The sequence below is a fragment of the Zalophus californianus genome, chromosome 10 (assembly GCF_009762305.2).
Source record: "Zalophus californianus isolate mZalCal1 chromosome 10, mZalCal1.pri.v2, whole genome shotgun sequence".
NCBI lineage: Eukaryota > Metazoa > Chordata > Mammalia > Carnivora > Otariidae > Zalophus > Zalophus californianus.
In genome coordinates, this window is record NC_045604.1 from 58,366,389 (window position 1) to 58,943,104 (window position 576,716).

General features: G+C 42.9%; 8 protein-coding genes and 2 non-coding genes across 38 annotated transcripts; 4 read left to right on the top strand and 6 right to left on the bottom strand.

The window, feature by feature from the left end:
- Window positions 1-22,949: 22,949 nt before the first annotated feature.
- On the bottom strand, window positions 22,950-38,144 carry SFT2D2 (SFT2 domain containing 2). Its single transcript, XM_027611155.2, has 8 exons — window positions 37,954-38,144; window positions 33,456-33,542; window positions 33,140-33,225; window positions 29,164-29,245; window positions 27,728-27,763; window positions 27,581-27,639; window positions 25,668-25,697; window positions 22,950-23,324 (listed from the first exon to the last, which is right to left on the bottom strand). Exons 1-8 carry the CDS (start codon window positions 38,014-38,016, stop codon window positions 23,285-23,287), a joined length of 483 nt encoding a protein of 160 aa, XP_027466956.1. The 5' UTR covers window positions 38,017-38,144; the 3' UTR covers window positions 22,950-23,284.
- A 15,591-nt stretch (window positions 38,145-53,735) lies between these two features.
- Window positions 53,736-83,720, bottom strand: TIPRL (TOR signaling pathway regulator). The gene is made up of 7 exons (XM_027613287.2): window positions 83,433-83,720; window positions 77,661-77,840; window positions 76,882-76,981; window positions 67,966-68,097; window positions 59,110-59,205; window positions 56,524-56,586; window positions 53,736-55,284 (listed from the first exon to the last, which is right to left on the bottom strand). The coding sequence occupies exons 1-7, from the start codon at window positions 83,534-83,536 to the stop codon at window positions 55,141-55,143; spliced, it is 819 nt and encodes a 272-aa protein (XP_027469088.1). The 5' UTR covers window positions 83,537-83,720; the 3' UTR covers window positions 53,736-55,140.
- Window positions 83,721-114,284: 30,564 nt separating this feature from the next.
- Window positions 114,285-175,520, top strand: GPR161 (G protein-coupled receptor 161). 10 transcript variants are annotated; one of them, XR_003523400.2, is made up of 8 exons: window positions 115,804-115,932; window positions 117,994-118,118; window positions 144,546-144,963; window positions 153,145-153,869; window positions 159,456-159,560; window positions 161,183-161,302; window positions 163,184-167,183; window positions 171,475-175,520. XR_003523400.2 is itself a non-coding variant. In XM_027613852.2 (7 exons), the coding sequence occupies exons 2-7, from the start codon at window positions 118,103-118,105 to the stop codon at window positions 163,447-163,449; spliced, it is 1,650 nt and encodes a 549-aa protein (XP_027469653.2). In that variant the 5' UTR covers window positions 114,285-115,707; window positions 117,994-118,102; the 3' UTR covers window positions 163,450-166,357. The 10 variants fall into 10 exon arrangements, 7 of the variants coding, with proteins under 7 accessions (XP_027469653.2, XP_027469654.2, XP_027469650.2 ...); XR_003523401.2 differs by having other exon boundaries at window positions 163,184-165,414; XR_004819390.1 differs by lacking the exon at window positions 171,475-175,520 and having other exon boundaries at window positions 163,184-165,414; window positions 167,013-168,410.
- DCAF6 (DDB1 and CUL4 associated factor 6) lies at window positions 170,574-304,406 on the bottom strand. Of its 13 annotated transcripts, none has more exons than XM_027613841.2 (22): window positions 304,153-304,406; window positions 285,102-285,163; window positions 271,455-271,547; window positions 262,291-262,476; window positions 252,704-252,817; window positions 251,938-252,073; window positions 248,930-249,144; window positions 242,568-242,661; window positions 241,187-241,306; window positions 239,338-239,394; window positions 228,522-228,692; window positions 222,504-222,563; window positions 208,658-208,775; window positions 204,003-204,115; window positions 202,731-202,817; window positions 202,204-202,531; window positions 197,081-197,122; window positions 180,618-180,756; window positions 178,545-178,701; window positions 177,819-177,907; window positions 175,887-175,992; window positions 170,574-171,035 (listed from the first exon to the last, which is right to left on the bottom strand). In XM_027613841.2, the coding sequence occupies exons 1-22, from the start codon at window positions 304,295-304,297 to the stop codon at window positions 170,971-170,973; spliced, it is 2,697 nt and encodes an 898-aa protein (XP_027469642.2). In that variant the 5' UTR covers window positions 304,298-304,406; the 3' UTR covers window positions 170,574-170,970. The 13 variants fall into 13 exon arrangements, with proteins under 13 accessions (XP_027469642.2, XP_027469637.2, XP_027469639.1 ...); XM_027613836.2 differs by having other exon boundaries at window positions 239,338-239,598; window positions 304,153-304,404; XM_027613838.2 differs by lacking the exon at window positions 304,153-304,406 and adding an exon at window positions 303,658-304,068 and having other exon boundaries at window positions 239,338-239,598.
- A 191-nt stretch (window positions 304,407-304,597) lies between these two features.
- MPC2 (mitochondrial pyruvate carrier 2) lies at window positions 304,598-329,795 on the top strand. The gene is made up of 5 exons (XM_027611585.2): window positions 304,598-304,944; window positions 316,634-316,674; window positions 324,617-324,701; window positions 325,207-325,318; window positions 329,547-329,795. The coding sequence occupies exons 1-5, from the start codon at window positions 304,836-304,838 to the stop codon at window positions 329,581-329,583; spliced, it is 384 nt and encodes a 127-aa protein (XP_027467386.2). The 5' UTR covers window positions 304,598-304,835; the 3' UTR covers window positions 329,584-329,795.
- A 369-nt stretch (window positions 329,796-330,164) lies between these two features.
- ADCY10 (adenylate cyclase 10) lies at window positions 330,165-421,574 on the top strand. 6 transcript variants are annotated; one of them, XM_027611580.2, is made up of 33 exons: window positions 330,165-332,903; window positions 339,233-339,451; window positions 340,122-340,226; window positions 341,006-341,044; window positions 341,237-341,380; window positions 342,299-342,504; window positions 344,185-344,281; window positions 348,409-348,497; window positions 350,924-351,115; window positions 353,164-353,282; window positions 354,315-354,391; window positions 356,364-356,553; window positions 359,193-359,248; window positions 362,851-363,004; window positions 365,113-365,305; window positions 365,840-365,926; window positions 370,029-370,303; window positions 371,713-371,849; window positions 384,363-384,491; window positions 385,673-385,951; window positions 386,071-386,361; window positions 394,669-394,738; window positions 394,999-395,230; window positions 397,188-397,295; window positions 397,799-397,974; window positions 408,516-408,672; window positions 412,470-412,674; window positions 412,754-412,850; window positions 413,729-413,844; window positions 414,711-414,828; window positions 416,547-416,742; window positions 420,302-420,490; window positions 421,053-421,574. In XM_027611580.2, exons 2-33 carry the CDS (start codon window positions 339,304-339,306, stop codon window positions 421,212-421,214), a joined length of 4,833 nt encoding a protein of 1,610 aa, XP_027467381.1. In that variant the 5' UTR covers window positions 330,165-332,903; window positions 339,233-339,303; the 3' UTR covers window positions 421,215-421,574. The 6 variants fall into 6 exon arrangements, with proteins under 6 accessions (XP_027467381.1, XP_027467380.1, XP_027467382.1 ...); XM_027611579.2 differs by having other exon boundaries at window positions 339,246-339,451; XM_027611581.2 differs by having other exon boundaries at window positions 339,249-339,451.
- A 9,849-nt stretch (window positions 421,575-431,423) lies between these two features.
- On the bottom strand, window positions 431,424-490,783 carry MPZL1 (myelin protein zero like 1). The gene is made up of 6 exons (XM_027610044.2): window positions 490,558-490,783; window positions 450,506-450,672; window positions 446,342-446,555; window positions 445,489-445,621; window positions 442,853-442,955; window positions 431,424-433,911 (listed from the first exon to the last, which is right to left on the bottom strand). The coding sequence occupies exons 1-6, from the start codon at window positions 490,646-490,648 to the stop codon at window positions 433,810-433,812; spliced, it is 810 nt and encodes a 269-aa protein (XP_027465845.1). The 5' UTR covers window positions 490,649-490,783; the 3' UTR covers window positions 431,424-433,809.
- Window positions 490,784-497,296: 6,513 nt separating this feature from the next.
- On the top strand, window positions 497,297-497,368 carry TRNAP-AGG. Its single transcript has one exon. It is a non-coding gene; the product is annotated as a tRNA-Pro (tRNA).
- Window positions 497,369-498,007: 639 nt separating this feature from the next.
- TRNAP-CGG lies at window positions 498,008-498,079 on the bottom strand. Its single transcript has one exon. It is a non-coding gene; the product is annotated as a tRNA-Pro (tRNA).
- Window positions 498,080-502,444: 4,365 nt separating this feature from the next.
- Window positions 502,445-568,629, bottom strand: RCSD1 (RCSD domain containing 1). Of its 3 annotated transcripts, none has more exons than XM_027613125.2 (7): window positions 568,499-568,629; window positions 523,120-523,221; window positions 521,896-521,985; window positions 517,595-517,666; window positions 514,854-515,051; window positions 512,143-512,764; window positions 502,445-505,557 (listed from the first exon to the last, which is right to left on the bottom strand). In XM_027613125.2, exons 1-7 carry the CDS (start codon window positions 568,502-568,504, stop codon window positions 505,553-505,555), a joined length of 1,095 nt encoding a protein of 364 aa, XP_027468926.1. In that variant the 5' UTR covers window positions 568,505-568,629; the 3' UTR covers window positions 502,445-505,552. The 3 variants fall into 3 exon arrangements, with proteins under 3 accessions (XP_027468926.1, XP_027468925.1, XP_027468924.1); XM_027613123.2 differs by having other exon boundaries at window positions 502,450-505,557; window positions 512,081-512,764; XM_027613124.2 differs by lacking the exon at window positions 521,896-521,985 and having other exon boundaries at window positions 502,449-505,557; window positions 512,081-512,764.
- Between the last annotated feature and the right edge of the window lie 8,087 nt (window positions 568,630-576,716).

Consider the following 576,716-nt stretch of genomic DNA (forward strand, 5'->3'; position numbering starts at 1 on the left):
ATGACCTGAACCGAAGGCAGACACTTAACGACTGAGCCACCCAGGTGCCCCGGCATTATAATATTTATTGAGACATTTTTAAGAGACTACTAATATTTCATAAGCATTTTTTAAAGAATATTTTTGTTTTTAAAACATATTGCTAAAACATAAAATAAAACATATTGCTATCTTTGAGATAACCTAAAGGTATTTTGATGAAAAACATTGAAAGATAATATTCCATTAAGAAAGCTAAAAATAGTTTTAAAGGAAAATAATGAATAATAAAACTAGTAGGTTTTAAGTCAAATATTACATGGTTCTTCCTAGACTGGGGAATGCTGCACTTTCAACAAAGTGTAAAACACACACACACACAACCAAAAAAACTCAACACAACTAAAAATGTATATACTATTCCTAATCTGTGAAGAAGCTATGCCCTGGTGATTTAATATCAGAATGGAGATGAGGGGGCGCCTGGGTGGCTCAGTCGGTTAAGCACCTTGCCTTCAACTCAGGTCATGATCCCAGGGTCCTGGGATCGAGTCCCACGTCTGCCCCCCCAACCCATGCTCTCTCTATAAAATAAAATAACATGAAATGAAATGAAATGAAATGAAATGAAATAGAATGGAGATGAGGAACTGAGATATCACACAAAACACTAAGCACCTAAAATCCTGGCCCCTTGCGAGCTGCAGAGACAAGCAACACTCTGGGGTGCTCAGCCACACACCATGTCTCATCCACAATCCACCAGTGTAATTGCTGCTCCAGCTTCTCACCAACACTTCCCAACAGGCACGAGTGGTGTACAGGGCCTGCCCCACATTCCTCATGAAGAAACAGATACACAACTACACAACCCATGTGCCAAAATCCTCTTTACAGAGCATTTGAAGCATAACGAGGAAACTTGCTGTGTAAGTAATTCTATTGTGAATTCTATAAGAAAGCAAAGACCTTCTTCTGTAAAAATCCACCCACCTAAGAATTTCGTGTGGATCTGGATTTTCACTTATGGGCCTACTTCGAAGAGGGCTTGGTGCTTACTCTGTGCTAGGCACCACGTGTGACCGCAAGGAGCTTGGGATTGGAGGAGACTGACGAGTTACCTGCAATGCAAGTTTGGCAGGGAGTTCCCCCAAGGAGGAAGAACAGGAAAGGGAGAACCAGGGACTCCTTCACAGAGCAGGGGACACTTAAGCTGAGTTTTGAAAGAATAGTGGTTTGCCTTGGGCACAGAAGGAACTATATTCCAGGAAGAGAGAATATGCGATAAAAAGGTCAGAGGACTAAAAACACTGAGCATTTAAATAATATCAAGGAGGTCAGCCCATGGAATACTGGACCACATGACAGTGGGCTTTGGATGTTCGGTGTTGGCACAAGTAAACGATTTTAGGTAGCACGTGGACTCACGTTGGTTATTATCATAGAGAAATGTAACCAGCATGTGAAACCCATGCCTCTAAGGATAATATTTCTTAGGCCAAGTAAAAAGTAAAACTAGAAAAGAGATGTACTTTAAATTAAAATGTTAATAAGGCAATAGTGAAGGTAAAACTCGAAACTCGAACCTCACAAAGGCAGTGAGATGACCAGTGCTTAGCAAAAGCTGCCGTGCGTGATGAGGAGTTGCAGGGTGATTTGAGGTGAGTAGACACACTGAGGAGAATAGTATTTTAGGGTGAGTGCTTCAGGTGGTGTAGGAGCTCAGTGGGGAAGCAGGCAGGCAGGGGAGCCCTGGCGGGGGTGAAGGAGAGCAAGGAGGGCCAACGGGGAAGGAGGACTCTGCAGGGGTGAGTGCTCCTGAGAAGGCACGGTCCACAGAAGCTGTTGCCCCTGGTATGGCGGTCAAAAGAGAAGGCACGTGCAGTCACACTCAAGTGTCTGGCTGGACAGCCAGGTTGGGGACAGGACAGTTCCCCGGGACAGAACACGGAGAAGAGCTGGGAGGAACAGTTTCCATGTTCCCCACAGGCAGGGCCATTCACTTCCAGGAAGAGTCAGCACAGCCTGGCTGTGAACACACCCTTGGACACCACCTCAATGTTCGGAACTGGGAGCTGGGCCAAGTAGATGCCCGGTTCTGTGACCTCTGGCCTTGAATGCTGCTGAAGGGATTAAGAGGGTATAAATGTTCCTCTCCTGCCTGATGATTCAATAAAGTTCTACCTCTCGGGCCCAGCAGCTGCGCTGCTGCTGGGGGAGGGGGGGGGTGTATTAATTAGGGTGTGCAGTCTAGCTGACACCTGATAGCACTGCTGTGTCCTCTGGCACACAGCGGCCCGTGTCTTGGACTTAAAGGGCAGGAATTGAAAGCCAGGCAACCTGAGCTCATGGGCTGGAGCGCCCCTGAACACTGCCCGGATCGCCGAGCACAGCCACAGAATCCACGTCTGCACATTGGGGGCCCACAGCCTGCGGAAACCTAACACCTCTCTCCACCCGCCTCCAGTGACACCAGGAAATTAACACTCGCCCAGGTACTGGTCAGAATTAAACTGAACCAAAAGACAGCTGCTCCTACCTTTCTTTTTTAATCACCAACATGCAGCCCTGGGGATTACTAGCTTTGGGGGGACTTAGGGAGGATTACTCTTTCATTAGTGTTTGGGGTCAGTTCCAATACAATGTCATCAGAGCCTTTTAAGATACCCTCCAAGGCCAACAGCCCATCCCTTTCCATGTCTAAAAGGTTAGATTTTAGAAAGTCACTGGCAACCTACTATTTGTCAGACCCCCGAATAGCCACAATTTTTCATCAGAAAGATCACTCAAAAATGAATTCTGCTCGGAGTTTCTAGGTATCTATGCGAATGTCATTCTAAATCCCCAATTCAGTCCCTGACAGTGATAGGAAGGCACAGCACAGGGACAGGAATACGACAGTCCTCCATGTGGACAAAGTTGAAAGATGGGTGCCTTCCCTATATTACTACCCACCATACATCCACCACCCCCTGCAGCTAAACTGGGGACACGGACACACGGACAATGCACGCGAAGGGTGAGCACATCAGAGAGCGGGGAAGTAGAAAGACACATACGTGTAGCCAACGGTGTCCAAAGACATCTTAAATACTGTGTGGCAGATAAACAAAATGTGTCCACAGACTCAGTCTACCTGCCTGCTTGTAACCTCATTTCCCTATTTATACTTTCATTTATTCAGAATATATTTCTCAAGTGCCTATTCTCCGTCAGGCACTGTGCGAAGGGCCAGGGGTAGAGCAGTTGGCAAGAACAGACACAGCCCACGCCCTCATGGAACAGAGTCTGCTAAGGGCAGGGGCACAAGTCAGGGAGGTGAGGGTAGGTCTCCCAGAGGAAGCGAGGCTTATGCTGAAATCTGAAGGGCAAGTAGGAGAAACACAGGCAAAATGGAGAAATACGGGAAGATGAAACCGCATACACCAGGGCCCACATGGCCAGAGAGCATGACGGGGAAGAGACTAACGAAGGAAAGTGGGCAGGGAGGTAGGGGCCAGACCAGGCGAGGCCGTTCAGTCTTGTGCGTCAGGGTGTGAGACATTGCCTCATCCTAAAAGCAATGCATTTCGAAACCATTCTGGTTACAATGAAGGGAATGTACTGGAGGAGTGGACAAATTAGGGGCATTTTCTATCTCCAACAAGTGACAGTGGTGACTTGGACCACCCCCCACACCCCCGCACTATCTCTCAGAATCACAAGGTCCCATCGCTCCCCCCGCTGTACAGCAGTAACTTGAATCTAAAATGGCCTCCGTTAGTTCTCAAGGAACAGCTCCAGTTCTTGGATCAAGAATCTGGGGCACCAGCCTGTGTTTGCTTTCTTGTAGGACACCCATCCTCTCCATACCCAATGTCCTCTTATAGACTGTCAGCCAGCTGCGGTTTTCTGTCATGAAGACCGCAAACCTTTCTCTTCTGACCCTTTCTCTTCACAAAACCTTTCTCTTCACAAACCCTGGGAATTTGTGAACAAGCTCCAGCTCAATCACAGATTTCTCGAGGTGGGCCATCATAATTATTCCCAGGGTTTGGTTCAAAAATGCCGCAGAAGGATTTTCTGCTCTGTTGACAATACCTTCCCACCATATCCATATGAATGTCCGAAGACCTTCATGGCAAGTTGGAGCCCCCCGCTCCACACACACACACACAGTTTGAGCTGTTTTTCACTGTGCGCTTAGTCAATCACCACTTTTCTGCCCAGTCCTAAGAATTGCTTGGATATTCCTGCATTTTTATATCAGCTGCAGAATTTTTATTTTCAGTTGAACTTTGTACTGTCTATAAATTTCTCAATTTCACCTTGTACTTCCTCTTGAGGAATGTTTATGAAAACATTAAAATAGAAGCAATTTCAATTTTGATCCTCAGTGGACCTCACTACCTGACATATTCCCTTCTTATTTTAATCCCCTCAACCCCATGATAATTTAATAATCACTACAGTCTTGTCTGTTCCGGCCCCTACCTCCCTGCCCACCTTCCTTCTTTAGTCTCTTCCCTCCTCATTCTCTGGCCGTGTGGGCCTTGCATATACAGTTTCATCTTCCTGTATTTCTCCTTTTTGCCAAGTCCCTCCCTACTTGCTCTTCAGATTTCAGCATAAGCCTTGCTTCCTCTGGGAGACCTACCCTCACCTCCCTGACTTGTGCCCCTGGTCCAAAATCATTTCTATATACAAACTTGTGATTTTTTTTTTTTAGACATTGTCCATTGGTTGATTATCTTATCTACCTCAAATCAAGTTCTTTGACTTTCTAAATAGAAGCTAACATTTCCTCCTTCGTGAGTTAGCTTAAGGATAAACATGACTCCAGAAAACAGAATCATGAGTTTTATCCAACAGTTCAGAAGAAAATAAGTTGAAAGTAATTTTTGGGAGTCGGGGGGATGGGCAAAATAGGTGAAGGAGATTAAGAGGTACAAACTTCTACTTATAAGGATATAAGGATACAGCATAAGGAATATGGTCAAGATGTTATAAGAACTTTGTATGGTGACAAATGGTAACTATTTACCATGTAAGCATTTCCTAATGTATATAATTGTCAAAGCACTCTATTGTACACCTGAAACTAATATTGTGTCAGCTATACTTCAACTGAAATGAATGAATGAATGAATGAATGAATGAATGAATTTAAATAAAAAAGTTTTAAAAAAGAGACTTTGGGGGGTGCGCATGGGTGGTTAAGCCTCTGACACTTGATCTTGGCTAAGGTCATGATCTCAGGGTCGTGAGATCAAGCCCCTCATCAGGTTCCGCTCAGCGGGGAATCTGCTTCTCTCTCTCTCTCTCTCTCTCCCCCCCCTCCTATGCCCCTCCTCTTGCTTGTGTTCTCTAATAAATGAATCTTTATTTCTTTACTAAATAAAGGGGGGAGGGGCAAGGAGAGAGGGAGAGAGAAATTCTAAGCAGACTTCATGCTGAATATGGATCCCAACACAGGGCTTGGTCTCACAACCCTGAGATCAGGACATGAGCCAAAACCAAGAGTCTGATGGATGGTTAACGGACTGCACCACCCAGGTGCCCCCAAAAAGAGGCTTTTAATTACCCACTATGTATATATATCTATCTAAATCTAATGAGAAATGTCTTTTATAATAAAAAACATATATACATATATATGAGGAACCAAATGAACAGGTTTTTTTAATGTACAACTGAAACATTTTACCTAAATTAAATGTAATCTTCTAAAACTAAATGCTGAAGCACAAAAATTCTAAGGCAGCCCAACAAACTACTCTGGTTATGAGGAAAGTAGGAAGAATGAAATCAGATTTCACCCTGCCTACACAGACATAGTCACAATACTTAACTATTCTTTTGTTTTGTTTTGCATCTGCTTTGATAGAACTTGAAAGAAGATGGCAAATAAAGGAAAATGTGAGAGCTGAGCAAAAAAAAAAAAAAATACAAAAAAAAAAAGCCAGGAAGGGAACTAAAATGGTCATTACCCTTATTGGTCAATTAGTCAAAAGCTCAAGAATTATAAAAAAGCATAAAAAGGCCATTTGAGGCTATGACAGAATCTCAAAAGTTAATAGGAGGGTATTTTTGTTTCCACTAATGGCAAACTAAATAATCCAGAACAAGTCCTCATGCTGAGGACAAAGAGGTAATCTGAACAAAACAGAATCATCTCCTTGAAGTCATCAGAGAACCAACGAGATGGAAAATTACAAGGTCAGGACACAGAGGAAGGTAGAGGCCAGGGAAGTGATCTGGGTCTTCGCAGTGCTTTTCCTGGGAAGATTTTTGCTGATTTCAAAAGAGGCGGCTAACAATCTGACGAGCACTTTTAAGGCCTGCTGAGTCTGGGGGTCAGGGAGACTAGGGTGCAAAGAGGTCGAATAACTGATACATCCTCCCTATCTTTGGATTTGGCCTTGAAGAGCTGTGCCCCAGGTGAATAAACCAAGCATAATTTAGCTACTAATCCCCTTGAATTTACCCTGAGGGCTGGTACCACCCCCCTCCCCAGTCAGTTGCCAGAGCAAGTATAAATTGTCTCTGAAGATCCCAGGCTCCAAATGATTTCAACTAAGCATTCTGCAAATGCAACACCAATGCCCATAAGAAAAAGAGGCAAACAAGGAAAAAAGACAATATGAAGGAACACCAGAAAAACCAAAGGACACTAGAAACAGAACTATAAGGGCTTCAGATAATGAATTTGACAGATACATGCTGACCATTATCAGGGAGGTAAAAGTGTAGGGATTTTTCCACAGGAAACTGAAAACTATTCTTAAAAGAACTAAATGGAAATTCTAGAACTAAATGGAAATTCTAGAATTAAAAATACAACTGAAAATAAGAATTCAGTGTGGATAGGTTCAACAATCTATTAGACACAGCTGAAGACCACCTAAACTAGAAGGCCAGGATTTCTAGAATGAAGTCTGAAGAAAACAAGAGAACTAAAGCACACAGAGGAGAGGGAGAGAGAGATCATATTAGAGTCCCAGAAGGAGAAAAACAATGAAGCAGTAGTTGAAGAGATAAAGGCTAAGACCTTCCCAAAACGAATGAAAGACATGGAGCTAAATGTTCATGAAGCCCATCTTAAGAAGATGCTGAAAAGAAACTGGCACCCAAGTACATCACAGTAAAATACTGAAAACTAAGTACAAAGATGGCAAACGGCAGACTTTCTTCAAAGACACACCTATTATCATAAAGCAGACTTCCTAACAGAAACAATGGAAGTAAAAGGACAACAGACTGCTGAGGAGGATTCTGGAAAGATGGCACACTAGAAGAACCTGAAATCTGTCTTCCCACCTAGGTAACAACTGCACTGGCGGAATCCGAGAGAGCTATGTTGGAACTCTGGAATCTGTTGAAGGCTTGCAACTTCCAAGGGAAGGCTTGGACAGTAAACTGCAGGGTATTTCAGTGAATTTCAACTCTTAGAACAGGAGGAGCCACCCGTCCCCAACCCCTGGGCACCTGACAGGCAGCTGTGCACTGGTTCCTGGGGCAGCTACACACAGCTTGCAAAAGCGAGGGTAAAAGGGACCCTGACCTCTAAATGTCGGAGATCTGTGCTCTGGTGGCTGACTGCTGCTCCTCATCACAGAGATGCACACAAAGAGGCAAGGAGCCATTGTTGTTGCACCCCGACCCTTAATGCAAGCTCCACCCCCTCCAGCTGAAATCACTTCCAGGAGATTTAAAGGGCCAGCACCCTCTCCCCACCCACCTTCATTCTTTTCTTTTCCCCTTTGAGAGCCATACTTTAAAGACTAAGATATTCAAAAACAAGACATATACTGGGAAGAATAGGAAGTGCATGTCCAAGAAAAGGCTCAGAAATGACGACACCTCAGGCTTATCCTTAGCACAGAGACAGCCTACAACAATCAAAAAAACAAAAACAAGGGGTGCCTGAGTGGTTCAGTGTCAGTTGAGCATCCAGCTCTTGATCTTGGCGGCAGGTCTTGAATCTCAGGGGTCATGGATTTGAGCCCCTTTGGGCTCTATGCTGGGCATGGAGCCTGCATAAAAACAAACAAACAAACAACAACAACACAACAGCAAACCCTGGAGAAGAGAGAAAACCTGATTCCCAGAGTTACCACGTTACTATATTCAAATGTCCACTATTTGACAAAAAAAAAAAAAAAAAAAGTCACAAGGCATACAAGGACAGGAAAGTATGGCCCATTCAAAGGAAAGAAATAATTCAACAGCATCTGTCCCTGAAAAAGATTTAATGACAGATAGATTAGCAAAGACTTTAAAACAACAGTCCTAAAGAGGCTTAAAGAACCAAAAGAAGATGTGGGGAAAGTCAAGAAAATGATGTGTGATCAAAATGGAAATAGCAATAAGGAGATAGAAAGCCTAAAAAAAAGAAGAAATTCTGGCACTGAAAAGTATAATAACTGAAATGAAAAATTCACTAGAGAGATTCAAAGGCAGATTTGAGCAGGCATGAGGAAGAATTTACTAAACTTGAAGGTAGAACAATGGAAATTATCAAGACTGAGAAACAGAAAAGACCAAAAGAAAGTGAAGAGAGCCTAAGGGACCACTGGGATACTGTCAACTGGACCAACATATGCACTGCGGGTGTCCCTGAAGGAGAAAGGGACAGAGAGAATATCTGAAGAAATGACTGAAAACGTCCCAAATTTGATGAGAAGATGTGAATATAAACATCCAAGAAGCTCAACAAACTCCAAGTAAAATGAACTCTGAGACCCACACCAAGACACATTACAGTCAAACTTTCGAAAGACAAAGACAAAGAAGTGAATCTTGACAGCAGCAAGAGAAAAGTGAATCATCACATACAAGGGAACCTCAGTAAAATTATCTGCAGATTTCTCATCAGAAACTTTGGAGGCTGGAAGACAGGAAGCCAATATATTCAAAGCGCTAAAAGAAAAAAGAAACTGTCAACAAAGAATTCTATATCCAACAAAACTGCCCTTCAAAAGTGAGAAAGAACTCCAGACAATCGCAGAGTAACAAAAACTGAAGGATTTCATGACTACTAGACCTGCCCAGCAAGAATGCCCAGGAGCTCTGCAAGGTGAAATGAAAGCACACTAGCCAATACCTTGAAACCATATGGAGAAGTAAGATCTCAATAAATGAAAACACATAAGCAATAATGAAAGCTAATTTTGTTCTAAGAATGGTTTGTAATGGTATTCTTGTTTTCCACATGATTTTAGAGACAATATACTTTAATACATTTAAAGCAAAAAAAGGATTACTGTAAAAGCTAGTATTATTGTAACCTTGGTTTGTAACTCCAAATCCTGTTTTCCACATAATTCAGGAGCCTAATGCATTTAAAGATAATTATTAGTTTGTGTTTGGGGGCACACAACGTATACAGAGGTGTAATTCTGTGACATCAACAACCAGAAGTGGTAGGTACACAGCTGTAAAGGAGCAGTTTTAGTGTGTTATTGAAATTAGGCTGCTATACATTCAAATTATAATGTGACAACTTTAGGATGTTAAATGTAATCCCCAGGGGCGCCTGGGTGGCTCAGTTGTTAAACATCGGCCTTCGGCTCAGGTCATGATCCCAGGGTCCTGGGATCGAGCCCCACATCAGGCTCCCTGCTCCATGGGAAGCCTGCTTCTCCCTCTCCCATTCCTCCTGCTTGTGTTCCCTCTCTCACTGTGTCTCTCTGTCAAATAAGTAAATTTTTTTTAAAGTTTAAAAAAAATAATAAAAATAAATGTAATCCCCATGGTAACCACAAAGAAATCACTACAGAATATACACAAAAGGAAATTAAAAAGGAATTTAAACATTTCACTACATAAAAAACCAACCAAATATAAAAAAAGACAGGAGTGTAAGAAATCAGGGGCAAAAAAAGCCATGGAGCCTACAAAAGAACAAATAACACAGTAACAGAAGTAAGTCCCCTCTGATCAGTAATTACTTTTAATATAAGTGCATTAAACTCTCTGATCAAAAGACAGATTGGCAGAATGAATAAAAAACACACGATCCAATTATATGTTGTCTCTAAGACACTCATCTGAGATCACACATAAACAGGTTGAAAATGAAAGGATGGAAAAAGATACTCCATGCAAATAGTAACCAAAAACGAGTAGGAGTATCTATTCTCATAACAGAAAAATAGACTGTAAATCAAAAAAGTTTACAAGAGATGAAAAGAACACTATATATTATAGATTTTTTTTTAAAGATTTTTTTTTTATTTATTTGAGAGAGAATGAGAGATAGAGAGCACGAGAGGGAAGAGGGTCAGAGGGAGAAGCAGACTCCCTGCTGAGCAGGGAGCCCGATGCGGGACTCGATCCCGGGACTCCAGGATCATGACCTGAGCCGAAGGCAGTCGCTTAACCAACTGAGCCACCCAGGCGCCCAAGAACACTATATATTAATAAAAGGTTCAATACGGCAAGAATATTTAACAATTATAAACATTTACACACCCAAAGACAGGCCATCGAAATATAAGAAACAAAAACTGACAGAATTGATGAGAGAAATAGTTCTACAAGAATCGTTGGAGATATCAATACCCCACTTGGAATAATGGATGGAGCAACCAAACAGCAGTTAGGAAAGCAAAGACAAAACATAATAACTCAACTTAATCTAATAGACAAATCTAGAACACTCTACCCAAAAACAACAGCATAAACATTCTTCTCAAGTACACATGGGAAATTTTTCAGGACAGAAGATATGTTAGGCCATGAATTAAGTCTCAAAAGATTTTAAAACACAGATGGCACACAAGATATCTTCTCTCACCACAGCGAATGAAATTAGAAATCAATAACATAAAGAAAACTGGAAAATTCCAAAATTGTGAAAATTAAACAACACACTTTATTTTTTTTTAAGATTTTATTTATTTGAGAGAGAGCAAGCCCAAGCAGGGGGAGCAGCAGAGGCAGAGGGAGAAGCAGGCTGCCCGCTGAGCAGGGAGCCTGATGCAGAACTCGATCCCAGGACCCTGGGATCATGACCTGAGCCGAAGGCAGACACTTAACCAACTGAGCCACCCAGCCGTTTGGATCAAAGAATAAATCACAAAGGAAATTAGAAAATACTCAGAGATGAATGAAAACAAAAACACAATATGCCAAAATTCATGGGATGCAGCAAAAGCAGTGCTAAGGGGGAAATCTATAACTATAAATGTTTACATTAAAAAACAAGATCTCAAATCAACAACCTAACTTTACAACTTAAGGAACTAGAAAAAGATCAACCTAAACCCGAGACTAGGAAAAGGAAGGAAATAAAGATTAGAACAGAGATAAATGAAATAAAGAGAAAAAATAAATGAAACAAAAAGTTGGTTCTTTGAAAAGATCAACAAAATTGACAAACCTTTCACCAGATGAAATAAAAAAAAAGACATAAGATTTAAATTACTAAGAGCAGAAATCAAAATGGGGACATTACTACCAATCCCACAGAAATAAAAAGGATTATGAGTATACTATGCACAAGTATACGCCAAAAAATAGGAAAACCTAAAAAAAAAAAAAAAAACAGGAAAACCTAGTTGAAGTAGACAAATTTCTAAGAACACAAAACCTACCAACACTAAATCATGAAGAAATAAAAAATCTGAATAGACTTATAACTAATAAAATAGAATCAATCGGTACTCAAAAATCTCCTACTGTGGGTGCCTGGGTGGCTCAGTCGGTTGAGCGTCCGACTCTTGACTTCCGCTCCAGTCATGATCTTGGGGTCAGGGATCAAGCCCTGCGTCAGGCACCCCAACTCAGCCTTCCCTCCCTCACCCTCTCCTTCTGCCCCTTCTCTCGCTCTCTTTCTCTATCTAAAATAAATAAATCTTAAAAAAAAAAAAAAGAATCTCCTGCCAAAGTAAAGTCCTGGACCTAATGACTTCACTGGTGAGTTCTATGAAACATTTAAAGTACTAATTGTTAGAAATTTTTCCAAAAACTTGAAGAGAAGGGAAGACTTCCTAATTCATTCTGTAAGGCCAAAGACACTATGAGAGGAAACTACAGACCAATATCCCTTACGAACATCAATGCAAAAAAAAGCTCCACAAAATACTAACAAACTGAATTTAGCAGCATACTAAAAGGAGTGTAAACCATAACCAAGTGGGATTATTCCTTGGTTCAGAATGGTTCAACATAGGAATATCAATCAATACAATACACCCCATTAACAGAATGGAGGGAAAAAAAACACATGATCATCACAATTGATGCAGACAAGGCATTTGACAAAATTCAACATCCTTTCATGATAAAAACACTCAACAAACTAGAAATAGAAGGAAACCATCTCAGCATAATAAAAGTTGCATATGAAAAATCCACAGCTAACATCATACTCAATGGTACAAAACTGAAAGCATTTCCTCTAAGATCATGAACAAGGGAAGGATGCCCACTTCTGCCACTCCTATTCAACACAGTACTATAAGTTCTGTCCAGAGCAATTAGACAAGGAAGAGAAATAAAAGGCATCCAAACTGGAAAGGAGGAAGTAAAACTGTCTTTGTTTGCAGGTATGATCTTACACGTAGAAAACCCTAAAGATTTCACACACACAAAACCTATTACAGCTAATAAATGAATTCAAGAAATTAACAGGATACAAAGTCAACACACAAAAATCAGTCACATTTCTATACAAGAAAAATGAACATTCTGAAAAGGAAATTACAAAAGCAATTCCATTTATAATAGTATCCAAAAGAATAAAATATTTTAAAAATTAACTTAACTAAGGAGGTGAGAGACTTGTACAATGAAAACCACAAAACATTGCTGAAAGAAATTAAAGATATAAATGAATGTAAATATATCCCATGTACACTGATTATAAGACTTAATAAGATGTTCATACTTCTCAAAAGCAATTTACAAGATTCAGTTCAATCCCTATCAAAATCCCAGTGATATTTTTTGCAGAGATTAAAAAAAAAAAAATCCTAAAATTCATATGTAATCTCAAAGGAACTGAGTACCAAAACAATCTTGAAGAAGAACAAAACTGGAGGATTCATTTCCTGATTTAAAAGCTTACTACAAACTATAGTCATCAAGAGAGTAAAGACAAAGACAGATACATAAACCAATGGAATGGCATAAAGATCCCAGAGATAAAACCTCACATATGTGGTCAAATGATCTTTGACAAGGCTGCCAAGACCATTCAATAGTGAAAGGACAGTCTCTTCAACAAATGGTGCTAAGAAAGCCAGATAACCAAATGCAAAAGAATGAAGTTGAATCTTCATTTAACACAATATATTATTAAACTAAAAATGGATCAAAGACCTAATTACAAGACCCCAAAACTGGGGTGCCTGGGTGGCTCAGTCAGTTAAGCATCTGCCTTCAGCTCAGGTCATGATCCCAGGGTCCTGGGATCAAGCCCCACATCATGCTCCCTGCTCAGTGGGAAGTCTGCTTCTCCCTCTCCCTCTGCCTCTCCCCCGAGCTTGTGCTCTCTCTCGCTCACTCTCTCGCTCTCAAATAAAGAAATAAAATCTTAAAAAAAAAAAAAAAAAAGACCTGAAACTATAAAATTCCTGGAAGAAAACACAGGGAAAATTTCACAATATTAGGTGAGGTAATGATATAAACATATTTAAAACCACTGAACTATAGAGTAAAAAATGGTTAAGATGGTAAATCTTTAAATGATGCTGAGAAAATTGGATATTTACATGAAAAAGAATGAAACTAGGCCCCTATCTTAACCATACACTACTCACAAAAATTAACTTGAAATGGATTAAAGAGTTAAATATAAGATCTGAACACAGGAAAAAAGCTCCCTGACATAGTCTTGGCAATGACTTTTCAGGCATGACACCTAAACCACAAGCTAACAAAATCAAAAATAAACAGGGAGGACTACATCAAACTAAACCACAGGGGAAAAAAATCAACAAAATGAAAAGGCAACCTATGGAATGGGAGAAAATATTTGCAAATCGTATGATAAAGGGTTAAAAGCCAAAATCTATAAAGAACTCAACTCAATAGCAAAACCACAAGTAATCCAAATAAAAATCCAATTAAAAAGTAACCTAATTAAAAATCCAATTAAAAATTTAAAAAATCCAATCAAAAGATTCAAATGGCCAACAGGTGCATAAAAAGATGTTCAACATCATTAATCGTTAGGGAAATGCAAATCAAAACCACAATGAGATATCACTGCACATCTATTAAAATGGCTATGATCAAAAAGAAAAGAAATACCAAGTGCTGGCATGGATGTGGAAAATGGGGAAACTTGTGCACTGTAGATGGGAATGTGAACTCGTGCAGCCACAGCGGAAAACAGTATGGCGTTTCCTCAAAAAACTAAACACGGAATTACCACATGATCCAGTAATTCCACTTCTGAGAATTAAAACCCCAGGAAACAAAAGCCCTGTCAGAGAAGTATCTGCACACCCATGTCCATTACAGCATTATTCACAACAGCCAAGACATGGAAACAACCGAAGTGTCTATCGATGGGTGAACAGAGAAAGAAAACATGGTATGTAGACGCAAGAGAATACTACTCAGCCATAAGAAAGAAAATCATGCCATTTGCAACATGAATGGACCTTGAGGACACCATGCTAAGCAAAACAAGTCAAAGACAAATGCTGTATGTCACACATATATGTGGAATCTAAAAATAAACAAATTCATAGAGATCAGATTTGTGGTTGCCAGAGGTGGGTGCAGGAGGTGAGAGAAGGAAGGCTGTCAGAAGCGACCACCTTTCTTTTCTTTTTTTTTTTATTAAAAGATTTTATTTATTTATTCATGAGAGACAGAGAGGGAGAGAGAAGCAGAGCGAGAAGCAGGCTCCCAAGGAGCAGGGAGCCCGACGCAGGACTCGATCCCAGGACCCTGGGATCATGACCTGAGCTGAAGGCAGACGCTTAACAATCTGAGCCACCCAGGCACCCAGAATCGACCACCTTTCAATTATAAGTACGGAGGACGTAATGCACAGCATGACTGCAGTTCACACTGCTGGGTGGTATATGTGAAAGGTGCTAAGAGAGTAGATCCTGAAAGTTCTCATCACAAGGATAAAAAAAAATTTTTACTGGTTTTTTTTTTTTTTTGGTATCTACATGAGATGATGGATGTTAACTAAACTTATTGTGGTAATCATTTTGCTATATATATATATGTAAGTCAAATCATGATGCTGTACACCTTAACCTTACACAGTTCTGTATGTCAATTAAAGCTCGATTAAAACTGAAAAGAAAAACAACTCTGAAGAAAAGCAAGGCAGTGGCGTGATAAAGCCAGGATAGTGGTCACTTTGTGAAGGAGGGACCCAGGGGGTAATAACCATACAGGAGCATTCGGGAACCCTGAGATGCTGGTGACGTTCTGGCTCTTGACCTGGGCGGTGGTGATACCATCACCTTGAAATAATTCACTGAGCCGTACATTTTTGTGTTTTGTATTTTATTTTTTTGTTTAAAATCAACAAAAATTTTAAAAATTGAATGGAAAAGTCAGTTAAATCCACATTATAATTCACATGTCTCTCCTCAATAATTGATAGAAGTATACAAACTCAGTATGGTTAGAACCTGAACAACACCGTCAACCAATTTGGTATTTCTAGAACATTCCACTCAACTGCTGAATACACGTCTTTTCAAATACACATGGGACATCTACCAAGATAGACTATATATGCAGGGCCTAAAACAAGTCCTAATAAATGTTAAAGGATTGAAATCATTTAGAGTATGTTCTCTGGAGGCGTCTGGGTGGCTCAGTTGGTTTACGTGTCTGCCTTTGGTTCAGGGTCCTGGGATGGAACCCAGAGTTAGGGCTCCCTGTTCAGTGAGGAGTCCGCTTCTCCCTCTCCCTCTGCCCCATCCCCCCAGCTCATGCTCTCGCCCTCCCTCCCTAATAAATTCTTAAAAAAGAAAAGAATATGTTCTCAGACTACAAAAGAATTAAATTACAAACCAGTAATAGGTATCTGGAAAATCCCCAAATGTTTGAAAATTAAACACACATCTAAGTAATCAATGGGTGGAAGAAGAATCACAAGGAAATCAAGTATTTTGAACTGGGCCATTGGGAGGGTAGGGGGGTGGAGATGGGGTGGGAGGTGGAAGTGGAGGGTGGGGAAAGGCAGGGGAGGAGAGGCAGGGGAGGTGAGGATGCGGTGAAGCCAGAGGCAGGGGGAGAAAGAGGGGAGGGAAGGCAGGGTGGTGAGCTGGGACTGAGGAGGTAGTCCAGAGGTAGATGGTAGTAAATAGTAAAAAGGAAAAAAAGAAAATATTTTGTCCTTTATTAAAATGAAAACAATGTATCAAAATTTGTGAGATGCAACTAAAGTCATGCTCAGAAGGAAATTTATAGTATTAAATTATATTAGAAAAAAAGATCTAGGGGCATCTGGGTGGCTTAGTTGGTTAAGCATCTGCCTTCAGCTCAGGTCATGATCCCAGGGTCCTGGGATTGAGTCCGACGTCAGGCTCCTTCCTCAGGGGGGAGCCTGCTTCTCCCTCTCCCTCTGGCCTGCCACTCCACCTGCTTGTGCTCTCCCTCTATCAAATAGATAAATAAAATCTTAAAAAAAAGAAAAAAATATCTAAAATCAATTCTTTAAGCTCCTACCTTAAAAAGCTACAAGAGTTAAGCTAAACCCAAAGTAAGTATAAGGAAAGAAAGAATAAAGGTAAGAAAAGAAACCAATTAAATTAAAAAAAAAAAAAGACAACTAACAGTGAAAAGGAATGAAACCAAAGCAGGTTTATTATAAAATATAACACATCATAAAAGTACACATACACAAAAAAACATAGTGTAATGATTGACCAGAGTGAACACCTTGTAAGTACCACTTGATGAAGAAATGGGACGGGGCGCCTGGGTGGTTCAGTCAGTGAAGCATCCGACTCTTGATTTCGCCTCAGGTCATAATCTCAGGGTCATGGGATCGAGCCCTGTGTCAGGCTCTGCACTGAGCATGGAGCCTGCTTGAGAGTCTCACTCTGTCTCCCTCTGCCCCTCACCATCTGCTCAAGCTCTCTCTCTCTTAAAAAAAAAAAAAAAAAAAATAGGACAACCACCACCCAGAGAGCCCCTCCACAGTGTCCCTTCTCAATCACTAAACCTCTCCATACCTCAAAAAGCCATCACTATCCTAACTTTATGCAAATAATGTCCTACTTTTCAATATAATTATACCACCTAAGAATGCAAACTCTGGTCTAGAGTTGGGTTTTACCTGTTTTTTTAACTTACAGGATAACACAGTATATATTACACGTGTATGTTAGCCATTCATATACTTCTTTTGTAAAATGTCCGTTCAAATCTTTTCAATTAGTTTGCCTCTGAAATGATCAATAAAATCATAAACCCCAAACCAGACTGACCAAGATAAAGCAAGGAGATACAAATTACCAGTATCAGCAGAGAAAGAATGGCCTGACTCTAATAAATCTTCGAACATTAAAAGAATACAGAAATCTTATGAACAACTTTATACTAATTTGACAACCCACTTTACGCAGTGATTAAACCAGGTAGGTGTGCAGGAATATTCCAAAATAAAAACATTTGACATTTCTTACCTTCAAAAATCTTCAAAACTTAGACCCTGTTATCCCCACGTCATTGGAAAGAGAGGAGTACATACCAATTAGCTCAAAAACAACTTTAAGTGCTTACAATGCATGCTACATACTATGATTGCAAAATAAGGACATGGTCTTTTCTTGTAGTCATACAACCTTCATTTGGTTTAGTGACTCCTGGGAAAACAAATATGAATAAAAGACAATACCAGATTTATTAAAGATCATAATGCTATCATTTATTGAGAAGGAAACAAAAAGCAAAACAAGAAAAATTAAGAGCAGTTTTATGACGTCTTGGGGGAAAAAACAGCTTAATTACCAGCAAAATTCTTTCTCTTTGAAATGCATCAGTAAAAAGAAAACATTCGTTGTATGAAATAGAATCTCAAGGTAGGAAAAGTAGCACACAAGAACATATTTTTGGATATACAAAATTCAGTTATACAATCACCAGCATTCAAAATTAGTTGAGTATCTCTGTACAATTACAAAAACTGATTCATGTTTTAACAAAGTATTTTTTAAAAGCTCATCATATTAGAACAGGCACAATGTTCTGAAGGCATGTAAATTCTCCATGGGCTTTTGAACATCTTTATCCCCAACTTCACCATCAGAATTTACAAAAGCAGCAAAATAAGAGTTGAGAGGATTTTAAATTTTTCCCTTCCTTGTTCAAAGTGGCTACATCAAGCAAACAGACTGAAAAAAGCAAAATAAACATTCTCATAGCAGAAAGACCGCAAAATTGAATGTAAACCATGCTTCTCCTTTAGAGTATGTTACAAATACAAGTTGCTTGTACTTAGAATTCTAAGGCTCATTACCGGCAGTACGGAAGTTCGACAGAAAACATTCTGCCTAGATACCAATCTTCATTTGGTCATAAAGGATACCTCACAAGGCCCAGGCAGCCCACTTATATCAGGGAATGTTTGTCTGTGATGCATGGGGTTCTTTCGTACTATTTATCACATGTAGTAAACACGTGTTTACAACACATGTCGTAAACACGCACCTCAGCATTAGCTGTTTACTACAATGCTGTGGATGGATTTTTCATTTCAAATAGCCAAGTCTGGTCCACGAGAGGACGATATAGCACCTGCCTAGCGAACTCAATCTTCTCTGCTCTCAGCTCATCCCATCCAGAGAAAAATTTTGTGCATTTCTAAGCCCATTGTTAGTGTATGGGCTCCTGCTCGGAAGAATGGAATTTTATGTGGTCAATGTACATTAGCAAAGGGTTGCCTCACTGAGCTATGCTCACAAACTCTAGTGCGAGATCTCTGCCCAAGCTTCGCGAGGCCTTTCTGCGCAACAGAAACCTGAGCACCCCACAACAAAGCTTAAGTGTACCAGGGACCTGGGAGTGTCACCTATGCCTTTGGGGTAGAACTGGAAATAGCCCAAAGTGGAACTAAGTAGCCCATCTTTGAGGGAACTGGGATCAAATGAAGTGCACAACAGTTTTCTCTTTACTTGACTGAAAACGCTCAAGATCACAGAATTTCATAAAATTCATAAACTATGAATTAGAAGGTACTTTAAAGTCACATGATTTAACCTCCCAACTAACTTTTTAAATAAGAATTTCCAAAAAAATAAAATTCTAAATCTAAATTTTTTTATATCTTATCAAGAGTTTCAGATATAAATCTATATTTAACTTCAGTTGTGGGTCTGTTAGCTTTTTAAAAACTGCTATCTGCAAAAAACTACCCCTTAAAACATCCTAAAAAATCTTAAATTTTAAAATTAAAAAAAACTCAAAAATTGAGTTTTTTTCAGTTATTTGCTGAAAATGAGGGTCAACAGTGGGTTGTGAATTTTTAACTAGTTTGTAATCCTGCAGCTGACTCCAGTCAGACATCTGAAGGAAGAGAAGGTAAGGCGGGCCTGGTACGGGCTGCCCCACAGAAAAGGGAACACACGGCCACGGGCTGAGCTCAGTTTCCTAATTCACTGCCCCGAACGTCACACTGCCACACTTGTCACTCTCCTGGAGCTGTCAAAAGCAGAAGCAGCTAAACCAGTACTTCCCACACCCTTTCTTCAAGGTATACCCCACTTCTTAATCATCTTTTCCAATGCAAGTGTCTAAAAGGAATTTATTTAGATGCACTTCATGATTTTATTTCCTGCTCCCTGAGCATACCATTAGGGTAGGAGGGAGGTGGCAGTCGGGGGATGTCCCACGCCCGGAAGTCCCCATACAGAATGATGGAGCACTGAGATCATCAACCCGGTGGAAATGCCCCACGGGGGATGATGTCCCACTTTCCCACGGAACCTCCAGCTGGGCCTGGGCAGCAGCGGCCAGGGGCATGGCCCCACACAGGATGTGGCAGCCAGAGTTGCCCGTGAGCACGGTCAGCAGAAGGGGAACCTCCTAGGTAGGGACATGGGCGGCAGGGAGTCACACAACAGGCTCCAAGGCCCGGGAGACAGCTGTCTGGGCCTGGGGAGAGGCGCAGCGCCCAACGCAGTACCCACAGAGGGAAGCGTGGTGCTTGGGGCACTGCTCACATGCAGCTGGAGGCACCACCTCACCTCCGGGGAGCACACTGCAGTGCAAGAGTCGCCTGAATGATTCCTTCCATTGCAAAAATGCAACGACCTCTCCTTCCCCCAGCAGTGAAGTGGAGGGGGGGGTGTTGCAGGAAACCAAGAAGGGACTGCCAGCCTGCCAGCCACAGGGTCTGAACCCTAATTCCCCACTCTCTCGCCCACCACGGTGCTTGCAAACTAGCACTGTTGCCTGGTAACAGCTTTCAGCAGCTTTAACATGGATTTCTTCCTCCCACCGTGCAGGAGGCAAAAACAAGTAGGGAAAACCAAAGGGTGAGATGGCAGAAGGGAAATGCAGGGGTCTGGAAGATCCCGAACGGCAGGATCATCCAAAAGCTGCCCAGTGTCCTGACTGGAGCGGTCTGTGCAAACTGGCCACAGGCCGGGCGTTAGGGCAAAGCAGGCACTTTAACGCAAGAACCACCGCCCTCTACTGGTGAGATCTGGAGGGACGCCTACCCTCCCTGAGGCTGTTCGTCTCTTCAGTAAGGGAAACAGGACCACCAGCCTGCAAAGTCACTGTGAATATTAAATGAGACCAGGCATGGCAACGCTACTGTGCTGGACACATAATGCTAGATACATATTTTGTAGATAAGTTAATAGTCAGAGACATTCACCTGTCACCTTCAAAGGTCATCGGTTACTTCTGGGACGTAATAATAATACCTTCCTTTTCCTGAGATATCGTCTGCATTCCCTGGGCTCCAGGCAAAGCACCTGACACACAGCTCACTGATGGACAGTGATCCAGCAGGAGCTGTTACCTCTGTTGTCTTTAAAGGGAGGAGCCAGAGCTTAAGTAACTTGCTCAAACTGACACCAGTATGTGACCGAACCACAACTCACACCCAAACCTGTGTGCCGTCAAAGCCCACACCCACTACTACTATCCTACACAGCCCCGGTGACACCTCAAAAGGCACCTCGACCTCATGTCCCACAATGTCAAGCCCAGACATTGCAAAGGGCCAGAGGGTTCAGCCGTCTAGTTACTCCAGGCTGGCTGGAGCTCATAGAGACAGGCTAGCCCCACACCCGCTCTTAAGAGAGGGCATGATAGACACTCCGGACCTCCTTTGGGCCCCTTTCTAGAGCGCCTCCAAGATCTGAGCTATCTCCTAGGGGCGCCTCAGATGTAAAAGAACTCCACAAAAGCCAGAGGGTAGCACATAATTTCCCTTCCTGGCTGAAGGCAGGTTAGGAACCTCAGGATAAGCCAGGGTGCCCTCCATAGCCTAGAGAGGACCCGGTGAGACTGCCTCCTCACTCTGGCCCTCTCAGACCTGCTCACAGCTCCGCAGCTCAGAGGAAAAGGCTGGCCGGTCAGCTGCAACAGGAGAAAGAACTTAGCAATTGGCCACAAGCAAGGAGATGACACGTGGACCACAGCCTTTGGTGTGGAGGTTCCAGAGCAAGAACCCGAGTGGGCCAGCTAGACCTGGGTAAGGAACAGAAAGGCAACCCCAAAGAGATTTCACTTATGGGGCTGCTTTAGAGGGCCCGCAATGCCAAGAACTCTGGCAATCAAGATAGGGCATTTATGCTGGTCAGGCAGCAAGGAGGAGCTACAAGGGCACACAAATGAACAACGGAGAGCCTACAGAACCAGGAGGAAGCATCCCAAAAGGGAAACTGGGCAGGAGACAGTGCAGCGACGTAAAGAGATTGGGAGCAGAAAAGGCACAGGCTTGGCTGATGAGAACAGGCAGCACAGTTAGAGGAGGCGCCTCCGGAGCCACGCCAGGAAACACGGGGGCACGGAGGGGACTGAAGCTGGGGCGCCCAGACTCCGGGCCCCGTTCTGCCACCAACCGTGGCTTTGAGGGAATCTGCTGACCTCTCTGAGCCTGATCTCTTTGACTGCCCAGTGAGAGAACCATCGCCACTTCGTCACCAGGCTCTCGTGCGCCCAGACAGAATCCCGGGCACAAAGCACCGTATACTGTGAGGCAGGGGCTGCGATGCGCGCCCCCTGCCGCCCACAGCGTCCCACCCCCGGTGCTGTGGCGTGGGCTCCGCTGGAAACCCTGGCACTGCTGGAAGGTCACCAGGCAGGCGTGCCTCCTTCCCGCGGGCCCCACAACGGGCTCTGCCTTCCCACTCGCTCTACCCTGGCCCTGTTCCAGGGGAGAATGGAAAACAGAATCAGTTTAAAAGCAACATTAATAAATAATGGGGAAAAAAAAAAGAGTGGAAAGCAGCAAGACTTTTCCCTCCCATCAGCTCTTGTGCAAAAGCAAAGTGTCTGTTCTGACACCAGTATGTGACCGAACCACAACTCACGCCCAAACCTGTGTGCCATCAAAGCCCACACCCACTACCACTATGCTACACAGCCCCGGTGACATCTCAAAAGGCACCTTGACCTCATGTCCCACAACGTGGGACATGCTTCGTCCCCAGTCCAGTTCCAGGAGGCCATGAGAAAAACTACGTGGAAGGGGAGAAAGAAAGAAAACCCCGAGAGAAAAAGAGTGCATGGAATGTCAGAAGATACATTCCATCGTCAAGTGTGGAATCAGAAGAACAATAAAGCCAACGTGCACATATCCCCAAAAAGTGCTCCTTTCCCAGGTCACTCTACGAGCAGGCTCTCCACGGGCTTGTGTGCAGCTGCCGGGGGGGTGGGGGGGGCAGACCCCAGAGCAGAAGCACGTCCACACTGGGTGAGGCGGGGGAAGGTTCTCCATGCTGAGGGCAAGTCCACAAAGTCTCCGCAGACCCCAAAACCCTGTCCCTTACAGCCATACCCCTGCCAGCTCTGATGGGGCCGCCTGTCACCCCCAGAAGAGCCCTGACTCCCAAGCTGACCTGTGGCTGCTGAACAAGGTTTTTATTTAGAAGATTTCAGTGCAACACTTCATCTAAAGAGGGAACAGGTGCATGAGGAATAATCTACCCCATGAGATACAGAACCCACCTCTCATACCGTGCTATAGACATTTGGGTTTGGGACCACAACATTGCCTCCAAAAGCAACCCTCAAATGTTCAGATCACAAGCAACACACTGCTGCAAGAGAAAAGGCACGTGTCTGTAAGACAGAGGTTTAGAAGGTATTTACAGAACTGTCCACCAGCTTCCGTCCACAGCGCCTTCCAAAGCCTTGCACAACTGACCATGTGCTATGCAAGACAGGCAGCAAAACACTTCTTCACAGCATCCCTAGGAAGAAAACACACAAACATCAATGAGAGATCATCACCCCCCAAAGCCACCTGTAAGTGGTAAAGACCCTCCTGCAGATATCCTGGGCACCCAGAGTAGCATCCTGCGGGGCAGAGAGCACCTAGACTGTGGGGTCGAGCTCCCTGGCATCAAACATCAGCTTCAACATCAGCGGTATTACTTTGGGCAAGTGATTTGTCTTACTGAGTTCCAAACTCCACATCTGTAAAAGGGGATGTCCCACTTACCCTAAAGACAAACTGCAGAAATTAATACAGTGAATAGAGTAGGTATCAAATGACAGCTATTCATGATAACCAAAGGAAAAGACCAGAAGAAAGTAGAGGTTATCAGAAACCAAGAACAGAGGACTGTGCACTTTAATGTCAACCAGAATCACCAGATGCACTGAAAACATCAGATCCAGTAGTCACTGGGGCATTTCTTCCAAACAGCAGGAAGTTGCTAAGGGACAGCTTGCAGGAGTTCCCAAGCACAGGGGACTCTCTGTAGTGACCGAGTACTTATTAACCTGCTGTTAGGTCTGTCTCAGAAGTCACTGCACAGCATGCAAGGAAAGAGTGGGTGCTCGATCAATTACTGTCCTATTCAAGCAAGCACGGCCATCTGAGGCACCACGTGTGGCTAGTACGAGGGCTCCCCACCCCGACTCTGTTCCTCTGCTCCCAGCTGCACTCGCGCCAAGGATCCTGGCAGTCACGGAGGGAGGGAGAGGTAAATGAATGCATTTGCATGGGTGGGCATGGTGCTTTAATAGTAAGATAATTCTAGAGCAGCATTTCTTAAGATATGCTCTACACTGTAGTCCCAGGAGATGCTTTGCAGAAGAGAGAGTTTTACAACCAAATAAGATTCCTCATGGCAGCTAACAACACACATATCAAAGGACCTAGAAAGCTGCATAACAAGGAACCCATCTAATTTTGCTTAAGCCCTTCCCAAACTTATTTGACCCTGGAACCCTTTTCTACCATGTAACCACTATTCCTGTGGAACACTGTGGGAAAGGCCCAGCTCTATAAATGCCAGTCCAGGTCAAGTCTGCAGCCCTGAAGAATGGCACCAAGCAGGCCCGGCTTCATGAGTCAGAGACGTGTGCAGTTTCATGGGGCCCCATATTTCAAGGGTTCCGCCTCCGGTTTAATGCTCTGAGGCTGCCATCTTGAAATTCTCCATCATTTTTTAACAAGGAGCCCACGTTTACGTTTTGCACTGGGCCCTGAAAATTATGGAACTGGTACCGGCATGAGGATACATTCAAATTGTCGGCAAATTGATAAATAGGTCACTGGATGCTCAGGGATGATAGGTTCTGGCTTATTTCACATAAAAACCTAGCTGCCCAAGACAGCTCTACCCACACTCTTCTCAGACAAGCCACCATCCCCCCAAACTGGCTGGGTCAGCAGAGTACTTCCTGTTAGAACCTATTCCCAAGCCACGCAGCTTGTGATGAGCTTGCAAACTTCTCATCTGACAACCCCAGCATCTTCAAATCACTGACAGCACTGAGGCTGAGCACATAAGATGCAAGCCTGCTCTTCTTCCTCCCCAGCTCCCATGCAATTTTTCATCCTCTCAATATAGCTTAAGAAAAGCTGCTTTTTAGCTACAGGTAATGACAGGGATGTATGGAAATTAAACCACTGCCTGAGAGCAGAGTCAGGCAAAGATCACATGGCCAGTTTTGAGAGGCCCATCCCTGAAAGTGCCAATTAAAGGAGGTGTGGAGGCTGGAAGGGCCTCTGGGGATGACCTGACCCAGCCCACTCTGCTTATCCCTGAGTCCTCTCAGGCCACAGGGGTCCAGTGAGCTGCCCAAGGTCATACTGCTAATTAGGAAACCCTGGTCCTCCGAGTCCTGGCCCTGCTGACTTTCCCTTCATAAACTCTTCTGGAACATTCTCATCGATGAGACACTGCAAAAAAACAAGCATGAGCTTGGATTCCTCCACCCCCTCCTCAGGGATACGAGAGTGATATTCACCTTTAAGAAGATCTCCGCAAAGCTACAAGTTCAAAGAGTGATTACATGCACATACGCACTACGTATCACAGGAGAATGTTCATGCCACTGGAATAGGTGGTCCTGGGCCAATGCTTACCACCCCATAATGCAGGGAGGGGAGGGGTAGAGAGGACCCTCAGCTTACTAATCTATAAAATAGGTATAGGACACTTAACCTCTTTGTCTAAAAGAACTTTAGTGAAGATAGAATAATATGTGTTCTCTGAAAGCACTCAAAACAGAGGCCCTTTGCAAACACACCATCATCCCCAAGTGACAGAAGTCACAGTCGTAAACACAGTTAGTCTTACCTTGCATAGGGTATGAAGGAAAGGCTATACCTGCAATGAAAACAAACAAGAGACGAAATCAAATGGAGGGAATCACTGGAAGGAATGGGCCCCAAGCTGTGAGGCACCTGCCATGATGGCCCAGACCCTCTCCTTCCTCAGCACAGGGGGTACACGCACACCCATGCACACTCGCATATGCACGTGAACACACACACCATGCCACACGTACAGGTTGGGGGGGGGTGTCATTGGTGGCCAGAGAAGGGCAAAAGGCCCATATGGAGGTGACCCTGTCACCTCAGCCTCACAGGGTCAGCAGATCCCACATATCAGGATGGCACAGAGCCTTATTCTAAAAACAACACCAAATAAAACCCAGATCAGCTATCCTCTAATATTTTACAAATCCTCAACAAAATGAACTTCTATCCGAATGGGATAATTTTCTGCTCTGCTCCTATTAATTGTAAAAGAAAAGAGAACAGAAAGAAAAAAAAACCCACTACCAACTATACTATGGATAAAAATATAAGCAAGCTATGATTCTTGGAGAAGCCAAGCCCAAAGATAACTTGGTGATCCCAGTTGGCTCAGGCCCCTCACCCACCGGAGGCCCATGCAGGGAGGAGGCCACAACACTAAAGAACCAGCCCTGAGAAAAACACAACATAGGCAGGGCTGGAGGGAACACTGCCATTTGCTTGAGCCCATATGAATGATAAACCTCTGAAAACTGGCTTCAAATTCAGTCTGTAAGCCAAAAAAAAAAAAAAAAAGGCATGTACATTTGAGTACCAATTTCATCCCCTGGGGGGGAAAAAAATATATATATATATATAAATATAAGCCATCAAACCAGGTCTTTTGGTACCTACTCCCAAAACATGTGTATCATTAAAATCAGCCCATGATTCTTCTTAGGTTCCCCATGTACAAAATTCACTTACTTGTGAACATAGTAAATTCCAAAAAGCATTTGAGAAGTATATTTATTCAAAAGTCCCAAACGACTAAAAGGAGGGATGGGTGCTCAGCTTGCAGCCTCAAGCCCCATTTCTACCACACAGGAGTACAGTTGATCCTTGGAGGCTTTAGAACTTTCAGTCCTGTCTCCTTTGCACTAGAGAAAACATTTTTTTTCCGAAGCAGATCAGCACATCTCTATGGAAACTGTTCAGGCAGACCTCATCCCTTCATGAACTCTGGAAGGACTATAGCAACATCTCAGAAGCCATCAATTTCATGCCTGCCAGTACCACTCTCACTCTGAGGTTGGACCAGAACCTACAGCCCCATCCGCGGCCCCCTGTAACGACGTCTCCAGCGCCCCTTTCACTATGCGTGGCTCTTGAGCTACAACCCCCTAGTCTTGCCAACAGCCTGCAGGGCACCTGTCGATCGTGCTGCCCACGGCCACGTGGTTTTCCGTTTCATCACTCACTGTCCCTCATCTCCTGCTGACAATTCCCTCTTTGTGCTTTGGCTAAATCATCCATCCCATCACAAATGCAGCTCATCACTTCTCACCACTCGCTTTCCTTCAACATCTATCTGACTCACAAGCCTCTTTCTACCAGCCTCCATAATACTTCACTGTCCTTGCTCCTACCGGACAGAAGTGATTGAATAACATTTATGACATCTCAAAATCAACCAGGAGCCCCGCAAAAAAAAAAAAAGAAAAAACACTGCAGCAGGCAAACAGCCTCCACCGACCACCCAAGACCACTGATGCCATCTATTGGACACGGGGCTGAGTCCACAGACTTTGGCTCTGGAGTCTGATTTCACTTGCATCATTGAGAATTCTTAATTTGAAAAGTTTCTATGTTTTTCTACCCTCCCCCCACGACACACACACCGTGGGATTTTATCTCCTTCAGCTGCATTAGTCAGAGAGCGACGTGGGAGGAGACTAAAACATCACTTACCATGTCAGGGCCAAGGATTGCAAAATGCAGAAGATGAGCGCGAGCCCCTTGTTATGCCACTGAAAGAAAAACGGACAGTTAACACCCAGTGTGTGCGACAAGAGGCACAAGCCAAAAAGGTTCAAGAGAATGAAAATACACACTTACCCAAAAGGCAGAACACAGAGTAAGTGCAAAACACAACTAGAGAGAGAGGAAAAACATTAATTAATACAGTGACAACACGGAGAAAAATACTGTTAAGACTTTGCCATTCTTGGCAAACTTACAATACTTATCCCCACATAGTAACCAGATTCTGTGATGATCACAGCGACCAAAGCTGTCCTCCCTCTCAAAGTGCTGGACCCACGGTGAGCACCCATGTTTGGCAGAAGAGTTAAAATCCCGATGAAATGAAACCAGCCAATAAGATCAGAGGTAGATTAAAAAGAAATGGATCCTCTTTGACTTCCAAATTTTCCCAAATTCTCTGCCCAGAAAGTAAAACCTGGTCCACCCTTCACCCATCCAACTTTTCATTCAAACACACTAACATTGGTCAAACACACAGCTCTGTATTTGAACCCCTGCCAAAAACACTTGTGTCTGGAGCAGAGGCAGGGACGAAGAGTAACACAAGACATCAGGCAGTCGGTTATGTGTTTACGTGTCACCTAACACGTTCCCTGAGTCCTTTCTTACAAAGTTCTTTCTACAAGAGACCTGTCCAGACCATCTACATCCCAGGGCTGGCCAAGAACAATGGCGCTCGAGCTGCAGGTCATGCCCGTCCTCTCTGTCCTTCCATAGCGTAACGACTCAATAAACACGCCCGAAGTACTCCCTCTGTGGCCAGCACTGGGCCAGCGCATATGCAGTCAACAGCAAACGTGGACACGGCCTTAGAGAACGCACCTATCTGAACAAACAACATGGACAGAATTAAAACTAAAACTAAAAGCACACTGATCAAGTCCCAAATGTTGCAATAAAGGTGATTTTAACTGAAAGCCAGCGCATGTGGTCTGGAATGATTCTCACGGTCACACAGAAGGCAGCAGTCCAGAGGAGGAAGGGGTATTCGAACCAACGGGAGAGGAGAATGGGACAAGCTGAAGGCACTGCTGTCCAAGCAGGGAACAGAGAGGAGGGGCCACGAGGAGAGCAGACCCGCATCAGAAAGACGGATGGAAACAAAACGGCAGTCAGACAATGTGGAGGGAAGAGTGAGCTGCTCCAGGAGACCAGACGCCCACTCCAGGGGGCGAAGCCTGTGTTTCTGAGTCACTCCCTCTAAGCTCTGCCTGTGTGTGGCTTCCCCAGTGTCCAGGAGGACCTCATCCACATCAATGTGGCTACTCTGAGCAGCCCGCTGTGGGGGGGGGGGTGGCGCTGGCAGAACCCAAACACCAACTGAAACACCAAGGGCATAATGATCAGATGCAGAATTCTCCCGCTGCCTCCTCGGTGGTTACAGGCTTCGGGAGTAAATCGAGACGAAAGGAAAAAGAAAAGAGGTTTTTAGGTTGAAGAGGAAAAAACTCCATGCAGCAGAAATAAAAAGTCCCATTTCACAAGTGCAGCTAAAAGGGAGGCCTTACCAGCACCATGATGGTTGCAATCAAACGGGTCGGCTCAAACATTCGCTTCAGCTGCTTCATCGGCCCCATGAGGAAGACGGTGCTGAGAGGCAAACACACACAAGCCATTCAGGCCAGACCAGACCCACCCCAGGCACAGCCCGCCGCCTCCCCATCGCCTCCCCAGGTTCACCCTTGGGGGTCACAGCAGTAACGGCAGCTCACAGCTGAGAAGTTCTTGCTACCTGCCAACCACTGTGCTTACGGGCCTTCTCACCTAATCCTTCATCAACCCATGGGGCTGATGACAGGAATCATCATACTTCCTCTGCAGAGGAAGAAACCGAAGCCCGAAGGATCCGTTACCTGTCCAGGGCTCCCCAGCTCCTCAGGCTGTAAGTGCATGGAGGTCTGACTCTAGAACCACATCCAGAGCCACCAGGTTGGAGGACCCCTCTCTCTAAGACGTGCTACCTTGCCTCCTTAACAATATACCCATGCAAACAAACAAACCAAAGACTCAGATCATTTTAAAAAGAGAAACCACACCTGACAGGTTTAGGTTGCTGATATGAAAAAGTAAAGCGCTTCACTTTCTTTCATAGTCTCCAGAGAATAATTCTACTGATCGTATCATCTATGATTTGTTCAGTGTTTGCTAAATGCCAGATAGGACATACTCAACCTCATTCCATCCCTCAGCAACTCTGTAAGTTAGGTGTTATTACACTTATTTATTTCAGAGACGAGAAAATGAAGCTCAGAAAGGTTCATTTACTTATCCACAATCACACAGCTAGGAACTTAAAGAGCCAGCATTCAAACCCACATCTACTGGATCCAAAGCTCCGAAAGGCATCCCTTGTGCACTTTCAGTGTGAATGGAACTTGAGAGGGGGCTGTGAGGGACAGTAACCCAAGCAGATCCTCACGCTGAACCCGAGGGTTAGGTCTGTCATGTCTCTAGATTCCTGACAGAAATGCCCCATGTGCCTGGCATCACCCCACAGTAGCCCTGTAACATCCAGAGTTTTAGCATTAGCTACCGGGTGTTTGGTGCAAACAGAAATTTAAAAAATGTGTCTACCTCTCTTTAAAGTACCATTAAGTTTCAACCTGAATTCATAGCTGCACTCTTAGCCAACACTGAACAAGAAGCAAGAGCCAAGACTGGCCTTAAAAATTAAATGCAGCATATATACAAAAACATAACAGATTATAGGGGCGCTCGGGTGGCTCAGTGGGTTAAGCTTCTGCCTTAGGCTCAGGTCATGATCTCAGGGTCCTGGGATGGAGCCCCACGCCATCGGGCTCCCTGCTTCTCCCTCTCCCTTTGCCTGCCACTCCCCCTGCTTGTGCTCTCTCCCTCTGTCAAAGAAGTAAATAAAATCTTTAAAAAAAAGTAACAGATTATAGGTAAAGCCATAAACTCCTAGACACATCCTGGAAATAATCATTTGCTCCCTTTATTACTTCTGTAGGCAGTGCCATAAAGAGTTGACCCTATTAGGGTTTGCTAAATAGTTCTTCTAGACTAACCAACACACGCCAGTATTTATGCTCTATTTATAGACTCGACATTAAACCTACACTGTCTGCCCAAAGCAAAATGCTCCAAAAGTTAGTATTTGAGAGGGCTTTAGAGGCGAGATGAGACATCTCTGAGAGCCAGCATTTTACTATCATAAGCATTCATAAATTTTTAGAAGGGTAGCCAGAGTCGTGTACTCAATCATTTGGTTAACATTTCCAGCCAAAAACAGAGCTAAGTTTGGGGACAATTAGGGACAGGTAAGGCAGACGTATAGATAGCCCTTGTCAAGTGGCTCAGAGACTTGTAACAAATCAATGTAATAAAATGCTATCTGTGCTGTCACAAAAATATATTTGGGACATACAGAGTCCTATATGAAAGAAGAGGTCATTGTTCTGGGTGGGGGTGGGGAGAGGTAACGAGGAGAAGATTTACAGGAGTGGTGATTTTTGAGCCAAGTCCCCACAAATGAGCAAGAATTCACCAAAATGAGGGGGGTAGGGCACAAAGGGAGAGATACAGATGGGGCAGCATTCTAGGCAGAGAAATTAGCCCCAGAAGAGGCACAAAGACGTTTGGGGAAATGCAAGAAGGTCGGCCTGGCTGGGGAATGGAACTGGGCCTCTCCTGCATGCATGCACCTGTGGCGGAAATGAGGTACTGCTAGAGAGTGAGCCAGGGCTGTAACCGAATGCTGAAAATGGCCAGGAGGGACACGAAAGGAGACAGAGAAGCCAGCAGAGGAATCCTGTGGTAGTTCAGTTGGGAAGTGATACGAGCCAGAGCTAAGAGCAGCTCAGGTATCACCATCTCTAGAAAGCCCTCCCTGGCTCCCTGGGTCAAATCTCGGCAGCTGCCCCTCCCTGAGCACCTCTTTCTCCATGCCCTATTATATTATCAGTTCACATGTCTGTCTGTCTGGCCGACCAGTGAGCTCCACCGCGGCCCCAATGTCTGTGCGTGCTCAGAGCCCAGCCCAGGGTGTGAGCAAGGCTTAGTCACTGAGGACGTGAGTCCCATGGTCAGGGACAATAGCCACAGAGACAAAGAGGAAGGGGCCAGGAAGGGGTGGGCACCAAGCCATGGTGAGTAATATACAGGGGCCGGGGCTTGGACACCCAGCACTCTGAGGCCATTGACTGAGATACAAGGGAAGGCGGCGGGAGAGGAAAGGTCACGGAGTTCAGGTTCCAGGGGGCCATGTAGGCCGAAGTCAGGCCAGCACTCCCAGCTGGGAGCAGGACTGTTGCTGTCTGCACACAGTGTGGCTGAAGCATGAACTGCACTTGATCTGGGCTATCCGTGTACCTGCAGCATGCAAAACGGGCTGCCACGGTTCCCTTATATGTAAAACCTCAACAGTAACTTTATCCCAGGAGATTTCAAAAATAAACTAAAATAAGGGCGCCTGGGTGGCTCAGCTGGTTAAACATCTGCCTTCAGCTCAGGTCATGATCTCAGGGTCCTGGGATGGAGCCCACACGCCTGGGCTCCCTGCTCAGTGGGGAGTCTGCTTCTCCCTCTCCCTCTGCCCCTCCCCCCATGCTCTGACTCTGTCTCTCGCTCTCTCAATAAAATCTTTAAAAAAAATAAAAATTAAAAAAATAAACTAAGATACAAAAATACTGGGAGGAGTGGGTGACTCAGTCAGTTAAATGTCCAACTCTTGATTTTGGTCATGATCTCAAGATTGTGGGATCGAGCCCTATGTCGGGCTCTGCACTCACCTCAGAGTCTGCTTGTCCCTCTTCTTCTGCTCCTCCCCACCCACTCCTCACTTGCCCTCTCTCTCTCTCAAATAAATAAGTTATTTATTATTTACTTAGAGAGAGAGTACACAAGCAGGGGGAGGGGCAGAGGGAGAGAGAGAAGCAGACTCCCCTGCTGAATGGGGAGCCTGACATGGGGCTCAATCCCAGGACCCCAAGATCATGACCTGAGCCAAAGTCAGACACTTAACTCACTAAGCCACCCAGGCACCCCAATAAATAAAATCTTAAAAAAAAATACTAAAACTTTTTTTTTAAAGACTATTATTTATTTGACAGAGAGAGACACAGCGGGAGAGGGAACACAAGCAGGGGGAGTGGGAGAGGGAGAAGCAGGCCTCCCGCTGAGCAGCGAGCCCGATGCGGGGCTCAATCCCAGGACCCTGGGACCAGACCTGAGCCAAAGGCAGACGCTTAACGACTGAGCCACCCAGGCGCCCCCCTTTTCAGTAATTTTTAAAGAGGAAATTTTTTGAAAGGAAATTTAGCATAGGGTTCTTAGCATTTACCATTCATTAACTTTATATGATAAAGTTGGATATGATATATTTTAACTACATTTGGTGAGAAACCAATCCTTAAAACTATTAAAGCATCCTCCTTCACCTCCCTCAAGCACAATCCACACCCATTTTCCCATCTAGTGATTGGCTATGGTTAAATTAAAAAAAAAAAAAAAAAAAACACCTGTTACCTCCCAATTGATGCGATGTTACCAAAGGTATAAAACACTGCAAAGAGGTATAGTCCCTTCCTGGGCACCCAGAGCAGAAGAGTTCCCTGGAAGATAAAGCACAGGGCGTTTGCACAGAGGACCCCTCCTACAACAGTCTACAGCCAAGAGTGCACAGAGACACCCAGTCCCCTCCCCACCCTCCTCAGCACCTCCCTCTCTCTCTCATCCATGCATCCCATGAAGAGCAAGAGAAAAGGAGGTGGACAAAAGGGGAAAGACAGAGGGAAGGAGGGACAGGGTGGGGAAAAGACAGGGGAGGAGAGGGACATCTTACCAGCAGTGAGCAGACAATTCCTGTAGCAAAACATGCAATGAAGCCTTTTATTCTGGTACCCCAGCTTAATGAAGATGCCTCAACAACCTGAAATTTTTAAAAAAGGGATTACATACACGTATATGCATGTTTAAGCACCAGAAACAAGGGAAGCACATAATTAGATTGAGCGTGTGAGTTTGACCTGTGGAAGGCAGGAACAAGAATCCGACTCACTCATAGCTACAAGAGCCCTCCTGAGTCATGGAATCCGGCTCCTTATCCATCCACAAATCCCCTCTCTGGCAGCAGATAAGAGGTTACCGAGCCTCTAGGTGAACATCCCCAGAGGTATAAACTCTCCACCTGAAGCACAAACCATTTCACACACAGCACAGCAAGGCAGTAGACCCTAGAGTAGCCCAAGCCCTTACACAGCCCTGGCCGGACAAGGACAACCAGGAAGCCATGAGCTCCGCCAGGCAGGGACCCAGGAAACGGGGGCCGGTCGGGGGCCGGCACTCAGGGGGCTGGATCCACCGGGCATGGTCTCCTACATCAACCAGCCCAACTTGGGCAATAGCTACTCCTATCGGCATCTCTGAGATGCCGAAGGACTAAGGCTCTCATCTGTGTCAGGGCCCTGAGCTGAATCTATTCATGCCGTGCTTCGAGGTGCTGGCATCAGCCAAGTCACGCAAGCATGAGACAAATCCTAGGTAATTCACTACAGCCCTACTCATCTGACTCCCCGCTACCATAAGTAACCCCTCCCAAAAGTAAAGCTCCGAGGATGCCAACTTTTCCCAAGACAACTCTGCTAGAACAGGAGAGCCTGCAAGTAGCTCCCAAGGGTTTTTCCCCCGTGTCAAAGAGGACAGCCCAGAACTTACGCCAAAGACCTTCCTAGTCTGTCCACATCATGAAAGTAGCCACAGCTGCTCCAGGCTGGGGACAGACAGCTGCCACTGAGACCAAAGGTCCTGCCTCCTGCCCAGGCAACCCAGTGTATTCACACCAGGCTCACCTCGTGTGGCCAGCACAGTCTCCCTCCCGCAGTGGGGGAAAGCTGCCAGTAACATTTCCACCCCCTGATGAACGAAGGTGGTGGCAGAAGCTGCAAGGGACACCGGACTGACAACTCCTTCGGCCTTGACTGCTCCCAGCTCAGGGACCTGTCTTCAGCCCTGTCTCCAAACTTCCAGTCAAACCAGACCGCCTGGAAAGAAGGAACAGCGGCTCTCCCAGGTATGGTCAGCATTGCTACAGAGGGCTTGATTTCCATTCAGGAGAAAGGCAGTCTTAAGGGCAGGTTATCAAAAGGGGTTTTCCTCCTCCCGCATTTATTCACACTTTTTATTTTTTCTAGAGAGGGAGAGGGAGAGAATCCCAAGCAGGCTCCACACCCAGCACAGAGCCCAACGCCGGGCTTGATCTCACGACCCTGAGACCATGACCTGAGCCGAAATCGAGTCGGACACTTAACCGACTGAGACGCCCAGGCATCCCTGTTCACACATATCTAAAGTGGGCTCGTAACACTGCAATCCCCCACCACAAACAAAGTTCTTGCGGAAACACAGGGCACCGTAGGACACTGCACAGAAAGGCGCCATCGGGGATGGTAACCACGCCGTGGGCACAGGGTGTCAGGACCTGACAGATGGACCACCTGGTTCCGTGCTGAGGCACAGCGCACCTCCCAAATGAGCCACGTGGTGCTCTGTTAGCAGGCTGCACTGGCAGCCCCCACAATCAGGTCAGCCTTCTGACTAACATGTTCAACCTCCCACCAAGAAGAAAATAAAATCAGAAGCCACCACTCCTCCTACTCACGCAAGAAACAAAGAACTTACTTTGCCAGGTAGAAAAAAAGAAGTGAGCTACACGCGGGGAGAAAAGTGTCGGAGCAGAACCGGACCGGATTCATGGCTTGAGCACTACTTGGCATCAACAGGGGTATTTTAAGAGATTCGACCTTTTTTATTTTTTTTATTTTTGTGTGTGTGGAGAGGATAACCCATAAGGTTAAGTGTCAAGTGTGAGCTGGCCTTGGCATTTACAGAACTAAATATGGTGTCCACGTCCCAGTCCTCGTAAAAATCAAACTCATGGATGAGAGGACATAGTTCTGGTTTCTTTCTTCGGAAAGGAGAGTGACGTGTTGGCTCTACAAGTCTCTCAAGCTGAATTTCCACCCAAATGTCACCCTAGTTGGCAAAATGGGGGGAGGGGGTGCAGATAACCTTTCATCACTGTGTCTTCCCACTCTGTGTCATCACACTTCTTTTACCAGCTGGACTCAGTGAAGGCTAAGCCCTTCTTTTTGCCAATTTATAAAAACGAACTCAGTTGATATAAAAGGCCTCTCTAAATTCATGGCTGCTGGGGCACCTTCTGGAAATCAGAGTAGCTAAAATAGTCCCTGGCTAGAATTTACAGGCGATCTGCACCCAAGCTGTCTGACTGGCAGTTAGGAACAAAGGTCCCTTTGACTTGGGGATGTGGAGAGAAGAAAGGTGCTTGCCAAAATGAAGTAAAGCTAAGAACTGTTGGAGGAAACAGGGCTGGTAACCAGAAGAAGGTGAGAAATGAATACTGCTTCATACCTGTGCTTTCAAACCAGGTACCACTCATCCCTTCCTCATCCCGGGAATCCTCTATGAAAAAAATAAAACCTATACTTTAAGAAATACGCCCACTAAAACTAAGGGTTGAAGGCGGATTTATGAAGGTGAGGTATCAATTAAAAACCTCGTCAGGAGGGTATTGGTGATTAGGCATTGCCAAGTAGTTTTTATACCCAGTTTCATATGTAGGAGAAACAGAACTAGCCATGCTTTTATTGTTTACATTAAAAGGATATAAACTTGAAAAGCACTCACTTATGGTGACCTCTGACAACTTAATTTGAAAAGCCCATAAGGCCACGTAGTCCAACTTACCACACAAAACAGAAATTTCAGCACACAATTCTCTTTGCCAGCTTCAAAGCCATGGGAAATGTGAAACCACTCAATACCAACATTTTAAAGCCCTTCACTGCGTCCAACGCAGGCAGGCACCACTGTAGGTAAAAACAAACTCAGCGTTTACATCTTCAATCCACACTAATCATTCACTCTTACGCGTCTGCTTCATGGATTTTTTTCTAAATATATAATATCTGCATCATCTCGCTGTCAACACTCCCCCCCCCAAGAGGCCTCAGGATGATAAAGTGTCTCCCTCTTGAACCCTAGCTGCTTGTAAAAGCCTGATGACAGTCCACAGGGCATAATGCTTTTAGATCCACATGACTTGTCAACTACCTGGGTATTCTTAGGCCTGGCCTGGGGTTTGACTTCAGAAGCCAGAAATCAAAAACAAAGAAATGCATGAAATTACTCCTGAGCTTTGACCAACTAATAAAGGCAACCAATTAAAAGGAACCCACAGAGCTGTTTTGAAATGTCAAAAAAATAAAACCCTATGATACTCAATTCCAATTCCTATAATGTTGCTTCTTCAAAGTGAGGATTAAGAGAGTAAGCTTTACAAGTTCTGAAATCTCACAGAGGGGGTACCAGTATCACACAAAATGCAGAAAAAAAATCGGCAACCACAAAAGTGGGTGAAAGAAGATGCTGAGAACAAACCACGAGAGACACTGATTAAAGTTAGAAGGAAAACGTGGGTTTAGAGTTCAAAGAAGCTGTATTCTCTTGTTCAACACCCTCACTTTATAGCTGGGGAAACTGAGGCCCGTGCAATACACACCAAAAAGTAAAATGTTATTCTGTCATCCAGAAAGGAAAACAAAAACAAGAGCGAAAAAAGCACTCGAAACAGGAAATGATCATTCTGTATGGCTCTAGAAGACAGGGCCCGAGCGCCCAGATTCCCGCTCGACCCAGCCTCTCTAGCGAAACAGTCACACAAACACGCGCGGGCAGTCCCACGAGGTCCTGGGTGTCTACAGCGTCTACGGACGGCCTGGGGGCACAGAGAAACAAGAGTGAGCCCTGCCCTCCGGGAGTTCACGGTTCCGCGGTGGAGACGCGTCACAACCCCGACAGGTGCCCAAGGTCGGGTGGGAGTGTCACACCGACAACCAAGCCCCGCCGTACGGGGGCAGCGAGCAGGGGAAGCTGCGGGCCCCTCGCCAGGCCCAGGCGACCTACCCGGACGCGGGTTCCCTCCGCCAGGCTCTCGGGGCCCGCCCGCCCTGCCCGTCTCAGCCCCGGAGCTCGGGAAGGCCGGCGGGGCTGGAGGGACCGTCCGGGACGACGCGTGCCCCCGCGGGCGTTCCCCGGGTTCTGCTCCGGCTCCGCCCTCTCGAGTGGGCCGCTGGGGCGGGGAGGGCTGAGGGGGCGCCGGGCGACAGAGCACTCACAGGCCGACCGCCTGGAGCCGAGGGCCCGGCGCGGCACCGGCAGGGGCGCGGGGAGCGCGGGGCCCGCCGCGGGGAGGACGCACGGGCGCGGCGCCGCTTTCCAGGAAAGCCTGGAAGTCCCGCCCGGTTCCCGGGCACGCTCACCTCGGCCAGGCCGCCCCGGTCCTCGGTGTCCTGGCCGCTCAGCACCTTCTTCAGCTTGTCCATCCCGGGACGGGTCCACACGACGCAGCCCCGCTCGGCCGCCTGTTGAGCTCGCTGAGTCGGCGGGTCTTCCGGGTGCCGGGCCCGCGGCCGCCGCCAGCCAACCGCGGCGCGCTCCGCCCAGGTACCTGCCCACCTGGCGGCCGCCCGCGCAAGCGCCCCGCCGCTTTCACCAGCTGGCCGCGGGGGCGGGAGGCGGGAGGCGGGACGCCCTGGGGGCGCGGGGGTTAAGGTCCGCCCAGCCTCGCTCGGCGGCCCTGCCTCCTTCCCGCGCCGGGGTGGAAGCCGGACCCGCCCCCCTCCCGGCCCTCCTGAGTTCAGTCAACAAACGCTGCGTGCCTACCGGGCACAGGAGTGTTTTTCTTGTTAATGTTGCCACAGAGCTTGTTCTAGATGGAACTTATTCCGGATGGTCTCAAGTGGAACGATTTTTTTTAAAATTCACTTGTAACTTCAGTCTAGACCAAGCTACTATGATCCCAGCTAAAAATGCTTCTAGAGGTATGATTTGGGCAAAAACTCGAGGAAAGGGTAGAACTTGGATGAGGAGTGGAGAAAGGCATAGTAGCTTGTTGGGCCGCCCTCAAAGCGGATTCCAGCGCTAATGATTTCCGGTTGGAGAATCCGTGCAGCCCGTTTAAACCCCAGGACGGGGCCGGAGACACATAGGCTCACATCTCGGACTGCTGCCTGGGGAATGTTTGAAAAGCTATCTTCAAGATTAGATCGGCTCAGAAAAACAAATCCACAGCGAGGTTGTGCGGAGCACACACTGGAGAATCTCCCCGCTGTCTCCCTCACCGCTCCCTTCTCCAAGAACACTTGTGAAAGAGTAGGACTGTGTGTCTGGGCGGAGAGAATGTAGATGTTACCTAGAACTTGGGCCTCTTGGGAATTATAAATCAACCAGGCAAAAGGGATTTGCACAGGACCCTATTCAAGTCAGTCAGATGGCTGTAATTATGTGACCTCATCTTTATAGATACTCAAACATGCTCAGCCATAATTTTAGTTTATGTCTCAGATCTCCAATAACAAATGCTGTTGTTTTTCCCCTGTTGCTCTTACGCCCTTGTTCCACTCAGGTAAATTCCTACACATCCGTCAAGACTCCTAATACCAAGACACGGTGGAAAGCTCATCCATTGTGAAGTTAGGAAGGTCTGGGAGGTGCAACTCTAGAACCATCACTTACCAGCTATGTGGCACTGAACAAGTTACCTAACCTTTCTGGTCCTCAATTTTCTCATCTGTAAAATGGACATAGAGTACCTCTGAAAGATTTTGTGGGAAGTACACGTGACAGTATGTGAGGAGAGCCTGGAACATGGCAGGCATTCTGTGGCATCTATGGAAGCTAGTATTTACTCCACCATCTCCTCTGAAACTTCCTCTAGCCCAGTCCACACTGATGTGGCAGTTGCTCCTTCCTCCCACAGCATTTTAAACCCCACGCTATTGCCATTATTCATGTTCAAGTCTGTCCCCTATACCTCGTGAGTCCTCACAGTTCCATTCATTTTTTACTCTGCCAACCCAGAAAGGCACCTAGAAGATAGTGCTCAGTTAATACCATTAAGTGAATGAATGAATGAGTAAATGAGAGACTTTGGGTCTGCCTTTTTTTTTTTTTGAAGACTTTATTTATTTATTCATAAGAGACAGAGAGAGAGAGGCAGAGGGAGAAGCAGGCTCCCTACTGAGCAGGGATCCTGATGCAGGACTCGATCCCAGGACCCTGGGATCATGACCTGAGCCGAAGGCAGATGCTTAACCATCTGAGCCACCCAGGCGCCCTTGTGTCTGCTTTTGCGATAGTGTGAATTGTAACAGACAGATGGGCAGATGGGCAACACTTAAAATGGCCATGCTGGCAAGTTAGCAGATATAGATAGGCTTGTTTTTGTCAGCCAAGTAAGACAATTGGTCTGCCCTCCTCCTTCACCTCCACTCCCTGCATTCATCAGAGTAAAAGAGGTCGTTTGTTTATTTGTTTTAAGATTTTATTTTTAAGTAATCTCTATACCCAGTGTGGGACTCGAACTCACAACCCGGAAATCAAAAGTCTCACACTCCACAGACTGAACCAGCCAGGCACCACCCCTTGTCACAGTAAAAGAGGTTTTGTTCAGAAAGGCCTTATCTGTAATCTCAGCTCAAGCGTAAGAGCAGTATTTCTTTCAGAACTGGGCAGGATGGCCTCTCCTCTCGGCCCATGCTTGTAGGGGAGCCTGCAAATCACACACACACACACACACACACACACACACAAATGTGTGAAAGAACACATGGCTCTTCTTTTACTTGAGGTGTGGCACCAGCACCAGGATGCCCCCTCTCACAAGTAACACCGTTTAGACCCCAGGGCACTCCTTCTCCATGTCTCCTGCCCTCTGCCCTTGAAACAAAAGGCATGTGAATGTGTGGGGGTTGTGGGTTGTGCCACTACCAGTGCCGACACACTACTTCAGAGGGCCAGTGGGATAGGAACTGTGGAGGTGATTCGGTACAAGACAAATCCAGGGGCGCCTGGGTGGCTCAGTCGTTAATCATCTGCCTTCAGCTCAGGTCCTGGCTCCTTGCTCCATGTTGGAAGCCATCTTCTCCCTCTCCCACTCCCCCTGCTTGTGTTCCCCTTCTCCTGTCTCTCTGTCAAATAAATAAATAAAATCTTAAAAAAAATAAAATAAAAATAAAAGACAAATCCACCTGTCACATCCCTCCACTGAGACACCTTGATTGCAATAGATCCTTAGGTAACGACATGCCATTTCTGCCAGTGCCAAGTCTCCATTTTCCTGTTTCTCTAACACAAAATTCCAGAGGGACTCCCAAAAATTAGTGCAGTAAATGCAACAGTTCACGTGGAGGCTAAGGCATATTTTTCATCATGAAACAATTCATATTACTCTCTCATGTGTATAGATGTATGTCTAGGCATAACATACATGAAACATGATACTAAGTCAAAGACATGGAACACTAGAATCACAAATAACTTCTTCATAATCATGTTTAATAAGATTTCATTACATTCTCAAAAAGTCAAGTAAAAATTTTAACTGTAAATACTTGAAATTTAATTTTTCACAGGTTAATTATCAATTATATGTCTTTCCTTTAACTTTTGTAGATAATTTTGAATATTTTAGAAAAATAGTTCTTGAAAGCATAAAAAATATTTTGAATTGAATTTATTCAATTTATTTTGAAATTGAAGTTATTCAATTCATTTTGAAAATGAATTTATTATTACCATAATATATTCCAATTTTGTAATAATAATTGAATTTAGTCATCTTTGATATTTTGCCAACTTTTAGTCATATAAAAGCCATAACTGTACACCTATTTGTCAATGTAGGAGGATCAAACATAATTTATTTAACAACTGTTTGGCTTGATTTACAGCTTTTAATATTTAGGCATCTGACTTAGAGGCTCCCATTTTCTGTTTTCCAGGCCCTGCAAATTTTGGGGTACACCTGCCTGTAACTACCCTGGTCAAAGGACTTGGGTTGCCTAAGTGGAAATGCTAGATTGATTCAAGATGTAAAAATACAGGGATTTTCTGCAATAAAAAGGAATGGAATAATGACATGGATGAACCTTGAAAACATTATGCTAAGTGAAAGAAGCCACACATAAAAGGCCACATATCGTATGATTTCATCTGTATGAGATGTCCATAATGGGCAAATCCAAAAAATAGATGGGTGGTTTCCATGCGTTGGGGGCAGAGGAGCATGGGAAGTGATGGCTAATGGGTACAGGGTTTCTTTTGGGGTGATGAAATGTTCTAAAATCAATTGTGGTGATGACTGCACAACTCTGTGAAAATACTAAAAAACGTTGAATTGTATGCTTTAAATGAGTGAATTCTATGATATATAAACTATATTGCAATAAAGCTGCTTAAAAATGCTTAGCACAGTGTCTATGCATATTTCCCAATCCATGAATGTTATTTATTATATAATGTAACAGGAGTCCACTCTTATCTTGCCTAAATGTGTCTAAGTTTGAACCCAGAATATCGGACTCCTAATTTATCTACAGATACATTGGCCAATGTATGGGTGACTCATTGTGACATTGTTTATAATACCCAAAGATCGGAAACAACCTAAAAGTCCATTGGTGGGAAGAATGGTTACATAAATTATGATACATCCATTCATAAGAATGTAAAGCAATCGTTAGAAAGAGAAGAAGAAGGAAGCTCTTTACATATTGATATGAAACCATCTCCAAGATATGTTAGGAGAAAAAAAATCAGATCCAAACAGGTAGATGACAGATACATGACAGACAGAACATGTGTGTAGACATATCTATATTTACCTATATATGCATAAAACATATCTGGGAGGACAGAAAAACAAAAATAAACAAAAACTACTGAGGTTACACTTTACCTCAGCGAGGGAAACTAGGTGACTCTGCAGCAGAGTACTTTTCACTGTGTATCTACTGACTTTTCAGTTATGAACCTTGTGAATGTACCTGCTCTTCAAAATAAATAGACACACAAAAGGTTACATATCATGTGATTCCATTTATATGAAATATCTAGAACAAATAAATCCATGGAAACAGAAAGCAGACTGATGGTTGCTAGGGGGAGGGAGGACTGGGGAGAAACTGGTCAAGGAGATGAAAATAGTTTGGAACAAGGTAGAGGTGGTGGTTGCACAATACTGTGAATATATTTTTCACTTTGAAATGGTTAATTTTGTGTTATGTAATTTTCAGCTCAATAAATTATTTTTTGAAAGAAAATGAGGGTGAGGAAAAGGAAAAGAGGAAGAAGGAGACAGGAAAGGAAGGAGAGGGAGGGAGGGAGGGGCGGGAGGGTGCAGAAGTTCCATCCCAGAGCTGCAGCTGGCCTGGAGGGTTTTAAACAAACAGCTTTGTATGCAAAGGCCTGTGCTAAGTAAGGAATTGAGAGAGGAGACAGTTGTCACAGTGATCAAGAAGTGGGAGTGAGAAGACCAGGCGCTGGCTTGGGCACCAGAGCAGATGGGTGCACGCTTCCTTCTGTCTCCTGGGCGCTCCCCTCCGATGTCCAGAGCCTTTGTTTGAACTACGGGCTCATCAGTCGGAAAGTATGAAAGTACTTCGGCCTCCCTCCACCTGCCACCGCCATCCCCATGCCAGGGCCATCGAAGGACCCTTCCCACCTCCGCCCCTCCTCGGAGCCACCCTTCGTGGGCTGAACCCTCACCCACCCCCAACCCCTCCGGCACTTGCGGCCACTGCCTGGGGCTGCCTACAGCCCCGTCCTGCCCAGGCAGCCACTTTTAACAGTTAATGCACAATAACGCTGATTATTCCCCCAGGACCGTAGGGGTGGAGCCCGATCTTCTCCAGGGACCCCCAGAACTTCCAGTCCCCACAAACATTCCGCGACTCACTCCTCCCAAGGCCAGCAAGGCAGCTGACACCCCCACCACCAGGGCAAGAAAAACCTGCAGTGACCCTGCCTGCATCTCTCCCAAGTTGTGTTGTTACAACTCTGCCATCTGCCCTGTGAGCCTACCCTGTCCCACACTAGCTCTCTGAAGGCAGATTCCCTGCAAGTTCTCTGCCCTCCATTCCACCCGCTTCCATCCCCACCACCTCACAGACGGAAAGCTGCACTGGCTTCCTAAGATGGCCTCCCTGCCTCCGCCATGCTTCTCCCTCAAACCCAACGGTCCACTGCCACAGCTGGGATCGCCTTCATGCGCCCTGCTCATCGGGTCACACCCCTTACTCCCACGCTCCCACCGGCTTCTCACTGCCTTCACCCTCGAGTCTGAAGGCCTCACCCGTCGCTGGAGACCCCTTTAAATGGGGCCAAACGGACTTTCCGGTCTGGTGTCCTGACACAATCACTCAAGCCCCGCCATCTGCACATAGCTGCTTAACTAATCTGTACTGATTGACTGGAAACACCACGCTTTTAAAATGAAAAATGCAGGGGCGCCTGGGTGGCTCATTAAGCGTCTGCCTTTGGCTCAGGTCAGGATCCCAGAGTCCTGGGATCCAGCCCCATGAGGAGTCAGTCTCCCTGCTCAGCGGGGAGGCTGCTTCTCCCTCTCCCTCTGCCTGCTGATCCCCCTGCTCAGATGTGCACTCTCTCTCTCTTTCTGTCAAATAAATAAAATCTTTTAAAAAATTATTTAAAAAAATAAAAATAAAATGAAAAATGTATTATTCCTGCTAAATATGTATGAAGTTTAGAGTCTAACATCACTGTCAGGCTCTGAAAGTCCAGGAGAACATTACTGGTAGGTGATTTCTGCATTGGAACGCAGCTAAAACATCCCACCAAGAACCTGGAATTCTGTCAGGGCCACACCCCATGCCTGTCTTTGAGCTGACTGGTTCGCCAAGCCGGGTCAGAGGCCAGTGGTTGAAATGTGCCCCATCTCACCGTTTTCGAGTCATCTGTGCTCAGGAGCCTGATTCCAGAACGCGAGTCAGAATCTGCATGCTTTGTGGAGGACTGCTCATGCACCAGTCACCTGGCATGTGTCATATTTTGCACACTCCTTCCGGCAGGCCCAAAAGGTAGGCACAGCTGTGATAATCCAGCTTTCACAGATGAGGAAACTGAGGCTTGGCATCACGCAGTCAGACTCCTGAGTCCCTCCCTGAGCCCACCCCCCAGGCTGCCCCCCTGGTTAGGCACGATCGCTTTGAGCCACCGGTCCACCGAGCTGTGTCCACCGAGCTGTGTCTCGCCGGCTTCAGTAATTGTTCCTTTAGATGCGCCCCACCACCCCCTGAAGGATCTTTGTGAACTACAGTCTACTGAGTTGTTGCCTTGCTTAAAGTCTCCCGCAATGTGGAAAACTGAAAAATGACCCCACAAAACATTCGTGTCTAATCTCCGGAATCCAAGAATGTTATCCTATATGGCAGGGGAAGAAAAAGGCGTTTGCCGATGCGATTAAGAATCTTCCGACGGAGAGATTATCCTGGTGTATCCAGGCTTCTTCTGCTTCTTTCAGCAGAAGAAGCTGAGAAAGAATTCTCCCCTGGAGCCCCCGCAGGAGCGCAGCCCTGCCAACACCTTGATTTTGGGCTTTGTGGCCTCCAGAACTGTGAGATTGCATTTCTGGTGTTTCAAGCCACCAAGTTTGTCGTAATTTGTTACAACAGCCCCAGGAAGCTAAAGCTTGTGGGTCCACACAACGTACAGATGAATTGTGACTGACTTCTCGACGACACGTACCTTCTTTTTTGGACTCACCTCTCTGCTTTTGCTCGCACACCCCAGCCTCCAAGCATAAGAAAATGTAGTTCTTGAACTCATTCCCCACCTTGTCCTCATAGAAAACACCTGTTCTCTTCTCACCCTTGTCCCTTCCCTTCCCCCGACACACAATCACCGTACTCTTACCTCTATCCTAACAGGACAGTACGCTCTGGTTGTTCATCCGCTGTTTCTCCCATTCATACAAAGGTCCCTGCAGGGCACGGACCCTGTCTTATTTCTCTTTGCATCTCCCAGCACCAAGCACAGTGCCTGGGACGCATAGCAGGTGCTAAATAACCTACTCTAGTCGCTGCCTGGAATGCTTGCTATTAGTCATTCTCCTCGCTCCCCACTGTGCCATGAAGAAGCAAACAGGTCCTCCAGGCTGAGCCACGCACCCCTGCACAGCTTTTCTGCACATCTCTCTTGCCAAGGTGGACAAGCAGGCGGCTTTTGATGAAATTTTATGCGTGCCTTGTTAAATCACAACCTCCCCTCAGCAAGAACTTAAAATGGTTTTCGGAATCTCTAAGGAGTCTTTAATCAGAGAGCAGGAAACAGGGTGGTCCTGTGAGCATTAATGCATGAAATTAACATAGAAATAACTCAAGCAGAGATACGCATTCTTGGTGATTTTATTTTATTTTTTTTAAAGATTTATTTATTTATTTTGAGAGAGTGAGAATGAGAGAGAGAGAGAGTACATGAGAGGGGGGAGGGTTAGAGGGAGAAGCAGCCTCCTCGCTGAGCAGGGAGCCCGATGCAGGACTCGATCCCGGGACTCCAGGATCATGACCTGAGCCGAAGGCAGTCGCCTAACCGACTGAGCCACCCAGGTGCCCGAATTCTTGGTGATTTTAAAGAAAAAGGCCTTAAGATATCAAGATTGAATGTCTTAAGAGGGAGGGAGGGCAGGAGAGGGAAGTCCTCAGACTGGTTAATCCTAGAGGCTAGAAAAAGGAGAGTCTAAGGCACTGTTGGCAAACCCCAGTTACTCACAGAGCAGGTAAGATGGGATTCGGGTGCCCAGGTTCCACCTGAGGCAGGTACATCCCCATCACAATTGTGAGAGCCTAGGGCTGTCGACTGTACAAATCCTGAACTTTATTCCGATGTTCTGATCTCTTGCTTCCCAAGCAGCCTCCTGCACTATAACCTGTTTCCAGGAGGATACCAGTCCTCTGCATTGTCTCAAGTTAGACCTTGGACGTGTGGCGGGACTATGGAGGACTCCTCAGGGTTGTGCCACCCGGTGGGGATTTGTCTGGGCAGCCAGACTTTCCTCTCTCTTTCCAATGAGTATTCTTGCCTTGTCTCGAATCTCCCACATGAAGTTAATAAATACAGTAGGAAAGGGGCCCTTGTTTAACCAACCAGGATAGTGATTCTTACTCTATTTTGGTGTCACAGACCTTTTTGAGAATATGATTGCCATAGAGCCTCTCTCCATGTGCCCTCATGCAGAAAAGTTACCTAAAATTTGAGGGGGTTATGAAGACCAGAAGTTCAGCCATTGACTGTGGATCCCCGATTGAGAACCCCAGGCTTAAGGAAAAACAGATACCTACCACCTGTCTTTTTCTCTAAGCGCTAGATTGCTTTGTGTGTTCACTTGATTTTAAGGGGTGGTGTGAGAGTTTAGATAATTTTTCCAAAAGCTTTCTGGGGAGAGGCATGATCCCTGAAAGGTAGGAAAGGCTCCTGAAGAATAATGGCTTGATGTCTAATTATCAGTCTTCGGGTCTTTTCCCTACCCTGTAGGCCCTTCAGCAATTACAATCCAGCTTGCTGATAAAGGGAGTTATGTGGACAGAAACCGAAGAAACCATTAGCGTTCATGAGGACACTGAATTGAGTCTTCTGGTCATCATTGCAGGGGGATACCTTTTGCAATACATAAATTTGGAGGTTGTAACATGGGCTGTGTCATGATGCCCCACCTCATATTCCCTTACCTACCTGAGTCCACCTGCATCTGTGGTAGATGGTAGACATCCTCAAGCACCTTCTTGTGTGTGTGCATGTGTGTGTGAGTATTGGGTGGGGTATCATAAGGGAGCTACCATCCTGGCCCCCGGATGGGGAAATAAATGGGATGGGAGTATACGTGGCCCAGCCTCCTCTTCTCCGGCGGGACAATCAGAGGCACGGTCCACACAGTATCTCAGAAGTCTCCAGCAATATTAAGCCTGGGTGATCACAGCAGGACCCCTGCATGCAGTACCCCACCTTTTTGCCTTTTCTCCTTTATCTCTTCCCCACTTTTCTGACACGTTCCTCCTGAGATTACCTTCCGAACTACTTGCCTCCTGGAGCTTGTCTCAGGACAAGCTATGCTTTGGAGGGCATCCAAATCCAGCCAGGCGGGGCACTTGCTATAATGGGCTTGTATTTCTACCCGTGCCGGATTCAGGTCTCACACCCGTACGGAGGCCTGTCACTGCAACACGAGGTCCAGTCTTCAAGTCCAACTAGGTGTTTCCTCTGCCAGTGGCCTAAATACGTCATTACTAGGAAAACCCACACACCTGAAGATGTTGACTGGCGACAATACCAGGACAGGCAGGTTTTCCACGAGCACCTCCTGACCCTGCAGTTAGAATGCAACTCAGTAAAGCCCGAAAACAAGAACAAGCCTGGCGTTTACATGAGGATGAATGCCAGCAACGGCGAAGTGTGCCCTCACGGGAAAGATTGGAGAAAGCATTTGGTGTCTGTGAATCCCTCAGCGAAGCTAGGTGGACAGGCATGTAAGGAAAGAAAGGAGATTATTTCTGGTTTGTGGAACCTTGTTTGGGTAGACTTAGAAACAATTCTTCACGGGGCGCCTGGGTGGCTCAGTTGGTTAAGCGACTGCCTTCAGCTCAGGTCATGATCCTGGAGTCCCGGGATCGAGTCCCACATCGGGCTCCCAGCTCAGCGGGGAGTCTGCTTCTCCCTCTGACCCTCTTCCCTCTCGTGCTCTCTATCTCTCATTCTCTCTCTCTCTCAAATAAATAAAATCTTAAAAAAAAAAAAAGAAAAGAAACAATTCTTCACAAAGTTACTGTGAGAAATGGTTGACAATCATGAAACATGAGGCTTTTAATTCCCTTAGTTACAGTAGCACTGCTCACTTCACTGGTTATCCCCTGTCTTGAAGCAGCCCTCTGATCCCTGGATGGTCCTCACAACACCCCAGCCGCCAGCCCGGTCCTATTGAAACTCCTATCTCCATGTTTGGTTTACAGGGCCCCATCTGGCCTCTCCTGTCATGGCACATGCTGCCCAGAGAAACTCTGTCATCTTACCTTAAAGCATTCAACACAGGTGATGACTCCTTTTTATATATTTTTTAAAGATGTATTTATTTGAGAGAGAGAGGGGTAGGGAGGGAGAGGGAGAGAAAGTCTCAAGCAGACTCCCCCCTGAGCATGGAGCCCGACACAGGGCTCGAACCCATGACCTGAGGTCATGACTGGAGCTGAAATCAAGAGTTGGGCGCCCCACCGACTGTGCCACCGAGGCGCCCCACAACTCCTTTTGTAATCTTCCCTTGGCTTCCATGACACCACATTCTTCTGGTTTCCACCTACCCACTGGCAGGTCTTTCTTTCCTCTCTGCTCAGGGCTGCTGCCAACCAACGCCTTCTTCATTTCCTTAAAAAAATTCTCAAGGTGCTCCCATTCACTGCTGTGACTTTCAGTGGGACTTGTGACCAGTTTTTTTCTTCAGGTCGGACGTCTCCTGAACCGCACACTCCATTACCCAGTAAAGTCACATGAGACACATCCACATTTCCATGTGGATGGCTCATAGCCATTCCAGGCCCATTGTGTTCACACAGAACTTACATTCCCCCCAACCCGTCTCTCCTGTCTGTCTCCACCCACACCTCCCAACTTGGGGAGGCAAAAACCTAAACATCCTCCTTTATCCCTCCCTTTCCTTCATTCCTCACACTGAATGTATCAGGAAATCCAATAAATTCAGCCTTCAAAATATATTTTGAGTCTAGTTTTCTTCGTAGGCAGTGCTGCAACCCTGGTTCAAAAGGCATCACCTGGCTGTCCTCCCGCCTCCTCCCTTGATGCCCTGCTTCTCCTCCTAACACCTTCCATCCATCCTCATGTTGCAGCTAAAGTGAATTTAAAATATAAGTCAAATCAATTGCCCCCATGCTTACCTTCTCCTTGTTCTTCATTGCATCAAACTCTGTCTTCCTTAAAAGAGGGCCAGAAACCCCTCAGTGGGTCTCAACTGGCCTCAGCTGGTTCCTTTGGTCTCATCTTATGCTCCATCCACTTCCGTGAAAATGGCCATCTGTCCTGCCTTGAGGGCTTTGCTCATACTGCTCCTCTCTTTGAAAGCCATTCCCACCCTGAACTAATCCCATGGTTCGATTATTTTCATCCTTCAGGTTGCAACTTCACTGACATGTTCTGACAAATATATATGGTTGTATAACCACCACCAGATAAAAATATAGCATATTCCATCACCTTTCCCAAATTTCCCTCCTATCCCTTAGTGCTCAGTAACCTCCCCTCCTCTTGCCACCACTGATCCTGATCTGAATTCTGCACAATAGTGTTGCCTTCTCCAGAAGGCTATTGTGATGGTTAATTTTTTGTCAGCTCGACTGGGATGCAGGTCGCCCAGGCACGTGGTCAGACATTATCCTGGGTGTGTCTGTGGGGCTGTTTCTGAAAGAGATTAATATTTTGAACCTGTCCGCCCAGTAAAGCAGATTGCCCTCCCTCCCGTGGGTGGGTCTCACCCAGCCAATTGAAGACCTACATAGAACAAAAAGTCTGAGTGGAAGTCAACTCTTCTTGCTTGTTGAGCTGCAACAAGGGTCTTTTCCTACCTTTGTCCTTAAACTGAAACACTGGCTCTTCTTGGATCTCGAGCCTGCCGGCTTTCCGACTGGAAGTCCCATCATTGACTCTTCTGAGTCTCCAGCTTGCTGACTGCAGATTGGGACTTCTCAGGATATATGTGTATATATAACATATATACACACATACATATACATATACATATGCATATATACATACGTCTAGGGAGGAGATACATACATTGGTTCTGTTTCTCTGAAGAAGCCTAATACAACTATATAAATGAAATCATACAGTATGAATTCTTTCATGTCTCACCTTTCACTTAGCGTGATGGTTTTCCGATTCATCCACTATTAGCAGTTAGTTCCATTTTATGGCTGAGGGATAAAAATGTACCACAGTTTATTCCTCTGGACATTTACATTGTTTCCAGTTTTCAGCAATTACGAATCACTATAGCTGTTATAAACATTTGTATACAGGCCTCTGTGTGGACATATGTTTCACCTAGGGGTAGGATTGCTGAGTTGAAAGGTAAGTGAAAGTTTACCTTTATAAGAAACTGCCAAACTGGGGCACCTGAGTGGCTCAGTCAGCTAAGTGTCTGCCTTCGCCTCAGGTCAAGATCCAGGAACCCTGGGATCGAGTCCCGCAACGGGCTCCCTGCTCAGCAGGGAGTCTGGTTCTCCCTCTCTTTCTACCCCTCCCCCTGCTCGTGCTCCCTTGCGTGTGTGCACTCTCTCAAATAAATAAAAATCTTTAAAAAATAAATAAACTGCCAAATTGTTTCCCAAAGTGGTTGAATGATTTTACATTCTCACTAGCAATGTATGAGATTCCAGTCGTTTTACACCCTGACATTGATCTTGTCCAGTTTTAAATTTTAGCCATTATAATGGGTGTAGGGGTATCTCATTGCAGTTTTTATCCACATTTGCCTCATAGCTGATGATTTTGAGCACCTTTTCATAGGTTTATTTATCATCCACAACTTTTACCCATTTTTAAATTGGGTTATGTTTTAGTATTGTGTATAAGAGTTCTTTATGTATTCTAGATACAAGTCCTATGTCACATACGTGTCTTGGAAATACTTTCTCCCAGTCTGTGGCTTATCTGTTGATATTCTTTAAGAGTGTCTTTCAAAAAGTAGGAGGTTTTTTATTTATTTTTTTAATTTTATTTTTTTAATGATTTTTTTTAAAGATTTTTTTTTTTTTATGTATTTATTTGAGAGAGAGAGAATGAGAGCACAAGAGGGAAGAGGATCAGAGGGAGAAGCAGACTCCCTGCCGAGCAGGGAGCCTGATGCGGGACTCGATCCCGGGACTCCAGGATCATGACCTGAGCCGAAGGCAGTCGCTTAACCAACTGAGCCACCCAGGCGCCCAGGAGTTTTTTTATTTTAATGAAGGCCATTTTATCAATTTTTTCTTCTGCTTAGGGCTTTTTGTGTTTTATTGGAGAAATCTTTGCCTTCCCCAAATGCCTAGGATTTTCTGGTTTACTTCCACAACCTTTTTAAGTTTTACATTGAGGTCTCTGATTCATTTTGAGGTAATTTTTGTACATGATATGAGGTAAGGTTCAAGATTCACTTTTTGCATGTAATGTCTAAATGTTTCAGGACTATTTGTTGAAAAGACTGTTTCTCCATTGAATTATCTGTGTCTTGTTCAAAATCAAACATATATGTGTAAATCAATTTTCTAAGTTTATTCTTAATAATCTCTATATCCAACATGGGACTCGAATTCACAACCCCAAGATCAAGAGCTGCATGCTCTTCAGACTGAGCCAGCCAGGCGTCCCAGTGTAGGCCAGTTTGATTCACTATTCTGTTCAAGTGATCCTTATGTCAATCCTAACACAGTTGCCACACAGTCTTGATTACTGTAGCTCTAAACTAAGTCTTGAAATCAGGTAATTTGAATCCTCTAACTTTTCTCTTTTACAAAATTGTTTTGGCTACCTAGATTCTTTGGATTTCCATATACATTTTAGAATCATCTTACACGTTTCTAATGAAAAGCCTGCTAGGATTTTGAATGGGATTACATTGACTATAGATCAATCCAGGGAGAATTGGCATATTAACATCTTGAGTCTTTCATTCTACAAACATGGTATTTGTCTCCGTTTACTCGTTTACTTCCTTAATTTCTCTCATGGTAAGTTATTTGGGATTTCCCAGATGTCTTTCTGTTACTGGGTTTTACTAGTTTGTTAGGGTCAGAGGACAAACTTCATATGACTTCAAGTGTTGTCTGGCCTAGAATATTCTCTCCCTTGGTGAATGTTCTATATACACTTGAAGACAGTGTGCATTATACTGTTGGGCGAATTTCATGCCCACCCCACCATAGGAGCAGATCTTTTTGTTATCCATGTAGGATCCTGGGCCCACGTTTTTCTGTCCCTCCTCCAAGGTTGGAGGCTATTTGTACTTCTTCTCCAGCAGTAATGGTTCTTTGCCTGTGTCCAAAGGCAGAACATTTCCTACTCCCCGGAGGCAAATGGATTTTGTCTTTATTCCTCCCCTAGAAATAATAGATTTTTGCCTGTGCCCTGGTAGGGGTGATATGATTTGGTGCACCTCCCTCAGCAGCCTAAAGTTTTTACATCCTTCAAGAAAAGGGTCTGGGGAAGGGGCAGGGTTTCCTATCTACCTATACATCAACAGTAGCCAATTACCTCCTGCATGACTGAACCACTGACAGGAACTTTCTGGTCCCCTGCTCTGCACCCAGGGTTTCTTATGAGCTCTTGGTGTAGGCCATTGGGAAAGAAGTGTGTGTGTGTGTGTGTGTGTGTGTGTGTGTAGTCCCCTTTTTTGAAACTCTCAGCTATTCCAAATTCTTAAATTCCTTTAGGAATCCCACATTCTAGATTATGTTTAGTTGCTTGTATAGTGGCCACTTGTGTCTTTAGTGTTCTTTCTAAAATGAAACGTGTATGTCCCACCTCCTGTTGGGAGGACTTATCACGCTTTGGGATTCAGTTTGCTTTGTCCCCCAACCTCAGTTCTCTGACATGGTCAACAAAAGCTGTAACTTTATAGATTCTCCAGTTTTCCTTGTGAAGTTAGGAGTGACAGTCTCTTGCAGCTTTCTACACCCTGTTCAGAAGCAGAACTCTGACTACCTCTACTAACGGTGATTTTGTTATTTTCTGAAATCGGTATTATTGCCATCATTATACTTATTAAAATTTGTAATTATTTTTACTTTGTCTCCTCCATTAATCTTTAACTCTGTGAAGACATATACTATGGCTCTTCGTTACTGTAATGCCTTCTGCCTAGTGCCATATTGGACACATAGCACTTAAAACTAAATGGAATGATATTAATGGCAGGTATCTCTATTTTCAAAAACACTAACTCATCATACAGCAAACACTGGCTGATTAAAACATCCACAGAAGTAGTGGGAGGGGAGGGCTGAGAAAGAGGAACAAGAGCCCAAAAGCCAAACTGGGGGATTATGTTCTGGACTATCTTTAGATTTTCATGATAATCTGCCAGCAGAATCTGGCTATAATGCTGACCAAGTTCAAAACAGAGCACAAATGAAAGAAGTATACCAAACCATTTTTTTAATTAAGCTTCAGGAAAAACGGAAATAAATGAAATAGCAAAACATAGATCAGGAATTCCTTATTGTTTATTCTTTTCTTACAAAAAGACACTTGAAACAAATAAATATAAAATGGCATATGTCTTATTTAGCAAAGGGCAAATACAGGTTTTCTGGGTATTCTCCACAGGAATAAACTAAAGGAGCTTCCAGAAGTACACTCATCCTATCAACTTCCCACCCTCTATAAAAAAGGTCAATTCTTTTAATTTCCCACAATTTTTAGCAATAGATTCTGAAAATAAGTCATCTAAACCGACTCAGAGACTAAGACAACTGATTCAAGTTAAGAATATATATAATGATGTTGCCCAGAAACTTCAACTAATGAATATTCTTACAAGTTTTTCATTTCTTATATCTAGTATGAATAGTCTATTCTGTTCAAATCCGCAAGGCAAATAAAATACAACAGAAGGCTGAGCACAATATATACACTTTTCTGTCCTAAGAGAAAACATTAAATACAGGTATATTTAATATACAGCAAACATGCCATGTATTTTCTTAAAGCCAACAAAATCCTGATTTCCTATACCTTGCAGGTGATGTAGCAGAAGGCAAACAAATACCAAAATCACTTGTGACAAAATTTAGCTAATAAAATTAGCTAGACAACAATACAAATTCAATATCCAAGGATTTATTCATTCCAAGGTTGCATGGAAAATGAAGTAAAAAACATCAGTACAAGTAGAACCACACATAAGAAAAAGCACCTAAAGATGGAGGAAGGACAGCTCTGACATCCTACCTGTGGCTGGCAAACCATGTTCAGGTGTGTCCACGGAGAGAACACCTTCAGTTTCCCAAAACCCTAGGTTATTTAGTTCTGTGTCTGAAATTTTCTCAAAGGCTTCAAAAGCCAATTTAAATTTAGAGGGGAAATATTTTTTTCTTTAATTTGTGGGTAAAGATCATTAAAGTACAACACCAATTTCCTAAAAGGCAACTCAGGACTCTCCATAAGTACGAATAAACATCAAAAAGCCCAAAAGTAAAGAGCTGGTACATTAACATGCACGATCAGGAATCCCGCGAAAGTCACAAGGTGCTGTGATTCTGTGATTTACATTAACCTCCTCATGGTAGAAGACAGTGTTTCATGATGGATGCAGATTATGCCCACTGCTCATGAGACATACACACATCACTACTAGTGAGATCCCACTTTGTAATAATTTAGAAATCCAAATTTAACTCCAGAAAATATAAATCTGGAATATGAATTTGAAGATAGACAGTACAAACAGCAGCTGAGTGGAACCTGCCTGCAACAATCCTTTATTTTTTTCCTTTAAGGCTACAGAAAATCTGCACATAAACAAGGCGATTAATTCTCATAATAAAAATACCCCCTCCAAATAGCTAAGGTCTCCAGTCAGATTCCATGGCGAGTATATGTTGTATCACATTCTATCCCACTAGTGTACTTTCTTGTGAATCTGCAGGGTCAGGATCAATTCTTTCTGGAAATAGTAGCTTCTCGCAAACTGCCTCCTTTATCGGTAAATACTGTGATATTTCATTAGGTTCCGTGAAGAGGGAAGGTGAAACATGCTGGGAAACACATAAATCATATTAGCACATATTCACTTATCTCATTGGTACCTTTTCAAAATGCTTTGGTTCAAGTATTCATACAGCAAACCAATTTTATTCTATTTTTTAAAGAATTATCTATTTATTTCGGAGGGGAGGGGCAGAGAGGGAGGATCTCAAGCAGACTCCATGCTGAGCACAGAGCCCGACGTGGGGCTTGACCTCAGGATCTGAGAGCATGACCTGAGCCAAATCCAAGAGTCAGATGCTTAACCAACTGTGCCATCCAGGCGTCCCAACACACCAATTTTAAAATGAGCTGTAATATATGTATGTGAGGAACATCATAAGGTGTTTCTAATGGTAACAGGTATCTCTTGTTACCGAATTATGCAGCCCTCTTACTGAATGATTTCCTCAAAACTCACAGGGATATGTTATTTATAATGCTATCACAGATGTATTAAGAATTTAATACATCTTGAGGTGCCTGGGTGGTTCAGTCGGTTAAGCATCCAACTCTTGATCTCAGCTCAGGTCTTGATCTCAAGGTCATGGGTTCAAACCCCATGTTGGGTTCCATACTTAAAGAAAAAAATTTACTCCATCTTAATCTAATCCCCTCGATGTTTTTGTACCTTGAAAGCACTAGCTTCAGATAGAGCCAGGCTGTGTTCTACAATGGATTCTAAGTAATGTTTCTAACCCACGTATACTCTACACCCACATAGAAATAAGCACTAGGGGTGCCAATCTCTCTAAATCACAGTGATATTTGCAAAAAGGTATCACTTTTGAAGCAACCTATTATAGAATCCTACAGATTTGCAGAAGCCCTTTACAAGTCCCAGGGGAGCAAAAAAGAAAGAAAATTAGGCCAAAACAAGGTCTGGTACAAAATTACCACATTTTAAGAAGGAAAAAGTAGACTGGGTAGAAAGAAATTACAGGGTGACAAGGTGCTAAGTGAAAAGAACAGTTGCAGACCCACCACCAAATAGCTCTGTTACACACACCTCTGGGTCTGTTTTTCCAGAATAAAAAGTGGAAATTAGATTAGATGATGGCTCTGGTACCTACAACAACTTTAACTGGTTTTGTATTTGAGGTGAGCTCAGAAAAGTTACGCTCCAGTAGGATTTATCTTTTAGAGGCTTATTAGGTGAATCGATAGATTTAGGGATGCAGATTTGGGTAGAAACATACCAAATGAACATTAAAAGTCAACTTCTAAAAACTGATATTAAAATACTGTACCATTAAATTAGCAATTTTGCTCTCTCGTGATGTATATTCTCGTAACATGTAGGTCTTGTCGGCCTATGTTGAAAAATAAAAAAAGGTTGCAATAAATCTATTTCTATTGTTACAAAAGCAGCATGAAGTCTGACAAGAATATCTCATTCTGCAATGAGATAACAAATTCTCACCAAGAATTCTTAATTATTAAGGCGAATCTCTATAAATCACAATGATATCATATGTAAACAGATTTAATAATTACTGTGTAAGAGAAATACAAGCAAAAGTTTTACTTTGTGTGAAAAAAATATGCATATCTGCAAATGATATGTGCAAGAGATTTTAATATTACTTCATGTTTGGAACTACATCTTCTCCTTAAGCTATGTTATCATCTACCTACATAACCATGGCTACTCTCATGTTTAAAAAAAAAAAAAGCTTAAATTTTATTCTCTCCAGGGCGCCTGGGTGGCTCAGTTGGTTAAGCGACTGCCTTCAGCTCAGGTCATGATCCTGGAGTCCTGGGATCGAGTCCCACATCGGGCTTCCTGCTCAGCAGGGAGTCTGCTTCTCCCTCTGACCCTCTTCCCTCTCGTGCTCTCTATCTCTCATTCTCTCTCTCTCAAATAAATAAATAAAATCTTTAAAAAAAAAAATAAAATAAAATAAATTTTATTCTCTCCCATTTCCATAAAATTTTTTTTTAAGATTTTATTTATTTATTTGACAGAGAGAGACACAGTGAGAGAGGGAACACAAGCAGGGGGAGTGGGAAAGGGAGAAGCAGGCTCCTCCTGAGCAGGGAGCCTGATGTGGGGCTTGATCCCAGGACCCCGGGATCATGACCTGAGCCAAAGGCAGATTCTTTATGACTGAGCCATCCAGGCGCCCTCCATAAAATTCTTGTCAAATTGCTTATCTAATAAATCATACTTTTAGTGCTTTAACTTCTCCCATTTCAAACTTTTTAAAGTTAGGTTTTAGAAAACAATTTATTACAATTTTTTTTTGGTGAAACATTATTCAATAAAAGAAAAATCACACAAGAATAAACTCCCTTAAGAAGTTTAATCTTTTCTATTAATAAATACAAATTTTAATCTTAAATCAATAAAAACAGATTAATGCTCACTGAAAAAAAAATCAGATAATATAGAAGTATAGAGTGACCACTGCTTCTATAGATATCACTATCCTTAACATTTAGAAATCTCTATACGGGGGCACTCTCCCACTCCCCCTGCTTGTGTTCCCTCTCTCGTTGTGTCTCTGTCAAACGAATAAATAAAATCTTTAAAAAAAAAAAAAGAAATCTCTATACAAAATCTTACATAGGTTCATACTCGCTTTTTAAAATTCAACACTGAGATGCATACCTTTACACATCAGTTCAATGTAACTCTCTGCCACTCATTTTAATTTTAATGGATGTGTACTTTTCTACTATATGGATGTAAATTAAATAATTCAAATCAGTGCCCCTGCAGTGGGCATTAAGCTCCTTCCTTCTCTTTCTGCGATTATAAACAACAGCATTACCACAGACGTCCATCTATATACATAAATATATATATGTAAATAACTCTGTACAACTGCCTGATTAATATTTGTGGATCACTGTACATGAGAATATTTTTAGGCTAAATTCCTAAGAAATACTGTTGATTTAAAGCATAAGCATTTTTAAAACTTAGATTTCAACTTTTCTGAGGCAGAAAAATGCAGTCTATCTTTAGTACTTTGCTACCACTTTCAAAAAGAAAAAAATCATAGTTTTTCCAGGAAAAAAACCCACCCATCCTTAAGTGCAGGATTTGGGAACCAACTCCATCTTACTGGATTCAAATCCCACTTGCACCACTATTAACTGTAGAACTTGGGCAAGTGACCTAATCTCTTTGCTGTAATAGCCTCAGGTATAAACAGAGATAATATAGCACTTATTTCACCGGGTGGTTGTGAGAGTTCAGTTATTACCATTGCCCTACTGATTACTGGCGGTCTCTTCTCTAATTCACCATTCTACACAATCACAAATCAGAGGTTACAAATCCATTCCAAAAGGACAGGCCGCTATAAGCTACTAGAGGAATTTCCATGATTCAAGTTAAGCCTCCCCCTTTTCCAAACACTTTTTTGAAAACCTTGTATGTCAACAGTTCCTTCAGATGGAGTACAGAGCTTTCAAACTTTAGAACAACTGTCAAAATGATTATGTAATACAAACTTTCAGGAGGCCATGTGATTGGTATGTTTAATATTAAGACATTATATAAACAATACATATGATAAAGCTAAGAGTTAAGGGACAGTTTTCTTAAATACAGATTAAGTACACATGAGGGTTTTTTTAGAAGCATCAGACATCCCCCACTGGGGAGTATCTTTTAGAAAACATTTTTAGCTACCAGAACTTTCAGAAAAGATGTCCTGTTTCGTTAACTGTGCAGTCAACAGTGAATGCAGAACACCCAATCTTAAAGGCTAGAAGGACTGCCATAAAATATAAAGCATTATTTCATTTCAAATTCTCAGACAATGAAGCAACATGAACAAGCCCAACATCAACTAGTATATTCATTAAATAAGAACAGATACCTCGTGGTAAAGTCTTGTGTCATTCATTCTGATAAGCACCCCATCGATTCTCAAGAAAAATCGCAACAGCAGGAAAAAGCTAGAAGGCATTACTCTCTGAAAAAAATAGTAAGGTAATATTTTAATGAAAATTAAATATGTTATTACTTTGCTAAAATAAAGTGATTTTTTTTGAAAATAAATTTTTTTAAACGCATCAGGGGAAGGCTGAATTAGCAGTATACTGAAATCTCTAAACTAGAGGTTCTCTGTCATAGCTTCAACTAAGGCACAATATATTATATTATAATATAAACATCCTGGCTTTGGGTTTCCTACAATAGAAAAATATTTTTTAGGTCAAAAGATATTGAGGTTAAAAAGACTTAAAAAATACCTAAGTAATGTGAAAATTACAATGTTCACTTTAAAAATTGACAGTATTTACAGTAGATGTCAACATCAGTAATACCAAAATGAAAGAATAACCTATTTCTTTGTTGTTACTTGTCTCTTATTCACTTTACCTTAAATAAAGAGACGAGACCTTAAATGGAATGGTTTAATTCAGTGCAACGAATTAAGTACTATCTCATACTGCCAGAGACTGGTTTATCAGATCATTATAACATGTTCTTAACATCTTTCATCTGCATCACCTACACATTCTCCCTCAGCAGGGAGCCTGCTTCCCCCTCTCCAACTCCCCCTGCTTGTGTTCCCTCTCTCATTATCTCTGTCAAATAGATGAATAAAATCTTAAAAAAGAAAAAAGACACAATCCCAATGGTCAGGAAGTTCATCAAAGACGGAAACAGAGAAACAGGATGTGGTAGCTATAGTAATGGGGGGATGCACAAAGCACTCAGAGAAAGAAGTATCTCATCTGCTGAAGAGAGTCAGAGAAGGCGGTGGAAAGCTGACCATGGGAAGAAGAGCTGGGGGTGGGGAAGGAGAATTCCAAGAAGAGGAAAGAGCATGTATAAAAAGTTCTGAGACATGAAATAGCAAGATATATTCAGGGAACTGCCTGCAATTCCATACAAGCACAGAGCAACATTAATGAAGAGTGAAGAAATAACAAGATAACCCATTAATAACAGTGGCTTTACTGCCTAGATTGTCAACAGCCAGGGGCCAAGCTCTCCTTCCTTAGCACCATTTTTTTTTTAAGATTTACTTATTTATTTGAGGGGGGGAGGGAGAATCTGAAGCAGACTCCTCACTGAGTACAGAGCTCGATTTGGGGCTCGATCCCAGGACCCTGAGATCGTGACCTGAGCCAAAATCAAGAGTCAGACGTTTAACTGGCTGAGCCACCCATGTGCCCCCTGCCTTAGGACCTTTACACACCCTGTGGCCAGACCTAATGCTTACTTGTCTTCGGATCTCAGTGTAAATGTTACTTCTACAGATAAGCCTTTCCTACCATTCCATAATCACAGATTTCTCCTGTTATCTTCTCTCCACTCCCTTTATAAGCTAACAGATTTATAATTACATCCATTTATGTGTTTACTTGCTTAAAGCCCATGTCCCTCCACCTGACTGTAGGCTCCATAAGAGTGAGAATGAACAGTGAACAGTGTTTTGTTCATCACTGTGTGTCCCTACTGCCTTGACAGGTAGCTGGCATACAGTGGGTGCTCACTGAAAGAGAGCCTAGCACTATCTTTGCTGGAGAAAAGGCTCACAGTCACATTGCAAACTGATGGGATTATCAGCAACAGACTTAAAAGCAAGACTTAGAATAAAGAAAAGCTTGGAGGAAGAACCTGACCTATGACAACATGCTGTGTCACAGCAAACTGACTGGGAAGCACATCATTACTTGACAGAGTGCTACTTGTAATTACTGAAAAGACTGATTGGCAACATTTTTTCAAATTTCCAAATTAATTATTAACACTCACACTGGGCCCAACACAGGAAGCAATCATTTCAGCATGGCAGAGGGGAGACTAGGAATTAGAAGACCCAAGTTCTAGTCCCAATTGCATAATTCAACTGTGTGGGGATGTTTGGAAATTTCTGAGGGTGTTTTTCTCACAATGATGAGCAACTGCAATATTTAGCAGTTGGAGACCAGAGATGTTAGATGTTCTATAATGCACAAGACAATACTACACAACAAAGTCCAATCCTGCATCCCAGAAAACTTCCAAATATCTTACTTGGCATTCACATGGCTTAAAACAAAACAACAATTTATATCGATCTGACCTTAGAACCGAATTCCGTTTTACATATAAATGCAAAATTCACTCAATTCCCAGGAACACAATTACTTTGCAAATGAAGGAAACATTATACTTTGCTTCACTTGGAACTTAAAGGCTGTCCACCATTTTTGAAAAATTCCATCACCGATGGCAGTCCTGATCGTGTCACCGGAGTCCTTCACTGACACCCGGCACCTCTGCCAGCCCACGTCTAGCTCTAGCTGCGGCTTCACAGTGAGTCAGTATGCAAATATATGTACCTGACTACTTCGTTACGTCTTTTAGTGCAGTCATATCATGCACTTACATACTGAAATACCTATTTTATTCTAAATCAATGTCCTTTTTTATTTTATAATTAGGACATTATGTTGGTTTATTGGAAAGAAGATGGGTTACATGATCTATGAATTACATTTCAGGGTAGTAAAAGGGAGGGGATGCTTAAAGTATTTGGTAAAAAAAACAAACAAACAAAAAAACCAATGGCGCAATGTGTATAATTAGGTTGAGAACCACTAATTTAGAGCAAGTTACTAAACCACCCAAGGTCTCCTTCTTCATCTATAAAAATAGGGGATGTGAAGAAACAATTTCTTAGGCTCTGTCTCTGTAAAATATGGCATTTCAATACGACTACATTTCAACGAAAGCTACCTCTGCACAGGCATTGTGGGACATTTTGTCCCCAGAGATGAAAGATATGTTCCTACCTGGTATACTTGGACTCTTAAGTAAAACATGGAAGTAGAAGGTAGACAACATTCACTCCTGACTACTCAGAATGGAACTAACCATTAGCTGTAAAAACCATTACAGAAGATAACAGCATTGTCAGTATTTGGGAGATAGGGAATTTATTTCCTTTGAAAGCTAAAAACTTACATATTAGCATGAAAATAGCTTTCCTTTAGATCTTTGTCAGAGGAGTCCTATCAGCTGTAAACCCTACCAAGGGCAGTATATTAGAACACAAAATCCTAACCTAAAAACAAACATTGCTGAAAGAATCTAATTTAGAAAACAAATCAGGGACCCCTGGGTGGCTCAGTCAGTTAAGTGGTTGGCTCAGGTCATGATCCCAGGGTCCTGGGATGGAGTCCCGCAAGGGGCTCCTTGCTCAGCAGGGAGCCTGCTTCTCCCTCTCCCTCTGCAGCTCCCCCTGCTTGTGTTCTCTCTCTCTCTCTCTCTCTGACAAATAAATAAAATCTTAAAAAACAAAACAAAACACAAATTAATTTCTGAAATATCCTGTAATTAGATATAGGTAATGCTACTCACACAAAATTATCAAAACTCCGAAACAAATCCAAAAACCACCCAGACCTCATGGTGCACAGAGCTCTAAATCTACTCTTTCTTCCTGGGGATCTGTGCCATAGGAAACTTTCTTTTTTTAATTAAAACTGTCTAGGTTTAGAATTAAAAATTAAGATGGTAAAAACACTTCAAAACCTGAAACAAATAAATTAAAAGCAACCTAAAAGGCTCTATCTAACAGTATCAGGAATCTAAAGTAAATTACTTTGTTTATATAAGCAGCTTCCACATTGCAGTATCATTTCTTTTGAGTGTTTTATAATTATTATGGAAACCAAAAAACCAAACATTCATAAACAACTAGATTTACAATTCTACAGACCTTTTTAGCAGTTTTCTGGCCAAGATTAAGATACCAAGTAAAGGCAATGAATATTATTACCATTATCCCAGATAATTCCAAGAACGTTTTGAAAGTGAAAGAAATCTATACAGTTGTCCCTTGAACAACACGGGTTTGAACTGTGGGAGTCCACATATGCTGATTTTTTCCGATAAATTTTCTCTTCTCTATTTTCTCTGCCCTATGATGTTCTTAATAACATTTTCTCTTCTCTAGCTTACTTTATTCTAAGAATGCATTATATAAAATTTATAAAATGCAAACTATGTATAATCAACAGTTTATGTTATCAGTAAGACTTCTGCTCAACAGTAGGCTATTAGTAGTTAAGTTCTGGGGGAGTCAAAAGTTATACAAGGATTTTCAATTTTTTTTTTTAAGATTTTATTTATTTGAGAGAGAGAGTGCGTGTGCACACAAGTAGGGAGAGTGGCAGAGGGAAATGGAGAAGCAGGTTCTCCGCCAAGCAGGGATCCCAACGTGGGGCTCGATCCCAGGACCCTGGGATCATGACCTGAGCTGAAGGCAGGTGCTTAACTGAGCCCCGCCCCCAAGGCACCCCAAAGATTTTCAACTTCTGAGGGAGGGTTATTGGTACTCTTAATTCCCACACTGTTCAAGAGTCAGCTGTTTATTCCATACCCCCAATCAAAGTCCTAGCCATGGGGAAAGATATAAGGTAGTCCTTAAAATTTTATACTTATTTTTAGAAGTTCCTCAGAGGGCTCTGTTAAACTAAAAATAATCTGAGACGGTTCACATTTTATCTGAAAGCAATTGGGAAAAATGTAAAGTCAGAAAATGCTCTAAATTAAATGGCCTCAAGTGAGCTTAAGTGGAAAGGGCCCAGCAGGGGCTCCGGGATGGTGGTGGTCCTTCACACTCAGGCGCAGGCTGGTGACTAGACAGCCTGTACTACTGGCACAGATGTCACAAAGAGCCCGCCCAGAAAATACCTCCCTGTCACTGTGTTCTACCACCAGCCCTCTCTCTGGCCTGGCTGGACAAACTTACACACGTAGAACTCAGATCAGGACCACCTCCTCTAAAAAGCCTTTCCTGCCCTATTCTCTCCATTCCCATGTGTCTAACCCAAGTGTACTATGGATAGTCAAACAAGGAATATTCTTTGTCCCATTGTGTTAAGAGATAACTAAATCTCTAATCTGCCTACGTAATTCTGCTAAAACTCCAGGTTTGGGCATCACTGGACTAGCGGTAGGCTTACCTACATCCTGTGCCCCTTTCCTCCTATCACCACGGAAGAAGCATCTCTCCTATCTAAGGCTAATCCTTCCTACCATGAGCTAGATCCTAGAAGATTATGAGCAAAGGCAGAGTCAGACTGATCCACTGTGTGACTGATCTCGGACAAGTTAGTTAATATCTCTGACCCTCCATTTCCTCTCACTGTGTAGAATTTCCCCAAGGATAAGAAGATAATATAGACAAGTATCTAACATGGTGTCTGTGAAATAATAGAAAATATATATATTGGTCTCTGTTTCTGGTTCCTGACAGAGGGCTTCTGAAACACTTGTAAATTCCGAAGTGATAAGAGCACTTAGGAACATCTTTTGTTCTAGTGAAGCAAATCTGGGTGGGCACCTGGGTGGGGATGGTCCCCAGAAAGACGAGGCCATGACTAGAAGCTTGGATTTTCAGTTCCAACCCTCATTTTCCAGAGAGAAGAGAGGAGCTGGAAATGGAGTTAATAACTGACCACGCCCATGTGAGGAAGCCTCCATAAATCCATAAAATCCTAAGAGTATGGGGTTCAGAGAGTTTCCAGGTTGGTGAACACCTCTATATACCCCAGGAAACGGGGGCCGGTCGGGGGCCGGCACTCAGGGGGCTGGATCCACCGGGCATGGTCTCCTACATCAACCAGCCCAACTTGGGCAGTAGCTACTCCTACCAGCATCTCTGAGATGCCGAAGGATTAAGGCTCTCATCTGTGTCAGGGCCCTGAGCTGAATCTATTCATGCCATGCTTCGAGGTGCTGGCATCAGCCAAGTCACGCAAGCATGAGACAAATCCTAGGTAATTCACTACAGCCCTACTCATCTGACTCTCCACTACCATAAGTAACCCCTCCCAAAAGTAAAGCTCCGAGGATGCAGAATTCTTGGTGCGGGGGATAAAATCTACACATCTGATGTCAGAAGCATTCTGAGTGTGAGAGTAAAGGAGAAACCTAGGAGGAGAAGACTGGAGTTCTTCCGACCCAGTGTCTCACAGACAGTAAAGGCTCAAAGCCCTCCCTTCCTCCCTGCCTCCTCATCCTCTGAAACCTCACTCCATTCATTTTTTTCCCCTCTCTGTAAAATTGACTCCTTCCCGTGAGCACCTGAACCTGCTAGTCTTCCCCATATATTTTTTAAATATTTTATTTATTCATTAGAGAGAGAGTGAGGGGAAGGGCAGAGGGAATAGCAGACTCCCTGCCAAGCAGGGAGCCCCATCCCCAGGACCCCGACATCACGGCCCGAGCCGAAATCAAGAGTTGGATGCTTAACCGACTGAGCCACCCAGGTGCCCCTAGTTTTCCCCACATTTAAAACACACACACTTCTGTTCACCTCACGTCCTCTCGTAGGCACATCTCTGTTTCTTCTTATCCAGGAAGCTTTTTGGAAGTTTGGTCTACTCCTTGTCTCCAACTCCACATCTTTCACTTACCCCCTCACCGTGTAACTGAAACTGAGCTTGTCAAGATGAATAACAGTATCTTACTTGCTAAAACCAAAAACAAGGTTTTTAGTCGAGTGGACACCATCCCATTCTAAGATTCCATTCTAAGATCTCCTTACAGCATGATACTTTCATGTCCTTCTTGAAAAGTTCTGCTTCCTTAGCTTCTCAGGCACCACATTCCTGGTTTCTTACCTACATTTATATCTACCAGGCTAATCTTTGCTTCTATAGAAGGAACTTCATTTGGGGGCACCTGGGTGGCTTACTGGTTGGGCATCAGACTCTTGATTTCCGCTAAGGGCGTGATCTCTGGGTCGTCTGATGGAGCCCCGCATGGAGCCCTACCTCTGGCTCCTCGCTCAGCATGGAGCCCGCTTCTCCCTCTCCCTCTGCCCCCCCCCAACTTGTGTGCATGCTCTCTCTCTCTAATAAATAAATAAATAAAATCTTTAAAATAAAAAGTTAAACAAGGTAATGGGTGCCTGGGTGGTGAAGTCAGTTCAGTGTGTGACTCTTGGTTTTGGCTCAGGTAGTGATCTCAGGGTGGTGAGCTCAACCCCCGCATGGGGCTGTGAGAGCTCAGAGTGGAGTCTTCTTGAGATTCGCTCTCCCTCTGCCCCTCCCCCACCTGTGCATGTGCTCTCTCTCAAATAAATCTTTTAAAAAAAATAAAAATAGGAACGCCTGGGTGGCTCAGGCGGTTAAATGTGTCTTCAGCTCAGGTCATGATTCCAGGGTCCTGGGATCGAGCCCCCCATCGGGCTCCCTGCTCAGCGGGGAGCCTGCCTCTCCCTCTGCCTGCCGTTCCCCCTGCTTGTGCTCTGTCTCTCACTCTCTCTCTCTCTCTGACAAATAAATACATAAAATCTTTAAAAAAATAAGTAAAAAATAAACAAAAATACAAAATAAAAAGTTACACAAGGTAAAATGAAAGAACATGTTAGGACGATGTTGTTCCTCACTGAGACTTAGCTACTATCTACAGTGGTACACACATAATACATTTATGCCCATCCTCTCCAACTCCTTCACTCACAAAAACACATGGGCTCCCCATATAGCCACCTATTTGGATACAAATGCATACTCAGATATGCAAACCCACAAGGAACATTTCACACAGTCAGTTAGTCATAGTAGGTGGGTGGGCAAGTAGAAAGGTGCATGACTGGATGAGTTGGAAAGTGAACAAATTTAAATGACAAAAGCTTAATTGGGGGAGGGTTATAGGTGAACAAGGGAGTAAGGTGCTAATAAAACAATTATCTAATGGCAGAATAATGATAGATATTAGATGGTACAAAGAAAACTGTCATTAATTAGTTTCATGACCTTAGATAAACCAAACTTTTGGGCCTTGTCTATAAAACACAGAAGCTAGACTAAGGGATTCTCTACACATTCGTTATTATTCCGAAATTCTGTGATTGTATAGAAAAACCTAACTTTAAAACATATTGTTGTTTTGATCTATTGTTTTCATTTCTTATCATTTCAATCACAACACCCACAGCCATTATGCTCCAACCACAATTTCTGATGCTGGGGCCCTGCCTTTGACAGACCTAATGAAAAGTGCTATAATCAAGGGGTTCAAAAAAAAGTACTGATAGGGCTCTGGCAGAGGAATATTTAACTCTGCCTAGGGGAGCTGTGTGTGCCTTACAGAGGAGATGACATTTTAGCTGGGTCTTAAGGGATAAGGCATGTAATACAAAGTTTCAGTTGAAATTTTTCCATAAAGTGTTAGAAACCCAATTATGACCTAACAGTAAACACATATGAATAACTGCTAATGAGCTATGTATTATTCTTTTTAAAGATGTCCCACCAATAACATTGTAAATGGAAGTAGTCCTCCAGACAGAAAAGAATACAAAAGGAGAAGGGAATTCACACGTGTCATTTCTGTTTTCCATTTCTGTGCTCAAGATGCAAGTGCAGTTTCTGAGACACCGAAATTCTAACATCCATGCTGCTATCTGCAGATCCTTTCAACAGAATCTTTAATTCAAAAGTGAAAATTAAGCCATAATTTTCATTCAAATTAAATAGTAAGCAGACAAACTACAAAGTAGCCAGGCAGCTCTTAAAAGAAAATGTTTGGCTAAAGTTTAGGAATATACTAAGGTTTTGTGAACTTTATAATGGATATGAAGATGTACTCTAGACCCAAATGATACTTCACATGATAGCATGTTAAGACAGTGTGATTCTAAGTGAGTCTTATATTTCTGACCAATGGTAAGAATGGAAGAAGGAAGTTAATTTTAAACAAAAATCATAGTACTCACAATTTTCACACTCAGGCTTGAAACTCCATGATCATGAAGTTCATCCTCAAACAGGAGAACTTCTTCAAAAAATTTAATCTGTTCTCTGGCTTTCAATTTCTCTGTATCTATATGATCTGTTGTAGGTACAACCTGAAAGAAAAAAATTCAAGAAGGAACACATATGAATTTAAAGAGCTAGGGTCACAGGAAAATAGTTTTCCTACCAGCCTTGTCTTCATAGCCAGAGCACACAGTTCTACTTTTGGGTGTCGTCAGTAGACATGAAAGATGAGATATGCAAAAAAAAAAAAAAAAGGGGGGGCGGGGGGCGCCTGGGCGGCTCAGCCGTTAAGCGTCTGCCTTCGGCTCAGGTCATGGTCCCAGGGTCCTGGGATCGAGCCCCGCATCAGGCTCCCTGCTTAGCGGGAAGCCTGCTTCTCCCTCTCCCACTCCCCCTGCTTTTGTTCCTTCTCTCTCTCTCTCTGTCAAATAAATAAATAAAAATCTTTAAAAAAAAAAAAAAAAAGACGAGATATGCTCCTTGTGCCTGAAAAACTTAAGGAACTACAGCTGGCTGGTGCTGGAGCTTCACAAAACACAGAGTAAAAATTCATCATCTTTTATAACAGTCAAATTCAAATCAAGTGTTCTGTTGTGATTATGAGAAAATTAATCATCTGAAAATTAGTGTGATGAACTACTATCATAGATGTCCCAAGCAGTTTTGTGCTGTGAAAGTCCACCTTTAAGACACTGGTTTGGAACTCAAAAACTTCCCATTAGAATCTTGTTCTATATTTTAGATTCCCAGCCTCGCTTCCCCAAACCTACCAACAAAATAGTGTTTTAAGTAAGGAGGTAAATAAGAACTTTCAGAGAAATTCTGAGGGAAAAACTCTAGCATTCCAAAGGGCTTTAGAAGATGCTGGCCATTTCTCCACTGTATTATTTTGTAGCTCAGAGACACATATTCACAACCCAACAAGAGCATCATCAACAATGTTAACAAGGCAAATCCTATCAGTAGCTTACTAAGTCCAAGCATCTCCTAACAGCTTAAGAGTAGGATCTGAGATATCATTCTTTACTCCACCCAATTTCACTAAAAGATGTTCAGCTTTTCTATTCTTTGACATAGTTGTATCATAAATACACACAACAATGCTTGTCAAACCACAGGTGTTCAGTAAATGGCAGCTATTATTTTACTTTCCTCAGTAGCCATGATGAGGTAATTTGACTCATGGACAGAATTACAAAATGGAGAGTAGTTTGAGAAAACTGGACAAGAATTAGAGGAATATGATAAAGGATGTTCAAGAGACTGCATGGATTGGGGTGGGGGAATAGTTTAAAGGAGTATTATGTGATGTAGGGGGAATAGATTATGATGACAAGTAGCAGTGTGCACAGGAGTCCCAAGAGGTGAAAAAAAATGTCCAGAGTTCTTCCATGTTCGCTCACAGATAACACTTTAGCCCTCTGCAATTTTTTCCAAAATGTGTCTGGATGGGCGCCTGGGTGGCTCAGTTGGTTAAGCGACTGCCTTCGGCTCAGGTCATGATCCTGGAGTCCCGGGATCGAGTCCCGCATCGGGCTCCCCGCTCAGTAGGGAGTCTGCTTCTCCCTCTGACCCTCTTCCCTCTCGTGCTCTCTATCTCTCATTCTCTCTCTCTCTCAAATAAATAAATAAAATCTTTAAAAAAAAATGTGTCTGGAGCAGACCTGAGACCACATACAAAGGTGAAAATTGGGAGTGGGAAGGGAGGTGAGGGGAGGCGATAGGGCAGCACAACCAGCGCCTTGTGTCACTTGCATGTTTGTATTCTATTTAAGACAAAAGCTGGTGCTTCTAGGACTGCCAAGAGCATAAAACTTCAGTCAATATAAACACAACTTCTAAGCTCCCTACTTTTTATTTAGCTTTAGTTCAAAGGAACACATTGTAAGATCCTCCTTATAGAAATATCTGACTTCCAAAAAGTTAACCAATCGTTATATCCATTTTCTCGTTAGTAAATGGCTACTTCACTAATGTTTCATATAAACCTTCACAAGGGACTGAAAAAAATGAATCTGTTTGCCATTTACTTGTTTTACAAAATACTTGAAAGACAGAAAATAATTAGATAAAACACGGGTTAGGGATGTTCATCATATTTAATTTATACCTCCTTCTTCATTTGCAAGGACAAATATGTTTAAAACATATTTTCTCTTCCTCAACTCTATTTATGTCCTCCCTAAACTCAGGCATCTGAAAAGAAAGGGGGAAAAAAACCAAAACCAACAGCTCAGTTGAAAACAGATCAAACACTTCTGGCTTCTAGTACTATCAGAATAAGTAACCCAGACAAATCCTCTTGCAGAAGACAACTTAAAAGCTGAATGAAAAAACAAAAACTTTTTTTTTTTAATTTTTAAATTTTTTTAAGATTTTATTTTCTTTGCGAGAGAGAGAATGGGAGACAGAGAGCATGAGAGGGAGGAGGGTCAGAGGGAGAAGCAGACTCCCCGCTGAGGAGGGAGCCCGACGTGGGACTTGATCCCGGGACTCCAGGATCATGACCTGAGCCGAAGGCAGTTGCCTAAACAACTGAGCCACCCAGGCGCCCCAAAACAAAAACTTCTTAAAAACTTTTTTTAAGAAAATGGTCATCAAATGGTCAAGATGCAGAAGCATTACTGGACTGAGACCTGAAAAAGGACTGGAGCCCAGAAAAAGGGCAAGGTGAGCCTGTAGTTGGCTGGCTGGGGCCTGGAGGTATCTGGAACAGCTGATCCAGGGGAAAGGCTGGGCTCTGCTCTTTTTTGGCTCCATCACTGTTCAGTGCTCACAAAGGACAGGGACCTTGGAGAATTCCCTGCGCCCCTCCCAATTTTGGGATGATACCCTATAATGCTACACTGGTTTCACAACTTCTTATATTACAGGCCTAGAAACCTCAAACTCTGGTCCCAAACCAGAGGTTAGCAAACTAAGACCTGTAGGCCAGATGTGGCCAAATGTGGCCCATCACCTATTTTCGCATGAATTGTGAGCTAAGAATCATTTTTACATTTTTTAAATGATTGGAAAAAACAGTTAAAAAAAGAATATTTCATGACACATGAAATTCAGATTCATTATACAAACATATATATGAATTCATATATATTTCACCATATGAAACTCAAATTTCCATGTCCCTAAGTAAAATTTTACTGAAACAAAGCCATGACCATTCATTTACTTGTCATCTATGGCTGTTTTCAACTATAATACCACAGCTCAGCAGCTGCAACGTAGACTCTATAACCCTCAAAACCTAAATAAAACATTAGCTATCTTGGCGCACCTGGGAGGCTCAGTCGTTAAGCGTCTGCCTTTGGCTCAGGTCATGATCCCAGGGTCCTGGGATCGAGCCCCGCATCGGGCTCCCTGCTCCATGGGAAGCCTGCTTCTCCCTCTCCCACACTCCCCCTGCTTGTATTCCCTCTCTCTCTGTGTCTCTGTCAAATAAATAAATAAAATCTTAAAAAAAAATTATTGAAAGTAGTGCATGTGTGTGTATATACACGCATAAGATATATATTTATCTTCATATATATCTGTATATATATCATATATATATAATATACATAAGAAAAATGTTTTTTTTTGTTTCTATAGTACATACCGTTAGTGAAATTACTGTTACGTAGTGATTTTTTTTAAATGAAGACATAACTTCCATACTATACAATTCACCCTTTGAAAGCGTACAATTCAGTGGTTTTTAGTATTTTCACAGGATTGTGCAGTCCTCACCACTAACTCTAGAACACTGCATCACCCCAAAGAGAAACCCCCATACCTATTAGCAGTAACTCTCCATTCCCCCCTTCCCCTAGCCCCTGGAAACCACTACTCTAATTTCTGTTTCTATAGATTTGTCTCTTTTGCAAATTATTCTGGAATCACACACGTGTGTCTTGTGTCTGACTTCTTTCACTTAGCATGTTTCCAAGGCTCGTCCATGTTGCAGCATGTTATCAGCACTTCAGTCCTTTTTCAAGGCTAAATAATATTCCACTGTCTGGATACACCAGTTCTGCTTATCTACTGATGATTATTTGGGTGTTTTCCACATTTTAGCTATTATGAATAATGCTGCCCTGAACAGCTGGGTACAGGTTTTTGCATGGGTACAGGTTTTTCAATTCTCTTGAGTGCATGCCGGGGGGAGGAGGGGAGGTTGAATTGCTGGCTTAGATGGTAACTCTATGTTTAACTTTTTCTTTTTTTTTTTTTAAAGATTTTATTTATTTATTTGACAGAGAGAGACAGTGAGAGTAGGAACACAAGCAGGGGGAGTGGCAGAGGGAGAAGCAGGCTTCCCGCTGAGCAGGGAGCCCGATGCAGGACTCGATCCCAGGACCCTGGGATCATGACCTGAGCCGAAGGCAGACGCTTAACCACTGAGCCACCCAGGCACCCTTAACTTTTTCTTTTCATTGCAGCCAAAAATATGTAACATGAAATCTACCATCTTAACCATTTTTAAGCATACAATTCAGTAGTGTTAACTATATTCACATTATTGTCAAACAGATCTCTAGAATTTCTTCATCTTGCAAAACCGAAATACTATTAGAATTGTTAACTCATACCCCTGTGAAAAACAACTTTATCAACTAGGGTACAATACCTATGTGCAGTTCCTTTTGCCTTTAGACTTAACAAAGCCCATTCACTTCCAATGTTTAAGTTTGCACATTTCTCCCTAAAAATGTACTTTGAAAAGCTCAAGATACTGAAGATGATATAAAAATGGCCAATAAGCATATGAAAAGATGCTCAACATCACTAATCATTAGAGAAATGCAAATTAAAACCCCTCATACATTGCTGATGGGAATGTAAAATGGGCAACTACTGTAGAAAACAGTACAGAGGTTCTCCAAAAGATTAAAAATAGAATTGCTGTGTGATCTAGCAATTCCACTTCTGGGTATATATCCAAAAAACTATAAGCAGAATCTCAAAGAGGTATTTGCACACCTCTGTTCATAGCAGCACTATTCACAATAGCCAAGGACAAGCAACCCAAATGCTCACCGACAAATGAGTGGGTACAAAATATGGCATATACATATACAGAAATATTATTCAGCCTTAAAAAGAATGGAAAGTCTGACACGCGCTATGTTGATGAACCTTGAGGACACTACGCTAAGTGAAATAAACCAGTCACAAAAAGACAAATATTGTATGATTCCACTTATCTGAAGTATCTACAGTGGTCAAATTCATAGAAACAGAAAATAGAATGGTGGGTTGCCAGGGACTGGGGAAGGAGGAACTGGGGAGTTATTGTTTAACAGGTACAGAGTTTCAGTTTTCCAAGATGAAAAAGTTCTGGAAATCGGTTGCATAACAATATGAATATACTTAACACTAACTTAATATACACAGAAATTGTTAAGATGGTAAATTTTGTGGGGCACCTGGGTGGCTCAGTCGGTTAAGCGGCTGCCTTTGGCTCAGGTCATGATCCCAGGGTCCTGGGATCAAGCCCCACATCGGGCTCCCAGCTCAGAGGACAGCCTGCTTTTCCTTCTCCCTCTGCCTGCAGCTCTGCCTACTTGTGCTCCCTCTCTCTCTCTCTCTGTCAAATAAATAAATGAAATCTTTAAAAAAAAAAAAAGATGGTAAATTTTGTTATATGTTTTTTTACCACAGTAAAAAAAGAGAGAAAAGCTCAAAATATTAAATCACACTGAATAAGCTGGCAAATGTTCCAACATACTTTAAAAAAGCATGCTTTTTTTAGGGGCGCCTGGGTGGCTCAGTCGATTAAGCATCTGACTCTTGGTTTCAGCTCAGGTCATGATCTCAGGGTCCTGTGCCAGGCTCCAGACTCAGCGAGGAGTCTGCTTAAGGATTCTCTCTCCCCCCTCCCTCTACCCCTCCTCCAGCTCTCACACTCTCTTTCTCTCACTCTCTGTCAAATAAATAAACACAACTTTTAAAAAAATGCTTTTTTAAATGTATGGACATTATACACATTTTATTCCTAAAAGGCAATACAACTAGAAGAGGCAGTCTTCCACTTCTATTCTCCTGCAAAGTCAATTTATTTATTTAACAAGAATGAAGAAAATAACCACATGTTGCCAGGTACATATTAGGCATCTGACCTCATAACATTCTTTTTTTTTTTTTTAAGATTTTATTTATTTATTTGATAGAGAGAGACATAGCGAAAGAGGGAACACAAGCAGGGGGAGTGGGAGAGGGAGAAGCAGGCTTCCCGTTGAGCAGGGAGCCCGATGCGGGGCTCGATCCCAGGATCCCGGGATCATGACCTGAGCCGAAGGCAGACGCTTAACAACTGAGCCACCCAGGCACCCCTGACCTCATAACATTCTACACCATAATCTCGGAGATGTTCTGAGGGTGGCCCAGCTAATAAATAGCAAAGCTGGATTTGAATCCAGCCAGTACAACTCTATGACTGGCTCTCTTCTCTTGCACTATGCTACAACTCAGAGTAATAGGTAAAACAACACAAAAAGAGTAAGAAAACACTAGACACACACCAGCAGCAGCCCCCGACAATTAAAAGGCAAGAATTTAAGGGCAAAAAAAAAAAAAGGCTTCATTCTAATGCCTCATTCTCTGACATTCTTACCATTTACATAAAACATATTCTCCTCCACAGGCATATACTTCCTATACACACCAGGGCTTTTGTTTTCAGAAACGGGGGAAGAAATGAATAACTTAAAGCCCCAAGTAATATTATAGGGCAAAAAAATCCTTAGGTATCAAGAAAGCCAAATGCAAAAAATGTTCCAATGGAGTGATCTTCCACATACAACAAACATGCTTAACAATAAGCTACAGCATTGGTATTATGTTATTAAGAGAAACATACTTTAAGATCTTGAACCCATTTCTTCATCCACAAAATGAGGATAAGAATGCCTATGACACAAGGTTATTTTGAGGATTTTGCCTAGAAAATGGCTACTCAATTTTTTAAGGCAATAAAGGAACATACTCATCAAGTCCATTTAGACCATAAGGCAAAAATAAATATTTAGACAATATATCTAGTCTTGGTATTTCAATAATACTTAATATATACTTTTCTATAATATCTTGGTATATATCTAGTCTAACATTTTAGTCTTGTTATTTCAATAATATTAACTTAGTTTTCCTGACATTTGAATATAATATTATCATAATAATAATAGCAGCTACCATTTATGGAGATCTTGCTGTGGAACAGACACTGTGCTAAACACTTCACATATATATTCTTAATACCTTACAACTGCTATTATCCAGTTTACCAAAGTGAGAAACAACGTTTAGCAAGATTAAATTGCTTTTCCAAGTTAAGTGATGGTGTTGGGATTTGAACCCAGGCCTGCCAAAGCCTGAGCTCATTACCACCAGTGAGGGGTGATCACACTGACATTTTCAACAACACCTCAGAACAAATTACATTACAGGTTAAAGTGTCAGTAAGAGTACTGAGCACACGCTCTTCACCTCCTACAACTCTCAAACTCCCCATTTCTACTGCTGTGTTTCTTGCTTATTGGTCACAGCTAATGCTACTTCATAACCCATAGGAGGCTTTTTGTAAGTCATCATTCCTACAAAGGGTTAAAACGAGTTCCCATTACCTCACTCCCAGCAATGAAATATCAAATGAACTATGTTCTCTACAAAGCTTTTCACTCAGAAGAAGAAAGGAGAATATTAATCTATGAAGTATTAAGGGATTGAAAAACCTTGCTCCCCATTAGACTGTAACAAACGGATTTTTGTCTGTTCTCTGCTGTATCCACAGCTCCTAGAATTAGTGCCTAGCTCAGAGGAAGAGTTCAAGAATGAATGAGTGTGTGAGTGAGTGAGTAGAGTGAATGAATGAACGAATGAATGCATACGTGTTCTCTCAAAAAATGTATATTTGTCTTGGAAGCAGCAGAGAAAAATAGTTAAAGCTTGGATTATAGGACTGACAGAAAATTAAGAGAATGGAGTTCCTGCTATGAACTTCTGTCTTCCCAAGACTCTAAAAACCTCTGCAGAGACAAGGAGCCCATACACACCTCTATCTCCTTAACATTTCTGCCTAGGCACCAACATATGATAGAGGGTCTCCAATAATTACTTTATTTACACTAAAATAATTTTGTTCTCTGTAATTGAATGTGATAGAGACATGCAACCTAAGGCAAATTTTCTTCATTTCAGTCAAACTGTAGGATGTCAAAATGCAGCTAAGTTCCCAATATGAGACCTACCAATTCCACTTTCCCAGCATCATTCACCACAAAGTGAATCTCTTCTTAAGCATGGTTTACACAGATGCATTATTAACATGGAGCTTTAGAATTTATCGAGAGCTTTCCCACAGATTAGCTCCTATCAAACCTCTGATGTTGAGGTCACTATTTCTGTTTTCCCAATTTACTAATAAAATTGAGACTCAGAGTAAGTAACTTGCCTAGAGTCATACCAGGTTCGCAGACAGAGCAGGCGGGACAAAAACCTAAGCTGTCTGACCAAAAGTCCTATCTGCCCACCTGCCTGTTCATCCGTAAAACTGTAAGCTACTAACTAGCAGGTTCTATCTAAATCACCTAATTCATTACATCAAGGGCAGATACACATTTTAATGCTTCTTGAGAGTGATAATGATAACATTAAGGCAGTTTGCTATTGCTACTAAACATACTTTTGAGAATAAAAATTGTTCCCCTATGGCCTTATTTTCTGTTTATAATCAATAAGCAAAATCCCTTCACATCAGGTTCTGAAGCTTCCCTCAATAGAAAGTAAGTGAGATGAAAGTAGTAGCAAAAATAAGCCATTATTAGAAAGTTCTAATGCTGAGACTGTCCAAGACCATTAATGACTTTATCATAAAAGCAAAAAATAAGATTTACCTTTAACTTAAGTGATTCTCCAAGTAATGTTCCCTTATAATCTGTTGTATAGGTCCAATCGTATGGTTTAATAACTTCTTTGGAGTGTTCACCCTCCGTCCTCAAATATCAAAATGAGAAGGATCAGATTTAATGATGCAGAATATAGATCATCTGTATTCATATATTACACCAAATTACATTCTACAAATAATACAAATATCCTAATAAATACATATACTTGTCATAATTCACTAATATAAGATCTTTCTTGGTTTTTCCGCATATTTATTGTTATTAAACTTGTCATATGCTGATAGAGTCTCTCCAATTAGTCTGTATACTGCCTAAGGACATGGTTTAAAGGCTTGTACTTCTTTCTTTCCTCCAAGGCACCTAGTACATAATAGGCACGAAGTAAATAATTGATTTGATTATCAAAGAAAATACATTTTTCTCTATTTCAATGCTCCTAACACACAATGCAAATCACAAGTAACCATTTTTCTTCAAAAACAGGAATAATAAAGTATACAGTATACTGCCTCTTCACTAAAGAACACTGAAAGCTCAAAAATGTAAACCTTACATAGCTCAGCTCAACTGTAATTCAACTGATTTCAATTCAAGAGGTGGGGAAACTAAGCTCCATTTTATGGATGAGAAAGATGAATCCAAGAATGATCCAACTATCAAGTTTAATAATACTTGCCTTTCATTCTAATAAAATACACATATCATGACTGAAGATTTCTTTCAACTCTTCTTTTTAATTAACCCATAACTGCCCAGATTCTCACCTGCTTTCCTGCCACTCTTCAGCACAGGCTACTTTAAGCATTCCTTGATAGTTGTTAACACATCTTAATGCATCTGTAGCATTGAACTCAATCCCAAAGCCAGAGCCATGCTGGATTCTTAAAACGTTGTCTCCAAACATCATTTCAGGGAGAGATGGCATATGTAATTCATCGGCTAACCTATGCATAACCAAAAGTCAGGTAATAGTTCCAATAAGGTTATAATTATAAAGTGGGCAATAGAGGCAAAAGTTTAAATATGCTCTGAGTGAAGTTCTAAGGGAACACAAGGAAAGCACAGGACTTTAGTGCAAGTGTTCTACGATAGCTACTTTAGCAGATCAGAAGGCTTTCTTTTCAATTTTCTTTCTTAAGGCTTCTGGATTTTTTGAACAGCTACACAGCTATTATTGTTAGGTAAGGGAAAATAATACTATATTAAAAAATATATTGTTACATAAAGCCAACATAGGATCTATGCATATCCTAAGACCACAATTACCTTCTTTCCTATTGCTTTAGATCTATTTCTAATCAGACATAGCAATCAAATCTTGCATATATATTAAAAGCAAATAAGCAAAAAAACCCTCATGAACAAACTAAACAATGGAAAAAATACTGATTCTTATTAGAAACATCTATTTCATTCCTGGATCACAAAAGGCTCACCACCATCAAGAATAAATATGGGTTCTAATCCTAGGAGAAGACCTAATGTACCATAGTCTCATGTTTCCATAAGCTTCATGTTTCTGGTAGACTTTTTGTTCTTACACAATTATATTAATTATAGTTATGAAGAAAAGACAGCTTAAACAGATTTAAAGAGTCTGTTTCTTGTAGGAAAACAACCTTTCCAATATATTTCTCAACTTGTTACAAGTTTTAAAAGGTGGTAATGAAGAAAGCAAAAGCATCAACACTGATGAGGGAAACCAGCACTTGCTTACATGGATTTCTGGAAGGACTGTGTCAATTTACATCCTATCCCCTGGGGCACCAATTAAGCAAAAAGTACAAGGAATTTAATCAAATTTATATCCTGACTCAAAATATCAGTTTTGGGAAATCTATAATAAAGAAACAATCTCCAATGCAGAAAAGAGCTATACACATTAATACTCATAACCATCTTATTCATAATAGTAAAAAAGAAATACTCAGAATGTCCAATCATAAAGAAATAAATGGTCATGTATACTACAGTATATCCATACAATGAAGTATTACAGAATCATCAAAAATGCTTAAAGAGAAAATATAATACAAGAAAAATGATTATGATTACAATAGTAAGAAAAAAATGGGCACATATACTTATTACATCCGTGTGTATATATGTATGCACATTATCACTGATCTAACATTTAAAGTTGCACATCTTTATTTTTTTTTTTGAGATTTTATTTATTTATTTGACAGAGAGAGAGAGAAAGACAGCGAGAGAGGGAACACAAGCAGGGGGAGCAGCAGGAGAGGGAGAAGCAGGCTTCCCGCCAAGCAGGGAGCCCGATGCAGGGCTCGATCCCAGGACCTTGGGATCATGACCTGAGCCGAAGGCAGACGCTTAATGACTGAGCCACCCAGGCGCCCCAAGTTGCACATCTTTAGTATAATATCTAATAATGTTATTTTTTCATCACAATTTTAAGTAAAATTTATTCTTAGTTCTTAGGAGACAGAAAATATTAAGTACTAGAGAAATTAATACTCCTATGTTCATTGCAACTCTACTCACAATAGCCAAGATGTGGAAACAATCTAAGTGTCCATCCACAGATGCATGGATAAAGAAAATAGGGTTTACAGATACAATGGAATATAATGCAACCTAAAAAAAAGGAAAGAAAGTCTGCAATATGGAACAACATGGATGAACCTTGCGGGCATTATGCTAAGTAAAATAAGCCAGTCACAGAAAGACAAATACTACATGATTCTACTTATATGAGGCATCTAAAGTAGTCAAATTTGGGGGTATCTGGGTGGCTAAGTCGGTTGAATGTTGGACTCTTGATTTTCGCTCAGGTCATGACCTCAGGGTTGTGACATCAAGCCCCAAGTTGGGCTCTGCACTCAGCACAAAGTCTCCTTGAGATTCTCTCTCTCCCTCTGCCTCTGCCCCTTCCCTGCTCTTACACACACACTCTCTCTCTGTAAAATAAATAAGCAAATAAAATCTTTAAAAAAATAGTAATAAAATAAAATAGTCAAATTTATAGAATCAAATAGTGGAATGGTGGTTACCAGAGGCTGGGGAGAGGGGAAAATAAATTACTAATCAACAGACATAAGTTTTCAGTCCAGCAAGATGAATAAGCTCTAGAGATCTGCTGTACATCATTCTACCTATAGTTAATAATAATGTATCGTACACTTAAAAATTTGTTAAGAAGGGAACTACAAAAGATCCTGAATAGCCAAAGCAATCTTGAGAAAGAAGACCAAAGCTAGAAGTATCATGCTCCCGGATTTCAATCTATACTACAAAGCTATAGTAACCAAAACAGTAGGGTGCTGACACAAAAACATACACATTAATCAATGAAACAGAATAGAAAGTCCAGAAATAAACCCACACTTATGGAGCACCTGGGTGGCTCAGTTGGTTAAGTTTCCGACTCTTGATTTTGGATCAGGTCATGATCTCAGGGTCTTGAGACTGAGCCTCACATGAGGCTCTGCAATCAGCGGGGAGTCTGCTTGAGATTCTTTCTCTCCATCTCCCTCTTCCCCCATCCCCTGCTCGAGTGTGCCCTCGCATGATCTTCCTCTCTCTCTCTCTCACAAATAAATCTTCCTCTCTCTCTCTCTCACAAACCCACACTTATATGGTCATTAATCTTCAACAAAGGAGGCAATATACAATGAGGAAAAAAGTCTCTTCAATAAATGGTGCTGGGGGAAAATGGAAAATCACATGCAAAAAAAGGAAACTGAAACACTTTCTCATACTGTACACAAAAATAAATTCAAAATAGATTAAAGATCTAAATGTAAGACCAGAAACTATAAAACTCCTAGAAGAAAACATTAGGCAATAAGCTCCCTAACATCAGTCTTGGCAACATATTGTGGATCTGTCGCCTCAAGCAAAGGCAACAAAAACAAAAAGAAATAAATGGGACTATATAAAACTAAAAAGCTTTTGCAGAGTGAAGGAAACCATCAATAAAGTGAAAAGGCAATCTACTGAACAGGAGAAGATATTTGCAAATGATATAACCGATAATGGATTAATATCCAAAATACATAAAGAACTCACATAACTGAATATAAAAAAACCAATCTAATTAGAAATGGGCACAGCAGCTGAATAGACATGTCTCCAAAGAAGACATAGAGACACATGAAAAGATGATCAACATTACTAATCATCAGGGAAATGCAAATCAAAACCACAATGAGATATCACTTCACACCTGTGAGAATGGCTATTGTTAAAAAGACAAAAAAATAACAAGCGTTGGCGAGGATGTAGAGAAAAGGGTACCCTCCTACACTGTTGGTAGGAATGCAAAATGGTGCAGCCACTCTGGAAAAGAATAAGGAGTTTCCCCCAAAAATTAGAAAAAAACTACCATACAATCCAGCAATTCTACTTCTGGGTATTTATTTGAACCAAACAAAAATACTAATTTGAAAAAACATGCATACCCCTGTTCACTACAGCATTATTTACAATAGCTGAGATATGAAAGCAATCTAGGTATCCACTGAAAGATGAATGGATAAAGATAAATATATACACACACACATACTTCCAAGAAAAAAAGTACAAACTTCCAATAAAAAAAAAATTGTTAAGAACATAGATCTCATGTTAAGTGTTCCTACTATAACAAAACAAAATTTTAAAAAATAAAATATTAAATACTTAAAAAATTTAATAAGATAAAGATTAAATGTATTAGAATAAATATTTCATAAAAAAACATCCAATTAGGGGCGCTTGGGTGGCTCAGTCATTAAGCATCTGCCTTCGGCTCAGGTCATGATCCCAGGGTCCTGGGATCGAGCCCCGCATTGGGCTCCCTGCTCCGCGGGAAGCCTGCTTCTCCCTCTCCCACTCCCCCTGCTTGTGTTCCCTCTCTCGCTGTGTGTGTCTCTCTCTGTCAAATTAATAAATAAAATCTTTAAAAAACAAATAAATAAAAAACCATCCAATTAAATAAATTTTAACTACTTTACTGAATAATGCATATGAAATAATATAAGATGTGACTCTCTGAACTTGCCCCAATATATCTGGGGAAATCTGGTGGTCCTACAAAATATTCCAATTATATATGTAAAATAGTCACTAATCTACACTGCTAATCATCCCTTCATGACTCTCTTCCTTGGTCACTTCCCTCGGCCTAAATCTTAAAATACCAGTGCGCCTAGGGTACTATCCCATAACCTTTTCCCTTTCTTCTGGATGACTTCTATAAGATCTTAGTTCACTCCCAAGGCTCCAGGTATCAACCAGAAGCTGATGATTCCCAAACCTGAACCCGTGGACAGTCGTGTTCTTTGAGTTCCAAGATAAATGCTTATTACATCTCCACTTATGACCCACACACAACTCACATTTCAACCATCTAAGCTGTTCCTCTATCCAACAACTGCCCCCAATCTGTTCCTCCTCCTGTTTCTACCTTGTTCAGTGACAAAGCTTCCCATGCAATAGCCCAAGCCAGAAATCTTGTCATCAGTATAGATTGCTCCTTCTTCCTCCCTCCTCCTGTCAACTGGCCATCAAATCCAGGTACTCCCCTTCTAACTAGTCTCCTCACCCAGTCCTGCAGCCCCCCCAATCCATCCTCCACATCACCTTCAGAGAAATCTTTCAGAGTGTACATCTGACAATGTCACTCCTTTGTACAAAATTACACCGGTGGTAGTCACGTGAAATACAAATTCCTTAGCCTGTCATACAAATTCTCTCAGTATCTCCACTCCCCTGGGGCCTACCTCCCATTTCCCGCTACTCCCCTCTGGTACATCATGCTGCAATCACACAGGAACGGTTCTTCAAACAAATCCAGGCTCGCACTCTCCCTGGCCTCCCGGCTTTACAAGTGTCCCCTGACACCCCCAAACTCTGTTCAGATTCAGCTCAGGCATCACAAACGCCTCACATCTCGTACCATGCCTGGCCTCCTGGCTTTACACGTGCGCCCATTCCCACTCCATCCGACCGACTTTATCAAGATTTACCCAGGCATCCGAATTTCCCGGACGCCCTGTCCCTCTCAAAGATCTCAAATAACCCCGCGTATACATCTCTATCAGATATGCACATGGCCTGTCTCTGTCATAAGACTGCATTCCTGGAAGCAGAGGCTCTTTCATCTTCCATATCTCAAGCGCCTGGCACAGCACCTGACATGCTAAAAACCAAGCCCGTGTATCATCCCCACTACGAACCCCCAAGAGAAGAGGTCACAGACACCCAGAAAAAAAAAAAAAAAACAAAACGGTCTAAAGGTGTCTCATGCTGGGGCAGGTAGAGACCTAGGGCGAGGGCAAAGTCCACCAGCACAGTCATGCTCTGCTCAAACCCGGGCGGAGTGACAGTTGCACGGACGCAGGGCCGGGCGAACCCCCGCCAAAGGACAGGAGGTGGCGACAGGATTCTCTCCCGATGTCATTCAAGGGTCCCGTCCTCACGCACGGAGCCTCCGCCCTGGCGAGGGCTGGGGCTGCGCGCAGCTCGCCCTGCCTCCCGCCCAGGCCCAGCTCCCCCGCCCGCGCCCCGAGTCCCGAGTCCCGGAGCCTCACTTCTCCACATCCGCGGACTTCATGATGTGGGTCTTGGACGCCGTCAGCTTCCAGGGCCCGAAGGAGAAGTCCTGGTGGCTGCTCTGGAAGCCGTGGATCATCATGGCCGAGGCGGCGCCGGCGCGGGCCTCACGGAACACGCTGGAGCAGCGGCGGACACCGGTTCCTCCGCCTCCGTCCGGCCCAGCCCCCTCGGCTTCCGAGCCGTTACCATGCCCGGCTCCTCCCCGCCCCGCCCCCTGCCGGCCGACCCGGACGCGGGCCCTCCTTTCCTCTTTTTCCGCCCCTTCGACTTTTGCTTCCGGGACCAGTTGCTAATGTTGCGTGACCTACGTCTTACGTCACGATGCACCGGAAAACAGAAAAGGGGAGCGACAACTGAGGGGCGGGGCTTCTGCCGCAGGGGGTGTGGCCAGGGACGTACCGCCCCTCTCGCTGGACTCTTTGGATGACGTCATCTGGGAGTATTTTACAGAATGCCAGTGATGGAGAAGGCGAATTCGGCAGGATCTTTACAGACCTCGCAAATCAGTGTCATTACGTCGCATGTTGGCGAATCAGTGTGCAGAGGAAATGTCCTATATTTTTCTGTCGAGGCCAAAAAACAGAAACCCCTTAGAATTTAGGAGGTCCAGCATTGAGTGTTACATGATTCAGAAGTGGACATCTAACTACTGCTGATTAAGACAGACTCCAATCAAAAATTTCAGACTTCGGACAGTTCAAGACTTTCCTAATCTAGGCCCCTGGAATAGTGGAAGCAACACTGGAGAAACCGGTATTAAATCCACTTTTGCAGTGCTGTTTTGGGCATCCTTCGGCAAACCTCTTCACTAATGATTTTGGCTTCAGTTGCCTCAAAATGAGATGACTTGATGTTAGGACATCTCCCAAATCTGTCTTTCTGGCCTCATTTCCAGAAGCTCCCTCTCAGCCCTATCCACGTGCACTCAGCCCTACTTCTAAGCCCTTATCCTTGCTGTTCTATCTCTTAAACCTATTAAGTATATTCAGACGTACCCTTTTTCAGACCCAACCTGGCATCTTTGGAAAATATAGATTCTCCAGCCCCCCTGCCTTGCCCTAGCCAAGGAATGATATGCCTTGAATGGATACATCTTCAAAAGACTTTTCCTAAACCCTGGATTTACTTAACTTCTTCCTCTGAGCCAACACGTTGATTTAAGTCAACTTCAGTGTCCACTCATTCATCCAAATGAGTATCAAAATGTGAGCACCTGCTGTTTGCCAAGCATTTGTTTTATAACAAAATAGTATTCTCACCCTATCTTGTAATGGAGACTGACAATGGAGTTCTGAGACATGATTTCAGTGATACAAGGCAGGACCCCTTTCCCCTCAAAATGTATGTTATCTACCTATCCAGTTTCATCTAAAATTTCAATTGCTTCAAGTAGGGCAATGGGCCACTGATTTGCTTAATCAGTCATTTACAAATTAGTCTAAATGATTTTATTATATCATTTTCTATGAGCTGGCCTTGATAGAGAAGTACCAGGCCACACTATCCAGACCTGAGTCAGTGCTTTCCCACCTACCCTTTCAAAACATTAGTCTCCTTCCCAAATTTTCCTAGGCAGGCTACAATGAAGACTTCCTATTAGAAGGATATTTTTGTTTAAATTTACAATCTAACAATTAAGCACTTTATCTCTGTGGTCTCCAATTCAGCACCTTATTAGAAACTTTAAAACTAAAATTCTTTAAGGGTACAAAGAAATAAATCTTTAAAGGTACAATTTAAAGCACTCACACATTAGAAAGAGAGATATTTAGGCATTAACTGGGTATTGTCTGTGCCCATTCAAGTACTATCATGCAACAACTATCTGCTTTATAAAGCTGGTTCTTGAGAAGAAGTAATACCTGGGAACTTGATTTTTCGACAGATTGGACAAAGGATGTTTGAGCCACCAAATCAAACCATCTACTGTACAAGTTTGTCAAGATTCAGTTTTGAGGGATGCGTGGGTGGCCCGGTCAGTTAAGCGTCTGCCTTGGACTCAGGTCATGATCCCAGGGTCCTGGAATTGAGTCTTGCATGCTGCTCCTTGCTCAGTGGGGAGCCTGCTTCTCCCTCTGCCTGCCACTCCCCCTGCTTGTGTGTGCACCCTCTCTCTCTCTCTCTCTCTCTGACAAATAAATAAATAAATAAATAAATTTTTAAAAAAATTTTTAAAAAAGATTCAATTCTGAGAACAACCAAGTGGTTATTAGAGAAGTTTGCTCAGGGCGCCTGGGTGGCTCAGTCATTAAGCGTCTGCCTTTGGCTCATGTCTGATCCCAGGGTCCTGGGATTGAGCCCCGCATATGGCTCCCGGCTCAGCGGGAAGCCTGTTTCTCTCTCTCCTGCTCCCCCTGCTTGTGTTCCCTCTCTCGCTGTTTCTCTCTGTCAAATAAATAAATAAAATCTTTTAAAAAATTAAATTCGCACATTTTCTCATGACACCAGCTTTGGGGGGCACCCACTGTGGTGCCAGAATTTGCTTTAGATATAAGGACACAACAGGGAATAAAACAGGCAAGATAAGATCCCTGTCATCTCAGAGCTCACGCTATAATGAAGACAGGTAAAAAACAAATAAATTTATGACTTCAGACAGGGATAAGTTCTGTGCAGAACACTGAGCAACTTAGGTGGAAAGGGTGACATGTGTGCTTGAGTGAGTGAGTGAGTGTGTGTTTGGGGATAGAGAGCAGACCGGTATAGATGGAGTGATCAGAAGGGCCCATTACTGGGAATGTCTGGGAGATGAGTCGAGAAATGTAGGCTTGGGACAAATCAAGAAGATGATGTCATGCTGAAGAACTTGGTACTTTTTTCAAAGAATAATTAGTGGCCATTGCCTCGGTGAGAGAACATGATGGCCTAAACTTGTGTCTTCGAAGTGAGATACACATCCGTATCATCATACTGCAAAATGCACAGGAGGGAAGGAAGAAAATATTAATACTTCTATTTATATTTATTTCATCTTTTTTAGTTCTATTTTTGTGCATGTTTCCTAATGTACATAGTGTATCTCATATTCATATGCATTTGATTTGCAAACAAATATTGGGATGCATGCTTGATTTTTTACAGATATTAATGGCAAGTGATCAAATGACTTTGTGGACCATTGGCCTAGTTGAAGGCAGGAGCGGAGAGTGAGAGAGAAAAGGACAGATATGGGAGAGGACTAGGTGACTGATTGAATGTAAGGGGAGAGACATCCAATCTGTGGCCTGGAGATCACAACACCATAACCAAGATGCCTGTCAACTGACCTGTTGAAAGACAGGGACCACCAAGAGAAAAGACATGGTCATATAAAAAGAGAAAAGAAGAATTTTCTGAGGAAGAGCCTGTGGCAACAAGTCTGACTCCCTTTGTTCCTCCACATGTGAAATCCCATATGATGCACATAGGCACGGAATGCTAGAATCTATGCAATGTGGGGGCATTTCTGAAAGAATGATCGTGGTCATTAAATAAAATCAATATTGTTCAAATCTGTATACTGCATCAGTTGTAATTTGGTTTAACTGTCTCTTCTGTCTCAGAATGATTCCTTTCTGCACTGCAGAATAGCATACAGAACTGCAAAGAGGGGTGCCTGGGTGGCTTAGTTGGTTAAGCGTCCGACTCTCCATCTCAGCTCAGGTCTTGATCTTGGGTCATGAGTTCAAACCCTTCGTTGGACTCCACGTTGGGTGTGGAGCCTACTTAAAAAAAAAAACTGCAAAGAATTTGGCCAAATTGCCCATCCACAAGGCTACCCAGCTTTCCCTTCATTCAAGGGGTTCAGAATCTGTGCACTGACTCAGATCTGGGAATTAAGGAGGGGCTATGGCTTTCATGGTGATACAATCCAAGTTTTGTTTTTGTTTTTGTTTTTTTGTTATACTCAGGGTTGTGTTGGTAGCACAGATCAAGTAGAACCTTAATGTATTGTTCGTCTATTTCTAGCCTAGGGACTCAACATCAGTTACCCCTACCCAAGATCTCTGTGGGTCAACCCATTCTGATGCTCACTCTGTCCTTGTTGCCTATTATAGTTATCATACTCACATTGCCTCTGGTCAATTAAGTACTCCTATCAGGCTTTTGTGTCTTGGACATCACTATAACCCCATGGAGATCACTGAGTCGATTCTAATGGAACGTCTCCCATCTCCATCCCTGCATTGCAGAAATCAGCCAATGAAGCACCTTTCAAGGGTGGTGGTGTCCCTTTCATCAGTGTATTTCTTGGTAAAGGGCAGATACTCTAGTCCTCTCAGGGGACATAATTAGGAGGTAGATGAGCAGGTTACATGAGAGAAATCCATTCTAACATTCTTATCTCCCTATGTCTTTGCATTACTTCTACATTAAGCCAAAGAAAATCTATATCTCTACTTCTGGCATCAAGGGTCATGGTTGAGATCAAGTTTCCATAAGCCTACTAAACAAACAAGTCCCAGCTGTTCACACCAGCACATCGAATCCAAATATCAAAGCATTGAGCTCTCTCCAAAATTACATTCCTCTTTTGCTGGGCCAGCATCCTCAGTGGGGAAATAAAAATTCCCACACTTGGGGCGCCTGGGTGGCTCAGTCAGTTAACCGTCTGCCCTTGGCTCAGGTCATGATCCCAGGGTCCTGGGATCGAGCCCCATGTATCCAGCAGGGAGTCTGCTTCTTCTTCCCCCTCTACCCCTCCTTTCTCCCCACCCCACCCCCCCCGGCTCATGCTCTCTCTCTCTCTCTCAAATAAATAAAGTCTTTAAAAAAATTTCCCACACTTGCTTTCTGGAATTTTGCAAATATAAATGAGCAAAATACTGTGATTTGTTTGCTGTTTTCAAGTTCTGGATTTGATTTTGCATCTTGTCCTCTGGATGCACTGACAGTGAATGTAGTTAAGGATCCAGAAGCAATGAAAAGTTGTAGGTGGTTCACAGGGAGAACTGGCATCCTCTTGCAAAGGGTCTGCCTCAGATGAGGTCATCCTAGAAACCTGAAGCAAATCAGGACCATCTTAGAGAGAGGAAGGGGGCTGGAGATTGCGGGATCATGGTACCTAAGTTTTCCCAAATCTCACTGCCTCAACTCTAAATGCCTCACTCTTGGTCTAAATGTTCTAAAGTCACATAAGAGGCCTGCAAGCCTGCAAATTAAACCTATGTTGAAAGTCAGCCACCTGCAGGGCCATTACTGTGGCTCATTTTGTGCTCTTTTGGCTCAGTGGCTATGAGAGGCCAGAGACACTTATAATAGGCGATTGTAGCTTTCTCGCTTACAATGAGCTAAGCCAAGGAGTTAAGTTATATATTCTGTTCCTGTTCAATGGTTTCCCTGACATTTTCAACATGCATGCTGAACAAAGCCTATTCATTTCTATTACTACCCTCCTCTCAAACACAATAAGGGCTTGGAATGCTTTCATTTCGACCACCATCTCATTTCGTATGTTATTTTCCTCTTGAGCTTTTTAAAAAAATCCATTCTCTGGCTCCCCATATTCACTAGCTATCTAAACCAATTTTTTTTTCAAAAACCCTCAAAAGGAATTGTGCTTATATCAAAACAAAACAGAGGAGGTGGCAGTTGGGACCCTTTGCTCCATCCTGAAGTAGGCAAGGAGAAGAAAAGTTCTTATGGAAGGTGGAGAGAAGCTGCAGATGTGTGAGATGGCTGGTGGAGCCCCAGCAGCGAGAGAGCAGCTCACAGGGGGTTAGCCTGAGGCCTAGAAGTGTCTCCTTAAAGGCTACAGGAAGCCTCAGTACCCCGCAGCTTATTGATGAAGAGAACACTGAACACAAAAACACATTCCCTAAGGAGCATCTTAGTCAAGTTACTCTTGGTTGAAAGGAACAGAAACCCTCTTCAAACTAGCTTTAGGAAAGTACTCTATGTTATGTGTTTAAGAATCTGGGGTTACCTCATGGAATGTGCCACGAACGTGAACAGCCGGGCCTCGGGAAGAGAGGAATGAGGAGTTGGAAAGCCTGGGGTTCTGGTTGGCCCTACTCAGTCTCTCTCCATGGCTCCTAGTCTCTCTCTTTCCCTTTGCTCTCCTGTCTGTGCATCTGCTTCCTTCTCCTCTCTTTGCAGACCAGCTCACTCTACTTCTCTTTGTATGTGGCCCCCTGAGCTTCCTGGTAGACCTCTTGATAGCTGTCTCTGGGTTCACATTTTAAATTTCCAGAAGAGGGAATCTGACTGGCTAAGCTTGAGTCAGGTGTCCGGCATGGCCCAGTCAGCGTGATAAATGGGGCCATGTTGGTACAAGCCTTCGACTTTGGAGACCATGGATCTCGGAGATAGAGATATACTGCATGCCCCGCCCCCAAAGTCTGTAACAGTGGGCTTTGGGCTGATTAGGGGAGGAACAGAAGGGTTTGTAACTGTGTGGTACTGTTAGCTTAGGCAAGACCCAGTGGGGACAGAAAATATTAGCAGAATGGGATATGAAAAAAGAACCTGAAAGAGAAGTTGCAGAATTTAACTTCTACCCACTTTACAGTTTTCTGTGACTAAACACAGATGTCTAAACAATACCTGGGCAAGGTTTGGGGACCCACAAAAGGATGGATTAAGGGTGAGTGCTAGGTTATTTCAAAAGTCAAAATTAAAACTATGCAGGCTCACCAAATATGTGAAACAAGGGCGTATCTACTTATAGATCAGTCTGCAAGGTCTTTCATAGCTCGTGATAACCCAAAATACACCCATTTGGTTTATGAGAAATCCAACTTATGAGAATTAACACTCCTACGTAGGCTTCTGAGGCATTTCTTTGAATTTATGGGGAGGACTGATGTGAATTTTCACCTGCTGGGAGAACTGCTGAGCCCCAGGAAGCAAGAGCCACTGTGTGGCCTGCCAAATAGTGGTCCCTACCTTTGTTGAGACTCTCTCTCAGAGCACTCTAATGGCTGATAGTGGAGGTGATGTGGGGAATCGGTAGCATTGTTTGTACTACTTTTTTTTGTCTTTGATGTTAGTTTCTGGCATTAAAAATTTTCATTACACAAATATTGTAGTGCTTTTTGTATAATATATACGATATCTTTTGTGAGTGTAGATTTAAGTGTATGGCATGGAACAATGGCAAAAAAAGCTGATGGAGTAACAGTAAGTCACATTATTTTAGGATCATTTATAAAGGGAATCAGTGGTACTATATCTTTGCAACAATTATTCATGTTAACTGTTGGAGTAACTGGTCCATTTCATAGAGAATTGGTGTTGCTTTAGTATAAATGAGCATTCATTTGGGGACTCGGGAAAATGTAAACACAAAAGACCTTGATTCAAATGTTATCTTAAAAGATTGTGAGAAAAATTACTGGATAATTCCTCAATAAGACATATTACACTCTCAAAAGTGTTTTTATAGAATAGAGTCTAGTAAAGGTAGATTTTTGTATGTGTGTTCTTTAATTCAGGCCACAGAAAGGCTAAGCTATAAAACTCCAAAGGATGCACAGATTTACTCAGGGGACTACCGTATGCTAATTTCTGGAGACAGAAATGAGCAAGTGAACTGTGGATCTTAAGACAGCTACCCAAGAAACACGGATTAAACAAAACAAATGGAATCAGTACAGGAATTCATGCTCTCTTTGTTCAGGGATACTGTATGGCCAGAATATTTTTCGTTCTTTTTCCTGCTTCTTTTGGGGTCAAAACAAGGATAAAACACACTGAGGCAAGTTACACGCAGAGAACTTGAATGGACAAACAGACTTTCTTTCTGAAGGTATGAGGAGGGGATGAACTGGTAGAGGTGGGATGAGGGAAGACAGGGCTGAGATCGGAGGGGATTCTCAGTCGGATCAGGCATCTCCCTTGGTGGGCACAAACAGGAGGCAGCACGTCTAGTTGTGGCCGGGGACCTAGAAGCAGAGCCCCATCACTACAGTGTGAGTTCCAAGGCTGATGTTAAAACAAAAAGAAAAAAAAAAATCCCAAGGGATTACTGCCGTCATTGGGTGTGATCAATCAGGCTACCCTGAGAAGAGAACAAAAAAGGATTAAGCTTTGGCAAGTGGACTCTTCAACATTTACCTTGTAATGGGAAAAGTCCAGACAGGCTTTTGAGGGGGAACATAAATGGATAAGCACGAGGGATCTGGAGTCAGGCTGCCTGAGCTCCAAACTTGTCTCCTTGCTTGCTAGTTGTGTGGCCTCTGCCAACCCTCACTTTGCTCATTATTTTTTCTCATTGTTATTCCTAATAATGGCATACATCATGGGATGGTCAGGAAAATTAAACGAGAGAATATATGCAAGTATCCAGCACAGCGCAAAGCATTTAAAAGTAGTTCATTTTTGGTTTTTTTTAAAGTTTGGACCAATGCCTGGACTTATTCATGGATTCGTAAGCATTTATTGAGAGTCAACCATGATGCAGGCACTTGCTATCTCCTAAGGAATCAAAGACAAGTAAGACAGGGTACATATCCTTAGAGAACTTAATTCTATACCTAGGAGACAGACACATAAGCAGTGTCCCTAATGCCAATAGACACATGTGTGAAACACTATGAAAATGCAAAGAAGGGGGCCACAGACCAGACTGGAATGATTGCAGGATTCTCATGTGAAAGCAGACCAAAAAAAGAAGCTATGAATCCCTCATGGAGAAGGGAAGAAGGAACAGTGTGACGTCTTAGGTAAACTACAGGGAGTTTGGGAGGAGGCTAGACCATATCAACATATCTTATTCTTATTTAAAAGCCATCAGGGTTTTTGTTTTGTTTTGTTGGTCATGCTACACGTTAGCAGTTAATAAAAGTTTAATCTCATTAGGATAAATAATTTTATAACATATTTCAAAAGAGAGATTTCTGACAGTTATTCTAAGATCTCAATACTGAAACCACATTTCTAATAAAACAAAATAATTTGGAAGTCCTTTACATTTGGTTTCACTTTCCCTGAGCAAACTCTGACGGGCGAAATGCGCCCCAAGAATCTCCTAAGTGTGAGGAAGAGCCAGCTTAGATCTCAACTCACCTTTCAGAATCCCCACGGCGAAGAGTACCCGCGACACACGTATGGGAGGACTGGGGTTAACGGTCTACGTAAACACAGATAAAACAGGGCGCCTGGGTGGCTCAGATGGTTAAGCGTCTGCCTTCGGCTCAGGTCATGATCCCAGGGTCCTGGGATCGAGTCCTGCATCGGGCTCCCTGCTCCTTGGGAGCCTTCCTCTCCCTCTGCCTCTCTCTCTCTCCTTCATGAATAAATAAATAAAATCTTTAAAAAAAAAAAAAAACACAGATAAAACGACCCAGCGCTGAAAATATTCCATTTTGTTCAATTTCCTGTGAGTCTCAATAGGAAGAATGAGTAATAAAATAATTGCTTTGTATCTTAGCAGTGTGATTCTACCTTCCCAGTGAGCCACACGGAACCAAACTAGAGCTCTCCTGGGCTGTCTTTACATAACCTATGTCACCCTCAGGTCACAAACGCTCCTTCCTACTTCCTCAGGTCCATTCTTGTCCTCACGCTCCCCATTCAAAATAAGTTCCAACCGCTCACCGATCTACCCATTGAGTTGAAGCTATTATCACAACTCCTCCATTTTGGGCTTTCCAAGGGCAGAGGCCTTTGTCTTACTCATGTCTCTGTCCTCAGAGCCTGTTGGCGACTGTGAATGGCACAAGAGTCATTTAAAACACCATTCAACGGAACGGACAGATGATCCAGGGCTTGGGCATTGATAGGAAGGACAAGGCTGGAGACTGGCTGGACTCCCAGGGTCAAAACAGGGATTGGGATGGATTCCAGAGGTAGTTGGTGGGAAGAAGCCCATGGAGACAGGGACCCCCTCAGGAGAAATCTAACAGTAGACAAGGAGAGAAACTCCTGCTCATCTGGGAAGCACACATGGGTAGGGCGATCCAGGCTGAAGATCCAGTCACGGATCTGAGGGACTAAGAGCAGGACTCAGGTTCCACAGCAGTAAGAGAGGAAGGCAGGACCCCATCCACAGAAAGGTGATGTGACAAAAAAAAAAAAAGAATGGTGTCAAAGCATGAGACACATAGGGAGAAAAGAGGGATCCTCACATCATGAGGCTCAGTCATGGAGAAACAAGGGAAGAACGTAGCCCCTGAGCTGAGAGCACCCTTTCCTTGTCACGTGTATCATTAGATCAAGTCCCTCAGAACTTGAAAACACTTGAGAAAGTCTCCGTTCCTCACAACCAAAGAGCTCAGTGGAAACAAGAACCTACTTTCAACACCTCCTTGAGTCCCCCTATCCACAGCCCTTCATGCCCAAGTTTTCACATAAAATGTAAAAGGGAGGCCAGGTTCTGTGCAGGGGCGGGAGTGGAATGAGAGAATTCTGACTTTGAGGAGCTCAAAGAGGAGGGGAGGAGCATGCTAAGGATGAGAATATAAATATTAAAGCAAGGTAGGTGGTTAGGGAGTGGTCAGGGAGAGGGGATGTGGAAAGCCCAGAGGATTTGAGGAGCCGAGAGAAGAGCAGAGTTGATTACATCCAAATTTATTTTTATTTTATTTATTTATTTATTTTTAAAGATCTTATTTACTTATTTGACAGAGAGAGACACAGTGAGAGAGGGAACACAAGCAGGGGGAGTAGGGGAGGGAGAAGCAGGCTTCCTGTGGAGCAGGGAGCCTGATGCGGGGCTCGATCCCAGGACCCCTGGGATCATGACCTGAGCCGAAGGCAGATGCTTAACTGACTGAGCTACCCAGGTGCCCCCAAATTTATTTTTAAAAAAGAAACGTTGCCTACTCTCACTTGTACCATGACTTGGAAATAATTCTAACTCATTAATAAAGGAGAAATAAAAGCCAGCCATTGCAAATGCTCAGAGGCTGTCAGGGAAATATATTAGCTGACATAACTTGCACAGCAAATGAAGAGGCCCAGATCATATTGGGCCTCATTATTACCTCAACAAGAAAACAATTATCTTTTCTTAACAGAGCTAGAGCTAATTGATTTCTTCATAACCATAATTCAGTTTAACAAATATTTCCTAATAAAGACACAATTAACGAATCAACTCGATTGCAATTTCACATTGTTTCTCAGTCTCTTTCCTATTACCGACATCCCCACCCCCCCGGAAATGTCTTTCTTTTTTTTTCTCCTGTGAAGCACATCTCATGTGAAACCTGGGAGTTAGAGTGGTTGCTCCCTAAATAAATGACAAGGTGTTTGAAACCAAGGGTCGTTACTTCAGCTTGGCTATAAACCAGGTTTGCTAAGAAGTGACGGAAAGTAAAAACCTCTTTCCTCCTTAAACAATGAAAAAAATCTTTGAGAGCCAGATGAGGTGGACTTCTGGGAAAGTGCTGCAGGTCTCTGTGTGATGTGGAGAAACACAGGACTTAGAGCAGTTGACCTGCTAGTTTCCTAAATTTGCTACCGCCTTGCTGTTCCATGATGGCTCTAGATAATGTTTTCAATCTGGATTTTTGTAACATAACAGTAATAATAATCGTGATAGAATGACCTTCCCTTAGCTTCCCCCCAAATGTGGTGGCCCTCCATAAACCATTAATTGCTAGGCAAATATCAATTACTATAATGATTAAAATGTTCAAGCACACACTTCTGATTGTGAAACAAACGTGGAAAGATGCAGGGCACTAGTACTTGACCCTAACACAGAATTCTAGAAATCGTAATGATTTTAGCTCTTTGTTCTGCTAGAAATCTAAGAGTAATTGTGAAGCCACTCAGGTGACAGAGCAGATAAAGAGTGGGGCCTGGGGAGGAGCTTCTTCCCAGAATCCTCCATGTCTCCTTTGTGAGGTCCATGCTACAGACCATAACCCAATCCTCAGTCAGTCATCTTTCAAAGATTGTATTATTCTGTGCATTCCAGCATGTATGAGCTTGGTTTGTGCTGGATCAGGAAAAGTGGCCAGTGATCTGGATCACAATGCCCAGAAAGAGGCACTTCAGACATAATGACAGAGGGGGGAGTCTAGGTGTGTAAGAAAGGGGAAGAGGAAATCGCTTGACTGAGGGCACAATCGGTCAGGAGAGCGTCCATTTTGTATCTTCTGTATTCTAGGCACTGTTCCAGATAATACTGAGGTAAAGGACATCACTTCTGACCTTAGGAAGCAGTGTATTTGGGAAAGTGGCACATCTCCATAAAAAGAGACATGCGCTCCCTTCCTCACACATGCCAGCCACGTCCTACCCAGCATCGTGGCCACCCTTCCGGGCCAGATGGTGATGCTCAACAATGGTTCTGGGGCAACAGGAAAACAAAGCACATGCTGCCCAGAGGCTTCTGGAGGTTCCTCGTCCACAACGTCAAGGAGTTGGAAGCCCTCTTATCCTGCAAGAGATCTTACTGTTCTGAGATTGCTCACAGTGTTTCCTCCAAGAATCACAAAGCCATTGTGGAAAAAGCCACCCAGCTGGCCCTCAATCCAGGCTACAGGGTGAGGGAAGTGAACAGATAGCTCATGTGCACACTTTCTTTGTGGTAAATAAAACCTTGACCACTCTGGGGGAGGAAAGAAAAGACACGCACACAATCTGCCTACGTGAGCTCTGCGTGGGCCAAGACTTTGTCTTCTTCAGCTCCGGGTGCCCACCACTCAGAGAGTGCTTAAAAAGTGTCAGATGAGTGAAAGGAGAATTGAGCGAGATAAATAAATGCCTCAGGATTCCAGAGAAAGGAATGTTGCCTAGTGGTCAGGGAAGGCATAACTGGACGGTGCTTACATCGGGACTTAATGACGAAGTAGGATTCAAACAGCAGAAGAGGAAAAATGACTCCAAGTGCTAAAGCATCACATCCAGAGGCCAAGAGCTCAGAATGCCTGAGAGAAGGATCAAAGGGGCAGAAGCAGTGGTCAGTTATAGACGGTTATAGACAATGTCGTAGACACACTCCCGCTGGATCCCCACATGCCACAACTCTGTGAGCTATGTATTATTACTGCCCATTCTACAGATGAGGAAGCTGAGCATGAGTTCAATAACCGACCTCCCCACTATCACATAGTAATAAAGCAAATAAGAAAAAGAATAAAAATATGGAAGATATTTGCAAGCACACAAGATATAGCCTATGTATTTTCTTTAAATTCAACTCAGTTCTTCAGCCCAGTAGAATAGGGACTCCTCACCCCACTGGAATCCACCCCTATCTTTAAGATAATGCAAAGATCTTAGAGTTCTACATCTCATGCAGGGAAAAATGCTTGAGGAGGCCTGTCTGGTCTTGGCCCACATGCTCACCCCCGAGATGCCCACAGCCCCAGCCTGCAGGCTTCCTCAAGCGCAGAGGCTCCGCGGTCAGTGCTCAGCCTCCTGAGGGTTGCATTGCTTGGAGATCCTGCCCTCTCCCAGGCCTCAGGATGTATGGAGGAGGGTGAGGAGGGAGGTCTCTGCCACTCATGGTTCCCCTGATTCTATCTTTCTCACTTTGGGGAAATCTCAGTGTCTCTGTTTTTGCCTTTGTCCCACGTCCCCTCCCCTCCCCTCTTCCCAAGCCACCAAACCAAGGAAATCTGCCTTGAAACAAGAAACCCTTTTGGAACGGGGGAGTGAAATACTGAGAGCACAGCGTAGATAGCTTTTCCTCTTGGACAATTCCACAGCAGTAAAAAGAAAAACAAAATTCCAATTAATATCGCAATAAATTAATCTACCACAAAGGATCTTTTTTTTTTCCTAAGTTTGCTGTGTGGCAGGGATGATACCAAGCCTTTTACCCATGAGGTAGGTACAATTATTATCCCCACTTTATAAAGAAACCAGAGCTTAAAGAAATCAAGTGTTTTACTTAAGATCACAAGACTCCTAAGTGATAGAATCAAAAGTCAAGTTCAAGGGGCGCCTGGGTGGCTCAGATGGTTAAGCGTCTGCTTTCGGCTCAGGTCATGATCCTGGGGTCTTGGGATCGAGCCCCACTTCGGGCTCCCTGATCAGCGGGAAGCCTGCTTCTCCCTCTCCCGCTCCCCCTGCTTGTGTTCCCTCTCTCACTGTGTCTCTCTCTGTCAAATAAATAAAATCTTAAAAAAAAAAAGTCAAGTTCAAGAATGTCTGGCTAGAAAGGCTAAGTTCTCTTTGCTATGCCATATAAGGGAAGCAATCCTCCCCTCTTTCTCTTAAAAAAAAAACAACCCAAAAAGCTACATAATTACAGATTTTGTATTAAGTAACAAATTTAAAAAGAAACTTACCCTTGGTCTCATAAAAACTCATTATCAATTTTCATTTGTTTTTGTCACCTTCTAGAACTTTTCATTTGCGTACTTAACTTTTATGGATTTACCATAATAACATAGAATTTTATAGTATATATTCTCAATTGCCACTCTACTGCTACAGTTTTATTGTTTTAATATATTTTATATATTCTATATATCATGTAAATTATATATTTTTATATCTTACACATACACATACATATATTTCTATAATCCTATTATTTTTTTCTGTTATACCACTCTTGCCTTCTCCCTGTACCCACCCTGCCCCCCCAACAGAAACAACTGCAGCCTGGTGTGTATTTCCCATCCATTTCTCCCTGGTGGTGTTGAGAAATTTGCCATTGTTTGTTTCATACACTCTTACAATTATGGTTTCATACACTTTTATGTTCATATATACATGTATACAGTTATTGCTATATTTGCTTAACAATAGTAAAAATTCTTCCAGATCAATGTCACTTTATTAGTTGATAATATAATCCATAGTATGGTTATTCTAGTTTATTCAACCTTTCCTCTATGAATGGGTATTTACTTTGCTTATATATATATTTTTTTGCCACAAAAGATAATGTTGCAATAAACTTTCTTGCATATGTATATTCTTCTGTACTGGTGCTTTTATTTCTGTGGGATAGCTTCCCAGGAATAGGATTTCTGGGCCAAAGGGCGTATATTTATTATAATTTAATAGGTATTGCCAGATTGATTTTCAAAGGCTATGTTAAATACCCTTCACCAGCAGTGTAGGAGAGTGCAGGGCCATAGTTCCGAATGCTGGCTGAGATCACCTCATGAAATGTCCATTTAGTAGGCGTTGGAGGGGCCCAGGAATCTGAATTTTTTCAAAGCTCTCCATGTAATTTTAATAGGTACGAAGATTTAGGAGTCACAGGTTTGCCTCTGCAGGATTTACTATGAGGGAGGAATAAGGAGCAGAGATCAGGGAAGCCATCTGATGGGGACTTCCTTTTACAAAGGGACTTCAATGAAAACTTATATTATCACCAAATAAAATTATAAGTAACAGAGACACCCTGACAGGGGACTGAAAAAAGAAAATATTGACAATTCAACCTTAAATTTATGTCTCATTATCTGTCCACCCCACTGGTAATATTTACTTTTTAATAAATTTTTGTTTTTAGGACAATTATATGGTAGAACATTGCCATCTGTGATGGAACCCTTTAAATTCAATTAAGTCTGTAGCTTATGTATAACATAGGACTATCCTTCCAACAGTAATTGAACAATTCTTTCAGCAATATTATTTTGCATAAAAATCCTAACCTTTACATCAAAAATATTTTAATGTGTTAATTTTTCTGTACAGAAACAAATGACATTGTATTGAATAAAATTATGATGAGTATTTGCTAAAAGTAACTATTGAAAATACCATATGTTTTATAATCCTGTATTGGCATTTCTTCATTCTTTTCTTTTCTTCTCTTTTCTATTCTTTCCTCCTATCCTTCCTCTCAGTCTCTCCCTCCCTATCTGCCCCCTCCAACCTCTCCTTCACACCAGGTCCACAAGACCAGGTCCGCCGGGGCTGCTGCAGCTCCAACATTGGCCACTAGGGGCCCTCTGCTGCCCTGGCCTGCAGGGAGAGAAAAATGTCTTTTCTCTTTTCCAACTTCCTTTTTTTTTTTAGTTTTTATTTATTTCTTTGAGAGAGACACAGCGAGAGAGGGAACACAAGCAGGGGGAGTGGGAGAGGGAGAAGCAGGCTCCCCGCTGAACAGGGAGCCCGATGCGGGGCTCAATCCCAGGACCCCGGGATCATGACCCGAGCGGTAGGCAGACGCTTAACAACTGAGCCACCCAGGCGCCCCCGGAATTGTTCTTTTTGATGCTCAAATTGTCCCTTTACTTTGGCTCTTGTGTCTTTTTGAAATGACTTCATTCATCTTTGAAATCTCTCTTCTTTGCTGATCCAAGAAGATGTTCTAGACCCATTTTATACATTTTCGAGTCCAGCACCATAGGCCATATCTGCAAAGAGAGAAGTGGTATTTTGAGACCATATCTGGTTGCTAGGAGTGCTCATTGCTTCTGGGTTGTCGTTTTTCATTTTTTTCTGGCTTTTGGGGTGGCTAGAGTTAGGAAACACAGACTTTGTAAGAGGAACAAAATCGTGGATCATACTGACATTTCCAATGCAAATTACTTTTTGCAAGCGTTTTGCTTAACCTCCTCAATTTTATTCTTGATCTCCGTTTTTCATCACGAAAAATCTCAAGTCCCACAACATAAACACAATTCTTTATTTGCTTTCTCCTACATAGTATCTATAATTGTTTCAAACAACAATACCAAACTACCATGGACTTAGAGCGACTGGATGAGATTTTTCAGAGGTTCTTTTTGTCTTTAAAAATATCTCACTGGAGAACTACGGTTAAAATACTATCTTCCAAACTCACTTGAGAATTTTTTCTCTGTGTTGTTGTGGCAGAATTCGAAGATGGCTTCACAAGGATGTCTGGTCCTAATCCCCGAACCTGTGAATATGATGAGATGTCACTCCTGTGATCATGTTATAGGACACAGCTGATTTTATTTTTTTAAGATTTTTTTTATTTATTCATTCAAGACACAGAGACAGAGAGAGAGAGAGAGAGAGAGAGAGAGAGAGAGAGAGAGAGAGAGAATGAGCAGGGGGAGAAGCACAGGGAGGGGGAGAAGCAGACTCGCCGCTGAGCAGGGAGCCCAATGCGGGGCTCGATCCCAGGACTCTGGGATCATGACCTGAGCTGAAGGCAGACGCTTAGCCATCTGAGCCACCCAGGCGCCCCAGGACACAGCTGAGTTTAGAACAGGGCTGTTATCTGGGTAGGCGCGACCAAATCACAGGAGTGCTGAAGAGCTCTGTCTGGCTGAAACCGGAAGCCAGGGAGATGGAGCCTGTGAGAAAGACTTGACACGCCTTGCTGACTCTGAGGTGTTGGAGGCCACCACAGGAGGATGCAGGCGGTCGCTAGGAGCAGAGAGTGGCCCCCAGCTGCCACCCAGCAAGAAAATGGGGACCTCAGTCCTACAGACAGAAAGAACTGCGTTCTGTCAATGGCCAGACTGGCATGGAAGCAGATTCTCCCTCAGAGCCAGGTAAGGACCTAGCCTGGTCAACACCTTGACTTTGGCCTTATAAGCCCATGAACAGAGAACCCAGCTGAGCCCACCTGGACTTCTCCCTAAACTGTGAGATAATAAACGGGTGTTGTTTTAAGTTGCTGAATTCGTGGTAGCCTGTTATGCAGCATTAGAAAATGAATGAAGTTCTTAACACCGCCAACCCCATATATTTTTTATTTTTTTAAACATTTTATTTATTTATTTTATTTGAGAGAGAGAGAGATTGCATGTGCATGTCGCGGTGGGGGGAGGGGCAGAGGGGGAGGGAGAGGGAGAGAGAGAATCCCAAGCAGATTCCATGCTGAGCGCAGAGCCCAATGCAGAGCTCAATCTCATGACCCTGAGATCATGACCTGAGCAGAAATTAAGAGTCAGCTGCTTTTGGGGAGGGTTCTTTTTTTTTATTTTTTATTTATTTATTTTTTTTTAAAGATTTTATTTATTTATTTATTCATGAAAGACAGAGAGAGAGAGAGGCAGAGGGAGAAGCAGTCTCCCAAGGAGCAGGGAGCCTGACGCGGGACTCGATCCCAGGACCCCGGGATCATGACCTGAGCCGAAGGCAGACGCTTAACCATCTGAGCCACCCAGGCACCCGGGTTCTTTTTTTTTTAATTTAAGTTCAATTAATTAACATATAGTGTATTATTAGTTTCAGAGGTAGAGTTCAGTGACTCATCAGTCTTATATAGTGCCCAGTGCTCATTACATCACATGCCCTCCTTAATGTCTATCACCCAGTTACCCCATCCCCCCACCCCCCGCCCCTCCAGCAACCCTCAGTTTGTTTCCTATGATTAAGAGTCTCTTAATGGTTTGCCTCCCTCTCTGATTTTCATTTTGTTTCACTTTTCCCGGGTGTGTTTTTTTTGCTAACCAGAATCATGCTGTATGTATTGTTCTTCGATGTGCTTTTTGGAGATGTTCTCAGCCTTGCACACTCTTTTTATCCATTATATTATTCCACAGAATTAGTGTCACTGTTTGGGTTGTTTCATTCTGCTGTTCTAATTATGTCCACTTTTGAGCACAAACTTGAGCACAGGGGCTGGAATTTGAGGGGAAGAGTGTCAGTTTGAGCCCTTGGCAATCTGAGGTGAAGGTGTGTTGACTTGGCATTGAGCAGGTGGTAGGCCATGCATGCTGACTCGGGCGGGAGGGTGGCTGGACTGTGAATTTGGGACCCACAGGCTGATGGCATCGTGTGTGACGGGGACATGCTGTTTTTCCTCCTGGTCACGAATTCCTTTAACTTTTGTTTTTCTGGGAAGCTCTATCTCTCCTTCTATTCTGAATGAAAGCGTTGCTGGATAGAGTATTCTTGACTGTAGATGTTTTTCCTTTTAGCACTTTGAATATATCATGCCACTCTCTTCTGGCCTGCAAAGTTTCTGCTGAAAAATCCACTGATAGCCTTGTGGAGTTTCCCTTGTTTGTAACTGTTTTCCTTTCTCTTGCTGCTTTTAAAATTCTTTCTATCACTACTTTTGGTCACCTTATTTACTTTGTGTCTTGGTGCAGACCTCTTCAGTTTGGTTTTGTTGGGGGCTCTCTGTGCCTCCTAGATCTGGATTTCTCTTTCCTTCCCCAGATTCAGGAAGTTTTCAGCTATTATTTCTTCAAATAAATCTTCTGCCCCCTTTTCTCGCTCGTCTCCTTCTGGGATCCCTATCATGTGACTGTTATCCTTGACAGTGCTGCTGAGTTCCCTGGTCTATTCTCATTTTGTGTATTTTTTCCCCTCTCATCTGCTTGGTTACTTTCCATTACTCTGTCCTCCAGGTTGCTGATCTGTTCTACTACCTCTTGTTTGCTATTTATTCCAGGTGGTCTATTTTTATTTTCATTTAGTGAGTTCATTATCTCTAATTGGTTCTTTTTTAGGTCTCCTATCTCTTGATGGAGGGTCTCGTGGAGGTCCTGCACTCTTTTCTCAATTCTAGCGAGTATCTTTATGAGCATTACTTTAAATTTGCTATCAGACATATTACTTATCTCCATTTCACTTAGATTTCTTGCTATGATTTTGTTCTACTCTTTCAATATGTCGTATTTGGGACATATTCCTCTGTCTCCTCATTTTGTCTGTTGCTGTGTCTGTTTCTATGTGTTAGGAAAGTCAGCTATGTCTCCTGCACTTAAAAGTAGTGGTTTTATGAAGAAGAGGTCCTGCAGTGCCCCATAGTACAATGTCTCCTTTTCACCAGAAAATGGTGTTTCAGGGGGTGTCTCCTATGTGTGTCGCTACAGGAGTGTACTTCCATTGTGGTGGAGCTGTGTTTGCCTTCAGTCCAGCCTGTGATGGCTCTCTGCCTGTTGTAGGCAGAGTCTGGTGCCTGTGGTGTTAGTGGACCGCTCCGAGGCCACCTTGGCCTTGAGTTGAGTCAAACCAGGTGTTTGCCAGAGATGAAATAACATCAAACTGCAGGCACTCTCCCCGTGTTGTCCCCTGAGAAGCTTTTGTTGGTGGGTGGGGCCTGCATTCAGACCAGCTGCCTGCCCCCAGCCCACTGCTGGGGTCATAGTCAGACTGGTGTGTGGTTATCTTCCCCTCTCCCTGGAGCGGAACTCACTTTGGAGTGGTGTTGGCCCTTGACTGGGCTGTGCACACACTGTCAGGCTTGTGGCACTGCTTTGATGGGATCTTGCCAAGAGTGATCGGAGGGGGTGGATCTGCTTCACTGTGGTCTCTTGTATATATCAGGCTGCAGAGAGTCTGTTCTGCCAATCTTCAGGTCACTTTCTGGGTTATTTTTGCTGATGTGGGTGTTCTCTAGGTAGCCACATGGCAAGAGGTGAGCCCAGGGTCCTCCTAGTCTGCCATCTTCCCAGCAGCCAAGAGTCAGTTGCTTAACTGAATGAGTCACCTAGTCACCCCACTGCCAATCCCATTTATTTATTTATTTATTTATTTATTTATAAAAAATATTTTATTCATTTATTTGTCAGAGAGAGACAGCACAAGCAGGGGGAGTGGGAGAGGGAGAAGCAAGCTTCCCATTGAGCAGGGAGTCCAATGCAGGGCTCTATCCCAGGACCCCAAGATCATGACCTGAACCGAAGGCAGACCCTTAACGGACTGAGCCACCCAGGCTGACTGCCAACCCCCTTTATATTGAGAGTTTATATTTGTTTTTCTTCAGTTTTTACAGGTTGATTTTTTTCTTTTGAGTTAATTCTCTTCAGTCTTAGTTTCAAAGTCAAAATTATACAATAAGAACATTTCCAGAAATCTTGCTTCCTTCTCTGTTTTCTCCCCTGTTTCTCCCTCTCTCTTATTGGAAATCACCTTTTTATTAGCTTTTGGGTTGCTCTTCCATTTTTTAAAACTTATTTTACTGACATATAGTTGACATACAATGTTATATTAATTTCAGTTTTACAACATAGTGACTGGGCAGTTCTATACATTCCTCCATGCTCCTCATGCTGATTGTGGTCACTGTCTGTCACTGTACAATGTTATTATAGTATTATTGACCATATACTCTATGCTGTACTTTTAATCTCTGTGACGTGTTTACTTTATAACTGGAAGTTTTATTCTTTAAAAATATAAGCAAATACTGCTTGATTGTCTAAAAATATTAAAGTGCAGAACAAAATTTTAAAAAAATATAAGCAAATACCTATATATTCATATTCTTTCCCTTTCTCACACAAAAGATAACAATATAGTAAATAAATACTCCTGCACCTTGCTTTTTTCATTTAACAATGTATCTTGGTGGCCAATCCATAATGGTTTACAGAGATTTTCTTCATTCCTGTGTACTACTGAATCATAAGTTATTCAATCCATACCCTATTGACAGACATTTTAGTATTTTCAATCTTCTGCAATTATAAATAATTCTGCCTTTTAAAGGCAACATTTTTTATTTGGGATAGATTCCTGGAAGTGTTACTGTTATAGATCAAATGGTACAAGTGTATGTAATTGGGGGTCTTTCTCCCCCAACACCATGGTATGGTGCTGGTATCTTTTCCAACAGCAACAATTATCTGATTCTCCAGCACCAGGTAGGTGTCTGACAATTCAATTCAACTCTGCCACTAACTTCTGGAGTCAGCTCAGATCCCACATGTTAAGTGTTCGGTCCCATAAGACCACCCCCACTTCAGAGACCAGTCACAAATGGGATGCCCAGTCTACCCACAGTTCTATCAGGTGACCACAAATTCAGGGGTTCCCAGGATGCCTCCCTCCATTCAACAATTTGCTAAAATGACTCACAGAACTCAGGAAAGAGTATTCTTACTATTACCAGTTTATTCTAGAGGATAAAACTCAGAAACAGCCAGATGGCAGAGATGCATAGGGCAAGGTGTAAGGGCGAGGACGGCAGAGCTTCCGTGCCCTCTCCAGCAGTGTGTAGGAGTATTTCCTACAGCCTTCCCACAAAGCATGGTGTCAGTCTGGTTTTTTTGGTCAATCTGGTTGGTGAAAAATAGTATGTTAGTGCCATTTCTAAAAACTATTTATTGGAATACAAGATACATACAGGAAGCACATATACCACAAATATACAACTCACTACATTTCCGCAGTGAACATATTTGTACAACCAACACCCAGATCAAAAAACAGGAAGTTACCAGCAATACCCCCCCCACCCCACCACATTCCCTCCAGTCACTACCACCTCCCTGCACCCACCAACCTAACTCCTAATAGCAGGGATTAGTTTGACCTCTTTTGTACTTTCTCTAAATGGAATCATATAATATAGATCCATGGGATCTTTTTTTTTTTAAACTTCTCACCATGCTTGTGAGATTGACCAGTACTATATTGTCATATGAGATTGTAAGTCATTCATTCTCATCACTGCATACATGATACTGCATTGTGCAAGTATTTTAAGATGTATTTATACATTCTATTACTGAGGGGCCTTTAGATAGTTTCCAGTTTGGGGCTGTTGTAAACAGTGTTGTTACAAACATTACAATATGCACCTCTTGTGAACATATGCACACATTTCTGCTAGAAGCGGAATTGCAAGTCATAATACCTATGTATGTTTAGGTTTAGGAGATAATGGTTCACAGTTCTGCAAAGTGGTCGCACCAAGTTTCACTCCCAACAGCAGTGCAGGAGAGAACCAGTTGCTCCACATCCTTGCCAACAGTCAGTCCTAGTCTGGTTTGAATTTGCATTTCACTTATTAAGAGTGAAACAGTATTTTTTTGTATGTTTATATGGCATTTTACACTTCTTTTTTGTGAACTGTATTCAACATTTGCCCATTTTTACTTAAGTATTTGGTATTTTGCTTCTAAATTTTTTTTTAGACTTTATTTTTTTAGAGAGGGAGTGGGGGAGGGGTAGAAAGAGAAGGAGGCAGAGAATGCCGAGCAGGCTCCGTGCCCAGCAGGGGAGCAAAACCCGGGTTCAGGGCTCGATCTCACAACTGTGAGATCATGACCTGAGATGAAATCAAGAGTCGGGCACTCAACCGACTTAGCCACCCAGGCATCCCTTGCTTCCAAATTGTTAACAGCTTTTTACAAATTAGAGCTACTAGCCTGTGCTGGTTATTACCTGTTTGCCACCTTTCGAACATCTAACTGTCCTGCTTTGTGCCTGGAAGGCTGACCCTTGCATATTCTGTCACCCTGACTCCGTTGTGAGTTGGCTTCTGGTTGAGTTTGGCCAGTGAGAGGCCCTGGCAGAACGGAGGGTCAGTCGAGCTGTTTCCCCCTCTCCCTTCCTGCTTCAGCGGTGACTACACCTCCCTCCATAAAGCTCTCACAAGCACTTCCTTCTCAAAAGTTCGGCTCCCGGTGGGCTCTGATAACATTATTTCTTCCCCTTGTCTCTTCAGCTCTAAGGGAGCTGAGGACATCCTGATGGCTTGTATCTCAAGAGCACATGACATGTGCTCAATAAGTATTTGCTGTAGATGAAAACACACATATCAATATATATATTTGGATATATTTATCAGGTGCTGAAGTACATTTTTATTTTAAAACTATGTTTTTAAATAATACAATAATACATACTTATTGTAAAGAATTCAGTACAGAATGTGTATAAAGTAAGAAGTGAAAGTACCTATTTCCACTAACCTACGTCTAACTGTAACCACTATTTCTGATTTGGTGTCTACTCTTCCAGATTTCTTTTAACGCACACAGAGACATGCACACGGACACATATATGTTTATAGAGTTGGGATCATACTACTTATATATTTTCTGAAATCTTTTCATTTACTGTATCATGGACAACTTTCCATGGAAGCACAGACAGATCTACTTATTTTTTCACTGTTCCATGTGTTCTGCTACCTCGATAGCTGAGATATTTTTTCATGAATAAGTCATTGGTTTGTGGGTATTGCTATTACCTAGAATTTTATGCTAGGAAAACTTCATCAATTTAAAAAGTTTATTTTATTTAAATTCAATTAATCAATTTTTAATTTGAAATGTAAGATATTTAGGAAGGAGATTGGCCCAGTTTACCTCTATCTATAAAGAAAAGAATTGCAAAACAAGTTATTTGAAAATATTACTAATGAACAATGTAAGAAAATCAATACTTTTATATTATCACTTAATAAAGATAATACTGGAGAAAGCCCATTTATTTTAAAACTATTTGGGGCACCTGGGTGGCTCAGATGGTTAAGCGTCTGCCTTCGGCTCAGGTCATGAGGGTCTTGGGACCGAGCCCCACGTCGGGCTCCTGGCTCAGCGGGGAGCCTGCTTCTCCCTCTCCCTCTGCCTCTCCCCCTGCTCATGCTCTCTCTCTCTCTCTCTCTCTGTATCTCTGTGTCTCAAATGAATAAATAAAATCTTAAAAAAAAAAAGACTCTTAATCATAGAAAACAAACTGAGGGTTGCTGGAGGGGAGGGGGGTGGGGGAGGGGGTAACTGGGTGATGGACATTAAGGAGGGCATGTGATGTAATGAGCACTGGGTGTTATATAAGACTGATGAATCACTGACCGCTCCCTCTGAAACCAATAATACATTATATGTTAATTGAATTTAAATAAAAAATAAATTTTAAAAAAGCTATCTACTTTCTGTGTGTATATATATGTGTGTGTGTGTATATATATATATATATATATATATATATATGTTAACCAGGGGCCATTCTTTACCATATACTAAACTAGTTTGGGATTGGGAGGGCAGAGCTCTTTGGATGACTCCAGTCCTTCCTCCCCTGTCCCTACTGCACCTGGAGACAGACATAGCAGAAGCGGGTCCAGCTGAAGGCTGGCTAAGTTGCAGACGCTGGTGTGGTGGAAAACAGTTCCTATCATACTCATTGACCAGCTGCCAAAAGTAGCCTCTATTAGGAGCATTCTGAATACTTTTTGATAGCCTACTTTCAGTTTCTGTACAATGCTTGGAAATATTCAAATCTATTTCTTGCCAAGTATTTCTAACTTTCACTGATTCAGTAGCTTCCATTTCCCCTGCCTCTCTACATTTTCATTTTTAGTGAACACTTACATAGACCTTACCGGGTTCCAGGCCCCATTCTAATTGCTTTATGATTATTAACTCATTTAATCCTCCTAGGTACTGTTACAATCTCCATTCCATATGTACATATTTGCATGTTGGAGAGTGTCTTTTTTGTTACGATTTTATTTATTTATTTATTTGAGAGAGAGCACGCAGATGCACAAGTGGGGGGAGGGGCAGAGGGAGAAGCAGGCTCCCCGCTGAGCAGGGAGCCCCGATGCTGGGACCTGAGATCATGACCTGACCCAAAGGCAGACGCTCAACCGACTGAGCCACCCAGGTGCCCAGGAGAGTGTGTCTTAATCAGTTCAGACTGTTATATATACCATAGACTGGCTTAAGCAACACATATTTATTCTCCCAGTTCTGGAGGCTGGAAGTCCAAGATCAAGGTGCCAGGAGGTCTCATATCTGTTGAGGATCTGCTTTCTGGTTTGCAGATGGCTAATTTTTTTGTATCTTCACACGGTGGAGTTCAGACAGAGAGAGAAGTAAGCTCTGTTGTGTCTTTTCTTAAAGGGTACTAATCCCCTCCCAAATCACCTCCCACAGGTCCTACCTCCAAATACCGTTATAGAGGGGATTAGGCTTCAACATAGGAATTTTGGGAGACACAAACATTAAGTCCATAGCAGTATGTGTGCATGCATGTATCCACACATTTGCATCTGTTGAACATCTACTATGTGTAGCATTTCCGTTCATTGTGTCATTTAATCCTTGCAAAGATCTAGTACAACTATGATCCCCAGTTTGCAGACATGGATGTTGAGAGAGAGAGAGAGAGAGAGAAGTTACATAAGATATTTTGGTAGGGGTGGGAGAAAGAAAGAACCGAAGTTCTTAGTTTTGAATTTAATGAATGGAGATGTCAGTCAACTAGCAATAAGTCATCAAGATGACTAAGTGAAATAATGCAAATGAAATACCAAATAGGGAAACTGGTACATAGTAGGAGCCCAATACATATTTGTCAAATCTGAATGTCTGTTTAGAAGACCATCTTTGAAAAAGTTGCCTGGGTTTAGCCAACAATTGACACAGATAAGCCACTATCCTGAAAGCAAAAGATTTTCTATAGAAATTTTAAAATGCCTATATCTCCTATAATCTTGGACAGATTCTTTTTCCTTCTCTTTTGCCATCCAGTATACACACCCCCCCCCACACACACACACAAATACGAGGCAGAGCGTGCAAGGAGCCAAGACAGCTTCCAGTGAGTGTGCAGCCACGGATTCATGGATGGCTTCACCCACAGGCAGGCACAACCCAGAGCACACCCATCCCAGTGAAACCAGCTTGTGGGGACATTGCTCCCTCTTCTTCATACATGGTTTTCAGTGTGCTAAGGCTATTTTATCAGCCATATTGTGTCCATGTCTTCTTTTGTAAGACTCCTCCAACATTTTTGGGAAACAGGCACAGGATGAAGGCAGAAGAGAAAACTGCCTACATGCGTGATATCACAAAAGAAGGAAGAACTAAGGGGAGGGCTTGGAGTCTTGTCTCCACATTATGCCTCTCAGCCTGTGCATCAGGATCGACTGGGGGGTGTGCTCGGCAAGATGCCGACTTCTGGCATGCCACCCCACACCTTACAAGCTCATCAGAGAGGTGACTCTCAAGTCTAACACATCCTTTTAAAATAGCAGATATTTTGTAACAAACTTTTAGTATCTTGAAATGGAATTCATAATAACACAATCTACCTACATACAGAATTTTGAAACTCTTAATATCAATAATAATGGTAGGGCGCCTGGGTGGCTCAGTTGGTTAAGCGACTGCCTTCGGCTCGGGTCATGATCCTGGAGTCCCGGGATCGAGTCCCGTATCGGGCTCCCTGCTCGGCGGGGAGTCTGCTTCTCCCTCTGACCCTCTTGGATCTCGTGCTCTCTCTATCTCATTCTCTCTCTCAAATAAATAAACAAAATCTTTAAAAAAAAAATCAGTAATAATGGGAAGTGATATTACTCTTCAGTCCATAATTTTCATCACATCCAGAAAAAAGCCAAAGCATCTGTAAGACCCTACACAATCTGGTCTCCTGTTTCCTCTCTGAACTCATAACCTATTTCTCTACCTCTTAAGCATGCTTTTCAAGCAACACTGGTCTCCTCACTATCTCTTAAACAACCTACATATCTTGCCTCCTCAGGGCCTTTGCACTGCCTTTTTTCCATGCCTGAAACACTCTTCCTCTGATGCCTACCGGGCTGACTCCTTAACTTCAAGCATTTTCCCAAAAGATACCTTCTCAGTGAAGCTTTCCCTGACTACCCTATTCAAAATTTCAAGCCCCACCACTACTCCTGAATTTCATTTCTCCCTCCTGGCTTTATTACTTTTTTTTAAGCTATCACTGTCTAAAATAGAATATAGTTTACTTTTTTTCTTGCATCTCCCTCACTCAAATATAAGCTCCATGATGGCAGGGATTTATGTCTTTCTTCTTCTTTTTTTTTTTATTTTTTATTGTTATGTTAATCACCATACATTACATCATTAGCTTTTGATGTAGTGTTCCATGATTCATTGTTTGTGCATAACACCCAGTGCTCCACGCAGAATGTGCCCTCCTTAATACCCATCACCAGGCTAACCCATCCCCCCACCCGATTTATGTCTTTCTTATTTACGGTTGTAATTTTCGGGCCAGGAGCTGGCAAACTGTTGAATGAATGAATGAATAACAATGGAATGCTCATTTCAATATGTTAACCCTACTAGATGACACTGTGAAGTGGTCAGACACTAGAAGTTATAGATAGGATCACTGTGAATGTGACATATGTAAATGCAGAGCAGGTCACTGAATTTGAATTGGTAAATCTGATTCCACGAGTAGCATTGTTAACAGGGATGTGATTTTCCAAACTGATGAACAAGTCTTGGCGAGGTTTGAACAAATCAAAATACACTGTTTCTTCAATTTACACAGGAATAGCATTCCTGGATGCATTGGTATATAACAAAAGTATGCAAAAAAAAAAAACAAACCCAAAACAAACCCTTTGTGCTTAGATGCAAATAGTTAGACTCTAGACTCGGAAAATAACAAAGCTTTTTTGTGGGTCTTTCAAAAGTCACATGTAAAGGAACTGTTCTCCTTGTCATGCACTTTAAGACATCTGGTATCCTTGGCCCTATCCACTAAATATCTGGAGTACCCTCTAATCATTGTGACAATCCCAAAGTGCCCCCAGAGATTTCCAACATGTCATCTTGAGAGCCACTGAGTTAGATGCTTTCTGTTCCAAATAACAGAAGTTAAACCCACAGTGGCTTAATAAAATAACATTTATTGCCTCCTCTAACCGATCATTCTGGGGGTACATCAGCTTCAGGGAAGGCTTCACCAAGGATCAAATGATTTAGCAGAGACTTAAATTCTACTACTTCTCACTCTCTCTGTTCCTTAAATGTTGGTTCTACCCATTCGGCCTTCTCAGCAAAATGTCCTGGAGGCTTCATCCTGACCCGAGAGGCCTGTGGCCCATCTCCATCCCTGAACCCAGCATCTGGCTGGAAAAGGTGGGAAATGCTGACAATCACAGAGCTCCAATCCCCTGGAGCTGGGCGAGAGTTCATCCTGTGCAAACCTCGTGACCGGCCCCCAGGAGGAAGCAATGGTTTCCCAAAGGAAATTTGAGGGCACACTCCCCTCAGGAGAGGGAATGGGTGCGAGCAGCAAACAGCAGTTCTCCCCAGCTCCTGCCGAGTCAGTCTCTCCCGGAGCGGGCCTGAAACAGCATTTTAACAGACTCCATAAGGGATTCTTTTTATTTTAAAAGAGCTTTATGGAGACATAATTTACATACCATAAATTTCATCCCTTTGAAATGTACGAGTCACTGGTTTTTAGGATAGTCACAGCCTTGTGCAGTCATCACCATAATCTAATTTTATACCATTTTCACTGTCTCTAAAAGGAACTCTGTATTCGTTAGCTGTCACCTGCCGTCCCAACCCACCTCACCCCAGCCCTAGGTGAACATCAATCTTTCTGTCCCTGTGTATTGACCTCTCTTGGCTATTTCATATAAAGGGACTCATCCAATATGCCGCCTTTTCTGTTTGGCTTCTTTCACTTAGCCTCACGTTTTCAAGGTTCATGGATGTAGTGTGTGTCAGTACCTCATTCCTTTTTATGGCTGAGTAATATTCCACCATATGGATAGACCACATTTTGTTATCCAGTTGTCAATCGATGGGCAGTGGGCCCTTTCCACTTTTTAGCTATTATGAGTAATGCCGTCACGAGCATTCGTATATAGATTTTTGTGTGGATGTAGGTTTTATTTCTCTTTCTTTAATACCTACAAGTGGAATTGCTGGGTCACATGGAAACTTTACGTCTAACATTTTGAGGAACTACCAGACTGTTTTCTAAAGTGGCTGCCTCATTTTACATTCTCATCAGCATGTACAGGGTTCTAACTCCTCCAAATCTTCCACAATACTGGTTATCATCTTTTTTTTTTAAAGATTTTATTTATTTATTCGAGAGAGAGAGAATGAGAGAGAGAGAGCATGAGGGGGGGAGGGTCAGAGGGAGAAGCAGACTCCCCACCGAGCAGGGAGCCTGATATGGGACTCGATCCCAGGACCCTGGGATCATGACCTGAGCCGAAGGCAGTCGCTCAACCAACTGAGCCACCCAGGCGCCCTGGTTATCATCTTTTTCTTTATTACCGCCATCTTAGTGTGAAGTGGAATCTCATTTCGGTTTCTTTTTTTTTTTAAAGATTTTATTTATTTGTCAGAGAGAGAGCAAGAGAGCACAAGCAGGGTGAGCGGCAGGCAGAGGTAGAAGCAGGCTTCCTGCTGAGCAGGAAGCCAGATGCGGGGCTCGATCCCAGGACCCTGGGATCATAACCTGAGCCGAAGGCAGACACCAAACCAACTGAGCCACCCAGGTGCCCCTCATTTCTGTTTTGATATGCATTTTTCCTAATGACTAATGATGTGCAGCCGGTACTTATAGGCTATGTCTATACCTTCTTTGGAGAAATGTCTGTTTAGATCCTTTATCCTTTTTAAAGTGGATCATTTTTCTTTTTATTATTGAGGTGTAGGAGTTCTTTGTAGATTCTAGATACAAATCCTTTATCAGATACATGATTTGCAAATATTTTATCCTACTCTGTGAGTTGTCTTTCATTTTCTTGATGGTGTCCTGGGAAGCACTGAAAATTTTAATTTTGACGAAATCCAACATATCAAACCTCTCTTTAATCACTTGTGCTTTTGGTGTTGCATCTAAGAAATCTCCAAGGAATCCTTATATATCCTAAAGTTTGATAACCAGATGCCCTGAAGATATACTTTATCTATTTTTTTTTCGTTTATTTAAAAAGTTAACCCTGGTCCTATAGTGGTAAATAACACAGATAGGGTTCCTGCTCTCACGGAGTTTGCATCTACCAACGGTGGCATACTACAGGCAGATAAATAGAAAAAATTAGATATATTTTACATTGAGATAAATTTTATATAGAAAGAACAGGGAGCTCTGAGAGAGAGCAGAGATTAGAGAACCTCTTTTAGGCTGGTCAGGGAAGATTTCTCTGAGGAGGTGACACTGAAGTTGAGATGTGAAGGGTAAGGAGTCAGCCTGTGATGAGTACGGGAATAATATTTTATGCAGAATGGACAGCATACTTCACACAATTTTGCTTTGACTAGTTTTATGTGAACTATTGGATTGGAAAGATACTTTAAAGATGTCTCACCATATGCAGATTCTTCAACCAGCATTTAGGATTCACTTGGACAAAGCCTCTCATTATCTTAGTTCAGAAGTCTTTTGGGGACCCCAAAAGGGAGTGACTTGGAAAAGGAGAATTACTATGTATCTCTCTCTTCTTTTCTTGAAAAAAAAATTCTCACACAAAATCCATGCCATGTTTTTCACACAACTGTCACCTACACAGTGATATTTAGTGAAATAATTGATAATAATTTTTCTTTCGTGTCTCTGCATCTGAGTAACTACTGCTCACAGCTCAATATTAGCTCCAGAAGGGAAAAAAAAAAATCTTAAGAGAGCAATCGAAAAAAATGCATTTGTTGGCAGCAATTTCTATTCTTGAATGCACAGTAAGTTCTGAGCTTATGAGCTATGGGAAGAAAAACCTTTGTGATAAATAATATATTTGATAATGAGCATCAGGAGAAAAAAAACCAGCTTTCATTTGAAGAGTTCAAAATGAAATAGAATAAGTATGGGAGGGGCATCTTCTGCATCATGGGTGGATATGGAGGTGAAAGATCCATAATTGTTTTTCTTCTTCTCTCCGTGCCAGTCTATGGCATATCTTCTCAGACCTTTCTTAAAGGTCAACTTTCAAAAGGGCTTAACTCTCAGGCTCTATGGCATCAGGTGATTTACTTACATTATTTCATCTTTTTAAACTCAACAGATAGGCATGTATGAGTATGCCTTTTTTATTTATACATAAGCTGAGATTCAGAAAGGTTAAATAATTCCCCCAGGGTCACAAAGATTAGCCAGTGCCAGAGTCAGTGCAAATTAAAAAAAACCAAAACAACAAAACAACAACAAAAAACAAAAAACCAAACCCAACCCAGGGATTTCAGAATAAAAGTCTAAAATAATCTTGAGAACAAACTGCTTTAAGCTCCTTCAGCATCTGGCTTTCTGGTGACCTAGACTCTGAGAGGAGTTTCAGCTTCCGGTTTTGGACCAAATAAAGCATCTATCCCATAGGAATATTAAGGCATCCATCAACTTTTTTTTTCCCCTCCCCATTATCCCATTTGTCCCTGAAGACAAGCTAGGTGTTTGGTAAGTGCTAGAGAGTAAATTATTGCTCTAAATGGTGCTTCAGTGGCCTAATAACAATAAGGAAGCAGCTCCCACAGTGCCAATCTGTAGATAAGGGAATAATTAATGCATTCACCAAAGCAGATGGATTTCAGAGGAATTTGCATCCCGCTCTGGGTGCAGCATCAGTTTTTGCTGGAGTCTCCTGAGCTGGGCTTTGTGAATTCTTACCTGACACCCTCCCTCCCTCCTGCAGTTCACCTTTTGCTTCAACTTTTCTTCCCCTTATTTTAGCCCGCTGCATGAGGCTAGGGCCGGTACAGAACGTGGGGAGTGAGGAGGGGGGGAAGGGGGAAAATATGAAAAGGAACTGTTCTGTCCTCTGAACTGGCAGCGCCCTGGTTTGTGTGTTGTAATTATCGCTCCTCGGCCTTGGGGTTCAGAGGGAGAGTAGAGTAGCATTGCAAAGATCTGTTTACATTCACCCTCCCACTCTCGAGGGCTGTGGGTTCCTCAAAGGCTGGCTCCGCGGTTGATTCCCTGTGTATTTCCAGGGCGCAGGACGGTGTCTGGCACCAGGCAGATGTTCCTAGACGTTGGTAGGATGAATGAAAGGTGAGCAGGAAAGGCAAGGCCAGGAGGAGTACAGGGCGAGATGGGAGGCGGAGGAGGAGGAGAATGGGGCTGTGCGGAGCCCACGGGGAGAATCCGAAAGTACGAGTGCGAAGGAGAGAGAAATGCAAAAGGGGACGTCCCAACGGCTGGAACTGGGACGGAGCGACGGGGCTCAGGGAAGGCCCGAGTACGGGCCACAGGCGCGGAGTGGGGCGAGCCGACACGGTAAGGGCGAGACAAAGAGCAGCAGGCGAGGCTGGTCGTGGGAAGAACCGGGAAGACGCGGAGCCGGGGGGCGAGGGGCTGGGGAGGGGCGCGCCGGGGCGGGGAGGGGCGGCGGCGCGGGGGGCCGCGGGGGGCCGCAGGGGGCGGGGAGGGGCGGTGCGGCGGAGGAGGGGCGCGAGCGCCGCAAAGTTACTTAGCCTGCGCCCGCCCGGGTCCGCGTGCTGGCGGCGGGGCGGCGGGAGGAGCGAAGCGGGGCTCGGCGGCCTGAAACCCGAAACCTCCAGTCCGCGAGCGCGGCCGGGAGGAAGGAAGAGGCGGCGGCCGAGGCGGGAGGCGGCCGGGTCGGGGCCCTGAGCGGCGGCGGCGGCGGTGGCGGCGCGGTGAGCCGGGCAGGGGGGACGCGGGGCGGCGGCGGCGCGCGGGCCGGGCCCGAGCGGGGCTGAGTTCCGGGCAGGGAGGGTGGGCGCGCGCGCGCGCGCGCGCGCGGGGGGGGGCGGGGGGGAGGGCGCCGGCGGGGAGGGTCTCGGCGCCCCCCCCCCCACGCCTCCCCGCCCCCACGGCGCTCCTCTTTCTCCGCGCCCCACGGGGGGTAGGGACTGTGCTCCCAGCCGCGCTCCGCCAGCCGCGGGGGAGCCGGAGCTCTTTGTGGGAAGATTTTGGGGGCGCGTCCCTCCCCTGCGGCCAGGGTCTTCGGACAGGCCCTTCCCCCCGGCCCGCCCCATTTCTCCAGCGTCGCCCGCAGCCCCTTTTTCTAAGGCCCCCGGGCAGGGAGAACATCGGTGCATGCCCGGGACCCGGCTGATAGGGACCGTGCTCCCTCGAGGCAAGGGGCTCACGCCGCGCTCGGGGACAGGGGTGGGGGTGCAAAGCGGCCTCGCCCCTCGGCTGGAATCCGTGAGGACCAGGTAGGTGAGCCTCATCCTCCCAGTCGGGCTCAGGGCGCTGTCTGCCCGAGCCTGGGCGAGAGGTGCGCCCAGAAGTCGCCGGGCCGACCCTGGCGCGGCGGGGTGGGCGCCTCCGCCCCTCACATCTGCCAGAGGGAGATTCGGTGAGCTTTGGGGGGACTTGGCCAGCCTTCTGAGCCAGAGCTTAACTCCGTGGCACCTTCTGACAAAGGCAGGTGAGGTGAGAATGCCTGTTGGATGACCGGGATGCTCTGCTGCGCTTCCGAGAGGTCTGCTTTCCAGTAACCACATGGCCATGCTTTGGCATCACTTTATAACACGTCTGCGGCTGTTTTTGTTCGCTATTGTACCTTTCAGTCGTTTTCGCAAAGTGCTTTCAAGAGCAGGTCATTTGATCCTCCTCACTGTGGAGTAGGGAGGTGGTGTGGTTTTGGAGGGAAACAACCCTAGGGCCTCGGTGTGTCCAATGGGGATGGGATAATGGTAACTTCGGGCAAGCCCATCTCAGTGTGCTGCAGGCTGGGGAGGACGCACATCCCCGGGCCTCCTCCCCAGCTGGCCAGCTTCCTCTCTCGCTGTGACCTGGCCCTGGAAATGAGCTGGGGAGAGCTCCTGCATGGGGAAATAAGTGGCTTTCCCTTAGGATCCATCATACTGCAGCCATGGAGACAGGTGAGGAGAGGCATTTCCCAGGCCCTCCAAGCAGAAGGAGGAGACGGGAGGACCTCAGATCACACAGACCCGGGCTCTTCGTCCGCCTCTCTTTAACTGGGATTTGTGTCACCCCTTTCTGTCACTTCTTCCGAAGCGCGCCTCTTTTCTTGTTCTAGTCCACACCTATCATAAGCACTTTTCATATACGTTTTTTAAAAATTCCATTCACTTAGCCTGTGAAGTGCAATTAGCCTGTTTTAGAGGTGGGGAAACAGACTCAAGAGAGGTAAGTACTCCGCCCAGGAGCCAGGATTGAACTCGGGTCTTTGGACTTGGCAGTGCTTTTCACACAGGCGGGTCCTTGAACTCAGGACTTCTCCCTGCCCCAAAGCTCTACCGCCGCGGCAGGGAGATTAGGGACCCCTCAAAAAGAGGCCTGCTTGGCATTTTAGAAACTAAATCCAAGGCCTCAGGTACTCATACCATTCTCTTTGTGTTGCAGCCCTGCGCGGTGGGAGTATCAGACGAAGGAGGACCGAGTGGTCAGAGGGGCTGAGCTCTTTGTTTGGGTTCCGCGGAAGGCAGAATGGGCTGAACTGGAACTGACCTAAATGTCCACCAAAGGAGGTACAGTTCTGTGGTCTAAACTCTGCTGCTACCTGGGCCAGTCAGGAAGCCTTGCGTGCAGAGGAGGAGGGCAGGCAGAAGGGCTGCTGGTGGGGGGACCGGTGGGAGGGGGGCCTGGGAGCATGCCTCCCTGTAAAGAGCCAGGTGCAGGTACAACAGTGCTCCAGGACATTGTTGCTTGACCCGAGTTTGTGCGGGGTGGGGGTGGGGGCTATAAATTTTTATGGGAAAAAAAATCCCATGTTTTTAAAGATGGCAACTAGTTCAAAACAGTTTTCAAAATGTGCAGAGCAACCAAATTATGTGTGGAAGCTGATTGTTGCCTGCAGACTGCTAGCTTGCAACCTCTGGGTTAGACCTTAGGAAGCACTTGTTGTCATTCTGAGATGCAATAAAGCATGACTGGAAGGGAGGAGTGGTATCTCCTAGCTGTTTTTCTTTGAGAACAAAAAACATCAACAAAACTGGAGATAGCTATTGGTGCTGCCTGGAGTTTAGAGGAAGGGTTGACTTTATGACTCAGGCCTTCATTCATTCAGCCGGTGCTAATCTCATCTGATTCTAGTCTTCCACCAGAAGAATGCTTACAACCGGGTGGTGTCTTTCCCTTGGCCATTTACGGGCCCAGCAGGCATTCAGGGCAGATCTGTTCAGGGAAGCTGGGAGCATAAAGGAAGGCGTTTTCATGTGAGCTGGGGTAAAACAGAAGGAGGCACATCAGATTTGGGTTTGGGTTTGGTTTTTACTCAAGTAGCAGGTGAGAGAGCACTGCATCAAGAGCACTCTCTGAAGTCAGGCAGCCTGCACCCCGCCCCCTACCATTTATAAACCTGTGACCTGGGATAAATAATGCAAAGCATGCCTAGAATGTAGTAACTTTTTAAAAAAACATGAATTACTATAAAAGATTTTTTAAAAATAGAGAAATGTATAGGAAAATAAAATTTCCTCCAGTTCTCCTTCATTCCCTCTCCTCACTTGAGAGGGAACCACTGTAAGTATAGTATTTTCTAGGTCTTTTTCAGCGCCTGAGTATATGTCAACCAAGTCTGGAAGATAGGTGAATATGTAATACATAGTTTATTGATACTACACTATAAAACATGATAAAATATTATCTGCCTTTCCAACTTTCGGACCAGCCTTAATATATTGAATATGCTTTTAAAAATACATAAATGGGGGTCATATATTATTGTGTGCTCTCTGACTTAACTTTTTTGACTTAAAAATGGGACTTAGATGTCTTCCAATATCAAAAACATAGGGGCGCCTGACTGGCTCAGTTGGTGGAGTGTGTGACTCTTGATCTCTGGATCATCAGTTCAAGCCCCACATTAGGTGTAGAGATTACTTAAAAAAAAAAAAAATAGGTGCCTGGGTGGCTCAGTCGGTTGAGTGTCTGCCTTCGGCTCAGGTCATGATTTCAGGGTCCTGGGATTGAGCCCCGAGTCGGGCTCCCTGCTCAGCAGGGAGTCTGCTTCTCCCTCCCTCTGCCCCTCCCTCCTGCTTGTTCCCTCTCTCTCTCAAGTAGGTGAAATCTTTAAAAGAAAAAAAAAAAGAACAAAGAACATAGATCTACTTCATTCTTTTTAATGGCTGCATAGTATTTCATAGTATAGATTCACCATAATTCATTTAAACAATCCCCTATTTATGGGCCCTTAGATTGATTCCAATTTTCTCACTTACACATAATGCTATAGTGAACACACATCTCTGTGTACATGAGATTGTTTCTGGATAAAACTTATTCCTCCCAGTGAAGCTGGTGAGCCAAAGAGTATGTTATTTTAAGAGGCGCCTGAGTGGCTCATTCAGTTGAACATCTGCCTTCGGCTCAGGTCATGATCCTGGGGTCCTGGGATCGAGCCCCAGGTTGGGCCCCCCTGCTCAATGGGGAGTCTGCTTCTCCCTCTTCCTCTGCCATCCCCCCAGCTTGTGCTCTCTCTCTCTCTCTCGCTCACTCTTTCTCAAATAAATAAAATCTTAAAACACACACACACAAAACCCCATTTATTTAAGAAGGGGCACCTGGGGGCGTCTGTCTGCCTTCGGCTCAGGTCATGGTCCCAGGGTCCTGGGATGAGCCCCGAGTCGGGCTCCCTGCTCAGCGGGAAGCCTGCTTCTCCCTCTCCCACTCCCCCTGCTTGTGTGCTTTCTCTCTCACTCTCTCTCAAATAAATAAATAAAATCTTTAAAAAAAATTATTTAAGCAGAATTCCCTTTGTTTATTGTGATCTGGGATTGTGCAGAAAAAAAGATTGAATTTATTTACTTGGTTTACTTGTTTGGGGATAGGTCGTATATATGAAACACAACATTCAAAGGGTGTAAAAGGTAACACCTCCCTCCTACCTCAGCCCTCTATTTCCCTTTTCGGATGCAACTAATTTTTCCAGTTTTTGTGTATTCATCTAGAGATAGTCGGTGCATCTGTAGGCAAATAAAATATGTCTTCTGTTTTCTCCCTTTAAATATGGGAGCATACCATTCTGCTACCCTGTTCTGTTTATGGAGTTTTAAAAAATTATCCTGCATCTTAGAGACCATTCCCGATCAAAGTACTATGCATTTTAGGTTCTCCCAAGTTTACACTTTAAAAAAAAAAAAAAAAAAGTTAATCGATTTACACTCCTTCAAATTGCCCCATGAAATCCTTTTCCAGTTTTTCTGTTGAGTTGTTTATGATTTCATCAATTCCTGAGGCTCTTTCTAAATTCTGGAGTTTAATTCTTTTCTTGTTAATAAATCAGATCTCTTGCCCTCTATGTTTTCTTCCCCAGCTTTGCTTACTGTGATGTGCAGAAGTGATGACTTTTTACATGGCTGAATCTGTATCACTTTTCTGTGGGCCTCAAGTTTTCTGTCCTGCTTAGGAAGCCCTCTCCTGTCTCAAGGTTAACCATTCTTACATTTTCTCTTTCGTCTCCATTCTTTCTTTGCTTTTTTTTAATTTAAAAATATTTTACATTATTGGGGCACCTGAGTGGCTCAGTCAGTTAAGTATCTGCCTTTGGATCAGGTCATGATCCCAAGGTCCTGGGACTGAGTCCCGCATCAGGCTCCCTGCTTAGCGGGGAGCCTGGTTCTCCCTTTGCCTGCCCCTCCACCTTCTTGTGTTCTCTCTCTCTCTTTCTCTCTCTCTGTCAAATAAATAAAATCTTAAAAAAATATTTTACATTGCTGTTTCTTTTCTTCTGCCTTTTTCCACGTTCCCTGCTCTCGGACAACAGGGAAGGCAGGGTTTGAATTTGTGAGCCTCATTAGGCAATGTGGGATCTCTATTTTCTTTCATTTTTAGAGGGACTTTTTTCATCAAGTCTTGAGGATGAGTTCTCCCCTGGGTGGGAGAAGAGGGAGAACGGGCATTCTCAGTGGACATTGCTGTGCCAAATCACAAAACTGGAGAACGGCCCTGGGTGTTTAGAGAGCCACAGCGGAGGGGCTTGCAAATGAGCACATTGTGCAGGTGGATGAGCCTGGCAGGGTATGACCAGGCTGGTTAGGAGTCAATGGTCCAGCAACTCTGGGGAGGAGTGGGGGAGACCAAAGGTGAGAAGACGAGATAGAAATGTCTGGTAGTCATCAAGGAGAAAGATGGGGAGGCTGCCAGCAAGGGTAATGGCAGTGACCATGAAGTTTTGAGTTAGAATTTAGGGATGCACTAGATGTCTGTGATAAGGAATGGAACCGACCGACCAGCATTGATTGCTTCACATACAGCATCTCGTAGAAACAAGCAAGTCCATATGAAAATCCAAGGCTTAGATATGTTCATTCATCTCCCCAAGGTCACACACTCAGAAAATGGCAGTCGGGGTCTTAGCCCCATCAGGATTACCTGGCAAGAATGCTCTCTGATGTCCCGGGTTTCTGTCTTGAGTGATTTGGGCGGAGGGTGATGCTTTTTCTAGGGTGGTGAAAAACACAAAGACTAGCATATTGAGATGGTAGAAGCATTGATGATGAATTCCATTCTGCACATGTTCTGGCTGAGGTGCCTGGGTGTGACAGGTGGGAGAAAACATCCACTGGGTGGGCGGATATGAATCTGGAGCTCCAAAGGGTTGTCCGGGATCTGGATGGAGATTTTTGAGTCATCACCGTTCAAGTGGGTATAGAGAGAGTGCAGAGAGAGAGATGCTAGGTATCAAGTGGGACTCTTCCTTTTCCAAGGAGTAGAAAATCCAGTTCACATTGGCTGAAGCAGAAAGGAAAGTTACTGGCTCCCATCCCTAAAAAGCTCAGGAGCATGTCTGGCTTCAGGCATGGGTTCCAGGTTCAAACGATTCTATCGGGACTCATTTTCTTAGCTGCTCTTGTTTCAGGCTCTCCCCTCGAGATGGCTAGGGGAGGCTGCAGGTTTAAATCCAGGGGGAGAGGGGAGCCGAGCCGTCTTTCGCCCAGCCACCCCAGCAGCAGGCCCTCACATCTCATAAACTGAGTGGGTCAGAGGGAGTTGGAATGTGCTGGTTGGCGAGGCATGAATCATGTGTCCTATCCATGAAGGCACTGGACTGCAGGTCTGGAAAGGGTGACTCTCCAGAGGAAACTGGGGGACAGCTCCCGGAGCAAAGGGATGTAGAGGAGGGAAACGGTTTCCTCTGTAGATGGGAGAGGGAGAAGTAGCGTGGCAGGGGCCCCTTGGGGAGCAGCCATGCTGATGGCAGGAGAGCTCCAGATAAGCAAGACTGGCAAGGAATGAAGGAGGGAGAGGCAGGGGAGAGCTGCAGCGGGGGAGCCACGGGCAGAGGGGGTCTCAGAAGAAAATGAAGTTGGTTGAGGGCATCAGGTGCTGCCGGGAGCTCAAGGGAGGGCGCGTTGGGATTTGGTGAGGAGGTCATCCTTTCTCGAAGCAAGGACAGTCATTTGTTTTCACCTGACTGGGACTGCCTTCTAGAGGCTCACCTTCCTACCCCAGCCAGGCCTGGGGCTGGCCAGGCAGGGCCAAGGTGTAGGGAGGGCAGTCAGGGCATCTGGGCTCTACCAGTAATTACGTGTGTGGCTGAGTAACTCACTTAACTCTTTGGGCTTCGGTTTCATGGTCTGTAAGATAACACAGCCATGCTGAGTTCCTCCTGGGGCCTCAAGAGCCCTGAAATGTTGGCGATTAAGGAATCTGATCACTTCAGACCCCCTCGTTAACCCTCATTAACCCTGGTCCAAGCCTTTCAGCTACCACTTGGGCTACAGCAGCCACCTCCTTAGCTGTGTCCCTGCCACCACGCTCCCCCTACGTGCGCTCTTGCCCCAGCAGCAGAGTGACCCTTTTAAAACATGTAAGCCACTTTGCTCCAGGGGCCTCTGTCACGCATGGGCTCTTATCCACACTCCTCACCATGGTCCTGGTGCCCTTCGTAAAGTCATCTGCCCCTGACTCTAGGTGGTCTGCTGTTCCCCTTTCTTCCACTTCTCCCCAGCATTCTCACCATTCTGCCTCAGGGCCTTTGCACAGGCTTTTCCCTTGGCCTGAAATTCCTTTGCATTGTTTTCTGCTCTGATCAAATGTCACCTGGGAGAGATCTCCTGACTACCCACACCCCCCACCCACCCATTCCTTCTCCTTTCACCCTGCTGAATCTTCATGGCATCTACCACTATCTGGAATTATTTTGTGTATTTGGTGCCTATTTGTTTACTGTCCGTGTCCCCTCCCCCATGAGTGTGAGCTCCAGGAGAGGAGAGATTTTGGTACCTCGCTCAGTGCTGTGTCCCAGTGGCTTGGCACAGAGTAGGTATTCAGGAAACCTTTTTTAGGGGTAGCCGAGTGAGGGATGGGAAGGGGAAGCCCGGAGTATCCAGGAACCAGTGGCAGTGTGGTAAGGCAGGGAGGGGACACCCTTTATTCCTCAGGGCTTTCTGTGATGGCATCTGTCTCAGATATGGTCATCAGAAAAAAAAAGGATTCAGAAGTGACACTACTTTATTTTTTTTTTAATATTTTATTTATTTATTTGAAAGAGAGACAGCAAGAGTGAGAGGGAACACAAGCAGGGGGAGTGGCAGAGGGAGACGCAGGCTTCCCGCTGAGCAGGGAGCCCGATGTGGGGCTCGATCCCAGGACCCCGGGATCACGACCTGAGCCGAAGGCAGACGCTTAACGACTGAGCCACCCAGGCACCCCTCAGAAGTGATACTACTTGAAAACATTGAAAAATAACATTTTCAATTTTAACAATATAAGTTTAATTCATTTGCTGGGCTCTAGGAGGGTAATGAATAAAACAGTTTAGGGTAGAAACCAATTAACATAATAGTATTGTTTATCTTGTGATAGAAGTAGTCTTAGTCTTATTCCCAGCATAGTTTCCATCTCTTCTTATCTTCTTAGAGCACGTGTGTGTGTGTGTGTGTGTGTGTGTGTGTGTGTGTGTGTGTTTTATGGAGAGAGTTGTTTTACTTTCCTTCGATCTGTTTAAGTACATACAGTAAAAAGTAGAATGAACTACAGTGCTCCTATAGAACAGGATTTCTCAGCCTCCACACTGCTGACATTTTGGGCTGGATAATTTGTTGTGCGGGGCTGTCCTGTGCATCGTGGGTGTTTAGCAGTGGCCTTGGCCTTACATGACAGTGCTGTCCCCTGAGATGTGACAACTAAAAATGTCCCTGGGCATTTCCAGAGACTCCTCCCTGGGGTGGGGGAGGGGAGGCAGAAGCTCCCTTCCTTTGAGAACCACTGATGTAGAAAATTGGGGACTGGGGTAGTGATTGGGTTTGATTGTGATCTAGAGTCTTCTGCAGGGACATTTTTAGACCTTCCCCAGTCATCCTGATACTATTTATCTTAAAAAAGATGAGATTTGCTCTTTCAGGGTTGGGGTGGTGTGCATGGAACATCAACCATATCATGGGCCGAGGTGTGTTTCCCTGTCAGCCGGTCAGCTGAGTGCCCGCCACCCCCACTGGGCAGAAGGCCCGCCTTGCTGGTCACCGAAGCGGCTCACTTCTGGGCGGGAGCCCTTTCCTGGGGTGACCAAGCAGTGAGGTTCAAGTCCTGGAGCCCTGGGCCCCTCATGGAGTCCCAGATGCTTCCGTCTATGGTCCTTGCTATGCATCCTTTCTCTTCTGTGTCATCCACTGAAGTCGTCAAATGAAGTCTCTTTGGCTTTTGGGATGCCTGGGCGGCTCAGTAGGTCGAGCATCTGCCTTTGGCTCAGGTCATGATCCCGGGGTCCTGGGATTGAGTCCTGCATCGGGCTCCTTGCTTCATGGGGAGCCTGCTTCTCCCTCTACCTGCCTCTCCCCCTGCTTTTGCGTGCTCTCTCTCTCTCTGTGTCTCTCTCTCTCTGACAAATAAATAAAATTAAAAAAAAAAAAGAAATCTCTTTGGCTTTTGTTAAAATTTGGAGGGGAAATGAAGAATGTTTTCTTTTCATGTCTTATATATCTTAAAACATTTTTTTGAGTTTATCCTCTGACAGCCGCTCAACTACCTGCTTTCACACGCTTCCTTGTAAATTCCCTCTTTTCTGTTACGAAATGACCCCACCATAACTCTCCTTCCTGCCCATCAGCACATAGCGTTATTACAATATTACTGACTCTGTTCCTTATGCTGTCCATCACATCCCTATGCCTTACTTACTTTGTAACGAGAAGTTTGTGCCTCTTCATCCACTTCACCAGGTACCCCCACAGCCCTACCCGCCCTGTGTCTGTGAGTCTGTTTCTGTTTTGTTTTTTAGATTCCACATATAAGTGAAATTTTGTGTTGTCTTTCTCTGACTTACTTCATGTAGATAATACCATCTAGGTCCATCCATGTTGTCTCAAGTGGCAAGATTTCATTGTTCTGTATGGCTGAGGAATATTCTATAGTGTATGTACCACATCTTGTTTCCATTCGTCTATGGATGGACACTTGGGTTGTTTCCAGATCTTGTCAATTGTAAATAATGCTGCGGTGAACATAGGGGTGCATATTTCTCTCTGAATTGGTGTCTTCATTTTCTTCAGATAAATACCCCAAAGCAGGATTGCTAGATCGTGTAGTAGTGGTCATACTATTTTAATTTTTTGAGGAACCTCTGTACTGTTTTCCATGGTGGCTGCACCAACTTGCATTCCCACCAACAGTGTGCAGAGGTTCCTCTTACTCCACACCCTAGCCAACACTTGTATTTTTGTCTTTTTTTTTTAAATATTTTATTTATTCATTTGAGAGAGAGAGAGAGCATGACCAGAGGGGAGAGGCAGAGGGAGAGGGAGAAACAGACTCCCCGCTGAGCAAGGAGCCCATCAGACTTGATCCCAGGACCCTGAGATCACGACCCAAGCTGAAGGCAGACGCTTAACCATCTGAGCCACCCAGGTGTCCCTATTTTCTTTTCTTTTTTTTTTTTTTGATACAAGCCAGTGTGACTGGTGTGAGGTGGTATCTCACTGCAGTTTTGATTTGTATTTCTTTGATGGTAAGTGATGATCATATTTTCATGTGCCCATTGGCCATCTGCATTTTGTCTTCAGAAAAATGTCTATTCAAGTCCCTTGCCCATTTTTAAATCAGGTTGGTTGTTTTTTGATATTAAGTTGTGTCTACATATTTTGGATATTAACCCCTTAATGATTTGCAAATATCTTTTTTCATTCAGTAGGTTCCTTTTGCGTTTTGTTGATGGTCTCCTTTGCTGTGCAGAAGCTTTTTTGATGTAGTCCCACGTGATGCACCTGGTTTAAAAAGATACTGCTTAGACCAGTGTGAAAGAGCTTGGTGCCTGTGTTTTCTTCAAGGAGTTTTATGGTTTCAGTTCTTACATTTACATCCTTAATCCATTTTGAGTTAATTTTTGTGTACAGTGTCAGAAAGTGGTCCAGTTTATTCTTTTGCATGTTCCTGTCCAGTTTCCCCAGCATCATTTATTGAAGAGACTGCTTTTTTCCCCATTGTATGTTCTTGTCTCCTCTGTCACAGATTAATTGACCATATATGTGAAGGTTTATTTCTGGGCTTTCTATTCTTTTTTTTTAGAGAGCAAGAGTGGGGGGAGGGGCAGAGGGAGAGGGAGAGAGAGAATCTTAAGCAGGCTCCATGCTGAGCATGGGGCTTAGCTTGGGGCTCGATCTCATGACCCTGAGGTCATGACCTGAGCTGAAATCAAGAGTTGGATTCTTAACTGACTGAGCCACCCAGGCTCCCCTGGGCTCTCTATTCTGTTCACTGATCTGTGTGGTTTGTTTTCATACCAGTGCCATACTGTTTTGATTATTGTACTTTGTGGTATAGTTTGAAATCAGGGAGGGTGATGCTTTCAGCTTTCTTCTTTCTCAAGATTTCTTTGGCTGTTTGGGGTCTTTTGTGGTCCCATACAAATTTTAGGATTCTTTTTTCTAGTTCTGTGAAAAATGAAAAAAAATTTTGGTAGTATTTTGATGGGGATTGCATTGAATCTGTAGATTGCTTTGGGTGGTATGGACATTTTAACAATATTAATTCTTCCAGTCCATGAGCATGGTACATTTCTACATTTATTTATGTCATCTGAAGATGTTTCTTTCATCAGTGTTTTATAGTCTTCAGAGTACAGGTCTTTCACCTTGGTTGAATTTATTACTAGGTATCTTATTATTTTTGATGCAATTATAAATGGGTTTATTTTCTTAATCTCTCTTTTTTTTGAGAGAGAGAGAGAGAGTGTGCAAATGGGGTAGGGAGGAGGGGCAGAGGAAGAGGGAGAGAGAGAATCCCAAGCAGGCTAGACACCCAGTGTGGAGCCCAATGTGGGGCTTGATCTCCTGACCCTGAGACCATGACCTGAGCCGAAATCAAGAGTGAAACACCTAACTGACTGAGCTACCCTGGCACCCCTTAATTTCTCTTTTTGATAGCTCTTATTAGTGTGTAGAAATGGAAATGCAACTGATTTATATATATTAATTTTATATACTGAGACTTTACTGAATTCATTCATTAGTTCTTTTATTTAAGATTTTTTTTTTTTTTAATTTGACAGAGAGGGAGAGAGAGAGAGTGCACACAAGCCGGGGGAGCAGCAGGCAGAGGGAGAAGCAGACTCCCCACTGAGCAGGGAGCCCAATGAGGGGCTCGATCGCAGGGCCCTGGGGTCATGACCTGAGCTGAAGGCAGATGCTTAACTGACTGAGCCACCCAGGCGCCCCCAGTTTTACTTTTTTCTTTGCAATTTGGCTGGCTTTTATTTCTTTTTACTGCCTAGCTTCTATGGCTAGGTCATAAATTCCTCTTGACAATCACATAAAGAAGGTAAATTTCACTCTCTCTTTCCTCATGGAGAATTTGAAGCTCAGAGATGTTAGGAGACACACACAGGTCATATGAAATTCAAACCTAGGTTTGGTCAAGATTCCAAAAACTATTTTTTATATTGAGTATCAGATTGACGTAGATATTAAAGAGTAGGGGGCATATAAAATAGTTTCTCCCACATGCAAAGTGCTGTTGGGAATTCAAAGGGGAAACTGAGGAAGAATTAATAAGTTTTCTGGAGGAGTAAGTATCCTCACCTAAAATAAAAACTTGTGCTAACACATGCATGTCTGACAGAATAACTGAAATGTAAAGGGAAAACTGTAGCTAGTAAGAGGTAGTAAAGTTCACTGTGAGGGTGGAATGTTCCAGAAAGTTTTCTTCAGCATTTTGCTGTTAAGGTGGACCTTGAGGTAGGTGTTATTTATATAAGTGGCAACAAGGAAGGCAGGGGCCTAGCATGGCTTCTGGTAGTGATCTCCAAGCTTTCCCCAGGCTGCATGTCCCCTTTTAATAACACCTCAGCTGGAGAAAATGCTTAATTACAAAAAGCTGCTTTGAATCAATAACCACGTGAAAAGTGAATTTTAGTTTGACCACAATAGCATCTATAGACTCTTGAAGAATAGTAGTTTCTACGTGGGCAAGATGTCATTTGTTTGGTCTACAGACAGTGAACTGCCACCCACAGTTTGGGAATGCGTGACTTCGAGGATGTGTGATAGGACAGCTTATATAGGAAATCAAGATAGCCAAGAACTAGTAGCACTCTCTGCCTTCTCATGCAGGCCTGCACAGATATCGTCTGCAAATGTGCTTGTAGTCTCTTCGAGAAGTTTGCACTTTCTAGGCTTGGCCTTTGGGGAAATTGTAGTGTTAGACCTTCAGTATATACTTGTCTGCACTTACATACCAGTTTCCTGGTGGTATAAAATCTAGTGGGGCTCAACGATCTTGCTTTTAGATTCAGCAGTTTCCCTCTTACTTCTTAAAAAATACTAAAATTAGATGCTGAGCTCAGAGGTGTTTCAGGGGTCCCTGTTTTTCCAGAATATGCCACAGTTCCTATGTCACTTGCATGGCAGAGTGTTGAGAGGTCGAAAATCAACCCTCCCCAAAGGTATAGGAGGAAATGACCTTTATATGACCGAGGCTGTACTTGGAGATCTTTGCACTGATGTGCTCCCTTGCTTTACATAGAGCTACCCTATGACCCAGCAATTGCACTGCTGGATATTTACCCCAAAGACACAGATGTAGTGAAAAGAAGGGCCACATGCACCCCAATGTTCATAGCAGCAATGTCCGCAATAGCCAAACTGGAAAGAGCCGAGATGCCCTTCAACAGACGAATGGATAAAGAAGATGTGGTCCATATATACAATGGAACATTACTCAGCCATCAGAAAGGATGAATACCTAAGTTTTACGTCAACATGGATGGGACTGGAGGAGATTATGCTAAGTGAAATAAGTCAAGCAGAGAAAGTCAATTATCATTTGGTTTCACTTATTTGTGGAACATAAGGAATAACATGGAGGACATTAGGAGAAGGAAGGGAAAAATGAAGGGGGGGAAATCGGAAGGAGAGATGAACCATGAAAGACTCAGAAACATTAGAGGGGAGGAGGGAGGGGGGAAGGGTTAGCCCGGTGATGATATTAAGGAGGGCACGTACTGCATGGAGCACTGGGTGTTATACGAAAACAACGAATCGTGGGTCACTGCATCAAAAACTAATGATGTATTGTATGGCGACAAACATAACCTAATAAAATTTTTAAAAAAAGACCTTTAACAAAGTTCCACGAGGAAAACTATAGGTAAGTGTACTTTGTATAGGGAAAAGGGGAAGCTGAAAGTTGACAAAAATGGCAGAGAAAGTATAAGAAGGAAATAAAGGCGCATTTGGTGTGAAAGAAATATACTGTCGCCCTGATCTGATTGGAGGGAATCCCTGTTTGCAGCCCCGCGGTGGAAATCCGCTCTCCCGGTGACTGTGACGAGCACACCGTCTTCCCTGAGCTTCCAGAAGAAAGCAGGTGCCTTAGAATTCATCTCTAAGGTCTTTCCCAAGTCAGAATTCCATTTATCTCGGTACTTAATGACCTTGAATCGTGAAAAATCATTGTTTTGTATGGTTTGTTTTAAAATATAGAGAAATACATGGTAGATTTTCATAATTTTGCTTAAAGGCTTAAAATAAAGAGTTTTGATATTTTAAGGTGGGAAAACCCCACCAATTCATAAAAGTCAGCGATCCAGAATGAGACATTTCCAAGGACTAGCCCAGGGTTTTAGTGCATTTTTGGAAGAGAAGTCCTTACTGGAGACCCTCTCTCCCTAACGATTAGAGTCTTTGATTCTGTAGTTATGGCAAAGGGTGAGCGAGTTAGGCTCACTGTGGGGCCGAGGGCCTGGGTAGATGGGAGCGGAGGATGGATAGATGAATGAAGACCCCACAGCGCAGTTCGCCTTCCTCTGCGTCTGTCCTCCCACCTTTGCCCTGTGTATCAGGTTAGCTTTGCTCTACGTAGCATGGAAGGGACACTGTACAACAAGGACTTAACCCTAAAGGGGTTGACTAGCATGGCTGGGCACAGCGGCTTCACAGTTCGACATGTGGTTTGGGCTTTAGTCTTCCTGCTCGGATTGCGTGGCAGTTCCAGCTACCTGGTCAAAAGGTGGCTGCCTCATTTGGAAGCTTGGGTTTGAGTTCCAGCCAGGAGAGAGGGGAAAGGGAAAAGGGCAGAAGCCATAGCTGAGTGTGTCCGCCTTTATCAGAAAATGGATAGCCTTCGTCACGTTGTAGACTTCTGTTGACTGGAACTGGGTCTGACGGCTGCCCAAGGTCTGTACAGTGAGTCTGCTTTTTGTAGGTATATTTAGTGCCCTGTGTCTAGCCAGAGTTCTTTTGAGAGGGGAAAGGGATAATGACTGGATGGTGAAGAGCGTCTGCTATGTTTGCAGAGCAAAAACCACCTAGTGTGCCAGGATGCCCAGGGTCCCATGGTTCATTCATGTAGTCAATCATTTATCACATCTATTGGGTACCTGTTATTTGTCAGTCGCTGTTCTAGGGGCTGGCAAAGAAATTTGCAGAGCAGAATTCCTTGCACTCGTGAAGCATACAGTCTTTCAGGAGAGAAAGGCATTAATAAGATAAGTACACGTATCTGCACTAAGAATAACTGGGTATTATACGAAAAGGAAGGGAGTGGAGCCATGAAGTCTTGGAGAGGAGTATAAAAGGTAGTGTGGGCTGGGAGGGCCTTGCCAAAAAGGTGGTTTAAGTTAAAACCTAAAGGAAGTGGGAGAGCAGCCTCCAAAGATATCTGGGGTAAGGGCATTCCGGGCATAGGAAACAGCAAGTGCAAAGGCCCTGAGGTGGGTGCATGCTTGATGTATCTGTGAAATAGTGAGGAAGCCAGTGTGGTTGGAGTGGGTGTAAAAAGCAATTTTTATGATGAGGTTGGAGCAGTAATGGAGAGCTAGATCATGTGGGAAACTGCAGGGCTTATTCTGAGTGATACAGGAATCCTTTTGGGGTTATGATTAAAGCAGTGACTTGTTCATTTGTTTTGACCTCTGTTTGAACCGGCTCATTGTGGTTGCTGCGTTGAGGATGGGGGCAGTGGTAGATGCAGGTAGGCTAGTGAGGAAGGTGTTTTAATAATCCAGAGAAGATACAATGTAGCCTGGAAAAGAGTAACGGTAGCAGAGATAGTTAAACATAGTTGAATTCTAGAAACTTGTCCAAATTAGAGCCCATAGATTTGCTGATGAACCAGAGAGGAGCTGTGAGACGAAGTGAGGACTCAGGAGTGACTCCCCAGCTTAGGGTCTGAGCCACTGGGAGGATGGGGGAACCATAATGTGAGATGAAGAAGAATGTGGAAAGGGCAGATCTGAGAGAGTTGAAGTCTGGTTGCGGACATGCCAGGCTTGCCATGCTTGTGACATCCAACTGGAGATGTTGAGTAGCCACTTGGACGTTTGAGTTGGGAGCTCTGGGGAGTGGCATTGGCTTCTTTCTGTCTGCCTGAGTAGGGGATCCTGACCAGACCCTTGGTCCACCACCCCCACGTCTGGCAGCAGCGGCAGGGAATTTGGAACAGCCCGGGGCCGTTCTGACCTGGTCTGACCCAGCCTTGCCTACTGGGATCCCGGTTCCAGGCAGGATGGCCGCAGGCCTGCGTGGTGGAGGCTTTTCCATGCCTGCTCTGGAAGAGCTGGTGTTCCTGCTCTTCTTCCACCCAGGGTGGTCATGTGGTCCAGGCTGGGGTGTCCAGTGGCCTGGCAAAGGGGAGATCACTGCCTTGTGTGCAGCTGGAAGCGTAATCCCTCTAGTCCGGTCTGGCTGGACCTTCAGGGTGCTAAAGCTCCCCCGGAGAGCTGCAGTCAGCCCATGCTGCTTGCCCTGCCTTTTCCTAAAGCGCTTTTCCCTGGGGACCTAGGACTCTCCCCTGGAGAGCTGTCTTGCTCAACGACTGCAGCTGGTGGACTGTGGACTTTCTGGGGGCTGAAATGGCCTGGCCCTCGTGGACCGGAAAATACCAGGGGGATGCTGGCGGCCTTTGCTGTTGCTGGGGGCGGCCTGGGACGAGGCCAGGGGCCCTTTAAAAAAATTCAGCGGACAGTGCATGGCTCCGAGTCCAGCTGGCTTAGTACGGAGTGTTCCTCACATCCTCCCAACACGCATGACAAACACTGCAACGGAGCGGTTTGAGGAACAGAGGGCTGAGTTGTGTTTGACTGTGGCCTCTGGGGAGGGTGCCGCGTGACTTATGGTTTCACGTCGTGTGCTCAGCCTGAGAGCCCGTGCTGGACGAGGATCTGGTGAGCACTCGTCCAGGCCGCTCCGTCCGCTGGAGCTGGTGGCGGGGGGGTGGGGTACTCCAGATGCCGCCCGTGGGGGAAGATAGCTACTGCCTTCACTTGGTGACTCCAAAGCCTGTGGGGAGAGGCGTTCAAGAGAAGGAACCCTGATAAATGAGTTTTTCAGCTTTTTTTTTTTTAATTTAACATGAAACTTGCCATCTTAGCTGTAGTTAAGTGCACAAGTCAGTGGTATTGACTCCATTCACATTTTGCAACCATTGCCGCCATCTCTCTCCAGAACTCTCCTCATCCGGTAAAACTGAACCCATTAACCAGCCCCTCCCTCCCTCTCACCCTCAGCTCCTGGTGCCCACCGTTCTCCATTCTATCTCTAGAATTTTGACTACTCTGAGCACCTCGTGTCAGTGGAATCATCCAGTGTTTGTCATTCTGTGACTGACTTATTCCACTCCGCGTAGTGTCCCCCGGGTGCATCCGTGTTGGAGCCCACATCACAGCCTCCAGGGCTGCATCGTGTGGGTGTACTGTATTTTGCGTATCCATTCATCACTCAGTGGACACGTGGGTTGCTTCCACATTTTCGCTAGTGTGAATAATGCTGCTGGGAACATGGGTGTACAAGTATTTCTTCGAGACCCTGCTTTTCATTTTTTGGGTTTATAACCAGAAGTGGAACTGCTGGGTTGTATGGTAATTCAATATTTGATTTTTTGAGAAAGCTTCATGCTGTTTTCCACAGCAGCTTTGTCAGTACATTCCCACCAACAGTGCAGAAGGGCTCTATTTCTGCACATCCTCACCAACACTGTTGTTTTCTGTTTTGTTTTGTTTTGTTTTTTTCTTGTAGCAGCCATTCTAATGGGTATGAGATGATATCTCTTTGTAGTTTTATTTGCTTTTCTTAGTTCTCAGTGATGTTAAGCATCTTTTCATGTACCTGCTGGCCATTTACATCTCTTTTTTGGATGCAGGTTTTTTTTAGGTTAGTCTTGAATTTTAGGAGTTCTTAATATATTCTAAATAGTAATCCCTAATCAGACATATGATTTGCAAACATTTTCTCCCATTCCGTGGGTTGCTTTTATATTCTGTGGATAGTACCTTTGGATGTACGGATTCTTAAAATCTTCACGAAGTCCAGTTTGTCTGTTTTTTTCTTTTTTTTGCCTGTGCCCTTGGTGTCCTGTCCAAGAAATCATTGCCAGATTCTGTGTCATGACTTGGTATATTTTTTGTTTGTTTCTTAGGCTTCAGTCTCCCTGCTCCCCCATTTGTTTGTTTCTTTCCCTCTTTCAATAAAGTCATTAATTAGACCAATAGATCAGTAACATATTTTAGACTCAGTAAATCTTTATTCAGCCATTCTATAAACAGGGAGAGTATTCTGAGAGGAGGATGGGTTGAAGCAAAAGTAAATTGGAAAATGGAAGCACATAGCACAGTTGGCTGGAGCAGAGGGCCTGTTGAAGGGGTTGGTGGGTGAGAAATCGGGTGTGTAGGTGAGGCCACACCATGCTGCATCTTCTGTGGTGAATGGATGAGTTGAAGACAGATGGTAGCCTCACGGCCATCAGGCCAAGTTGTATAGCTGCTCCTGCCTGTTCTCGCAAACTAGGCACTTAACCTGTCTGAGCCTCAGTTTCCCCATTTTACTTATTTAACAAACACTTACATGGTTCCAAACACTATTCTAAAGCACTGTACAAATATTAACGCATTGATTTCTCCCACCAACTCTGCGTAAGAGTATTGTCCCCATTTTACAGAAGGGAAAGCTCATGCCCAGAGAGTTTAGGGAACACGTCAAGGTCACAGAGCCAGTAAGTAGTGGAGCTGGGATTTGAACCCAGGCTCTCTCGTTCCAGGGTTCATGCTCTTAACCATGTGTTAGGCTGCCTCTCTAAAATGGGGAGAAGCCTAATTCCTACCTCTCAGAGTTACTCAGATGATCTAATGAGATGATGCATGTCAGGACACATTGTATGTTGCACGGTGTTTTGCAAATACTGTTTATTGTTAGTTAAAAATAAGTAACACTCTGGAAATGGATGAGATTCTCAAGAGTGTAGGGAGAAAGGGATGGATCAAGGACCAAGCCTTGGGAAGTGTCTATGCTGAGGAGCAAGGGCTTGGTTTGGGGAAGACATCAGGCAGACTCACGGTTGACCTCTGTGGACAGGGTCACAGTCCGTGAAGAGCCCCCGCCTCCAGCCTTCTAGTCTCTACTGAAGGATGTTGTGAAGCGCAGTGAGGTACTCAGGTGGATAATGTCCGTGCAGAGGGGACCAAAGCCAGGTCTCTGCCACTGGCCCACCAAGAACTCCATCAGGGACTTAAGGCAGTCTGCAGTTCCGACTGCAGCTTTTTTTCCTTCTGCAGTGCATTTTCCCAAGCAGACCGGAGCTCAGACCTGCTCTACATGTGAAGTGAGAGGCTTGGGACTAGGACATTCCTAGGTTTGTGGTGGCCTTGTCAGGGCAAGAGCAGAGTGCACTGCACATGGGGCCAGACTCTGGGCTGGCTGGCTGGGCCTCCGTCTGGGGTTGCAGAGGCCAGCCTGTTGCATCTCCAATTTTTGGGACAGCGATCACAGTGCCCAGGAAGGATGGCAGGAGTATGGGGAGGGACACCCAGGGATCTTGTGATCTCTCTCTGGCTCTCAACAAGGTGTGTGGTCTGGTTTGTAGTAGGAGGGGGTGGGGGCTTACCGTCGATCTCAGTTCCCTTAGTGCAGAGCAAGGTAGTTATTAGAACCTTCTTTCAACTCCACCCCTTCCCCTCCAGCCGGTGACTGACGTGCATAAAGCGCTTGGGGGTGCCGAGATGAAGAACCCCTGAGAGAATTGCTAGAACAGGGCTACCGTGACCTCACCTGGCTTATTTGAGTATCTTCTGTGCCTGCCTGGCGTTTGATGGGCATTTAATTTCTCTAGCAGAGGGCCTCTGGTGGTCCCAGCTTCCAGGCTCCTCATAAAGGTGGGTGCCGCAGCAGAGAAAGTGAACCACTCCCCTCAGGTATATTTAAGAATGTCAGAAGAGAACCTTATGCCCAAAGAATCTGTTTTTCTAGAGAAGACTTCAGGAGAGGACAGGTGTGTCCTGGCATGTCCAGTGGTCCCTGGTTAGAGAGCTGCCTGAAGAACTGCCTCCTTCCGACCAACACAGCCTCCAGCGGCCACCTGAGCCTGGGCCTGTGTCTGTAGGCTCTCGGGGGGACCCTTTGATGGTCTTACTTCTGAGGGGCATTGGGGGGGCCTCCTTTTCTTTGTAGTGGCTTGTAGACCGGGACACGAATCTCCTGATCCCAAAGAGACCGAATTCTGGGGGTGAAAAGCTGCTCTGTGCTGCCATACGAGGGGTCCATGGTACTAGAGTCCACGAGTGTGCAGCGAGAAGAAGAGAGTAAAGTTTTTAGAAGGAGGCTGAGGAAGGCGGAGCTGTGCCTAAGGAGTCGGCCTAACCTTGAAGAAGGGAAGGTGTCTGGTACTAACGTCCAAAAAAGTGGGGTCTTGACATTTTGTATGCAGACCATGCGTCTCCAAGTATTAGTTGGGATTCTTTAAGTTGCAAGTGACAGAAACCCAGCTTAGGTAGCCTCGGCGAAGGCAAAAATATATTGGCTCCTGTACCCGAGGAGAACAAGATGATTCAGTCTCAGGTTATTTGACCAGCATTTGTGGATGGATTCATTGCATTCTCTCTCCCCTTACCCCTCCCCCCCCCATCACTCCCTCAGCTTTGCCTGTGAGTGCTCTCCTCAGTGCCAAAGACAGCCCGCTGCTGCGCCCCCAGGCCCGTATTCTCTCAGCCTACCAGCCTGTGGTAGCTAGTCTGACCTTCAGGAAAATCAGAGTTCTAGGTTGAAACAGGAGGTGAGACCATAAATATCCAAATCTGCACAATTAAACAAGAGAGGTAATCTACCCTTAAATTGTAGTAATTCTATTTTTGCAGATCAAGATTACTTCCAGAATTACTTGGAAATTACCACGCAGATGGGTTTATAAAACATAGTAGATACCTGTCTCAATATTCTAGAACGTTGCCTTGTTTTTTAACCCAGAATGATACTGATCCCTTACTTGAGTATCACGATTTGGCTTTGAATGACTTGAAGCCTTTGCCAGCAGGCTAACCCAGCAGACTGTTCGTGGTCTCTGGGAATGGCCAGGAGGGCCCAGGCAGCTCTGAACGACGTGTGTCCATGCTACACAGAGCCACGGCAGGAGGAGGAGGGAACGTTCAGCCTTCCCCAGTGACCTGTCAGGGATAACTTCTGATACGTTTATTAAAACCTCAGACAGGGCGCCGGGGTGGCTCAGTCGGTTAAGCATCCGACTCTTGGTTTCAGCTTAGGTCATGATCTCAGGGTTGTGAGATCAAGCCCCGCATTGGGCTCCACACGCAGAAGGGAGTCTGCTGGAGATTCTTTCTCTCCATCTCCCTCTGCCCTCCATCCCCCTGCGCACTCTCTCTCTCACAAGTAAATAGATAAGTAAAATTTAAAAAAAAAAAAACCCACCTCAGGGGATACTTGTGTTGTTTCTCAGAGTTGCAGCACAAGGCAGGACGTAGCGAGTGTGGGAGTTCTGAACCACCTTTGTGTCTGGAGGCCGACCTGGCCCTCAGGTGGTGATGTGAGTCACACGTGAATTTGTTCCCATGCAATGGGTCCGGGCTTGTCGGGCCTGGGGAAGCCGGCTGCCTGCCAGGATGCCTTCGCTGGCTGGGGCAATCTGAGCCCTCTCTCTTATTCTTTAAAGGTACACCCCTGGGAGATTTGCTGGGGCTTGTGCCTCCCCGCTGTAGGCCTCCTGGCAGAGGCCAGGATTTTGGAATTCCCTGGTTGGGCGGCTGTTTGGCCCCCACGCCCCCCTCTGCCTCCTGGGTAAGGTTGGGCCAGAGGATCTGAGGCTCAGCAGGCAGCCCTGGGTTTTCTGTCCTCCAGCTCACGAGCGTGCCTGCTGTAGGGCCACTGGAGAGTACATACACCAGTAGTGCTTTCTTAATTTTTTTTCCCGTCTTCTGTTTGTTGTTTTGTTTTGTTTTTTAAAGATTATTTGAGAGAGAGCATGAGCGGGGGGAGAGGGAGAAGCAGGCTCCCCGCTGAGCAGGGAGCCCAAGGTGGGGCTCGATCCCAGGACCCTGAGATCCTGGCCTCAGCTGAAGGCAGACGCTTAACCAACTGAGCCACCCCGGAGCCCCTTTCCCTGTCTTTTGGATTGGAAGTTTTGCATCCTATTTTTATTCTTTTACATTGTTAACACTCCTATTTAACAGTGACAGAATTTTGAAAGCTCATCATTCATCTACAGATAATTACTGAGCATACCTACTGTGTGCAGGCTTGTCCAACTGCTGGGGAAGCAGTCCTAACCAAAGTTCCTGCCCTGAGTACATACTAACCTGGACGCTTCCTACTCTCACCGGACCTTTAAGAGCTTCCACTTTGCTTAGTACTTTAATTTCACCCTGTTGGAGCGTCCCAAATTAGCTCTTTTTATAAAATTTATGGTTGATGTTTAACTTTTTAAATTTCATTTTTATGCAGTGGTTATTTAGATTTATCCATATATTTGCCAGTTTCTTTTCTAACAATTGATTCTTGCACCCTACTTATTTCTGGGATTTTGGATTCTTTGATGGGCTGTGTCTTTAAGTGGATCTTTCAGTCAGTTTACAGTTAGTGAACATTCAGATTTTGTTTGCCTCAGAAGTATATTGTGTCTTCTCTTGAATGATGTTCTACAACGTTAGGGCAAGAGTTCTTTTCCTCAGCACTTTGAGGAGATCATTCCATGGTTTTCTGGCTTCTATTTTCTGTTTTCTTCAAAAGAAGAGTCTGCTGTTTATCTAATTTTTACTTCTTAATCAGAAAACTTGCATTTACTAGTTTCTCTGTATCTCAGTGTTTGTCATTTTTCATTGTGATATGCCTTGATGCAGACTTCTTATTTTTTATTTTTAAAGATTTTATTTATTTGTCAGAGTGAGAGAGAGAGAGAGCATAAGCAGGGGGAGCAGCAGAGGGAGAGGGAGAAGCAGACTCCCTGCTGAGCAAGGAGCCTGATGCGGGACTTGATCCCAGGACTCTGGGATCATGACCTGGGCCGAAGGCAGCTGCTTAACCAGCTGAGCTACCCAGGTGTCCCAGACTTTTTCTGATTTACTCTTAGAACTCAATATGCCCTTTCATTCTGAGGACTCGTGTGTTTCTGTAATTCTAGAAAATGTTCAGTCCTCCCTTTAAGAACTGTGTCAACCTTGATGTGGACAGTGTAGGTCCAACCTAATGCAAGTTGGATGCTTTGGACTTAAGTAACAGAAACTTAACTGAAAATAGATCTAAAAATCATTTTAAGAAATGTATTTCACATAACAAGAAGCCAGGATGAAGTGACTTGAAGGTTTGCTAATTCAACAGCCCGAGGACCGACCATTCTTTGCCATGCTCACCATGCTGCCTGAGCACCTCTAAAGATCCCAAGATGGCTGCCACAGCTCTGTGCTTTCTTCGCCGTTAGGGCCCTCGGAAGAGATTTCTCTTCCTAGTGTCTTTGTGAGATCAGAGCAACTTTCCGCAGATATCCCCATTTCCACCCCCACCAACCCCAGACTTCTCCCAGCTACTTTGCCAGGAGAAGGGACACAATGATTACTTTAGACCAACCAGGATCTAGCTTCCAGAAGTAGGGAGGATCAGCCTTCTTTGAGTCACTGGAGGATTACACCAAAACAAAGTCAGAACTCTGCCAATAAGAAAACCCAGAGTGGTAGTTGGGTAGGCCCCAAGCAGCGTCTGCTACCCACATTCTCTTTAATCTCTTGCTGCCCTTCTGTTGAACTTATGTTGGATCTCCTTATCATGTCCTCTATGAATCTTGGCTTTTCATATTTTCAGTTTAATCTTTTTAATTACATTTTGAGTCATTTCCTCAGAGCTGTCTTCCAGTTTACCATCTTTCTCTTTAGCTAAATCTGTCATTCAGCATAACCACTGAGTTTTTAATTTTGACAACGAAAATTTTAATGTCTAGAATATCTATTTGATTCTTTTCCACAGTTGCTTACCATTTTTTCATGACGTCCTGTTCTTTCATTATGGTTCTTGTTTTACAGTCTTATTCATCTTTTTCTATTAATTTAAGTTCTTGGAATGTCAGTTCTGCTTTTTGTTTTGTTGACTCTCCCTCCTTGTGAATGCTGTGCACTCACTTTCATCGAGTGTTTGTTTTTTGAATGTGGAAATTCACTACAGAGCCATCTTATGCTTAACTTTGGTCAGCATTAATTTTTACATGGATTTATTAGTTTGGATTTCTGCCCCATGCAGAATGCATGGATTTGGTACCTGCATCAGGATGGCACATAATGTTTGATTTCTCACGGAAGAAAGTGTTTCATGCTCCACCCAGAGCCTCGGGTAAATGACTGTGTTTTTGCCGCTTCCCTTTGCCAGTGGGAGGAATTTTTCTAATCCCTTTTTCATGGAGGGGGGATGCCCTTCTAGAACCCACTGTTTATGCAGGGTATTGGTTCCAGTTCTCTGCCTGTGGAGCTCAGAGTCACCCTCCCACATAAAAAACCTCAGCCCTAGGGGTCTTGAACTAGGTCTGATACTCTTCTGGCCACAGGTGTGGGATTATAACTCTGGCTTTGAATTTTGTTTCTGGTACCTATGGATTTCTCTTTCTTGGTTTTTCTTTTTCTTTCTTTCTTTTTTTTCTTTTTAAAACCTTGGGTCATATTTAACCCAGCATTTCAATGAATTTGGAGCGGGAAAGATGTTCATATCGGCTGAGTCCACCATCTTGCCAGATGTGATTCCCTTAATAAGTGAAAAACACTCTGCTTTGCTTGAGTAATAAAGCACTTGCTATTCATTCTCTCATTTGCCTTTTATTCTATAGTTTCACTTTCTTAATCTTTCTGACTGTATTCCGGGGAATTTCCTTGGATCTGATTTTGTATATTTGAATAGGGAGTTCACACTGATACCTCCAGTAGCCAACCTGACACCATGGGGTCCTTCCTTTCCTTTCCCTGTTCTGTAATCTGTGCCTCCTTTCTCCATAAACATGTAGACTCACTTGCTCTACATTCAAAATAGTTGTAAAATTACAACACCATTAACAACATCAAGCCTACTAAGTAAACTTAGTAGTTTACTTAGTATTCGTAGAATATATACCATTAACGATTTGCAGTCAAAATACTGTATTTTAAAAGCTACTTGATACAACTTTTTTCTCCCTATGGTTATGTTATCAATCTAACATACAGTTAGGCTTGTTTTTTCTGTTTGCAATAATTTTGTTTACCTTTTGCATCCATTTGTATTTAAAATTTTTTAGTGTATAAAATATTCACATGGTTCAAAAATCAAAACTGTAAAAAAATACTTAGAGAAATTTTACTTCTATCAATATCTTGATTTCTGGTTATCTTTCCTATTCTTTTTGCATAAGTAAACATGTATTTGTACATATTTATATGCAGATGAATATGCACATTTTATTTTCCCTCTCTCATGTTTTTCCACTTTTTTTTTTTTACCACTAGTGCCTTAATGAACGGAATAACTTTGTGCATCTGTTATTTTATATTATGAACTTACATCTTCAGGCAGTTACCTAGAAGTAGAATTGCTGGGTCAAAGGGTACATGCACATGGAGCTTTGTTAGATATTGCCAAACCTCCCACCACAGGGCTCTTCCCTTTTGCATTCACATGCGGAGTGTGAGTGAGTGTGGAGAATGCCCGTTTCCCCATGGCCTCACCAACAGAGAGTGATGCCATGCTTGAGTTTTTAGTGGCCTGAAGGGGGAGGAAATGGTATCTCATGTAGTTTTGTGGGAATTTCTCTTACTTTCCCTGACATTGGGTATCTTTTCGTATGTTTAAGTACAATTGGTATATCTGGTTCTGTGAACTGTTTATGTCTTTTTGTGCCTGGTTTTATTGGGATCTAAACTGACACATAACATCATGTAAGTTTAAGGGGTACAACATAATGATTGGACGGATGTGTATACTGCGAAATGACCACAATAAGTTTAGTTAACATCGATGTCATTGATGTCCTCGGATACCTACATTTTTTTTTCTGTTTATATCTTTTGCTCACTTTTCTGCTTTCTCATCTTTTCTATTTTTTTTTTGGAATTACTTAATAAATTAGAATGATTAGTCCTTCCTCTGAGACATAAATTGTAAATATTTTCTCCCATTTTGTCATTTGTCTAATGACTCAAAGTCTGTTTTCTTTACCACCATGTTACCACTTGCGCAGTTAATAATATGCTCATGTAGGACCTTTGTTTTGAGACACCAATTAATAATTTACTTATAAGAGTTTTTTTTTAAGATTTTTTTTATTTACTTGAGAGAAAGAGAGAGTGAGAGAGAGCAGGAGCAGAGAGAGGGAGAGGGAGAAGCAGACTGCCCTGTTGAGAAGGGGCTGATGTAGGGCTTGATCCCAGGACTCTGGGATCATGACCTGAGCCAAAACAGACGCTTAACTGACTGAGCCACCCAGGCGCCCCAATAGTTTACTTACAAGAATTAACAAAATTCAGAATTCAGAACTCACAAAATAAAGACTAAACCCAGAAATAACCTTACAAAGACTTAGACATAGAAGGCATACCTATAAAGAATATTCATCGCACAGAGCTGGAGTAACTAAGATATTGCATAACTGAATAAAAATTCAGAATATTTCAGCAGCCTGGAAATATGGACCAAAATGCACAAAATAAAATTTAGTAGAAATAATGTGTTGTATTTAGGCTTAAAAACATTAATGCCATAAGTTTTAGATTGGGGACTCCTGCCTTCACTGAAATTCATATTTGTATAAGCTTTGGGTTTTAGTTGACCACACAGTTAGAAAAGCCCAACAGGATGATATGGTTGCTGAAAGAACATGTGTTCTTAGAGTGAATAGTAGGAGGAGATTATCCTGATGATGGAGAAAATTGCCCCCTTGTGCTCCACACTTACCAGCCCACATCCGGAATGGTACACTCAGTTTTGGGGACCACAAATCAAGAGGGTCATAGCTGTCTGCGAACAAGTCCAAACCAGGGAGTCTGAATTAGTGAAGAGTCTGGAAGTCATTTCAGGAACTTGGGAGATTAAATCTGGAGAAGGGAAAGCAAGTCACTTGTGAAGCATTTAAAGGCTCAAGTGGAGGAGGGATTAGGATTATTCGATGTTGCTCAAGCCACCGGGCCTTAGTCCGCCAGCAGACAGGCTCACTCAAAAGGGAAGCTTTCTACCCAGCACTCAGGACTGCTGGAAGGGGACGGGCTGCCTCAGCCCACCAGCTCCTTGTGGCCAAAGGTGTTTGGACAGCGGTGTCAGGTCAACCGGGGGATGGCGGGGAAGGCTCTGCAGCTGTGTGTGGACAGTTTAGGCACCAGGGTTCCTGTCATTTGGCTCATGGAAGGAAAGCTTTCCTTCTTTCTGGTGTCTTCTGTTTATTGGGAACAAGAGCAGGTGGGGGAAGTGTCTGTGGGATGTTTTGGCTGCTTAAAGTAGATGAAATGTTTGGAGAAACATGCTTCTGCAGGCTTGAATGTTAAGATGTTAGCCTTCAGGTTTAGCCAAGATCCCGAGCCAGTGTCCTGAAAGCAGGGACTGCACCTTGCAGAGAGTGGTGTCTGTGGGCCAAGACCTCAGACTGTGCCTGCTCGTACCTATTTATACTCGGTGCTCGGGTCCTTGCCTGCCTTCCACATGGCTGACAAGAGCAGCGATGTTGCCTCAGTATGAATTGAACTTGTTGCTCAGGGACCTCAGAAAGTTCCGATGATAAGCTCATTGTTGAACTTTAATGGGCACACGAATCAACTGGGGATGGGATGAAAATGCAGGTTCTGGGCCAGGAGGTCAGCCGTGTGCTTGAACTTCTCCATCTCTGTGGCTCCAGGTGCTGCTGCCGCTGCGCGTCCGGGGACCTCCCTGAATTGCAGGGGCCCCAAAGCAGCCCAGCCCACCTCTCCCCTGCTTGTTTAAAGTGCAGGTTCCTTGTCTGGACCTCTGATTTCTGGGACCAGCATCTCTGGGGCGGGGCCCAAGACTCAGCTCTCCTTCAGTACATCATAGGTTTCGGGGCATGTGAACAGGTTGGATTAGATTGGAGGAACACGTTCAAGGAGACCCAGGGAGTCATACACAAAGTTGGTTGTAGAAAACAGGCCTCTGTGGTGGAGCTTGAGTGGGGAAGACTGGCTAAGGGTCTCAGGACTGACGGGAGAACCGGGGTCTCTTGCTGCTCTCGTGTCAAGTGCATATGATGGGATTTGACGAGTGTTCCCCTGCCCGCTTGGTCCTACCTTCTTTTTCCAGTGGTCCGGCATGCTCTGCCCACCGCACGCCGAGGTGCCCTGACCATGAGCCTCAACTCCTCCCTCGGCCACAGGAAGGAGCTGAGCAACCTCACGGACCAGGAGGGTGGTGAAGGGGGCGCCGTCATCACCGACTTCATCACCATCATTATCATCACCATTTTTGTCTGCCTGGGCAACCTGGTCATCGTGGTCACCTTGTACAAGAAGTCCTACCTCCTCACCCTCAGCAACAAGTTCGTCTTCAGCCTCACGCTCTCCAACTTCCTGCTGTCCGTGCTGGTGCTGCCTTTTGTGGCGACCAGCTCCATTCGGAGGGAATGGATCTTTGGCGTGGTCTGGTGCAACTTCTCGGCCCTTCTGTACCTGCTGATCAGCTCGGCCAGCATGCTCACACTCGGGGTCATCGCTGTGGACCGGTAAGCTTGCCTCAGAGAACTGAAGAATTAAGGAGCGATTGTGTGCCCAAGGGGACCTGAGAGATCATCTGGTCCTGAGACTTCCATACCGTCTTAGTTCCTTGGGAGGATGTCAGGGGCTTCTGCTGGGGAGGACAAGAAAGCAGGGTTCTGCCTCTTCCTCCATCCCCTTCCTTCAGCCAGAGCACCTCTGATTTTATTGCATTTGGGTTTATTTTTTAAAAGAGATTTCAATGCTTAAAAAATTCTTGAAACCTCTAATGCACACTTTATAGGTGAGAAAAAGAAGCTGGGGAAGTGATGTGTCAGAGATATTAGGTCCAGGGTTTCCCAAGGGGTCACCTGCTGTCCGGCAAGTTGGTTGGGCCCCCACACTCATCACCCTTACTGGGATTGGCCACTTCATTCACCACGGGCAGGTGTTTGACTTCCGAGGGAGAGAGTAGGTTGAGCTTGCAGGATGGGGGAGGAGGCTGGTCCGGGTTCTTGTCACTGGGTGACACGGCCGCTGGGCTCCTTCGGGACCATCCGTTGTTTAGCTGACGAGTGGTAGCTGGATGGTGCATCCAGAGCACAGGCCTCTCCCAGGCCCCAGGCCAGACCCTCTCGGCTCTCTGTGGCTATGGGGAATGCAAAATGAAGGAAGCAGTCGGTCAGAACTAATCAGTTGGCCTCTCTAAATATCTTTTTTTCTCCGGTAATGCAAATGACACAGAGAATGTAAAGAATAAAATAAGAAATCCATAATCCCACCAATCGAAGCAATTACTGTTTCAGTTTTAGTATATTTGCCTCTAGTAAGTTTTGGTAGCATACAATACGTTTTTTATTTATTTTTTTTAAAGACTTATTTATTTATTTATTTATTTGAGAGAGAGAATGAGAGAGAAAGCACGAGAGGAGGGAGTCAGAGGGAGAAGCAGACTCCCTGCTGAGCAGGGAGCCTGATGCGGGACTCCATCCCGGGACTCCAGGATCATGACCTGAGCCGAAGTCAGTTGCTTAACCAACTGAGCCACCCAGGCTCCCCAGTACGTTTTTTAAATAGGCTTTCCAGCACATGTGGTTTTGCCAGACCACAAATCCAGAGCTGACAGGTGGCTTCGGGCGATCAGGGGCCTTCAGGAGAAAGGGCAAGCTGCTCTTCCAGCAACTCGTCCACCGGCTGACTCAGACCTCCATCCCAGGCAGGGCAGAGAGCCGAGGGCCCACCCCACTCCAGCCTGGGAGGGTGGCCTGGGCACCGTGGGACGGCAGCCTCTACAGATGCCTGCCACCTGGTGCCCGAAGCTCCTGGAACTGGGTTAGAGCCTTTCTAGCAATCCTCTGGAGAGAAGGATGTGGACACACACAGGAGAGATACCTTGTTGCAGGGCCCCTTGGGGAGGTCGGGGTTGGAGGGAGGGAAGGCCACCCTGGGGCATTTGAGTTTCCCCACCTGCTTTTGTACGTTCCTTTCCTGGTGCCACCTAGAGGGCTTCCGGTGACTTCGGAGTGCCCGATTCAGCTCAGAACTGCAGGGCACTAGTGACTCTGATTCGCCCCAGGCTTGATCAGATCCCCGGGGCCTGTCACCTTTGTGCCTTTTTTTTTTTTTTAAATTTTGTAACAGGGCTTAGATTGGGCCCAACCCGGTAGATGTGTTATTGTTTCGTGTGAAAAATCCCGGGGTAACTGCGCCCACTGTGGAGTGGTAAATGCCGGGTAAGTGATGATGAGCATTGTCTCCCACCTGCAAATGTCAAATGCCCTTGAAGAACCTGATTTTTAATGGTTCCATGGTATTCCATCCTGTGGATGTACGAGAATTTATTTTTACAGTTCCTTCCTAGCTTACTGTTCTAGATAGCAGTTTTGAGGAACATGTATATTGTGGAATTGTATTTTTGGTAAGAGTAAACACACTTTCAAGATTCTTCATGTATCAAAGGCAGGTTGTTTTTCAGAAGATTGTACAGATTTTACTCCAGTAGCCATTTGTCAGCATCCCATCAAGACTGATTATATAACATTAGAAAAAATAATTGGAACTTTGTCGGTAGTGGGAAGGCGTGGGATCTCACTGTTCTTATTTCTGTGTTTTTTAAAAATCGTGGATCTCTGAGTGTCCCTTCCTGGGCCCTGGGTCCTGTGGGGCACGGAGGGAGAGCACACGGCTAGAGCAGAGCGGGGGGATTCGTTTTTAAGTGCCTCTCAGGGGGTCCTCTGATTGTGCCTGCATGACAGGGCGGCTCGAGGGGGCTGTGTGTTCGCTTGAACGTTGGGTTCCCAGCAAGCTTGACAGATCTTCCAGTCATGCTGTCCGAGCGTACCATCCCAGAGATGGCTGACCTCTTCCAGCACCTTCTTTCCCACTGGGGCGCTTGTTAGCCGGCCACTCTGGGGAAGGCTCAGGGTGGCGGGATGCAGTCGCGGGCAGGATACAGACCTTGCTCACCAGGAGTTTACGGCTGGCAGGGGAGTGTGGGGGGGAACCCAGAGCAGGAGTAGCCACGGGCACAGCTCCAGTCCTGCATTGGCTCCCGGGCAAAGGGGGCATTCGAACTAACTAGTGGGAACGGCGAGTAGGACGGCACAGGCGTGTAAGTGGTGGGAAGGACCCTGCCGGCTGAAGGCACGGCCTCCAGTTGTTTCTGTGAGAAACAGTTACTGGGCACCTGATGCGGGCCTGGCACAGCGGTTGGTGCTGGGGAGACACAGCCCCGTGAGAGGAGCAGACACGCCGAGGAGCTTGGTGTAGGGGAGAGGGACGGGTGACCGGACCACAGAACGTGTGGGACGCCACTGTGTTTGAGGGGTGGCCAGGCTGCAGAGCAGGGACAAGGGATGCGGGGCCGGGCCGGGCGTGGAGCCGGGGAGGTGTGTGCGCCCATCGTTGCCCGTGGCCAGGGGGTGTGGCCGGAGACGGGGTGACACCCATGACACTTGGCAGCACACTTGTCCCGCTCGAGCTCTGATCCCCACGCCACAGGCCCCGCAGCCTGGCACCAGCTCCTCCTCATGACACAGCCACGAGTCGAGAAGGGACCTCTGCCTCCCGCTAATGATGGGCAGTCAGGGCCTGGTTATTTCTGGTGACTCCCCTGCAAGCCCGAGGTGGGGCCACTCTCGCGGCCAGATCCTTGTGATTACAGCGTAGGAACTGCCGCGAAGCGTGGTGTTTTCAGATGACTTCAGGGCAGACGCAGTTGATTTTTTTTATTATTGGTCATTCATGTGGCTTAAAGATGCAGATTGACAGGACCAGTTAACTTGATCCTGTCCATTTAAATGACATACTTACACGCTCCTTCTTCCTGCTTAGTTTCAGTAAACTAATTTTACTCAATCTTGGTCACTTCGAGGTTACATACTTGCCCTAGTCTGTTGGAAACCTAAAGATGCAACTGTGTGTGTGTGTGTGTGTGTGTGTGTGTGTGTGTGAGAGAGAGAGGGAGGGAGGAAGGTAGAGATGGGGAGGGGTCGGGAGGGAGAGAGAGAAGAGGAAAAAGCAATAAAACATGAGAGGAGGAACAGAGAGAATGGGACTAGAGGAAAGAGACGGGCACATTTCTAAGAAAGTGGCAGAGGAGAAAACCTAGGGCACGGGTCATGACCTCACCTGAAAGGGTTGCTGGCTAGTCACTTGCCAGGCGCCGCACTGTGCTGTTAATAAACATTCATCCCAGCTGATTTTTGCAACAGCTCGACTGGCCCCCATTCTGCAGACGAGCAAAATGAGGCTTTGTGAGCTCACCCAAGCCCACGTGGCTGGTGGGTAACTCTTCCAGTTCTGAGGAGGTAAAGTCTGGACTCTTACTCACCTCCAGAGACTGCAAAGTGAGCCACCAGTCAGGTCCAACAAGCAGTGAGTTGAGCTTCGGGTTTCTCAGCCTGGCAGTGCTGACATCTTGGGCTGGATAACCCTTGCTGTGGGGGGGCCGGCCTGGACGCTGCAGGATGTCCTCCCCGGTTGGGACCACCCAGAGTGTCTCCAGACACTGCCCCATGTCCCGGGGAGACCCCTCGTCCCCAGCTGAGAACCCCCGCTAAAGAAATCCATCAAACTAAGTTGGCAGATGAGCCTCTAGAAGCGTTTATCTTATAGCCTTATGAAGAGAGAGCAAAACACAGAGTGTAAAAACAGAATGGACCAGAGCGAAATTCGGTGGAAGTGTCAGTGTCCTAAACCAGCCACATGGACCTAGGCCCAGGTGGCGACTGTCATTGGACTTGGGAAGGCTTGTACCCTAAGTCTGTGACGTGGTCACCTGTGGCTCAGCCTGGAAGTGGCTCGTGTTCTCACTTCGCACTGGGATGGATGAAACCCCAGCTCTAAAAATAGCGTTTAATAAATGAAAGGAGCTGGAACTGTGGGATGGCCAGTGATGGTGACAGCAATCACTCGTGCTTTTAGGAGACTGTTCAGCATAAGCTAACGTGTTCTCCCCGAGGTAGCTGTCGTCGGCTTGGGCTCTGTTGGTGTCCGTAGTAGAGCGGTCTTCCTGCAGCCGGCGTCGTTGGTGGAGGGCTGGCTCTCCCAGGAGAGCTCAGCCTTAGAGCCCTGGCGTGCAGAATGACTTTCAGTTACACGCGACATCGTGAGAGCCTCTTTTGGGACCAGAGGTCGTGCTTGGGCTCATGTGTAAAAATGAGTTGGTGGAGAAAAGACAAAGCTTCGGAAGCCAGTTAGAAGCCCAGAAGGCAAAAGAAGCCCTCTGTTTTGGCCTCTTATGGCCTGCAGGGGAGCAGGGAGTTGCTTTTCTGTATTTTCCTTTGAACCTACAACTAGGCCTAAATGAGGCTAAGTTGAAAGAAATGAAGTTCCAAATCTATGAAATCCATTTTTTTTTTTTTTTGTGGGCAGATGTGGGAATGTTCTCTATTTTCATAGAGCTATAGATTTGTGCATTTCATTGTATATGAATTTTACAAAAAATGAAAGCAAACCCGAAAACCAGAGTAGTGCTTGGAGGGTATGGATATAAATGGACAGCACTCTGGCCCGTCGGGGGGGCCCTTCTGACTCGGGGAGACTGACCCCTTGGGAGCTGGCCCCCGACCCCCGACCCCAGCGTCCTGGTGGGACTCAGGACCCAGCTGGGAAAGATTGCTGTCATGTCCCATTGGACTTGCTCATGGCCAGAACCTTAGTCTGTGGGTGAAACAAATACCATTGGTTAGAATAAAGAAGTCTTGCCATAAAATAATAATAACTGGGTGTTAAGAATAGCCAGAAGGGTATGTTGCGGAGGACAGCTTATTAATTGTAATTGTTTTTACGACTGCCAGAGCGGAGTTGGTCAGAGGAGCTGGGGGACAGTTAACGCCCCCCAGGCCTGGCTTCCAAACCCGGATGCACTCTTGCCCCTGAGGTGTCTTGAGGTCAGAGGGCCTGCAGTTTTTTAAAGGGCAGAGAAAAGTAGAAATCTGGGGTGCCTGCGTGGCTCAGTCAGGTGAGTGTCCGACTCTTGGTTTCGGCTCAGGTCATGATCTCAGGGGTTGTGGGAACACCCCCCCCCCCCAAAAATCAGGCTCCTCTCTCTCAGCAGGGAGTCTGCTTGAGATTCTCTCCCTCTGCCCCTCCCCCTGCTCACACACGCGCTCTCTCTCTCAAATAAGTAAGTCTCAAAGCAGAAAGAGGAAGAAAGAAAGAAAAGGAGAAATCTCTCCCTTCTTTCTTTTTAGAATTAAGGAAACCTCCCAGGCGCCCCTCCATCCGACCGTAGTGTGCGCCCTCTCGTTTCATTTGCTGGGATGATGCCGCACAGGTCAGTGTCTCGGCCATCACCCGGCAAGAGGTAGGAGACCAGACCACCAGAATGGCCTGCTTCATCTCTCGGGACACAGAAGGGCCCAGTGTCCCCTTTCGGTCATGGCGGTTGGGAGCAGCGTGAACAGTCCAGGCTCCCATTCTCAGGAAGGAAGGGGAAAGGTTGGGGGCAGGCAGACACCAGGCTCTGTCCCCACTGCTGTGGGAAGAGCAGGCGCACCCCGGGCCTTTCCCTCAGTCTCACCCGCTGAGTTCATGGCGCAGACCTGTGTCAGGGCTTCTGCGATTCCCGTGCTATGGAACTGAAGCTCTGAGAGGTTCAATCAGCTACCCGAGGTCACACAGCGAGTGGACAGCAGAGCCACCGTCTGAAGCCAGGCGTTCCAGCTCCAAAGGCATGCTCCTTTCACTGGGCCGCATGCACGTGCAAGGTGCGAGGCCAGGTATCAGCATAAGACTGTTTTACCCCAGGCCGGGGGCAGTGATAGCCGTAAGCCATGGCAGGATCCCTGCAGGATCCTCTTCAGAGCCTCACCGGAAACGCTATCTTTCCACGCTCCATCTTGGCAGGAGCCCGAAGCCCCACGTCGGCAGCCCCAGGCTGACCTCTGGTTAGGAAGGTGCTTCCCAAGGGTGCAGACGGGGGAGGCAGCCCCTCCAGCAGAGGCGTGGCAGGGGGCAGTTCAAGCTGTGGCTCTGTCCCTGAGCCGCTGGTGCCCAGGGTGACTCAGGATAGTCCCAGTGGGGGAGGAGGCTTCACGGGAGATGTGTGACCCTCAGAGCCACGGCCATTTTCTCACATCCTGTCTGTACCAGGCAGCATCCGTGTGGCCACCCCTGTTGTTTGCACACGCTGTCCTCAGGGGGAACCCCTGTTATTCATGAAACAGCTTTTCCTTTGGATAAAGTGTCTGGGTGGGGAGGGTGCTGGTTTACTTCTAACCCCATGGTCTACATCCTCTCACCCTTTCCAGTTCAAGGGTCAGGCCTGCAAGACTTAGCATGCCCAGGCCCCAGGCCCCCGGCCCCCGGCCCCTGGCTCCTGGCCCCTGGCCTCCCATCTCCGGCTCCATCTCCACTCCGCACCTGTCTGATGGCACTCCGGGCAGCTTCCCCATGGGGTGCAGGCTCACGTCTCCACGCCCCCCAGAGCTGCCTTCCACCTCACTTACTCCTGGGCCAGGGCCTCTGATCTTTGAAGACCTGGGTCTGTGGGCCATCTCCTGCAGGAAGCCTGCGCTGACCCCGCCATCTGGGCCAGGGCCCCGTCAGGCCTCCCTGCTCCACACAGGGCCGAGGGATTGGCAGCCACCCCTGTCATGTGGACTCTGGCTGGCATGTGTGTTGGGGACTGACTGTATGTCTTGTTTCTCCCCCTTGTCTTGGGCAGGGTGCGTCTTCCTTCTCTGCTGTAACGTCCTCATCTGTAAAATGAGGGTGATGATAATACCACGTCAGGCAGTTGTTGTGAGGACGACATGTAGCTCTTACTATTGCAGACTCTCATACTCTTCTTACCGTCTGTCCACCCCACCTCTCCTTGCTGCCTTTCTGGTACACTGCACAGTGCTCTGCACGGCAGACCTTCGGTAAATGTTCTCGAATGAGTGAACCCCATAGTCCTTCGATATTCAGGTTTTTTTTAAAAAGATTTTATTTATTTGTCAGAGAGAGAGCGAGACAGAGCACAAGCAGCGGGGGTGGGAGAGGGAGAAGCAGACTCCCCGCTGAGCAGGGAGCCCGATGCGGGACTCAATCCCAGGACCCTGGGATCATGACCTGAGCTGAAGGCAGACGCTTAACGACTGAGCCACCCACGTGCCCCCTCTTTTTAAAGATTTTATTTATTTATTTTTGAGAGAGAGAGAGAGAACACAAGCATGGGGGAGAGGCAGAGGGAGAGGGAGAAGCAGACTCCCTGCCAAGCAGGGATCCCAGTGCGGAATTCCATCCCAGGACCCTGGGATCATGACCTGAGCTTAAGGCAGATGCTTAACCGACCGAGCCACCCAGGCGCCCACATTAGTCTGGTTTTTCATGACCCTCTGAAAACTGATCTAAGTGGGTTAATGCCGGCAACACAGAAGTGATCTGGCTTAATGCAGGATCCCGCCGAACTCCCCCAGCTCCGGATCTGATTGGGCTCTGGCACTGTGACTTGGAAACAGGACCGCCTGAGCTCGTGGTTCATCCTGGCATCCAGCTCTTGACGGAAGAAGGGTCCCGCAAAGCTGTGTAACGTGGTCCCGTCTGTGACTTGTCGGGAACAAGTTGGGGGAAGGAGCTACTTATAGGAGCATTCGCCCCATGGTTGGATTAGATGGAGAAGTTTAGCAAAACTGCCCACATTGGAGAGCACTGGGTGGCCATTTGGAGATATTTTGCCTATTTTGACTGCTGTCTCTTGTCTCCCTCCATCCTTTCTCTAGCTACTATGCTGTCCTGTACCCCATGCTGTACCCCATGAAGATCACGGGGAACCGAGCTGTGATGGCGCTTGTCTACATCTGGCTCCATTCCCTCATCGGCTGCCTGCCCCCTCTGTTCGGTTGGTCATCGGTGGAGTTTGACAAGTTCAAGTGGATGTGTGTGGCGGCGTGGCACCGGGAGCCTGGCTACACGGCCTTCTGGCAGATCTGGTGCGCCCTGTTCCCCTTTCTGGTCATGCTGGTGTGCTACGGCTTCATATTCCGCGTGGCCAGGGTCAAGGCTCGCAAGGTGCACTGCGGCGCGGTGGTCATCGTGGAGGAGGACGCCCAGAGGGGTGGGAGGAAGAACTCCAGCACCTCCACCTCCTCCTCCGGCAGCAGGAGGAATGCCTTTCAGGGCGTGGTCTATTCGGCCAACCAGTGCAAAGCCCTCATCACCATCCTGGTGGTCCTCGGGGCCTTCATGGTCACCTGGGGCCCCTACATGCTTGTCATCACCTCCGAGGCCCTTTGGGGGAAGAACTATGTCTCCCCGACCCTGGAGACCTGGGCCACGTGGCTGTCCTTTACCAGCGCCATCTGCCACCCCCTGATCTATGGGCTCTGGAACAAGACAGTTCGCAAGGAGCTGCTGGGCCTGTGCTTTGGGGATCGGTACCACCGGGAGCCATTCGTGCCGCGGCAGAGGGCTTCTAGGCTCTTCAGCATTTCCAATAGGATCACAGGTAACTTGGGAACCTGCTGGGAAAGGGGTGCCCACCTCAGCCAGGAATAGCCTGTGGTCCTCTCGGGTGCTCTGCCATATTGATGGCTGAGCTCTCAGAGGCTCCAAGCCCAGGTGTCCATCGGGGAAGGAACATCCCGGAGTGTCCCCTGTCTTTCCCAAGCCCCTTGCGCAAGCTCAGCAGTTCAAGGCAGGGGACGCCAGAGTTCAGAAATCCGTTTTCTGTTAACCTAGCCATGGCCCGCTGGCCTTCTTTCTACTGACAACAGAACCCAGGCGTTGGTCCGGGCTACCCTCTGCTCCTGGCCGTCCTTTCCTGTCCGTGTTCTGTAAAGCACAGCCCCCTTGCGGGCACTCCCACCCGGCCTCAGCTGCCCATCCCCGAAAACGCTCCTCCGTGGGCTGTTCTTGCTGGTCAGTGGCTTCCTCATACTGTCACTGGTAATTCATATTGTGCCCAGCACCGCGCCAAATGTCACCGTCTCCTGTGTATAAAGCTGCTCCTCCATCTGGTAATCGATTGGGGAGCTGACAAGTTTCTGGAGACAATCCTTTCACCTTTGGTGAGACCCAGAGGAATTACTCTAGACTGAGATAGATTTTTTTAACCCTTTTTTATTTTGAAATAATTCCAGACTTGGAGAAGAGCTGGGAAGTGGGTACCTACCCTGCTTCTCCTGGTGTTAACATCCGGCCGAACCACAACAGTGACCAAACACTAAGACAGTAATATTAACTATGCACTTGATTCGGATTTCACCTATTGTCCCGTTCCTGTCCTTTTTCTGTACCAGGATCCAGTTCACCATCATGTCATGGCCCCCTTTGTCTTGTTCAAGCTTTGACAAGTCCTCATTCTGCCCTTGGCCCCCGTGACAGTAACGCTCTGGGGAGCCCTGGTCAGGGATTTTGTAGAAGGCTCCTCCGGGTGCGTTAGCTGATGTGTTCTCAGGATTAGAATGAGGTCGTATGTTTTGGGCAGGGATGCTGTGAGGGTGCTGTGCTCTCTGAAGTGGTCACGTCAGGGGCACGTATGTGTTATTACTAGTTCATGTTACCTTGATGCTTAATGTCTTAGCTCAGGCTCCTGTCACAGAATATCATAGACGAGGGGCTTACACCACAGACACGGAGTTGTCACAGTTCCGGCAGCTGGAAGTCTGCGATCAGGTGCCACACGGTTGGGTTCTGGTGAGAGCGCTCTTCGAGCTGTCTTCTTGTGTGGGCTCACATGGTGGGGGTGTGGGGAGACAGAACCAGCCCTGTGGTCTCTTCTTCTGAGGACCCCACCCTCATGACCTCATCTACTCCTGATTACCTCCTAAAGGCCCTGTTTCCGGATGCCATCACATCACATCGGGGCTTAGGGCATATGAATTCTGGGGGGACACATTCAGTTCAGGGGTATCTGTCGGTTTTCTCCCCTGTAAAGTCACTGTGGTTTCCATTGCAATTAATACACACAATGGGGGAGATCCTTTGAGGCTGTGCAAATATCCCCTCTCTCCTTCAGCCTTCACCCAGTATTTTTAGCATGCATTGGTGGATCTTGCCTCTAGCAGTTAGTACCGTGTTATTCCAGTGGGGACGTAGCTGGATTTTTTGGATCATGTTTGAGGGAGATGATCACCTGGAGGAACTATTGGAAGAGAGATTTTGAAGGCACTTCGATAACTGGAAAAAGCTAGTTCAGATAACAGTTGAGAGAGGTCTTCCAACTTCCCTCTCAAGAGGGTGGAAAGAGATAGCTCATAATTATCGTGACTACTCCGTGGTAGTGGTGATAGGAGAGCTTTTCTGTGAGGCAATAACAAACCAACATCACTGATTTATTTCATGGGCTGACGGAATGTTACTTTTTTTTTTTTAAAGATTTTATTTATTTATTTGACAGAGAGAGACACAGCAAGAGAGGGAACACATGCAGGGGGAGTGGGAGAGGGAGAAGCAGGCTTCCCGCTGAGCAGGGAGCCCGATGTGGGACTCGATCCCAGGACCCTGGGATCATGACCGGAACCTTGAGAGAGGAAGGAAGTCAGGGACTTTTTGCTCTTTTTTTTTTTTTTTAAAGTAGGCTCCATGCCCAGCGTGGGACTTGAATTCATGACCCTGAGATCAAAGGAGGGGCTTTTTATTTTGACCAGAGGAGAAAAAGAATCTCTACATACCCCGGATTTTAACCACTGAAGTGCCCATCCCCTGCCTGCCCCTGGCCAATCCGTGTTTCCAAGTCCGCCTTGTGAGCCAGGACTGCATCCAGGGTCTGGTTTCGTTTCTCTGATTAATTAATTTCCATTTTGTAAAATCACTTGTCTTCTAGGCAAAAAATATGACCTGCTTTATATTCCATGGAAGCTGGAATGGGGAAAGAAAAAGAACGAGGAAAGAGAATGGAGGAGGAGAGGGTAGCTAGCACAAAAAGAAACGTCTGCTTTTGGCCGAGGTTTTCCATGCAGATCACCTGTGATGGTGGTGGCCAAGGTCGTGGGGCCAGGAGGAGGGGCGGGAAACACCAGCTGTGGTTTGGTTGGCGAGTCCAAGGCGGCTGGTGGCCGGCGCCCCGCCCCGCCGCGGCCCGCCCCGCCCCCGCCGGGAATGCCCGCGCCTTTCTGGGCCTCGGTCTGTCTGGCTGAGCCCCGCCGGGCGGACCCTACTCTGACGCCCCCTGTGGGCCTGGCTTGGATCCGCCCGGACTCCGGAACCAAAATCAGCTTGTGGGCCCCCTCCCTCAGTGCCCGAGCCCCGGCGGTCGCACAGGGAAAGAAAGAAGGGGAGATCCCTTCTAGAAAGCCACAAAGGACTGCAAGCTCTGTCGGTTTTGTTCCTCTCCACTTGGGTGGCCACCTGGGAAGTTTTTTTAACCAGCGTGTTGTGAGCAGAGGCAGAGAGGAATTCCAGAAATATCTGGAACTTCCCCGCTGAATCTGGGAGGTCAGGAGTTTGAGAAACGCGTTGTCATGTTTATTTCATCCACAGATTTCCACCATAATCAGTGGGTCTGTTAGCCCAAAGCTGAAGAAGTGCAAAGGCAAAGGTTTTCCCTAAGGTTTTTAAGTTTTTACCTGTCACTGAGCCACCAAAGTGCCTGCTGCCTGGGAGGCTCCTGGAGGAATGGAGATCTCTGGGCTTCCTGGAGATTGTCAGGCTGTGCCACCTCATGGTGCGTGGGTCAGCCCTGGAGCTGACACTAACTTCTAGGGCTGGAAGGTGAGCTCAATGCTCACTTGTGGTCTGGCAAGTCCAGACCACAAATCCAGAGCTGACAGGTGGCTTCGGGCAATCAGGGGCCTTCAGGAGAAAGAGCAAGCTGCTCTTCCAGCAACTCGTCCACCGGCTGACTCAGACCTCCATCCCAGGCAGGGCAGAGAGCCGAGGGCCCACCCCACTCCAGCCTGGGAGGGTGGCCTGGGCACCGTGGGATGGCAGCCTCTACAGATGCCTGCCACCTGGTGCCCGAAGCTCCTGGAACTGGGTTAGAGCCTTTCTAGCAATCCTCTGGAGAGAAGGATGCGGACACACACAGGAGCGATACCTTGTTGCAGGGCCCCTTGGGGAGGTCGGGGTTGGAGGGAGGGAAGGCCACCCTGGGGCATTTGAGTTTCCCCACCTGCTTTTGTACGTTCCTTTCCTGGTGCCACCTAGAGGGCTTCCGGTGACTTCGGAGTGCCCGATTCAGCTCAGAACTGCAGGGCACTAGTGACTCTGATTCGCCCCAGGCTTGATCAGATCCCCGGGGCCTGTCACCTTTGTGCCTTTTTTTTTTTTAATTTTGTAACAGGGCTTGGATTGGGCCCAACCCGGTAGATGTGTTATTGTTTCTTGTGAAAAATCCCGGGGTAACTGCGCCCACTGTGGAGTGGTAAATGCCGGGTAAACAGAGGATGGGGCAGGGCCGCCGGGCGGCCATTTCCGGACCTTCCAGCCCAGCCACAGTGGTCTGGCTCAGATGACTCGTCCCGCTGCTTGGAGACCAGGCCATGTTCTGGCTCTCACCACAGCCTCAGAGACGTGTCCCAAACCCACCACAGCCTCGGCCATCCCGGTCGGCAGCGCCTGGCCACCCACGGGCCCCTCCCCAGGCCGGGCTTCCTGCCGAGCCGTGGTCACGGACTGAGGCCAAGGCCCAGGATGGGGACGAGCACGTGCAGGGTCTTCTCTGGCCCCAGTCCGCTCCACCCGCGCGCTGCACAAGCGCGGTACCCCAAGCTCACGGACAGGTGATTCAGAGAGAAGCCTGCCCTTCTCGTCTCCTCCTGGGCTCCAGGGTAGAAAGGGAAGCACGCTGTCCATCACCTCGTACCCTCAGAAGGCTTAGGGCCCTGTCTGGTCTGTAGGTGGACCACGGGGGAGTGTGGGTGCTCACTCAGTCCAGGCGCGGGCCTTGCTCCTAGGCCAGGGGGGTTTGACTCCGTGTGCCGCAGTTTTAACTGCCAAGAGCTCCTTCCCGTGACCTCTGTGGTCTCCAGAGCCTCCGGCTCTTTTGTTCATGGAGTCCTTATTCTCTCAATTTTCTCAGGGGACTCAAGTAGAATTTTTTTTTTTTTTTAATTCTTAAGCTTCCTCCATTATCTCCTGTGAGATCCATTTTTTTCTCTTTTCTTTCTTTCTTTTGTATTCCTTCATCTCTTTCAAGCTAATGCCTCTCCCTGAGCGTCCAGTGACCTTGGCCTTCCTCTATGTTGGTGGCGAAGCCCTGGGAGTGGGCAGAAGTCCTGCGTGGGGGCACACGAGGCCCATTGACTGTGGCGCTTGGGCCGCTCTACTGCCCCGGGAAAGGGTTCTCACTCTCCTGGCCAGGTTGTGGGAACTGAGGGATGGGGGTCCCGCTGTTCACTCTGTGGCCTGTCACTGCGCCCATGGTTTAGCTGGTGTTGCCTCAGCCATGGCGGGGGTCTCTGAGGCTGGCCCGGGGTTATCCCCTCCTGCCAACAAGGGGCCCGAGCTCCTGAGCCTGGGCTGGGCAGACTGGTGGACTGGACCCACCACTGCCTACAGAGACTTTCTGTCCAGCCCCACGTGCTGCAGAGGCTCCTGGGCCTCCAGGTCCTGAGCTCTGGGGGGCACTGGGTGAGAACCGGCCTCCGCCCAGGCCTCCCCAGCCGCCGGCCTCCGCTCCCTGGGTCAGGCCCCCTGTCCTCACCTTCTGGCTTGCAGGCATTCTCTCTCACTTTGTGGTTTGCACCTCTTGAAAATTCCTTCTCGTTATTCAAGTGGGATCTCAGGAGGTCACAGTGCACCCACATCCCATGTTTAACTGGAAGGTTATCTCCCAAGACCATGGGCCCCACGTTTCCCTGCCACCTGCCTTCTGGCGTGTGGTAGTGGTGTGAGAGTTTGGTCTTTGGGGGCCGGGGGAATCCTATCACAGGGCAGGACCCCCCCCCCTCCCGCACCGGGATGGGAACAAGAGGCAGAGAGGGGAAAGGGCAGCTGGGGACTCCCGATCCTGCCGTGGGTTGAGAGCCCGGTGTGCAAGAGACAGGATGGGAGGCGGCGGTGAGGCCGGTGGGGGCGACCGAAAAAGGAGGGTCCGTGGCCACCTGGGCGGGACCTGGGCTGCGCTCACGGTGCTGACTTTACCTTTCAGACCTGGGCCTGTCCCCCCACCTCACGGCCCTCATGGCAGGCGGACAGCCCCTGGGGAACAGCAGCAGCACGGGGGACACTGGCTTCAGCTGCTCCCAGGACTCAGGTAAGCGTCCCACCTGCCGTGTGGCCCCGTGCCAGGCTACCAGCTGGCGGGCGGGCCGCGCCCTGAGCATGGTCCTCTCGCCGCGGCCTTCAGCTTGCCAGCGTTTCGGGGCCTCGGTTTCCCCCTGTAGAGCCTAGGGACTCGGGTGCCGCTCTCCCCCACACAGGGCTGTTGTCAGAGCCCAGTGAAGTGAAACCCTCAGAACAGTAGCCGTGCCGGTGACCATGAGTTGTTGCTGCTGGTGTCAGACCGGTGGCTGCGACCGGCTCTCTGTCTCATGGGCCTTTTCCGAGCTGTGTTCTCCTGGGCAAGATGCTTAATCTCTTTCTAAGCCTGGGAGCATCCCCATTTGGGAACTGGGGGGAGTCCTCCCTCTGTCAGGGGCAGTCCCACCGAGATCACACCCTCTCGTCACCATCTTGGCAAGCTCTGGGCCCTGCCCTTGAGAAACTTGGACTCCCTGAAGAAACACATCTGCAGCACAGATGCTCCCCATCCCCCTCCCCTGTCCGCCCCCCCCCCCCGGGCCTGGCGCTGCCCCCCAGGGGATTGTGTAGCCCGGAGCGCCTCCTTCCAGCCGCTGCTTGCTACGGTGGTAAGAGGCAGGTGGGCAGGGACCTCTGCTCTCCATCCCGGGGCGAGCCTGTGCCCACGAGCTGGGCTGACGGCAGCGGGGGCTTCGCACCATCTCTGCAGCCGGGAGCTTGTGAAAACTCATCTCTGCCCTGACCTTTCTCCCAGCCTCAGCCGGTGTCATGGAACTCTGGGGTAGGCCGCGGGCTGACACCAAGACCCGGCCTTCTGTCGTGGACAGTTTTCCCTGGAGGCAGAATGTTCCCTGAGAATGTTCTATCACCTGTCAGCCGGTGGGTTGAACTGCTGGTCACGCCGGCCCCTCTCGCCCCAAGTCCCTCGTGTGAGACAGGGTTGCCTTTGCAGCTGGTCCTGAAACAGCAGGAGGAGCCCGGGGCTGCCCCGTCTTCCTCGTTTCCAGACCACTAAGGCCTTGAAGGATTGCAAGCTGGAGACCAGGATGGAACAAGGCTGGTCCCAACATTCGCCCCGGTGTTGGGCCAGGGTCCCATCTCAGCCTGGAGCCCCGCACCCCTGCTCTGCCCAGCTCTCTCTAATAGGACCCCCTGCCTCTCTGCCTTTGTTTCCCCACTTTTTTGGCGGGTATATTTTTCAATTTTTTTTGATCCCCAAAGGACTCTATATTTCAAATTTTAAATTATTTAGCACAACATATTCTAACAATGATGGAAATTCAGACTGTAAGAAGAATCCTCAGAACGCAGAGCCTGTCATAGGGCCCTGCCGCCTCCTCCCCTCCGTCCCAGGCCTGGCTCAACGCCCTGAGTCACTATAGTTGTGGCACATAACCTGCTGTCTGGGGAACACGGCTGTGTTTCCTGTGTCTGAAGCAGCCCCGGGGCTCCAGCTGCAGCCTCCCCGAAATGAGGTGATGCCCCCAGTGTTTCTTGGACAAATGCTGCAGGCAGGGAGTTGCACCTGTTGGCGGGATTGAACACATTGGAGAGAGCGTGCAGGGGGTGGAGAGAGGTGGAGAGGGAGGACCTTGCTTCACCAGTTCTGTGTGCACAACCCACCCTTGGTTTTAGGAACAGACGTGATGCTGCTCGAGGACTACACGTCTGATGACAGCCCTCCCTCCCACTGTACTTGCCCCCCCAAGAGAAGGAGCTCCGTGACCTTTGAGGATCAAGTGGAACAAATCAAAGGTGGGTCTGTGCTGATGCTTCAGGACAGCCTGGGGGGACAGGCACGGACCTGGGCAAATTCCCTGGCTCAGCCCTGCTCTCATCCCCAGCATCCAGGCCTCCCCACCTTGCCTCCCGCCCTGCTTGCTCCCAACACCCCCCATCACACTTGGCCTCAGGCCCCCCGTTGCTGGAGTGGGCGGCATCTGGACTGGGAAGGTGGGAAGGGAGGAGCTGTGGAATTCTAGGTGGGGAGACACACACACACACACACACGCATACACACACACACACACACCCCCTCTGATTCCCATCTCCTTCCTCGGGAAGCTGCCGGATTGGGTAAAGTCTGAGCCCTCCGTAGTTTCTCTCCTTTCTGGGTGAGGCATGGGCAGAGATCTGAACTTGCCCACTCTGAGCCCTGCTTCCTCACGTGGGAAATGGAAGCAGTGGCCCCCCGAGTGTTCCTAGATCAGCAGAGGCTGCCGCCGTGACCATCTGTTGGCCCCAGAGTCGATGAGGTCCCGAGAGTTCTATGAGCAGAATGAGCTCTTCTGCGGTGCCCACGCTTTTCTCCCACCTGTCCTGATTCCAACCCCAGCGCCGTGTCGCCTCTGGATGGGAAACCAGACCCTACATTCCAGAGGCAACTCGGTGCTGGGGCTGGAATCAGGACAGGTGGGAGATAAGTGTTAGGGTCTGGTTTCCCATCCAGACGTGCTGATCAGAAGAGGGACAGGGGACTGTGCAGAGTGCCCATGGAAGGAAGGTCCTCTCTGCTCCGAATCCCAGCACATGAGGACAGTCACCAGCATGACAGGTGTGGACATGGTGTCAGGGACTCAGGGATGCTGACCGTGACAGGAAGGGAGAGCCCTGTCAGAACCTTGGGTTGGCAGTGAATCCTGGGTTTTCTCCCAGCCAAGTTGTGGGGCAGTCACAGTGGTCAGAGAGACAAAGTAGACTCCAGGACAGAGTCTGGCCTGCAGCCTCATGGGCTTTATCATATTTTACCCCCGGAAATAAAAAATGAGTGGCTCCTTCCCCCATCTGCCCGGCCCACCTAGGCCAGTCTGGCCGCATCAGGCCTGCTTAGTGGGGATGGCAGTTGTGAGGGCCGCCTGTCTGCAGCCAGGGAGGAGCACAGGGGACAGGGCCCGGGGGAGGCCGCGTGTCCCTCCCCTCTTCCTTCATCACATGTGTGAAGCAACGCCCGAGGCTGGCTGCAGATTCCTTGAAATGGATGACAGGGAGTGTTCATCACATGGGGCGGAAGTTGCCCCCTCTCCAGAAAATGTGAGGGGTAGGGGATGAACTGCCCCCCTGCAAAATGGCAGGGGAAAGATGGGCAGCCAGGGCAGTAATAATAAGGCACTGGGTGTGAGGTTGAAGATTCGCTGTCTCTGTTGGTGTGAGTTGTCAGGGCTCCTAATCCTGGGTGGGGTGCAGGGACCTTGATGTTATTTCCAACCCTGAGGTTCTGGCCGGCATGAGCCTTTGTGCCCAGGAGAGAGGCGGCATAGGCATTATATGGTTCTAGGGAGCTGAAGTACCAGAGAATTCTTTCAAAGCTGTGGAATTTTGAATATCGTTACTAGGAAGTATTTATCAAGCCTCTCTTGTGGGCCAGACCTAGACGTCTCAGAAAGAATTGCTTAATGATCACAGTTATGTAACCCTGGGTTACTCCGTGACGTTCTCTCTGTAGGTGAGGAAGTAGGTCAGTTCCACGCCTCCCCAGGTAGGACATGGGACGTCAGGGATTTGAGCCTAGGGAACGTGGCCACAGAACCCACGCGCTTGGTTTGCGCTGCCCCTTCCCCGGGCCGTGAAGCATCCGCGGGCACATTCCCCATCATCGCTGCTGCTAGACCTCGGCCTACCTTTCTGCTTCCCCCTCAGATGCCGCCAGGAACCCTGTTCTTCACGTGAAAGCCGAAGTGCATGAGTCCTTGGACAGTTACGCGGCCAGCTTGGCCAAAGTCATAGAGGCGGAAGCCAAGATCAAGCTGTTTGGGGAGGAGGCGTTGCCTGGGGTCCTGGCCGCAGCACGGACGGTCCCAGGGGCTGGCTTCGGGGGCCGCCGAGGCAGCAGGACTCTTGCGAGTCAGAGGCTGCAGCTGCAGAGCATCGAGGAAGGGGACATTTTAGCTGCAGAACCGCGATGAGGGCCTCAGGGTGGACTGGCCCGCAGAGGGGCGCCCCGGGGAGGGACATCTGGGGTGCAACCACTCGGAAAAACGCTGACCACGGGGTCTTGTGAGAGCATCCACCGGCTCCGGGTGGGCCCTGGCGATGGGACCAGAGATGTCTGAGGCTCCAGGGCACGCTGACGGAGGTGTGGCCATGACTTTTGGGGGGGGGCATGGAAGGGGGACTAGGGACCGTGGCTTGGAAGGAAACGGCCGCGTGGGTTACTTCCTCTTCTCCGGGACGTCCAGGGGCAGCCGGGCACTGTCCCAGAGATCTCGGGAGGTAAGCCCTTTGCAGTGCTCCTGGGAGGATGACACTTCTTGCCAGAGCAGGACCGTCCCCTGCGCGTCCCCGTGGTTGGTGCGGCCACACTGAATGCTCCCCGGAGGAGAACCCAGGAGCAGAGCCTTTCGCAGGGGCTTCCACGCCTCCGTCCTGGTGGGGACCTTGCAGTCAGTGGGGGCGACCTGCTGGTGCTCGGGCGACCAGGCCCTGGGGCTGCTGTCGCTGGGGATGGGGCCGCCCTGCCCACCTCCCTATTGACTGACGCTTTGGTATTTCAAAAGAAGGGAGCAACCACTATACAAGACACGAGGAAGGAGCAGGTGCCAGATGTTTCATTTCGAGAACTAAAAAAATAATGCATTTGGTTAGGCCCCCCCCCCCCCCGCCCCCTATCTTCCCAAGCGGAAGCGGGGCTGTGGTGCCCAGCAGGGCGGGGAAACGGAGCTGCTGTTCTCCTGGGAGGGCATCTCCTTCGCGCTGGGAGGCCTCACGCTGGGTTGCTCGAGGTGTCCCCCGACCAGAGCGGCGGGCTTGCAGGCCCCCGGGCAGCGTGCCACTCCTCCTCTTGGACCCTTTGGGACTTCGTGTCACCTCTCGAGCCATCCGCAAAGTGGGATAAGGGGGTGGGAAGATAATGTCCCGCTGTGGTCTTTGATGTCCTCGGTATCCGTAGGTTTGGGGTGGGGGGAACCCTCGGGCCAATGCGGGCATAGCTTTGTGGGGTCTTCGGGGCCTCGCTAGCTCCTGGTGACACGTCGTCTTTTTGCCGCCTGGCGGGAGGCCCTTTCCCGCGGCGTGGGGCTTGCTGCCTTCGCGGCGCCCGCGCCCATCAGCAGTGCTTGCAGTAGGCTGGGCGCCCTGCGCGGGTCTAGGTTTGGGGGGTGGGGGTGGGGTGGCTTTTCCGGAGGAGCGGAGGGCAGCTGCACCCGTGGGCCCTGCTCCCGCTCCCGGGGGGCATTCCTAAACGTGAGGGCGTTTTTTTTTGTTTTTAAAGATCTTATTTAAGAAAGGGAGAGGGAGCGTGAGAAGGGGGAGGGGCAGAGGGAGAAGCAGGCTCCCCGCTGAGCAGGGCCCCGCGATCATGACTTGAGCAGAAGGCAGACTCTTAACCGCCTGGGCCACGCAGGCGCCCCTCCGAGGGCATCTTATGTGCTGTGCGTGTATTTCTCCCTACACTTGTCCGGTAAAGGGACCATATCCTGACCAAGATGCCCGGGGATGGCCTTTGCCTCTAGGCTGCAACAGCCGGGCGGCTTGCCCCTTAGGCCTTCTTGAGAGCAGCATATTGGCTCGCAAGCGGGGGTAGACGGGGGGGCTTCCCCAGGACTGCACAGGCCGGGCTGGAGGGAGAGAGTCTTGAGACCCCGAGTCCCCCCTGGCAGATCCCAGACCAGCTGGGATCCACTAGGGTTGCGTCTGGGCCTGTCTAGAACTAGCACGCTTCACAGAGTCCCCGCCTTCCCTATTTTCTGCGCACAGTGCCGGACGTGGCGCATGCGCTCCGAGCAAAGCCCAGGGCTGCGCGCGGGGCCGAAGCTTTAAAGCGTTCCGCTCGTTCCGCTCGTTCTCACGCAGGGGGAGGCCTGGCTGAGCGAGGTGCCGAGAAATGGCCAAGTCAGGTCCTCTTACTCTTCGGCGGAGGGAGGTATTTCCAGGTAGGGGACTTAGGGACGGAGGGGACCGTCTGAGCCAAGCCGCGGAGGATTTCGGGCAGCTGGAATCACAGTTTGCCTATTCAGGAATTCCAATCTGCCTTGATGCAGCCTTAGAGCTAGAGCGAGCAAGAGCAAGTGAGAAAGGAGGAGCACGGGAGGGAGGCGGTGAGGAGAGGAAGAGGCGAAAATCCGCACACTTTGTCTCAAGTTCCCCGGAGTCTCTTTGAGGACACCTGCCTCCGTACAGAAGGTCAAAACCCCAACTGCCCCCACCAAACCCGGCGTGCCCGCTTTATCCTGGGCAGCCTGAGGCCTTCCTAGGGGACATTGGGCCATACGGTCGCTTAAGAACCTGAGTCCTGCGGGTCCCAGTTTTGACAGGCCCACGTTGAGGGCTGTTGCCCATCTCTGCCCCTCTCATTGAAGCTGCCACTTGACCGGGTCCCTGTGCTGTACCCCGGATGCCAGGCTTGGGGGCCTTGGGGGCGCACGCTCCCGAGCACGCGGCGCTGGGGCGTTCAGGGCCCCGACACTAGGGGACAGCAGTGGGGCTGTGCTGCCGCGGGCCGCGTCCGGCCGCGAAGAGGGAAGGGTACCGCTGAACGCCGGTTCGCTCCCCGCGGAGCCGGTGCCCCCCTGCAGCCCGGAGCCCCGGCCGGCAGCTCGCTTCCGTGCGCGAGCCGCCGCGCGCAGCGTCTCGGATGGGCGCTGGGGCGGGAGGCCCGGCGGCGCAGCGTTCTCCAGCCCCGTTTCGGGAGCCGCCGTGCGGCGCTGCGCGGAGCCGAGCGAGCCGGGAGACTGCCGCGGGATTCGGAGCCGGGAGGCCGTCCGCGGTGGGACCGGAGAGCGACGGAAAACGCGCTGATACGGAGGAGATCTTAGGACGTGTTCCGACTTGACGACCGGACACGCTTCTCCCATCCGGGACAGGAGGCCCCTGAGATGCTTGTCGTTAGAGACGGTCTCTGGATGGACCACAGGGTCTGCCCATGTCGAGCGGTCAGCCTGGAGCCCCGGCTGCCCTCCTGTCCACGGAACCGGGGAGGGTGACGTGGCTACGAAAGGGCGAGCGGGGGGTGGGGGGGGCGCAGCAGGCTCTGGGTCCCCATCCCGCGCTGCCAATTCCGAGCCGGGAAGCCTTGGGCCCCTCAGTCTTGCCGCGTCGCGGTTGTCTCATCGATACGTCCTGTGGCCGCGTCCTCAGCTGGGCCCCCTCCGAGGTGACCCTGCGGATTGCAGCGTCCTGCGCGGTACCTGGAGCTGAGCTCCCCCCGGCGGCTGCCCGGTCGCGGGAGGTGGGTGCGTTAGTCTGGTTTTAGGGGCATCTCCAGGACAGGAAGTGAAACTCTGGCGAGGATGACTGTTATCCGAGATAGAAGGTGCTGAGGGTTGTTGACATGGGAATTGATGTGTCTTCTGGGAAAGGGGATGTGGCGAGGCAGGGGAAAGCAAGAGAAAGGGGAGGAAAGGGTGAAGTAGATCTGAAGGAGCAACAACGAGCTTTTTCTGTTAATGGCAGTCAAAGATCATGGGCCCCTTGGGGCCTGCTGGAGAGTCCCAAACCAGGGCACGAGCTCAGCCTTGACCTCCCTTTACAGCCCCTGCGACGGGACCTGGGTGCTCAGGACAGCTCTGTCCCCCAGTGATAGTGACTGCTTGGCCAGGGGTCTTGGGCTCACAGAGTCCTTTGATCCTCCAAGCCCCCGTGGCAAGAGGCCATACAGGGATGGGAGTCCACGCTGCTACCCACGGTATATGCAGAACCCCAGGTGAGTCCCATGGAAGACGGAAGGGACGTCACAATTTTCACTCTGAAGCAAAGGAAAATGGCTGTCATATGTGACTATAGGAGGGGACAGAGCCTGACCACCCTTCTGGGTTGGGGAGCATGGATACACAGAATCCAGGGAGAGAAGCTTAGGGATTGTCTGACCTCCCAAAGTGCATTAAGCCAGAGTCTGGGTCAAATGCCAGGTCTTGGCCATGTGACTGAGAAGGCGCCAACTTGCAACTCTGCAGAGGAGGAGGAGAAAGGGAGGAAGAGAAGGGATACTTAGAAGTCCTCATTATTAGAACAGGCTAGCTGGGCTCAGCAGGTGGGTAGAAACTATTGGGAGCCTGGAGTATCGGCTTGCCAGACCTAAAAAAAAAGCGGCAACCCAAGGAAAGTGATTGGATTTATTTGGAAAATTTCAAAGCACAAACTCAAATCTGCATAAGATTACCAACAGCACAATTTTGCTCAATGTTATTTTTAGGAGAACATAATACACAAAGCTGTGCTCATTTCCCTCAGAATTTTCCTGAATAGTATTAATCGCTTAAGAATTAGACGCCATTTCTGGTTTTCCTTGTCACACCACCATTTTGAAATATCCCAAGTCACAGGTAAGTGAGCCCCTCCCGGATGAAAAGACAGCCCCAAGGGCATCACGGGCCTGGGCAGGCATGGCCACCCCGAGTGCTGCGGAGCGAGCCTGTTTGGTGGGAAGCAGGTCTGTCACTCTGGTGTGGATACACTAAGAGACAGGAGTTCTGGGCTGTGTTCTGATAATGGACCCCTGGTGTTAAAAACCTTCAAAGCAAAACAAAAGCAAGCTAATCCTGAAATATATTTCACTTGAAGTTTTTGGATGATTTTTTTAAAGATAAAAACGCTTAGGATTATTATAAATCATAATATTTATAAATGAGTAAAAGTATATTTAGAATAGTTTTGTCTACCTGATTAAATATCTGTTTTGGTACATGTATAGCTGTGGAAATTGTGGATTTGTACTTGGACTGTTGACTTTTTGAGTGTGTCCCCCTTGACCCACTGTGTGCAGCCACATCCTCAAGTGCAGCCTCCCTTCCGGTGGGCTTACAAGGGGAAGGAGACAGAGCAGGAAGGAGCTGATGGCTGTAGAATTGGGAGGTGGCGATGTCCACACCACACTCACCTCGGTACATCCATCCATGTGCTGTTCATAAATTCCTCCAAGACAATTAGATTCAGAGACTATTATTAAATGACTTCTTAGCATGACCCAGAAATACAAAACACTCTTGTTTTTAAGATTTTTTTTTGAAGATTTTACTTATTTATTTGAGAGAGTGAGAGAGAGAGCATGAGCAGGGGGGGAGAGGGAGAAGCAGGCTCCCCACTGAGCAGGGAGCCCGACGTGGGGCTCAATCCCAGGACCCTGAGATTGTGATCTGAGCCAAAGGCAGACGCTTAACCCACTGAGCCACCCAGCACCCTATTTTTAAAGATTTTCAAGAAATCTCTACATGCAACATGGGGCTCAAACTCACAACCCCAATATCAAGAGTCACCTGCAGTTACTGCCTGAGCCAGCCAGGCACCTCCTAACCCAAGGTTTTTAAAGGAGGCTTAAATGGGGGTGGGGTGGGGGGGTAGGGCCTGCTGTTTCTCCCCTGGCTCATGCTCTCTCAAAAAAATAAAATCTTAAAAAAATAAATAAATAAAGGGGGCTTAATGACAGCAACCCACTCTCTAGATGTCTGTCCCATAACCAGAGGCAAAGGGTGGGGGGCAGGTTGCCAGTGAAACTCAGCAACCTCCAGGCACAAAACCTACCACCTTTACCTGACCACCTCACCTGCCACCACTGAGATCATAATCCTGGGTCCAAGCTGCAGCTGAGCCCCAGGGTCCAGCTGTGTGACTGGCTGGGGCCTCCCCAACATACAGGGAGTTGTGAAGTGTCAACGCTGCCTCTAGAATGTTTTCTCTTTGCTGCCTCCTTGACTGCTTGTCTGGCCTGCCCTGCTCCTTTTTAACACAGTACCCACAGCTCTGCAAAATTAACAGCAGGGGACCTAATTCCTTTGACAAATACCATTAAATTAAAAAAAAAAATAAGTTTTAAGGTTCCCAGCAAAACTGAGCAGAAAGGTCAGAGAGTTCGCATATACCCTCTGCCCGCCCCCCAGGCTCCCCTACTACTGACATCCTGTGCCAGAGCGGACAGTACAATTTTGATTTTCTTCTGTGCTCTTCCGGCCAAAGAGCTACTACTCCTTGACCCTGCTGAGCCCTCCAGTAGCCTCTGCCCCACCCGGCTTCCAACACCTCCCTACAGCATATCCGTTACTGTCTTATTACAGGGCAAGAAATGACATATGTCCTATGCACTTCCAGTGGTCATTTCAGTTCTGTGAAGCCCTTCAAACTCCGTGGCTTCGTGGGGTCCTAACACAGCCCCAGGACACAGGTGGTAAAAATAGGATTACCCGCACTGTAGAGAGGAGGAAACAAGCCCAGAGAAGTCACATGGCTTAAGCAGATCCCATAATTCATTGGTAACCAGAAACAGACCCTGGTACTTTCCAGAAGTCATGCAGTGGCCCTGTTTGGCTAAAACTCTAATTCCTTTTCCCTTTGACCATTTACCACATTTCCTAATGTGAAAACATATGTGCCCTGTCTAGGGTGAGAGCCAGATGCTGAAGTCCAACTGAAGTTACTGAGCCAACGGAAGAGTTCTTTGTCCTCTATCAAAAAGCCAATCTGCCTTCTCTCAGTAGCAGGTGTCCCTGGCCTTGCAGCCAGCTTGTGGGAAGGGGAAGTGCCGGCTCTCCATGCAGCACAGGGATGCTTTGCCTGCCCCGCCCCCCCAACCCCATGAGTCCTGCACGGCCCAGCTGGAGAACAGCATGGCACTTTGGGAGAGGGGAGGGAGGATGATGGCAGGGTTAAGTCTATAGGAGCATTTCAGCTCCGAACACCCAAGCTACAGGCCTGGGTGGAGTCGGACACTAGAGTAAAGGAAGACCCGGAATCCTAAGACTGGATGGTCAACAGCTTTCAGTTGAAATCTAGAAGTTAGAAAGGGGAAGACCTGAAGCCAGAGCTTCCAGAGCTCCATTATGAGAGCTAGCCACGATGCTCTGTGCTCACTGCTGGAAGCCGGACCCCTGTACTTGGGTAGAGAGGTACCGCTAATCGTGACAGACAGTGACTGGAGGTGAAGATAACATGCTGTGGAAGGAGAAAAGAAAAAAAGCTCCTCTATGTGATTCTATCACACAGAAGCCGAAACAGAAAAGGTTATCAAGTCTAGAAAAGAATAGAGAAGAGTCATGTTACTGAGAAGACCAGAAAACGTGGGTGAAGGTAGTAAAGTGAAATAAAAAGTCATATTCAGGATATCTTAAAACCACCAACTTCTTTAATTAGAAAGCAACAAACATGCAAATGGCAAGTGTAGAAATTTATTTGAACCAACATTTTCACTATAATGAAAATTACTCTTCCACATTGATCCAAGCTCTCATACCTGAAGGTTAGGGAAAATATTGCACTTTGCATTTTCTAGCACGCCTCACACATGGCAAAAAGTTTTTTAAACATTTTGCTAGTTTTGTTTTACACACTCTTCCAAATTCATGCACACAATCATTCCAAACCAATGTTAGGTTATCCCGAAAAAAGGGAAAACTCCAAAACACCATAACCTTAAAATTGCACTAAAGCTCTGTAAAGAAAAAAATAGAATAAATGTCTTCTACAAATTTCAGAACATCTAAGTGCTTGCCAATAACAGATGGTTATTCCTCATCCTCATTTTCATTCTCCTGACCAGAGCCTTCTGATCTGTCACCCTCCAACCGGTCTGCAAAACATGTATGAGACCCACAAGAAGAAATGCTTTTAGTAATATAATTGAAATAACTTTCAATACCTTTTAGTTAAAACTGATTAAAATGTATACAGCCCAACACATCATCATGTAAAAATCAGTTTACTTTTGTGTGTAGATAAGTTAGTTTTTGCCACTAAAAACAAATAAAAAAGAGTAAAGGAAACAGAGCACTATAACTTTGAATATGCATGTAATTATAAACCTATAAAAACTAAAAAGAAAAACCCTAGGGATCTTGATATATCACGGTCTACTGGAGTGGTTTTCAAACCGTGTTCCTTGGAGTCCAGGAGCCTGAGGAGGTGTATCATGCCACCATAAAGACTATGGGGAGGCTGTGGGGGAACCCGGGGACCATCCTCAAGGATCTGTGTGTTTAAAGATTTTTAAATTATCTGCTATGTTCCAGGCATTGTGCTAAGGAAACAACGGTGGCCAAAACAGACACGTGGTCTCTGCCCTCAAGGAGCTTATCTAGATTAACCAGTCAAGTGAAAATATAATTATAAACTGGTGAGTGAACACAGCATGCTCTCTCCAGCTTTCACGATTTATCCTTGCTGTTCCTCTGCTTGGGACACTCGCCCAGTTTTCCAGCTATAAAGGTTCTGCTTACTCATCTCAGTGCAACTATTATCCCCTTTGTGAAATGTTTCCCCGACTTTCTCAAACATCCAGCCCGCAGAATGATGAACTCCTTCCTCTACACTCTACACTGTGTCTGTTGTGCAACGAAGACCCTAACTGCGGGGACGTTTGTTTGCGTGTCTTCTTACAGACCAGACCTCAACGGTTTTTTGAGCTCCTGCGAGGGTAGGAGTTTTTTCTTTTTATCTTATATCCTCAGAGCCTCGTACAGGATGTTCAGTGACGGTTTATGAAATAAATGAATAGAAGTTTTACTGAGATCAGATACGTCACATTAGGGTAATGGAGAGAAGGCAACAGTATAAAAGCACTGGCACCATGAGGATGGAGCCTGTTCTGCCACGGAAGCATTTGCCCCAGGCAACGGTTAAACATGGGCGGAGGGTTGAGCCCCACTGTCAACTGCGAGAAGACTGAATCATGAAATTTTATTACCTACAGAGGCTTAAATTCTCTCACTTGATCTTAAGTCAATAATACCAAGAGCAGTAGACAGAAGAGACTATATGTTTACTGTCCAGCTGAATTGGACTAAAGCCCCTCTGTGCGGAGACTCCATTTCAAAGCCAAACTAATGAGATGATGTATGTGTATATGGATTTACAACCTAAATTATACAAATTTTAGCTATCATTATTACATAAGTGTTCAATACACATTTGCAAAATAAGTAAACAAAAACAAGATTTGGATAGACCTTCATATATCACTAAGGAGTCTAAACACCGTGGAAGAATCGCTGATCAATAAAAAGGCTACCTAACGAATGTTAGTATAAAAGAGATGACACTCTTTTTATTGTGTGATATACTTTCATGAGAGAATAAAACATGAAGCTGCTATCAGCTTAAGTAGACTACCATGAATGGGAATCTTTAATATGACTGACTAATTCAACAAACCTATTCCTGTCACGTCGGAAGCATGAGGAAGGAGGTCAGACTATTTCTTTCAAAGTGTGTAGGGTTCTTACCCAAATTCCTTTTGTCACACTATGAATGAAGATGGGGAAATGCAGGGTTAACAAGAATTGTCTTAGCCTTTCAATCAGGGAGTTTAGGGTAGACATTAGGATTCTGCAGAGTCCAGGGGCGCCTGGGTGGCTCAGTCATTAAGCATCTGCCTTCGGCTCAAGTCATGGTCTCAGGGGTCCTGGGATCGAGCCTCGCATCGGGCTCCCTGCTCGGCCGGCAGCCTGCTTCTCCCTCTCCCACTCCCCCTATTTGTGTTCCCTCTCTATCTCTCTGTCAAATAAATAAAATCTTTAAAAAAAAAAAAGGATTCTGCAGAGTCCAAAGCAAGCCATAAGGAGACAAGTGACGGCCAAGAGTGTCTAATACAGGTCAGTGAATAATGGACAGTGGCTTCCAGAATGAGGAAGAGGGCAGAATAATTGTTCTTTTCTCAAACCCATCTCAACCACCTGCTGCACAGTCCTCCCTCTCAGAATGGAAACCCAGTTTCTAAGAATAAGTTAAATGCAATCTTTTGTTCATGAAGTGCTACACCTCTGAGGCAGGAGAACTACAAAGCAGCTCAATGCTGACACCAATCTCTGGTTGGCAGTTACAGACCGAGGAGGTCTGAGAAACACTCTTCTTTTAAATGAAAACTGAAAATAAGAGTCGCTTCTACATCAGAAGACCCACCTTGAAAAAGCCATAGGCCCTAACTAACCAGTGGGTTACTTACAACCAGGCACAGTTAGCAAAAAAAGGGAAAACTCCACATGTAGCCATGCCCCTTCATCTTCCCCCTTTAGAAACAGCCCCCACCCTCAGCCTCGTGGCAGACAGCCTGTCCTCTGCTGTCCTGAGCCACTCCTGGGCGGTGGATTCGATAAACTTCTAGCTCCTTTGTTCTGCTTCAGGTGGATCCTTTCACTGCCCGTGCCACCGGCTTCCACCCAATCTGCTTCGTCCCACCTTTGGGGGCCCCCATCCCATCGACAGACACACCACATTTAGACACCATAGTCTTTAGTGAAGTATTCATGAGAATGACTTTGGTTGCTTTTTGGAAAATGCAAAAGCTCAAGCCCTATTTAGATAAAATGAGTGAAAATCTTCAGGGGGTAGGACCCAAGTATTTGCAGCTGAAAAAAGCCCGACAGGGGATCTGTAGTGCAGCCTTCATTAAAAATCACAGCTCCACCAGGAAGGCGCCGCCCTGAATCTATTCCCTGGACTTCCCAGGAAGCCTTATGGAGTAATGGAGGGGCTGGACTATTCCGTGGATAGCCTGCGCCTGCAGGATCACAGTCCATTACTAACTCTCCTCGACAGTGCATACATGATCATACTTGGAATACTGGAGACCAGGAGAGAAGGAGAGGACAGCGGTGGATAACTGACTCATCAAATAACTGGATATCTTAAAGATAAAAGCAACTCTCGGGTACATTTTCTCTCCAGCCTTTTACATAAGAGAAGCAAGAGGGTGAGTTAAGTTGACTAAACCAATTAGAAATTATGTCTTTTTGGTTGATGGCAAAAAGAACTGGAAGAAAGGGCATCTTCATGCTATAAAACTTACCTTATCTAATGCTAAAACCGAAGGAGGAGGGGAGTGGCCATGAGCTAACAGATGTGGCATAAACGAGAGAGGAATGGTTTTCGGTAGAAAAACTCGGGAAGAGCCATTTGCCAGATAAACTCTTTACAAGAACAAGTGAGTTTTAGGAATCCTAATCAGCAAATGTTTTTCTTGTTCTAGAAAATTCTGCCTCCCCTCAAATCTGAAATCTAAATGGATGAATTTTAAGGGTTACTCACTGTTACTGAAGAAAATGGATCAAAAGTGTTACAGTGATTAATAATACGGGAACCCAAAAGCTACTGCAAAAATATTTTGTTGGACTACTAATCTTTTCTGTTTACATTCCATTTGAAATTTCCATTCTTTCCTGGTAGTAGTTAATATTAACAATTTGAATATTTTCTCCCCACCTCCTATGGGCTTCTTTCAATTCTTTAGGTGGTCCACACTCTCCCCTCCAGGACTTTGAAAATTGCTACCTACCCTTTACTTTGCCTGGTACACTTTCTCTCCATTCCTCCCTCTCTCTGAGGAAGTGATATTTAATCCACGGCTGACAGAGACCTGAAGGATAAGTAGAAGGTATCCTAACAAAGAGTGAGGATGGGAGGGGGTAGCATGGTGATAAAGATCCTGAGGTAGAGAAGACTTTGATGTGTCCCCCAAGTCAAAGAGGGTCAGAATGGACAGAGTGGACAGAGAAGGAGAGAATGCTGGGAATGAGCCTGAAAAGCAGTTTGAGCTGAGATCACCCAGCGGACTGCATGTCATATTCACAATCTAAATGTATTCCTGCAAGTGAACTTTCCAAGGTCAAAGGGAAATAGGGGCTTGGAAGCCAGTTTCACATTCAGGCTTTATCATTTATCAGTTGTGTGACCTGGGGCAAGTTATTACCAATAACCAAAGTTGTAAAGGTTTGGAGCTAATTAGGAAAAATTTGTGAAATGACAGGTATGGTCCCTGATACATTATAGGTACTCTAGAAATGGTGGTGGTTGTTATTATTAAATAATAGATAATATCCAACATATGAAGAAATTTATGAAATCAGTGAAAAACAACAAATACTCTTTTGTTTGATAAATGTATTTTGTTTATAATGGATACTGGATCTTTTCTATTATTACAAACAGATTATTCACTTCCTTCTTGAATATCAGTTATAATATTTACATTTTGTGTTTCTTTGGCACCGAACCTCACAGTGTATCAGTGAAAACAAAACAAAAAAATATTAAAAAAACTTACTGAGGTTATGTGTTTCAACCCTTGCAATAGCACGTTACATTTATTTTTGTCTGGGCTAGGGTTAATTTTGACCACGTCTACCACCAAAGGGTACTTACTCTAACAGATCTTAAGGATTACGGTATGATCCTCCACTCTGAGAAGAGAAACACAGCTGATAAAAGTTTTCAAGTGGCTTTATCTTTTCATTCTGACATTTTTCAATACATTTGGTTCATGAGGAAATAAGTTACTGTACTAAGATCAAGAGTTCACAGAACTCCTAGCTGAGAAGTTACGTTGCCTTCATTTTATGGTTAAAAGAAATTGTACAAATCACTTTAAAGCAGACCTGAAATAACATGATGTAATAATGGTGTTAATAATACACTTGACAGTTCTTACCAGCTCGGATATGGTTCAGTGAAGCCAACATCCTCAACATGAAAGAGGCTGGCACTGTGATGGTGTTTCTGGTCTCTTCCAGCATGAGTTCGTTTCGAGTTATAACCTGTGGGGCAAGTGAAACAACCACGTCAAGAACCATGATGTAACTGTACTTTTTCCTTGAAGATTAGGAGAACAGTAAAAACTTAGCAGGTCTGAGGAGGAATTACTTCATTCTTTATACATACACTGTGTATATTTCCACCGTAAGGCTACTCAGTGCCAGGTAATTATTTTAACTTGCCACTGAGGGAGTGACATCACAGAACACTACTCTTTCAACTGGCAGAAAGACAAAGGCCATACTTTGAGGCCACTTAAAACCTTCAAGAATTCAATTTATTTTTCACTTGTGATTCGTTTCCCAGAGCAGTCTACCTGTGTCTGCTCATTCCCTTCCCCTATGGCAGAGCTGATACATGTAGTGACAGAGCGGTGTTAAATGATTACCCCAGGGTCACTCAGATCCCTCGAGAAAATGTCACCTTGACTGAGGCAAAAGTAATCTTGAAAGATAAACTTTTGGATAAGAGTTACCAATGACTTGTGTCTTATGTACCAAGACAGCACTAAATGAATATCCATAAACACCTAGGGATCTAGTGTGTAATCACAGGCTAAGGGCAAATGGCAAAGTTCATGGCAAAGGAAAAAAGGAAGAAAGGGAGGAAAGGATGAGAGGAAGACAAAGGTGCTAATGTGGTCAATGGCTCCCCAGGGATTTCATACAACACATTTTCAGCCCTTTCCAATCTTGCCCCAAGGAGCTGCTTTCTTATCCACTCACCAATGGTTCACTTACCTTAGGACACCCTGGAAATTGCCAATTCTTCATTTCCAGGGCTCCTTAGCCCCCTGTCTGCCTAATGAACTCAGTCCAATTCGTACTTCCTCTGTGAAGACTACCCCATCCATCTACCCCGTTTACAAGCAAAACTGCTCCTTTGCAAGGGCTTCCAGAACACTGTGCATGCCTCTCTATGTTCTAGCTGACTATTCAGTGTCTGTCTTTCCCGTCAGTCTAAGTTCTGAGGGAAGGTTTGTTTTTTAAAATTCAGCACGGTGTCTGACATATGCCAAGTTTATAAATGTCCGTTAGAAAGCAGATGTGGGAATTGTGCTGTGAACTGTCAACCTTGGTCTAGAGTACTGGTTTTCTAACTTACTAATAACTTTTAGCAATGGACCCTTCTTTTATGTTTTAAAGAGGGCACAGCATCAACTTGAGCTGCACTCACCTACTCATAGAAGCTCAACTGTTAGCAGCTGACTAATGCCATGAACCCTTATTTTCATAAGAAATCTCATATGAAAACCTGCCAATAAAAACTCTGCCTAATGCTGGGGAGGAAAAGCCCAGAATTCAGCTTTTGTATCAGCCACCTTCCCCTCTCCCAATTCCACTAAAAACCGAGAGCTTCACAAAGCCCAGTTTGAAAACTGTTGGTTTAACAAGGAGCTGAAGAAATCTGAAAATATGACAATAAAGGAAAAGATTCTCCAATCATTTGTTCTGCTTACTTATCTGGCTGCAATTATGGAGGCCAGCCATAGTAAAACTCATTTTCTTAAAAGGACAGAAGGTTTTTTAAATGATTCTTCATTGTAATAAGCACAAAAATAGTCAATCTATTTTTCTCAAACTATAATAACCTGGTATTACCAATAATCGATACTATAATTAGCAAAGTAATATTTTGATTTTTAGCTCTCTAGTATTACACAGGCATGTTATCTTAATTTTTCTTTTTCTTAAAATTTGACCTCCTTAACTGAATAAACTTGTTTATGTTACCAATTAATAATGAGCTGCTTTGAGTCTTCTTAAGAAAGCATTTCAGGAACAAAGTGACATACGCTATTTATAATACGTATAAATAAAAATCTTACTTCATCAGCAAGTTTTCGGTTAAAAATCCTTGACTCTTCTAGTGGTGACCAGATCTTTATGTCATAATCTATGCCAGATGAGGCTAGAACTAGAAATAAAATATTGCATATTAATATAAAGGATAAAAATATGCCATTAAGACATGCATACATATGTTATACATTATGCATGTATGTATGTACACACACTCACACAAACACACACGTATATGTATAGCAAAACTGAGCTGGCCTGGAAATTGTACTGATACATTTAATTGTTGACTGAGAATATTACTTAGAAGATTTCCTAAAAGTTACCCCAGAACATAATTTTAAGACCAACTTGCAATCACTCAAATTTCTTTCTTATCCACTGCCTTTTAGGATAAACATGGGCAATGTCAAATGGAAGGCAAGAACAAGCCAGGCTCCTTTGTTCTGGTAAATTAACTTGGACATGTGAAAACTAACAAGGCTTGGAGGTTGAGTTTGGATAAGTAGAGCAAAGTGTAACCAAATTTCTTGCAACTGGTAAAACTCAGAAGAAATATTAGAGAATAAACTCTAATCTATTTCCCCATACTTTCTGCCAAAAGGAGGTTATAAGTCTTTTTTGTTTTAAACCCAATGAGAGTCATAACAGGCTCTCGTGGCTGCCTTCTAGGATAATTTGCATTATTCTTATATTAACAACTAGAACAAAACTGGAGCTGACGTACTGCTTTCTATAAAAGGCCATCTTACTTGGGTCAAACGGATGTGGCTGCAGGCAGTTTACCACATGATTATCAGCTTCCAGAAGCATTAAATGCTCAGCAGTATGACGATCCCAGATGAAGATATGGCCACAGTCAGAACCACTCATTACAAAATTAGCACCCCAGAAATTGGCTTCTTTTATCTAAGGGTTTAAAAAAAATTATAAGAAAATTCAAATCAAATATTAAAACCAAGATTTATTCTATTCTGCAATTGGAAATATTAATTGGCTTAGAAAATAATAAAAAATAGTCTTTGTCTTCTATTATTTTAAAATGATGGAGATTTATCAGCAAGCATGATACAACAGTAAATAATGAAAAGTTCCCCATGAAAATAGATATTTTGCTCTGTTCAATGCTATATTTTCACGGCCTTAAGCAGTACTTGGCAACAGTAGGTGCTGAATTAGTAACTGCTAAAGGAATGAATGGGATTTCTGGGTTTTGGAAAGTATAATGGAAACTTCTATGTCTATATGTTGCTGAACTTTCCAAAAATGGTTCCACTTTGGCTTTATAAGATAATAAAAACAAATCATAGAAAAAAATGAATGGTTCCCTTTTGTATTTTGCTTTATGCCAAAAGAACAAAAAGTACCAATCTTTTTATTAGCTATTCTCTCACAATTGAGAAGGAAGGATATAAACATATTTAATGAAGCAATGAGACAACAGGATATACTGGAATGCTTAGGATGACATTTTTCAATGGATGCATATGAATGAGCCATCCAAAATCTTTGTAGTTTGGGATGTTTTTCAATCATTTCTTTTTTTTTAAGATTTTATTTATTTGAGAGAGAGAGAGAATGAGAGAGAACACGAGAGGGAAGAGGGTCAGCGGGAGAAGCAGACTCCCTGCTGAGCAAGGAGCCCAATGTGAGACTCAATCCCGGGACTCCAGGATCATGACCTGAGCCGAAGGCAGTCGCTTAACTAACTGAGCCACCCCAGGTGCCCTGTTTTTCAATCATTTCATCAGCAGTTGCTACTTTGCTATTTTTGCCAAACCAAAGGGGGTAGACAGTTTTATTGTTACTTAGCGTTACTGTTACTTCTTTTCTTCTTTCATTCCTACCCCTAATATTTTCATCCAAAATTTTAACCAGCAAAATACAAGACATGTACACTGATTACTTCTATTAATAGTGAGCATTCTGTTTAGAATGATTAAATTATTACCACCAATGATGTCTACAGAGAGAGCTAAGTAGTTCCCTGCCTCAAAGTAACTTTTTTTTAAAGTAGGCTCTATGCCCAACGTGTGCTTGAGCTCAGGACCCCGAGATCAAGAGTCACATGCTCTATCAACTGAGCCAGTGAGGGCCCCCCCCAAAGTAACTTTTCCCCTTATCTCTGAAGAAAGCAGATTAAAACTGACTCTGTAGATACTTTTGGATGACTCAATGAATATATGAAAACAACACTTTCTAAATATGAGTGGTTCAGAGTTAACAGTTCTAAAATGCTAATCATCTTGCAGGATCCTCTTAATAAATAATTAGTATCACACTGGGTGTATAAGACTTGTGGACTGTAAAACTTGAAAAGATCTTAGAGATCATCTGGTCTATTCTTATTTCATAGAGGACAGTAAAGTCTAGAGAGACAAAGTGACTAAAACAAATCTTGACTCTTAAGAAGAGTTGTTATAAAGTAACCGGACTACATTTTACAATGAGCCTGGATTTCATATACCTAAATCTTCCTCTTCAAATCAACCAAGGGTGCTAAAATAAGCTAAAAAAATATATACTAGACAGGTAGACAGCAAGTGTGAGAGAACAAAAGGAGGTAATTGTTACTTGTACCAGCTAAAAATTTTAAACTTCTACAACATTTCCTTAGTAGGGCAGAATTTTCTTGTAAACAATAATGGTCCTTGGCAATATATTCTAGGACTAAAAGAACCATGTTTGGGTAAAGAGGTGTAACTGTTAAGGTACAATAATGCTATTACTGGAATCGCAGTGGCAATATACGAAGATCATCATTATGAAAAAATTCGTATTATGAATCTGCAATTTCTCCAAAGAGTGCCATGAGCATTTGGTACCATTGTCCTGGAGTTGCGATGGCCCTTATAAACCATCTTTACTAGTGGCCTTCTAATGTTCAAAGTATCCAATTCTTCCATTTCTTTCCTTTCTTTCCTCCGCCTGAAGAACTCCTGAATGCGGGCAACAGCAGAGCGTCTATGAATTACATATTAAAAGAAAAAAACAAAAATAAATTTAAAACATTCACAGGTCACTACGGGATCAAAATGAGGAACATTAAAATATAGTAAAGTCTAGGCAGTATTTTAAATAAGGCATCCCCAACCAAAGCATAAAAAGGCAGACACAACAGTGAGACTACATCAGACTAGTTGAGTTACTAAAACAAAATATTTTAGTGAAGAGATCACTTAGAAATTTGGAACTGGTTGAGAAAGTAAAGGAAATAGCATGCGGCACACTGGTTTTTAAAGGGCTATTTAATAAATAAAAAAAAAGATAGGCAAAATTAATATGCAATTTACTAGAAACAAAACAAATCCTATTCAATATCATTTCTCTTCTCCATATGAGGAAATGTAAAGGCATAAAGAGAAACCAAAAGAAATTAAGGGTAACATGTAATAGCAGTGGGTAAACTTGTTTTGAGATTTTGTAAAGATGTTCCCAGCAAAGAACAGACTAGTCAAGAAAAAGAGGATATTAATATATGTACAATAAAACAGGGACTTTCAAATAGATTCTACAATGGACTCCATGTATGAGTATCGATTTGGAGCTAACGAGGCTGAATTTACTCTCCTAAGAACGGAGTTGGTTACAGAGCTGGGAGACTGAAGAATAATGGGTCCTTTTAAAGACGGATTTAATTATTAGAAGAAACTTTTCCTAACACATGATATACTTAATAAGTTTGTTAGTTTGAATTTATTATTTAAAACATTATATTTTGACATATAATAGACCAAAAAAGTCTACAAATCAGTAAGAAAAACAGTGTAACAGAAAAATAGGCAAAGGACAAGAGTAGGGAAACTGTAGAAGAAATGGTCAGCAAATGTACAAAAGGATGCTGAGCCTCACTAATAATAAGATAAAAATAAAACAACAAATTGACCTCTTTATATGTCTACCAGATTAAAAAGATTTTAATGTCTATCAGAGTGGCAAGAGTATAGGAAAAACAGACACTACTGGTAGGAGTTTGAAAGTGGTTCTCTATGTAAAAAACAAAGTGAACTCCTTTAATGGAAACTTTCCATTGAAGCAGAATACATACACGGGAAGGCATAATATCACAAGTGTGTAGCACAGTGAATTTTCACAAACCAAACAAGCCCACGAACCAGCACCAGTCCTGAGAAACGAAGCATAACCAAAATTCCCAGAATTCTCCTAGTGCTTCATTCCCATCATTGTTCTCCCCTTAAAGAAAACCATTATTCTGACTTCTAACAGTATGACTACTTTTCCAAGTTTGTGAACACTAATTAAATGGAAACAGAGGATATGCTATTTTGTAACTTCTTTAGCTCAACATCATTTTGTAAGATTCATCCATGTTGTTTTATTTAGCTGTAGTTAATTCATCCCCTTTGCTGCAGAATACTACTTTGTATAAATACATTATAATTTATGTATCCATTCGACTGTTGGTGGACATTGGGTTGTTCACAGTTTTTGATTACTGAGTTACTGCTACTATCAACATCTGTCCATGTCCTTGGCAAACATATGTCCATGTTTCTGCTAGGTATATACCTAGGAGGAAAACAGCTGGACCACAGCATGTGCATATGGTCAGCTTTAATAGATACTTTCAAACAATTTTCCAAAGTGGTTACACCAATTTACATTCCCACCAGCAATATATTGAGTTCCAGTTCACTAGAAATTAAATAATATCTATTAAAATTTAAAATAAGTATACGCTGGGGCACCTGGCTGGCTCAGTTGGTAGAATATGTGACTCTTGATCTTGGGGGTTGTGAGTTCAAGCCCCACATTGGGTGTAGAGATTACGTAAAAAAAAAAAAAAAACCTTTTTTTTTTTTAAAGATTTTATTTATTTGGGAGAGAGGGAGAAAAGGAAAGGGAGAGAGAGTAAGAGAAGGGAGACAGAAGGGGGAGGAGGGGCAGAGGGAGAGGGAGAGAATCTCAAGCAGACTCTGTGCTGAGCATGGAGCCCAACATGGGGCTCATTCCCATGACCCAGAGATCATGGCCTGAGCCAAAACCAAGAGTCAGACGCTTAACTGACTGAAACACCCAGGTACCCCCAAAATAAAAAAAATCTTAAAGGAAAAAAATGTATTTGCTTTGATGCAGCAATTTTACTTTTAGAAAATGTATGCTACACAAAACTTAAACAAATATACAAATATTACATATTTTATATTATTTATATTTAGATTATACATATATTTGTATAATATAAATTCTCACTGTAGTGAAACTTCTGTTGTCTACTTTCAGAAAGACTGGAAATAATCTAAATGTTCACATGGAAAGGATGGATTAATTAAATAAATTATGTTACATCTATATATTGGAATATTTATACCACCAATAAAAAAGATAAGAAAGGGGTACCTGGCTGGCTCAGTCAGTGGGGCATGAGACTCTTAATCTCAGAATTATGAGTTCGAGTCCCACTTTGGATATAGAGATTACTTAAAAATAAAATCTTTAAAAAATAAATAAAAAAGATAAGGAGGATCCATAATCAACTATGTGAAAAATGTTGGCATTATACTGCCTAATATGCAACATAGATTAAAAATAATTCTTAGGGGAAAAATTCTATATATGCATAGAAAGGATCTAGAAAACCAGACACCAATCATCAGTAACACTTTTTTAAACAATTATTTAACAATTTTGTACTCCTACTTTTATAATAAAAAGGTATTTTCTTTCTCATAAAATGGTATACTGTAAGTTATGCAGGTTTATTTAAAAATGTTTTAAAAACTTTATCTTATGCTTTGTATATCCAAAATATGGGTCTACACATAAATTTTTAAATTAAATAGTGCAAAGGTGACATGTTTAGTTTACTCTGATTTTCTCTTTCTGATTCTGAGGTGATAATGAGAAGGATTAAGAATTTAAATGCTCTCAAAAAAAAATAGTTGGATCTCTCTTTTTTCTAAAGTAGAAGAGAAGACATTCCGAATCAGATACAAATATGTGATTAGCAAAAAACCAGCAAAGAAAAGAACTCTGTTGTTAAGAAAGCAGAGCATCAGGTAGTAGAGGAAACAGAAATGACCTTGCTGACAAACCAAAGGTCTCAGGAGCTATAAATGGGAAAAGAAATTATATGACAAATTAAGAATTTAGATAGAAGCTCAAAGCTTTAAAACATGATGTGTGGACAAAATTAAAGTTGAATTCTTAAAGAGGTGATAATAATTAAGAACTAGTGAGGACAGTACCAGGTAAAAAATGTTCATTTCGTTTAAAAGTTAGCTGTAGAATATAGTCTAATTTACTGCTTAATGTTTGTTTGGCTTAACCATTCTAATTTTAAAATCTAGATCTCTACTACTCAGCCATCAAAAAGAATGAAATATTGCCATTTGCAATGACGTGGATGGAGCTAGAGTGTATTGTACTAAGTGAAATAAGTCAGTCAGAGAAAGACAAAAACCATATGATTTCACTCACGTGGAATTTAAGAAACAAAACAGATGAACATATGGGAAGGGGAAAGAGAGAGAGAGGGGGGAAAACAAACCATAAAAGACTTTTAATGACAGAGAACAAACAGCGTTGATTGGAGGGGAGATGGATGGGCTAAATGGGTGGTGGGCATTAAGGAGGGTACTTGTTACGATGAGCACTGAGTGTTATAATAAGTGATGGATCACTGAATTCTATTCCTGAAACCAATATTACACTATATAAAAATTTGGAGGAAAATTAAATAAATAAATAAATAAAATCAATCTAGATCTCAAGTTATGTGATTTGTATTATACAGTTCTGATCCAAGATTAGGGTACCTACCACTATCCCACTGTAGGAAAATTATCTAAGAGATAAAGCTTCAAGTGTACAAATTTCAAATTAGAAAATAAAAATAACAGTAGATACTATATACCTACATTTACAATCAGGTAATGTCCAACTCAGTTAACAGGATAAGCTTAAAATGAATATATTGAAACAACTTTCCTAGCAGATATTTCATAGGAAACACGAAAAATATAGGTCATTGAAAATAATTTGTACTTTATTACTTTGCAAATTTGATCAAATGAAAATTAAAATGAAGAATTTCAATCAGCAAAGAAGAATACATATGAAGAATTTCATATGGAGAATTTCAATCAGCAAACAAATATTTATTAAAAGCCTACCATCGGGCGCCTGGGTGGCTCAGATGGTTAAGCATCTGCCTTCGGCTCAGGTCATGATCCCAGGGTCCTGGGATCGAGTCCCGCATCGGGCCTCCTGCTCCTTGGGAGCCTGTTTCTCTCTCTCTCCCTCCCTCTGTCTCTCATGAATAAATAAAGAAAATCTTAAAAAAAAAAAAAAAAAAAAAAAGCCTACCATCTGTAAAGTTGTTTTGGAGAATATTATTCATTCTTATATGATAGCTTTGCTAGTCTGGCACCCAATTTAAGTCATAAAAGATATTATAAAGTTAAATAAGCATAAAAGTTCAGAAGTAAACAATAAAATCATAGTAATAAGGAGCATAAATTCCAACCCAATGGAGAAAAATAAAAAATAAAGAGAAAAGCAAAACTAAAAAAGAAAAAAAAATACAAAACTTAATCCTAAAAAAAGGCAAGAAAGTAAAAAACAAACCAAACAAAAAAATGGTAACAGAGGATAGTGAGAAGAAGTTGCAAACAAGTTTAAATATAGCCATGATGGTAAATTTAAATAGACTAAATTCAACAACTGAGAAAAAAGATTGTCTAAGATACACCAAAAAGCATAAGGACACGGAAAAGTTTCAAGCAAAAAGATATTACGCAAATACTAATCAAATGAAAGGTGCCTTGGTTACATTAATATCAGACAAAACAGACTAAGATAAAAAGCAGCATTAAGAATAGAGAGGATTACTACATACATAATAAGTTCAATTTACCAGGAAGATATAACAATTTAACATATATGCACTCACTAAAAATAGCCTCAAAATGCATTTAAAAAGAAAATGACATAACAGCAAGGAGAATTAGACAAATCCCCCATGACAGTGAAGATTTCAACATGTCTCTCTCCCTATTTTATATGTCAAGCTGACAAAAACAAACACACAAACGTCAAAAATATAAATAATTTTAACATAATTTACAGTCTTGATCTACTGGCTACATATAAAATTTCACATTAAAAATTAGAGTAATATTCTTTTCAAGGGCCCATGAAACATTTACAAATTTGACATGTACAAGGCCACAAAGTCAGTTTCTATAAATTTCAAAGAACTCATCTAACACCAACCACATTCTCTAACCACAAGTTAGATGTTACTGGAAAAAAAGTTAAATGTATACAATTTAAGAAGTTAGAAAAAAATAATAAACCACAAAATAATTTCAAAGAAAACAGAAGAAAGGAAATAATATAGAGAAAGCAGAAATAAAAAACAAAATGAGTAACAAAATAGAGTTCTGCCATGATGATGAAGAAAAAATTAAAGGAGTTCAAATAATGTTATGAATAAGAAGGTGGTTATAACTCAAGACAGTAGAAATTAAATAGACAATAAAAATAGTATAATAAATTTGCAAACTTAGATGAATGGACACATTTTTAAAAAACTTGCTAACACTGACTAAAGAAGAAACAGATAGTGCAAACTGTCCTATAGCTATTAAAGAAGTAAAATAAAATAGTACTTAAAAACCATCTCCAAAAGAAAACATGAGGTCCAGATGGTTTTATAGGTAAGATCTACTAAACTTTTAAAGAAAAGGTCATTCCAATCTTATACAAAATCTGGAAATAGGAAATGTTTTTTTCTACTCATTCTCTGATGGTAGTGTTAACTTTTTACCAAAAACAGGATCATGAAAATATAAGAAATTAAATCCATTCCAAATATAGATAGAAAACTCCTTCACAAAATATCAACAAATCAAATCCAACAATGTATCAAAAAGATAATACGTCATGATCATGTTAGGTTTATCCCAGGAATACAAAGATTGTTTAACCCAGTTCTACATGTAAGGAGCTTGAAAGTCCTCACTCCAAACTGACAAGTAAAAAGCTGAACAGACTGAAAAATCAACAATTCTTCCTGGATCCGTAAGAGAGGAGAGGACACGGGGCAAACTGCTTCCCTAAGACTGGAGAGACAAACAGGCAAACAGGGAGTCACAGCTTAGCGGAACAGAGACTTGGGGGTAAAAATACCTGAACTGTGATTGAGGAACTGCTGGAAGCTCAATGTGGATAGCTTTGAGAATTAAAAACTCCAGAGGAACCCAGTCATAGGGGCCCTTCCCACAGTATTTTCAGATTTACCTCCAGCAGCCAGACCAGATTGCCACACAAAATACTGGAGAAAAATCCCCTTGGGTTTCTGGCAGGGAGAGGAGAAAAGGAACCATTTTGAAAAATGCCAGAGCACTCTACTCTTCTCAGTAAGGTCTGCTCTTCAGGGAAACTAGTTAACTAGAGCCTAACCTGCTGGGGTTAATAATAATCAAAGTCTAACTAACCTAGGGGAGAGAGATAGCCAACTACAGCCCACTCAGACCATCCTATCCCACCTAAAGGGAAAGGAAAAAAAAAAACAAAAACAAAAACTGAGGAATACTTCTAAAGGCCAGAGATGTAGGCTCACTAAAAGACTGAGACCTAATCTTAAGACTATAGAATGCTTCCCCTCTCCCACGCCTCACCACCACATTACTAGTTTAATTAGAACAGTTCCTTTTACATGGTACATCATATATAGCTACATCAAAAAAGCTATAAGGCACACCAAAAGAGAAAAAACACACTTAGAAGAGACAGAGCAAGTTGGAATTAACAGACCAGGAATTTAAAACAACTATGATTAATTAAGGGCACTAATGGATAAAGTACACAACATGCGAGAATAGATGGGCAATGCAAGCAGAGCACTGGAAATCCTAAGAAAGAAGCAAAAAGAATTGCCAGAGATAAAAAACAAACAAAATACAAAAAAAAAAAAAAAACCAACACTGTAACAAAAATGAAGAATGCCTTTGACAGGCTTATTAACAGATTGGACATGGCTGAAAAAAAATCCTTGACCTAGAAGATATATTAATAGCATCCTTGAGAACCAAAAAGCAAAGAAAACAAAGACTGAAAAAAAAACCCATGGAGGGCGCCTGGGTGGCTCAGTCATTAAGCGTCTGCCTTCGGCTCAGGTCATGATCCCGGGGTCCTGGGATCGAGTCCCACATCGGGCTCCCTGCTCGGCAGGAAGCCTGCTTCTCCCTCTCCCACTCCCCCTGTTTGTGTTCCTGCTCTTGCTCTCTCTGTCAAATAAATAAATAAAATCTTAAAAAAAAAAAAATCCATGGACTGTGTGATAACTACAATAGATGTAACAGAATCATAATGGAAATCCCAGAAGGTGAAGAAAGAAAAGAAAAGAGAAGAGAAGAGAACAAGAGAAAAGAAAAGAAAGAAAAGGAAAATTTGAAATAATAATGACTGAGAATTTCCCTAAATTAATGTCAGACACCAAATCATAGATCCAGGAATCCTAGAGGACACCAAGCAAGATAAATACCAAAAAACCCAAACCAAACCAATACAAAAATCCTACAACCTAGGCATATCATTTTAAAAATATAGAAAATCAAAGATTAAAAAAAAAATCCTGAAAGAAGCCAGAGGAAAACAAACATCTTACCTAGAGAGGAACAAAGATAAGAATCACATCCAACTTCTCCTCAGAAACTATGAAGCAAGAAGAGAATGAAGTGAAATATTTAAAACACCAAGAGAAAAAAAAAATCACCAACCCAGAATTCTGGACCCTGCAAAATTATCCTTCTTCAGTGAATGAGAAATAAAAATGTTCTCAAACAAAAAGCAAAGGAATTTGTTGCCAATAGACCTGCCTTGCAAAAAATGTTAAGAGAAGTTCTTTATAGAGAAGAAAAAAATTACGAATCAGACACATGAATCTACATAAACAAAGGAAGACCATCAAAGAAGGAATAAGTGAAGATAAAAGGAAAACTTTCATTTTTCTTAATCTTATCTAACAGATAATAGTTCAAAATAATAATAGCAATAATGTATTTCATTATGTATGTTTATGTATGTAACTTCTGTGTATATATACTTATGTATGCTTATGTTACTTACATGAAAGTGAAATGAATGACAGCAGTGACACAGGGACAGGAAGAAGGAATTAGGGTTTTGTTATCATGATATTCACACTACCGTGAAATGGTATAGTATTATTTGAGAGTGGACTGGATTAGTTGTAAAAAGTACATTGTAAACTCTAGGGCAACCACTAAAAAAAGTTTAAAAAAGAAGTATAGCTGATATGCTAAGAAAGGAGAGAAAATGGAATCATACAAAATGCTGAATTCAAACCACAAAAGGCAGAAAAAAAGGAAAAGACAAAAACAGGAACAAAGAACAGAGAACAGTAAAGAATATGGGAGACATTAATCCAATTATATCAATAATTGCTTCAAATGTCAGCATTCTAAATACACCAATTAAAAGACAGATTATCAGGGTGGATCAAAAAATATGATCCAACTATCTGTTGTCTATAAGAAATCCACTTAAAAATAAAGACTCATATAGATTAAAAGTGAATGTATGGAGAAAAACATACCATGTTGACAATAAACAAAAGAAAGCAAGAAAAACTATATTTCTTTCAGACACAGCGGACTTCAAAGTAAGCAAAGTTATCAGAGATAAAGAAGAGCATTACATAATGTCAAAGGAATCAATTCCCCCCGAACAATCATTAAGGCATATGTGCCTAACCAGAGAGGGTCAAAACACATGGAGCAAAAACTAGAAATGCAAGGAGAAATAGATGAATCTACTACAATAGCTGGAGACTTCAACACCCTTGTCTCCAGAAAGGGGCAGATCCAGGAGGCAGACAGTAAGGACACAGCTGAACTCAACACCACTGATCAACTGGATATAACGGACATCGTCTGACTACAACAACAGTAGAATACACATTCTTTTCAAGTTGAACATTCACCAAAATAGACTACATTCTGGGTCATAAGACACACCTGAAAGAAAGACTGTTTTGGTTTTTTTTTAAAGATTTTACTTATTTGAGACAGAAAGACAGAGCACAAGCAGAGGGAAAGGCAGGCAGAGGGAGAAGCAGGTTCCTCGCTGAGCAAGGAGCCTGATGCAGGACTTGATCCCAGGACCCTGGGATCATGACCTGAGCAGAAGGCAGATGCTTAACTGACTGAACCACCCAGGCATCCCAAAAGACTATTTTTTTAAAAAAGATTTTATTTATTTATTTATTTGACACAGAGAGACACAGCAAGAGAGGGAACACAAGCAGGGGAAGTGGAAGAGGGAGAAGCAGGCTTCCCACTGAGCAGGGAGCCCAATGTGGGGCTCAATCCCAGGACCCTGGGATCATGACCTGAGCTGAAGGCAGACACTTAACAACTGAGCCACCCAGGTGCCCCACCAAAAGACTGTTTAATATTAGGACATTTCCAAATGTTATCTACTGTATTAGCAGGTTAAGGGAGAAAAAATATATGATAACTCAATAGATGAAGAAAATGTACTTGATTCAATCAATATTCATTCATGATTTATAAAACCATTAGTAAACTAAATAGCAGGGAACCCCCTAACCTGATAGAAGGTATCTACAAAAACCCAAAAACACAAACCTAAATAAACTCATGCAGACATTCTTTTCAAAATCAGGAGCAAGGTGTGATTTTTACTATCCTCATTAACCAATATACAGTAAGCAGTAAGAATGAAAAGGAAGAAAGAAAACTCCTACTTGCAATGATATGACTGTCTACATTAAAAAAAAAAACTAAAAGGAACTCACATGCCAATTAATAGATATCAGAAAAATATTTGGGTGGATTTAAGATCATTATACAAGCCAACTGAATTTCTAAACACCAGCAACAAACTATTACGAGAGCATTACAAGTTTAAAAAAAAATGCATTTACAACAGCAGTGAAGATGAAATTGTCTATAAAGATATTCCCGTTTGTAGGAAATTATAACATGTTACTGTTAAAAGATCTAAAGAAATGTAGAGATAACTTAATATTGTGAGGATAATTAATTCTCCAAATTTATTTACAGGTTTATTACAACTATAATCATATTCTGAACACTGTGTGGAACTTAAAATGTTGATCATAAAACAGACCAAAGGACAAAGAATAGCCAAGTCCCTTCTAAAGAAAAATAAAGAGAAGAGACTTGAAGAGACTTAGAAGGTATTAAGATTATAAAACTAGAGTAATTATAAGAGTATGATATTGATGGAGAGGCAAACAATTGTCCAATGGAACGAAACAAAGAGCCCAGAAATAGACCTGTGTTTATATGGAACTCTAACATGATGGGTAGTGTAGCAGCTCCCTGGGGAAATTCAACATTTAATAAATGAACAGGGAAAATAGGGCTATCTACATGAGCACACATATACCTCATAAATAAAAATAATTCCAGATGGATTAATATCTTAAGTTGTCAAAAGACAACTTCAAAAGAAAGTTTTCAATTTTTAGAATTCAAGGGTAAGGATTTCTTAAATAAAAGGAAGTGATACGCATTAAAGAATGATAAAATTCAACTACATTAAAATTAAGAATAGTTCCTCAAAAGACGGCTTAAAAAAATAAATCATAAACCAGAAAAAGTATTTGCACATTTATAAATGACACAAATTAGTATCAAAAATATATTAAGAATTCCTTAATAAATAATAAAAACAAGATCAACATGGAAAAGAAAAACAACTCAATTAAAACAAGCCAGTAGAAAACCAGATATGGCCAAAAAACAAATGAGAGATGCATAATCCCATTTTATAAACAGAGAAATGAAAGTCAAGACCACCGTACACCAAATCAATTAGCAAAGTCAAAAAGAGTGATAAAACCACGTTGTGGATCAGTGTGATTACTTAGTGATTGTATTAATTTACACTCCCACTTTGGAAAACAATTTGAGATTATCTTGTAAAATTAAACATTCCATTCTTAGGTATGCACCCCAGAAAAGCCCAAGGAGACATGTTTCAGAATGTTCAAACCAGCACTGTTAATAATAGCAAAAACTTAAAACTGAAATGCCCATTAACAGGAAAAGGGATAAATTATGGAATAGTCATATAATGGATTATTATGTAGCAGAAAATTGATTAAGCATCAGCTACACATAACAACATGGATGAATCTTAACATAATGTTGACTGAGAAAGAAATATCAAGTCCTAATCCCATATCCAGACGATATTCTTTTTTAATCAAGTTTAAAAGTGGGTAAAACAAATTAAATAATATATTATTTTGGCATTTATATTTGTGATAATTTTTTGTTGAAAGCAAGGCATAATAAATATAACATTCAGAAGAGTGGTTGCTCCTGGTAAGGCTGGCAGGGGGAAAGAATAGAGAGGACTATATGCAGATCTAAGTTACTGGTAGTCTCTCAGTTTCGGGTTAGGTGGTGGGTTTATGGATATTTATTTATTATTAAATAAATGAATAAAGAAAAGGAACCAAACATGAATCAACAATGATAGTGTGTCACAAACCAAGAATTAAAAAAATAGAATTCTCCCCCTCCTTAGATTAGGTTCAGAGCCCTTAATGATGCCAATGCCTGTGAAAAACTCTATTGCTGCAATTACTATATTAAAATTATTTATATGTGTCTGTGTATCCCACTGAACCAAGAGTTAATGGAGGCTGTGTTGTCATTATCCTTATATCACCAGCTTCTACCACAGTATTTGGTTCATATAGGTTTACTGAATGGATAAAATAATAAATACGAAACTAATTCATCCAGAAATGTCAAAGGAAAAACAAAAACATCTCAAGGTATCAGCTATTTATTTGGGACACAGCATTTAAGAGATAAAAACCTAGAATGAATCTAACATATAAATGACCTAGGAAAATAAAAACCTAGATTCCTGACTTCGTATTTTGATCCCTTCTTCTTCCCTGAGAGTCTTTGTATTTTATTTTTAATACTGCATATTCTAGAAAATGCTGTTTCTAAATGGTCAGCACAATTTAAGATAATTCCAAGCTCAAATTAGTAAATTATAAAAATCAGAAATAGTCTATAAGCCGAATTTAAAAAAAAACAAGATTGGCACATTTAGGAGTTAGAGGACTAGGCTAAAATATAAGGAGAAATTAAACAGCACTAAAAATATAAAATATGAATTACTTTGCCTCTTGTTTTCAACATGGTAAATCCTTTCATAAAACACCATTACAGCGGCACCTGGGTAGCTCAGTCGGTTAAGGGTCCGACTCTTAATCTCAGCTCAGGTCTTGATCTCAAGATCGTGACTTCAAGGCCTGCACTGGGCTCCACACTGGGCATGAAGCCTACTTAAAACCAAACCAAACCAAATCCCCCCCCCATTATATATAGCTAGAGTAGTACAAATTAATTGATATTATTGGTGTTATTAAAATGCCTTGTGGGGGAACAAAGAAATTTTAGGGTAGAAAAAATGGCTTGATCAAAGACTGGGAGATGACTGATTTATTTAACCTGGAATTAAATGACTTAAGGAGTAATTCAGTTAGCCAAAGGAGGTTAATATAAAAGGATACTGTACTAAGGACAGAACATAAGGACATGACTAGAATTATAGCAGGTGAATTCTGAGTTAACCTATAGGAAGAAATTCTTTACTATGCAGGTGTGAAAGAGTCTTCTAGTCTAGGTAGCTAATGAACTTGATACTCACAATTTAGAATGTAAATTGGAAGAGCACTTTCCAAATTGTGAGATTTTTGTAGGTGCACAACAAAAAAAGGGTTTGTGAAATGTGGAAAGTAATGGATTAAGCAAAGCTAAACAGTTTTTTGGTTGCAAGTTTTCTGAGAGGCTTTATTATGCTAGTTTTGTGAATCTCAAAAAGAGGTTTACACAATGTAGTATTCCCCAAATTTTGCGACACCATTGTAAAGTATCAGAGCATTTAGGGAAACAAGAAAACAGCACATGCTGCCCAGAGGCTTCTGGAGGTTCCTAGTCTACAACATCAAGGAGCTGGAAGCCCTCCTGTCCTGCAAGAGATCTTACTGTTCTGAGATTGCTCACAATGGTTTCCTCCAAGAACCACAAAGCCATTGTGGAAAGAATGGCCCAGCTGGCCCTCAATCCCGGGCTACAGGGTGAGGGAAGTGAACAGATAGCTCATGCGCACACTTTCTTTGTGGTAAATAAAACCTTGACCACTCTGGGGGCGGAAAAAAAAAAGACATAGACAAGGGCTTCGTGTATGTGTGTGGAGGAGTGGGGGAATGTATTTTTCCCTCAAAATGTATTAGTAAAGCTAAGGGACAGTGGGCCTGCTATCTTTTAGAAGGGTCAGCTTCCAAGGTTGCCCCTTAGCTGGCGTCTGGGAACTCGACTTGTGGAACGTTCCCTCTGTTGTTCTGCCTGCCTGGGACACTGAATCCTGATGTACCTGCTTGCCCAGATCATTTGTAATAAGTAATGTGAACACCTACTTTCCTTCTGGGTCTGGAATTTGGGTAGTTGTGGTTAGGTGTGGAGGGTGTTTACACAACCGGCCCCCAATAGAAATGCTGGATTTTGAATCTTAAGCAGGCTTCTCTGGACAGAAACTCTACGTAAGCGTTACTACATTTTATTGCTGAAGGAAGGAGTGCGTTATACGGCCCATGCTGGGAGAATGTTGGAAGCTTATGCTTAGATTCTTCCAGACTCTGTCTGATGTGTCTTTTCCTTTGTCATAGTTACAAGTGAATCTCAGTTCTGTGAGTCTTTTTAGGGAGCCATCAAATAGGAGGGAAGGTGGTGGGACCTCTGAAACAATACAGTTGATGTTTGAACAATGTAGTTATTAGGGACATGCCCCCCCATTCCCATGCAGTTGAAACTCTGCATTAAGCTTTTAACTCCCCCAAAACCTACTAACAGCCTACCACTGACCAGAAGCCTTACTGATAGCATAAATAGGCAAGTAACACATATTTTGTATGTTGAATGTATTATATATTGTCCACTTACAGTAAAGTAAGCTAGAGAAAAGAAAATGTTATTAAGAAAATCATAAGGGGGGGTGCCTAGTTGGCTCAGTTAAGCATCGGCCTTAAGCTCAGGTCATGATCTCAGGGTCCTGGGATTCAGCCCCGCATCGGGCTCCCTGCTCAGCGGGGAGTCTGCTTCTCCTTCTCACTCTGCCCCTCCCTCCACTCGTGCTTGAGCTCTTGCTCTCTCAAATAAATAAATAAAAATCTTTAAAAAAATTTTTTTTAAATTATAAGGAAGACAAAACTTATAGCTGTAAATTTTTAGTATTGTACTTATAAAAAATCTGCATATAAGTGGATCTACACAGTTCAAACCCTTTTTCAAGGGTCAACCATAATTCACAGCTTTTCATTTATTTCAAGTTTAGGAAATCAAAGGAAGAAAACAGTAGGCCAGATCATCTGAGGAAATACGGATAAAAACTGAGTTAGCTAGAGTTTTAGATAAAAAGATGTCTTCTTTGCCAAGTCTCATCTACGTATGCATGTATGTATTATTAGGCTGGCCTTAAGGGTACTTCCATCTTCTATAGGGCCACACAGACATTTGCACACACATTGAAGAGTTACGGGCAGCGTAAACAGATGTACATAAGGGCATGCAGAAGAAATGTGCAGTCCTACTTGGGACTATGAAATGTACGGGCCAGAAAAGGTTTTAAAAAGTAGCAGCTTAAGATGAGTGTTGAGATGAGGTGGCCAACAGGATGGTGATGGCACTAGGAGGGCATTTCAGGTAAAGGGCACAGAGTGAGGAGAGCAACAGAGGCATTAAGTGTATTCAGAGACACTCCCAATAGGTCGGCTGTTGAGAGGTTTGGCAATTCCCGGCAGCAGTCACAACAGAGAATGCCCTACATACCAGGCCAAGGAGTTGGTTTCTCTCTATCACAGGCACTGGAGAGCCCCTGGAAGTGGCTGTGAGGAGGACATAGACTGGAAGCAGTTGGAGGACCGTTTGAATAGGAGAGCAGGTGAGAGGCAATGAGGTAATAGCAGTTGAGTGAAGAGTAGGGATGATTGCCATTTTTATTTATTATTAAAAGAAACAGATTAAATATGGCACCTATCATTCCAAATCTCAGCAGATTACAGTTAAGATTCACAGAACACTACAGAACAGTCCCTAATGAAGACTGGCTATGGGAGCAGTACGGATAACAGCGTGTCATACTTTTGTGTTTCTAATTTTATTTTATTTTTTTGATTTTATCTTAAGCAGAGCTGTACATTCCTTGAGCATCCCCAATTGCTAAAAGGGGAGGCAGACTAAACATGTGTTTGGTGTCAGGAAACAACTACTTTTGCTGAGAAATTGCCCCAGATGATCTCCATGTAGGAAGTAAGTGAGGTGAAGGAGTCTAATCTCATTAGCGCTGAGGGAAGGGAAGAGTCACATTTTCTGCTTTACCGTGGTTTATTAGTTCATAGTTCTAAAAGCAGAAACTGGCTTTGAGTACTTGGGATAAAAGATATAAAGCAGAAAGTCAAAAAGCCCTGAAACAAAATCCATTTTATGTTTTACAATCCCCTGTGTTTTAGAAACTAATGAATGGTAAATAACAGACATGTGTCACTGGAATTAGGGACAAGATTGATTTTGTCAGTAAACCAGGTTTGGGGTAGATGAATAATGGGATTGAAGTTCACTTTAAAGTTCTATTTAAAAAGGTACCCCACTGTTAGTCTTCAAATTACAGAAGTGTCTGAGAGTTAGAGATCATCTTGATGTGTGACACTGAGTTATTAAGCTATTTATAAGAAAACAGCTTTCTTTAAAAAACCAGAATTTTAAACCTATGTACAGAATTAGACTCAAGTCCATTTTTAGTTCTTGATCTCAAAGAAAAGGACTACATTTGAATAATAACAGAAAGTTGCTATTGCTAAATGGTAGCCTAATCAAGTTTAAAAAAAAAGTAAGTTGCATTCTTCAACAAAATATTCAAATGGAGTAACCAATAATTTAAAGTACATCATTTCATATAGTTACTTTATCATATGACACACTTGAAGTGAACATCAGTTACATCTGCACACAGGAAATTTCTTTTCATTCTATTTCCATGCAGTGCATGCAGCTAAATATAGTTTGTGAAAAGCAACCTGCTTTACAATGCTTAGCACTTAGAGTTCAGTAAGTTTAAAGAAGTATTAACTGTTAATAGGAAAGGTGGTTAGCTGTGGAAAAAGAGGACCTGGCAAATTCATCATAAAGAAAAAATAAAATAATGAAGGAACATACTGAATTACCTCATTATTCTATCACCTATTGTTGTTCCTCTGATATTAAATCTAGTGAAGGGAACACAATAACTAAAGTCACTCACAAAGACTTCAAAGAACCAAATATTTAAAGCTTTAAGGTCACCACTTTTATCATTAATCACCTAAATCTAAGATTTTGTTTCCCTTTGTGATTTAAGGTTTTATGTGAGAATATGTCATTCAACTAAATGTATATGAGGAAATTAAACAGAAACACTCACTGAAGATAGGGTAGAAGGAAGACTTTGCACTTAATCCCTTTTATCTTTAAATAGATCAGAACCTAAGCAGTTACAGAGTGTAGGGAACTGCACGGACTCACATCACCAATACCATCCCCACCAATACCATCCCCGGCAACACCTACATTATGCTCCCCAGGGCTGCGCTGCTCTTTTAGAAAAAAATAATTAAGCCCTGAGCTGACTCATTTGTCCTAACCATACACTGTAGAGCAAGCAAGCAAAGAATAGCAGAGCTTTTAACTCTCTAGGAGTTCAGTTCTTTCTCTATGGTTACTTTTTTTTTCTCTGCAATTTTCTTCAATAAAGAATACACTTGAATCATTAGAAATACTGAGAGTGATTATAATGATGACTGAAGAGATGGTGGCAAATTTAGAACACACAAAGAATTTTGACTTTACAAATCAAGGCTATGTTCCACAGTCTAGAGTAGGCAATGGAACCACATTTGTATGCATGTAAAAAACTTTTTTAAAAAGTGGTTAACAGGTAATATCTTTAATATTTATGGAAAAAATCTTTAGGGCCTCTTGACTGAGCCCATAACTAAAAACTTTCAAGACTATGTGAGAACTTCTTCAGGAAGCTCACTTAGATGCTTCTCACAGAGCAAAAAACCTCTTAAGTTTGGCAAAAGAAAGAGCTACCAGCTAGGCCATCATACCATTTACTGTAAGATTGATTTGGCACCGTGGAAACAGTTTATGTGAAGACCATAAAAATAGAAAACCTCACCATGCTCCTTTCATTCCAAGGGTACACGTTTATATTTCTAAATCCAGTATATAAAATCACTAAGGGATACACACACTACTTTTATTTATTGTTTTTTTAATACCATGATTGGAAAGTATGTGTTATTATTTCTTTCTTCAATTTAGTTTCCATTTAATGTTCTATGCTCTTGCCCTAGACAAAGTTAAAGGGGATCAAATATGCGGTGATTTAGAGATTGATTTCATTGTCTTAAACTCTGGATATCTACCAGTAGAGGCATTTTACCATAGACTACAGTTGTGCTTTTCTAAGACTGATTTGCTATAAAATAGGAATCAGCAAACTATGGCTCTTTGGATGAACCTGGCCAGTTGCCTGTTTTTGTAATAGCCCGTAGACAAAGAACAGTTTTTACATTTGTAGACAGTTACATTTTAAATGGTTATATAAGTACCTATGTAATAGCCTCCATTTTGCCTCTTGGCCAGCAAAGCTTAAATATCTACTCTCTGGCTTTTTAGGAAAAAGTCTGCTGACCTCTGCTATAGAGAGTCCCAGTTGTATTTGTACCGAGACTAGCTATCATTAATGAGAAGAGCATTCCATTTTAAAACATCTATGTTAGTTGTTAAGGCTTTTATTTTCTAAGACATTTCCTTCCCATGCTTGATCTCAGCCCAAAAGTGAAAACCAAAGTCATATTTATCTAACCAGATTATAAATGCAAATCTTTATAAAGAAATCCTTACTTTGCATTGCAAAGAACTGTTTTGATATTTTTATTAAATGTATGTCAAAAATGGCTTAGTTAATAAACTTTTTAGCTTTCATTTCAATAACTAAATTTGGGGCAAAAAAAATTATGAGATCCACTATGTAATTCTTTATACACATTGAAGTACAGATCTAAGTATATACTTTTACCATTTTTAATATTAGGGCCATTTCTTTACTCCAACCAAACTAATCTCAACTGGGCTTTTCAAGTGGCAGCAACAGAGGAACTTTAAGACATGCATCTTCTTAGTTGGGCACTTCATCGAAGCACGAAATGTATCCTTAGATAATAGGAACCAAATGGTACGATTTTTACAAGAGAGCTTTGAAATCTTTTGTCCCTTCAGAAACAGAAATTCTCAGAAATCATATACCTACTTACAAGCTGGTAAATGATTTTTTTCATGTTAAGAAGCAAAATATCTTCAACTTTCTCTCTTAAGAATAAAAGTCAACATACCTATTCTCCAAATAGAGAAGATAAATGGGCAATTGTCTCAAGGATGAAGAAGCCTTAAGAAGGTGCAGAAATATTAAAAATATACCTTATATAGGTAGTTCAAGATTTAATCAAGATGGTGCTAAGGAAGTTAGGAACTACAAAAATTATTTAGAAAAAAATCAGAAGGAAGATTTTTCACCCTTTAAAAATTTTTGGCAAATAGAAAAGAATAATGCCAATTTCAAAGAAAAATTGATGATGTTGTGAAAGTCACTATAATCCTTTAGCATCACCTTAGTATGTACATTTTTGTATACATATAACATTGTATTTCATTTCACTTATTTATTAAAACTGTTTCCCCCCATTCTTATAAATGGCTTGTGGATTTGTCCTTGCTTCTTTAAGAAGTGATTAAGTTTCTTAAAGGATAAGAATTTTATTATTTTTCTATTATTCTTCAGTAAGTTCACTACTATGTTCTACAGAATAAAACAAAATAATATATGGGACAAACTTAGGCTCTATTCCTGAACTGAATATACAGTATATTAAATAATACGTAATAATTTTTAAAAATCAGGGAAGCCAATGTAGACCCAGAAGAGGTTTCAGATCTGGATCTAACCTTGAGAGTATGAACTTGAGAGTACATGCATGGAGTGGCGTCAGCTCTAGGCCACTGTGCCTGATATTTCCTTGCTTCTAAAAGATTCTGCTGGTCTAGTTCAGCACCTGGGTCTCTTGGTACAATGAGGCTATCGGTGCCAACTTTGTGGCAGATCCAAACCCTAGGCGAATCCCTAAAACAAATCATTTAAGTATTATGAAAATGATAAATAAATGATAAAGCTCAACAGAAAGATATTATAGTTTCTGCTAATATCTCCAAACTAAGGATGATATGCCACAAGAAGTTTTAGGTTCTCTAGGACCCACTCTCCCCATCAAATCCTCCCTTCTCACTGATGTTATACTACTGTGTTTAAAAAAACAAACAAACAAAAAACCTTTTTAGGTCTAAAATATACAAAAACTCTGCCTAGCACTTCAGTTTCCTCAGCTATAAAGTAAGCTTAGTATAAAAGTGTTATAATAAGCTTGGATAGAAGACGCTACATAATTATGATTTTTTTGCAATTATCTAATATCAAAAATATATAATTTCTTATTTAAACAAATAAACCTGGTAAGTGATATGGTCCATTTTACTATTAAGTGTATACTTAAATTTTATTTTCAATTATGACTTTAGCATCACTTTTAGTACAGAAAAAAGCAAGGACATATGTTCACTTAGATAAATAAAAGACCATATGTACAAGCTTAAAATAATTATAGACTCTAACTCTCCACCCTGGATTTTAGAAACCATCAATTTGATTTTCAAATTGTGCTATGCTTGCTAACCTTATCTGTATACATTAAGTGGTGATGACATCCCTCTAGGTCTGGAAAGAAATGGAACGAAGTTTTACTTGTCTAAAATAGAGACTAAGAATGCTAAAAACAAAAGGCGGCAGGTAAAGAAAAGATGTTTGGTTAATCTCTAAGTACAAATACCGGGAAGGATTACTTCCTTTACATTTAAAAACAATGCCATTGCCAAATAAACATTCTGACAAAATATAACTAAAGGTAGCTTTACAACTAAGGATATATAACTGAATGTAAGTAAAGGAACTATCATTTCCTAGTTACAAAAGGGAGTTTCACCGAACTGCAAGGACTGTTCTGGATTTTCGCTTGTCCTCTGTCTGTCTTTATCCCTAAAACCATTCTCATTGTAATTGGTTCTTAAGTCTGAGTAGCCACACAGACATCTTGGGTGCTTAACACAGCTTATTGTTTATTTAGTGCTTTCAAAGTGGACAGGTCCTAGGACTGAACGACTGATGGATTTTTAAAAATTCTTATAACAATTCTAGAGAGTCATAGCCTCATTTTATAGATAAGGAAACTGAACCTTAGAAAAACATTAAGTAATTTAAATGAGGAAATATAGCTAAGTAGTAAAACCAGGATTCAAGCCCACGTCATAATGTTCTTGATCAGTAATTTACCATTAAAGAATGGCAATGCTGTATCATCTTTTTACTATATTTTTCACTTGACAGAAATGTCAGAATATTTTATGAACACTAGTATATTGAGCATGGAAATGTGTGAAATGGTTCTTCACACCTGTGTAAGCTAGGCACTTAAAGATAAAATTTTATTCTCTGGGAAAGGGCAGAGCTTATAATGAGATATGATAGCATTATCTGCAGAAACAGCTTTTGAAGAGTATGGAATGCAATACGTTTTAAAAGATTTACTTTATCTACTAAAAATAAGATATATTCGTATGATCACACAAAATAAAAAATGAGAAAAGTAATGAACATGTGAGCAATTCTTTACTGTAGTTATGTTTGTTATTTGGTGTAATTTTTCATTTTCTAAACTGAGTTATTCAGGAGAAATCACAGAAAAACATAAGGTTCTCAAAAAGAGAACTACTATCACACTACCTTAACCCAGGGTCAATAGAAAAGCAGAACATTTAAAAAACTGAACATTAAACAAAATAAAACTCATAAAGGCCAGGCTGTCTACAGGGCAATCTAACAGCTAAATATAACCCTGACTTCATACATAACCTGTTGGTCGTTCTCAACATTCCTTTCTCTTGATCTGTAAATTGAGGAGCAAGTCTCAGTGCTGGAGATACAGAGCAATGAGACTTTTTATTCCCCTCTTAATGCAGTTTGCTTAAAGAATGTAATACATAAAATCATTTACAGTTTAAAAAACTCTAAGTTTATACAACTGAGACACTCTTAGAGAAAGCAACTGTAAAAAATGGAGAGATTCCTTTATGTGACTTCAAGCAAAGTCTGTGAATTGTATTTTTTATTGTTCATTTTAATTAAAAATTTACCAACCTGTCACCAGGTCCGGCTCGATACCTTGCACCTGGGATCAGGACGGGGTCGTCATCACTGTCATCTGTGTCCTGGAGAGCAGAGTCCCTGGCTAATGCTTCCTCATGAGCCAAAGGCCCGATGGCTTCTGTTTGTGATGGAGGCTCAGGACTGGTGGTATTCTGATTGGTAGCACCTTCAGTGCTAGTTTGATCGGAAGTTCCTGGTTCCTTGCCTTGTTCAGACAAGGTGGATTCTTCTGGAACCCCAGAAGAGCTATCAATATTGAAGTCATTTCTTTCTCCTGAGCTGGAATCCGATGGCTCAGATGTGAATTTATCTGGTTGTGCTGTCAGAAAATAAAGTAGAAACAGTTGGTCATGTCGGCAACATTGTTTAATCTAACTTGAAGCTCTCCCTATAGGAAGAGGAGAATTCCGTAACACATCTATTTGGAATCTGCCTCTAACTCAGGCGAGAGTAACAGAAATTACAGCTTCTTATTTTCCCACATTAAGCAATTATCTAAAGAGAACAAGACAACTCACCCATTTCTAAACGGTTCTCAACTGTGTTTTCTGCAGATGTACCTTCCTGATATGTTGTCACATCCTCTGATGATTCTTCAAGAGCTTCTGGGAAATAAATAAACCAAATTACCATTAAATCCAATTTTTTTAAAATAAAAATAAACATTAATTGAAAATGCTAGCTTTCCTCTGTATAAGTAGCTCTTAATCCTTTTTGGATCACAGAAACTTCTGACACTCAGATATAACCTCCCTTCAGTAAAATGCAAATTGTATATGCAAATGTATACACCAAACTGTACAAACACTATCAAGGATGGATGAGCAATCCTGCCCACTGCCTCCTCCCAAAGCCCATGCATGGACCTTCATGAACTCTTCGTGAAGAATTTCTGCTTTAGATTACCCCTCACAATTGACATTACTTGGTCTTGCCTTTTTGCTGAACTTCACAAATTCTAAACTTAAAACTGAGTCTTTTTCTATCCCTTTATCATACATCTGGTATAATCTCAACTATCATGAACTAATAGTAAAGTTGACCCTACTATAAATTCTGTTTTGGCCACTGAAAATATTTATGTCTGGGATTTAACTCCAAGACCATAAGGGATCAGTCTTTTTTGCTCCTGACTGCACATCTGCTTACCAGACAGTTGTTTTACACATATTTAATTCTTGTAAACTCTGTTACATTGAGGTATCTATTCATTTAATAAGAAGTAGAATTCATTTATTCCTTCATTTACCCAAGTATTTATTGAAAATCTACTGTGTTCCAGGCTCTGTACTAGACACTAAATTTCATATAATGGTCATGGAAAATATTCTAGGAAAGGTTCTGAAAAAGTCCCTAAGTGGCATTTCCTGTATGAAATTAAGATTCACTCATAACCCATTAAAATTTTATTCCTTTTCCCCCCCTTTACAAGCCACCCATAGTCTTTGAAAAAATCAAGGCAGATACTTTGGATTTTGCTGCTAAGTATAAAAACAGTAAAGATCATTCAAACTGACATTTACATCTCACATATTTTCAGTGTAATGACCACCGTCCTGGCCGCTGTGTCCACAGAGAGACACCATGCTTCACTGTGACTCCCCATCTGAAATGTGTAAGGCCCCTGCCATTTACATTTGCTATCTGTTCATCAATAGTAATGTCTGGACTACTGAGGCAAAGGGAATTTATTAAAAATAAGAAACAGAACTGCTGCACTGAAGGAACAGGAAAGCAGATGGACACCCAACACTGGGGCTTTGTAATGACAAAAGCAAACAACACCTTACTTGTGTCACTGTCTCCCGGTGGTTGCACAGAGCTCTCTGGGGCCAAGGGTTCTTCCTGACCCTCTGATTTGCAGTGGCTCCCATTTCCTCTAGAGCTTGAGGCAGTACTGCTCCTACCATAAAACAAAATAAGTGGTTCCACCAAGAAGTTAATAAATACGAACTTTTAGGATGATTTTTATATTTTACAATTAGAGAAACATAATAAAAAATTCACACCACAAATAAAATATAGAATTTATTATTTTAATAGTACTTGTAAAACACCACTTTTAAACATCAAGGTGATTATTCTAATCCTCTTTAACTTTAAAAAGGAGATTTAAAAATACCAAAGGACCACCACTTCTTCACGGTTTTGATGCTTCTATAATCAGATATATATTTCTATACATTTCTATTGAATTTTAATTTAATTACATAGACCCCCTTCTTGTCCTCACCACAGATGGTTCACCGCATCCCAATTCTTCCTGGTTTTATGGACTTCGATCATATGTCCTTTCAGACTTTGTTGTTCTAGGCTACTTTTAAATTAATACTTGAAAAGAGACCCGGATAGTTCTTTGGTCCTTGAACTGCCCTCTGTGGATCATATCCACTTCTGGATTGTTGTTCAAATATGGCAGGTGATTGAGCACCATGGTTTTGCAGAAGGCTAGGATAATGTTTCATGTTTTAGTTTTAATACTTACCTGATAATGACTATAATTCTGTCAGCATTTTTGGCTAGAGCAGAATACTAGATAGATTCAAATAATTTTCAATGAATATTCTGTGATAAATCATGGCATATGTGTAAGGTGGGGATTGAATGGGAAAGAAAATAGAGGAAAATGTACAATAATCTAAGATTAAAATTAAATTCATAGAAATGCAATAATTTCTTAGATTCAGAATAAATGTGAACAAGAAAAAAAAGCTTAAGAGTTACAGTACTTAAAAACTGTTACAGACATAGAGCAGTGACTCAATGAACAATGCAAATTATCATGGACTTTTGGCCAAGATTTTATAAAAACTCTTTCAGGCTAATTGCAGAAGTCAATTTGATTTTTTTTAAAGGGCACCCATGTATAATAGGATATGTTTTTTAAAAGAATGCATAATCTACATGGGCATATATGCGAGAATAATGTCAGAAAGGATGTGTACCAATGTTAAGTGTCATCTCAGTAGGATTATTGCAAGTGAGTTTTTCCATACTTTTCTCTAGATTCTGAATTTTTTTTTTAGCGAACATGTTATTTCTTTTTAACCAGAAAGAAATATATAGCAATTTTGGTAAAGAGAAGCCAATGTGATATATAAATCTTTTTTTTCCATTGAGAAAGCTATGATACAGGCATAAATAAAATGCTCAGTGCATAATAGTTTTGATAGCTGAAACACAGTACTGATGTAGGAAAACAGAGCCATTAGTGGAAAAGACAATGTAACCAAGTAAATATATTTAGCGTATGTTAATATGGCATTTTAAGTCACAGAAATAATAAATTGTTCAATAAATGGTACTAGGACAAAGGAACAGTCATGTGGAAAAATTAAGCTATAGCTCTACATCATACTTTATGGCAGAATAAACTGTAGAAGCATTAAACACATATTTTTGATATAAAATCACAGAAATATAAGAGGAAAATAAGAAGAAGCTTTCCCTCTAATCCTGGGAAGGACAGGCTTTTCTAAGCATGAGCTCACAGGCCGAAACCATAAAGCAAAACTACCATAAGTAAACTGAAAGACAAACAACAAACTGGGAAAAGTATTTGCAACAAATGAAAGACAAATGGTATCATCCTCACTTAATTTTATAATAAATAGTTCTTATAAATCAGTAAGAAAAAGATTAACATTGCAGTAGAAAAACGGGCAAAGGATATGAAAGGCAATTTACAGAAGATGATAATGTAAAGCTGACCCCTGGGCCTATCATGTGCCCGTCAATGTGCTAAGTGCTATGGACTTTTTCTGTGTGATCTCATTAAATCTTCCCAACAAAACTCTGAAGTAGGTTCTCTTAAATATGCCCGTTTTCAGATGAAAACACTAAGATTCAGAGAGGTTCAACAGCTTGTCAAGTTTAACATCTAAGCTCTTAGTGGGCTCTACTCCCTCTTCTATCATCAAAGAAACTAAAATAAAAGCAAGACACCATACTGGCAGAGATGAAAAAGACTGCCTTCCTGAATTCTCCTTTTACCATTTTCTTCTTTTTTCTTTCTTAATCAGAAAAAAAAAAGCTAATTACTTTTTGATAAAGAAATAAGAAACTAATGAATGAGAGAATGTAATTCATGGTCAGTTTTTAGAGAAGGAAAAGTAGCATTCAAAAGAAGAGTGGGACTAAAGATCTTTGCTAAAAAAAATGCTCCAGTGAGATTCTTTATAAAAAATCAGCCTTTTCTATACAGAAACTAAGAGTAGAATAGGAAAGACATAAAGAATAACAATCTTCTATGATCTTAAATTACTTATTAAGGAAAAGGGCCACAGATATCATGCAGGATTATAAGAAGTTGAGTTCAAACGCTAGGGCTCATAAAGAAATTAGAAATACTACTGACTGTTCAGCCTTCAAATATGTATCTAGAATCCAATTTCTTCGTACTGTCTCCACTGCCCTCACCTCTCTCACCTTTCTTATTGTCAAAGTCTTCAACTGGCCGCCTGGCTTCTACCTATGGCCTAGTCTCTACACAGCCATCAGAGACATCCTCTATCCTTTAAATATGCTCCTCACGTACCTGGCTGACCATCTTTGCCACTACTTTCTCCTTTGGTCACTCCACTCCAGCTACACTGGTTTTCTTATTCCTTGAATGTACTCCATCTCTTCCTGCTTCAGAGCCTTTGAACCAGCTTTCTCTCTGCCTATAATGCTCTTCCTCCAGATGTATGCATGGCTCACTCCTTCTTACCCTTCAAGTTTTTGTCCAAATGCCATCTCCTCAATGATGTCTACCCTTGCCCGAAGTCTTCCAATCACCCCTTACTTGCTCTATTTTCTTCCATAGCACTTAGTACCTCCTACCATACTATACAATTCCCTTATTTACTCTGTTTATTGTCTATCTTCCCCTAGAACATAAGTTCCAATAGGACAGGGGTTTTTCGCCAGTTTTTTTCACCGATGTATTCCCAGTGTCTAGAACAGTCTCTGGAACATAGAAGGATTTCAATAATATTTGAAAATACTACTTAATCAAAGATTTTAATGTAAGATACATACACATATAAACACAAATGGAAACCAGTGAATTGGAATAAATAAATAATATCACATGTCAACATATAATTATATATTAATAAATAATATATAACTACATATTATTTATATATTATACCAGCATATAATATATAATAATATACAATTGAATATATTAGTGTAATAATACATTAATTATGTAACATAATTAATATATTGGTTATAAGATGTTCAATATAACGGTTACATATTAATCATATAATTATATTAATATATAATTAATTATATATTAAGCAAGATTATATTATCTATATATTAAATCATATTATATATCAATGAACTTAACAAAACTTTGGATGCTGTCTCAAGCAAAAGGCCATGAGACAGTGTGAAAGAATATAAGAAGCTCACATAACTTGATTTTTTTAAAAACATAAGATTTAACTAGATTAATAAACCATAAGTATAATCAGAAATGTCATTAAAGAGAACCTAGACAAAATATCAAGTTCAACCTTACTATTAATCAATTAAATAAAAATGACAATTATTTTAAAATCAAATACATAAGTTAAAAATAAATGAATATACTGATATTGAATACTGGCCTGGGGACCACACATGTGTGTGCTTTCCTATGCTGCTGGGAGAAATGCAGTGACAGAAGAGCCCTTTGAAAATAATTTGGCAATATCCTTTGACCTGGATAGAATTCAACTTCTAAAAATACATCTCAAATCAATAATCTTAAAGGTAGGAAAAAGCTTGTAAATGAAGATATTCGTCATTTTAAAAAAAGGCAAACAAATTCACTGCCTGATGAAAGGGAAATGGTTAAGTAAATTATGGTAAATCTAACTGATGGTATAGTACACAGCTAGTAAATATGTATTTATAAAAATTAAGTAGAAATGTGGAAATATTTATTACAGAGTTAGGCCAAATAAATGCAGGAGAGAAGAGAATATGTTCAGTATGATTAAAATTACATTTTAAAACCCAAAATCAAACATACATACATATATGTATATATGTGTGTACACACACACACACACACACATATACACACACACCTGTACACAGGACTAAGACTGCAAAAAGTTCCAAAATGTTAGGTTTATTTTTTGGCACTAATGGTCTATTGGTGATTAATTATTTTTTTAATCTTTTGCATTTTCTATCAGAAGAAATATTCCAGGACCAACAACATCAGCATCTCCTGGGAGGTTTTTAGAAATGCAAATTCTCTGATCCCACCTCAAACTTAACCAAGAGTGGGGCCCAGTAATCTGTGTTTTAACAACCTCTTCAAGCCATTCTGAAGCACACTAAATTTGAGAACCAATGCATTATAAAACAAAACATAAAGATGATGAAGTGCTAAAAATAACATCTAATACAATCCTACAAAATGGCTAAGAAGAGCTTTACAAAAATATTAACTTACCATTCATCTGTAAAGTTCAGTTTTATTGTGCTTGTAGTTGTTCCTTCTGTGCTGTAGTGCAAACTTAAAACTGGTTCACCTGTCCCTGGTTTGGGGCTCAGCTTTTCATTATTGTTATCTGAAAATTGTGTTTAAAACATTTGAAAAAGTCTCTGAAACCAATAAAAAGATGACATTTCCTAAAATTTATAAAACTTAAATTAGGTTGTCCTTGTCATAATTCTTTCTCACATCTGTTATGGTTCTCACTTAAAGTTCAAAAGCAAGTGTTATAGAAACACTATTTCAAAGTGGCATTGCATCAAATTCTAGTTTTGTGTACATGACTCCCTTTGATTCAGATGGAAAATTACACACATTTGAGAACCATATTTAGTCATTAGGAAATCAAAGAATATTAACAAGCAATGAAATATGTTAAAAATTGGTACTTTCATTTAATGGAATGCTCACTATTTTATTCTTTAGTTGCCAGAGCATCAAGAATAGCTAACATTAGCTCCTTCAGAAACACTGAGAAGATGCTGGGGCTCTGAAAGAAGTCGTTCAGTAAAAATTTTGCAACAACTGAAGGTTATCAAATTCTTTCTGTTCTTTCAAAATCATAGATTTATAATCTAGAAAGGGAGTAAAGCCTGTACTCTATTGGGAGAGGAGGAAAAGAAAACGATGTGCTTTTGATATTTCTAAAATTCTCCTTGCTACAAGACCATATGTTTTAGTATATTTCCTCTTCCTCTCCTGACTAATCTTGCAAGGAATTTGTTTTCTAAATTATGGAAATGGTAATTTCACCTTAAGAGTCTACAGGGGATGTCCATGATATATATCTATCTCAACATACTAAATCTTTGTAAAATGGCAAATAAAATCAAGAAATCTGACAGAAATTGATAAAGACCACTCCAGAATCATCCTTTCCCGCATGTCTCACCTCCCCCCAGCAAGAGTACATGGGTATTCAAAGACAAAATAAAATAGAGCTTTAAAATTTTTTCTTTTTATGATGATTAATAGCTTGGGGAAACATTAATATACAGAGAAAATACAAACTGCTATATATAATCAAACATGTAACATTTCTGCCAGTTGCCTGCAGAAAGAATATGCTTCTGTGATATAATTGTTTTCTTGATACCCATTCAAGAACTGATACAACAGTACTAAAAATAAGCCTTCTGCCTTGGAAAATAACAACAAAGGCAGTAACAACTTCATAAAACCAAAATTACTCAGGTTTTTTGGTTATTAGGTTCACTTTATATTGCAATGAAGGACTTTTTTTTTTTTTTTGCGTCTCTCTTGAAGACACTGGAGCACTTATTAAAAGAGAATCGGACAGAACCTCTGCTCTTTTATCCCGTGAGAGGGCAATTAACAAGACTTCAAATCAGAACTGCAGTAGAAAGAGAAAAGGATTCTGTCCAAGAGATGAGACCTCAAGCTGATAACAAACTCAGGACTATCAGTTCTTAGGCCTTCAATTCTAACTCACGAGAGATCCTCTCCTATGATATTAATTGGTATTTGAAAATAAAAGCATCAATGAATTATAAAGCTGGCCTCCCAAATGGTAAAAACACTTTGGTTCTTGTACTACTCTTGTTATGACTATTGTCATTGATATAAACAGATGCTGGAAATAAATTAACAAGCCATTACACAACTTTCAAAGATTCAGTGTTACATTCAGTGTTTTACAAGAGGTGTTTTATCAAATGTTATTCTGATAAAATAACTGAATTGACAGCTTACATAAAATTATCAAGAATGGGACTTTTAAAACATCTGTCCTACCCTTGACCATCTTTAAAAAATTTGCTGTTAGTTTTATGTCCACACAAAGTTTTCCCTTATTCTTAATTATGTTGCTGAAAAATTTGTCCCCACTCCTACCCAAATCATGGTCATCTTTAGGCACCTAGAACTGATGAGGACAGACAGCTGAAAGACTGAGAATGATCCAGGAAACCAAGAGGCAGAGCTGGGGCTCATTCTTTCATTATCTCTCACAGCACTTTATAAAGTGCTTTGCTATTTATTTTTCTTTTAAAGTAAAGAAGGAATAGAAAACAAAAGCAGGTGTGAGAGAACAGGACAGAATTTCTTATATCCACCTCAGTTACAGAAGCAGAAGTTTTAAAAAGCCATTTAAATGCTACTTCAAAATTTTCTGTTTTGAGTAAAATTAAAGAGACAGAGACTTGAATGCTATAATTATAGGAATATAGTGAACAAAGAGCTGTTCAGAGGTCAAACTGGTGTAGAAAATATCTTATTTAAATGTATACAACACCCCCTTCCCAGAAAGCAAGAAGCTTCCTGAGATGATCAATGTTAATTAAAACCTTCTTCCTTATGGTATCTACTACAAAGTTATTATTTAATCTCTCATGAATATAATCTACATATTGTAAATCATGTAAAACATAGTGGTACTCATTTAATTTATAAAATGACTATAGTTGACAGAATTTCTATATTTAGGTTGTTAATGAACTCACCAGGCCTGGGTAAAACTGGCCCATCGTTGTATAAACAGAGTGCACTCTTCTGTTAGCTACACAAACTTCAGACCCGAGTCTAGTTCATTCCTTGAAGACTGCACATAAATAATGAGCGCCTCTGGCAGAAACACCACACAATGCAGACCTGAGGCATTAATGAGAATATCTATCCGAAGTGTAGGGTTCATCTCCTGGTTAGTTCCAGCCTACTCTTCCTACTTTAATACTCCTTTTCTTGATCACATACATCCTGTCATGTTGAGTTTTCTCAGAAATGTAGATTCCTGGCTTATTAGTGAATTAATTCACATTTTTTCTGATAAAATACATATTTTAAGCTAGAAATGTCAAAGAAAAATCAACTTTAAAAAACTAAAAAATTAAATGTTTCATTTTTACTGTAGCTGAAAAAACTTGTAACCATTTAGATTTTCCTTAGCTTGCTCTGTTTATTAGAGGCTGGATCAGCAAACGCAATCTAAAAACTGTATTATTCAAAGCCTTACTTACACAATGCCCAGAAATTTATAACTAAGATATTTCTTGCCTAACAGTAGAAGTTTTAATTTAAGAGCCTTCGAGGTTAGAACTTCACCTAAACAAATGACTTTATATAAAAGCACCATCATAATAGTAACTAAAATTCGGCATTACTATGCCCTAGGAGATCCATGTATCCTTGTTTAACACCTTTGTAGCATATAGCCCCATGTCTATTTTACGGATGATGAAACTGGTGATTCTGAGCTAGATGTTTTCACTCTAGTCATCTAGGCTTCCTTCTATGTGAAGTTCCTACTTGCTATACTGTCTTCGAAATAACTTGAATACGAAGTAGAAAATAATTGCTTAAATATTTCAGTTAAGAAATATCAATTGGTGGTGGTGTTATTTCTCAGAAATGTCAAATTCATATCAGCAATATTAATGTAACTGATAAAAGTTCTGGTAGCCCAAACTGTCACTTTGGCCCCAGAGTATTGGAAAACTACACTCTATCTTCTTGCAGGGCCCTTAGGGATTGAACTATTTCTCCTTTCTCTAAAAACATTATAGGAGAATAAAATTAAATTCTGGTGCTCTCAGCACAAGGACAGTGTAGTGGGGGAAAGTCGCTTTTAATTTGTTCAACACTGCTCAAGTTTTAAGATTAAGTCCAAATTTAAAGGGTCCTCTCTAGATTTGGTATAAGACCCCTTTCAGGTTAGTGTACTGACTCAGGAAGAAACTTCAGAATGGTCTGGAATATAATTTGAAAGGAACTTCTCTGAACTTTAATCAGATACTTTCTGAGCCTTTCACATATGAACCACAAATACATTTTTCTTTTTGGTAATGCATATGTATTCAAACCATTTAATCTGTGCACTGACATTATGAAACTATAATCGTTCGTGGTTCTAAAAAAAGATGCTCAAAGACATACAAAAAATTAAGTGTGCTAACAGTAGTACAAAATACACTATCTTGGCAACTAGGTTTGCATATCATCTAAATACTGATATGGATGTTTTTTGGACTTCTAGCTAGGCTATCCCTGGAGACCTATCCTATATGTAAATTTAAAGTATAACCAAAGTGAAGATAATGAATGAGGATATGGCCACAATAATTTGTTTGGAATCACTCTGCCCAACATCTTTTCTGCCACTGGGACACTATCATAACTATATAATCATACACTAATCACCCAAATAGCTTAGGTAAACTGGAGATAACAGAGAAATAGTATATTCTTTACTGAAAGTATTTTCTATTACGCAATGACCTTATTGAGACTTCTCATTCCATTATGTCAAAAGTTTAAAAAAAATTAAATCTAAAAAGAAATTTTGTTTCTCTGAGTTCTCTGAAAAAATGTAGACACATCAATGATAGGGTTCAACTATCTCCCCAAATTTTGCTCCCCAACTTACTTGGCTTACACAGAAGAAAAGGCAAATTTCTCAAATATTGTTTCTCGAACAATGAAAAACTTCCATTTTTATAGGTCAGGAATCTGTAACTTTTCTGCAGACCTCAAACTACTGAATACCCAGTTCTTCCAATCATATGTATAAGAAGGTGATTCTGATTCAAAGTGGGGAAACTATTTTTAGGAGTAGATTCTTCACAGAAAACCCCTCTCTACCAAACACATGACTGCAAGACACGGCATTTAATTCTAAAAATTAGTGTTCTCACTAGTGTAATCTGACTTTATAAACTATGTTATGAAAGCCAAAACCAAACAAAGCTCAACTTTAATACTGGTATTTCTTCGTAAATCCCTCCTATAAAATCTTTTGGAAATAATATTCTGTTCAAATTTTCTTCCTGGCAATCAAAACTTAACCTTTATGTCAATTATACTAATTTTAATCCAAGAACTTTTTTCATCACATAACAGAGACACGTAAATTGAACTTAAGCATGGGTTGGGGATACATATAGATTCAGATTGCCTGGTTTCATATTCCCAGTGACATTTAGAATTTATGGGTTGAAATGTAGTTGTCACTTCACCTAATGCTACCTCAGCTCTCTTTCACCTGCTGCAGACCTGTGAGTCTTATAGCTTTCTGTGCATAAAAGTCCCTATTTCTCTTTCCCATTCAGTCTTGAGGGAGAACAGACAGGAAGAAAACAGGTAAAGATGCCCACCCCATGTGGCACATAAGCCCTGCCAGAATCCTTATCCAGTATCTCTCTTTTTGTAACTGTTTCCCCAGGTATGTTATCTTTTTAAAAAAATCAAACCTGTCTGTCATATAGTAAACAGATAAATATGTTAAAATGTCCTTCCAAGTAAAAATGAACAAATGAGGTAGACAGCTTCGGAGAACATTCTCTTTAACCACTTTCCCCTCCAGCAACTGTCCTCCTTGCTTATTGTTTTGAAATGCTTTTCTTACTTCTCATCTCCCATTTCTTCATCTCCTGCTCTACTGTGGCCTCTGTCTCTATCAGCCTGTGAAACTGCTCTCACTAACTTTATCAATCTCCTCCACATTAATTTAGTGGAGAATTTCTGGAAACTACTTATTTGACCTTTCGGCAGCACTCACATACACAGTTCTCCTGTATTTGAGAGTTTCTCCTCTCTTAATCTCATGACATTGCACTGGTCTACTTTACCTCTGACCTCTGTGGTTGCTCCTTCATCTCCTTTACCAGCTCTCCTCTAGCAAAATCTTCAATTTGGGAACTTTTCTGATTTTCTTTGCGAAGTTTTAAATATTGTACTTCCTCCTCTCATTTTTTATACTCATCCTTGTCAATTTCAACTACTTTTATGGCCTCAATTACCATCTATATGCAGAAAATTTCCACTTTATTTCTATAGCTCTGACACCTTTCTTTTATTTTAAAGGATTTTTCTCTCTCCCTCTTTTTTTTTTTTTTAAATAGGCTCCAGGCCCAACATAGGGCTTGAACTCATGACCTTGAGCAGCACCCCTGACATCTTTTCTAAGCTTCATATCCATACGATCAACAGCCCAACAGACTTTTCCACATGGGTGTCTCACACAGATAACTTAAAATCAACATATTCAAAACCAAGCCTGTGATTCCTACCTCCTTCTATGCATCCCATACTTCACTCCTTTTCCAGGGTTACCTATTTAAGAAAGTATCCACCCACTTTAACTGTGCTCAATCAAAACTTGGGAGTCATCCCTGCAGCAGCTCGAAATGGCATATGTTACTCTCCACCAGTAACTCCCCCAAACAACCACAAATCTGTGAAGACACCAGCTTGCCATTACTAAACCACTCCTATATAGAAATTCTGGAGTTGTTACCGCAGTTTATACTCTGGACTCCTCCTTAATCCCTTGCCTCATTTGACTATTATCAAATCCTATTTACTCTATATGCTAGATACTTCTTGAATCTCTTCATTCTCTTGCCACACTTCTATCATCAGGTCAAAATCTTTATTACCACGGGCTCCTGGGTGGCTCAGATGGTTAAGCTTCTGCCTTCAGCTCAGGTCATGATCTCAGGGTCCTGGGATCCAGTCCTGCATTGGGTTCCCTGCTGAGCAGGGAGCCTACTTCTCCCTCTGCCTCTCTCTCTCTCTCTCATGAATAAATAAATAAAATCTTAAAAAAAAAAATCTTTATTACCAGGAGAACTTCCTAAGTGATTTGGTCTCTAGTCAACTCACCATAATCTATTCAGAATAAAGCAGATCAGGCCATTCTCTATTTTAAATACTTCCTTAGCTTCCTACTGTTCTTAAAATAAAATCCAACCTTAAACTGTCCCAAAGGTCCTTCTCAATCTGGGCTCCACCTATCTCTTGAAGCTACATGCACACTCTAGCCACACTCGGATTGTCACGGTCATGCTAATGTGATTATCTCAGAGCCTCTCCACATGCTATTCATGCTTCCCTGCACTCATGCCCCTTCACCTAATTTACTCATACTCATCTTTCAGACCTCAGCTTAAATGTCTCATCCTCACAGATGCCTCACTTGGCCCCCCTAACCAGAAGAGACAAAGACTCACTTATGTTTCCCAATGAACCTTGTTATTTCCTCTTTTATAACACTCATCACACTTTATATTTATATTTATATATATATATATATTTTTTTTTTTTTTTTTTTTTTTTAACTATCTGTCTCTACTGTTAGATGAGGCAAAGCATAGCGGTTATGATCAGAGATGGCAGAGCCAGGCTTGGGTTTGAACCACACGTGTAACACTTATGGTATGTGACCTCAGGCAAGTTTCTTTTTTCTTATTTGACAGAGAGAGAGAGAGAGTGAGCACAAGCAGGGAGAGCGGCAGGCAGAGGGAGAAGCAGGCTCCCCACTGAGCAGGGAGCCCGATGCGGAACTTGATCCCAGGACCCTGGGATCATGACCTGAGCTGAAGGCAGATGCTTAACCAACTGAGACACCCAGGCGCCCTCAGGCAAGTTTCTTAACCTCTCTTTGCCTCAGTTTTCTCTTCTGGAAAATGAGAGTAACAGTACCTACTGTATAAGGTTGTGGCATGGATTAGATAAATTAACATGAAGAAATTGCTCAAAGTAATGTTTGGCATAAAGACTATGCACTGTAAGTGTCTCCGCTATTATTATTGTGGTTAATCAACTCTATTGATATTATTAACACTGTTAGTGTTAATCAACACTATGTTCCAAGCACAGGGAGCATTAGCTTAATTCATTCATGCATCCTAGTGTTGAGCCCAGTACTTGCCACAGGTAAAAATAGATAATATGGTTTGAATTAATAACAGAGACATACAAATATGACTCCATCACTTATTTCTCTTGTCCTTACATATTTCTTGGAGTCTTGGTTTCTTCATCAGTAAAATGAGGATATTACTACTCATCATATTAGAACAAATGAGATAATGCATGTAAAATTTTTAACACAATGCCAGCCACACACTAAAAACTCAATAAATGCCAGTTATTTTTATCATACACAATTCAGAGTTAGAACACAATTTAACTGGATATATAGACAGACACTGATTTGGTTAAGATGAGAATGAACAAGTGAATACACACAATAAAAATGAAATAGGGTTTAACCTCCAAAAGATCAAATACATCACTAATGGGAAGAATCTAGACTTGGTAGTTGGGGAAAGGAGGACTAGTTGCTCCGTTCTGAGCAATGAAGTAATAATTAGTTCTAAGTAATATAAAAAATCAAGAATGAAGTCTAACTTCACTAACTTATTTTTTCTCTAGAATTTAAGATATTTACAGATATATTCCAGTATGATGAATACTGAATTTATACTTCCCATTAACAGAACAGGCTTCAATAATTAGATATTTATTTAATAAAAATTGGAATTGTCAAAGTATACTTAATGGTGATCTAAAATATTACTTGAGGTAATATTGTCAAGATATTGCTGAAATGAAATTTTAATTTGGTGATCTTAGGGGAATGCACACTTAATGTATGACAGGCCCAACTTTCCCATTTCCCAACTACCCTAGTGGAGTTAGTAAGAGCTGTTTCACTGGTTCCTGGTAAACCAAAAGCTTCATTCTCTAAGTTAACATTTTATCAACATCAAAAGAAGCCTGCTTTTGTACAATATATACAGTGGAGAGTTAACATTTATATTTCTAAGGCTACAAATTAGAGTGTCTGACAGTACACAGTTGCCCATAGGCATAAGTTTCAAATGTAACAGCATTATCAACTCCCACTTAATGATTATCACTGTAATGAATATAGACAACTTGCTTTAGTCATGGCCAAAATTTAAAACTCAGGCACAATGATTTTCTTATACCCTGTCAAAAATTTAAAGTTCAGGTCATAGGTTTCTTTTGTTGTTGTTTTAATAGGGGAAAATCACTGACCTAAGTATTTTTAACAGGAAAAAAAAGTGTGTTTGTTTTCATAATATAAATGGGCACGAGAAATATATGCCAGAAGAGGATTATTTCCCTTAGAATACGGTAGGCCTAACATAGAGATCTAAATAAAAAGAAACACCAGAATACTCATTAAAACACTATTCAAACTAAACAAAATGCAGGACAGATACCAGTGTGCTTACTCAAAAGGAGTTTCTAATTAGCATGGAAAGGCTGTCAATGTGTGTTTGCAAAGCCCTATATTTGCAGAATATTGGAAAGTATTTTACAACAGGATAAAAACAATGTGCATGTTGTGCACTTATTTCCTTGACTATTTCTTTAAAAAGTATTTTGATAAAAGAAATTAACTATTGCTTGTATTTATGACTCTGAAGGTTTAGACTAAATACATCAAATGTTGTGCTTTTGTCAAAAATGCAAGATAAACAAAACAGTGACTGCAATCAACCAATTCAGTAACAGGTATATAAACATTGAAAGAAAACAATTTTTCAGTGAAGCAAGTCCATTACAATTTTTAAAAAATTCTTTTTTAAAGATTTTATTTTTAAGTAACCTCTACACCCAATGTGGGACTCGAATTTACAACCCCTAGATCAAGAGTCGTGTGCTCTACCGACTGAGCCAGCCAGGTGCCCCAATTTTTAATTAATCAGTAATATTTTTATCCCCAATAAAGAAGCCTATAAACTACTATGGGAAATTAAACAACATGTCAAAGTACCAGAGGACTTGTGAGACGAACAAGGTCAGGTAAAATAAAACTGAATTATCAACTTAAAAAATCTAAGTGTCTCTTTACAAGTATGAATAAGAAATTTAAAATACGGTTAAACAATCCTTAGAGATATAGTCAGAAAGAAAACTTATTAAATGTACTCTTCCCATTCTACAGGGTAAAATGGAGAACAAGAGTCTTGACAAAATTAAAACTTGAACTAAGAGCATTATCTGAGGACATGAACTATCCCCTATACCTTTAACTTCTTCCACAAGGAGTCTTTCTTATTCGATAAACATGCTCAGTTTTGTATACACCCTCTGCTCCTGGGGATATGGCTTAGCAGAGTGATTCCTGGCTCTAACAGACGTGAGTGTGAATCCCAGGTCCTTCACTCATTGGCTGTATGACCTTGGCAAGTAGTTCATCTTTCTTCTGTCTCTTACTCTTCTTATACAATCTCTAATTCAGAGAAATGTTATAATAATTAAATAACACAATGCACCAAAGCCTCAGGTTCAGTCTTTCATAAAAAGTATTTAAATACATAAAAAGTATTTTTAAAATAATGTATACAAATCAATGAAGAAAAGAATGTAAACTTAAAAAAAAAAAAAAAAGCTGTTTTGAAACTACTACAACCCCCCCTCCCGGACATTACCTGTCCTCTATCTTTTTTTTAATTGAGTTTATTGGAAGATCATCTACATACCAATATTTCCACCTTTTTAAAAAAATCTTTCTTCTCCAACCACTGCTATCTGGCTTCTGCCTCCACTGTACCACCGAAACTGCAAAGCCACAGCAATGGATAACCTACATATTACCAACGTCCAAAAACATTTCTCAGTCCTTTTCATATTTGACATGTTGCTTCACATGTTGCTACGACCATCTCCTCCTTGAACTTTCCTTTTCCCCTGACGTTGCATTCTTTCTGCCAATTTCTCTGCTCGTTCCTTTTCTGTCTCCTTAGCTAGATCCTTTTCTCGGCTTGCTCATAGTGTAGACTCTCCCCCTTTCACTGTATCCTCTTTTCCTAGACAGTCTCATCTGCTCCCCTGGTTTCTACTGCTATCGGTAAATTGATGATTCTCAATGTTTATCTGTTTATCTCCACCTCAGGCCTCTCCAGTGACCCCCCCCAAGAAACATATATCCATCCAACTGTCTATAACATTTCTCCATTTGGATATCTCAAGGTATTTCAAACTCAACATGTCAAGAGAATCTCATGTATCTCCCCCGCCGCCGCCCCAAACCAGCTGTTTCTCCTGAAATCCCTATCTTGGTTGATGGTATCACTTATTACCCATCAAGACGCCTGGATATGGTTCACTCATTCATTTTTAACTACTCAGTCTCAAAGTGCCATCAATTCTGTCTCTTAAATATTTAAAAAATCTGCCCACCCTTCTCATTTCCTACCACTATCTGCCTTAGCTTAGACCCCGTACCATCCCTCACCTGGACTACTACAGCAGCCCCTTACATGGTCTTGCAGTTTTCAATCAATCTTACCAACTCTTCCAATCAAATATCTATAATCCTGCCAAAATCATCTTTCCAATACATAAATCTGGTTCTGCCCAAGCTGAAATAATGTCTATGGCATCCCACTGCTTAAAGAATTCATTTACTCCCACATTTAACAGATATTTATTGTCTAATGTATAACAGATACGGTGTTAGTTAGGCACTGAGTGTAACAGAGAATGAAAGCAATATTTAGAGGATATAGGCATCAAACAAACCCTTAAATGTATGACCACAAATTCTGGCAAATGCAATGAAGGAAAACAACAGGTCACAAAGAGAAAAAGAGGGGAGAATTATTTCAAATTAAAATGTCATATTATTTTTGAGAAAGAAATTTCTAACTGGCATTTGATGAGTAGAAGTTGCTGTAGGGAAAAGGATTTTGGTAGAAGGAATAGCATATATAAAGCTTTTGAGAGGGAAAGAAGCATGGAGTATTAAAAGGACTAAAAGCAGACCTGTTTGTTAAGAGCTGAGTAAATGAGGGAGGGGTGTCCTGAGATAAGGCTGGAGAGACAAGGGCCAGGAGGTCACGTAGGGCTCTATAAACCAAGGTATGGGTTTAGGTTGTTTTGAAGGGCAAAGGGATACAATTAAAAAGTTTTAGGTAGATGAAGGACATGATCAGATTTATGTTTTTAGAAGTTCACTCTGGCTTTTGCTGGGAAACAGGCTATATAGCCTGAGTGGATACAAGGAGCCCAGGTAAGAGGTGATTCTGTTAGTCCAGGTGAGAAGGACAGTGGTGGGCAGTTTCTAATTTTTATAGAAGTTATTTTTAGGTAATACAAGCCTGGGATGTAGAAGTCCCAAGAACTTTAAAAGATGTAATCCTGCTAAACAAAAAGGCACGTAAAAAGAAAAGCTCAGGATTTAATTCACTTGGATATACTATTCACCTTTAATTTATTTCTGCTCAGAGGACTTACACTGTGTAGAGAACTACACAGTTCATTGATGATGGTCTATTACAATGCAGCTTCTGCCAAGCCTGCTCAATACTTGCCCTTTTATATAACATTTCTACTGATATGACTAAAAGGCATATCATAGTTTAAGCCAGAAAAACAGAGAACCTCTTGATTTCTGCCTCCAAACAAGTCTACCCTAGTTAAGCAGCATCATCATTCACCCAGACCTTGATCCAAAAATCTGAAAGTTATCCTTTATTCATCTCTTTCTGCCATATCCATACCATAAGTAAATTAAGTACCAACTTAAATTGAATAAAATATTCAATGTAATCAATGGAAATTATCCTATGTGATGAACAGAATATGAATCTGGCTACAAACTCTCTGGTAGTGATATACTATTTACATTCATATATCCTTACAAAAAAGATTATTTGATTAGAGAGTGGCTTTAAACAATAGTACAATATATTATGATATAACTGTACTTTACCTTAAGGGAATTATTCATCACTGTTAATACCTCTACAATAAATGTATATAGATAAAATGTGTTTAATTTCTTAGTTCTCAAATTCATTCACCAACTCATTCATCATTCATTCATTCTCAAAAACAGAAAAACCTCCAGCAACACTTGTCATCTCAGGTCTATAGAGATTAATTTAAGATCAGAAGTAATTTATTTTAAAATTAGTTTCTGAATATGTCTCCAAGAAGATAGCTAAAATTAGATCTATTTCACACTACTTCAGCAACATTTAATTTCCCAAATACTATCAGCAAATGAGTCATCCTACATGTATAAACTTTCAGCCAACTAAAGCTTATGGCCTTACAGCTGAGTTTTTTTTTCAATTTTTTGAAAAATATTTATAAGGTCTATTAAATGATCAGCTGTCTTTTTAAATAGAGAAAAGTGAATATTATCGAAGTTATTCTTGATAACTTAACATCAACTTTTTTTTACCCTCTGCATCACAATACATTTAGAATCGGCCAGGGAATTCTGAGGGGCAACAGTAAAGCTGTTTGCCCTACTTCTAACAGCCTGTTTGTTTATTTTTTTATAGTCTTCCTCTTTCGATCCTTCTTTTCAGCTTCCCCTTCTTATTTTCAGAATGTCTTCCTCTACCAATCCATCCCTGTGCTGTATTTGCTCCGCTAGTAATAAAACCTGATAAATAAGTAACCTGTCTACCTCATGAGGCCATGCTCACAGCTTTCAGGTTGATTTCATTCCTCTCCTACTACAAAAAGTGCAAGTACTAGTGGAAGCGATTTTCCCTTCTGATTGATGGCTCCAAAGCTTATCTGAGTTCATAATTGTATTCCTTATAGTTAAAGCTATCAGGAGTTTGACCGCTGGATAAGTGAGACATAAAACCAAGTATCATTAACAATAGCCATTTGGTAATACAGAATATTACTGTATAATATAACCTTTTCTAAATCAGCCACTAGATAATATGGTAACCTCACATTCACAATTGTACACAATTTTATGATACCTAGAATTTTAAAAAATGGATATAGCTTATATCCATTACAATATTATTATAAAAAGAGAATTTAGAGCTGGCACATGGGACCAAAGGTAGAAATTAACTTAGTTTATGTAGAAAATAATTTGAGGCCAGGGAAGTCCTTTGTACACAATACCACCTAGGGTAACTTAGCCCACGAAATACTGACTATTAGACCATAATCAAAATGAAACGCTATGAAAAAGAGAGAGAGAGCTTGGTTTATGCATTGCAATAAAACTACGGATGGATGGGCATAGCGCATCTCCTGTTGCACGCACCCTGTTGCTCGTCAAGTGACATGGATCCGAGCTGTTTGTTAACCACAGAAGAAGGAGAATCTGAAACAAAAATGAGATTTCAACTTAAAAGTAAGCAGCAGAAAACTGCACAGCAATGTCATGATCAACTCTAAGCTTAAGAAACAAATGTATAAGGGTAGGGAATAGAAGTAAGTACTGGGGTATATTTCCCAAGCAGTGAGTAAGCGGGGCCATGTGCTTAAGATAGGTTATTCCATGTAAGCATTTAGCAACGTTGAGAATGAGTTAAGAAAATATTCTTCTACTTCCATGCATACACCTTTTATCAAATTCAAATTTAGCACAGGCACAAGGTACAAGGTAGATAAAATAGAACTAGAGTATCTCCTTCACTAAACAGAAGACTCCTTCCCCTTCTCAAACCCCTTTCCAGCTCCTTAAAGATGGCTTTCATTCTGGACTGGAGGATTCAAAGCATGAAATGAGATGCTCGCTACACTTTGCTAGATGCTGGTTGTAGTACCCTGAGCTGAAAATAGGAGCTCAAGTGAAGATGTCAGACAAAGAAAATGGTTTATAAGAGAAAAATTCAATGAAGTAATTGCCATTACAGAAACACAGATAATTTTTAAAACTCTAAGATATGTTGTGCATATTAAAACTGTACTCTGTTGAAGGCTTAGGTTTCTTTAGGGGCCTGGTGGGAAAAGAAAAAGAGAGGAAAGGAGTAGGCTTAATGGTCTGAGCTTCATGCTTTCCACCCTGGCTTTAAATAGAACATTTAATTTTTTATCCTTTTGATGCACTGAGTTTCTGTGTAAGAATGTGTCTTATAAATGTGTTCTATTGTTTGGAAAACACTGATATAAAGAAAGGCAGCATGATAAAATGGAAAGAGCACTGGTCTGGGGTTAGGGAGTTTTGATTCTAAACCTGGTTCTGACAATAATTAACTATGTGACATTTTTCGATCTAAGCTTCTCCTTTCTTCCTGGTCATCCTAGGGACCTAGTAACCTAAGCAAGGCACTGGGGAATAGAAATAGAAGGAGATGGCTACCAAGCCCTGGCTTGGGCCCCAGTGTCCCAGTAGGGCGAGATGAGAAGGGAATACGTGGATAATAAGCACAGCTCTCTCCTAAATGTAAGAATAATTCCTGGTTTCTAATATCCTGTGCTCCAGTTCTTAGCAAATATTAATAAAACAAAAACCCTGCACTTTTGGATAATCACCAGCTACTATTCATCATGGCTTCATTCCCCCAAAAGTAGATAAAATATTTTGAATTGAGAGTGTCCTTAACTTGATAGCTAAGAAAAGTTTTCCAACATATCTTGGATTCTTAGCAATTTTTTATCACTTGATTGCTTCAATTTCTAAATTTAAAAATCTGAATCTTGCTACTGGGGCCACTCCTATCAACTTTAAATCATCTACCTTCTGATACAACTGTTTGCTCAGGGTATTACTAGATTTTGATAAAGCATGATCATCATCTGAATAATAGCTTTGACTTATCCTTACTTATCACCTCTTCATCAGAACATTCAGTTCAACAAATCTGTACAACACCAAAAAAAAAGAAAGAAAGAATGATAGTATTTCAGTCAGTTCCTGAATCTACCCATGCTTTACTTTCCTTTATAAGACTTCTTGTTTATCCATTTTAGAGTTAGATACAACACTCCTACCTATGTTGTTTTTTAAGAACAGATAAGTCGGTCTTTATAAAAAACCAAAATTATATTCCCTACAGTAAAGAAAAACATAACAAAAATTTGAGTCACAGTAAAATAAATATTGGAAAATCCTCCTAGGAAGTATCTTATGAAATATTTTTTGTCTCTCTGTATTTGTTATACATTTCCTTGTGCTCTCATTTATAATTAAGAGCCCTCAGAAAACTATCAACTCTCTAGGTAGGTAATCTTTTATTGAATATTTAATTTTTCCATAAATATTATATAATGTACAAATCTTATAAAAGAAAGTGCACCTTATTTAATTTTTTAGATAGAGTTTAGGAAAGAATATGGCTTTAAAAAACACATTGATGAAGGATCTAGAATATGTGCTCTACTCCATTTCCCCGTAAAATATCTTTCAGAAAGCACCATTACAAGGTAAAAATCAGACCATATGGTCTGCTGATAATTTATTACAAAATCCAATATGGTTGGTCCACTTATTGGAAGTGTTTAGAATTATTATTTTTAAGGTAGAGATAAACTTTAGGCAAAAAGTCATTCAGTGCTGAGCTCAAGGCGTCTCAGGGCCAATTTCTGTATATTTAAAATAAAAATTTGTGTTTTGGTCGTGAAAAAACTCTTTAGAATTTTCTAAATTTTCTCATCAGAATTTTTTCAATTGTAGACAAAATAAGTAATTATAGTCTTAAAGGTAAATAACAAGTACTCATCAGCCAGACTTCTGGGTTCAATTCTGGCTTTTCTACTCAGTAATACTGTAATCCTGAACAAGTCATTTGAGGTCTATTATGTCTCAGTTTCTCCATCTGTAAAATGGGGATAATCACAGTATCTACCACATCCTGTTCTTGTGAAGACTTAATGAGATGATCCATGTAAACTACTTAGATAGCACACAGGAAAGGGTCAATTAATGTTATTATTACTAGCCTGTTTTTCAGAAACATGATATTGAATGAGAAATAATGATAGGAAGCTGTTCTGAAAACTATGGAGCATATTCCCATGCCTGAAGTGCTCAGGAGTCTATCATTAACGGTAGCTAAGGACTAAAGAACTAGATCGACATCATATCTGATTTACAAACTACTTATGCTATTAACACTAAAAACAGGATCAAATGCACCCATTTGAGAAGTGCTACATGTGACTGTCGTCACGGGACTGTGGGAAACTGGATGTAGTATAGAGCCTGCTTGCACAGGATCGGGTAAGTGCTGATTTTTTCCAATATGGCTCAGTTTTGAAAAGCCCTTTTTCAAAAATAATCACCAATGTTTTATACCCTTTTGGGGTATAAAAATTACTTTTTTCTTTTCCAATCAGCAAAACCGTGCCATAAAGTGAAAAAACAGTTCCTACCTGACCCTCTCTAGGCTGGCTCCATGCTCCAGTGGGGCTCTGTGGTGGTCGAGCCAGTACAGCAGACTCCACAGGGGGTTGTCACTCTGAGCAGGAGCCAGCAACCCATGACTTCGGGGGACCTGAAATGGAAAAAAAGAGTTGGGTTTAAAATCAGCAATACGCTGACTGCCTCTGCCATAGCTGTTTATGGCATCTGTCTTTATAGCTCATTCAAAACCCTGAATGCTATCAACTGTATATGGCTGTGATATGAGGTAGTAAGTGAAAGATACTATAATTAAGATAGTACATTATTATGTGTACTGCTCTACTTAGGAGTATAAAAATTTTATACAGTATTGTCTACCTCATCCTATGCTATCTGTAAATCATGACAGGCCACACTATCTAAATAAATCAGTAATTGGGAAACTGAGACATAAAGCAGCCAAATGACCTGTCCAAGCTAATCTAGTCATAGGAACAGGACAAGAACTCAACCAGTCTAGTACACAAGCAGTAATCTGATGAAGGCAAATTCATCTCTTTATGGTAAAAAAAAAAAAAAAAAAAAATCACTGAAAGCCCAGAAATAAGTTATGATGTATTTTCTAAAAGCCTAAGAAAAAATGCATTTTTGTTTTTAGCTTAAAAAAAATATTTTAAAGTAATATATTCTGACTTTGAAAAATAAAATTATTAGAAGTTAGCTATGGTGGATCAATTTATGTCCACAATAAACAGACGATATTGTGCTTACTCATTAAGTTTAAGAACATATTTTAATTGTTACTCAAATAAAAACTATCTCCCCGTTGAATTTCATAAATCTAATTCCTATTCTGTATTTTTACACTTTGTGTGTTCTGAAAAGACAAATTTTGCATTAAGTCTATTCATTTTTCCTCATATCCAAGATTTACTAAATGGACAAAATATATAGATTCTATTGGTTGTTCTTTGTAACAAACTATGCATGGTTTAACTTTATCTTATTTAATTACTAAATAGCGTTTCTATCACAAGTGAGGACAGAATAAAAGTAGAATTATGAAATGAACCCAGGACACGTCACAGATTAGACTTACTAGGGTCTCACATGAATGCTATGTTAAAAGCATATGATATAGAGGAAGTGAAGGGAACAACATACACTGACTGTTAGCACTAAAGGACTCTACTATTGGCCATGTAGACAGTCTGAGAGGCCCCAATATGTTGTTTAGAAACAAAGTAAAGGTAACACGTTTCTCAACCTCAAAATGGGGCAAGGTGTCTACTGAACTTTAGCTTTTTTAAAGATTACCCCAAATAGACTGATTACCAAAATACATACTATTTAATGAGAAGGATACTCAGAGTTGGTAAAATAGCATCTTATTTCACAGAGGCCACATAACCACTCTAAAGCTTTCTGGCTGTAAAAAAAAGAACCTGCTTCACTTTAAATTGGTAAGCTAGATATGAAAGGTTGAGTCTAAAAATATTTTTCTAATCTCTACAATGTACATTTCATTTCTTTCCTGCTAATGTAGACAGTTTTATATTTTATACTCAAACTCACTTTAATATTTGGTTTGTTACCTGCTAAATTTCAGTATTTTAAAAATATGTACATATGTAGGTGTATTTTAACTTCCTTATTTGGTTTTTATGTCGCATATTTTCCCTTTTGAAACACTTAAGCTAGAGTTTTATATATAGCACAAAATCATAGCAAAATGTCTTATTATTAAATGTCATGACTGTAATTTAACCAAATTCTCCAGTTAGTTTTAAGTATAGGAAAAAACATGGTCAGAGACATCTTTGCTTGGCTGATATTCCCTCTACTGAATTAAAAATCAGGTCCAGAATTTATTCCAATCACATCTATATTACCGTTACTTAAATCTATTTTATTTCACCATATTATATAATGTGCTTTTGTTATCAGCACATAAAACAGATATTTATAAAGTGGAGGTTGTTCAGTTCTACCAATATACAAACAAATTTCAAGCAATTAAATCAGAGTTCTCAAAGTAATTAATAAATACTCTAACTCCTCACTCCTTTGGGTGGCAAAACAAAGTAGTACATCAAAGTATCACAATTCCATTAGTATGAGAACTCAGACACACTCTAGTTCCTAAACAAAGATTTGTAGCACTTACTATGTAATACCTATAGAATAGGATATATAGTACCTAATATCCATATTGAAAGAATTAAACTGACAAATTATTTTATGCTATATCTTTCATTAATTCTATCAACAAATGTTTGTTGAGCATCATGAGCTTGCTGGCCATAAACAAACTAGGCCATTAAAATGCTCAAAGAAAAAGAGAGTGGCACCGATTATCACTGTCTTATAGAGTTTTATAGCATCAGAACAGGAACAAGAGACTGGGGGGGTATTTCTGCTGCCCTATATATCAGAAAGTTGATTATGTATACAAGGAATAAGTAAGCAAATATTGAAAATTTTCAAATAATTACAGAAGAGGGTAACTGAGTCAGCATGCTGGTATGGCCAAACAACACTATAATTCTAAAATCTAGTATTACTAACATTCACAGGAATACTGGTTAATTTTCAAAGGAAAAACAAAAGAAGAAGAGAACGAGGGGCCATAAGCATAGATATCATTTCAGCATATAAGAAATTTCAATAAAAATATCAAAGCAGGCTCTGAATTCACTAGATGATTAGAAAGTAGTTCATTAGCTATAAAAGTAATAAACATCTGCCCCCTCCCAGAAATAGGACAAATAAAATAATGGATTATTTTATATTGATCTCTCTGGCAAACACTGCTGCCAAAACGTGTCCCTTTAGCCATGGAATGATGAACACCACCATATGCAAGAAGGGGAAGGATAAGCTGCAAGCCCCATCAGCTCTTTTTGAAGGGGAAAAGGGAAGCATCTTGTTACACAGTAGCAGTGTTAAAAAACCAACTCGACCAGCTGCTTGAGGACACTTGACATTAATAACCTGAAGGCTGAGGGTGCTGTGAAGAGCCCTCGTGAGAAGACTGATCAGAAGTGGAAGGCTGTTGCTGGGTGCGCACAGCTAGTTCTTGCTGCCGCTGCTGCTCAGCCCTCTTAAGCCTCAGTTGCTGTAGGCGCTTGCGGAGCAAAGCTATCTCAGGCCCCCTTAAAAATTCTGACACAGATAGGGAAAGAAAGGTGAAAAGATAGCAATCAAATAGGAAACAGTAAGAATTTGATTACATATTAAAGAGAGAAGGATATAAATAAAAGACATGTCTCATGGAGGAATACTAAAAACAAATTACTTATAAAAAATGACTGATCATTAAGTTAGGAGATAAACTACACACACTGACATACTTGAACGCTTCTGTTGAACTATAATGAATTATACACATATAGTTCTCTAAGAATATTTAAGTAACGAAATAGAATGAAAATAAAGTCTTCCATGACAAAACATTTTAAAATGAATATTCCTTTCTTCACTAATTTCATCTTTTTCTAACAAAATCATAATAAGGAAAATTGAAAAATATCAGTTTTCTAATCTATACACAAATTACTAGCTTCAATCATATAATAATTAAAATTCAATTAAAATTAGGAAAAATTATGCATTTTTAAACAGTCTTGGAATTTATTAATGAAGAACTCTTTAAAAAGTCAAAGTTACACACTTTTCAGCTAAAATCTCTCCATGTTGGAATTGTCATTTACTTTTTTTAAGCTAAAAATATTTACATAATCCTTAATATTTTCTTAAAGCAATAGTCATAGATAAAAGTAGAAATACAACACAGAATTCTGCAGATATATTTGAGTGCCTACTATATAGGAGGAATTGTTTTTGGCTCTGGGAATAAAAAAAAATATTGAACAAAATAGTCCCTACTCATGTGGAGATTATGTTCTGAAAGGAAGAAAGACATCAGTGAAACACACACACACACATATGTAATATACATGTATGTGTTTGTGTCAAACAGGGACAACTGCTGTGAAGTAAACTGGACAGGCTGAGGTAAGGGGGACAGAGGTAGTGGAGGACGGGTTGCTGTCTTCTGTGTGGTCATTAAAGAAGGCTTCTCTCATAAGGTGATTTTTAACAAAGACCTCAAGGACTGAGGGAGTAAACCACACGGGTATCTGAAGGAAGTGTTCCAGGGAGAGAGAAGAGCAAGTGCAAATGCTCAGAGGAGGAAGTGTGTCTCGGGGTGGGATATATATTACAGGTAATGGCAGAAGAATTTGCTGATAGTTGAGATGTAGCATGGTCCCAGAGTTTTTGGCCCACGTGACAAGAAAAGTAAGAGCTGTTATTTATTGTGACAGGGGAAAGGGAAGAACAAGTAGTAGCAGAGGGAAGAGGAAAACTAACAGATATCCCAGGGGAGACCCTGAGTAGGGATTGAATATAACAGTCTAGAATTCACTAGTAAATTGGATATCACTGGTGATGTTACTTGAAGCCACCTAGAGTGTAAGTGATAATAAAGACGTCTAAGAACTGAACTCTGGGATACTCCAATATTTAACAGGAAGAAAAATCTCTGGGTAGAGTAAGGAGAAGCCAGTGAGAAGATTGGAGGACTGAGTGAGCACAATCTGTAGGCTTGGACGGAAGTACATCAGGAAGGATGGAGGGAGCAACTGTGTTGAAGGCTGCTGATACAACGAAAAAGATACTGAGAACTAATCACTGGCTTTTGCACCTTGGAAGTCATTGCTGACCTTGACAAGAGCTGTTTCAGCAGAAATCACAGGGGCCAAAATCCAACTGGTACAGGTTCGAGAGAAAGAGGAGGTAATGAAGCAGACTTGTTGCTAATAAGAACAGAGAAATTGGAAGATTGTTGGTGGGGAGGTTTGCTTGTTTTAGTTTGGGAGATAACACGTATATTTGTATGCTGATGGACAATGTTTAATTGAGGGAAGGAAAAAAGATGATTCACGAAATGAAGTGAGCAAATGCAAGAATGATGTCCTTAAGTAGACCAAAAGAGACGAGCTGCAGTGGGTAAGAGGATGAACTGTTGTTTCTGTTTTTTTTTTTTAAAGATTTTATTTATTTATTTGAGAGAGAGAGAGAGAGAGTGAGATGACAAGCAGGGGGGAGGGGTAGAGGGAGAAGCAGACTCCCCACTGAGCAGGAAGCCTGATGAGGAACTTGATCCCAGGACCCTGGGATCATGACCTGAGCCGAAGGCAGACGCTTAACCAACTGAGCCACCCAGACGCCTGAGGAGGAATGGAACTGGTTTTAAGTAAAAACTTCATCCATTATAACCAAAGGCAAGGCAGAGATTCAACAGTTGCTGATTTGATGGTGGGGGATACAAGGAATTTTGTGTCTCTTGGTGACACTGGCAGCAAATTACACCAACTACCAAACAACTTTCAGCCTCGTTTACATAGATTATAAGGGTGCAAATTTGTTTTATTGTTTCACAAATCAATCAGGACAGAGATACTAACATCTTGTTACCACGACCTCTACTTACAAAGAATTTTATTAAGTCACTCAATTGGCAGTTAAGATTTAGCAAACAATTCAAGTATCATCATAGTCTCTCAATGCTAGTTCTTTCTAGAAAATTCTCCAGTACCAAGCAGAAGAGTATTCACTAACCAATAAATAGTGATGCTCAATGGCATAGTGCCTTCTTTTTAGGTATATACATACACCTTATCAACTGACAGCATAACAGCAATGCTTTTAGCAATATAAAATAAATGATTATTATGCACCCACAAAGTTTGTTATTTTACACTTCAAAAGAAATTACCATGAAGAGACTACATATATGTCAAATTTTGCTAAGAAAACAGAAAAATCACAGAAAATTCACCTGACTTTATTGTTGTTCCAAACCCTCACTCTTATGTTGCCAAATGTTTTATGGGAATAGAAGAGTATCCACCTAGACCCACCAGGTGATGTAGCATATAAATAGCAGGCTCTAATAAGTGCAAGCAGTGATGCTCTATAACTTAGAAAATCAAGATTTAGTTATCATAATGTCATGAACTATTTATTCAATGCTTCTAGTGCTTCTTAAAGAACAATTTGGTTTACTTTTAAGGCTGGTTGTATGTGGCTTTGTCTCCCCTGGGTTAAAACAAAAAATGAGGCTATGGAAAGAAGTCACCACACAGCTAACTAGGAAGGGCAAATATTAAATTAAAAATTCCAACCAGACTAAGCAGACTAAACAATCAGACTAAACAATGATACTGCTAGCAGTCTCAGACATTAAAGGCAGGTAAGATGCACACACATTACATCCTTTTAAAAAATGTATAAACATATAATTTATAATGTGAATAAATACATTGAGAATTAGTTTTTGTTAACATGAATCAAAATGGACAGTGAATATATGAATACTTCGGGTTGAATTTTAAAAACAACAAAAAAACCCTCAACAACGTGTCAGGAATTGCTAACAGGAAATTTATACTTCCATCTCCTGAAACAACCTACCCTATACTTGTTTTCTTCTGAAAGACTCCAGACTAATCTCCCTAATGACTCAACTCCCACTGAAAGAGAACAATAAACTATAGTTGACCTAACAAAGGTCCACTCGGTTCCAACGTCATGTCCTGCCTCTCCAATACACAGGGTCTTTTGTCCTGGACACTGGATTATTTCTATATCTAATTTGGTGGTACTTTATCTCCCTGCTATGGATCTGTCCTCCAATCCCAACTTGCTTCTTGTCCAGGTGAACCCTGTGCATTTTTCTCTTAGTACTGTCACTCCTTTACTGACTTCCAAGTTCCTCCGGTCTCTTCTTTGGTCTCCCTGAAGTGACCATTAACCTAAAATTTCTACTTGTTTCTAATCTATGTATCGCCTCTACCTAGACTAAATAGACCCTGGCATCCTTTAAGGAACCTGTAATCCGGATATTTGGTCTTTGAAAGGTTTGCTTTGCTATGCTGTACACCAGAGTTCTTAGTTCCCAACAATTTTTCTACAGAAGTCAGTTTAGCTATAAAGATTCTGAAACGACCTACATAAATTTATAAATTTGGACAATTACTTGTAAATAAGCAGGAATTCACAGATGAGCCATATCGGATACTATCTTAAAGAAACTAAATGCTCATAGTCTGAATGGTCTATTTAATTAAAAACACATGGATCCCTTCGGTGACTCGTTTCTCAAGGTGAGACTCCAAAGTGAATTTTGTATGTGCTGATAATCCCATTCAATCCAAAGAAACCACCTTCTCTAATCATATTATTTTATCTAGATTAAAATAAAACCATTCTAAAAAGAGGAAATAAGTCATAAATCAATCCAAAATGAACAAAATAATTAAAAATTTTCTTCTGTTTTATTTTTTTAGTAAGCTCCATGCCCAACATAGGGCTCAAACTCATGACCCCAAGATCAAGAGTTGCATGCTCCACCGACTGAGCTAGCCAGGTGCCCCAAAATAATTACAAAATTTAGTAAGTGCTTTTCAGGAAGTAAACAGGGCTATCCACAAGAGAATACTATTTTAGTAAAGGAGGATGAATGTGGCTAGGGTAGTAAGGACACTCAAATTGAGACACAAAGGAAAAGGAGTTGGCTGAGATACACCAGGGGGAAGAGCTTCTCTGGTGCAGAGAACAGTACATACAAAGGCTCAGAGTCAGAAACAAAGAGGCACAAGAGAACTTGGCACATTCAAGGGAATAAAGGAAACTACTGCAGGTAGAGCATAAGGATCACTGGGAACTAAGAAAGTGCTATGAAGCGAGGTTAGAGAGGTGGGCAAAACCCAGGCCACATAGGCTCTTAGAGATCCACAGTAAAAAGTTCCAATTTTTTTTTGTAGTACTACTCCTAAATGCAATTAGAAGTCTTTGAGGGGTTTTAAACAGCAAAGTTAGACAATATGATTTAACACTGTAAAATACTCACCAGCCCGTTGCATGGAGAATAAATGATAAGGGAGCGAGAGTAGACTAGATGCAGGGAGATCAATTAGCAGGCAAGAAATGATGGTGAGATGGAAGAAGAATTTATTTTAGATGCAGAACCAACAGGACTTGCTGATGGACTGAGCGTGGGACATGAAGGAAAGCAAGGAATCAAGAATAACACATAGGCTGTTAAAATAAGCAAATGGGGCAGGTGGTTTTAAATTTACTAAAATATAAAACAGCCAAGACGGTTAGCAGATGGGAAGTATATGAGGCTAAATTAAGTTTTAGTTTGGACATGTTAAGCTTAAGATATCCAAAGATAACTAAAAAGAAGGGTCAAATGAGCAGCTGGACACAGGAGTCTGTAACTCAAAGTGGAAGATGAGATTGTTGACATACATTTGGAAATCTTCACCTTAGAGGAGCTATTAAAGCTATGTGAATTGATGCAATCTCCCAGGGATACAGAACAGAGAAAAGAGTGCAAACTAAGGAGTTCTACCAAAATAGTCAGAAGTAAATAGAACAAGAACTATCAACAGTGATTACTGAAAACCAGCTAGAGTTGGTAATAAGAATAAGTAGGCAAAGTAGTATCACAGATGCCAAGAAAGGAAGTGCTTCAAGAAAGGAGCGTCAGACTATGTTAAATGCAAATGGACGAAAAAATCTAGTAAGATACTAACAGAAGTCACTGGTGACTTTGACCAAAAGCTTCAGTGGAAACAGAACTGAAAGGCAGACAGGAGTTGGTTGACAAAGAGATGGAAGGTGGTCAGAAAATGGAGATGGTATGTGAGCACCTCTTGTGAAGACTGATTATGAAAGGAGCAAAGACACAAGGCTGGGGGAGAGTGTGGGGTACTTAAAGGAAGTTTTTTTTTAAAGATTTTATTTACTTATTTGTCATAGAGAGAGAGAAAGAGAGAGAGAGCACGAGCGCACAAGCAGAGGGAGTGGCAGGCAGAGGGAGAATCAGACTCCCCACTGAGCAAGGATCTTGATGCGGGACTCGATCCCAGGACCCTGGGATCATGACTTGAGCCGAAGGCAGATGCTTAACCAACTGAGCCACCCAGGCGTCCCAAAGGGAGATTTTTTAAAGAAAGGAGGTAATAACAGAACATATTTGAGGCGGGAAAGGACCAATGCAGTAGAAAAGGCAATACTAATGATGCAGAGAAGAACCAAAGTCCCTGAGAATTTGGAAAGGGATGGCAATTGCACTGGCTAGCCTTTGACAGGAACAGACACACTTTTTCCCCAAATGTGTCTGTTTCTATCACGGATATGAGAATGTCAGGAGATTCAGAAGCAGCAAAGTGAGTGCTTTCCCCTACACACACTGTGTGTGTGAAGGTTATCAGCTGGGGGGTGAGATGAGGGTAAAGGGGAGTGGGGAGTGGTAAAAGTCGGAGAGACAAGAAGGTGTTAAACACTTTTGTCTAGTTGTTGAGTAACAGTGTTGAAAGACTGCTCTGACACAGTGTTGAAAACCCAGTGAAATGTGTGGTTGTGACTTTCTTCACGACTCAGTGACTGAGTTGCAGACTAAGAGAAGGCAAATAATTTGGTTCACAGATGGCATTTTGCCAGGCAAGTTTTCACATTTCCATCATCCCTTTCCTTCATCCCAGCAAAAGTGACAGAGGAAATACAAGGGACAAAAAGGAAACATTTACATAAAGAGGAATCCACAGCAGGGCAAGAAGCATACTTTTTCATTCTATCTCCATGCAAGGCAATAGAGGCACACCTCCAAGATACTGTGGTTTGGTTCCGTAGCACCACAACAAAGCGAATATCCAATAAGGCAGGTCAGATGAATTTTTTAGTTTCCTACTGTGTATAAAAGTTATGTTTACACTATTCTGTGATCTATTAAGTGTGCAATTGCATGCTGTCTAAAAAACAATATACATACCTCAATTTAAAAATACTTTATTGCTAAAAAAAAAAAAGCTAACCATCATCTGGGCTTTCAGTGAGTCATAATCTTTCTGCCGGTGAAGAGTCTTGCCTTGAAGTTTTTGGCAGCTGACCGATCAGGCTGCCGAAGGGTGGATGGCTGTGGCATCAACTGACTCTTTCACTAATGATTTCTCTGTAGCATGTGACATTATTTAATAGCATTTTACCCGCAGTAGAACTTTCAAAATTGGAGTCTATCTTCTCAAAAACCCTGCCACTGCTTTATCAACTAAGCTTATGGAATATCCTAAATCCTTTGTTGTCATTTCAACAGTCCTCACAGCATCTTCACCAGGAGTAGATTCCATCTCAAGAAACACTTTCTTTGCTCATCCGTAAGAAGCAACTCCTCATCCGTTTAAGTTTGATCCTGAGATTGCGGCAATTCAGTCCTATCTTCAGGCTCCACTTCTCACGCTAGTGTTCTTGCTATTTCCACCCCATCTGCAGTTACTTCCTCCACTGAAGTCTTGAATCCCTCAAAGTCATCCACAAGGGTTGGAATCAACTTCTTCCAAACTCCTGTTAACGTTGATATTTTGACCTCTTCCCATGAATCATGAATATTCTTTTTTTTAAGTAGGCTCCACGCCCAGTGTGGGGCCCAATGTGGGGCTTGAACTCACAACCCTGAGATCAAGACCTGATCTGATATCAAGAGTCAGACACTTAACCGACTGAGCCATCCAGGTGCCCTGAATCATGAATATTCTTAATGTCATCTAGAATGGGGAATCCTTTCCAGAAGGTTTTCAATTTACTTTCCCAGATCCATCGAAGGAATCACTTTCTATGGCAGCTGTAGTCTTACAGAAGGTATTTCTTAAATAAGAAGGCTTGAAAGTCAAAATGACTCTTGACCCAAGGGCTGCAGAATGGATGTTGTGTCAGCAGGCATAAAAACATTAATCTTGTACATCTTCATCAGAGCTCTTGGGTAACCAGATACACTGTGAATGAGCAGGAATATTTTGAAAGGAATCCTTTTTCTGAGCAGTAGGTCTGAGCAGTAGGTCTTAACAGTGGACTTAATATTCAGTGAACCATGTTGTAAACAGACGTGTTGTCATCCAGGCTTTGTTGTTCCATTTCTAGAGCACAGGCAGAGCAGATTTAGCACAAATCTTAAGGGACCTAGGATTTTCAGAATGGGAAATGCTCGCTTCAAACTTTTCTACTGAAGCTTCCTAATCTCTCTGAGCCTTCACAAAGCTGAAGAGAGTGAGGGCCTTGCTCTGGATTAGGCTTTGGCTTAGGGAATGTTGTGGTGTTTTGATCTTCTATTCAGATCAGTAAAACTTTCTCCATATCAGAGATAAAGCTGTTTTGTTTATCATTCGTGTGTTCACTGGAGTAGCACTTTTGATTTTCCTTCAAGAATTTTCCTTTGCATTCACAAGTTGACTAGCTATTTGGCATAAGAGGCCTAGCTTTCTGCCTATCCAGGCTTTCAGCATGCCTTTCTCACTGAGCTTAATCATTTTTAGTTTTTTATTTAAAGTGAGAGATGTGTGACTTTTCCTTTCACTTGAACACACAGAGGCCATTTTAGGGTTACTAATTGGCCTAATTTCAATATTGTTTTATCTCAGGGAATAGGGAGGCCCAAGAAAAGGGAGAGAGAAAGAGAACAGCCGTTCAGTAGAACACTCAGAACATACATACATTTGCCGAACAAGTTCACTGTCTTATGTAGGTGGCATTTGTGGTGCCCCAAATTAATGACAATAGTAACATCGAAGATCACTGATCACAGATCACCATAACAAATATGATAATAGTGAGGAGGTTTGAAATATTGTGAGAATTACCAAAATGTGACACAGACGTGAAGCGAGCAAACACTGTTGGAAAAATAGTGCCAATAGACTAGCTCAACACAGGGTTGCCACAAAGCTTCAATGCGTAAAAAACAGAATATACGCAAAACACAACAAACTACAGCACAATAAAATGAGGTATGTTTGTAGTAAAAATCATGGCTCTAAGATGATACTCCCCCCCCACCACATGGACAATTCTTAGTATCCATAAACCTATCTGAACCTAGAAGTGCAGAAGAGATTGGAAAAACAAAACAAAACAGAAAAAACTCATTAAGTCCTTATTGTTAAAATGTTGTACTCTGGGATAATGAAAGGCTTGTTGTCAAAACAATTCCAGGCATAATCTTTAGATATTACATCTAACATCAAATCATTTTCTTCAATACTGACCCTATCTTCATAATATGGAAGTATTCTGATTTTCCATAGTGCAGTCAACCAAAATTCTTTCAACCGGTAGGGACCAGTTAAAAATACTTCCTTAACTTCTTTAAAAAAATTACAGGCGAAGGTGCCAAGTAATGATCAAGACAATGACTGCATGATCATCACAAATTTTTTTCTATTTTGATGATTCAAATGACTACGTAATACTTACATTAAATACTGAAAGGGATTTAGCAATCTGAAATGCAATATTAATTGTGTTAAATATCTGTAACAAAAAAGAAAAATGAAATTCCAAACTAAGTACTTTACTCAGAAATGTGTTTAAAAAACAAATGGAATTAGTTAGGATTCAGTGGAACATGAATATAAGCTAGGGAATCTTCTTGCTAAGTTTTCCCGATAACTTATAATTGATCAGAATCTTTAAGGATATTTCCAAGAATGTTATTACTTTAAAATTCTTTTTTTTTTTTTTTTTTTTACCAATTTTACCTGCTTTGACAAACTTTGGACTGATTCTGTCCCTACTTCCCAAACACTCCAAAACATTTTACTTTCTCATAAGTTGAAATGCTATGTCAATTAGACAGTGGAAAACCTGACTTTAAAGCTCAGCTTTAGCTTATTATTACAGATAAACTGTGCACAAGTCTTAATAGTTACATAACTGACTCTGGCTTCTAGTCCCATAAAAACTGAAATGAATTACCAAAAATGGGATATATGATAAAAGAATGCCTAATTTAAAACACCCTGTATTTGGTGATCTGGTATCAGATTTCAGAGAAGCAAGAATAAAGTGACAGCTTGGCAGTTATGCTATTAGGAATTTTTTATAGGCTTTACCTTAGGCCTGCCCAGCTGTATCTCTAGTTGCTAATATTTTTTATTATATGTCAAGTAAAATGCCTCTTTAGGAGAACCCAAAGAAAAATATGAATAAAATCTTAGTGGTTATTATAAATACGTGTACACACTTAAAATGCGAAGTAAATTACAGTCATATCTGCTGAAAATTACTGTTATAAATACTAGTACATTCCATAGTTGGGGAGGGGGGGAGTTGAACATAAGGAGTTTTAATATTGAGAGGAAAACAGTATTTTAACAGACTTTAGGAGTTGATTTTTTTCCACTAATATCAAGTACCTTGTTTTAACAAGAACTTGTTAAAACAATTCTTTTTCATGGAAATATAGGAGAAATAAATCTTTTGGTAAATTGTATATGTTGTCAACAAGAGATGTTATCAAATGTACCACAAAGAATGTATTTAAAGTATTTCATGATGTGAAGAAAAATAATAAAAAATATAAATACAGGAACTGATAATATAGGTACAACCAAGTGTCTAGAAAGACATTTTCGTCTATAATGGCTTATAAAAGTAATCTTTAAGTCAACTGCATGAAGCTATGTCAAAACACTATCTGCTGGTACCTTTTTTGTCTTTTTTAAAGATTTTTTAAAGATTTGTCTTAGGTAAACTGAAGATTCTGATATTTGTTAAATTCATGCAAGTTAGGCACACTTGAAGTTTGTGTTTAAGTTACATGTTCACATATTACATGTCATTTTGATTTATTCCAGCAAGAACAAGTTCATGTGATTTAGTATCTTTCAAACCAGCCCACAAAGAAGTATTCATTATCAGAAATCATCAGATGAACCACTGCCTATTGAAAGAGTAGCATCCTCACCAGACTGATGATGCGTATGGCGTCCAGATGCCTCCACAGATTGCCTTTGTTCATTGTCTGGAGAAGACAGCAAAGAAGTAGAATGAGGGCTTTCTGTAGAAGGGGATGTCGAATGAACCTGAGCTGACACTGCAGCGGACGTAGAAGGCTGAAGAGACTGTTCAGCTGAAGGATCTACTTCCATTGCACTTTCCCCCACTTCCAAATCGGTACTTGATGGGACCGCAGGAAGAGCAGACACATCTGACTGGCTCGTTCCACCTTCAAAAAACACATGTTAGTGCAAATTCAAAAACTAACTGCTTTCCAAAACCAGCTACTCTAAAGAGATATGTTCAAGAAATATATGTACACTTGTACATACATGTAACACACACACAGAAACACGTAATTTCAGGATATCAAAAGCACCCAGTGGTGGTTTGATCCCTTTGAGCAAATAGGCTAACCAAAGGGGTAAAAATCTATCTACAGAACACTGTTGTTAATCAGTCTTTCAAGATCAATATGGTACCTTCATTTAGACAAAGCTAGTAATAGGTTGTAAAATGCCTATATATAAATAACATCTAATCCCTTTAACTTGAAGATGATGATTCTGATTTAATGACTGGATAATGAGAGAATGGATTTTATTTTTTTTTTGAGAGAGAGCATGCACAAGACCAGGGGTGGGAGGGCAAATGGAGAGAGAGAATCTTCAGTAGGCTCCACGGCAAGCAGAGAGCCCCACACAGGGCTCAGTCTCATGACCCTGAGATCATGACCTGAGCCAAAATCAAGAGTCAGACGCTTAACCGACTGAGCCACCCAGGGGCCCAGGAGAATGAATTTTATTGATATATTTCCATTCTATAACGTAATATCTTTGGTAAATACTTAAGAAAAATCTTATTGGGAAGAGTAAAGTTACAAATAGGTCAGAATTAGATTAAGTTCCTGATTCCTACTTCATTAGCAATAATGTCTTAACCACCAAACTAACATGATGCAGTCATGATTTAAAAAGGCTTGAGTGTCTACTATGTCTTATGCTAGGCTTTGTGCTATCTGCAAAGGAATAATTAGGAATAGTCCATAAACATTAACAATTTTCCCTCAAGTCTAGATGTTATTAAAGGAAAGATGGAATGGACTAATCTAGTTCATGTCTTGCAAAATACAACTATCAGAGAATATGAAATTTTCTCTTTTAATCACCATGATTTAAATATTTCTTATTTTAAATTTAAGCACAAATTCAATAACTCTTAAGCAAATCCACAGTCCAAGGAATTTTTTTAAAAGTTAATTGAAATAAGGAGTTAATAAGAATCATTTATGGAAAAATTCAATATAATTTTTTATTTTGGGTTTTTGAAACAATTAGGAGTTAACTTTTATACTCCTCATTTTTGACAGATAAGTAACTTGCCCAAGACTCCAAAGCTAGAAAGTAGTGAACCAAGATATGAAAACAAGTCAGCTAACACTAGAAACAGCAATTAATAACCAATGCCTAAGTAACATAAAGGAGAAACTATTCCATTATATAAAACTTCTTATCTACAGAGTTTTATATATTTCCATTCTCAGAATGCATACAAAAATATATTGGGATATATAAGGGAAATATCAGACTTTCTTATTTTCTTGAGAAAAGCAAAGAATAAGGACTAGGTCTACTGGAACATGAAGGGACAAATTATACCCAATACCCTTGGTCCTCTACTGCTTCACACAATATAGTTAAGAACCTATGACTATTATAGATATAAAATGGTATAAATGGAATGACATAAATAAAACAAATGTCAATAAAACAGACTTTGCGAGCTTTTGGTTGACTTTAATTAATAAGAAAAATTACCTCTTGGGCGAGATCTTCCTCGTCCTCCATTGCTTTGTGCAACTTCACTTGCTTCTTCAAACCACCTTGATAACATGTCAGACATTCTCTGCATCAGTGACACATTGGGACTTTGCTCACCTATCACAATACAGGTCTTATCAGTGAATAGTAGTAAGTCAGGATCTTTCATTAACATAAAAACCCAGATTCTAAGGCCTTTAAAATGAGAGCATTTAAAAAAAAAAAAGAATCAAATTGCCTAAATAAATTCTATGAATGTATATAAATCTATTAGAACTATCATCACATTTCATAGTAAATGTCTATGTAAGTGACTCTCCATTTGTATTTTGAGTTCCTTAAGAATAGGATTTACATCTCCTGTATCTTTGTCTATTCTTAGGTACCTCCACACCTCCCAACCCACATCTTTATTTCCACCAGTGCACAGCTAGGAAGGGCTCATGAATTGTAAACTGAACTGATTAAAAGAAAGGTTTGCCCTCTCACTTAAATTTCCTTAAACTCAATTTATTTTCACCACACTGTAAGCATATTCCATATATTTGAAATTAACAAAACCCAAAAGGTATTATATTTGTCTCTTCCCTCTACTCCTTTCCTCCTTCAAATATGAGTTTTCTCTTAAGGGAATCATCAAATTAAATATGACATCAAAACTGACAATTCTATTCTACAATCATATAATTTAAAATGCAAATCATTTGTTCTTGGATGTTCTGTGAAAATGGAATTTTACACTTTATTGCCTTTATATAATGTTGCTTTATATTTAAATATATATTATAAGATGATACCAAGGATAATATATTGGGGAATATGCTTTTGATCTTAAAAGAATTCACAAGTCATTAAAGTAAGATTTTGGCTACAGACCAACTATTAAAATACACACAGATCAATTCCATTTTAAAAGTGTACCATCTTAAAGCTTCCAAGGTAGTTTCTTATGCTTGTCAAAGGCACTTGATAAAAGAAAAAAAATTTTTTACCTATTATAAAACTCTTGGGTTGGAAATTGAAGAGTTTTTATTTCTCTTTATATCTAATAGGCAAAATTTAAGAAGTTTGATGATGTCCAGTGTTTTATACGGCAATGGGCATTCTCATGCTTCCAGTAGGAATGTAAAGTAGTGCATTCATTTTGGAGGGTAATTTGATAACTAACAAATTTAAAATGCACTATCCAGTGAACCAGTCGTTCATTCCACTTTTAGGAATTTATCCTCAGATACACTTGCCCAAGCATGATAAGAATATGTACAAGGATATTTGTTTCAGCATCACTGATAATAGCCAAAAAAACAAAAACAGAAACAAGTTAAAAGATTAATTTTTTAAATTTCATATTAGAAAAGGCTGACCAAAGTAGAGTTACCATCTCGTTCTCGTTCACTCTCAGGCCTCGCTCGGGGTCCAGTATCTGACCAATCACCACGAAGTCTCAAACGCTTCACTGGAGGCTGTCGTAACTAAAAGATGAAGAGAAAACTCATTTGCTCAAGTCTTAAAGCACAATTTAAGTCTAACAGATTCTTTCCATGCCCTCGCTTTCTTTATTGAGTATGCAAAAGATCCTAGGTCAAAATATGAAAGACAGCTCTTATAATGATGGTATCTATTGATGGTACAGCCTACCCTTAACATCTTCACCCTAAAGAGTTTGAATGTAACTTTGAAATCATGTATATGTGACTTCTAATCACTTTATAGCTGACAAGAAAGTTATTTAACCACAATGAGCCTGAGTTTTCTATTACGATGATACAGGTAGTCTAAAGTAAAGTACCTACATACCTGACAATAGGAATTATCACTATTTTATTATTATTGACAGTTTACTCTCTGGGTCCCCCTATCTACTGCAACCCTTCACTACTCACCTCAAGGTCTCTACTCTACCTCGTTTCCCTCATTCTTGGCTAATAACTCTTCCTCCTACTTCAGAGAAAATAAAGTCAGTCCTGCAGAAATGAAAGTAATTTCTTCAGCTGCATTCTACAAACTTACCAATAATCTACAACTTCTTAATTCCTTCCAACCTTTCTCAGAAGATATATCATTTATTTTGTTTAAGCTTAATCTCTCCACTGTGCTTTTTATTTTATTCCTTCAGTTACTCAAGCACCTTGCTTTGACAATTACTCTTTCCCACACATACATTCATTTCCTCTCTCATTTCTTCCTTACAATATGCTGAAGGTTCTTACCATTTTGAACAAACAAAACACCTCAATTTTATACTTCTATCCAGCTATACTCTTTTCCCACATTTTCTGAAGCTTTATTGTCAAGCTTCTTGAAATCTATATTTAGTCCACCTTTATCTACCATTCCTCCCTCAGTTTACTGTAGTCACCTTACCTTCCCATCTTTCCACCGAATTCATTCTCACCAATGTCACCAATGAGTGATCAATGGCTAAGTTCACTGATCAGTGATAAAATGATAATCAATTGCCAATTCAAATGGCACCTTTCACAACTTATTTCATTTGATGCCTATGGCACTTGAAACGCTTGATCATTCTAAGTTTTATATTTTTAACATTTTTTATTGAGATAACACACATACCATAATATTCACCCTTTTGAAGTATGTAAGTCAGTGGTACATATGCACAAAACTGTGCAACAACTTGTACCACCACTAATTCCAGAACATTTTCATCACCTCAAAGAGAAATCCTATCGCTGTGAGCACCTGCTCCCCACTTCTCCTGCCACTCAGCTCCTGGTGACCACTAATCTACTTTCTATCTCTAGGGATATGCCCATTCTGGACATCTCACATAAATGGGATAATATGTGGCCCTCTCTACCTGGCTTATTTCACATGGCATAATATTGTCAAAGTTCATCCATGTTGCACCATGTATCAGTATTTCATTTCTTTTTATGGCTCAATAATACTCCATTATTTGGATATACCATATTTTGTTTATTCATTCATCAGTCTATGAGCACTGAGTTGTTTCCACTTTTTGGCTGTTGTGAATAATGCTGCTATGAACATATGTGCAAGCTTTTATGGGGACATATGTTTTCAGTTCTCTTCAGTATATATCTAGAAATGAAATTGCTGGATCATATGATAACTCTATGTTTAACTTTGGAGGGACTGCCAAACTGTTTTCCAAAGCAGCTGCACCATTTTACATTCCTACCAGCAATGTGTGAAAGCTCCAATTTCTCCACATCTTCATCAACACTGTTATTGACTTTTTTTATTTTAGCCAACCTAGTAAGTGCAAAGTGGCACCTCACTGTGGTTTCGATATATTTTGGTTACTAGATTCTAAATCATAAATCAAATATATGATATACAAACATTTTTTCCCATTGTGTGGATCACTCCCTTTATTTTTATTTTTAACATAACATTCATTGATTTTTTTTTCTGACAATTAAGCAGATTTTGACAGAAACTTGGTGACAGCTTAGCTGCAAATTTTGTTTTCTCCTGGAAACCATACTGAGCAACAAGATGGAAAAAAAAAAATCTCTACACCCTCAGCAAAGAACACAGAAAAAAGAACCCTTACAAATTCCCTAAGTATGTAAATATGGCTAGAAGCAACAAAGAAGAGCAAAATCTGCACAGGAAGCCACAAGTGTGACACGGAATGATCAGAAGATTAGAGAAAGCCTAGTGTGGCAGCTGTCCACAATCTTAGACAAACAATCATTTCCAGAAACAGAGGGCCTCCCTCTGTATGTGAAATATATTTAGAATAGAAAAGAGTCCTGCTCCATAGTTATGAGAGAGGAATTTTATATTATACAAGCAAAGAACTAGTTTTATAACCTCAGCAACTATTTCTGGAACAAGATCTTCAAATTAAAAACAGGCCCAAGTTTGAGTTTTTGAGACAGGCAAAATAACCTAGCCAAGAATACTGAAAATGCTACAAGCAGTAATTCAGTCATTCAACAAAGACTTTTCTGAGCACCTTCTATGTATCAGGCACTACTCGAGGTACTGGGAAAAGATCAATGGATAAATCATGCAAAAACCCCAATGTCCCAGAGTTTATAAACTAGTGGAGTAGATGAACAATACATGATAAAAAAGTAAAATATACAAAGAAAGTGTTAAGTGTTATGGGAAAAAAAACTAAGAAGACAAAGAAGATGGGCAGTACCAGGGAGTTAAGGGCTGTGATTTTATTTATTTTTTTTAAAGATTTTATTTATTTATTTGACAGAGAGAGACATAGTGAGAGCAGGAACACAAGCAAAGGGAGTGGGAGAGGGAGAAGCAGGCTTCCCGCTGAGCAGGGAGCCTGATGTGGGGCTCGATCCCAGGACCCTGGGATCATGACCTGAGCTGAAGGCAGATGCTTAACGACTGAGCCACCCAGGTGCCCCAAGGGCTGTGATTTTAAACAGGGTGGTGAAGTAGGGCCTCGCTGAGAACATGACAAGGGCGAAGATCTAAAATAGGGAAGAGAAGATGAAATCCAGATATGTGGGAAGACCATTTCATATGCAGTAAATGCAAAAGCCATAAGGGAGAAGCATGTTCAGGCTGCCTGAATAAGTCAGTAGACGTGGCCAGGGCAGAGTACAGAAGTACTGAGAAAACAGTAGAAGTCACCAGAACCACATGATATAAGCTCTTGAATCCACTGTTGGGACCTTAGTTTTGCTTTGAGGAGATGGAGAGCCACTTGGGAGTGTTGATCAGAAGAGTAGCATAATTTGACTTGGTTTTAAAGGATCACTGGGCTGCTATGTAGCTAAAGGACTGTGGGGTCGGGGGGTGAAAGTAGGGGGACTGGTTAAAAGCTACCACAATAATCTAGGACAGAGAGTGAGGCCTTGGATCAGGGTAGTAGTGGTAGTCAGAATGGGAAGTAGTACTACAGATCTGGGATATGTATTTTTCGGACAAACCACGGGGACAGGAGAAAATGAGAGACTGGATTCAACAAAGTAGTCCAATAATGGAGTGGGGCAGGTGGGGAAAATGTCAAATAGATATTAGAGGAAAAGGAAGACAGCAAAGACAAAAAAAAAAAAAGGAATACAAAAATGAAGAAAAATGAGAAGTAAAAAAATTGAATAAGAAAAAAATACTAAATAAGGGAAAAATGAAAGAAATTCTTAGAGGATTAAAAATTAAGAAAATATAAAAATATTTATTAAGAATTTGGAAAATATACAAATATCATTAAAACATAAAAAAATCATTATGTGAAACTTTGATTTATATCTTAAAATCCTGTTCAATCATTTCTTACATTTCTAATCAAAATACATTATTCCTTCCTTTGCTCTACTTATATAGAACATAACTCTTATATATAATTCTATTAAGTTTTACATATTCATTTATTTATATCTCTATTTCCACTAAACCATAAATTCCTGAGTGAGAGGCCATGTCTCTGTCACAGTCATCCTCGCGTTTCTTAAGTTTCTACAGGATCTAGTGTAAGTAGGTGCCCAATAAATATTTGGTGAGTTGAGTGTGTCTGAACACTACTGTCAAGGATTTAGCATAAAACACTGAAGAAAAGGTGGTAAGCTTAAGAAGGGGACAGACTACTAATTTCTTCTTCTATATACACCTGTGAATTGCTTGGTTTATTATACTAAGCATGATTTATTTTTATAATTTTAATCCATTTTCAGAATTATTTTTCTTAATTTAGTTAATTCAACAAAGAATACTAAGAAAACCATATTTAGGATATAACCAAGTGTTCATGACTCAGCCTCATTCACTCTGATGCAAACACATTTTGGCTAAGTATTCTATGGTATAAAAGTTGGTTGGCCCACTTAAAATGTTTCTGCATTTCCGACTTTCATTATGTAAGAGTCACAGAGCTGGACTGTAACTTCACTGGAGCACATATCTCAAGAGGAATTACACAACAGCAACAAAATGAAAGAGCAGATCTCATGTTTTCAGTAACACCAATAAACTCAAAATAGCTTTCATTAGCCAGCATACCCTTTTCTTTGTCAACATCCTAATTCACTTAAATACACTGGCACATTTAAAATTCCAAAAAAATATTTATAAAGTTATCCTGATTTTCCCCTAATTTTATAGCCATCTAAACATGCAATCATAAGAACTGGATATAGTTTTGGATATGACAGGAATTAGAAAATTGTTGTTCTTTATTAACTTTAAAATATGTTCACTAATAGGAGTTGGTCCAATACCAAAAAGTCACTAATAATTAATAAAGCAACAGTTAATTTCAAAAACATTTACAAGCCAAACAGTAGAGTGATTAAACATAAGACATTAAAAAAAAAAAAGCCAAAGTGAAAAATATATTGGAGAAAGAAGCTAAATGGGTTAAAACAAATATTTTTCTATTGCTGCATACTTCAAGGATATATTATTTCTGGTTTTTGCCTTTATAAATAAGAAGATGGTTTGCTACTTTATTTTTTTATTTTTTTTTAGATTTTTTATTTATTTATTTGAGAGAGAGAGAATGAGAGATAGAGAGCACGAGAGGGAGGAGGGTCAGAGGGAGAACCAGACTCCCCGCCGAGCAAGGAGCCCGATGTGGGACTCGATCTCGGGACTCCAGGATCATGACCTGAGCCGAAGGCAGTCACCCAACCGAGCCACCCAGGCGCCCCTACTTTATTTTTTTAAATATTTTGTTTTTAGGGCGCCTGGGTGCCTCAGATGGTTAAGCATCTGCCTTCGGCTCAGTCATGATCCCAGGTTCCTGGGATCGAGTCCCGCATCAGGTTCCCTGCTCAGTGCAAAGCCTGCTTCTCCCTCTGTCTCTGCCATTCCCTCTGCTTGTGCTCTTCTATCTCTCTGTCAAATAAATAAATAAAATTTTCAAAAAAAAAAAAGATTTAAATATTTTATTTTTAAGTAATCTCTATACCTATACTATGTGGGACTTGAACCCACAACCCCAAGATCAAGAGTCATATGCTCTACTGACTGAGCCTACAAGGCATCCCAATGGTTCACTATTTTAGAGTCACCTAATTTTCAATATATAATATATGTATATAGATCTATATATAATAGATATAAAATACGATATATATACTTCAATAAAGCTAAATGTTTATGTTCACCAACAGGATTTTACCTATTACCATTTACTATTCATATGTGGACAGCAATTCCCTCCTCTCCCCATGATGTGTGTGTGTGTGTATATGTGTGTATTTGTGTGTGTGTGTGTGTGTGTGTGTGTGTGTGTGTGTGTGTGTACTTTAACTTACCTTATTCTCACTTACTTATATGCATTTTGTAAAATGCACCTCGGGATGTAGGTTACTAGTTCTTAACTGTGACAGAGAAGCATGATCAGGAGAGAAGGGGATTGCTGTCCACATTTGAATAGTAAATGGCAACAGATAATACTCCTACTGGTGTATAAACATAAACATTTAGTCTCTTGGGAGTTTACACATCCCACTTTTTATTATTTTAATTGTTTTTTCTACAACTGGTAAAACTATTGATATTTCTTGCTTGCTGCTGTGCATCCATAAAGTTAAAGAAACATTTTGCTATTAAATATTTTCTCTTTAAAAATATTTCACAACACTTTTTTCTAGAGCCTTATCCTAAATTATTAGCCCCTGTTCTTTCATGTATATTCCATGTCCTTTTACAAAACCTAGACTATAAATACCTTGAAAATCAATTCTATTTTTTGAAGCCCTTCAGGCCCGGGGAGTCACTGAATTAATGTTTTCTGAACTGAATGAAGAATATGGTTTTGAGTCAACTTACCTCTTCTCTTCTTTCTTCTGCAGAAGGAGTTTTAAGTTCTCGTGCTGTATCATCTTTCGGGTCAAAAAGATATATGTAATCTGAAGAGTAACTAACAAGAATCTCTTGGCCGTCCTCACTGTAACACAGGGATGTCACCCTGCAGGACTTATTATTAAGATGAGAAGGGATGAAACGGGCAACCATTCCAGTAGTTCCTCGACCTGCATAATTCCCTAAATAAGAAAACAGGAAGTCGTATAAATTTTTTAAGAAAACCATTTTAAAAACTCTTAATCTGAATTATGAGATACGTCATTTAATGTAGCAATATAAAATCCAAACTATCATATTCTATTTCTAGAAGAGGCTGTTTTCTCAACAGTCTGATTTTATAACAAAATAATAAAGAATACAATATAATGGCTACATAGCTCCAAAAAAAATTTCCTGAGTGGCTGGAATTATGTAGATTATATAAATGTTTTACAGATTACATAAATGTTTTATTTGAAATAGGAGTTATTTAATCAATCAAAATGATTTGTGATTATAGTTACACTAAATCATCTTCCAAAAATTTCTGCCCAATGAAGGTAATATAATTTTTATAATATAAATAGGTGAGTTTATATTTATTATTGGCATACTAGATAAAATAGTGCATTTTTCCTTTAAAATGATTTACGTTTTGCTTTAGGTTAAAAAAAATTTTTTTTAGTTTATTTATTTTTTCTTAGTAATCTCTATATTCAACGTGGGGCTCGAATTCATGACACTGAGATCAAGAGGTGCATACTCTTCTGACTGAGCCAGCCAGGCACCCTTATGTTTTCGAAAGATTTTTGATTGTCGTGAAATTTTCCTCTTATAAAATAAGAGTGGGGACAGTATTCCAACTTTAATTAATTTTGGCAGTCATCAATATAATATATTAGGGAGGGGTCTAATTGCCATTTGCTGCCCCTGGAGGTCTGGGAATGCTAAATTCTAAGAGTCCCACAAAACTGTATAATATTGCACAAGGAGAGCTTGTCCTGTCCAAAATGTCAATTGTGTCCCATCTGTTGAAAAAGAATAATTTAGCTTATAATTTCATCTTATACTACTACTGTTTCCCCTAAAAGCACATATCCAAATCAGTAAGATTTCTCAATCATAGTTCCAAAAAACAAAACAATAAAACACCTAGTCTTCCTTTTTATTTTAATCTTTTTTTTTCTTTTTAAGAGAGAGAGTATGCACATGAGTGAGGGGAGGGCAGAGGGAGAAGGAGAGAAAGAATCTCCATGCCCAGCGTGAAGCCCAACTCAGGGCTCGATCTCATGACCCTGAGATCATGATGTGAACTGAAATCAAAAGCTGGATGATCAAATGATTGAGCCACCCAGGCACCCCCAACCTAGTCTTCCCATTTCAATAATCTATGTCCATTTTTACTGGACATAAATAGACACTGAGATTGACATTGTTAGTTTCTGGCCAAGTCCACTTTTATTTTTAGCAATATAAAACATGTGAAAATGTATAAATGTATGTATATTTGGTGGGTGTATGGGTATATAATCCTGGCCTTCCATTACTGAGAAAATGCTAATAAGCTGGCTTTAAATTAAATATTTCGGAGGTGGTTTCACCCCATAATGGATGGGGAGCAAATGAGGAGTTCAAGAGAGATTCAACTTCAGTGCTGCAACATCAGTAATAGTACTTAACTGGGCATAAACAAACGCTGTACATGAACATGTACCCAAGTCACTGTTCTTCCCTAACTTTCCTCTCTACCACAAAGAGAAATTAGGAAAGCCAAGTGTTGTGAGCTGATAGTGTCCCCCCACCCCGCCAAGTTCGTGCCCATCAGGAACTCAGAATGATTATGGAATATTAGGAAATAGGGTCTTTGCAGATGTACTAAGGTCATACTGCATTAGGGTGGGCCCTAGATCCAATATGACTGGTGTCCTAATAAGAAGAGAAAAATGTGGACTCAGATATACACAGGGGAGGATGGCATGTACATGTGGAAGCAGACAGTGAAAGGAAACATTTAAAAGCCAAAACTGGGGGTGCCTGAGTGGCTAAGTTGGTTGTGCATCTATCTGCCTTTGGCTCGGGCCCTGATCTCAAGGTCCTGGGATCGAGCCTTACATTGAGCTCTCTGCTCAGCGGGGAGTCTACTTCTCCCTCTCACTCTCCCTCTGTGCTCTCTCTCTAATAAATAAATAAATAAATAAATCTTTTTAAAAAATAACAATTAATCAATTAATTAATTAAAAGCCAAAACTGCCAGCAACCACCAGAAGCTAGGAGAGAAGCATGCAAGAGTCTTCCTGAGAGCTGCCAACAGAAAACCTGTAATACCCTGATTTTAGACATCTAACCCCCAGAAATGTGAGAATCAATTTCTGTTATCTTAAGCCACCCAATTTGTGGTAATTTGTTATGACAGCTCTAGGAAACTAATACATCAACTGTCACAACTTTTTAAAGTGATAAACTGCAAAAGTATCACCTTGATAGGGCCATAAAAACTTGGTAAAATGCTATTTTTATGTATGTATGCTACATGCCCAGCATGGAGTCCAACTCAGGGCTTGAACTCATGACCCTGAGATCAAGACCTGAGCTGAGATCAAGAGTCAGATGCTTGGGACACCTGGGTGGCTCAGTTGGTTAAGCGTCAGCCTTTGGATCAGGTCCTGCATCGGGCTCCTTGCTTGGTGGGGAGCCTGCTTCTCCCTCTGTCTGCTGCTCCCCCTGCTTGTGCTCTCTCTCTCTCTCTCTGACATAATAAAATAAAATCTTAAAAAAAAAAAAAGTCAGATGCTTAACTGATTGAGCCACCCAGGTGCCCTAGTAAAATGCTATTTCTTATAATAATCCATACTGTTTAAATACTTACTGAATTTATTTTAAATATTTACTGAATTTTATGAAACTAATGAAATTTTTGAACTGCAAATATGTCATAAAGGTTTATTCTTTTAACTGACAGAATCTTATATTTTCTCTAATATACAACTTTTTACCTGTGGCTCTTGTGCCCAGCATTCGCCGATCATATATTCGTACTGAGCTATCTGAACAACCAACAGCAAGATAATATGGTATTGGTGGACAAATAGCTACAGATGTGGCAGCACGTCGGCAGTTAATTAAAATATCCTGTAAAAGATAAAACAACACCAGTTACACACAGCATTGCCATAGAGAGGTTACTCTAAAGGTTTAAAACACTGAAATATTTTAACATTTAAAACATTTTCCTTCTAATTAGAAGAAAATAACCTTTTGCAGAAATCCTCAGTATGATAATGAGAAGGAAAAACAACATGGTTTTCTTTTAATTTATTTTTCAGATTTCTATCTGTGTTTCCAACAAATTCAGCTTCTGTGAGGCCAAAATAAATAAACTCAGTTAATAGTCCCCCTCGGCAGTTTATTCCTCTAAGGGAAATTCGTTTTTTCTTTACAGTTTGCTACACAACTTCAACACTGACTTCTAATACAATATTGTACATTTTCCTTATAAACCAACCAAAATAAAGAATACATATGGAAATATAAATTTAATTAACAGTTGAAAAAACAATATTTGAGTAATGCAAATTGCATTTTGAAGAGAAAAAAAAATCACTCCCAAATATAAGACTAAAACACTGAGTAATTACGTTAGATCAGCAAAATTTAATACAATCAAATTCACCCACAATTTTATAACCCAGAGATAACTTACTGTCCAATTTTAATTATATTCTTAATTTTTTGTCATTTATATAAAAATTTAATCCTTACATCTTTGCAATCTTCTTTTGTGCAGCTAGTTTTGATGCGTGTATCAAACCACCGAACGGTTCCATCTTCACCACAAGAGAGAAAAGTATATGGGTCATTGGGTACAGTCATAATCTGTAGATGAAAACGAAAGCACAGGTAATGCTATTAAACTTGTAAACAGATGGCTTTGAAAGACATTACGATTATTTTATAAAATAAAGAAGAAGTAAAATTGTTTTTATATTCATAGACGATTTGATCATCTAAGAAGAAAATCCTATGTAATTAATTTTTAAAATATTTATTAGAATAAGTGAATTTAGAAAAGTTGCAGGATACAAGGTCAGTATATAAAAATCAATTGTATGTCTATGTACTAGCAACAAAACCATTAGAAATTGAAAATTTAAGAATAATAACATTTACAATAACATGAAAAATATAAAATGCTTAAGGATATATAAGACATATAACACTGAAAATTACAAAACATTACTGAATAAAATTAAAGTCCTAAATAACAGGAGATAAACTGTGTTCATGGATTGGGAGATTTAATATTGTCAATTCTCCCCAAATTGATACTTAGATTTCAAATAAATTCCAGCAAGATTTTTGGTAGAAATGACAATTTGATTATCAAATTTATGTGGAAATACAAAAGACCTAAAATACCTTAAGTATGTTGCAAAAGAAGAACAAAGGACTTATACTACTGGCTTCAAGAGTTACTATAAAGCTATAGTAATTAAATTAGTGTGATAGAGGCTTAATGATAAATCACTGGAAAAGAATAGGTACTGACCAAAAATAGATGAAAATACATATGGCCAAATGATTTATGATGGTGCAAAGAAAATTCAGTGGAGAAAGAACGGTGTCAGAAAACTGGATATCCATATGCAAAATAATGAACTTTCAAGCAGTACTTCATACTTTCTTTAAAAATCAACACAACAGGGGTGCCTGGGTGGCTCAGTTGGTTAAGCGGCTGCCTTAGGCTCAGGTCATGGTCTCAGGGTCCTGGGATAGAGCCCCATGTTGGGCTCCTTGCTCAGCAGGGAGCCTGCTTCTCCCTCTGCCTGCCATTCCCCTTTTGTGCTTGCTCTCTGTCTCTCTGTCTCTCTCTCTCGCTCTCTGTGTCAAATAAATGAATAAAAAAATCTTTTAAAAAAATTAACACAACATGAAAAACTAATGATGTATGGTGATTAACATAATAAAATAAAATAAAAATAATAAAGGGTAAAAAAAATTAACACAACATGGATCATTGATCTGAAGTGTAAAACATAAAACTATAAAACTTCTAGGAAAAAATCTTTGTGACTTTTGGTTAAACAAAGATTTTTAGATATAATATTGGTCCATAAAAACAAAGAACTTAGATAAAATGGGCTTCCTGAAAATTAAGAACTTCTTTTGGAAGGACAATGTTTAGAAAATGAGAAGACAAGCCACTGACTAGGAGGAAAAAATTATAAATCATACCTGAAAAATATCTAAAACATATTTTAAAAATCCCTCAAAACTCAATAATGAGAAATAATCCCTCAAAACAGACAATTCACCAAATACATAAAGATGATAAACAAGCATATAAAAAGTATGCTCAACATCATTAGATAATGGGGAAATAAAAGTTAATAACACAAGAGATTCCATTATATATCTATTAGGATATCTAAAATAAAAAAGATTGACCATAGCAAGTGTTAAAAGGATACAGAACAACTGGAACTGTCAGGCACTGCTTACAGAAATGTAAAATGATACAAGCACTCTGGAAAACATTTCCACGGTTTCTTAAAAAGTTACACTTATACTCCTAATATAACTCAGTCATTCCATTCCTAGGTGTTTACCAAAGAAAAATGAAAGTACATGTCCATACAAAGACATTTATACAAATATTCAAAATAGCTTTATTTGTAACAGCCCAAAACTAGAAACAACCCAAATACTTAACCAAAGATGAAATATAAAGAAACTGTGATGTATTTCTATAAAGGAATACAACTCAGAAATAAAAAGTTAGTTACTGATACTCTAAACAACATGAATGAATCTCAAACATGAGTATTATGCTAAGTGAAAAAAATCAGACCAAAGGAAGAATACATGTAGTTTGATTATATAATCTCATTCATATATAATTCCACAAAAAATATAAATGAATCTACAGTAATTGAAAGATCAGTCATTTCCCAAGGATGTGGGTAAGTAGGGACAAGAGAGAGGAAGAAAAAAAGGGTATAAGGAAATTCTTGGATATAATGGATATATCCATTATCTTGACTATGGAAATTATTTCAAGGGACAATAAATTGTCAAAACTTACCAAACTGTATACTTTAAATGTATGCAGTTTATGATATGTTAATTAAACATCAATAAAGAACTTTCTAAATTCAACATCCATACAGAAGGGAATTTCCTTAATCTAATAAAAAAGCATCCATGAAAAATACTTTTGCAAATATGAGACCTAATGGGAAAATGGGAAAACCTTTCCCTGTGAGATCAGGAACTAAGAAAGGCAATCTGCTATCAACATTTCATTTAAAGATTACATTTGAGGTACTAACCAGTGCAATAAGTCAAGAAAAAGAAGCAAAAGGTATATGGGTTGAAAATAAAGAAAAATGTCATAATGCAAAAAGGATATGACTGTGTAGATAGAAAATCCACAAGAATCTAGAGTTAAATTATGAGAATTGATAAGTGAATAAAAAGATTGCTAGTTTTAAAATATTATAAAGTCAATTGTATTTTTTATACATTATAAAATTATATTTTTATACAGTAACATTTAAAAACTAAAAAACAGTAACATTTAAAAACTAAAAAATATAAATTTACAATAGTACTAAAATATCAAATACTTAAAAAAATTAAGGAAATTTGTACAGTAATGCCACATTAAAAATTATAAAATATTAGTGAGAGAAATTAAAAACCTTAGTAAATACAAAAATAGATCATCCTCACTGATTGGAAAATACAGTAATTGTATTAGTTTGCCCTGAATTTATCCAGTCCTAGTTTGTTGAGAGTTTTTATTGTGAAGGAAATTACCTCAATCTAATAAAGACCATATATAGAATCTCACAGTTAACATCATATTCAATGGTGAAACACTGAAATAATCCACTAAATAATTCACTAAGATCAGGAACAAGGCACGAATGCCCCCTCATCCTGTCTATTCAACATAGTATTGAAGTTCTAGCTAGAGCAATCAGGCAAGGGAAAAAAAAAAAGCATTGAAATTAGAAAGGAAAAGGTAAAATTATTTGTTTGCAGATGATATGATCTTACATGTAGAAAACGCTAAAGATCCCAATACAAAATACTGTTAGAATTAATGAATACAGCAAAGCTACAGGTTACAAAAATCAACACACAAAAAAGTTTTTTCTATACACTAACAATGAAAAATCTTAAAAGAAAATTAAGAAAACAATCTCATTTACAATAGCTATCTTCAACAAATATATGGAATGGGAGAACATGCGAACTCTGTATTGATAAGGCATTAATACCCGAAATATATAAAGAACCCCTTCAACTCAACAAGAACAAAAAAGCAAACCAATTTAAAATGGGCAAAGGACTTCAACAGACATTTCTCCAAAAAAGATATACAAATGACCAACAAGCACAAAAAGAGATACTCAACATCCCTAATTATTAAGGAATGTGAATCAAAACCACAATGAGGTATCTCCTCATACCCATTAAGATGGTCACTCTTGAAAAAAAAAAATAATGTGTTGACAAGAATGTGGAAAAACTGGAACACTTATGCACTGCTGTTGGTAATGTAAAATGGGACAGCCACTATGGAAAACAGTAAAGGAGGATCCTTAAAAATAAAAAATAGGGGGCACCTGGGTGGCTCAGTCTGTGGAACGTCCAACTTTTGATTTTGGCTTGGGACGTGATCTCAGTGTCATGGGATCGAGTCCTGTGTCAGACTCGAAGCTTGGCAGGGAGTCTGCTTGAAATTCCTTCCCTTCCCTTCTGCCTCTCCCCCTTGTGCTCGTGCTCTCTCCCTCTCTAAAATAAATAAATCTTTTTAAAAAATTAAAAATAGAATTATATGATGCAGCAAACCTACTTTTGGGTATATACATCCAAAAAATGTAAAACAGGATCCCGAAGAGATATTTGCACCCCAATGTTCATTGCAGCATTATTCACAATAACCAAGAGGTGGAAGCAGCCCAAATGTCCATTGACAAGTAAATGGATTGTATGGTGTATATATATACAATGGGAGAGAATTAAGCCTTAAAAAAGAAGCAAATCCTGCCATAGATTGACATGGATGAACCTTGAGGACATTATGCTAAATAAAATAAACCAGTCACAAAAATACAAATACTGCATGTTTGTACTTATATGAGGTATCTAAAATAATCAAACTCAGAAACAAAAATGGAGGTTCCAAAGGGAGAGGGGAAGAGGGAATAGCAGAACTGTTCAATGGATAGAGTTTCAGTTTTGAAAAAATATTCCAACTACAATGTATATGTATTCAGCAAAAAAACACCTTTGGAAAATGGGTATATACTGTTAAAATGTCCTTATAGAGAATGCCTCTTTGTCTGTATGCTATTTGGGATTCTGATTTAATTTTCCAAGAAATAATGTTAATACAAAAATCCATACAGACAGGATATAAAATCAATGCACAGAAATCAGCTGCATTTCTATATACCAACAACAAGACAGAAGAAAGGAAATTAAGGAGTCGATCCCATTTACAATTACACCCAAAACCATAAGATACCTAGGAATAAATCTAACCAAAGAGGTAAAGAATCTGGACTCAGAAAACTATAGAATACTCATGAAAGAAATTGAGGAAGACACAAAGAAATGGAAAAACATTCCATGCTCATGGACTGGAAGAACAAATATTGTGAAAATGTCCATGCTACCTAGAGCAATCTACATATTTAATACAATCCCTATCAAAATACCATCCACTTTTTTCAAAGAAATGGAACAAATAATCCTAAAATTTGTATGGAACCAGAAAAGACCCCGAATAGCCAGGGGAATGTTGAAAAAGAAAAACAAAGCTGGTGGCATCACAATTCCGGACTTCAAGCTCTATTACAAAGCTGTCATCATCAAGACAGTATGGTACTGGCACAAAAACAGACACATCAATCAATGGAACAGAATCGAGAGCCCAGAAATGGACCCTCAACTCTATGGTCAACTAATCTTCGACAAAGCAGGAAAGAATGTCCAATGGAAAAAAGACAGTCTCTTCAACAAATGGTGTTGGGAAAATTGGACAGCCACATTCAGAAGAATGAAACTGGACCATTTCCTTACACCACACACAAAAATAGACTCCAAATGGTTGAAAGACCTAAATGTGAGACAGGAGTCCATCAAAATCCTAAAGGAGAACACAGGCAGCAACCTCTTCAACCTCAGCTGCAGCAACTTCTTCCTAGAAACATCACCAAAGGCAAGTGAAGCAAGGGCAAAAATGAACTATTGGAACTTCATCAAGATAAAAAGCTTTTGCACAGCAAAAGAAACAGTCCACAAAACCAAAAGACAACCGACAGAATGGGAGAAGATATTTGCAAATGACATATCAGATAAAGAGCTAATATCCAAAATCTATAAAGAACTTCTCAAACTCGACACCCAAAGAACAAATGATCCAATCAAGAAATGGGCAGAAGACAAGAACAAACATTTTTCCAAAGACGACATCCAAATGGCCAACAGACACATGAAAAAGTACTCAACATCGCTCAGCATCAGGGAAATCCAAATCAAAACCTCAATGAGATACCATCTCACACCAGTCAGAATGGCCAAAATTAACAAGTCAGGAAACGACAGATGTTGGCGAGGATGCGGAGAAAGGGGAACCCTCCTACACTTTTGGTGGGAATGCAAGCTGGTACAGCCACTCTGGAAAACAGTATGGAGTTACCTCAAAAAGTTGAAAACAGAGCTACCCTACGACCCAGCAATTGCACTACCGGGTATTTACCCCAAAGATACAAATGTAGGGACCCGAAGGGGTACACAAACCCCAATGTTTATAGCAGCAATGTCCACAATAGCCAAACTATGGAAAGAGCCCAGATGTCCATCAACAGATGAATGGATAAAGAAGATGTCATATATATATATATATATATATATATATATATATATACACACACACACACACACATACACACACACACACACACAATGGAATATTATGCAATCATCAAAAAAAATGAACTCTTGCCATTTGCAACGACGTGGATGGAACTAGAGGGTATTATGCTAAGCGAAATAAGTCAATCAGAGAAAGACAAGTATCATATGATCTAACTGATATGAGGAATTCTTAATCTCAGGAAACAAACTGAGGGTTGCTGGAGTCACCGGTGGGGGGGTGGGAGGGATGAGGTGGCTGGGTGATGGACACTGGGGAGGGTAGGTGCTACGGTGAGTGCTGTGAATTGTGTAAGACTGATGAATCACAGACCTGTACCTCTGAAACAAATAATACATTATGTGTTTAAAAAAAAAAAAAAAGAAGACAGTAGGAAGGGAAAAATGAAGGTGGGGGAATCAGAGGGGGAGACGAACCATGAGAGACTATGGACTCTGAGAAACAAACTGAGGGTTTTAGAGGGGAAGGGGGTAGGAGGATGGGTTAGCCCGGTGATGGGTATTAAGGAGGGCACATATTGAATGGAGCACTGGGTGTTATATGCAAACAATGAATGAATCATGGAACACTACATCAAAAACTAACAATGTAATGTATGGTGACTAACATAACATAATAAAATAAAATTTTAAAAAATCCATATGGAGAAAAAAAGTTTACTCTGACTTCATACTATCACAAAAATCAAATACAGGTGAATTATAAGATCTAAATGCAAAGACAAAACAATAAACTTTTTAAAAGAGAAAACAGAAGAATATCTCCATAATCTTGAGATAAGAAAAAATATTTTGACCAGGATGCAGAAAACACTAATAATAAAGGAAAAGACCAATATATTAGACAAACATTTGTTCATCCAAAGACACCACTAGGAGAGTGAAAATATAACCACAGAGTAAGGAAAGACAGGTTCATATGCAGAAGACATTAAGAAATTCCTATAAATCAAAAATGAAATAAGATGACAAATCCAATGGAAAGATTAGGAAAGACATCTGAATAGGCACCTGACAGAAGAATATATCCAAATAACCAATAAACATATGAAGAGATGTACAACATCAGCAGCATCAACAGGGAAAGGCATTTGAAACCATAAGATGACACTATACAGGTTGCCAAAATTAAAGATTAGTAATACCATCTTCTTTGTTGGCAAAGATGAGCAACAATAGGAACTCTTATATACTATTGGCAGGAATAAAAGTTGTTACAATTATTTTGGAAAATTATTTGGTAATATCTCTAAAATAAACAAATATATGTCATATGACCAAGCAAGTTTACTTCTAGTATATACCCAAAGAAATGCATACATTTATGTACTTAGAGTCATGTAAAGGAATGTTCTCCAAATGGGAAATCAAATTTAAAATTTTCATCAACAGCAGAAGAAATCAATCAGTCATGGTACATTCACACAATGGAATGCTATACAGCAATGAAAATGAACAAATTATAGTTGCACCCAGCATGGATGAATTTCACAAATTACTAGAAGTCAGAATGAGGGGGCTTCTGGGATACTTAATGTTTTTATATTTCTTGACCTAGATAGTTGTTACATGAATAGATTTACTTTGTGATAATTTATTAAGCTATATACTTAGGATTTATGTACTTTTCCTACATGCTTTGTACCTCAATTAAAAAAAACAAAGTTTAATGATAGATGGAATAAAGTCAACATACATCTAATCAGAATTCCAGGAGAAAAAAATGGAGAAGGTAAAGAATAACCAAAGACCTACTGATTGCAAACTTCCCACATTTTTTCAAAATGCCAATTTCTCAGACCAAAAACATCAATAAATTCCAAATATGACAAATAAAAAGGAAATCCAAACCTAACTACAATTTGGTGATATTAATGAAGGAAAAAAACAGCAAAGAAAAATACAATTTTAAAGCAGCCAAGGAAGAGAGACAGACTAACTAAAAAGAAACCACAGACTAATGACTGAGTTCTCAACTTCAACAATAAAGTGAGAACACAGTGGAATATCATCTGAAATAAAATAACTATCAAACTAGATATCCAGCAAATATCCAGCAAAACTACCTTTGATGAATTGGTATAAAATTCTTCATTTTCTGGAAAGAGATAAAAAGGGAAGGAAGGAATGAAGAAAATAAAAGGATAAAAGGAAATGAAAATTGTTTCTATTAACAAACTCTCACTAAAGGAACTGGAAAGAATGTCCTTTAGGTACACAATGACCCTATATGGAGAATCTGTGGTGGAAGAGCCAAAGGTATTGGTAAATATGTAGGTAAATCTAAACAAATACTAACTAATGGGACAATGATAATATTTAATTTATGGGAGAAAAGATATAACTAAATTCAGAACAATATAAGCATATAAAATTGGACAAGGGATGAAGGGATTAGAATGTTCTAAGGTGTTTTATTCAGGAGAAGGGTAAAGGTATTTATTGATTTTAGGCTTTGTCAATCATTCTTCTAAAACATGAATGTCTATCTTCCATGCAAGTAGCAGAAACAAAACAGACAAAAAGCAAAATCTTCAAGCAATTTTAAAGGAAGGCAAAAAGACGAGGGGAGATGTATAGAGGATATTAAAAAAAAAAAACAACACACAAACAGAAAACAGTAAGATAAATGAATAGATCCAAATAAATCATTACTCACAATAAATATAAATTGACCAAAATCTCCAGTTCAAAGCCAAAATTGTAAAAATGGATGAGAAAATAAAATGCAGCTATGTACTTTTTAAGTACACACCAAAACATGAGGTTACCAGAGAAATGAAATTCAAATCATAGACAAAGATACACCAGGTTAACACAAATAATGGGGAACCGATGAATGATTTGATGCAAAGAAATGACATGAAAAGATTTTAAAAGAGCATTCTGAGGAGTAAGCAATTTTTCTGAACCAAGTTAAGTAGTATAATTGAGTCTTAAATTCATTTCATCTCATTTACTTCAACTCAGGGCTTGAGCTTATTAATGTCCTTTAGGAATCTGATTCTTTTGCCTAGTGCACTAGCGTTCCTTCTGCTTTCCATTTGATAAGCATGCCATCAATGACTTTCTATAAGATGGTGATAAAAGTGTTTAAGAGGTTAAAGCCTAGTATAGAGGCTTGTAGCACAGTAACAGAAGTGTGTTTAAAGGCTGACATCTGTTTGCAATTATAAATCCTATTACTATTATATTTTATTTCTTAATTTTATTCACAAGCCTATCAAGATAGTTTCTCACTTTACTGAAATCTAGTCTGTCGATAATTTCTCTGCCTACATATGCATGAGAATGTACATACACAAATCTACACATAGATACTTATATAAAAAATACACTTACATATATATATATATATATATATATATATATATAAAATCATAGTAATACTGTACCTCATAGGTAGTTCCATAATGGCACGTAAATTGGCATTGTCTGTTGGTTTCTGCATCTTGCTCAACATTAGTATAAAATATTACTCCATCCCCAGAGCAGGACACAATCTGCTTATCATTCGTGCATGGTAAGAACTTTGCACTAAATATATTTGCTCGGTGCCCTGAACGAATTGTTGTCAAAACCTAAAACACAGACAAAGTTGTTCTTGGTAATTTATTATTTCCTAGAAAGAAACATTCATATTTAATATAATTATAGCCAGGAATAAATTCTCATTAACATTCTTATTATCTAAAAAATTATCATTTGATCCAAACTAATATAATTTTTAAAAAATCAGAATCTCACATATTTTCTTCTTTTCTCTATGAGATGTGAAGAGTAAGTACCATCAATAGGAACAGTGCTGTGAAAATTAAATATACATATTTCTACCTATTTGGTGTATCTGACTCATTCATAAGATCTCAGGAAATAAGAAAGGACTATTGTATATAGGGGGAGAGAGAAACAGAGACAAAGAAGATGATTTTCATTATCTTAAAAATATTTTCCTATATTTCTCAGGCAATCAACTTTAAACAAGTTACTTTTAGGACTGGAGAGTAGGTATGGGGCATGGAGAAAGAAATGACTAGCCTGACCTACCTTTTTTTTTTTTAAGATTTGATTTATTGATTTGAGAGAGAGTGCAAGCAAGAGAGCACAAGCAGGGGTAGTGGCAGAAGGAGAGGGAGAAGCAGGCTCTCCATTGAGCAGGGAGCCCGATGTGGGGCTCAATCCCAGGACCCTGAGATCATGACCTGAGCCGAAGGCAGACGCTTAACCAGCTGAGCCACCCAGGCGCCCCTTTGACTGACTTTTGAAACTGTTTACTAGATGATTTTTAGTTATTCCCTTCCAGGATAAAAAAATAAAAATAAACTGAATTTAAATGAATCATTAAATGGTAAGACTACAGCAGAAGTCCCAACATCTCCTTCCTTAATTATGTTTCAAGACTGTGGGGCACCTGGGTGGCTCAGTCATTTAAGCGTCTGACTTCCACTCAGGTCATGATCTCAAGGTCCTGGGATCGAGCCCTGCGTTGGGCTCCCTGATCAGGGGAAGTCTGCTTCTCCCTCTCCCTCTGCCACTACTCTCTGCTTGTGTGCTCTTGCTCGTGCTCTCTCTAATAAACAAAATCTTTAAAAATAAAGACTAGAATTCCTGTGACAGAAATAAAGTTTAAAATAAATATGTAAATATTTGCAACATATAGTGAAGATAAAGAACAAATTTCCCTAATAGTGCTTAAAAATTGACAGAAAGAAACTTAACAAAACCTGGGTTTTTTAATTGAATGGGCAAAAGATCTGAAAACATAGTCCACAAAAAGATATACAAAGGACCTTTAAGAATGTGAGAAAATATCCAACTTTGTTGATAAGGGAAATGCAAATTGAAGCTAAAGTGAGAAACTACTTCTCACTTTTCAGATTGGCAAAAATTCAAGTTCGACAACACATTATGTAAGGGATCCCACGGGGAAACAGGCTCTTCACCATTTCTGGTGGGAGAACTACATGGTACAAGACTAATGGAGAGAAATTTAGTTGTATTCCACAGAATCACACACACATTTACCCATTGACCAGACAAGTCTATTTCTAGGAATTTACCCTTAAGATACACCTCCAACAATACAAGAAAAAAATGCACAAAATTATTTAATAAACTATTCATAACAGCAAAGCACATGAGACTTATTGAATAAATTATGGTACATCCCCACAATGTATGTACAATGAGAATTTAATGCAGTTGGAATCTGGTGTGCTTTAAAAAATGTGCTCAAAAAAAAAAATGTCAAAACATAGACAAAGTTGGCCTTAAATGTCCCGCTGAACAACTGGGAGAATTTAAGCATCTAAAAGTATTATCAGTAATAGATAATAATATATTGAATTTAAAAAATCTATAATCCCAAAGTGATTTTTTCACAAAGGTGGTAGGGACAAAGGAAATGCTCTTATTTACAAAATAATGTCAATTAATAAGTGTAAAAGGAATGACAATTAAAAATCACTATTTTGTAACTACATTTTAACTGGTTAAGGCAAGAAACAACACTAAAACCAATGTAAGAAAGATTGTTATGAAAGAGAATATTCACAGAGTCTCAACATACCACTTCACAAACAGCTTATTCATTGTAAAGGGTAAACATACCTACACAATGGAGAGATCAAACTTAACATTGCCAGTAAGGGGACAAACTAATATCATGTACCACAATGTCACCTATGGAGAATTCTTAGCTAAAATGTTTTTACTTTTAGGGCGCCTGGGTGGCTCAATTGGTTAAGCGACTGCCTTCGGCTCAGGTCATGATCCTGGAGTCCCGGGTTCAAGTCCCACTCAGGCTCCCTGCTCAGCAGGGATCTGCTTCTCCCTCTGACCCTCTTCCCTCTCGTGCTCTCTCTCATTCTCTCTCTCTCAAATAAATAAAATCTTTAAAAAAAAATGTTTTTAATTTTAATCTATTCATGAAGAAACAATCAGACAAATCCAAATTGAGAAACATTCTATATAACAATTGTTCTTCTATATTAATATAACAGTAAAACAACTAATATATTAATATCATGAAAGACCAAAAAGTTGAATGAACTATCCCTAAAAGAGACTAAGGAAATATGACAACTACATGAAATGATGGATGGAGCTTGGATTGAAAGAGGCATGGCAGTGACAAAGAACACTATAATCAAACGAGAAAATTTGAATATAGACCATATATGTGTACATGTGTATGTATTATGTGTGTATGTCATCAAATAGAAAATCACATATATAATAGCATATGGCTGACTCTCATCATTCCTGATAAGTCACTGCCAACACTGAACTAACAAGCACTGAATTACTGCTCCTAGGGAAATAAGTGGTTAGGTTCCTTAGAGCCTCTTGCCACAACATTTTCCTCAGTCAATACACAGCATTGTTTTATATGTTTCTGTTTAAAGACCTTATTTAATATATACTGTTGCTTCATTAACATTGAACTCATGGCCAAGAGCATTATAATGCATGCCTAAATGAAGCTTATCTAACATTTTTTCTCCATAAGAAACATCCCAGGCTTCTTGTGCTTAGGAACACGAGATAGTATTTCAGCATGATACCTGGGGACATTTTAAACGGTGAAATTATCAATAAAAAGCACAAAAATGCAACATGAAATATACCACGAAAAAGATACAGTGTGTTTACAGTATGAAAGCTGAAATAATTCTCAATTCTTTTGTCACTCTGCTCATGTGCATGGCCATGAATGACCAGGAAGGCACTGGAAGTATTGACTTGGGGGTTAAAAGTAAATTTCAATGAGTAGGCAAATTTGCAAATATGAAATCTACAAGTAATGAGGATCAACTCCATATTCAATATTATATATTTTTAAAAACAGAATAATGTTCTTGTTCTTAGTAGATATATGCCAAAGCATTCATGAATGAAGTACATGATGCCTCCAACTTGGGCTCAATTGCTTAAAAAAAAAAAATCTATTTGTGAATATTCATTGTTATTATTTTTTAAATTTTTCCAAAAGTTTTTAAATTTTAAAACAAAGTTAGGAAAATATATTTCAACTTTATTTTGGGTTTGGTTTTAAGTGAGTATTTATTATATAATACTAACTGCCAAATTCTTATCAGAGACTACCATACCAAATCATAACATAAATCTGGAATGAATATTAGCAGCTATCTACCTTGACCACTTTGAATATTTAAGTCACTTCATTCTATTTAAGAACTAGGTTACAGGGTTATGGCCAAAATAAGGATTTGCTGAGTACCATAAATTGCTCCACAGTAAGTCTTACACATAAAATGCACATATAATTAGTGTCAAATAAAAAAGAGGGGGTGTCTTTTGCACCTGCATCAACCAAAGCCAATGGAGAATAAAATCGTAAATATTTTAAAATCTTTCATTCCTCTCTTCAAGTGTAAGACACTAAGATCTGGAAGACTAAGGTATAAAAACAAACCACAGAGAATAATTAATGTAAAGCCTTTAAACAAGATAGATATCATGACCTTTAACTGTCAGGTATTTTAGCATGGTTTACCAAGTAGCTAACTATGTAAAAGTCACTGCTTACAGTGTATGTTTTAGTTTCTTCATCCAATAGGCCTTTGGCTTTGCTTTAGTCTCATTCAGCAGACATTATTCTTAACAGTTCATGATTTATCTCCATTTAACAGGTTTATGCATAGCTTCAGAAACAAAAGCACTTGGTACATTAATATGTGTACTGACATATGACGTATTAGTCACAAATTGAGATGGATTTCTTTATTAAAGTAATCAAGATCTTTTTTTTTAAAGATTTTATTTATTTATTTGACAGAGAGAGACACAACGAGAGAGGGAACACAAGCAGGGGGAGCGGGAGCAGGGAGCCCGATGCGGGGCTCGATCCCAGGGCCCTGGAATCATGACCTAAGCCAAAGGCAGACGCTTAACGACTGAGCCACCCAGGCGCCCCTAAAGTAATCAAGATTTAAAAAGTAAAAAGTTGAAGCTCTTTTCTTTTGGACTAATCTCTTGATTTCAGATGTCCTCTTCCAAATTTACTCCCCTTCCAGTGTTCTCCACCTTCATCCCAATGGCAGCAATATCCACCCACACAGTTGATCAAGTCAAAAACTAAAGAATCATCCTTCGTTTCTCTTTCCCTCATCCACTATAAAATAGTAATATAGATATACAGATATATAGATATAGATATATAATACAAAATCTATAAAATCCACCAGCAAATCTAGGTCCAAGATATATTCCAAACTACTTCTCCTCACCTCAATGCCATTATCTTTGTCTAAACCACCATCTCTCCTCACTGGGATGACTCAATGGCCTCCTATCTCCCACTTCTGATCTTATTCAAACTCTACTCTCCAAACAGCAGCCAGAGCTATCTTTTAAAAATGCAGATCATATCACCTGCATGTTTAATACACTCCAGTGACTATTTCAATGACACTAAAATGTAAACTCCTTAATATTGCCTATCAAACCTACTATCTGATCACTGCCTACCATGTTAACTTCATTTTGAACCACTCTTTAATTTATTAATAGATAATTGTTGGAAGAACAAGTACTCATGTGTACACAATTAGTAATTCCAACAAAGGCTGGAATTTATTTTTAATTGTCAATACTGAAACTATACAATCAATATAGATATGCATTCTACTGGAGGTAAATAGTGATAAGATTGATTTTTTAAAAATGATATGTACCTGCAAAAAGTTATTATTTTTGGTACCTGGATTTATTTTCTTATTTGTGCTTTCCTTGTATCAATACATTAAAATACTTACTCAGAAAACATCTAAGAATAATGGCCTAGAGAGGTAGAAATTGGCAGAGTAACTTAATTGAAGATGTAAATGACATATTGATAACTGGAATGAGTAATAAATGTGACTGTGAACTAGTTGTAACATCTATGACTTTACTGATCATCAGGTTAATCTAGCTGGCTAAGCAGGTATCTCTTTCATCATGTCACATACAATGCTTCCAAAACCTTAAGCTTGGGGCACCTGGGTGGCTCAGTTGGTTGGGCGTCTCCCTTCGGCTCAGGTCATGACCCCAGGGTCCTGGGATCGAGCCCCACATCAGGCTCCCTGCTCTGTGGGGAGTCTGCTTCTCCCTCTGCCCCACTCCCCCACTCATGCTCTCTCTCTCTCTCTCACAAAAATAAATTAAAATAAAAAAACCTTAAACTTGGTCCAGGAATATCCAGATAGAAAGTGTTGGTTCTTGAATCTCTTGGTAAAAATCACTCCTCTCTAAATCCAATCCATACCCCCACCTAAGGAATTGAATACAGAAATTCCTTACCTTTCCTTTACTAATATTTATTGGGCACCTACTATGTGACAGGTAATTTACTAAGTGTTGAGGAAACAAAAAAGAAAAAACTGTCACTGTCCCAAAGAAATTACTGTCTAATGGTGAGCAAACAAACATAATAATCTAATTATCCACAAAGTACAATGAGAACATAGAGGAAGGAGTGCCTGCATTTGCCTAGGGCAACAAGAGAGGTATACCACAGCTAAGAGTCAAGAATTGAAGGATGGATTTAAATTTGCCAAGTAGATGGGAGGTGCATGGCAAAGCAGGAGAACATCCCATGAAGAGAGAACAGTGCAAGCAAAAGTACAGAGTAAAGAACATGTTATGCTCTGAGGACTTATAGGTAGCTGGCTGAAGCCAAATCAAGAAAAATTTTACATATGTGGTACACACAGGATTTCTTTTATATTAGATATTATAAGGTTACCTTCCTTCGGTTTTATTTATACCTTGAGGAGGTGGCCCTTGGGGGGGGGGGCAGCATACTGTGGAGAATCTGCTATAGGAATCCATACTTGATTTGAGTCCTGAGCTTTGTTTCTGTCTACTTTGACATTCAAGGCCATCAAGACTAAAGTTTATATATGCTTGGATTGGCAAACATCTTCAGGGAGAAAATGGCTTTCATGCTCACTTCTCTGGACTCACTTTTTCCCTTCCATTTTGGACTGATAATCCCTTACTATCAAGGCAAGTTACTTGTTACTTTTAGGACAATTTTTTTAGGACAATTTTTAAAGTCTTTAATCAAGAATATTTTAGTTGTTTCAATGGGAGGATTGGTCCAAATAAACTAGACTGTAATTATTGGAAAAAGAAACTTCTCTCTTGTATATATTTGAGATATACTATATATAAAATTAGGATATGTTACCATTAATAAGGAACACCTCCAATCTCTTAACTCTATAAAAAAAAAGTGTTTCAAAATTATTTGCATTAAATTAATCTTTCCATGAATGCACAGGACCTAAAAATAAAGTCAAACTTTAAGAACAGGTAATATTTGACTCAGGATCAAACAATTTCTTTTCCTATATAATTAATCATCTGTGTCTTAAATTTTTAAAAATATTCCTAGATGATAGCAAATTTGGATCTATTAAAGACCAATATGTGAAAAAGATAAAGTCTTGTTATATTTAAACTCTTTAAAATTATTTGATTACTCATTTCTTAAACTGGAAAAGAGAAAGAGTAATCACTTTTCAAATATACATTCTATTGGGAACCATGCATCAAAATGAATGTTTTTTTCCAAAAATAAGCAAATAAAGAAGAAACAAGATCTTCTAAAAATTATTCCACTGGGTATAGTCACAAAATAATTGAAAGCAGGGACTTGGAGAGATGTGTGTACACCTATGTTCATAGCAGCATTATTCACAATATCAAAATGGTAGAAGTAGTAACTCAAATGTCCATTGAAAGATGAATGGAAACAAAATGTGGTATTTACATACAACAGAATATTATTCAGCCATAAAAAAAAAAAAAGAAAATCTGACACATACTGCAACATATTTGAATGTTAAGGGCATCGTGATAAATGAAATAGTAACAAAAAGACAAATATTGTATAAAGGCTTAGATATCTAGAGTAGTCAAATTCATAGAGACAAAAAGTAGAATGGTGGTTGCCAAGGGATAGGAGGAGAGAAGAAAAAGGAGTTACAGAGGTTCAGTTTTCCAAGATGAAAACAGTTCTATAGCTGGATGTGGTGATAGTAGCAACAATATGAATATACTTAATGTCACTGAAGAGAAATATTAAAAATTATTAAGATAGTAAATTTTGTTATGTGTATTTTACTACAGTTTTTTTTTTTTTTTAAAGCGTGATGCTCTGTATCTTTTCAAAAAAAAAGATTATTCCTTTGGTGTCTAGTCAACTGTTATGAATACCGTAAGCATTAAAATTCTGATAGTGATGGTCAAAAAGCATTCTACATATACATCATTCCAGGAAATTTCCTCTACGGTAAGGAAAAACGTTATGCTAGTACAATATAATGATTTATAAGAAATATTTCTTTGGTCATCCAGATGACCAAAATATATTTCTCAGATATATATATATATGATCTTTGTCAATAGTTTTTGAAAATGCTTCAGAGATATAAAGGTGAAATTGGTGTCTTGTTATTAATAAAGCTGACTTTTGGATCCCACCAAAGGGTGGGGACTGGTTGCCAAAAGGAGCAATCATGAGATTTGAGAGGGGAGAGGGGCTGGGGGTTGAATCAGTCAGTGACCAATGACTTAGTCAATCAGGACTATATAATGAAGCCTCCATAAAAACCCAAGAGTACAGTTTTTTGGCCTTTTTCGGAGCTTCCACACTTGGGGAATCAGAATGCTTCCATGTGCCACCAAGCCAGGCCCTAAACTCCAGGCTGGAATTAGGTACAGGCACCTTAAAAGACCTAGTAACTGTAGACCTAACACAAGTAGGATTTGAAAACATCAAGTTTCCCTCTGTTAAGTCAGGACAATTAAGTAAAGCTATCTCTGAAATAAAATTATGACCTGTCTTTTAATCATGGATACCTTCAATATGAACCTCATTCAGGATGAAGGACCACAAACATTTATTTAAATATCTTAACTGTTTAAATGTGGAAAAATAAGAAATATGTGAATAATTTATTCTGTAAGATTGCTACTATTAAATAACAGTTTGGTCTGCCAATCTACCAAGTGCTCACTGATATAAAAATAAGTGTATAGTTTCTCCATATACAGAGAAGAGCCAATAAAAATCAGAACATAATCCTAATTACATAATCCTAAAACTCAAACGGTTATGCCAGCTTATGGTATTAGATATCATGAAGCATTTCACTAGAGCCTAGATACTATTTTTGCAAACTGATAAAATTATATTTCTTAAACCACTTGGCTGAAGGGTAGATTTTGTGAGCATGAAAGAAAAAAATCACATTTTCTTTTTTCCCCCAAAGAATGGTTTACGAGATAATGTTACTTTTGGGAATTTTACCCACATAGATAAAATGAAGCATATTTAAATTTGTTGGAGTCAAAAGCTGGGTGAAATCTATGTTTTCCTAAGAAGATTAAGGGATAGGCATGTAATAACTCCCAAATTACATAACTACCTTGAGCAAAATAAGGATATTCTATTTCAAATACCCATTCCATAATTATTTACAATTTCTTAATTTCTAGCTTAATTTTTCTCATTGAATTACAGATTTTTTTAAAGCCACTTTACCTTTCTGCTGTAAGGATTACTAATTACTAACTTGGTATCATCTGAGCCAGATAAAATATATTCTCCAGTCTCATTCCAACAGATTGTATTAACCTGAAAAGAAAGCAAAAAATAAATTTAAGTAAACTGGACATATAAACAAGTATTCCATCTTTCAGTTAACTGATGATTCAAAATATATATCACTAATAAAATTGTGTCTATGGCAAGGAGTGTTTACCAGTTAACCTATCGAAAATACATACTGCCATTTAGCAAACACAATAAATATTCTGTAAACTCACAATGAAATGTCTGAGTCATTAAGTTTTATTGTTTAAATTCACTTTAATTAATTCATTTTATACCCAGAGACATAAAACAAGGCCATCTAAAAAAAAAAAAATTAAAAGAACTTACTACAGAGCTATAGTAATCAAGGCTGTATGATACTGTCATGATCATAGACATATAAATCAATGGAATGGAATTGAGAGTCCAGAAATAAACACTTACATTTATGTTCAAGTAATTTTTGACAAGGGATCCAAGGCCTTTCAAAGGAGAAAGAGTATTTTTTCAACAAATGGTGCTGGGACAACGGGATATACCCAAGAAAGGAATACCATGTACAAAAATGAACTGAAAATGATCAAAAATCTAAATGTAAGTGCCCAAACCATAAAACTCTTAGAAGGAAACATAGGTATCAATCTTTACAAAAATTAAAACTAAATGAATTACCACTTCACACCCATTAGGATGGCTATAATAATTTAAAAAAAAATCAAAACAAAATAGTAAGAGTTAGCTAGGGTATCAAAAAATTGGAACCCTAACACACTGCTGATAGGAATGTAAAATTGTATCACTATTTAGACAGTTTGGCAGTTCCTCAAAAACTGAAACAGAGTTACCCTATGACCCAGCAATTCCACAATAAGGGATATATCCAAGAGAACTAAAAACATGTACCAAACAAAAACTTGTACACAAAAACCCATAGCTGCATTATTCCTAAGAGCTAAAAGTGAAAGCAATCCCAACATTTATCAACTAATGTATGGATAACAAAATGTGACTATCCATTTGCTCATAACAAAATATCCATAAAATGAAGTATTACTTGGCCATAAAATGAAATAATACATGCTGTAACATGTAAATACTTTGAAGACATTCTGCTGAGTGAATGAAGCCAGTCTGAAAGGCCATATATTATGATTCCATGTATTTTAAAAGTCTAGACTAGGGCGCGTGGGTGGCTCAATTGGTTAAGCAACTGCCTTCGGCTCAGGTCATGATCCTGGAGTCCCGGGATCGAGTCCCGTGTTGGGCTCCCTGCTCAGCGGGGAGTCTGCTTCTCCCTCTGACCCTCTCCCCTCTCATGCTCTCTCCCACTTTCTCTCTCTCTCAAATAAATAAATAAAATCTTTAAAAAAAATAAAAAATAAAAAAAATAAAAGTCTAGACTAGGCATATCTGTAGCGACAGAACGCAGATTAGTGACTGCCAACAGCTTGGTAGAGGCGGAATGGGAGTGAATGATGATAACTGGTATGGACTTTTTTTTTTCAAATGGTGAAAATATACTGGAACTAGACAGTGGTGATCACTGTACAGCTTTAAGAATATACTAAAAAAAACACTGAACTGCATACTTAAAATGGGTAAGTTTTATGGTATATGAAATGTATCTAAATTAAAAAGAAAAACAGACTTTCACTTTCAGTCAAGACAGAGTAGCATGAACCAGATTTACTATCACATCTGAAACAACCAAAAAACAGCAGAATACACACTTTTTTTTTTTAAAGATTTTATTTATTTATTTAGAGAGTGCAAGCATGCATGCACACACAAGTGGGGTAGGGGCGGGGAAAGGGAGAAGAGAAAATCTCAAGCAGACTTCATGCCTGATGTGCAGCTCAATCTTACAACCCCAAGATCATGACCTGAGCCAAAATCAAGAGTCGGACGGTTAATCAACTGAGCCACCCAGGTGCCCTAAATACACATTCTTTTTAAGTACACAAAAATTATTTACCAATATAGAAAATATTTATGGGCCATAAAACAAATCTCAATATTTTTAAAAGATTTCAACTAATACAAAGTATGTTCTCTGACCAAAATGGAATTAAGTGAAAATCATTAACACAAAGAAATATTTGGAAACTACAAAATAACAGATACCCAAAAAAGAAATTACCCAATAAATTAGAAAGTATTTTGAACTGAATGAAAATGAAAGCACAACATAACCCAATTTATGGGTTGCAGCTAACTCTGAACTTAGAAGGAAACTTCTAGCACTAAAATACCTATATTAGAAAAGATAAAGGTCTCATATCAATGACCTCAGCTTCCAATCAAAAAAATTATAAGAACAAATGAAACCCAAAATCAGCAGAAGATTGGAAATAATGAATATCAGATTAGAAATTGATGAAACAACAGAAAACAGAAAAATAGTGGGGAAAAAAGTACACACAAAAAACACTAGAAGTTGGTTCTTTGACAAGACAAATAGAATTAATGAACATGTAGCCTGACTAAGAAAAAAAAGGGGGACAGGGGAATATATACTACCAATATGAGGAATGAGAAAGATGATATCAATCACTAACTACACATTCTACAATACCTAAACATTAAGGAAATACTATGGTCAACTTTACGCCAATAATTCAACAATGTGGATGAAACTGACAAAATCCCTGAAACACACATGCTAAACAAAATTTACTCAATACATAGTTTATTTTTATTAAGAGATTGCAGTTAAAGTTTTCCACAAAGAAAACTCCAGGCCCAGATGGCTTTACTGGTGAATTCTGCCAAACATTTTTAAAAAAATAAATAATGAGAATTCTGTACCATGTCTTCAGAAAATTAGAGACAATATAAATACTGGAACTAACAAATAAATACTGGAACTAACTAACAAGTCAGGAAGATTGTGAGATACAGATGAACATGCAAAATTGGACACAGAATTAAAACCACAACATGAGGGGCGCCTGGGTGGTTCAGTTGGTTAAGCGACTGCCTTCGGCTCATGTCATGATCCTGGAGTCCCGGGATCGAGTCCCACATCGGGCTTCCTGCTCGGCAGGGAGTCTGCTTCTCCCTCTGACCCTCTTCCCTTCGTGCTTTCTATCTCTCATTCTCTCTCTCTCTCAAATAAATAAATAAAATCTTTAAAATAAATAAATAAATAAATAATAAAAAAAAAATAAAACCACAACATGATATCACTAGATATCTACTAGAATGTCTAAACATTTTTTACACTTGATCTTAGCCAAAAGGCAGAGAAGTGATCTCTAAACATTTTTTTAAATTATTATATCAGATCTAAAGGGAGAAACACACAACAAAAACAATAGTAGCAGACTTCAATACCAGATTTTCAACAAGAGATAAATCATACAGACAGAAGATCAGTAAGAAAACCTTAGAATTGAACTATACTTTAGATCAAGATTTAGACACATACAGAACAGTCCATCAAACAACAGCACACAGACTTTTCTCAAGTGCACACTGAACATTCTCCAGGATAAATCATGATAGATCACAAAACAAATATTAACAAATTTTAAAAGAATTAAATCATACCAAGTATCTTTCTGACCACAATGGTAGAAGACTAGAAATTAACAGCAGGAAAACTGGAAATTTCACCAACATGTGGAAATTAAATAACATACTCTTGGACAGTCAGTGGGTCCAAGAAGAAATAAAAAAAATCTTGAAATAAATGAAAATAGAAATAAAACATATGGGATGCAACAAAAGCAGTTATAAGCAGGAATTTTATAGCAATAAATGTCTACACTGAGAAAAAAGAAAGATCAAAATAAGCAACAGAACTTAACATATTAATGAAAGAGAAAAACTAAGGCCAAAATTAGCAAAAGAAAGGAGACAACAAAAATCAGAGCAGAAATAAATGAAAAAGAGTAGGAAAACAATAGAAAAGATCAATGAAACTAAAAGTTGGTTTTTTGAAAAGATTAAATTGACAAACCTTTAGCTAGATTTACCAAGGAAAAAAAACAAGACCCAAATAAATAAAAATTTTAAATGAAAGAGAAGATATTTCAATTGATACCACAGAAATACAAAGGATTATAAGAGAATACACTGAACAGTTATACACCAATAAATTAGACAATGTACTAGAAACATATAACCTACCAAGACTAAATCACACACAGAAATCTGAATAGGTCAAAAACAAGTAATTTTTTTGTTTGTTTCTGGAGACTGAATCAGTAATTAAAAACCATTAAAAAACAACCAAAAAAGCCCAGAATTAGACGACTTTAGGGGCTTTAACTATTTACCAAACATTTAAAGAAGAATAAACACCAGTCCTTAAACTCTCCAAAAAACTGAAGAGGAGGGTACATGCCCAAACTCATTTTCTGAAGCGAGCATTATCCTGACACCAGAGCCAGATAAGGTATTACAAGAAAAGAAAACTACATGCCAATATTCCTGATGAATATAGATATAAGTATTCTCAACAAAATACTAGCAAATTGAATTCAACAGCACATTAAAGGGATCATACACCATAACCAAGTGGAATGTATCCCTAAGATACAAGGATGGTTCAGTATACACAAATCAATAAATGTGATATTCCACATTAATATAATGAATGATAAAAAATCATACAATCATCTCAATATATGCAGAAAAAGCATCTGATGAAATTCAACATCTTTCATGATAAAAATCCTCAATAGATTGAATATAGAAGGAACATATCTCACTGTTAATAAAGGTCATATATGACAAGCCCACAGCTAACATCATACTCAATGGTGAAAGGTTGAAAGCTTTTCCTCTAAAATCAGGAACAAGAAAAGGGTAATGACTCTCATCTCTTTTATTTAACATAGTATTAGAGTCCTGTCCAGAACAATTAGGCAAGAAAAAGAATAAAAGAAATCCAAATTGGAAATGATGAAGTAAAACTGTCTCTGTTTGCAGATGACATGAATACACAGAACACCCTGAAGATGCCACACAAAAACTGTTGGCACTAATAAATGAATTTACTAGTTTTAAGATATACAATATACAAGATATAGAATCAACAAACAAGTATCAGTTGCATGTCATGTCTACATACTAACAATAAACTATATGATGTTGAGTTATAATAACATCTAAAACAATAAAATACTTAGGGATAAATTTAACAAAGAGGTGAAAGATCTGTACACTGAGGTCTACACACTACTGATGAAAGACAATGAAGAAGACACAAATAAATAGAAAGATATGACAAGTTCGTGTATTAGAAGGCTTAATATCATTAAAATGTCCACACTACCCAAAGCCATCTATGGACTTAAGGCAATCCCTATCAAAATTCCAATGGCATTTTTCACAGAAAACAAAACAAAACAAAAAAACACTAAAGGCTGTATGGAACCATAGAAGACCCCAAATAGCCAAAGGAATCTTGAGAAAGAAAAACAAATCTGGAGGCATTACACTTCCTGACTTAAACTGTATTACAAATTTACAGTAGTCAAAAACAGTATGATATTGGCATAAAAACAGACACACAGACCAATGGAACAGAATAGAGAACCCAAAAAATAACCCATACATATATGGTCAATTAACTTACAACAAAGGAGCCAAGAATACTCAGTGCGGAAAGCACAATCTTTTCAATAAATGGTGTTGGGAAAACTGGATGTTCACAGGCAAAAAAAGTAAAATTAACTTGAAATGGATTAAGTATTAAACATAAGACCTAAAACTATAAAACTCTAGAAGAAAAGAAAGTGAAAAACTCCTTGACCTTGGTCTTGGCAGTGATTTTTTTTTGATATGACAACAAAAGCGCAAAAATCAAATTCAGAAACTTCTGCACGGCAAGAGAAACCAATAAAATGAAGGGGAAACCTACAGAATGGGAGAAAATATACGCAAACTATATATTTGATAAGGGGTTAATGTACAAAATATACAAAGAGCTCATATAACTCAGTAACAAGGAAAAAACCCCCCACAAATAACCTGATTTAAAAATGGGCAAAAGACTGGGCGCCTGGGTGGCTCAGATGGTTAAGCGTCTGCCTTTGGCTCAGGTCATGATCCCAGGGTCCTGGGATCGAGTCCCGCATCGGGCTCCTTGCTCAGCAGGGAGTCTGCTTCTCCCTCTCCCTCTGCCTCTCCCCCTGCTTGTTCTCTCTCTGTCTCTCTCACAAATGAATAAATAAAATCTTTAAAAAAATAAAAACGGGCAAAGGACTTACATAAACATTTTCCAAAAGTATACATAGCCAAAAATACATGAAAAGACTCTCAACATCACTAATCATGAGGGAAAGGCAAATCAAAACGATAGTGAAACATCATTTCACACCTACTAGAATGGCTATTATCAAAATAGACAAGACAAGAGAACAGATGCTGGTGAGGATGTGGGGAAAAGGAAGCATCTGTGCACTCTGGTGCGGCTGTAAATTGGTGCAGCCCCTGTGGAAAACAGTATAGAGGTTTCTCAAAAAATTCAGCATAAAACTAACATATGATCCAGCAATCCTATTCTGGAAGCGTAACTAAAAGAAATGAAATCGCCATCGTGAAGAAATACCTGTACCTCCCATGTTCACTGCAGTATTATTCACAATAGCCAAGACATGGAAAGAACCTAAGTGTTTATCTATGAACCAATGGACAAAGAAAATGTGGTGTATATATATGAGATGGAATATTAGCCATATAAAAGAAGGAAATCCTGTCATTTGCAACAACATGGATGAACCCTTAGGGCCAGACAGAGAATGACAAATACTATCTGATATCACTTCTATGTGGAATCCAAAAATACCCAATTGGTAGAAACAGATAGTAGACTGGTTGGTGGTCACCAGCAGCTGGGAAATGAGCTTTGAAAAACTACAAACTTCCAGTTATAAGATGAGTTCTGGGGATCTAATGTACAGATCTAACAGGGATCTATGTACCTAATATACATCTAATGTATGAGATGAATAAGTTCCGGGGATACAATGTGTAGCATGGCTGGTGGTTATACTTAACAATACTATGTTGTATACTCGAAAGATGCTAAGAGAGTAAATCTTAAATGTTCTCACCACTGCCACCACAACAAAACAAATTACATGAGGTGATGTATGTGTTAACAAACCCTATTGTGGTAATCATTTCACAACATATCTGAGTATCAAATCATCACATTGTACACCTTAAACTTACACAATGCTATAGGTAAATAATATCTCAAGGAAGATGGAAAAACATAAAAAGATATCCAAAAAACGAAAACAAGTGGTTATACATATTAGGGAGCAGAAAGGAATGGGAGAGACAGAAACAAGAGTGGGAGCCACTTTTTATATACTTTTAAAAATAATTTATTTTTATAACATGAGAAAGTATTATCTATTTTTAAAATTAAATGCAAGATAAAAATAAGGACAACATGTTTTAAAAATAGTGTGAAGGCAGAAAAAAATATGCTTAAGCTTGTAAGAAGTTTACTTTTCACTCATCCTTAGAAAAATATTTTGAGAATATACTCAGTAAAATCTGAAGGTAAATTTAAAAATGAGAAGACACAGAATCCAAAGCTTAAGAAAACTTGAGAATATCATAAAGGCAATTGTCCATTATGGAAGAATCCATCTGAAATTAATACTAGAAAATTTTCCTTTGGGTAGGGAGAAAGATGTGACCTTAGATCCTTAAAGACACAAACTCTAACACATAACACACACTTTGCCTCTTCAATCATAAGTGCCACATATGTACTAGGCACTTCTCCTGACACTAGATGAAGTAAATAAATTTCTAAAGATATTTTTTTGGCCCAGTGTTCTGGGCAGGTATATATACTATGAACAAATAAATAAATGTGTTTGTATAATTATAATGTCAGATAGTGATATGCACTGTGAAGGAAAAAAAAACAAGAAAGAAAGATACTGATCAGGATGGGGAGTTACTTGACCAGTGTGGATAGGGCAAGCTTCTCTGATAGGTAACAGTGAGAGCTAAATGAAATGAGGAGGTGAGCTTTACAAATATATGGGGCAAGAGAGTTCTGAGTAGAAGGCATAAAATATATAAGGCAGAGGTGTACTTGGTGTATTTAAGGAACAGCGAAAAGATGAGTGTGACTGGAACAATTCAGTATAACAGCAAACATAGTAAGGGATGAAACTGGAGAAGAAGGAAAGTGCCAAACACCATAGGGCTGGAAGCAATAGGTCTTCAGGTTTACTCTAAGTAAGCTAGAAACCCACTGGAGAGTTTTGAGCAATTGAGTATTACAAACAGATGATATGTCACATAGTTTTCTATATAAATTTTCTATACATCTGTTCCTTATTTTGAAGAGTTTAACAAAAAACAAGAAAAGTACATATACATATAAGACTATTTAACAGCACTGTTTACTAAACTTTGACTTTTACAATATATAGACAAATTACAGAAGATGACCAGGACTACAGAATAAAGGGTACATGTAACTGACACTGACAAAATAAAAGCATATGAGCTGACAGAGGTGGGAAATAGAAAAAGGTGGAGGGAAAGGGGCGCCCAGCTGGCTCAGTCAGTAGAACATGCGACTCTTGATCTTGGGGTTGTGAGTTCTAGCCTCACAATGGGTAGAGAGATTACTTAAAAATAAAATCTTTAAAAAAAAAAAAGGTGGAGGGAAGGATGAAAGAATTAAATGTCTCTCTTACAGAATGAAGATTCAAAAGATATTGTCTCTAAATGGCAGAAAAAACAAAAGGATGTTTTTGTATGTGGTTTAAAGTTCAAGTGACCAGCACAGAGACTAAGAACAGTAATATAAAAATTCTGAGAAGCCTACATCTTAGAAAATAGGAGTTGTATAAGTAGGCTAAATCCTCCACTATGATAGCAGGAACTCAAAAGACAATGTTCAAAGTTGCCAATTCAAAAAAGATCAACATAAGAATATTACACAGACTTCGACAAAGCAGGAAAAAATATCCAATGGAAAAAAGGCAGTTTCTTCAACAAACGGTGTAGGGAAAATTAAGACAGTCACATGTAGAAGAATGAAACTGGACCATTTTTTACACCATACATAAAAATAAACTCAAAATGGATGAAAGACCTAAATGTGAGACAGGCACCCATCAAAATCCTAGAGAACACAGGCAGCAACCTCTGGGACCTCAGCCGCAGCAACTACTTGCTAGACATGTCTCCAAAGGCAAGGGAAACAAAGACAAAAATGAACTACTGGGACTTCACCAAAATAAAAAGCTTTTGCACAGCAAAGGAAACAGTCAACAAAACCAGAAGACAACTGACAGAATGGGAGAAGGTATTTGCAAATGACCTATCAGATAAAGGGCTAGTATCCAAAATCTATAAAGAACTTCTCAAACTCAACACCCAAAGAACAAATAATCCAATCAAGAAATGGGCAGAAGACAGGAACAGACATTTCTCCAAAGAAGACATCCAAATGGCCAACAGACACATCACTTGGTATCAGGGAAATACAAATCAAAACCACAATGAGATACCACCTCACACCAGTAAGAATGGCTAAAATCAACAAGCCAGGGAACGACAGATGTTGGCGAGGATGCAAGGAAAGGGGAACCGTCTTACACTGTTGGTGGGAGAATGCAAGCTCGTGCAGCCACTCTGGAAAACAGTACGGACGTTCCTCAAAAAGTGGAAAATAGAGCTACCCTATGACCCAGCAATTGCACTACTTGGTAGTTTACACCAAAGATACAGAAGGGGCACCTGCACCCCAATGTTTATAGCAACAATGTCCACAACAGCCAAACTACGGAAAGAGCCCAGACGTCCATCGACAGATGAATGGATAAAGAAGATGTGGTATATATCTACAATGGAATATTACACGCCATCAAAAAAATGAAATCTTGCCATTTGCAACAACACGGATAGAACTAGAGGCTGTTATGCTAAGTGAAATAAGTCAATCACAGAAAGACAATTATCATATGATTTCACTCATATGTGGAATTTAAGAAACAACACAGAGGATCATAGGGGAAGGGAAGGAAAAATAAAACAAGACAAAAACAGAGAGGGGACAAACTATAAGAGACTCTTAAGCATAGGAAACAAACTGAGGGTTGCTGGAGGGGCGTGGGGTGGGGGGATGGGGTAACTGCGTGATGGACATTAAGGAGGGCATGTGATATAATGAGCACTAGGTTTTATATAAGACTGAAGAACCACAGGCCTGTACCTCTGAAACCAATAATACATTACATGTTAATTAATTGAATTTAAATTTAAAAATGTTTAAAACAAACCAAAAAAGAATATTACACAGAAATATGGAAAATAATCAGAAGATCTGAAATAAAAAATGATGAAAAGAGTTTGTTTTTGGAGAATAAGAAAGGAATAGGGAGAATGGGACACATCTGTTACTTTTTGTTTTGATCAATTTTTAATCATGTGCATGTATTATTTTGACCTGCTCCCTCCAAAAATGTTTTTCATTTTAAAATATATAGAGGCACCTGGATGGCTCACTTGGTTAAGCACCTGACTCTAGATCTCAGCTGAGGTCTTGATCTCACTCAGGGTGGTGAGTTCAAGCCCCACATTAGGCTCCATGCCTAGAGTGGAGCCTATATAAAAACATAATAATAAATAAAATTAAATTAAAAATATATACCTAAACTGTATTTATAGCATAATTATAATTCCATAATTGTAGACAGGAAAAAGATAAGTCTGGTGGATAGGACTATAGATACTTTTTCCCTCTTTACTTAAATGTTGGGTTCCTTAAAGTAAGGGCCTAGACCCTCCTGTCACTGTAACTTCTCCTTTCTGTAATTTTTTTCTTTGTAATTTCTTTTCTAGTCTCATGCTTTCAATAGGCAGCTATAGCAGTATTTTCCAAAGTATGATCCATGGATCACCTAGATCAAAATCACCTGAAGTGTTTGTTAGACTACAGATTTCCTCAGCCTTACATCTCAGAGTTTTGCGTTTCTTTGTTTTGGTATCTCAGTATCTTTAAAAAATACCCAAACAGTTTAGAAGTATAGTGTTAAAAAAAACTATAGTGTTAAGATAATCTTATATAATGAAATAGGGTATGAAATAAGGTATTCTCATATAACAGGAATAATATACCCTTATGAGTGTAAATGAATACACTGATTTTCAGTAATTGCTGTCCCTTACTAGTCCATTGACTCTTGGAGGTATCAAAAAACAGCCTAGCAAACTCAGACCATAGGGCTTGTTTGATCAAGACAGTTCTGAATCTTTCTGCCTTTGTCAATCATACTGTAAGGGGGAAGAGGAGGAAATGATATGAAAGGAGTAATATGACCTGATTTATGTGCATAATCTAGGATCTGTATGTTGAACAAGTTAGTAGAATAATGCAGCTAAGAGGATACTGCAGTGGTCCAGGCAAGGGAAAATAGCTTAAATTAGGTGGTAGCATAGAGACAGAAAGAAATGGAATGATTCCAGATATATTCTGGAGGTAGAATTTATCTATGGATAGACTAGATGTGGAAGTCGAGGGAAAGAGAGTAATCAAGGATAACTTGAAATTTCTCAACTTAAATAACTGGATGAATGATGGTGTTATTTACTGAAATGTAGAAGGTTATAGATTTAGGGGAAAAAAATCAAGTCTTTGTTTTAGTCACCTTAATCTTTTTCTTTTCATTTTTTAAAATTTAAATTCAATTAATTAACATATAATGTATTATGGTTTCAGGGGTATAGGTCTGTGATTCATCAGTCTTATATAATACCCAGTGCTCACTGCAGCACATACCCTCCCCAATGTGCATCACCCAGTTACCCCATCCGTACACCCCCCTTCCCTCCAGCAATCCTCAGTTTGTTTCCTATGCTTAAGAGTCTCTTATGGTTTGTCTCCCTCTCTACTTTTGTCTTATTTTTTCCTCTTTTCCCCTATGATCCTCTGTTTTGTTTCTTAAATTCCACATATGAGTGAGATCATATGATAATTGTCTTTCTCTGATTGACTTATTTCACTTAGCATAATACCCTCTAGTTCCCTCCACATCATTGCAAATGGCAAGATTTCATTTTTTGATGGATGCATAATATTCCAGTGTGTGTGTGTGTGTGTGTGTGTGTGTGTGTGTGTGTGTGTGTGTGTGTGTATACACACCACATCTTCTTTATCCATTCATCTGTCAATGGACATCTGGGCTCTTTCCATAGTTTGGCTATTGTAGCCACCTGAATCTTATGATCAATCTTACCATTACTAAAAGTAGAACAAACACTGTGTGCCTCTTTATTCGAAATAATATGAGGCATATAGTATCATCTGTAAATATTTCTGCCCCAAAAGTTGTATCTGAATCTAATCAAACCTCTAGGAGTAACTTTCACTTAGAGGAAATACAAAGAATATAAAAACAAGTTAAATAACAACACAAGAAACCAAATCAGTATCTAGAATGTAGGACAGTCTACAGGAAAACTGACTCAGATTCTATAACAAGTCAATGGCAGGAACAAAAAAAAGGAAGCCTGCTCTAGTTTAATAGCGATTTAAGAGGCATGGCAATCAAGGAATGGACTTTGCTTGGATCCTCTTCTGAACAACTATAAAAAGACATTTTAAACAATGAGGGAAATTTGATTATGGACTGTGTATCAGATGATATCAAAAATATACTGTAATCTTGTTAAATTACATAATGGCATTTTAGTTACATAAGAAAATATCCATTGCTTTTAGGCTGCATATAGGACTGAAATGATATAGTATCTAGAATTTGCTTTGAAATACTTCACCAAGGAAAAAAAGAGAAAAATGAAATGGAAATGTGTCCCAATCTTGAGAATTGCTAAATCCATCTGATGAGTATATGAAAAACATGTCTGAAATTTTCATAACAGAAGTTAAAAGGAAAAGGATTCTGTTTTGGCCCTGCTAAATTCGGGATGCCTATTAGCCATTCAGCTGGGAATGTGAAGTAGAGAGCTGGATACATGAATCTGGAGTTCTGGGAAGAAGTGAGGAGATGGAAGTCGTGTTTTTTTAGTCACGGGACAGGAGAGCATGTCTTACAAAAATGAAGTGAAAAGAGGGTGGAAGAGCCAGTTTTGGCTCTTGTTAATCCAACAAGCCTTGATACATCCAACATCAAAGGTCAAGAAGTGAAGGAGTCAGCTAAGAAGACAGAGAAGATACAGTGGGGTCAATGAGATACAAAGAGAACCAACAGAGTGTGGCAGAAACCAAGAGAAAAAATATTTTGAAAAAGAACATATCTTCAATTAATGTCTAAGTTTCCTAAGAAGTAACCACGAGTAATCATTAGTGACCTTCACAAAAGCAGTATCAGTAGACTGAAAGAGATGGAAGCCTTTTTTTTTTCCTTAGAAGCCTTTTGATATGAGAAAACTCATCTGTGTTTAAAAAAAAAAAAAACCTTCCATATACTTTTTAAAATTCAAAATATACTTCTTTATGTTTTAATGTAAAACTTTATTCTCTTTATAATATTTGATTATAGTTAGACATAATCTCTTCTGGGAGGATGGGGCATTTCATCAAATATTTGAGCACTCGGTATTAAAGTCCTTCATAGTTGAGAATTAATTATTACTTACACAGCCATCATGCACATTCAGGGTTGCTTCAAGTTTCAGTCTTTGGATAAATTCTCTTCTTCCTGTTTAAAAAGAAAGAACTAAATAAATCATAAGTCATTTTTGTTGAGAAAAGTGTAATGATGAAGTTAGGAGCCCAGGACCCAGCATAAGGAAACTCTTAATTTCCACTCCTCCACTTACAAGCTGAGTGATATTGGGGGAAAATAATCTCCTCTCCGGCCCTCATTTCCTCATTAAGTAGTTCTTACCTACCTCGTGTAGTTATTATAATGATTAAGTCATTCAAGGACAGTGTCTGGACCACAGTAATCATTCAAATATTCCCTTCATTCTACCATTCATTCGACAAATATATTGAGAACTCACTCCACTCCAGGTGGTATTCTAGGAGCTAGGAGTACAGTGGTGAAATAAACAGAAAAAGATCCCTGCACTCTAATGAGCTTACTGAAAGACAATAAACAACATGTCACCTGGTCAAAGTGTTATATGGAAAAATGAAGCAGAGAAAGGAGTAAGAAAGGACTGGAGGTGGGGGGTAGGGTTTTAAATCTTAAATAGGTTGGCGGGGTGCCTGGGTGGCTGAGACGGTTAAGCATCTGTCTTCAGCTCAGGTCATGATCTCAGGGTCCTGGGATCGAGTCCCGCACTGGGCTCCCTGCTCAGTGGGGAGCCTGCTTCTCCCTCTGCCTCTACCTGCTGCTTCCTCTGCTTGTGCTCTCTCTGTCAAAAATAAATAAAATTTAAAAAAAGAAAAAAAAATAGGTTGGCAAACAGTGTTTTATAAGATACCACCTATTTTTTAAACATATCCCAATTTCAGAAATGTTAAAGTATTTTAAAGTTCATCTTACAATGATAAAATATGGCTGCAAAATATAAAATAAAATCAGCCTAAATGTCCATCAATAGCAGAACAATACTACAAAAATAGAACAAATCCCTTTGAAAAAGAGAAATATGTTTCCCTTTAAAAAATGAATCATCTTTACCAAAAAAGGACCAAAAGCTTCATGTTTATTCAGAAGCTGTAATGAAAAGAAGCTGAATATATGACAAAGAACGATAATTAGCTAAGTAATCAGGCTGATGAGATCTCAAATAAAATTAAATTTGACTACGCTCTCTATATACTGTCACAGGGGACAGATTTCCCTATTAAGTTTTCTTGCCATTCAACATAAAGATCACAATCTTCTTGAAGCCAAATTATTTTCTTTCTTTCTCCTTGCTTATAACTGGTAAGCTGGCTAGGTAAAGGATGAACATGTGGGTTAAAGAATTTCTTTCTTTTTTGTGTGTGGGGGAATGCTCTATGGTTCCTAAACATATTGGAATAAAACAACCAACAGAAATTCAGTATTTTCAGGGCACTGGGTGGCTCAGTTAAGCGTCTGCCTTTGGCTCAGGTCATGATCCCGGGGTCCTAGGATTGAGTCCCGCATCAGGCTCCCTGTTCAGTGGGGAGTCAGCTTCTCCCTCTCTGTCTACCCCTCCCCCTGCTCATGTCCTCTCTCTCCCATGCTCTCCCTCTCTCTCAAATAAATAAGTAAAATCTTAAAAAAAAAAATTCAATATTTTCACGAACTGGTTGTACTTTATATAACCGACTTTTCAAATCTGATTTTCAGTTTTAAAAAGATGCTAACTGTAGTAAACAGATAACATTAAAAATGTTTTTCCCTTTGGCCAACAGCAGGTTTGGCAATCCTACTGAGTTATAATTAAGAGTTAAGAAACTATTCAAATTAACAACATGATAGTAATTAAAATTCACTGAAGTTCTTTAAAAAAAAGAGAGAAGAAGCACAAAAAAATTTTCTTTCCAAATTTTTTAAAATCTAGGTTTGAAACAGGGTTCTAGCCATCTCTGTCTAGAGAAAATGGTGGTGGGACATAAGAATAGAAGACAAAGTGAATTCTTCTAGCAAGAACTCTTACACATGAAATCTGCACATAAAAACATGGACTGAGACATGATAGTTACATAACAGCTCCTGAATATCTCTGTATGTGACTTTGGAGATCAAAATGACTGTATTGTCCATACACCCCATTAAATGTGCTTCCAGAATAAACTAGTGTAAACCTCCTCTACCCTTTTAGTAATTAAATGCACTACCAAAAAATAGGAGCTGACAGATGCCATTAAGAACTATAAGTTTACAATGGTCAAATAATCTTCAACAAAACAGGAAAGAATATCCAATGGAAAATAGACAGTCTCTTCAACAAACAATGTTGGGAAAATTGGGACAGTCACATGTAGAAGAATGAAACTGGACCATTTTCTTACACCATACATAAAAATAAACTCAAAATGGATGAAAGACCTAAATGTGAGACAGGCACCCATCAAAATCCTAGAGAACACAGGCAGCAACCTCTGGGACCTCAGCCGCAGCAACTACTTGCTAGACATGTCTCCAAAGGCAAGGGAAACAAAGACAAAAATGAACTACTGGGACTTCACCAAAATAAAAAGCTTTTGCACAGCAAAGGAAACAGTCAACAAAACCAGAAGACAACTGACAGAATGGGAGAAGGTATTTGCAAATGACCTATCAGATAAAGGGCTAGTATCCAAAATCTATAAAGAACTTCTCAAACTCAACACCCAAAGAACAAATAATCCAATCAAGAAATGGGCAGAAGACAGGAACAGACATTTCTCCAAAGAAGACATCCAAATGGCCAACAGACACATCACTTGGTATCAGGGAAATGCAAATCAAAACCACAATGAGATACCACCTCACACCAGTAAGAATGGCTAAAATCAACAAGCCAGGGAACGACAGATGTTGGCGAGGATGCAAGGAAAGGGGAACCGTCTTACACTGTTGGTGGGAGAATGCAAGCTCGTGCAGCCACTCTGGAAAACAGTACGGACGTTCCTCAAAAAGTGGAAAATAGAGCTACCCTATGACCCAGCAATTGCACTACTTGGTAGTTTACACCAAAGATACAGAAGGGGCACCTGCACCCCAATGTTTATAGCAACAATGTCCACAACAGCCAAACTACGGAAAGAGCCCAGACGTCCATCGACAGATGAATGGATAAAGAAGATGTGGTATATATCTACAATGGAATATTACACGCCATCAAAAAAATGAAATCTTGCCATTTGCAACAACACGGATAGAACTAGAGGCTGTTATGCTAAGTGAAATAAGTCAATCACAGAAAGACAATTATCATATGATCTCACTCATATGTGGAATTTAAGAAACAACACAGAGGATCATAGGGGAAGGGAGGGAAAAATAAAACAAAGACGAAACCAGAGAGGGGACAAACTATAAGAGACTCTTAAGTACAGGAAACAAACTGAGGGTTGCTGGAGGGGCGTGGGGTGGGGGGATGGGGTAACTGGGTGATGGACATTAAGTGATGTAATGAGTACTGGGTATTATATAAGACTGAAGAACCACAGGCCTGTACCTCTGAAACCAATAATACACTATATGTTAACTAATTGAATTTAAATTAAAAAAAAAACAAAACAAAAAAGAACTGTAAGATTAAAAAAACTAAGCCCCCTCAAGTGAGAATAAAAATAAACTCATATCTGTTATCAAGAACTGTGAAGTCTAGATTACTTGTAAGCTAAGTACCTGCCACCATCTCATGAATACCGACAGAAGACACAAGACTCCTAAGTTAGAGACAAAAGATTTTTCTACTCAAGCAGTGTAAGCTTCAACGTCACATTTGTTCCTTGTCCCCCAATTCCCGCAGGGCAATGGGGAGCAGCCTGGGTGAATACTGTACTTGCAGTGGGTTTGAATCACAGCTGGAGAACCCTGAACTGAGGGAACCCAAATTTTATAAAGTATCAAGCAAACCTGCCTGACCTGTGTCCCAGAGAGTGACATTATCTTTATTATACCGGATAATAAATCTGCCCTCTGCTTCAGAGGGAGATACTGTAACTTCCAAAGTTGTTCCCTATATATAAATCACTGAAAAGACAGTCCAGAACAAAGTAGCCAGTGCCTCTGCTCACAAATGTGCATAAATGCAAGAGACATGGAGAACTGTCTTCCAACAATTACACACTTGTTACGTATGAATTTACCTATCCCTGTGGTTTCCTGCTCAAGTCTTTCTTGCAGCCCTCACTGTCTCTCATAATTCTATCACTGCTTTCACATTCTATTCTATCTTAATAGATTATAAACTCAATAAAAAGAGAAACACTCTTTTGTTCACCCAAGTATCCTAAGTGCTTAGAACAGTGCCTAGGACAAAGTAAGCATTTGATATACATTTGCTGAATCAGTGAAGAAGTGAATGGGATCATAGTATTCACTCTATTCTATAATGTTTTCCCTCAGTAATATAGGGTGAACATCTTTCAAGGACAATATAGAGCTATTGCTCATTTGTAATGGCTGTATAACTTATTAAACAGCTTTGTAACTTGTTCACATACCTATCTCCCTTATTAGACTGAGATGCATGATCTGAGAAGTGTTAGACCAGGTTTAAATGCCTAACTTGGAACATACTATGCATAAGCTGAGCAAAATTTAACCTCTCAAAGCCTTAGTTTACATTTGTATAAGTTTTATATTTGATGGGAACAGATGTATTGTCAGGAGTAAATTAATCAGCATACTCAAAACTTATAAATGTGCCTGATACACTATACACTTAAAATTAGTTCTCTCCCTATGTACAGGTGGGATTGTTCTAAGTTAATACTGCCTGAAAAGAGAGGAAATGATTTTTTTTTAAATGACCTCATTTAGGAGTTGAGGTAAGTTCAGCTGATTAAGGGAAAAGAATACGGCTGGTGATATTGAGAAGAGATGGAAAAGCACTTTAACAAAAATTTTTCACTTTACTTCATTCTATTGTCCCTTTGAGCTACTTAGTCTTTAATGCCAAACCTCCCAGGCATCTCCACATGTTGCCTTCCTTAGCTCACTGTCAGGTCTTTCCCCTGCACGACCCCTGTAGCCCCCTCCTCTCCATTGATTTTGTTCTCAGAAATCACAGGTTATCGGTAAACCAGTGGGCCCTTTCAAGACACATTTTTCATGACCTCATAGTATTATCTGCATAGCTGACTGCTAGCTCCTTGAAATAATCTTCCTCTTTGGCTCCCACGGCATCCTACCACCTAACCAGGAGCACTGAGAATCAAAGGGAGACAAAACTACCTTTGAGGTGAGACAGAACACAGAACTGTTTCATCTTTGACAGAGCACGGGACAAAGAGGACTGCCGTCAAACTGCGTAAGAAGAAAACAGTGAAATTCAAACAAATGCTTAAAGACCAACTGTGGGCTAACGAGATGGTTGAGAATCTCTGAGATTCTAGACACAGGCAGAATCCTCAAGCATCCAGCTCTTTTCCATTAGCTTCCACCTACAACTTACAACACTGAAAATAGAGCAGGAGACAAGAAAGAGTCCCTGTTTGGTAGGACACAGGAATGACATTCCACTCAACTTTCAGGTCCTCTCAGGGGAAACAAAAGCCTTAAGCCACTGGGGAAACCCCAGCTAGAAATGGCCTCGGCAAATGCCTACTACCTCTGAGAGAGGCAGGAAACTCTCACTCTCATTTCAGGCAAAAGCAACTGCCCTGAGAAAGGGATAAAAGCATACATTCCTATCCTTGAGGGAAAGGCAGGAAACACCCTCCCATCTGATAAATAATTAACATTAAGTGTGGTGGCAATGAAATGTGTCAACTCACATTGAACCAAGTTCCCAGAATTCCTTCCCTGTGTATTTCTTCTCAGGATGAATCACCAGTCATTTTTGCACAAGACTGGTGGGTGGAAGTAAAGCAACAGCCATATTGACTTTTACCCTCAGAAGCTGGAGCAAAGCTCATGCTGCTTATACAAGTGTTACATACCTGCTGGCTCACCTTCTTGGAGTGAGCAGCAACTAGGCCTAGGAGTGTCCCACCTTCCCATGAATCCTCCTTTTGCTTCTTAATATACGGAGGATATAGTGTGTTTTGCTCCATGACAAAAGGTGCTAACTTCCCCTACAGAACACCCCAAAGAACATCCCTGTAGAACATCAATAAGTTTGGAGACAGTGAGAACATAGATCCTATCTCTTCGTGGGTTCAAGTTTGTCCTTCCTACTCCCAAACAAAGGATTTAGGATATTACATAAGCTTAGCTGATAAAGTAGTGGCAGGGTTTGAAAAGATTGACTACAATTTTGAAAAATGATTCCTTGTGGGTAAAATGCTGTAACAAAATAGCATCACATGCTATTGTGAAAGGAAGAGCCAACTGATAGGCAACCTTCATTGTTGTCTTATTTTAAGAAGTTGCCACAGCCACCCCAATATTCAGCAACCACCACCCTGGTTAGTCGGCAGCTATCAACATTGAGGCAAAACGCTCCACAAGCAAAAAGATTAGGACTTCTGAAAGCATAGATGATGGTTAGCATTTTTTAGCAAAGTATTTTTTAATTAGATTAGGTATGTACATTCTAATTTTAGACATAATGCTTTGCACACTCAACAGACCACAGTATGATGTAAACATAACTTTTATGTGCACTGGGAAATGGTAAAATTCATTTGGCGCACTTTATTGTGATGTGTGCTTTATTGTGGTGGTGTGGAACCAAATCTGCCATATCTCTGATATATGACTGCACTATGTTTAATGATAGTGGTGAGATTGGGCGTCCTTTTATTATTCCTGATTTTAACTGGAAAGTGTTCAGTTTTTCACCATTAACTATACCAGGAAAAGTAGGTTCTTTTATAGGCACTTTTTATCAGATTGAGAAAGTTTCTTTCTATTCCTAGTTTGTTTAGAGTTTATGAATGGGCTGAATCTATGACAGCTATGGTCTTACAAAATGTAACTTTCCAATAATAAGACATGAAAGTTAAAATGAATCCTTGGTCTAGGGACTGTAGGGACTGTTGTGTTAGCAGGCATGAAAACAACACTAATCTTGATGTAAATCTCCATCAGAGCTCTTGGATGACCAGGTACCTTGTCAATGAGCAGAAATATTTTGAAAGGAACCTTTTCTTCCTGAGCAATAGGTCTCAACAGTGGGTTTAAAACATTCAGTAAACCATGTTGTAAACAGATGTGCTATCATCCAGGCTTTACTATTCCTTTTATAGAGCACAGACAGAGTAGACTTAACATAATTCTTAGGGCCCTAAGACTTTCTTTTTTTTTTTTTAAACCATCTTTTTTTTAAAGATTTTATGTATTTATCTGAGAGAGAGGGAGAGAGAGAGAGAGAGAGAGAGAGAGCACAGGCAGGGGGAGGGGCAGAGAGAGAGGGAGAGGGAGAAGCAGACTCCCCGCTGAGCAGTGAGCCCAATGCCCGCTCGATCCCAGGACCCTGGGATCATGACCTGAGCCAAAAGCAGACGCTTAACCAACTGAGCCACCCAGGTGCCCCGGGTCCTAGGATCTTCAAAGTGGTAAATGAGCACTGGCTTCAATTTAAAGTCACCAGCTGCATTAGCTCCTAACAAAGGAGTCAGCTTGTCATTTGAAGCCTTAAAGCCACCAGGTATTGACTTCTCTTTAACTATGAAAGTCCTGGATGGCATCCTCTTATAGAAGAGTTTTCAAGAGAATGCTCTTTCACCTACACTGAAAATCTGTTATTTACTGTAGCCACCTTCATTAACTTGATTAATTAAATGCTCCAGTTTCTATATCAGCACTTGCAGTATCACCTACACTTGTACATTATGGAGATGGTGTCTTTCCTTAAACCTCCTGAATGAACCTCTGCTAGCTTCAGACTTTTCTTTTTCAGGTTTCTCACCTCCCTCAGCCTTCATACAGTTGAAGAGAGTTAGGGCCTTGCTCTACATTAGGCTTTGGCTTAAGGGAATGTTGTGGCTAGCTTGAAATTCTATCCACACTATTAAAACTTTCTCCATATCAGCAATGAGGCTGTTTCACTTTCTTATCAGTCATGTGTTCACTAGAGTAGCACTTTTGATTTCCTTCAAGAACTTCTCTTTTGCATTCACAACTTGGCTACCGGTGGCACAAGAGGCCACCTTTCAGCCTATCTCAGTTTTCCACATGCCTTCCTCACTAAGCTTAATCATTTCTAGCTTTTAATTTAAAGTGAGAGATTTATGATTCTTTCTTTCACTTGAAAGGAACATGGCAAAGTTATTAATTGGCCTGACTTCAACACTGCTGCATCTCAGGGAATAGGGAGACCCCAAAAGAGGGAGACATGGGGAAGAGGTGGTCAGTGGAGCAGACAACACACACAACATTTATCAACTAAGTTCATTGTCTTATATAGGCACAGTTTGTGGGGCCCCAAAACAATGACAACAGTAACATCAAAGATTACTGATTACAGATCACCATAATAATTATAAAATAAAAAAATTTGAAATATTATGAGAATTACCAAAATGTGACACAGAGACACAAAGTGAGCAAATGCTATTAGAAAACCAGTGTTTGACACAGGGTTGCCACAAACTTTCAATTTGTAAAAAAATGCAGTATCTGCAAAGTGCAGTAAAATGAAACACAATAAAACAAGATATGCTTGTACTGGAAGTCTTAGCCAATGTGATAATGCAAGGAAAAAAAAAAGACATACAGATTGGAAAGGAAGAAATAAAACAGTCTCTGTTGGAAGATGACATGATTTTCCATATAAAAATCCCCAAGAATATACCAAAAAAACCCTCCTACAACTATAAGTGAGTTCAGCAAGGTCACAGGATACAAAATCAGAACATACACAAAATTGCATTTTTATTTACTAACAACAAACGTGTGGAAGTCAAACTTAAAACACAAAACCATTTGTGGGGCACCTGGGTGGCTCAGTTGGTTAAGCATTCAACTCTTGATTTCGACTCAGGTCATGATCTCAGGGTTGTGAGATTGAGCCCCACGTCAGGCTCCACACTGGGCGTGGAGCCTGTTTAAGATTCTCTCTCCCTCTCCCTTTGTCCCTCCCCCGCCTTAAAAAAAATTGTAATTGCTCCAAAAAAAAGTAAATATTTAAACATAAATATAAAAAAAATAAATATAGCATGTTGAAGATCTGTATCTGGGCATTACGAAATGCTGATGAAAGATACCAACAACCTAAACAAATAGAGTGTACCATGTTTATGGATCAGAAGACATAACACAATAAAAGATGTCAGTTCCTCCCTAACTGATATATAAATCCAATGCAATTCTTATCAAAATCTCAGCAAGGTAATTTGCGGATATGGACAAGTGTATCCTACAATTTATACGGAAAGGCACAAGACACAGAATAGCTAAGACAATTTTGAAAAAGACAAACTAAGGGGAGGAAAAAATCACTCAACCTGAGTTAAAACTTACTATATAGCCCAATAAGCAAGACAGCATGGTATTTACAGAGGGATAGACACACAGATTACTGAAAGAGAATAGAGAACATGGAATTAGATCCACATAAGAAAGCCCAACTGATTTTTAATAAAGGTGCAAAAGCAATTCAATGGAGAAAATACAGCCTTTTCATTTTCAACAAATGGTGCTAGAGCAAGTGGACATCCACAGACACAAAAGGAACTTCAAGCTAAACCATACACATCATACAAAAATTAACACAAAAGGGACCCTGGACTTAAATAAAATTTTAGGGAAAAAACCTAGGAAACAATCCTTAGGACCTAAGGATAGGTTAAGAGTTCTCAGACATGATACCAAAAGCATAATCCATAAAAGGAAAAACTGATAAATTGGACTTCACTGAAGTTAACAACCTTTATTCTGCAAAAGACCCTATGAAGAGAATGAAAAAACAAGCTACAGACTGGGAGAAAATACATGCAAACTGCACATCTGACAAAGGACTAGTACCTAAATTATATGTATAAGGCTCAAAACTTAACAGTAAAAAAAACAATAATAATCCAAACAGAAAATGAGCAAAAAAACATGAAAAGACAGTTCACTGAAAATATAAAGATGGCAAATAAGTACATAAAAAGATGCTCAACATTAGCCATTAGAGAAATGTAAACTAAAACCATGAATTATCACTATATACTAGGGCTGATGTAGAGAAGCTGGATTACTCATACAGGGCTGATGGGAACGTAAAATGGTATAGCTGTACTTGAAAAACAGTATGCCATTTCTTACAAAATTAAACAATGTGCTTACCATACAGCCCAGTAATTGCAATTCTTAGACATTTCTCCCAAAAAGATGAAAACTTATGTTCATACAAAACTGAATGTTCATAACAGCTTTATACTTAACAGTCAAAAATGGAAAAAATCCAAGTATCTGTCAACAGGTGAATGGTTAAATAACCATATATCCATATCATGAAATACTAATCAACAATAAAAAGGAATAAACTATTAATACACACAACAACGTGGATGAACATTAAGGGAAATATGCTGAGTGAAAAAAAGCGAATCTCAAAAGGTTACATGCTATTATTTATAATGTTAACTTACATGTTATTTACATAACATTCTTGAAATGACAAAATTATAGAGATGGAAAGATTAATAATTGCCAGAGGTTAGGAAGAAAAGAATGTAGCTGTGGCTATAAAAGGGTATCACAAAGGATCGTTGTGACGGAACTATTCCCTACCTTAACTGTGATGGTACTCATGTTAATCTATTAAAATTAATGTTAAAAATGCATGGAATCCACACACACACACACACACAAATAAGTACAAAAATAACTGGAAAAATCTGAATAAGGTTCATGGATTTATCTCTGTCAACTTCCTGGTTGTGATATTGTAACATAGTTGTATAAGTTGTATAACCATTGGCAATATTGGTTGAAGGGTTTATAGGATCTCTCCAAATTATTTCTTACAACTGCATTATGAATCTACAATGATCTCAAAATAAAAAATTAAAGAAAGTACCAAGTTAAAAAACAAAAAACAAAAACCTTCCCACAGAGAAACTCCAAGCTCTGATGTCTTTAATGATGAAATGTATCAAATGTTTAAAATGTCATTTCAATTCTATACAACCTCTCTAGAAAAAGAGAACACATCCAACTCATTTTTGAGGCCAGAATTATCCTGACATCAAAACACGCAAAAATAGAACTATAAGCTATAATTATAAACTTGTAAGTTTTAAGAAAATTGTAAGCTAATACCTTTTATGAAAATAGACATGAAGTTCCTACCAAAACTCAAGCCAATAATATATAAAGGATAATTTATCATAACCAAGTAGTATTAGCCCCGGAATTGAATTTTGGTTCAATATTTAAAAATCATTCAACATGCTAATATACCAAATTAACAGAATCAATGAAAGAAAAATCATATAATCAACTTAATAGATGCAGGAAAAAACCCTGACAAAATTCAACAGCTAGTTATGACAAACATTCTCAGCAATCTAAGAAAAGAAGGAAATTTCTTCAGGCGCCTGGGTGGCTCAGTCATTAAGCGTCTCCCTTCGGCTCAGGTCATGATCCCAGGGTCCTGGGATCGAGTCCCCCATCGGGCTCCCTGCTCGGCGGGAAGCCTGCTTCTCCCTCTCCCACTCCCCCTGCTTGTGTTCCTGCTCTCGCTGTGTCTCTCTGTCAAATAAATAAATAAAATCTTTAAAAAAAAAAAAGGAAACTTCTTCAAAGGGTGTCTACAAAAAACACATGGTTAACAAGATATTTAATAGTGCAAAACTGAAATTTTTTCCAAGATGAGGAATGAGGCAAGGATGCCCACTCCCAGAACTTCCATTCAAGATTCTGGGGCAATCCTGGACAGGGCAATTAAGCAAGAAAAGGGAAAAAAGAAGAAAAAAAAATAGAATACAAGTGAAAAAGGAAGAAGCAAGACTATTTTAATACGCAGTGACATTATCTACATAAAAATCCCCTAAATCTGCAAAAAAAAAAAAAAGTATAAGAAGTAATAGGGGTGTGTGGGTGGCTCAGTTGGTAGGCATGCAACTTCTGATCTCAGCGTTATGAGTTCAAGCCTCATGTTAAGGGTACAGATTACTTAAAAAAAAAAGAAGAGGAAGAAGAGAAGGAAGAGGAGGAAAAGGAGGAAAGAGGGAAGAGACGGAGGAGGAGAAGAAATGAGCAGGTTTAGTAAAGTTGCAGGATGTAAAGCCAATTAAAAAAAAATCCACTATATTTCAATATACCCATAATGAACAACTGGATAAATTAAAATCAATACCATCTAAAATAGTATTTAAAACATTGTTACAAGAATAAATATAACAAAATATGCATAAGATCGTACACTGAAAAACAGAAAACATTACTGAGAGAAATGAAAGAATACCCAAATAATTAGAGACAAAAATGACCTTCACTGACTGAACACTCAATACTGTAAAGACTGCAATTCTCTGAAATATCACAGATTGAACATAATACCATTTAAAACCCCAACAGTCTCTTTTGCAGAAATTGACAAACTGATTCTAAAATTTATACGGCAATGAGAGGCGCCTGGCTGTCTTAGTTGGTAGAACATGTGACTCTTTCCTTATCTTTGGGTCATGAGTTCAAGCCCCATGATGGGGGTGGAGTTTATTAAAAAAAAAAAAGTTATATGGGAATGAAAAGAACCCAGAATAGCTAAAATAATTTTGAACAAAAAGAACTAAGTTCAAAATAATGTAAGCTGATTTCAATATTCACTATAAAGACATGAAATACTGGCACAAAGACAAACAATGGAACATGGTAGAGTCATTAATTTACATCCTACAATGGAACATCGTAGTCATTAATTTACATATATGGCCAATTAATTTTCAACAAAGAGGAAAAGACAGTTTTTTCACAGATGATGCTGGAACAACTGCACATTCATATGCAAAGAAATGACCCTTACCTCACAGCATACATAAAAATTAACTCAAAATTGTTCATAGACCTAAATATAAGAATTAAAAATAGAAAACTTCTAGGAAAAAAAACACAGTATAAATCTTTGTGACCTTGGATTAGATAAAGATTCCTAAATAGGACACATAACATGAACTATAAAAGATGCTGTTAAGACAAGACCAACTAGGAGAAAAATATTTGCAAAATATGTATCTGATTAAGGACTTGTATCAAGAACATATAAAGAATTCCTACAATACTAAGTAGGTAAATCTGAACATTTAACCAAAATATACAGATGGCAAATAAGCTATGAAAAGATATTCAACATCATTAATCATTAGGAATAAATCAAATGCAAATTAAAATGATAATGATATTATTATACCTGCATACTGAGAAAGGCTAAAATTAGGAAGGCTCACAATGCCAAGTGTGGTGGGAATGCAGTATGGTACAACTATTTTGGATAACAGTTTGGCAATTTCTTATAAAGTTAAATACACTTATACAACTCAGCAATCCCATTGCACATATTACCCAAGAAGTAAGAATTTAAAAGGGTCCTACTCTAGGTATTTTTCCCAAGAATTAACAAGGTTTCATTATTTGTATTTTCTTTATAGCAGTGTTTTAAATTTTTTTAATCTACTGCAAGTACTTGGGAAACCCACCCACCCTATTAACTGTTGAAGTTAATAACATTGCATTATAATTATTAAAAACACAAACCATCTAGTATAGTTTTGCAAACTTCAAGCCAAGATGCATTATCTACTAGGTCAACAACATCATTTTTGACATGACACAGAACAGAAAATAGTAAGCCTAACCACCACCTGGAGAATCTTTTAGTTGTATTTGTGTATCACAAGTTGCCATATAAATGTATTTTTACTGTGGATCATGGTCAAACATTTTAGAAACACTGACCTAAAACACATCCGTAATATAAATTCTATGTTACCTTAGCTCCTATCCCTTCTAAACATTTTTATCCTATACCAGGGAGGAATGAAATCCACAGTAGAACTATTTTACTGTCTGCAGTTGCTATGACTGATATGCCTTTGGTGGTCTCATCTTCAGGAATTATCAGCTTACGCTATGACAAGTATTTGTCATATTTGACAGTCATTATTCACTACTAAAATCAGACATCTTTCAACTTTCGTTGAGATTTCACAACTAAAGAAACATAATACAAATATTCCACTAACTTTTCCCCAGTAGCTAACAAGGAAGCATAAATCAGAATTTACAGACTGTCATATAATATATTATAACTTGGCAACACATTATGAAGAACTAGGTATAATGTACATGTATTCAGGATATGCTAAAGAATAATCTAAATGTAGGGGCGCCTGGGTGGCTCAGCCAGTTAAACATACAATTCTTGATTTCGGCTCAGGTCATAATGTCAGGGTCAAGGGATCGAGCCCTGCATTGGGCTCCGTGCTCATCACAGAGTCTGCTTGAGCTTCTCTCCCTCTCTCTTCCCCTACCCCTGTGCATGCTCCCTCTAAAATAAATAAATAAAATCTTAAAAAAACAAAATTATCCATTTCAATACATACTGACTTCAATGATATTCAAATGACATAGACGTCCTAACTCCAGTATAAAGGTATCACTGGCTGCCTGCTATAGCATGAATGGTTGTATCCGTTCAAAAATTCCTATGTTGAGGGGCACCTGGGTGGCTCAGATGGTTAAGTGTCTGCCTTCAGCTCAGGTCATGATCCCAGGGTCCTGGGATCAAGCCCCACATCAGGCTCGTGGCTCAGCAGAGAGCCTGCTTCTCCCTTTCCGTCTGCCTCTCCCCCTGCTAATGCTCTCTCTTTCTCTCTGTATCTCTGTGAATAAATAAAATCTTAAAAAAAAAAAATTCCTATGTTGAAATCCTAACCCCCAAGGTGATAGTACTAGGAGGTGGGATCTTTGAGAGGTGATTAGGTTAGGATTAGTGCCCTTATAAAAGAGACCACAGAGAGCTCCAGGAAGCAGGCCCTCCTCACAAGACCAAGATCCTGATGTAAGCACCCTACTCTCAGCCTTCCAGCCTCTAAAACTGTGAGAAATAAATGTCCACTGTTTATAAGCTACCCAGTTTATGCTATCTTTGTCACAGCAGCCCAAGCTGACCAGGACACTACCTAATCATAGCTTAAGCATTTTATATTAAATATACTATACATTATGGCAAACAACTCCCTAGAAAAGTTCCTTTACTCTCTTGTCAGTTACTGTCTTTTAATGTAGAAGGGTTAGAAAGTATAAATTCAGATTGTAGGCAAGTCTTTAAAATGAGAGGAATATGAATAGAAATGTACAGAAACCAGTATCTTTTATAATCAGTGTTTATAAAGCTGTGTGTGTGTGTATAAATAATGCGACCAGTAAGTTACTATAATAATCACTTAATTCCAAAAGCACTACTCTATAGCTACACAATATCTTAAGAAACTGAAACATTTAAATCTACAGGTGTTTCTGACTCTGGATTTGATAATTACTCTTTAAAAAGGTAAATACTACAGTGAAATTTAGATCAGGCCCATAAAGATTATAAGCTGGCCTAGCCTCTGAAGCCATGGTAAACCAAACAACAGTCTGTCGTTTCAGGTGAATCTTGTGAATTTGGAGGTTGTAAGTAAACATATATATCTTTTTCTTCTAAATAACATGTAACAGGAGTGCCTGGGTGCCCCAGCTGGTTACGTGGCTGCCTTTGGCTCAGGTCATGATCCCAGGGTCCTGGGATGGAGCCCCACATAGGGCTCCCTGCTCAGTGGGGAGTCTGCTTCTCCCTCTGCCCCCCTTCACCCCTGCTCATGCTTACTTGCACTCTCTCTCTTCTCAAATAAATACAAATTTAAAAAAAAATAACATATGACAAATTATTTATCTTCATTCCCACAATATAAAAAGATGTTTTATGAACTTGTTTTGATATGAGGAAAAATAGGAATTAATCAAATTTAAAAATCACCTACAAAGCTTGAATACTACTATTGAAAAGACACATGCTATACTGAAATAATTTGAAATGTAAATGTTACAAGAAAAATCTATCAATTCTATCTGTGAATTATTTATTTAGCAGTAACTCGTTATTAAAAATACAAATAATGGAAATAAATTGGAAAAATAACCTACAGTACTGTAAACAATCAAAATGTTTGGAGGCTCAAAATAAAAAAGGAATCTACTTTCTAAAACTCTCGAACTTCGGCTTTTTAAAAGGCTTTGTAGGAGTACTTCAAAACATTATCTTTTAAAAACTCATTAATTCAGGGCGCCTGGGTGGCTCAGTTGGTTAAGCGACTGCCTTTGGCTCAGGTCGGATGGAGTCCCGCATCGGGCTCCCTTGCTCAGCAGGGAGTCTGCTTCTCCCTCTGACCCTCTTCCCTCTCGTGCTATCTCTCATTCTCTCTCTCTCAAATAAATAAAATCTTTAAAAAAAACTCATTAATTCAGGCACCACTAATGTGGAATTTACTATTTCCTGAATGCTAAACCAAGATTAGCACAGGGGTGTGGAAGAGTTAGATAAAGTAATGGTGTAAAGAAGGTCTACTAAGGTCAAGAAATTACCTCACAAGCTATTTTCAAATATTTAGAAAACCACTTTTAAAGGATGCTGTTTCAAGAATATGCTAATTATAAAGTATATATTATTAATACATTTAAAGCATGAAGATAAAAAACTGCCTTGTGTGTTTAGGTGTATATATATATATATATATATATATATATATATATATATATATATAATTTCTCCAGAAGTCAATGGACTCTTGCTCTTCAATTTCCCTCTACCAAATGCAAACTCCACTCCCATTAGGGAGTTAAAAGAGAAATGGAAAAAAGGAAATGTGTAGGTTCATATTTTAACTGTCATAGATATAGCTGAACTAAATGAGCCAGAAAAAAACATTAATATTTAAAACTATATACATCAGTACTTAAACAGTCCAACTAACACAGGACTAAACAAATTTACTCATGTAGAACACAGTATTAAAGTTTTTTTATCAAGCTAAATTAAATTCTTTTTCAACAAATATTAAAAGAAATACTGCACATCTTTTTAGGTTAAAAAAAATCACTCTCTACTGATGTTTAATCTTAAAATAATTACCACCCTAGTTATTTATCCTGGAACAAATACACAAGCATGTACAAGGATGTTCACAGCAATGCTTCAGTAACAGCCACGGTCCATTGACAGAGGAAAGGTTTGCGTCGCCTACAGTATCTCCATACAGTTATATACAATGCAATAGTTTAAAAGACTGAATAGGTCTATTTTTACTGCCTGGAGAGATCTCCAAGACCTAATATAGAAAAAGCAAGTTGCAAAACAATGTTTACAATAGGACACCATATATGCAGGTTACACACACACACACACACACACACACACACAACCATAGCATTTCTATATGTATATATGTGCTTGTAAAAATGCAAAGAAAAAGGTCTGGAGAAATATTCAGGAAACAGATAACAGTGTTACCTCTAAGAGTGTGTGTATGAAACTGGAATGGGAGGGAATCACAGGGATTTCTGCTTCATTTTTATTAAGTCTGTACAACGAGAATGTATTCATATGTCACTTGAGACACTAAAAAACAAGAATAAGAAAAAAATGCTTGCTCAGTTCTCCCAAATAATTTACAAACCAGAACCGTTAGATGTAAGGAGATTTTTCTTTTACTGACTTGAAGGCCAAAACCAAATGCCATCAACAATACTTACCTAGCAAAAAGTGACAAAACTGGAAAGAAAAAAGTTTTAAGTGATGTCTTCCCTTCAAATAAAAAAGAATGAAGTGTGCTGAAAAGACTGCAGAGGAAGAAACAAACAAACAAGACCCTTATTAGGTACGTCCACTTTGAAGATACTGAACTTTTTTAGCTAGCGCAGCTTGACCCAGAATCCTCACGTAACCACCTTATCCAAAACGAAAAAAAAAAAAAAGGTGGAATACTGTTCCCTCAAGTATCGAAGGTTGTTTTTAGAAAGCTTAACTAAGAAACAGTAAATGCCGAGTGTGTTTTACAGGGGTGGGAATAGGAACGTGAAACCCTACACCTCCTTAGAGCGGTCAAAACGAACTGCACAGCACAGTCGAACTGGCAAAGCGCGCGGGGGTGGGGAGAGCTCAGCTATCACTTTTAGGTTTTGGCTGGGAGCCGCAGAACAGTTTACGCGGAGTCCGTCTGGAGCGTGAAGTCCCTGAAGGTGGTCACCGCGTCGCAGCCGACACCCAAGCCCTCCGGAGACTGGGCGGGGGAGGGGACTGTCAACAAAAACTTAGTCCTTCGGCGGAGCGGGGAGAGCGTTGGAGAAGAGCACAAGCGCCAACTTTGGCTCCAAACGAAACAGCTCCGGGAGGTTCGGCAAGTCTTCTCCCGAATCCCACTCCACACGCGCCCCCAACACCTTTCCTGGCCACTAGCGTCTGCCGCCCATCCGGCCCCCTGAGGAAAACCCAGCAAGGGCGGCGGCTGGCAGCATGCAAGGGGGGCTTGGCCGTGGGAAGACACCGGCACGGGGTCCGTCGGCCAACGTCCACCCAGCACCCCAGAGTCTCCGGGGCGCCCCTGGCGAGGGGCTGTCCCACCTCAATAGCCCCCGCGGCGCGGCCCCCTCCCCCACCTCTGGGCGGCGACCTCAGCGCCTCCGCCACCGGGGCCCCCGCTCACCCAGGTAGCGGCTCCGCAGCCGGGACGGGTCCTCCAGCCCGAGGGACCTTTTCCTCACGTCCCACAACAAGTGTGGGCAAGAGCCACCCCGAGACATGGCTCTGCCGGGCCGGGGTAGGAGGGGAGACCACCGCGTGGGGGAGGGGAGAAAGGGGAGGGGACACGCGGATCAACACCCGAGCCGCACCGGCACCATCCGCGCGGCGGGCCTCGCGGGCGCAGCGAGTTAGATGGCGGCGGCGGCGGCGCCCTCGGCCCCGAAGCCCGGCCGTGCCCGGGCCGGAGCTCGCCTCATACTCTCCTTCTCAGACTACCCAGAACATCCAGAGATCAGCAACAGTCCCCTCCCTCGGCCCCCCTCCAACAGGAGGAGGAGGCAGAGGCGGCCGCGACTCCTCCCTCTCCTCGTTCTCGACGCCCTCTCTTCCAAGCTTTTCTCGCGAGAGGACGACCACCCCCGAGACTGAGGCCCTTGAGCGCCACGGCTGCCCTCACCCGAGAAAAGTGGGTTCGGGACACTGTAGCTAAATCCTTGATTCTCTATGAATAAATGAGGAATAGAGAGAGAAGCAGCTGAGATATGAAGTCTCTCAGTCACGAGTCTCATTCCAAAGGAAGCAAGAGCGTTGTGCAGCGTCATCTTTAGTTGGGGCACTGAAGGCCCAAAAAGCCCATTTTAACTACGGGCTATCTTAATCAAAGCAAAAAGGGGATTAGAACTGGTGCAGCTTCACGTTCCCTTCTCCAACATGGCCTCGAGGGCAGGAAGGAGAAATTGGAGGTTCGCGCTGGACCCCGCCCGCGCCGCGGGGCGGGCCAATCACCGTGGGCCGCTCCGCTTGCGCAGGCGCGCTGCCGCTAGGGCCCTGGGTAGGCTTGGTGAGGCTGTCCTTCAGGCACCTGTTGCCATGACTCCTCCTCCCTCTGGGCGGTGGGAGGGAAGGAGGCGGGCCCGGGGCGGGCCGTCGCGGAGCCTCCGCCCCCTCAATCTTTTCTGGGCCCCGGGTACACTGTGGTTCGTAGGGGGGCCGCCTGAGCCGCGGGAAGGGCACCCTAGGGGAGAGGAGGACGCGAGGCACTGTGGCAGGAGAAAGTGACGAGTGCCCTTCGTTGTCATCCAGGGAGGAGCACGCGGCCACTCTCCCACTCGACCGCCCACGACCAACTCGTCCGCAGAGATGTCAGCCGCTGGCGCCCGGGGCCTTCGAGCCACCTACCACCGGGTCCTCGATAAAGTGGAGCTCCTGCTGCCGGAGAAATTGAGGCCGTTGTACAACCACCCGGCAGGTAATAGGCCCAGAATAGCTCTCACCGAGACCTTCCCTCCCTCTCCCTCGAAAATAGACCTTTAGAGGCCACGGACAGCTCTGCCGCCGGAGGCATCACCCACAGCCCCAACCCCTTCCCTTCAAGTGAATCCGTCTCACTTTCCCAGCCCACCTGCTTTTCACTTTACCTCGTTCAACATCTCTCATAAACCTGTGATTCTCGAGTGAGCTACCTTCGCGACCTTTGTTGCACCCCATCCCTTAGGCACGACCCAAACCCGGACCGGTCCTCTGGGTTTGATCCTTCTCCCTTTCCGCGGCCCCAGATCCGTCTGGACCCCCCACGAAATTCTCATTCTTTTCTCTTTCCCTCCGCGAGTAGCGATATATTGACCCACGCGGAGCAGAGCCGTCCTGTCGCAGCGCAATGTTTGGAGTAAAGGTCACACTTCTTAAGCTCCAGCTGGCAGAGGCCTGCAGATGCGTTACCCCGGTTCCAGAGTCACTGTCATACCTCGTCCCATAGGTCCAGTTTGTTTAAGGCTGTCCTTACTTACGAAATTACTGAGCTAACTTTCCCTAGACTTTTTCATGGGGACAGACCCGGATTTAATTCTGCTCTGCCTTTTACTATATAGGTGTGACCTTGGGCGAAATCCTAGATATTTTAGTTTCTGTAGAATCTGCTTATTGTGAAAGTTAAAGATAACATATGTGTTTGATTCTTCGTAAATGCCTAGCAGATGTTAGCTCTCATTTGTCCTGTTGGAAAACCGTGTTCTTGTGGTTGAAAAAAAAATAGTTCTATAAGAAACTGGAAGATCCCAATTTTTCCAACTCTTTAAGATCTAGTTTTGTTGCCTCTTCTATAAAATAGACTGTAATAATACTTGGCTGGGAACTAAAACCGGAGGTATTGAGGTCTCCTTCGAGCCTAAGATTTAGCAAATGAGAAAATGTGTTACAAAGTGAAGTATTGAAGTGCAACCCCAAAATAACCCTTTTTTCCTACACAGTTAAATCTCTCTCTGCAGTTGGCATCATTAGGAAAGTTGTCTTTTCTCCACATATTTGATTAGGAAGCAGCTCTCTGGAGTCTGAGATGGTTGCGGACTCTGATTTCCAGTTTGATGATGGAATGAATAGAATTAATATTATACTAAAGTACAATATTTATACTTTACCCATTATAAAATCAGTACCCATTATAAAATTTTAAGGAGAGTTTAAGGAGAATTTTTTAAGAAGCTTATTTAGTTTATTTGCCTTTTAGTTTTTTTAACACTCAGTTTTTTGGAATTGTGCTGTATTTTGTGACAAAGATTTTCAGGAGGGAGGGTTGAGCAATACTTCTGTAGTAATCTGGGTTTTAGAGTCAACTGAATTCTATGGAGTCAACTTTGACCTTCTTAAGCTTTGTATTTGGGCTATAGGATAAGGGCAGGGTAAAGGAGGAGCAATTTTAAATTACTTTAATACAGAAGCAAAGGGTAGTTTTATAGTAATCTTTTCAGGGGCCTGGGCTTTAACCACTTATAATTATTGCTTTAGTCATCTTTCAGAATCAAGAGGAATTACCTTTCATTTGTAGACTGTGTATTTCATCTGGATATTCTTGGATTAGTTCAGTTATTATAACCCCATTTTCAGTGTAGGGGAAGGAGAATAGGCTCTGAAGCCAGAGAGAGGTAGGATTAAATCTTGGCTGTGTGACCTTGACCTTAAAGCCCCCAAGCCTTATTTTTCTGATCTATAAAATGGGGTAATAATTATCATCATTTAAGGATTGTTGTGAAAATTAAATGATATAATGGCTTTAAAACATTTAGCAAAGTGTTTTGCACTTAGACTCTCAAAAAACGTTAGTTCCCTCCCATCTAAGCTTTTAATCAATATACATAGTAAGAATATCTATCATTGCAAAAGTATTTGTGATTAAAAAATTGTAGGCACACCAACGGAGAAATGGAGAAGCATGAAAAACATAACTCGATTCATTGGTATTGAATAAAATCTGAGGAAACACTGATTATTGCTCCAAGAGTCATCAGAGTGACTATGCAAGGTTTTGTGTACTATTTTGCATAATAGTATGTTATTGAATACTCATTTAAACTTTAGACTATGTTCACATACTGGAGGCTTTTACAATCATATGCAAGGCTATGATATTAACAGTTGGGTATCATACATTTTGAATTCTAAATATCTGAGATTTAATTTTATCACTGGCAGAATGTCTAGTCAAGAAACAAGAATGTGTCTTTATATAGGTATATACTAGAGTTACGGTACTATTATATATTTTTATATCATAATGATATAATTAGATCTGCGGCCTTCATCATTCACGTGTGTGTTGTCCCTAGCACATTTTGATCTAACTCTATAGAGTAAGAATAGAGTTCTAACCAAATGTGTGTCCTAGCAAATTCAATCCTCATAAGATATGTCGCTCTCCACCCTCACCTCCTGACTGTAAAAGTATGTGACTCTACACTACCTACTCCAGGTATTTGTCAGAAAAATAACCTTGAAGTCATGTTGACCGGTGTTTACTTAAAAGCTTAGGGGAAAAAGACATTAGTGAAGGAGTGTCATTCTTTTGTATTTATGAGTCCCAAAATGGGGTGAATTGTCCCAAAGTATGCACAAAATGAAACATTGGAATGTAGGAAGAAAACAATACAGCTTCTATTAATGCTTACTATTATTTTATCTTTTTAAATTTTCTATTCTGTATATTTCTTATAAAAATAAATTAGTATAATTATACACAGGTTATGTAGAACACAGTTGAGTTCTGTGGAGTCAACATATATACATATATACATGTATATAACATATATAGTTTATAAATACATACAATATAAATTTAGGGGATGTATGCTCAAAAAACGGTTTTTTTAATGATAGTGTCCAGTGTTCAAAAGTAGTTAGGAGACCACAGCTCTAAAGAATCCAAAAACTATCCTAGAGGGTGGTCTGAAGGTTTAAACTTCCTGTTATACAATAAGTAAGTTTTGGGGATATAATGTACAACATGGTGACTGTAGTTAACAATACTGTGTTATATATCTGAAAGCTGCTAAGAGAGTAGATCTTGAAAGTTCTTATGACAAGAAAAATGAGCTAAGTGAGGCAATGGATGTTAACTGAACTTATTGTAGTAATAATTTTGCAGTATAAATGTATATCAAATCATTATGTTGTACATCTTAAACTAATACAATGTTATATGCCTATTATATCTCAATAAAACTGGGGGAAATAAAATAAAAACAAATAATAAAAATACATAAAAACTATCCTCCAACTAAGTCAGCCCAGAAAACAGGTTTCTGAACCATATCATTTTATATACCTCACCGTAGCTTTGCTTTTCTTGAGTTACATTTTGGCTTAAGTGGAAGAAGTTTTGAAAAAATAGTTCTGTGAAATCTGTTGCAGTGCTTAGCGTGCTGTTGCTGAGAATATCATTCTCTGCATTACATGGTATTCTCCCTGTGAAGGCTCACTGGAGAAGTTACTTTAAGATCTCAATAACAGTAATATTTGTATTTCTCCTAGGTAAGAGAATTGTTTATTCCTTTTTATCTTAAATATCTAAAGAATATGTTTTAGGGCGCCTGAGTGGCTCAGTCGTTGGGCGTCTGCCTTCGGCTCAGGTCATGATCCCAGGGTCCTGGGTTCGAGCCCCATATCGGGTTCCCTGATCGGCGGGAGGCCTGCTTCTCCCCCTCCCACTCCCCCTGCTTGTGTTCCTGCTCTCACTGTGTCTCTCTCTGTCAAATAAATAAATAAAATCTTTTTTAAAAAAATATAAATAAATAAATAAATAAATAAAAGAATGTTTTAAAATGAAAACAGGGGCGCCTGAGTGGCTCAGTTGGTTAAGTGTGATTGATTTTGGTTTAGGTTATGATCTCAGGATGGTGAGATGGGCCTGGCATCCAGCTCTGTGCTGAGCACCAAGTCCACTTGAGATTCTCTCCCATCTGCCCCTCCCCCTAACTCTGTCAAATAAATAAAACCTTTAAAAATAAAAAAAAAAACGTACTAAATGAACCCATATTAGCTGTGTTCATAAGGGAATATCTTTATCATAAAAATTCAGAGTTAAATATTAAGGGAAATGGTGTTATACTAGATAGTCTAACACAACTTAGTTCAGAGTATATATTGTTTTATTACATGTAAATAAAGCCAAATGTAGATCAAGTAAATAAACAGTGTAGATGCCCATATAGTTATGAATTAGCATAGTTCTTTAGCATTTCTGTTAGAATAGTTTATTTTCTTGCATCAGAGATTGTTTGAAGAATTTTAATGCCAGTCTAGAATAGATATATAGATATTTAGATATCTGGATTATATTATATGTCCTATCTAATATAGATTATGTTTATATATACTAAATATATAGATATGCATATTTCATTTTTTACAGTAGTAATCTCTGTACCCTTAAAACTAAAGAATGAGAACCGAAATAGAAAGTTGGGATTTCACATACAACTGTGAGATATTGATGAAAAGTAGGATATCTTTAAACCAGTAGCTACCAAGAAAGTTGAATTATTCAATATTTATCGAGGGCCTACTGTATATTAGGCACTGTTCTGGCACTTGGGATATGTTAGTGAATAAAAATCCCTACTCACAGAGATTTTATATTCTCAGAAGAGATCATAAAAGGAATATAGTTCAGCTGTAGTTGTTAGTTTGACACTTAATACAACTTTTGTCCACTAACCTGATTTTAAACTAATTTTAAGAAATTAAGACTATTTATGCTTCACCTAGTTTGATTCAACAGATATACCAAAGGAGAAGCAAGACCTAAGGAAAGCTATAAATAATTTGACATTTCCAAGTCATGCAAGAATATTAATTTTGGTTCTAAGAGGGTATGAAAATGTTTAGTGTATGGTATGATGCAGTAGAAAGCGAGGAGAATCAGAGAGATCTGTGTCCTTGTGCTTGCTCTGTCTGGAAGTTCCTGAGTATAAAACAGATTACTTAACATCTAAGTGCCTTTTCTTTTTCATCTGTTAAAATAAGGGAGCTTGGATTTTCTTTAAGGTCCTTTTCGGCTGTAATAATCTTCAATTTGGTATTCTTATTAGAGCTTTTCTTAGTTTCAGAGCTTTCAAGAAACTCAGAATTCATTGGGGAAAACTATGTAATTATTGTTAAGTTAGGATTTGGGGATCTTAGTTTTTAATCCTTGCTCTGCTGTGTATTTTATACAAGTAATTCCACGATTCTGGGCCTCAGTTACCTGACTTATAAGATGAGTGCCTGATTTAGATAGTTTCAACTCTCTTCCTACATCTAAAAGTCATTGATTCTTTGTAACTGAATAAATAATATAAATTTAAAATGTATCAACCCAAAATACCTATTAGCTATTTTAGCTAGTTGTTTTACCTGTTATTTTACTTTGGCATTTGTACCAAAGCCTGTTTTTAATCGACATTTTAAGAATCATTATATACCCTTGATGTTCTGGGTGCTATCTGAGTGATGGCTGTTTCCAAGGCCTTTCAAAAGATATAAAGATTACATGATCCTAAAATGGTAGCGCAGTCACATTCTTAGTGTGAAATCAGAACTAGTTTTAGTACAAATAAAAATGAGTAACTTTTGACAGTCCATATCTATGTCAAGGAGTAACATTTACAAATTCTAAGGATTTATAAGTGTGTCAGTCACATGATAGCAAAGAGGGGATTGCTTAGTATACGGAACTTAAAAGACTGTTGAGGAATGTTGAAAAGCAGCAAACCATAGAGAAATGGTCTGAAAGGGACACGAATAGTGAAAAGCATTAAATGAGAAATTTATTTTTCACATTGGCACATAGTGAGTATCTCAACTCAATATTTGTATGTGTGCATGTTTGCATGTGTGTAGTTATTCTATTCCAAGCAGGAAGGCCTTCCTCCGTACCTGAATTCATACATGTCTAAATTTACTTGACTTTTTTCCTTTTTTTTTTAATTTTATTTATTTATGTGACAGAGAGACACAGCGAGAGAAGAAACACAAGCAGGGGGAGTGGGAGAGGGAGAAGCAGGCTTCCCGCTGAGCAGGGAGCCTGATGCAGGGCTCGATCCCAGGACCCTGGGACCATGACCTGAGCTGAAGGCAGACGCTTAACAACTGAGCCACCCAGGCGCCCCGACTTTTTTACTCTTAAGGTAGAAAATGATTAGTAAGATAAAATGGAAAAGTGAACTAAGATAAGTTTTCTTTAAAAATTTTTGTTAGTCCATTGTATGATGACAGGTATTGCTAAGCTGCTGTTTTCCTTTTCTTAACAATGAAGAAAACACTATTTGTTTGCATTTATAGATATCCAACTCTGATTATTTGTGTCACTTGTCAGCATCCTCTGATATCTCAGAAATATTAGAAATTTAGAATGTTTTATAATACATATTTGCTCATAATATTTTTAAATTTAGTGCTTAGCAGTTGTTAAAATAATTGAATAAAGTTTGCTTTATACTTCAAAATTATTCACTAACTAAAATATTCATACCTCTCTTGGTCCAGGTTCTAGCAACCATAATTCCATGTTTGAAGTTTTTTTGTTTGGTTTGGTTGTGAGGGAGAGGAACAGGTAATATTTTAAAACTATCATTTGGCTTGGGGCAGTTGAGTAAATTAGTTACCAAGCAAACACTTACTGAAAAGCTCTACTGTTCATTAACTCTGAAGGATCAAATATTTAAGCTCATAAAGAAACCAGAACCTAGAGGCATTGTTCAGGAAACAATTTTGAGGCTGGCAGAGGAGGAAGCATCAGTTTTGAAATAGGAAGAGAGGGGTTGGCTGAGAAGTTCAAAACCAGAGACCAAAACAATGTGCTGACTTACCCTTGAGTGATGAAAGCCAAGCCTCCTGCAGGGGTTAAGAAGTAAAACTGCATATGACTCAGAGACTTTGTATATGGGGAAGAAAAATAAGCCAGGTGTGCTGTGATAGGAATCTCAGAAGCTCAAGCTAAATAAAATAACTAGAGAGTTTGAAAAGATTGACTTAAAGGATCGGTGCATTATGGCATCAGACTTATGGGAAGAATTTTCAGGAGCCAGATAGGGGAGTGTCATGGTCTAGGAGTAGAGTAACTAATGAGTGAAAATCTAGTACAGCCCTGATATAAAGGGAACTTGATGTCCCTGGAGATGAGTAAATAGCAGATTCTACCCTTGAAGATGAAACAGTGTCAAGGCATATCTGGTCAGACCTAAAATTTGAATATCTTTGATTAACACCCGTCCTGGACATGGTTAATCCAATTCAGTTCTGTTCACAAATGTTATTTGTTAAGGAAAACTAAGAAATAGGCCTTGTCTTCACCTTGTCTAATTAAAGTGACAGACGCATAAATACATCATTTTAATTGTTAAGCACAGAAAACAGTAGAGAATATAGGGACTGCTTTGGGGGTTCAGAGAAGGAACATTTAACGTAACCTGGAGATGTTAAAGAAGGCTTCCCTGAGAAGATGAAATCTAAGATAAGTTTTCAAAGGATATTAGGAGTTAGCTAGATGAAGGCAAGGCAGAATATTGGGATATTCTAAGCATAAACTAAGGTTTAGAGTCATTAAATAGCATGAAACTAGTTGCATGGTTGCCTAGCTGGTCAGTCCACCTAGTCCAGGGTTTTTTACCCTTGTTCTGTTGACATTTGGGGGGCTAGGTGATGATTTGTTGCGGGGGGCTGTCCTGTGCATATAGTAGGACTGTTGACAGCCTGCCTGGCCTCTACCTAGCAGGCATCACTAATGGCAGCAGCCACCACGACAGTTGTGAAAACTAAAAATGTTTCTAGACATTGCTGAATGTCCCTGTGGGGGGCAAAATCGCCCCTGGTTGAGAACCAGTGACCTGGGCTAAAATTTAATTAAGTTAGGATTAGAATTTTATATTCTGAAACTCAGTGCATTCATGTTTTCTTTTCTTTTTCTTTAGTTCAGTAAACATTTCTTTTGAAATTCCAACCTAGTCCTAACCAAAGAAAGAAAATTGTTTCCATATCTTGTTCAAGATCTAGAGGAGTGGATCATTATAGGGCTAGAATTCTGGGTGTAATGGTAGCTGTGATCAGAACAGTACAGAGCTTAGGGAACTGGATAAAAGATAAGTACAGTAACCCAGAAATTGAATATATAGAGATTTTCACTCAATTATAAGAACGTCAAAATTTAGAACTCCTCAATAGCTTTAATTCTCCCAGCAGCCATTTTCAGCACTGTGTCCAGGTTTGCACTACAACTTAAAATACTGGAAAACTTGAAAGTACATAGGAAAACATGAAAATGACTAGCTTTCACATGTATGTGAGAAAATGAAGTTTAGCATTATAATTGTTTTGGCCCACAGGGAAAGAGAGACTGTGCCATGATCTTCTAGAGTTTGAAGAATTATAAGTCTAAAGATCGAATCCAGGTCCTTTTTTTTTTTTTTTAAAGATTTATTTATTTATTTGAGAGAGAGAGAGAGTACATGAGAGGGGGGAAGGTCAGAGGGAGAAGCAGGCTCCTCACTAAGCAGGGAGCCCGATAGGGGACTCGATCCCGGGACTCCAGGATCATGACCTGAGCCGAAGGCAGTCGCTTAACCAACTGAGCCACCCAGGCACCCCTCCAGGTCCTTTGAAGATTGAGAAAATAAGACTTAGATTGTAGAACAACTTTAGGATTAGGTTTAAATGTTCTAGAAAATCAGCAAACTTACTTAAAAACTCTTTAAAGTATAAGCCACACTTTTCAATATTTTAAGTGTCAGACTGATAAAAACAGCTTCTGATTTTAAAGAATTTTTCAATTGTTTGCATATATACACACACAAATTTATATAGTTGTATACGTATTTAATATGTCAAAGATGAGTCTAAACTCCAGTTCATATAAACTGCTTCCAACTGTGTTGGCTAACTCTTCTTTTTATTCAACATCTATTAGGTAGGGCTACAAGTGTGAATATATTTAGCCACTAGCTTCTTATACTACCAACTATAGTATTTAAAGTACACTATGATAGATTTTTAAATCTCTATTAAAATCACATTGAATTAATGAATTTAGTAGCTGTAAGAACAATGTGAATTAGTTTGAGAGGGATAAAAAAATATCAACGACTATGTTAAATTGTGGAAGATAGTCCAAAGTGTGTAATATTGCCATCACTTAATAATGCTAAAGGCAAGCAATAGTTTATCGTATTTGTGTGACACTTTTGTAGGACTACTTGATAAGCAAAAGTTATAGAGAAAGCAAATGCTATTTTTACATTTTTCAAATTTCTCTCCTTAGTGTTACTAACCAGCTTCTTTTTTAAGATTTTATTTTTTTTAAGTAATCTACACCCAACATGGGGCTTGAACTTACAACTCTGAGATCAAGAGTCGCATATTCTACCGACTGAGCCAACCAGGCACCCCAAACCAACTACTTTTGATAGTAATTCAGCCAAAATGCAACCCAAAAAAAGGAGTGTTATCATTGAGCTCATTTTTACTTTGAGATGATGGTATTACCTGCATATGAAACTAGTGCTACTTTGAGAAAAGCACATTAGAATTAAGTTTTCCTAAAATGTTAGCTTCCAGGTGTGACTTTACTTATATAGCATTCTTGTGCTTAGTTAATAAAAGCCAGCACCGTATTTTATTTCCCAGCATATCCCCAGTGCTAGGTACAGCTAGGTAAAGCATGCAATAATTATTATGGATGAATGAATGAATGGTCTTATCTGCACCAAGTTAAACCCAGAACTACAACTAGGTTTTAACTTAAATCGTTACCTTTTCAGCTTCACTATCTTTCTTTTGTTTTGTTTCTAAATAATAAGTTTAAGTTAGTTTTATCTTTTAAATGTAATTTATGCATATGTGAACAAAAATACTCTATCATTAATGACAGTGAACACTTGTTCTAGGGGAAAAATGGATAAATGCATCTTTACCTGCTGGTGCTATTAAGAAATGTTAGAGTAGATGAAGAGAAGTAAATGTGTTATGCTTAGATAATGATGCCATTTTAGATGTGATTTTGGTGATCCATAAAAGCAAATGATTTCTTCCTACAAAGCAAAGTAGAACACTAAGGCAGCAATAATAGTCATGAATATAATAGGATTTTAAAACTTTTGAATTTGCTAGTAAATCACTGTTTTCTTATATCAAGTTGTTTGTGTGTTAAGAAATAAATGTACCTGTTGATCCAGTGTGTGAGAGCATATTCACCATATTAAGTGCTTTGATATATATTGGATTTAGCATGCTTAGTTATATTTTAAATTATCATGGACCAAAGTCTGTTTCTTTCCTGTCCCTGTAGCCTCTTAAAGGTTAAATGAGATATATAATTTGGAAGAGTTAAAAGTGGGCAGTTATGTAGTTAAAGAGCTAGAAGGCTTAGGTTCCAGTCACTGTTCTGCTGCTTACTGGCTGCCCACCTGGACTAGGTCATGAATCTGCTCAGAGCCTCATGGTAAAATGAAAGATTAGGTTAGATGAACTCCGAGTTTCCTTCCAGCTCTGAAACATCGTATGTCTCAAATTCTGCATTATTTAAGAAACCAGAATTGTTTTCAATGCTACCAACATTTATTTAACATTTTGCAAAAGGCCAGTGGATACCAGGATAGCTAAAATAACAACCCTGCTGTTACAGAGCCTAGAGATCTAAGTCTTTCCCCTTTCTCATGTGAACCTTAAAATTAGGTTCATTAATTTTTTACTAGCGAGGCGCCTGGGTGGCTTAGTCGGTTAAGCATCTGACTTTGGCTCAGGTCATGATCTCAGGTTCCTGGGATCAAGTCCCTAGTCGGGCTCCCTACTCAGCAGGGAGCCTGCTTCTCCTTCTCCCTCTGCCCCCCCCACCCCCCGCTGCTCATGCTCTGTCTCTCTCTCTCAAATAAATAAATAAAATCTTTAAAAAAAATTTTTTACTAGAATATATAGACTTTTTATAAGAGTTTTTACTATCATACATATGGCAACATGTCATTTATAATAATAAATATTAATAGAATTAGTGAATGTTTAATAGTTACTGAGGTTCATATCACAAATCTCTAATTTCTAATTTCTCCAACTTGGAGATTATCCTTGAGTGAACTAACTAACATTAAATTTCATGTTCAAGGCAAAGCTTTGGGAATGGTTTCCAAACTATCTCCCTTGTACTTTTGATAATTTTTAATAAGTCACAAAATTACAAATAACTAACAAGGAAGTCAAAACAACTTGTATGTAAGGCTGATACTGTGGTGACTCTAAATGTTAACAAATACACAGAATACAGAAAGGATAGTACAAATGATTAGAAATAGATTGCTAAATTTTGGGGATTTTGAAATGTGGTGATGGCTGTTAAAAGACATGTATAACCATAAGAGACTCTTAAAGATAGAGAACAAACTGAGGGCTGAGGGAGGGAGGTGGTGGGGGATGGGTTAGATGGGTGATGGGTATTAAGGAGGGTATTTGTGATGATGAGCCCTGGGTGTTATATGTAAGGGATGAGTCACTGAATTCTACTCCTGAAACCAATATTGCAATGTATGTTAACTAACGAGAATTTTTTTTTAACTAACTAGAATTTAAATTAAAAAATTGAAAAGAAAAAAAAAGACATGTAAAATAGTTGGTTTGTTTCTAAATTTTTCTCTCTTTTTTTTTTTCAGGTCCCAAAACAGTTTTTTTCTGGGCTCCAATTATGAAATGGGTAAGTCTTGAGTTTTTGCAGAAGCTACTGAAAAAAATATTCTTTAAAAGGAACTTTTTTTTAAATATTTTATTTATTTATTTGAGAAAGGCAGATAGTGACAGAGATAGCGAGAGAGAACACAAGTGGGGAGGAAAGGGAGAAGCAGGCTTTCCAGCTGAGCAGAGAGCCCTGTGTGCGGGACTCGATCCCAGGACTCTGAGATCATGACCTGAGCTGAAGGCAGATGTTTAACCGACTGAGCCACCCAGGCGCCCTAAAAAGAACTTATTAATTTGAAGTCATTTTTATGAAGGATGTACTTTTAAATATTCATGGTTTGTCTAGAGATGATTTCATTCAGATAATCTCAGATGTGTCATTTTTACTGCATAAAGTACACTACCTACTTGAGTTGTTCTGAACTCCTTAGATAAAAGGCCTTTTAGGAACATAATTGGTATCAAAAAGCTTGTATTTGGGATGCCTGGGTGGCTTAGTCCGTTAAGCATCTGCCTTCAGCTCAGGTCATGATCTCAGTCCTGGGATCAAGCCCTATGTCAGTGGGGAGTCGGCTTCTCCCTCTCCCTCTACCCCTCCCCCCACCCCCACCCCAGCTCGTGCTCTCTGTCTGTCTCAAATAAATCAACAAAATCTTTAAAAAAAAAAAAAAAGCCTGTAATCGTGGGCCCTTGGAACTGAAACTTCATTCTAAGATTTTATGACTAAGTCAAACATTAAACTAATTAGAACCCCCCCAGATTAACTTTTATTATTTGTTTAGTATGTGAACTGATGATACCAACATCAAAATACAGGCAGGGAAAGTTAGTCTCAAAAAACAGAAAAAATTATCCAAGGGTGTGTATTAACATTTGGTAAACGGTAGAGTCTAGGACTTCTGACTCCCAAGACCAGTGCTTTTTACCTTATGCCAGAGTTTCCATTCCTGAAGTTCTCATTTAGCTGAAAAGAGGTAATTGTGAAAACAATAAAACAGATTATTGATTTTATGTTGAAAGGACCAGTTTGGGCCTATAGCAATGCTTCTCATAGTGCCATCCCTAGATCTGCTGCATTGGCATTGCCCGGGAACTTGTTAGAAATGCAGATTTTTGCTCTCCATCTCAGTTTTACGAAATCTGAAACTGGGGATGGAGCCCGGTAATTTGTGTTCTAATAAGCCCTCCAGGTGATTCTGATGCCTTCTAAAATTTGAAAAGTACTGGTCTGTAGGCTTTTTCATTTTTTTAATTGTAGTAAACTACACATAAAATTTACCATCTTGACCATTTTTTTAGTGTTAAGTACATTTGTTGTGCAACCAATCTCCAGAACTCCTTTTATCCTGCAAAGCTAAAACTCTACCAGTTAGACAACTCCTCATTTCTCTCCTGCAGCCTTTGGCAACCACCATTCTACGTTCTGTCTCTATAAATTTTACTACTATAAGTACCGCAAAGAAGTGGAATCGTACAGGATTTGTCTTTTTGTGTTTGGCTTACTTAGCACAGTGTCCTCTGGATTTATCCATGTTGTAACAAGCGTCAAATTCTTCTTTTTTTTAAAGTATGAATAATATTCCATTGTATAAATACCACATTTTGCATATCCATTCATTTGTTGATGGACACTTGAGTTGCTTCCACCTTTTGGCCATTGTGAATAATGCTGCTGTGAGCAATGGCATACATCTATTCCAGTCCCTGCCTTCTGGTCTTTGGGGTATATACCTAGAGGTGGAAATGTTGGATCAGTATTACTTGGAGCAACGGCCTGTACTATACTGTACTCCACTGCAGCTGCACTATTTTGCATTCCCACTGGCAATTCACAAGGACTCCAATTTCTACACATCGTCCGCCAACACTTGTTACTTTTGTTGTTGTTGTTGTTTTATAATAGCCATCTTAATGGGTGAGAAGTGGTAGCTCATTGTGGTTTTGATTTGCATTTTCTAATGTGATTAATTATGCTGAGAATCTTTTCATGTGCTTATTGACCATTTGTATATCTTTGGAGAAATGTCTATTCAGGCCCTTTGTCCATTTTTTAATCGAGTTGTTTTTTGTTGAGTTGTTGGCTATTTTAATTTTCATAAATGTACTGCTTTAAAGTGTCAGAACAATTTCAGAAACTCAGTTGTAAAATCTAAGGAGTTGAGAATGTTACAATTGGCTATCCCTCAATCTTATGACCTTAGGCAAGTTAAATCTGCCATTTTGTCCCCTTAATTATAAAATGACTAGAGTAGACTAGTGGTTGGGAGCTACATTTTACAGAGAACTAGAGAGCAGTTCTTTTTATTATTATTATTTATATTGTTAAAAATCAAAATTCAACCAAGTAAATTTGAAGATCTAATTGGCTGTATTTAATACATACATCAATGATTCATCAATGGGACAGCATCCCATTTAGCAAGTACAGGGGAGCTCCCAAGGGCTACTGAAAGAGAAAGTTTTTAAAGGCAGGACAAGGAAGTCATAAACTTTTAGAAAAAAAGGATTATTTCCAGGTGAGGTCACTTTCATTTGGAGACAAAAGAAAGGATCTTAGTAGGTGAATTATCTCCTCTTTCTTTGAGGGATGGGGAGAGGGCCCAGGTGACTGATTACCTCATTGGTGCTGACCAGAAAATTCCTAACTGACTGGTTAGGACTACATTTCTGGGGGAGGTTGAAAATGCAGTTACATTAGGTATTAGTGACTTGGCCTAAGTGATGCCACTTTGGGCCTATGGTTTTCTTTTTAACAATATATTGAGAAAACGTCCCATCAGTTTAAAAAAAAAAAAAGTTTCAGCATATCATGTTTAATGGTTCTGCTCCCTCTAAACATTCAAAAGTAGTTTAGTTTGGTCTGACAGCACTATGTCAGTTCAGTCATCGATTTTGCACTCTTTCTTACACAGACACAGCATGTTTGTTGTCCCGTTTTGCATCTTTTACAGCCTTTACCACTGTGTGTGTTGGCAAACACCAAAAGAAAGGAAAGATGCAGGATGTTACCAGAAAATGCAGCTGCCATTCTCAGGGCCCAAAGCAAAGCACAAAAAGTAAATAGCTATGTTCAGAACTACTACATAGTTTATTGAAGGTAGGGGACAATAATACTGCTTTTTATCGCCCATGTCTTTAAAGCCCTTTTCAGAATAAGTGCCAATCACTGAAGTCTTAAATATGGTGCCTTAACTTCATGTGCTTCCCTGGCACTTCATTCTGATTTTTTCTTGCCTTGGTAAGTAATTAGTAAGTAGTTTGCACTCAATTTCAATTGCTAAAGACAAGGATTATATACATTTGATTTATGTTTTTGCTGCCCTGTATCTGATGTAAGTGTACACTAAATTCCATCATTCCGTTGTAACCCTACATTCACTCCCAGCATGTGAATTGAAGTTTGGTAATCCACCTCCGTGTATCTATACTCCACTTCCTCATTAAGCAAGTGAAAATCGTTCACTCAAGTACCTGTTTCTGTTTGGTAGGAGGACTCCATGAATAGGGAGACTCTTCACAAGAGGCCCAGGACAAGAATTCTAGGGTCAAGAATTTTAGTATGGACTTTAATAGCAAAGTTTGTCTTGTAAGCGGTTTTACTTATGTTTGTAAACATTATACATTCACGAATTACTTTCTTTAATACAGTGGGATTCAGAATCATAAGGGACATGATTGAAATTATTCTATACTAACTATTAAAGATTCATTCTCATTATTCAACTTCACACATAATTTTGTGTTTACTTTGAATAAATATGTTTATATATTAATTCTCATGGCTAGAATGGAATTTCAGACACTTTTTAAATGGTAATAGAGATTGTAGTAATCTAATTCTGTGAGAAACTGACAAAATATGTAATGAAGAATACCAGCAGAGAAAGGAGAATCTCCATCTCAGTTGCCCATGACATAATTTTTATAAACTGTGCAAATGTTTAACATAAATGGTGATACCTACAGAGCAGAAATAGAACAGTTGAGGTTGGGACAGGTTAAAAAGTCGGTGGGACAGGTTAAAAAAAAAACACTTGAAATTTTTGGTGCCTACCACTAATGGTCCATCTATAAGAAACCCCATTAGTATGATGTATGAATGTCTTTTTCTTTCTTTAATGTTTAAAATGTGTTGTCTGTTAATTAAAATGCAGATCAAAGCAAAAATAAACATTCAAAACTAGTGTGATTTAAAAAACTAATGGAAAGTATATTGTTATTTTTTTCCTCTTCTCTGTATCAGCACTGGAAATTTTATAGTAATTATATGTCTATAAAAGTGTAATTGATTGCTTAACTATTATTTCTAGCACCATTATTAAAAGAGTAAAAATTATTTACTCTATAACAAATTTGGGGGTTCTCTTTGACCTCAGGTTTGCCACAACTTAGAAGTTTACTGATTTTATCAATACTTTGGTGTTTCTTTGATCTGGTCCACCAGTGTTTTGAAACGTTGACAGTATGACATACTCATAAGTGCCTTGTTGGGTATCTGGATCCTTTAAAAACATCTATTTTAAGTTCATGTTGAAATCATGCATAGTCTTCTGATGACAGCATAGCAGTAGAAACTGTGCCTTGTTCTCTGGTGAGGAGACTTCTTTTGTTACATATTTACTTTATGTACATATTATTCCAAACCATTTGATAATAATTCGTCTATGGTACTCTATCCATGACACATAGCAGTTGCTGCCCCAGGCCATATATGTTCTATATTAAGAATTTCAGACTATACTTGTTCAGACATTTAACTGGAGTGGAGTCCTTCTTAGGCACTTTTGTTGAAACCAAATCGTCATTGAGGTCAAAGTGGATAATCCTAAAAAACAATACTTATATACCTTAAATGTTTTATTTTAACTTAATATATATTCCTTTGCCAATCATCTGTAAGGCTAAAGCTTTTATTTGTGTATGGATCCACTTATTTTGAGTTCTACATTTTCTACTTTGGATGAATTATATTCTAGTGCATCCTGTATAATTTTCACTTTAGGGGTACCTGGCTGGCTTAAGTCAGTGGAGCATGCCCTGTGTTGGGCTCCCTGCTCAGTGGGCAACCTGCTTCTCTCTCCCTCTGTTGCGCCCCGCCCCCCCCCTCCGGCTTGTGCTCTCTCTCAAATAAATAAATAAAATCTTTAAAAAAAAAACACACACACAATCCTGGGGTGCCTGTATTGTGCCTGGAGTCAGTTAAGCGTCTGCCTTCAGCTCAGGTCATGATCTCAGGGTCCTGGGATCGAGCCCCATATCAGGCTCCCTGCTCGGCAGGGAGTCCACTTCTCCCTCTCCCTCTGCTGCTCCCCCTGCTTGTGTTCTCTCTGTCTCTGTCAAGTAAATAAATAAAATCTTTAAAAAAAAAAATCACAATCCTGGGCTTCAGACAATTTGAAAAACATTTTTTTGACATTTTTAATAGAGAGCTAACTTGAGTCTACTAGATGACAAATTGTATTAGGTTATTTAATACATTATCTCATATTTGATCTTCACCAGAAAAAATCTGAGAAGGAAATATTATTACCATCTTCCAGATAAGGGTACTGAGGTTCAAAGAGCTAGATGACTGAACATACTGTCGTGGTAAACGGCCCATCGGGTTATGAAAGCTCACATTGTTTAACTCCACAGCCTATTAAGTTAAGTGTTCTTAAACACTTAGATGACCACCTTTAAAACAGTTGCTGTGGATCTAACTAATAGTTTCTTTGTATGTTAGAGAGTATTTTACATAATCTTATTGTTTACTCTAAACATTCTCTGAATAGAATCTATATAGTTCTTTTATTTGAATAAAGTTCATAATAAAGATGAAAAGGAACACAGACCATCTGCCTCCTATCCTGAGGCTACTAATGCCGGAAAAGGTAGAAAACTAATATTCCTTTTTCTCTGTTGCTCTACAGACATAAGCTACTATTTGTTCTTGTTAATATTATCCAGACACTGTGCTCTTATCTCATTTAATCATACATCAGTTTTGCAGGGATAGCTATTAATATTCTCATTTTACACATGAGGAATTTAAGGCAAGTGTTATGTAATCTGACCAAAGTCACACAGCTAATAAGTGACAGAGATTAGATTTGGTGAGATTTTCTAAGATAATTTACATAAGGTTAGAGTGATGTAGAAGTAGAAAAGGGTATTTTAGAAACATGAGAAAGGGAGCTCAAGACCTTTGTGGGAGAGAACAATTACTAACATGTCCCAGAAAAATAAAGTGTGTACTGTGAGCATGAACAAAATCATGACCACTGACTTCTTCCCAAAAAAATGTTAGAATGTAGCCCATAGTGTTCATAGATCTATCCAACAAGGTGCAGTGTATAATACATGGACCCAGTAGATTAATAGTAGAAATCAAATCCCTTTCTTCCCCTTCTCAATGGCAGTGTTCTACCCTGCAAAAGTAGAACAAATATCATGTGGAGAAAATGCACATTGGGACCTAAAAGAAGAATGTAGGAAGGATAATCAGGAAGCATTTGGGCGAAAAATCACAGGACTGTGGGTGAAAGTTAACAAGAGGCAAAATAGTGTTAGCCATAATTTACCTCTGGTTATACTCCTCTGCGTAACCATTTACCCCTTTTAAAATCAGAATCATAGCTTTATTGTACTGCTGACTTTATTAATTCAAAACCCTTTGTATTCGGTTTAAATTTGTGTATAAATTCACAAGTATATCTATGTTCTACTTAGGAGCAAAACTCTTTGCTGATTTATATTTTCCATGTGCGAGCATCTTTTAGAAACCCAGTGAGACCTAAAAATAATTTCTTAAAAACATATTCTCTTAATGACATTTAGGATTTGATTTAAAATACTTAAAGGTAAAAGGAGAAAGGGAAGTAGGGAGGTGAAGCAAATGTGGCAAAATTTCAATAATTATTAACTCTGGGTGATGGGTATGTAGGGGTTCTTTGTACTACTCGTGTGTATATTTTAATTTTTCATCAATAAAAATCATTTTATTACATATTCTCATCTCTGCAATAGAGCAGCGTAACTAATACTCTAGTGAAGGAAGACTCATTACTAAACTTTCTGAGTGATGCTAATGGTAGAGATATTAGTAGGATGATTATATAACAGTGTTAAAAACACAGCAGAGAAGAAATGACTATGTTGTATACTTTGACATTAAAGAAAAGTTATGCAACCCGAAAACTAAAATTATAACAGAGCTTTTCTGATACTTCCACCTTTTTTTTTTTTTAAAGATTTATCTATCTATTCCAGAGAGAGAGAACGTGCATGAGAACACAGTGTTGGGGGGGTGGGCAGAGGGAGAAAGAGAAACTCAAGCAGAATCCGCTCTGAGTAAGGAGCCTGACACAGGGCTTGATCCCACTACTGTGAGATCACAACCTGAGCCGAAACCAAGAGTCAGGTGCTTAACTGCACCACCCGGGGACCCACGATACTTCCACTTTTAAAAAAGAATTAACGTTAAAAAAACAAACAAAAAAACCTAATGATGTACTCTATGTTAGCTAATTGAACTGAATAAAAAAAAGTAATATCTCATCATTGTAGGAAAAAAAAGAATTAATGTTGACAAAAACATGAAAGGAGGAATCTATACAAATTACCTTAAGTAGCTCTTAGGCATCCTCCAACCAGTGGTTACCAACATGTATAAAGAATATATAACTTCATATGTGAAAAAAGTACCATTTGTTAGGCTACCTACACACATACACTACTGATTTTCAAGTATATGAGGCTGTTTGATGTGGTTAACAAAACATAAATTCTAAAGCATTCCTGAATTCTTTGTAGTTTTTTGTGATGATATGTATACATTTCCTTACTGCATGGATACTAAAATTGTAGCAACTATTGTGTGGAAATCTCCAAAATAGTTTTATGTTTTATTTAAAACTAAGAATTATTACTGCACACTCATGATACCTTTTCTCTTACTGTGTGTTAACGTGTATTTCCAGGGGTTGGTGTGTGCTGGATTGGCTGACATGGCCAGACCTGCAGAGAAACTCAGCACAGCTCAATCTGCTGTTTTGATGGCCACAGGTAAATTAAATGAATATTTTCTGTGTTTCATTTAGGACATTGAATATTTTTGTTTTGTTTTACATCAGTTTATTTAACAGTTTAATGTTTGAAGCATGTACACACAAACACATACACACACACACACACACACACACAGGAATTAACAGTTTTCTTTCTGAGAAATGTTTATAGATTATAGATAGAAAAGGCAGAAGAGGGTTACTGTGAGTAAGTATCCTCATGGGTTTTGTTTTTTATGTTTTTGCCATGAACCTATTTTTAAAAGTGGAAAAAAATAATCGTTTGCCCTGTAAAGATTCCCTGTTGATGTAAGAATTAAATATTTTGTGTAACACTGAATTATGGCAACTTTATTAAAGACTCAAAGTATAGCATTTCCTTTTCCTTTATCCTACATTATATTGTCATGGTCTTATTTATAATTATTTTACTCTAATATTGAATGTTCAAAAGATATTGCAGTGTACTTATGCTTTTTAAAAAAAACATTTTGTTTCAACAGGGTTTATTTGGTCAAGATACTCACTTGTAATTATCCCAAAAAACTGGAGTCTCTTTGCAGTTAATTTCTTTGTGGGGGCAGCAGGAGCTTCTCAGCTCTTTCGTATTTGGAGGTAAGCCTATCAAAGGTGTAAAAAGAAAAATCTGCCTCAGAAGCCACCCAGATGGCAGTGCCTTTTTTTTTTTTTTAAGATTCATGTATAATGCTAAGATGGGATATGCCTAAAGCAGAAATTTCTAGAAAAGTCTGGGGATTTAAGTTAAAAGTGTTAAACAGTATGTTTGCTACCTAGGTTTTAAATCTGTCTGTGTATTATCAAGACATATAGCCTGTTCATAGAATCTGTTTTAAGACAACATACACAATTTATGAAATACTAAGTAATTTTCTCCATGAACCTTTTATGACTCAGTTTCAATTATATATAATAAAGTGGGACCTAAATGTGTATGGTTATGTAGTGTTGGAAATGATCTTTAGAGGGAGGTTACTGGTTTTGTCAGAAAGTATTCCATGAGCATTTGGAAATTTTTAAAACTTTACAGGCATCCCTAATTTTATTTCACTTCACTTCACTGTGCTCCACAGATTTTGCACATTTTTACACATCGAGGGTTTGTGGCAACCCTGCATCAAGCAAGTCTATCAACACCATTTTTCTAACAGCATTTCCTCTCTTCATGTCTGTGTGTCACCTTTTGGTATTTCTCACCATATTTCAAAATTTGTCATTATTATATTTGTTATGGTGATCTGTGATGAGTGATCTTTGATGTTACTACTGTCATTGTTGGGGGATGGGGAGCACCATAAAACACACCCACATAAGACAATGAGCTTAACTGATAAATGTGTGTGTTCTGACTGTACCACCGACCCGCCATTCCCCCATCTCTCTCCCTTTCCTCAGATCTCCCTAGTCCCTGAGATACAGCAATATTAAAAATAGGCCAATTAATAAGCCTGCAGTGGGCCTCTAAGTGTTCAAGTGAAAGGAAAGAGTCATATATCTCTCACTTTAAAACAAAAGCTAAAAATAATTAAGTTGAGTTAGGAAGACATGTTGAAAGCCGATGAGATAGGCCAAAAGGTAGCCTCTTGTCCTCAACATTTAGCTAAGTTGTGAATGCAAAGGAAAGTTCTTGAAGGAACTTAAAAGTGCTACTCCAGTGAACACATGATTAATAAGAAAGTGAAATGACCTATCACTGATATGGAGAAAGTTTTAGTGATCTGGATAGAAGATCAAACAGCCACAACGTTCCTTTAAGCCTAAGCCCAGTCCAGAGCAAGGCCCTCACTCTCTTCAGGCTCAGAGAGATGATGAAGCTGCACAAAAAAGTCTGAAGCCTGCAGAGATTGGTTCATGTGGTTCAAGGAAGAGCCATCTCCATAACATAAAAGTGCAAAATGAAGCAGCGAGTGCTGATGTAGAAACTATCCATCCAGAAGATCTAGCAAGTTAGTTAATGAAGGTGGCTACAGTAAACAACAGATCTTCAGTGTAGGTGAAACAGCCTTATATTGGAAGAAGATGCCATCCAGGACTTTCATAGTTAGAGAAGTCAATACCTGGCTTTAAGGCTTCAAAGGACAGGCTGACTCTCTTGCTAGGAGCTAATGTGGCACTTTAAGTTGAAACCAGTGCTCATTTACCATTCTGAAAATCCTAAAGACTTTAACAATAATCCTAAATCTATTCTCCTTGTGCTCTATAAATGGAACAAGAAAGCCTGTATGATAGCACATCTGTTTACTGAATAATATGGTTTACTGAATATTTTAAACGCACTGTTGAGACCCACGGCTTGGGGAAAAAAGGTTCCTTTCAAAATATTTCTGCTCATTGACAATGTACCTCATAACCAAGAGCTCTGGTGGAGATGTACACCAAGATTAGTGTTGTTTTCATGCCTGCTAACACAGCATCCATTCTGCAGCCCATGGTTCAAGGAGTTGTTTCAATTTTCAAGTCTTCTTATTTAAGAAATACATTTTGTAAGGCCATAGTTGCCATTGATTGTGATTCCTCTGATGGATCTGGTCAAAGTAAATTGAAAACCTTCTGGAAAGGATTCCCCGTTTTAAATGTCATTAGGAACATTTGTGATTCACAGGAAGAGGTCAAAATATCAACATTAACAGTTCGGAAGGAGTTGATTTCAACCCTCATGGATGACATTGAGGGGTTCAAGACCTCAGTAGAGGAAGTAACTGCAGATGGGGTGGAAAGAGCAAGAGAACTAAGCATGAGAAGTAGAGCCTGAAGTTGGGACTGAATTGCCACAATCTCAGGATCAAACTTAAATGGATGAGGAGTTGATTCTTATGCTGGTGAAGATGCTGTGAAGACTTTTGAAACGATGACAAAAAATTCAGAATATTACATAAACTTAGTTGATAATACAGAGGCAGCGTATGATAATGAGAGGATTGATTCCAATTTTGAAAGAAGTTCTACTGTGGGGTAAAATGCTATCAGAATGCATCGTGTGCTATGGAGAAATCATTTGTAAAAGAAAGAGTCAATTGATGTGGCAAGTTCCTTATTGCCCTGTTTTAAGAAAGTGCCACAGCCACCCCAACCTTCAGCAACCATCACCCTGATCAGTCAACAGCCATCAACATTGAGGCAAGACCCTCCACCAGCAAAAAGATTACGACTCACTGAAAGCGTAGATGATGGTTAGCAATTTTTAGCAGTATTTTTAAATTAAGGTATGTACTTTTCTTCTAGACATAATGCTATTGCACACTCAATAGACTATAGTATAGTGTAAACATAGCGTTTATATGCACTGGGAAACCAAAATGTTCATTTGCTTGCCTTATCGTAATACTTGCTTTTATTGTGGTGGTCTGGAACTGAACCCACAATGTTTCCAAAGTTTGGCTGTACTCAGTAGTTGACATTATTTGTCAGTGACTGGCTAACACTCTGGAGTGAGCTCATCTTAGATGAAGGCTCTAGCTTTATTTGAACCATAGAACCTTTCTAAATTACAAAACAATGTTCTTTGGCTAAAAAAAATAAATGATCTCAATAAAGAAATGGAAAATATTCAGTTTTAATTTACCTTCCTTTCAGAAGGCATTGTATTCTGCAGAGTATAGTATATCCTATTTTATTCATCTTCACTATCCCTAGGTTTATAATTTAATCCTTTCATAATCATCTAGCACAGATGGGATGGATGAATAAATAACTCATTCTATAATATGTCTGATGTATGACCAGCATTTTTAGAGCTCACTTATATCAATATAAACTTTGATTTGTACAGTGATTTTATTCACAAGTATTTTTCTCATCCACCATTTCATTTTAACTTTACATTAACTCAGTAGTAGAGCTAAGAAAATGCTAAGTGAAACATTCAGAACTATTTCTAGAGCAAAAACTCAGTTACAGTTTGACAAAAGGATTTTTGGCACCTATCAGTCACAATAGCAGATTGGGAGATTTAGTTAAAAATATAAATGTTGGACTCTGGAGCATTTAGAAAAACACTGTTGGGTATTTTAAATAGGAACCTTTTGAGAAATCTGGGAGGTATGATAGACTTCATGGAATAAATTACTTTTTGTGCTTATGTTATTGTCCACTCTTGTAATCTGGGAAGAATAGTAAATGAAGCTCAGGGTATTATAGAAGGGAAAGACTCTATGCCTTTGTGGTTAATTCTTCTTTAGATAAGTGAGAATTTAAAAAACAGGGTGTTACACGCAAATAATGAATCATGGAACACTACATCAATAACTAATGATGTAATGTATGGTGATTAACATAATAATAAAAAAATTTAAAAAAAAAACGAAACAGGCCTTAGCTTTACTCTCCTGCTAACCCAGTGTTTACAAACTGCTAATAACCCTGTAACCTGCCTGTATCACAAAAGTATATTTTATTTTTAACGATTAGACAGGATCCCATTCCCAATTTATTTTATTCTTAGGAAAGATGTTCTGCGAGTATAAAATAAAAAGTTCTAGATGACCATGTTTTGCTAAATTTTATATATATGTTCACATGTTTGTTATACTCTTAAATAATTCAAGAATGAAAATAGTCACCAAATTAATACTTTTGTATAAGAAACTGTATGTCAGTTAAGTTGTTAAAACTCTTTGGCAGTTGGAAGCCGGATGCAAATAAAATCCTTAAGTCACTTTCCCTTCTGCCTATTTTACCTACATGCCCCCGAGAAGATTGTAGTTACAATGATGTATAGCCTCTGGACTAGTGAGAAGGAAGACATGGAATATACGTCCCATTCCCTTCTTATTACACATATATCTATTATGATTCATAATTATTTTTCTTTCTGTTTCCTTTATAGATATAACCAAGAACTAAAAGCTAAAGCAAACAAATAAGAGTTCCTGACCACCCGAACAATCTAGATGTGGATATACCCACTGGGACTAATTTGATTTATTATTTGGCTATTGATAAGGTGATAATTAACTGTGCTACTGCTTGGAAGTCATAAAAAAAACTGTAAACTGGGGACTAATACTTGATTCAACAAAAAAATAAAGCAAACTTTTAATAATAGTGTTTCTTTATATGTGACTTAAGAAACTTATCTATGGCTATGAGTAACATTTTTTTTCTACCATTTGCCCATTATAAATCATATTTGCTCCTGCAGACCCATGGCTTCCTTCTGTTCTAGTCTACCAGAGATGGTTGAAAGGTTAAATACTCTGTTGGATGGTGAAGGATGGTGAAGTTACCGGAAGTAAAAGGAAATCGAGCTAAAGAGAGTGAGAAGTGGGTAGTGGAATGGCTAGCCGTTCCTTTACAGCCACAGGGTAACAAAGGATCTCTTAAGTTTTTAAATTATATTCTGTAATTGATATAATGTGGCAGAAAAGGCTCTGGAGTCCTAAATTTGAATCCCAGCTCTGTGACTTGTAATCTATGACTTTGGGCAGATTAAAGTGTCTGGTAGAGTACCCTGGACGTAAGTCAACTTTCTGAAAACATGGTGATCTTTGTCCGTGTTATGAAGATAGACTGGACATAGATTACTCTGTGCTAGAAATAATTAGCAATCTATTTGATTGGAGCTCCTGTTTGGAGTACTGAGTTTTCTTCTAAAAATTCTAGTAGAGCTGGTCCTGGGTAGTAGAGGAATCAGCAAAGCAAGTTATTTCCAAGTTTGAAGAAGCAATGACAAAAGACCTTTTAAAATAATGTATTTGATCAGAATTTGGCAATTAGTGAAAACCTTGTGCTTTATCACTTACCCCTTCTCTTTAGTCCATCTTTGAGGAGGAAGGATTAGAGAATTTGACATAGGCAAAAGTGAAGAGGTCCTGAAGAGCCCAATTATTACTGCTTTCTTTGTATAAACCATGCTGTTAAATTAGTGTGGCATGTGTGAGCATACGTGTGTTTCCTAGGGTTAAGCCTTTAGGAAAACCATCTATTATGAAATTTGGCACAGACACAAAAAAGTTTATTAAAATGTTTATGTTGAACTGATGTTTCCCTTCCTTTTCATTAAAACCCGCTCTTTCCTATATGGGTTCTCCTAAGCCCCACTTGTCAGTCAAATTAATTGTAGCATTTAGATGCAATCACAATTCTCTTCCGTTTGGTCCTCAGAAGTTCCACTGATAGACCACCAGCTCATGCTTTCTTTATGCCCCGGAACTTCATCCATCCCATTATTGAATCTTAAAAATTAAATGACTCGAAAGAGTATCCAATCGAAAATTCTTGCCACTTGAAATGTCCACTGACCAGTCTCACAACTACTCTCAAAAACTGAGAAAGAATTTATATACCAGAAGTCCTTACTACCAGTGAGGTAGTACAAATGGTACTACCATTTGTCCATAAAAGTACAAATGGTACAAATCACTTGATTAGTTAAGTTGATTTCTTTATCAAAATTTCTAACCAGTCCTTACTGAAAATTTCATTAGGTAAATACTCAATGCCAGGTCTAATAGGCCTGGGTTTCAGCTCAACTCTGCTACATATTAACTGTGAGACCTTGTTAACCTTTGTCTCTGGGCTTTAGTATTTTCAAGAATAAAATGGGGATACGAGAGTATTTACTTAATAGGATTGTTGTAAAGATTAATTGAAATAATGTTTTAACTCAAAAAAAGAAATAATGTTTTAACTCAAGACCTGGTCGATGATTGGTGTAAAATTAAATAAATGTAGGAAGTTTTGGAAGATGATAAGCTTATTAATTGAAGGTAGACCTAAAAAGTACTTTCTTAGAACAAAGTATACCTGGAAAGAGGGTGTACTGTATTAACCTATTTGCACACCTTCTGGGGTAGTAACTCCTGGAACTCTTGAGGCCTTCACAGATTAAAGCAGAAAACAAGCTGCTTGGAGTGAGGGTCCAAAGGTGGGGTGGAGAATGCTCAATAAGAGATAAATTCTTTAACCTAATCTTTTTTGTAGTTTGGCCTTCGTTTCAAAGAAGCACTCATCCGAGGTACATCAATGCTATCAATTCTCCATAGTAAATAAGTTGTCTTTTTTTTTAAGTTGTTCAAATGATGGTGAAAGGTTGAATCTTAACAAGGATTGACCTCAAAGCCCAGGTTCCTCTCCATAAAGCAAAATAGTTTCTACTGGAGCTTGTTTGTATAATGAAACAGAAATAGAAAGCACTGGTATTTAGATGGGTTTTCTCCCTAAGGGGTCTGTTTAATTATATGAAGTATGATTCTAATTATATTAAGACTGGTTTCCACAACTAGCATCAGAAAATTTTCTTGACAAAATAAAATGAATCTCTTTTCCTCCCTTAAGACAAATGTGTTTTATAACATTTTGAAACACACAGTAAATTTAATTATAGGGCTGGACTTTGCTTGAGAATGATTACTTGCTTTTTCAGTTCAACTTTTTTAAATTCAAGTTTTACATATGTGTCACTAAATGTTAATTGTAGTTGTGACATACGTAAGAACAGCTAGAAAATCAAAACGTGATTTAAGCTCTTAGAAAATATGCAACCCTCTTAAAACACATTTTGCCAGTGTCACATTGGATTGAGAAACCCAAATCCAGTGCCACATTGGATTGCAAGTTATCTTTGGAGTGAATTTTATTAGAAATGTGCACTTGCCCAATCAAAAAAGATGGGTATGTAATTCTTCAAACAAACATTTACCTCACAAAAATCCCTAAAGTTCTGAAAGCATAACTGATAAATTTCATAGCCCTGGTAAAAGCCATAATCATTATTGATCAAAATTGGATGTTTGCTTATTCAGGAGATACGTGGCTTTAGGATAACCCTACTAACTATTGCCTAATTTCAGCCACCCTCTACGAGGTCAGAGAAGGAGTTATGAAAACTACTTTGGAGTCAGTCATACCATTCTCCCAGACCCTTGCCCCACATGTCCGGATGGAGAACCTGAAACAACCAGTCCCTGTAGGAGATAGGCCACTGGGACTGGTGGGGGAGGGGAGGGCAGTGCCAGCCAATCAGAAGCATGGTCAGTCAGCGTGAAACAATGAGCTTCTGATGAGGGTGTGGCCTGGAAAACGGCTTTTAGACAAAACTGTCATTTTTATGGGCCATACACGGACATGGCACTTCTGTCTTCAGAATAATGTCACCCAGGCCCCTTTTCTGTTTTCTGCACTCCTGAAAGATCTAGTACCTGATCTAGGCTCTGGCTTTCCCTCAGCCTTGGAGAAAGACGAGGTATGTGGAGTCTCAGTAGGAAGAATGGTTGCAAAGGTAAAGGTGAGGTCAGCCCTCTGGGAAGAAGACAGGTATTGGAGCTTAGAGGAAAGTGGGAACTCCTTGGGCTAGGTATCCTAGGTAGGTGTAAATCTCTGTGTCAGTCTTTTAAGTGATGTTAGAAACTTGAAGTCTTAAATGTTGCCTCATCTTATGTATCCTGGATGCTCTATTTTTCTGGCTTGCCATCTTTATTTACCTCTGTCCTGCAACTTCTCCCTTGATAGCCTACTTTTTATTGGTCCTCAAATAGCAAATGCCTACCGTGTGAGGGGGGTTGTAGGAAGATGCTCTGGAGGAAACAAGGACATGTAGAATATGGTCTCTAAGACAAGAGTTTACAATTCACAGGAAGACATAAGCAGATCAATAGATAAGGATGTTTAAATAGAAAATAAGGCATGGGCATTCATAGACACTAAGTGTCCTCATAACTCAGAGGAAAAGTTGCCTTGGCTAGGGTGGCCTGGCAAGCTTTCCTGACACAACATTATCCCTTTAAGTTCAGAGTATCTCCTCTTTGGGCTCTTGTAAAACCTGATTTTACACAGTGGTAATAACTGGATAAAAGCTGAAATCTATTAGAAGTTTCTAGAAGAGCTATTCAGAGAAACCGTAATGGATATAATTGATCTTTAATTTCATTTTCATTTTTGGATACTGCTGAGTTTTAAGTAGAATAAACCCATACACTTCTTCCTTCTTTCAGGAAACTCTGTCTTGGTATATCTTTGGGGTTTTATCCGCTTGCTTGGTCTTTCAGTCTTTCAGATATCCTCATTCCTCATTGCTTTCATGCACCCTCAGGGCCTGCTCTGTTCATGCTCTCTTCTTGACTGTGATTGAGTTGGCCAAATAATTGATGACACTACTATCAACATGCAGTTTTAGGGTGCCTGGGTGGCTCAGTTGGTTGAGCGACTGCCTTCGGCTCAGGTCATGATCCAGGAGTCCCTGGATCGAGTCCCACATCGGGCTCCCTGCTCGGCAGAGAGTCCGCTTCTCCCTCTGACCCTACCCCCTCTCCTGTGCTCTCTCTCTCTCTCTCTCTCTCATTCTCTCTGTCTCAAATAAATTAAAAAAAAATCTTTACAAAAAAAACATGCAAAAAAAAGTACTCTAAAATTAAATGCATCTTTTCTCTAGGTCATTAATATCCCCAAGGTGTCATAAAACATATACAAATGGGATGTAGCAAGGTGTGGTAGAAAGAATATGGATGTTCAGATCCCACCGACCTGGGCTTTCCAGCTCTGTGGCCTAAGGCAAATTAATCTCTTTGAACTTCAGTTTCTGTGTCTATAAAATGGGGGGGGGGGTGGCTACCTCACAGTGCTGTTTTGAGGCAACCTATGTAAAATGCTTCACATAAAGAGGTCTCAATAAGTTGAAATGTGCCACAAAGTAAATATTAATCTACTCTTCTAAAATAGAAATTTTCTGTTGTCGTTTTATGAGTGTTCATAAGACAAACTCTCAGGTATTCTTTTTAGATATCTGGGCCTCTTCAGCTCATGGACAAATCATTTTCTTACTCTAGTTTCCCTCATACATTTGTCATCTTAGTGGCCAAATGCATCTACTTTCCCTGCCTAGTAGTCATAAACTTAAAAAAAAAAAAACTGTCCAAGTTCTCAGATCACCTTATTTAAAACAATGGAATCTTAGCAATCATCTTTCCATTAAATGTAAGAATCACTACAACCTTGCAGGAAAGACACCTGTGGTGTGCCCTTCACGAGGAAATCCAGTGCTTCCCAGACTGCCCTGTTGGGGAGTTTACATTGTTAAATTTGCCTCCCAGTGATTGCCAGCCATCAATCCTAGTTCCTCCTTTTGGAGCAACAAAAAATAAATCTAAACCACTTTCCACACAGTGTTCAAACTAAAGCAAGATGGTCTACACAGTGCGTTTGAGGAGGGTGTGGTATTTGCCAGAATTGACAGGCTGGAAGCAGGGTTGCTAGATAAGATGTAATAACTGGGATATATTTATATTTAAAAATTGTTCATTGTTCATTTAAAATTTAAATTTAACTGGATGTCCTATATATTGTGCTTATTCTGGTAGTCTCACAAATGGTAGCCAAAGAAAAAATGGTTGAGAAGTCAGTGAGCACCGGCAGGAGAGGGAATAGAGCTCCAGTCCTGCTCAGTTCTCTTCAATCCTACCTCAGTTCTGTGGCTGCTTAGCACACCTGCACAAGCCTTTTTAGAGCATCCATGCCTGCAGAAACCGTACTATTAAGATCATCCATTCTTTGATAAACTGACCCCCTCTACTGAGGAAAAATCTCCAACTTGCCTTTACTCCTCAGCCCTCTTGTGAACTTTATTCTCAATTAGCCACACTCAATCCCTACCTGGGGGGTAGGGAAATAGTAGAGGGGTTAGTATGTGAAAAGCAGGGGTCTGCATTAGACTTTGCACAGGGACCTGTGTCTCCTTGTTCCTTCACAACTTTCACATTTCCAGATATTTGAAGATAACTAGCATTTCACCTGAATGTCATCATCTCATGACAACATTTCCAATCTCTCCCATCACTCATGTTCCATTGTTAGTAACCTTCAAATAAAGTGGGCAAAACTAAACCCAATGCTCTGGATCAGATTTGAACACTAATCTGATATACCTTAAGATGGCATCATATCCAAATGGCCAATAAGCATATGAAAAGGTGCTTAATTTCATTAGTACCACAAAGTTCCCCACAAGGGAAACAAAGCCACACATACCACCACTCACCTACCAAGATGGCTAAAATTTTGAAAGACTGACAATAGCAAGTGTTGGCCAGGAACAGAGCTTCTGAAGTCTGATATCTTGCTTGTACGGTATACATTGGTACAACCAGTTTGGAAGACTGGCAGGATCTACTCAAGTTCAATATATGTGTATCCTGTGACCCACCAACTCCACTCCTAAGTAGATGCCCAAGCAAAATGCACACGTGTTTACCAAAACACATGTACAAGAATGTTCTTAGCAGCATTATTTCTAATAGCCTAAAACTGGGAACAACAAATAGGTCAATAGTACAATGGATAAATATTTGTGGTATAATCAGCTGGTGGAATACTAGATAGCACCGAAAAGGAATGTTCTTGATAAACATACAACACGGATGAATATCACAAACATATGAGAAAAACGAAAGTATATAGTATGATTTCATTTATGTCAAGTTTAAAAACATAGGTAAAGATAACATGTGGTGTTAGCAATAAGGAGAAGGGGTTACCTTTGGGAAAAAGTGTGTGTGGGGGGGTGGCGTGCCTGGGCCATGACATGAAAGGAGCTTCTATAGTCCTGGTAGTGTTCTCTTTCTTGATATCAGTAGGAATTACATGGATTGTTCACTTTATAATAATTCATAAAGCTATAAACTTATGAATTGTTCTTTTTCCTGCATGTTATGCTTTAATAAAAGTGTTTTTTAAAAGACAACATGGAATTTGCAGTAAATCTAGTTTTTCACACCATATGCTGATGCATTTGATTTCGTTAAAATTCTACATATAGCACTTTGCCTTTGTTCTTCTGAAATTTTATTATTATTTCAGTCAATTAAGATATTTTAAGATCCTGTGGCGCCTGGGTGGCTCAGTCGGTTAAGCGTCTGCCTTCAGCTCAGGTCATGATCCTGGACTCACAGGATCAAGCCCCATGTTGGGCTCCCTGCTCAGTGGGGAGTCTGCTTTTCTCTCTCCCTCTGCCCCTCCCCCTGCTAATGTTTTCTCACTCGCTCATTCTCTCTCAAATAAATAAAATCTTAAAAAAAAAAAGATATTTTAAGATCCTGGAGCGTCTGGGTGGCTCAGTCGGTTAAGCGTCTGCCCTTAGCTCAAATCAAGATCCCAGGATCCTCCGATCAAGCCCCACATCAGGCTCCCTACTGAGTGGGGAGCCTGCTTCTCCCTCTCCCTCTGCTGCTCCCCCTGCGTATCCTTTAGGTAAGATTGTTAACAATGTTAACAGATAACCATGTTTTTATCACCTATAATTTTGTGTCTTACCCATAAGGTTGTGAGAAATTTGGCTAAATGCGTTGTTAAAGTCAAGATATACTTTACAGCATTCTCTTGATTTAGAAGTTTAATAATTTCAAAAAAGTTAATAACTTTGCTCTTGCCTCTGAATCTATTTTAACTCCTTTTAATCACCTCTTGCTGATCTAAGTGCTCACATTTCAGCAAATATTTGAATTTTCACAAATATTCCAGCTCTGCCTCCCACTGCACACAAGGTAGAATTGCACTTTCACACTTATTTGAAATTGTGTTCACATAATTTTCTTTGGCCAATGTCATGTGAGTAGAAGAGAAATATGTCACTTTTGGGAGGACACTTTAAGAATGAGTCGGCCCCATCAAGTCCTTGTCTTGCTAGCCAGAATGTCCCAGCCTGGATCCCAAAGTGAAGGCAATAATAGAGCAAAACCTCAGACAATCTACAAGAGATATGTAGCACAAGTAAGAAATGAACAGGAAATAAGCCTTTGTTATTTCAAGCCACTGTCATTTTGGGGTATTTGTTTATGAAGCAAACCCAGCTTATACTGACTGAAACATATTTACCAGTCTGTGTTTTCTGTAGCCTCATCTTTTGAAATTCAGAAAAGAATGTGACCATCTCCAGTTTTCCAGCTCCTCTTTTGTTCTCAAGATTACATCTGTACATTCCTTCAGTATCTGTGTATATAGGTTATCTGGGGCTGACTACTTGAATTTGTTTAAAGTGACTTGGTGCTTTATCACTACCTTCTAAGCTTGGAGTTTAATTCTTTCTTAGCAATATTTGTTATACTTTTCATAGTAAAGAAGGCAGAAACTTTGTCCTTATTTCTCTTTTAATAATTTGCTTGATTTTAATAAAGCCTATAACTCCTTCTAAGTTTTCTTAACTTCAGCATTTTTCCTAAGTCTCAGCTTATTCTGGGAATTCAGTCTTCTCCAATCCTTCCTATAAGTCATATAACACTTATCAAATTCACTATCTGAAATTATTTATTTGATTTACATGTTCTCTATTAACTGTTCCTAGTACATGCTGTGGTTTTAATTGAGTTTTTGAATGCCGCCCCACCTTTTTTTTAACCTTAGGTACATGTCTCTCTATCTTTTGTTCACTTCTTAATATTTGAGTTTGCCAGGGCTTTTCCTTTTAAAGGTATTATTCAATACCTAATATTAAGTACTCAATTTTAGAGGTTTCTATACATTTTAGAGTTTGCTAAATATACTAATGTTTTCCCTTGTTTTGTTTTGTTTTTAATGTTTTTCTTAAGTCTATGATACATGTTAACTATCTCACTTTTTCCTTCCAATGCTCTCACATACCCCACTATGACCTGTGTCTGGTTGAAATTACTAACCAGTTTCTCCCTGATGGTCAGGAACAGTTCCTTTTAAAAAAAAAAAAAAAAAAAACTCTCTTATTATCTGTATCACTTATTCCAGGAACTTTGATTGCTCTGAAAATGTTGGGTATGCTATTTCTGTTCACAGTGATAGAGCACGATTTTTACAACACTCAAGCATGGACATTTAATTGACCCCAATAAGCTTAAACGAAGGCCTTAGGAAATTCTGGTTTTCTTAGAACTAACTGGGCAATAAATTAAAGTTTCAACATTTCCCTTTTAACTTACAGTTTAAAGCCTGGCACGTGTGCGCACGCGCACGCGTGCACACACACACACACACACACACACCCCTTTGAATGCGTTCCCTCTTGTAATTTAAGACTGTACCTTAATACACTTAGTCTCCTGCTTGTATGTGATACTACTTTGCTTCTCATCTTTATATAAACATTCACCCACATAAACTCACATCTACACTTTTTTTTTTAATTTTCAAAAAGAAAGAACAGGTGAGAGAGGGAGAGAGGAGGATGAACCATGAGGACAGAAGGCCAAGGAGCATAGACTGAGCGAACAGGGCCACTGGCCTTTCTTCAACAGGACTTGTATCCTGAGGGCTCATCCCTTCACGAAAATGGATGGACTCATTCAGCTACTCTCTTTTCACTCCATTCCATTTGTAATGGTGCTCATATATGTCACAGCTGTTGAGGGTTGAAGGCCCAGCTTATGAGGGGGCCTCCATATAGAAAAGTGGCCCCTTTCAAGTGTGACTCAACACTTCAGGCATTATCACCACTCAGTCACTTAAATAAGTAGTCCACAGTTTAGAACAAAGCAAGGGGAGAAAAAGAAATAGGAAAGTGAGTAAATGAATATAAGTCAGATTTCCAAAAAAAAGTCAGATTTTCTCCATTCTCAGCTTTTCTTTGTAGAAGATCTATTTGGGGACTATTTGCTGTGACCATAAATTCCTGAACATTTGCCTTGAACATGAGCACTCGAAGAGAAGAATCACAGGACCGGGCCATCGTCAGAATTGCAGCTCATCTACCAGACCTCATTGTCTATGGAGACTTCTCTCCAGAGCGACCCTCTGTGGATTATTTTGATGGGGTCCTGATGTTTGTTGATATTTCAGGCAAGCACAGAGGGAATCTTCCATGTGGGTGAACTCACAGAGCTTGATTGCAGAGTGGGGTGCCATTTTTGAGCTTTTGTGCTATTACAGCAGATATTCCTATGGAGAAAACAGGAGGGAGGAGGGATAGCCTGCGTACCTGGCCCTTTCATTCTTCCCTTCCCCAGCATGTCCAGTCATGGGCAAACATTTAAGATGCCCCAGTTCCAGGCCTGGAACTTTAGGCTCCATGTCCCTGCCCAACTTCACTGAGTCCAGCTCCCAAGCCCCACGCAATTCCAGGCAAACTTGACCTCAGGAAATGGTCTCCCCAGGTGTTATTTACATCTTAACAGTAAACTTGTCACCTCTTCAGACGTGTTTCCATTTTGTGTGTTTTCATTACCATGGAATGGAAGTTCTATACCAGTTAAAGGAATTGCAGTCATCCCTGTACAGGGTGAGGAAATTTGGAGGAAAGAGGTAGCTGGCATATTTCTCTGACCCCTAAAATAATAAGCATAGATAGGGGAGGCTGCATGTTTGACACTTGACCAGCTGAAGATCATGGAGAAGAAATCTTGTGGGTTCTTAAATGTTAGGGCTCAGTGCTCTCTAGTGAGTTCCTCTTTTCCTGGCTCTGTTTGGTTCCTCCAAGCAGCCAAGGAAATGAGGTGGACATTTATTACAGGTTTTACTGCAATGACTGAGCAGTTCAGCACAGCCATGTACATGGACCGAGGGGCTGAGCAGTTGGTGGAGATCCTCAACCACTACATCAGTGCAATAGTGGAGAGTAAGTGTCCCCATGGGTTTCTGACTTAAGTATGTTTCATTGATTGTTTTCCCGTATTTTTTGGTTATAACCTGACAGAGTGCTATCTTTGTTTTCCTCATGAAATGTGTAAGAAACCAGTCTTTTTTGAAATACGATACAGTGCAAGTAAAGGAATGTAATCACATCTCACTAATACAGACTATTTGAGGGAAAGAGTGTTTTGCACCAGTTAAAAGACTGAATTAGAGATTACCTTTAAAGAATTTTAGTTATATTTGATGACTCAAAAAAGTGACCATTAACATAACCCAAATGTAGTCATTAAGAGAATGCTGTATGAAGGCTCATTCACAGAAACAGAGCATGTACATCACCTAGTTCAATGTGTGCCTTCTACAGTTGAGGAAACACAGTCCAATGGGTATAAGTGACATGTCTGAGACATCTTTAGTATAAGTTTATTCTCTGAATTGTTGTTCTCTTGACTGATTTTCCATTCCATGGATGAAGAATGAATTTCTCATTAGCTTTAAGAAATTGGAGTTTGGGGCGCCTGGGTGGCTCAGTTGGTTAAGTGACTGCCTTCGGCTCAGGTCATGATCCTGGAGTCCCAGGATCGAGTCCCACATCGGGCTCCCTGCTCAGCAGGGAGTCTGCTTCTCCCTCTGACTCTCTTCCCTCTCGTGCTCTCTGTCTCTCATTCTCTCTCTCTCAAATAAATAAATAAAATCTTTGAAAAAGTTATTTAAAAAAAAGAAATTGGAGTTTGATTTACCTTATTTTCTTTTTTTTCTCAGAAGTGTTGATTTTTGGAGGAGACATCTTAAAATTTGCAGGTATGGGGGGCTCGCTGAGATGGGAGGGGTAAGGAAGGAGTGCCGAGGGGCCTGTGCTCCAACAGAGGCACCTTACTGAAAGCAGTGGTTGGCTTGAGGCATGTTTGAAGAGTAAGTGTCTATAGATTCCAGACAAAACAGACAGATCCCCAGAGCAGCTCAGAAGCCGTCCGGTGTGTCTGTCCCTTCAAGGTGATGCGCTGCTAGCCCTGTGGAAGGTGGAGCGAAGGCAACTGAAAAACATTATCACGGTGGTAATTAAATGTAGCCTGGAGATCCATGGACTGTTTGAGACACAGGAGTCTGAAGAAGGCCTGGATGTCCGAGTCAAGATCGGTAAGCTCGGAGAAAAGAGAGATGCTCCAGCATTCTGAAAATGGGTCCCGACCCCTGAGGTATCTCTCTCCCTAAGAGAAAACACAGAATATAGTGGAACATAGTGGCTCAGCCTGCCCATCATGTCTTGAACTTCGGAATTAGACTAACCAGAAGGAGTTTTGGCTCCTTCAGTTACCAGTTAAGATTTGGGCTAATCCTAATATCTCCCTCATAGGCTCTTACAAAATGTGAGTTTAAGCAGTAAGTATAGTACCTGGCACATAGTAACCACTCCACAAATGAGTCTTTATTATTACTATTACTGCTATTATTGTCAGGTCTTGCTGCTGTCAGTCATTTGAAAGAACTGTGTATCACGCTGTAGTTCATTCGCTCATACGGTTTGTATATATGTTGTATTTTACAACATTCTATCTTCTGTTGCTCTGGTACCAAAACCTTCAGCTCTCAACTTGAAAACAGAGGGCACATTGTTGGGATGGGACCTACCCTTTTTCCCCAACCTTTTCCCCTCTGGCTTTTGCCTGAAATTCAACCCTAAGAGTTTCTTTTTAGTTAAAGCCTCAGTCTCTGATAAAACGCAAATCCTCTCCAGAAGGAATTACTGAAGTTGTTCTCTGTTGCTCTTAAGTACAAATAAATTGAAGAAAGGATTAAATAACTTTGGGGACTAAAAGGGCCATCTAGAGAGAGCAATGTCATAGAAAGGTGAAAGCTAGTAGCCGAGTTTCTAGCTCGAGAGAGAGGAGTTTTGGAAGGCCTGGGCCCACAGGGGCATCTTCCGACACACCTCTGTCAAGCTTCAGAAACTACATTCGCTCTGAGGTAGTGCAGTCACACCGAGATTCGGGCTGTTCCGAGAACCAGTGCTGCCGGGGACTAACCCAGAACTCCTGGTGCTTGCCTCCTTGCCAGCCCTGGCTGCAGGCCACATCACCATGTTGGTCTTTGGAGATGAAACACGCAGCTTCTTTCTGGTGATCGGGCAGGCAGTGGACGACGTGCGCCTGGCACAGAACATGGCGCAGATGAACGATGTCATTCTGTCCCCAAACTGCTGGCAGCTCTGTGACCGGAGCATGATCGAAATTGAGAGAATTCCAGATCAGAGAGCAGTCAAGGTAGGTGCCATGCTGCCGCTTGCAGAAAGGTCCGTCCGTCTGTGCCAGGGGTCCCCCTGTCAGGAAGCCGCTGGGAAGGCCCATGGCGTGCAGCTCCTGGGCTGGAGACTCAGGTGGGACAGCCTGAATTAGACTTACAAGGCTTTAGTCCAGGAGCCAAGGCTGGGCATTCAAGAGGAGATGATTAGGCTTCCCTGTGCTCACTGAAGATGTGGACTTTGGGTATGGAGGCGTTTGGTGGAGCTAGGGCCCTTGCTTAAGGAAAAGGGAGGGTCTCCTGCCTATTCCCTAGGAGCAGAGGGCTGTCGTTTGAGGGCCGCCATCGGCCATCACTTTCACTACTCAACACCCTCCTAACTCAGGGCAAGGGATCACTAAGGGTGAAGATAGGGGGGGAGCAGGGGCAGCCATTCAGTGAGGGAAGACTTTCCCCACAGCCCTGCCTGGTAGCAAACACTGTGGTGAGGTTGAAGACTGACTATAAGCAGAACTGTCCTTTGGCTATGGCCAGTTAGAGAAACTGGACTTTGGGCATATGTAGCAGGGAGGAGAGCTGTGCCACCAGCTGAACCCGGAATGGACTGCACGGCCGACAGAGAGGCGGTGGAGATCTGGGTAGCTGCTGGTGGAGGCCAGAGGCCCTCCCACATTGTGCCTCAGTCTACCACCCTCACACCCGCCCACCACTCTCCCTGCAATGCTGCCCAGGCTACATGACCTAGCTGGCTAACAATTCCCTGTTCCCCATCTTCTTCAATCATTCCTTATACCTTTAGAAACTGTTTTAATTCTAATTAACTTTAGACTCACAGAAAAGTTCAAAATTAATACAGAGTCTCCATATTTCCCTTACTCAGCTTCCCTGAATGTTAACATCTTTCATAACCAGAGTGCAGTAGTCAAAACCAGAAAATTAACATCGGTACAATACCATTCACTAATTAAAGGCCTTCTTTGGACTTCATCAGTTTCCTACTCAATATCTTCAGTGGAATGTTTCAGGATTCTATCCATGATCTCACATTGCATTTTGTTGTTATTTTTACTTAGTCTCCTGCAATCAATAGCAATTCTTGAGTTTTCCCTTGTCTTATTTGACCTTGATAAGAGTATTGACCATTTTGATGAATATCCCTCCATTTGGATTTGCCTGATACTTTCTCAGTATTGGACTAAGGTTATTTATATGGGGTGGGAGGCAAGAACACCACAGAACTGAGGTTGTATCATTCTGTGTGTCATACCATGGGGTTCCTAATCTTGGTATGAATCTTATTGCTGGTGATGCTCCTCCAACATTTTTGGGCATCAGCCCCCTTTGTCCTTTTATCCTTATAATATAAGAAAGAAATAATATATAGTTTAAGCAGGTTTTATTTACATTAAAATGTTATGAAGGAAAGAAAGAAGAAACTTCTGAGTGGAAAAGTATGCAGGTGAGCCCCCTGGTGTGGCCTTGTGTGTACACACTAAAGTCTGAGATCTTAAGGACTAATCAGAGATTTTTAATGTGATCACATCCAAATGAAAGATCTTTGTTGTGTAAGTATGCCAGTCTCTGTTTACCATGTCCTGGACATGCAAAAGCATACTCCCTGCCCTTTCTGCTGAGAAATTCTATTCAAAGGACTGGTCAACCCTCAGAATAACCAAAACTTCTCTTTTTTTTTCTTTATTTAGGTTAATTTCTTAAAACCACCTTCTACTTTTAACTTTGATGAATTTTTCACAAAGTGTATGACTTTCATGAATTATTACCCTTCTGGTGACCACAAAAGTAAGTACACTCCATGGACAAGAGCCTTTGCCTCTACCAGTGGTCAGTAGGGTCTTACCAACACCAAGGGCTCTATTATAAGTGGCAGGCCTCCTCAGTACAGCTCCCGGTCCTCAGCAGCACACAAAGGGGACCTCCTTCCCATTCCTCATGACAGTGATTCCAAGTACAACCCTCCCCAGGCCCTCCATCTCTGTTCTGGCAATGACTCTTCCCTCTTCCCTTCTAAACATGTGCAAGTCTGCCCCATGATGAAAGGAAAAATAAAACTTCTATGAACCCTACTTTCCCCTCCTAATTTTCACCACCAAAGTTCTCAGAAGAGTAATCTGTATGTCTGTGCCTCCTTCCTCTATCTTCTCATTTATTTATTCACCCAATAAACTTGGGTGAAAAGTGCATGTGCATCGGGGGGCAAGTGTTCACTTACTCTTCAGTCTTGAGCCCCTGACATCTAGGTTCTAGCCATTTCTCCTGTCTACTGAGACTGTTGAGGTCAAGGCCACCAATGACCATCAACTTGCCAAAGCAGGTGACCTCTCTTCAGGCCTCATCCTAGCTGGTTGGCCTTAGATTATTCTCTTTTTATGGACACAAGCTTCTCCTCTTTCCTTGGGTTCATGAATATTCTTTCTTAGTTTTGCTTTTACACCTTAAGCCACCAGTTTCCACTGCCTTTGCTTAGTCTCCTTCTCGTTCCTTAAGTGTTGGTAATTCTAGGGACCTGTCCTTGACCCCTCTAGTCTTTCCTACTGCCCTCTTGGAGATCCAGTCTATTCATCCATGCTTGACATTCCTAGGACTCCCAGCAGACTGGGACTAGAATGAGGAAAGAAGGAGCCTAGGGCACGAAATTTAAGGAGGCACTATTCATGGTCTTGCAAGTTGCTTGCTTCACATAAGATCCAGCCCTGCTTGCCAGAATTCAGCCCAGACTTTTTGTCATGATTTCTAGACTCATAAAAAAAAACTGCCCGTGGGTCATCTCTACTGGATGTCAAACAGGTACTCCAACATTAACGTGTTGTTAAAAAACTGTTAAAGACAATTTAAGTGATGCAAACAAACTCGAATGCTTCAAGAAGTGGACAGTCTCCTTTAAGAGACCTGCAAAATGAGGCAGAAGACAAGCAGCTTTTTATAAGATGTACAACAAACAAGGAAGCAGCAAATAGAAAATATCCAACTGCCTGGGGCCGCACAGTCAACCTTGTTTGGGCTGAGAAGACGGAGAATTGGCTTGGCATTTGGGGATTGGCTGGCTAGATATACTGCATTTCTGGTCAAGTGGGGCATTTCCAGGGACATGACAGTTCCGGAAGTTTCGGTTTGCTGACGTGGCACCGCAGGCGTGGGCCTAGAAATTGATTTCAACAATGTCTAAACTCAGCTACTTGCCTTTCTCCTGCAATTGTTTCTTCCTCCACACTAGAAACTTCAGAAGCATTTTTGACTCATTCTCCTTCCTCGTCATCTACGTACAGGTCTTACATATTTCGAACATTACAAAGAGTAGATTATACTGTTACTAAGCTGTAGTATGTAATGGGGCAGGAGGTGGAGCAGGAGGGAAACTGTTGTAGAATTGACCAGGAAAGGCCAAGAACCCAATAGCTCCAGAGACGTAGAAGGTCCAGTGACACCCCTTGGGCTCTACAGGTAGACCTTACTGGTGCCTTCAATATAGGGCCTCTTCGGGCCTTACTTTGGGCACTACAGTATCACAATGCAATCCTGATGCTAAGTACCTGGAGTTAGCACAGATTTCATAGGTTAAATTCTCTCCAAGACACCCCACCCCCCCCAACGACGCCACTGCAACTTCAGATACCAGCAGCAAGCTCTGGGATTACTAGGCCACCTGTACTTCTGACCAACTGTCTATAAATCTAGGGGTTGCCCCAGTGCTCCCAATAATTTACTAGAATGACACAGATCTTCGGGAGATGCTGTGTTCATGATTTTAGTTTTATTGTAAAGGATACAAATCAAAAGACACTTAGGGTAAAGTGTGGAGAGTCTCAAACATGAAGCTTCTGTGTCCTCAGGGCACATCACCCTTCCTGCACATTGCTATATGATTACCAACAAAAACAGTTCATCCTGGCTTTGGGGTGTTCGGCTTTTATTGGGGTTTTATGTTATTTTAAGATTTTTTATTTATTTATTTGACAGAGACACAGCGAGAGAGGGAACACAAGCAAGGGGAGTAGGAAAGGGAGATGCAGGCTTCCTGCTGAGCAGGGAGCCGGATGTGGGGCTTGTTCCCAGGACTCTGGGATCATAACCTGAGCTGAAGGGAGCCACCCAACCGATTGAGCCACCCAGGCGCCTCTTATTGGGGTTTTATTAAGTAGGCATGATTGATTGAATCATTGGCCATGTGATTAAATTCAATCTTCAGCCCCCTTTCCCTCCTCAGAGGTCGGAAGTCAGGCTCATTATCACATGGCTCAAAGCCCCAACCCTCTAATCACAGGGTTGGTGTTTTTCAGCACAACTGGCCCCATCCTGAGACCTCATTAGCATAAATTCAGCTGTGGTCCAAAGGGCCTACCATGAAGAACAAAGACAATCCCATTATTTGAGAAATTCCAAAGATTCAGAAGTTACTTCCCAGGTACCAGGAACAAGGACCAGCCAGATTCTTTATTTCACTAGAGGCACACATACGTCTCCATAACATCGCCACGACAGTAGCCTAGACCTCTATAATTCCTGCTCCCTTGCCTCTCTCCGGTCTGTTCCATATCATTTCTTCTTCCTGTTTTTTAAAGATTTATTTATTTATTTGAGAGAGTGGTGGGGGGAGGGGCAGCGGGAGAGAATCTTCAGGTGGACTCCCTGCTGAGCACAGAGCCCTGCGCGGGGCTTGATCTCACAACCCAGGAGATCACGACCTAAGCTGAAAACCAAGAGGTAGGACGCTTACCTGACTGAGCCACCCAGGCGCCCCCATGTCATTTCTTCTTCCTCTCCAGTACTCATACGGGATTCCAGCCAGGCTAGCATCTTCACCAGTCCTTTAACACACTGTGCCCGTTCTTGACTTTCACCGACATGGTCCCTCTGCCAGGCATGCCCTCCTCAATCCTTCTAGAAATATGCCAGAAGTCATTCAAGATCCGGTAAAATTCTCTAGTTCTCCTGTGAACCCCCTTCTGATTAAACCACCTCATATTGATCACTTCTTCCTCTTTATAATCTATTAGCCCATTTGAGCTTTTCTTTTTCTATTTAACTTTTCCACGCATAGTGCATGTGGAAGTCCAACGAGTGAGTGCCTCCAGGAAAAAGCCTAAGCTTCCTGATGACTTTTTTATTCCCATGTAGTGCATGGTATTTTGAATATACTAGCCTTTGAATATACTCAATAAATGGTTTAAATTGAATTCGCTTCTTAATTTATATCCTTTTCAGACTCTATTTTTATTTTTCTTCTCATCTTTTTCTGCGCTGTTATTATTCTCTTCCATGCTGAAAACCTATCGCCACTTTTTCTGCCTTGTTTTTTTATTTTTTTTGAGTTCATTCCTTCCACCTCCTATTAGTCTATTCTAGAGTATGGAACTGTCAACCATCGTGGTGAAAGGATCCATAGAGACTATGAAACCCCACTGAGTTTTTTTTTTCCAGATGAGGAAATGGGGGACCACCAGGGCAGTGAGGTGACTTGTCCAGGGTCACACAATGAGTTGGTATCAAACTGGGGATGAGAAGCCCGGAGATCAGAAGTCTCCTGAATCTTACCCAAGCTGCTCTTTCACCTCTGTCGTCCCCTTCATTCTGTCTTCCTTTTCTGTTGTCATCCTCGCATCTGTCCATTCACATCCCCTGTGGCAATTGCTTTAGCTCAAGTCTGGAAGTAAAAGTCTCCCCAAGTTCTGAAGTGTGATGACAAGTATAACAGGGTTTTGATCTCCATGCCACCGAATTCTGAAACCTGCAACTTCATAGAACTTCTCATTGGACTTCCTTTGGTTCTCTTTGCCACGAGGTGTCCCAGAGTCCCCTGACTGGACTGCGAAGACCACCACCCAAGGGAACGGGGACTGGGAGACTCCTATCTCTAGCTGTGCAGAACCATGCTTCCTTTTCTGATCCTGCCCCTCCTTCTGCTCTCTTAGACCTCCTGAGGCTTGCGTGCATGCTGGAGTCTGACCCTGAGCTGGAGTTGTCCCTACAAAAGTATGTGATGGAAAGCATATTGAAGCAGGTATTTGCACAGTTGGATTTATTGGCTTTTATTATCAGGGATCTTGGACATCAGGAAAGATCGAGAAAACCAGTAGCTAGTAAAATGTTTCATTGAACTAAAAAGAGATGGGGCTGATGTTCTCCATGTGTAGGTGACTACAAAATGTGTTCTTCAAATCAGGATGTTTTTAAGAGTTAAAGGAGGCATTATTCATAATTACGCTCTGACAACACTTATTCATAATTACGCTCTGACAACAGGCATAAACCAGGACTGTGTGTTTTATACAACTGGGCAAATGGGAAGTTTTTTCCCCAAGCAAACAAGAACATGTGTATACCCCACATAGTCAAAAGATCCCAAGTGAATTAACATTGCTACACTGTCTCTCTAAGTCACTCACCTTAGATCTGGAGCTTTGGGAGTTAACAATAAAGACAATTAGAATGCCCAGAACTACCTCCTCCACCCCCTAAAATTTTCCCTTTTTATTCGCTTAGATCTAGGCTTTCTTAAATGTATTAATTCATGTGAATCTCAGCACTCACCATATGCCAGGCATTCTGCTCTCATGTATTTATTCTTCACAATTCTTGCTAGATAGCTTTATCCCCATTTTATATGTGAGAAAACAAAGACCCAGAAGGATACCAGGAACTTTTCTGAGGTTATAAAGTAAGAGATGTAGCTAGGATTTGAACCTTGTTCTGTCTGAATCCTACATTTTTTTTTGCACAGGCTGAACACCTTCCTAATATATGCATGTTTTAATCTTTAATTCCATCAAAATGCAGTTGTGTCCTGGAGGACATCTTAGGCAAGCCTGAACAGTGGGCAGCTGCCTTCCCAGTGTGAGTTGAAGTGAAATCAGAACACACCCCTCCATCTTCAGCCCAATTTCAAAGGCCTACCTCCAGTACCTGCAATTGTTTGACCCCTCAAGATATGACACATTATGCTGCTTCAGCTGCAACCAGCCAAGAGCAAGGTTTACAGGAAGGGAATGCAAGATAGACTCCATGAGCCACCAAGAAAATTGTGGGTAGGAATGATGAACACCGGGTAAAGAGATACAGCTAAGGGCGCAGAAAGGAGGCAAAAGACAAACCTTTCACACAGTACCAAGACTGCCCCTAAAGAATAGAGATCCTCAGAGTTGCAGTGATTGCATTTTTCCAATCAAAGCTCAGGCCACACAGTCCGATGGAATAATTTTTAACTCATTTCTTTGCTAGATTTAATCTTTAATATTTATTTAATATTAATTTCTTATTTACTGATTTATTGGAGAAGTCAAAGAAAGTCATCACATTGATTAGTTAGAGATTACTAAATCATCTTTTTTTTTTAAAGATTTTAATTCATTTATTTGAGAGAGAGAGAGAGAGAGAGCACAAGGCGGGGGAGGGGGAGAGAGAGAAGCAGACTCCCAGCTGAGCAAGAAGCCCGACATAGGGCTCGATCCCAAGACCCTGGGATCATGACCCTAGCTGAAGGCAGACACTTAACTGACTGAGCCACCCAGCCGCCCCTATTAAATCATCTTTTATGAAAAGAATAAAATTACCTGAAACCAGGACAGTCCCAGCCAGTTAGGAAGCAGCATGACTACAGAATTCCCTATGACAATTCCCTCTTTTGTCTAGAAGATATGTTTTATATTGTCAATGGAGAATCTGATACTTTTGTGCTATTTGGAGAGAAAATGAAATGATTTTCCCCCATTGGTTTGCTTTGCACTTAATTTAACAAAATTCAAGAATGATGAGAGGCAGGCATGACTTGGGAACGTGCTTCTTTCCTTTCCCTGGGCCTGTTGTGGGTGGGGTGGAGAGAAGAGGGGAGCAGAATGAAATATACCACCCGAGGACGCAGGTGCAAGTCCTAAATGGAATATTGGCCTAGGAGCCTGGAGATACGGGTTCTGTGCGACTCTGGGAAACTTGTGTAATTGCTCTGTGTCTCAATTGCCTAATCCTTGAAGTGGGGATAATAATGCTGATTTTATTTCATTTGAAGGCAAAGTGGGATAGAATGTGAAAGTATTCTGGATGGTCCCAGGCTGTGAAAATATCAGGTTGGATTACATAACATGCTGTTCTTATCCCTAAATTGTAAGAGAGTCAAAAGGAACAGTACTTCTTTCTGTTATTGTCATGGCTCCCACTGGCATAGGGAGCCAGCAGCTGGGGCAAGGGTGTGGTGTTCATGAGCAAGTATGAATGTTCACACTGGAAGAGATTTTGATAGTGCATTCCAATTCCATCTGCTGAGCTTTGGGCTGACTCTGCCATGTTGCACTTTGTACGTTCTGATAACTTCCGCTTTCTGGAGAACCTCAGAAGGTTAGTTTCCTCCCAGGGATAAGGTCACGGAGGTGGGGTTGTGACAAAAAATCCACTGCCAAGGACACATGCTAAGGAAAGCTGCTCTCGACTCCACAGATTGATGACAAACAGCTTCGGGGTTATTTGTCTGAGCTTCGCCCAGTGACGATTGTGTTTGTGAACCTGATGTTTAAGGACCAAGACAAGGCAGAAGTCATAGGCTCGGCCATCCAGGATGCCTGTGTGCACATCAATTCTGTCCTGAGGGTCTTCCGAGGCCAAATCAATAAAGTCTTCATGTTTGACAAGGTAAATATGAGCTCAGGGGTGGGAACCTACCAAGAATTTAAGGTTGGCACTCCCACCTATGGACATTGGTGAGAGGAAGAGAAGAGACACTTTAACCTAAAAATATCCATCTTTATTTGTAATTATAGAAACAGCTTATATGGTGGATTTGGCACTTACTATGTGCCCGGAATTGTTCTCAACCCTTTACACATATTAACTCATTTCACCCTCAGGACTCCTCTAAGAGGTAGGTGCTGAGACACTGACACACTGAGACAGGTGAGATTAAGTTTTGCTCGTGATCATCCAGTTAGTGGTTAGTGGGCTGGATTCAGACCCCACTAGGCCGCCTCCCCAGGCTCTGCCTTTCAGCCCTACGCTTGACTAGCTCTCCCTGTAGGCACATCTGCAGCCTCACATCTCCTGGAGATTTTAGGTCAGGTGTCTAGTAACCATCACCCCCTAGAAGCCTGTTTCTAATAATCCCCACCTGCCATATCTACACCTCCTTCCCCTTCCAGCTTCGTGGGGTGGGGGTAGGGAGGGAGGCCAAAGCAGGGAGGGAGGCAGGGGCGGGGGGTAGGGGTGGGGGTTGGCGCCTCTAGCTTCTGGGTGTTTTTAATCTGCTCTTAATCAGTTCAGAGAAGAACAGTGTAATTGGCACATTACCACAGAAGTGATAGTGAGCATGGATTCCCCATCTCAAGGGTTTTTGCATCTTTTTGCACTAAATTACTGCCCCACAGTCATTCATTTATTGGGCATTCTATAGAAAGGGGTTACCCTCTAGTCTTTACACAGACCTGAATCAGGGCTTCCTTTCTCCCATCAAGACAGAGCCCGGCACCAACTAGGATCTGACCCTTAGACTCTTTTTGGAGAGGGTTGAAGAAATCAAGGCATTCTTTTTTGCATGTCATCAGGCTATAACATACACAGACTGAAATTTGTAGTCCATTGTCCTTTAATTATTAGGCTCTTCCCTTATAGACAACAGCATCTGACTGAGGTAATTTTTTAAGCGATTGATACTAAGAATGCCAAGCTTCAGAGTTTAAACTCTACTTGGAACAGTTAAAGTCATGCCAAGAAAAACCACTCTCAGTTTAGGTCTTTCTCCCTACGAATAATAACCATATCTAAAAGGAACATTATAGTTTACAAAGTGTTACTGTATATCAAGTTTATATTATATATGTATATAATGTTATATATAAGTTTACAAATATAACATCGTTACAAAAATATATATATACACACTATAAAGTATGTATTCTATATAAAGTATGGAATATATGTAATATACTATGAGAAGTGTATATATACTATAAAGTAGTTTACAAAGTTTGTGTGTGTATATATATATATATATATATATATATATACACATACAAAGTAGCAAAAGCAACCTTGGCAGGTCTATGTTATATCCATTGGCAGACTGAGAAACTGAAGTTCACAGAGTGTAGTTGACTTACCCAAGTTTCCACACTTGAGGTTTTTTTAATTTTTTAAAAAATTTTATTATGTTCAGTTGGCCACTATATAGTACATCATTAGTTTTTGATGTAGTGTTCAATGATTCATTAGTTGCATGTAACACCCAGTGCTCATCACAACACATGCCCTCCTTAATACCCATCACCCAGTTACCCCATCCCCCCACCCAAGTTTCCACACTTGTGAAGGGGCCTGAGAACACAGATTTTCTGATTGCAGAGCTGGTACCTTTTCCACTGCTCTGTGCTGCCTCTCAGATCTACACTTAGCACCTTGTAGCAGAAGATCTTGACTGAAAGGGAAGAGACAGGTGGGTGCACACATAGCCCCGCACAACCCATTATCTCTAGAGAAAAGCAAGCCCTCCTCAGGCTCGAGCCCTACTGCTTCCGTTGCACTTAGAAATTAGATGAAGTTTACTAAACATAAAATAGGTAGGAGAGAAATCACGATGAAATGTGATCCAGACAGGGAAAGTTGCTACCCACCTTCCGCTGGGCCTTCTGGCTGGTCCACTTTAAAGATCGCCATGCACCAGCTGTGTTCGCTGACTCTCTCCCTCACAGGGCTGCTCCTTCCTCTGTGTCTTTGGTTTCCCTGGGGAAAAGGCTCCTGATGAGGTCACTCATGCCTTGGAGAGTGCTGTGGATATATTTGACTTCTGCTCTCAGGTTCACAAAATCCAGTGAGTGTTGACCCTGATCCCATCTGGTGATCCCTGAGCTTTTTGTAGTATCTGGGGAGAGAAGACTGGGTCAGGGAACAGGAAGTAAGGAGAGGGCTGTCTGGAAGCCCTTCTGTTTGTATTCATTATTCAGGGCCGACCCAGCCCCCGTGCAGTGATAAAGGGACCATAGAGGCCAAGTGCTGAAAGGACACCCTTACAAAGTTAAAATGTAGCAGGTTTGCAAGAAAACCTAATTGGGTTGTCTCTCGATCCTCCGGCTTACTTTTTGGTAGAGGTTGAACCACCAACACCATGTTGGAGACCTGCGTTGATTTTTAATAAGGAGATACAATGAGTCCTTGGGCTGGAAATGTATATATTGATATGGCCTCAAGATGATCTACTCACAGTAAAACTGTTGAGATAAGTAAGGTTTACCATCCCCAGCCCTGGCTGCCTGAGAGCCCAGGCCCCCAGGTTCATCTAACCTGAGCACCCCAATGACCCAACACTTAGCTCTACTTAGCTACAAACAGGTATCACCCCCTTGCTCTAAATATTTCCACCATGTCGGCCCCTAGTCATCTATATATTCAGTTATCCTCATGTACTAACGAAGTTGGCTTTTGATGCCACATACTACATCTGAGTTACTTCCATTCAAAATAATGACTTTATTCTTTCTAGCAATAACAAAGATAAGTTAAATTGTTTAGAACCACAGCCGCTCTTCACTGAGAGTCTGCTTGGGGTGATGAGAGGTTCTTTTCTAGAAAAATGCCTCCGATGAATACTTAAAAATAGCAGAAAAGCGAACTGATTTATCACTTCTAAGAACTTAGTTCTGCCTCTCAAACTGTCCCTCCTTCACAGCTCTAGGCCCTGCACAGTGGCCCTAAGCTCCCCACTGCAGAAGACAGTTACTTGTTGAAAATCCTTTCCCTCCGTCCCTGCCCCGTTCATCGTCATGCCCCCACCCTCCCCACGTTCTCCCTGCTCATTATCTTTCCCTTTCGCCTTACAACTCTCTCGCTTTCTTCCGGGCACCAGTACCGTCTCCATCGGTGTGGCCAGTGGGATTGTCTTCTGTGGCATCGTTGGACACTCTGTGAGACATGAGTACACAGGTGTGCTGAGCTAGCTCATCTCGCCGCACCTTGCCACCCAGCTTTGTGGGAGGAAGGGCAAAACTGAGTGAGAAGTGGGCCCTGCCCTCTAAACCTGTAGTCTTCCAGGAGGAGCCAAGCCATGTAGCTTTGCCCATTGGCAGCTTGATGCTGGCAAAGTGCGTGTTTCTCGGGCTCTGCATGAGTATCACATATGTAGTTATTCGAGGGGAGCAACGGAGGCTCTAAGCTCATGGAATGAGGCTGGGGGAGGGCCTTTGTAATAATTGCCTGTTATCATTAGAGAGATACACCTCTTAATTCCCATTAAAAAATCCTCAAGGAAATTAAAAATATTGGCATTCCTGATAAATAATACTAATCTCAAAAGAAAAGAGAAAGAAATGCTATCTCAAGATTTTGCTTCTTTGACTTCCCTCCTCAACCCTATTACAGTTTAAGATATTCAGAAACAATACATCTGGAATACTGAAATCATTATGTCTGAAATGGTTGGATGTCTGAGATTTTCTTCAAAATAATACAGGGTGGAGAGTAGATGGGAGTGAGAGTGGGGCAGGACTGGCCACGCGTTTGTGGCTTTTGGGACTAGGTGACAGGTATATGGAGATTCATGATACTATGCTTTATTGCATGGTCAAATTTGAATAATAAGCAGTTTTTAAAAAGAATATCTTGATCAAAAGAAGATGTTAGTTGAAAAAAAAGGAATATCTTGATCAGAAGTGTTTAAGTTTGTGTTAAAGTACTATATTTAAAACCTAGCTAGTTGTAATATTAATTGAGGGCTTACTAGCATCCAGGCACTGTTGAAAGTGATGTGCATGAATTGACTCATTAATCTTTATATTTTTTTAAAAAAAAGATTTCATTTATTTGACAGAGAGAGAGCACAAGCAGGGGGAGCAGGAGAGGGAGAAGGAGGCTCCCCGCTGAGCAGGAAGCCCAACATGGGAGGTAGGGCTCCATCCCAGGGCCCTGGGATCATGACCTGAGCCAAAGGCAGACACTTACTGACTGAGCCACCGAGGTGCCCTGACTCATTAATCTTTATAAACTGTCCCCTGAAAGGGATACTCTTATCATCCCCATTCACAGATCAGGAAACAGAAGCATGGGAGTGAAAGTACTAATTTGCCCAAGTAATTTGGTAACATAGTTAGAGGTAGAGCTGGGGAATCGAACCTGCACAGCTTCCTTCAGACGCTATGCACTACAGTGTATTACCCTTCAAAATACTCACTGAGTCTGTCTTACACACACACCCCTTCCAGCCCTATTTACTCACTCTTAAGAAATCACCAATGGGGCGCCTGGGTGGCTCAGTCAGTTAAGCATCTGTCTTCAGCTCAGGTCATGACCTCAGTGTCCTGGCATTGGGCTCCCTGCTCAGTGGGGAGCCTGCTTCTCCCTCTTCCTCTGCCCCTCCACCTGCTCAGGCTCTCTCTCTTTCTCTCTCTCAAATGAATAAATAAAATCTTAAAAAAAAAAAAGAAATTGCCAAATGAAGGTGATTCATTTTCAAAATGAAATGAAAAGTTGCAATTTTGTGCCTCATTTGGCAGTTTTGTACCTCATTTGGGGGTCAGTGTCCCCCGCCCAAGCTTGTGCTTGTCTGTCTTGTAGCAGAAGACCAGCTACACCTCATCTGCGAGCCCTCAGGCTTATGGCCACCACCAGTACAGAACCCTCTCCATATCCCAGACCCTTTTATCTCCAAGCACATCGTCCCTATCGCCTCCCAGGAGAGGTAGAAACTGTACCGATAGCTAATCAGGTTCACTCCCTGTATAGTTTGAAATAACCATTGGCAGAATAAGGGTAGTTGAAGGCGGGACTTCTGTGTCATTCATGAGAGGCGAAAGCAGTAAGGAGTGAAAGTGTCCCTTGGGGACAGTATGTTTCCGATTACGTTCTGCTAGTTCAATGGCTGTTTTCTCCCTGGTCTTTGCCTTTCTCCTTTCTGTTTTAGTAATTGGTCAAAAAGTCAACATAGCTGCCAGGATGATGATGTACTACCCAGGGATCGTGACATGTGACTCTGTCACCTACAATGGCAGCAACCTACCAGCCTACTTCTTCAAAGAGCTTCCAAAGAAGGTCATGAAGGGTGTTGCAGATTCTGGACCAGTCTATCAGTGTTTGGGACTTAATGAGAAAGTGTGAGTGTGGGGCATTGATTTTGTGGTATATTTTAGTAAAGAAGTGGGAAAATTACGATAGCAAAAACCGTTGGTCACCATGTCAGATCTGAATCCAACTTACGAAATTAAAATCTATTCCTTCCCCAGAACAAGGCCCAGATTTCAAAATCCTTCATCTTTCTCTATCCTACTGATATTATAGATGGTGCAAGATCCCATTCTACCCTCATTACTGATAATCTGAGGGTGATTCTTTACAGCTTGTGCAAACAGAACAGAGTCCCTTCATTTGAGTATCTATTTGGACCCAGCTGATCACAGTGACCAACCATTAAGTATTTAGTGGTCATACCAACTGTGTGCCAGGCATCAATAGGGCTAAAAGAGGATAAGATATTATTCCTCCTGTAGGTCTGTAGTGAAATATATTCCTCCAAAGCCCAGCTGAGATGTATGGGTATCACCTTGGAACTTAAAATCCTTCAGTGCCTTCCAATCACCTTCATAATGTTCAAATTCCTCGAAATGACATACATGGTAACCCCCTGCCTTTCCAACTTCATCTCCTCCTATGCCCCCTCCTCTGGGCTGTCTAAATAGATTGCCCTCTCCATCACCCACCCCACCCCTAGTCTACTGGGAAAATCACAGTCAACTTTTGAAATCTATTTCAAGGGATCTTGAATTTATTTCCTCCACAAGGCTGGCTCTGGAACTGCCCAGTCAAGCTCAGACAGCTTAGCTTTTTCCTCCTCTGTGTACCCCTCTGGTACATACCCATCACAATTACTGACCTGATAGGCTTTTCACTTACTACATTATGAGCTCTTGGAGGGGAGTGGCTATTTCTTGCTTGTTTTTATATTCCCAGTGCTTAGCACATAGTGGGCACTCAATAATAATGAATACATGAATGAGTAAATGGAAAGTGGATGGTATTATTCTTAATATTAGCAAGCTAGAATCTAGGTCTTAAAAGTCAGATAAAAGAATCAGGGCTGCAGTTGGTTCAAGGAGTCTTTATCATTCACCTTTGCATTTCCAGGGTGCAGCATGGTACTTGGCATGCGTAGACCATCAATAAAATGCTGTTTGAATATATGAGTGAATAATACTAATATTTTGTGGGCCCTTATTAAGTACTAGGCACTCTACCTCAAAATATGTAATTTAGTCTAGTATCAACCATATCAGGTAGAATCTATTATTATCTCCAGTTTATAAATTTAAAAGCTAAGATTCAGAGATGTCAAATGACTTGTCCACGGTCATAAATCTAGTAAACAATAAAGCCAAGTTTCAAAATGCCACAATAATGCTGCATTATACACAGCCACAAAACCTTAGAGGCTTAGTATATACCACAATAAACATTTGTTAATCCCACAAATATGTGGGATTCAATTGATCTCGGCTGGATTTGGCTGATCTTGACGAGGCTTGTTCACATGCCTGGGCTCTGCACGTTGTTGGCTGATCCGGGACGATGTCAGGTGGGATAACTGGGAAGTCTGGCTGACGTAACGGGGACAGTTTGGCTCTCTGTGTCTCATCCTCCATCAGACTGGCCCAGGCATGTTGTCATGGGAATATCAGAAGAGCAAGAGAGAGTAAGCCCAATGCCCAAGCATTTTTCAAGCCTCTGTGTCATGTTTGGTAACATCCCATTGGCAAAGTATTCACAAGGCTGAGCCCAGAATGAGCACAGGGCATATATACAGGTAGGGATGAAGAAGAGGGGCCATTAATGCAGTCAGTCTACCACGGAAACCCAGGACTACCCGCTCCCAAAGGCTGGCCTCCTCATAGTTTTTCTAAACCGTTTCTGCAAATATGAGAGTGTAGAAATCACAAATATGAACAGGGCCTGGTTCCTGCCCCGAAAAGTCACAACTTCATAGGGAAGGCCAACATATACAATATATAAAATTAGCTGAATATTACATGGGAGAGTTGGCATGCCCTGTAACAGAGACATAATAAAACAGTGTATTAGTGCAGGCAAGGGAATGATCCATTTGACTAAAAAGGCTCCTTCAAGAAATAATATTATGCAGTGGGCAAGCGTACGTACCCTGGCCTGGTTATAGATACTGATTCTGTCAGTATCCTCTGTCACTGTCCCCACTACCCGTGGGATCTTGAGCAAGTTAAACTCTCTGCACCTCAATTTTCTCATTTGTAAAACGGACATAATAGTACTTTCTTAATGAGGTTTTTGTCAGGAGTAAAGGATGATATATGTAGAGCATGTGAAACTATGCCAGGCACAGTTCATGTGCTCACCAAAGGGGGGCCATTGTTGTTTGAGCACATGGTGGAACCTTTCCAGGTTGTGACGCAATATGCCACATCCAACTCCATGGGTCCCATAATGGTGTCTGGTTTCCCTAGAAAGGGGTTCAGCTCCACCAATGCAGATTCAAACAAGCATTTAGTGAACACTCTACCAGGCACTACATAAGTTGTTTGGACTCTCTATTACCAGGTAAGAACTTCTCTTTTCTCCTCCCCCTGGCATCTGCAACCCTTGAGTCAGGGGATAGATTCTTGTTAGAGATCGAAAAAGGAGACTTTCTGGGAACTAAGAATGAAACACTCTTGCTCTTGATATTTCCCTGTTCTGACTCTAACATCTTTTCTTTTCTTCTCTTCAGCATGTTTGGTATGGCATACCTCATCTGCAACAGAAATGAGGGCTACCCTTTGCTGGGTAGGTAGTGGGCCTTGATTTTTAAACTCCTTTATTGAACTATAACAAAATACAGAAAAGTACACCAACGTTACATCTGCATCTTACTGAATTATCACAAAATGAGCATACAACCACCATCCAGGCAAAGAAATAGAAAAATAGAAGCCCTCCAGGAACCCTCACATACTTTATCCCTCACCCTCTCCCCAAGATGTCTAACACCTTAGATGACTCGGGCCTGTTTGTGATATTCCTGTAAGAGAAGTTGTACAATGTGTAATTACATATGCCTTCTTTCAATCAACTTTACATTATGAAATTCCTCCATGGTGCTAGGTATAGTGGTAATTCATTCATTTTCATCGCTATGCAGTAGTCCATTTTGTAGACGTGCAACAATTTATTCGTTCTGTCATTGTACAACATTGGAGTTGTTTCCAGTTCTTGGTTTTTACGAATAATACTGCCATAAAGATTCTTGTACATGTCTCTTGGTGAACACATGTACGTGTTTCTGTTGAGCATATATGTAGGAGAGAAACTGTCAGGACAAAGGGCACAGCTTTGGTAGGTGATGCCAAATAATTGTCCAAAACGGTTGTATTTATTTATATTCTGACTAACAGTGTTATGAGAGTTCCAGTCACTCTTCACCCTTACCAACAACTTAGTTTTAACAGTCTTCTATAATTTTAATAACTCTTTTGGGTATATAGTCATGTCTCATTGTGATTTCCATTTGAATTCCCCTGATATGGTTGAGCTCCTTTTTCATATATTTTTTGGCCCTTTGGACATCATCTTTTATAAAGCGTCTATACAAATCTTTTGCCTATTTTTCAGTTGGGTTGTATGTTTATTATAGATCTGTTGGAATTTTTTATATATCCTAAAATGGGTACACTTTTGTTTTTCCAGTATGTAACTTTTCCCATTCTGTGCTTGCCTTTTTACTCTGTTTTTTTTTTTTATTTTATTTTATCTATTTATTTGTCAAAGAGAGAGAGAACACAAGCAGGGGGAGCAGCAGAGAGAGAGAGGGAGAAGCAGGCTCCCCGCTGAGCAGGGAGCCTGTTGCGGGGATCAATCCCAGGACCCTGGGATCATGACCTGAGCCGAGAGCAGATGCCTAATCGACTGAGCCACCCAGGCGCCCCAACCTTTTTACTCTGTTAATGATGTATTTAATGAACAGAATATTTTATTCTAATGTAATCCAGCTTATCAGTCTTTTATAGCTAGTGCTTTTGTATACTATTTAGAAATTTTTCTTCACCCAAAAGTCATGAAATTTTTTTTTAGATTCTCTTCCAGAAATTTTGTTTGACCTTTTACATTTAGATCTGTGATCTAAATCTGGCAGTGGCTGTGATGTTTTTGTGATTCGTGGTGACAGGGACCCTATCATAAGAAAGCTAACTCGAGACTAGACTAGACAGGGAAGTGGACATAAAACGAGGGAGGGATATACCCTCTGGGGGAAGAGATCCTCATGAAGATAAGCCTGTGGATTCTGAAGGGAGCCATTTCTAAGAACACCTGAAATTTCCTTCTGTTAGACTTGAACATCCCTAAAAGCAGCATCATAAGTTAAATCCTGGTCCTGTGTTAGGACAGTTAGGAGGAGGCTCGGTCCCACACTCTGGGGGCATGTCGGGACAGAATCCTGATTTCAGCAGAGCCTAAAAGAAGGCAGCTCTTCCAGAACTGTAGAGGGTCGGCGCCCGTGCCCATTTTCACTGGGTTCAGGTGTTTTTCAGAGTCTAATCACTTCTTGTAAATCCAGATCCCCAGACTCCTGAAGGCTGGAAAGGAGAAGGAATGCTCACTCTCCCCCTCCTCTGAGGCTTTACCTCCCAGCCTAGGATATGCTTGTTGTGATAGTAACAGCAAACAGAAGTCCTAACCCCCCCTCTACAAGATCAAGGACTTAATATGGCAGTCGTATGAGAACACACTGGTCACAACAGGCATATGTTCTAGTTGCCTTTTTCTCCGATTCCCCGATTCCATCAGGTAAAGATCAAGCCCACACATCTTTTCCTTAAAGCTCTAGTCAAAAAAGAGACTGTCAGAAGTTAGGACCATAGGAAGTGCCCTTCTTTTACAAGAGTTCCTGCAAATGAAATTGTGTGCTAACCAACTGCATAGATGTCAAAAAACTATAATCAAAAAAGTGGTTTTTTTAAGATCAAAAATACATGCAACAGTCCCAGATCTTAGGGCCTTGTTTCGATAGAAACAAGGTACATGTACTTCAAGTCAAGACAACTAGACTTTATTTTAGAATACAGCTGAAAGACAATCCGTAAGGTCTTACCTGTATGGGCTCCGTGTGAATAGGACACAGAGAGCTAGAAGACACGGCTCTGTGGCCACCCAGGCTCCGTCTTCTGAGTTACCTACGTGAGCCTCGGGCCAAAGAAGAGCATGACACATCTCACAATATCGAAGTTCAAATGCATTTTCAGAAAGGGAATGTTTCACCCAGAAGTCACATAGTCTGCAGGTCAGTTCTCCCTAAATCGTGCCCAGAAATTTACATCACCAAGTAAACACTTAGCTTCTTTGTATAGAGCATCTAAGCTTAGAGGTATGGTCCTGGTTTTCAATAGACGTTGGATCACACCTGGGTATGTGTTTACTCCATGAATGGACATCTAACATGGGCTCTCAGCAGTGACCAATCCAGCAAAGGAGGAGGAAACCAGCCCTGAGGGGCTCTCCAGCTCCTTCCACAGAAATTGCTCACTCCTTTGAAATGAGAGCTCTGTCAGCTCCTTCTTGTCCATGCAAGTTTCAAAGACTGTGGGCTGAGTTTCAGGTTTCAGTCAGGGCATCCTGTTACATATATTTAAAAACACGTGAGAAAAATAACAGCATCAGGGTTGTAACCACGGTGATGTTTATTTGCTCCTAAGTTTTCCATATTTTTCACAGTGAGCATGTGTTAGTTTTATAATCAGAAAAAGACTATAACTTATTTTTACTAAGAATGTAGGTTGTTCCTAGGAAAGAAATAATCTCCACATGATTTCTGAGAGCAAATTGAATGTTCTTATCCCTGATCATATTTCTAGTGGCCCTGAGAGAAGTGTAATTTCTCATTTATAAAGAGCAAGTTTCTTTCACAGAATTAGAAATAAAAATACTTTATAGGAACCCTAACTTTAATACATTTATTTTCCAATGTAATAAACTACAGATTACTTCTAGTGTGTTATAGAAAACAAGAAAAAGGAAAGGAACACAAGGGTCAGGGACAGATAATGCTGGTTTTGTTCTTGGTTGTGTAATCTAAGCAGTTGGCTACACTAAATTTTGATTTTCTATGCTAAAATTAAATGGACATTATAATGAACATTATAAGAATACTTGCCCTCACAGCTTGTGGGGATCAAACAAAACTGTAAAACTACGCTGTTAACTGGAAAGCTCCAGAGAAAGATTTAAAAATTTTTTTAAAGGGCACAGGATCTCAAGAAAGTTAATGAACAATTCCATGGAAATTCCAAAGGTGTTTTTAGAAGTGGTATCACTGTGTGCCTTTTTTTTTTTTGTATCTCTAGATTATTTTATGTTGATTAGGTTTGCTCCCTTTTTAAAAATAAAAACTACAGGACGTGATAAGGAGATCAAATACTTCATGTGTATTATGAAGGAATTTTTGGTGTCCAACTGCAGCCGAGTCCTAATGTACGAAGGATTATCAGGATATGGAAAAAGCCACATACTTATGGAAATCGAGTATCTGGCCCAAGGTGAGAACCACAGGTGAGTGTCTTGCAATGATCACTTCGTGGGAACCCAGAGAAATGTCTTTAAGAGTTTCATTTATTTTAATGCTCCTCTCCTTTATATTATTTATCATATGCAAACCACCCACAATCTGTCAGTTATTGGGTGCCATGCCCTCTGTACTAAATAAATAATTAATGATAAACATATTGAGCTGAGAAATGAGAAGCTGGGCTGACCCCTGGAGATCCTAATTTAATGCCAGGTGGAGCTTGGATATCAATATTGTAAAGCTTCCTGAGTAATCCCAGTGGCAGTTTGAGAATGCCTGGCACGGATACCGAGAGCAAGGCTAGATGGGCTCTGCAGAACAAACACAGAAATATATCCAGCTCACGGACAGAGAATCACTAGTTCAAACCATTTAGCCCTGGAGTGGGGATGGAGAATGAGAGGCCTCTGGATTTTCCTTTGGAAGGCAAAGCTAAGGTACTTCTCTCACACCGTTCTTCTGTTTTCATACGAGAAATGTCACAAGGGCACTCTGGGACAGCCCATGTGGCACCCTAGTGGCAGTGGGCAGGACGGTATTCAATAACAGTGACCAGTGACAGTGACTTAGATGAGGACGATGGTGTCCCATATCCTTTCACCATTGAACCTCAAGGCTTTAAGGGGAAAATGCTTATAAACCATATATTATTGTTACCTGTTTTTCTATTCCCTTTTAATGTCAAGCCTAGGAAAGGCTGGTTCATAAATATCTTTTTAACATTGCTTGGGAGATAATTAATAACCAGAAGACATTTATTCATTCATTCATCCTGTCACTTATCGAGTACGTACTACGTTCCAGGAACTGTTGAGGGCTATATTGGTTTGCTAGAGCTGCTGTAACAAAGTACCACGAACTGGGTGGCTCCATGAACAGAAATTTGTTGTCTCTGAGTTCTGGAGGCTAGGAGTCTGAGATCAAGGTGCCAACTGGGTTGGTTCCTTCTGACGCCTGTGAGGGACAGTCTGTTCCATGCCTTTTCCCCTAGTTTCCAGTGGCTGGCTAGCAATCGGTGGTGCTCCTTGGGTTGAAGAAGCATCACCCAATCTCTGCCTTTATCTTTATATAGTGTTCTCCCTGTGCCTTGTCTGTGTCCAAATTTCCCTTTCTTATAAAAACACTAGTGATTTTGGATTAGGGGCCCCCTCTACTCCAGTATGACCTCATCTTAACTTACGTAATTACATCTATAATGACCCTATTCCCAAATAAGATCATATTCTGAGATACTGGGGGCTAAGACTTCAACATATGAATTTGGGGGGACATGAGTCAACCCATGACAAGTGCCAATGCCCGGAGGATGAATAATATCTGCTCCCTGTCCTCAAAGAGCTCTCACGGAAGAGGAGAGAGAGAGAATAAAAATAGGATGCGGTGAGGACAGTGATGGAGGTGTGCAATTGAGTATTGGGAAGCTATGACAAAGGGGGGTCTGTAACCCAACCTCAGGGCACCAGGGAAGATTTCCAGGAGGCTGCACCTGAGCTGAGATTTGCAGATAAGCAGGAGACAAGGGATTAGATAGGGCTGGGAGGAGCGGTAAGCTGCCAGGCTGGGGCGACAGCTCTGGGTGTGCAGGGAACTCTCACTAGTTTGTTGGTGGAGGGTAGATGGCTGGGCAGAGTGGCAAGATATGATATAATGAGACCTGGGAAAGTCTGGTATGGCACGTAAAAGAAGTCTAGACCTTTCGGCAGTGGGAGCCACTAAAAACTTGTAAATAGGAGAGGATTTGCATCTATCCAGATACATCAGGCCTCTGTAAAGGCGATGCACTGAATCATGGTGCTAGACAGGGGGAGTAGCATGTTCCTCAGCAGTGTGGGTGAGAGTCTGAGGGCTTGGGGCAAGGTGGTAGGGGTGGGACTACAGAAGAGGACATAGCAAGGGTCAATTAGGAGGGCTCGGGGACATAGAGGAATGATGGAGTGTATCTGAAGCAGGAGTAAAGAACAGCTTCCAGATAGTTTGGGAAATTGCTGTTGTAACAACTGAATAGGAAGAGCCAGAGCTTTCCTTCAGCCTTTATTATTTTCAAAAAATATATTTAAGAACTCTTTCTGCTTCTCTGCTTTCTTACAAACAGGACTATTGCTATCGCGTTGACTAAGATCAGCTTCCATCAGAATTTCTATACCATCCAGATACTCATGGCCAATGTCCTAGGTCTGGATACTTGTAAACATTATAAAGAACGACAGACCAACCTTCAAAATAAAGTCAAGACTCTGTTGGATGAGAAGTTCCACTGTCTCCTGAATGACATCTTCCATGTCCAGGTGAGTAGCTAGATTGTGCCTCTGCAGGAAAGAGTGACGGGGTACCTGCAGCACCTCCTGCCTGAGGTTGGATGACTTAGCATCTCTTTGCCATTTATAATCTTTCTCTTTTCTCATGTGGAGAATCTGGGTGATGAGGAAGTGGCTCCCAATCCTCCTTGAATGAGCTTCTACCTTCCTGAGACATTGGAGGTATCTAGAAACACCATACTGGAGAAAATCCAAATGGACACCTGCTGATTCGTTTTTTTCCCACCTTTCCATCAGAGCTATCCTGTAGTAGCTGGTGCCAGGCACGGAGTCCCTCTGCTCCTGCAGGTGATTGCCGGGGCAAAGACAGAGTATGCCCCAGTACGTCCTGTATCTATTAGGTTCACTGACATAGGGTGACACAGCTGGAAGGGACATTATGAACCATCTAACACATGAGGATTTGAAGGCACAGAATGGTAAAGTGATTTGCCCAAAGTCACATAGCTAGTAGCTCCCTTTGCTATTTTCCCAGACTCAATATTTTCATAATTCTTTATACAGTTCCCTATTTCACGAGAGGTTTCCAAGATGACCACCTTAAAAAAGCAAAAGCAGTTGGAAGCATTGTTTATGAAGATCTTGGAGCAAGTAAGAGCATCTGTGGGTCTAAAGTAATGGGGGAGGGAAAAGGCAAGTAGCCCGAGGGCTTCAGACGCCACTGGCAAGAAGCTTTGAAGTGTGTGAAAGCTTTATCCTAACACCTCTTGCATCTCCTTCCTCCTTCCTTCCAAACCTCAACTCAAGAGTCTTTTCAGAATTTAGCTGTGCTTGAAAGGAGTCCCTTTAACATTACTCCTGGGGGTTTGGCCTCTCCTTAAAACCAGCCCTCCCTCCTTCTCCCTCTGCCTGAGAGGCAGTATATCCAAATGGTTATGGATGTAGGCTCCGTAGTCAGACTACCAACATCTGAACCCTTAGGCCTATCACTTGCTACCTGGGTTACTTTGAGCAAGTGACTTAACTTGTCTATGCTTTTGTTTTGTCATCCATAAAACAGGGAAATAGTAGTACCTGGCTCCCAGGGTTGTGTAAAACACACTTAGAACAGTGCCTCTTTATCAGAAACACTCCCCCTATCTTACTTCCCTCTCTGAGTAATCTCATGACAATCCACTATATGTTGACAATTGCCATATTTATATTCCAGTCCTCACCTCTCTCATAAGCACCAGAACCATATTTCCAAGAACCTTCCATATATAACACGTGGATGTAGTAACTCACATTCAGGTCAGTGTCTAATACTAAATTTTCTTTTTCCTACTGCAATGGCCCCTTCTTCCTCATTCTGGTCCTTGATTTAGTTAATGGCAGATTCATTCAAGCTTCATTTAAAGTTGTCTTTGTTCCCCATCCTCATCGGTTGCCACTTGTACCGCGTCTACTGAGTTGTCAAGTCCTACCATTTCTCCCGTGGGTGGCCTCTGCCGTGTCTCCGGCCTCTGTTCCTTGCTGTACTTCTCTCTCTCCTGGACTATTTCCATGGCTTCCCGATGAATCTCTGTGCCTCATACCTCTCCACTCCAGCTCATCCTCCATATAATTGCCAGAACACAGGCAGATTGCACCAACCCATGCTTTCTACTATCCAAATAATTCCCGGGGCTAATGACATAAAAACCAAAAGCTTTTGTTGTTGTTGTTGTTATTGTTGTTGTTGTTAACCTGGAGAAATGCTATTCATCCTTCAGTGTCACTTTGGTTCAGTCGGTTAAGCGTCTGCCTTCAGCTCAGGTCATGATCCCAGGGTCCTGGGATCGAGTCCCGCATCGGGCTCCTTGCTTGGCAGGGAGCCTGCTTCTCCCCCTGCCTCTGCCTCTCTCTCTCTCTGTCTCTCATGAATAAATGGATAAAATCTTTAAAAAAAAAAAAAAAACTCCCCAAAGCACTAGGTATGACTAGTTCTTCTTCCAATCTGTTTCTGTAGCACTTTGAACACCTTTCTTATGATATTTACCACACACTATGACAGTTTGTTCCTTATATGTGTGTCTCTCCCCCTTAGGAGATGGTGAGTTTCTTAAGGGCAGGGAGCCTGATTCATTTTTATATTACCATTGAGCAGCTCAGCATCTGGTACATTTATAAATGATCAATTCAAGTTTGTGGCATTGTCTTAAGTTTATGATATGACTTTCCCCTTCTCCACTTGGCAAGGCAATATGATTAATTTCAAAATGTCAGACTTTGAACTGTTTGTGTTACAAGTGTCCAGAAAGCTTCTTAAAAAAACATGGATTTACAAACAGAAAAGCAGACTCTTAAATACGGAGAACAAAATGATGGTTGGCAGAGGGCAGGTGGATGGGGGCTGGGAGAAATAGATAAGGGGATTAAGAGTACACTTATCTTGATGAAAACTAAGAAATGTATGGAATTGCTGGATCATTAGATTGTATACCTGAAACTAATATAACACTGTATGTTAATTATACTTGGATTAAAAAAAAAAAAAAAACCCTGTAGAAAATGAAAAAAACAAAAAACCATCGGGGCACCTGGGTGGCTCAGTGGTTAAGCATCTGCCTTTGGTTCAAGTCATGGTCCCAGGGTCCTGGGATCAAGCCCCACATCGGGCTCCCTGCTCCACGGGAAGCACGCTTCTCCCTCTCCCACTCCCCCTGCTTGTGTTCCCTCTCTCGCTGTGTCTCTCTCTGTCAAATAAATAAGTAAAATCTTAAAAAAAAGAACAAAAAACCATGAATTTATGAATTCTACCCACCTAAAGATTCAAAGAGGCTTAGGTTGGGCTTAGGAATTTGTTTAGTTGTTAGTCTTTGTTTTAAATTCTTTAGTTGGTTCTGATGCACAGTCTAGTTTGGAAATCACCACTAAAGCTATGCTTTAAGTAAATGCCATGACAGTAATCTTCAGAACGTTTACTATCTGTGTGACCTTGGCAAGTTACTTAACTGAAATTTTCTCAGTAAATAGATTCAATAGGACCACTTCCTGTGAATGTTATGAGGAGTAAATGAGTTAATTTATGTAAAGAGCATCACACAGTGCTTGGAACATTGTAAGTGCAATGTAGATGTTGGCTTTTAGTCACATTAGAGAGGATCCAAATCAGTCTTCTCATTTTATTTGTTTATTTATTAATTTATTTATTTATTGAAGATTTTATTTATTTATTTAAAGATTTTATTTATGTATTTGACAGAGAGAGACAGCGAGAGAGGGAACACAAGCAGGGGGAGTGGGAGAGGGAGAAGCAGGCTTCCCGCGGAGCAGGGACCCCAATGCTTCCCACGGAGCAGGGAACCCAATGCGGGGCTTGATCCCAGGACCCCTGGGATTATGACCTGAGCCGAAGGCAGCCGCTTAAGGATGGAGCCACCCAGGTGCCCCCAGTCTTCTCATTTTAAATATGAAGAAACCAAGGACTATGATGTATTACAGAATTCATGCTTTTTTTAAAATTTTTTATTGTTATGTTAATCACCATACATTACATCATTAGTTTTTAATAAAGTGTTCCATGGTTCATTGTTTGTGCATAATACCCAGTGCTCCACGCAGAACGTGCCCTCTTTAATACCCATCACCAGGCTAACCCATCACCCCACCCAGAATTCATGCTTTTTTTGTTTCCTGCTTGACTCTCCTCAGTTTACAAAGATTCACTGACAAGGCCATCATATAGCAAAAACTCACGTTTATATCTGCCCCATATTTTTAAAGGTATCAGCCAAAAACAAAACAAATGTAACGCTAACCTCCCCATTAATCAAAACGTCCTCAAGAAGAGTTAAATAGCTAGTAACAGAATGGGGCTGCAGGGGTAGACTTACTATGTATACATAATCAAACAGGTTATAATACTTTATAATGATTGTCTTATGAAAGCTGAAATTTTAAAGTAGCCTTTGCTGCTTTAGATGGTAAAAACATGGAGGGGAAGAATGGGTTAACTGAGCATCTTCCCGGAAGGAGCCAAAAGAAGCCAAGAGCAATGTGGAGCCGTGAGAGGGGGGAAGGTCTTCTCCATTTAGACACTTCACACAGTGTAATGCAGGGCCCACTCTGCAAGGGGCTGACTCTACCACGTAAGCTCTTATTTTGTTCAGTACTGTATCCCTAGCACCTAGAACAATATCTGACCCTGATGGGTGCACAGTAAATGCTTAATGAGTGAATAAATAATTCAGACTAGGGAGGGCAAAGGTAGCCTACCCCTGGAAAGGGACCCATGATCTGTTTTCAAGTGTAACATATACCACAGTTCGGGCTAAATAGCATCAACTAGCTTAGCTTCTTTCAGCACTGGGTATGTAGCACCTAGCCCAGTAGGTGCTCAGTTAGTGTGTGTTGAATACATACATGTTGGTTGAACAAATGTCAATTAGATAAACCCAGGAGATCTTCATGTATCAGTAGATTAAAATGACGTGTGGTGAAGCTATCAGTTCTTTTTATGTAGCAGGTGCTTTTACTTGGCTACAACCCCATTTACCCTACAAATCTGCATTATATTTACACAAGGATTTGACGAAGTAAGAATCCATTCCAGCCAGCTCTGTCTAAATTGCCACACATTCCAAGTTAGTGGAATCTAAATTAATACAAATTTATTGGAAAGAAGATTTCAGTTTAGCACCACAACATCAATGCATACACATGCATACCCATACACGTGAAAAAAAATCCAAAGTCCTCCAGCATTTTTCTGTTTCTCTACTTTGTCCAGACAGTGAAAGAGGAAAGGATTATTTTCATCATCGATGAAGGCCAGTTTATTGACTCAGCCTCCTGGGCCTTTATGGAGAAGCTGATCCGGACAGTTCCTATCTTCATCATCATGTCCCTGTCGCCCTTCGTTGACATACCCTGTACGGCAGCCAGCACCATAATGAAGAACAGGAACACCACCTACATCACCCTCGGAGCCGTGCAGCCTAAGGACATCCGCAACAAGGTCTGCCTAGACCTCAGCGTCAGGGGCATCCCCAAAGAACTGGACACGTGGGTATCCTGTTTCTCTCCTGCGGTCTTCACATCTGTGTCCATTCCCCAGATCCAGACTTCATCAGATTTCTTAAGATACATCTGAAAGCGCCCATTTCGGTATTTTCACTGGTCCTATCTTTCAAAAGCGCCATTTATCATGGTTGGTATGATGGACCTGATCATCTTTTCCTTGTTATTGCTCCTGTTACACCTCCTTAAACTTGGCTCAGTGACATCAGTTTGGCTTCCCTTTCATCGTGCTAGGTGTAGACATGCTCGGTTTAATCAACAGTGACAGAGGGCGTCATCATGGGCAAGTGTCACAAAAGGCAAACTGGTAAGCTTTAAAGACACAACCTGCAAATAAGCAAGGTCTCACTCGACTGTCGGTAATGTAGGCTGGACTTGCTGTTCCGTCTGTGGCAGGTGTTGAAGGCAGGCTCTTTAGTCACTGCTCTCTGAGCCTCTCAGTGACTCCCCCACTGGGGTCCAGACAGTGGTCACCTTAACAACGTGGAGAGTGCCCCTTCTTTAGCTGGCTGCTTACAACCCACCTTGGTATCTGCATCCATTCTTTCTAATGAGTTTGCTTTGCTTCTGGGAGAAAGATGTCTGGAACAAAGTCCCATTTAAAAGAACTCCAGGCACAAATTTGGCACGCTCTTTCCCTTTGTCTCTCACTCTGTCTCTTTCTGTGTATGTGTGTATTTCGTGTGTATGTGTATCTATACATGGGCATTTACCTTTTGATCTAGCAACCCCAATTCTAGGAATCTATCTCAAAGATTTATTAACAAAGCTATAAAGAGACCTATGGACAAAGTTTTATCGAAGCATTATTTGTATTAGCAAAAGACTGAAAACAATCCAGATGTCCATCTCTGAGAGGATAAGTGGAATCAAATAGGATGCATGCACACTGTGGAGCACTACGTGGCATTAAAAAGAATGAGAAAGATCTACTGATATGGAGAGATGGGCAGGATATATTCTTGAGTGAAAAAACAAGGTGTAGCCAAGCATGCAGTTAGGGGTGTAACATGCTGTCTTTTTAGGTAAAAAAAAAAAGGGGGGGATGAAATACGTCTGTGTGCTTTTTTTATATGTTTAAAAACAAACATTGAGAAGATAAGCCAGAAACTAACTGACATGGTTATTTAGAAGGTGAGCAAGGGAGGCAACACCGAGGATGTACCTGATTATATAGTTTGGGCTTTGAAAAAATGTAAATGTTTTATGTAATTTTAAAAAATGAAAGAAAAAGAAAAAAAGCAACCCTAAAAAAGGAAAACAAGTGGAAACAAATAGAGAATATTGTTATTTTCAAATAATGAGTTATTTTCAAATAATTAGATGCGTCAAATATTTTTCCTTCCTAAAAGATGGTTGTTCGGTGTAAACAGGTCGCCTTGTTTCTACTGCAGGTACCTGGTGGAGGGAAGCTGTGGGATTCCGTTTTACTGTGAAGAATTGCTAAAAAACCTTGACCATCACAGGGTACTTGTTTTCCAACCGATGGAGTCTGAGGAAAAGACCAATATGACCTGGAATAACCTGTTCAGTAAGTACCCTATTAAGACTCTTTCTCTTGCTCCTTCTGCAGCGAGAGGGCGGGAATGGGCTTTTCCACTGACTGCATCCTATAGTGTCAGGGGGTTTGGGGAGGCAAGGAGTGGTGGACCCAATATCCGAGATTGCGAGAGAAGTTAACATTTCCTGTGGGGACTCACTGAACTGGGAGGGAGAATGTGTGCCTTAGAAAGAACACGGAAGAACACTGGGGAATCTTAAAGCCCAGAACCAACACTGAAGGGGGAGTTAGATGTTAAGTAAGGGGAGAAAATTCCTTGATTTTCTTTAGCAGGCAGCGATTATAAAATGGGGGTAAAGGAACTCAAATCCTTTTTTTTTTAATATTTAATTTATTTATTTGACAGAGAGACACAGCGAGAGAGGGAACACAAGCAGGGGGAGTGGGAGAGGGAGAAGCAGGCTTCCCACTGAGCAGGGAGCCTGATGCGGGGCTCGATCCCAGGATCCTGGGATCACGACCCAAGCCGAAGGCAGATGCCTAACGACTGAGCCACCCAGGCGCCCTTTATTTTATATTTTTTAAGATTTTATTTATTTGAGAGAGGGAGAGAGAGAGCGCGCGCACAAGCAAGGGGAGCGGCAGAGGGAGAGGGAGAAGCAGGCTCCCCGCTGAGCAGGGAGCGCAATGCGGGGCTAGAGCCTAGGACCCTGAGATCATGACCTGAGCAGAAGTCAGATGCTTAACTGACTGAGCCACCCAGATGCCCCTAAACTGCCAAACTATTTTCAAAGTGGCTGTATCATTTTACATTCCCATTAACAGTGTATGGAGGGAGATGGAATTTTCTGCCATCCTTGCCAACAATTGATGTCACTATGTTTTTTATTTTAGACATTCTGATAGGTGTTTGGTGATATCTAACTGTGGTTTTAATTTGCATCCCCCCAATTGCTAATGATGTTGAATATATTTTCATGTGCTTTTTTTTTTTTTTTTTTTTGCCATCTCTACATCTTCTTTGGTAACTATCTCTTCATGTCTTTTGCCCATTTTCTAATTGGATCGCTTGGGGTTTTTTTTTTAATGTTGAGTTTTGAGAGTTTCTTTTTTTTTTTAAGATTTTATTTATTTATTTTTTTGACAGAGAGAGACACAGCAAGAGAGGGAACACAAGCAGGGGGAGTGGGAGAGGGAGAAGCAGGCCTCCCGCTGAACAGGGAGCCCGATGCGGGGCTCGAGCCCAGGCCCCTGGGATCATGACATGAGCCGAAGGCAGACTCTTAACGACTGAGCCACCCAGGTGCCCGGAGTTTTGAGAATTCTAATCTATTCTAGATATAGGTCTTTTGTCAGATGTAGGTTTGCAAATATTTTCTCTCTGTAGCTTGTCTTCATTTTCTGCAAAGGCTCTCTCAAAGTGTTTTAATTTTGACAAAATTCAATTATCAATTTTTCCTTTTATGAGTCATGTTAAATCCAAGAACTCTTTTTTTTTTTTAAGATTGTATGTATTTATTTATTTCAGAGAGGGAAAGAGTGCACAAGTGGTGGGGGGAGAGGCAGAGGGAGAAGCAGACTCCTCACTGAGCAAGGAGCCCGATGCGGGGGCTCAATACCAAGACCCTGGGATCATGACCTGAGCCGAAGGCAGATGCTTAACTGACAGAGCCACCCGGGTGCTCCAAATCCAAGAATTCTTTGCTTATCCCTAAATGTCAAAGGTTTTTCCCTATGTGTTTTCCTTTTTTTTTCTCAGAGTTTTACATCTTACATTTAAGTTTGTGATCCATTTTGAGTTAATTTTCTTTTTTTAAAAAAAATATTTTATGTATTTATTTATTTGACAGAAAGAGAGAGAGGGAGGGAGAGCAGGAACACAAGCAGGGGGAGTGGGAGAGCAAGAAGTGCCCAATGTGGGGCTTGATCCCAGGACCCTGGGATCATGACCTGAGCCGAAGGCAGATGCTTAATGACTGAGCCGCCCAGGTGCCTCTGAGTTAATTTTCATTTAAAGTGTGAGACTTAGGTTGAGGACTTTCTTTTCCCCTTCCTTACCCCCCAAGCATGTCCTCTTGCCCCAGCACCATTTATTAAAAGGCTGTATTTTCTTCCTTGAATTGCTTTGGCACCTTTGTCAAAAATCAGTTGGACGTTTTTGTGTGGGTATATTTTTCGTTTCCTATTCTGTTCCATTGATCTATGTGTCTATCCCTTTGCCAATATCATTCAGTTTTTATTACTATAGCTACCTAGTCTTGAAACCATGTAAAACTGATTCCTTCCACTTTCTTCTTCTTTTTTCATAATTGTGTTAGCTATTCTGGTTCCTTTGCCTTTCCATATGAGTTTTAGAATAATCTTGTCTGGGGGTGCCTGGGTGGCTCAGTCGGTTGAGTGTCCGACTTTTGGTTTCAGTTCAGGTCATGATCTTGGGGTCATGAGATAGAGCCCCAAGTCGTCTCTGCACTCAACAGGGAATCTGCTTGAGATTATGTCCCTCTTCCCCACTCCCTCAAATAAATAAATAAATCTTTAGAATAATCTTGTGTATATCTACAAAAATCTTTGAGTTTTTTTTTTTTTTTTTTTAAGATTTGTTTAGAGAGAGAGAGAGAAAGAGAATGAACAGGGGAAGGGGCAGAAGGAGAGAGAGAATCCTGAAGCAAACTCCTCGCTGAGTGTGGAGCATGGAGCCAGACATGGGGTTCAATCCTAGGACTCTGAGATCATGACCTGAGCCGAAACCAAGAGTCGGCTGCTTAACTGACTGAGCCACCCAGGCTCCCCCTTGGAGAGATTTTGATAGGAATTTCAATATATATGCCTTGCACTGTATATCAATTTGGGGCAAACTGACATCTTTTCTATCTTGTCTTCCAGTCCATGAACACAGTACATCTCTTCCATTTATTTTTTCTTTGATTTCTTTCATGAGTCTTTTGTAGTTTTCAAGCATACAGATCCTGTGCATGTTGTGTTAGGTTGACACTTAAATATTTCTTTTTTAAAAAATATTGTAGGGTTGCCTGGGTAGCTCAGTCGGTTGAGCGTTGGACTCTTTGGTTTCAGCTCAGGTTGTGATTTTGGGGTCATGGGATTGAGCCCTAAGTCAGGCTCCATGCACAGTGCAAAGTCTGCTTGGGATTCTCTCTCCCTCTCCTTCTGCCCCTCCCACTGTGCATGTGTGCTCTCTCTCCCTCTCTCTTAAATAAATAAATCTTTAAAAATATATATATATTGTAGGGCACCTGATTGGCTCAGTCGGTTGAGCTGCTGCCTTCGGCTCGGGTCATAATACTGGGGTGCTGGGATTGAGCCCTGCCTTGGGCTCCCTGCTCAGTGGGAGCCTGCTTCTCCCTCTCCCTCTTCCACTCCCCTCTGCTTGTGATCTCTCTCTTTCTTTGTCAAATGGATAAAATCGTAAAAAATAATAAAATAAAAATAAAAAATATATTGTAAATGTTATATGTTTTTAATTTTGGTGTTCACATGTTCATTGCTAGTATGTAGAAATGCAACTGAATTGTGTGTATTTATCTTGTTCCTGTGTCCTTGATGAACTCATTTATTAATTCTAGGAGATTTTTATTTTGTAGAGTCTTTGAGATTTTCTATGTACAAAATCATGTCGTCTGCAAATAGGAACAATTTTATTATTTCCCTTCCAATCTGTATACTTTTTATTTCCTTTTCTGGCCTTTTCAACTGGCTAGAACTTCCAGGGCTATGTTGAATAAGAGTGCTATGAGTAGCCATCTTTGCCTTATTCCTGATCTTAGGGGAAAGCATTCAGTCTTTAAGCATTAAGTATGCTGTTAGCTGTAGGGTTTTTATAGATGCTCTTTTTCAAGTTGAGAAAGTTCCCCCTTATTCCTATTTTTCTGAGAGTTTTTATCATAAATGAGCTTTGAACCTTATCAAATTATTTTCTGCATTAATTGCTATGATTATGTTAATTTTGTTTTCTGTTAATATGATAGATTACATTGATTGACCTTCAAATATTGAACCAGCCTTGCATCCCTGGAATGAACTCCATTTAGGCATGTTCTATTATTATTTTTGCATATTGCTGAATTCTATTTCCTTAATCTGGTGTTAAGGATTGTTGCATCTATATTCATGTGGGATATTGTTCTGTAGTTTTCTCTCCCTCTTTCTCTTCGTTGTTTTGTCTGGTTTCGGCTTCATGGTAATACTAGCTTTGTAAAGTGAAATGGGAACTGTTCCCTCCTATTTCCTAGAAGAAATTGTGTAGGATTGGAGATAATTCTTCCCTAAATATTTGGTAGAATTCTCCATTGAAACTATCCCATCCTGGAGATTTCTTTTTGGGGAGTTTTTGTTTATTTATTTGGTGGTTGAAAATGTATTTATTTTTCTTCAAATGATCTTTTCAAGCAATAAATAAAAACAGGCATGTTGACTTTTCTAAAAAATAAAACCAAACAAAAAAAATCTCCTAAACTATATACATCCTACATAAATACAAGCATATCAATTGTAAAAATGACATCATTTTGAAAGATGGGGCTATTAACAAAAGTTACAAGTATTGCATTGCTCTGTCTTGAAGAATCCTCTTCCCCATATGACTCATAACCTCTAAGGATAGGTAGGGTGCTCCTGGGGAACAGGGGTATCTTCAAGAGGTGAAACTCCTCCATCTCGCTTGCTAGACAAGGAAAATTTAAGGGAAAACCTCAACATCTTTTTGGGGAGTTTTTAAATTAAAATTTCAGTTTCCTTAATAGTTAGGTGGCTATTCAAATGATCTATTTTATATTATATTAATTGTGGTAGGTTTTCTTTTGAGAAACTGGTCCATTTCATCTAAGTTCTCAGATTTATGTGTCTGGAGTTGTTCAGAGTATTCATTTAATATCTTTTTGATGTCTGGAGGGTCTGTAGTGATATCCCCTGTTTCATTCCTGATATTGGTCATTTGTATTTTCTTTCTTTCTTGTTAGTCTTAACTATAGATTTGTCAATTTTCTTGATCTTTCAAAAGACTCAGGTCTTTGTTTTGTTGATTTCTGCTCTTCTTATTTCTTTCGTCCTGCTTGCTTTGAGTTTAATTTGCTCCTCTTCATTGTTGGAAATTTCTTCTTTCTTATGTATGCATTTTTAGTGCTATAAATTTTCCTCACGGTAGTGTGTTAGCTATGTCTCACAAATTTTAATATATTGTATTTTCATTTTTATTTGATTCAATATCTTTTTAAATTTACCTTGAGTTTTCCTCTTTAGTCATGGATTATTGAAAAGAATGCTGTTTCCAAATGTTTGGAGACCTTCTTGTTATCATTCTGTTATTGGTTTCTGGTTTAATTCCATTATATTTAGAGAACATGCTCTGTACAATTTCAATTTATTTTAAATTTGTTGAAGTTTGGGGGCGCCTGGGTGGCTCAGTTGGTTAAGCGACTGCCTTCGGCTCAGGTCATGATCCTGGAGTCCCGGGATTGAGTCCCGCATCCGGCTCCCTGCTCAGCAGGGAGTCTGCTTCTCCCTCTGACCCTCTTCCCTCTTGTGCTCTCTCTATCTCATTCTCTCTCTCAAATAAAATAAATAAAATCTTTAAAAAAAAAATTTGTTGAAGTTTGTTCACAAGATATGGTCTATTTTGGTCAGTGTTCCGTAGGCACTTGAAAAAAATGTATATTCTTGCTTTTGTTGGTAGAATGCTGTATAAATGTTAGTTAGACCCTGATGATTAATGGTTGTCAAATTCATCTATATCCTGGCCTGATTTTCTGTCTAATTGTTCTACCAATTGCTGAGGGAAGAGTGTTGAAGTCTCCAACTGTAATTGTGGATTTGTCTATTTCTCTTTTCAATTCTATCAGTTTTTGCTTCACATATTTTGCAGCTTTTTTGTTTGGTGTATAAACATTTAGGATTGCTATTTGTCTTGGTGGATTGACCCTTTTGTCATATGATATCCCTCTCTGTCTCTGGGAACTTTTTTTTCCAAATGTTTATTTAAATTCTAGTTAACATACAGTACAATATTGGTTTCAGGAGTAGAATTCAGTCATTCATCACTTACATACAACACCCAGTGCTCATCATAACAAATGCTTTCCTTAATACCCACCACTCATCTAGCCCAACCCCCACCTCTGGTAACTTTCTTTGCTCCAAAGTCTGCTTTGCCTGATATTAATATAACTATTCTTGTTTTCTTTTGCTTAACATTTGCATGTTATTTATGCTATTCTTTTACTTTCAGCCTGTGTATATCATATCATATTATATTTGAAGTGAATTCTGTGTAGAGAGCATGTAGTTATGTTTTAAATATACTCAGGTAATTTATCTTTCAGTTGTTATATTTAGACCATTTACATTTAATGCAATAATTGTTATGTCAGAGCTTAAGTCTGCCATTTTATCTTTTGTTTCCCTTTCTTCTCCCCATGTCACTGTTTTCATTTTCCTGTCTCCCTTGGCTGTTTGGGCATTCTTTAGAATTCTGTCTTCATTTATCTACAGTATTTGTGAGGCTATCTCTTTGTATAGCTTTTTTAATGATTGCTCTAGCTATTGCATAATATATGCATATGTTATGTAACAGTCCACTGGTGTCACTGTTTTAACAGTTTGAGTAAAGATTAGGAAGCTTACCCCTTTTTACATTCCATTACCATCTACTATTTGTAATTATTTTAAATATTTTCTCTGGGGTGCCTGGGTGGCTCAGTTGTTAAGCGTCTGCCTTGGGCTCAGGCCATGATCCCAGGGTCCTGGGATCGAGCCCTGCATCGGGCTCCCTGCTCAGCGGGAAGCCTGCTTCTCCCTCTCCCACTCGCCTTGCTTGTGTTCCTGCTCTCACTATCTCTCTTTCTCTGTCAAATAAATAAATAAAATCTTTAAAAAAAAAAAGAATTCTATCTTCATTTATCTACCGTATTTGTGAGGCTATCTCTCTGTATAGCTTTTTTAGTGATTGCTCTAGCTATTACATAATATATGCATATGTTATCACAGTCCACTGGTGTCACGGTTTTAACAGTCTGAGTAAAGATTAGAAACCTTACCCCTTTTTACATTCCTTTACCACCTACTATTTATAATTATTTTAAATATTTTTTCTGGGGTGCCTGGGTGGCTCAGTCATTCAGTGTCTGCCTTCAGCTCAGGTCATGATCCCGGGGTCCTGGGATCGAGCCCCGCATCTGGCTCCCTGCTCAGGAGGGAGCCTGCTTCTCCTTCTCCCATTCCCCCTGCTAGTGTTCCTTCTCTTGCTTTTTCTCTCTCTGTCAAATAAGTAAATAAAATCCTTAAAATAAATAAATAAGTAGATAAATAGATAGATAGATAGATAGATAGATATTTTCTCTGCAGGACACCTGGCTGGCTCAGTCGGTTAAGTGGCTGCCTTCGGCTCATGTCATGGTCCGAATCCCTCATCCAGCTCCTTGCCCAGCCGGAACCCTGCTTCTCCCTCTGCCTGCTCTGCCTGCCACTCCCCCTGCTGGTGCTCTCTCTCTCTCTGACAAATAAATTAATAAAATCCTTTATTTTTTTTTTTAAGATTTATTTATTTATTTTGAGAGAGTGAGAATGAGAGAGAGAGAGTACATGAGAGGGGGGAGGGTTAGAGGGAAAAGCAGGCTCCTCGCCGAGCAGGGAGCCCAATGCAGGACTTGATCCCGGGACTCCAGGATCATGACCTGAGCCGAAGGCAGTTGCTTAACCAACTGAGCCACCCAGGCGCCCCTAAAATCCTTTAAAAAGTAATAATAAGGGGCACCTGGGTGGCTCAATTGTTGAGTGTCTGCCTTCCGCTCGGGTCATGATCCCAGAGTCCTGGGATCAAGCCCCGCATCAGGCTCCCTGCTTGGTGGAAAGCCTGCTTCTCCCTCCCCTACTCCCCCTGCTTGTGTTCCCTCTCTCGCTGTGTCTCTCTCTGTCAAATAAGTAAATAAAATCTTTAAAAAAATAATAATTAAAATAATAAAATAAGTAAACATTTTATCTGCATACATTTAGAACCACATAAGGTAATTGTTATAATTTTTGCTTGAACTGCAAATATAATTTAGAAAACTTAAGAGGAGAAGGGAAATCTATTATATTTATCCATATTTTTACTTATCCTGTTCTTTATTCTTTTTTGATGTTCTGTTTCTTCTTTTATTATTTCTTTTCTATTTAGAGAATGTCTTTTAGTCATTCTTTCAGGGTAGGTCTGCTGGCTACCAATTGTCTTAGTTTCCCATTATCTGAGACTACCTTGATTTCTCCTTCATTCCTGAAGGATATTTTTGTTGGATATAGGATTCTGGGTTGACAGTTGTTTTCTCTCAGCTTTTGGGATGGAAGCCAAGACTCCTCCCTCAGCCTTTGCTGGTGGGAGCAGGTGTGGGCTACAGTTATTTGTTTTTGTTTTTTGTTTGTTTGTTTAGCTGGAGTAAAGTGGTTTTTGTCTAAAAATTTTCTGTCTCACTAGCTGCCCCTTTGCTGGTCCTTTGGCAGAAAGTGCAGGCTATTGTTTGCAACCCTTGCTGTTTCTAGGTTAAGATTCTTCCCTCCACGTCTGGGATATAAGGCAAAAAGAAAACTCAGGAAAATCACTGCTATGTTGTTCCTTGGGTCCCAATGTCCCTAGCCAGTCTGACTTCTCTCCACCTTCAGTGTCTTCTTAGATTTGCTTTATATATGACACGGTTTTTAGTTGTAGTTAACAGGAGGAATAGACAAAAACATGCCTACTCCAGCTTTCTAAGAAATGGAAGTTCTCAAATAAGTGATGGGGGTTTTACAGGTATAAGCACTGTGCACATTAATATTGCTAAGCTTGCAGAATAACAACTCCTTCCTCTGAGACAAATTTAAGGGTGAGCTTGTAGACGGAAAATCAGTGCCATGCCTAGACGAATATTTGTAATAAAGGAGCTTTTGGTGCTGGTTTTCTACATATAGCAGGATAAGAAATTATCACCTAAAGGTGATAATAAGAGAAACTTCACAAAAAAATTCCTCTTGCTTCCTGAAACTCCCCGTGTCTCCTGCATGATTGAATGAAGCGCGGAGGCCCCATTTCCCTCCATGAACTGTGTTTTGGTCTGTGGCTTCATCTGCTGCCTTTCATTCTGTGTATAATGACTGGCCCACAGGACCACATGGCCAGAGTAGCCTCATCTAGAGGAGAAATGAGACAGACATAAGTTTGCTTTTTAAAAGAAAGCTATTATTTTTTCTGGGTAATCATGATTAAAAAACAGTCAGATAAGGCTTTTCTTGGCTAAATTCGTTTTAAGGAGGGTAATGGATCATCAGATGGACAATGCGTGCTAAGATCATTATTTTTAGATAAGTCCCTTACAATAATATATTCGCCAATGAATTAACAAAAGGCAATTTGTAAACATAAATACTACTGAGCAATACTGTTCCTACATGTTACATGTTTATTTGTTTCACAAACATTTATTCAGTGTCTATTAAGAGCTCTTTTCAAAACAGGTGACTCCTTTAAAACCGTTCAGTATCTTCTGGGGTGATTGAAAAATTTTGAAACTTGGGGCACCTGGGTGGCTCAGATGGTTAAGCGTCTGCCTTTGGCTCAGGTTGTGATCTCCAGGTCCTGGGATTGAGCCCCACGTTGGGCTCCTGGCTCAGCCAGGAGTCGGCTTCTCCCTCTGCCTCTCCCCACTGCTCATGCTCTTTCTCTCTCCCTCTGTCTCTCTCTCTCCCTAATGAATAAATAAAATCTTTAAAAAAAATAAAGAAAAAAATTAAAAAATTAAAAAAAGGAAAAATTTTGAAATTAAAGAGGTTTTGGTTGCAAACAATGTGAATGCACCAAATGCCACTGAATTGTAAACATTAAAATGGTTAATTGTACATGACTTTCGCCTAAATAAAAAAAAACAACAACAACTATATACAAGACATGATCCTAGACTGGATCCTATATTGGAAGAAAAAAATGCTAAAGGACATTATTGAGTCAGTTGACAAAACTGGAATATGGACGGTAAATTCCTACTTCAATGTGAAATATTCTGAAGCTGAAAAGTGCACTCTAGTTATGTAAGAGAATCTCATTCTTAGGAAATACAGAGTAAAGTATTTGGGGTAAAGGGGCATGAATTGTGCAACTTGCATTCAAATGCTTCAGAAGAAATATGTACATATAGAGAAAACAAAGGTTATGGCAAATGAGGCAAAATGTTAACAGGTGAACTCAAATAAAGAGTACACAGTTTTATTCTTACAACTTTTGGTAAGTTTGAAACTTTTCAAATAAAAAGATTTTTTTAAAAACACACAACATTTACTAACATAACATAATAAAATTAAATTAAATTTTTAAAAACCCCAAACATAACAACATTCAGTGGTTTCCCACTGAGCTTACGACGAAATCCAGCCTCCCACCCGGGAATGGAAACCCCTTAGGGCCTGACTTCCACACCTGTGTGGTCTCATCGGTGTTCTGAAATGTGCTTCAGCCACACCGGCTGCATTTCTGGCATTTCCACTACTGGGACACATGCCGCGCTCCTTTCTGCTTCAGACCACTGTCCTCTCTCCTCAGGCGCCTCACACACACTGTTGGCTCCTCTCTCCTTCAGCTCAGGAGTTGCCTGCTCAGGGTGACTTTCTCTACCTCAGTCTAGCTGAAGAAAGCCTCCCTGGGCCTGCACCTTCTTGTGAGTCTCTGTTACCGGGTTTATTTCCTTCATACAACTAAGTCACATTATGATATTATCCTATGAATTTATCTATCTGTTGTTCCTTGTCTCTCTGCCACTGTTGGAATTTAAACTTTGTGAGGCAGGAAATCTTGTACACTTTGGAATCTTCCCCAGAACAACACCCAGTACCTAGGGGCGCTCAGCTGACACTGGTTGAGTGATTGAAAGAAGGGTCATCCCAGTTGCTAGGTCCTAGAAAGGGAAATGAAAAAGCATAAAAGAACATGGACCAAGTCTTGCCCTTGAACCTCACTCTCCTACCCCTAACGCACTCATACACACTCACACCGGGCCCCTTTTTGGGTATTCCACCCTGCCTTGGCCTCCCTCATTCTGAACTCTTCCTGTCCCCGCACCTGACCTCCTTGACCCGTCAGCCCTCAGCTTGGGTCCCCGGGTCTACTCCTCCAATGACAGCTTTCCTCAAGTTCCATCCTTAGGCCCCTTCTTTGCTAGCTTGGTTCTCTCTCCCCAGGCGTTATTCATCTGTTCTCCAGCCTGTGTGTGTGTGTGTGTGTGTGTGTGTGTGTGTTTATGCATGTGTGTAATCTTTAACCATAACCTCATTCTTAATTCTAGATGGTATATTCCCAAATGCCCATTGGATGGTCTTCTAGAACCCCTCAAACTCAACCTCCTTAAACCTTAATGCATCACTCTCCCTCCCATACTGTAGCTCCTCCTCTATCTCCCAGCTTGATTCTTGGCAACACTCATGTCTCAGCTCCACCACCAGCTTGCTCAGACCCATTTCCTCAGTAGGCCACGCAGTAGCACTACCTAGTCCTACCCACCATCACTTCTTCATATTCCGTTGTTACTGTTTGTTACACTCTGGCATGATGACTAATTACTTCGGTAGCTGTCTCTAAGATTTTAAGCTCCTTGGGGTTGGAAGCATGCACTGTTCACATTTATAGCCTTCACAGGCTATGGTGAAAAAAACGTCTGTACTGTATCGACATCGAACTCTCTGACACTGTGCCACTCACGTGGCGCGTGTTTACTGCCTGGAAGTGTAGCCCTTTGTGTACATATCTTATCTCTCCAGGAGATTAGAAACTTAGCTATGTTCACCTTCATATTTCCACATCACATATCATGGTGTTACATGAATGACTGGAGGAATAAGGAAGTAATGCAGTTTGGAGTACCAGGAGACAGTTACCAGGCAAGTGTACTATCCAATCTCACCATTTTATTTTTTTATTTTTTTTAAGATTTTTTTTTCTTTTATTTATTTGATAGAGAGAGACACAGCGAGATAGGGAACACAAGCCGGGAGTGGGAGAGGGAGAAGCAGGCTTCCTGCTGAGCAGGGAGCCTGATGCAAGACTCGATCCCAGGACTCTGGGATCATGACCTGAGCCAAAGGCAGACGCTTAACGACTGAGCCACCCAGGTGCCCCATCAACCTCACCATTTTAAATATCTCTTTCTGATAACCATGTTGTAAGTCGAGTACAGTCTCCCACAGAACGTGTTTGCATCTGAGTGTGGATATTTGAATGTGCATACAAATATATGTTACTACATACTATAAGATACACACTGATAATCTTTGAATCAAATTTCTGTAAAACTGCATATACTCCGGAAGACTTCCAATAGTTATTCCCAATACTTTTGGGGGTGGCAGAACATTTTTTAGTACATTTAGGTTTTCATATATTAGTTTACTTAAAATGCTATTCCAAAATACTCGGTGAGCCAACACACATCTCTACCTGCTCTTTCTCTTGCAAGATCCATCTTGAAGTTTATTGGAAAATCAAGATAATGATAGCACAATGACGCTCAAATGTTCTTCCTTTTCATCTCCCTACAGAGAATTTTAGTAGGCCAACCGAGGAATTAAAAATATTTACTCCTAATAATGAGGAGGGAATTGAAGAAGTCTGTAACCTCGCCAGTGGTGTCAGATTGAAAAACTTGTCACCGCCAGCATCATTAAAAGGTAAGGAAGATTTGACCCCGTGTTCCAGGACCTGGATTCCCCTTTTCTTTTCTCTAGGATGATTGTTGAAAAGGGAGAGAGGAAGATAGTAGCAGACTGTGGTGGTTGTCTGTGTTGTGTTACCCCAGGCAGTCGAAGTCTCCATGGAAGGCTTAGCTTTTCTGCTTCTGACTTGGAACCACCTGCTCCTCTGGGCATACTCTGGAGTCTGATTTGAACCAAGTTCAGTTCAACTGCATAAATGAATGAGGTGTAGTACATTTTTCATTAAATCAAAGCCAAATAATGAGAGAGAAAATTGAATACTGACACTTTTTCTGTCATTTATTTTTATAAGAAATGACAAGCGGGAATTTATATCCAAGCTGTATTCTTATTCCTTTAGAGAAAAATGACTTGCAAGCAATGTTCTAGTATGAATTCAGCTCCAAGCCATGCCATCTAGAAATAACTGAACATGTGTGAAGGATGACCTAGGGACACCTCGAGGTTCTCAGACTTCAAAAAAGCATCATTTGTTTCATTCACTCTGTCTACGAAAGTAGGAAGGTGGGCTAGCTCGGCTTCTGCAGTGTTCTGCGGCAAGCGGAGAAATTTGGATTTTGTCCTGACACAGGTGATGTCACGGAAGGACATCCTGGTCCAGGTGTCCAGGGAGCCACGTGACTATGACAGCCACACGTAGGGGAGAAGTTGGAATTGGAGCTTGAAGCTCTCTGGCACTTTGTCATGAGCACAGAGATGGTAGTAGACTGTCACAACGAGTGAGTCTCAGGCGAGGTTGAGAGGAGGCTTGTTGCTAGGAGGAGGCAGTCAGTGAGGGGGGCAGACAAGGGCCAGCTGGTGAAGCCAACATAGCAGGTGGATGGCAGCCACTCTCCTCCGACTACCGTGGCCCTCCCTGACCCCCCCTCTCCTCACAAACCCTGTCACACTCTAGCACAAAACCCAAACACCTTGCAGTCAGTCTTGTTCTGGGCTGGCCATTATGCCATGTGTGTCCCAGATAGCAGCACCATGCACTCTCTGTGAAGTAGGTCCTAAGCAAATAATCTCTTTTGGTTTAGCGTGGCCGGGTTCCTGTGAAACAAGCAGTGTAGAGCAGGACAGTTGTCTGTCTCTAGAATGTATTTGCTACAGACAGGTGACCAGTTTCCTATTGTGTGGCTTTTCACCTGCAGAAATCTCTCTGGTTCAGCTGGATAGCATGAGCCTTTCCCACCAGATGTTGGTGAGATGTGCTGCCATTATTGGCCTGACCTTCACCACGGAGTTGTTGTTTGAGGTTCTGCCTTGTTGGAACATGAAGATGATGATCAAGGCCCTGGCAACTCTAGTGGAATCCAACGTCTTTGATTGTTTCCGGAATGGCAAGGAACTCCGAACAGCCCTAAAACAGCATGCGGCCTCGTTTGAGGTGAATTATCGCTCGCTGTCTCTGAAGCCTAGTGAGGGAATGGGTGAGTAGAACCTGGAAGAGACTCACATTTCCTCTTAGTTAAAGGCGTACCTGGTCAAGGAACTGATGTGCGTGGGGCAGCAGGGGCTGACCCAGTCATTGCCTTTCTGTTCTCCCTAGCTCATGGTGAGGAGGAAGAGCTCCACGAGCTGGAAAGCGAGGTCATCGAGTGCCACATCATTCGATTTTGCAGGCCTATGATGCAGAAGACAGCCTATGAACTGTGGCTGAAGGACCAGAAGAAAGCCATGCACTTGAAATGTGCCCGCTTTTTAGAGGAAAATGCACACAGATGTGACCATTGCCAAAGTGGGGACTTCATCCCCTACCACCACTTCACAGTGAACATTCGCCTCAACAGTTTGGACATGGATACCATTAAGAAGATGGCTAAGTCCCACGGATTTAAAAGTAAACATACCTCATTCCTCGTTAGTCCTAACTATTTCTGGGGAATGGAGTAGATTTGGACCTTGAGGGCTTCAAGTCCCTTGAGGCGTGGGTTCCGCATATGGCTGGAGACTTGAGTAGCGTAGGTCACTGGAGTGGGAAAGGGGGACATGTGAGCAGCTGAGTCTGGCAGAAACAGCCTTGCTGTGAGACTCAGAGAGGGTTTGAAGATCAGGACTCTGGCAAAATGGGGTGCAACCAGAGCTCAAAGGAAAATATCCAGAGGGATAAAACGGACCCAGCTTAATTCACACCAAGGGATGGAATCCAAGGGGGGCGGGGTGGCAGGGGTCTCACATGTTGAAGCAGAAACAAGAGCAAGAGGGAGTACTGTTTCTTGGCAGGTAAGAGTGTTGTTGCCCTGGCAGTCAGGTTTGAAACAAGGTTCCATCAGAGAAAGAATGTGAGAAGGGGAGAATTATGCAGGGCTAAGCAGGTCAAGGCCCCAGAAGAGGGGGCTCAGGCTCAGGGCCGGGGTTCCAGACATCTGTGAAGCAAAAGCGAGAAAGTTACAGTCTGATAGCACAAATCAGCTACACAATCTGGGAAAACACAGGAGAGGTTTCAAGCGGTATCAGGGACCAGGGACTCCGTTACCATAGGCATGATGGATGTGAGGCTAGGGGCAGTAACCCCAACTTCAGCCCTCCCTCGTGGGTGGCCAGGGAGCACCAGGGAGCACGCCCTAGCCTAAGGCCTTGGTGGTTATGGCTAAATCTGGTTGGGAAAGCAGAGGCTTGTAAGGACAGGATTCCTACATTATATGGATATTAAAAACTGGGAAGAAATGTATGAAAGTGCCTAGCATATAGTAGGTAGAAAAACAATTTTTTAAAGATTTTAATTATTTATTTGAGAGAGTGTGAGAGCTGGAGAATGCCAGCAGGGAGAGAAGCAGAGGAAGAGGGAGAAGCAGGCTCCCGGCGGAGCAGGGAGCCTGATGTGGGGCTTGATCCCGGGACCCTGGGATCATGACCTGAGCCGAAGGCAGATGCTTCACTGACTGAGCCACCCAGGTGCCCCCCAAAATAAATATTTATTCTCATTCACTCTTTATTTCACATGCATTCTCATTTGATCTTCATGTTAACCTTTAAAGGTGGAGGGCTATTTTCATTTTATACATGAGAAAACTGAGGTTCTGGAAGATTCAATAACTTGTCCAGTGCCACAGAATGAGTGATAGACTGTTCAATCGCAGGTCAGTCTCATTCCCGAACTCACGCTGTGCCCAGTACACCTGAGCTTCCCAAAGTACAGGGTGGGACCTTTGGGCAAGACTGGCAGGGGAGATTAGAAGAGGTTCCTGGAAGCAACAGTTGATGGAGTCAGAGAGTGAGGAAGGCAATGCCCTCTCAGTCCTCGATCAGGAAGAAAGCAGCTTTGCACTGTGGCACAAGTCTATTGTTGACCCGGTACTAACACTTGCCCATCTCCCTTTTCAAAAAAGAGAAGTCAGGCTTTAGGTTCAGAGCCTTAGAGTCTGGATTCTCATGGATCGGATGGGAGAAAAAGCCAGCCTGGAGCCATTTTAAGTACTTCCCGAGTACTTTTGGGAGTATGAGAAGAGCCCTAGATGCTGGAATGGAAGACACAAGAAAATAACTTTTAAGAAGGACTTGAGGACCAAGAGAGGGCACACCCCTCCAACAAACAAAACAAGTGCCGAGAAGGCAGAAAATGAGGGCTGACAAGGATGCATGTGCAAATCCAAGAAGCTTCAGGGATGATCCCAACATAGGGCCATGTTCAAGGAACCAATGAAAATACCAGTAAGAGAGAGTTGACTGAGGCCGATAAGAGAAAGCAGAAGCGAGGGGCAGCCTGGTGACTCAGTCATCTAAGCATCTGACTCTTGATCTCATGTTGGGCTCCATGCTGGGTGTGGAGCCTACTTTAAAAATAAATAAATAAATATAAATGAATGAATGAATAAATAAATAAAAGAGAAAGGAGAAGGAAAATTCCAGACTATGTGGAACCAGTGAATCTCTCTATGTATGTAATTTTATATATATATTTGGTGGCAGTGGGGGGTAAAATCACAGTTGATTTTTTTTTTTAAGATTTGTTTATTTATTTTAGAGAAGGGGGAGGGACAGAGGGAGAGAATCCCAAACAGACTCCCCGCTGACCACAGACATGGGGCTCGGTCACACAACATTGAGATCATGACCTGAGTCAAAATCAAGAGTCAGACGCCCAACTGACTGAGCCACCCAGGCTCCCCCCCTTCCCCCAAATGGTTTTAAGCAGGCTGGCTATGGCTGTCAAAGAAAGCAACTTCAGTTATTTTTGGATTCTCCAATATACCTTAGCAGTTTCACTCAGGTGCTTCTGTGCCCTCCTGTGTCTCTGAGTAATGTCTGCACTTCTGTCAGCCCCTCCACCTGCCTGAGGCCAAAGCTCTACTATTTCTCCTATCAGAACTTTTCACCTGTTTAAAAGCCTATCAACTAGACATCTTTATTTTTTTTAAAGATTTTATTTATTTATTTATTTGAGAGAGAGAATGAGAGAGAGAGAGAGAGAGCATGAGGTGGGGAGGGTGAGAGGGAGAAGCAGACTCCCCGCCGAGCAGGGAGCCCGACGTGGGACTCGATCCCGGGACTCCAGGATCATGACTCGAGCTGAAGGCAGTCGCTTAACCAACTGAGCCACCCAGGCGCCCAACTAGACATCTTTAAATAAGGACTTTAAAATTTTTACAGTTTTACAGTAGAAACTGTAGAATTTTACAGTTTCTACTGTAAAAAGTTTTACAGTAAAAGTTATACAGTAGAAACAATAATCTCAAACCCTAGTGCCCCAGACACTTTCAGTACATCTCAGGGGCAAACATCTTAACTGTTCTTTCTGGTCATTGCCCCCATAACAAAATGATGTGTTCATACAGTTTTCCTTTTTAAAAAAACAAATTGACATTATCTGTTTTCTTCTTACTTTGGTGAACAGATACAGCATGCCAGGATGAGGACTTACCCCTGTCACACTACTTCTCAGGACCTTTCCCCCAGTATTGTTAATGACCATCATTAGATAAATCGTTACAAAGACCATGTAAATGCTATGCATTACAGAACCAAGTAATATACTGTGAAAAGAGTTCTTTTTTTAAAGACTTTATTTATTTATTTGTCAGAGAGAGAGAGAGAGGACTCATAAGCAGGGGGAGCAGCAGAGGGAGAGGGAGAAGCAGGCTCCTCGCTGAGCAGGAAGCCCAGTGTGGGGCCTGATCCCAGGACCCTGGGATCATGATCTGAGCCAAAGGCAGACGTTTAACTGACTGAGCCACTCAGGTGTCCCTAGAGTTCTTACAAAAGTTTATTTTTCCTCGAGTTTCTAGGATAATTTTCTTTTTTGCAATGTGTTTTTTATAATATCCTGTCTTGGTTGGAGACTCTGTCCATTATCCCTGAACCTTGTGCCTGTAGGTAATACTGGTGAAGGACATACAGTTGACCCTTGAATAACATGGGTCTGAACTGTGCCGATTCACTTATATGCACATTTTTTCAATAAATACAGTATAATACTATGAACGTATTTTCTCTTATGATTTTCTTAATAACATTTTCTTTTCTCTAGCTTCCTTTATTGTGAAGATAGAGTATATAATACATAAAACATAGAAAATATGGGTTGGGGCACTTGGGTGGCTCAGTTGTTAAGCGTCTGCCTTCGGCTCAGGTCATGATCCCAGGGTCCTGGGATCGAGGCTCACATCGGGCTCCCTGCTCCACGGGAAGCCTGCTTCTTCTCCCTCTCCCACTTCCCCTGCTTGTGTTCCCTCTTTCGCTGTGTCTCTCTCTGTCAAATAAATGAATAAAATCTTAAAAAAAAAAAAAGAAAATATGGGTTAATTAACTTTATGTTACCAGTAAAGCTTCTGGTCAACCGTAGGCTGTTAAGTAGTTAAGTTTTTAGGGAGTCAAAAGTTATATGTGAATTTTCAACTGCTGCGGAGGTGAAGGGGTTGGTGTCCCTAAACCCCTGTGTTGTTCAAGAGTCAGCTGGAATTGGAAGAGGTTCAAAGACATTAGGTGTAAATTAGATAGTGAGGAAGTTGATTCTCTTTTCAATTCTTTCTCAATCCTCAAGTCCTTCTTAAGTTATTTTCTTAAGTCTTGATCCCCAAAGATCTGCAGTCCATGGGCTTCCTCCTGGGCTCTGTCCTTCAACTCGCTCTACCTACTTCATCAGAGACAACACCTCTCACTCCTTTGCCTTCTGAACATGTATTGAAACCCCACCTGACATTTCATTTACTCATTCAACAAATACTGAGTTCCTACTATGTGCGAGACCCTGCTGCAGGTATGTGGGATACATCAGTGAACAAAAGAGCATTCATTCTATTGTGGAGAAGCAATGGAGGAAAAAATATAATGAAGGAGTAAAAAATCTACAGTATGTAATGGGGGGTAAATCCCACCTCAAGGAAGGAAACTGAAAGGCTTGTTTGCTAGGGCAGGTGGGATTAGGAATGCAGAGCCATTAGGGGGGCCCTCACTGAGAGGTGAGATTCATAGAAAGACAAAGGAAGTCAGGGATTTTGTCTTACTGACAGCTGGGGAGGAGCATATCCAGAGAGGATAGCCAGCACAATGGCCCTAGACGGGAACTGATCCCTTCCATTCTATACACTGTGGGTTTATGCTTTTTAAGATTATTTTATTCTCATTTTAATAAGGTGAAATGTCCTGGACCTGGAGATACTGGAGATAAACAAAAGAATTCAATCTGTCACCTTGAACCTGAAGTCTTATTTTTAGGTCTTTGAAACCAAGAGATGAGCAAGTGGTATCTTTGCTTTTCTCCTTTCTTCTGAGAGCCTACAAGCATTTTGTATATATTTTTTCCTCTTGAATTTTACAGATCCCCTCTGAAGTAGGGAACTTTTAAGAAAATATGTCCTTCATAAGTGAAGAGAATTGAGAACTAAAAATAATATGATTCACCTAAGGGGTAAATGATAGAATGACAAAAAGCATATCTTGTAATCCCCAACTTTGTTTCCTTTCTAGCCAATGTTGTTTGTTTCTGCATCTTATTCTATTGCTATTACAATTTGAAATATAAAAAAAGGGGCGCCTTGGTGGCTCAGTCAATTAAGCATCTGCCTTCAGCTCAGGTCATGATCCCAGCATCCTGGGATGGAGCCCCAGATCTGGCTCCCCGCTCAGTGGGGAGCCTGCTTCTCTGTCTCCAGCTCACCCCCCTGCTTGTGTTCCCTCTCTCACAGTCTCTCTCTGTCAAATAAATAAATAAAATCTTAAAAAAAAGAGAGAAAGATGTTGAAGGAGAAATAGCATTTTTATTTTTCTTATTGATTTTTTTCAAAAAATGTGCATTTTATTCAGCAATATTTATTGAGCATCTACTATGTGCTAGGCCATGATCCAGGTATCAGGGATATAGTGCTGAAAATGATAGACCTGTGTCTATTCTCATATATTAGAATTTTCATGAAGGCTGGTGATGGATGTGATAGACAATAAACAGATTAATTAATAAAACCATAAAAGAGCCTTATAGGCCTTGATAAATAGTCTGACTTTTATTTTAAGTGGGTCGGAAGACTTTGGAGATGTATTAATTAGAATTAGTATTTGCTACATGTAACAAGGACCCAGCTAGAGTGGCTTTAATTTATTTACTGTTAAATTTATTTCTCTCTCATGTAAAATGTTTTGTCTCATCACTGGGACTAATATGAAGGCTTCATGATCATCAGAAACTCTTGGTCCAAAAATGGCTGCTGGAGCTCCAACCATCATGTTTACATTTAACACTAGAAGAGAAACCAAAAAAAAGATAAGAAAGAAAAAGAAAGGGATACCCCTTCCCTTTTAAGGAATTTTCTAAAGGTCCTACACAGAACTTAGTCACATGGCTATATCCAGTTGCAAGGGAGGCTGGAAAATGTAGCTGCCCTGAGTAAAATTGAGTTTTATTCCTAAGGAGAAAAAGGACAATAGAGTTGAGATAAGAAACCAACAATTTCTGCCACAGAAATCTGAGTCATGTTTTTAAAAACATATTCTGTCTTCTCTGTAGAGAACAGATTATGGGGATTGGACTAGAAGGGAGATCGGTTTTTCACATTTGTCTAGATAAACTTTGGTGGTAGACTAGGGTGGTACTATAGTGAAGATGGACAGAAGATGGATTCGGGTATGTTTTGAGGTAAAGTCAATGGGAATTCCTGATGGGCTGAATGGGGTGAGGGAAAGAAAAGAATCCAGAACATTGCCTAGGTTTTTTGCCTTGAGAAAATGGATATATGGCTCTGATGCTTAGTAATATCAGAGTATAGGTTTATGAAAGAGAGATTCAAGAGTTCTGCTTGGATCATGTTAATTTTTAAATGCCCGTTAGGCATTCAAACAACAGTTGCCAAGATGGCATTTGGACATATGAATCTATAGTTAAGGGTAGATGTCAGGCTCAGAGATTAAACAATTGACAGTCACTGGCATGTGACTGGAATTCATAGTCATGGGCAGATGAAATTACCTAGGAAAAATGTGCATAGAGAAGGGAGCCCAGGGCCAAACGGAAGCTCACCAACATTGGGAATGTTGGTAGATGAGTAGGAGCAAAGCAAAGTGAGCAGGCAGCCAATGAAGAAAGCAACCAAGAGAATGGTTGTTAGAAAACCTGGTGAAAAGAGGGAGTGGTCGAATGTATTTAATGCTTCCTGAGAGGTGTAATAAGATATGGACAAACATGACGTTTGGATTTGGCAACATGGTAGCCACTGGTAACCTTTACAAGAACAGATTTAGAAGAATAGAAGGAAAAAGGCATAAATCAATTTATTCAGCATCCAGTCACGAGAAATACACTAGCTGGCAGTCTAGGGGGAGAGGTGGGCAAATTATTCCTCATACAGTGTGCCACTAAGGACCATGATGGAGGTCTGCACAGATCACAGATGAGTCAGGGCACTAAATCTATGGGGACAAGGGCACAGAAGGCTTTCAAAAGAAGGTGATAACTAGGTGCCTAAACTGCATTTTTAGAAATTAAAAGATCTGTGGAGTAATGCATTGGCCTTGGAGCTGGGAGACCTAGGTTCTAGTCCTACCTCTATCCCTAACAGATGATCTGAGACAAGTCCCTTCCCCTGTCTAGGGTTCTTGCTTCCTTCTGCATGGGGAAATGGCTAGATCCGACCATCCTCATTTGTTTCTGGAGTTTTCTAACCTATTGGAGTCTGGATAGACTGAAGGTTTTAAGTTCAAGTTTCTCTGCCCTTTAGTTAGCCTTTGGGGTATATATTTAAATGTCTATATTTCTCCACTAGAAACAGATCATTTATTCATAGTTTTAGTTGCTACAGTGTAAATTAGTGAGCATAATGTTATCCTCTATAACCAACCCCAACATTTCAGTGGCTTAACACTGTAGGAGCCACTGCAAGTCACTCCAAGAAGGGCCATTTTGCATGAACATTACTTGGAATTAAAAGCAATCCAAATCCAGCAGGTTCAGAAAAAGCTCTTCACCTGCTCCTCAACTGCCTGCTATTAAACAGAGATTCCTCTTTACCTAAGAGACTTCTCTGCATAATAAGGCAACCTTTGGTTTCTGAACCTCTCCTCTCCCCTTCCTGCTAATGGTCTTTCTTCCCTTTGTACCCTCAGATCCCCTCCCCTTCTCTTTAGCTCTTGTAAGCTCCATGTTTCCTCACTGTCTTTGGAATTTCCGTGTCTGCACAGATTCCCCTTATTGAGATGTATTAAATTTGATTTTCCCCTGTTAATCTGTCGCATGTCAATGTGATTCTTAGTTCAGCTAGAAGGACCTCTGAACAGCCGGGGAAATTCTTCCTCCCCAGTGGAGGAAGAATGGGGGACCCAACAGAATAATTTTTCTTCCTGCCCATGTAATGATCCAGTGCAAGTTCTGACAAAGGGTCCTGAACACAGTAAGTCAGGGACCCAGGCTCCTTCCATTCTGTCCTTTTGCCATCCCTTAGATTCTCCCAATTATTTGCTCTCTGGCAGAAGGAAAGTATGGAAAAGATACCAAACCATCTCAGCTCAGAGGTGCCATATATTACTTCTGATAGAATTCCATTTTAAACGAATCGCGTGGGTTCACCTGAGACGCAATGGAGACTGGGAAATGGAGAGTCTGGCTGGGCCGCAGGCACTGTGTCGGGAAAGGGGGAACAAGCGTCTTTGGTGGACTCCAGACATTTCTGCCACATGGAACATTTCTTGACCCATACAACTCATTTGTTTGTTTATTTTATAGCTGAAGAAGAGACCACCTTTTCCAAAATAGAGATTCATAAGAAGTCTGAGATATTTCCTGAAAATCTCAGGTACAGGCATACATGACTGTTTAGGCATAAACAACTGTCATTAAGCTCAGAATACTGTTAAAATCTGTCAGGTCAGTTCTTCTCGGTGTCTTTGGTACGAGTGGGGAAATGTTGGGGTGTGTGCATGGTGAGTTCTGTCAATAGCATCTACATCAGGTTTGATTATCTTGCTCTTTTATTAGTTTTTTAAAGATATTTTCATATCGAAAGCTAAGTGTAGCTACAAGTTATTCCTCCTATTTATTTCTGCATTTGGACAGTCCTGAAGAAATAAGAGAAAAGATCTTGAGTTTCTTTGATGTCATCATAACAAAAATGAGGACGGCTGAGGAAGACATCATTCCTCTGGAATCTTGCCAGTGTGAGGAGATCGTAGAGATGGTCATCATGCCTCTGGCCCACCATTTTCTGGCTTTGGGAGAAAACAACAAAGCCTTATATTACTTCCTAGAAATTACATCTGCTTATCTCATCTTGGGTGATAATTATATGGTAAGGTGTTTCTACCCCGCCCCCCCCCCCCCGCCCCCGCACCCTTGAGACAAGTTAGAGATCACAGTGCCCGAAGGGAAGCTCTGGGATGCTTTTTTTTATTACTTCATGTTCTTGATTCCTGCCAGCACCCTTTTCCTTTGAAAATCAAATTGCTGAGAAGGGAAATGACCTGAGATTGAGAAATGAAAGTTAGAACAAATTGAAACTAGCATTATACATCACTGAAAATAGTGCCACCTTTAGAAACTTGCCATGAATTGTCTACCTATATGGGGAGGAGGTGGATGTCCTATCTCATTCCCAAAATGATGCAGAAAGGACTCTTGGTATCATTGCTGCCATTTCAGCAGAGTCTTCCTCAGTAATGTCCCTGTGGCATTTGCCTTCTGTCCTCCCTGAATACCTGTGAGCACAAATACCTGTAGGTCTTTGGATTTGTGCAAATCTGGCTTTCATCTTGTGATTCCCCAAAAGGAGCTCACCCACTTTGGTCTTCATGTAATTTGTGCTAAATTATCATACATTTCCTTTAGGCCACCAAAACACTAGTGTTTCTCCGGAATAATTGTAAATAATATTCCAGGGCTATATGCCCCGAGAAATGTGGGGATTCGATGTACGTATAATGAAATAAAAAGGATTAATTCTTAAGTAAGTTGGGAAGCACTGAGCTGAATAAAGCTAAATAAGTTTCTTTACTGCAAATATTTCATGGCCTTAATATGCTAAGATACAGGTAAATCTTCCAGAGGGTCAGGCTAGTTCTGGGGCATACTGTGTTCCTCAAACTTACTTGACCTTAGACCACTTTTCGTAGAGCAGCTGACTAGACTAACATTGGTTGAACTCACTTTAGGAAATGCTCCTCTGGCCCTTGCTTCATCTGACTCACATTTCTGAATAGGCATGCCTATAGTTCATGTCCACCCTGGTGGTCTCTTCCATATTTACAATTGCTTTTGATCACAGCAACCTAATCGACCCTCATACCTTAGATTTTTAGAAAATTTAAAAATTAAATCATTAAAAATGTTGGTAAGCCCCAGTTCTCTCAGTATTTATGTGAAAGATGAAAGTTGCCCATGCATATTATATATATGAATATATATGTGTGTATATATGTACACACACACACACACACACACACACACACACACACACACACACGCAGAAGAGGGGGATATGATCAGTGAGTCCCAAGAAGAGAAGGTTTAAGTAGCCCTGGGGGCCAACTTGCTAAGCACCCCTACCTCAATTAGCATGGAATGGGGGATGGTCAGGAAAGAAAATGATTGGAAGCAGAGCCCTGGTGCAGGTTACCCAGAATGTGCCATTTGCATCCTCTGTCCCACCAAAAATAATTTAGTAGGTCCATGTCAACTCACATTTCCCTCTTCTGCCTCCCACTCATATCCCTTTGGCTGAATGAAATTTGGGGATATCGCTTTGCCTTATTTTACTCTTCAAGTCTGACCTTGCCTTGGTACTCATGTGTACCAAGGCTGTCCTGTCTAACGATGTCATGGTTTTAAAACGAAATGGGGAGAGTTGCTCAGGGCCTTACCTTCCTAAAGATGGCCCTGGCAAAGGAAACGGTCCATAGCTCATTCCAAAAATCGAGACCAGCTTCTCATAGATGTGGGGATACTGTCAGGGGCAGTGGGTACATTGTTGGAAATTGGGGCCATTGGGGGTGGAATTACTCAGAGGAAGAAATTGCCCTGGATCCATCCTCTCAAGCGAGTGATCCAGTGGACAAAGACGGGCTGCAGGTGGGCAGGATCTTTACCAGGAACTTGACCTACCCAGTGCTACCTAGAGTTTGGAGGCCCTTACTAATCCGGAGCCAGGGACGGGGGTGGAAGTGGGTCCTCCGGTGGCAGGTGCTTTTCCCTGCTCGGTAGAGGCCGGACCCCCGCTGACTCAACACAATGTGCCCCTCTGCTGGCTGCAGGCATACATATATTTGAACGAGGGAGAGAGGTTGCTGAAAATGCTCAAGGACGACAAATCCTGGAGTCATACTTTTGAGTCGGCTACCTTTTACAGCCTCAAAGGTCAGGTAAGAAAGCATTAAAAACATGATCATGTGTTATTGGTCACTGGGGCGTTATATAGAAGAAGCAGAAGCTGTCTCTGTCCTTCCTGCACCCCCTCCCATCCGCTACCACAAATCCTTGCCAAGACCGCAGAATCTCAAGCCCCGCTACTCAAACCTCCTTGCCCTCACTTACCAGCAGCAAGATCTTCCTTGTCCTCGTGGCTGATGTCATTATGAAAGGTTTTTTAACAACCTCCACACATGGACCTGCACGGGGAAACATTTTCTCAGAGGTAGATGATGCACAATAAAGATTCCACGCAAAATCCTCATCAGTCAGCCATCCTTCCAGGCATTCGTCTGCAAACATTTACTGTTATGCCAGGCCCACGGGGATTTTGTTCCTGGGGCTTAAGTTACCCTTTTGATAAGAATCCCAGGAATATGTGTTGTTGGAACACACCGATCAAGTCCAGAATCACTGCTTTTCCTCTCTCCTTTCTCCCCCTCCTTTCTCCCTGTAGGTCTGTTTCAACATGGGCCAGATGGTGCTTGCCAAGAAAATGCTGCGGAAGGCACTGAAGCTGCTCAAGAGAATCTTTCCTTACAACTTAATCTCCCTGTTTCTTCACACCCATGTTGAGAAAAACAGACACTTTTACTATGTGAATCAACAGGCCCAAGAGAGCCCACCTCCAGGGTAAGGGAAGGAGCTGGGAAGAGCTCGAGGTCTCACTCCTCAGAGAGACCTACACAGACTCCATCAGCCCCCAAAGCCTGGGCCTCTAGGGTGCTGCAAGAAGGCCTGGTGGCTCTACCCTGAGGCTCACTGGTGCTGGAGGGGGCTGGAGGGGGCTGGAGGGAGAGGCTCCAGGCGAGGTGGGGGTTGCCCCAGAACACCTCACAGCAGCTTTTGTGAAAGGTAAGTTCAGGTGACAAAAAAACATCAGGGAGCCCTTCGAAAGCTGAGCTCCAGTGCCCTGCCCTAGTCCACCCCTTCAGCCCTGTGACCCGCCATGTTCCACTGGAAGCTGTACCAGTGCTCCTGGGGCCTCAGTCACAAGCCCTTTTCCATCCAGGGGTACAACGCTGGGTATCGTCTCTGCCCCAAACCGAAATACAAGGTCCCAAAGACCTCTGCCAGAGGGCAGACTGCCCACACATCTATGTACCTGGATGGGAATGTGCATTACATGGGAGTATCCATCAGTCATGATTAAACCACTAAGATTTATACATCTCAACATATGTAAATTTTGCCTATAAAAAAACTATAAAAAATAATACTGGTGGGGACCACCTGTGTGGCTCAGTTGGTTAAGCACTGGACTCTCGATCTCATCTCAGGCCTTGATCTCAGGGTTGTGAGTTCAAGCCCTGCATTGGTAGTTGTTGAAGCTGGGTGTTCAATGCACGTAGTTCATGATATTTTTCTGCTTTACTGTGTGTATGTTTGAAATTTTCCACAATAAACGTTTCTGGATATATTCCCCCTATTCAATCAGCACCAAGGGAAATGCCACCTAGCTGGGGATCTGGAGAGCTGACAGAGGACATCTCTCCCATGCTGGGAGAGGCCAGTAGTGGTTTCGCTACAGGTTCTGCCTGAGATGCAAACAGCTATTTCTAGGAGCCAGTTGCTACAGCTCTTTCCGCAAGCCCACTGCCTTCCCCAAAAGTGTTCCCTTAAATGCAGGGGAGCCTGGGGTGGAAATGAGCTGGAGCTGAGCTCCTTTGCAGGTTAGGGGCAGGCTCCTGGGAATGGTGCCTGTGGTCTCAGGAGACACCAAGAGGGAGGGGGCAGGGACAGGTCAGCAGAGATCCCTCTGAGAGGTAGGAGGGAATCAGAGTTTGGGTCATGTGTAGAGTTGCTGGATCAAATACAGCTTGCCTAGTTGACTTTGAAGTTCAGATGAACAATGAATCATTTTTTTTACTCTTTTTTTTTTTTTAAAGAGAGAGAGTGTGTGTGAACGGGGAGGGGCAGAGGGAGAAAGAGAAAGAGAGAATCTTAAGCAGGCTCCAGGCTCTCAGCACGGGGCCCAGCCCAACATGGGGCCTGATCCCACCACCCCGAGATCACTACCTGAACCGAAATCAAGAGTCGGACACTCCACTGACTGAGCCACCCTGGCGCCCCGAGTCATTTTTTTAGGATACATATATGTCACACAAATATTTAGGACATGTGCATTCTAAACAAATTATTTTGAAATGCAAATTTAACTGGGCATCCCACGTTTGCATTCCCTAAATGTGACAAGCCTAGTTAACAGCCACATTTTATGAAAGGAATAAGAAGTTACCTGCATGAGGGAAAAGGGGGGAAGTACTGCTGAGGAAGAAACTGCAGAGCTGTGGGTTTCCAACACCATCTGGTCAAAGGGTTCTGATCTCAAAAATGAGGACAAGAAACAACTTTAATGTCAGAGTTTCTACGGCTCTCATGAATGTCTTATGCTGTAAGGGATTTTACGCTGTTTCCTTTAAAAGGAGGCTTTAAAAAATAATTTCCACAACAGAATCAATGTCATTAATGTCTAAATTGAAAGTACCTGGAATTCTTTTTTAAAAATCTCCAGGATCTCTCTTTTTTTTTTAAGATTTTATTTATTTGAGAGTGAGAGAGAGAGAGCATGAGCTGGTGGGGAGGGGCAGAGGGAGAGAGAGAAGTAGACTCCCCTGCTGAGCAGGGAGCCTGATACGGGGCTTGATCCCAGGACCTTGAGATCATGACCTGAGCCTAAGGCAGATGCTTAACCGACTGAGCCACCCAGGCGCCCCCCAGGATATCTCTTTCTTCCTCCTTTCTCATCTTTATTTAAAATCTGCTTTTTGATAAATATTTCTAATTATATTTTGTTTTCTTGGTTTTGTTAAATCACTAAATATTGCCGCCAACTTGCTTATCATAAAGATAAGGTTCCCATTTTTAAATGGCTTGTTGAAGCCAAGATTGAGAACCCAAACATTCTTTGTAGGTGGTCGTCCATCCTCCCCTTGAATACCTCCAGCACAGGAGGTTCACCATCTCCTGTGACATTCCTTTCCATTGTTGGAATGTGTCTTAGTCTGCTCAGGCTATTTTAACAAAATACCATAGACTGGGTGGCTTATAAATAGCAGAAATTTATTGCTGAAGTCTGAGATCAGAGTCCCAACATGGTCGGGGAGGGGCCTCTTCAGGATCACAGACTTTTTTTTATCTTCATATGGTGGGAAGGGGCTGGAGAGCTTTGGGGGTCTCTTTTATCAGAGCCTTAACCCATTTATGAGGTCTCTACCCTCATGACCTAATTACCTCCCAAAGCACCCACCTACTGTTACCATCGATTTCGAGGGTTAGGATTCAACATATGAATTTGGTGGAGGTGCATTCAGATCACAGCAGAACATAATTGTTAAAATGTTCATTTCCTTTGTTGAGCTGAGGCCTAGCTCCTGATAGCCTGCTCAGTGGAGGACATGACACACAGGAATGGCCGGGCTGGAAGCGGACAGAGCCTGAGCCCCAGCCCCACCACATTCTAGCTATGTGACTTCGGGTTAGTCGCTTAACCTGTCTGAGTCTCACCTGCTTGCATAAAATGGGGTTCATTATTTCTTCCTTTCGTCCAGGCTTGTTATCAGAATCAAATGTGATGAATTAAATAAATGGGCTTTTTAAAATAACTTCATTTAAATAGCGATGACCTGGGGCACGTGGGTGGCTCAGTTGGTTAAGCGACTGCCATCAGCTCAGGTCATGACCCTGGAGTCCCGGGATCGAGTCCCGCATCGGGCCCCCTGCTCAGCGAGGAGCCTGTTTCTCCCTCTGACCCTCCCCCCTCTCATGTATTCTCGCTCTCTCAAATAAATAAATCTTTTTAAAAATAAATAAATAGTGATAACCTGACAGGGGACAAGTGATTTGCATAAATTGTCTTAATTAATCATCACAAAGTAGGTATTATGCTCCCCATTGAGTGGGGGAGAAAATGTTCTTCATAAAAATTAATGTGCCGGCGGCGGAGCAAGATGGCGGAGGAGTAGGAGACCTGGATTTCGTCTGGTCTCAGGAATTCAGCTGAATAGGGATCAAACCATTCTGAACACCTACAAACTCAACAGGAGATCAAAGAGGAGAGCAGCAACAACTATCTAAACAGAGAAGCGACCACTTACTGGAAGGTAGGATGTGCGGAGAAGTGAATCAGAGGCGATATTCGGGAGGATAGATGGCGGGGGAGGGGGCCTCCGCCGGCCGCTTCTGGCAAGTACTAGAGCCGCGGAGCACAAAATCGGACCTTTTAGAAGTCGGCTCCGCGGAGGGACGTCGCTCCAGTGGCTAAGCGGGGGGTGGAATCCTCCCGGGACAGTGTGGTCTCAGGACCCTTGGGGTCACAGAAAGACCGGGAGAGCCTGAGTGCGCCAGAGCTCCCAGGGATCGGAGCGGGGAAGCCGGCTGCAGAGACGGAGCCGAGGCGCGGGCTCTCAGCTCAGGGTTGCCATAAACTGTGATCCGTGGCCCAGTCGGGCCACTGCTCCTGCAGCAGGGACCCAACAAGCGGCAGATCCGGGGAGACTCCCCTTCCTTCCCGGGGAGGAGCGGCGCGGGAGCGCACCGCAGGGATCTGCTGGGTTTGGAGACTCCACACGGGGTCGGGTGCCAGAGATAGCAACGCTCGGTCACAGGCCGGGTGAGCACGGAGTGTGGCCGGGGACCGGGGACAAGGGAGTGACTGCTTTTCTCTGGGGGCGCACTGAGGAGCGGGGCCCCGAGTTCTCAGCTCCTCCGGGTGGAGATTGGGAGGACACCATTTTTGCCCTGGTCCTCCAAGGCTGTACGGAGAGCTTGCAGGGAACAAAAGCTCCTGAGATCAAACCCGAGCAGCTTGCTTAGCCCGGACCGACAAGGGCGAGGCAATTCAGCCTCCGGCAAAGACATTTGGAAACCACAGCAACAGGCCCCTCCCCCAGAAGATCAGCACGAACAGCCAGCAAGCCAAGACCAAGTTTACCGATCAAGGAGAACGGGAGAACTCCAGCGCTAGGGGAATACTGCACATAGAATTCATGGCTTTTTTTTACCATGATTCATTAGTTCATCAAAGTTAATTTTTGTTAACTGTTTTTTTTTTCTTTTTCCCTTTTTCAACCAACATCTTATCAATCTCTTTTTAAAAAAAAACAAAACTTTTTATTTTTCATTTTTAGAGTCATATTTTATCCCTTCATAGTAGTTACCCTTATTTTTGGCATATATATATAAGTTGTTCTCTCTTTAAAATTTTGAGATACAGTTTCTTCTAACAGATAAAAATATACCCTAAATCACTAGTGTATGGCTCTGTTCTAGTCTCCTGCCTGATCACATTCTCTCCCTTTTTTCTTTTTTTTTAAATCCTCTTTCTTTTTTCAAACAACTTCTTATCTTATCAAGTCTTTTTATAAAATCTTTAAAATTTTCATCTTTACAGTCATCTTCTATCCCTTCATTGTATCAACCCTTATTTTGTACATATATGTCTTTCTTCCTTTAAAATTTTAGGAGGCACTTTTTTCTAACAGACCAAAATACGCGCAAAATCTAGTGTGTGGCACTGATCTATGCAATAGCCTGATCATATTTGATCACATTCTGCTTTTTTTGTATTGTTCTGTTTTTGTTTTTATCTTTTTTCTTTTTTTTTTTTCTCTTTCTTTCCCTTTCTTTTCCCCTGGTTTCAGGTCTTTTCTGATTTGTATACAGTATATTTGCTGGGGACGTTGTAAACCTGTTAGCATTTTGTTCTCTCATTCATCTATTCTCCTCTGGACAAAATGACAAGACGAAAAAAATCACCTCAGGAAAAAGAACAAGAGGTAGTACCGTCAGCCAGGGACCTACTCAATACAGACATTAGTACGATGTCGGACCTAGAGTTCAGAATCATGACTTTAAAGATACTAGCTGGGCTTGAAAAAAGCGTGGAAGTTATTAGAGAAGCCCTTTCTGGAGAAATAAAAGAACTAAAATCTAACCAAGTCGAAATCAAAAAGGCTATTGATGAGGTGCAATCAAAAATGGGGGCACTAACTGCTAGGATAAATGAGGCAGAAGAGAGAATCAGTGATATAGAAGACCAAATGATGGAAAATAAAGAGGCTGAGAAAAGGAGGGGGAAACAACTACAGGATCATGAGGGCAGAATTCGAGAGATAAGTGATACGATAAGACGAAACAACATTAGAATAATTGGGATCCCAGAAGAAGAAGAGAGAGAGAGAGGGGCAGAAGGTATATTGGAGCAAATAATAGCAGAGAACTTCCCTAATGTGAGGAAGGAAACAGACATCAAAATCCAGGAGGCACAGAGAACCCCTCTCAAAATCAATAATAATAGGTCAACACCCCGACATCTAATAGTAAAACTTACGAGTCTCAGAGACAAAGAGAAAATCCTGAAAGCAGCTCGGGAGAAGAGATGTGTAACCTATAATGGTAGAAACAATACATTGGCAACAGACCTATCCACAGAGACCTGGCAGGCCAGAAAGGACTGGCATGATATCTTCAGAGCACTAAACGAGAAAAATATGCAGCCAAGAATACTATATCCAGCTAGGCTGTCATTGAAAATAGAAGGAGAGATCAAAAGCTTCCAGGACAAACAAAAACTAAAGGAATTTGCAAACACGAAACCAGCCCTCCAAGAAATATTGAAAGGGGTCCTCAAGCAAAAAGAGAGCTTAAAAGCAGCAGAGATCAGAAAGGAACACAGACAATATACAGTTACAGTCACCTTACAGGCAATACAATGGCACTAAATTCATACCTTTCGATAGTTACCCTGAATGTAAATGGGCTCAATGCCCCAATCAAAAGACACAGGCTATCAGATTGGATTCAAAAACAAGACCATCAATATGCTGTCTGCAAGAGACTCATTTTAGACCCAAAGACACCCCCAGATTGAAAGTGAGGGGGTGGAAAACACTTTACCATGCTAATGTGGACACCAAAAGAAAGCTGGGGTGGCAATCCTTATATCAGACAAACTAGATTTTAAAACAAAGACTGTAATAAGAGATGAAGAAGGACACTATATCCTACTTAAAGGGTCTATCCAACAAGAAGATCTAACAATTGTAAATATCTATGCCCCTAACATGGGAGCAGCCAATTATATAAGGCAATTAATAACAAAAGCAAAGAAACACATTGACAACAATACAATAATAGTGGGGGACTTTAACACCCCCCTGACTGAAATGGACAGATCATCTAAGCAAAAGATCAACAAGGAAATAAAGACTTTAAATGACACACTGGACCAAATGGACTTCACAGACATTCAGAACATTCCATCCCAAAGCAACGGAATACACATTCTTCTCTAGTGCCCATGGAACATTCTCCAGAATTGATCACATCCTAGGTCACAAATCAGGTCTCAACCGGTACCAAAAGATTGGGATCATTCCCTGCATATTTTCAGACCACAATGCTTTGAAACTAGAACTCAATCACAAGAGGAAAGTCGGAAAGAACTCCAATACATGGAGGCTAAAGAGCATCCTACTAAAGAATGAATGGGTCAACCAGGAAATTAAAGAAGAATTAAAAAAATTCATGGAAACCAATGAAAATGAAAACACAACTGTCCAAAATCTTTGGGATACAGCAAAGGCAGTCCTGAGAGGAAAGTATATAGCAATAGAAGCCTTTCTGAAGAAACAAGAAAGGTCTCAAATACACAACCTAACCCTACACCTAAAGGAGCCGGAGAAAGAACAGTAAATAAAGCCTAAACCCAGCAGGAGAAGAGAAATAATAAAGATCAGAGCAGAAATCAATGAAACAGAAACCAAAAGAACAGTAGAACAGATCAACGAAACTAGGAGCTGGTTCTTTGAAAGAATTAACAAGATTGAGAAACCCCTGGCCAGACTGATCAAAAAGAAAAGAGAAATGACCCAAATCAACAAAATCATGAATGAAAGAGGAGAGATCACAACCAGCACCAAAGAAATACAAACAATTATAAGAACATATTATGAGCAACTCTATGCCAGCAAATTAGATAACCTGGAAGAAATGGGTGCATTCCTAGAGATGTATCAACTACCAAAACTGAACCAGGAAGAAATAGAAAACCTGAACAGACCTATAACCACTAAGGAAATTGAAGCAGTCATCAAAAATCTCCCAAGAAACAAAAGCCCAGGGCCAGATGGCTTCCCAGGGGAATTCTATCAGACATTTAAAGAAGAATTAATACCTATTCTCCTGAAACTGTTCCAAAAAATAGAAATGGAAGGAAAACTTCCAAATTCATTTTATGAGACCACCATTACCTTGATCCCAAAACCAGACAAAGATCCCATCAAAAAGGAGAATTACAGACCAATATCCTTGATGAACATAGATGCAAAAATTCTCACCAAAATACTAGCCAATAGGATCCAATAGTACATTAAAAGGATTATTCACCACGACCAAGTGGGATTTATCCCTGGGCTGCAAGGCTGGTTCAACATCCGCAAATCAATCAACGTGATACAATACATTAACAAAAGAAAGAACAAGAATCATATGATCCTCTCAATAGATGCAGAAAAAGCATTTGACAAAGTACAGCATCCTTTCTTGATCAAAACTCTTCAGAGTATAGGGATAGCGGGTACATACCTCAATATCATAAAAGCCATCTACGAAAAACCTACAGCGAATATCATTCTCAATGGGGAAAAGCTGAGAGCTTTTCCCCTAAAGTCAGGAACGCGGCAGGGATGTCCACTCTCACCACTGCTATTCAACATAGTATTAGAAGTCCTAGCCACAGCAATCAGACAACAAAAAGAAATCAAAGGCATCCAAATCGGCAAAGAGGAAGTCAAACTCTCACTCTTTGCAGATGATATGATACTTTATGTGGAAAACCCAAAAGACTCCACCCCAAAACTGCTAGAACTCATACAGGAATTCAGTCAAGTAGCAGGCTATAAAATCAATGCACAGAAATCAGTGGCATTCCTATACACCAACAACAAGACGGAAGAGAGAGAAATTAAGGAGTCGATCCCATTTACAATTGCACCCAAAACCATAAGATACCTAGGAATAAATCTAACCAAAGAGGCAAAGGATCTGTACTCAGAAAACTATAAAATACTCAGGAAAGAAATTGAAGAAGACACAAAGAAATGGAAAAACATTCCATGCTCATGGATTGGGAGAACCAACATTGTGAAGATGTCAATGCTACCTAGAGCAATCTACACATTCAATGCAATCCCCATCAAAATACCATCCACTTTTTTCAAAGAAATGGAACAAATAATCCTAAAATTTGTATGGAACCAGAAGAGACCCCGAATAGCCAGAGGAATATTGAAAAAGAAAAGCAAAGCTGGCGGCATCACAATTCCGGACTTCCAGCTCTATTACAAAGCTGTCATCATCAAGACAGTATGGTACTGGCACAAAAACAGACACATAGATCAATGGAACAGAATCGAGAGCCCAGAAATGGACCCTCAACTCTATGGTCAACTCACTTTGACAAAGCAGGAAAGAATGTCCAATGGCAAAAAGACAGTCTCTTCAACAAATGGTGTTGGGAAAATTGGACAGCCACATGCAGAAGAATGAAACTGGACCATTTCCTTACACCACACACAAAAATAGACTCCAAATGGTTGAAAGACCTAAACGTGAGACAGGAGTCCATCAAAATCCTAAAGGAGAACACAGGTAGCAACCTCTTCGACCTCAGCCGCAGCAACTTCTTCCTAGAAACATCGCCAAAGGCACGGGAAGCCAGGGCAAAAATGAACTATTGGGATTTCATCAAGATAAAAAGCTTTTGCACAGCAAAAGAAACAGTCCACAAAACCAAAAGACAACCGACAGAATGGGAGAAAATATTTGCAAATGACATATCAGATAAAGGGCTAGTATCCAAAATCTATAAAGAACTTATCAAACTCAACACCCAAAGAACAAATAATCCAATCAAGAAATGGGCAGAAGACATGAACAGACATTTTTCCAAAGAAGACATCCAAATGGCCAACAGGCACATGAAAAAGTGCTCAACATCGCTCAGCATCAGGGAAATCCAAATCAAAACCTCAATGAGATACCACCTCACACCCGTCAGAATGGCTAAAATTAACAAGTCAGGGAACGACAGATGTTGGCGGGGATGTGGAGAAAGGGGAACCCTCCTACACTGTTGGTGGGAATGCAAGCTGGTGCAACCCCTCTGGAAAACAGTATGGAGGTTCCTCAAACAGTTGAAATTAGAGCTACCATTCGATCCAGCAATTGCACTACTGGGTATTTACCCCAAAGATACAAATGTAGGGACCCGAAGGGGTACATGCACCCCAATGTTTATAGCAGCAATGTCCACAATAGCCAAACTGTGGAAAGAGCCAAGATGTCCATCGACAGATGAATGGATAAAGAAGAAGTGGTATATATACACAATGGAATATTATGCAGCAATCAAAAGGAATGAGATCTTGCCATTTGCAACGACGTGGATGGAACTGGAGGGTGTTATGCTTAGTGAAATAAGTCAATCAGAGAAAGACATGTATCATATGACCTCACTGATATGAGGAATTCTTAATCTCAGGAACAAACTGAGGGTTGCTGGAGTGGTTGGGGGTGGGAGGGATGGGGTGGCTGGGTGATAGACATTGGGGAGGGTATGTGCTAGGGTGAGTGCTGTGAATTGTGTAAGACTGTTGAATCACAGATCTGTACTTCTGAAACAAATAACGCAACATATTTTAAGAAAAAAGAAAAAGAAGAAGATAGCAGGAGAGGAAGAATGAAGGGGAGTAAGTCAGAGGGGGAGACGAACCAGGAGAGATGATGGACCCTGAAAAACAAACTGAGGGTTCTAGAGGGGAGGAGGGTAGGGGGATGGGTTAGCCTGGTGATGGGTATTAAAGAGGGCACATTCTGCATGGAGCACTGGGTGTTATGAACAAACAATGAATCATGGAACACTACACCAAAACAAATGATGTAATATATGGTGATTAACATAACAATAAAAAATAAAAAATAAATTAAAAAAATAAAAAAAAATTAATGTGCCTAAAAAAAAAAATTAATGTGCCTGCACTTTACCATCTTGTAAAGGACGCAGGACTCAGGCTCACACCTGCTTTGACCTCCCAGCCAGGAGCGAGGATTCTGTACCGGCGTTCCCCGCTAGCATTCTTTCTCCGTCCCATGTGTGTTATTTTCTCTTATAGGAAGAGGAGGCTGGCGCAACTCTACAGGCAAATCGCGTGCTTCTCCTTGCTGTGGCAGATCTATAGCTTGAATTATTTTTTCCACTACAAGTATTATGGCCACCTAGCAGCTATGATGCAAGTGAATACGGCCCTGGAAACTCAAGATGATTTTCAGGTAGGCTGTTGTTGTAGATGCTTTTAAATTTCTGCATCTCATTTAAAGGGAAACTCCCACTGGGAGCCAACAGGGATGCAGAATTGGGAGGGTAGAACAAAGCCCTTCCGGGCTGGGTTGTTTTGTCAAGGCCAGCATCTCAAACACTTTGGTCCCAGAATCACTTTAGACTCAGTAATTCCTGAGGACCTCAAAGCTTTTTGTTTCTATGGGTTGAATCTACCGAAATTATAAGAAACAAAAACTGAGGTATTTAAAAGAAAAATAAAACTCTTACATGTTAACGTAATTAACATTTTAATTGGAAAAACAAAAGACCAATTCCCCCAGACAAAAAATTGAGCGAGAAGAGTGGCACGTATTAAATTTCTGCAAATATCTTAAGGTCCGACTTCATAGAAGATAGGTGGATTCTCGGTCTGTTTCTCATTTCACTCCGTTGCAACATGGGATGCTGCCCCTGGGAAACTGCCCTATATACCAGTAGAGAATGAGAGTTAAAAAGGAAAATGTTAAAGGATCATTTTTTTAAAAAAAGATAAAATCATGACTCATAGAAATACAAAAAGAACCCATGTCAAGGATCCTATTAAACACATTAATTACTGGGCGCCTGGGTGGCTCAGTTGGTTAAGCAACTGCCTTCGGCTCAGGTCATGATCCTGGAGTCCCTGGATCGAGTCCCTGGATCGAGTCCCTGGATCGAGTCCCGCATCAGGCTCCCTGCTCGGCGGGGAGTCTGCTTCTCCCTCTGACCCTCCCCCCCCATGTGCTTTCTCTCTCTCTCATTCTCTCTCTCTCAAAAATGAAAATAAATAATCTTAAAAAAAAACACATTAAATACTGAGAAATTAGTGAGATGTTACAACTGGTTCCAAGGAGAATTCAATTTATGACTGGACGCAAAACTAGTCTAGTCATGGGGGCAATAATCACATGGATTCCCCTGAACACTTACATTTCTATGCAAGAGGCTAATTTACATTATTATCAGTTTTCTGCCTCATACAGAGCTATAAAATAGCCCAAAGACAATGAAAGGCAGAGATAACCTTAATGAGTGAACTAGACAGGACAATCCACTGAGTTTTTTTGTTTGTTTTGATCTTGCACCATTTTTCCTCACACAAATAATGCCTTGATATCCTGAAAGTAGCTTTGACTTCTTTGTGCACTCCCTGAGATGTCTCAGGACCCACTGGCAGAACTGCGTGTCTAAGTTGCCTTTTAGGGTCCTTCTAACTGGACTAAGAATCAAGTTGACATGAGACAGATTAATAGGAGAAGATCAAATTTAATAGCGTATGTATGGGGAATCCACGGAGACATGAAATTCCAAAGACAATGAGGCTTATGTGAGCTAGGGAGAGGGGTAGGGGCCTGAGGGCACAAAGGGGAAGGAAGACTGTTAGCAGGAAGGTGAGGAGATGTTTGGAAAACAAAGCTGTTGCCCTATTATGCAGAGAAATTCCTTAGGTAAAGAGGAATCTCTGTTAATACCTCTCTTCCTAGTAAAGCAGGCAGTTGAGAGACAAAGAGCTCTTCCTTGAAACTAATATAACATGAATGTTAATTTTATTTCAGCTTAAAAAAATAAAACATAAATTTGTTTAGCCTTAAAAAAAAAAAAAGCTTTTCCTGAATCTGCTGGGTTTTGATTGCCTTTAACTCAAAATAATGTTTATGCCAAAGTGGCCCATTTTGGGGCAGGGTGCCCTTCGGCCCCTACAAAGTCATAAACTGGGAAAACTTTGGTTAGATGTGGAAAACTCCAGGAGACAAAATAAGGAATTATTAAGCTAAATCCAATTCATCTAATGAATGATCTGGTCCCTTTATAAAAAAGCACATAAAGTCTAGATTTCTTCTGGGGCAATAGCTTCCTCTTGGAGTGATTAATTATCAGGAATTAAGGGAAATGGTGAAGTAGCACTGTAAATGCTGGAGGGGCTTAAATTCCTAGCCAGGAGTCTGTCCCCAGCATTAGTGCCTTCCAATAGCCCAGGATACAGAAATATTTACAAAGCCCATCAAATATAGCCCTCTGCCCATCTTCCTCCTGTAGCTCCCTGGGCCACTAAACCCAGCCATATTAGACCTCTTTCGGTTCCTCAAACATTAAGTTCAATCCCCTTGTAGGGTCTTTGCAGTGGACATTTCCTCTGCCTGGAGAGCTCATCCCCTGACCTTTACTGGGCTCTGTGCTTATTAGCTTGAAGGTCACCTCCTTCATAGGCCTTTCTGGACCACCTCACCCACGGACTCTTTAACATGTCACTCTGTTATAGTAGCTCTTATTACCATCTGACATTTTCTTGTTTGCTCCTTTGTTAGTGTATAGCCTGCGTCTGCTACTGACCTGTAAAGTCCATAAGAGCAGGGATCTCGTCTGTTACCGTTTTCACATCCTGAGCTTCAGTAACGTGTCTGGCACATAGTGGGCACTCAACAAATATTTAGTGAATGAAATCCTTTAATTCCCCTCCCTATTTGGGGTCTATCTCTTAAAAACATGGTGGCGTTGGGGGACAGGAGACTATAATAGAAAAGCCAAAATTGGAAAGTGAATCAAAAGAGGCTGGTTAACAATATGGCCATGACCAAAGGCAGAGCAGCCTGGCAGGTGCTCCCCTGGGTGCTCAACAGCAGATGACACACTCATTGTTGGATAACAGAAAGAAGCGGAATGAGCCCCGAGAGAGTAGTTTCCGGAACTTCACCTATCCGTGGCGTGACCACTGGCAAGCCACATAACCTCCGAGCTTCATATTTTCCGCAGAAAGTAAAGCAGTTGGACTCTGTGCTCTTGATCCAAATCCAAGAAGTCCTGGGCTCTGTTACAGCGTTGGACATTTCATTCGCCCGGCAGTCCTCTCCTGGTCCACAATTTCCGGCTGCCCTTCCCTTCTGGTAGCACCATCTGAAAGACAACTCAGATCAGGAATACAGGAACCCCCTCAGATTGACTCTGTGGCCTAACAAGTGCCCACAGAACTGTCTGTAACACAGAATTTGTAGCCTGCTTATTTTGTGTGAGTTGAACAATTCTAGAAGAAAAGTCCCCTTCTCCTAAATGCCTCCCCACTGACTGCCCTCAGTGTGAGACACTTGTATCATTAGGAACCTTCTTTAGCGGGAACTGCTTTCTCTTTACCTGTCCCTAAGCATTTATATTCTGGAGCAACTTGACCATTTGAAAGAGTTGTTTATGGAGTAACCAACTTCTCAGAGGTCTCTCAATTCATGAGGAAACCACGCTTTCCTCTTTTTAAGAGCAAACAAAGCAAACCCACCTTTCTTTTTCGTTAAACAACAGAATAGACATACTTGTTATAAAAATTAAACATCACAGATATGTATAAAGTAAAAAGTAAAGTCCCTCTTGTCCCTCAGCTTCCTCCCCAAGTACGCACCATGGGCTGAATCCTTCCCGGCTTTTTGCTCTGCAATCATATATTCACATAGATATAAGCCACCGCTTTTATTTTTCACAAAAATTAAAATTCTTATATTTTGCTTAAGGACTCTGTGGGCAAGAGGAACCATCGAGTGTGTCCGGGACGATCCAGTAAACAGGTGGCAGAGACCCAGTTTAATATCTGCACCTAAGCCCGTGCCTTGGCCAAAGGACCAGCTCCGTTCTCAAGCTTAATAAACCCATGTTCACTGGCCAACACTGGGCGATGTCTCCGGGCTTCCTGCCTTGGTTCCACCTCAGTTTTGCCACTGTCCCTGGGCTTCCTGCCTTGGTTCCACCTCAGTTTTGCCACTTCTCTTCTCCACTGCTGCCATTTCAGATCATTAAGGCCTACCTGGACTATTCACTGCACCACCAGCTGGCCGGCTACCAGGGTGTGTGGTTCAAATATGAAATCATGGCCATGGAACAGATCTTCAACCTCCCCCTGAAAGGCGCGGGCATTGAAATCGTGTCATATGTGGCTGATACACTGGGCTATACCAAGCTTTTAATGGGTCACTTGGACTTGGCCATTGACTTAGGTAAGGTTTGTCTGAGCAAGAAGGGGCATGCAGAATACAAGTAACACCCTGAAATAGACTGGAATTGTTTTCTTCCCAGGCTCTCGAGCCCGCAAGATGTGGACTCTGCTCCGGAATCCCAACAGACACTACATGGTCCTCTGCTGGCTTAGTAAATCTCTCTTCTTGAAAAACAGGTATTGGGCACCTGGGTGGCTCAGTTGGTTAAGCGACTGCCTTCGGCTCAGGTCATGATCCTGGAGTCCCGGGATCGAGTCCCACATCGGGCTCCCAGCTCAGTGGGTAGCCTGCTTCTCCCTCTGACTCTCTCCCCTCTCATGCTGTTTCTCTCTCGCTCGCTCTCTAATAAAAAAAAAAAAAGAAAAAAATCTTTAAATAAAAAAAAAGAAAAACAGGTATTTAGCTGAAAGCATTTTCTAAAATTAGAGGGAGGAAGACAGAGTAATTGAGCGTTCTGGGCTCACTTTACTCTGGCCATTGGGTGACAAAGGAACAGGATTTACAGTAAGATGTGACTGATGATCATAGTCTTTGGGATACCACTGTTCTTTGCACAGCATTCTTTTTTTTTTTTAAGATTTTATCATTTTTTAAAGTAATCTTCACATCCAACGTGGGGCTTGAACTTACAACCCTGAGGTCAAGAGTCGCACACCCCACTGACTGAGCCAGCCAGGCGCCCCTGCACAGCATTCTTTCACATACATCATCCCTAGTCTGTTTACTCTGGCCAGGGACTGGAGGAGAGTCAGTCAATCATCCTGCTGTGGGCATCAGGCTTTCCCTAGAGGGAAAGGGAAGAGTTTCACAGGAGAGGCAAATGCCCAGAGAAGAGCACCCAGGACCAGAAGCTCCAGCCTCTGGTCGCCGTGATACAGAGGTCTGTGACAACAGTTTGAGCGAAGAGCCAATTTGAGATTTGGGAGTGGGTTTGAAATCTGTGTAAGGGCCATATTTGGTCTGGAATTGTGGGTACCATGGAAACAAGAACAGCACTCAGCTCCATCCTCTCCTCCCCAGCACTTCCTAATCTTACTACCTTCCTTTGCCGCAGAAACAAGCAATTGATCCAGGTGTTGGGGTGGCTGTGGGACCTTTCTATAAGAGAAGAGCACATCTTCAGCAAGGCATTCTTCTATTTTGTCTGCCTGGACATCATGCTTTATTCTGGTAAATGTGGCTTGGGGATTTACAAGCAATTGGGGGTACGGTATGTGTGTTGGTGTGGTGCGGCAGCTGGTGGGGCTGAGGTCTTGAGACCACTAGGATTCTGGCTGGAAAGACCTCTAGGACCGGGAAGGGGAGAGCGTGGTCAAAGAGCTGAGGAGCCGTCTGGAAGGTGCAAGGATTGTTCACAAGGACCAGCAAGGAGGAGAGTTTAGTCCAGCGGAACCTGTTGGGTGTAAGCTGCCAGTTTAAGGGTGAGATCAACTTACACACCGGGGTAGGGACTGAAGTGTCTTATATGTGCCTTTTACTAGAGGACTTGTTAGCAGAATAGACTTAGAGACCTCATGCTTTAGGACAAAGGGTGGAATTGCTAATGGGTCCAGGCATTGGTTGCTGTTGGAGATTTGGAAAACAAGTTCTGTCCAGATAGTCCTGGTTACACCAAGGAGGCAGACCTCAGTGTCCATAGTAACCAAAAAGGCCAAGCTGGGCATTCATTCCTCACCATGTGATTTTGGAAAGGGATACAGAGACTGCCGCCAACGAAAGAAGCATGGGTGGGGAGATGGGGAGGTCCCAGGCCGCACTAAGGCCAACTCCAGCAGGGCTCCCAGGGCAGGGTTGGTTTAAACTCCAACCCTGGAGTTTGTACCCTGTGTGCATATACTTGCACAGAAGCTGGGGCTGTGCAGACACAGGGCAGCATGGTCACGAGGCTGTGGCCCTCCACAGGACCCTCTGGCTTCATAAAGTAAACAGAGATTATGGCCTCTCCCCACAGGAGGAAATTCTCCCCAGGAGCTACTAGGCTAGAACAGGACCACCCGGACCCACCACCAAAGCCCTCCTGCTTCTCTCTATTTTAGGCTTTGTTTATAAGACATTTGAAGAATGTTTGGAATTCATATACCAAAATGAAGACAACAGAATCCTCAAATTCCAAAGCGGAATCCTCCTGGGACTCTATTCCTGTGTGGCTATCTGGTAACAATGTGTTGCATATCACTAAACTCCCAAATTTGAAAAGGTTGACTCCTGAAGAAGAGTCCTAGGAGATTAAGAAAAGAAAAGAAAAAGAATTTATAATTTATATGTGAGACAGATTGAAGGCGTCAGAGTGGATTTACATTGAAAGGCGCCTTGGGGGTCACCTAGTTCATCCCCCTTAGGCAAGACCACCTCAGCTGTATTCAGTGCGACAAGCATTCATTACAGACACACCACTGGTGTGCTAATACAGAGAGGGACAAGAGTACTTGCTTCTGAGAAGTGTTTGGGGTTTGAGGGAGACACATAAATAGTACCACTTGCCCACCCACCCCCACCAAAATGGAATTCTATTGAAAAACATTGTTGACAGAACTGATGTTGGCGGATGTGGCTTGTATCTGCAGGTGGGTGGGCTTCCTAATTTTGAACCCCAGTATTAGGCTTGCCCCCTCAAGCAGCAGGCAGTGCTGGAAAACTGCTGTTCTCCTCCATCGAGACAGGCCTCTTTCCACTGCGTGGCAGAGAGAAGAGCCGTACGAAGCTCCCTGTGGGCCTCACCCCTCTCAGGATGGAGAGGGCCAGGTCCTGGGCTACACCTGCCTACCTCCTTTCCCACAGTCACCAACAACCTGTCCTTCCGGACCAGTGGAGCAGGGAGGGAAGCAGGGGAAGAGAGGCCGTGCTTGGCACCCGCGGAGCTCCCTCACACGAAAGTAAACCGTGGGAGGGGAAGCAGCACCCTTCTGTACCCTGTTAACCCATCAAGCCTGGGGCTTAATGCCTTGAACTCATCAAGTAGTAGATCAACAGCAAGGTTCCAGAACATTCGTTAAATTACTTCCACAGCATCATTCCCTAGTCTACTTCCCATCTCGTATATGCAGCCATGTTGTCCAATATTTCAATTTTGTGACGAGATTAAATGACACTATGAAGACATTCCTATACAAAGGGCCACAAACTAGAGCAGTTCCAAAATTGAATAGAAATCTACTATAAAATTCCTTGGGAGAAATTAAACTCTAAAAATGAATTACGCTTACCGATAAAAGTCCAAAGAAAGTAAAGTCCAAAGTTAAATTAACTTGTCCATGTGAATTAAAATTCAAGGAACCTAAAGTCCAAAAGTCATCCTAATTTTTTATTCTACTCTTGTTTCCTTTCAACAGCTGTGGCCCAGGCCAGTGCTTGTCACACTTTAATGGGCACAGGAATCACCTGGAGAGCCTGTTAACACTTGTTAACGCGGATTCCTGGCCCCATTCCCCAGAGGGTCTGATTCAACAGATGTGGGTTGGACCAGCGAGCCTGCCTTTCTAAGGAGCATCCAGGTGACACTGGTGATCCCAGTCTGTGGCCCACACTTTGAGTAGCAGCACTGGCCGAAGCCATCTCTCTCTGGAATTGGAGCAATGTCTTCAAGCCCTAGAATTTATAGCTCCAAGTGTCCGACAGCCTTCACTTTTTTAGGGTTCAAAGAGTTAAATAACTGGTTGCTAATATTACCTGAGCGTTCCCGAGGATTCTGTTTGCCTCAAACCAACCAAAAAATTCTATTCTTGCCCGGCTCCCCATCCCGTCATTCCCACTGGGGAGCCGACGGCAGGCTCCCAGGCCCAGGTCCTGGGAGCTGTTACTTGCAGACCCACTTCAGAGCCTCGGCCCATTCCAAGGGCAACCCTGATTCGTGTTGTTCTTCTGTGGTGACACAGGTATGCCAGGCTTCAGGAATGGGACAACTTCCACATATTTTCCAGTAGAGCTAAAAACCTAGTGCCCAGAAGAACGCCGACAGCTCTCTACTATGAAGGAATCTGTAGGTACATGGAGGGAGAAGTTCTCTACCTTCAGAAGCAGATCGAGGGTCAATCTGAGAATGCTCAAGACAGTGGAGTCGAGCTACTCAAGGTGAGCCCAGGCTAACCCACCCCTTAAGTGGATTTCTGTCTTCTACCTCCTCGTGATAATAATTTCCTCGGACTCCAGAAGTTACATGTTTATAGTACAAATTTTTAAGGTAACGCCTTCCCCCCAAATTAGAAGAGAATACAAATTGCCCACAACCTTACTGCTCAGGGAGAACCGCTTTTTACGAGACACCACCGTTCAGGTTTTTTTCTTCTGTGCACATGTGCACGTTTCCATTTTTTAAAACGTGCTCTCAAATAAAATATATTGTGAATGATTTCCTCTCAATACGTTGTTTTCTCCACCACGAGTTAAAAGGAAGCATAGTATTTTCTCTTGCAGATAAAATCTCAAAGATCTTGTGAGACAATAGGCCAAACTGTTCTGGGACAGGAATTTTTCTGTAGCATTTTACTGCTGTTCATGTGATAAACATCTCGGTGGGTAAGTCTTCGCACGTGGAAGTTTAAAATATTCAGCTGATCCTGAATGTGTCTTTTAAGTTACCTTCTTTAAAAAAAACTTAGAAAATGAGTTTTCAAGCACTTCAGTGAAAGCCACACAGAATGTGCATATCTTCCACTCATGGAACAAAATTGTACTGAGTGCCAAAATACACACATAAGTAAAATATTCAGCTGATATGTAGTAACCACCGGGTACAGCTGTGGGGGTACAAAGGGGACCAAATTACACGTGGTACCCACCTCTAGGTTTACAGCCTAGACTGGGCAAGCCCTCCAAGGGACGGTAGGGTTGAATCTCTGGTGTCAGCTTGACACTGGTTTGCCTTGTTCTTTTGAAAACTGAGCACAGGTGTATTCGTTTTCTATTGCTGGGTCCCCAGTTACCACAAACCTAACCGCTTAAATAACACAAAATTCTTTTTTAAAAAACATTTTTATTTATTTGACGGAGAGAGAGAAAGAGACGGTGAGAGAGCACAAGCAGGGGGAGTGGGAGAGGGAGAAGCAGGCTCCCCACTGAGCAGGGAGCCTGATGTGGCGCTTGATGTGGGGCTTGACGTGGGGCTCGATCCCAGCGCCCTGGAATCATGACCTGAGCGAAAGGCAGACACTTAACAACTGAGACACCCAGGCACTGCCCCAATAACACAAACTTGTAATCTCACAGTTTGGCAGGTTAGAAGTCTGGACAGGCTTGTCTGGGTTCTCTGCTTAGGGTCTTAGAAGGCTTTAAAATCAAGATGTTGACCAAACTACCTTCTCATGATCTACAGAAGAATCTGCTGGAAGGGTCCTTAAGGATGTAAGCAGAACCCAGGTGCTGAAACTTTAGGAATGTCCCTGTTTCAGAGAGGTCAAAATGTTCCAAAACAAGGCATCCTGGGACTTCAAGGCATCTCAAAGTAGAGTGCTCCTTTCATCCTTGGAACGTTGTTAGGAGGCAGGTCCTTTCACTCCTGCTGTGGGGAGGAGAGTCTTCAGTTTGCCCCGGTGGGAGCCGTGCACCAACTCTCACAGGACACCCAGGCCCAGCGTCTCTTCCTGCACTTTGTTCACATTGCTTACTAATCACTGCCTGAAACACAGAAAAGGTCATTGTCATCACTGCTTAGAGGTACGTGCTCTTTGACATAGAGCATGTATTTATTTTTTCTGATAATAAAGCATTCTACTGGCTCTCACTCAGGATATGGACTTGCTTGGTTATAGAAAGTGTTGTTTTACGTAATTATTATGTATTGGGTAATTTCATGTAATAGAGTAATTAAATGTCTTTCCTTAAGTTGAAAGAATGACTTATGAGGGATTTGAGACATGCTTAACTCCATGTTGGTCAGAAAAAATAGGTTTTTGTTTTTTTAACCGTCTCACACGTGATCTATTCCAACTTTCTCTTTTTTTTTCAAGTACCAGGCACATTACATATGACAAGTGAATTGGCTGTCATTATCACTTCTATTGATTAATAACAAAGGTGTACCATACTTTCAGCCAAACTGATATATGAAAATCCAGATAGACAAACTAGCAGATGCCGAAAAGAAAGCACATCTTTATTTAGTGAGTAGTAAAGTGATAAAAACTCACGTATCCCAAAGCCAGGACAGGTTAAAAATATAGTGGGTGCTACCAGGGTTACAATAAAGATGAGAGAAATACTGTCTCTCTACTCGAGGAGTTTGTGATTTTTCTGATTTGGAGAAGCAGGTAGGGGAGGAGGCCTGGGGCTGGGAAGGCGTGACGGAGGAAGCAGAGAGAACACGGGACCACGAAAGAGGGGCAAAGTGTGTTATCTCCCACGGTACACAGAACAATGTTCAGAGTAGATGTTTCAGTTCTTAAATAATCAATGGGCTAAATAGACATGGAATAGATCAGTCTGGAAAACTCAAAGGTTTGATTCCATTTCTATAACATTGAAGTAAATGCAACAAAACAAAAAGACATTATTTCATTGACCATCAAATTAGCAAAAACATGAAAGAAGACACATTTATACTCTGAAAGACTCCCATAAACTTTCCAGAGAGCATTCTGGCAAAATATCTTTAAAATACACACATCGGTTAATTCTCTCCCTGGGAATTTTTTTAAGGAAATAATCAGATGGCAAACAAAAATTTATCTATAAAGATATTGATCTCAGGTTGATAGCATTAAAAAACTAGGAGAAAATAAAAACTATATGTATTTCATAAAGGAGATTTGGTTAAGTCAGACACAGTGCATTTAAACATTGGGATATTTGACATAAAATTCTGAATTTCTGACTCTTCTTTTAAAAACTGGAGGATCTGGTGACTCGAGGCCCACGTTCCTAAAGGGGAGCCATTGGTTGGAATTGAAAGGTGACACTTCTATAGGGCACATCTTCCATCTTCTCTAGCATGGCATAAAAAGCATAGCTCTGCTTTTTATCATGCTACATCCAGCCTGCTTATTTTTTTGCTTGGTTTTTTAGAGAAGGGGGAGGGCAGAGAAATAAGTGGGAAAGCATATACCCAAATGTCAAAAATATTTCTTTCTGGGTGCTGGGCTTATAGGTAATTCTTATTCTATACTTTTCCCCCTAAATTTTGAACAATAACTTAGATGCCTTAGTAATCAAAAGAAAAGGTATTTTTTTAAAAAAAAGTGGTTGCAGGGAAGGGTTAGTGAGCACCCCCCCGACACTGCATTCCTGGTCCGGGTGGACTGCCGAGGCTACGCCACTTGGCGAGTGTCACCTTATGTCTGCTGCTTCCTATATATGTCTCTGTAACGCGCTTTTTTTTTTTTTAAAGATTTTATTTATTTATTTGAGAGAGAGAATGAGGGAGAGAGAGAGAGAGCACATGAGAGGGGTTAGGGTCAGAGGGAGAAGTAGACTCCCCGCCGAGCAGGGAGCCCGATGTGGGACTCGATCCTGGGACTCCAGGATCATGACCTGAGCTGAAGGCAGTCGCCCAACCAACTGAGCCACCCAGGTGCCCTGTAATGTGCTTTTTCATTTGATTGCTTGAAGCTTTGAAATGTTCCCAAATCATCTGTGGAGGAACAATCTTTGCAGCCAAGGACCCCTTTCTGATTCGAATATGCTGTTTTTCCTTCAGAACTTGGAGAGCCTCGTGGCTCAGAATACCACTGGCCCTGTCTTCTACCCGAGGCTCTACCACCTGATGGCCTATGTCTGCATACTAATGGGAGACGGGCAGAACTGTGACCTCTTCCTGAACACAGCCTTACAGTTCTCTGAAACACAGGGGAATGTGCTGGAGAAATGCTGGCTGAACATGAGCAAAGTATGTACCATCAGCCAGCAAGCTGGGATGGGGAAGCCCACCTTTCTAAGGAAGCCCCAGAAGCTTACTGCCTGGTTAGGATTCCCCAAGCATGGAAGGCCTTTCTGGACTCTTCCTGAAAGGGGTGATGGATCTGTAGCTCAGATGTGTGTGCCTCTTCCCCTTTGAGTTCCCACAGAATCTCGCTCACATTCACATCTGCTTCAGCAAGATCTCTGCCCCTTCGTTGTAGCCCTCACCACTTTCCAGTCTGTGTTAGGTTGCTAGGCATGTCCTTCCTCCCCATGAGAATGTGAACTCTTGGAAGGCAAAACCACACGTAGCATCCAGCATGGCACCTTGTACCCAGTATTTGTTGAATATGTGAATGGATGTATACTTCTATGGGTTTATTTAAAATCATGTGTCAGTATCTGAGTTTGGGCAGCAAAATTCATCATTTGTCTGTGGGTTCACATGGTTTTGAAAGCTCAAGGACACTGGACCATTTCTGTACGAGCCCAGCCTTAGTCACACAAGTGGAGGAGCACTGGTTAATTCTTGGCCCTCTCCCTCTTCTCAGGAACGGTGGTACTCAAGCTCTGAGTTAATAGAAGACCAATGGCTTCAAACAATCTCGAGTCTCCCATCATGGGAAAAAATTGTATCCGGCAAGGTAAACATGCAGGATATTCAAAAAAACAAATTCCTGATGAGAGTTAATATCCTGGACAATCCTTTCTAACATTTCATGAAAGAGAACAAAGATTTCAGGCAGACTCCTCCTCTTGCAGTTACCCATTATTACCCTTTCTCTGTAGCCGGCACCCTCCAGGTTCCCGCATATTCTCTTCCGTTCCAGACACAGAACCAGCCACGCTGGTTTCAACCCTCCCTTTCTGGAGGGTCAGAAAGGGTCAGCAGGGTCATGCTTACTCTCTCTTCACTTCACACAAACTCCCTTACCTCTCATTTTCAGCTTGACCTGTTCATTTCAGCCCATTCAAAATGTGTGTCCTGGGGAAAAATATCAATATCAAAATGGTACACTTTGTGACAGATACAATTTCTAGTGAATCTATTAAACTTAAAATGTTTATTTTTACATGTCCAGTTGTCCCATCTCTTGTACGTAGTACAGCATTGCAAAGGGCAAGTGCTTTTAAGGTCTGTGAAGGCAAGATTTGAAAAGACATAGTTTTGTGGCGCCTGACTGCGGCTTCCACATGCATCGAGTATCTGTGGAAATAGATTTTTTTTAAGTTGAAATACTAGTAATTCTGATGCAGGTACAATGTACATGCTTAGAGTTTGTTTGCTTGTTTAAGAAAGTAACAGCATGGAGGGCCTGGGTGGCTCAGTCGTTGGGCATCTGCCTTCGGCTCAGGTGATGATCCCAGGGTCCTGGGATCGAGTCCTGTGTCACACTCCTTGCTCAGTGGGGAGTCTGCTTCTCCCTCTCCCGCTCCCCCTGCTTGTGTTCCCTCTCTCGCTGTGTCTCTCTGTCAAATAAATAAATAAAATCTTTAAAAGAAAAGAAAGAAAGAAAAAGGAAGGAAGGAAGGAAGGAAAAGAAAGTAATAGCACTCAACTTCATTTCCCAGACGCTGGAGAATGTGCCCAGGGCCACCTGCAGTCACTGCCTCTCTTTGTTGGCAGACAGAACAGTTGTGTGTGTTTTGTTTTTTTTTTTAAGATTTTATTTATTTATTTGACAGAGAGAGAGCACAAGCAGGGGGAGCAGCAGGCAGAGGGAGAGGGAGAAGCAGACTCGGGGCTCGATCCCAGGAGCCTGGGATCACGGGATCATGACCTGAAGCCAAGGCAGACAGACGCTTAACCGACTGAGCCACCCAGGCGTCCCCCGATAGAACAGTTCTTAGTGGCATTTTGTGCCTCTGAGGGTACAAGTGGAATCCATGTAGACTCAGCCCACCTCTGCACTGCCACAGCTCCCTTGTGCTGGCTCATTCCATGAACCCAGGTGGCCCTCTCAAGCAGGTGCACCAGGATTTCCATTTGTTGATTCCAGTCCTCTTCTGGTCCCAGGAGGGGGTTCTCCTGATGGGCCTCGCCATGTCTTGCTTCAATGCACACCTGGATTTCTCTTAGTGATTTCCACAGGTGGTGCCACCAGACAGGTGTCTCTTTAGTAGGCCAGTATTTCATTGTCCTGCAAAAAGCGGAGGTGCGCTTACTTTTCATCCTGGCAACATAACCGTGCCCCACAGAGGCCTGGTGGCTGGGACATGGGAAGAATAGCTGCCTGGGAAATTACAGCATTATGTTCCAAGACGAGCTCTACCACACACATACTTTATTCCTGTGGCTCGTCACCTAACCTCCCTGTTTCAGTGCATGGGTGTGAGGATCGCAGATGACAGAAGTGAAAAATTGTTGGAAATGACAACGTGCCATACAAGTAAAAAAATTATTAGGCCGATGACTGATTTTAAAATAAACACATCAAATAGTAACCTGCGTGTAAGTATCATCCCCTTCAAAGTTGTTCTTCTAGAAGTTGGGTACTCCTCTCATGGTTCTACGTAAAAGTTACTCGCTTTCTGACTTCATTATTTCGTATATCATTCATCTTATTCATTCACTTATTCATCTAACATGTCTTGACTAATCACCACGTACCAGGAACTGATTAAGGAGTGGAGGTTATGCTACAAAGACATAAAAGACCCGTCCTTGACCTTGGCAAGCTCATAAATCCATTAGCGGAAGCAGGTGCCCCAGTAAAGCTCGCTTAGCCCCCTGCGCTATGGTAAGAATAGAGTGGTGGACGGTAGCACCCACAAAAGCCCGACAGCTCAGAAGACTTAGCTGAACTGCCTCAGGAACAAGTCATTTTGGTTACACTGTCCCTTCCTGGAGTGGGTGGAGGGCAAGCCGGGGGGGAAGACGGGTGGGTGTGTAGGACAGCCTGGGCGTGCACATGAGGACCCCTGTGAGCGCGGCTTGGCCAAAACAAAGAGGTGTTTGGAGCTTATAGGAGATGTGGGCCGAGCGTCTGGGGGCCCATTCCACAGAGGCTGCGCTGTCCTGGAGGTGAGTGTGCCCTCCTCCCTACGCACGCCCCACCCTCACCCCTATATCCCCGGGCCTGGGGCAGGGCCTGCCATTAAATGACTAGAACCAGAAGACAAAAGCCTCCGGTGAGGAGCTGGGATGTGAGGGTGCCCACAATCCTTCCTTCCCCCAAACTTCAAAAGCTTCTTTCCCTTTATCTGACTGGCTTCTGAGCAAGCCCAAGCACAGCCCGGGCGAGGCTGGACAAGGCGGACGGGGAGAAGGCAGGCCGGCGGTTACTGGAAGGGCAGCTCTGCAACTCCCAGACTGCATTGCGAAGGTCTGCCCGCGCCCGAGTCCAGAGGAGAGAGCACCAGGTTTGTAGGAGCCCTACACTTGGTTTCCGGTCCCGACCATGCCGCAGACCAGTTATGTGACCTTCCTGTCACTTTCCTCGCGTCCAGGATAAACACACTGCGGCAGCGACCCGGCTCTGCGTCCCGCTCGGGCTGCGATTCCGCCTCCCACCAACAGGACGGGAGCGGGCACGTCCCCTCTCCGGCCAGCAGATGGCAGCAGCGCCTCCTGGCTGTGGCCGCGGCCGCCGCCGCCGCAGGGACAGAAGTTCTGGTCCAGCTACGGGCTCGCGTCTTGAGACCCTTAAAACCACTTCCGCTTCCACAGCGGCGGCTCTGGCCACCTCCCGCAGCATCGCTGGAGAAGGTAGATTCGGTGAATTCCTTTTAGGAGAAGGCACCTAATCCATGAAGGCTTCAGGAGGAATGGAGAAGAGATGATATCTCCTTTTTTTTTTTTTTTTTTTTTTTTGAACATGAGCCCTTGACCCCTCCCTCCTCTGGCAAGTCCCTGAACTCCTGGAGGGCAGGGGCTCTGTCATCATTCTCTACCTCCAGGCCCGGGCCCAGTGCCTGGGCAGACAGGAAGTGCTCAGAAAGTGCTTGCAAACTGATGAACGTATTAACATTTTCATTTGATCATCTCAAGTTCACTCTTACAGGCACCCTGAGAAGTAGGAACCTATTATTTACTGAATGAGTAAACTGTGTGGACCCTCATGGAGATGAACAAAAGTTATTTAGCATCGGCAGCAGTGGCCGGGATCTGTGCTGGGGCTGAAAGGAGGGAAAAGGACCCGTCTGCATGGTGGTGACACGTGTGGGTCCGGGACCTCACTGATTGGATCTCCATACTGCCAGTTGCTAGCTTTGTGTCCTTGGACAAGTTAACCTCTTTGTGGGGGCAGTTCCTTTGTTTTAAAATGGGGATGATAATAGTATCCACCTTAAAGGTTGATACGAGTTAATTCAGGTGAGGCACTCAATTCTGCAGAGGGAACAAACAGGCAATTAAAATTCAGGGTCCAGGGGAGCCTGGGGTGGCTCAGCCGGTTAAGCGACTACCTTCGGCTTTCTAGGAAGCTTCCTGGAAGAAGAAAGAGGACTCAGCCAGGGGAAGACTTGCCAGGCTGGGCTGGTATTCGATGCTGGAGAAGTTGTGGAGGCCAGGGAGAGCCCGGGCCTCCCACGTGGTCGGAACGGAGCTCCACTGAGCCGGGCGGGTGTGATGAGGACCTGGAAGGCGGGTGGGGTCGGCATCGCTAAAGGCCTGGTGGTCCGGGCGGCTTAGGGGTTGGGCCCTTATCCTGCCGGCCCTACGGGAGGCACTGACTACTGAGGAAGTGCGTGGACCACATTACTGATTTTAGAAAGACCACCCCTTTGTGGACCGTGGGATGGAAGGGAGCTGGGCCCACATGAAGGCTGGGAGGTAGTTGCTGTCTGTAGGCCTGGAATTAGGATGGTCTGCAGTAGAGAAGGGTCAGTGGAGACAGAAGTCGGGTCTTTGATTTGAGAGATACTGGAGGAGGCAGAACATTTAGAAATCTTGGATTGGCTTTTCAAGGAGGATGCTCACAAGTAACAAATATGTAGGGAGAAGCCCAGTCAAGCAGGGACTGGGGAAGTTTCAAGCACTTGTGTCTTCCCGGGACTTTCTGAACGGACTATTACATCATTCCCTCTTGCCTCCGCCCCAGCCCCAGCGCCCTCAGGATCACTTCCTGGTGACCCGGCTTCCCATCTCTTAGTGGTGCTGGTCACTGCTCATCTCCAGTGTTCTCTCTCCAGCTGCCCCCCCCCCCCCCCCGCCCAGTCACTATATTCTGCCAAAGCCCTTTCCCATTCTCCCTAACCCTCCTCAGACCCTCCTGGCCATCTTCATTCCCACTGCTGCGGAAAATCCAGTTGGTGTGTGACTGAGCTCCGCAACAACCACATAATGAATTGCTCCGATGAATTCAGATTGTCACCCCCCACCAACTGGCAGGGTGAGCTTGCTCACCTGCAAATCCCTGTTTACTACTCCTCTGCCTAAAACTCTTTGCCTTCAGGACAACATCCCAGTTTCTTAGCCCGGACTGCAAGGCTTTCGAGGCTTGGCTCCCTGCCAAGTCTGATGCAATCACGCTGGCCTCTCTCTCTCTCTCTCTCTCCACCCCCCTCCCCCAGCCTGAACCTTTGGGCTGTTCCCTCCAACTGGAACGGCCTTCACCAGTCTTGTGAGTGTGTGGGCGGTGCAGCTTAGGAAAAGTCTGCCCGCCCCTGCAAGGTCTTCGCCAGCGCTGTCCAGCAGAACTTTCTGTGACGAAGGGAAGGTTCCATCTCTGCACTTGTCCAATACACTCCAATACCACATGTAGCTACTGAGCACTTGAAGTGTGGCTAGTGTGACTGAGGATCTGAATTTTAAGTTCTATTTAATTTTAAATAATTTCAATGTCAATGGCTGCATGTGGCCACTGGCTACCATATAGCACAGTGCAGTAACTTCATTAACCTTAAAATGCCAAGGCAGAACCTCCAAACATTGATTGGGAACATCTGTATAGCAAAGAATAATACCAGCTTGGATCAGAGGGGAGTTATTAGTATGTAAGAGAAAATGTATCACGCTGGGTAGGCTAAACCTCTTATCAAGATGTATTTCTCCATCTAATGGGATTCCAGGATGCCAGACTAGTGCTTCACAACAGCTCTGATGTTCATCTAACGGCCGGGTCATACATCAGCTAGGCTGCTTTATACCTCTACCCTCCTCCCTATCTGCCTTGGCCTCCAGGGGAAGGGATTGCATTTTGCAAGGAGTCGAATGCATGCCTGCTGACCTGCAGGAGGAGGCACGCGGGGGAACCCTGCAACAGTCCTCGTCTAAAAGCCCGGAATGAATTGCAATAGACAAAATGTTCAATAGGGAGCCAAATCTTGCACTTTCTCTCATGGGAAGGAGGCCAGTTATTTCCAGCCAGGTGTGAGCTCTCCTGCTTGCTTCCCTCTCGTGGGCTTTCTTCACTCTTGCTCAACCTCACTTAGCCAACATTAAGTCATTTAGTTCGGCCTGCTCTCCCCAGGCCTGCCTGTCCTGAGGCGCCTGCATGTGTCAGAGGGATTCACGCCTCGCCCTCTGCATGCAACTCCTTTCCCCAGGGCGCGGTGCTGTTTCACAGGCTTGAACCCCGGAGCTAGGCGTGGCCCGTGCTGGCCACCAGCACCCACGTGGCCCGCGGATATTTTACCTTCTTTGGGACCAAAATCCCTGGGGCAAGCTTTTCAGAAACACATCTCCCTCTGGCAGAGCAACCAGCTTCAGGAACGGCTTAGGCACAGAAAAGGCTGGGGCTTTTACTCAGCTAGAAACGTCCAGACACGTTAGAAACAAACCCTCTGGGGTTCCGCGGGGCCTGCGAGAGCCAGGGTGGGGCTTCTCTGCGCCACGCTCCGCATTCCTCTGGGTCTCTTGTACATTTTAAGAGATTCCCTACAAAATAAACATTTATGTTTCTTTTATCGAGTTGGAAGACACCGTGTTGTTAAAAAAAGAACCCCATTCAGAGCCAGAGAAAGACCCGAGAATGGATCTAGAGTCAAAGCTCAGTGTCCTTGGAGTCCGTGGCAGGGGAGGGCAAGCCTCAGGCCCTCAGCAAGCTGGCCTTAGCTCGCCCCTGTCCCCCATTCCCTCAGGAGAGCGGTGATTTGGGCACAGGAGGGCAAAGTGAACCCCAAATGTGTCCACCACACAGCACTGGAGGGCAGGGCTCCAAAGCCAATGTGGGAATCTTAAACCTGCCAGACTTCCTCTTCGCAATTGTGGAGCTTAAAAGAAAAGAAAAGAACCCAGCCCTTGCTTATGTTCAGGAGCACTGCAGGCGCGGGCCACGAGGCTCCCAGGGAAGGAACGGATGGACGATCAAACCCGAACCTGAGCCGAGAGGGGACAAAGTTGAACATCCTGTTTGCAGGAGGAAAGGGAAGCTGGAAGCGGCAGCTCGTCCGGGACTCTGGGGGCTAGAAAGGTTTGCGTTTCCTTTCTTGTAAACACAGCCAGGTCCCCTGTAGATGCTAGAGCTCCCGCCTGCCCCCTGCCCCCAACTCTTATCCTTACAGCCCCGTCAGTGGCCCTTGGGCCAGCCCCGGTGGCGTTAGGAAGGATGTGATGTGGGAGTGAGCTGGAGGGCCACCACTGTCACTCTCACATCCCCTTTCCAGGGGCCAGGAGGACGCGTCTCATCCTGTTCTGCTGCTCCGGAGCTGCAAATAATTTACATTTGCCTTTCTTCTTTACTAGTTCATGAGAATGAGTGACAATTACAGGACCGCTTGGGATGGACTAAAACAAGACAACTAGAAACAAATATCCAGGAAGTCAGAAATGGTTTAAAATATGGTGCATCTACCCAAGAGAAGGCCCCCTGGGTGTAGTTAATGGCCAATGGCCTACTTTTCCCCGCGCTCGCACGGAAGCTTCTCAGACACAATGCTGAGGGAAGACAGCGAACTGCAGGGTACTATGGTCCCGTCTTTGTTTCCGGAAGAGGCACGACATCATTACCGGGGCCGTGTCTGGATCCTGATTTGAAGAAACCATTTATAAAATGCCATTTTTGAGACAAGGGGAAGTTTGAGTATGAACTAGGTTTTAGATGAAATCAAGGAATTATTATTTTTTTAAAGATTTTATTTATTTGAGAGTGAGAGAGACAGCACAAGCAGAGGGAGAGGGACAAGCCGACTCCCCGAGGAGCAGGGAGCCCCACGCGGGGCTCAATCCCAGGACCCTGGGATCATGACCCGAGCTGAAGGCAGACGCTCAACCGACTGAGCCACCCAGGCGCCCTATAGTCAAGGAATTATTTGTTTAAAGGTGTTTTTTCTTAATTTTAATTCAATTAACATATGATGTATTAGTTTCAGGGGTACAGGCCTGTGATTCATCAGTCTTATATAACACCCAGTGCTCATTACATCACATGCCCCCCTTAATGTCCATCACCCAGTTACCCCATCCCTCCACCCCTCTCCCCTCCAGCAACCCTCAGTTTGTTTCCTTTGATTAAGTGTCTCTCTTATGGTTTGTCTCCCTCTCTGGTTTCGTCTCATTTTATTTTTTCCTCTCTTCCCCTATGATCTGCTGTTCTGTTTCTTAAATTCCACATATCAGTGAGATCATATAATTGTCTTTCTCTGATTGACTTATTTCACTTAGCATAACACTCTCTAGTACCATCCATGTCATTGCAAATGGCAAGATTTAATTTTTTTTTTTTTTTAATGTGTGGTTTTTCTTTAAACGTTTCTGTTGGGCGCGCCTGGGTGGCTTTGTCAGTTGAGCATTGGCCTCTTGGTTTCTGCTCAGGTCTTTATCTCTGGGTCATGGGATCAAGCCTGTGTCTGGCTCAGAGCTCTTCCTCTGCCCCTCACCCTGCACGTGCGCACTCTCTCATAAATAAATAAACCTTAAAAAAGTTTGTTACATGTGACATTATGGTTATGGAAGAAAATTTACATATTTTTAAAGATGCCCAAAGAATGTCAGGTGAACTGACATGTTTTGGGATTTGTCTTCAAATAATTCAGAAAAGAGGAAAAAGAACAAAGGAGTGGATGAAGCAATCACTGAGGACGGATATGTGGAAGTGGGTTTTACTATTCTTTCGTGCCTGTTTGAAATTCTCCATAATAAAAGATCTTGAACATACAGGAACGATGTGTACATGTGGGAACCTGCCATAAAATCAGACGGTTCCTCGCACCACCTCCACCAACTACAAATGCCACTTGCCTCCTCTAAGAGAATGCTCCCTCAACCATCACAGGCAGTTGGGAGGATTAAGTCATCGGGCCCTAAATCCAACCTGGTTAGCACCGGAATCATCCAGAAGGATCAGGAGGGAGCGTTCAGCTTCAAGCGGGATCAGAGATCCTCTTAAACACTGCCGAACCAGCCCGCCTGGGGCTGTGGCCGCCCTCGGAAATAACGAGTGTTTATTTGGCTGGCATGTTCCCCGTGCAGCTTGGAAACCAGAGCCCCAGCAGGAGGCAACTCCCCAGTACTTCTGCCTCCACGCGAGGAGGGAGGAGTCTCTCTTCTTTTTGCCGCATCACATGTGATGGATGCGGCTCACGGGAGATCCGCTCCCACAGGTGATCCCAACAGCCCTAACTTTTCATCTCCCACTCCACGGAGCATGGAGGTATGCGAGCCAGGGGCTTGGGCCTCCGTGGTAATTTACCAAATTTAATAACTCCCTAGAAAACATCACTGCTTATTAGACATTATTCGTGACACAGCTCTGAACAGACTGTCGCCATACTGTCTTCCAAACTGAGGTCAAGGCCCCTGGGCCTGTGTCTATACAACCACCTCCCTCACTTCACCCCCACCTAGCTCCTCAGAACACTGAAAACTGCATTTCAGGCACACACAGCACATTGATTTGAATAAGGAAGAAGTTCTTTTATTTGTTTATTTTGGTGAGCTAGGCCACAGGGCACCGTGTTTAAGAACAAGGCTTGGCGGGGCGCCTGGGTGGCTCAGATGGTTAAGCGTCTGTCCTCGGCTCAGGTCATGATACCAGGTCCTGGGATGGAGTCCTGCATCGGGCTCCCCGCTCCGCGGGAAGCCTGCTTCTCCCTCTGCCTCTCTCTCTCTCGCTCTCTTATGAATAAATAAAATCTTTAAAAAAAGGATTTTATTTATTTGATAGAGAGAGACACAGCAAGGGAACACTAGCGGAGGGGTGGGAGAGGGAGAAGCAGGCTTCCTGCGGAGCAGGGAGCCGGATGCGGGGCTCGATTCCAGGACCTGGGATCATGACCTGAGCCGAAGGCAGACGCTTAACCATCTGAGCCACCCAGGTGCCCATCATAAATAAAATCTTAAACTAACTAACTAAGAGTGGGTTTAAGATTAGTACTCGCGTACCGTCCATCATGCTATGCAGAGTGCCTGGCATACAGCAAGTACTTAGTAGCTATTAGTTATTACTGTTATGTCCTGTTACCCCTACTCTGTGGCAAGGTCCTTGCCAAGACAGAGCTCCTTGTCTTGTTCATTTTATTTTCTCATGCTTGGCACACCGCCTGGGGCAGGACGGTTCTCGATATAAATGTGTTGAATGAATAACATCCATCATCCAATTGGTCAACACTTGTTGAGCCCCTGCCAAGCGCCACATACTAGTCCACGCACTGAAGATGGAGCAGCGAACAGAACAGCAAAGCTCTGGGGCTCGTGCTCCAACAAACAGACAAGCATATGTACAGCTGGACAGAAGGAGAAACAGAGTGAGCCTGAGGGGGCTGGGGAGCCAGGGGAGGGGGTGAGGCTGCTCTTTTATATATGGCAGAAGGTCTCTCTGAGGTGAGCGGAGACTTATAGGAAGGGAGGGAGCAAACCACCCAAAGAAGTGCCGAACGTGAGCTTCAGGCAGAGCGGACAGCAGGGGCAAAGGGCCTGAAGCTGGCAATGTGTGGTGTTCCTGAAGAACGAGGAGGCCAGTGGGACCCGAGTGGCGTGAATGAAAAGGCTTTCATCTCTTTTTCTACTTGGTTAAAAATGAGCACATGACACAATTCAGTAATTGAAAAAGATGTATTAAAATATCCACAAAAGTACAACAATTTTGAAGAAGGAAAAAAAACAAAAAATAACAATGAACTCGATGGTTTTTCCCTAGCTGGATACATTGCCACTGAAAACCTACAGGTGGTTTGGGATTTTCACCTCTTAAGTAATCGCTTCTAGGTGGCCCCTGATCACACAGAACGTTAAAAGGTCTCCTTCTGCCACTAATTAGACATGGGAAGGGCAGCTCTGCTAGCTGAAAGCAACCCGACTGTTGTCATCTGTGGCCAGGCATGGGGACACTGGGTCGCAAGAGAAAGGGCCAAAAAATCCAGAGGCAGTTAGGAGAAAGCCCCAGGGCCAAGGAGGCAGCTGTCAGCGCCAGGTTGCGCTGGATGCCCCCGGTGGCAGCTTCCCAAGCACCCGTCCTCGCAAGGAAAGGAGGAACCGGGACTGTCGCTCTCAGGACGTGTTAGGAACGTCTACTTTATTCGCAGGACCTGTGAAGAAAAAGGACAATGCCCCTTTTCTCTGTAAAAAAGGACTCAAGGAAACATGACACAGACGAAGGCACCCCCTCGGTCTCTCAGCAATTTGTGTCCTTTCTACCTTACGGCGGTCTTGGTCAGCTGTCCGCTTCTCGGGTGGCAAAGGCTCACCAAGAACACCGATCGCCATCATCAGCTGGAAGAAGGGTGATGATCCCAGCACGGCCCCCCCCCCCAAACACACACGCGCACACAGGGCTTTAGAGGCTCCTGCGGTTCTCAGAATGGATGCAGGGAAGTTTCCGGGGGCACGGCGAAGTTGCCCACTTCGCAGAAACGTGTGGGGCGAGCCCTGGGCACCCCCATATCAGCTCGTGCACAGCTTTGCGCCCGGTGCCCTTTGGGAGCGCTCTGCAAAGTGGGCTTCGGAGTCACCGCACGAAGGTGACAGCAGGTGGGGAGGCAGAGCGAGCCGCTCCGGGTGCGCCTGAGACTCAGCGGCAGGAAAACTAGCACAGGCCGTACGTGCTCTGTGCCCGGCTAGCCGGGATCCTGCCCGACGGGGGGGCTTTCCCGTAATTTTAAGTGGAAAAGAAATTCTGTTAAAATCATCCAGAAAAAAGGGGGGAATGACAATAAAAACAAGTGTTCGCTGATCTTCCCCATGTTTTTCATTCCCAGTAAAAGATAAAAACTCATCGGCTCGAGACGGGGTAAGAAGGGTAGTCATTGAAGACTATGAATTCTTGGAAAGGATACCCCCATTTCCCCTCACCTCCTTATTTATCAATTCCACGTAATGGGAAAAAGTGGGGGGGGAGTGAAAACAAAAAAAGAAAAACCAAAAAAACCCCACCCCAAACACCAAAACAGTAACAGAGAAGAGACTTCCAGAGCAGAAGTGCTAATAACCCTACCTGCTGACTTAAAAAATCTAGACTATCTATAACCTTTGAGGCCCCATGAAGCTATCACAGAGCCGTGACCAATGCCACCTCTCGCCGGAATCATGACGGAAGCTTTTAAAAAGACGGTTCTCTAGAGACAGCTCCGGGATGCCACAGACTGGCTTTGTAATTATCCCAATTTGTGCCTACTTAAAAAGAAATGAAACTCCTCTCCTTCGGCTGTATGGGGACCCTTATTTCAAGCAGGGAACACTTGGGCAAAGAATATAAGTGGTACCTTTTACTCTCCAAATGGCACCGTACTCCTCAAGCAAGGCCTGGGGTTCCTACTTCAATTACGTATATGGTATTGATCTAAAAGTACCTAGAAAGAGGTGACCTTGGCATTTATCCTTTGCTGGTCTTGCTATGACAAATTCACCAAATGATATGATCAAGGGTGTAACATTAAGGTCAGTCTCACAACATATAAAGCAAAAAACCAAAACACCAACGAAAACGTCTCGAACTGTGTTCAAGTGGCACGGCTTATGGAGGTCCTCTGTTAGAGGCCACCCTGGGCACGATGCCAGGACAGTGTCTCCACTCTCCAACCACGATAAATGCAAAGACTGATTAAGCCCTGAGACAGAAGGGCCATGTCTACTGGAATACTAAAGATCTGCTACCATCTCCATGAAGGCCAACCACATCTAAATGACAGCGACAGGAATGTTTCTGACTTTCCCCAACTGTAAAGGACCCTGAAAGAAAGTACAAAACAGCAAGACAATTTATACACATGGAGAATCATACCATCTTTTCATCATGCAACATTGGTTCCCCATATCAGATTAAATAGATTATTTATACATATCCTTTATACACATCTTTTTCTCCTTCCATGAATGAACATGTGCTTGTCCTTGCCTGGCTCTCCAAGGCCACACGTGGTTATGGGCTACATTTTCTGCATAAGTGTCCCCTTTCATTTTTTTCTTGCTTAGGATATGTTCTGGGTCTTCTCTTAATTTTTCCGGATGTCCGCATACACCACAGACTCTGACTTGTTAATCTTGTCACTGTGATGCCCGCCAGAGTGGTCTAACTGCGCATATATGACTGGGCCCTGGAGAAGAGAAGGACAATTAGGGGTGTGGGAAAACTGGTGGTCCCTTCAGGGGCACGGGCAGAAGCAATCATCAAAGTGGTAACATTAGGGTTCCAGAGTCATGAGTTCCTTCTTCGGAATGTCGTCAAGAAGACCTCTTAGGAACAGTATGTCCAGGGCTGACTTTAAAACAAGTTTGAGGTTGTCCGGTGATTGTTAAAGCTGGTGCACGGAGGCATATTACATTATTCCATCTACGTCTGTATCCGGGAATTTCTACACAATATAATATTCCTCCTCAGGAAGTACCCTTATCTTTGTACCTGCCACAGAATTCCTCAACCCTTGTAACTGGGATCAGAGTTTTAAGGACTAAGATGGGCACCTGAGACCCACTGAAATTGTGAGCACCTAAGAAACCAGCATGTTGGATATCACCCAAAGATATGATCGATTTGAACTGGTCACTTTGTACAAACAGGTGCTTAAAAACATTTCAAATATTCTCTCATGTACCTACTGAGAATATAATTCTTTTCGTCTGATCCTATCATAACTAATAAGGGTATTGCTTCTTTGATATCTAAGACCAGGTAACTATTTTTCCTGTTTTAAAATAAAAAACCAAAAAGCTATGATCTGGAGCAATGTGAAGAAAACTCTGGATGGACTAGTATAGAGGAGGCCCTCTGGCCTCAGCAGTGAGGAAGGGGGCCCCAGGGCCCCAGCCAGGACAGCCAGGAAAGGCGGGCTGCTGGGAGGCACAGTGAGCCCTCTGGCTCCTGGGGGAGGAGGCCCGAGCAGACACTGGTGTTTCAAGTATCAGGTGGGTGCTCGCACTTCACGACCCTTATTGTCCCTCCCTTCCAATCCAGAGATTCTAAAGTTAGAAACAACAATAACACAACAGCCCTGATTGCAAAAGTCAAGTTCAATATAACCCAAAGTCAACTTTTTTCCCAATCCAGGAAACTCTCCTTGAGAAGTCAAATATTGTGCTTAAGCTTTCAACTTTGGAATCATAAGCTCAGTAGCCAGAAGCCTGTAGTTCCAACTAAACATCCTTATTCCCACCTGGGGGCCCCAGAACTTGCATCCCCTAATGTGTCGTGGGGGATCCAGAGGAGTGCAGGCCCTCCAACTTCTCCAGAAGGGACATGCTGGCTGTCAGGGCCACACGATATGCACCTGAAGTGGTTAGAAAACAATATCCCAGGGCTGCCTCTCAGGCCAACCGCCTGTCCACTAACAGACTGTGATTGAGACCACTGTAGACAGTCCAGCCAACTGCAGGTGCAGAGATCGGCTGGACTCTCCTGGCCAAATCTACCCAGCCAACCCACAGAATTGGGAGCCAAATAAATATGGTGGCTGTTTTAAGCCATTATGTTTTGGGGTGGTTTGTTACACAGCACTAGCTAATTGATACACTAGGTGAATGGAAAAGAAAGAAAACAGAGAAAACAAAGACAAAAAAACACAGAGTAAGTGGAGAATCGGTCAGTAAATGTTAAAATACCAGTAAAGTCTCTCATGTGAGACAGTGCTGTCTTCCATGGCAAGAGGACACAACAATTTGTCGAAAGCAATGGGGAAAACACTGAAAGATAAAAGGAATTCCCTCCTATTGATGGATTTGTGTGTGTGGTTTGCTGTTTTGTTTGTTTGTTTTCAAATTGCTTACCACTATCCCATGTCTTCATTCCCTTTCCCTCTTAGAACGGGGTCCCGAGGTCAGGGATTTTGTTAGTTAAGTGCCTAGAGCAGGACTGGGCAGACCCAGTAGGTGCCAGTGAAGGGGTGGATGATGTAATGGATCCAAAGGAATTCTGGGATGTGGCTCAAGATCCGGCATCTGCTGCTAGATCTAGCTCAATCTAGAACAGCTCTTTGAAGCTGGGTTCTGAAGGTTATTTGGAAGCTGAAAGTATCCTGGGTCTCTGTAGAACATGGAGGATCCAGGGAACGAAGATAAGTCACTTTTGGGTATTCGAGAATTAGAACAGTATCAAGAACAGCACCTATGCTAAGCTAGATGTTTTTCCCGTACATCTTGGCACTCACCCCCTCTACCCTCCACTTTTTTTTGGCAGGGTGGGGGTGGGGAGGTACTTTACCATAAAGAATTACAGCAATCGAGTGAGAAATCGCTCTGGATACATTTTCCCCCAACTATTTACTGCATAAATTGTCCTTAACTACTGAAAATGTTTCAAGAAGCAAATTGCCTGACCCAGGTCTAGAGATAAAATTACTCCTAAAGTCCATGTGTATGAAATGTATTCCAATATAAAAACCAACTGGTGAAGGTGGGGGGAGAGGCATCATAAAGAAAGGGTCACGGAAGAGCAAGAAGGCCCACCTCCAAACATGCACTGATTACGCAGAAGCCAGCGTGCTCGGTCCTGCTGTCCACTTTCCGTAGTCTCTGCGCCCCTTTCTAATCTCAACCACGCCCGATCCTCTAGCACAGGTACCCCACCAAGAGAGAACATTTGCTTTTACCATATGCTCAGTGACTGTTCATAAAACACCTTTTTCAGTATTTATGTCACTGCCAAAAATAGGTGTGAAACAGCCACATATTAGGACTCTGAGATAAATGAGATTGAGTATCAAAATGGACTTGAAAAGAACCGGACAGGCAGGAGACAATAAGCACCTGCCTTTGAGCCAGACAGATCTGGATCTAACACCAGTTCTGCCACTAACTAGTAACTCTGAGCAAGTGACTCAACCTAACAAAGCTTCAGTTTCTTCATGTGGAACACAGGGACGATAAAAGAATGTGCCTCGCAGGGCTGCTGTGAGAACCAGATGAGGCGAAGAGCGTGCGTACGTCAAACATTACCGCATCCTTGTGCCCCAGCTGATAGGTACCTAACCAGTCCACTCCATCGCTGCCCCCCACCAATCCCTGCCTTTTGCATTCAAAACATTAACCATTTCCAGAAAAGGATTCAGGAAAGAGACCCACAAAAATTATTTTAAACTAAACTTCACAAAGAAAGAGTTTTGCTTCTCATCCCTAATGCCAGAATACTCTAAGTAATGCCTACCTAACACCCTTCCCAACCCAACCTTCTACTTCCACTTCGCTGAAGAACCCTAATTCGGGTTTGGTGTTCCCCATCCCTTTGCCCAGGTAAATGACCCCACCCTTCCCTGCCCCCAGGGGTGAAGCCCGTCATCATCCCTGTCCCCTTGCCGATGACGGGAAGAGACATCAGCATGTGACCCTCTCCCAGTCGGGACTCAGAGGAGTCTGCTGGGGGGCTTCTGGTAAAGGAAATCCATAATAAAAACCGCATGGGAGGAGCTTTAGCTCTTCTCCCAGCTGCCTTTTCTCAGGTGCTGCCGGAAACCATGGCGGCCATCTGGAGGCTGCAGGAAGGAGCCCAAGAACAAAGACAATATGCAGAGGATGAAAGAAGAAGGCGGAAAGACTATGTCGTCGATGACACTGTGGGGCCACTGAACTAAAGAACACAGAAGTACCTTGCGTTGGGACTGCTTGTGAGTTAATAAACCTCTGACTGTTAAAGCTACTTTTACTCAAGCCTTCCAGTTATAACAAAAATAGTGACCAAAGACAAATAATACAGCAAATTTCATGTCCTGGTTGGGTGTTATATCTCATCTTTTGTAAATTTCCTCCTTAGGGCGCTCCTGTTATTTCCCTTCTTCTGACAAAATAACATGGAGTTATTTATTCCTCCAAGTAGTAATTACTAATGCTACTAGATTCTCGGATGGTGCCTGTGGGTAGGAAATAGAAGGTTTTGCTGATCAGGGAACATGTCATGATAAAACCCCTGGAAGAAAGTACCAAGGGATAGCTTACAAATATTCCTATCCATGCCCCCACTTCACCAATCTGATTGCTAGCATGGGCAGCAACCGCCTATACCTGTCCTTATAAAGCATAGTGCACCACCGCCCTTATAATTAAAAACAGAAAAATGAGAAGATCGACTTGCCGCGCAACCCATCATTTCAGAGATGAGAAACAGATGCTGAGGTAAAATAATTCTCCCCAAGTTCACACCACTGGCTGGATCCCAGAGTTAGTGCCAGTCTGTGACACATTACTAATTCTTAAAACACTACCCTGGAGTTCATCTAAGTATGAAGATTTCCTCAAGGCTGTTTGTCAGGGTATTAAAAAAAAAAAAATCTGTTCATTAGGATATTAAAAAAAATTCGGGACACCTGGGTGGCTCAGTTGGTTAAGCGGCTGCCTTCGGCCGGGTCATGATCCCAGAGTCCTGGGATCGAGTCCCACATCAGGCTCCTTGCTCAGCAGGGAGCCTGCTTCTCTCTCTCTCTCTCTCTCTCTCTCCCTCTGCTTGTGCTCTCTCTGTCAAATAAATAAAATCTTAAAAATAAATAAAAATAAAAAATAAAACAAAATTTCAGGCCATCACAGAAAAGCCTAAAAATGATCTTAACAACCCAGAAGACTCTCAGGTTTTTGAGGGCAGGGTCTGGGTGCTCATCACCCCTGCATTTCCTGAGTTCAGCCTACACCACCCGCATAGTAAGCACCCACATGTGTGTGGAAGTGATCAAAACAAAACATACAGAGGAATGATTAGATTCTTAAGAGAATCCTTATGTTTGGTTGCATTCAACTTACAAAGGGTAATGAATCTCATAAATTCCCTAATAAGATGATCATAGCAGGTCAAGTAAGTTTTTCATAAACTGTGAAAACCTTTGCAGCCTCCGTTAAACTGAAGAGAGGGTATAGCATGAGGATTCTGGCAACTACAAGTTCCGTCCAGTACTCCGGTGCTTGGCCAGAGAGGCATCACGATGCAAACTGAAGATGGCATGTGAGCGACAGTGAATAAATGCACTCACCAGGGGCGCCTGGGTGGCTCAGTCAACTGAGCATCACGTTTGATTTCAGCTCAGGTCATGATCGCGGGGTTGTGAGCTCGAGCCCCGCGTTAGGCTCTGCGATCAGCGGGGAGTCTGGCTGGAGATTCTCTCCCTCTGGCACCCCCCGCCCCCCCCACCCCGCGCTCACTCTCTCTAAAATGAATAAATAAATCTTTAAGAAAAAAAAAAGCACACACTAGGCTCACCTGCTAATGCTCTATGGCATTTAGGAATTTTACGGTGTGAATGAAGCAAATGTTTTAACCTTAGGAGAGTGGTCCCCGTTGTAAGTTGACATGGCCACTAAATGCAAAGCCAAATAAAACAAAAACTAGAAGAGAAGTCTGCTAGGAAATCACATGATCTACTTCCAAGCCTTGCGTTAACTGGCAAAGGATTTGTAAGTTCCAGAAACAGGTAAGGCAGAAACTAGTTTTAACAAGTACGACTGTAAAATAAAAGGTACTGTATGACTTGATAAGAATAACTAAGTCAGACAAAGGGTACTCAGGTACATGCCACCTGAACAGAAACCCTGATTTACAACCTGATGGGAGACGGAAGAGGCCTTCAGGGGTCTGCCCTGAGCACAAAGGAAATCACCCAGGAACCAACTGTGAGGAATGCCACAATTTTACTCCCGAAGCCAATCTGGTGTTATCTTGCGAATGCTGAAAAATGCCAATACAGATTGACACAATGGCTGGATTACTTCTCACCAACCTCTAGAAAATGCCATTGAGTTCAGCCTGGCGGAACCCTGGGGGTTTACTCGCAGCAAGTGAGCCATCTCTGACTCAGGGATAGCAGGACGGCAGGGGGAGGTGTTGGCACTCAAAACGGGGTGGGCAAGTCTGCTTCTAGAACAGTGAGCCCTCATCTCTCCTTCCTCTGCTCAGCTCCCATGCAGGGGTTTCTTTCTGGAGAAAGTGATGAACCCAAGAAAAAAGACTCGCAGCAACTGATACTTAGAGGTCCCCCAATGGAAGACAGCCAGCACTTCATACCAACTGTGAAACCCACTACCCAGGAAGCTCTATCTCTGCACAAAGAGCTTCTGAGCAGATTTGAGTACCTTACATATCAAGGATCATTAAGCATACGAGTAAAGCTTCTAACATAAAAGACCGAAATTATAAGAGAAAAAGGTAATCGAAAAGAAACAGCAAAATCAAGTGACAGAAGAAAACATTAAATAAAAAAATTACATAAAACCTAAGAAAAAATGATAAGCTCAGAAGAAAAATGCATTCATGAAAACAAGTACAGGATATTATAATTAGGGAATAAAAAATAGCTTTTTGAAAATTATTTAAAAAGGGGCACCTGGGTGGCTCAATCAGTTAAGCATCTGCCTTCGGCTCAGGTCATGATCAGGTCTTGGGACTGAGCCCCGCATTGAGCTCCCTGCTCAGTGGGGAGCCTGCTTCTCCTTCTCCCTCTGCCTCTCCCCCTGTCCATGCTCTCTCTCAAATAAATAAATAAAATCTTTTAAATAAACAAACAAGTACTATGTAATAAAAAAACAAGACAAATATTGGCTCCATGAAAAACAAAAAATTACAAAAGGAAACAAATATATGTGGTACAATGGTGGGGAAAAAAAAAGCTACACACAACTTTGAAATATACCTAAATCCAGTGACATAACCACCTTGGGAAGAGGCCCGTGCGTATGTATGCATACAGAATGTGTGTTGGGAAGAAAGGCTGGGAGAAAAAGAAACGTATATTCTCATTTTCCATAGTATGGAGTTGGTAGATAATATCTAAAACTGAACTATCTAGAAGTAGTAATATAATAAAGTTGTTTAGAAACATGAAGATAAATACCAGAAGAAATAGTTAAAAGAATGGAAAGCGTTTGGCTTTTACTTCTTTAATTTTTTTTTCTTACTCCCTTCTCTTTCCTTCCCTTTTCTGACTCTAATCAGATATTGCCCATCTTCTCTAGTCTGCCTTTCTCTTCGTGCTTCATTTTGGGTAGTTTCTATTGCTGTGTCTTTGAGCTTACTGATATTTTCTTCTGTGGATTATGCCATCCAATGTTGCCCCCCCCCAATTCTGGTCTTTTTTATATGTGTCTCATTATGTCAAGGTTCCCTTCAAGGTAATTTAAAAAATTTTCATACTTGTTTAAAACTCCTGGTTCTATGTCCATTGTCTATCATTTCTGGGTTTGTTTCTATTGATTGACTTTTCTCCTGGTTTTGTTATTATTTTCCTGCTTCTCTGTACGTGTGGTAATTTTTGATTGGTGCTAGACATTGTAAACTTTACATTGTTGGGTGCTGGATTTTGTTGTATTCTTATAAAGAGTGTTGGATTTTTGTTCTGGCATGCAGCTAAAATACTTCAGTTTAGTTTGATTCTTTAAAGGCCTCCTTTTAAGCTTTGTTATGGTGGGTCCACAGTGTCCATACCTTGGTGCTAATTAGCCGTTCTACTAAGGCATGACCATTCTCAGGACTGCAACCAATACTCTGTATATCACGAGGTCTCTGAACTCTGGCCTTGAGGAACACAAACAATTCCCAGCCCTGATTGGTATCATATAACCTACTGCTTTTCAGGTGGTTCTTTCTCTGGTTGGAGGGTGTTTTCTCCCATGCGTGCAAAAATCTCTGCTCAGAAAAGGCTCAAGGGAGCCCCACCACTGCACGTCTCTTTTTCTCTGTGTAGTTTCTTCTTCTCTGGTACTTTGCCTCATAAATCCTAGACACCTTAATCTCCCCAAATACTGACTTCTGCCCCTCAATTCAGTGGGACAACTGAGCTCCGTCTGTGCTGCCCCTCCCAGCACTGCAGTCTGGAAACTGCCTCAAGACAGTAAGCTCAGACAGTCACAGGGCTCCTCTTATTTGTGTCCTTTCTCTCAGGGATCACAGTACCACACTGTGCTGTTTCATTTTCCAGTGTCCAAAAACCATTCTGTCTCCCCCCCGCCTTGTTTTCAACAGGTGAGCAATTCCCATAGTGCTTCAAAGCAGAAGAAAAAGTTTCCAAGCCTTCTTCAGATTCAGATGTTATGCCTAACTCTCAAGCCTTTATTCATAACCCTATTCCCATTTGCAACCCGAATTAGTGAACTGAGGTATCTGAGATACACTGTTATCTGAGAGAGACAGATAGACTAGGAATTAGTCATGAGGACTAGGAATTAGTCATGAGCCCTGATGCTATGATATGACAGAGAATGTGCTAGAAGAACTTGAGTTCTAGACCCAATTCTGCGATTTGCTGGGTGTGTGCTTTCAGTGATTTTACATCACAATGCCTCCGCTTCCTCACTGCTGACGGAATAAGGCCCATGAGTACCACTTCCACAGATCACTGTTATTCTTTTCTTTCTTCCTTTTAAATCCACTGAGCTCCAAAACACCTCAGGGAAAAGCTGTCATTGGCCAAATTCCTTAGAATGCTTTCTACCCCAGAAGGACAGAGTCGGTACTAAGCTCTGGAATTTTTGCCGTGCCACAATTAGAGTTCCAACAACATCGCCGAAACCCAGTATTAACCACAATGCTAGATCCTATGCTGAGTTCCAAATAAAAGTTATTTCTCTTCTGTACTTTCTATGAGAAGTAGAAATCAATGCCTTTCCTCGTTCATCAAGCCTACCAATTATTCGGATACATGCTTACTTTCAAATTCTTCTAAAGAACTCATACAAAATATTTTTTTCTATTTAATTTCAATACCAAGAATATCAACTTTTCCCTAATTCCTTGTCTTACAGAGCGCCTCAAAACACAACCTAGTTCACTAGATTTACTTCCTTAAGCAATCAAGGAATTACATCAGACAAGGCCATTTTCTAATTTCATTTGGCCGAGAAGAGCGGCATTGTTAGTAACAATCCGTTAGCAGTGCTTTGGTGGAAACCTTTACTCGGGTCGATTCTTCTCCACATATTTTCTTGTGGCCCTCGTAAGCCAGCTCTTATTCCCCCTCTCCCTCTCTTGCTCTCTTTCCTGTCTAATGGCTCAGTATTGCTTCCTGCATCAGGAAAGTGACAGGGCACCAAACTAGAGAGGACAGAACAGTGGGCAGAACTGCAATCAGCCGTTACCTGGTGGGATCCAGAAGGCAGGCTCTTTACTAGACCCTCTGTGTCGGAGGGGGACTTCCGTGGGGCCTGCTTAACTGGTGACACACTCTCTGATGTACTGCAGCTGGTGAGTTGGCAGTTTGGAGAACAAATGTAAAAAAAAATAAATAAAATTAAAATAAATGGAAAAAAATATAGATATGCAAGTGATGACAAGATGAAGCAGCAGATAAAACCAAACACAACAGAACAATGAGTATCAAAATGGTCACAGATCTTGAGGCTATTTTTCATCCCTGACACTATTTCTTTCAAATCAATGAACCTACTGTGTGTGGATAGAAACCAATGTAGTGCAACCTTGGTTTGCTGCTTTGTGTTTTCCCCTGTTATCACTCCTCCTCTGGGATTAATGCTTAAAGAAGCTAAGGCTTCGTAATAGCAATCCAAAGCAAACCTCTGCTGAATGTATTTCAAAAATTAAAGATCCACATCCAGGGTTGTCGCCTTGGCTCATCTCATCCCTTCCATTCCTTAGCTCCCCATGTTCAGTTTCCCCACTAACACTACAACCCAACCAAAGAAAACCCAGGAAGTGACAAACGATAAGACTGTGGAATGTCACATCACAAAGGCTGAACTTCGTCAGGACTCTGGGCACAACAAGCATTATCTCATAAATAAAGAAGGTAAAGTGAATGCCAGGAGGTAACTCATTGGGGATTCTCTAATGGTACTTGTCAGAGCTTAAATCCTTTATGATGCATTTTTAAAGAAAATCTTAGAGGTTTGGGGAGGTCCACATTCAAGTGTGGTTACTAAGAACAAAGCAAACTGTGTGTTCTGTGAACTGTGTCTTCTCTGAAACAGGAAGCTCTAAGCTCTGTATTCCCAAACCAAAATGGTCTGAGTATCTAACACAAAGAGGGTCTCAACCACCAATAACACAATTCACATATGAAAGAACACAAGAACACTAAAACACACACACACACACAAAGCCACTCTACATGAAGAACATATATATATATATTCTGATGATCATAAAACCTCCGGGAAAGCTGACAACCCAATTTCCCTGGGATGGTACGCTCAACAAGTTGCTAATGCAAACACAGGACATATTTGTGGACAAACTATAATAACTGTTGGGTTAGCTCAGAGCTAGCTGGTTAGTTGTCGACAAGAGGGAAGGGCTGAATACATACACGTCAATGTTAACAGCAATGGGATTAGTTACCATGTGTCTAGTGGGAGTGGAAGAGGACCCCAGCCCTGTTACAGTCCCCGTGTGTCCTCTATGTCAGCCTTCCTTAAGAAGTGGAAGAGAAGCAGGATCTGATCCCGGCACACCAAGGTAGAAAAAGCAGGGGAGGGGGGAAAAAAAACCACAGTAAGAAGAGAAGCAGCATTCACGATGCCATGCAGGATTCTAAGGCACGCTTTTCTGCCCCCTTCTGACTCCCAAAGCAAGAACTACAGACCCTGGCGGGTCACTACCCTGGATTAGTCTCATGTTGAAAACCAACGCTCCAGTTACAGTTCATCGTAAAGCACTCACCATGCAAAAGGGAAGAGAGAGTCAGCAGGACAGAAGCATTCCAAGCAAACAAGATCCGAATTTGAACACTCAAACGTGTTAGAACACGGCACTCCTAAAGACTGGAGCAGCACAGGGGGCCAGGGCTCCCACTGCCCAGCAACACGGGGGGTCCAGGGCTCCCACCGCCCAGTAGCACGGGGGCCAGGGCTCCCGCCGCCCAGCAGCACGGGGGGCCAGGGCTCCAGGGCTCCCGCCGCCCAGCAGCATGGGGGCCCAGGGCTCCAGGGCTCCCGCCGCCCAGCAGCACGGGGGGCCAGGGCTCCCGCTGCCCAGCAGCACGGGGGGCCAGGGCATGCAATTCTTTGAGCACACTCCCTTCAGGCTGCTGACGAGCCTGTGCACAGGGGGCCCGGCTCGTGTTGCAGCCCGAATCCGGCCTCCGCTCGGTCTTACCCCAGGAGTCCTACAGAGCTTACATGGGCTAGCTGTCCAGCTGGAGCGGGGGAGAGAGAAGGTCCTTCAGTTAGACACGCACCCTCTGCTCCGAGGTGCTCTCTTTGAGAAGCCATAAACAGAAAGAAAATCTACTTCTCTTTATTGCTGGTACATTGTGGTGTTCAACTCTTTGTTATCCCAGTTTGGAGAAGTCCAGCCATGCATTCGAGAATGATCAAAGCAATAAAACTGCTTACAAAACAACAGAAGGGAAAAGCCCTCATCATCACATCTGTTGGAGTTGTTTATTAGCACCAGGCTTTGGGACTAGCGCTTTATATTCACCCAACTGAAAAGAAGAACCTTGTGCGATTACTACCAAGAGATTCAAACCACACCGATAGTGGGAAAGGGACGTCTGTGGCTTTGTGGTCCTAACTGTGGTCCGTCTGTGGCATCGAACCTGAGACAGGCACTTTGGAGCGAGCAGAGTGCCACAGCCCACGCTTACCCACAGGCCACTGCTCTCCGCTGCCCCCCAAGGACACACTCCCCGATTCCAATGTGAAAGCAAACAGTAGCTCATACTTCACCCTTCTTTTTCCACAAAATATGCACCAGTTTTATTCCTTTCCTCCCCCCACCTTGTCCCCCTCCCCCCCAAAGCACTGTTTCTTACCCAGTATAATCCCGTTTAGAGTTTCTCCTTCTATAGAGGACAGCCAGGATCATGCTGATGAGCAGAGTGAGACCTAGGACCACAGCAGTAACTATACCCACTACCACCCAAACTGGAAACACGGGCAAGATCTCTAGAGAGAAAGAACAAAATCGTTTTAAGGTACTTTCCTACCAAGAGAAGAAGTGGGATTTTATTGAATTAATAAGCAAGTGCTTTAGCAGTTTCCACTTCCTCTTTTATTGTCCACATTATGAGCACCTAGTGTCTAAATGATGAAGTACAAATATTAATGGATGAAGAATGAGCTACAGAGCAAAGCATTTCTACGCACACAATCCCTCCCTCTCAATGCTCTAAAGTCAGAGAAATTCCAGGGGTGTGAATTTACCTGGCTCTCCAACAAAGCAGACTTTGTCTCAAAAGGAGACACCAGAACCTGCATTTCCTGCTTATTTTCCAAAAAAGGGAAGAGAAAAGCTGTCCTGCTTTTGCAGATGTGAAAACTTTCTCTCGGGGAATATGGAAGCAATATTAATCTTTCCCACTGCCCACCTCATCCAACCACCGTGAATTCGGTCTGACTTCTAATTAATACTAAAGAATGAACACTGCTGAATTTGGACCAGTGGGCTCCAGGGACACAGATGAAGAAGCCGGCTAGTCCAGCTGGGGAAGCAGGGGCGCCCTGAACCCGTGCCAGTGAGCGAGCCGCAGGTATACGGGGGCAGGGTCTTGAATGTAGTACAAACACACTCCTTCCCAACACGCCCAGAAATTTAAGACTTGCTCTCCACCTAAGCCTGAGATAGAAGGGACTGTGCCACCACTGCCAAAACACTCAAGGAGATACCTTTCTCTACGACATAGAGCCTAATGTGTCCTGGTTGGGCAACAATGTCAGGAGGGTTTTTGACGTCACAAATATAGGTGCCATTGTGTATAAACTGCATATTTTCTATGTTGATTGACGCATCTTTCTTGTCGAGGTCTCCAGCCCAGCTGATTCTGTCCTTAAATGGTGGGTAATTCCCAGGATACACTTGCCCTTGGGAGTAGTGGAAAAACTGCAATTAGAAAAAAAGAACACATGAGCTCTTCTCAAAGGCAGGCACTCTAAACTGTGTAACAGGCATGCTGTGGAAGGTTCTTTTCAAAAGACTTCATAGAGAAAGAAATACAACTTCATATGACAAGTGAGCTATGGAATAGAAGCGAGACCAGAGTTTAGAAATCACAGGGTTCGATCCTATTTCAGTTGAAGAAATAAACTCGTGTATCATCTCAAATCTTCTCAATATGCCACTGATGAAATGATTACTCCCCATTTTTTTCTTTTAAAGATTTTATTCATTTATTTGACAGAGAGAGACACAGCAAGGGAAGTGGGAGAGGGAGAAGCAGGCCTCCCACAGAGCAGGAAGCCCAATGTGGGGCTCGATCTCAGGACCCTGGGATCATGACGCCAGCCAAAGGCAGATGCCTCAACGACTGAGCCACCCAGGCTCCCCTCCCCATTTTTCATACATAAGGAAAAGGAGACTGAAGGAAGCCATTTCCTCAAGGTCACAGTGATAACGGGGTGGATCCAAAGTCAAAGTCAGGACCATCTGACCCTTCAGAGCCAGTGACCACACCATGTGAATCCAAATGTTTCCGTCTGAATTCACAAAGTTTACCATTTAGTTCTACAAAGACCTGAAGTAAGCAAAGCCTAAAGTTCACAGATCAGTTAGTTAATCTGAAGGGTTTCTCCCTCTTATGTATTGGTTTCCTAAGGAAATGTTACAGGTGTGTGAAAGGAAGCCCAGACACCGCAATGTCCTCGCTTCTCTTTGAAGATTCTGCCTTCAGCTAACTTTCCTCACACCTGCTTTTAGCAAAGGAACTCATTTCTCAAAGAAACCTTGTCAAGCCCTATGTCAGGCTTGAATTTTCCTGGAAATCTGTAAAAACCAAAGCATCCAGCTCATCTTATTAAACATATTCTGATACTTTCATGTTAAAAGATCTTATATCAATAGCTAAGCATTCTGGAATTACCTGTAATCAGGTTGGTATGTAAGTATAAACTGAGTAGCCTAATATGCTCATGACAAATACAGCATGTTCTTTGTATTAAGTCTTACAGACTTGCCTCAACCCACTTGACAAAAATGTTTTGAGCATACATGGAGCCAACTATTTGAGAGAGAGTTATTACCACTGGGTGTCTTCCTGGTGATGTTTTATTTCCTATAGACTAAACAATGCCCCTCACATCCACTCTTACCAAAGACTTCAGTTGGGAAAGCTTCACAGGTTTGGACTTTTTTTTTTAAAAGATTTTATTTATTTATTTGACAGAGAGAGACATAGCGAGAGAGGGAACACAAGCAGGGGGAGTGGAGAGGAAGAGGCAGGCTTCCCGTGGAACAGGGAGCCCGATGCAGGGGCTCGATCCCAGGACCCTGGGATCATGACCTGAGCCGAAGGCACACGCTTAACAACTGAGCCACCCAGGCGCCCTGGTTCGGACTCTCTTGGGTAAACTTATGTGCGCTTGATTTTGCATCTATAGGAAGCATGTTCTACACTGGGGCCATGTTCACAAGAAGAAGCAGACTATTTCCCCATGACATTTGCATGATTCCTGCTCTTACTCACTCTTGTGCTACCTTATACAGAATCACACCCAGCTGTACCAGTGAGTAAGTTATCTAAATCTACACTCCTGGACTTGTCCCCAGCCTTCCTTCCTTCTCAGGCATAACATGCAGGGCATCTTCCTTTTTTGTGCACATCCTGGGGGACACAGGTCCACTTAAGAATTTGGAAGTCAGGGGGCTCCTGGGTGGCTCGGTTGGTTAAGCGACTGCCTTCAGCTCAGGTATGATCCCGGAGTCCTGGGATCAGGTCCAACGTTGGTCTCCCTGCTCAGTGGGGAGCCTGCTTCTCCCTCTGACCCTCTCTCCTCTCATGCTGTTTCTCACTCTCTCTCAAATAAATATTAAAAAAAAAAAAAAAAAAGAATTTGGAAGTCAGGTATATATATTCCCACCCAGTGCCAACAGAGATTTTGTTTTGGAGACTTATTTCAACAGAAAATATGTAGCTTTGATGACATCACATATGAAAATGAAGCCACTTAGGCTCAACATAAAAATGGTTTTATTCCAGGGGCTGCAGTCATCTCTATACACAGCCCAAGTTCTCCCAAAGGAGACCCTCAGGAACTCATGATGTAGAAATAATGGGCAGGTAGTCACTCTGTTCTTTCAGGAAAGGCATCAAGGGGAAATTCTTAGCACAAAGACTCTCAGCAAAAAAAGACACTCAAAACTTCCACAGATGAACAAACAGCAGCTTCTAGAGTTTCTAGACCATGCATTCTCAACAGGGGTGACATCTCTCACAGTGGGGGCAAATACTGGCTCTAAGGGTGGAGAAGGATAAAAAAAAAATCTTACTCTTTTTACAAATAAAGCACAAATAAAGATGTAACAGTATATCTGTGGTCTTAAAATTTCACAGAAGGGGGACAGAAATTAGGAAACCATGTTTCAAAAAGACTCCTTAGGAAGGTGATAATGAATAAAAAGATTGAGAAACACTGCTTTAAGCAATCCTTAAAGCTTAGAGACAGTAAATATTATTAACAAATTTTTCCATCTGAGAGAGAAAGGATATGTAAGGGAAATAACAGAGCAACTAGAGGGAAACAAAACAGGGTTTGAACAATTCCAGCTTGTGTGGTGTGACCTTGGGTAGGTCATGACCCCCTGAGCAGTTTCCCGTGCCCCCCAAATCTGTAGTGGGGAAAACACTTGTTCCTTGCAAGGGTGAGGAGGCAATGTGACAGAAGGCATGTGGGGGGCTCAGCATCCAGACAATGCTCAACGATGTAACTCGTCATCATGCAGAAGAAGAATTTATCTCAAAGAGAAGTGGCAGACTCTGTCCCTGCCGAGGACCGACACCCTGAAATGTGAGACCCTGCTAAAGCACGTCCACGTGCAGATGCAACAACAGAAACAAGATAAACTGTGCACGTTAGCACTGCAGGAGCCAGACATGGTCCTGAGCACCTGACTTGAACAATCCTCTGTGACCCTCATAGCAGCCCCAGGGGGAGGTCTGCTCATCCCCATCCTCCAGACAAGAATCAGGATGGTTGGGGCGCCTGCGTGGCTCAGTCGTTACGCATCTGCCCTCAGCTCGGGTCATGATCCCAGGGTCCTGGGATCGAGCCCCACGTCAGGCTCCCTGCTCGGCGGGGAACCTGTTTCTCCCTCTCCCTCTGCTCCTCCCCCAGCTTGTGCTCTCTTGCATGCTCTCTAATAAATAAAATCTTTAAAAAATAAATTAAAAGAAGAGAAAGAATCAGGATGGTCAGTCCACGTGGAAGCACCCCATTGCTCAGCTAGCACTTAGCTACTGACTGACTAATCTTCCTGTCAGCTCTCCGGGGCCCGCTTTGTTCTGCCCCTCACCTTAGTCTGAAGTCCCCCATGTACCATTCATTCCTACCCCTAATTGTTCCCGTTCTGAGGACCCTACACAGCCCCCACACAGTAAGTTTCCATGACTACTGCTGAATCAGATGGACTACAAATCAAAAACCTTCATACTTAAATCAGAAAGGAGTGTGTGTGTGTATAAAATAGGAATACTTCAAAGAAATACAAATAAAAATGGGGTAAACGAAAGCTGAAATGTGGAGGATAAACCGGGATTAGTCAGCAGGGTCAACTAGAAGCTACTTGGTGGAAGAGAAATTCCATAAGGGGATTTGATGGAGAAGAACAGGGGGCTGGAAGGAGGAGAGTGCCATCCATGTAAAGCCAAGGAAATAACTGCCTTTAAGGGATGCTGAGCTTATTTTTTTCCTGGAGAGTTTGAAGCTAGAGAAGGGCCCCGGAATCTACGTCAACACACTCGTGTGGGAAATGAACCATCAGAAGAATGGATATTCATTATACTACAGCAGCGAAGAACCCGGGAGGAAGGCTCAGCAGGAGGAAGTGAGCATTCTTACCGACACAGTGGTGTCGGTGCCCTCGGGCTGGAAGCTCCAGGAGACAGAAGTCAACGTGCCGGTGGTGTTAGTGGACTTGAACTTGCATGTCAGCTTCCCTTGTGTCCCATTTGCCACGAAGATTTCTTTTGGTGTATATACCTCCAAGGCTGATGCACCAGTGGTCACTGGAGAAAGAACAAGGAAAGCTTGAGTAGGACTTCGCATAAATACCACAGTCCATATCTATTAGAGAAGACAACAAAGATAACGAGAAAGTTATTTGATATATACGGTATATCTGTTGCTATCGTGTACTACACATTTCTGGCCGAACAGTCCCCCAGCCAGGTCCTTCCGACAAGCACGATAAACTGCTGACCGTCTGGGATTCTGTTTTTGTTTTTCAGTAGGAAGATATTTTCACTAGTTCAGCTACACCTAATGTTTATGTTTTCTTTTAAATTAACAGATTTTATTTCTTAGAGCAGTTTTAGGGTTACAGAAACACTGAGCAGGAAGCCGAGGGTTCCCATCTACTCCCTCGCTCCCCGCCCCCACCAAGGTTCCCCTATTAGGAACATCTTTTGTTAGTGTAGTACCTGTGGCAGTTGTGGAGTCAGTATCGTTACATTATTGTTAACGAAAGCCCATCACTGACATTAGGGCTCACTCTGCTACACAATTCACAAGTTTTGACAATGTATCCACTATTATAGTAAAACACAGAATCATTTCACTGTCCTAAACATCCCTCGTGCTCCACCTATTCACTCCTCTCCTCCCTCCCCCTCAATCCCTGGCAACCACTGATCTCTGTACTGTTTCTTTATGCTTGCCTTTTCCAGACCACTATATAGTTGGAATCATACAGCAAACCTAGCCTTTTCAGATTAGCTGCTATCACTTAGCAATGTTTATTTAAGTTTCCTCCATGTCATTTTATAGCAAGACAGTTCATTTCTTTTTCCTGTCGAATAATGTCCATTTTATGGATATCCACCTCTCGGAGGACATCTTGGTTGCTTCCCTGATGGTCTACTTTTAATAATGCAGAGGGCCTATTTTTTTTTCAGTTCTTTAAATAGTTCTATTTACCTGTTAAATTTCAACTGCTAGGACACTGAACTTTTCTCATCTTCCATATTTAATGCAATTAAAGCTATTCTAGGTAAGCTATCATTTCACTTAAAACCGTATTTATGGGGGTCTGGGTGGCTCAGTCATTAAGCACTGGACTCTATAGAGTTCAGCTCAGGTCATGATCTCGGGGTCTTGCAATCAAGACACCCCCCCCACTGGACCCTGTGATCACTGGGGAGTCTGCTTGAGATTTTTTTTCCCCTCTCCCTCTGCCCCCCACCCCGCTCTAAAATAAATAAATAAATCTTAAAAAGAAAAGAAAAAGAAAAAAGCCAGGGGTGCCTGGGTGGCTCAGTTGATTAAGCCAGTTGAGTTGGGCTCCCTGCTCAGTGGGACGTCTGCTTCTCCCTTGGCCCCTCCCTGCACCCCGCCCCCCGCTTTTGTGCACACGGGCGCACACACACGCGCTCTCTCGCGTGTGCAAAAATAAATAAAATCTTTTAAAAAAGCCATATTTATTGTTTAACTGACCCTTTTCCTATGAGGGATTTAAGGCAAAAAACATGCACAACATATTTTGCTTTCCTTAATGAAATGGTATCTACTGTTACATTTCAGCGTGCTTGATACATATGTATTCAAGAACTAGCGACCACGCTGGGTCACCTTTTCACTTCACCCATTGAGTTTATTCAGTTAGCCTAAGCCCAGAAATAGTCATTAAAATGTCTATCACTTATAATATAAAAATAGCTCCTTTTTTCAAATCTGTAAGCAGAGCCAACTGTAAGAATTTTAAGGATTGCTGCTAAAATAATCTTCACTCAAAAAAGACATTTTCATGGATTAAATGAAGGTTAGAAAAAAAATTATTTAGCCAAAAATGAAACCAATTAAAGCTAACGTAGAAAAGATTATCTTCCAAATAGGATATTGTTTTATTTTTTTTAAAGATTTTATTTATGTATTTGACAGAGAGAGACACAGCGAGAGAGGGAACACAAGCAGGGAGAGTGGGAGAGGGAGAAGCAGGCTTCCTGCGGACCAGGGAGCCCGATGCGGGGCTCGATCCCAGGACCCTGGGATCATGACCTGAGCCGAAGGCAGACGCTTAACAATGGAGCCACCCAGGCGCCCCTAAGATTTTTTTTAAAGACATAGTTTGGAAAGAATCCATATCTGAAGTGTCCCAATTATTCTTAGAATGCAGAAGATGAGCAGAATAAGGAAGGGTACTGTCTGTCACTCGGGACTGATGATCATACTCAGAATTTTTTCTTCCTGAGGTCTTAACCATGACTCTAGGCCAAGGAGAACAGGAGTACTCCCCCAGTCCTCCCAACCATCTTCCAAATGTTTATTCTCAGGACACAATGGGCACTTTTGGCTATTCTTTTAAATAAACTGATAGCCACACTGCATCAAGCAGATTTTTTCTGCTAAAGAGGGTGGATTATTATTACAGAGAACAATGGATTATTATTTGTGGTCCAAACCTCAAAACAAGCCCTTCTTTCAAACAAGAAGCAAACAAAAGACGTTCCTTGCCATTGTGGGTAGGCAGAAAAGCAGCCCCAAGGCATCTGAGTTCAAAATGAGGGACAAAGCACAAGACGAGGCGATCTGACCAGCTTATTCCAGAAAGTAGCACTGGTTTCTAGTCCTTATTTACTCTGTGTCATTTTGACTAGTTTTCTCAACAGTGGTGAGCACTGCAAGGGAAGCCAGTCTACAAAGTCAATAAATAAAAGTCTCCTCAAGGGTTTTCTTAAACCAGATCCCTGCCTCAAGGCTGGCTTGCAAAATCTGACACCTGAGAGGTTATTTAAAGATGGAACTAGGCCAAGTGTCCAAGTTTACAGTCACTGAATTTTGATCATAAAGACTAACCAAATCCCTAAATGGCTTTTAGACAATCTATCTGAGACAGACTCAATTATGAGAGCTGGTTAATGAACAAGTGACTTAAAAAAAAGGGCGCCTGGGTGGCTCAGTCGTTAAGCGTCTGCCTTCGGCTCAGGTCGTGGTCCCAGGGTCCTGGGCTCGAGTCCCGCATCGGGCTCCCTGCTCGGTGGGAAGCCTGCTTCTCCCTCTGCCACTCCCCCTGCTTGTGTTCCCTCTCTTGCTGTGTCTCTCTCTGTCAAATACATAAATAAAATCTTAAAAAAAAAAAGTCACTCTTTGGCTAATTAGGACATGCAGCTCTTATAGCCAGGATTATGAATTCCAACTCTGGCCAATCAACAGTTCCAAAAAAAATAAGATGGCTCCACACTTAGCTAGTTAACATCTTCCCATCCCTGGCTCCCTCTCTTTCTCACCAGCACTACCCTGGTCCCAGTTCTTGGAGATCCCATTAGTCTTAAAACCTTCCAAAGCCCTAGTCTCTTTGTTTATCTTCTCTTTTCCTATAGTATCATCCTCAGGCCTATCCCAGCCACCCATTCCCACATCCGACCCTAGGCCGGGGCTCCTCAACCTCCGCACTGTTGAAAACTGGGCTGCACTGTTCTCTGCTCAGGGGCTGACTTATGCATGGCAGGATGTTTAGCACAGTCCCTGGCCTCTACTAGATGTCAGTGGTATCTTCTCCCCTTCCAGTTGTGGTAACCAAAAATGTCCCCAGACACCGAAACATCTCCTCAGGGCCGAACTGCCCATGGCTGAGAACCACGGCCCGAGACCCTATTATTAATACGAGCACCCCCTCCACATCTCAGGCTTCTCTACTCCCTGACTCCACCTCCTGTCTTTGCAGAGCACTTCCCCCAATACCCTGGAACTTTGCTGATCCTTCAGCCACAGCAGAACCTAAAATCCATCAACCCTCCAGTCTCTACGGTCTCTCATGCTCAGCAAGCACGTCTTCGTTTCATCCTCCTCAGATTGGTTCCATGGCGCATGACTGGACTCATCCCCTGGCTCTCTCTCTCCCCTCCATGCACTCTCCTGGCCAGACCTCAACCCAATCCTCTACCCCTGCCCCCCTGCATCTTCACCGAGGCAGTGGACTACAGACGGAGAAAAGCACACAATCCCACTGACTGGTCTCACCTGAAATTCAGGACCAGTAACTTCAAAGGGGGCTCTTAATGCTGCCCAGCAATCCTTCCCCATTTCCCCAGTCCATCTACTTGCCACTCTTCCTCTCGAACCTCGACTTCCCACCCAAGACTGTGCTTCCTATTTCACTGAGAAAACAGAAGCAATCAGAAGAGAATGTCCCCAGGTCCCCAACTCCCCGCGGCTGCGCCCACAAGCTCTTCCCTTCCGCCACCACAGGGAAACATCTGCGCTCCTCTCCAGGGCCGCCGCACTGTGCACAGGACCTCATCTTCTCTTGCCTAACTAAGGATGTCAATCCAGCAATTCTCCCTCTTTCTCCAGAATTTTTTACTCTCTCCCGAGTTACTGCCATCAGCCACATAACTGCCCATATTTATATTTATATCCCAGCTTTACGGGAAACAATCTTGACCCTGCATCTCCCCACCGCGATGGCTGTTTGTCCTCTTTTGTGCCCAATTTCTCTTCCATATTCTCTTGAATAAACCCAATTCAGGCTTTTATTCCCAGGACTCCACTAAAACTCTTCTTGTTAAACAATCCGATGACTCCACGTGGCTAAATCAACAGTCAATTCTCAAACCCCAACATCTGACACAGTTGATCGCTCCCCACTTGGAACAACTGTTTTTTCTCAGTTTGACTTCTGAAACATCACTCTTTGGTTCTCTTATCTCACCGCCTGCTCCTTTTCTAGTTCTCCTGACCTCCATATGCTGAAGAGTTCCAGACCCTTCCGCAGACCTCTTATCTCTACTTTTGATGGCCTCATTTAGTTTTAAGGCTGTAATTATCTCCTAAATGCTGATGACCTCTGTATGTACATGTACGTACACACACACACACACACACGTCTATGAACAACCTTACTTGGATCTAACTGGCATCTCAAATGATTATGTCCAAATTGAATTCCCGATTCCCACTCTCAAACCCACCGTTCCATGGCCTCTTCCGTTTCAGTAAATGTCAGCACCAGCCTTCCAGGGGCTGAGGCTTCCTGACGACTCTCTCCCTCACGACTCGCCCCCATGCTATCACAAAACATGTTGTGTCTACTTAGAAACGTCTCTCAAAAGTGATCTCTCCCTGCCTTGCCCCATGCCGCCATCTTGGTCCAAGCCATATCATCTTTCACTTGGGATATTTCAGTGGCTTCCTAAACTGGTGTTTCTGCTTCCACCTTCACCCACTTAACTGCAGCCAATCCATGGGGAGGCCAGAGAGATCTTTTTAAAATACGTATCAGACTGTATCACTCCTCTGCTCAAAATACTCCAAGGGTTCTCTGCATTCGCCAGGATCAGGCTCCCAGGCCCACAACTCTAGCCCAACTAGGAGCCCAGCTCTAGCCTCTGCTCAGACCTCGCCTCCCAGTCTCCTCCCTCAGCCACGCTGCAGCTCTGCCCACAATGAGCGCCCCCAGGTACACAGAACGCGGAGGACAAAGAGATGGGAGGTATCCTGGGGCGTCGTGATGCCATGAGAGACAAGGGCAGAGTAAGGCCCGGTGGGGAGGGCCAAGGCTGGCGCTCTGCCCAGCTGCTCAGTGGCCACCCTTGCTTCGAGGCCCGCGGCTGGCCAGTAGCTCTGCCAAGCACAGCGCTGCGGGTTCTGAGCACCTGCGCTGAGCAGGAATGGGACTGCGCCCTCTGGGCAAAGGACAGGTTTCTCTCTCACGCTGCATGCCCTGTGGCTCAGCAAGGGATGAGCTCACTGGTTTCTTAAACAACTGGGAATGGTTTGCTCTGTCCGGCCTCTCCCCACCCCCCACCCCCCAGTCACTGGGAGTATTATGGAAATACATAGTAAAATTATTGTGGAATTCAGATGGCTTGTCTTCACAGTCATGAAAGAGAGTCAGTTAAAATGGCTAAAAACGCAACTGTCCACGGAGATGTGGAGAAACTGGTGTTGTAAACCCCATCGCTCCACGCCACTGGGGCCTGGAATCCCAGTCTGAGTGAGATATTAAATAGGGATCTTTTCGGCCTAAGATTTAGGTTAGTGGCAAATATTGCTGTGAGAATTATTAAAGCTTTAATTCAAAATTCAGATGGGGAAAAGTCTCCTGTTGAATTCTGGAAAAACCAACTGCCTCAGGAATAAAAACACAGAAGTGAAATGAAATGAAATAAAAAGATTAAGTGACGTATAAACGTTTTTTATATCCTGCCAACTTTGGATTCTGAGTTATATATTAACTTACATGTAAATTTCAAAATGGTAACAGGCGCTGAGCTTACTTTCTTTCTGGGGGAAGGAATCCTGCTAAGTTACGCTCCCGTTCAAAGGGAAAGATACGGAACGAGGACAACCCTTCTTGTAGGAGATCAATTCAAATGAAAAGCCTGAAAAATAATCTGACGAGGAATCAAAAAGTTTGTAGAATCAACTCACCAGGGGTCATTCTACAGTAATCAAATGTGATACCCAAAATTTGATATTCTTCTTTTTTGGATGGAGAACCACAACAGCTTAGGAAAAAAACAAAGCAACAAAACAACATCCATTGCAACCACAAAGAAAAAAGCAAATTCAAGAATAGTTTGGCCAAGGGTCTGTTTCTTGACATGATCAATTTCTTTTTTTTTTCCTAAGATCTTTTTTTTTTTTTTAATTTATTTGACAGAGGGGGATGGAGGGAGAGCACAAGCAGGGGGAGCGGCAGGAAGAGGGAGAGGGAGAAGCAGGCTCCCCACCGAGTAGGGAGCCTGATGTGGGACTTGATCCCAGGAACTAGGGATCATGACCTGAGCTGAAGGCAGATGCTTAACCGACTGAGCCACCCAGGCAGGCACCCCAACATGACCTATTTCAGTATTTTGAATTACTGAAGTAATGCAATGTCAATAATGCCTCCTAATTAACATGCCAAATGGTCTTACGCCAAGTAAATTCAAACTCTCATACCATAAAATCATTTGAAATACACTGGAATAGCATTCTTATGAATGAATAAACACTTTCAAGGCGTAGACAGGGGCCCCAAAACTTAACGATGGATGCAGTTCCTTGTCATATCACTGCTGTTCCATCTGTAGTACCCGGTTCGTAAAAACCTCACCCTTTCAACAACCCCCACTACGTTTTTCCTTGAAATTGAAAGAAGGCTTTTGTTTTGAACTTTTTTTTGAAACACTTTGATGTTACCAGTGTTTTCTCCTGCCTAAAAGAGTACAATCACGAATTTATTTAAATAGCTTTCTAGCCTATCTCTTGTTGGCTGTTGGTACACAGTGTTAATCTGATATCATAATATCTCCTAACACAAGCCTAAATATGACCTTTTAAAACATATTAAAAGAGAAAAACAAAAGAACACGGAACACGATTCAGATGGTGGGTGTTAGTGGAAGAGGGTGGAGGGGGCAGGATGAAAAAGGCACACACTACTGGTAACGTTTGATTTCCTAGGGTAGGTCGTGAGGGCATGGGGGCTCGTTTTAACATTAGCTCTGTAAACTGTACACACACACACTCCTTTGTATATATTTTATTTTTCATAATAAAAATTGTGTTTTTAAAGAAAGGAAGAGGGGCGCCTGGGTGGCTCAGTCGTTAGGCGGCTGCCTTCAGCTCAGGTCATGGTCCCAGGATCCTGGGATCAAGCCCCGCATCGGGCTCCCTGCTCCGTGGGAAAGCCTGCTTCTCCCTCTCCCACTCCCCCTGCTTGTGTTCCCTCTCTCACTGTGTCTCTCTCTGTCAAATAAATAAAGAAAATCTTGAAAGAAAGAAAGAAAGAAAGAAAAGAAAGAAAGAAAGAAAGAAAGAAAGAAAGAAAGAAAGAAAGAAAGAAAAGAAAGAAAGAAAGAAAGAAAGAAAGAAAGAAAGAAAGAAAGAAAGAAAGAAAGAAAGAAAGAAAGACAGACATCAGTAAGCTGGTAAGAGATTTGCTTTTTAAATTCCAGAATGTTCCAGAGAAAGCATTCAGCACAGGTTTCCTTCACAGCATCAACTGTGACTCCTACAAGCAGGATGGATAAAGTACAGCCAACGGATGATGTGTGTCAGTGGAAACTATGCAGATGCTGGGCCAGAGGCCTCCCATCCTCAGAATAGGGCCACTCTGCCGCCGAAGTGGGCTCCTTTCTTCTATGAACCAGGCTCTCTATTTTGGACCTCCCTCAGCTGGATAGTACAAAGTAAGTGAGACTATTAAAAACATACTCTATTCAATGAACCCTAAATATTAATAAATTGAGCTTTTCGGGGCACCTGGGTGGCTCAGTTCATCAAGTGTCTCCCTTTGGTTCAGTCATGGTCCCAGGGTCCTGGGATCTAGTCCTGTATCAGGCTCCCTGCTCAGCAGGAAGTCTGCTTCTCCCTCTTCCTCTGCCCCTCCCCCTGCTTGTGCATGCTCTCTCTCTCTCTAAGAAATAAATGAAATCTTTAAAAAAAATTAATTAAGCGGGCGCCCGGGTGGCTCAGATGGTTGGGGTCTGCCTTCGGCTTGGGTCGTTATCCACGGTCCTGGGATCGTGTCCCTCACCGGCGTCCCTGCTCAGCAGGAGCCTGCTTCTCCCTCTGCCTCTGTCTCTTATGAATAAATAAACAAAATCTTCGCCTGGGTGGCTCAGTTGGTTAAGCGACTGCCTTTGGCTCAGGCCATGATCCTGGAGTCCCCGGGATCGAGTCCCACATCGGGCTCCCTGCTGAGCAGGGAGTCTGCTTCTCCCTCTGACCCTCTTCCCTCTCGTGCTGTCTATCTCTCATTCTCTCGCTCTCAAATAAATAAATAAAATCTTTTTAAAAAATTAATTAATTAAGCTTTTCACTTGTCAGGAACACACTCCTTACACTCTGTCTGCAGTTATGCTCCGGGCCTCAAACTACAAGTGACTTCCTCACAGCCTTTGCCCAAACTCCCCACCCTGTGCTTCCCCCACCCCCACCCCCACATCCTGCCCTGCCCAGCTTGGCCCTGTGAAGGCCCCCCCTTACAGTCTACTGGAATGACTGGCTGTCTGTAACCAGAGGAGAGTAGGGACTGTGTCTACCTTGTTCATCATCATATTCTCATTACCTCACAAATGCCTTTTGTCAATGTGTTCAACAAACATTTGTTTGAAAGTTGGAACAAAGGAAGGAAGGAAAGAAAGAAAGAAAAATAAAACATACCAACTAAACTCAGATAAGCTCAGCCATAAAAAATATACTTGCTTCACAACAAATGCCCTTAGGATAATGCCCCAAACACTGTTTGCAAGAGATTACTCAGGGCCTAGTTAGGATGCTGACAACTATCTTGGAGGACGTTTAGATAGGTTTCAAGAGTCTTCTTCCAATCTAGATGAGAGAATCATCTTTTGCAAGGAGACTCAAAGGAGACTCATCTTTTGAAATGTTCAATAAGGAAAGTGTATGTACTACTTTAAGACCCAGAATAGACAGTCTTGAAAAAGAAAAGCAAAGCTGGAGGCATCACACTTCTAAACTTCAAGTTATATCACAAAGCTGTAGTGATCAAACCAGTATGGTAGTGACACAAAAACAGACCCACAGATCGATGGAACAGAATAGAGAACTCAGAAAAAAAGCCCCACAATCACACAGTCAGTTAATCTGCAGCAAAGGAGGCAAGGATATGCAGTGGGGAAAAAGACAGTCTCTTCAACAAATAGTGTTGGGAAAACCAGGTAAGCTGCACGCAAAAGAATGAAACTGGACCACTTTCTCACACCACACCCCAAAATAAACTCAAAATGGATTAAAGACCTAAATGTAAGACCCGAAACCCTAAAAATCCTAGAAGAGAACCCAGGCAGTAATTTCTCTGACATCAGCTGTAACAACATTCTTCTAGATATGTCTCCTGAGGCAAGGGGAACAAAGCAAAATAAACTATTGAAAGTACATCAAAATAAAAAGCTTTTGCACAGCAAAGGAAACAACCAACAAAACTAAAAGACAACCTATTGACTGTCATTTGCAAATGACGTATCTGATAAAGGGTTAGTGTCCAAAATATATAAAGAACTGTAACAACTCAATGCCAAAAAACCCCACAAACAATCCTATTAAAAATGGGCAGAAGATATGAACAGACATCTCTTCAAAGAAGACATCAGATGGCCAACAGACACATGAAAAGATGCTCCACATCACTCATCATCAGGTAAACGCAAATCAAAACTACAATGAGATATCACCTCCCACCTGTCAGAACGGCTAAAATAAAAAACACAAGAAACAAGTGTGTCGGTGAGGATGTAGAGAAATCGGACCCCGTGCACTGTTGGTGGGAAGGCAAGCTGGTGCAGCCACTGGGGAAGACAGTATGGAGGTTCCTCAAAAAAATTAAAAATTAAACTACCATATATTCCAGTAACTCCATTACTGGGTATTTACCCCAAAAATATAAAAACACCAATTCAAAGGGATACACGCACCCCTATGTTTACTGCAGCTTTATTTACAATAGCCAAATTATGGAAGCAACCTAAGTATCCATCAGCAGATGAATGGATAAAGAAGATGTCGTCTGTATAATACAATGGAATATTATTTGGCCATAAAAAATGAAATTTTGCCATTTGTAACAACATGAATAGATCTAGAGAGTATAATGCTAAGTGAAATAAGCCAGCAAGAGAAATTCTCGACAAATACCCTATGATTTCACTCATATGTGGAATTTAAGAAACAAAACAAACTAGCGAAGGGGAAAAAAAGAGAGAGACAAACCAAGAAACAGACTGTTAACTATAGAGAACAAACTGACAGTCACCAGAGCGGGGGGGGTGGGTGAAAGAGGTGAAGGGGATTAAGAGTCCACCTACCATGATGAGCACTGAGGAATGTATGGAACTGTTGAATCCCTATATTGTACACCTGAAACTAAGAGAACACAGGATGTTAAGTAACTGAATTAAAAAAAAAAAACCTTCATCCTGAAAAAAAATAATAAAAGTCTACAAAAAAACCCTTTATCTTGAAAAAAAATAATAGTAAAAGAGAAGTCTGTGTACTTCCACTAACACACAGCATTACTAAACTCCTCTCAGAGTCAATTCCTTCCACTCACGATCAGCATCCAGCCGGCCACATCTCTATCTTTAACCTTTTTTGCACCAACAGAGGTCTTTCTGTTTCTCAAATGAGAGACATTCAAAAGGTCCTGAATCAGGCCAGTCATTAACTAATCATTTGACTCCTTAAAGCCCTGGTATTTCTTCTTTGCCCTCCTCTATGTATGTACTGTTCATTTTTCTTTCCTGCTACCGCTTTTCTTTTTTTCAATCAACAATTCATTCTTTCAAACCACACTAGGACTCAGCCTCTGCCCTTAATGGACTGACCGTCTCATGGAGACAAACAAACTTCTACAGTGTGGTGATAGAGGCACAGCGCCTGCCCCCCCCCCCACCCGATGTGCGTGGTGCTAGCGTAGACTTTACACAGGCTAAAATGGGGCCCCCGGGTGGCTCAGTCAGTTGGGCGACTGCCTTCGGCTCAGGTCATGATCCTGGAGTCCCAAGATCGAGTCCCGCATTGGGCTCCCCGCTCAGTCGGGAGTCTCCTTCTCCCTCTGACCCTCCCCCCTCTCATGTATTCTCTCTCTCTCAAATAAATAAAATCTCTTTAAAAATAAAAATTAATCAATTAATTAATTTTAAAAAGGCCAAAATGTGCAAACAGTCAAGCAGTCAACACAAATGCCATGGTTGTAGCCAACCTGAACTGTGTCATCTGCACCCGGTGTCCTAGCATTTCTCAGCTCTCAGCAAACAGATGAAAGTAAAACATCAGATCATTTTACTTCTGATAGATTCCAGGGGACCAAAAATGCTCAGCGTAAAGAACATGTTGAGACCTCTGTGGGGCACATCTTACAGATTAAAAAATAACACTCTCACAGAGTTTATACTGCTCACGTGCTGAAATGGCTTATAAAATTTCATTCAAGCAAAAGACCACTGTACTTAAATCTATCTTACTGAGCTCTCAAATCTTATCAGAAGGTCTACAGTACGTTAGAAGATACTTGAACCACAATTTAATCCAAATCAGAAAAAAACAATACAAAATATCAGAGCCAACAACAGACCATGTGATTGGGAAAGAATATGCCTATGGTCAATGACAAGAAGGGTATTCCTCACCTCCAAAATAAGGCAAAAAGGGTGCAATGGAAAAACCACCACTTACTGAGTGGTCATTATGGGTAAAGCATTACTGAACTAGGGAACATTTCTTATTTTTCAACAACACTGTTGGGTGTTATCTACTGGACAGAAGCTGAGAGAGGCTAAGAAACTTGCCCGAATCGCTTATCTGGCAAATGTGGACCCAAAAGTTGAATTTAGGACATTCCGACCCCAAAGCCAAGCTCTTTTCACTATGCTCATTACCAAGCTTTAACTGAATCTTTTATTCAAATAAAATACGAGTTCTCATGGGGAACCGAATGTATAAAGAAGACAGAGGTAGTTTTCACATACAGGTCAGATAAGTAGTACTCAAAACTCACAATAATAAATAAGGCCCAGAACTCCAATACAGCACAATGGTTCTCGACCTTGGCTGTACATTGGAATCACCTAGACAGCTTTAAGAAATACTGATGCCTACTGAAACTACTCAAATACTCCGCATGGTAATGATGGACGCACACCCACAGAATGTACAACATTAGAGTGAACCCTAATGTAAATCCCAGACTACAGGTGGTTATGATGTATCAGTGCAGGTTCATCGACTGTAACAAATGTACCACTCTGGTGGGGAGGTTGATAATGAGGGAGGCTATGCATGCCTGGGAGAATATGGGTATATGGCATATGGATATATAACCTTTCTCTCAATTTTGCTATGAAAAGTAGTCTATTAAAGGCAAATATTGATGTCCGAGTCCCAACTCTAGCCCCAGGAACTCTGCTTTAATTGGTGCGAGGTGTGGCCTGGGCATCAGGATTTTTTAAAAAGCCCTCAGGTGATTCTAAACTTGTAACCCCTGAGCTATCAGCTCCACTTGCACCTGAAGCCTATGAGCCAAGCCTTGCATGGCATTTGGTTGAGTGTAGGTACCGGTATGTTCCCTTATAAAACCACATTAGTGCACACGCACAGACGTGAATTTCTTAAAAGACTGGGGCTGTGCGCTACTACTGTCTTAATCACACACGAGTATACACAGAAATGTATACACAGAAATTACAATAATCTGCTTTATCCTGAAGAATGCATAGCTGCTGAAATTAACATGGCAGTGGTCTCAACGTCCCCAAATTATGCCTATGACTTCATATCTATGTATGTTGTTCTTCGTTATTATCTTAATAATTGTTAAAAAATAAACTTTAGGGAAAAAAAAGAAATGTACATCAAACATTTGGAAGCTCTAAGGCATAGGTGCCAGAATTCCCTAGGAATCTACTGAAGAGAGCTTGAAAACTACTGTTCTGCTTGGTTTTTGAAAGTTTACTACGAAGATGTTAAGACCACACAGCCTGCTCCCACCGCAATCGAAAGCTGGACAAAGAGACTAACCATAGTTAAACCACACAGGGGAAGTGAATGGAATGGGGAAGGAAATACCAAATCCTTTTTAGAGCCCTATAGGTACTCTCATAGCTGTTGTCTACTCCCTGGTTATCCTTTGGGCAGATTCTTAAATAAAATGCAAATTTATCCATGCCAATTTTTAAAATTTAAAACCCAGTTTCAAAGCTGCCCCATTACGTCGCCAAGCCCACAGTCCTCAGCATGGCACACTAGACTTCTCAAAGTAACACCGCCTGTTTTGACTTTACAAGGGCAAGGGCTGTTCCTGGTGAGCTGGTATCGCTTGCTCTCACTTCACCTCAACAGGCCATGCAGATGGCCCAGCTTCGGGCACATGGCACGCAGATGCCCTGAGCTGGGAACGAGGCCCATGTCTAAAATCGTACAGAATCTCAAGACTCCACCCAAATGTGACTTTAGTAAACTCCTCCCTGATCTGACTACCTTTTCTGCCCAGCTACTCAATATTTCCTGTACGTCTCTCTATGACTGCTGATTACTGAAGCCACACCTTCAAGTGAGAGGCAAAATCTCTCTGGTACTAAGTAGTACAGCAATTATCTGGAACACCCCTCCTAGACTCAAGAATCCTTGAGGGGTGGAGTTACATCTTACTCGGCCTTCGCGTGCCCAACACACAGGATACTTCCTGGTGGTCACAAAGCCCTCAAAAGAACATTTCAGGAGTAAACAAACTGGTAACAGCTGAATTTTTAGGATTCCTATAATGTGAAGTTATTGTTAATCAAACATATAAGCATTTTTTCCCCTATAGTAAATTAAAGAAACCAACTTGCCCTTAAATGGATGTTTAACCTCAGTCAACAAGATTAATCAGCACCAACTTACCACTGCCAGAAAGAGTTCAAAGTATAAATGCTCACCCTTGGATAGAAAATAAAATATGAGAGAGAACTGAAAACATTTGCCACCCCCCCAATCCTATTGAGATGCTGATTTTGTTAGAATAAAATAACAAAAAAGATAATAAAAAAGATTAATATCAAACAACCAATTTCCTGAATAGCAAATGAAGGGCTAGCTAGTTCTGTGGGGGATGCAATCTCATTAGATACTCTGCACGAACATACACATCCACAAGAACATGTAAAACAGATGCCGAGTGCTAGCAATCTGTGGGGTCTGGGCACAATGCAGGACACAGGAAAATGGTCCTCCAAACAGGGATCACAGGCTACCAGGTCTGTACTTGACTTCTTGTTTGTTGCACTTCATCTTCCCTAAAAAGTTCCTATGAAAGCCTCTCCTTAAAGTAGCAAATAGACTATCTGTGGTTATTTAAAGTTGAAGTTTGAAAAATGGAGAGGTCAGGGATGTTTCATGGAGAATGCACTTGAAGTTCAGCTGGAAGTTTGAGAAGAACCAAGATAGATGGATAGGAGGGCATTTTGCAGAGAGAGAAAAAGGAGATGATGTTTACAAACGAACTGTGTAGGTTAATTTGGCTGGAACAGACGAAAGCCTTCAAGTTGAAAAGGCACACTGAGAAGTTGGAACTTGATCCCGTGGGAAGCGGGCACCACCAAGTGTAGTTAAGAAGGGCAATATGGTAAAAGTGGACTTTTTTGTGGAGATGTGAAAGAAACAGAAAATGGAGGGAAGGAAGAGGCACATCCCCTCAAAGGATTTTTGTTTGTTTCATTCTACCCACAACCCTGGACAAAACAAAAACTTCCAGGTGTGACTCATTTCTAAATCTTTCAAAAGTAACAATGCTACTAACAGACCAAATTATTTGTACATTTATAAGCCTACAAATTGACTTGAGGTATGTGAGGAATATTTTTAAAAAACTAAGTAGTGCATATATCTAATTTCTTTGAAAGAATTCAGAATTCTGCATGGCTATATTTGTCCTATGGCTGCCACAAACTCCTTGAAGTCGTTTTGTTTTGTTTTTACAGATTTTTATTTATTTGAGAGAAAGTGAGACACAGAGAGCACGAGCAGGGAGAGGGGCAGAGCAAGAAGGAGAAGCAGACTCCCCGCTGAGCACAGGGAGTCCAATGTGGGGCTCGATCCCAGGACCCCAGGATCATGACCTGGGCCGATCATGACCTGAGGCTTAACTGACTGAGCCACCCAGGCGCCCCTCCTTGAAGTTGTTTTGTAACACCACAACCATTTTGATGGAAATATTGCTAAAAAGTATTATCTTTTCTGTCTTCATAAAAATATAAGAGTGAAAGTTTGCAGAAAAACAATACTTACACACTTTCAAAGTATTCCTCCACAAGATAGTTATTAAATACAAAGGGAAAAAATAGTTACTTTACAGTGCAAAAATATGGCAGACACCATCTTAACTAGGGATCAAAGGTGACATCATCAGTAATGGAAAAAATTGGTAAGACATGCCTCCCTGCATCGTGCACTGAGAACAGAACACCAAACATGCATAACCGGAATCATCAGACAAATGTGATGGAGGGACATCCTGCTATATAACTGGCCTGTACTCTTCAAAAATGTTAATGGAAATGCAAACAAAAAAGACTCAGGCAGACTGAGGTGACAGAAGGGATGTGACAACTCAAGGAAACTCATGATTCTCTACTATAATGGACATTATTAGGACAACTAGCAACATCTGAATAACACCAGTATATCAGGGAACTGTACTCTGTCAATATTAATTTCCTGATTTTCATAATTACATTGTGGTTATGTAAGATAATGCCCTTAGTCTTCAGGAAACATTAAATTACTTAAGGATAGGGGCCACCTGGGTGGTGCAGTCGGTTAAGCATCCGACTCTCAGTTTAGCTCAGGTCATGATCTCAAGGTTGTGGGATCGAGCCCTGCATTGGGCTCCGTGCTGGGTGTGGAGTCTGCTTGAGATTCTCTCTCCCTCTCCCTGCTCCTCACGTTTGTGCCCTCTCTCTCTCTAAAATGGATAAATAAATCTATAAATAAATAATAAAGTACTGAATGATAATGGTCACACACACACACAAAGTATTTAAGGATAAAGGACTGGCATTTCTGCTGTTTTCATATAGTTGAGAAATACACACATGAGGGAGAGGGATTAAGAAAATGTAATAATATGTTAACATTTGAGAAACCCAGGTGAAGGGTAAATGGTATTCTTTGCATTCTTTTGCACCTTTTTTTTGTCTGTCTGAAATTACATCAAAATAAAAATGGGGAAAAAAAGAATGTAGTATTTCATTTAACTGGTTTTTTTGCTATTTGGTAACAGGACTTGTATGAACGTCAGGAACATAATATAATTTAGTGATGTTTCTGGGGCCACTTGGATATGCAGGGCTATTTCCCCCAATCTAGATGTCCCCAGCATGATTATTTTCAAACTTTGGTAAATGCTTTTAATTATTTACTATCTGCTCCACTCCAATCAAGTCATCAGCTAACAGCAGCTTGCCTTCAGTGGCCCCTCCTGCACCTCCTAATTAATTGCTCTGACCTATTATAGGCTTGGAAAAACTCACTAGTTCAGAGTTCATTTTACAGATAAAAGAACTTTGGCCCAGAGAAGGTAAGCAACTGATCCATATTAAATCCAAGAACAGAAAAAGGATCTGAACTTCTTTGTTTTTATGACATCATGCTAGTTTGATCAGTGTATAAAATAAGAGGAAATTGTTTCTTTATGAAGAACTGTGTTATGAGTAAAGCTCAAGAACCTGAAGGAATGGACTAATCTTAGCTGTCCATCACCCCCCTTTTTTTTTTAAAGATTTTATTTATTTGACAGAGCGAGAGAGAGTACAAGCAAGGGGAGTGGGAGAGGGAGAAGCAGGCTTCCCGCCGAGCAGGGAGCCCGATGCGGGGCTCGATCCCAGGACCCCGGGATCATGACCTGAGCTGAAGGCAGACGCCTAACCGACTGAGCCACCCAGGCGCCCCTCACCCCCCCTTTTTTTGCTTACTTTCAAGTAGACAGATAAGCCTCTACAGATTAGTCAAGTGTTGGTGTATTTTAAGATTTCCCCCCAAGCTTACTTTCTTTAAAAAAGAAACCCACATGTCATAATCTCCAGACATTCTAGAGCCTATGGAGTGCCTGGCTGAATTGCCCAAAGTTTAGGTTATTATTCACTTAGATTTATAGATGTGAGACACAACTATGCAGCAAAAAAGCAAAAGGATGACACATGCTATGGAGTCATCTGTAACCAAATATAGTTAAAAATGTACAACAAAATTTTTGAGCACCTTATTCCTCCAAAAGTATTTTTCCAAGTATTTTCAGATAACGAAACATTCTGCCTCCTGACTTACTATAAACATTTCATGGAATGAAATCTCCTGAAACCATTCTTTGGAGTCTTACTCCCCAGAGGACTGGCATTTACTCAAAGGCTTCTCTAGATGGCAAGAAATGCTTAAAACAATAAAGTCTGTCAAATGGTTGAAGTTGCCATTTTGAGGAGGCTGATATGAAATAACTTTTCGAGCCATTTGATATTTCAAATAATTTCCAAATGCAAATGTTTATGTATGGGTGGACTGTTTAAATAAATCTGGTATATCTATAAAAGGGAATAGCGTGGGATCATAAGAAAGAATGAGGAAGTTCCTTAGTGTTGATATGAAATGATCTCCAAGACATATTATTAAATGAGAAAACCGAAACATAGACACACCAATACAAAAATTAACTCAAAATGGACCACAGACTTAAATGTGAGAACTAAAACTACAGAACTCTTAAAACATAGTAAATTGGGGCGTCTGGGTGGCTCAGTCATTAAGCGTCTGCCTTCAGCTCAGGTAATGATCCCAGTGTCCTGGGATCGAGCCCCACATCGGGCTCCCTGTTCCACGGGAAGCCTGCCTCTCCCTTTCCCACCCCCCACCCCTGGCTTGTGTTCCCTCTCTTGCTGTCTCTCTCTTTCTGTCAAAATAAATAAATAAAATCTTTAAAAAAAAATAGTAAATCTTTGTGATCTTTTATTAGGCAATGGTTCTTTTTTTTTTTTTTAATTTTATTTATTCATTTGAGAGCGAGCACGCACAAGCAGGGGGAGCAGCGGACTCCCCACTGAGCTGGGAGCCAGACATGGGGCTCGATCCCAGGACCTGGAGATCATGACCTGAGCCAAAGAGATGCTTAACCATCTGAGCTACCCAGGCACCCCATAGGCAATGGTTTCTAAGATATGACACCAAAAGCACAAGCAATAAAAGAAAAAATAGGTAAAATGGACTTAAATCAAAATTAAACTTTTGCGCTTCAAAGGATACCATCAAGAAAGTCAACCTACAGAAAGAGAGAAAATATTTGCAAATTTATATCTGATAAGGGGCTTGTATCCAAAATATACAAAGAAGATTTAAACTCAACAATAAAAAGACAAATCAATTAAAAAATGAGCAAGGACTGGAATAGATATTTCTCCAAAAAAGATACAAAAATAACCCAATAAGTAAACAAAAAGATGCTGCAACATCACTAATCATCAGAGAGATGTAAATGAAAACCACATGAGATGCCACTTCACACCTACTACGATAATGATCATCAAAAAGATATTAACAAGCACTGGTGAGGATGAGGCGAAATTTAAACTCTATGTTGCTGGTGGGAATGTAAAATGGTGTGGGCCTTGGAAAACAGTTTGGCAGTTCCTCAAATGATTAAACACAGAGTTACTATATGACTTAGCAACTGTACAAGTATATATCCAAGAAAACCGAAAACATGCCCATCAGCTGGTGAACAGGTAAACAAAGTAAGGTATGTCCACACAATTGAGTATTTTTCAGCCATAAAAAGAACTGAAGTATCGAGACATGCTATATCACGGATGTGCCTGAAAAACAATCCTAAGGAAAACTAGATGCAAAAGGTCCCATATCAGAGATTCCATTTACAAGAAATTTCCAGAATAGGCAAACCTACAGAAACAAACAATAAATTAGTGCGGGTTGCAGGTAGAGAGGAAGGAATGGGGAGTGACCATTAAAGAGTACGGGATTTTTTTTTTAAGATTTTATTTATTTATTTGAGAGAGAAAGGGAGCAAGCCAGAGTGAGAGAAAGAAGAGAATGAGAGTGAGAGAGTACATGCACACGAGCAGGGGGAGGGGCCTTGGGAGAGGGAGAAGCAGACTCCCCGCTAAGCAGGTCCAGGACCCTGGGATCATGAGCTGAGCCTAAAGCAGATGCTAAACCCACTGAGCCATTCAGGTGCCCAGAGTACTGGATTTCTTTGTGGGGTAATGGCAGTGTTCTAAAATTAGGTAGTAATGATGGCCACACCACTCTGTGAATATACTAAAAACCACTGAATTTTACACTTTAAAGGGGTGAATTCTATAGTAGGTGAATTATATCTCAATAAAACCACTTTAAAAAAGCTGGTGAACGTCTATGGGATACTGTCAACTTACAGGTTTGCTCATGTCTCAATAAAATATCTCTGGAATGATACACACAGGAAACTAACGTTAGCCTCCTCAGCAAGGACTCTGGAGAGATTTTTTTACCATGTACTCTCATTTTTAACTTTGAACTATGCCAATACAGCAGTATTCAATTCTTTTTATTAGAAGTGAAACGAAATTAGAAAATGTTTTTAATAGACTAGTCCCTTCCACTAGTTTAACAATGCAAAATTCTGCGTAAAACAATACATTCAGGGGCTGCAGATGGTATAATGAATGTTACAATTAGCTGGAAGGAACAGAAAAAAAATTTTTTTTAAAGATTTTATTTATTTGAGAGAGAGAGAATGAGAGACAGAGAGCATGAGAGGGAAGAGGGTCAGAGGCAGAAGCAGACCCCCCGCTGAGCAGGGAGCCCAATGTGGGACTCGATCTTGGGACTCCAGGATCATGACCTGAGCCGAAGGCAGTCGCTCAACCAACTGAGCCACCCAGGCGCCCAGGAACAGAAAAATTAGCAGTTCTCTATACTGTTTAATTCTGGTTCCATTAACTTTTCCTCATTGGTCTTCCAACTCTGTATCTCAGTGGCTCTCTGATGAACAAATTTTCTGTGCCTCTTTTATTTGGAGACCCAAACTGAACAAATATCTCCTATAATGGATCAAATTCCCAAACTTGAAAAAAAAACACAAACCAAAGGGACGCCTGGGTGGCTCAGTTGGTTAAGCGTCTGCCTTGGGCTCAGGTCATGATCCTAGGATTTGGGGATCGAGTCCTGCATGGGACTCTCTGCTCAGCAGGGAGCCTGCTTCTCCCTCTGCCTGCAGCTCCCCCTGCTTGTGCGCTCTCTCTGACAAATAAATAAAACCTTAAAAACACACACACACACACAAACCAAAAACCTATTTTTAAAAATTCTGTGATAAAATCTTCCTCTACCAGATGTTATATTTTAGAGGAAAGTAAGAATAAATAGCTCTTAATTTAGGAATAAATTTCAGAATAAATGACCCTTAGGAGAAAGCCAAACACAGCTTAGAAACACCACTTCCCACATGCTTCCCCCCAAATTTCCACCCGGCTAGATGAAAACTGCCTGCCCTATGAAAGCCATTCTCTATTTTTCACCAGCAGTCATAGAGGTAGTCCAGAAACAGGCTTCCAGAATAGGCCACCGAACCCCAACTCCACTCTCAACTGGGGCAAAAGGAAATAGCCCCATTCAGTGAAGTTCTCCCTTCCACTTAATTCCACAGCATCCAGCTAGCTCCTTCCATTTGGGAGAGCTCTGTACTACTGATTTTATTTGACATACTGCATTACCTACAATCTTCTGTTAACTATGTCAATGCTGCCCATCCCCTCGCTGACGAGAACTGGGGCAGGCTGCTTTACGAGGCTACAGAGGTGCATCAATACAGCTCAACTCCCCTGCCTGCCACGCCAAGTCCTTCCAAGGCTGGCTCCAGGTTACCATTCTGCCAGTTTATCCGTCTCCCCATCTCGCCCCAGCTCCAACATCTCTGCCACACCAAACTCCTAACCCTTTCTCCAACACAGTACACTTCATAACAACATGCTTTGTGCACGGTATTCTCTTTGTCTGGAATGCCATCTCTACCAACCCACTTGCTCAAACTGGGCCAACGCCTACTTTTCCTTCAAGGCAGCTCCAAGACAATCACATCTGTAAAGTCTCCCCAGTTGTGGTTCTGATTGTGGATATTTTTCTGAAGTTTTTTTTTTTTTAAAGATTTTATTTATTTATTTGAGGGAGAGAGAGAGAGAGTGAGAGAGACAGCATGAACAGGGGGCAGAGGGTGAGGGAGAAGCAGACTCCCCACTGAGCAGGGAGCCTGATGTGGGGCTCGATCCCAGGATCCTAGGATCATGACCTGAGCCGAAGGCAGATGCTTAAATGACTGAGCCACCCAGGCACCCCTTTTTTCTGAAGTTTAAATGAACTTATCCTGAAAAGACATAAAGTCATAAAAATCAGCATATTTCATCAATTCTAAGATGCCATTGATGGTAAGACACATTATTTTATGTGCCATCGGCAACTAAAAATGCTGGTTCTAACTCACCAACAATTGTAAGGCATATCCCAATGTCAGAGATATTAAAATGTGAAAAACTGTCTTAAAGTTAAAGATATGCAGTAAACCACAAATCTTAAAGGTAAAGATGTTGTTTTCTGTTTACTTATAATACAGCTCTTGATAATTGTTTCCCAGTCTTTCCCAGGCCTTCGGCATCTAAAAGTCTGAATTTTATTCACATTTGCCGGCTCCCAACAGCTGGCCCAGAACCTAAAATCCAAGATATGCACAATAAAATAAGAGTCCCATTTATTAAATTTAAAAATAAGAAAATTAAGCATCTGCTTAATAAAGTATAAAAAGAATGTCATAAAACTTAAAAATCATTAATGCCATAAAAATAAGACTAAAAAAAAAAAGGCTTCTTTGCCTATTAATGATCAAGGGAATACCAAATATTTCAGCATCAGGGTTAACCCAAACATGTAAGACATGTTAAATATTTTCAATGTTTTTAAAAGACACACAGGACATGGCCTTGTATGATAGTTCCAAAAACATTCTTGACATTAGAGTTTGCAGAACCTCTCATCTGCAATATTAGATTAATGTGACATGGTATTTACTTCAGTCCATGGACAACATTTCTGCCCCATAATGTATCTAATGATAAGCACTTAAAAATATATTTGTAATAACGAGTCTGATGTTTGCTGACAAGCTTCCAAGCTGTCCCACTCTCCTGTCCCTAGGCAGGGTGGTAAGAAAGTCCAGGTGATTCCTCCTGTGGATCAGGCAGGAGGTTACAACCAACTACCACCCAGCAGCAGGATGGGAGCCCGTGCCCCAGCCCCGCCATCTCATCACGGTAAAAGGAAAGCCAGTCCCCTGTCCCTGTTCTTTGAAGCCACTTTTGAACCTCCCTGGGAAGCCTGCCCTGCTCTTCTCAGAAAGCGTCATGACAGGCTGAGCAAACCTTTTATACCCTCTGGGTGCATACATATGTTGACATCTTTGTTCCTACACCTGAACCAGATACTGTGGGGACGGGAGGGGGCCCATCCTACCTCTGCAGTGCCCACAACAATACTGACTCTGATTTCACTCCCAATTAAAAGGAAACACATATAATGAAACCAGCAGATAATGATGTTCACTCACTGCTGTAAAGGGTCCATGAAAAGGACTGTTATTAAGGCCTATCCGTGAGCTTGTTTCAGAGGGAGGTGGTAGATGCACCATCTGTCTACTTGCAGGTTCCTACAGGACTCTTAGACTTCATTTAGTCATACTTTCTAATGGATCTTATCTGTTTTACACGTCAAAAGTTGTCCCCCTTGTAAGGTACATTTTTTAACAAGCTATCCCAATTTTTCCTGAAAACCTACCAGCGTGGTTATGTGGTCTGTCACCGTGGAAGCCAGTGGGCTATGTGAAATCGCAATGATGTGTAACCTGGGGCAAAGACCCCTTTTGTGCCTCAGTTTTGTCGTCTTCTTCTTTTTTAAAATTTTTTAAAAGATTTTATTTATTTGAGAGAGAGGGAGAGACATGAATAGGGGGAGAGGCAAAGGGGGAGGGAGAAGCAGACTGCCTGCTGAGCTGGGAGCCCAACGTGGGACTCGCTTGGTATCAGGACCCTGGAATCATGACCTGAGCCAAAGGCAGATGCTTAATGGACCGAGCCACCCAGGAGCCCCTCAGTTTCTTCTACTGTAAATGTGTTCTAATAATAGTATCTACCTCACAGGGTTATTACAAGAGTGAAATGACTTAAGGGTTGTAAGCAGCTTAAAGGAACGCCTGGCCTATGGTCAGCTCCACACATGCCTCTGACAAATAAGCAGTTGCGATAACACTTAGGAATATTTGTGCAACGTGATGCTTCTGGGCTCTAAAAGGTACCTTCAAAATAGACAACAGCCCCTCCCTTCTCTGAAAAACTGCTGCATCAGTAAGGAGTCCAAAAATGTTGGTCCCATTTATTTCATGCATATTTGTTATCTCCAAATGGACTCTAAGCACCTTGAATGCAGGGGTGCTTGGGTGGCTCAGTCAGTTAAGCGTCTGACTTTGGCTCAGATCCTGATTCCAGGGTGCTGGGATGGAGTCCCACGTTGGGCTCCCAGCTCAGCAGGGAGCCTGCTTCTCCCTCTGCCCCTGCTCATGCTATCTCTCTCTCAAATAAATAAAATCGTAAACTAATCACCTTGAGTACAGACAGAGGCCACTCCCACCACCTTCCATTGTACCCGCCACAGCTGAAATGTCAGCCTCCTCAGCTGGAGACAGTAATGCGAGTGGGCTGGCTGGCTTCGGCGATGGTTTAACAGTGCTAGAAGGAGAGGCTAGAAAGGCTGCCCAGCCCACCTCAATGAGATCTATCTATTTTTCTTGAAATGGAAGGTGTTCTAAAGTAATCTGTAAGTAAAGACCGTTCAGCAATTGTTCATGCAGAGTCCAGACACAGAGGCCAAGTTAACCAGGACCAGAGCACTAGAAAATACAACAGTACGACCCACCGACAGAAAACAAGAGGCATCATTACGTTTACTTAAACTCTGCCCACTTATATGAAGGAGTTGATGTTGCTTACTATAAATACATATAAATACAAATATTGAATAAAATACGGAAATCAGGAAAAATGTAAGTTAAAATAAAAGGCCGATATTGGGGGTAGGAGAATAGAACACAGATATGCAGGAGATATGGTCCATATACTGGCTAAAACAAAGCTTTTCCTGGCCAGTGTCCAGGAGAGATTTCTCATGTACATTATTAGGTAGGGCACCCTGAGTAATGCAAGGGGCGTGTCCCCAGGAACAACCTATAGTAGTAAATAGTGAGTTTTCTTTTTTTTAATATTTTATTTATTTATTTGACAGAGAGAGACACAGCGAGAGAGGGAACACAAGCAGGGGGAGTGGGAGAGGGAGAAGCAGGCTTCCCGCCGAGAAGGGAGCCCGATGTGGGGCTCGATCCCAGGACCCTGGGACCATGACCTGAGCCGAAGGCAGACACTTAACGACTGAGCCACCCAGGCGCCCCAATAGTGAGTTTTATAAAGTAAGCTCTCCTGACACCCTTTAAAAAAAAAAAAAAAGCTAACAACATGACACCACAACAAATTCAAAGAAAGCAATTGTGTTAAGGGGCCAAAGTGCAAGTGTCCAAGCACAAAGCCCAACCAAGGACAAAATGTGGAAACGCTACAGAAATAAATGGACTGCGTATCACTTCAACAATCCGGTACAAATATCACTTCCCTTAACTGGACTCCTGACAAAAGTTGTTTGGTGAACCATTTCCATTATATTCTTTGCCAGTGTGGTCTGTGTTGATTATAAAAGGCAGACCCACATTCTTAACAGATCAAAGAACAGAGCAGGTTGAAAAACTAAGGTGCCAAATCAAAGCTCTGTGTGGCCCGGCTCTGTGGCCATCTCACCCACAGGCCGGAGGTGAGCGATGGGTAGGTCCCTTGAAAGCAATGACAGCACTTTTCTTAGTAACTCTGGGAACGCTCCAGAATAAAGTACAAATGATTGGTCACACTGCCAACTCTAGAACACAGAGCACAGGCATGATCCTAGTCCAGAAATTTCCCATGGTACTTGCTGCCATCGGCCACATAGTCTGTAGGGCCCAAGCCAGGAGCGGGGGAAGGGCTCGGTACCTGGATCAGGAGGGTGAAGGTCCCTGCTGAGTTGTCCACCAAACTCTGAGTAGATGAAAAGAGATGGTAGGGTTTCCCCAAAGTAGTCCTCGCTGCATACAATGAAGGGACAGAAGGAGCATTTGCAAGGGAGTGGTTCTAACAATGGACCACAGACTCTAGGCTGGAGAGGGGGAGAGAGGAGCAGCCAGGAAGTGACTAATATAAGTAAGAGAGTGGGGAGGCATCGGAAGCAAGGAGTTCCAGAAAGTACCACAGTCAGACTCTAAGAAGGAGGTGGTGCTTGAATAGGGTGAGATTTGGGAGTTGGTGCATTCTCTGGTAATGACGAGGTTCAGAAAGACAAGGGGGTAGGAGAGATGGTTGGTGTAGCAGATGTTCAGAGCACTAAGAAACAACTCCTCAAGAGAGATCGCACACCTGGGGACTCCCTACAGGTGACTGTGCTCACCGGGGATATGACAAATGAAGGGTAAATCCAGACGTTCCCTGAGAGTGAAGTACAAAACAAACTCTGGCTGCATTCCCCAGGTACCAGCTGCTCAGTGGGCTCCCCTCTACAGGCTTTCTTGGGGGGGGTGCCATGGCAATGAGGGGGTGCCATGGCAATGAGTATGGGAAGGCAGTGCCTACTGCAAATTTCAGAGCTCAACTTCCACACTTTTAGAAGGTACATTAATACCTTAAAATTCTAGAAAGTTTTAATTTTTATTTTAAAAATTCAGAAAGCTCCTCCATTTCAAAACTTTAAACTAATAAACTTTAATAAATAGCAACACTTTGCTAATGGTGACCAACAAATACATTCAACAGACATCTACTGGATTCCGGCTGTGTTCTAGGTACTTTTCTGGGCCTTGGTGTAGATTTACACTCTAGTGGGAGAGCCAAGAAAGAAGAGACAAGGAAAAAAATACTATATTTTCAGCTATAAATAGTAGGGAGGATACCAACAGGAGCAATGGAGATCAGCAATAACGCTCAGTTTTACTTTGGGCCACACTTGTGTTCATTTTTGTGCACCCTGACTCCAAAGTCCAATGTTTTTTCCAGGTAACATTAACATAGTAAATACCTTGAAATCTGGTAAAAACTTGATTATTTAAAGAAAAACAAAGAGGTCAATGAATTTTGAAACGGGAAGTATCAACACTCAATGCTCATCTGTAGAATCCACTCTAAATGACAGGCTCTCTGTCTAGGGAAACTCTCAAGATACGGGAAACTCTACAGTCCCGTCAAAGGTTTCTAGGTGGTCTCTTCATGCCTAAAGTGTGACGGTCAGCACAGTGCAACACTCTCCAGTGAAGAGCATGACTTAACCAGTCCAGTGCATCCATCAGTTATGTTCCTGCTGATGTGGGAAACAAAGGCAGAAGGAAATGTAGATAAAATTTAAATTCCTTATAAGCTGCAGCCCATTGACAAATACTTGAGATAGGCAGAGTATAACTTTCCTCCAGGAACTCCCAACTGTCTCATGCTTTGCTAGAGGGGAAAACAACCTTAGCTTGACAATAGCCAGGCCTCCAGGGTCCTATGAGTCTTCTTTAGCAAATGAAAGTCCTTTTTGGAAACCTCCCTTGGTCTTTACCTCCCCCAACTCCAAAGTTTATAATCAGCCATTCCTCACAACCACGTGCAGCCCTTCTGCCCAACTTTAATAAAACCACCCTCTTGCACCAAAGATGTCTCAAGAATTCTTTCTTGGCCGTGGGCTCTGAACCCCACCACTTCAAACCACATCACTGCCATGGAGAGAAAGTTGTTTCAGACCATCTTGGCTTCCACTGAGCTGATCCCATTTTCCCTGGGCAATCTTGTGAGGACAGTCTGTCTTTGCACAGGGAGAAAAATGCACTACCAACCCCACCCACTTAACTACTCTAGTCCCCCAGCATTTATAATGCCATTGTAAGTTAATAAGCTAACATTATGTTCTTGCTGGGGCTCACGCCCTTGAGAACTTGGTTAGACAGCTTCCCCCTGAGCCCTATCACAGCAAATCCAGTGTCTGGACTCCCTGGATTTCGAAGTCCCCAAGTTCTAGAAAGACCTGCCTCCTTATTTTCACTCAGTCTCTGCTCTAATGCTTACAGTTCCCACCTGGGGTTCAGTTTAACAGTTCACCTCGTATCCACTGAACACTTACTATGTTCTAGGTATAGTGCTAAGTGTTGGAGACCTAGAGATGAGTAAGACACAGCTTCCGCATGTGGAGAGGCAATCTTATAAAAAGATAATTTGAGGGGTGCCTGGGTGGCTCAGTTGGTTAAGTGTCTGCCTTCGGCTCAGGTCATAATCTCAGGGTCCTAGGACCGAGTCCTGTAGGGCTCCCTGCTCAGTGGGGAGTCTGCTTCTCCCCCACCCTACTCGTGCTCTTTCTCTCAAATAAAATCTTAAAAAAAAATGAATAAACAAAAAGATAATTTTATATAAAGTGATAGAGAGGAAGCTTAGAGGTAGGGTGCTTGGCCTCACCTGGGGAATATCTGCTAGATGACACTGCACTGGAGACGGAAAGGCTAAACAGGAGTCAGGCAGGTAAATAAATACAAAGGGTAATCAGGAGGGACAGTGAATATATCATACATAAATTCAAGAAGACAGAACGAGTATCATGCAGAAATGTTGTAAACAATCAATGAAGTGCAAGGAAGGGGCTGGCAGGGGATAAGGGCAGGACATATGAATCAAGCTAAGGACCTGAGCTCATCCTGGAGGTAACAGGGATGGAGGGTCTTAGCACAGGAGTAGCATGATGACACCTGCCCATGAAAGATCCCTCGGACAGCGGTCGGGAGGGTAGTCCTGAGGGGAACATGTAGGACTGGGAGACCAATTAGGAGGCTCTCACAAGTAACCTGGACTCCAAATGACTGGCGCTTGTCCTGGCACCATGAAAAAGAAGGGGTAAATTCAGAAATAGAAGGTAACCACTGGCAAGACTCTGATTTAAATCCATGGTGTGTGAGGGAAAGGGAAGATTCTGAGATAATGCTCAAGTGTCTGTCTTGGGTGGCCGAGGGAAAGGCAAAGAGAACAGCGAGAACAATGGGGGGGTAGATTGGAGGCTCAGTGTGGGAAACGAGATACGCGGAGTTGAGTTTTCAACATACAAAGTTTGGGATGCCTCTGGTCAGTCTAATGGATACGGACAGTGGGTAAGAGTCTGCAGTTCAGAGTGAGGGAGACCTATTTGGGAGTCACCATTTACAAATCGCTACTGAATGCCTAGATCTACTGAATATGGGTTGTGGTAAAAAGAACAAAAGTGGAGAAGATCACCGAGGATGAGCACCTGGTGAGACTATCAGGGGGCTGAGAGCAGAACCTGAGGAAAATCGACAGTGGGGCTTGGAGCGGACAGGGAAAAGCGATGAGAATCAAAAGTAATGTCACAGAGACAAAGGCAATTAAGATCAGAGCAGTTAACAAGGTCAAGGAAAGCAAAGAAGTCCAGAAGAAAATGGCCTGGAACAGGTCACTGATTCAGCAATATCAGGTGGTCGTTATCAAGATATCACACAGGTGTTTGGAAGCCCAAGTCAGACATCACTGACTTGAGGTGTGAATCGGAAGTGCTAAAATAGAGCAAAGAACAGAACTGTTTACCATCAGGGGAAGTCAACAATTGGAGGTATGGCTTATCTTTTATAATTCATTACCGGTGTGATGGTTAATTTCATGTATCATCTTGGCTGGGTCACCAGCTGGACCAAGGGTCACCAAGTACATAATACCTTTGGAACATTCATCAAACTAATGAATATAATGATACCGGCTGGTTGTTCCTAATGTCACTAGATGAGGTGGGGAAAAGGGAGAGATGAGCTCAGGGATTCAAATTCCAAATTCAAGCACGGAATAAATGATCACAAAACTTCTCTATCCTGAAGAGACCCTTATCTCCTTTATTTTTTTTTAAAGATGTTATTTATTTATTTGACAGAGAGAGACACAGCGAGAGCAGGAACACAAGCAGGGGGAGTGGGAGAGGGAGAAGCAGGCTTCCTGCCGAGCAGGGAGCCCGCTGTGGGGCTCGATCACAGGACCCTGGATCATGACCTGAGCCGAAGGCAGACGCTTAATGACTGAGCCACCCAGGCGGCCCTCCCTCCCCCCCCCCCACCTCCTTTAGCCACAGAGCTGAGGCTGCTGAAACCAAAGCCAGAATCTCATCCTGAGAGTGGCTGAATTACAAAGCACATTGAGTTCCCAACCTCAGGGGATGTCTACTATTACAGTGAGGGCACTGATTGGGAAGGAACAGAACCCTGAACACTGGGGGCCCTGATGAAGCTGGAGACATCGAACCCTAAATACTAATGAGTCTTCTCTGCCAGTAGAAACAACTGCTCCACCCGTCTGAGGAGACGAGTGCTTTGCCCGAGGAACAGGAAAGCTCTCCTCTGAGGCAGCTGCCCTGAAAGACACAGCTGATTCTCCTCCGGACCCACCCCACCACTCCTCTTGGCTTCCAGATTTGTAACTGGACTCAAATCACAGAAGGTCCCTATAGGCACAGAGGACGACCCACAAGGAGACCCACTACACTCCAAATTACTACTTGAGGGATGCCTGGGGTGGCTCAGTTGGTTAAGCGTCTGCCTTCTGCTCAGGTCATGATCTCCTGGGATCGAGTCCCGCATTGGGCTCCTTGCTCAGCAGGGAGCCTGCTTCTCCCTCTCTCTCCCTCTGCTTGTGCTCTCTGCCAAATTAATAAAATCTTAAAACAAAAACAAAAAACAAATCACTACTTGACTTTTCTAATTTATACAGACAGAAATCCAGGGAATGTGTGTGGGATAAGAGTAAAAGAAACGAAGTTGGATCTGGCCAAATTTACGGATACGGGCCCACTAAACAGATATTCTGCATTTCATGTTGCAACTCGGCAGAGTTAGAGTTCTAATAGTTTGTTTCAGTTCCTTGGCTGAAATGTGGACCATAAGGGGCCCACAGTAAATGACCTTGAAGCACCAGACCCGTCTTGGTTTAATATAGAGGAAGGGATTCAAAGGCTTAGGGAGATTGGAACGTTAGAGTGGATCTGTCATTTAAGACCTACTCACCCACCCTTGGAGGGTCCAGAAGACACACCTTTCACCATGACTGTGAGAAATAAATTTGTGAGAGGAGACCCAGCATCCTTGAAGAGTTCTGTGATCGCTCTGCTCTGGAGGCCAGACCTTCAGTGGCAGGCAATGCTTCCTAAATACAATGGAAGTGACTGCATCCTGGGGGAGCAGGGGCCAAATGGTGGCACTTGATAGCCAGCGGGGGGTATGGTAACCATAACAGACCGCAGATGAACGGCCATCAGAACAGTCTGACTCACAGAGACCTGCATGCAGCATTAGCTAGACGATCATGGTGTTCCTAGAAGAGATACAGATGGGCAGCCTACTAAATTCCTACTTGATCTTTATAAGCAGAGAAGTTCTAGGTCAAGTGAACCAAAGTCTAAATTGAGTCATGGGGCACCTGGGTGGCTCAGTCGGTTGAGCATCTGCTTTCAGCTCGGGTCACGATCCCGGGGTCCTCGGATCGAGCCCCACCTGGGGCTCCCTGCTCAGCGGGGAGTCTGCTTCTCCCTCTCCCTCTACCTGCTGCTCCCCCTGCTTGTGCTCTCTCTCTCTGACAAATAAGTAAATAAAACCTCACAAATAAATAGAGTCATAAACACAAAGTTACATCCCCTCAATCAATTTCCAGACTTGAGCTTGTTTACAGACCCAGAACCCCTCAATAATGGGGAGGCCAGGTCCAAACTAGCATAAATTAAGAAAGGAATTTGAATGAAGGCATTTCAGTGGCAAACCATCGTCCTGATGTACCAAAACATTTAAAGAACTAAAAGTGTGTTTTGTAGTTCTTAGTATTTACAAGAGTAGAAGAAAATGTCAGAGATGCAATACTGCACAGGCCCACAACCTCTTAACAGAAAACCCTTGGGGCCAGATGTGTTTCAGACACAGAATTTTTCAGATTTAAAAAAAATGAACATAATGCGTACACTCTATATCATCTACTAGCCTCAGCGGGGTCCAAGGCAGCATCCCATAATAAAAAGCATTAGTATTTCTGTAGTGAAACACATGATTAGTCATACCAAGTGGGATCATGGCTAAAAATAGTCTCTCATTAGTACAGGTCAAATCTTGCAGCCACAAGAGTTTGTATCAAACGTAGGGAAAAAAGTTTCAATTTTCAGAGATCTGGGGGTTTGAAATTGCTGCTAAGAGATTGTGGACCTACAATCTGAAATGAGAACAAGAAATTGCCCCTCGGCATGTTCTGTTCTTAACTCCATATACTAGAGCCTGATTATAGTCGGTATCACCTCTGCTTACTATCAATACATTCTCTAGGGGCACCTGGGTGGCTCAGTCGGTTAAGTGTCTGCCTTCGGCTCAGGTCATGATCCCAGGGTCCTGGGATCGAGCCCTGCATTGGGCTCCCTGCTCAGCAGGGAGTCTGCTTCTCCCCCTCCCTCTGCCGCTCCCCCTGCTTGTGCATGCTCCTGCTCTCTCTGTCAAGTAAGTAAGTAAAAATCTTTAAAAAAAAATACATTCTCTGATTTCTCTAGTGTGTAAAATTCAGCAAGCCTCACTGGGCTTCTTCAGCAAGGCAGGAGAACTACGTTGGAACCTCTGCCACTGGGGTGGAGGGGCCGGGCAAAGGCGCCAGTGAGTGCCTCTGGTGCGAAGACCCAGAGCCTGTTCGCACATCTTGCAGGGGAAGCCTGCCAGAAGTCTCAACTGTAGACGGATTTGCACAGCCTCCAGGGAAGAACTCAACCCAAGCAGGAAGGTAAGGCTCAGTGGCTAGGTCCATACATAGTGCCTCCTGATGAAGGGCAAGGGACCTTTCTGAGCCTAGAGTGGTGTCAGACACTTGGCTAAATGGATCCACGCTGTGTCCTAGCCAGAAGAATCAGTATAAGAGTGAGAAGAACCTACAAAACCCACACCATTACAAATCCCTGCGGAGCAGTCTAAGCACTGGGTGGCTCAGATTCTGCTGTTAGTAAGGATGCCTTCCACACGGCAGCTCTGTCCCTCCAAGCAGAGTCAGCAGTAACCCAGCCACCCCACGATTCTTGTACAAACATTACCACGAAGAGAAGGAAACTGGATACCCTGGGACAGAGTAAAGACACTCTGTAAACATCTCAGATATGCCAAAAGCCTCCTAAAAAATGGTTAGACTTTGAAGGAGAAATTCTATAATATAGCAGAGAGGCTGCTGAGTCCTAACTCTATCATATATTAACTTTTTGGGACCTCGGACAAGTGACCACAAGAAACCTACTGGATTCTTAGTTTCCTCATCTATAAAATTCAGAAGAAGAGTAATTATCACACAGAATTGTCGATGAGATAATGCATACAAGTTGCTTCGTAGAGGCTTAGCACATAGGAAGCACTTAGTCAATGAGGGCAGAGCAAAAGAACAACCTGAAACCAGCTGTACAGCCAAATTTCTAAGGGCTAAGAAACAGGAACTATACCTGACAGAAGACACACACAGGATCCACATCTATATCTATATTGACAGATATAATATCAATTAATTCAAAATTTCTCCCTAACTACTCACTCACTCTCTCTGCCATTCTTAGCCATTTAGGAGATCTCAAATATTTGCATTTTAATACATTTTTCTCTTAGGAAACGGAGTCCTTTACCAGTGTTTCTGAGCAACACCCTTTGAAGAAGGATATATAGCAAATATAACCTGGATATGACTGGAGAGTGAGTAAATATAAGACACTGTATGGTACAGGGTCATATAAAGTTCTCACTGAAGCTTAGTCTACAATATAGCACCTTTTTTAGGTGCTATCTGGAAAAAGCACAAGATTATGTTAAAGTGACATAACTCCACAGTGTGTTCCTTAATGTTTGAAGAGAAAAGAATACATTTATTATTTTTGATAAAAGCATTTTTAATGTTTTTAAATTGCACATAATAAATTTCCCAGATTCCAGACTATCGGGGTCCTAGTATAAACAATGTTCATTGCAAGTTCATCAAAGTTTGTTCAGTTGGTTACAGCATGATACTAACAAAGCTCAAGTCATGGATTTCAATCTATGCGGCAATTACTACAGTAATAAATAGCTCAGGCTCAACAAAGACATTGTACATTTCTAAATTCAATTAGCTAAACCTAATAACTGGATACAGTGTATCACAGTTGCTAGACAACTACAGTGGAGTCTTGAACAATACCAGTTTGAACTGCATAGGTCCACTTACACATGGATTTTTTTTTAATACAGTACAGTACTGTAAACGTATTTTCTCTTCCTCATGATTTTCTTAACATTTTCTTTTCTCTAGCTTACTTTATTTTAAGAATACTGTATATAATACATATGACATACAAAATATGTGTTAATCTACTGTTTATGTTATTGGTAAGGCTTCCAGTCAACAGTAGGATCTTAGCAGTTTTCAGGAGTCAAAAGCTATACTTGAATTTTCGACTGTGTGGGGGTCAGCACTCCTAACCCCAGTGTTGTTCAAGGGCCAAGTGTATTCCAACTATGTGCCCAGACAGTCAATCAGAGGTATTACAAAGTTCACAATTTCTAAAGAGTCTGAGTTTGAAAGACAAATAAATAAAGTTACTGAAGGAGAATTTATTAATGAAAGCATCCTTCTTTTCTTGATAAAGACTTAACGGGACCATTGGAAAATTGTAAGTGACTAAAAATTACAGCAGCCACATGCATTCAAAAAGATACTGAATAAAGAGGTTTAAGGGCAAAGATATAAAGGTCCCAAGAGACAATTAAATTTCTCAACTTAGGCACTATGAATGGTCCCAAAGCCAACTGCCCTCTGCCCTCTTATGGCAGTCAAAATCCCAAGGACTGTGGTCTGGACTCTAGGGCATTGCTAATATCAAGCACTTGGCAAAATGAGTGGAAAAGGAAGAAAGGGGAAAATCACACAAGATACGTGAAAGCTTCATATCTCATCAGCTGTAAGGACCAAGACCTGGAGCCATGATACTTGAGACCTCAGGAGATAGTTCTAGTTTTTCTAAAAATTAAATTCCCTTTGATGGAGCCTAAAGACCAAACTAATCTAGAATAAATTCTGTCAGAGCAAATCCTTTATTGTCTCATTTCAAATGATGCCAGTGTTCATAGAGAACAAGATTAAAATCTTTGCAAGGTTTAGGTACACGTGAGATGCATGTCTTACACAGAGAATTCAAATTCTCAGATAAAAGATACAACTTAAATAAAAACACCCTTGGGGCCCTGTAGAAGATTCTAATCATCCAGGAAAAATGTGACCATGGAATCACATAAATCAGCCTCAGTGGGAAGAGAAAGGAATGTGAGAAATATTTAACAGGTAGGCCAGCATTTTCTAGATGGAGGGCATGCAACAATATTTTTGAAAAACTGCATGTATCAAGTCTTTCCCAATCAAAGCACATTTTAAAAGCTCATTAGGAAAGATCAGCCATTAATGAAATCCCACAACGTATCCTTTGTAAGTTTAAAAAATATCTATTTTGTAATACAAATAAGTGTTCTATAGTTTTTTTAATTCTGCAAATTTTCATAACAGGTGAATCATATTTTAATAGGTGAATTATTTTCTTAAAAGTGGTGACTGTCAGGAATTTAATCTGTCCTTGTATTATTCATTTTCAGTATGGGCACCCTGTGTAGGATCCAGTCTCCCTGCTGTATCCCAGTAACTAAAAACAGCGCCAGGCACCCAGTAGGTGTTCATTTAGTGCCTTTGCTCTGTAAAAACACAAATTTTCATTTCACGTACTTTTCACATATATCTCTCTTTCACTTAAGATTTGTTTTTATTTCTTCTTTTGGCAGTCTCTGAGCCTAGTGACTATCCCTAGAGTTAGGGTAAAAACAAGTGGTAGAATTCTTTTTTTAAGGACTAAGTTTTGTTTTGTTTTTTTTTTTAGATTTTATTTATTTATTTATTAGAGAGAGAGAGAGAGAGAGAACGGGTGGGGAGAGGGACAGCCGGAGAGGGAGAAGCGGGCTCCCCTGGGATCATGACCTGAGCTGAAGGCAGATGCTAACAACTGAGCCACCCAGGCTTCCGCGGACTAAGTTTTGTTTTATTATCCTAACTAGTAAATAAGTAAAAGGCTGAGGGAATAGTAGTGAAATTTGTGGCCTTTTGACTGAAGAGGTAGTATCTCAAGTTTGAATTTTGTCAACAAGCATCAAATGAAAGTCCTACTGATAAAACACTTAAGGGCTACAACAAACATGATAAAATAATTTAAATATATAATAACCAGAAATTCCAAAACTACAGTGTTTATAGTAGTGGAAGAATGTGAATTCATTGCATACATTTCTAAAGAAATATGAAATGGCACTTAAAGAGTGAAAATAACCAGATAATACATAAAATCACACTTGGAAAAAATATTCCTGTTTTCAAGGAACATGTATTGGGTACCCACCATATACCAGGCTAAATCCTGTTTATTACAAACTACTAACTGTTCTCGAGACATACCTATGCCTCATTGCCCTTAAACAAACATTAGTGTCTATCATATCCACTGTGCTAAGCACTAGGAATATTTCTTTAATAAGTTTTTTTTTTTTAAGATTTTATCTATTTATTTGTCAGAGAGAGAGCGCACAAGCCAGGGGAGTGGCAGGCAGAGGGAGAAGCAGGCTCCCCGCTGAGCAGGGAGCCCGATGCCCGGCTCGATCCAAGACCCTGGGATCGTGACCTGAGCTGAAGGCAGAAGCTTAACCTGAGCCACGCAGGCGCCCCAGTGCTAGGAATATTTCTATAAACAAGACAAACACTATCTCTGTCCTGGATTCTCAGAGAGGAACAAAGAAAAACCAAGTAGTTAGAAATTACAACAAAGAAATAAACAAAGGACCAGGAAATGATAACGGGGAACTCCTCTGGATAGGGTGGTTGGAAAAAGGCCTCTGAAAAAGTGACATCTCTGCCCTCAATGATGAAAAGGAGACAACTATGGGCAGACCTGGGGAAAGAGCAGGAAGAGGCAGCAGGAATAGCAAGTGCAAAGGACCTGAGGTGGGAATGAATGTCAAAGAGCAAAAGATGGCAGTGTGGCTTGAATATAGTGAGCAAGGGTGCGTTATGGCACAAGCTGAAGTCAGAGAGGCAGAAAACTAGATCACACAGAGCACTGCAGGCCATGGGAAGAAGTCGGTATGTCATTCAGAGTGTAAGCCATTAAGGCTTTTAAACAAGAAAGCAAGATGATCTGAACATATTTTTATAAAAATCATTCTTGCATTTGGGTGAAGAATGGATTAAAAAGAGGCAGGATGGAGGAACGGGGAGACCAGTTGAGTGATTTTGACTAAAATGCTAAGAGTGGACTGCTGACAGAAACATGAATTCCAAACACACTCAGCAGATGGCAGATGAGGTTGGATGTGGGGCTTGATGAAGGACATACTTTTCACATTTATCTTTCACTTAAGATTTGTTGTCCCTGAAGGACAGGGAGGAATCGAGGGTGGATCCTAGACCTGGGTTGAGCAATTATATGAATGGTGGTACCATTTACTGAAGTGGGTGGTGCAAATTATTGAGATTTATTCTTCACATACTGTGTGCTCATTCCTCCTGATGGGGGACCAAAGACATGACAATTGCCAAATCCGATGAATCTTCATCGGATTTAATCTCCTCTTCTGACATTGTTAACCACTCCCTCTTAAAACTTCATTCCCTCTTGGTTTCTAAGACACCTTATTCTTCCAGTTCTTCACTTACTCATCAGACATCCTTCTCAGGTTCCATATACCCAAGGGCTCTGTCCCTGGCCCTCTGCTATTTCCTTCAATACACTCTCTGTTGGTGACCTCATCCAAGCAATCCATAACTTTAACTATCTACATGATGCCTTCCAAACCTGTATCTCCAACCAGAACTTTCTCATCTCCAGAACCATCCATCCAACTGTCTTCTGCCCACTTCTATTAGGATGTCTCAGCTGCATCTGAAACTCAACATACCCAAAAGTGACTTCATCATCACTGCTCCCTCAATCCCACATTCATCTGTGCAAAGCCCCACTTGCCAAAAATGGGCCCAGCTTCCCAAACCCCAGACCTTAGGATCATCTTTCACTCCTCTTTCAAGTCCACAGCAAATCAATTTGCAAGCCCTATCAAATTTACTTCCTAACTAGCTCACAAGTGTGTCCTCTCTTCATATCTCACTGCTTTAATTCAGCTCTTCATCTTCCTCTGGATTATTACAATAGCCCTCTGGTTTCTTCAATCTCACATCACTCCGACCCATTCTTCACGTCTCCAGAGAGAAAGAAATCCTTCACCAGCTTCCCACAGGATAAAAATCCAGTCTTACAAATGGCAAATGAGGTCCTTTGTGAGTTAATGCCTCTGGCTGGCTCTCCTGCCTCAAGTGCCCCCCATCTCTCTCCCACCATACACTCCTACCTCCCACACCAACCTACCAATGCATCTCTTCCTCCAGTGGCCTGGACTCCAGTCTAAGATAATGGCCCTCCTTAGGGCTCTCAGGGCACCCCACTGTCAAAGAGAACTTCTCATATTACTTATCTCACTGTGCTTCTCCCTGTAAATTATGGGAGGGCAGGGACTGTCCTTCCTTAGGGTATTTTTGGTGCTTAATTCTTACAAGGTGTTTAATAAATGTTTGCTGAATAACTGTATCTGGATCAAATTCAGGAAGGTTTTCTATAAAAGTGGACTCCTATCCATGGACACTATCCATGACCAGGAAAAGACGACTTGGCAAGGAGAAACATTCGATGGTTTTCCAAAATTAAGCAGGAACATTACTGGCTGATTTTCACATACTAACATTCATCTTTCCTTACTGAAGAGCTGGGCACACCCAAGGTGTATGCAGCTATTATTCTGATGATCTTTTCATATTAATATCCACTAATACTTAGTTTTTCATTTCAGCTTTTAGTACCTTGAGTCTAATTAAGATCGCCCTCACCGCTTTGTCCTCAGTGGCAATGTCTGACCTCTTCTGTGTAATTATTCTGTCTGAAGCACACAAGATTTCTGATCAACCTCATTTTTAGGCTATTTCCTACCTGTTTACTTAAAACACAAATCTTGTCACCATTGCCAACAAACCCCCCCACACACACTTTTAACCTTTTTTTCCTCAAAGGAGACATTTACACAGCATCTGTCAACCTCCAGAGGATGAGGAGACTTTTACTTTTATATTATACGTCACCACCCTTGGAATCATTGGTTAAATGACAGCTTTCCTGGTTCCAAAGATTTCATGAAGGATTTTTCCATGAAAGAAATTACTGAATAAACTTGTATTCAGACACTGTGATGCAACTGACATTTTGTGAAACAAAAGAAACGAAAAAGTCGACGTGGTTTCTTAGGAGTTGGCCTTCTTTAGAACCATTACTTAACCATGTTCTGAGGCAGCAACAAGTCCTTTGCTTTGAACAACACAAAAAAGTCCTATGACCAACAACACTTCAGATGTCCATAAAACAACTCATCCAAGTGCAATAAATCGAGCCTGAGGTTTACCTTAAGTTGACCCATGAAATTTGGCAAGAAAAAAGGTCATTAAAAAAAAAAAAAAGGGAAAATGAGCTTTTTCATGTCCTGTGTCTTGTCAAACCGTGGTGACTCTGCCTGGCGTTATTACGGATTTGACCAAATTCCTTTAAGCCAGGTCATTTCAGTGGTATTCCCAGTCTTTGCCTCCTAACCCAGAAGTAATGTAAATGTCCCCGCGGTGGGTGCTCGGCCGACTGGAGAAGAGACCCAGGAGACTCCAGGGCTCCTCTCTCACGCAGGGTTCAAAAACGGATTGGAGGGCATTCGAAATGGAACTTACAAGGTAAAACAAGACATTCGTCTAAAACAAGGAAATAAACCAACAAAGAAAAGCCTGCAACCTTCCGCCACCTCCCAAAGGTGGAGAACGCCAGAACCCGGGGTTCCCCGAACCGGAATCCCAGGCGGGAGGGCCGGGGCGACCCCGGGTCGCACGCGGGGAAGGCGGGCGACCCCGCGCCAGCTAGAGGCAGCCGCCCGCCGGCCCTCGGCCCCCGCGGTCCCCCAGGAGGGAGCAAGGTGGGGAGCTCGCCCCTCCTCCTGCACACGCAGGGACCGGGAAGAAGGAAGCCTCGGCGCTCCCCACCCCCGCGGCTCCCGCGGCCCCGGAGCGCGCAGGCCGCGCCCCCTCCCCACCTCGGCGCCCGCCGCCCCGGCCCCCGGCCCCCGCCGCCCCGGCCCCCGCCGCCCCGGCTCCGGCATCACTCACACAGCCCGAGCGCCGCCGCCAGCACCGACCACAGCCAGCGCCTGCGGGCTGGGGCTGCGGGCACTGTCGCGGCTCCCGCGGGCGCTGCCATCGTCCTCCCGCCGCCGCCGCGCCCCGGGCCCCAGTCCCCCACTGCGCTCCGCTCGGCTCGCCGCAGGACCTCCGGCCTCGTCGCCGCCTGCGCCCGCGCCCGCTGGCACCTCCACGCCACGCTCCCCGCTCCCGGCCCCAGCCGCAACCCCCGCCCGGCGCCGGCCCCCGTGGTCCGCTCATTGGCCTGCCCCGCGTCCTCGGGAGGATGCCATTGGAGGACACCGACCGTCCATCAGCCCCTCTCGTCCGCAGGGCCCGCCCCCCCCCCCGGTCCCACCCAGGCTCCTGTTCCCGGCGCTGGAGGCCGGGGTCTCCGGAGGTGCTGGGCTCCCGCCGCCCGGCCCTCCGCCCGCCTGGGTGTCCGTGCGTGTCCCGCCCGCCGACCGCCTGCCGCCGTCTCCTCTGTCTCTCGGAGGTCCAGTCCCGCAGATCTCTTCACAGTCTCTCCTGGCCGCGGGTCTTTGCCGGGTCTGTGCTCGCCTCGGGGTCAGCCCTTCTAGGTTTCTCTGGGCCTCACCTACAGGAAAAAGCAGCACTCCATTTACAAAGGAAAAAAAAAAAGGGGGGGGGGACGATGGGATGATTCAGTCGGCCGCTTGGAACACATCTCCCGCCTTGCCCTTTGCAAGGCCTGTCTTTCGCTTCGACTGGGTAATTTATGTGTTGCAATTTGAGAAATCAGCTAGCTTAAAAAAGAAGTCTCCATCTTGCCCGAATCTCCTTTTAGGAGGCCTTCTTTCGGCTTAAGAAAGGCTGGAAACCGGGAACTCTTTCCTGCTACTTGGAACACAAATGAATGTGCTTTTAGTTTGTTTTGGTTTTGCAGACAGAATGTTCCTTGATTTGTCAATAAAAATTGGAATGGGGAAGTTCCTGAGCCTCAAGTGCCTTGGTTGACTCTGCTCAACTTGGTTCCCTTGGCCCGGAACAGTGTCTGCTGCTCACCGGTTGCCCCATAAATGCTGGTGAAAAGTGTTTGGGAGGGTCCTTATGAGAATACCCTACAAAAGGCACACCAGAAGGAGGGACAGGAGCATAACAAGATGAGAGTGAATGAAGAAAAGGAAGAATCTAGGTGGGCGGCCAAGAGAGTGAAGGAGGGAACAAAATGTGGACATTTAGGGCAAGAGGAGGGGAAGAGTATGGTGAGAAAACACAAATATAACCTCTCATTTCAGGGTTTTTGTCTAAAGTCAATTTAGACAAACTGATATTTTTGCTGTTTTAGCCTACTAGCCTTGTAAGCAAACTCATAATCATTAGCAGCAGTGAGAGAAAACTAAAAAAGCATGACAACCATTTTGCCCTATTTTTCTCTGCAAGATCCTTATGAAGTGTGTCTGGAATGTCACAGGTTGGATTGAATACAAATGCGTTAAGTGAGTAACTACTATGTGCTGTAGATGTAGAACACCTAGACTTGACTCTCAAGAAGCACATAGGCCTCCAGTGTAGACATTACAGGTACTAAATTTTTTTAAATGCTTGAAGAGAAGGAGAAACCCAAGGCCAACAGGGACATTGTTTCTCAAGGACACATGTCATGTTACAGGCATCTCTGACTGTGATATACCTCAACACACCTTCCTCTTCTGGGAACCAATGGTGCAAGAGGTGTGTGGGAAAGATGCAGAAAGGATGTAGCATGTGAGGTGGACTTTATTTTTTTTTAAGATTTTATTTATTTATTTGACAGAGAGAAAGACAGCGAGAGAGGGAACACAAGCAGGGGGAGTGGGAGAGGGAGAAACAGGCTTCCCGCGGAGCAGGAAGCTCAATGCGGGGGCTCGATCCCAGGACTCTGAGCCAAAAGCAGATGCTTGATGACTGAGCCACCCAGGCAGACTTTAGAGGATGAATAAAGGTTCACTGAGAAGGTGTAGGAGAGCAAACTCAGAAACGGGAAAGCAGTACCAGGTGCAAGAAATAGTGGGTAAATCTTCTGTGGTTTGGAACTTCAGAGGAGTTAGGGAAGGAGAATGCTGGTAGTCTTTTGAAGAGCCTTGGGTTGTCCATCCTGTGGCCACTAGGGAGAGGTAAAAGGGGAATGACAAATTCAGGTCTGTGTTTTAAAAGGTTGACCACAGCAGACAAGGTGAATGAGAAAAGAATCCAGGGTGCCTGGGTGGCTCAATTGGTTAAGTGTCTGCCTTGGGCTCAGGTCTTGATCCCAGGGTCCTGGGATGGAGCTCAGCAGGGAGTCTGCTTCCCCCTCTTCCCCCACGCCCCTACCCCCGGCTCATGCTCATGCGTGTGTGTGCTCTCTCTCTCTCTCAAATAAATAACTAAAATCTTAAAAAAAGAGAGAAAAAAGAATCCAGAAAGACAGATATGACCTCCAGTTTCTAGCCTGAGTGGAGAATAATGCTACCGGTCGACCAAAACGAAAAACCAAGGAAGAGAACCTGGTCTTCGAGGACGGCTAACAAGCTGGGCCTTGGACATAGCTTAAGATGCTGACCGATGTCAGGGAAACTGCAGAAGGGCTCCTTGGAATCTGAGGCTGCCGTGGCAGCAAGGTGTTCCACAAGAAACATCGGGCCATCAGTCTCAAGTCAATAGAACGTCCTTCCCTTCAAATATGTGATGTAAAGGAAAAATGACTTCCCTTGGAAGGGTCAGAGGGCTTGGTCTATCTGAGCACTAGCTGCTGTCAGGCCTCCCTAGGGACTCCTGGGTGACAGCAGATGTGGCCACTCCCAGACTGAGTACACCAGCCCCCCTTTCCTCCCTAGCTTCAAATCCCGGCCAGCTTCTCTCCCTGCTTCGCTTGGGATCTTCTCCTGTCCCCCAAAGCCTGTGTGCACCCCCTCAGGGAGGAAGACCTGTCCAGAGAGAACAAACAAGAACACCTGGACTCTGAGGTGTTTTGCAGGGGGCTGGACTTTCCATGGATATTTCCACAACTTCCACAACCGCCAGAGTGGACAGAATGAATTTCCCATTTACTCTCTTTTCAGAGCCTTTCATTGGCTCCTTATTGCCCTTAGCATGACGTCCAAACCCTTTGACTGGCATGCACATCCCTGCAGACTGCTTTTGTGAGCGCCTGCCTGGGGCCTTTCACCCCACATTCCAGCCATGCAACCCAAACCTGCCTTCAGTTCCAACGCAGGCCCTCTCGAGCCTGCAGGGCTGTGTTCCCATGGCTTCCTCGGGCCTTAGGCCTCCCCCTCTGCCCCTTGACAGTCAAGAGTTTATCTTCCCATCTTTCAGAACATGACTTGAGGGTGAATTCCTCTAAAAAGGTTTCCTGTAGTCTCCAATATCTCCCTACACTGCCCTGTGTAGACTTGACCATTGTCACCTGGTACAGCTCTGTACTCATTCAGATATCTAACGATTTTAAAACCTAAAATGGGACTCATGTCTCAAGGTCTTTGCGAACACAGTTGAGAGTAGTGTATTAGGTGGTAAGTTCTCGATACAGGTTACTATTATCATATCAGCCCACTTGCTTGCTATTATCCACTTACTTGTCTGTCTCCCATATAAAATGGTCCCCTCAAGGGACACAAGGGACTTTTTTTCCTAGCCTAAGACAGAGCCTGGCGCAGAGTCATCCTGGTCTCCTGTTAACCTCACACTTAGCTGCACTGTCCTCATTGCTGTTTCTGGAACATTTCAGGTACACCCATGTCTCCCGGTGTTTGCACTGGCCGCCCCCTCCTACCCAGTTGGTTCTTCCAGATATGCACATGACTCACACCTTGTTCCTCTTCCAGCTTTTGCTCGCATGTTATCTTCTCAAAGAGGCCCATCCTTACCACCCTGTTCAAATCACACACCCTCCCTATACAATTTCTTTCTTCATTATATTTATGGTCTGTTTCCTGTCACTAGAATGTCTGCTCCACCCGGGCAGGTGCTGTTTCTGTTTTGTTCACGAATATACTCAGCACCTCGCACACCGCAGATGCTCAATACATTTTTGCTGGGGGAAGAGATGAATGAATGTTTATTAAATTAATCTAGAGAAGTTACAAAAAAAACCCCAAAAAACATCATGCAAGGTTGTAGTTTCTAACCCTGCTGTGGAGAGTAAATGGGAAAACAAGCCAAAAACCCCCTTGGATTCCAGTCATTATTGTTAGTCCGAGGTCCTCACGCAGACCTCCTTCTCTTCACGTATCCCTTTCTTCCTCCTGGAAACTCCCCTTTTCCAGCGCATGCAGTTCAGACAATACAATCAGAATCAACTGAAGACTTCCAATCAGGTCAGAAGGGTCCTTTGAATGGACGGCTGCCTCTGAAAAGAAGGGGCTCCTTGGGGAGAATTTTCCCCACAGAATCAATAATAAGAAAAAAAATCACGTGCAGAGGCCTTCTGATAATAGTTACTGACACACAGGCCCATTGGCCTCACAGACTTCCTTTTTCACGCAGCGCACAATAAACGCAGTAGTGAGGAGGGGTTTGCCTGGGGAACGTCTCAGGGCTTTATGTCTTCACTTAATAGAGATAAGATAAGGAGCGCTCAGGAGCATCTACTGCTGGCAAATATATAAGGGCAGAATTTTCTAGAGCTGGAATTAACGGGACAAAGTAGGAAGAGGGTGAAATTTTCAAAATTTCAAGCAGATCTTTGTGATTGTGGTGGGATCCTGCCCCCCTCCTGTATTCTCACGGGCATTCCTTCCTTGCTTGTCTTTTTTAAGATCTGTTGCCACAGGAATTGGAACACTGATCTGTGGGTAGTGATTGCAAGAGGTTCCTGGAACACCGAGAATTTGACTATTAATGAATAAATATCAGACGGAGTAAAAAATGAATCCCAGGCCATCCTGAAAAAGATTTGCCTGAAGCGAAATCAATTTCATTAATATTTCTGTTGACAGCATGGCTTAATTCAGGAGAAGGGTTGCATTTTTTTGCTAGCAAATATTGAAAATTTGAAGATTAGAGTACTAGTGTCTCCGGTGTTTCTGGGCACCAAACTGGGGGAACAAGAATAATAGGGGTCCTTAGGTGTTGTCAGTAAAAGTAGATGTCACCAGGCTTTTTCATTCGCTGTGACTTGGAGAAAATGTTCCTCAAGATCCTCTGTCCCCTTGTACACTGTGACAATCTGTGTACTACAAGGGAAGGATGTGCCCTGGAGGGGGTCACAGGCATTCCTTTACCAGGATAGAGATGTTTCTCCCTGTGAGTTAGGCAACTGATATCCTGAGTTTTGTTACTGTCAGTTTTTCCGCACCTTTGTGAGAGGCAAATGAGATACTGTAATGGAGCCTGAAGAGTAATAGACAAACTATTTTCCAATCAGTAGAGAGAAGTAGGAGTAAGAAAAAAAAAACCCTGAAAATGATAATAACTATAGTAAATTCAAGTGGGAAAGGAGAGCATAGTAACTGTAGGAGCTCAGGTTTTCAGAAATCTGAAGTGGTTACAGTATTTTACCTTACAAGTTATATTTTTTTAGTTTCCTCGTTCTCATGAGAAATATAAACTTCTTAAGTGTCTAGGGAACATTTTTTTCCAGTTAGGTTTTGATGAATGAAGCGAGCTGGCACCTAGAATTAATTAACATTTTAAAGGGTGTTCTTATTCTCCTTGCCTTGAGCCCTAAGAAGAACTCAAGACTCAGGTTAGGACAGTTTCAAACAAAACAAAGAAGGGTGGGGAATGTTAGAGACCCAGAACTATAATTTGCTAGTGTCAAACATTAGGAAGAAAGTTGGCAATTCAGTGTCTGGTACATAGTGCTTCTAATGTTTGTTGAATGAATGAGCAACCAGGCAAATGAATAAACTGATATGAGACAAAATAAGTGAATAGGTTCTATTTCGGATAGCCACCCTTCTATTTGTTGTTGTTATTTGTTGACAGTTCACACTTACTAGCTGTTCAAGTACCAAGATTTGTTTTGTTGAGAAACTTGAAACTAATTGCAGTCATTTATTGAGCACCAGCTTTGTTAGCATAAGCTTAAATACTAAGTATTTAAGAATTTAAAATGTAGTGAACAAGCCATGCGGTAAAGGTATTGGGACAATTGGACACCAATCATAATGAATTATACATTTGGTTGCCAGTTACACAGATTTCAGTGTTGTCCTCCAGTAAATTATGATTAGAGGAGACAAGACTGCAAGCCAATTATATATCACATACAGTTGATTTTAATATGTTAAAGGATCTTTCTCTGGGAAAGTTAGAGTTTGGGATTTATCCAAGAGGAAAGAGATTTTCCAGCTGAAGAGAACACTTTGAGTAAAAACACAGAGATGGGACTTCACAAGGCTGGCTGGCGTCTTGGGCACTAGGATAAAAAGTGTAGACAAGAAACCGACAATTTTACTATTATTGGAAAGCGCAACGTCCAGAACTCAGTAAAGAAGAGAGTCTGGAGTCTTCCTGCCACAGGGACTTTGCCACAGATACCCCGCAATTTATTAGCCACGAATATAAACAGAATTATGTCTTTTGAAATGGGAGGTAAGTATATTACAATGGTAATGAGACCGCTGTTTTCTTCTGTATCAGATTCTTAAAGATAAAAAGTAAAAATGAAAGAAGATAGAAAACCTATATAAAACACAAAAACAAGTGAAGGATATAAACACAATATACAAATAACCGCTTGGGGGCGCCGGACTAAGTAGTTCACCTTCCTTTAGCATGGCAGGAAGAGGAGAATTACACCGGCTCGTTGGTCTAGGGGTATGATTCTCGCTTAGGGTGCGAGAGGTCCCGGGTTCAAATCCCGGACGAGCCCTCGTTTTCTTACTAAAAATTCTGGTAATAAATACAGGTTGCTGCCAAACACAAAATTGAGACTTTTTGAACTTTTGCACACTGTACACCCAAATAGTATAAGAAGACAACGTAAAAACGTAGAAAGTTTGAAAATGTGATACCCTGAAAACGCTGTCCCCACCCCTGCTAGTTCCGGAGTCGCGCCGGTGTGCAAGTGACACAGAGTTCCGTTCGCGGTTGCCCGCAGGTGTGGTTTAAACGCTCCTCCCACCCACCCTCGGCCCGCGTCTGGCCGCAGGCCGGGTGTTGGGCGTCGCCAGGAGGACCGCGCGCGCCTCGTCCTGGACCGCTAGTCGCCGGCGCCCTGCCCACGTGCGGGGCTGTGATAGGGGGGTCAGGACTCCGCACGAGGCGCCCCTTGTTTCCCAGCGCGCGTGCTTTAAGGGTACAGCGGTTCTCACGCGCAGCTCTCCGACGCGCAGTGGCGGTATGGTACAAATTGATCCCATTCGATTTCTTGCTTCGCAAAACTGAGGGAATTAACAGTCAAGCTCAAGGGACCATAGTAGTTGGTTTCATATAAGCCTCTAAATGGGTTGTGTGAGAAAGAAGAAAAAAGGTTTTAAATTTAATAAAGTGTGGAGCGGAAGAAAAGCCTGGGCTCGTCCGGGATTTGAACCCGGGACCTCTCGCACCCGAAGCGAGAATCATACCCCTAGACCAACGAGCCACTCTCGGCAAAGCGGCTCCCGGTGCCTCCCTTCAGCCTCGCCCCGCCTCTCGCTGCGCTTCCCACCCAACCCGACCGGCGACTCTTCTTCCACTACCTGGACCGTGCACCCATCCAGGCATGGGCCTCGGAGGCCCTCTCGTCGCAGATTTTGCGGAGCCGGGCGGGTCGCACCACCCTGCGCCGGGGCCCATACTGCACCCAGCGGTGGCGGCCGGCTTGGGAGCGGGGCTGGGAGGGCGCCGCCGGGTGCCCGCCTCCGCCAGTGCTCGCTGGGCGCGAGGGGCCCCGTCGGGCTGGGCTGAGCGCACGAACGCGAGCCGCGGCTGAAGGCGGGCGGAGCGGGCGGGGAAGAAACCCCAGAGGAGGGTTAAAAGAGAACTTTCCCAACATTCATATGGGACCGTCCGCCCTTTTGAGGGCTTTGCAGGTACGGAGCTCATTGGGTATTCCTGACGTCCTGCTCCTAGGTGCTCCCCGCCTCCCTTTGCAGAGGGAACGCAGGCCCGGGACCTCAGGTAGCTCGCTTGGAGCCGTGGGCAGGGAAGGCCCCGGAAGGGGCGGCTAGTGGGCGGGGGCGACGGGGGTCCCGGCGGGGCGGGAGCGCGGAGGACCCCTGATGCGTGCGCCCCCTGCAGCCGACGGCAGGGGCCCCGCGCTGGTAGCGCGCCCCGCCTCCGCCCCGCCCCTGCCCCGCCCCGCCCCTGCCCCGCCCCCTCCGCCTGCGGCCCCGCCCGCGCCCCGCCCCCGCCCCCACCGAGGCCCGACTCCCCCAGGGCTGCGGGGGTCCTGGCTCCCGCATGGGGTTCCGGACCCCAAGCTTCCTTTTTCCGTGGAAGCTGTTCTCTGCAGCTGTCTGACAGTCCTCCGAGGGTCCAGTGGTGCTCTTGCCCCTCACCTTTGGGGAGCTCTCCGTTGCACCAGCTTCTCCGCTCTCCCCCGCCCCCTTCCTCCTGAGGCCCGCCGGCACCTGGGGTGTCTCTCAGTGACGGAAGGTCAGGACCGGAGCTCGCGCCCTGGGCGGGGGTGGAGGGTCTGGGGGCGGGGATACAAGTGAAAACACCTCAAATCAAAGAGCAAAAGCTGAAAAGCCAAATCTGGCCCGGTAGAGATCCCGGAGCCCTGCTGCTGCCTGGAGTAGGAGGACGTGGCTGAGGAGGGCAGCCTGTCCAAGCTAAGCCCTCTATTTGCTTTGATCGCATGTAAAACTTTAACGACACCCTCTCCTTGTCTGAGACCACCTTTCTTCCTCCTACTGAGCCAAGGTTTCAGAGCTAAAATATTGCTTTGAACTCACCCTTCTGTAGTTTGAGGATAGGTTCGGATGCTCCCAGCAGAGTCCTGAGCAATCCGCTTCGCCCTCTCCGTGAGACCATGGGCTCACTCTGCCCTGCCTGGGCTGAAGCCCGCTCCGTCCACTCGCCATGGTGCCATGAGAGATGACAAGGCTGGAGGCCTCGCCTACCTCTGCCGGTGTCCACTCTCAAATGTTGTTGAATTTCCCACACCTGCTTTCTTATCCCTTAAGTCGTTTGTAATGACTTCATCCTGTTCCATCAAGACAATAGGGCACGATATTCTTATTTTTCTGTAAGCTAGGTAAGTGGTGTCCATCGATGTAAATATTGCTTGATTGGCCCATCTGTGTGTATACTTTTTTCACGTTTTAGCTGATTTCCTGAGGTAATACGGTCAAAGGAGATGACCACTTTGACAACTTTTATGGCTCTTGATGCAATTTCATGCCAATGAGCTTAGTTTGGCTGGTTAGTAAGTAAGATGGAAATCGGCCTGGAAGAAGAGAACCTGAAAGAGGAGAACTTTGAAACTCATGCTTTAATATTTTAATTTTATTAAAGGGATCTGGAAGCATCAACGCTTTTGAGAATGGTGGGAATGTTAAAAGTACGACTGAAGATAATTTTGACTTGGAGTCAGATGCATGAAAAGAAGATGATGAAATTAGAGTAGGTCCATTAGGAGATGATTAGAATAACTCTGGGATGATGTCAGGGTGGATGCCTTGACACTGTGAATGGATTTAACAATCACTTTCATTCCTATTTCATAACTAAAATCAGTTGGCATGTTACTGAATTCAGACCCAATCTAGACCTGAGTGGTGCAGACTGTTCTGACCTGATGTGGTTAGTCTTTGGAAGTGAGAATACAATTCAGTCACACGGGTCGGCCTTTCAGGGGACCCTTCCTGCTGACTCGGCACCCGGGACTGGAGGGCTGTGTGCTGAGCCTTATTTGCTGCCCATGAGGTTAGGCTCTAAGTGACTTTTAGGCCACCATGGCTGTCATAACTGGCAGGTTTGCTTCACCACCGCAAGCCATGCCCTGATCCAAATGGAAACTTGAATCTGATTGAAGATGTGTGTCTTTTTCCAGACTCCAGTCCAATATCCTATAATAGCTTCAGCTCCTTTTTACTAACAACATTTCTACGTGGTTTCCCTCAATGATTCTTTTTCTGAGGTCTATCTCATGCCTTCCTCTGAATTTTGCAGCCCCTGAATCATCAGAAATGAATCTTTGGAGCTGCCTCAGTCCTTTCTTTTTTCTTTCAAAAGTTTTCACTTGATTTAAGTTTTGAGAGTGGCTGAAGTCCCAAGGTGATAGAAATCTAAGGCTGAGAGTGTGAAAAGGACCACTTTCTACTAGAATACCATTTCCACGAGGGGATCTTACTGTCCTTCCGTTTTATACAGACTTGGTCTTGCTCTGGATGTTATTGGCTGCATTAGAAGAGGACAAAAGTGTATCGTTTTCATGATCAGAAGTGTGATTGTTTATGAAGACACGCTCATGATAGTATGTTACAAAAAGGAAAGATGCACAGTAACATGTGGTGAGAGCTTAATTTTGTAACAAGCGAGAATTAAAACATATATATATGCAGATTGAAAAACTAAAAAATCCATAAAATCTTAATACTAGCTATTTCTCGGTAGTGGAATTATAAATATTTTTTTACTTAATTATTTTTCTTTTCCTCCACAATCTTCTAAAATAAAGATGTATTGCTTTTATAATAAAAAAAATAAGGATAATTAGCATCTTTAAATCACACTTTAAGAACTCTGTGCTTGGTAGAAGAAAAGACACAGAATCAGAGGCAATGCAAAGCAGGCCCTTTTGCTTTTTCAGCCCAGCTACTTCTGAAGGTCATCAGTAAGGCTGTTACCATCACTCCTGAGGGCTCAGGTGCAGCCATGATGGGGAAGTGCCTGGCACCATCCAGCACTCATGGGTTCCTTAGACAGTCCAATAGTAATGACTAGTGTCGGAGCTCCTACTATTTTTTTGAGTACCAACCATGTATAGTCATTCTAGAGTCTTGTGTTTGAATGCTGGTTAAAGTGCAATCCAGTCCACTCATTCTTTTAAAAAGAAGCAGTTGAGAAGTGTGATAACTGATATTACAGGTTTACCTAAATTCAAGTAATTTTCTCAAATTTTTATGTAAAACGACACCATGAAGGGCCAGAGTCATTACTTACAGGAGTAACCAGGGAGGACGCTTGCTCATTTTGGCCCCTTCCTTCTGCATCCTGTTTGCCTCCTAGCATCTCCCTGGCAATGCCAGGACCAGCATGTTAACAGCTCCCACAGAGAAGCCCACAACTTTCCAGGATTAGAAGGAGTAAGAAGTCTTTATGCTCTGGTTTTTGAGGTAGATGGTTTTTACCCTCGTGGCTCCCTTTTCACTGAGAGCATAAAACATACACATTGTCTCCTCCTCTGTGGAGTCTCAAAGAACCATAGTTTCCTGCCCCATTTGACCACAGTGGAGCCTCTCCAGAATTCCCACAGTTCCCCTGGGATTTGAGGGTAGAGCCAGAATAAAAGTCTTCTCAGCAACCATAGCCACTCTGGTCAGGACATCACTGGGCTGAGTGGGAACCTGGGTTGCCCCAAGCAAGATTGGGAAGTCAGAAAAGTGTGTCTCCTGCCCCTAGACTTTTCTATACTTTGCTCTTCTTTTTCAACCCCTCTGGGAAGGATTTCAAGAACAAACTCAACCCAAGGTGTGATGACAAAGGAAACTTAAAATATTACTTCTCTCAGGATATGCATTTTGATTGGGAAAGAAGACTGAAGTCAGTGGAAGAGTTGCTAATTATGACATTTCAGGCCTCTGGTATCGGATGAGGGAGGTGTTGGGCCCCAATCGATATTGAAAGTAATCTATTCCAGCCCTGACATCAGTGCAATCATTCATTACTTAACAACTATTTATTGAGCACCTATATTGCATGGGGCACTGTGCATAATGAAGAACAATACAGACATCAGCTATACCCTCATGGAGCCCCAGGTTAGCTCTGGATCAGCCATTTATTATTACATGAAATCATGAGACTGATATTCAGTGGTGGCTTATGAAAACGAATTCCACTTTATTTGAGTAGCACTTGCATTTTGCTCAGTGCTCTTGATATCTTCAGAAGCCACCTGGTCATACCTCATAAAGTAGCATTCTGCTCACATTATTTTTACCTGGTCCATAGAGCACAAAGTTGATTAGAACTTGTTGAGGGGTCAAACAAAATTTAATGTTTTAATAAACAATGGAATAGTAGTTTGGTATGTCTGGGCTTGCCCTCTTGGACACATGTGTTGTTGGTTTTTTTGTTTTTTTTCCAGCATAATTTCCTTTGGTAACAGCACCCCATTTGACACCCATTGTTCCCATTCAGAATCCTTGCAGACTGCACAGGATTGGCTTACCTAGCCCTTAGCTCCGGAGGTCACACAACCCAGGCCTGGCCAGTCTGACCTTCACAGCTCCTCGGTCATAAAGACTGGTTCAGGTATGAACCAGTGATCCACACAGCATTTATAGAAAACCTTTGCAGGATTTTTTTGCCAGTGTTATTGGAAAAGAATAAGCTCTTTCCATGGGTTTGCAGGCTGTGAAGAGCCTGCTTGGGAATATGGCCAACACAGAGGAAAGCAGAGACCAAGAACAAAGAGAGGTTTCTGATATTGCTTGAGTATTGTTTAGGTCTATCCACAGATTTTTAATTTATATTATTCCGTATATAGGGAGGGAGGGAGGGAGAGAGAGATATTCATAGATACAGTTTTCTGGTTTTCATCAGCCAGTTTCTTTCATTAGCAACTGAGGGTCCTCATTCATTCAACTGTGTTAAAACTGTTACACTCCCAGGAGTATCTAATCAAAAGAAGATGGTGAACAGGTTGCCTGTCTACTAATTTATCCCTTTATTTTTTGAGTGTCTAGTTGATTGGCAAACTGAGGTTTGTCTGGGGGGAGCTCAGGGAGGAGAATGGAGTTCTGAGGCCCCTGGGCTTCCTGTGGTCATCTGGCTACCTGTTTCCACATGCAGCTGAAATAGTATAACAGCCCCCTATTAAATATTGGCATCTCCCTTCATAGCTTCCAGGGTTTTTTTCCCCTTGCTCCCTTTTTGGAGAAAGGAAAGACACAGTATGAAATTCAATCCGGAAGACAGAGCTAAAGGAGGAATGACTCTGATTCTTGAGCCTTATAGCTGTGAAGAAATCAGTGTTTTCCTTCAAGCCTATTAGAGAAGCCTGAATGAAACCATCTGCGGCTGTAAACTGTCGTGCCTCCAGACGAAAAAATAGTTTCACCTTCACATCTACATCCCATGCTTTCTGGTCCATTCCTTTTTCAAGTAAAGGAAAGTGGCAGATACCCCTTTTTTGTCACACACGCTCACAATCATTAACACATTCACTAGACCCTGGCCTGGTCGTGTGTATAAACAACCCAAAGACATATGTAAATAAAATCATGTATTGTTTCAGGGGGTACACATCTCTGTGGATAGATGGATGGATGGATAGATGAAGGACAGATACAGATGGATGGATGGGTGGGTGGGTGGAGGGATGGATAGAGATGGATTATATTGACCTCAAAATAACTGAAACACACTTATCTCCAAAATTCTGCTAAAACATAAAACTTAAAATATCAGACTTGACTAATTTACAAGTTTTTAGAAGATGCATGTATTTAAAATTTGAAAAAATATATATCCCACGTATGAACACTATCCCGGAGTTCTAGGAAAACTGTAATGGGATGAGAACGCTGAGGTACCAGCAGTGACATAAGGCCTTTTTGTCCGGGAGACGACTTTCTGACGTCGGGGTAGGAAGTGGTCTAACAGACCTCCAGAGAAACAGCTGCTCCACCTGCCACAGCTGCACAATGAGACACTGAAATACGCAACTCTGGATAAGAACCAACCCTAAAGATTAAACATTTATTTGGATTAACATCTTTGCATCAAGAGGGGAGAGGAGCTTAGTCAAGGAATGGGTAGTCAGGCCCCTGTTCCTTGCAAAGCCCCTTGCATTTTCCACACACAACATTAAAGCCAGAGCTCCCCAGTGAGAACAGACTGAAGACCCAACCCACTCCTCCTGAGTCCGGAAAGGGAGTCTGGGCTTTGATTCAAGAGCAGCTTCCCAGGGAAGCTAGGAAGGATGTTTTCGTTATGTACCTTTCAAAACAGACACTCAAGCACCTCCCGGGAAACATCGACTCCGTGCTCAAGGATCTCCTTCTGAAAGTGCAAATTTCATCCTCGCAGGCTCCATCAGAGGCCAGGCATTGTTTAGGTATCCTTGCTCTGCTTTCAGGATGAGGAAGGGCCATGACACCTGGCATCTGCTTCTCCAGGAGATCTGCTCCTTGCCTCCACTGGACTGAGCCTGTCACCTCTCAGTGTACCAGCCGCTTGAAAACTCCTGGACAGGAAAGGTTCCTATTGCTGGAACAGATACATATTTTTTAATGTTGCAATAAGTATCTCTTCCAGGCCAAGGCTTTAGAAATTGGTTGGCCCGCTCCAATTTGGACAAAGCTGAGAGGCTGTCTCAAGGGTCTTGATACAATTTAAGGTCTTCTGTAACTTACGGGATTTATATTTTCAGCAACACGATTTTCTTTTGTTTCCTGCACCTGAAATTAGTTTTTACTTCCATCTGAGAATCATAAAAGCTTCAGAACATTAAAAAGGCTATCGCTTTACACAAAACAAAATATGAGAAGCTAAATTAGAATCCAGTTCCGAGGTCAGCCACAGGGACAGGTGGTTGTGGATAGGATCCAGGCCCCACAGGTTGACCAGTATCCCGGGGAGCTGTCGCCGCAGTAAATTGTTTTAAATAAGTTTTTTTTTCTTCTTTTTTAAACCAAGTCCATCAAGTGACACAAACTCAAGCTGATTAAAGCCTGCTGCCCTTGGACTGATCTTTGCGAGGGAACATTCGGCGTGGAGACGGGAAACAACGCAATCTATATCTTCGGGCTGCCTCCAGACCCTCCACGAATTCTGCTTCGGCGATGGCTTCATTTTTCTCTTTCTCTTGTTGCTTCTCCTTCAAAAGAGATGTCTGCAGCAGCCTCATCACTAGGCACAGTGAGCTCTTCTTCACATTTTAGTGTCCTTGACAGGGGTGTTATCCTGTGAACACAGGAGGAAAGGATGAGTTAGGAAGAGAATGGGGGAAATCCTGACACTCAACAGACCTCCTTGGTGATACCAGATCCAGCAAGAATTGTAACACTAGCAGTAGTAATGGTAATAATAATGCTGTGTGCTTGACGGAGGTTTCTACGAGCATCAAATCATGTATTCCTCACAAAAGCAAGACGAGTTAGGTACTTCTGTTAGCGCTGTTCTGCGGACGGGGCAATTAAGGCACAGAAAGGTCAAGTGACTTCCCCTAGGTCACACAGCTAGGAAGTAACAGAGTCAGGATTTAAAACCAGGGACCAGAGCTTGAGCCCTCAACTATTAGGTGACATTGCCTATTCCTTGATGCCTGGCTTCCCATGCCCTTCCTGCCCTAGCTTCTTACTTACTAACTCATTCCCACTCAATTTCATCTTCCTGTTATACTGCTCAAGAAACATCGGTGACATAACGGTGGAAAAAGAACACAAAGAATCAAAAATAGAAGGTGGATACTTTAGCAAAAGGACAGGAAAATAGCTATTTGTTCAACATTCAACCCAAAGTATGACTTTTAGCTCCTTCTGGGCTGGGGCTGCACCAGGCCTTACCACCTTGGGTTCTCTGGCTGGGAAACAGAGACATTTACGAATGCGTCCACAGCATCAGGTGGCATGTGCTCTGGGCCACCGGAACGTGCTGTACTGAGTGTGAGGAGGTACTTGAGTCACTGCGGGTGTTCCTCACCGGAGCAGTCGGGGAAGGCCTATGGAAGACAGAGACTTCCAGGCCGCAGTGAGGGCAATCTCAGTCGGGGGTGCGGGCATTTCTGGTGGAGGGGACAGCCCGACGGGTGGGACGATGCGTTGCACCTTATGGAATGGTGGGTCATGGAGGCTGGCTGGAGGCATGGGCCCCATGATGGGGGAGAGCGAAAGGCTGGGAGAAAGTTCAGCATGGAGAGGAGGGTGAACTCGATTCTCCAATGAGTGGTATCAAAGGGTTTGGGGTAGGAGAGTAGACGCTGAGACGCCATTTTCAGCAAGATGAATTTGGTGCTAACGTACAGGGTGGGTCTGGAGACCAGGAATTCCTTGAGGAGCGAGTCGTGATTGTAGAGATAAGGAAGGGGTCACAGCAGTGGAGACGGGGCAGGAGGGAAAGCGAAAGGTCCTCCCTGGCAAACCCCCTAAGACCTGGGGGCTGATTAGGCAGGGAGGTGGAAGAAACGTGAGCACCTCTTTAGCAGAAATGGGTGAGTATAACAAAGGAATGTGGGGTTTCAGTTGAATACAAGTGAAGAAACACAGCAAGTAGGACGAGTTTGGTTTTGAGTATGATTGACTGGCAGGTGTCCAAGCGCAGAGGTCGGTTGGTGTGTGGTTGGGACCTGGGCCAGCCTGGTGCTAAGCAATCAGGAGGGGCTCAGTGGCTGATGGTGAGGGCCAACCTTAGGGATCATTCACAAAATATGACGGCTGGCACGTGGTAGTTGGGGCCAGAGGAGACTGCCAGGGTGAAATGTGGCGGTTCTTCTTGAGGAGACAGGGAGGGAGGAAGGGAGGGGAGTTGGCGGGGCGGCCCACCAGACAGAGACTACGGTGGCAGGTGGCCTCAGGGGCAGGGCTGACACCTCACCGAGGTGAGAATGCTTACTCTTTGGTGGCAGGGAAGCAGGGAAGTGCTTGTGAGCTTCACATCAGAGAGAAGCGTGAGATCACAAGGAGAAACAAAGGAGGGAGACAGCACTGGGTGTGTGGGGGAGGGACAGACTCGGGGGATTTTTCTTTAGGACTGGAGAGAACTGAGCAAGGTCTATAGGCAGAAGGGGGTGAGCTAGTGCGGAGCTAGAAACTTGGAAGAGCACCTGGATGGATGGGAAATTCTTAGTGTGATCCCTCACTTAAAATGCAGACACACTCCACAAATGTCCTGTAAAAATGTCCAGAAAATGGCAGTTGGGGGAAGCCAGATCACAGCCGATGTGGGTTTGTCTTGTCAAGAAGGGACCTGTCCTCGGACTCGTACTTTGAGAGGACTAGGCTGCCCTTCCTTTCAGTCACATAGGAGGTGAGGTCATTTGCAGGGCCCGTGGGGATGAGGGAGGAGTGACTGAGGAAGGTAGGTGAAAACAGGCTGATAGAATGCAGTGAGCGAGTTTCCAGGCCGCGGGGGAAGATGGATGTGGCTCAGCCCCATTGGTGAGAGGTCATAAGGGGTCCGGGCTGCTTGGCAAAGAATGTGGAGTGAGAGTGGCTGAGCTTTGTGGATTGATTCAGAAAGACAGAGCAGGTCAGTGGGGAGGGCAGTTGGGTCCAGAAAAGCTAAGGGAGGGGGCTGAAGAGGGAAAGCGGGGGAGTGTGGCCCCAAGAGAAGTGAGAAGAGAAGGCCAAGAACTGAGGCTCAAGAGAAGGTGGTATCTCATCAGCTGAGGGAGAAAGAAATTTCAAATCAAATATTGAGAAATCAAGGAGAATGCCTTGGACGAACAATGGAACCAGGCGGTTAGGAAGTCAGGGGTTACTGTCAGTCCTACAAGGTCTTTTTTTTTTTTTTTAAAGATTTTATTTATTTATTTGAGAGAGAGAGAATGAGAGATAGAGAGCACGAGAAGGAAGAGGGTCAGAGGGAGAAGCAGACTCCCTGCTGAGCAGGGAGCCCGATGCGGGACTCGATCCTCAGACTCCAGGATCATGACCTGAGCCAAAGGCAGTCGCTTAACCAACTGAGCCACCCAGGCGCCCGGTCCTACAAGGTCTTGAATGTGATGTCAAACATCTTGAATGCCGTGGCTTGGGGAAGTTTATCTTTGGCATACCTGAGTGCCCTACACAGTACTGGAAACATAGTGAGTGCTGGAGAAACACTTGTTTGGTTTATTTACAGTATGGGAGCTGGATCCTCGTCAGTGCCCTCTCTCCAGAGATAAACAGAATCCCAAGTGTTGGGATGTGATATATCCAGCCTGTTCCGTGACTGAAATTCCCAGAATGGCTCATTCCTTAAGCACAAAACGTTGAAATACTCGTGAGGGGCTATGCACTAGGAGTTAACCCTTTCTAGCGCTTTCACACGGCTGATAACCTGGGGCCTCGTCCGGAGCCTTGCCCGGCTCTCTCTCTTGAAGAAGGGACGGCCCCATCCTCTGTGCTTCACGGAGCATAGCAATTTCCTGGGAAGAATTACATTTCTTCTACTGCCTTGTCATTATTTGTGTTTTTTTGTTCATCTGTTTATTTGTCCTTAGTTACTATTTGTTTATGCCTCTGTCCTTTTCATCTTGGAACCCCCAGTAAGTCCCATAGTACCATGGGTAACTGCTGTTTGGTAAATGTCGAGCGGGACTCCAATTAGTTTCTCTGATCAATGTATTTCTACCAAAGAACCAGATGGGGATTAGATCAGGGGGCTGCAAAGCCGTCTGCTGCCTCTGCCGGACCCACGAAAGGCCTGGGACAGGCATGGGGTGTGCAGGGAAGCCGAGACCCAAGCAGCCCCCCTCACCATCACTGCACCGGTGAATCCTTTTGCACCACTGCCTGAGGCATCTTGCTTCTAACCTTGACTGAGCCTGACAAGGACAAGAGAGGACGGGAGGCAACGCCCCTCCCAGATTGAATAAATGATGCCCATGCGCAGAGAGGTGCTGTGTGGTGTCCCTGATTCTGAAGCCTTCAGCTGGTGTCCATCGTGTCAACATTGAGCTCTGTGACCTTGGACAACTCGTGTTCCCCTTTGGAGCCTCAGGTCCTTCCTCTCTAAAACCAGGGGTTTGGGCTAAGGGTGTCAGGATTTTGTGTCTCCGTGATGGAGAAGGAGACGGAAAGCGTGGAGAGGTGGTGGGTGGACATCCTCAGTGCCTCCCTGGGCTTCCTGTTTGAAAGAAGAGCACTTGTGAGGGTGTGGGCATCTTGCTCCCTGGCCAGGGCTCTGCCAGGCTGGGAATATAGAGGTGGCTCAAGAGGTTTTGGGGTATCCTGTTCCAAAGCTCCTCTAGTTTCTGCAGGAGACCTTCCTGAAGCTTTGCAACCAAGGTGACTCCTTAACGCCTCAGGACCAGTGCTGTGGGAAGTTCTCCTGGCGAGACGGGCACCTCCCAGCCTGAAGCTAAGGTGGAGCCGCCCCTGGCAGGTGACCACGTGGACTCGGTGGCTTCATCCTCAAAAAGAAGGGAGGATCTGGGGCAAGTGTTTGCCTTCTGGACATCTGGTGAAGAGCTCCAGGGCTCCTACCTCCGTGTGCTGCCTCTGGGTTGGACATCTGGTGAAGAGCTCCAGGCTGATGGGATCAGATCGCTCATTTTGAATGGATGGTGCTGAAGAAATGTGAAGCATCTTTGCTTAACAGCCCTCCCAGAGGAGTCTCACCCATACCTCAGGTGTCTTTGGGACTCCTACTACTTTCTTCTCCCCAGTCTAGTTTGAGTGGGAATAATGTGAGGGCCCTCTCCGAACACATCAACCCTTCTTATAACTCTAGTTGTATCATTAGAGATTATTTCCTTTGGGTCAAGCAATTTTCTCTCTTCTTTTAAAAATTCACTCATTCACTCAACAAATACATTTTTTAAGAACTACAGTGTTCCAGGCTCAGTGGTAGGGGCTGGGGATGCAGTGAAGGAAAAAGAGTAGAGGGAGATGATAATAAAATAAATAAGAGCATGTGAAATAGTGATATGCACCATGATGGCAGAGTAGAATAGTGCAAGAGAGTGACCGGGGTGGTCCAGACAGGCCGAAGGGGCATCTGAAGGGTGGGTGAGAAGGAGCCGTGTGAGGGTCAGGGGAGGTGTCTCGGGGGCGGGGGGGGGGGAACAGCAGAACAGCGCTCTGAGCAGGGAGTGATCTTGGTATATTTGACGAACAAAATAACCATCCGCATGGCTAAAGCACAGTGAGGGGAAAGGTCAGGGACAACTGGGCAACAGCCTCGCGAAGGGTTTGGATTTGATTTTGAGTGCACTGGGAAGCCGTGGGACGTGGGGTGGGGAGGCACAGGGGGTGGCATACCCCCCAAAGATACGTCCGATCCTAACCCCCAGTACCTGCGAATGTGACCTTATTTGGAACTGGCATCTTTGCAGATGTAATTAAAGATCTCAAGATGAGACGATTCTGGATTTAGGGTGGGTCCCACCTCCAGGGACTGGTGTCCTCATGAGAGAAAGGAGAGCAGTTTTGAGACACACAGAGCCAGGGAAAGACCATGCGAAGACAGAGGCTGGGTCTACAACTCAGGGAGTGCCAAGGACTGCCGACCACCAGCAGGACCTGGAAGAGGCCAGGAAGGATTCCAGGGGTCGGTAGCAGCCGTCAGAAGTCAGGGGACGGGCATGGGACAGATTTTCCCTCAGAGCCTCTAGAGGGAACCCACCCTGCCAACACCTTGATTTTGGAGTTCTGACCTCCAGAATTGTGAGAAAATACGTTTCTGTGGTTTTAAGCCACCAAGTCTGCGGTAATTTGTTATGGCAGCCCTAGGAAGCTAACATAGGAGGTGAGTGACTTTAGCAGTGAGTAGACGATCAAAACACAGACAGACAGACAGACAGACACACACACACACACACCAACACCTCTTTGGTTGCTGTACAGAAATGAACTATATAGGCAGAAAATGAGGAAGCAGGAAGCCTGGTAAGAGGGTGATGTAGTAGGAAGCTGATGGCCGCCCGAGGGAAGGAATGAGTGAGTGAATGTACTGAATGAATGTTCTAACGGAGGGGGAAGCAAAGCACTGGGGGGTGACTGTTGATGAGATTGTCAGGTTTGGGGGTGGAGGATAGGACATTGAGCTGCTCTCGTGGAGCTGCTGAGTCTCAGCAAGGCATTCTGCTCCTGAACACAAGTAGGTGAGTTCAAGAGGGCTTCCTGGGAATGGTGGGGGTGGGGGTGGGGGGGCTGCTGAAGGGCCAGGAAGTGGGGGTGGGCAGGGACTGAGGTACCCCTTCCTCTGTGCACTTGGTGTCCAACACAAAGCTTCCTCCTCAAATGGCCCCACTCGAATGCCATCTTCACCCTGAAGCTTTTCTAACTTCCTCCCACACGCCACACACACACACACATGCACGCACGCACGCACGCGTGCACGCTGTTTCTCCCTCGCTTGTGCTTTGGGCTTCCCCCGGAGAACCCCCTGCCCACGGCCACACTCCACCTTCCTCAGTGTGCCCTAAGGAGCTGCTGGTCTCCCATGCTAGCCTGAGTTGATGGAAAGGTGCACCCCCTTTCATCTCTGAGCCCCCCAGCAGTGAGCCGAGCCCAGAGCCCTGCCTCCTGGGCCTTCAGTAGCTGTGTGCGGGCCTCAGTCACTGAGCCGTGCCTGGTCTCCATACATACCCAGAGCACCCCAGAACTCCCGAGGGGGCAGGAAGGTGGACAGAGCCCGGGGCACACTTCCCTTTCTTGTGTCTCTGTCCCCTCACCATCCGCAACAGGGCCTTTGTTTCTGCATATTTGCGCTGATTTGTGAGGAAGTATAAGCAGACATGCTCTGGCCCTGGCCTCCCCAGGTGAACGTGCAGGCCACTTACCTCGGTCTTGGGGGCCTCATGGTGGGGGTTGCAGCCGGGCTCCAGAATGGCCCCTTCCTCACCTTTGCCCTGCTCCGGGGTGCGGGGGCCCTCCACCCCTTCAGGGGGGCTTGGTGAGGCCTCCCCCACTGCTCCGTCCACCGGCCCCTTGGGGTCTCGGTTCCTTTGTCTGGCCTCCTCCTCTTCATTTCCTGCTCTCTCCACCTTCACCTCCTCAGACTCTGCTGTCTCTTTTCCGGCTGCTTTTTCTTCTCTGGGGCTCCTACCTCCGTTTGCTGCCTCTGGGTTGGAGGCTTGGGCTGGTTGGACAGCCTCCCCCGGGGCTGGATGTGGGCTGGCCTCCTCTTCAGAGCCCCCCACAGCCTTGTGGGGATGCTGGGCTTCATCCACGGCCCTGCCCTTCTCCTCCTGCTTCTCCGTCCTGCTGGACGTCCTCCTCAGAGGAGGCTTCTCTTGAGACCCCAGCTGCCTCCCCACTTCCTCCCCCACCGGCCCCTCGCCGGGGGGAGGGGAAGCCAGGGCCTTGCTCTTGGATGGGAACACCTCATCCCCATTCTCTTCCTTGGCACCATTCTCCTGGGATGACTCGGGGGCCCTGAAATCTCCCAGGTCCCCACAGTCCGACTGAGACCTTCGGAATCGTCTGGAGGGAGGGCGCCTTTTTATCGAGCCCTTCGTCCGCACCTGGAAGAACGAGTTAAGAGAAATTATCCACAACCTGTGAAAAAGGCCAAGAAGGGGACTGCATGTCTTTCGATGTCAGTCTAAAGCACTGCTTCGTCAGCCAGCCTTTAAGGGTCATTTGATTTTCCAGCAGAATGGACCCCTGTGTGCTATGTGAAGTCACAGGGTAGCCAGTAGGTTTTTGCCTCGTGAAGACGCAAATGCTTTCCATCCACTAAAAATGATAGCCTACCTATACTTTTATTATCCTGTAAAACATTAATCCGTTTGGTGTCTAATTTAGCAATTTAATTCTAACATTTGTTTTGTCGGTTGCCTATAAATAACCGGCTCTTTGAATGTTCTCTGAATGAACTTTACCATATTATAGGTTTCTTCACAAATCCGACAAGCTGACTAAAATCTCTCTCTACTTTATGTAAGAGTCATGTTTTAACATTTAGGACATTTTACTTTGACAAAAGTGAACCCAACAGACAAGAGGGTTAGGGGCCTGCAGATGGCCTGGCCTTGCTCAGGGACCTCATGGGGACAGAGCCGGACAGCAGGTGACCAGCTCCGTCCCCTTCCCCAGCCTGGCCCTCCCTGCCCTCCTCAGAGCTGGCTAATCCCCAGGAAAGCTGCACAGACAGGCACCTTCACTTTCCTGGGCTCAGGTCCACCATGAGCAGAAGCCATGCCTTAGGAGCCTCCAGCAGAGCCGCTCAAAATCATCTCCTATCTGGGAAGTGTGTGAATCTCAGGATCACTCGGGCCTCATCTAGGCCCACTGGACTTTGCCAGAAGTGCAGTGGAAATGTTTATTTGGATGTCGTACTTTACTCAAGTGGTGTGTCCTTTAAAATTTTAAATGTAGATGAAATCTTATTTCATAAACCTTACATCTTATTTTTGTAAGTCTTATTTTCCCATTGGCTTATGTTTTGGTATTTGTCAATCCTAGTTCCTTTCAGAAATTTGAAGTCAATACTTGGTTTATAAGGGCCTCCCAGGCTCTTTCCTGAGACCATGGTGTGGCCAGCCCTGCGGGCTATCAAGGACCGGCCCTGACCTCACAGTCAGCAGGGTTCAGGAATACACCCTGCTGCCCTAAAGCACTCCCCTCTACCCCGGACCCCATTACAAACAGGCGGCCCCTCCTCCCTCCCAGCCCCCCTCCCTAGTGAGCATCCTGTGAAGAAAGGAGGCTCTACCCTGGCTTCCTCTCTGCTGTCGGGGGTCTCTCCATTACCCGGAGCTGGAGGATCTCCGCCCTATCCCCAGCCAGCAGATTCAAGACTTAGCATCAGTTTGTTTCCCTGGATTCTACCTGTTTCTACACATTTGACCTTCTCCCCCATGGATTTTCTGGAATGGCCCAGAGGACCCCACTCTTTCCATCCATTACTTTAAAGTTCTATCCATTTGCCATTCCCTGGCATTGGATCCCTTTATGTTGGCCCTTGCCGGGCACCGGCCCAGATTTGCCGGGCACCTGCTTGGACAGTACTGGACCGTATCTCTGATTCTTACTGTGTGTAGTAGGGCCGAGGATCTGACGAAAGAAAGCACACTCAGGGCATCTACAGAAAGGGACCTTACATACATCTTTTTGCAAAGGGAACAGTTTGGCTAGTCTTTAAATGGGGCAAGCTGCGGTAAGAATGATCTGAACCCATACTGGGGCACTTAAAAGTATTTACATCAAGCCAGAGCAGTGTGGTTTGGAGTCCTAACGACCCTGCCCACCCTCTGTGTGAATCACTGATCAGGCCTTCAGATTTTGTTTTCAGTTTTTGACACAACTATCTGTGCGGCTTGGATCCGTCCTGAATTCTCAGCCCTCTCTCCACGAAGGACAGAGCGCTCCATCCCCCAGGGGTGCCTTCAGGGTGAGGGCACAGCTCTGGGAGAGGGGATGAGAGAGGCAGGCTAGGGAGAGGGGCCATCTCAGGCACAGAGAAGTTTCCTTTCTGTTGAGAACCAACTCTGACGGCAGCTCACGTGTGTCCTCCCTTCCCCAGGACAACATCACGGCAGAGATGACTCAGGACTGCCCAGTGCCTGCATTTCCACCAACACGCCGCAGGGCTTTGGACCCAGACATTACCTTATTGTAACAGGGCAGATGGCTCCCTTCAGGAGGCTGGTCAAAGCTAACTGGCACCTCCTCTGGCTCCTGAGACCGCACGCCAGGGCTGCTGGGGGTGGAAGGTGGGCTCTGGAATGGTGACACCGCAGCCTTAAGTCCAGGACTCTTGGGTGAGGCCCCAGGTAGCAGGGCTGCTGGATCGAAAGCTAAATTGGCCTGCCAAGAAAAGGGGAGGCATTTCAAGTTGGGGTGCGGGACCCTGAGAGTTTCTGCTTGAGCTTGTTGGGTATGTGGCCTGGAACTGGTTGGGGCCAGGTAACCAGGTAATGTGAGGCTTTCTGTGTCACTTCCTAACCAAGTATCCATTGTCGTATCATGTCCTGGTCTTGGAGGCACTGTCTCTTGCCACCACCCGCTCATACCCCACCCCCACCCCCTGCCCTCCAGAGCTGGACAAGACTGAGTCATTGGTAAGAATTAAAAATATAGGGGTGCCTGGGTGGCTCAGTAGTTAAGCTACTGCCTTCGGCTCGGGTCGTGATCCCAGGGTCCTGGGGTCAAGCCCCGCATCGGGCTCCCGGCTCAGCGGGGAGTATGCTTCTCCTTCTGCCACTCCCCCTGCTCGTGTTCCCTCTCGCACTCTCTCTGTCAAATAAATAAATAAAATCTTAAAAAAAAAAGAATTAAAAATATAAAAGCTACGTAGCAATGCTGTGAGCCCGAGCCATGTTAAAAAAGCAGCATGTGATGAGTACCAAGGGGCAGGCTTGGTGACAGGGCTTCAGGGCTGGGCGTTAAAGGAGGTCTCCCTCCCCGCCCAAGTTCAAGCTGGAAAGTTCCCTCTGTAAGACTGCTTGCAAATAAAAATACATCTTGCTAGCCAGCAGGAAACTTGAGCTTTGAATTATGGACTACTCCAGGGAGGAAAAATCATACTTCATAACTCATCTAATAGAATATTTGGCTGAAAAGTCTAGCGGATGATGCATTTCTTAGTTCTTGTCTCCCTCTCCTCCTCTTCCCAAAAAGTAAGGTTCCTGTGGGATCTGGCCAAATTGTCATCCTGTTGCTGACATTCTTAATGAGATTGAATGATTAGCAATCACAACCTTATTCTCAGTTGCTGTGCTTCCCAGAGAGGCTCCTTAATGATGGGGAAGGGAAGGGGAAGGAGACCAAGACTGTGGGGCACAGAGCACGTGGGAACGAATTTCTGGTGCTCGGATGAGGGCTGAGATGGACTGCAGGGAGGCAAAGGTGAGGGTCCTGGGCTGCACCCCTGGGCTGGCTATGAGAGGGGATGTGCACATCTGGATCCCTTCTGAGAGATCTTCCTTACGTACATGAGATCCCTGCAGCCTCCCAGCGTGACAGGCAGCCCCATTCCTTCCCTGCAGCTGGAGGGCAATCAGGGCTTTTCAGTAGGAATTCAACTTCTGGGGAGTCCCCTCCCATACTGCACAGGGTAGGGCTCATGGCCAGAAACCAGAGATGCTTTTCTTAACCCCAGATCAGGCTGGGGGCCAAATCCCTGGGCTCTCCCAGAGGTGGAACAGCAAAAGCTGTGGCTGCTTGTCTGGACACACCCCTAATAACGGCTTTGTAGCAAAGCTGATGAGCTGGTTTTCTTAGCTGGACCCAGATGGGAGGATATGGTGCACAAGAGCCTTGCTGTTCTCCCGGGTGGCTGCACAGAGACCGCGGTGAAAGCCGGGGCAGCCTCCACAGGCCCCACCCAGACCTATGCCAACCCTCCTCTGTGCTTTAGCTCACGCTGGTCCCATATCAGGAGCACCTTCCTCCTTCCTTTCCAGCCACGCATCCTGGAGGACCGATTCAGGGTCTAGGCCTTTCATAAAGCCTGCATTAACTACTCCTGTCCACTCTACTCTACCCTTGCTCTAAAATTCCTGAGCAGTGGTTCTGACCTGGGGTGGGGGTGGGGGTGGGAGGCAGTTGTGTCCCTGGGAGACATTTGGTAATGCCTAGAGATGTTTCCCATTGTCACAGCTTGTTGGAGAGTGCTGCCGGCATCTAGTGGGTAGGGACCAAGGATGCTGCTAAGCATCTTGCAATGCACAGGGCAGTGCCCTTCCACAAAATTATCCTGCCCCAATATTGTCCAGGTTGAGAAACCCCGATTTAGAGCAGTAGGAGTCAGGTGGTTACACACAATTTAGATCTCGGTATTTACTCTCTGAGAGTTTATGTCTTTTATTGTATCATGTGTGAAAATCTTGTCTCCTCCCAAAGACCGTGAGCTCAAGTTCAGTGCCACAAGGTTCATTTACACTCCCAGGAAAGCCAGCCAATTGCGGGCACAGTGGTGAGGGCTCTGGGCTCACAAAGTGATAGGTAGAGAGGCAGGCTTTCCAAACAACAGATTTGGCCATATCAGTGCAATGCCTAGCCGATGAATTTCAGCCCTGTGTACGACTGAAACGGTTTGTAGGGGCTTTCAGGCTTAGGGCGAGAGGACTTGGCTAGTCCTGGAGCGTTTCTTGCACTCTAATGTCTTTTTCCAGACTCTTGGGACACCCATTATCCACCAACCACCATTAGCTGTTGACCACATGAGCTCGTGCTGGATGGAATCTTTATATTAGCCCTTTGCCCCTGGATAGAGCTCCTCATCCTTCACAGCTGCTTATCAGAGATCAACTCTTCAGGTGACAGCAGGTGCTACCCCCAGGAGCCCCGAACACACGCAAATGTTGGATAAGAGATGAGGTGGGGTCAGAGTACCATTTTGCACTTACCTGAAGCTTCTCAATCAGAGGCGAGCTCTTCACCTTGATTTTAGGAGGATGGCTTGCATTGGGCGATGATTTCTATAGAGCAAATGGACCAAAACAACCAAATGAGCGAGGTGAAGGGAGGTGGCCTTCTGGCTGGAGTTCACAAGGCACAGGTGGAAGAAGAGGGGCAGAAGCTGGTGTCACTACTTTCCCACTTAGCTTCAGCTTCCCACTTACCTCGTTTGGGCCTGGGCCAGCGTAGGCTCCCCTCCACCCCTCCCACATCCCGCAGTTGGCCAGACCACTTGAATCTATGAATCAGGGCAGGCAGAACAGACGTCTGAAATACAGGAGGCCTCCTGTTCCAGGAAGGATGACTTCATGGTCATTACAAGAGAACAGACCATGTCTGAGGGCATGAGATTGTCATCTCACGACCCTCAACAAAGTGAGCCAACAACAGGAGGGAATTCCAAAGAGAAAGGGCGAAATGACCATGTGTTCTGGTTGCACAAATAAAATAAGAAACGACAGACCAAAGCTAAAACCTCACAGAGATACAACTGAAAACCTTCCCTTGAACAAATGATATTTTGGAAAATCCCACCAATGTGTTATTTATAGATTATCATTCTCCCAACATTGACTATTCATTTTCATTAAGCAGGCATTTACTCTCTACTACATTCCGGGCATTGTGTTGGTTATGTGAAGATGAATATGATTTAGTCTCTGGCCTCTAAGAAGTGGTCAATGGCTAATACATACATAGAAAACCATACCTACGTTCTGCTAGTTGGAGATATTTTTGTGATGAATGTTATGTCAGGAATCTTGTCTGTAGTTAATTTTATCTAAAAAAAATGGATTCCTTGGGGCACCTGGGTGGCCCAGTCGTTAAGCGTCTGCCTTCGGCTCAGGTCGTGATCCCAGAGTCCTGCGATCAAGCCCCGCATGGGGCTCCCTGCTCGGCAGGAAGCCTGCTTCTCCCTCTCCCACTCCCCCTGCTTGTGTTCCCTCTCTCGCTGTGTCTCTCTCTGTCAAATAAATAAATAAAATCTTTAAAAAAAATAAAAAATAAAAAAATGGACTCCTTGTTTTGTGTACAATCCCTGTAACTTGAGTCTGGGTCCACAGATATATTGATCTCCACACGCAGGAGTGATAAGAGCAATGATGATGGTGATGGAGGTGGCTTCCATGGGGTTTAGGAGAGGCCAAGGCAGAAAACGGATTTGTCTACAGTTTGGAGACCCTACATATGTTTCCTGCCCCTGTGTCCTAGTGTACCTGAATCATAAAAAGAAGAGTAACACCCATCTCTTGGAGATATTCTGAGATATTTATTGAGCGAGATGATTGTACGTTAGTGATGGAAGGAGGAAGATTTACTCAATCAAACTCCTTGTGGCCTTTTTAAGGCCCAACACTGAGGGAGAGGTGCTGGAGTGGTACAGTTTTCAGCTGGGACTTGGGCTTTGACAGGAGCCAGATGGGTGCCGTGGCCTCAGCCTCCTAACCAAGACCCAGGCAGGTGGGTTAGAATAAATGATTCTAGGGGCGCCTGGGTGGCTCAGTCGGTTAAGTGTCTTGCCTTCGGCTCAGGTTATGATCCCAGGGTCGTGAGACTGAGCCCTGGGCTCTCTGCTCAGCGGGGATTCTGCTTCTCCCTCTGCCCTTTCTCCCCTGGTCATGCTCTCTCTCTCAAATAAATAATAAAATCTTTTTTTAAAAAAATGATTCTAAGGACTCCTCCAGCGTGAAGGCACCTCCAGCCGCGTGAGTTTACACTGTCAGACGTATTCCGAGAGCAGTCTTGCAAGGAGCCACGTGTCCCTGAGGAGTACGGCTTCCAGCCCCAAATCAGTTGTTTTTAATTTCTGTGCTTTACGGTGAAATTTCACAGGACCCATTGTTTCTGAAGACACTGCTTTGGGAACGGCGGCAAAGATTCTGCTGACAAAGCTCACTTTATGTAATACCAGAAACTCTTCTCTTCCCCAAGCGACCACCACCTCCCGAAGAGAGGGGACATTCGATAACGCAGCCGCTTCGCTATAGGACAGCGCTGGGAACCCAGCTCAGGCTTCACGAAGTCCGTGCTGATTAGAATCGAGCCGCAGAGCGGGAAGGCTCCGCCGTAGCGGCTGGTGCAGTTCCTGGGCTTGGCAGCAGGGGGCAGCATTTCCTTTGCCATTTAACACGGGAATCCAGGCCAGAGGCTGGGTCTAGCACCGTCCTGGGGGACGGGGACGGGGCCGGAGAGGGGGGTGGGGGCTGCCTCAGGCTCTGGATGTATGTATATACGTCTACGCATGACGTTCCTGTAATGCCTAGAAATTACGAAGCTGATCTTTCAGATGGGAGTGCTTTTCAGCCCTTTGGCAGACAGTTACACTAACTACTCTTGTGGTTGGGTCCTCCAGAGAGGAGTCACCCCACGGTCTCAGGCCTGAGCAGGCCTGGGAGGGGCAGGGATGAACAAGGGGTGCAAAGACCCTTCCCTGCACCGAGGAGTCGCCTGCCAGGGGCCGTGCCCTCAAGGCCCCCCCTCCGAGGCTTCGGGAATTAGGGCTCCTGCAGGCAGAAGCCTCTCTCCAGCCCAGCCAGACAAAGCTGGTGGTTCTTTTCATTTCTATGTGATTTCCAAGGTGACAAGAGCTCATCGATCCTGGAAGCAATGTCCTTCCAATGTACATGCAGCCTGCCACTCCAGGCAGAACTTTTTCTTCTAAAATCCACCCTCCTATTCATCTTGCCCTTGGCTCTTAGAGCCCGTTTCACTGCTGGGTGGTGCCTCATGGGATGAACCTGTGGATTGATTTCTCCCGGAGCCACTGAACTAAACTGACTCACTCTGCTTTTACTCCAGGGAATAAAACATCCCCGTCCAGCCCCCATCATCTGTCTGGTTAGTGTTCGTGTCCCCATTTCACAAATAAGGAAGCAGGCTCAGTGCAAGACGGGGGCTTCTCCAGGGCTGAGCCCGGGTCATCAGGGGGCAGCCTCACAGTAGGCTCCCAAGGGCCACGGCCTCAGCCTGCAGCCTGGCACTGACACCAAGCCCAAGGGCTGAAAGTCACAAGGAGAAGTTGACCCTCCGTAAAGAGAAGTTGTTGGAATGTATTTGGTCATAGCACTGGCTATTAACTCCATGAAGCCACAGAATCATAATGTTAGTGCTCAAAGAAATTCCAACAAAAACCTCAGTTTTTAAAAACTGTGTTTCTTGGGATTCCCATTCCAGGAGAAGACCCTTGTTCAGGGCCTGGGGGAGCAACCTCAGAGCAGTGGGGCTCTAGCAGCCCCCACCCCACTTGACCAGCAGCAACGAATTTCCGCTTTCTGTGATGGGCTTCAGCCTGGAAGCCTTGGGTAGGAAAGGTTTGAAACTGTCGCTCTACTCCACACGTTCACTACCATAGATGCTCAAGGTCACTACCATAGGTGCACAAGTTCACACAGGTATCTAGTGTTTATCGCCAGGTTGCTGGTCCCCAAAAAGAAAGGAGGAGAGAAGTAGCTGACATGGGATTTGGGAACTGGGCTGTCTTTGGCTTCCTTGCTCTCTCTTGGGGTTGGTCTTCCAGGCTGGACAAGAGAACAAGGAAGTTCATTTCTGGGGGACCGTGACGTGACCACGATGAAGGTTCATGGGCGGCTAGGAGGGAGCGCAGAGAAGTCACTCTTACAGCTACCATGAGATAAATAAGGGTAGGTACCTACCCAGTCTGGGAATATGTTGCTGGCTAGGATCTGTGATACCAGAGCCTTTCTTTTGTTGGTAACATTGGCTATTTATATGTGAGGGCAACGAGGCCTCTGTGTGCTCTGATTTTCTTCCAGTGATCAAAAACAATAGCTAGTCTTTACAAGGATAGCACCAAACCATGGTACTCTCTCCCAGGAGGCAATTCTGCCTTATGTAAGTGTGGCCTATCTTTCCAGGTGCCTTCTGCCCAAGGAAGATCACAGAAGTCGGACCTGGAGTGAAACATAACCTTGGTGACTCCGGAACCTGGCGTGGTAATACTCTATGGCCCGTTTGTTCTCTTTGTTGCAATTCTCCGGCTTGGAGAACAGTGCTCCAGTCCTAAACAAATCCTAAAGAAGGCTCCATGAGAAAGAGTGGAGAGGAACCCGGGGGTCCAAAGTAAAGGATTCCAGAAGCATTAAGAAGAGGAGCTTCATCCCTGAATCTGAAAGGGAGAAATTCCCTGTGCAGGTTCCAAGGCCTAAATGTGTGCGTTTTGTGCCCTCTCCTCTAGAAGGAGAAAGCAGATCCATAACCAGCACCCCCTGAGCTCTGACATAGCACTTACCTCCTCACCGTTCTGGCCCAGCTCTACCTTGGGGGGGAACAGAGGGAGGGAGCAGGGCGGTTTCCTTCTTGTCGGTTTACAGGCTGGTGTCTAGAGGGAGGGGGACAGACAGACACACAGAGAGAAAAAGAGAGAGAGAGCTCATCAGGCAACAGGGAGGAAGAGGAGTAAGTGGAAGCTGGTTTTAGGAATGTTCAGGGATGTCCAGAGAGAAAAGATGGAGGGAGGGGTGACGTGTCTTTAAGATGGACCCATTAGCCCTATGCATTAATTCTATTCTGCTGTCCACCCCTTCTGACTTCCAGGCTCCTGGCTCCTCGCCTGGTTCTTTTCTGCTGGAACATCCTCTCTGACTTGAGACTCACTGGCCTGAAACAACATCTCAAAATGACACCTGCTTCCAGTTTCCAAGCGTTGCTGGCACCTTAGGTCAACACTCTCTTCTTCACCCTTTACGATACTGCGTACTCTAGAAATTAAAGACCGATTTTTCAGATGGGAAAACCAAAGCACAAAATACTGCACCTAAAAAAGCCTGATGGCTGCACCCCTGTTCGCCCCAAGGGGACCATCGCCCACCTTGGGGTGCAGTCTCCTTCCTGTCACTCCTCCTGAGCTCTGCATACTGTGTGACTTGGGAAAATCTAGCCCAAATCTCTCCAGCATTGCAACAACCCTTTTTACACTGTCCTCTCCAGCCGGATTCCCCTGGAGTCCGGTGGTCACTGGATCCCTGTCCTTCCTGATCCCTGGCCTCCTAACAGAATGCACTTCCCTGGACGTTTTCTCTTCCTCTTCAATTCTCAATTCGGAATCTGCCCCCCTCTCACCTTGCCCCTGACTTCTGGACCCCAGGGCAGGAGCCAAGCATGGGCATGTCTGTATTCTGAGCCAGTCCAGGTCTGGCACGGCCGGGCAGGATCTAAGTCTCCCACAGCCGATGATCAAGACGGAAATGAATCCAGACTCCCATGTTTCCAGCTCTCTGGCCTGTGTCTCCCCCAGCTCCCGGCCAGAGTGTAAGCCTCGCTCTGGTGGGGAAAGATTCTGCACAGGCCCAGCAGCCTGGCCACATTCCTCACATTCAGAGGGACCCCTCTCTGGCTTCTCTTCCTAATTTGGTAATTACCAAGCGTCCTCCCTCCCTCTCCTCTGGGCCTGACCCAGACTTCCCCTTCCTCCAGCCCCCTCCCAGAAGAGGGGCTCAGGAGCCGCCTGACTCACCTCCTTTGCAGCGGCAGCCTGCTCCCTGAACCGCCCAGCCAGCTGGGCCACCGAGGGGGACGCCGAGTCATCCACACTGGCGCCGGACTCTGCCGATCTGTCCTGGCAAACCAAGGGGAAGCCAAAGTTAACGGGCAAATGTGCACTCGACTCTTCTCCATGTTGCTCCTGGGCGCCACTGAGCTGTGGCCTGGAGCAGGGAAGCAGGGACAGCGAGGTATTTTAATAGCATCTTGCAATTGGCCCCGCATCCAAGGATTTTAAAAACCATCCAGTTAACCACACTTAGTGCATTCTGATGATGCGTTCGGCCCTGGGTGTGGCTCCGGGGGTCTGGAGAGGAATAAGACTGGGTCCTGTCCCGAAGGGGCACCCAGGGATCTGGGAAGTAGTATAAGCCCAGTGTTCCTCATTCTGCAGAGACCCAGACTGGAAAGGGGTATATCAGAGACAGCACAGAAGTCTCCTTCCCTTGGTCAGAAGAGGCCTTCAGAAATGGTGGCAAATGCATTGGAAAGCAGGGCTTTACGTGTATGGAACGGGGTAAGCAAATGCCCTCTATTGAACTGTGAACACGTATATAGGTCTTGTCTTCTCTACTTAAGTGAGTGCCTTGGACAAAGGAGCATTTGGTACCTATTTGCTGAGTTAATCAAGAAATAATCTGAGGGGCACGTAGCATGCAGATGAAAGCCGGACCACCTGGATTCAACCCCTGGGTTCCTCCATCTCTTACTAGCTCGGTGACCAGGGCTAATGGCTTTACCTTTCTGTACCTTTCCGTGGATTGAATAATTCCCTATCTGAAGGGCCAGGGTCAGGCGGGGCACACTGTGAAGAGTTTTGGAAGGCTTGTTATTACTACCAGCAGCGGGGTCCTTGCAAGAGCCCTTCTGGTGATTCACGTTAGGTCCTTGCATAATGCATTCCTGCTCTCCACAGTGTCCTCCCGGAGAGAAGCTCAGCCCTTTCCCCTTCTGTTCCTTTTTGCTGAAGGAACTACCTGAAAGTTAGGTTTCTCCAAGTTGGCTACAAGCATGCGTGGGCCCCCGCTCTGCCACCAGCGCAGGTCACTGGTCCCTCCCTCCAGGTGCCTCCAGGCTCCCTGACGCGACCAAGACGCACCCTGGACACCGTTCGCGCCCACATGCCACTTGTCACCGAGACACACTCGGTGAGTCAGCGAGCGCTGTAAACGGCCACCCCACTTCTGATGTGTGGCATGTGGCCTACATAACCACCTGGTTTCAGTATTTTTTAAATGTCCAGTCCTAGAGACATTAAGCTTTTGTTTTGGGGACCACAATGACGGCATTTCTTACACAGCTGCAAATGCCCCCGACCACTTCCCCTCCTCACGTCTAGCCTGAAACTAGGATTTGGGCAGCAACAGGCCCGAGAAAGCCCACGGTGGTCTCTGCACGGGGCTCGTGGCCCACAAAGACAAGGCATGCGTCCCTCCGGCTGCAGGCCTGCGCCCCTGTGTGCCACACACACATGCACGCGGGCTTCCTAGGTCTTCCTTTTTGTGCTTGAAGGTGTCTCCAACCTTTCTTATTTGGGTGCTCCCTCCAAAGTAAATGTCATTGGTCATGCTAGACCCTGGCTGGTTGGAGCAGGGGTAAGGCAAGCCCCAAGCCCCACTAACCTCTTGCTGTAAAATTAAGTAAACGGGGCCGAGCTCTGTGAAGAAGGCTTTGTTTAGAGATGGGAAGGAGCGGCTGGAACCCAGACCTTCAGATCTGAGAACAGGCTGTTCTGGAGGAAAGGCCAGTTCATCTTTACTGTTTCCTGCTATAATTCAAGGTCAAGCCCGTTCCAGCCTAAACACCCAGTGCTGACTTCGCATACAGATGTGGAAGGATTCACCTCCATTCGGGGAGCCAGTGTTCCCCATAATGCTGGGGAAAAGCTGGGGAGCCCGTGGCCCCCCCACGAGTCGTGCCCCGCTGGGCAGAGCTCCTGGGGCTCACACCTGTCTGCCTCCCACACCTGCCACGATAGGGGTGGTCACAGGCAAACATCTTGTCCTTCGGGTCCTATGGAGAGGTTTTAGCACAGAGCGACTAATGGAGCCACTCTTGGCCGATTGGTTTGTCCATCTGTCTCACTTCCTGCCCACATAACAGATCAGTCTCTCTGTCCGTTGCTATTTATTGCTTGGGTCCTGCTGACAGTGTACTTTACCTCCGCTTCGAAGGCACCAATCACTGGTGTACAGGAAGATACATTCCAGATAAAAATAGAGCTGTACGGGGATCAAAAACTCCTCCCTAACTTCCTCGTCTCGAAATGGGGCTTGGCAAGGGGCTCAGAAGTGATAGAACTGGAAGCATTTAGGGCTAAAAAGCTGGGTTGAAGGAAAGATTATAACACATCTGAGTTTGTTTTCCTGGAGCCCAATGAATGGCTCTTCTTTGGAATGTCTAAGGACTCCAGAGCTTGCTGAAGCCTGGCAAACCCATTCACCATCAGCCCCTCTCCAGACTCTTATTCTGTGTTGTAGAAGAGTGCCTTCTCCCAGCTGCCACATTGAAGCCCAGAGAGGGCAAGTAACTTAGCCAGAGTCACACAGTAGAAGCCAAACAGAGTAATCTATGAGACGCTTTACTCCAACGCCTGCTAATCCAGCAATTGGTATCAGTTAGATAGTATAATTTGTGGAGATGCTTTGAAAACTGGGAAGTGCTGTGTAAGAAATGAAACTATTATTAGCCACTGGATTGCACTGGTACAACGGGAGAAGCGTGGCCTTGGAGATGGACAGAAGCCAAAGGCTCAGCCTGCTTGAAGCTCCACCCGGGTTTCTGCCTTGTGACTCGGGCGGGTACGGCTGCTAACCTCCTCCAGTGGTTCAGAGGCGCACCACCTTGGCTCCAGGTTAGCGAGCGACTCCTCTAGCTTTCTCTCCTGGCCCTGAGGCCGGTTTGGTAAGGCCACCGTCTCACCTGGACTGAGAAAGACTTCAGGGTCCCTGCCTAGCCCAGACTTTCCTGGGACCCCACAGCCTCCCTGGGATTAAGTGTTCTTCCTCTGTCCCCAAGATGTCCATAAAACATTTAACACAGAGCCCAGAGCGTAGAAAGTCCTTGTCGAAGGGTGCTTTCTACCCCCTACCCCCACATCCAACTTAGCTCGCAGGGTCGGGGCTGTACCTGTTCCCAGAGTCGCTGACACCCTAACTTACCCCTTGGGACCACGCCGGCCACAGGTTCTCCCCGGCCTGCCTCCAGACTGGGTCTGAGTCACTGCTGAGACCTCAGTGCATCCTTTCTTCTTAGGCTAATCTCTATGTCTTCAATCTGTTTTCTGGACTCATCTCCCTTTGTGTCTCACTTTAGCGGACACTCGTCTTTCCAGACTTCGGGTCTCCACTCCGTTCTCCTGGGCCCAGATTTTGCTCACCAAGCCCTCCCTGCCACCGATCCAGCCTGGCCCTGCCAGCCAGCTTGGAAACCACTCGTGTGGTTCCTGTCTGACTTTGCCGAGGCCAGAAAAAAAAAAATCACCTCTGGTGTTTACTTTCCATTTCTATGGGACTTTCTTCTGAGAACTGAGGAGTCCCTGTGTCTGGAGAGCATGGAACTTCCCCCGAGCTGTTGCCACGTTGAGTAAATACAATTTGCATGCTGCTGACCATCCACATAGTGGAACCTTTGTGTACAGACCTGAATCGCAGGCTCTACCTACCTCCCTGACTCTGCTCTGGGGTCTCCACCCTCCTCCTTGGTCCAACGGCTAAGTATCTGACATTGTCTGGGCCCTGGATTAGGGAAAAAAAGGCACCAAGGGAGGCCTCTCCATCTACAGCTTGGGAGGAGAAGCAATGAGAGGACCAGCTTGGGGGCTGAGGAACCCCTGCTCTCGGCGAATAGGAAGGTTCTCTTTGCTCACCAGAAACAGGCCAGACAACCAGAGCCTTGAAAGTATGGAGTATGTTTGCTTCTTTGCTCTTTTAGAACGACGACGGATCTTAACACAGTCCTTTAAGGGATTCACACCCTTCCAACATGACCATACTTAAACTGTCACTTCAAAAGGATCAACAAACTGTCTCTCTGGGATGCCACAATTGTTCCAGAGTTTTCCTTAACACTCCTACCTTATCCCTCACTCTTCAATTCACCCAACGTCCAGCCATTACCATCCTGGGATGATGCAAACAGCACTGGACCGGGAACCAGGAAGGCCCATTTGACCTACCTACATTCCTAGAGCACCTGCTTTGTGGGAAGCACTGTCTTTACAGCACTTGGTACACTTGCAGTAACTCTCAAAACACTTCTTCCAGGAGAAGAAACCACCCCAAGTTGCTGAGTAACTTGCTATTCAAGTCAGGAAGTGCCAGCACCAGACTTATCTAGATACCAAAGCTCAAGCTCTTTCCAGACCAACATGCTAAGGAACTCTAGACCTTTTCTGGAAGGGTTAGCTTACTCAGTCATTAATATAATCTGTCATCAATAAATATCTACTGTTCTAGGCCCTGGGGTATCACGGTAAAAAAGACAGAATCCTTACACTTAAGGGGTTGCTCTTCCAGGGGGCGATATATACACAGGTAAATAAGAGGACTTGTTCAATGCTAAGGAAGAGATAAAATAGGGCATTTTATCTCTGGGGGTGGGGGAAGACATTTATGAGGAGGGGTCACCTGAGTTAAATCCCAGCTGGGGAAAAGATGGGAGGAAAACTCTCCTGAGCAGAAAACACAGACAGAAACAAAGGCTGAGGGAGACATGGTGTGTAAGAGTGAGAGGGAGCCTGGGGGCCACATTGTGGGAAGCAATTTGTAGTTTATTCTGAGGGCACAGCACGCCTTTCGGAGGGTTTCAAGGAGGGGTGTGAGCGAGGTCACACACAAGAGGCTCTCTGTGGCGGAGGGATGGGAGTAGGAAGCAGAGAGACCAGGAAGAAGCTTCTGTGGGCGGTCCAGCTGAGCGCTAACAGTGGAGTAGCCAGGCTTGCTGCGGGCAGGGGGTCAGAAGGGGGTATCTGGGGGCAGGACAGTGAGGAATTACTGATGCACTGGGTCTGGGGAACAAGGGAAGGGAGCAGCCAAGGACGACTCCTGGAAGTTTGATCTGGACAACGGGATGCGGGGCTCTTTTTTCCTGGGTTGGGGAGAGAGAGGTGAGTGAGGGTAGACGGGGGATGAACGGTTCTTTCTTGGTCGTGGAAGTTTGAAATGTCTGTAGACAACCAGGAGGGGATGCAGTAGAGGGAGCCGAACGTAACCAAGTCCGGGGCTCAGAGGAGGTGTCCAGGCTGAACGCAGAACCTGGAAAGGCACTCGTTTGGGCTGGTATTTGCAGTCACAGGACGAGATGAAATCAGAGGATGCACAGAGTAAGGAAAAGAGAGGGTCCACAGACTGAACTCCGGGTACTGAGCTGGCTCTCCTGTGGCCGCAATGAGGGCCTGGCAGACATTTGCCTGCAGGCTGCAGACGGGATATCCCGTCGGGGCCGGGAGAGCGCTGTGGCTCAGGCGACAGACGGTGAGAATCCTGGGATGTCGCTGCACAGAAGAGCATCGCGTCCGCCCCCCGTGCGGCTGAGACCCTTCTTCACCATTTCTTGAACCTCTATAGATGTCACAGCAGGTACTGGGATCACCGTGGTGGCCCTTAGAGGGTAAACGGCCCTTTTTGGAGGCGGTGGGAATGGAGAGGAGGTGAAGAAGGGGAAAAACAGCAACAAGATGAGGCAGAGGAATAGAAACGGTGTATGTGAACACTGCTCAAATATTTCATGTAAGCCCCCAAAAACCCCAAATATCCCCTACCTGCCCACTTGTAGGCTTTAAGGATCTGAAAATAGCAGGTCCTTGGCCTCTGAGAGTCTCTCCCAGGGGAAACCCAGGTAAGGGACTGTGCTTACACGAAGGACTCACAGACCCCTGCGCCGGGCAGCGTGTCCCACCTGAGGACCTTTAGGGCTTCCCACTTCCTCCTGGGATGTGATTGCAGCCCAGCAGCGTGGACAGAATTTAGCAGCCCTTGGTCGGTCGGTGGGACACACTATGACACGTTAGGGGTCTTAGAATCAGCGTAGCCCACAGCCTCAGGTGCGTGGCAGGTCATCCAGGTGCGGTCAGCTGGGTTAGTGGCGGTGGCACGGGCTGGGTTAGGGTCCAGGTGCCTTCCCAGGTCACAGCAGGGACGACGGAGAAGGGGGACAGAGATGTTCATCCCAAGTGCCATTATAGTGGTAGGACCTTATAGATGTAATTTGTGAGATAAGATCTGTTAAATGTCTCTATCAAACCCATTACCTATTGGACAAGCTTAAGGAAAACACATTTATTTTGAGTCTGGGTTCTAGTCTTGGACATGGGTCTTGCTGACCCCCAGTTTCCTCATCTGTAAACAGAATTCTTTACATCCACCAGCCTTTGTTCCAACCCAATCTGCAACATGTGCCCTGTTTCCTGGAGGCTGTGCCATCATTCTCCCAGAGACACCAGGAAGTGGCTAGAATCCCCCAGAGTCCCCAGAAGATTCAGAATGAGCCCTGTCTATCGCAGGAGGAGTGCATAGCTGGCGATGTTCTCATGCTCTGCGTGGGACAGTAGAGCACGGAGCTCAGGCTTGGAGCCGGACTGCCTGGGTTCAAATCCTGCCTCTGCATTTACTAGTTCTGTGGCCTTGGACGAGGTACCTAAAATTTTGTGCCTCAGTTTCTTTCTTTTTTTTTTAAAGATTGTATTCATTTATTTGAGAGAGAGAGACAGAGAGAGAGAGAGAGAGAGCGAGAATGAGCAGGGGGAGGGGGAGAGGGAGGGGAAGAGGGAGAGGGAGAAGCAGGCTCCCCGCTAAGCTCAAACCCAGGACCCTGGGATCGTGACCCAAACCAAAGGCAGACAACCGACTGAGCCACCCAGGCTCCCCTTTTAGTATATATGCTGCCCAAGTGAGCACGGTGCCTCGTTTCTATCTGTAAAATGGGGATGATGATGGTAGCACCTGTGATATATGGTCATTGGAAGGATTTAATGAGTTCATGCATGTAAAATTCTTAGAATGGGGTGTGGCATGAAGTCAGCGTTCCAGAATTGTTAGCTATTACCAAATGCTGGCTATGGGGCTGGTGCCTACTCTCGCTCTCCCATTCCCTTTGGGTCACCGAAGCCTCAGGGGGAGCTCCAGCTGGCTAAGATGTGCTCCCTGCTGTCTCCTGCACTCAGGAATCTGTTGCTCAGGTGGGGCCATCTTGACTCCACCATTTTAGTTGGCTATCTTATTACCAAGACAGACTCTCAACAGACACTCCATCACTGAGTGTTCAAACCATCCCTGAGAAACTGATGTGCACCATAATGAGCGATTAAAACAATAAGCAAAGCTAAGTTTAATTTTATGCTTCTTAGGGTCATGACGTAGGTCATGAATATATACACATTCCAACTGTCCAAAGCTCTGTGTCAAATCAAAAGAGTTGATCAAAATATCAAGTCCATGGCCACTCACTGATGAATGCATAGGCAACTGTGGCATACCCATGTATTGGACTATTACTTGGCCATGGGAAGGAATGAAGTATTGATCACGCTATAGTGTGGATGAACCTTGAAGACATGATGTTTGCTCAGTGAAAGAAGCCAGTCACAGAAGACCACATATTGCATGATTCCATTTATACAAAATGTCCAGAATAAGCAAATCTGTGGAGACAGAGAGTAGATTCCTAGCAGTAATGGATTACTCTGTCATAGATTACTACAGAGAGTAGTGGTTGTGTAGGCCTGGAGGGGGTGGGACAGGAGGTGGGGCAGTGCTAAGGTGTATGGGGTATCTTTTTTGGTGAGGTGACAAAAATGTTATAAAATTGACCATAGTGATGGTTGCACAACTCTGTGACTATACAAAAAACCATCAGATTTTACCCTTCAAGTGTGTAAAAAAAATTGTATGGTATGTAAATTCTCTCTCAATAGAGCTTGTTGGCTTGAGAGTGGGAGAGGCCAATGGAGAGAAACCAGCTCTGTTTCTATTTTCCTGACTTCCCTTCCGTTGTGTTTAGCATCCTCCACCCACAGGCTCCGGCTTTCCCAGGGTCCCAGCATGCCTTACAGCTGCAGACTCATCTAAGGAGTCTCTTCCAACTTGCTGTTGGAGGGGCTGATTATGCAGTCAGGTACCCTATAAGTTTGTGAGGAGGTCAGAACGAGTTTGATGGTCAAGCACCCAGGGAAGGGCCTTATACTTAGGAGGCACTCAATTCATGGTCGTTTACTTCTTTACTCACTCAGTGAATATCTCCTGAGTATCTTTCATGTGCCCAACACTGGCTAAGTGTGGGGATATAAAGTTGAAAGTTCATGGTCCTGGAGCTCAAGGAGCTGAAAGACAGAATAATAAAATCACCATAATGCAGAAAGACCGGGGCTGTAATTGGGAAATGCATGTCATTGCCGTGGAAGCTTAGGAGAAGGGGCACTTAGGTTGTGTGAGTGAATCAGGGAAAGCTTCATGGAGGAAGTGATGCTTAAGCAACCTTGAAGGGTAAATAAGAGCTTGGCAGGAGGGAAGGAGGGGGTGGGGGGAGAGGGAGGAGGTCAGACCAGGCACAGGGGCGGACTGGCAGGTGCAAAGGGTCAAAGCGTGGAAGATGAATATGTCTTTGGGAAACTTTAATTGGTTCAATATGGTCTAAGTGGAAAGGGGATGAAAGAGAGGTAGAGAAAGAGAAAGACGTGGCTTGTCCAGGGGGAGGCAGATCCAGGTTTTAATTCAGGCACTAGCACTTATGTCTCAGCTATATGGGTGACCTTGGGCAAACCTTATGTCTCTGAGTCTCAGTTTCGTTACCTGTGGTATCAGGTTGATAATCCCCGTCTTGCTGTGTTGTAATGAGGAAGACATGAGATGACAGGGGCCCTCAGAGCCCACACCTGCTGTGAGCGTCCTCTGTGCTTGACCCTTACCTCCTGGGATGTGCGCAAGAAAGCCACGGTGCTCCGGAGGTGCTCCGGAGTGTGGACTTTAGTCCCCAGGCGATGGTGAGCTGAAAACATTGTGATGGGACAGCTACAGGCTTTGCTGTATAGGGGGATCCCTCTGGAAGCAGATGGGACAATAGCATGTATTTGCACCCATTCTGCAGTCCTTGGGCCACAAGAGGGATCTGCCGCTGCTCTTTGAAGGCGGTGCTGTTGAGAAGGAAAGTGTGTTTCCATCATCATCTTCTTCCTCCTCTCCTCCTTTTCTTCTCCTGCTCCTGATTATGATTATTGCTTGCTACCACCTCATGCAGCGAGCGCTCGGAGGCTGGTTGGTAAGGCCACTGGGGAGGTCCTGAGCATAGTCTTGGATCTGCCCCTTTCCTTGTGTGACTCTGGTCAACTCACATGGGCTCTTGAAGCCTCGACCTCCTCATCTGTACAGTGGGAATAATGCCCGCCTCACCTTCCTCATGGGATAGTGGTGAGGCTCTACAGACATGACGGTGAATGTACACTGGGTGGGAGGAGACAGAAATGGCCACGATGGGTGCTGCCTGCACCCCAGAGTTTATGCGCTACTGGGAAACAGGGACATAAAACATATTTAAAGTGTGATAGATCTGCATGGTAGGCAGAAAAATGGCCCCCAAACAAGTCCGCATCCTAATCCCTGAAACCCGTGAATATGGTTGGTTCCATGGCAAAGGGGAATGAAGGTAGCAGATGAAATTAGGTTGCTAATCAGCTGCCCTTAAAATAGGGAGATGGTCCTGAATGAGCTGGGTGGTCCCAGTGCAGTCGGGTGGCTTCCTAGATGTGGCAGAGTGGAGCGGAAGGGGGCCGAGCGTCTGAGCGAGTGAGGCTGTGAGGAGGACCCAGTCCATCCCTGCTGGCCCTGAAGGTGGACGGGGGGCAACAGCTGAGACAGGCAGGCAGCCTAGAGCTGGGAAATCGCGAGGAAGCAGCTTTCCCCCCTAGAGCCTTCAGAAGCAACACAGCCCTGCCAACAACTTGATTTTAGTGCAACAAGACCCACTTCAAACTTGTGACTGCCGGACCTGCAAGGTGATAGACTTCCACTGTTTAAGCTACAGTTCGCTACGTTGGGGAAAGACTATGGCAAGCTGGCTAAGGCTTGCTGAGCAGCCCCACTGTGTGCGCATTGAGCTGTGGGCCCGTAGTGGTGGAGACAAGGTGCCTGCTCTCGCTGGGACCCACATTTGGTGGAGGGACCGGCAGTGAACAAATGAGTGAGTGAATGCAGAGTACGGGAGTTGTGCTAATTCCCTGAGCGGTTCGCCCGAGAGAGGGGGCGCTGGGTGCAGCTTTGGTGCTTGTGGTCACAGGACACCTCCCTGGGGTGGGGGGAGGGAAAGAGGAGGAGAAGTGGGGAGAGGTGACATTGAGTTGAGGATGCTGTGATTGGAGAAGGCCAGGGTGAAAAGACAGCCTGGGCAGCAACCTGGCCAGAGGCATCTGGGAAGGCTTCCAGGAAGAAGCACCCACCCGGCCAAGCTTGAGGGATGAGCACAGCTGGTCCCGCTCCCCCCGGGGGGAGCAGGATGTGTGAAGGCTGTGAGGCCAGGGGCGGCTCAGGAAGCACAAGAGTTCCCTAAGCCTGGTGCAGGGCTTGAGGCATGAGGGATGAGACGAGCAGCCAGAATGGGAAGGGCCCCCTAAGCCGGGGCCCTGTTCTAAGGGCCGTGCAAAGTCATCAGAGCGTTTTAAGCAAAACCACTGGATTTATTCTGATGCTCCCTCTGGCTGAGAAATGGATGGGCTGGGGATAGGGAGCCCAGTCTGGAGGCTGTTGCCATTGTGATAAAAGGGGGACAATGAGCACATGGACAACCCACCGCTGCCCACAGAGGTGGACCCTGGCCCTGAATGATGCTTTCACTGGGCCAAGCCTCCTTGCTGCTTCTGGATCTGCCAGGGGAGCCATGAGGTGCATTTGGGAAGAGCGAATGTGGAGGAACGGGAAGGGGGCTGAGCCCCGAGAAACATCGAGGGCCGACAACTTCTGGGGGCAGTGGCCAGGTTAACAGAAAGTCTGGTGACAGGGGGCCAAAGCGTTTGAAACCTGGCTCCTGCTACAAGGTGACAGTGGGCAAAGGGGGCTGCAAAGAGGGGGAGAGGGTGCTGGGGTGAGGAGGTGGCCTCCAGGCTGGGCTTCCCACACACTGTCACCTGTCCCCGTCCCTCCTCCCACAGCGGGGCAGAGGAGCAGGTCAACCCCAGCCTTGTGCGTCAGGCAGCCTCTGGTGGGCCTTCTCTTTGCTTTTGTCCTTTCTCTGTAGGGCAAAGGGGGAGGGCACGAAAGAAGTGACTGCCGAGCCGGCAGGGGTGATTTAGGGGGTTTCGCCCACGGAAGCTGACAAATCAAACTGCCATCCTTGGCTCCTCGAAGTGAGGCCAGAGATGCCCTCCCCTATTCCCCTCTCAGGCTGCTTAGTCCCACGGTAAAGCCGATTTCACTGAGAGCCCCTCGAAGTCTGGGGGTGGCCAGGGAGCCACCCAGGCTAGCAGCAGCCACCTGAGCCACTGTGAGTAACCCCCCCACCCCCCCGGGGAGGCATTTCTGCTTCTCGAGTGACAGTGACTGTCAGCGTGTGTCCTGGGGTCTGGGACATGTGTCCTTCGGGCCGCAGCAGAAAGCCGAGACATACCTTCTAAGATTAGAACGAGTCACCCGAGGACCCGGGCCTGCCTCCCCGTCAGCCGCAGTCTCTCCTGTTACAGCAGCTCCCCTGGCCTCCCGTCCTCCCCCACAGGCTGAAGCTGGACTCTCCACAGGGAGCCCCTCCGACGCTCTGTGGGTTGGGTCACCACGGGCAGGGCGCCGTGCTGGGCCCTCTGCTCCCTCCTGTTGTTTTGCCACATCTAGGGCTCATTCGTTCATCCATCCATCCATCCATCCATCCATCCATTCTTCCTGTGCTCCGGGCCCCGCGCCGGGATATGACAATGAACCAGAGGACACTGGCCCTTTCCTCACAGAAGCTAGCGAGGGAGCCATGCATTCGACAACCATCCTTAGTTTTACCCCCAGTTTATTGTTCATCGGGGCAGAAAATGATGCAGAGGGAAAGGACTGGGGGAGAGAAGTAGAAGGGACGCAAGCAAGGTGTGTGTGGAAGGGAGGGAGTAGCCAAGAGCATTCCAAGGGGAGTTGATACAAAGGCCAAGAAACCAGAAGAACAAGTGTTTGAGGAAATGGAAGGAGGCTAGAGCTCAGAGAGCTGATCCAATGCCCACAGTTCTGCAAGCTTGTCTCCTTCTGCTGTAATCTCTGAGCACGGGGACCATGTATTATTCATGTTCCCCTCCCCTGCCCCAGCCTATTGCCTGGCCCACACTAAGTGCTCAATAAATGCCAGTAAATGAATGAATGAAGAAATGAAGGGTGCTGCAGGGTTAGCCAGCAGGCCTGGGCTGACACTATAAAAGCTCGATAAATATAGATCAGGACCTTGAAGTGAAAATGGAAACAAAGTGTCAGCCAGGGTTGGCTGTGGGCTTACCACACTTGAATATTTTCATTAAGGCTCACTGACTCATCCAAGGTCACTGGAATAGTAACTAGAGGGTAGAGAATGAGATCTTCCTTGCTGGGTCTAATACTTAGCAATCTGAGCCTCCAGTCTCTACTCGAAGCTAGGCAATCCATCATAATTTCAGGTTCCCATCCCTGGGTATCTGTCGTCTCCAGTTTTAACAACCCAATTTATCCTAAAACATGACATACTTAAAACACACTTACAACGTGTCTATTTCTGTGTCTTGAGCGTTGGAATCTTTGAGTTGGCTGTTGATATTTTCAGACACATTTCATCAAGGAGCAAACTGAGGCAAAGGGAGGCACGGGTCCCTTGTCGAAGTAGAAGGACATCTGCCTGAGTGGGTCTGAAATCCACAGCCCTGGTCTGGGCTCCGCAGCTGTCCTCCCCGCCTTTGCTGCCCGGGCCGCTCTAGGCAGAAGTCCCCAATCTCCGTGCATCGAAGACACGTCATGCGTGGGCCAGGCTCTACCTGCCCTAGAAGCCTACTCAGCTGGGATGGGGCCAAATGGGTCTTGAAGCTATTATTTACTGATCACTCCTATCTCCTCTTGCCACATCCTTCAAAGAAGAGAAAAGAAAACTGCCTAGCTGAGTGCAGTGGCTTCGCTTGAAAGAGCTGTTGGGTTTTATAGAGCAAATCTGCTCGCTTCCTTGGCATGAGAAGGGGAGACTGGGAAGGGTAAGGGAGTGTGGCCTTCAGCCTTCAGAGGCTTGTCGATGGCCAGACCTCTCTTTTTCCTCTGCGCGTCGCTCTAGATGCTCCCTTTGGGCCTGGGGCTGATTCACAGTGCGAGGGTCCCCTCCAGGTGCCACCTGAGAACACTCCAGGACAGTAGTCCCATCTGCATCCACACTTGCGTGCAGTGACTGTGGGGGGGCGGTTGCTGCTCGGGTCCCCATTGTACCCAGCGCTGTCGACGCTCCGAGTGTTCTAGCCACACCTACTACCATTGCTCACACGTCTCTCTTTAGAAACTGGTTTTTAATTAGTAATAGCAACCTTCTCCTACGTATTTTCTCCACAGTAATAAAACAGCTCATCTGCTGAATGTTTATCATGCCAGGTGTTGTGTTAAGATCATCTTTTTCTTTTCTTAAGATTTTATTTATTTGACAGAGAGACACAGCAAGAGAGGGAACACAAGCAGGGGGAGTGAGAGAGGGAGAAGCAGGCTCCCAAGGAGCAGGGAGCCCGATGCGGGGCTCGATGCCAGGACCCTGGGATCATGACCTGAACCGAAGGCAGACGCTTAACGGCTGAGCCACCCAGGTGCCCTAAGATCATCTCTTTCGATTCTCATGACATCCCTGGGACATGGGTTTCATAATCACCACCAATTTGCTGATGAGAACACAGAGAGCTCAAGTAACTGGTCCAGTACCACAGGGCTACTCATGGCAGGCTTAGCATCCACGCGCAGATGCTCGACTAAAGCCTGTGTTCCTAACCACAATACCATTCTGCCTCCAGCAGAAAAGCATTTGGCAATTCACATTTTGGGATTAAAAAGTACTCATCAAATTTAGTAATAATAAGACAAACAACCCAGTAAAAAAATGGGCAAAGGATTTGAACAGACACTTCACCAGAAAAGATATATGAGTGGCTAATAAGCACATGAGTGATTAAGTAAACGCAAACTGGAACTGCAAAGAGACAAGACTCCACACCCACAAGATGGCTAAGATGCAACCAGAGACAATACCAAATGTTGGGGAGGCTATAGAACAACTGGAACGCTCATACCATTGGTGAGAATGCTAAATGGGATAGCCACCTAGAAAAATATTTTGGCGGTTCCTCCTCACCAAGTTAAACGTATACTAACTGAACAACCCAACAATCCCACTCTTAGGTAGTTGCCCAAGAGATATGAAAACATATGTCCACATAAAAACTCGTATGCAAATATTTAGAGCAGTTTTATTCTTAATGGCCCAGATCTAGAAACAACCCAAATGTCCATCCACTGGTGAGTGGGTAAACAGACATATTGTGTCTTGTATCATAGAATACTACTCAACCAAAAGGAATGAACCAGTGATACGCACAACAACATGGATGAATCTCGAAAGCGGTATGCCAAGTGAAATAAATCAGACACAGAACGCTACCAGTATGATTCCATTTACATGATATTTTTAAAAGGCAAAACTATAATGACCAAGAGCAGATCACTGATTGCCTGGGACCAGGGGTAGGGACAGGGGATTGACTCCAAAGGGTACAAGGGAACTTTTGAGGTGATGGAAATGTTCTATCTCTCGATTGTGGTCTGTATCTTGTGGTGGTGGTTACATGACTGTATACGGTTGTCAACACATCAAATTGTACACTTAAAATAGGTGAATTTTATTGTGTACAAATTTTACCTTATGAATGTGATAAAGCAAGCAAGAATGGTGAAGAAAGCACAGAATTTGAGGCCTGAGAAGCCCAGGTTTTTTTTACCACCACGGGTGGTGGAATCTCAGGCAATCAACTCACCTGCTTAGAGTCTCATCTGTAAAATGCGGATAATAACAGCCCCTACGGGGTCATGGGGAGGCTAAGAATTAGTGTTTGATCAGATAGTTTGGGTTCAAATCCAAACCCTTCCCCCTACCAGAAGTGTGATCTTAGGTAAGACACTTAACTTCACTGAGCCTCAGTTGCCCCACTTATAAAATAAGGCTTATCTCATCTTATATTATATTATTTGGGTTATAAAGCCCAGAGCAGATAATGCACATAGTGCCTGGCACATAAGCTTTCCCTCACATTGTTGTCCCCTAAGGTACTGATTGCCACACGGTCGGTGTTAGTTGGGACGTGGCCCCACTTGCACTCCTTACAGGGACGCCAGGCGGCTGCCAGTTGCTGTTGAAGCATTGCAAGGGCTGGGTAGAGATCTGCCGCTGCCAAATCATTTTTCCTCTCACCCTGCAGAACAAGTTGGCAGACCAGGTGGGTTGGCACCGCATCTTAGCATCAGAGGAATTTACAAACAGGAATTTTCTGAATCACGCAAAACAGCAGACTGGCTAACTCAAGTGTGATTCTGGACTTCAGCCACAAACAGCCTAACTCATGGCAGGGCCATTCATGCGCTGGGGTCACGTGGATGTCTCGAGGATGTGAAGTGCGATGATGTGGACAGGACCAGGCTTCTGTAGGTGGGGAAGGGTCTTGCCTTTTACCCAGGACCCTGCACCATGAAGGGGCCATAAAAGGAAAGCCCCATAGCCAGAGTGCGAGGGCTGTGCCTGCCCCAGCAGGTCCGAGTCTGAGCAGGACAGTGTCTCAAGTGGGAGCCGATGCCCTCTGGGGCTACGGTAGGTGAATGGCTTGGGCAGCTCTCCAGGGAACATGCGTGGGTCCAGATGGTGCAGGGAGTGGGAATAAGAGGTTAAGTTCCTGGGAAGACATGCTCTGTCCCGCAGAAGGGGAGATCCAGATGAGTTATTTCAAGAGCTGAGCAGCCTGGGGGCGGGGAGGCCACTGACCCAGCGGTCAGGGGAGCTGTGTGAACTCCCCGCCCCTCCCTGCCCTTCTGTTTCCTCATCTGTGAAATGAGGGGCTTACCAAGGCCCCCTGAGCTAGCTCGCTCTTTAGTTTTTCACGTTAACGCCACTACGAAGAGAAATGGGAACACTTAGGTTATCTGTCTTGGGTAGATGGCAATGGAGGCAGGCAGCCCCACTAAGTTCGGGCAGAATGGGAGCACACTGCCAGGAAGCCCAGGAATCCCAAGGAAATGCTGTGGTAACCCGGAACAGCTTTGCATACAGCTCATCTCCTCCTCTTCCCAAAGATGAGTCCAAGAGTGGAACCCTCTCCCACTCTCAATCTGGGAATCAAACCGGTAATGCGATATAATCCCTTCCTTCCAAGTTAGCAAGCCAGGGGCCGGTGATTCTTTCGGCAAGAAGAGTCGAAGAGCAGCAAGATGGCATCGCTCAAACAGCTGAGGAAGGGTTTAGCCCTTAAAGAGAGAGTGGGTGAAAACCCAGGAACAAAGAACAACCCACACACTGGATCCCGGGGTACAAGGCTGAGAGACGCACAACTGTAAAGGGCGAAAGTCAATACGCACAGAGAACTCAGGTTCTTCCCTGTGCTGCCGGCCAGTTGGGCAAAGAATAACCCTCACTCTGGTTTTCTTGGGAAGTTTATGTATTGGGGAGGTCATACAAAGAAGTGACGACGGTTTTGGCTTTCTTTCCTTCACGCCCCTCAGCATGTTATCCTACTGTTGTCTGCCTACACCAAGGGGAAAGGCTCGGCGTCTCGGCCAGCTTGAGAGCATCCCAGGTCTGAAGCAGGAAGGGTTGAGGCAGGAACCAGGGCTCTAAGAATTCATGGGCCCACAGGGAAGCCCTGAGGGGTGATGCAGATCCCCTGCGTGGGAAGGAGGAGGGATCTCCATTTCTACAGGGGGCTCCCAGGGTCTGAGCAGAAGCTCCTCACAGGAAACCCGAGAAGGGTCCTTCCAGTGGTGAGCCCACAGATACACGGATCCCAGCCCAAGAAGCAAGTACAGGCCCAAGACACAAACGCACCCACCTCCTGTCATACTCTTCTCCGCCTCTCTTCCGTCCCCACAGCCTGTACACGAGAAGGCTCTCTTTAGACACCGGCCAATCCGCTCCTCACCTAGGTATCTGGGCAGATGACTCACAGGATGATTTGGTTTTTCTTTTGACAATGGGGCTGTGGCCATCCCAGGCAATACTTAACCCCATCACTCCAGCACACCCCCACTGGCCTGCTCACTGACTGCAGGGAGCATAGGATGGCCGTTGCTACGGCTTTTCCAGGAGAGGTGGCTCCACTCTCAGTGACTTCCAGGCCCCTTCACACACAGAGGATCTGGGAATGCCACAGGACCCCCTTGACGCCCACAGAAAGCAGAGAGGAAGTGGTGCTCAATTCCATCTCAGGGTCAGCATGGCGCTGGTAATGAGGTCAGACATCCAAGCACCAGCTGGTGAGATGCAGTGTGAGGAATCCCAAGGAGAGTCCCAAGGAGAGTCTAGTCCCAAGATCTGCTCCTCTTGGCAGGGACTTATCTCCTCTAGATTTCATTTCTTCCTCTGTAAAATGAGGAGACTTGCTACATAGCGTCATTATGAAGATTAAATAAAATGAGTGTGGGAAGTGTCTTAGAAGCCAATAGTTACTGTTCCTAATTTCCACTGATTTTACTTGATATTGCCAAGAACTGGCCCTTGTTAGAGCTTGCTTGGGAGTCAAGACATTTAAGTTAAGCAAGGACTTCTCTGTAGGTTCATCATTGCAGGTGTTTTAAAGCCAAGTGGGATTTAAGAAGATTCAATATCCCCACAGAAGTCGTGGCTAAACCTCATCTTAGTGAAGGTTAGAGGAGTTCCTGAAAAATAAGCAATTAGATGGCCAACAGACACATGAAAAGATGCTCGACATCACTCATTGAGGAAATGCAAATTAAAACTATAGTGAGATATCACCTCCCACCTGTCAGAACGGCTAAAATAAAAAACACAAGAAACAACAAATGCTGGCGAGGATGTAGAGAAAAAGGAAGCCTCCTGCACTGTTGGTGGCAGTGCAAACTGGTGCAGACACTGTGGAAAACAGTATGGAGTTTCCTCAAGAAATTAAAAATAGAACTACCCTATGATCCAGTAATTTCACTACTGGGTATTTACCCAAAGAAAAAGAAAACACTAATTTGAAAAGATACATGCATTCCTCTGTTTATAGCAGCATTACTTACAATAGTCAAGATATGGAAGCGATGCAAGTGTCCATTGATAAATGAATGGATAAAGAAGAAGTGGTATATATACACAACAGAATATTATTCAGCTATGAAAAAGAATGAGATCTTGCCATTTGCAACAACTTGGATGGATCTAGAGGCTGTGATGCTAATTGAAGTAAGTCAGACAGGAAGAAAAATACCATATGATTTCACTCGTATGTGGAATTTAAGAAACAAAACAAATGAACAAAGAAAAAAAAAGAGATGAACAAAAAACAGACTCTTAACTACAGAGAACAAACTGGTGGTCACTGGAGGGGAGGGTAGGGGATGGGTGAAATAGGTGATGGGGATTAAGAGTCCACTTATAGTGATGAACACCAAGTTCTGTATAGAATCGTTAGATCACTGTATTGTACACCTGAAACGAATATAACACTGTATATTAACTATAATGGAAATTAAAAAAAAAAGCAATCAACCAACAGAGTTGGGGGGTGTGGTGACAGACAAACTCAGTCATGGTCCCTGCTCTGTTGAGTCCAGCTGGGAAAATTTGAAACAAGAGTGGAGTAAATAAGGAGTGAGTTAAGAAGACAATGGTACAGGGGGGCCCGGGTGGCTCAGTCGTTCAGCGTCTGCCTTCGGCTCGGGTCATGGCCCCAGGGTCCTGGGATCGAGCCCCGCGTCGGGCTCCCCGCTCGGCGGGAAGCCCGCTTCTCCCTCTCCCACTCCCCCTGCTTGTGTTCCCGCTCTCGCTGTCTCTCTCTCTCTCTCTGTCAAATAAATAAATAAAATTAAAAAAAAAAAAAAAAAAAAGAAGACGATGGTACAGAAGTTGTATCCCTGCGGGGCATGACGAAGGGCCCGTGGAGTAAGACAGGCTGTAAGTGTTGCTGCATCTGAGGCCCCAGAAAGCAGAAGTGACAATAGGGTCAGGATGCGGGGGTAAGACAGGATCCGAAGGTTGCTATAGACAGTACTCTGGAACCTCATGTTTGATGCATATACCCACCCTGCTCCTTATGTGACCGTGGGCAGGCGACTGAACCTCATTAAATGTCAGGGGTCTCATGTGGAAAGTGAGGGTAGCAACATTTACATCACAGGCTTGTCTAAGAATCAAGTGAGAGCACGGGCACTGTGCTTAGCACAGAGTCTGGCACGGAATAAGTGCTCGAGAAATGCAGGCTGTTAGTAAACATGAAGCCAAAGCAGTGAGAATTTATCCTGAAGGGTTAAATCCAGCAGGGAGTTGAAAGAAAAACGTTTGTCCTGAGTTCTTACAATGCAAACCCCCACCATAAAGAGGCGCTCGGGCAGCCCCCACGGTGGTGAAGACATCCTTTTGGAGACAAGTTTGGATGTTCAGGGAAGGGTGGGCGACGCAGCTCAGGCGGCAGGAAGGGCTCCCCTACCCACCCACCGTGACCTCGGAGGCCCTGGAGCAAGGGCATGGAGAGTTCAGGGACATTCCATATCTATCCTGGCAGAAAGAAGGACAAAATATAGAAGAGAGCTGGGACAAGGGAAGGAAAAAAAACCCATTTAAGGAGCAAATGGGGGAGGGGGCTGTCAGGGGCAGGAAGAGAAGACAGAGGCTAAGAGCTGGAGATAGAAAAATTCCAGACTGGTATCAGCGATAGGATCTAGCCAGAGAATAGACACGTGGCCTGAGGGGAGCCTGGAATAACAGCATGCTTTGCTAAATTCCCACGCCTGGCTCTGGGGTTCATGACATTTTGAAGGCACTGAGATTAGCTAGCTGAAGCATACGGTATAACAGCAGAGTACAGGATAAAAGAGTGTTAACATGAAATATTTCCCTTTTTTAACCAAGAGAGAAATCCTAGGAGCTATTAAAAAAGGCCCTCTAAATATAAAAAAAGTAAAAATCTTATGGCAAAAGTACTGTAAATGAAGCAAAGAGAAAACAAGAGATTGGAAAAAGTGTTTGTCACATGGATGAAGAGGAGATGGGGTCTGTTATATAAAGTGCTCTCACAAAATGACAAGAACAATGTATCTATAAATAAGCCGTTCACAGAAAAAAGCAAACCCCAAAAGTCCAAGAAACATAAAGGATGCTCAAATTTATAAGTTGTCAGAGAACTATGAATTAAATTAACACTGAGACTTCTCTTTATGCTTATCAGACAGGCAGGGGGGTGGGGGAGGCAGGAGGGAAGAGAGAGAAGTAGTTATTGCTATTTGGGAATTGGGAAAAGGAACCACCGAACCACCATACATTGCTGGAGGGACTGTGAGTTGTTACAGCCTTTTGGGAATGTTATCTGGCAACATTTATTAAGTTAGATTACACAAACCTTGCAACTCAGCCCCGTGTTCCTGAGAATCTATTCCATAAACATAAAAGGCCCAGTATATAAGGACGTGGAGGCTGATTCCCTGTTACTGGGAACAAAGCAAATACCCATAAAGAGGGAAATGGTTTATGGTCCATTCACAGAGCGGGTTATTATGAAACCATTAAAAAGAATGAATTAGAGCCCTCCAAACTTCCATGAAAAATTGCAAAGTGAGAACAGTAAGATGCACGGAAGTCTGTCTGATATGGCCCCAGTTTTATGAAGCAACAACTCAACAAGCCACCCCCATATTGGGTGTATGTGTATATCTACATGAGTGTGTTTGTATAATGTATATGCAATCATTTGCATAGTTACAGAATACGAAGTGTCCTACAGAAAGTGTTATATGAGATTTCTGGAGGCTGGGGTGTGGGGAGGCAAGCTGATTTGGAGGGGGCAAATCAAACAAAAAACATGGCCTGTAAAAACCCAGCAGGCTTGCTATGATTTCAGTTACGTCAAATTGCGTATGTGTATTTGAATGAGCAAACTATAACTGATTTATAGAGTTGCCCATGATTGTTTTCTTTTCTTTCCTTTTTAAAATGATTTTATTCATTTATTTGAGAGGGAGAGAGTGTGAATGGGGAGAGGGGCAGAGGGAGAAAGAAAGAACCTCAAGCAGACTCTGCACTGAGCATGGAACCCGACGTGGGGCTCAATGTCATGACCCTGAGATCATGACCTGAGCCAAAATCAAGAGCTGGACATACTTAACCAACTGAGCCACCCAGGCGCCCCACCCATGACTGGTTTCAAAGGAAAGAAGGGAAGTTGCCAAGACATATAATAAGATAAACATAAAGAAAAATGTTTAAAATACTGAAACTAGAGTTTTAAACTCTACTTTCCAAATCTTTTGGGAAGGTATGGTTTGAGCAGGGAATAAATATGTGAAAACAACTCTGGAGTGAGTTGTCAGTCTTCTCCAGATATCAAAACCAGGGCCTGAGTGTCAGCGGACAGGACACATATGCCCAGCAGGGAGGTGGAGGAGGAGATGAAGTCAGTAATTCCATAAAGATATTGTGTCGTTATCACAATTCCAGACTTCAGGTTATATTATGAAGCTGCATCATGGTATGGTACTGGCACAAAAACAGACACAGATCAATGGAACAGACTATAAAACCCAGGAATAAACCCACAGCTATGTGGTCAATTAGTCTTGGACAAAGAAGGAAAGAATATGCAATGGGAAAAGGACAATCTCTTCAACATCTGGTGCTGGGAACACTGGACAGCTACATGCAGAAGAACGAAACTGGACCACTATCTTACACTTACACAAAAATAAACTCAAAATGGATTAAAAACTGAAACGTGAGACCTGAAACCAGAAAAATCCTAGAAGAGAGCACAGGCAGTAAGGTCTCTGACACTGGCCAGAACATCTCCTTTCTAGATATGTCTCCTCAGGCAAGGGAAATAAAAGCAAAAATAAACTACTGGAACTACATAAAAATAAAGAGCTTCTGCACAGTGAAGGAAACAATCAACAAAACTAAAAGGCAATCTGTGGAATGGGAGAAGATATTTGCAAATGACATGTCCAACAAAGGGTTAGTATCCAAAATATATAAAAAACTGATACAATTCAACACCCAAAACCCAAATAATCGAATTAAAAATGAGCAGAAGACACGAACAGACGTTTTTCCAAAGAAGACATACAGATGGCCAACAGACTCATGAAAAGATGCTCAACGTCACTCATCATCAGGGAAACGCAAATCAAAATTACAATGAGTTATGACCACACACCTGTCAGAATGGCTAAAATCAAAAACACAAGAAACAACAGGTTTTGGCGAGGATGTGGAGAAAGGGGAACCCTCTTGCACTGTTGGTGGGGAGGCAAACTGGTGCAGCCACTGTGGAAAACAGTATGGAGTTTCCTCGAAAAATTAAAATTAAAACTAAGGTACGATCCAGCAATCGCACTACTAGGTATTTACCCAAAGGATACAAAAATCCTAAATCAAAGGGATACGTGCACCCCGGTGTTTATAGCAGCATTATTTACAATAGCCAAATTATGGAAGCAGCCCAAGTGTTCACTGATAGACAAATGAATAAAGAAGATGTGGTATATATACAATGGAATATTATTCAGCCATAAAATAGAATGAAATCTTGCCATTCGCAATGACACAGATGGAGCTAGAGAATATAATGCTAAGTGAAATAAATCAGTCAGAGAAAGACAAATACCATATGATTTTACTCGCATGTGGAATATAAGAAACAAAACAAACAGGCAAAGGGGAATAAAAGAGAGAGAAACAAACCAAGAAACAGACTCTTAACTATAGAGAACAAACTGATGGTTACGGGGGGGGGGGGCGGTGTGGGTGTGTGGAGGGATGTGTTAAAGAGGTGATGGGGATTAAGGAGTGCACTTGTGATGAGCACTGGGTGATATATGGAAGTGTTGAATCACTATATTGTACACCTGAAAATTATATAACACTGTATGTTAATTATACTGGAATTAAAATAAAAAGAAAAAAAAAGATACTGTGTCACTAAGTTTAAATATATGCTCCTTGAAGCTGTTTTTAGGTTTAGTAAAATCTAGGCCAATTTATCCCATTTGCAGGAGCCCCAAATACACTTTTTTTAAATGCTGTTGCTTTGTCATTACACACTGCTCTCTGCTCAAGGAAATGATCAATCCGAAGCCAAAACGTCCTCTTCCATCTCAGAATATACTCAGAAAAAAACAAATCATAAGACAAGAGAAAGGAGAAACAGGTAATTGCCTTTAGGTCCCACACCCCGATTTTCTACAGATCTTGGACAACTCAGCATAGAGACATTTCCATCCTTGGTGATAAATAGACTATGTCGCCGGCGAAGTCGTGTACTTATCAATTTGGAAATGGGGGACAAGAATCAACATTGACTGAGTGCTTACTCTCTGCAAGGCACATCAAGGATGAATGCAGCTCGCTTAATCCCCTCAACAGCCGCGTGAAGAAGACATAACTACTATGATCCTGTTTGACAAGGAACCGCAGAGGTGGAGTAGCCTTCCCACAGTCCCATGCCCTGTAGTGGAGCTGCTGGGTTCAAAACTTGGCCAGTCTGACTCTGAACATGACACAGCCATCCTCCCTTCTCTGAAGTCTATTTGTACTCTAGATATCGATGATGTAGGTTTTGATCCGGAGCTGCCATTCTGAGAACGCAGCTAGCCACCTGGGGGCGGCCACCTCCTTCAGAGTCAGCGGGACCCGCTCCCAGTGTACAAGACCTGTTCTGATCCCAAGTGCACCTCCGTGCACTGTTTTCATGCCCCTGTCCCGCAACACCTCGCATGCAAACTCCAGCGCCCTCAGAGGCCAGCAGGTAACGCACAGAGTGGGGGTGGGGTGGGGTGGGAGAAACCCCTGTTTCGCTGGGGAGAGAACATGTCCACCTGCAGCATGTGATCCAGGAGTTTGCAACTTCTGATTTAGGGGAACAATGTTTCATCCTATTTGACCTGTTTTCCTGGATAATCCCAGGAGGTATTTTTGGGTTTATTATGTGAATTTGTTTGTAATTCTTTTAGGGACGTCACTGATTCATTGCTCTTAATATTAAATAATATCACAGGCATTATGACCTCCTCATCGAATTCTAAGGGGGACCAGGGTGAACTGCAGACAGGATGAGGGAGGGACCTGTTAGACTTCTGTTCCTGCCCCTCAGCAGCGACCAGACCCCTTACCCATCCTGAGCGTTGGTCTCCTATTCAGGATAATGGACCAGTAATACCCAACCCACAGAATGGCGGGGAAGGTTTTAAAAGAGAAGCTGTGTAATAAAAGTATTCAATAAATATTTGTAAAAGACAGATAGGAGGCTCCATAAATTCATGTATATTGTAAAATAGATAAATTGAGAGAGATTATGTTGCTTTACTGATGGTCTCTTCACTTTATAAAAGGATTTCCCGTCACCAAAATGTTTCTCTGGTGCGTGAAAAACAGGATGTTTTCCTCAAAATTTTAGTTTGTGCCTAACTTTTTGGGGTAAAAATAAACGTTCTGCTTTTCCAATAGCTGTTTTACAAGGCTATTGTAGGAGGTGGGAGAACCGTCCTACAAATGAGAAGTAGAGAATGATTCTACTGGAGCTACTGGGCAGCCCGGTCATGAATGTCACATCAGCTAGGGACGCAAAAACTGGGGGGCTGCTGGAGACCAGAGACTTCCTCCTCTCCAGTCCCCCCATGGGCACCTCTCACCAGGGGCTCTCAGGAGTGAGCCCTGCCTGCACCACCGGTGAATGGTGGAAAACACACGCAGGTATGGGGGGGGGGCGTGCATTCCCCTCACCTTGCCCAGAGGGGATCTGAAGTGGCGCCCGCAGGTCACAGCAGGGAGACTTTTTGAAAGTCTCAGGAACAGAGCTGAGTATGTCATGCGCTCTGTTCTTTCTGACAGCAAGACCAAAGGAAACACCTGTAGACAGCAGGAAACTAGAGGAATTAAAAATATCTGCCTCATCCCTAAAAAATAAATAAAAGAGGAAAGTAAAATGGTCTCTTTTCTTCACAGCGAAAACAAACAAGGCAATATCTGGTTTGAGCCATTTCCTCTCTGCAAAGCACCTCCCTCCTATGGACTACCCTCCCCAGGCAGAGATGTGCCTGGCCCATATGCTTCAACAGCCCAAGACATCCGGATGCCTGAGATGGTTGTCAGAGAAGGTCCTGAGCAGCTTCCAAGTCACCAAGCTTGAGATTTCTTTTGCAGGAGTAGGGGACTGAGGAAGCTGAGCTCACTTCCTTGGGGAGAGGTGTAGCCTCCAGCTAGTTTTGGAAACAAGGGGCCCCTGAGCTCTTCCTCTCCAGTCTTCCTAACCCCTGGGAATTGGTCTCTGGGAGCCAGGAAGATCAGGGACAACGGGCCCATTCAGAGAGGATGGGTTTGCTGCGTCTGCTTGATTAGGCCGAGCATAGGAGCAGACTTGCAGGTGGTGGAATTAGGAAACATCAGATTCTGCTCTCTGTCCCCGGCCTTCCCACATCCAAGAGGTCACCAAGCCTAGTTGCTGTTTTCTAGTTAATCTGTATTTCTGGTCTGGCCTCTTCATTCCCACAGTGGTCACTGTACCTGAGGGCCCCCTCACCTCTCCTTTGATTGGGAGAGAGATTATGGCCACTTGATTTCTTTGCCTCTGTTCTTCTCCCTCCTGTCCGTTCTCCCCTCTGTTGCCCAAACAGCCTGTCTAAAATCTGTCTGATCGGGGGCGCCTGGGTGGCTCAGTTGTTAAACGTCTGCCTTTGGCTCGGGTCATGATCCCAGGGTCCTGGGATCGAGCCCTGCGTTGGGCTCCCTGCTCCGCGGGAAGCCTGCTTCTCCCTCTCCCACTCCCCCTGCCTGTGTTCCCTCTCTCGCTGTGTCTTTCTCTGTCAAAAAAATAAAATCTTAAAAAAAATTAAAATGATTAAAAAAATAAAATCTGTCTGATCATGTCTTTGCTTGGCTTACCTACTCTGTTACCTACTCTGTTACCTACTCTGTAGTCCCTACTCTATAATAAATCCTCTCAGTATAGAATCTAAGGCCCCTGTCCATCCCTCCTTCCTGAAAAATTACACCTTCTCACTAACAAAGGCCAATACATCTAGAGCATTTACTATGTGCCAAGAATAATGCCTAGTGCTCAATAAAGATGATCTCCTTTGGTCAATCCCCAGCCAGCCAGACAGACATTATGATCATCATGTGGTGGATGGCAGACTGGGAGCTTAGAGAGGCTATGTGACTTGCTGTCATGGAGCTGGGACCCCGGCCCTGGCAGGCCGACTCCATGCCCTGCCCTTCCCACCATGTGTTCCTGCAATGCCCCCAGCACACCACCCATTTTCATGCCTCTGTGTCTTTGCACATGCTGTTCCTCTACCACAGAAGCCTTCACCCTTATTCCCTCCACCTGGATAGCTCTTCTTTGTCCAAGCCCCAGCTTCTTGCTTCCTCCAAGAAGCCTTTGAGGCCCTCTCCCATAGTACCTCCCCGGCTACAATGAACTGTCTGTCCCTCTCACTGGCGTGACTCCTCTTGAAGGCACGTACCATAGACTTTACTCAGGCTTTCCCCCGTTCCTAGCAGAATGGGCCAATTCATAGTAGGGGTGCAACAAATATTTATTGGTTTGAAGACATCTGCCACTGGATAAAGATTGAGGTTCTGGTTTCTGGATCAAGTCTCTGGGACTCCAGGACCTCTACTTGTTAGAGGAAACCAAAGATCCTCTCCTGTACTTCCGACGGGGCTAAGGTCTGTGTTTTAGAGACTCTCCCACGTGACTCTAACATGTGTCCAGCGTTGAGAACCATCGCTGAATCTGAAGACGATTCATCTGAGGGCTCAATCTGAAGATGACATAATGATGGCAAGGCTGCTGGGGTAGATCCTCATTAAGGGAAGTCACACAACATGTGTATACATGTGAAATCTTTGCAAAATAAGCACCCACAAGGCAACGGGGCAGATAAACCTCCAAAACCAAGGGAGAAAAGATTGGCAAAATATGTCACAACGATAAGAAGCCAGAGTTGCCAGGATTACAGGGAAAATTCTTTCTTTAAAAATTGTTGTTAGCATTACATCTTGATTAATTCTGCCCTCTCCTGGGACAATAGTCTGGCACTGGGTAACAAGAGCTTGAAAACGCTTCGCTCTATTTTTAGAATAGACGTTAAGGAAATAAGAAAAATGCAGTTTCTACGAAATTATCTATAGCACTGCTATTCACATAAAGGTGAAAAATTAGAAACCATCTGAATATTAAATTTGAGAGAACTGTCGGAGAAACTATAGAGAGCATGAAGGCAATATACCACTACGTTCCCATTCAAAATGACAAGTCCTCAACGTTCCTAACGCAGAGATGTGTATGGAACAAAAAGAAAACAAGGGCTGGAGAAATTCGGTGTTTTGTGTGCAGTGATGAGACTCACAGAAACACATAAATCTAAATTGACAAAAGACAAGGGGTGCCTGGGTGGCTCAGTCGGTTAAGCGTCCGACTCTTGATTTCCCGGCTCGGATCATGGTCTCAGGGTTGTGGGATCGAGCCCCGTGTCGGGCTCTGTGCTCAGGGGGAAGTCTGTTTGAGATTCTCTCTCTCTCTGCCCCTCCCTGGCTCGCACTAAATAAATAAATAAATAAATAAATAAATAAATAAATAAATAAATGAAATCTTTAAAAAAAATGGACAAAGACGAGAAGTGAACTCGGAAGGATGGGCAAGAAAATGTAATGTTCATCAGCTCTGAAGTCGTTCACAGTCTTCATGGTTAGAGCACGTGTGTCCCCAGCGAGGGCAGCCAATGGTCAGGGTCTCTCCACGGAGGGGTGGGCCTGGCTCCAGGCTGACAGCTGCTCATATCCTTACCTAGGCCTCCTGGCTGAAAACACACTCCCGTATCTGGCCGCAGGGAGGTTTCAACGTTAAAGGGGCCCAGTTCCTTTTAAACTCAAGTCGTCGCCAGTCCAGATGATAAGAAGGGAATCACGGGTCAGGAGGAGGGGAGAGTGAGCAGAGCAGGAGCTGGGGTGGAGGAATCTAGGGCCCACCCCCTGCCCCCCCTACCCCGGGGCCTGGAAACGGGGCGCTGCCCTCCTGTGGGCAAAGGCACTGGTGACTGTCTGTGTGAGAGGAAGCATCTGGGACCCACCGCCAGATAAGAGTGGAGGTGGGGAGGAGAGCAGCCCCTTCAGAACCAGCTGGGAGAGGCCTAGAGGCTCTGCCGGCCCCCCAGGGCAGACGGGCAGTGGGTTGGTCCATGCTGGCCGCCGTCCTGCCAGGCCTCACCCTTCGTCCCGCCGGGTAGACACGGCCTCCAGAAAGGGATAGTGACTGGGGAGGAAGAGCCCCATAGTAACAAAGCTCCCCCCGGGATGCTGGGGAGGAGCAGTGAAGTTCCAGACCAAGGGACTAGCACAAGCAAAGGTCTCCCAGCCAGGAAGCAGCGAGAATTTTCCAGAGGGGCTGGAAAATGCCGTGGGTGCAGTGCACAGCCCTGCACTCTGCGCGGGCAGGAGAAGGGGCCAGAAGGAGGCGGCAGAAGCTGTGCCTGGATGAGGGGAGCGTGGGGCACGTGGCGAGAGCCAGGCAGTGGCACTGCCAACTCAGGGTTCAGCGTGCCCTGCTGCCCTGCTGCCCTCTTTCCAGGACATGGCCCAGGGACAGGCATGACAGAAGTCACACGAGGAGCCAGGCATGGAGTGGAAGGTGGGCCCTGGGCCACCGCTCTGGTGTCCAGAGCCATGACCTCCCCTGCAACCTGTCCATTCTCACCTGCGGCTGGAGGTGAGGCTCCGGGTCTGGGGGTGTTTTTATGGGCCGAATGGTGTCCCCCATAGGACGTTGACGTCCTAACCCTCAGCACCTCAGAATGAGACTCTTTGGAGATAGGTCTTCAAAGAGAGAATTAAGTTAGGATGAGGTCCTCAGGGTAGTTCCTCATCCAGCGTGACTGGTGTCCTTACAAGAAAAGGAGATTAGGACACACCCTTGGAGAGGGAAGACCCCGTGAAGATGCAGGAGAAGACACCCATCCTAAAGCCAAGAGGAGGGGCCTCAGAAGAACGCAGCACGGTGAGCCTTGGGCTTCTGGCCTCCAGAGCCATGAGGAGGCGCTTCTGTCGAGTAAGCCTGCTGTCTGTAGCAAACCCACCAGCTAAAGCAGGCCGTGCACCTGGCCCGTGCAAGCTGACTCTGGGCTGTGCCCCAACGTCCCTCTCACGCCAGCAGACTACGTGTGCTTTTGCTCACGCATGGGGTCAGGACCAAAGTGCCCCACATCCCTCTCCCCTACGCTGTCAAAACTGCCCAACTTCACACGAGCAGAGACATTGGCTGGGCTGGCACTGTGACCTTCCCAGCTCCCTGCTCTGTTCTTAATTGGGACTTTTGTTTCTAAAACTCAAAACACTTCACTGGGTAGAAGAGGGGTCCCTAGAGCTCCTGAACTTCGCGCTTGACTGCGGCTAGAACAGAGCTCCCGGCTGGAGTGATGGGGCAGTGGTCCCCCGGGTACGGATGGCAGGCCCACGACCCAGCGGCTCCTGGTGCGGCTCTGGGGGCATCAGGTCAGAGATGTCCAAACACTCAAAGAGTCAAGAAGTCCTGCCAGCCCCCTGCTGGTCCGCGCCCCCCCCCCCGCCCCCCGCTGTGGCTTCAAACATGGCTTCTGCCTCCGAGCCGAGTGACCTGGGCTGGGCCGGACCTGGTCTTTCATCTAACAGCTGCTTGGAACTTCAAAGGCAAACCACAAGAAGAGGAGGAAGCAGAGACCCAAGCAGAGTTGCACACCCTGTGGCTTCCCCACTCTCCCCCTGCAGCCCCCTCCCTCTCCCTCTCTCCCTCTCTCAGGCTCCAGGGCGCCTGCCTTTCTTTGAGGGACCAAGTTATTTCCAGATATCTCCCTGTGTTTTCCAAAGTGCAGAGGTGACAACACTCTGGATCTGTGGCGTCCTTTGTACCTTCTCCAAGGCCTTGACCACGAATGCATTGTCTCATTTAATCCTCCCAATAAGCCAGGCAGGGACGGAATTATCATCCTGGTGAGGACCCCGAATCTTGTGCCATTGATCCAAGATCCCACAGCAATTCAGTGATGGAATTTAGTCCAGAGCCTTGAACTCTGGCACCACCGTGCCTGCTTTCTTCCAGCTAGATTATAACACTCGCTTGGCTCTCTTCCAGCACACACAGGACACCTTCACAGGCCCGGGAGGCACAGGTGAGCTGCCTTCCATTATGGACACTAGAAACCCAGCCCCAGGGCTTTCCTCCCTCTAAATGCTATGGTCACACCTGGGCATCCCCATTAGAGCACAGGTCCCTGGAACCAGGCTTCTCCCTCCCTTAGTCCTCAGTGAGGCCTGTAGGGAGAAAGTTGTTGGCCCTGGGAGGAGGGGCCCCCTCCACCTCCCTCTATCTGCACACTTGCCTGATTTCTACCAGATGGCCTGCCCAGCCCCCTGAAGGACCCCATGCCATGCTCTCTCCAATCCATTCTTCGAACCCTAGCCACAGCAAACTTTCTAAAATGTAAATCTGATCACATGACTCCCTGCCCCCCAGTGCTCTGAGAATCAAATCAGTGGTGACCCAAAGAGATGGCTTTGGAGAGCTTTAAGTTTCCCATAATCTCATCAGTCATGCCAAAGAAACATCCAATTTACGTTAAAAAGCATGAGCTACAAATGCAGCTTCAAGGACCCTCAGGCTCCCCCTTGGAGTTGTGATTGTGAGCTAAGTGCCCCTGCAGAGAAATCCTCATGCCCCCTCGACCAAAGTCTGAAAGAGGCTCCTGGGGTCTTGCATGGTCTGCCACTTCACGCACTCCCCTCTCTCCTGCGTACCCAGCTGGAACATCCTTCTCTTCAGAGGCTCTCCATCTCCTCAGCCTGCTGCCCTGAGCTCGGGTGTTACCTCCTTTGGGAAACCTTTCCTCCCTGCAGGTCACACCCAGATCTGTGTCCTGAGCACGGACCTGGAAGGAGAGGTGATCACGCTGTTGCAATCCTGACTTCCTTACTGGACTGCAAGCTCCTTGAGGGCAGGGCTCAAGTTTTACTCCCTTTGTGTGCAGAATTTCCGGCACAGAACCTGACATAGTGGGCACTCATTAAATATTCATGAAGCAAGCGAGTGTCTCTCCTCCCTAATCCAGACCACTCTTGCCCATGACCCTGAAGGATTTCCTAGGAGCAAGCCCACAGCTCCCTAGAGGCCATTCTCAACACTCAGGGTGTTCTGCCCCTATCCTTGACGGGGGGGTAAGGTTCTTGCTCACTCTGCTCTGGTGGTTCTTGCTCACTCTCCCTCTCACTGGTACGTAATATCCCCCTATCTACCGCTGCTCCAGCAGGAAGTATCGGGTTGTTGCTTCATTTCCCACGGTGCCAACAACCCCTTCCTGCCTTCTACTGCCCCTCCCTGCTGGTGGAGAGGGACCCACAGGAGTACCTGGGAGGACAGGGCTCTGCGCTGACCCGGGCCCCATGGGTCGCTCTCAGCTCACGTTCCCTTCCTGGCACATCTCACTGAGCCAACAATTTGAGCCCACCGGGTACAGTGAGCCTTTAAGGAAGGAAGGAAGGAGGGGGCCAATTTGGCAACACTTACTGAGAACCATAAAAACATTCATATTTTTTTGACCTAATAATTCCACTCCTGGGAATTGCTTCCAAAGAAATAATTCAAAAGAACAACAAAAAAGATACATGTACTGTTTATAGCTCTGTTATTTACAATAAGGAGACAGTGAAAGCAAATGCCATGTCCCAAAATAGAAAAAGAATTAAATAAATTATGGTATATTTGTATAACAGAATACCATTCAAATATTTAAAATGAAAATAGGACCATGTCAAATAAGCGTATTGTCTTGGAAATAATATTAAGACAGAAGATACGGACTTGCATATACACTGATTACAATTTTGTAAGAACTATGTATGTGGCAGAAAGTAATAAAGACACACAAAGTTGGAAGTAGTTGCATTAAGGGGACTTGTCTTTCCCAGTTTTTTTTTTTTAAATGATAAAGGGATTCAAATTGAGGATCAGAAAGGTGCGAGGAAGTAAGAAGAAAATAGTTACCTTAGGAGGATGAATGTTTACAATTTTACCTTAAGATGTGTAATATTAGTTTAATAATAAAATAACATTTTAAAGCTAAAGCGAATACCCTGAACACAAAGTCCTAGGGTTTTCTAAGAGGATTTTTTTGTTAATCGTGGTTTTAACATTGTTTTACAAATACTAGCAAGAATATCCCTAATTCAGACCTTCCCTATGTGTGGCTGGAGGTCTATAAATGATCTGGGGTGGGACCTGTGGCCTGATTGCCACTAAAGGCACTTCAAAGACCTTTGCCCAGTGGATAAAGAATTCTGTCCCCTCTCCCTCCACTCTCTCCATCTGGACTACCACAATCCCGGTCCCCAGGGCCTGCCTTCCTTGAGCGTGAGAGACAGCCAGGGGAAGGAAGGTGGGGTCCCACCAAGGAGAGACCTAGGGAGGCTGCTTGTGCGGGGTGGAAACTCTAGGTCCTACATCGGTGGGAGTACAGAGGGAAAGCCTGAGATGGAGCCTTTCTTTTCTTGAGTGTTAGTTTGTGTGAAGTTAATGGTGGGTTCAAACTCCCCACCCTCTGCATATAAACTGAAGTGCTCCTTCACTGTTTTTAAGTCTCCTGGTGTCCCTCACAGGCAAGGGGTGTCCATGGCCTTGTCCTTGGCCTGATTCCGTGCAGTTGCTCTCACCTCCCCTGCTTCAGAGAGCACTTCTGTGCAGGTGGCCGCTGACTGAGTCTCCGCCCAAAGCCCCTCCAAGCTCTGGGGCTAAATGTCCGGACAACGCCTCCACCGAAACGTGGCGTCTCCCCGCCCAAACCAGCAACATTCTCGTCCCTGCGCCCGGACTGAAAGTGCACTCCCTGTGCACCGTGCATACCTTTCTCTCTCACCGCTGCCTCCACGGCAGCCTTCAACCAAACACCAACCCCTGGGGATCGCTCCCTCAGTTTATTCCACAGCTTCTTCGCCTCTCCAGTCTCAGGCCATCTCTCACTGTTGCTTTAGCCCCTCGACTGGTACTTCGGCCTCTAGAGCCTCTCCATCTGCCCCCCACTGCACGCTGGGACCAGTTGTATGGCCTCCCGGCGCCCCCTGACCCTGAGAGTCCCTCTCCTCAAGGGCCTTCATTTCCCCCTGAAAAATGCCCACAACACCAACATTGTCTTTCTAGTCAGAGCACAGTCTGGTTTTATCCTGTCTTTGTGCCAGTGTCCACCTTACCCCTCCCCATCCCCGTATGCAGGAACGCCCCCTCCGTGTAGTTGTACACATGTGTGCACATTTGTACGCACGCCCCCGTGTGCACATACACATACATGCATGTTTGCTCTCACACCCACTCCCTTAAGAGACCCTCCATATTGGTCACTGCAGGTACCCATCATTGCCCACACACGTCCTTCATCCCCTTCTCCTCGTCACATTAGCTTCTCCCCACCCTTCCTTCTTTGCCCCTGCACCCCTGCCTCCTGTTTAAAAAATCTTCCTAGTGTTCAGTGCCCACCCTGAAGTCAGCCCTCCTACGAAGCCTCACCCAGTTGCACCAGTTGAGGATGCTGTTCCTCTGAGAAGGTCCTCCAGCGCTGTGGTCTTGTTGCTTACATAACAATCTGTGCCTTGCATGTCTTCAGAGCTGCATCATCTAGCTTCCCACCACCACTACTAAACCTTCAGCTTACTGAGTACTGTCCTTATATTTGACTCCGAGAATCCCAACAGCATCTTCTTACAGTAGGCCCAATAAATACACGTGGAAGTCTGACCAAACGAATGTGTATTTCTAAGCCAGGTCTCTCCCATAGCGCTGCATGACATTTTCCTAAAGCTAAGCAGAGGACTTTACATTCGTCCCTGTTGCATTTCACTAGGTTGGTTTTGGCCCAGCACCCCACCCTATATAAATCAACTTGAACTTGAATATGTCATGTAGCATATTAGCTATCCTGGCTGTGGGTCATCTGGATTCTTTCTATTTTTCATCCAAGTCATTAACAAAAATGTTTCACAAGCCAGGGCTAAGGACAGAGCCTGTCCCTGGAGACACCCCTCAGGAAAAACCTGAGATGCAAGGTGTAGCTCACTACACTTTGGGCAAGGAAGCTCATCCTGCTCTGAATTCATCTTGCCAAAAAATCCTTCGTAATACAAGTAATGTAACTGTTTGAAAAATCGGAATACCCTGGTTGGCACGTGAAAGCCCTCAATTCCTTCAGCCCAGCCAACAGCTCAGGATCGGTCAGCTGAGATGGACGTCAGCGGCAAAGCCTCCAATCCCTGCAGCTACCCTAGCAGTCTCAGAATCCCACGTCCCATGCTGGTCAGCCCCCCAGCAGGTGTGAAAGGTGGGGGCAGGTCAGGGAAGAGGTAACCAAGGTATAGGAGAAGGAGGGGTTGGGGGGGTAGAGGGTGGGGGTTGGGGGAGAGGGAGAGGGTGGGGAGCAATAGTTCAGTGGTCCGACTGTCTCCTTCCTGTTTCCTCCCTCCTCATTTCACTCACTGCTCTATCAGGATGAACCCACAAAATATGCTTGCTGTCTCCTCTTTTTCCCTCCCTTTCCCTGAAATGCATGTATTGAGCCCATGATACTCCCTTCCTCTTGCAGGCTGTGGCTGCTGTGGGAGCCTGCAGCCTGCATTTGCTGTTCCACGTCTGCGTCTCCCCCATTTCCCAGTTTCTGGTCTGGACTTACTGTTCCAGCACTGCCCCAAGGACCGGCCTCCTCCAGAAGCTGTAACAGCGGAGGTCTGCACGCAGTGTGCACTAACCACCCCCCTACCCACACACACTCAGGGAGTCACACGCTCTCCTGGAGGAGAACTTGGGACGTCTTCTTGTCCATCCTGGGTCCCAGTCAAAGCAAGGGCGTCTATGAAAACCGACTTATTTACCCCAGTGCACAATCACGTCACACCTAATAGGCACCAGGCATTGTTCTAAGCACTTTACACAAATATTAACTCATTTAATCCTCAGAACAACCCAATCCTGTAGGTACGATTCCTATTTCCGTTTTACAGATGGGAAAACCAAGGCACAGAGAGGTCGCAGGCTAGTAGAAACTGGAAAAATCTGGATTCAAAGCCAGCTGTGTGACTCCCGGGTCTGTGCCCTTAAGCCTTACCTCATGCTGTATTCTGGTCCTCATTCAAAAGGGTGTGTTGAATACCTGCGGTGCTCATTGTAGGATAACTAGCGCCAATGAGGGGGATTTTTAGAGCTTATCATTTAGTTTAAGAGCTATGGGAGAATGTTTTAAAAAGAAAGCGTGGTAAAATCGTACTTTCCTTCTTCACGTTTTGTGCATCATCTGACCTACGGTGGAAGGCTTAGCTCTGCTCATATTCACCACTGTCACCTTCTTTGCACTCCCTCTGCCACCTTCCATTGGGCAAAGAGAACACCAGAACCTTCTTACAGAAGACACACTCAGGGATGTTACGATTTCCCACAATATCCACTTAATGAATATTAATAACCATAGGAAATCAGGAAAAATATCTCCTGATACACTCCCTGTGTAAGTTCCCAGGGAATGAACGTGAGGGGCACAGATACAAGTTTTCTTCCTCGGCCTTCACACCTTTGTCAGCCTGAAAGACACAGTCTTCCTTCCAGACCCCGTTCAATGATCACCAGATCTGGAAGTTCTGTCAGACTCTTCCAGGACCCTGATGATGTGCATTAGACACTTCCAGCTCTCATCACTTAGGGCACATGGGAGGATCGCTCCTCCTTTTTCCTGTGGTTGAGTGTAGCCGTGGGCTACTTCTGACCCTTCCAGGCCAGAGCCGCAGTGAGGGCAGGGCCTCCAGAACTTTCCTTCCCTCTGCCATGACACCTGACAATGTTGCAGTGACCTGGACAACAGTGACATGGAGCAGAGCCCCCAGCCCCACTCTTGACAGACGTGTAGCATGAGAGAAATAAGCCTGTGTTGTTTTCAGCCACATGAGCCTGTCCGAACCCTGAGAGGTGCCTGTCAATGTGCCCCCAAACTGTTTGCCAATCACATTGTTTGGTATCATTTCTTCCGTCTCTGCCCCATCTCCACCTTCAGACTGTATGGGTCTGAGAGCAGGTGTTGTGTCTTCCTAGTTCCCATTTGGTAGCTGCTCAAAACGTGTCCTTAAATACACGAATAAAGGGATGAATCGAGAATAAGGTATTTGACAGCAGAATATCAAATGAGATCACACAAAATGCGGTTTTATAATCTTGCCAGGCACAATCCTTTCTGAAGGTGGCGATGATCCTGGACGATCTTAAGTAGCTCTTCCCAGGCTGCTAACACCATATTGATCTCATTGGGAAGAGATAACCCTTATAGCCCCATGGAAATGCTCCATAGCACCCTGTGGACCTCCTCTCCCAACTGTGGGTCTGACCAGAAAGAACTGTGTTTGTGACCCACCCCAATATGGGTGTTGTAGGCTCCCCAAGAGGCAGGAAATCAGTCACAAGACAGATACCAATGAGTATTCACTGGTAATTCACTTGAGGGCAGTGACAGAGATGGTGGTGTCTTAATATGGCCTGCAATAACCAAGGATTCACTCTGCCAAACCCCCAAGTCCCCTACCCCTATAATGGACAGCAAGTTGTCCGCTGTCGTGGGCTGAATGGTGGCCTAAACCGTGGCCCCTCAAGAAGATATGATCACACATGATCACACCCTAATCTCTGGAACCTGTGAATGTTACCTTATTTAGTAAAGGGTTATAGATTTGAGATGTGGAAATCACCCTGGATTATCAGTGTGGGTCCTAAATCCAATGACACACGTCCTCATGAGAGGCACACGAGCAGAGAAGGTGAAGTGAGTGTGAGGCAGAGATTACTGTGGCCACAAGCCAAGGAACCTCAAGCAACCACCAGGAGCTAGAAGAGGCGTGCAACAATTTCTCCCCTAGAGCCTCCATAGGGAATGTGGCCCTGGGGCACCTTGATTTCAGATATCTGGCCCCTAGCACCGAGACGATAAATTTCTATTGTTTTAAGCCACCTAGTTTGCAGCCGTGTGATGGCAGTCCTAGCCAACTCCTCTACCTGCCCCCTTCACTGGCTCTAGATTCCCCATGTGGGCAGCAACCTGGCATTCTGCTGTGGTCTGGGGCACCCCATCTCCCTGCATCTCCCATTCATGTCCCCTCGGAAACACAAGGGCTTGGAACCAACTTTGTTCTTCTCCTCCCAAGGACTTCAGTCCAGCCCTCGGAAAGTGATTCAGGCACAACTGGGAAACAGGGGTCAGGGGCTCTCCCAGGAAGACCAGTAGGAACAAGGCACAGGGCTGCACCTGTGGGGTTGGGCCTCCCAGCCTCAGCCCTGGATCTCTTGCCCTTGCGGGCTAGAAGAATGACAATAAAGGCCATTCCTCTCCCTGCCTGTGTCACCCCAGAGATAATGGTGCTTGCTAGGTAAAGCCTAGAGAACCAAGCACCCCCAGTGTGGACTTGGGAGAGCCTCAAGGAGACAATACACAGAAATGGGGCAGTGAGACGGTGATGATGAGCTGATTTCCACACACGATCTACAGCGCCCTGTGCAGGGGAAGTTCCTGTGCTGAGGGCCAGGAGGCCTTCATCTTAGGTCTGACTTAGCCACTGACTGATTTAAAGTGTGACCATTGGTAAAGCTTTTATGTGTAGTTTCCTCATCTTTAAAACCAAGGGAACTGGAGAAATTGCTAACATTCTTTCTTGCTCTCAAAACTCTAAGCCCTAAAATTGCATTTTTATTTAAACTTCCTTTTTTTGCCACAGACGTTCGCACTAGTTTCATCCAGCGATACAGCTGGAACCTTTCAGAAACCTTTCAGGTACGTAGTGAGGGCTCAGAGTGAATCTCTGCCAGACCTTAAAAGCCCCATGCCTTGAGCCACCTGGCCTCCACTGTGGGCTTGCCCTGAGCTGGAGGAGGACTGGCCAGGCCCAGGGGCCTGGGGCCTCCCTGTGAGCACACACATACTATGGAGGCGGCCAGAGCTTCCCCAGTGCAGGAGAAAGAATAGGGCCATAGGATCCCACCCAATAGGGTGGGTTCCACTGTTGGCTCTTCTGGTAGTCACCTTCTAGGCCTTGGGAACATAATTTAATCATACTGAAGCCCCAGCATCCTTCTCTAGAAAACAGAGGTAACAAGACTTTATGAGGACTAAAAAAGATAAACTTACGCAAAACGTCTGTATTTAGGAAGCATTCAACAAGTGGAAGGAATCACCCAGATGACAAGCTTTAGGTTTCTCCCCACACTGACATCGATGTGGCTGCTCAGAAATGATTTCCCATTATCCATCGAAATGTACCTCAAAAGCAAGATGAGCCAGGGACCTGAAGCCTGGGAATGCATTTCAGAGGTGGGGCGAGGTGGGGGTGGGAGACCTGCCCTCTAGCTCATGTGCTTGGAAAGAACGAGCCAGTGGGGGTCTGGAGGGGAGGACCCGAGGAGGCCTTCAGTCCTCTGTGGCATATTGTGACATGTAAATTCTTGGTGACCTCTGGTGTGGGAGTTGGGGTTGTGTAATAGCGGCCGCAAGGCTCAGCTTCCTGTTTCTGCTGCGCTGGGCTTGCTGGGCCCAGCCCTGGCTGGTGCCTGTGGTTGGCTGCTGTTACTGGGCCCACCTCAGCTTGTCCTTGCGCTGCCTTGGGCCGAAGAGGAGAAACGCTGGCTTTTCAGACCATGCACAGGATGTGCGACCACGGTGGGAGGAATGAGCGGGGCTGCAGGTAAAGGTGTGAACAGGACAAGGCGGTTTTTTGTGAGCATGGCTGTTCCCAGAGGCCTCTTTCTGATGGAGGCGAGTGCCATGGCGGTGGCTTTTGGTGAGGCTGACCAAAGGCATTCCCTTGGGGCCTGGAGCCTGTTTCAAGTGGATTTCCTCAGCAAGAGCGTGTACGTGCAGGCCCAATGCAGTGCACCTCATCACTAGGTTGAAGTCCCCATGGTCGTGCACCCGCAGGGCTGCCAGGAGGCTGCCACATTTGGGGGGGGAATCCCCAGCAGAGGAAGCAAGTTTTCTCTAGCTGCCATTAGAGAAGCTGACTTTGAACCCCTACATACCTGAGAAATTATCAAGATACTATCTTATATTTTTGTATGTCACGTCACGTGTGTACATCTTGTTTCCCCAAATAGAAGAGAGCTCCTTTAAGGCAGGAACTGTAACTTCTATTTCTCTGTATCCTTCATCCAGTCCCCCAACTTCAAATACCTTTATCTCGCTTTGTCCTCCAGGAATGAACTGCGGGGAGTCCCCCCAGGCACACCATGTTGTTTCTAGAACCAGAGGCTTTGCTCTCGTCATTCCCTCTGACTGGAATGCTCGTCCCAATTTTCTGCACTACAACTCCTCCTCATCCCTCAAGACCTAACTTAGAAACTGCCTCTAACAGGAAGCCCCCCTGAACCTTGGGCTGGGTACACCGCTTCTCCTCTGTCCTTGCGAGCTCACACCTCTGTTCTGCACTCACCTGTTAGGTGCTTGCCCCACTCCTAGACCTGAGTTCTTCAAGGCTGGGCGGAGTGAGACATTTATCTTTGTGTCCCCGGTGCCTGGCCTCAATGCATGTCCGTTGGACCTAATTAAAGAGTGAGGGTGCGGTGTCCTGTGAATTGTTAGCGATGGATTACAGAAGAGCCAGTCTGAGAAAGGGCTATGATTGCTACCCTGAGGCCAGGAGGGTGGCCCTGATATGGCACAAGCAGTTTCGAAACAAAGGGCTGGGGACATCTGACAATGCAGATGCTTAGCTGAGTTCCAGTGTTTGGAATTTCTCCATGCTTCCAGCCTGGGGGTGCCAACATTATCCATTAAGGATGGGCTCTGATGGCATCTCACAAGTGTCTCCTGCATGTTGTGCATGTCCACATCACCTCCCCAAGGAGGTACTGGGCCTTGTGATTGCAGTGGCTGGAGCCCCTCCTCTCCAAAAAGGATCTGGGGGGCCTCACGGGCTCGTCAGTCATTTTCCACAATTCCCAGAAGACACGTATTCAGGAAGCCCGAAAGGAAGAAGATGGGGAGCTCACTGCCCAAATGACCGGCATACAAGGGCAGATCCATTCAGGAGATGAGCTCCTGGAAAGTCCTAGAGCAGTGAGGTTGATGGTGGCCACCAAGCCTGAGCCCTGTATCAGCAGGATCCTTGTATCCTCTTTTGCACAGAGAAATAAACATGTCTACATAACACCCCGAAGGCCAAACATGAGGTGGATATTGCTTTTGTGATGAAACTGATGATCTTACTTCTTAAGGTTTAGGCTGCTCTGCTCCCCAGATGAGAGAAACACTGCAAGCTGTTGGCTTTCCAAAGGTCCACCAGCAGCCTCGGTGGCTCTCTTTTCTCCCTCACAACGTGGCGGGGGCAGCTAGAGAAGGTATCCTTTCACCCACAGTTCTGAAATGTTTTGATTCTAGTGAGTCGAGTCAGGGTGGTCAGGCTGGCTGCAAACCTAAAGCTATTACTAGAGGAAGGCAGGGCTGCCTTCAGATTTCTCTGGAACAAAAATGCTTTCGCCTATGGCCCTGATAAGATTACTGGGCCGCTGAGCCACTAGCGTTCAGATTTCCCACGGCACCCTGCTCTGGCTCTCCTTGCCTCGAGCAGGCACTGCGGATCAGGCTCTGAAACCTGACTCCATCCCGGGAATGCACACTCACCCCTCCTGTGATCCGGCCTGGGCCCTTCCAGTCGGACTGCCCCAAATGCCCCCTGTCATTGCAGGCCAGTGAATGAAAGGTGGCGGCTAAGTGGAAGCCAGTGTTACTTTGGGGGTCCCACAGAGCACCCGGGAGCCACACAGGAACGTGAGGGTACTTGGGGATGCCCACAAGTCTTCCGAGCTAAACCCCAGCTTCCAGAGGCCATGCAATCCCTAATTATGACCCATAAGCTCCAGCCAGCAGCCAACATATGGCTCAGCGAGAGGGTGGGTCCAAAAACAGCAAAGGCTGTTGGTGAAATTGTGGTAAAAAAAATTTAATGAATTAAAAAAAAATCAGTGAAAAAGTAGGTTACAAATTGAACACATTATATACACAGGGACACACACGGGTACACAGACACTCTCTGTCCCTCCCTCTCTTTCTCTGTCATCGTCAGTAATACTGACAGTCTGTGAGGAGAAAAAGACATGATAGCCCAGTGATTTTTAAGTAACATTTCAACCACAAGGTTCAGTATGGAATAAATGCTCAATAAATACTGAATAAATGGACGAAGAACAGATGATATCTGGAAAGGACTTGGCGTAGCCTCAAAGAAAAGGACTCATTAATTGTCCCCATCTAAATTAGAGATTATCTGTTTAGTGGCAAGAAAGTTTAATCTTCACAGATGAAATCCTTCATATGTTCAACTAAATAGTAGACACGTGGTTGTGGGAAATAAGTTTAATTTTCATGTGTCTCCTACTCATTGAACAAATGAAGGATTTCATCCGTGAAGATTAAACTCTTTGCAAGCACTCTCAGGTTATTTGGTAGGGCCTACAATTTATAGTTAAACAACTAAGAATATTAATTTAATATGGATGTCCTAAGTCTCCATATCTTTCTTTACTATTTATTTCTCTCTTCTGGGCTCCTATCCACAGTGATGTCCCCCATTAGCTCTTCTAAAGAAGAATCCTATTTGCATCCTAAGAGGTCTGTATTTCTCGGGGAGTGCTGGGCATTTCAAAACCAATATACCTAAACTTTGCTTTAAAAAAAAAAAAAAATCTCATCTTTCTCCCATCATCAGTCATTTATTTACTCATTCAAAAAGCATTTATTGAGTGTCTGTTGGGCCTTCCAGGGAGAGAGCCAGCTGGGCAGTTACAAGTCGGCCTAGTACTGGGGCCCAGCTTGCACAAAGTGCTCGGGGAGAGAGCCACGGGGTCTGAGGGCATCTGCCAAGGCCTCCCAGGCTAAGGCACTGGAGCGGTGCACTGAGACATCAAGGACTTCCCTGTTTCTCTTACTTCATTTACCGAGAAAACTTTTCTTGAGAAGTGAGAGGATTATAATTCGAGGCACTGTGCTAATCTCTGGAGACCGGAGGACCAACAGGACAGATCCTGCTTACAAAGGGCTTATAGGCTTAGGTAAAAGCTGCACTATTCTCCTTGGTGTCTCGGGAACTCCACCCTTCTGGGCACCCTGGTGAGCTCAAACACAGATGTCACTTCTGATTTCTCCTTGGACACACGGACCTTACTCTTCCATCTTTTCCATCCTTATTTTCTCTTGAAGGCAGAATCTGCATGGACACTCAGAGAAGCTTCTCAGCCTGGCTCCCTTGCTCACTCTATGAATTGGCATTTCTGCCAGTTCATCCCTGCTTCCTCATGACCACCATCTTACTAAATGCCCTGTGGAGTTTCCTACTCTCCGTGGAGCAGAACCCAGGGCCATCCCCTATCTGGCCTTGGAGGCCTGCAGCTGGCCTCTGCCTGAATTAGAAAAAGGCACCCCTTTGGGGGCACAGCTAGACAAGGAGACTTTGTATGAAGAAAAAGTAACCCTTTCCTCCGATGGCTTGGATTCCGGCTCCCACTCACCCACTTGGCCAGCATCCACTACACTTGGAGGCCCTGTGGTTTTTATCTTATTACTTTCATTTTTTTCTCTTGCTGCTTCCCTACCTTCCTCTCAGCCAACTGGCCTACTTTCCTGAACAAAGCTGACATGTTCTCCCTGTACCCATTCCTATGCCTTCTCCTCCTCACCACCCACTATTCTTTCAAGGCTTCTGCCAGGTCTCACCTCAAAACACCAGCATACTTAGCGTCTGCAGTAGTCATTCGTTTGGCATTTACATGTTTGAAAACTCATACATACATGACAGGATCTAGTAAGTCTCATTTGCCCTACTGCACTGTGAGCTTTTAAAAGGCATCTTAATCTTGTTTATTCCAGAGGGCTTAATGAGGGCTGAAGTAATGACTGATATTGATAACAGTGACTTAAAAAAAAGAACAGATTTCCCAAAGACTTCCAAGAGATAAGTGGGTTCTAGAGAATGAATGTTGAGTAAGCCCTGTTGATCTGGCTTGAATTCCTAATACTGAGAAGTCATATAACTCAGTTTCTCCCCAAATAGAGTGGTGCCTTCATGCCTCAAAAGACGGTTTCATCTCTCAAAAGAGGGGTTTACTCTGAGATTTGTCAGGAGTTCCCAAATCCCACTCCTGCATATCATGTCCCACCATAAAAAGTTTACTTCCTGGCTACAAATCATCACTTCCCCAGCCTCTCGGTTTCCTCTTTACTTCCTTTTCCAGGGCTAGCAGCTGCAGTTCTTTTTTCAGTCGTTTTGACAAAGAAAACTTCAAAAGCAGTCACTGCCAATCAGCAGACTCAGGGCAAACCGACAGGCTTCCTGGCTGGCTAAGCAATTCCCTCCCAACCCCCATCTTGGTAAAATGCCCCCAGCAGTTACCACCCGTCTCCCTTTGTAGATGTTGACCGGAGGGCCTTGTCTTTTCCCAGCCCCAAGCCACACGGGAAGTTGCTCAGGTGACAATTTCAGGGCCTCTACCACACACCATTCCTTCCTCAACTGAGGGAGAAGACAGTGCCTCTGTGGAATGAGTCCCTCTGTGTCTTCCGAGAACAAAGTTCACACACGAATTTGGCTTCACACACGCATTTGGCCCCCCAAGCAGCAACATGCTTTCACTCCTAAGGCTTGCTTTGCTCTTATCCCCAATCCATTTCTGCAAGAGATTAGGTGGGTCCTAAATCATATCGAACCTCTAGCCTAGGGCCTGAAGCCCCTTGTACTCTCCCAGAGGAGGGTACCCACTTCTGAAGCAACTTCTTTAGGAGGCTTCATTCACCCCGCCTGACAAGTTGGGCACCCCCCTGGGCCATCTCCCTCCTCTGCCCTGAAGCTGTAGCCAGCCGGAGAGAATCCTGATGCTTTAGGCTTGGATGGTCTTTGAGCAGACCTGGACACCACCTGCTGAGCTTTGCTGTGTGGTCCCCACCACACTTCCCCAGCCCTAATCTGCATGAGTTTCCCTGATTTGCCAATGTTTCCAAGGAGGGTGGATCCCACACTCTAAAGGCTCCCTGAAAATGGTCCCTGTTCCTTGAAAACAACAACAAAGTCGAGCTAGATGCCTGAATGCAGGATGCCTGCTCAGGACAGACCGAGAGCCCTGCAGAGAAGTCACAGGGCTTCACAGGCCCAGGAGGGGTCTAGCTCAGGAGAGCCAGCCAGAGCTCCGGTGCAGAGCCTGGAGCTGGGAAGGAAGGAACACTGTGACTACAGCCTCAGGAGGAACAGTCTTCCTTTTGAGTGTGGGTGGGAATCACCTTAGAAGCTACATTAACATTTGCACCTTCTCCTTTCATCTTTTTCAAAAGCCCCGTCCTGTTAAGATTGGCTCAGGGCTAAACGTCAGGTCTCCGTTTCAAGGGGAAAATCTATGGAAGCCTCAAAATGTGGAGAAGGGCGGGACAGGGGAATACACGGGGCATTCCTCCACTGGCGGGTGGCGCCTGCACCCCACTGGGGTGGGAACAGCGCCAGGAAAGAAGCCGCCGGCACCCCACAGATGCGGCCAGCACCCCTTGACACAGCCAGTCTCAGAAGGCAGGGACATACACGGGAGTCTCAAGTTTGATCAGAAACAGCGCCATTTGACTGCCCGCGAGGGGAGCTTTTCAGAAAGTTCTGACAGAAGATGTGACGGCCAGAGAGGGACTTGAGAGGCAAGAGGACTCTCCTAAAGGTCAATCTTCAGTCGAAAAGGGAAGCCCGCAGCCTGGCACAGAAGCGCCTCACGTCCGTCGCCTGCTCTGTTTCTCTTTCAATACCCATCTCTTCAGACTCTCCAGATTCAGGGGCTTCTGCTTTATTGAGATTTTTTTGGCCCACATGTTCGCCCATTTACGAAGTCGCTGCACCTAACTTCGTACTTCTGAAGCACAGACGTCCTGAACCCAGCACCTGGACCCCCCCCCGCCCCCCCGGAGGCCCCCTTCCCCTCCCCCCTGCCCCCGCGCCCTCCCTCGGAGGACCTCCCGCCGCCCGGCCTGCCCGGCGGGGTGTCACGGGAGCCCCGGGCGCATCTGCCCTCCTTCCCCGCCTGGGCGGCCGGAGTCCCGCGCTCCCCGCCCCGAGCCCCGCAGCTGCGTGCGCCCCGGCCGCCGCCCGCCGTCCGCGCTGCCCGCCCCGCGCTTTACCTCCATGGCCTCCAGGTGCCGGCTCCGCGGCGGCCGCGCTCGCTGTCCGCTCGGCTCCCCGCGCCCGCCGGACCCGGGGCTGCGGCGCGCAGGGCAGGGGCGGGGTGGGGGGCGGGCGGCGCGCCGGCGGCTGCCTGCCTCGGGACTGCGGGCGGCCCGGCCCTGCGCGAGAGCATGAGGAAGGGGGAGGCCGCGGGAGGGGGAAGGGGTGGGGAGCGGGGGAGGGAGGCCGGCGATCAGGGTTTAAATTTAGACACAAATCTAAACAGATACTGTCCCCTCCCAGGGCAGGACTCGAGCGAGGGAGTCACGACTCCATTAATCTGCCCAAACATGGGGATGGGACAGCCGTCTGGCCCCTCTTCCTCGCGAAGTTTCTGCAGGACCCTGGTCTTTGCCGGGGTCCCAGCCCTTCTCAACCTCGCCCTCCTTTAAAATACCTTTTTCTTGCCCTCTAAGTTAAAGCTGTTATTTTATTCTTTTTATCTCCCCTCTTTTCTGTTTCCTTCTTTTACGTGCATCCTTATTGCTCTCTTTCCTCCTTAAAAAAAAATTATGGCATTCATGTCATACCTGGGTTTCCCGGCATTCTTGCGTGGGATTGAGAGGACCTTCGATGCGGCTGTGTTCTCTCATGGCCCCAGGACCGGAGCTATTTCAACAGAGTCTTCAGCGCTCTGTGTGGAACCCACAGGACCCCCTTTCCTATTTTTCAACTCCTGTTCTTTCCACGTGCACGGTCCCGTTTTCAGGAAACACCGATCAATCTGTCCATCTCTTATCTGTGTACGGGGCGTGGGGGGAGGTGTTTGGGGGGGGGGTGAAGGACCACAAGGAGTCCAAGCAAGGATTTTCAAGTTCCATGTAGCATTAAATCTTTTTCTCTCCCCTTGATTTGACTGATGCATTGGATTCTGTGGGAATTTCAGCTCCCACGTGCTGCTTGCTAAAGGGCCTTTTTTGCCGTTCCTATTAGAGTAAAGGGCAGGATTCTGAACATCCGATTCCCATAAGACCCAGCATTGCAGCCCTCCCCCAGGGCTGTTCCAGTCATCCCGGCTGCTGCGAAGAGGCTGAAGAAGAGGAGGCTGCGTGGGAGGGATGTGGGACCTGGAATCTGCAGTAGGTGCTTTCTCCGCTACCAGCTTGTGTACTGGCCACCAGCCCTGGGTTCTGGATCCCTCTCCCCAGGACAGAGTGAAGAGGGGAGATGCGTGCAAGACTGTGAATACAAGGGGATTGGCTGTCAGGGAGGGGTGCCTCCGTGTCCGGTTGCCTGCCCTGCCCCCATCCCAAGGCCTCACCCAACTTCACTCCCTACCAGGGACTAGCAGTGTCAGAGGGCAACAGCAGGGTGGGCCAGGGTGAGCCCTGTGAAGGGAAATATACGGAGAATCCCAAAAAGCAAACAAGTGGAGAGTTTGCTCACACTAGGAAAACCTGCTCTGATTCAGCTCTTCATCCCAACACTATGGGTGGGTCTTTCAGGCACTTAGATTGCTGCTTTGGGTACCAGTCTTAGAAACATGACCTTCTTCCTATCATAGAACCTTCTAAAGCCTGACTTTCTAAAACACTAACAGCCCAAATGCCAAAGCGTTTTCCAGTTCTGAACATAGGGGCAAGACCTCAATTTCCAGAAATGGACTGCAGGTTGAATTCCAGCTCTGCTACTTTCTAGCTGGGTTTCCTCTGACAAGTCACTTAATCTCTCTGATCCTCAGCTTCCTGACCTCTACAGTGTAGTCGGCACTCTGAGAAGAGTAGCTATTTTTGTAATGCTTAGCTTTGTGTACAAGCTCAAATGAATAGGGACCAGATATTTCTTTTATTTAGAGCAGGGCATTTCGGGGACCCACGAACGGGCCCCCTGCCCTTAGGAATTAAGGGTGACTCCCCTCCCATTTCAGTCGCACAGAGAGAGAGAGGCGAGAACCCTAGGGCAGAGTTGGCAGCAGGAAAGGAAATTTCCTGGTACCTTACAATGCATCCTTGTGCTTGTGACTCTTTTCTTCCTTTTAAAGGTGCGGGACCGAGCGGGTGATAGGAACATAGTCTCTTACCATGTCTTCTAACCCTGACTCATGGCGCCTTTTTCTTTCTGCCTCCACTAGTCTTCTTTTTGGCTCAGAATGGGGCTGCCCCAGCACAGGTTTCTGGCTTCACAAACAGGAGGGCGGAAGTGCCTACCCAAAGGAAACGGTTAGGCCCAGATAGCATCACAACCACCCGAAGTACCTTGCAGCTGCACCCCACGCCCTGCTCAGGCCTTCCCTTGCCCAGTGAGAACCCGTGACCCACAGCGCAAACAAGCTTGGCCTCTGTCATGCTCTGGGCTTTGCTCTGGGGTCTCAAGACCTGCAGAGTGGAAAGCTGCTCTGTAGCTCTTTGGGCCCCAGGCAGAGGCCTTCGCTGGAGGAAGGAATGGAAAATGCGGAGAGAGGGGTGGAAGGGCGAGACAGCCCAGAGCTCAGTTTCGGCAGCCATGAGTAGGTGCGCGGGGGGGGGTGTGCTCCTCTCTTTTCCCCCTCCTGCCCCTCCAGAAGATCCCCAGAAGCCAGAGTGGAGATGACCGAGCTGGTAAACACTCTATTTTTGCTGGGTCACCTGGGATTGTGACTTGCTGCTCTGACAGCCTAAGGGGAAGGGAAAGTGGCTCTGAGGAGGTGGATCCCCTCCCTCTCTGGGGGGGCTGGTTGTCTCACCAGGACCCACTTCCTTTACTTTCTCCCACGCCCCCTTCACACACCCTTGCAGTCTGACCAGCTAGGCAGTAAACAGAGGAGAGTGCAGGATGAAGACAAGGAACACTAGAGACGTAGCTAGGACAGGGGAGTCTGTGTGTCGTGGATCCCATGTTACCACGGACAACCATAGGTACATAGCAGGTCCTCGATGGATATTTGGTGAATGAATGAGTGCATAAATGAATAAGTGGAGCAGATTAGTAGTATCTTTGTCGTTAAATCAAAGGCAAAGCCCTTTCCATAGATGGGTCTCCAACGGGAGAAAAGACCCCCTGGGAGAAAAGATCACGGAAGGCCATGATAAGTTAAGCTGTAATTTAATTAGTTTTTGAGCAGAATTGTCAAGAACTCGATCAATCAGCTCTTAGTAAGTGACCACACTGTGCTGCTGATTAACCGTTTCTAAAATTAAGAGCAAAAAACAAACATTCTTTCATGACTGCAAATATTAATGTATATACTTCCGCCCTAAATTCTGGGAATGTGGTAAAAACAAAACAGTGAATTCTGCCATAAGTGACTATCATTAAGGAACAGCGTTGAAAACACTGACATGAAAGCATGTTTTTTATGTGTTTAAGGAGTGGCACTGGAGGGTTTCCCAGATGGCAGAAGATGGAAGATGGTAGCTGTCTTTTTTTTTTTTAAGATTTTATTTATTTATTTGATAGAGAGAGACACAGCGAGAGAGGGAACACAAGCAGGGAGAGTGGGAGAGGGAGAAGCAGCCTTCCCACTGAGCAGGGAGCCCGATGCGGGGCTCGATCCCAGGACCCTGGGATCATGACCTGAGCCGAAGGCAGACGCTTAACGACTGAGCCACCCAGGCGCCCCGGTAGCTGTTTTTAATGTGTGGAAGGTAAATTGAGGAGGAAGGCAGCAGGGTAGCAGTGGGACCACAGGGAAGACGTTCATGTGTGCAGACTACAGTCAGCAGGGATTGGAGACCTCATGAGGAAGGCTTTTGACTGGCCCTTTGGGGATCAGGAGATTGGCTACATAGGGAAACCGAGCAAATAAGTCGATATATTGAGGCCTATGGGAGCCAGGCTTCTGGGCAAGGGAAGAACAAACATGCAGGGGTTGGGTGGGGGGACTAGAATGAACTAGACTGGCCTAGGATGAACTCTGGCACTGGACTGGAATGGGAGGTGTGGGTGTGACATCATGGTTTGCAGTCTCTAGATAGCTGTAAATACCAATGTATATAGATAGATACATGCATATGTTTCTTAGTTTGAGCCACCGAGGGAACCTAGGAGCTGTGACATCCCAGTAGCAATCAGTGCACACAGAGCCCAGATCTTGGTTTCTAAATACCATTCTCCACTAAAGGAACCAGGGCTTCTGGGAGAAAATGACTGATTATAGGGCTGGGGCAGATTAAAAACAAACAAACAAGATAAGCCTGGAACATCTTGTTTTGACGGAAAACATGGAAGTTCTCAATGAATGACAGAGAAGTGTTAAAAGGACACAGAACTCTGTTTGCAGGAGTTCCCACTGGCAATATTGGGATAATTTGGGGATAACATAAGGATCAAAAGAAATAATGATAGCAGTGAGGTATAACCCATGAAATAAAGTAGAAGTTCAAGAGTCCAAACTGATACAAACAGGGGAGTGAGTAGAAGAGAAAGCTCTTACAGCACAATACCAATGAACAAACATAAAGTTTAGAGGAAAATTGACAATCATCATAGTTACAATTTCAGGTAAAAAATACTATTGGATGTTAAATCTAGTGGGTAAAAATGAGACGAGGAATGGGATTTTTACATAATTTAAAAATACCTCCCTTACAAGGTACTCACTAATTATAAAGGGGAAAAAGTACCTTTACGGAGAACGAACCTGACAGATATCATATTAATCAAGTGATCGAAGTAAACATGACCAACAGTGGGACAGATTGACATTACACGCTACCCGATGGGATACGAGAACATAACATCGCTTCTGGAATATTCTTGCCCAAAGTGCATAAACTGAATTTAAACATGAGGAAACATTGGAGAAGCTACATAAGAAGACATTCCTCAAAGTGACTGGTCTATCATTTCCAAACACAGTCAAAGGAAGGGCGAGGAAGGGTCCTAGGCTGAAGGAGATGAAAGTGACAGGACCACTGGTTCAATGTGTGGTTCTGGGTTAGCTCCTTTGACTATAGAGTCTATTAAAGGGTTATTGTATATACATGTGTCAAATCGTGACAATGTACACTTTAAGTATATTACGGTGTTATTAGTCAATTATACCTCAAAAGAGCTGAAAAAAAGAGAAATTATTAGGATAATTGGCAAAAGGAATCCTGGGTGAAGGATATGTGGGAATTCTTTGTATTAACCTTATAGCTTTTCTCGATGCTTAAAATTATTTCAAACTGAAACATGAAGGAAAAAGGTGGTGGGGGGAAGAATTGAACTGTCCCATTTGTTTGATTTCAACAGACTCCCTGCCCAGTCCCTCCACATCTGTTCCTCCCCGATCCACCCCCACCCCAGACACCCCCAGGTGGCCAGGGGCCTGGTGTCCCCGGTGATGGAGAGAGGCAACAGGCAGAGAGCACCTAGTCTTCTTGTATGACAGGGGATGGAGACAGGAAGGGGAAGACTATTCAAGCCTTTCTTTGTACAAATATCTTTGCGGGGCTTTAGCAAACACATGTATCTTTACGATTTTGGAGGAGAGATTTAATTTTTTTTTTTTTAAAGAAGAAAATGAAAAGCCGAACTGGACTGAGGGAAGCCTATACATACTGACGGAGACTGTGCTCACCTCCAGGGCACTGAGGAAGGGGTTGGGTGTCCAAAGCTGAGAGAAGGCCCCATCAGGGATTTCCCAGGGTGGGGCAGGGGGAAGCCCAGCGAGGACACTGGTCTGATTATCAATGCCAAGAAACAGAGTTGACAAAAACCCAAAGGGGGTAGTCTGCAGGCCCCAACAGTTTGTGGCCTTCTTCTTCTGAGGCAGACTCCATGTTTAGAAAGGAAATTATGCAGCCCTCCAAGGAACCTTATTGTATCATGCAGAGCACCTGAGCACCAGCCTCATCTCTGGCTGTAAATTAGAATGACCCAAGGAGGTTTGAAAAAAAAAAAAAATCTATGCCTGGGCCCCACACTTGTCAATAGGGAGCGGCACCTGGTATCAGTGTTTTGTTTTTTTTTTAATTAAAAAGTATATATTTTTTGAAGGTTTTATTTATTTGGGAGAGAGACCCTGTGCCCCACACGGGGGTGGGGGTGGGGGTGGGGGCGGGGATCAGGGGCAGAGGGAGAAGCAGATTCCCTGCTGAGCAGGACCCTGATGTGGGCTTGACCCCAGGAGCCCAGGATCATGATCTGAGCTGAAGGCAGACACTTAACCGACTGAGCCACCCAGGCGCCCCTTTTTTTTAAGCCTCAGTAAAGAAGTAAATCCTGAACAGTCTAAGCCAATCATGGAAATAACATTCCTCTTGCCAGAAATTGGTTTAGAGAGAAATAAGTGAGATTTTGGTCAATGAGATAAAAGGAGAAATCTTTATGCTTTTGGATAAGGAAACACAGAGGAAGAGATGCCCTATAAATATAGGGTGTTTTCTTAGCTAATACTATGTCTGGAACTATAGCAATTATTTTGCTACCATGAGAAAAGCTGGAAAAAGCCAGAAGACAAGCTCCACGAAGACAGGGATTTTTGTTTCTTTCCTGGTCAGTGTATATCCCATGTACCTAAATCAAGGCCAGGCACAAATAGGTCTTCAGTAAATATTCATCAAATAAGGAACCCGACAACTGTTGAAGCACTGAATTGGCCAATTGTAGAGGGACTATCCCCTGGATTTCTTCTTACGTGAAGTAACACATTTCTTTGTGGTTTAAGCCATTTGAGCACAGTATGTTGTGATAGCTGAAAGCATCCAAATGATTAAGATAGATACAAACTTACAAGAAGACAAAATCAGACATCCATACCAGCAGAGGCAAAGAAGCATTCCTCAAAAAAATGTTCAGTGGAGATGTGGAGAAAGAGACTGGCATGGAAGGACAGAGAGAGAAACGCACACACACACACAGATAAACGGAGATGGGAGAATATGAGGCAGAAAAAGAGAGTAGGAGAACTAAATAATACCTATTGGGGAAGACAAAAATTTAGTTTGAAAAAATCAGAGTAATCACTGTCAGAATTTGAAGTGTCTTCATTCCTATCTGAATTTTGGGCAGCAGATGTGGCTCATCCTCTATCATTCCTTATTCTTTTTTTCACCCCCAAAGATTTTATTTATTTACTCATTTTTAGAGGGAGAGTGAGCACAAGCAGGGGGAGGAGCAGAGCAGGAGGGAGGAGGAAAGACTCTCAAGCAGACATGCTGAGCATGGAGCCTGATGCGGGGCTTGATCCCACAACCCATGAAGAGATCATGACCTGACCCAAAACCAAGACCTTCAACAGACTGAGCAACCCAAGCACCCTTATCTTCCTGATTCTTTTTCTTTTTTTAGATTTTATTTATTTATTTATTTGGGAGAGAGAGAGAGCTTGCGAGCAGGGGAGAACAGAGGGAGAGGGACAAGCAGACGCCGAGCTGAGTGTGGAGCCCCAGTGTGGGGCTCAGTCTCACGACCCTGAGATCATGACCTGAGCCGAGACCAAAAGTTGGACATTTAATCGAATGAGGCACCCAGGCACCCCTCTTTCCTTATTCTTAAAATGAAAAAAAAAAACTAGGAGCGCCTGGGTGGCTCAGTCGGTTGGGCATCTGCCTTCAGCTCAGGTCATGATCCCAGGGTCCTGGGATCGAGCCCCACATCGGGCTCCCTGCTCCGCGGGAAGCCCGCTTCTCCCTCTCCCACTCCCCCTGCTTGTGTTCCCTCTCTCGCTGTGTCTCTCTCTGTCAAATAAATAAATAAAATCTTAAAAAAAACAAACTGATTTCTCCTAGAAGGAAAGTGGATCATATTGACAGAAATAAAAGTACATTTTCTTTTTTTTAAAGTATATTTTCATAGAGTACTTTCATATCACAATTTCTTTTAGGATATTTTTAGTAATGTTAAGTGCTGTTGCAGTTTTGCCAGTAAAGACATTTACTAATATGAATCAGTTTCTTGGATTGGGCAGGAGCTTGTCCAAAGCTGGAGGTTACCCACATGGCCTTAAAAATAAATATCTGCAATGGTTCTACACAATAAAGTGAAGCACGCTATGAGAAAGAATAGTGTCCAGGTCCCACCTACCACTCCTCCCCTTGCTTTCTTGACACGGACAACAGGCAAAGAATGAAGTGGGAAGTTTTCTTTTTCTTTTTCTTTTTTTAAAGATTTTATTTATTTATTTGTCAGAGAGAGAGAGAGAGAGAGAGAGAGAGCACAAGCAGGGGGAGCAGCAGAGGGAGAAGCAGGCTCCAAGCTGAGCCAAGAGCCTTATGCGGGGCTCCATCCCAGGACCCTGGGATCACGACCTGAGCCAAAGGCAGAGGCTTA

Coding starts and splice junctions, on each gene's coding strand:
- SFT2D2 (XM_027611155.2), bottom strand. CDS start 38,016: ATGGACAAGCTGAAGAAGGTGCTGAGCGGCCAGGACACCGAGGACCGG. Junction 33,543..37,953: donor ACCGGGGCGGCCTGGCCGAG/GTGAGCGTGCCC, acceptor TAAAAATTTCAG/GTTGTTGAGGCATCTTCATT. Junction 27,640..27,727: donor CTCTGTGTTCTGCCTTTTGG/GTAAGTGTGTAT, acceptor TTTTTCTTTCAG/TGGCATAACAAGGGGCTCGC.
- TIPRL (XM_027613287.2), bottom strand. CDS start 83,536: ATGATGATCCACGGCTTCCAGAGCAGCCACCAGGACTTCTCCTTCGGG. Junction 76,982..77,660: donor GAAGAGTGGCAGGAAAGCAG/GTGAGAATCTGG, acceptor TTGATATTTGAG/GACGGAGGGTGAACACTCCA. Junction 68,098..76,881: donor GAGAATCACTTAAGTTAAAG/GTAAATCTTATT, acceptor TTTTTCTTTCAG/GTTGTACCTACAACAGATCA.
- GPR161 (XM_027613852.2), top strand. Junction 144,964..153,144: donor GGGGTCATCGCTGTGGACCG/GTAAGCTTGCCT, acceptor TCCTTTCTCTAG/CTACTATGCTGTCCTGTACC. Junction 153,870..159,455: donor CATTTCCAATAGGATCACAG/GTAACTTGGGAA, acceptor TTTACCTTTCAG/ACCTGGGCCTGTCCCCCCAC.
- DCAF6 (XM_027613836.2), bottom strand. CDS start 304,297: ATGACGCTGCACAACGCTCTTGCTTCCTTTGGAATGAGACTCGTGACT. Junction 271,548..285,101: donor TGAATGTGCATGATGGCTGT/GTAAGTAATAAT, acceptor CTTTCTTTTCAG/GTTAATACAATCTGTTGGAA. Junction 178,702..180,617: donor ATCGCAACTCCAGGACAATG/GTACCAAATGCT, acceptor TTAAACCCTTAG/ATAAAAGAAGCCAATTTCTG.
- MPC2 (XM_027611585.2), top strand. CDS start 304,836: ATGTCAGCCGCTGGCGCCCGGGGCCTTCGAGCCACCTACCACCGGGTC. Junction 304,945..316,633: donor GTTGTACAACCACCCGGCAG/GTAATAGGCCCA, acceptor TTTTTTTTTCAG/GTCCCAAAACAGTTTTTTTC. Junction 316,675..324,616: donor GGGCTCCAATTATGAAATGG/GTAAGTCTTGAG, acceptor GTGTATTTCCAG/GGGTTGGTGTGTGCTGGATT.
- ADCY10 (XM_027611580.2), top strand. CDS start 339,304: ATGAGCACTCGAAGAGAAGAATCACAGGACCGGGCCATCGTCAGAATT. Junction 348,498..350,923: donor TGGAAAGCATATTGAAGCAG/GTATTTGCACAG, acceptor TCGACTCCACAG/ATTGATGACAAACAGCTTCG. Junction 365,927..370,028: donor TTATGAAGATCTTGGAGCAA/GTAAGAGCATCT, acceptor TACTTTGTCCAG/ACAGTGAAAGAGGAAAGGAT.
- MPZL1 (XM_027610044.2), bottom strand. CDS start 490,648: ATGGCAGCGCCCGCGGGAGCCGCGACAGTGCCCGCAGCCCCAGCCCGC. Junction 446,556..450,505: donor GCACCGACACCACTGTGTCG/GTAAGAATGCTC, acceptor TTCTAATTGCAG/TTTTTCCACTACTCCCAAGG. Junction 445,622..446,341: donor GCTCTATGTCGTAGAGAAAG/GTATCTCCTTGA, acceptor CTTTCTCTCTAG/AGATCTTGCCCGTGTTTCCA.
- RCSD1 (XM_027613123.2), bottom strand. Junction 512,765..514,853: donor ATCTGCCCTGTTACAATAAG/GTAATGTCTGGG, acceptor TCGTTCTTCCAG/GTGCGGACGAAGGGCTCGAT. Junction 505,558..512,080: donor ATGAGGCCCCCAAGACCGAG/GTAAGTGGCCTG, acceptor CTGTGTTCACAG/GATAACACCCCTGTCAAGGA.